Genomic DNA, 576,716 nt, shown 5'->3' with positions numbered 1-576,716 from the left:
CTAAGAGAGGAAGTAAAATTAATGAGGATCTTAAAAATGACTGTTACGGAAATTTCCAAATATGGAAATGAAATGATGTTGTGTATGGCCAAAAAGCAATTTCTCTATGCTGTGCTAAGCGATACATTCCCTTTCTCTCTTCTCTCCTCCCTCTCCTCTTTCACCCATCCCTCCCCAAATGTTTGTATGTGTTATATGCATATGTAATGGGTATATGTGCCCATGCAAGCAAATGTTTGTATGTGTTATATGCATATGTAATGGGTATATGTGCCCATGCAAGGCAAATCCAGAGACTGACAAGGGATACCTACTTGTACTGCTCTCTACCTGATCACTGTGTTTTCAAGGCTAACTTAAGGTTAATTTAGAAGGTTCTAGATGGTGAGTTGTCTAAAGCTTCATGTTTGAACTGCTGCTTCCCTATCAATAACCACCAGAGTCCACGAGGTCTTAGTTGTTATCCCATCAGCCCTTTGGGAATGAGTTTTGAATTGTTCAGCTATTTATACAATAAAGGCTACCCCCCTCCCCATTCTTCTTCTTCTCCTATCTCACAATGAAAGCCTTCTTCCCACTCAGTCCTCTTCCACTTTCTTGTCTTCTTTCTGTGCATGACCCACTAAACCTATGGATTCTTGCCAGAGCATCGTGAGAGATTATTTACCAAATTAAGGCAACTTATTAATGACTAAACCACTGAAAACAAAATGGTACTTCCTCTCCCACCAATATTTAACTGCTGGTAGTGCCTTGGAGAGGATTGGGACCTCATAGAATCATCTCCCACCCATGATAACATGATCTAGGCCTAATGGCGCGTGTGTTTGGGGACAATAACCTCAACTACAAGGACTTTATAAGCATTGTGTCTATGTCATAGCCAGAAAGCATCTTTTTGCTACACATCTCCCTATCTGCTCTTATATATTCTCTTTTGAAACAGGGTCTTAAGCTCACCAATTTGACTAGGCTGGCTGGCCAGCAAGTTTTGGGCTCTGGTTGTCTCTCTGCATCACCATCACTGGGTTATAGAATGACTACCATGCCTAACTGTTTTATAAGGGTGCTATGGACTTGCACTTAGTTCCTCTATTTACACAGCAAGTGCTTTATTGAAAGCCACACCATCACCCTAGCTCTGATATGATATTCTGCAATAAAGATACCATTAAAAAGCTAAATAGTATATCACCCAAGTTTTATATATATATATATATATATATATATATATATATATATATATATATATATATTTAGAGAGAGAAAGAGAGAGAACATTCTAATGACCTCAGGAATGAGGAGCAGAGGTTCCCTTAGTGTTCCATTGGTGAGCTGTGAGCTGTGTTGCTTTGAGCCATCTTGATTCAGGATGAAATGCCACAAGCTTCTCAGTCAGCCTTCCAACACTGTCTTGAGATGGAGCTGTGTTTATCCTCATGGCTTCACACATCTCTCCCAGCACTTACTCCTACCTTACTTCCTTCTGTCATGACTATTTCCAGTTATGCCCTACCCCTGAAGCAACCCTTAGGCTATTTGGGGAATGCTGGTATCTTAACCCTATGTTCTCTGCCCTGGTAGAGCCTTCCAGAAGTAGATATTTAAGGAACATCTGTGCAATAAATTATAAAGATGTTAAGCAATAAACAATTTTATTGCATATAAAGATGTTAAGCAATAAACAATTTTATTACATATCTATGAAGTAGAGAATATCTAGTGTCACAGCATATGTCACAGTAAATTTTTTCTTAATTATTCTGTTCCTTAGTGGTGGAAAAGTTTTGAAAATAAAAAAAGACTTAAAAGCATAATCACCCAAAAGATATTTGAAGAAGAATCAAATTATTTTTACCTTGGAGATTTTAGAAAAGAAATGATATGAAAAAAGTGACTGTCGTGTATTCTGTTTTATTCCTACACATATTACGATTATTGGATTGATTTATGATAGAATATATCTTTAGAGATTATTTAAATGCTTAATTGTTAGTTTAGCATTTCCATGAGCCATGCAAAGCTGCCGGGGTCACTTCGCTAACTGGAAACACTAGTTAGTCCTAGGAGGGTCAGTCTGCTTTCCTATGCAGCTTCCTGAGCTCTTGTAGTCATTTGCTTTCAACTTTTATTTACTTATTTATTGCTGACATACATCTCTGGATGTAGCTCACGCTGGTTTGGAACTTGTGGACTTGTGATTTTTCTGCCTAAGCTTCTCAAGTGCAGAATCACTGCTGTGAGCCCCCAGGTCCCCCTTTTTTTACTTTTGAAAAAAGTAGGGTTTTTTTGTTTTGTTTTGTTTTTTCCTGCTGACAACATTTCAACTGGTCCTGCAAGATGGCCCAGCCATAAAAGAAACTTGTCACCAAGCCTGACAACATGGTTTTTATCCCTGAGGATTCACATGATAGAAGGAGAGAACTGACTCCCACATGTCCTCTAACATCCACACATGAGCTCTGGTGCAAAGCAAAAACAATGGATAAGTGGGGAATGACCTAATGATAGGACTGAAGCAGAAGATGGTGTGGTGATGAGGAGCGGGCAGCAGTCAGCCTCATGGTTGTTTCTCATCTCCTTACATGACCTACTCAAGAACTTTGGAAATCTATGTCCCAGAAATTGCTCCCTTTTTGGCAATTTGACACAGTAAGGAAGGAGGCTGTTGATGTCGCAGGATATAAAAACACTGGAAATATTTTAAAGAACAAGTGTTGTATCTTGGCTTTTCCCTATATGAGAAAATAATAGTCGAGCTGATCCCCTTTTCCTTAAGTAAATGTAGTATCAAATGACTATAAAAGATAACCCTGTGGACACATTTTCATACTGAATCTCAGCTTGTGAAAATGGTGCTGAAGGTTTGATTTACGGACCAGCTATCCTTATTCTTCTCTTACATTTATCAGAAAGAAAGAATGCCATATCATAGAATAACACAGCTAAGCTTTTTTAACTTAAATTTGAGCCTCAAATCACCTTCAGGCACTTTGGATAGCAAAGCAAGCAGATTTCTACTTATGTAAGGGGCCCATCCATTTAGAAATTTCTTACCTTATGTCCCACATATTGAAAAGTAAGAGCTTATAGTTTGGAAAGGGTATATTCATTATTGCTGCTCTGCTTCTGTAAATCAGCATAAGGTTTGTGTAACTTTGTTATTTATTTCAGAAGAGAAAATGAGGAATTGTTTATCAGAAGATAAATATAGAGTACATATATGTCATATGTAGTTAGGTAGATAGAGATAATAGATGATACACAGATGGATGATAGATGATTAGATAGACAGATGGTGAATAAATAGATGTTTTAGTAGAGAGATAGGAACAGTGAATAATACAAAGTCTTTACTTCTGGTTTTTTTGCCTCATTTCCACAGAGAATGTAATTATATTCCTTTTCTGAATGAAAACCCTACCAGTAAATTTAAAAACATAAAAGCATTATTTTAAAAATCACTTGTTATATATACAAACCAGTATGCCCTGGATTTCATTCCATGTCACTGAATGCATCACATAACACTCTGGAGCTTTTTCTCAGTTTACTTTTCTTCCCATCATGTCAGATTTACTTAATGAAGAGCTGTATTATATGAAGCACTCAATCCATATGTCTATGTCTATGTACCCCTACCCTGCCAGCTCTCCCCTCATAAGATTTGTGTGCCTTACAAAGAAAATTTATCTTCCAAAGATGGAGCAAGTGGTCCTTAGAATATGACTTTGAAAATGGAGATAGGGGTTTGGAACTTTAGTTTGATTGTCTTCATTTTATGAATAGAAGAATTTAGTCACACAACCAGTATAATTTTATAACACATTATTCTGTGGCGTGAAACAGCTTATAAAAATTTAGAAAAGATCTTTATGGAATAAAAATAAATAGAAAAAGACATAATTACCCAACTGTAATTGCTTGCTTATAATATGCATGTATGAATCATCCTGGGATGGCTTAAATTGGAAGACAGAGATCTTTGGAATGATCAATCCAAGGAGGCTCTTCATATTTCTGCTTAAAGATTGCTTTGACTGTAGGATGGAAACCCCTTCCCGCTTTTCTGCCACAGCTAATCACCACGTCCTACAAGCTTGTTAGCATTTCAAAAAAAAAAATCTATGGTTTCATCTTTAAGGAATCTTAAATCAGCTATTACAAATATCATCCCCAAAGTAGAGAATAAACTATAAAAATAAATATTAAAGGGGAAAAGATGTTTTCATGGAGAAAGTGGAGGGCTCAGTTTTGATCATTAGTAAAAGTAATAAAAAAAATACACCATCTTCCTATTGTTGTTTTATTTTCATAAGTTTCTTCTTCTCGTTGTTCAGTGGTGTTAGAGAGATTTGAAAGATGAACCTGCAAGCATGATGTTTAACTTGATGAGCGGCTTTATACATACACAGCTTTTCCAATTTGACTTTAACTTTCTATGATCTCTTAGGGATTCAGGGTTGTTTGAGACCATCTGGCTGTAATATTATAGGGAAGGACCTTGGGACTTGATATACCTTTGGGGGGGTTTCTACCATTTTACATATTTAGAAATTAAGGTGTAAATTTTTTTCTTATTAGTGATACGATTGAAGCATGTACAAGTGTCCAATTAGCTTATAAAGTTAATGACCAGAAATTACATTTACATATTCAGCGTTGGCTATTGTACAGACGTTAAGTGGAGGGTTTCACATGAGTGTTGAACAACATAAGAAATTCCCATTATTCCATATTAATAATGACTTCAGTTACCTTAAAACACTTCATGCTGGTTGACTGGTCATATATTTACTGGAATTATCCATCCCAAAGGAGTTAAACAATTTAATTGTCCTCTATAAAATATCTTCCTCCCTCTTCCTGATGACTTGTAATTACTACTGTGTTCATTTGACTTTGTGGGGACTGAGTAAATATTAGCTATTTCTTATGGTCTCACGTTTGGGCACTTTTGGTAAACATCCTTATTTGTTATCAAAGATACCCAGTACCCAAAATTGTTTTAATATTATGTTTACAAAATAGGGAACGTATTCACTTTTATATAAGTATAAAAGGGTTGCAGAAGTCAAATACAACATTTAACAACAAACTATAAGGAAAAAATTAGAAGCATGCTATGAACAAACTATAAGAAAAAATTAGAAGCATGCTATGACTTGCTATCACAATATATGAGGAAATGCCAATGGAAAACATAAAATGATTTTAGAATGTGATTGGTTGATTTGTTTTTTCTCTCAAGAAAATTCTCAGGCAAATATTTTCTATTTGATTGAATAGCATTTTCTCCTCTAGCTACATGTCATGGTTTGCTCAGAGATACTTTCATAAGCTTACTACTGATCCATAAAGCCCACATGGCTTTTGCCATGTGTCTGCCATTTCATCATGGCCATAAGTAGTATCCCCCTCAGATTGTCAGCCAATGTAACTGAATGTAGGAGTCACTAGGTAACGTGACCCCACAGCACTGAACAAAGCTGAAGAACAGCAGAGAGGAAGGAAGAAAGATGAATGATCAGTCAACTAACATGAGATGTTTTAAGAAAACAAGTACTTATTAACGTGACACAACATGAATTCTTTATGTTGTACAGCAGTGTATAAAACAGAAGGCTAATTGTAGTCTGTTGAATGAATTGCTTTATACACAAAGATCCTAGCCACAAGGTCAAAGCCTGACAGAATTTTATTTTAATATTTAGTGAAAAATAGCCCATCTCGTTAAATACAATAATACTAAGATAGTAATAGAAACCACGTTGGTAGGTCCAGAAAGGAAGCTGATGACTCCCTCCCTGAGGATGCAGTTTAGAAGGAAGGACATGGAGGCCATGTCCAAATTGAGATGGGAAGAAAAGGATGAGACAATGTATTACAGAGCATCTCTCTCAGCAAATTCCAAAGAGCCAATGATTCTAGACTCTATGAATGTTTCAGAAGCATTAAAAATTACTACTTTGTTCTCTAATACTTTACAGTCTTGAAGGAAAGGGAACATTTGCATATGAGTGGTAGCAAATGCATGACAATTCAGTGAAATGCTAAGTGCAGACTTAAGTTTGTGAGGACATGAGGAGCTGTGTGATGTAAAAGGACCACATTTTAGAAAATTGTCTCAGTGGGGTCTTTAAAGACAAACAAGATGTAAAATAGGCACAAAAGAGAAGGGAAGTTTGCAAAAGATACTTGACCAGGGTCTACGTGTGCCTGGCATAGAGAAAGGAACGAGGCAGGAAGTGGGCACACCTGACAGAGTACCAAACAGGTGTACCTTGAACTTTGTTTCTGCCTCTTCCCTCTTTCCTTTATCTTTCATGAATATTTGCTGAACTGCTCTTACAAATGTCTATTTTCTATATCAATGTAAGCATGAGCCCATATGAAGAATTTTCATGTTCTGTGTATATAATTGTTACATACAAAAATGCTCTTTCTGATGTCAGTTTCAACAGCCTATATATATATATATATTTTTTTTTTACTTAGGTTTTGTGAAAAGAAAGAGAAATATCAGTATCTTAGAGCACTAAAAATTCCAGCTAATACAAGACATAGCCATATTTATTTTGTCTTGGCATTAGTATTATCAAAATTGCTTATAATCAAAGGAAGATATGATAATAAAATTAACTACTGTGTCTTTTTAAAATTTCAGATAGAAAAATGTGCATTTACAATCTTTTAAAAAGACTTAGAAGGGTTTCTTCCCAGGGGAATAGATTAATTGGAATATAAACTGTAGGGGAAATATGTGATTAAAAGTAAATTCTTTAAACCAAGCAAACCTCCTCACAAAGACTGTTGTAGGAAAAAGAAAATACTTTGTTTTTTATTGTTTTGTTTTGCTTGAATAAGCACTAAGCCAGAATACACTGCACATTCCAGACAACTTGCTAAGAGACTGCAGAGAATAAAAATCCCAACCTTTAATACATCCAAGCAAATACCACCCCCTCAGTACAGTAACAAGCAGAAAGCTTATAGCACTATCCTAAAATCTGGTAACAGTCATGAACATCTGTTAGCCAATTTGCTTTATGGGGGAGAAATACATATCTTGTACTTTCAAAAGGTTTATGTTTATTTTTGAATTATGTCTATGTGTATGTCTGTGTGTGGGTATAGGTGGCTGTATAGTTTTGAGCGCCTGACATGGGTGCTTGGAACCGAACTGAGGTCCTCTGGAAGAGTGGTGTAAACCCTTAAGCACTGAGCCATCTCTCTGACCCGTATTTTGTACTTTTGTGACAGAAAACAGTTCTGTAGCTTGAAGCAAGGGGCCCACTGCAGGTAAGCTCGAACTCCAGAGGGAGCTGAGAAACAGAGAAGGCCTTTCCTTCACTCATGCGTTCCAAACAATGGCTCAGGGCTCTCTTTGTGAGATTAAGTTGAATCTTATTCAACCATTATCCAATTTATATACGTTGGAAAAGGAAAAAGCAGAAGCCATCACAGAAAAGTAAGAGTGTGCAGAGGTCTCTATTGCCTTTTCTTTTCAATTTCCAGAACCAAATCCGCTACTCTTTCACTGGTGTGTACCCTCACAACGTAAAATGAATAAAGTAATTGGTTCCTAAGAAAAGTAGTCAATGAGCAGTTTTGATTCTTTGAATATTTCTAGTGCATCCTAAAAACAAAGATAAATGTATATTGAGTAGAAAGTGATGAGTAAAACTATTACTACCCAGTGACCTGAGTGCTGGGGGTGTTGCCGGAGATGGGACCATGGCAGGCTGAGCTCTGAAAGGAATGGAGGCCTCTCCATAAAGAGCAGAAGGGACAGCATGAAAGAACTTAAATTACTCTTTGACATGTGTCTATGAATGGACATTCCCAGCTCTTTGCCACATTTCACTTAAACTGCTCAACTTTAAGATCTGTGGCTCTCATTCAAATGCTAATGCCTGGCCATCTGCCCTTTCTTAAAAAAAAAAAAAATGGTATAAAAAACCAGCAGGAGCGTGCTGCAGGTCATGGGACTCTAATCACTGCCATTATGAGCTTTCTGGGAGTAATCACTCAGGTTACACCCAGGGTGAGCATCTGCTGATGATGCAGAGATCGGAAGAGGGAAGACTGCTAAGGACAGGTTTCCCTATAGACAGCCAGTGATTCATTGCCTAACAGATCTACAGATGCAGAGCCCAAATCCATAGGCTCTAATAATAGCATTCTCTCCCCATACTTGCCTCTTTGATTTGAATTTCCTTAAAACTTAGTTGGAATTATTTAAAGTGCCTGTTTGCCTGTAAATATAATTAGAATCCTAAAGGAGGGTGCAGAGAAAGCATGCTAATAATGATTAAGCCTGAAACGGGAATCTTCACCTACACAAATTGTGCTTCTCTGTGCAAGGAGAAAAGAATGTCACCAGAGCTCAGTCTTTTTGAGGTATCGTGTGTGTGTGTGTGTGTGTGTGTGTGTGTGTGTGTGTGTGTGTGTGTGTGTGTGTGGTGTGGCTTGGTTTTAAATTGGGAGTGAAGACATAAATTTAAATTATGAGAATGGATGTTTAAAGAAGATCTCTTCTGGTTACTTTTTGGAGATCATTCTTTAGCAAGGAAAATTGTAATTATTTTTCCTTTCAAAAGCTTAATTGCCCATCACAATGTTGCCTCTTAAGACATTTTAAACAATATTATATACACTGTGCCCTACTCTGCTAACTTTCACACTGTGAAGGGCTGTGGTTTTAAATGTCTTTATATACTATTAGATTTATATTTAACTTTCTCATATAATGACCTTAAGCAAAGTTCTGTCTATACTAAATTGCATGCTGAGATATGTGGCAGTTTATCTTTTAGTGAGTTGTTTTGCCCATGTAAAGTTAAAGATGTTGGCATTAAAACATATGTATGGCTTCTCTCATTTTTGAAAATCAATCATTATCCCAGCTCTCCCCAAAGACTTGGAGTTTTAAATATTCTTTTTTAATTTCCTATTTTAGAGTTGAGGCAGGCAAAACTTATTTCCAGTCTATGTAAAATGACTGTTAATGAATCATTTACCAATTAAACAAATGCTTTATTGAGCACCACTTTGTGCCAAGAAGTGTGCTGGATGAGAGCAAGACAGGAGTCATATTGCTCACACTTAGTCAGAGCATGAGGACTGCATGTATCATACTTTACAGCACACTCATGGGATGCACCACAGCCTGAAGTATAAATCGCTAAATGGTTAATCTTATTTTTTGGTTTTTTAAGACAGGGTTTCCCTGTGTAACAGGCCTAGCTGTCCTGGAACTTGCTCTGTAGACCAGGCCGTCCTAGAACTCACAAAGATCCACCTGCCTCTGTCTCCCAAGTGCTGGGATTAAGGCCTGTTCCACCACCGTCTGACCCTAATCTTTATTTTTAAGAGACATAAAACCTCATCAATGTGCCTGGCGGTGGTGGCACATGCCTTTAATCCCAGCACTTAGGAGGCAGAGGCAGGCGGCTCTCTGTGAGTTCAAGGCCAGCCTGGTCTACAGAGCGAGATCCAGGACAGGTTCCAAAACTACACAGAAAAACCCTGTCTCAAAAAAAAAAAAAAAAAGAAAGAAAGAAAGAAAAAAACAAAAACTCATCAACTGGAGAGATAGTTTAGTGGTTAAAGACACTCTCTGCTCTTGTGGAGGACCCAACTTTGGTTCTCAACACCTCTGTGGTAGTTCACAACTATCTATAATTGCACTCTTGCTGCTTGATATACCAGGCACATGTGTGGAATACATACATGTATTTAGGCAGATGCTCATGTCTATAACATAAAAATAAATCATTTTTTAAAAACCAGGATATTTTAGCTCTGGCTGTCCTGGAACTCAATTTGTAGACCAGGCCAGCCTTGAACTCACATTTAATGCTCAAATGCTGAAGATTTTTTAAAGCTTGGTTATGGTAGCACTTGTCCAGGGCCCACTTTGTCATCATGAGGAAATGCCACATTTCATTATTCAAGAAAAGGATGTTGAATTAGACTGTCACATTTTTCTCCTTCTTTCTTCTGTCTGTCTTTTTACTTCCTCTTTGCAAACCCTTTAATTTCATTTTTAAAGGAGTCAGTGGGAGCGTTTCAGCTGTAAGGACTGGTATCAATCCTTGCTTAGTTCTCAAAGAAAGAATGCAAAAGCATTTGAGTTTTGGACCTCCTCCAGCCAGGGCCTTGAACCTTTCAAAGGCAACATGAGCAGCACATCCACGATCTAGCTGAGCAGAACTCCAGGGAACTGGGATTCATGTTTCACAGGTCACATTTACCACGTGTTAAAGAAAAACGTGGGCATGCCAAACCATATGATAATTGTCTCCATAATTACCAGAGCCCCATACTGTCGTTCTCAACAAATGGTAATGTCAACACGTGGCAATACAGTTCAGTTATGCTTTATAGGAGTTTGCATCAAGTCGTATGTCATATTCAAAACCTTTTTCATAAGTGGAAGACATGTCTCAGTGACAAAGTGCTTGCTTTCCAAGCACGAAAACACGAGTTTATATACCGAAGAACCCATTTAAAAAGTCATGTGTGGTAGCCTGTGTGTAACTTCAGTCCTGTAGGTGCGGTGGGAAAGGCAGAGACAGGAGGACTGGAGGATCCCCTGCAAATGCTGGTGAGCCAATAGAGCCAACCAGTGAGCTCCAGGTTCAGTGAATGATCTTGCCTTAAAAAGAAAATAAGGTGGACTCTTTCTATTGCAAAGAGATGTTTCTTTGATAAGGGATGAGAACTATACATTCCTGTGGGTATAGGACAGATATTTAGAATGCATTTAGGAACTATGCTGCCTTAGTATACTGGTGGTAGTAGGTTCTCTACTAAGATCCATAACATCACTAGCTCCAGGAGGTTTGCTTGGTTTCCAGTAGAAACACAGGTTCCCTCCTCTTGCGCAGGCTTTAAGTACAATTAGAGAGCCATCGGTTGCCATCAACATATGAGTGCCACTGTTGTGCCCTTAGGGTTACTGTATCTTGACAGTTATCACTGTGGCTCATAGGCATTGCAGCTGGATGGAACTATTGATTGTTTTCCTCCCTTGCAGGCTATACTACAACAAATCAAAGTGCAGAGAATAAGTGACAGGGTGCCCAGCTCCAGTTGATGCATCTGCAAAACAAGCCCTGTACCCGAAGCTCAAGAGACACTTCAAAAGAGGGTGTGGAAAGATTGTGGGAGTCAGATGGGAGTCAGAGGGCCAGGAAAGTCGCTGTGAGATTGTGTGCCCTAGAAATGACAGGAAATCTTCACCTACGATATCTCAACCATATGGATGCCTCAACAAGAACTGAGGAAGAATAACACCAGTAGACACGCTAAAATGGAAGGGAGAAATATAAGGGGTCTCACTGAATGTCAGAGAACTGCAGACATGTACATGCTGACCGCAGGAGAAATTGTCTTCCCCAGGGATGAGCCCCTGTTTGGTTATCCAATACCAAATGCTCAGCACTTAAATCACACACAGCCAAGTAACACCAAATGGAGTGAGCAGGTTATATTGATATATTTAGGTATATACATATGCACATGCACACAAGTATGCATTACAATAACAAAGAAAAGAAGCCACCATTTCGAGAGTGAGCAAGAGGCAGAGGCACATGGGAGAGGTTGGAGGGAGGATGGGAAAGGGAAATGATATAATTATATTTTAACTAAAAAAATAAGATAGAGAGTGACCAAGAGAGATCTGATATCAGCCTCTGATTTCTATATGCAAGTGTTCCTTCACACACATGTGCATATACACAAGAACACATGTACAGAAGCATATACAACCCCAAACTAAAGACAAACAAAACTTTCAAGACCATTCATTTAAGTTTGTGTTCAGAAAGTGTCTTTGTGGATAAAATCCAAGCAGAGCTTCTTAATTCACATTTGGAGAGGTTTCAGGACCCATGAGGAGATACTTCCCATGCAGTATGTCCCATTGAACCAGGTGGTTGGTTCATTTCGACAACCGCTCTGGCTGTGGCCCCATTGTGAAAGATTGCCTCTGTCTCACCGAATGGGTCTCACTTCTGACATGAGGGTGGTGTGAGAGCCAAGAAGTAGCCAGATTATGTCTGGCCATGCAATTCCTAGTCATCCCAGAGCGGTATCAGCATGGCCAGAGCCAAAGCCATGCCATTTGCTACAAAACAGCTCAGAAGCTGAGAGCATCTGAGACCTGTGTTGTGGAGGTGGAGCCTGTAAGAGGCCTTGTTTTAAGAAAAAATTGTGATACTTACCTTTAAAAATGCTTAGATGTTCTGTACATATCATTGGTACTGTGTGATTTGAGGTCACTCATAAAGAATTCTATAATAAATATGTAAAATAAGTTTGAAATACTGATTTTTGTGCCAGAGGCTTGAATCTATTTGGTGTTTATGGTAATTATGGGAATTACCTAGGATTTAAGCCAATAATTTGGTAGTAGAGTCACTAGTTAGGATTTGTTTTTCCTTGAGACATGATCTCCTGTAGCACAATATATTATTGAACTTACAACTATCTCTGGCCTTCCTAATACTGGGACTATAACTACCATGCCTGTATCAATTGGGATCTTTTTTAAAAGCTCCATGTAGAAGTTATTTTTGGCTATTTTTCTTTGATAAAATCTTAAATATTCTTCTTTCAGGGCAAGTATTAGTCAATTCTAATACAGGTGTTGCTTTCAAACACATTACAACTTATAGATGAGAAACCTAGACCAATAAATAAGAGATATCTCACTATCACCCACAACAGCTGGGGCTAAAATAAGTGTGGTTTTGACTCTTAAGAACTTCACAATTGCCTTGCTTGTCTAGGGATGCCTGAGTCTAGTGTGTGCAATGGAGTATATTTCATATTTAAAAGCTGGGTAAGGAACAAGTTAAATTATGGTACTTGTAACCTTAAATTAGCCAGCATCACTAAATAGATTTTTAGTTTCTTGCTGTGTCTTATTCCTATATTCCTCCTTCAAATTTTTCTGTTGTGCGTTAATACTTAGGCATCATTTAATCAAAATATCTGTTTATGCTAGACTAGATGTTCTTACTGCATTTTTGCACAATTCCCCAAATGTGAACTATTATTGTGTTTCACTTTATGCTCAGTCTCCAACCAGTATTCACTTTAACCATTACTACTAACTCAATTGTAAGTTCTTTGCAAGCAAACATCTTGGATCCCTTTGTTGTGGCCTTACTGGAGCCTAGCTTGTTTCCTCGCTTAGGTCTGGCCCTAGCGAAGTATCGCCTACATCATTAATACTCTCGATGCTGTTGCTTGTTTGCTGAGCCACTCCGGTGCCTTTTGTGCCTCTGGGTCACACTCTTGATTCCTTTCTCACTACCCTCTGAGAAACTTCTCCTGGTCTTCCTAATGCTAGAGGCTGGACTCAACTAATGCCGGGTATACTCACCGGCCCCTCTGACCAACATGGAAGGCTTCATACCCATTGGATACTCCTGTCAAGTTCAGCAATCAATCAAACTGTAATATGTACCTTTAAGGGACATGATAGATAAGAAGAAATCTCTTGATAGTGCAGGAGAGGACTATGCAGACCTTCATATCGTCTTTGGGCATTTATACATTTATTTTTCCCTTGCCAGGTGGTCTGAATGCCCTAGATTTCCAGATTTGTCTTCTGTAGACTCAGTGCAAAACACTTACTGTTGTTTATATCTCCAGCATCACTTATAAAAACTCGGTTTGGAAAAGCTATGACTAACTATGGACGTACATAAAAAGGGTGTTAACAGAAATGAAAAGGCTCCCCCCAGACCGAGTTTCCAACTCTTATTTACAAATGCAGAGGCACATTGCTTGCCTTGCCAGTGATGGGTGTGGTCTGATTCTCCCCGGGCTGAACATACCACATTTACATAGACTGATCTTTTAAAAATGAGGAAACCATTTAGGCATCAAAGCCACGCATTGTGGTGTGTGTAAATGTTATTTCACAGCTTATTTTTGTATTCTAGAAAGGTTGGCATGGAAACCTTGAGGAGGCATTTTAGATGCTCAGTGATACATAAAGGCTTTCGCTTCTAAAGTCCTAATTTATCTTTATTAAGATTTAATTTTAATGTAATTTATATACAATTTTGAGAGCATGAATTTCCTGCAGGCATAAGCAGCTATTATCCTTTTTTTGTAAATAAGATAATATATTTTATATGAAAATGGTAAGGAGGTAGTAGGTATCCAGAAAATTTTGCAAAATTAAGTAATATAATTCACACATATAAACAATAGGAACCTGCTGACCAGTGTTCAAATACCGCTTATCAGTTTTATGAAAATTACTATATTAGTAGTCTCAAAAGTTGAGATTTGTTGGAGCAAGGATAGTGATGTCTGTGGTAAAGATATCATGGCATAATAATATAGACTGAATTCTCAAGAATTCCATGCTTGCTAGCTAAAACTGTACCAGCATATCATTTGAATTACAAGAAGACTCTGTTGGTCAAGGAGCTATTGGCGGTCGTCAGATGCTGAGAGAAGGTTCAGTTTTCTTCAAGAGTGTTGAAGCCTCTGGTAGTCTCTGGTAGTCAGCCATGCTTGTCTCTGCAAGGCCACAAATCCTAGAATATTTGAGGAGCACAAACTGACCTCAGTGTTAGAAATAAAAGGACACAAAGTTGGGTGAGTTGAGAATGGGGGTGGATCTTTAAAGACTGGGGGGGGGAGAAGTAAATATGATCAAAACACATATACAATTCCCAAAGGACTAACAAAACAATTTAAAAAGAGAAATTCCATTCAATAAAATCGCATTGTTTTCCTCAAAATGCATTCACAGGAAATTCTGCATGCCTCAAGACTGCATAGACAGCTTTGTTCAAACTTTCAGTTTTTGCATGATTTTACAGTTTCTCTCTTGTTTTCCTCCATTACAAAAGTCAGTGGGGAGAAGAAAAACCTCGGTAGAGAAACCAATTAGTTCCATTTCCTGTAATATTTCTTTTCTTGTGGCTACTGGACTCCAGCCAATTCTATTTTTGCAATTCTACTTTCCCCCATTGCATTCAGTTATTTTTTTTTTTTCTGGGTAGAGGGATTTGTGTTTTTCATTTTGTCAAAATAGAATTCTTATGGCGTGTCATGAGTCTGATGTTTTCAAAGCTTAAAATGGTACACTGAGGAGATACATGTTTACATCACCCACCATATCTAAGGCTTTACAAAAACAGTCTGATAATTCAGAAAATGTTTTCAACTAGCAGTCGATTAGGAATACCCAAAGAATTTTCTCCTAAGCTCTGTGCTTTTGGATAGAACAGTTAGTCTTGTGCAGCTGCGGTTTAAAAGAGGAAACTGGGAATCTGGGAAGTGATCTCATGAAATTCAGAAACTGAAAGACAAAATGGGAACATAGACAGGAGATTTCCCTAGGCAAGCACATGTGAATTCAGAGAGTGGAGGGAATTCTCACTCACAGGATCCTCATCTGAACCTACAGGCAGGTATGGGAGCAAGGCTAAGGATTTCCTGAGGCCTTGGATTGCTGATTAGTTGGTTTCTTTTTCTTGTTTTCTTTTAGGTATACATTTTGCTATGTGTTTAGATACATGCACATTTCCCTTACAGGATATAAGAGTTTAAAAAATAAAACAAAGTTTCTCTCAGAACAAATCATTGTTTCCTATCTTTTCTATATTGTATGTTGAAAAAAAGAAAAAACAACCTTGAAATGCATTGAATTTGCATTTTCCTTACAGAAATGCCAGCGGCCCTAAGTCCTATATTATTATCCTGAAGTGAAAGACGGAAGGGTTGCTATAGTAAGAATTGTAATGTTCACTAAAATCAAACAGCCCCCCTCATCCCCTCGCACTGGTGGTGGGTGGTGTGGTAGAAGAGCTTCTCTTAAGACGTGAGAAACACAATGGGCAGATCTCTTTCCTCAGCCTGGTCTGAACTGCAAATATGGAAGAGTTGTAGTTTGACCATGAAGCCAATGAGCTACAAAGCCAACACCTGCCTCCCTTTCTCTTCCAGTATACCTCAACAAGGAGACCTTTGAATACACGACTATAGCATGTGTCTTGCATGAATTCCACTCCGTTTATCTGTAGTTCTTTTTACTAATACAGGTATGTAGGAGATTAAGAAACCACTAACAATACATGGAATGGTCTCTGTATTGTTACGGCGTCTCTTATATCTGACACCTGGTAGCCACCTTCCCTTTTGTATAGACAAAGAAACCTTCATCCTCTATCTGTCAGAGACAATGTTTTCCCTCACAGCAATTTTGCATGATTGATGTGCTTGCTTTGTTTTTTCGTGTGTAATTATTTGTTTCATTTACCTAGCATATACTCATTGTCAGACATGATTGTGTTTGATCCCTGGTAAGTTCCTAACAGGTAGCTCAGCTCAGGGCACATGGTAAGTGTTTGTCTTAGTTAGGGTTTCTATTGCTGTGATGAAAAACCGAGACCAAGGCCAACTTGGGCAGGAAGTTATACTTCCGGGTAACAGTACATCACTGAGGGAAGTCAAGGTAAGAACTCCCAACAGGGCAGGGACGTAGAGGCAGAGGCCGACGCAGTGGCCATGGAGAGGGATGCTGCTTAGTGAGTTGCTTATCATGGCTTGCTCAGCTTGCTTCTTGTAGAACCAAGGACCACCAGTCCAGGGATGGCACCACCCACAAGGGACTGGGCTCTCCCATACAAATCAATAATTATGAAAATGCCCTAGAGGCTTGCCTACAGCTTGATCCTATGGAGGTATTTTCTTAATTAAGTTCCCCCCCACACACTCAGATGACTTAAATTTGCATCAAGTTGACATTAAACTATCCAAGACGGTGCTAACGAATATTGTTCATTCAGTGAATCAATCCAGTTACTAAGCCCATTCACTGACAGGTGTGCCTCTTTGTGATAGCCCTCCTACCTCACACATGCAGTTGGCCTCTTTTTTCTTTCTACGCTTCTAGATCTTTCTTGGTGCCTGATACTACACCGTGTGTGGCTAGGTCGTCACAGAAGTGAAGGCTGGCTTCTGCTTTTAGCTTCCCTTTGTTCCTCCTTGATGTGAGACAGTGGTTTTTAACCAGTGTCCCCTCCATCAACAGCACCAGCATCATCTAAAAGATTAGAAAAGTACGTTCCTGAGGCTTACCTCAGGTCTTCTGACTCACACGAGTGTGACTATAGCCCTGCAACACAGGTTGTTTAAAGTTCTTCAGGGGATCCTGATGCTGAAGTTGGAAAGCCAGTAATAGGACAAGAGTAACCCCCACATTTCATGTTTAACTTTTTTTTCTTGGTTTTTCGAGACAGAGTTTCTCTGTGTAGTTTTGGTGCCTGCCTTGGATCTCACTCCGTAGACCAGGCTGTCCTCGAACTCACAGAGATCCACCTGGCTCTGCCTCCCGAGTGCTGGGATTAAAGGCGTGTGCCACCATTGCCCGGCTTTCATGTTTAATTCTTAAATCCCTCTAATTTCTTTGAGTTTGTTTCTTCAAGCAACCTCCCAAACATCATAATATGAAATTCTCTAGCTCAGTTAATGTACTACTGAATTGAGGACAAGGTTGACAGAATCTATTAAGTTACGTATCTTCATAAAACTTTGCAGCATAGATACTATATATAAACCCATCTCTCCCCAATTCCAGGAGATGCTATTTCCAAAAGACTAAGACGCACTCCTTAGTTTTTTTTTTTTTTTTGAATGACTATCTCCTCTCTTCTCTCAAATCCCACATGGTGTATATGTAACCAGAAACAATAACAGGTGATCTACGGTTCTTCAGGTGAAAATAGCTGCTGTTATTTTTACTATAACTATATTATTAATATTAATAATAACTATTTGTTAGTGACAAAAGAGGACAGAAACTCAGATATACTCAAATATGCTGCAGTAACGACAGCAGTGGTTTTCATAAGGTTTTAAAGTTTTCCTTCCACTTAGCGAGAATGGCACCTCCCCACAGAAAAAAGTCTCTAAAACCAAAGTTAACTGAAGTAAACAACAAGTTTGGCATAGTGTTCTATCTTAATCAAGAGCCCAGATCCTGTCTGTATTTCCACCCCATCATTTTCAATATGTAACTTGGTTTTTCTGTCTAATATGACTGCTCAGCTCCATCTTTTATATGTTCTAGAGAGCAAGAGGCAGGCATTCGAGGGAAAGGGGTAGAGCTTCTTCATTTAAAGCATTCAGTATTGTTTCCTAGCAATCAAACATCTCTTTTTTCATATACTACTGCTATAGAGATGAATATGTTGTCATTAAGAATAAATGTATCCAATTAACCCCCAGAGGATTACTTTGTTTAATAAAAAGGCAGGAAAGGATAATAGAGGGCAATTTATAGCCTCTGCCATACAAGAATTAGCCCTACTGTTTTTGATAATCAGAGGAGAAAGTGTAAATTATTAGGGTAGCAGTGAATGCTCAATATTCAGTTATATGATTATGGGACAAATATAGACAGTAAATTAAATATCTCTTGAAAATTGTGTAATTGGAGAACTTAATCTTATTCACTACTTAGGAGGCTGAGTATTTTTCTCAGCATGAATTAAATCATAAATTCTAGTAATTTGTGTTTATAATATGATAAACATTTATGAAGTTCCAGGCAGCATGCTTATAATATACTATCCTTTTTCCTTATAGTCATCCAATAATATAGTCACCATTTCATCACTGAAAAATCTGATGTTCAGCAGAACTAATTTTCTCCAAGACACATAGATAATAAAAAGTGCAGCTGAATTCCAAGCATGTCTGTAGGACTCCCTTCCTTTCGTGTTTTGTTCAGTCTCCTTGTAGCGCCTCCATTTCCGGAGCACTGCATTTAATTTCCTCTGATTCTCCACATTGCACAATGGACATGTAGCTGCTGATTGAGTCTTCCACTTTTATTGATGCTGAGAATTATTTTGTAGCATTTGTAGACTATTCAAAACCACGTTGTTGCCATTTGATTCATGATAGAATCCAGAAAAATGCCTAGTATTTTATAGACAAAATTAAGTGATGTGATGAGTTAACTCCAAACCTTACTGTTCTTCCTAAGAAAAACAAAAGGGATAAAGAAACTAAAGGGGAAAAAAAGAGATAATGTTGTTTTGTTTTGTTTTTGACTTCCAAGCTTGCCCCTGAATGTTCTTATGCTGTGGGCTTTTGTTGTTTGCCTTCTGTGTCCCCAAACATCTGTTCCTCCATTCTCAAAATGTTCCTACATTATTTAAGAGCATGGCTTTTGAAGCCACCAATTGAAGACAGCATGTCTTACTCCATGTAGTAGTCATTACATTTAAGTGCTACAGTAAATAAAATGCAAATGTACCTTTTATGAGCCTGAAACAGACTTTTACCAAATAAGCTATGAAATAATTAAATGTGTATTTGCCACTTTGACATTCACAAGGCTTGAAACTAATCAGTCAAAAGCCAAAGAAAATTTCCCTTTTGGTTGGCTAATATGAGTTATTGTTCATAATAATTTAAAGTGTTTTTAAATGGTATAAGCTGAAATCTGAAATTTGAATAATGAAATTTACCATATATAAGTGATTACTTTGACCTATTATTTTCAGAGAATCTACCTGTTTTGAGTGCTGCATTTAAAATGGTTTCATTGTTCGGTATAAGAAATGTTGAACATTGAACAATTTAGGATGTTCTTATGAAGCCAACCCCGTGTCCTATCAGAGGGGTCTTAATTGAGAAAAGACATCACTGGATAATGTTTAAAATAACAATGTTAGCTGCTTGCATAATTGGGCTAATTATAAACCAGGATCCTGTGGTGTGATCTGAACGTTCATATGCTCTGGAGTCTATTCATTTTCTGTGAGCTCTTCGTTATCAGCAGTTTCAGTTGATATTTACTGAAAAGAAGATCCTTGCTAGGTATTGGTTCTCTAAATTCTTATTGTAGCTTCGGGAGCATGGTAAAGTTGAGGCTGATGTAATGAGATTTATTAATATCAAACAAACTTCACGGTGCATGGCTGAATTGACACGTGTTCAGGTTGACTGCACTCTTGGATCCTGCCCTCTAAATGTCCACATGTTCCTCGATTCAGATTTAAAATTTTAAACTGGCTCTGCTTTTTAACATTGTTCTTTGTGCATGGTGGCTCAAGACATTAATCCCAGCACTCACACTCAGGAAACAGAAAACTCTGTGAGTTGAGGCCAGCCTGGTCTAAGGAGAGTTAAAGGATAACCCAGATATACAGAGAGAGACTCTGCCTCAAAATACATACATACATACATACATACATACATACATACATACATACATACATATGATATGTCTCTACAGAAATCTATTTGCCTTGGTCACTGGATTTCATTGATTAATTACTGTAATCAACAAATTTGATGGATTTCTCACTAGTGAACTAAGTGATTAATTTAGTACATCTTATAAAGGTAGGGTTAGCCTGATCTTTGGTTAACTCACAAGAGAGCTGAGTTTTGACCACTCACATGGCCCCCTAACTCATCCACATCACTGTCAGTTTCAAGTTCTTTGCTTATCATCCAGTTTTGACATCACTCTATCCTCATAATCATCTGTACCATTTCAAAACCAAATCTTGAGAAAAAAATACAGCTTTACTTAAACATTATTTTTCCCTAATGCCTCTACCTACCCATCCAATCTATGCTTTTAGATAATTCTTTTCTAATTGTTCTGGTTTTGCTCTGGAAAGATGTAGCAGACCTGTATAAAACACAGAAACAGCAGTGGAGTCCATGACTCTCGCAGCCAGATGTAGCTTCAGCACACATTCTTGCAAATTCCCTTCCAGTCTTCTTTTGTTGGTGGAAGTTTCCAAGGCACTAATTTTTTTTTTTAAACAGGATGCAGTGCTTTAAAACAAAAGGTAGTCAGGCATTACTTCTGGTTCCAGAGGAAGAAAGATTAGGGAGTGGATTTGAATTGAGAAAATCCAAATAATGTCATCCTCCAAGAAAACACAGGAATATTGCTTACACACCAACACCATGATGGAGGGACTCCCCTAGGGCAATGGAGAAGGGCAGCTTGCCCAGGTAAGATAGTTGATAAGACAGGGTCAGGACTTTCTAGGAGGGTGGAAGCAAAGAGCTGACCCAGCTGGAGATACTGAGAGCTGAGCATTGGCAGAAGGAACTGGGCAGTCCCTAGAGACCTGGGCTCCAGAAAGCTACTCAGTAGTCTCGCTTCCCCAAGGAGCTATAAAAGATCCAAGATAAGCTGCCCACCTTAAAACTTGGCTGATACTATTATTTCTGACCCTGACCCTTCAACTTGAGACCTTTGGTTTGTTTCTGGTTACTAATAGGCAACTCAATTTCTTGAATATGTGTCCAGGAGCTGCTGATCAGTTTCCTGGTATTATCTCATTTAGCCCTTACACAATCAGGCATTGTAAGGATCTCTGTTTTACAGATAAGGGGTTGGAGGCCATGAGAAGTCAGTGGCTTTCACAAGGCCACTTGGATAAAGAGACAAATAGGATTTACAACCCAGAGAATATCTGATTCCAGTTTCCATTGGCACTGTGGTTGAGCACTTTGCTGGTAGCTTATGGTAGGATTCTAACCCCTTAAGAAAGGGCAGTGTTGCTGGAGGTGTGTGTGTCGGGGGATGGTTGGGAGGGAGGTTCTAAAGGTGCTCAGGTGATATATAATAGCATTGCTCTGCCCTTCCAGGCTGCTCTCTGTAAATCAAATGTAACTAACTTCTAACTTTGAAGAATTATGTTTATTTTATTTTGTTGTTATTCTGTTTTGTTTGCACTAGAGCTGGATTTCAGTTTTATTCAAATAGAACAGTGAATTGCTTAGCTACAATGTCTCAGTTGTCACTAATTTGGCAAGAATTACAGTTCAACATGAAGTGAGCTGTTACTTTGAGCAGCACGATGTTTAAAGCTAATTCCCATTGGAGACTTAATTTTGCATCATATCTCCAGGGCCTGGGCGCTACTATGATTTCAGAATTGGAATGCTTGCACTTTACTTCCTACATTGTTCTATTGGGCCTCAGTACAGTTGCCATTCCTCTCATCTAAAGTATACAATTTTGAGGATTTTAGTATAGTCTCAGATATGTGCAACCATTATCACAGCTGATTGTGGGAAATTTTCATCAGTTAACAACAATAAATACAACCCTCCATAGGGGCTGCCCAACACACTAATATCCCTCTATCCTCCCCCCAACAAAATATTGATTAACCACTGTAGCTTAAGTTTTCCTGCCTGGCCCACAGTCAGGGCAAATCTCTTTCACCTGCCAGTCCCACAGCCTCTCAGACCCGACCAAGTAAACACAGAGACTTATGTTGCTTTCAAACTGTATGGCCGTGGCAGGCTTCTTGCTAACTGTTCTTATAGTTTAAATTAATCCATTTCCATAAATCTATCCCTTGCCACATGGCTCGTGGCTTACCAGGATCTTCACATGCTGTTTGTCATCGTGGTGGCTGGCAGTGTCTCTCTGACTCAGCCTTCCACTTCCCAGCTTTATTCTCCTCCTTGCCCCGCCTACACTTCCTGCCTAGCCAACGGCCAATCAGTGTTTTATTGATTAATCAGTAACACATTTGCCATACATCCCACAGCAAACCACCAATATACTTTCCCTTGCTATAGATATTCCTATTCTGTAAATTCATATATGTGGACTTGACATATGCTGTACCTTCTTTCACTTAATGTAGTGTTCAAGGCTCATCCAAGTCATATCAGGTATTCAATTGTTTTTTCATAGATTTAATTTTTTATGAGAGAACTTGGCCTTAATGCCCACAGTTTGGCCACTCCATTAATCCTTGAAAACTTCACTGGATGACACTGGCATTTCAAACACCACTTTAGGTTCAAGGCTTTGCACAGTGTTGTAGACAGGTCTCAGTTTCTTTCAAAGCTCCAAGAACAAGTTGTGTAGCTACATGTCCTTGTCGTCCTTAGCACCTTTTCATCCTTTGAAAATTACTTTTTTCCATTTTGTGTTCTTCCTCTAGTAAATCGTGTCCTTGGAATCTTTTTTTTTTTTTTTTTTTTTTTTTGTTTTTTTGTTTTGTTTTTGTTTTTTTTGTTTTTTGAGACAGGGTTTCTCTGTGTAGCTTTGCGCCTTTCCTGGGACTCACTTGGTAGCCCAGGCTGGCCTCGAACTCACAGAGATCCGCCTGCCTCTGCCTCCCGAGTGCTGGGATTAAAGGCGTGCGCCACCACCGCCCGGCGTGTCCTTGGAATCTTACAAAGCATTTTTATTGAAGAGAAAAGTGATCGACAGCTTTGAATTGGAGTAAAAGGAAAACAATGAAGCAAATGTGGTCAATACATTTTTAGAAGATTTATTGTCAAGAATCCCATTAATACATTTTAGTAAAATTAATGATAAATAGAATTAATTTTATATACTACTTTTGAGGATTTTGTGGTTATGCCATATCAAGCATAATTATCTGATTAGGGTGATATGATAGTTAATATAATTTAAAAAGTTACTTATTATTCTTCGTTTTTATTCTCCTTTCCTATTTATTACCAACTAATGAGATTAAAAATTGTTAAGTCATGACTTCATTCATTGCAACTTTATGACTAATTATAGCAATATTTGGTAATAGACTGATAAACCCAGAATGAATTTTGTATTAAAAAGCTCAAAGAATCAGCTTCTTCAAAACCCTTTTGGAATGAGAGAGAAATGGATAAAAATAAAACAAAATAGAATAAATTAGCATTTTAACTGTTATGTATTTTACTTCACCAGTGCCTCATCAAAGTTAGTCAATAACAACTCATTAAATTGTCTTTTTGTAGTTATAAATGAGTCTCTTGCAGATTTATTATTTAACATAGATTCAGGATTTCTCATATATAACCTTATAGTGGCTACCTTTAGCAAGCCATAAGGTGTTTGATTCTGATGTATTTATGTTGAGATAGTAACTATAGAATTATATAAACAAGTCTATGGCTTTTTTTTTGAAGCTTTCTGTTTTTGTTGTTGTTGGCTTGCTTGTTTGATTTTGGCATTCACTTGTAGCAGGGATCTTAAAATTCTTATTAATAAAATCAAACCTGAGGCCAGGTATTGGGGGGAATGCTGGAAGATCAGAGAAGCAGAACAAGCCACAGCCACCTCACCTTGCCATTTCCTCAGCTGATCCTGTTTCCTCAGACTGGAAGCTTCTGTGTCTTCATCCAAATGAATCTCAGCTGAACTGTGCTGCTCAAAGCCTAAACGTTTAACCAGGCTAGTTCCTGGTTTTCAGGCCTTATATACCTTTCTGCTTTCTGCCCTCACTTCCTGGGATTAAAGGCTGACTTCTTGGGATTAAAGGCGTGACTCACCATGCCTGGCTGTTTCCAGTGTGGCTTTAAACTCACAGAGATCTGGATGGATCTCTGCCTCCTAAGTGATAGGATTAAAGGCGTGTGTGCCACCATTTTCCAGCCTCTATATCTAGTGGCTGTTCTGTTTTCTGACCCCAGTTAACTTTATTAGGGTACACAATATTTTGGGGAACACAATACCACCACATTCAATGCTTTTAAATTTGTTGGTCTCTTCTTTCATGGCTCTGAAATTATATTTTGTATCTATGCAAGTAATTGCCTTCTTATGTATATTTTTACAAGCAAAATGTTTACATATTGAAATATAAAGATATTTTAGACTATCACTTTTGATTCTAATTTAACTTCTTTTTAATGTAAGTAAAATTTAAAATACTATAGTAACTTTTCTATAACTTTGATGGCCATTTTGTCTAGGCTGAGCTACTCTCTAGAGAATTTGTAATGTGTGCCTCTTAGTGTGTCTCTGAGGATGTTACCACAGGTTAACTAAAGGGGGGGGGAAACCTGCCCTGTGTAGGCGGCACCATTCTGTGGGTATACAATAGCTAGAATAAATGGGGGCAAAGGAGATAAAAGCCCGCTAGTACAGACCTTCTCTTTCTATTTCATGGATTATATGAATTGAGATTCTTTGTGCCAATGCCCCACCACCCCCCTGCTATTACAGATACTGAAAACCATGAACCAAAATAATTATTTCTCCCTTGAAAGTTGTGTTTGCTCAAGTGTTATGTTGTCACAACAACAAAGCATGACTTCGTGAAAAGTGGAAGCACCAAGTTAGCAGAAGGAACGTGAGTGTGTGCCTATCAGGTATGGAATGTGAGTGTGTGCCTATCAGGTATGGAAGTTTTCGTGGTAACCTTTTCATTTCTGTTTGGTTTTTGAAGTGGCATGTGTTTACTATACGTGTTGAGTTTCATATAGACAAGTTCTTTCAAATATATCATGTACTTTTGACCGCATTCAACCTTTCCCTCTTCCTCCCTTTAGTTCCCATTCCTCATTTCTCCCTCCAATTACTCTCTTCCTTTCCTATAGTCTCCATTCTACTTTCCTGATCAGATAATAAGTAGCTGATATCAAGGGCAAATAAGTTTTTAAAGCCTTCACATATCTATGAAGTGCATTAAATACCTCATTTTGTTTAGAACTGTCATGCGGCAGCTCTAACTATCAGCTTTATCAATGACGTGAACTTTAGGTAGATCTGGAAGAACATACAGGCTATTTATTATAGTCTTCAGAAAATACTAGCTACATTACATGACTTGTCCAGGCATTCTGATTCATATATTACAAATTCAGTCAAAGGAATTACCGAGGAGTGGATATGGCTGTAGAATTAATGAGCTCCAGCAATTTGTTACATATAGAGTATCCTCACATCTATGGCAGAAATAATATTCAGTTACCTGTTCACTTTGGACTTTTGATTTGCCATCCTATAAGAATAGAATCAATTATCATAAGTTTAGCATAAGCCTAAAACGACTGCAAAATCCATCAGGTCAAATGAACACAAAGTTCAAATGAAAAATTAAGTTGTAATTCAAAATGCCGTCAATTACTGCTTTCTGCTTTACTTATCAGAAGTGTAATGAAGTCCACCATTAAATTATATCTGAGGAGGATGACATAGGAGCTTGTAATATCTTAATCCGAGTTTCCCAGGCAGATGCATTCATCTTTTCCAATAAGTGAGCATAGTGCCTCCAAGTTACTTCATCACTGTTTCACATTTATCCAGAGTCACGGAGAGAAACAGATGACAGGCACTCTTCTGTCCTTCTGCTCTCACTCTCCGATTTCTTAGATTGAACTGTGTTTTATTTCTAAGCAGCAGACATTAAACTCATCAGTCTTGAATAGGATCTGAAGAACTTGCTGGAGGGTGGATGATACAAAACAGCAAAGCTGTTAAGTTACGATAGGGAATTTACTCGCAACTCCTTGAACGTTCATGTGGGTCTCTACAAATGTCATGAATATTGGCATAGCCCGTAACTTTTCCCATCTATCCTCTAGATATTATTTTCAATGTTTTGTTTATTTACCTAATTGTACAATAAATTAATATGAATCACTTGCAAAGTGTTAGATAAAGCCAATATACATGGGAAAAAATTTTAAAAAGTCAAAGTACTCATTAGTTTTAAAAAAAAATAGAGTCGTAGGTGAGGCAATGAGTGATCTGCATTTGGGATTAATGTGTTCTCGGTTGATGCTCAGTGAGTTAGTCAATGTTACCTCAGGCTGATTGTGACCCTGATGACCTGCTTTCTACCTTGGTCAGATGACCCTACTATCATCTACCGGACAGTCTTGCACAGTGTGTTTGGTAAAGGTACTGAATGTCAAACAGTGTGGATGTTATTATTATTTAATACTTATCCATACATCTATTAGTAGCTGAAGATAAAGGAAATCAGGCTCATATTGATCAGGAAGAGCTGCTTAAGAAGATATACTGAAGGCTGGATCTCAGGCAGGTGGAGGAAATAGCAAGTAACTTACACAAGGTTATCAGTGATGGCATCTTCACCATGAATTGGGTTCATTATAATTACCCTATGACTTCATTCAGACCATTAAAAGGACTTGACCTAATAGTAAACCAGTTTGTGGTGGTATTGTGTTCCCCAAAATATTGTGCATGCTAATAAACTTATCTGGGGTCAGAGAAGAGAACAGCCACAATATTAAACATAGAGGATAGACAGTGGTAGCACATGCCTTTAATCCTAGCATTCCAGAGGCAGAAATCCCTCTAGATCTCTGTGAGTTCAAGGCCACATTGGAAACAGCCAGGCATGGTGACTCATGCCTTTAATCCCAGGAAGTGAGCCTTTAATCCCAGGAAGTGAGGGCAGAAAGCAGAAAGGTATATAAGGCCTGAAAACCAGGAACTAGCCTGGTTAAACATTTAGGCTTTGAGCAGCACAGTTCAGCTGAGATCCATTTGGATGAAGACATAGAAGCTTCCAGTCTGAGGAAACAGTATCAGCTGAGGAATTGGCAAGGTGAGGTGGCTGTGGCTTGTTCTGCTTCTCTGATCTTCCAGCATTCCCCCCAATAACTGGCCTCAGGTTTGATTTTATTAATAAGAACTTTTTAAGATTTCTGCTACATCAGTTCACAGATACTAATGAGATAGTCATTTTTATTACTCCTAACAATTTTTCAGTATAACATTAGACAATGATGTATGCTGTAATACAATTACATTGGTAATGTCTTTGCCCTTAGAACCTTTGGATATGGAAACTGAACTCTGGTACACACAGAAAGAGTACACAATGCTTGCATACATCTGCAGTTAGTTTCTGTGGTACATAATCCACAAGACCATACAAATTGTTTTATGAAGACTGAGTAAGAAATTCTATTCATTGACGTTTCATCAAATATGGTCCCCCAATAGAAACACCAGGCTTTTTTCTTAATCTTGCCTAATTAACTTTGTCCTGAGCCTCACTAGCTACAAATTCATTCCAGTTATATTTATAAATTTGTGTGTATTTCTTTCAGTGAGTCATTATTAGTTTACATTGAATGTGGGTTTTCAGACTTAAAATTTGATATAGGAGATGTAAGATTGTATCAGGTAAAGGTGGTAAAGCTTTGCCATCTCCATTTTAACTCAGAATTTTAAACAGATTTATTTGAATACAGACTTACTACAATTTAACAAACAATTAGGGTAGGGAGCATAGAGGGGGTAAAATCTGTACTTAACAATTTTACAAAGTATTACTTATTCATCATTACCATTAATTGATAATAATCTGTGGGAAGGGTATCCATGTATGTATTGATGTTTTCATTTCTAAGCTGAAGTTCTGCAAGGAAAGTATTTTAGTGCCTTTTGTGCCTCATAGATCTAAAGAGACGTAACTTTCCATCAAAATCCAGTGGATTAGTCCTAAAGCCTGAATTCCTATTCAAGCTCACAGAAATCCAGAGCTTGGAGTATTTTCACACTTCCTTAATATGACTCAGTTTATTTTCCCCTCTGTTACTTAAAAATGAATTTGGAAATCATAACACAGGATAGAGTGCTTTTGACCAATTTTGCAAACAAACCACTTGATATTTTAGCCTGGAGGTTCTCAGCCTGTGGGTTGCAACCTCTCTGGGGTCGGAAGACCCTTTTACAGGAGCTGCAATAGGAAAACACAGATATTTACATGATGATTTAAAACAGTAGCAAAATTACAGTAATAAAGTAGGATCAAAAATAATTTTATGATTTGAGGGTCCCAACAACATGAGGAACTATATTAAAGAGTCACAGCATTAGGCAGGTTGAGAACCACTGCATTAGTCATATATATTAGAATAAAATTGTAACGTCTGTCAACTATGGATACAACAAAGTTCAATAACAATGGAGATTGTAATATACTTAACCTCATTTAATAAACTAGGAAAATCACATATCCCATTTGGTAATAGATATAAATGTATTGCATATATTGACTTCATAATGGGTTATAGTATTTGCAACTGTTCCCTGAACCCCGTCAAAGCTAATGTTAAACTAGCATGGTTGTTAAAATATTCAACAGTATTTGACAACTCTTTTTGTATTTTAGAGTTGTTCCAATTTTCTTTAGATGCCACATATGCATGATGAAGATCTGAAGGGCACCTAGTTGTTCTCTTTCTCTCTCTGCAGAAAGCAGGTCATTGAAATTTTGATTTAGAATTACAAGACCATATGAGATCTAATTTTATTTTGCGGTTGATAAAATGACTCAGTGGGTAAAATCACTTACCACACAAAGCATAATGACCTGAGTGAGATTCTTCAGAACTCGTATAAAAAGCTGCATGTGGCATGATCTGCCACCCCAGCACTGCCGCACTGAGGTATGAAGCAGAGCTGAGACACTCCAGAGAGCCTTCCTTGAGAGCCTGGAGCATGCAGTACAGACATAACACAGACCCTGCCTCAACAAGGTCCAAAGGAACCGCCCCCACATATGTGCCGTGACACACACACCCTTGTGTACACATACACACACAACTCACCTACCGGGTACACATACATACATATATGACTGCACACGCTAATAAAAACTGTGATTGTTTTAAAAATTATGTCATAAACATATGAGGCCTCTCTCCCTGAGAACATTTAAGTACTGTAATATATCCTTAACAAAACAAAACAGAGCAAAAATTTCCCTTCCTTCCTGTGCCGTCTTTTCATTTCTTTCTTTATGGTCTTTCCTCTAGCAATATCTGCTACAGACCTGGAACCAAGTCTTTCACACATGGCATCTAGGGACATTCAAGATGTAAATCATGACAGTCAGTGTCTAGATTGCATAGGCTTTGTAAAACTCGTATATTCTCAGCATTTCACTGCCCATTCAACTGTCAGAACATGAACAGGCGGAAGGGAAGCACATAAAATGGAATCCACATTATTTTTTGTCACACTTAAAAGAAAAACACTATGGATAAATTTTAGGGAATTTTAGCTATGGGCTAATGGTGAAAGTTTTCTTTTTTAGTTGGGTGGGTGGGAAACTGGCACTCCTTAGATTATTTTACACATTTAAATTAAGTTATTTATGTTCTACCAATTACTGAAGGTAGTTGTGAGTTTCCTATAATGTGCAGAATCTTAATTTACACTTTACCATCTGTCTGTGTCTTAAGGTTTTAAGAGATTTTGCTTCATAGTATCCTCATGTAAATGCAATGCATCTTTGGAAAGACATCCACTTTGTGAAACACAGCCAATCCTCACCGTATGGTCTCTAAGTTAGACACAAGTCCTAGGAAAATTCAAGAGAGGGGTAATTGCTATTTTAAAATGATTCCTTGTTTTATTATCATAGTGCAGAGCTTTGAATACACACTAATCAATTGACCAGTGATTAAAAAATACTGGAAAGTATGCACTAGGAGGCCCTGGAAATTTATATAGCTTGTATTTGATTAGCTTGAGTGCTTACTTGCTGTATGAATTAATCATGGGTACTGGATGTAACAGATGACTAGTAAGTCACATTATTGTTTGATTATAGAAAACTACTGCAACATTTTGCTATTATTGGAATGTACTTCACTCAGGGTGATTTTTTTCTCATTCCATCCATTTACCTGTGAATTTCATGATATCTTTTTTTTTTTTAACAGCTGAGTAAAACTCTGTTGTGCAAATGTTGCACATTTTCTTTATATATTCTTCCATTGAGGAACATCTAGGTTGTTTCCAGTTTCTGGGTATTACGAGTAAAGCCTCAATGAACATGGTTGTTCTTGGTAGGATGCCCAAGAATGGTATAGCTAGATCTTGAGGTAGATTGATTCTCAATTTCCTGAGAAACTGCCGTACTGATTTATATCATGGCTATACAAATTTGCATTCCCAGCAGCGATGGAAGTATTCCCTTTGTTCCACATCCTCGCCAGCATGAGCTCTCACTTGTTTATGCTTCTTAGCCATTCTGACAGGTATACGGTAGAATCTCAAAGTAATTTTGACTTGCATTTTCCTGATAACTAAGGATGTTCAACATTACTTTAAGTGTTTCTCAGCCATTTGAGTTTCATCTATTGAGAATTCTCTGTTTTGGTCTGTACTCCGTTTTTCCCCTTTGGTTGCATTTCACACTTATTTATTTTTTAATTTATTTATCAATTAATTAATTTATTTAAATCATGACTGCAGCCTCCTCTCACTTTCTCCCTCCCCTGTTTTCATTCATAATTGGATATTAACTATAAGGTAAAGGATAAGTATGCTACAATCCACAGACCCAGAGAGGCTAGGAAACAAGGAGGGATCAAGGTGGGGGGAGGAGATCACCTGGTTGGCATGGGAACTTGAGGGATCAAGTTGGGGGTGGTCAGAGGGGGAGAGCACTGAGAGAGATGACTGGAAAGGGGGACTTTACAGAGTCTGGTAGAAACCTGATGTGAGGAAAATGTAGCTAGAGTTTTCCTGCCTGGCCCACAGTCAGGATAAATCTCTGTCACCTGCCAGTCCCACAGCCGCTCAGACCCAACCAAGTAAACATAGAGACTTATATTGCTTACAAACTGTATGGTCGTGGCAGGCTTCTTGCTAACTGTTCTTATATCTTAAATTAATCCATTTCCATAAATCTATACCTTGCCACGTGGCTTGTGGCTTACCGGTGTCTTCACATGCTGCTTGTCATGGTGGCGGGTGTCAATGACTCCTTCCTCAGCCTTCCTGTTCTCTCAATTCTCCTCTCTGTTAGTCCCACCTATACTTCCTGCCTAGCCACTGGCCAATCAGTGTTTTATTTATTGACCAATCAGAGCAATTTGACATACAGACCATCCCACAGCAGGAAAACTTAGTGTACAAGGATGGCCCCAGCTAAGACTCCTGGCAGCTGTGGATGCATAGCCTGACTGGCCATCCCCTGTGATCAGTGATCAGATGGGTGACTACCCTGGTTGTCATCAGAGAACCTTCATCCTTTGACTAATGGAGGTCAATTCAGAGACCCACAGCCAAACATTGAGCTGAGCTCAGTGGAAAACAAGGGGATCAGGAGCATTGCAGGAAAACCCACAGAATCCACTAGCCTATTTATGAGAACTCATAGAGTCTGAACCAAGAAGAGAGCCTGCATAGGACTGACCTATTCCCTCTGCATATATGTGACAGTTATGTAGCTTGGTGTATATATGGGACTCCCAGCAATGGGAGCAGCGGCTGTCCTGGGTACTTTGACTGACTCTTGGGAACCTATTCCTCATAGTGGATTACCTTGCCCAGCCTAAATACAGGGGGAGGTACTTGGTTTTATGGCAGCTTGATGTGCCATGCTTTGCTGAAGCCCCTGAGAGGCCTTCCTCTTTCTGTACCCCACTTTTAAACTGGATTATTTGGTTTTTCTTTCATGGTATCTAGTTTCTTGAGTTTGTTATATAATTTGTATATTAGTCCTCATTGGACATGGAGTTGGCAAAAACGTTGTTATCATTCTGTAGGCTGCCGCTTTGTCTGATTGACGGCATTCTTTGCCTTATGGAAGCTTTTCAGTTGCACGAGGTCTCATTTATTAATTGCTGATTTTATAAAGTGCCTTCACTGTCAATGTTCTGGCAAAAAAAAGTCATCTCCTTTGCCACTGTGTTCAAGGCTATTCTCCACTTTTCCTAGTATGGGGTTCAATGTGCCTGGTTTTACGTTGATTTCTTTGATCCACCTGTACTTGAGTTTCGTACAGGATGATAAGTATTGATCTATTTGCATTCTTCTACATCCAGCCATCCAGTTTGACCAGCACCATTTGTTGAAGACGCTTTATTTTTTTTCCATTGTGTATTTCTGGCTTCTTTATCAAAAGTAAGGTGTCCATATGTATATGGATTAATGTCTGGGTCTTCAATTCAATTCTATTGATCAACATTTCTATTTTTTATGCCAGTACCATTGCAGGTTTAGGTATGTGAATTTTAATTCTACATACAAAAAATCAAATTATGTAGCTACATGCTGTCTATGTTTTCACAGATAGTGATAAAATTTTACTTTGTGGAGTCAGTTAAAATGGATTCTCACTGACTAGCCCTTACTGCCCATATGACTTTGTCTTCCTCACCTCTAGATGAATGCATATCAAAAAGAATATTTTTTGGGCTGGTGAGATGACTCAGTATGTAAAGGTACTCTCCATATAGTTTCTTTGATCCCCAAAATCTACATGAAGTGAACCGACTCCCCAAAGTGCTCCATAGTAAGACTTCCTAAAGCAGCTCTACTAGGAAACAAATCCTTCAGCTTTGGTATGGAAACAGAGTCCCCAAAACCTTGTTTATTATTTCAGTATAGTAAACTCATATTCTGGTGTGACAAAGATGCCAGGTGGCCCTCCTAGGTGAGTGTGGCATGGCTTCGCTGTCCTGGTGCTCAAAGGGGCTCTTTCTTCATCTATATTTTTTTCTTGAATACTTTATGAATCAATTTTTGCAAACATGCAGCAGCTTTTTCAGATGCCATAGATAGAGCAGAAGTGCAAATTATCTGCAGTCTTTAGTTAACAAAGCAATCAGTTTTTCAATGATGCCCATTAACGACTTGCATACATACCTCTTTTTCCTTTATTTCCATAATTGTTTGGGTTTTTTTTTTAATAGAATCATGGCTTCTCTGTAGCTAGAGTTTTCCTGCCTGGCCCACAGTCAGGGCAAATCTCTCTCACCTGCCAGTCCCCAGCCACTCAGACCAGACCAAGTAAACACAGAGACTTATATTGCTTTCAAACTGTATGGCCATGGCAGGCTTCTTGCTAACTGTTCTTACAGCCTAAAATAATCCATTTTCATTAATTTATACCTTGCCACATGGCTCGTGGCTTACCGGCATCTTCACATGCTGTTTCTCATCGTGGTGGCTGGCAGTGTCTCTCTCTCTCAGCCTTCCACTTCCCAGCTTTATTCTCCTCCTTGTCCCGCCTACACTTCCTGCCTAGCCAATGGCCAATCAGTGCTTTATTTATTGACTAATTAGCAACACATTTGCCATATAGAACATCCCACAGCACTTCCCCCTTTTTTTTTTTCAAAAAGGAAGGTTTTAACCTTAACAAAGTAAAATTACATATAATTTGGGAATTTGGGCATAGCTTCTCTTACTACTTCCTGCTGGAGGGGGGCGCTGTATCTTATGGGGACACAAAGAAAATTTTAGGATCATGGAGTAGTCCGTGAGGCTGTATCGTCTGAGCCAGTTGCCTTGAAACCATTCTGGATGTTGGATCATCTGGGCCATGGTGTCATCAGAGAACTTTCAGGGGGTCGTGGCTGGTCAAACCTGATGTATCTTAATCTTGAACAAATCCATAGCCTCTGGCTTTCTGTGGGAACAAAAGAGACTCTTTTCCAAAGCAACATATCCTTATATCCAAATTTTGAAGTCAAGGTATCTTTAAAATATACATTTTGGCATAACTCAACAGCTTTTACAATCAAATGTTTTTCTGCAGTTAAAAATCCCAAAGACAACACAATCCAGATTCTCTGTGTAATATCCATTTTTACGTGGCTTATTTTTTATACTACCTTTACTGTCTCTTTAAAGACTTTATTTTTTAAAACTATGTATTTGTTTCTATAATTCTATATATCACCTTTTTTTATCTCTTTCAAGCCTACGTATCTTTTACACACATTGTAAACTATTACATCTGAATCTGTCTTTTTTTTTTTTTTTTTTTTTTTTTGGTTTTTCGAGACAGGGTTTCTCTGTGTAGCTTTGCGCCTTTCCTGGAACTCACTTGGTAGCCCAGGCTGGCCTCGAACTCACAGAGATCCGCCTGCCTCTGCCTCCCGAGTGCTGGGATTAAAGGCATGCGCCACCACCGCCCGGCTGAATCTGTCTTATTGTGAATCTATTGCCTTAAACTGCAGCAGCTGTGGCTGCTGGCTCCGCCCACCTCAGCTTCCCAACATGGCTACATTTACCACCAGCTCTGGGAGCTATCGTGGGTCTATGCTTTTATCCAAGCAGCGTGTAGCCCAGAAACCTCTTTGCTTTGTACCAGCAAAGGCTAAATCCACCATGCAGCTTAATGTGCCACTTGCAGAGGCCTCATTCCCGCCATACTGCAGGTTGAGTGCGCACGCTAGGAATCCACCAGTAACTCAAACCAGCAGCTGCCGCTCATTTGAGAGAGACAATTAGGAAGCTGTTTTTATTTCCATTTTAGAATCTTTTCTCAGGTTTTACCTAGCCAATGGCGAATCAGTGCTTTATTTATTGACTAATTAGCAACACATTTGCCATATAGAACATCCCACAGCACTTCTCTGTACAAATTTTGCTCTTTGCTTCATAGTGGTAAGATGGCTGCTCTGCCTTTGAGTATTAAACTGTATTTCAAGACAGAAAAAAAATTACAAGAATGGAACATGCTTTCTTTTCTTTTCCAGTATTTTGGCTAATCTGGGGTGCATTATTTACCCACCCTTCAACCAATCACTGCTAATTGAGACGATGATTGAGAGTGAGACAGTGAACAATGTGCTCTTAGAGCTCAGAATATGCACTCTCCCCTTCCTGGATTTTCTCTTGTTTCTATTTGAACAGCACTACAAAGGAGCCAAGTGTACTAGATTAGTTCTACACAAAGATTCACACTTAGTTGTTGATTTTTTTTAAAAAAAAAAGTTATAGTATTAGACTCTGATAACTTGCACCCTGCCAAATCGAACCCCTCCATTAGTCAATCAACTGCTCATTTAAATCTTCTCCAGAATTCCATCGTTATTCCTGAAAACAAATCTTAACTTCATCTAAGGGATGATTAGACATGTGTGATTTATTGATACCTTCTGTTCCTTCAACCTTTAGATACAGCAATGCAGAATTAAATCTGTCAGAAAACTTCTTGTAGCATATTGTTTGTGTGGTTTTTTTCCTCAGCCACTCCTATATATTTTACTGACTGTTATCTTCATGGTACCAATCACAAATTGAATGCTCTTTTTAGTTATTATGAGACTCTGAGGAATAGGCGAGCTGAAAGCCATTTTACAAGATTCGGCAATCACTTTGTGGTAATGGATATTGGTGTCTGGCACATCCGTTCCGGTTTCTGCCTTGTTAAACACTTTAAAAGCAGATCCAGTTTGCTTAGCTTCACTTTCTGACCCTCTGGGAAGTGTAGGTTTGGGCATCCTTTCAAATGGGGTTGAACAGGGCTCAGCTGATCTTAACTGTACATGTTGGCTGCTGGCTTCACACAACTAAAGGTACCTAGACACATTTTAATAACAAAGTTTGACTTTATGTTGTTTCAAAGATGAGTAATTACTGATTCATTATAACAAAAAGCCTCAATTGATTCAGTTTGTAGAACATCCTAGAGTCTTTCAAGGGGTTATTTTCAATTTTCTAGAGAAAGGAAGCAAACATCTTGTTCATCTCATTTTTGCAAATTCTGGTGGCAGCTAAATAAATTGGTGATGAATTTGTTCTTCACTTGATTTCATTAGAAACATAGTGTAGTCACTGTCTAAATAAGATACTTTATAAAATTTAGAACTTGAATAGTGTCTTGGTTTATCCTTTCAGTCCATCCAACCATATTCAAAATGTTGAACCTGAAACCAGGGAGATTTCTCAGTTGATAAATTATCTGTTGCCCATGCAGGACCAGGGTTTGTCCCCAACACCCCTGGAAAGGCTGGGGCTGGTGGGAGGCACCTTTTAACCTCAGTCTTGGGAGGGTATATAGACAGTGAGATCCCTGAAGTTTTTGGCTGGCCAGTCCAACCATTTGGTGATTTCGAAGTTCAGTGAGAGACCTTGTCTCAAAAAATGATGGAGAAAGACACCTGATATTGCCCTCTGATAGTTGAACTGCACACTCATACATACACACAAACACATGGACATACCATACTCATACCACAAAAATTGCTCAAACTGTTCACAATATGTGTTTTATGAAAAATATATGTTCAGGTAGTCTATACACTCATGATTGGGGAAAGGAAATATGCATAGCTTTATAAAATAATATTTACTGTAAAATTTAGTTCCACAAGAACCTGAGTGCTATGTTACATGTGTGTTATTTGGTCACCTTAGAAAACTTAATTAAAATCCTTTAAAAAATCAAGTTTATTTATTCCTTCACAGAACTAATTGGCTTCTGTAATTTTTAAGCTTGTTATTTTCTCTGAATTTAAAATAATACTTGTGAAGTACTTGTTCCACATGTAGCCAGCTTCCTGGGACACAGTTATTCATCTCTCAGCCAGAATTAACCAGATATAGCTGAATCCTCAGGAAATACTGCAAGAGTCCACTTCTCCACAATTAATAAATAATTGAGATTAGTTGTTGAATTTAACTGTAAATGGCTGCATTTGTGCTATTCAGAACACCCAGGAATAGCACTGGCCATATCATGGATTAAATCTTCCTGAAAATACTTGCTGCTCATCTTAGTTCTTAGAATGTATCCTCCCTCTATTTAGTATAATTCAGAAATTAAAAATCTTAAAGTTTAGTCGGGTTTAGTTCTTCTAAACCAGATGCTAAATTGTGTATCTAACCTGCTCTGGGGATTGACTATAGGAAGATGTTCCTGGTCACATTGAAAGTACCTTATTTCTTCTTATATTGTTCTTCCTATCACAGTCATTTAATTTTTCTTTTCGTTTTGAAAATATTAACTTTTATTTTTAACTGAGATATAAAAACATAAGGGTTGTTCATATTTATAGAGTACCATATAATATCTTGATATATGGATACATTGCATAAAGAGTCTAATAAAATCTAATGAGAAGATAAATTCTGTTAGTGCTGTCAGACCCAAAGTCCAGGGATTCCATGTCATATCATTAACTTGTATTAGCACCAGAAGAAAAGATGGGAGTGGGTACAAAGTTACAGAGCTGGGAGGAAATCTTGACAGTGCAGCCTTTTTAATGGATGGGATTTTGAAGCCTGCAAAAGTGAAGGCTTACATATAATAAAATAGATTTCACGTGGCATCTGTTCAAAGTGTCACCCCGATTTAAAGAATGCCAGTTTGATGGCATTCTTCTTCCTCAGTCTTAATTCTCATCAATTAATTTTATCAGCTTCTGCTATCAATTTCGATTTCATGGCTTCTAAAAGTGTTATCTTTTCAAGCCATTCCTTTATAATGCATTATTTACCCCAAAAAGCTCATTCAATTTCCTTGGCCATGAAGGATTCATAACTACTTAATGGTGACTTTTGTTTTAAAAAATATTATGACCTTGTCTTTTTGTCCCAAACCCCCAAAGCCCTGGAACATACATATAATCACAGAATTTAGGAGACTAAAGCAAGAACATTTTGAGTTCAAGACCAGCCTGAGAAATAGATGAGCTATTGCCTAGGTTGATAGATTATAGGTGGCTGACATATAGGAATTAGTTTGATAATTTCGTGATGTGTAGAAATAATGTAATAATAAGTATAATTCTATTTATTATCAGTTCTGTGGGGGTTTTTAGTGTTCTGGATTTTACTTAAATCATCATTTCCATCTTAGAGATTTTTAGTCTACTAAGAAAGCATCTATGATTTTAATAAGTTTGTATGTATGTACAGAAAGGCTTTTTTTTTTTAAGAAGACACAAACCATCTCTTTCTTAGGGAATCCAGACAATGGTGCTGTGAACTAGGCAAGAGCAGTGGCTGCTGGGAGTTCATGGATGTGCGGTTACTCTGTATACATCATCGACCTATGTTTTCTCCGTGATGATCTTGTGCAGGAGATATTTATGAAATGACGGGTTGGGGAGGGATGCTTACCTTCCCTAAAGCAGTACCAGTAGCAGACATCACAACCCCATTTTGAATTTAAGACTCATAGCCAAGCCTCACTCAGGAAGCCATGCTGCTAGTAAAATTAAATGGTTCAAAGTGAGTAAATCAACTTGTTGATACAATAAGGTACATCTGTGATGGAACCCCAAGGCAAAACGTTTGTGCCCAAGAAAAAATTTTGTGTGAGTTTTTTTTTAGAGCAAATAAATAAACTAATATTTTATCTACCATGAATTCTGGGCAGGGACTTTTATAAGTAAAAATATCTATAATGAAATATAATTCAATCATGGAAAGACTTAGCCTTGTTTACCACGAAATTGTTAAGCTCTCACTTGTTATGTACAAAAAATGAGTCCCGAAAGCAATGTGATGTCCCTAACTCATCTTGAACTCACATGCCTCTAATATCATTTCCTATAAAACTACTTCTTTTAAGTTCTGTTACATGTGTGACAACAAATGCATATTTAAAGAATTCGTTTAGCTTGGGGAGAGTTTAAGAACCTAGCAAACATTCTCTGAGAGCACCTAGTATTTGAATTTTCACAGCAAATGCTATTAGTAGGCAATGCATTCATGTCAAAAGTATCAATAACTGCCTTGAATATTGCTGCTGTGGCTAAAGTCACCATTTAATATCTAAGGTAGGGCTTAATAAATAGCAACATTATTGAGCAGTGCTGGAGTTCACTGGGGATTTCATATCAATTTTCCTCTGTTGCTCTTAGTTTATGGTTATCTCTGTCACATTGCTTAATCTACCTTACCCCTAGATGAGGTAATTGAGGGCATTACCACGACCTAAGGATGAAGATAACGTAGAAAGCAGAAGGGTGTCAAATCTTCTGAGTATGCATAGCATGTGAGTAATCTGCCTCACAAAGGGAATATGGGGAAAATAAGGAAAACAGCCCTAATTTGTAGAGGTAGCTAGTCTTGGTACATTAAAAACTCTTGCGTGGCCAATTGCTAGCTATTCATTGATCATGTGGTTGGGAAGCCATGCATGCATTTGGTCTTGGAAGAGGATAGGAAACACCCCTAGTATACAGATCATGGAGCAGGGATCAGGAGAACGGCCCAAAATCAGAGCTTCATAGCTCCTCTTTCACAATGGAAACTGCAAAGAACAAAGATATTGCTAGAAATGTGTGTGTACAATTACACACATACACATAGCTATGCATATATATTTTTTTAATGAGTGGCTGAACAAGTATAATCATATAGCCCTTGCTTTGAGTGTTTTTAAAGAGGTATTTTTTCGAGCTATTACATCATCTCCCAATCCCTTTACTCCCTCCATACCTTCTCATATACCCCACTTGCTCTCTTTCTAATTCATGGCCTATTTTCATTATTTATTGTTACATATATGTGTATATATATGTATACACATATGTTATTATATGTATTTAGAAATATATTTGTTATTTTCCTAAATACATAAAGTATATCCTAACCAATCTATATAATGCTCCTTGTGTGTGCTTTTCAGGGCTGGCCATTTGGTATTGGGTAAGCAATTGGTGTGCTCTTCCATGGAGAATACTATTTCTCTTGCTCTCAGTATTCTTTAGTTGCCTATATATATAGGGTTGACACTCTTTGCCTCCCCCCACCCCATGCTCTGTCCACTTTAGCAAGTCTGTTGTTTCTGTCCTTGTTCAGCTCATGTTTAGGAAGTTGTCTTGGTAAGAGTTTATGGGTGTGTTTTCCGCCATTCATAGGTAGACACAACCTCATAGCAAACTCCTTGGTCTTCTCCTGTATCAAAGAAAATTTTCTTTGCCACAGAAATAGACCATTACAGACCAAAAAAAAAAAAAAAATCAAAATACATTCAGGAATTTTAAGGAATAACTAGAAAAAGGCAAAAAAAAAAAAATAGAGAAAGGATTCTAAGCAACTGTCACAACCCTAATTATCTTCCTTTTTGTGACCTTATATCATTTTTTTGCTTGTCTGTTTTATAGGTTGTTTCTATGTCACTACGTAGAATTCAACCTTGAAGTTTCAATTTGTAAAGCTAATGTGCTAGACGCAGATGTAGTTCACTTTTGAAAGAGTGCATGAGTGTGAGCCAGTGAGACAACTCCAGGGATCAAGGCCCTTGACACTCATTATTGCAAACCGGACACCAGAGTTGGCTCTCCAGAACCCATCTAATGGTGGAAGGAGAGAACCAGCTCCATAAAGTAAAGCTGTCTGCCCACATGTTCCGACAGCACATACGATAACAATGGAGAAAATAACTTTCAGTGCTATTTATAGTCTTAGAAAGCCAAGGTGCTAGCAAATATTGAAAGAGTTTATTCATTTGTTATTCCTTTGTTCACTTATTCAACATGTACAAAAGTGAACTTGAGGTTGTGCTCTTCATGGTCTCAGCTTCTTAGGAGGCTAACGTGAGGGCATTGTTTGAGCCCAGAGGGTGGAAGACAGACTGCACGACTGAGAAAGGACTGGTTTCTAGGCAAATGAACAAGCTTGGGTGCAATCTGCTAGGAACGGGGACTTTTTTTTTTTTTTTTGATGGGGCAGAGAGAGGATGGAAATACTAGAATGGGATTCTTCATTGATATTTGTGATGGGGCTGGAGACAAGGCACATTAATGCTGAGAACATGTAGAACCACAAAGAAAGCTCTAATCATTAAGTAATAAGAAGCCTTTCTACAACTTAGATGAAGTGAAATCAAAATTGAAAGTTTTCCTTCTTGCCGGGTGGTGGCGGCGCACACCTTTAATCCCAGCACTCGGGAGGCAGAGCCAGGTGAGTTCGAGGCCAGCCTGGTCTACAGAGTGAGTTCCAGGACAGGCGCAAAGCTACACAGAGAAACCCTGACTCGGAAAAAAAACAAGTTTTCCTTCTTAATAAACTGAGTTTCTTTTGCCTCGTCCACTCAGCAGCTGATGAGCTTAGAGGGAATTCAAGGCCCAGAGTTACCAAAAGGCCTTCTTGTAATTAGTTTGTGGTATGATTTGAACTCACTGTGTGAGTTAAGTAGGTATCTGTGGACTAGCCAAGAAGCCCAAGTAATAACAATGGTCTACTTCTCAAGTTGGGAAATCTCGGTCTTCCACTCCCGTCCTTCCCTGAAGGATGAACTACAAAACATGGCCTCAATCTCTGCTTCTGCAGTGTGTAGCTGGCATGGCACTAGTCAGCATGCTAATGACTATATTCCAGTTTTCCTGTTCTGAGTGCTAGTTCTAGGCAAGGGAGACTTTCTGCTTAAGAGAACTAGAAAACACCTTCAGGTATTCCTTCATTTGAAGATTTATGGTTCTTCTACTTCTTAGGGTTTTTTTGTTTGTTTGTTTGTTTTTGTTTTGTTTTGTTTTTGCTGCTAGGCAAATTAATTTCTTTTATGGGTTTTAACTTCATCATCTGTGAATAACAGTTTCTTAAGTATTAGGCAAACCTTGTGAAGTGCTTAGCACAATGTCTGGTATACAGTGGTTCTCCTACTCTGCCCTCTACAGCTGAGAAAGAAGACAGAGATCAAAATTGGTGCCAAGTTCCATTTCATGCACCTCCACCCATCTTTGTGAACACACACATACAAACACAAAGACATCAACACCTGGTTTATTTAGAAGTGTTTCAGGTTCAGAATTACACAACATGTGGACCAATAAAGGAGTGGTCAGATACTTTTATTGAGGTCCCACAGGTAAAGAAATAGACATCTTTTAACTCTTCTAGTTTAATATATAGTTCCTTTGAATTACTAAAAACAATTTGACATCATTAAGAAGTAACATGAAGTAATCATTGGGAAATCTGTGGTCTCCCATTTACTGGTAATTAAAAAGAATTTTTTTTTACAGAATCCACTTAGATTCATATGTATTTTTGAATTCTGTGCTTCTGATTCTCTCTATGAGATCAGACAATAGATTGTTGGCATCATCTGGTTGACTCATAATGAGAACATTCTGGCTGCGTGATAAAGACTTAAAACTTCAGAGCTGCATGAGAGTCTGATGACAAATGATGCTTGTCTTGCCTGTCTGGTAAGAGGAGTGGATTGCTGAATTATTTTCATGGGTAGTAAGAAATGGCAGGAAAACAATTCCCAGTACGCCTACTGTCCCACCCACCTGATGAAAAGCTCACCTAGGCTCTCCTAGTAGGTTACAAGTGCCAAATGTTTATTTGCCATTTTGAAATGAGCTTGGATCCAAAAGAGGTACTAGGGACAGAGTGAGCTATGCTGTCTTGGGATCCGTACCTTTTATTAAGTAACCAAGTGTTGAATATTGGAGAGATGAAAGCTGAAAATATGGTGACACAAGGCCAGACAGAATGGGAATGCCAAGAAGGGCACAGAAAATGGATGCAAGAAGGAGCTCACACTTGGCTCAGTCTCTCCTGTGTTCTCATGGATCATGTGAGAAACTCACTGAGGAGCTTATAGCATTGAGCTTGAAATAGTGTACTTTAGGGTGCTAGTGATTGAACCCACGACCTCATGCATACCAACCATATTCTCTACTGCTCTCTTGAAATTCTAGTCTTGAATTCTAAACATTTTTTACATACTCTTAATGTTAGCTCTTTGGAATCTGAGTATCTTTTGTTTATAGTTTATGCTACAGAATAGTTGATAAAATAATATCATGATGTTCATGTGACTCCCAGATCCACCTCTTTTTAATCTGGCAACATGTTAATGTCATCCTTCTCTTATCTCTACATTTAAGAACACATTCTCTCTCTCTCTCTCTCTCTCTCTCTCTCTCTCTCTCTCTCTCTCTCTCTCTCTCTGTCTCTCTGTCTCTCATTTTCGTTGGAACCATTTGCAAGAAGAGAGTCACTGACATCATGGTATCTTCAACTTCAAAGAATCTTCCATCTTTAAAGGCCTTGACCATCCCATTACCACATCATTTGCAGAACCACTACAAATGAAGTTAATATTTATTCAAGATTATCACCCTGTAAAAAACTCTATTTAATTTTCTTCAGTTTCTTAGAAATATAATCATTGCTATTTTTAAAAAGTAATCCAAAGACTAAATCAAACTTACCATGTTTCTTTAGTGTCCTTTGATCTATCAGACAGTCTCTAATTTTTTCAAGCAATACACTGATAATTCCAGAACTCCCAAGTATCTTAGATAATGTCATACACTATGGAACTTCTTATTAATTCCTAAGGGTTTTTCTAAGTTTATATTTGACAGTGGGAAATTCTGTTATTGAGGACTTCCTAGCAGCTGGTTGTTTAAAGTGTCCTTTCCCCTTTAAAGCAGATGGAATCTGTGAGTAACATTGTGAGCCCATGGAACCATCCTGTTTTTCAATAACCCAATAGTTTCCGTATTTATATTTATAATGGGAATGCCAAGAAGGGCACATGTATTTGTAAATAATAAATCCACATGTATTTATAATCATGTGGATTCACTATTACACTGTGGATTGCAATGAGCAGTTAAATTTCTTAATTCTACTCTACTCTCACCCACCTCCTATTCTGTAAAACTGTAAACCTCACTGGAAACTCATGGATTTTCTTTGTTCAATGACTCACAAAATTTAACATGATTGTCAAGTTAAGTGGGACTAGAATCCATTCTAAGATATCATTGATGAGCCCTATAAGTCCTTCAGTACTTGCCTTTTCCTGGTGCAACAATACAGCCAGAATCTCTGAACTTACCCTTGTGCAGTCTTGGGTTCAGCAACTTTTCCTTAAGGACCTCAAGTCCCTTTCATAAATGATATTTTTGAAACCAAGGCTGGAGCATCGTGGGTTTTCAAAGACAGTGAAGTCCTTGGCTGTTTATTGGGTCATCAGAGAAGCAAGCCTTCCACTTATTTGAAGAAATACTGGCACCCACATGAGCCTCCATGTTTTGAAAGTAAGTAGCAGACACAGGACAGATATAAAAGAGGAGGGGAGAGGAGGGGAGGAATAAGCTGGCTTTCTCACAGTGTAGACCCTTGTCTCAGAGTTCTACAAAAGTTAATAGAACTGACCAAAAGACTGTGGACTATATTCTAATCTTTCCCTAGGTGTTAGTTGGAAGAAATAACACCTTTTATGTTGTGGAGAGACTGTAATCTCTTTTGAAGCCAAAACATTTGTCTGATGAATGATGAATCTCAAATGTTCAACTTCTAAATTTACCCTTCTAGTGATTTTGTAAGGCCTTTAAATATGGTAGTTCTGAGAATTTGATATTATTTTAATTCCTTGATATTTTCCTGATGGGTGAAGTACCTGTGTCACAGTGAAGATGTTCATGTCTTGACATTCTTAGATTAGTTTTTGTGAGTGTGCAGGCAAATATTTTTTTCTATTATGCTTCCTATAATTTAACAGCAAATAAAATCGAGCCTCCTGTCTACAATTTCATCTTTAATTTATACTATAAATATCACTTGTTTTAACTTCCAGGCTCTGCTGAATGTGCTGCATAATTTTCTACTCTCTAATTAAAACTCCCTTTTAATATTCCCCCTGTAACCACAGGTAATGACAAATTGGGCAAGAAAGAGAAGAGCAAACGAGTGCTGCTTAGCATTTCATTAATTTCAGGGAAGCAAAGCAAAATAGTCCAGATGTCTAGGAATCAAAAGATCATTCCTTTTAACTATGCCAGGAATTTTTCTCTTTTCTAAGGATGAGGGGGCAAAAGTTGGATGAGAACAGAGCAAGGGGAACATGCACAGAAGCAATGGGTTTAGAGCACCTGTTTCCACATGAAGCTAAGCTAGAAATAAAAAAAAGAGCAAAGGTCTTGTGATTGTGTGATCTTTGTGTTGGTTTGCCCTTTATTTTTCTATTTTCTTTTGGTGTTACATTCAGATCAGAAAGAGGATACCCAATGCCTCTTGTGTGCTCTGGCTTTCTGGGGTAGGAAAGGAAGGTGATTGGTTGAGTTTGGTAGAGTGCCATTTCAGGAATTTCTCATTTTCTAATACAATGCAGAAAGGTGACTTCAAAGTAGTTCAATAAGCACATAAAATGTTTAGGCTCTTGGAAAAACTTGTATCAGATGGTCCCAGTAATGCAGCTGTTAATTCACTCATGGGTTGATTGCCCTTGGAAAACTTATGCAGCATCCTTGCCTATCCATTTGCCCACCTCAAACTAAGACTGTAATTCAACCTTCCATATAAGATCATATCAACAATTTCCTTAATAGGATTTAAAATATCACTAAGTATTCAACAACCTCTTCTTTTCATTATGTGTTTATGCTAAGTAGAACCGCTTAAAAATTTTCCTTATTATCAATATTTGAAAAGCTAAGAACATTCCAACCAACAAATGAATGTATCAAAGGCCCCATCTCCAAAATAAAGTCAATTTTATTTTGTTGAGTTCTTTAAATGCCTTCTTCTATAGGCATTATATATTTATTAAAAGACTTTCATGTCTTCCTGTGTTACCTCAACTTCAACAACTCAATGTAAGACACACTGAGGAAGTAGCTGTGGCTAGGCCTGCTTTTAGGGTTGGAGGTACAGAAATACAGTGCAAATATAATGCAGTACTGATGCAAAATGCAATTCTCTCTTCAAAGGCAGTTTATTCTGGAGCCAAAGATGTGTGACCATGTCCATGAAGACCAACTCAGGATTCCAAAATACTGTATTATACAGTGGGAGTGGTTGCATGAGAGTTTTGTTAGTTACAGAACAAAGTCTTTCTAAAATATTTTTACAGAGTGACAGGCAAGTGGTTACAGCAAGTGGAGAAAACTCTGCTAGAGTTTTCAGATGTTGTCTAATGATGTTCTTAGCTTTTGGATCAGTGGAAGCTAGTGGTTTGTTAAAAACAGAATGTAAGGTTTTGATAGTCACAAGGGTGTTAGGTTAGCCGCAGATGTAGGAATGGGTAGCTTCAAAGGAATTAAAAATGGTCCTAGACAAATTTGTATTGGTCTGCAACATTTTAACTCTTCCTAGTCTTGAGGTTCAGTCATTTGTCTGTGTAGAATCTTCTTTACCATGAGTGTGACTTTTCCCACCTGTTCTGCCGTCTCCCTTCATTTCCTTCTGAGAATTTCAGTTAACAGTAGTGCTTGTCTTCAAGTGGTTCACTCTGGTGGGATGGACCATTATTTGGACAAAGAAATGCCATATTACAAGACACAGTGGAAATATGAACCTGAGGGAATCAAGGAATTCCTTGTACTTTCGAGTCATGAAGGATGAACAGATGTTCTCTAAATTAAGAAAGTGGAAATGGATTTTTCAAAGTGGAAATTATTCTAAGAACCATCAAATAACTTGACTTAGTAACTGAAAATGTCTTCTAAGATAATGCTTTAACTCTAAAGCAAGCATGAGCATGCACATGATTCTAAATATTGTAACTTGGAATCAGTCATAAGGTCCATGGCTCTAATCAACATTTATTTATTTGTATTTTAAAATGGGCATTTGTAATTTAAAATAATAGAATATCATTTATCTTTTCATCTAAAACATGGGAGTCACAAAAGTACCTACAATTGGATGTATCTACCTCTACCTTGGGAGAACAAAATCCAGAGTGATTCTAGATCATGTCAGGTCCCAGAACACAGGAGATTTTATTACTTGATTCCTACACATCCCTAGTCACGTAACAGATTAAAGTTTTTGAGAAAATTTCATCTCTTAATAAAATAGTGAATCATTGATGTTAATTGTTTACACATCCTAGAAAATTAAGGCTGAGTATTGTTTTAAATATGAAATTGGTCCCTAGCTGCCAGATTAATCATATTATGCATATTACTGATAAGAGCTTATATATCCTCAGGATTTTCATCACAAGGACTAATATGCCAGTCATTAACTTCTTCAAGGTAACCATTTTTTACTATGGGAATAGTGTAGATTACATGTAGACCACTTGAGAGCATATAGTAGTGGAATATAGTTGTAAAGGCACATGACCTGACTTTTTTCATATACCTGTCTCTTGATTTTCTCATCTATAACATAAATCTAATAGTAGCTCACAGAGTTGTTCAAGGATTAAGTGAATTATTTTTTAATGGCTCCAAATTGCCTAGTGGCTACTTCTTATTAAGCACTTTCTAAGTTTCTCATTATTCTTCATTGAGACCCATGCAAATCACTCTTTTTTGGAAGTCATCAAAATCCAGTTGGGAATTGCCATAATCTCTTCATCTTACCCCCAAAATAGTTCTCAAGCTCACAGTGAAGTCCTCTGGCCTCCCTCAAAGGAAATAAAACACATTGCTGGAATTCTTCCTCACGGGAGTTACCCCCTAACTTTATTAAACCCAATCTATACTAACGTTCATCTGAATATCTCCCCGTGTGCATGCTGGCTCTGCTGCTCCCAAATCCCCTATGGAAGGTTGTGTTCTTCCACTCTGCTAAAACTCTGAAGGATCAAGGAATTTAGAACATTCACCTTTATAATTTTGCAGTTGAATTAATACATGCTTTTGTGTTCATATGTGACTACTTGTTTGTAAGTATTAGGTTGAAAAACCACTAAATCAAAAAAAAATGTTGACAGAATGGATGGACAAAGTAGTAATTTTATGAACTATATTCATAGGTTCTTTTAAAAGTATATATCATAAATAGAGCTTTGGAGTCCTCTTGGTACTCCAATCTGTCTCCACTGTCAGCATGAAATAAAGGTCAGGTTTATCTTTAAATGTCTTTGTTTGGAGTATCTGTCTTTCACAGATTTTATCTATTATTACAGATTGTAGTTAATAATGGAAAGATAATAAGGAAGGAACAAAGGGTAGAAAAATAAGTAGAAACTCTAAAATGTTGTGACCTTTAAAATGAATCTCTGATTTTAAAACAATTTTCAACTGAAGAGTATATCGATAGAACTTGCTACCTCTTTATACAAATTCATATCCACATGGAATACGATACAAAGGCTCATGTTTGGAACCAACTGATAGTGTCTCATGGGAGACAGATACCTTGATATTTGTTGAAGAAAGAACTTACGCTGGTGACTTTATTTTTCAGCTGTAGTCCATGAATTATTAGCACCAGAATCACCTGATTGTGAAAGCCACATCATATTGGTGAACCATTTTTGGACTCCTAAGTGAAATCACATAGAGGTGAGGCCCAGACTCTGCAGTTTAGTACAGCTCTGTAGACTCAAGTAAAAAGATGATGTGAGCCATGGTCTCCAGTTTCACACTCTGCCCTTTAGGTGGTGCTAGGGGTGCATGCCGGGGCCTTACAGGCATATAGCCGGCTGCTTTGAACTACAGGTGCAAAGAACTGAGTACCTTACATTCCTCACTCTTCGGTCCTTGGACATAGACCCATGAAAGTTTTTGTTTGCTGTTTTTTTTTCTAGTTTCTTTTTAATCTCTGATGATAGCGTCCTTCCTCTTCCCCCACAGGGCCTCATTGCACATGTTTGTGTGTATCTCTCCTCGATATTGTTGTCATTGTGTTTACCTTCCTAATTCAGAATGGTTGCTTGATCCCTGCTTCAAAGCTTCCAACAGTTCCTGTTTACAGGATCCTTCTGTCACGTTTGAGTTGTCAAGACTGCTTGCTCTGGGACCCTCAGTTGTCTTTAGTTCCTGCCATTATAGACATCTTAATCTGCTTCAGGCAGACTCCCCTCTCACTGGTTCCCTTGTGAAAGCCTTGTATATCCTCTCATCTTGTAATCTCTTTTGAAATCTGGGCTTAAAAAATGTTCTCACTGATGGTGTTTCAAGCTACCTAGGTAGCAAGTGTTCAGGAAAACTACAAGTCAGTGGCAAACACCCTTAAATTGCATTATGGAGTGAATTGTGTCTAGGTTTCCTTTAATTATGTCTTTCCAGCCATGACTTACAAGTTCTTAAAAAGAATATCCATAGATACTTTGAGCCAAAAGTTGGTTATCTTTTATTCACGTTTGGCATGTTATTATATTGTCTAGCTCCTGGAGCCATTAGAATTTTGTTAACTAACCTATGTTACTAAGAAAGTATGATGGACAGCCACAAAGCTATATATTTACTAAACATGTGTCTTTTGCTAGAACAATATGCACTCAATTCAAAGCTCACTGTGATAGATTCTGCAGTATTAGTTTCAGGGGCTCAAGATTAAAATACTGTGCTTGTACCTCTTATCTGGTACACAGACATCTGAAAAGAAAATCACTTTAAGCAAACATGTGTGCCTCTGTGTGTATGTATTTAACATAAAGAGAATGCAACCACTAGGGCCATGTTGATAACATTCACTTCTTGTGTTTTTCATTCTCCCTCTGTTAGTCCCTGTTCACTTTCATCTCCAAGCCCATGGGCCTATTGAGAGTGATATTCTGTCTTTCCAAGATAATCATCATAGTAGGACTAAGTTAATTTATGCCGTTGAAGGGACAGAACCAAACCCACTTGTGTATCGTTGATACATGTGAGTCCAAAGTAGAGAACCAACCATCCACAGAGAATGTCCTCTGTCAAGACTTGCTGAATCTAGCAAATTCTGGACTAATGATGACTGCATGTGTTTGGTAAATATTGATGTTGTACAAGATTTATAAGGCTCTGTTGAAGGAGGCATGGAGCTCAAGCTTTCCTTGGAAGAGTGTCTGTTTAAAAGCGCTATCATTCAGACCCAGCTGGGCATCCAGAAATGCCAGCCACTGGGTAAGACCCTTCAAGTGGCTCAGCCTGCTTCACCTGGCAGTCTGCTGAGCTGGTTTATAAATGAAGTTCTGTGTGCTTGCAAAGCTCCAGGCCCTCTAGTCCTTTCATACAGACCTCATTACTCTTGTTTTATCCTTGGAACTGAGTGCTTTGGCTCTCCTCACATACACCATCCATGTCCATTTACTTTGTCAAGTGATCCTTGGAGTAGGATGTAGTATTTCTGGGCTGTTTGATGATCTTACACACACACACTCACTTTTTAACTTTTTTTGTTATTTCCCCTTTTATCCCCCCTTTAAGTGAATGTTGTGTCAATTTCTCACTGTTTTCTTTGTGCTTTCTTTGTGCATTTCTGTTTTTTTTTTCTTTTTAAAACTATGTTATTCTTTGACCAATTTCATACATATACGTAATTTATCTCTGTGCATTTCTTTCTTTCCCGTGTATGTACGTGTTCTGTGCACACATATGTATATACATATTCACATGTGTGTATGCAGTTGTGCACGAACGTGTGTGCATGCCCGTGCACATGGCTGTACAGGCCTAAATATGATGTCTGGTGTCTTCCTTGCTCTCCACTTTATTTACTGAGACAGAGCCTCTCACTGAACCCTCAGCCTGCTGGTTCCAGCTTGTCTAGCTAGCCAGCTTGTCCCAGTGATCCCCATCTCTGCCTCTTGAGAGCTGGGATTACATGTGGCCACCAGGCTTGTCAAGCTGTTACTTGCGTTCTGAGAATCGAAAAACTGTCCTTACTCTTGAGCAGCAAGTATTGTATCCACCAAGCTCTCTCCATAGCCCATCCGTGCATTTATCTCTCTCTCTCTGTCTCTCTCTGTCTCTCTGTCTCTCTCTCTGTCTCTCTCTGTCTCTCTCTGTCTCTCTCTCTCTGTCTCTGTCTCTCTCTCTCTCTGTCTCTCTCTCTCTCTGTCTCTCTCTCTCTCTGTCTCTCTCTCTCTCTCTCTCTCTTAAAATGGGTAATTGGGATTTATTAAGATATAAATTGAAGAAATAAGCTCATGAATACAGAACCTAGTAAACAGCTGAAGTCGTCCTTTGATCTAACCAGGAGCAAATCCACCTGGCAGTTCAATCAGACCAGGAAGCAGGCAGCAGGGAGAAGGGGCCCAGCTAGTGACCCTTCTCCCTTTCCTTTTAAGAGGACACATACAATGGCAAGAAGCACCGCCTCCTTTGGGCCCTATAGCCCAGGGTCATGGACAGAGCAAATACCACTACATTTCCCCTTGTTGTCTAAATAAGAAGGTTCTAAACTTAACACAAACTGTATTGCTGGACAGTACTTGACAAGCATTTCTCTCTCTTTTAAAACTTTTTGACGTGTGTTTGTGCTTTCCCTGTGTGTATGTTCGTGTTCCGTGTGCATGTCTGGTGTGAGTGGAGGACAGAAGAGGGAACTGAACATCCTAGGACTGGAGTTATAGATAGATGGTTATGGGCCATTGTGTGGGTCTTGGGAATCAAACCCATGTCCTCTAGAAGAGTAGCCAGTGCTGTTAACTGCTGAGCAGTATTTCCAGCCCTGTTTGTGCATTTCTGGATTCAGACTTCACACACCCTTCTCCATGGGCTAATCAACAAATCATGCAGTTTATTGAATAGCCCCAAAATAAAGAGATTATGAGTGGTCTTGCACTCTAGAAAGCCTGATCATGGAGGAATATTGAGCTTTCTTTATGTACTCATCTCTCTGTACTCACGGGGCTTTGGTACTATGGTAGGAAGTACCCTTAGCCTGGACATGTGTTTCCTTTTTCTGTTTTTCTTGATTTCTTTCGTTTCTATCTTTAAAATGATAATTCAATGCTAAAGAAAAATGGCTGCAATAATACATTTTTGCACACTTCTCATTCTTTTTACTTATATCAACATCCCCAAAGCACATTTTCATTATTGGGTACAATTTTTTTAAAGCATCTATCAGATACTATACAAAGATAAAATGATACTAAATTTGTTCTTTCAGCTAGCATGAAATTATACACCCACGGGCTGGCTAGTTTTTAGTCAACTTTACAAAAGCTAAAGTCACCGGAAACATCAGTTTAGAAAATGCCTCCACCTGACTGGCCTATGGGCAAGCTTGTGGTGCATTTTCTTGACTGATGATTGGTTGGGGAGAGTCAAACCCATTGTGTATGGTGCCACCACTAAATTGGTGGTCTTTGGGGTGTTGTAAAAAAACAGAATGAACAAGCCACAAGGAACAAGCCAGTAAACAGCAACAGCAGCATTCCTCTATGGCACTGGTTCTCAACCTGTGGTTTACAGCCCCTTTGGCAAACCTCTGTCTCCAAAAATATTTACATTATGATTCATATCAGTAGAAAAATTATAGTTATGAATTAGCAATGAGTATAATTTTTTGATTGGGGGTCACCACAAGATGAGGAACTGTATTAAAGGGTCAGAGCTTTAGGAAGGTTGAGAACCATTGCTCTGTGGCCTCCTTTGATGATAATGAACTACAAACTCTAATATAAAATGAACCCTTTTCTCCCCAAGTTGATTTTGGTCATGATGTTTTATCACAGTGATAGAAACATTAACTAAGACAGTGTGTAACTTATTTTCATACATTTTAAAAATTATTCACTAAATAAATATGCACATTTTTAGAAACCATGCTAATGTGGTATATGACACTAACTTCACAGCAGATAAATTATGATTTGTGTGGAATTTTCTTTATTTTTATGTCATGCTAGGGCTTGGGTCACGCTAATGAGAGAAAAGTTTGCTATCAATAAACTACTCTTGGAATCCAGACACCTTACCATTTGATCTGAAAAAGACTCTCTATTTAAAAAAAGGCACCATGAGTTGGGCAGAATGGAAACATTTTCAGAAGAGCCTGGTCACTTTGAGGTTAAAGATAGTCTCATTCAGATAGAATGATGCTAGGTGACCTCCCAGGAAGGTTCCCTCTTCAGTTGTGTGTATTAAATACAAAAGGCATGGCAAGAATTCAGAAGACCAAGATGAATTCTCTTGGTAAACAAATAATTCCTCTAGTGGTTTTCAAAAAGAAGTCAAGAATTTAGGTCTAATGTCACATAGCATTTGATTTTGTACCATATGACTTTTTAGCAAATGAATGTGTACCATCATCTGCTCATCTGTTAAACTGTTACGATCCTATTTGTGGAGACATTTGATAAAAAGGAAAGTTCATTTCCTGCATCTTGCAAGATCATCCAAGAAATTCATGAGGTGTGCAGGAGATTGTACTTGAAAGACTACTAAATGAAATTTTTATTTAGTTAAATTTTCCATATTTTTTCTCCATGACTTGTCCATTTCTCTTGCAAAGATGATTTACCTTTAGTGTGGTTGTAACTCTTGGGATAAAGAAACTAGGCTACCCCCATCTTTTAAGTTTTGAACAATGGAGGTAAATTTAGAAGCTGTAACTGAAGATTCTCAAGCAGATAAGGAAAACAAGCAAAAGAAAAATCTGTAAGCTTTAAAAAAAAAATCCTGAAGCAAATGAAGTGTATTTAGAGTGGCCATAAATGTGCTAAGGATAAAAGCTTAAGACAGGTATTTTAAAGTTATCTAAAACCAAACAACAACAACAAAATACACCACATAATTTCTGAAACTGAGCTCAGAGTGAAGATTTCCAGAGAGGAAACTCATCCTTTATGAATTTTAATACTTTATATTCAACCATCAATACAACTTCAATTGCATTTATACAGTTACTATTTATTATAAACAATATGTTATAGGGGAATTTCATAGATATTATTCAAAGTAGGACAAAGGACATTAGAAGTAGAAATTCTATATTTTAATAACATGGTCAGGTGAAGCCTTGTAGAGAAAGAGATATCTTTGGAAATATTTGATAAGAGGGGATGGAGGTATTTGCAAGAAAGTAGCCTGTTACCCAAAACTTAAATGCAAATGCTTTTAACTTGTACAGGATATATATTTCCTAAAGTGACATTGATAGGATGCTTTCTGGTGCTGCAGTTAACACTGTTCATGGTATTGGATGGTGTCTATGGATACCTTACAATGAGGAGAACATCTCTGTTCAGACATTAGTTTTATTATTATCATCTATACTTATTAAGTATGCAATTATTTTGGGCCAGATATTTAAAACAAATAAGCCACAGATTATCAGATAGCAAAGCATTTTTTGGGACAGAATTGCATTTATTTCGTAGTATTGTACATTGCCCGTCAAGAATAAACCATATTCTTCCTGTAAGCAGCCTGTGGTGACCTGTGAAAATGGTTTCCTACTCTGTTGACCCAGAATGCCCTACAAAATCATGCAAATCAGGAGGTTCAAATTTCTAGGTTCACTTTAAGGACACCCATGAACTGCCTCACACCATCAAAGGTATACTTGGCAGAAAAGCCACCAAGTATCTGAAAGATGTCACTTTGAAATAGCGAATGAGTCCCCAGAGTGGAATATTGGTAGGTGTGCGCAGGACAAACAGTAGGGCCTAAGCATGGGGTTTGTGGTCCAAAAAGAGTGCTGAGTCTTTGGTGATCATGTTTTCAAATGCAGAGAGCAGTGCTGGTCAGGGGTTTAGATGCAGATTCACTAGTCTTTGAGCAACCAGGAGAACAAAGATGAGCTAACGAACTTACAGAGGTCATGATTGGATCAACACCATGTGAGCTCCCCTGCCACAGTGTGAGTGGCACTGAGAAGAGGAGGGTTCATAGAAGAAACAGATCAGAGAAGAAATACTGTAGAAATAAAGCTTGTGACATGAGAATAAATTCTGCAGCAAATAAATGCAAAGAAAAGTTTTTTTTTTTTTTTAAAAAAAAAAAAAGGGCCATAGTGTAGACATGGTGTTGCATGTAATCAGAGCACTCAAGCAGCTGAGGCAGGAGGATGGCAAGTTCAAGGCATACCTGGGATATGTAGCAAGGCCTCCCTACAACATTCAAAAAGAAAAGAAAGGACAATGTAAAAAATAATTTTTAAAGGTTGACAAAGTGGCTCGGTGTGCAGAGGTGCTTTCCACCAACCCTGAAAACCTGGGTTCAGTCCCTGACTACTGCAAGTTATCCTCTGACCACCTCATGTCTTCAGTTGAACATATATCCACACACACATTTTCATGTGCACATAGAAAGAGAGAGAGAGAGAGAGAGAGAGCTGGGCAGTAGTGGCGCACGCCTTTAATCCCAACACTCAGGAGGCAAAGCCAGGAGGATCTCTGTGAGTTTGAGGCCAGCCTGGTCTACAGAGCGAGATCCAGATCAGGCACCAAAACTACACAGAGAAACCCTGTCTCAAAAAAACAAAAAGCGGGGGGGGGGGGGGATACAGGAAAGAGGGGAGAGAGAGGGAGAGAGAGAAATAAATAAACAAATAAATAAATGTAAAACAATAAACCAGAAAGACAGAAAATAAGAATGAGGTTTTCCTCAACTGTAGGGATGATTGTATTCAATATACATTATTTATAAATACAAAGTGGTCATATCTGACATTCTGAGTAAAAATACATATTTACAGTCTTCTCTTTTGTGCACAGCCTACTTATATAATGTGCAGTCTGTCTTAAAATGGAAATTTCTTAATTCTATGTTTAATTTCTCTCTTCCTTTTCTGGTGCCTTGTTAAGTGTAAATGGAAAATTCTTAGTCTAACGTTTTTATCTCTTCTCTTTTGATATCTTTTGAATGTTATACTGAATTACTGACTAATTAGCTGAAAAGTCCAGGTATTGAATTTTTGCTTCACCATTTGCCAGCTATGTGGGCTTGGACATTTAAACTTAACTGGACTTATTTCCCCAACTGTAAAATATGGACCAGAGAGGAGGTGTAAGCTTGGATAGGAAGAGAAAAAGATGATGCCAGAAATAAACTATGACGATCAGTGACTTTAGTGGGCAGATGATACCTATGGAAGAAACCATGTTGAAGATGTCTGTCTACTCTCTTGTAGTGATAATGTACTTCAGTAAGGGTTTCTATAAGAAAAAAACTTTCAATTGTTGATATGATGCTCATAAAGCAGATATATTTCTTCTTTTTTTTTTACATTTGAGTTGCTTTTTATTTATGAAAAGTCAATGGATAATATTCTCTTTCTACCAGGAAAAAATGTTCCTCTACAAATTGTTTATTCAACATATGCATCCTCATATGGCCCTCTTTATGCAGTCATCGTTATAGGGCATGTTTGCAAATATCTTCCCATACCGAGCCCTTTTGCACAATACTCACAGATTTGAAATCTGTCACAAATGGGCTTTCTCAACCAATGACACCATGTTGCTCATTATTGTCATTATTAAGGTGTAATGCATGTAATAGAGTAAACACAGTATCTTTCGTCCACCTCCCACATCACTACTACTTGATCTAGAAGATGTTAGATTTCCTCACAGTCAATGTCACACCCCCTGCCCCAGAAGGAAACACTGCCAAAACTTTTGAGTATTAATTTTGGCTCTTCTTTAATTTCAGTTAAGTGGAAGGACGTAGCATGTGACCATTGGGTTGGCTTCTTTCATTTGTAATTGTGTCTTTGAGGTTTAACTAGGTAAACAACAGTGGTATTTTTCTTTCCTTTTTGTGTAAATAGTAAACTGTTGTTTGAATGTATCATCCACTCTATCCTTGATGACAATTTGAGTAGTGTTCAGTGTTGTGTTGTTATGAATGTTACTAAGGGCATGTGTTAAGTGTGTTTAGCTGACATATGGACTCATTTGTTTCGGGTATCAATCCAGAAGCAGAATTGCATTAGTAGATATTGCCAAACAGTTCTTCAAAGTAGCTGTGCTAATTTGCACCCTCAGCTGCTGTGTATGTGAATTTCAGTTATTCTGTTATAGTTTTCTTTTCACTCTCTGGGGAACATCTTATTCCTAACTCAGTCTTTACAGCAATATATGATTACTAATTGATAAGTTGAATTAAAAATATTTTTTCATTTTTTTTTTTGTGGTTCATGTGAGATTGTCTTTTAAAGGAGTTTCAAAGCAAGTATGATCCAGCTTGCTTGAGTGAAAATATGTGAAAAGAACAGAACAGAATTACATTACAGACATTCCATCAGTTTAGACAGAGATGGCCTATGAAAAGAGATAGGAGTAAGGTCAAAAAACCAACAGGTAGCAGGAGCCAGCATGCTGGCTCATGGACCTTCTTTTTATTCATTATTTGATTTTATTTACATTGATGTTTTGCCTGCATACATGTTTGTGTGAGGGTGTCAGATCCCCTGGAATCGGAATTACAGTTGTGAGCTGCCATGTGGGTGCTGGGAATTGAACCTGGGTCCTTTGGAAGAGGAGCCAGCACTCTTAACCACTGTGACATCTCTCCATCGCACCCCTGGAATTTTTTTTTAATAATAAAAACTTTCTGCATCTTGTTTGTCATCACTTGATATATGCATTTGCTAAAACTCAGAGAATTATATATCGAAAGAATTTTACTATATGGAAGTTTTTCAGTAAATGTAATTTTAATGAAAAAAAAAGAGTTGTTCATCTAGCTATTTCACTAAATTGCACTCAACCTTTTTGTTGAAAGGTCAAGAATTCTATATCTCTCTCTGTTTCTCTCCCTGTTTATCTCTCTGTTCCTGTTTCTCTCTCCCTCTCTCCCTTTCCTCTCCCTCCATTTAAATCATCTTGTTGGTTTCACCTTGATAACTAAGATAAAACCCCTCTTGCAGTAAAGAAAAATAACTGTTAGTTTTAAAATTATCTACAAAGTTTTCCAGTGAAATGTGAACTTTTCTGAGGTTCACGATAGTACATTGTCCAAAATAACTTGAAATATATTTTATGCTGATATTAGATAAGAGTATAATTCAGTTTTAGAGCAACACACTATATGTACATATATATACACACATATATATAATTTCATATATGTATGAATATATATTATATATATTAATATTGTCTTCCTTGATAAAGAAACAATGAATGTGGGCGTGTAGAGAATGAACAATGTATCTTGTACCCTTTTTAACCCTTTTTGCTTAGAATAATCCCTTAGCATTCCCACTGCAGGCCAACTCTACACCAAACTTCAGTGAAAATGTAAGATGGTCCCAGGCAACCCAAGCATCACTGGGCTCTTTGCTTCTTTGTAAACAAACTCTGTTTCTCATTCATGCTTCCTGAGAATTTAGTAGAGACACTGAATATTCTGCCTCCCAACAGTTCCTAGTGAATTATATGTGTAAGAGTTGGTTCAATAAGTACATAGTACAATAAATGGCCTTTTAGACAGATTCCCTCCACTTAAAATGTGTTTGAAGCTCGTGTTATGTAGAATATATCAGAATTTAAATATATGGCTGCTAAGTAATATCTATTGCTTGTTTATACCACAGCACCATTTTATTTCCTATTATTTTCAAACTGCTAATGGGGTCTCATACCTGTCAAGCTTACATTGCTGCTATTTGTCATTTTTTACCTCTGTCCCTCATATTGTTTGATGCCCTATCTTGGTACCTCTTCATTTTTGTATGTCTGATATTTTGAAATCCACATATCGATGAGATCATAACAATATTTTTCATTCTGTGTCTGGATCATTTCATTTCAGCTCCAGCCTCAGGCTCATTGTGGCAAATAATAATATCTTGTGTTTGTTTTATTTTAGGATTAATAACGTCTACACATATTTTTGTTCAGAAGCATTTGCAGCATACACATTTTTTTTTTGTCTATTCACTTGGCATCTGACACTTGGGTTGATCCTGTATCTTGGATTTTCTGAATAGTGTTGTAATAAAGATGAGAACCATTTCTACTCAGTTCTGTATACTTTCATAGTGTCTCCTGGTATTAGACTGACCCATCTGACATTTCCATCTTATGAGTAAAAGTAATTGAATTTTATTTCTCTGTATAGTTCAGGCTGTGATGATTCTGACAATTTGTCTCCTTCTTGCTCTCCCCTTTCTTCCTTCCTTCCTTCCTTCCTTCTTTCCTTCCTTCCTCCCTCCCTCCCTCCCTGCCTGCCTCTCTTCCTTCTTTCCTTCTATCCATCTTCTTTTTCTTGCCTGTTTAACCACAGTATAATTTTATGCAGACCAACTTGGCTGAAAGAAAAAAGTTTGTGATAAATAGGGTAAGACAATATTTAGCAGACTTTGGTTTTATGATGCTTTGCAAAATACATAAACATCTGCTTATTATCTAGAATAACAAACTCAAGAGGGTTAGATGAGAGTGTATTATTTCTATTCATTTTAAAGTTAAAAATAACATTATTTATGGCCTTATTTGTTTTGAAACAAGGTCTCACAGTGTAATCCAGTCCGGCCTTGAACTTTCATCTCTGCCTTTCTTTTATTTCTGAATTCTAGAGAACATAGGCATATAACACTGTGCTCAGCTATAGTCAAGTTAAAAAATGTCAATATATTTTTGTCCCTGAGATCACCTTCATTACCTATTATAATAATTTTAATCAAAATATTAAAATATAGTATATTTTAACACTAACAGTAGACAAACAAGCTCTTTCTGGTCATTTAAGAGCATGTAGCCTCTTTTAGGTACTTCACAGAATTCAAAGAAAGTAGGAGAGAAATCTCTATTTTCAATAAAATTAAAGCTTACAATAGAAATCATAATACTGATCTTGTGGAAATGGAAGTAAAATATGATATTCACATAGAATGCTTAATATAAAGAGTAGGGAAAGCAGTATGGGCCAAAAGGATGGCTTTTCGTGTGTTTGAACAGTCTAATTTATCCACTAGTGTAATTTTCACATTTGCCTTTTAAAAGACACTTTTCATGCATAAGAATTGTGTATACACCATTCTCACCATCGCCCCCCCCCACTCTAACCCTGACTACTCCAAAGATTCCCCACCACTTCCACTCAAATTCAGGATCTCTTCTTTACTATTGTATTAGTACACACACACACGCACACACGCGCACACACACACACACACAAGGGGCGGGGGGGGGGGGGAGAGAGTGAGAGAGAGAGAGAATTGACCTAGTCCGTTCAGTGTTGTTCATGTATTTAGGGATAACTACTTTAGACTAAATATCCAACCAAGGGCCGTTGTTGGAGAAACATGGTTCTCACTCTCTCGGCCATCATTAATTCACTGTAGCTCTTCATCTAGGGCCCAGTGAAATTTACCCCAGCCACATTGGCGTGTGAGCTGGTGCCATCGTTATGCACATCTTGTTCAGGAAACCATACTGTGATGACCTCATGAGTCTCGCCTCTTTGTGGTGTCTGGAAGGAGGAAAGTGGGGACACCATCACTCAGCAGCTCTTACGGTCTTCCCAGCCCCTCTTCTGCAGTGCTCCCTGAGCCTTGGGTAGAAGGTTGCAATGTAGATTACCACCTATGACTGGGCATCCCCATAGTCATTTATTCTCTGTGTTTTTATCAGCTCTAGATCTCTGTAATGCTGCTGTCTGCTGGGGTGGAGGGTCCTTTGATGAGTGTCGAGAACTGCAGATAGAAATTAGGTTAGTTTAGGAAAACGGCAGTAGTAGATTCTGCTCTAGGGTCTGTGACTCTCCTGCCATGGGTAGCTGGCTTGGGTTACATACAGTACCAGGTATGGATTCCTTCCTATTGAGCAGTCCTTAAGTCCAGACAGCTCTTGGTTACCCCCAAAATAAAGCTGTTATTACACCATTGAGGATGTCTTGCCAGACCAGTCATTTTTGTGATTCATAGGCTGTGGATAATCACCCGAAAATCACTTCCGAAACCTCTGGTGAAAAAGAAAAATAGACATTTTGAAGAGATCATATTTAAAAAGGCACAGGAGATGGTAGTGAGGAGAATACTAGCTAGTGGATAGGATTCTCTAAAACATGAACTCTTTTATAGTATCTATGACAATCATATATATTTAATGTGATTTATTCATTTTGTAGTTGAACTGAGGTACAGTGGAAAGAGGATGGTGGTGGTGGTGATCTGCTTATTGTAGATACTTAGAAAATCAGCATGACTATCTCTCTATAGTGTGTGTGTGTGTGTGTGTGTGTGTGTGTGTGTGTGTGTGTGTGTGTTGCTCATGGCCTTTTGCATGCTAAACACATGTTCTATAACTAAGCTAAACCTCCAGTCCTGAAAGGAAAAATGAATGAAAGAATGTGTAGTATATAAACAGAAACAACGCCAAGCTACGATTTTTCCTAAGTAGTTTAAAAATTAGATTTTAGTAAATATTACATCCTCCAGTGGCTAATTATGAGTGACACCTCCACTTACACACACACACACACACACACACACACACACACACACACTACATCAGAACACTCAGTTTTCCAGCTTCTTCGTTTTAGATGACCCCAGGAAGATTTATATTGTCATATCTAGGGGGATTCTGGCTCATTTTGATCATCCATTTTCATCTTTGCCAAAAGAATGATGCCAGGAATATCAGAAGGCCCAGGACTGGATGATTAAGCTGGTTCAACAAGACGGATCTGCAAAGAGTAGTTGATCCATCTGATTACCAGACTAGAAAAAGAAAGAAATGCTGTTAGTATAATCACCCAAGATTTTGTGGCCTCACACAGTCCAGCACAGACATTAGTCGAGGCCGGTTCTCAGGATGATTGCAGTGTGTCTGAAAAGGGAAGATTGTTGCTTTGGCAAATCAAAGGTTTAGAAAATCAAAGACAATGGATTTTTAGCGGATTCTATTTTTCCTGCAAACAGCATAAGAGAAAAGAAGCGAAAGAAAGCCCCTTGATGAGAGGGGACAGTGGGCTAGTCAGGAAGCCAGCCTGCTGCTTCTGCATGGGAATTTGGGTTGGTTGCAGGCCTCAGGCCTCCACTTTCTCATCTATAAAACAAAGGGTATTGGGGTGGGGCTGCATGGTTTCTGCGGATGCAGATATGGATTGGATCGATCTCATAGAAAAGAACAAAAATTTGAATATTTATGAAAGCAAAATTAGCGAGTGATCAAAAACGGGGAAGAGCATGGCAGAAGGAAATGAAAATCCATCTTGCTGAATTCAAAATACAACACAAAACTGTCAGAAACCAAGCTTTTTAGAAGGAGGAGAAGGAACTGTGTCCTTTGTCTCCAGATTTTCTCCACTGTGGTCTTGTTCTCTCTTCCCCAGCATCCCCCTATTTTTTTTCCTCTCTCTCTCTCTCTCTCTCTCTCCCTCCCTACTTTTTGTTTCCGGTAACCATGGTGATGCTTCCTCTCAGCAACCTTCCTCTCAGCAACCTTCCTTGCAGCTGGCCCTTTTGGTACATAGCAAATTTACTCCATTTACTGGTGCAGGGTTCTAACAATGCTTTAACAATTCATTTATTAACATTTTCTCCAGGATAATACATGTGGAGAATTAGTCTACAGTTAAGACCCCCTACATAAGGGGCACTGTATAACAGGGATATTCAATTGTTAATTTCAGTTGCTAACATTGGAGGGGAGGCTGATTATACCAAACACTGATGTCCCTGTAACAGCCCTCACCTCAGGGACTGCAAAGGTCCGCACTCAAACTGGTTGCCACCTCCTTTTGTGTGGAACCAGAATAAATGATTGCATAGAGATATCACATGGCAATCCTTGTAAGAGAAACATTGCCAAGTGAGTAATTATCACAGTTACAAAGCCATTCAATTTTCTGTAGAAAAATATATACCAGTATATACATTCCCTTAATGAATCTTTTATTTTGGAATATAAATAAACAATGTGCAATAACTTAAAAATATTGGATTCATCTTTCAATGACAAAGCCTCAAAGAATCTTTAGTATCCCTCATATAGATAATAAAAATTCCCATAAATGATCATTTACTTATGTCCATCTTGTGTAGCTTAACTTTCTTGTAATCCTATATGCCTGAAAAAAAAAGGTCTCTAAACATTCTCTCCTCTCTCTCTCTCTCTCTCTCTCTCTCTCTCTCTCTCTCTCTCTCTCTCTCTCTCTCTCTCTCTCTCTCTCTCGTGTGTGTGTGTGTGTGTGTGTGTGTGTGTGTGTGTGTGTGTGTGTGTAAAACACAAAGGAGACCAGATGATGACATGCATAGGCTTATAGACTGGACTCCTGGGGACACACTTGGATGGAGGCAATTAAAATGCCTGTCAGGCATTTGGTACCAGAAGTCCCCGTGGCAAACCGCTAAATCCTAAGCCAGGGCACCATCCTATTGTCAGTGAATGATGGCGGAGCTGAGTGGCTTGTCATCATTCTCGAAAATTCCGAGCCTAGTGAGCTCTCTCTCCCTCTCCTATTCGCCTTATTTTCCTTTCCGCCACTGCGGGGACTTTTTTTAATTTGCAGCTTCCCTTTCCCCGGCACACACAGACAGGAGCTGGTGGCTTTCAGACTGCGTCTGTCTGGAGCTGGAGAGACACAGCAGAGGGAGTGTTCTTGGAGAAGGGTTCTGCAGCAGCAGTTCCAACGGACTGGATTCAGGGGGCATTGCTGCCTATGCACTGGTAATGCTTTAGGGCTTTTGCATTCTATTTCACTTTATTTTTAATCCACCATTTCGAAGGATCTGCTTTATGTGGTCTCGGATTACCGTGTTTTAAATACGTTATTGAGCTTAAAATTCAAGCGCTGCATTTGCTGTACTACAGACTGCAAGTGGTAAATTTATTATCTGGCTATAAGGGATAAATGGACTTACTGGTGAGTTACGATTTTTGATATTTAGTTGACAAACCTATATGTATGTATGCGTTTTCTTTTGTTGTTTCTCTAGATTCTTCAGCTTGACTCTGGCAGAGGACGCACTGATTAGGAGCCACTCAATCAGAAAATTAAAAGGTACTGCATGTTTTACTTGGATGTTTAAATGAGGGGATATTTAGAAAGAAGTGGAATGTTTTTATTTAGGTTTGTCTCTTTGTAGTTGGTCTTTATCCCGGAGACCATGCTGATCATTGTCTATAAGATGTAGGGTTTCTTATGTAGATTGTACCACCAACCGAGGCTATTTTGAATAGAAAGTATCTAAAAAAAAAAAAAAAGTCTTTTGTCTATGTTGCAAATTAGTAAGAAATACCAGCATGCCTAGCTGGTTTATAATGTTTGAATCTTGTCATTGTGACAGTTAACAAAATGTCTGAAATTCTGTATCACAAAGAAAATATATTCTTTTGAATTTAAAAGAAATACGTTAAAAATGATTTTAACTGAAGGTTTCCTATGGACCCATGGATTTTATTTTTATTTTTTTAAAACATTCTAAGTAAAATGGTTCACTCTTTGTAGATGGGACCAGCACTGGAGATCGAAGCCCAGGGATGACTCAGTGTTGTTAGGTTTTGTGAATAAAATATTGTAATTTCTTTACTAATGTTTTAGTTTACAACAGAGGATATTTTTAAAGTAAAAAAATGGTTAATCCTTAAAAGAATTTAGTATCATATGCTTTATTCAGAATTAATAGCATAAAAAGGAATTCCTCTCTCTTGCTAGGAAAGCAGCTGAGCCCATTGATCTAGGCCCTTATGCCTTACATGAAAAATATCAGTTTTTAAATTTAGCATCAGGGATGTATATTGATTTGAAAGGGCAATTGTGGATACTGTCTATCCTTTAATTTTTTTAATATTGTCTTTGACTTTAACATACATTCTTGCCCATGAATCTTATATAGTAGTCACTTGCCTTTTAAAAAAAAAAAATGGAAGACATTTTCTGCCTTCCTGAGAAGAGACCAATACCACCACCCCCCTAAACCTTCTCTTGGCATCTTTATAGCATTTCCCTTCAAGACTGCCAGTTTAAAATAGTTCATACAGAAGGTTTAGCATTTTAAAAAACGATAACTTAAAAATGGTTGAGATAGCCAGCCTAGGAGTGAAATATCATAAGTGTACACCATGAATGTGAGTATTTGCAGCAGCTGAGGGAGACTAGTGCATTGTCCTCGGTTAATTTTCTCTGCAATGTGTAATCACGAATGACTTAATTTATTCATTCCCCAAGCATTGCTGAAGAGCCTGGCTTCTGTGGGTAGTCCCAATGCAAGAGAGGGGAGAAACAGATGACACGGTCCACAGGCTCCCAGAGCGTAGGCTGAACCACACAGGATTTTTGAACAGGAGAATTTTTTTTTTTTAATAAATTAATGTGCTCTCCAAAACAATGCTATGTTATTTCAGGTATTGCACACATTCCAATGAACTGGTCTTAAAGACAGATGAAATGATTATGCATTTTTTTTGTCTCAGAAATTATTCATACAGGATTGTGTATGTAAGCCTGAAACAAAACTCATCATTCCCCTTGGATGTTGTAAAACTCTTAAGATCATTGTTTTTTTTGATGTTTTGGTGAAAATTATCTGTTATTTTCTTACCTGACCAATCTGTGTAGAATACACACACACACACACACACACACACACACACACACACACACACCCCTCCCATGTGGTCTGGTTCTTAGCTTTCAGATGTATCAAAAACTTGTTGTATTTATTTTAAGCTTTGGGGTGTCTGTGCTAATTGGAAAAGATGGAATTATCATTGTCCTATTCGACAAGAAGTCTGCAATACATTACAGTCAATACGAACTGCTCCACTCCATTCCAATTTGACTCGGCTTTGGGAAGGCGGCACATGACCACCAAGAACCTCCTATTGCCTCCCTTTCCAGGGCCATTTTGAAATCATCTCGTGGGGATGATGATGGACTCAGTAATAAGAACAAGCTTGTTAAAATAGCTGTTAGTGAGTCAAATCCAAACAGACCCAGCTCTGGGGTTCTAAGGCAGACCTCAGTGCCATGGTGACTAATCAATATTGTCTGCACAGTTGTTAACTTCTTTACTGAATTTTCTTTCCATAATGTTATTTTTAGTACACAAAATAGTGGCCAGACCACAACAGTTCAGTTAACATTTATTTATTTAATTACTTAATTTGCAAATGAATTTGTTATTTCTCATTATATTTTTTTATTTTGCTTTTTATATGATGGTGCATGAAGAATAGAAATTTGATATTTTCAGTGTTTAGTTACCTAAAATTTGTGTGTGTGTCCTATTATTAATTATTAATGTTTTGTGGTGCTGAGGTTTGAACCCAAAACCCCATAAATTCCAGGCATTGGCTCTACCACTGAGTTACAACCCCAGTTCCTAGCTATTAATTATTAGATGAGTTGTTTTGGTAGAAAAGGAAAGCTATGTGTCAAAGTTTCTTCAGGTTATGTGGGAAATGATTTTTCTGGATTTGGGTTAAAGTGGGAAAAAATTTCAATTTCATTAGAAGAAGAAAAAAAAAGGTGAACTGCAGCCTGGGCTTTGCTATTGGCACCTCCTACACAGTCCTCCCAGGCTCCACTCCAGGTCTCCTGCCAAGCTTCTGCAGTATCAGAGGAGCAGAGGACATCATCACTTGATTTCTCTACACACACCATTCTAGAAATGATAAGAGATGAGCAAGAGAACAGTGGGGAGTAGATGATGTCAGCAGGAATGGTGGCACCCCTGAAATCTCAGCATTCAGGAGACTGAGGCAGGAAGATCACCAGTTCTAGGTTACAGTGAGCTACATCGTTAGAAGCTGTCTCTAAAAGAGAAAAAAAAAAGTACATAGATTTCCATTTTATATACATAAAGGCTCTGTAAAGAAACTTCTAGAATCATAATAATTTTGGAGAATGCCATTTGTTCCTGTCATGTGCTTTTGTTAATTAGAACTATAATCTGTTATTATTAACTATCTGCCTGGCATTATCCTAAGCTCATAGCATGTGATACCCCATTTAACTCTCTCTGTAATCCTCAGAATTAGGTTCAGTCTCCATTTTATAGATGCTCGAACTGAGGCTCCAACTGCGCAATTTCCATGTCTGGTCCAAAGCCCTCATAGAGATTCATAAATATTAAATTTTTCTAGCAGATTTTTTATACATAGTTATTTTCTTAATACTATGTTTATGTGGGTAATACAAGGCTGCAGTGTGATCAAAAGAGTATACGTTGCAGATTCTCACATGTAATAAAAGCATGTCTTCAAATAGTTACACCCTTCAAGTTCTTATATGTTAAACATATATGTAATACTCATATTTTCATACATCTTATATAATATATTTAATTACAAGCACTTTCTTCAAATAAGGCTGTCAGATAAACTCATAAATTTTTAAATAAGTTAATAACACATTTCCTTGTCATTTTCATGGGGTTTTATAATTAATTGTATAGTCTGTATGTGAACATTAGTTGGAGAATTCAAGAGCAAAATACCACAACTCATACTATGTTTGTAAGGTCTTTTAAGTGTTTGAAATAAATAAAGTAGAAAGTTGTACCATGAAAATGGTGAAAAAATATTCAAACTCAAGGACAAGCTACCCATAAAAATCACCAGGGATGGGCTGGAGAGATGGCTCAGAGGTTAAGAGCACCGACTGCTCTTCCAGAGGTCCTGAGTTCAATTCCCAGCACCCACATGGTGGCTCACAACCATCTGTAATGAGATCTGGCACCCTCTTACTGTGTACATAATAAATAAATAAATAAATAAATAAATAAATAAATAAATAAATAAATAAATAAATAAAATCTTTAAAAAAAATCACCAGGGAAATAAGAGACATAGAGTATGTATTAAGACCCTCTTCTTGGGAAAGAGTGGCTTCAACAGAATAGTTCCTGAGGTTAGGTGGTGCAGTAGGAGCAGGGCAGGGAAGCATAAAGCATCGTTTTAGATGCTCTCATAGAGAAAAAAGGTCCAAAGAGCATTAATTGTACCATACCAGCCATAATTTCCTCAGGGACTTCATTGCATGGAGTTTATGCATGAGGCATTTGTGGTGAGATTCAGGGATGACCAGAAGTGTCAAGGAGTATACTGCATTGGAGGAGCTTCAAGAAAAGCAAAGATTAACATAAGCAGTGAAGGAACTGGCCAAGCCTGGGAGGCACAGATGGATCTCAGATGTCCTAGAACATAGATCAGATCAAGGGGACTCTTGGAAACAAAGGGTGGATGAGTACATGAATACTACAAGGCTATACCATATGAAATGACTGTTCCCCTCTTTGAATAGCAAAATAAAAATGTCATACAGTTGAAGAAGTTTTTAAAGAGTACATTGAGTTTTAAATTTTTTTTGCTTTGTATTTGTGTGGTTTTTTTCCTTTTCAATAGGAAGATATTTTTAAGCAGAAGATAACTATGACCAAAGCCATTTTCAGATTATTTATCTTACAGCTCTGTGTAAGACTGTTAAAGTAAGCATGTTACACTAAGCATCATTTTAGATGCTGTCATAGAGGAATGAAAGGACCAATGGGCATTGCTTGTTAATATGAAAAAAAAAGGTCATGAAAGTGAAAGATGCTTCTGAGCCCAAAATTACACTCAGATACAGCAGCTGATTGACTGATGGGAGAAATAAAAGGCGGAAGAATAATTCACAGGTGACTTCAAAGTTTGAAACTGATAGAAAAGTGACTTAGAGAAAGGTGTCTAAGAGCTACCTGAAGGAAGGAGTCCTCTTTTTTTATTGATCCTTGAATGTATAGAAGACACATAACCAATTATTGCTAAATGAGTGGTAGAGGGTGTGTTAAAAGATGATATGTGTGTAGAGCATGAAGGGTAGACTGTGAGTGATACGGACATGTGAAGAGATTGGGGTGAGAAATTGCAGAGCACATAGACACAAGGAAAAGTCTGAAGGATGTGGGTGATGCTACCAAGCAAAAGGGTGAGAGGAGAACCTAAAAGAAGATGTGTTACAGCACCCTCATTATAGACACGGGATGAAACAGAAATTAGCAACATAGAAGGAAGAATTAGAAGACAAACAAAAGAAGTGTGTACTGAATGTGTTAGAAAACAAAACTAATATTTGGACCCTTCAGAAAATTAAAGAATAAAAATAGTTCAATCAATCTATATTTTATAAAACTTTATAAGTCTACATTTTAATCTAAGAAAAGAAGTGATGCTCACTTAGAATTTTATAATGTATAGGTAGTGGCTAATACTTTACGAACACTTTATCTCCTTTTATCTCATTCTGTTGTATTTAAATTTACATAATCAGGACCAGGGAATACATAATTGAATTTTGTCCTTTTCCCACTCATCATGATCTTAAGAATCTTACATTTTTCTCACTTGCATAATTTTCTGACACACAGACATTGATTATCTTTGTTCACCATGCTTTCCAGTTTGCCGTGGTCATCATAAGGTTGCAATGGAATCATTCGTACCTCACCCCTACAGCTCAGATGTCTTCCAATGGATGTTACCCAAAACCAAAATCACATTCTATATTGCTAAATCCTTGGCCAGATAAAATATGCTGGGTTCAAAATGTGTCTATGGTTTGCTCTGGAACACAGTGTCAGTATCTGAGACTCTGTCAGTGTCAGGCATGTGCTAGCTTGTGGCAGATACTTTCATTGTAACTGTGGTGTACATCACTCACTTTATGAATGAAGGGACAGAGACCCCAATGGGTGTGCTTCTTAGTTTTTAATCTAAGACAGTCTACAAGCCAGTCAAATTATGGCACAGCCACAAAATCTTGTGAAGTAAGTAATGTAAAAATATGCTTAACAAGCTAAAGACTCAGAGGAAAGCGAGTTAAAGTCGGAAGAAGGCAAGGAACCAATGATGGAACTCACTGGGCTTTTGACACTTGTTAACGTAAGAAGCCTCAAGAAAAGGGTTAGGCAGACAGAGAGGGATGGGGGATGGCTACATATATAAGCAGAAAAAGAATGCATTTATAGAACAAGGTCCTAATAGAGTGTGGATAATGAATAGAGACAAGGGTTTAGGGCCAATTAGCAAGATTCTACAGACTAGAGCAAAAGAAAAAAAAAAGTGGGGCGTTCTTGTGGTAAGAAAATGATGTCTAGACTTTATCCTAACCTGGAGGCAAATTTACCCATTCAGCCAATGAATACTTTGTGTACTCTAGACTCCAGGTTCTTTTCCTGGCCTTTGGCAATTTCCTTCTAGAGGAGGAAATAACCTGTGGGTTAAAAGTAAAATTCGTACATTGTTGCCATGGCCACTGTGCAGAGAATAGGTCCTAAGCAGGATAGAGGAGATGCTAGGAGATTTACCTCTGCAACCTTAAAGCAGAGATGAAGAGAAGGGAGTCTGTTGAAATTCTGAACGCTGAGGCTAGAAGGAGGTCCGAGGTTCTGTATTTGGACAAGCACCAGGTAACAGCATTGCTGGAACTACATACACTTTCATTAGGGAGAGGCTAGAAGGCAAATGGCCCCCAACCACAGAAATTATTAGAGCCACTGTTAAGAGCAAATCCAGTGTGAGCCCTTGTTTTTGTGCAGTAAGACTGCACACTCCCCAGACTCTCTGAGGTAAGGGAGAATTGCCTCTCTGTACTCCTGAGATTTTGTCATTACAGCCAGTTATTTTTGCGAACGATCCATTAAACCAGCCATAATGAGCTGTTGGCATTTCATTCCCTCTGTCCATGGTCTCTGTTTATTACAACATAATGAATTCTTGTGGTTCAAGTTTGGGAATGTGAATCTATATAACCCTGGGCCAGTGTCTGAGCTCCAGTTCTCTATTCTTGCACCCTAATTTACTTGAACCTCTTCTCTGACTAGAGAAGAGGTTCCCAGCCTGTGGATCATGACTCCACTGTGGAGGGGAGGGTGTCGAACGACCCTTTCATGGGGGTCACATAGCAGTATCCTGCATATCAGATATTTGCATTATGATTTGTCACAGTAACAAGATTAGAGTTGTGAAGTAGCAATGGAATAACTTTATGATTTTGGGTCGCCTCAACATGAAGAACTATATTAAAGGGTCACAACATTGGGAAGGTTGAGAACCACTGATTTATAGGATCAACCCAGTATCTATTAGTCCTTGCCATATATCATCTTCTTTATGCAAAACTCCCAGAGTTTGCATCATCTCCTTTTCCACCCACATCTTAATGCAAGCTTCGGGTGAGTCTTCTAGGGCCACATCGAACTGTTAAGATTAGTCTCCAATTTAAGGAAAGAGCCTCCAACTCACGCTCCGTCAAAATAATTTCTCTCTGGTGGACCATTTTGTTGGTTGAATTGTATTGCTTTGAAGAGTTCTTCAGATTGTTGCAGGGAGACGCATGTGTAAACAGCTGAGTGTCTTGAGTGGCTAGTATTCATAGGAAACCTTGGTGCATGGGGCTGGAGAGATGGCTCAGCTGTTAAAAGCACCTAGTGCTCTTTCTTGGTGATGACCCACTTTTGCCCCAGCACCCACATGGCAACTCACAATCACCTGTAACTCCAGTTCCAAGTGAAGGTCTCCCTCCTCTGGCCCCTCTGGGCTCCTGCACACACAATGCATGTAAATTTATGCAGGCAAAATGCGTAACACACAAACTATGTAACTCTTTTTAAAGAAATTTTGGTACACTCAGAAGGAATATTGGCTTTCCACTGCCATTGCTGGGTTATAATTGAAATTTCCCCTTTAGCATCAGGAATCCAGGAAAATTGACTTATTTGAGTCCTTTCACACCATGTATGATAATTTTAAAATATCTAGAAAAATAATCCATTGGACAAATAAGGCTTACTTGCCTATAAAGGAAAAATAGCTTAAGTGTGTTTTGAACATCAGTGGTACTTTTTATTATCATTTAATATTTTTTCCCACAGAACTAAATTTATTTCTAAGCATGCCATGACAAGGTCTCTAAACTAAGCATTTTCATTTTGCAATTTGATAAATGCTTCAGCAGCCCAATGGAAACAAAGAATACCCTAGAAACTTGAATTTAAAAAATTACAGCGAAATATCAAGTGAAATTCAAACAAAGGAAAGTGAACAAGTCGATCACGTTTTTCCAAGAATGCTTAAGAGAGATCCTTAAAAAATTCAGTCTCAGGCACGTTTTTACCTACTCTGTCTACACAAAATACACCAAGCAGAAGCAAAGGAAATGGGAAAAGTGTGTTCATCTTTTTATATGGACAATGCTGTTGGTCTTTGTATAATTAAGCTGAAACTGGCATTTTTTTTTCAGAATCTGAATGCCATGCCTTCATCATTTTGGCATTCCTTCCCATTCCTTCAAGGGGTGAATGGTTGAGCATTTCAAAGAGACAGAGTATCGTCTCTGGTCCCTCCCTCTCTCTCCCTCCCTCCCTCTCTCTTTTCCTTCATCTCTCCCCCTCCCTCCCCCCCTCTTTCTCATCCCCCCAACACACACACACAGATGCACATGCGTGCACACACAAGTCTTTCTCCCTTCCCTCTCTTCATCCTTCTTTCCCTCTAAATAAAGTATGAATCAATCAATTGTCTTTTTCCATGGATTCTGTTTAAGTCTGATTCATATGGTTTTCATTAACCTTTCTTAAAATTCCCTTCCAGTGTTAATGACTCTGGATTATGACCATTAAAGAAGCCGGATGTACATTAATTTCCATCTGGCATTAGTTAAAACAAAACTAGTCCATTTAACACCTCATAACCAAACTACAGTTTTTGTAATATGTAGGAGTTGGAAAAATAATGGTTCTTTTTGGAAAGATCCTGTTCTGTATCCAAGATGAACAGTAGATATATTTTTCCTATTTATTGTCAGTTTTAGAAATTTCTTGCTAGTGGTAAGCATTTGTGACTCAATACAAGCAAAAAGATATGACATGTAGACATTAATGGGTCTTCCCACATTGCTATGGGTTAGCATAAATTTTAGTGTACTTAGAGGTGAATTTGAGATATTCCAGACTCTTAAAAGTAAAAGCCTAAGTAGGCTGCCTAGTCTCAAAGCATGGCTGCAGAAATCTCATGTAATTGACATGATTATGTTGGTGGTACTTTGAAAATATGGGAAGTTAACAATCAAAAATGGTGAGGGGGAGAAGAGATTCAGGAAGAACTCATGACTCCAAGTTAGTCATATAACTCTGCTCAGAATGTTGTACTTTTCATTTCCAGGACACTATTTTAAAACAAAATACACCAAACAAAACAAAAGTTAAGTCCAATTTCTAAGCTATACAAATGCAAACATTTACTGTGTCCTATCGCTTCTACATCTCAAGCACGCTTCAAATTCACCTGCTTCTCTCTTCCCACAAGGATGGTGATGGTTTTGACTTCCATCATGTTTGATCCAAGTCCTGACAACATTTCCCCATCACTTTCCCCCAATACAAACCATTATCTGAACAGTAGATGGACCAATCTTTTCAGAATACAGTCTAATTCTTGATATTTTTAGGCTATAAACCTTTTTATACTCCCCCATCCCATGACGTTCACCCTAAGGTCCTGAGTCTGCACACTGCTGCAGGCCATCTGTGATCAGCCTCTGCCAGATGACAGGTCCATCCAATATTGGAAATCCTGGAGCTGATACATATTTCTTTTCTTTATTCCTCTGTGTTCTTTCTGCATCACTTCCTTACCTTCCCTGCTCTCCTCCTTCACTTAACTCAAACCCTGCTCACTGGCCATATCTCAGAGTTCATGAATGAGCCTTTGACATCTTCTGGTCTAAGTCATGCTAGCACCTTGGGGCACTCTCATAGCTGAACCTGTTCCATTATCAGACTAACACACATCTTCTCCACAAGAATGGGATCTCCATGATGGTTAACCTTACTCCGACCTAGATCCCCAACACTACCAATAGGGACTTGTCCAGAGTGGGTGCTCAGAAAACGCTGCTGAGGTACAAGACTTACTAACTGATCTGTAGATGTAACCAACCATCTTATTAAATAAGAAACACAGAGCCAATACAGAGATGAAAGCCAAGAGGTCAGAGCAATAGCTAAGAGCTAAAAACCTTACCCTTCACTGTCGCTGTTGCCCTACCTCTCTGTGTGTCTGTCTTTTTATAGTGTTTCTGTTCTGCCTTCTCATTGGTTGTAAACCCAACCACATGACCTCCTAGTCACTGCCTGGCTGTACAGACCTCCAGGTCTTCTATGGTTGGTATTGAGATTGAAGGCATGTGTCTCCATGCTAGCTGTATCCTTGAACACACAGAGATCCGCCTAGCTCTGCCTCCCAAGAGCTGGGATTAAAGGCGTGCACCACCACCGCCCAGCTTCTGCAATGGCTTGCTATTAGCTCTGACCCCCAGGCAACTTTATTTATTAACATACAAATAAAATCCCATTTCAGTACAAATAAAATATCACCATACTGATCCAATATCTTTTTTCTTCCCCTCAAAGGCATCTTTAACATCTCAACCAAAGTTCTACTTCTCAAAACCCCAGCTACCTTCCATTCTGTCGGAGCCATGAATGTGTTCGTACCTTCTAATTAGACACTTGTAATCTTCTGAGAGACTTTAGTTATGTGTTGACAGTATTCTAAATCACCATTAGGGATACATTCTAGAAAGTGTAAAAATCTTAGAAAAGAGTTTTATTGTAATAACTGCATACATTTAAAGTTATTTAATGTAACCTTCATCTTGCCAGAATAGGTATCTCTACAATCTGTGGTTGGTAAACTATACTTTTTCATAAGCATAATACCAGGCCTTAAAAAGACTTTAACAAATGCTGGTATGTAGTACTGTAGGCTTAGATCCCCTTAGGTTCAGATCCAGGGTCTCCCTGTTATCATCTGGGAAATGCTGGGACCTTATCAAGCCTCCACTGTGTAAAACAAGAATAATGTTGTCAACCGGATTAAAATATTGAGAGAGTGCACAAAGATAATAATCATATTAGTCATGATTATTGTGTTCCGAGTTTATATTTTGCCATCCTCTCTTTAGCAAATAAGGCAGACGCAGAGTTTATTTGACTTATTATTATTTGTTGTTATTATTATCTATGCTGTTTGTAAGCTGAATGGTAAAGTTTCAAAGCTTCACTGAACCAAAGGTAAGATCTGTAACAGGAGCTTTGAGGCCCTGAGTGGTTTAACTGGGTGTGCTCCTCTTTTCTGCCCACTCCTCTTCTGGATTAAAAAATAAAACTGACGGGTGGAAAGCCGCAAGAGGAAAGATGGGGTTACATATGATCCAAGGTCAGCAGAAAGGCCTGGAAATTACATGCATGCTAAATTACACCACCTGAGGCCATCTGAGTGTCGGGAGGGAGTCTGAACAGGGTGTTAAGAGTTCAGCTGTCCCTGTGAGGCTTATCTGCAGTGTAGATTGTGCTGAGCCGCTTCTGGCTCTTTCAGCCTCCAGATGACCAGCTGCTCTCAATCCTCCCAGCTGGCTTGACAGGATCTGTCTTCACTTTAGTCTGTTTCCAATGGTCGTCTGCTAGAATGCACTTCAGGTAGCTTTCCCTCCTGACTAGTCAGTGTTAGAGTCATCCCCAATACCCCACCTAATCAATTGCCTCAAAGGAAGGTAAATGACCAAGGAAGTCTTTTGCTGACCTTTGTCTCTAAAAAGTGGCATAGTTCCTTTTGAGGTCAGGACACCTCGGGTGAGCACAGAGGTAGCAGCCAGGACTCTGTGAGTAACCATGGAGCAGCCAGACTGCCTCACTTCAGACATGCTGATTCCCTCCCCAGTTTCAGTGTGGATGTTATCATTTGAGTCAGGCTTGTGCTGATGTAGCTGCGAGTGCTGGATAAAGTTTCCCTTCCTTCACATGGAAAGATTCTTCCTTGGTGTTTGGTATATGTGTGTATTAAGTTCCATCTATGTCTATGTGTCACGTGCACCTGTATGTGCAAATGTATAACTAAGCATGACTTGTTGAGAAGGCAATAGCTCAGCCTGGTTTAGGATTTCTCCTGCTAATGACAGTTGTATGCTCTTAGGTGGGTTAGTCTGTAGAGTCGTATTTCTCCCCAGTAAATTTCAATAATAGTTACCTCATGGATTCATGAGAAATAACTGCAAAAGAAAGTTGTCAGACTCTCAAACATGAGCAATAAGTGTAGCAAATAGCCTATTTTTTATTTTCAAGCAACCACTAGCTATAGTTATAGGTAGCCAATTAGTTTTTCCACTGCTCTCTTTTATCATAAAAATTCAGGGTTTTACCTCTTTGAACATTTTCCTGGAGTATTTTATATTTTTCTACTTCTTATGGGGAAAAGAATTCTTCAGTCACATTTCATACTGTGAGCCTGTGACTTTAGTATCAAAGTAGAAATGCTATTTCTTTCTAAAAGACATTTAATAACACTTAACATCTAAAGAAATGCTTGTAAAAATAATTGCATATGGTTTGTAATGAAAACTTGTATGACTGAAGCATAATGCACACTCTAGTAAGCTGTGCTCCTGGGGGCGTTATATCTTTAATGCTTTCGCTTGGGCCAGTAGTGATGTGGGCAGTGTGCTAATGAAATAACAGTTGATTTGTTCTGAGTTCTGCGGATAATGACTTAAATCAATTGTAGATTAGTTCTGAGGAAGGCAAATCACTTGATTGGCAGTGTGTTTTTCCCTGCTGTGTGAGGCATGCAATAAAACTTGCTTAGCATCTTCATCATATCCTTTTAAATCATAAGGATTACCACACAAAAGTCCTCATTTTAAAATGTATCTACAAATACATTAAATTGTAAAGCAGACTCCCTGACTGACAACCTTTTTGGAAATGAGGTTGTTTGTGGTGTGTATGAACTCTTCTCAGCAAAAGGACTTGTTTTAATAAATCTCTCTTTTTACACACACTTTGTGTGTGAAACACACAAACAATCCCTAGCTCAAACTCACCTCTTTAAAGACCCAGGGTCTCCTAAGATCCTTAGTGGGATCTAACTATGGCAGAACTGGACTGACTTCCAATGTGGTTTGCATACATGCGAAGTGATGCCTGTTGACTCAACGCTGGTACTTTAATGAATCTTGAAATGAATCCCCAGCTTGCTCTGCTCTCTAGAAATAGGTGCTAGACTCATAAGTGATTCCTGGTGATGGCAGGTCTCTGACAGTCCTGGAAAGGAGGCTGATGACTTGCAGACAGCTGTCTGTAGCTCATCAAATACTACTTGATATGAAGCCATTTGGGGTAAAAACTATGATCCGTAAGTATCAAAGATATTAGACCTTATGAAGAAATGAGCTCGCTGTGCATAGCCCATCTTTCATGAGACTCCAATTTAGGGCCAAACTGCACACATGGAGAAAGTGATAGCTGGTTAAGTAAGATAGACTGTCCAAACAGACCTGCAGCCAGGTCTTGTTTTATTGAAAACAAAAGCATAATGTGGATTCTAAAATAAGTAGATGTCAATATGATTCTTTTCTGACCTTGCATTTTACCCGCAGTGCCTAAGAATCAAGGGCACTATCATTGTCAAACACAGCATGCCTACATACAATGCTCCTTCATATAGTCACTGTGTCATCTGATGGTGATAATAGAACTTATTACAAAGAGTCAGTAGAATATACATGCACACAGAATGGTGTTCTCTCCATCTTTTTTTTTTAATGGAGAGAGGGGAAGCAAGTACCAAGTAAACACAGAGATCAGCACATTCAAAGTTGATTGCATGGTTAAAGCAGCTGTTTTCATTTCTTTACGTGTTTTTATGAGTGTTTCACCTGCATGTGAGTATGTGCACTCTGTGTGTGCCTGCTCCCTGTGGAGGTCAGAAGAGGGCATCAGCTCCCTGGAACTGGAATTAGAATAGTCATGAGCTGCCATGTGGATGCTAGGAATCAAACCCACGTGCTTTGTAAGAGCAACAAATACTCCAAACCATTGAACCATTCTCTCCAGCCCCACACAGCAACTATTAACAACTAGCAGGAGCTTCTTCCCAATCTCTAATTTCCACAGAAAACATCACTTCATACCTGTATCTTCTTTTTTCAACCACATGACAGAGTAAATGGCTTTGGATGTGCTTGCCAGAGTCTCCATGTTTAGGTATGATGTAATGAGAGTCTTAAAACTCTCTCAGTGTCTGTAAGAAAATGCACAACTGTTCATAGTAGTCTCAGAGTTCATCTGAGATCTAAAGGCCATATGTGCAAGCAGAAAGAAAGAGATTAGGAAAAGTTCACATAATGCCAAGATAAAGGCACAGATGTTCTGCTCTGGGTGAAGAGAGGATTGTGTAGTTTTGGTGAGAGGCCCTGATAAATTCCTGTTTGACAAGGGTTCTGCCTTGTGGAACTGCAGATCATGTGGTCCCCTGGGTGTTTTGTTTTGCCTCCTTTGGTACCTTTACTAGCAAGCAGCTAGAGAAACACTAAGTCTGCCCAGCTGGGAGGAGAGGTATCAACGAGAGAACAAGAGACCACAGAAAGGACCAAAAGAGAAGCAGACATTTGCACTTTTAAAAATAATACTCATGCTGGGGAGATGACTCATCCTGTAAAGGTGTTTGTTGTCAATCCTGACTACCCAAGTTTGAGCCCCAGGACCAGCATGATAGAAGAGAATTGACTCCCATGGGTTGTCTTCTGACTTTCACATGTATGTAGCAACAGGCTCCACACCCCCAGATTTAATTAAATTTTTGTTTTAAAAATCATACTTATTGTCCCAAGGTGAGACTACAGTATTCACACGTTCTGTGCCAAGTACCCTTGAAACAAAAATACTGTATAAATCTTTATCTTAATCTGTGTTAATCCAGCTAAGCTGATTTAGGCGTTTGGCTCTTGAGTTAACTAATGAGACTGTTATAGGAGCTCAGTGTACTGTGTACACAATTATAAATTGCAGGAAAATTTGTTTCTGGTCTTCAGAAAACCATTGGCATCTATTCTGGTGATACATTTGTTATCTGGTATGAATTCCAGCAGGTATGACATAATAATAACTCATAGATGAGAGATCCTTTTGCTTGTGATGAACTTGTGTCATTATGGAAGGTATAAAGGATTTCACAAGCTTCAATGGAGTAACCTATAATGGTGGTCTGTCTGGTGGAGAATGGGTCCAACTTTCCATCCTCTGCACACAGACAAGCCTAACACTCTGCACATGCCTTTTGTCTGTGGAGAAAAAAACTGTGAGGTTCTTTTATTACTTAAGCTAAAATAACAAATAATTATCTCGCTATAAAAGAAAATACTGATAATTATAGTTTGCCAAGCATGTTGTAGAAATAGACAGGAAAGACAAAGTACTCGTGTTAGCAAACTCCAGAACAGAATGCTTCTGCAGACTGGAATAAACTCCCATGGCTAATGGCCTTTCCAAACAAATGCTACAAATTCCAGGAGCTGTTGAAAAGGCTTGGTGGTTATGGTATAATTGGAGGATGAAAACTGTTAAGCCCAGTTGAGAAATTCCCACTGTATTTAGTTTGTGCAGCCGTTATATGGTTGTAGAGAGAGGAAGGCGGGAGAGAGGAAGGAAGGAAGGAAAGACATAACAAAAGAAAGAAGTTGAAGTTAAAACTGTAGTCTTGTCACTGTGAATGCAAATATCATAAGAAATCAGTTAGCATCTATCCTTTTTAACGTGGGCACATGGAAGAACTAGAAAATAATTGTACAAATCCCTTCCTTTGCTTGGTGACATCATTTTGAATGTAAAAATAATAATAATGACATTTCATGGTTGAGATCATGTCTATGAGTCATTGGAGTCTGCATCTGTGAATGTCTTCCCTTTGTGGAGGTGAGTAACTGCATAATTAAGTTGTCGTTTAAAGCAACAATAACAGCAAAATGTCAAATGCTAACCCAAGTGTCATATGGCAAAGTTCTGATATTTGTATTTTAAGGATCCTCCGCAATAAATTGATAGCATGCGTGATATGAAATTTATCATTTGATGATGCATTCCTACTAATCTCTACAAGGAATATTTATTAAATTTAAATATACTTTGAAGTTGTTGTATTTTAATGATCAGTATAGCATCTACCAGTTTGTACAAGATAATAAGCACAAAGTATGTCTACTCACCAATGCATCTTCATTGCACAATATACATGTCAAAAGTGTATTCCTATATAAATGACATTCTACTTTCAAATATGTTGGGGAACTGTATAATCATTTATCATTTAAAACATTTTCAAAAGTTTTAATGTTCTGAATATTTAATTTTTTTTTCTTACAGTGCCTTGAGATACATAATTAAACACAAAGAGAACTAGCTGTTCCATCAAGTGCAGACCAAGGTGATTAAAGAGATAATTTTTGAAAAAAAAACTGTTCCACTGGGAACAATGAAACTTATAAATCTAGCACTTGGGAAGAAGAAATGGGGTAATTATGTGTTTGATGCAAAGTTAGGCTACATCGTGAATTCAAGGACAGCCTGAGATGCGTAGTGAGACCATGTCTCAAAAAATGTCAAGGGCTAGAGATATATCTCACCAGTAAAGTGTTTGCCTAGCATGCGCAAGGCCCTGGGCTTCATTTCTTTCAAAACACACAGAGAGAGACAGAGACAGAGACAGAGACAGAGACAGACAGAGACACAGTGACAGAGACAGACAGAGATAGAGAAACAGAGACAGAGAGAAGAAATAAATTTAAGGATAAACCTAGAACACATTTTGAAAAATTTTAAGTTAATATGTCCCTCCCAGAGTCTTTACTCAGAGTCTTTGACTTAGCAGCACACAATGTCTCTGCTGTTTGCTAGATCCTGACCTATCTGGTACTCAGTTGTCCCTGAATCTCCCTTTTCAACATGCGAAGCTGATTGCTTAAACTATGAATTCATATTTCTAGCTACCATCTTCTTATTCCTTTTCTTATTCACCCTCCCCAAGCATACGTGGCTTCAACTTCTCACCTGTCAAACTCTCTCTTCTTAGCACTTCAGTAGATGTTTCTTCTTCCCAATTGTGGTCGTCATTTCTCCAGCACTATGACACATACCTGAGACATACAACTTTTTAAAAAAGAGGTATATTTGTGCTTATAGTATTAACTGTTTCTGCCCACATCAGTCGTCTCAGTTTGGGAGTACATGTGCTGAGACACAGTACACTGGTCTCATGGAGAAAGGTTGCCCAGGAGCCAAGGACTCGGTAGCATCTCAAAGGCATTTCTACAATGTCATGCATTCCTCCTCTAGACTCCACCCCAGGGAGGTTTCTTCACCTCTGGGAGGAGCCACTCACTGGCTTGTCATCACCAGTCCTATAACATGCTATTCTGAGGGTGGGGATTAAAATTGAAACCATATCTCCCCTCTGCTAGTTGCCGACAATGTTTTCTTGAGGGTTCACTTATATAATCTTGCTAAGACTTGAATGGCTAGCTACTATTCTTAATCTGTCTTCAACGCAGCAAAGATTCATTCCTAATTCTATGGCCCTTTGAGATCCTGAGAAAATAATGAAGCATCAAACGTCTTTTAGAAAGGTGAATTACCAACCACATATATTAGAGGATATTAGTGGCCACTTGTTTTCACCTGAAGTCACTTGTTGATTAAATTCTATGGTGACTTTAGTCTTGCCCCACATATATTTGATGTGGTCACCCATTTCAATTCAGAATTCGTTTTTTGAAGATTTCTCTACCTCACACTCTCCATTTATGATTTTCCTTCTGCTGTTACCTAGTTTCTTTTTTCTATTGCCCATACCCCCTTGTCCAAATTACATGTAGTTTTACAAAGCTTACCTTAAATATCGTACTCTCCATAATAATTGATATAGAGCATAATCTGCCCTTAGATTCATCAAAGCGCTGAACCATATTTTCCTTATGTACTCTCACTTTGTGTTATAGTTAATTACTACTCCAGACATGATTATATAAGCTTCTTGAAATCAGGGAGGCTGTGGTAGCATTTGTAGCAGGATCCAGCTGGACAGGGTATAATTCAGTGTCTGACACATGGTAACCAATGAAGAAATTCTAAATGAGTGTTCTGAATATTGTTTCATTATAAGAATATTTTCCCATTTCTCAGGCTTGTATGTTCTTTAAATAGCTTAAATGTCCAAGAGTAAATAATTATCTATTCAATTAGGTTTAGAGTTGGATACTAAGAGCATAAATTAGTACTGTCCACTGGAATGTTGTTTTGTTCTTTAGAAACAACTATTTAAAATGTTTATTTTTTATCTCATGTTTATTTTTGCTACTGGTATTTTACCTGAACAAATATCTGCACACCACATGAATACAGTTTCCATGGGCCCAGAAAAAGGCATCATATCCCCTAGAACTGGAGTCACACATGGTTATGAAATGTGCCATGTGGGTGCTGGGAGTTAGACCAGAGTCCTCTGGAAAAAGTGACAGTGCCCTTTACCTCTCCAACCCCAACTGTACTGAAATTTAATTCACATGTAAAAATTCATTTCTTTTAAATATGCACTACATTGGCTTTTCACTATATTCACAGTTACACAGCTATGTTCCCTGTCTAATTTTGGAACATTTTCATGAACCCCCAGAGAAACTCATAACCATTAACAGCCACTCAATTTCTGCCTCACTGCTATCTTAGAAAATGCCCAAGGGGCTGTCTCTATGAACTGTTTTATTCTTTCAGACATTTCACAAACACTAAACAAATGCCCAATGCTTTCAGGGTTCATTCACGTCGTGGCTAGTAGTACTTTGATTTTTTTTTTCATAAAGACTAAATAATAGCTCATGGAGTGGACATAGAACATCCTGTTAATTCATTCATCAGTTGGATATTTGTGCTGGTGAGTCATTTATTGATTTTTTTTTAAACTGCAAGTCGGGCAGTGGTGGTACACACCTTTAATTCCAGCACTCAGGAGGCAGAGGCAGGCGGATCTCTATGAGTTCAAGGCCAGCCTGGGCTACAGAGTGAGTTCCAGGAAAGGCTCCAAAGCTACACAGAGAAACCCTATCTCAAAAAAATAAAACAACAACAAAAAAAACCAATTTTTTAAACTGCTAAAAAATCCCCATGATTACTTAGTCTAACAAGCTTGTTTTTATGCTCAAAGAGTTATATTTAAACTTTCATTTATTCAGTTGTTGAGATTTTTATTTTAGATACTAGGCTAATGTCACGTGATGCACTCATCCATGTACTCTTCTATTTATTCTTTTATATGTTCAAAATACTAAATGGAGAGCCAAGTCCTGAGGTTAAACATAGATAATTATGGTCACTGTCTTCAATGAACAATCACACAAACAACTACAAACTGAGAACCATGACAAGGGTGATAAAGAGGAGATTCAGAAACTAACCTTGTCAGAATGGACAGTCGATGGATAAGTAATAAATAGGCAGAGACAGTAGAAAAGAATATACCAGACCAAGAAGGAGGGCATTCAAAGGCCCTTTGGCTATAAGAACAGAGCCCATCAGGATGAATGTCAGAAGGCTAAAGGGAGAACAAGGGGTATGAGGGGCATAGAGTATGATGAGATTGGAGAGCTAACAAAGCTAGATGAGGTGAGCTCTAAAGGAGAAAGAGTTTTAGTCTTTTTCCTAAGAACGTTGGACACTAAAAGCAAAATGAAAATGTATAGTCCCTTACACATTTCTACCAGGGCTTAGATGAATTAATTATGAAAGACAGAACTTGTTGGATAGTTCATAGCTGTTAAACCCAACCTTGTAGTAGAATCTGCAGCATCTGAACTTCTTGTTTGGGGACTGGAGAGAAGGCTTAGTATAACAAGGTGTTTGCTCCCAGTTTTGACAACCTGAATTTGATCCTTAGGACATACAGGGTGAAAGACAAGAACTCAGTTCTAACAGATTGTCCTCTGATCTGCACACACATACTGTGGCATGCACACTCTAACACACACATGCACACACACACACACACACACACACACACACACACGCACACGTGCACACACACGCGCACACACACACACACACACATAAATAAAATAAAGTTTTATTTTATGTGTTTACTAGAGCCCTTTTTTCCAAGCAAGAACCTTTTGTTATTTTGACACAATAAAAACCCTACTTATTATAATTTTCCAACTCAATTTTGAGAAGAACTACTCTTTTCAGCCCTCCTACAGAATAAGCAATCAAAGCTGCTTGAAAAGAAAAAAAAATAGCTATAAAGGTCATATTTCCCATTGTACAATGGCTGTTTTAGACCTGTGAAATCTAATGAGTGCAGGCACATTTGTTTTCTAAATTGCAAATGGTTGATACCTAATTCTTTAGCACAAGTGCTTTTAACTTGAGGTTCATTGCTCCCAGGCAGTGTATGAATGGGACCCAGAAAGCTTTTATACAAATAAAGGCTATTCCTGGGTGGACATGAATTCAAAGCTTTCATTAAATTATGCCAAAAAGCTATCACAACATAAAAATTAAAACAATATTTTTAAAAAAGAAAAGAAAACTTCATACATTACTAGGAAAAAAAGGTATTTGGGCTTTAAAAAAGTTATTGATTTTAGACCTAGAGATTTAAAAACAAAAAGTAAACCTTGAAACTAACAACTGTCACTTCACTATCATCTTGGCGACAATATCTTCTTTTGTAAACAGATGTAGTGGTAGTCAAGATGATCAAGATTATGCCAAAATAATTAATCAAATGCTATATAGCTGTTATTTTTCAAAGTGTGTTCCATGGATCATATTTTTAGTGTCATACTGAATACTTATGAGAGGTCTAGATTTCTGTACTCATTCATCTCTTGACTAGAACTCAAAATATTGATTATTTTAACCACAATTCTAAGTGCTTATGGTGCCTCCCCAGGATTGGAAAGTGTTATGCGACAATAGTAAACGCAGAACTCTTTGTTCAGTATTTGAACAAACCAACTTCATACAAGTCATTGGGTGGTGTAATAGTACTAGTCCATTGTGATAACATCATTGAATGCATGGATAGGTAGATGATAGGGAACTGATTGTAGCAGGAATCTTAAAAGATCTTATTAATAAAATCAAACCTGAGTCAGGTATTGGGGTGAAGGCTGAATGATCAGAGAAACAGAACAAGCCAGCCAGCCTCACCAATTCCTCAGCTGATCCTGTTTCCTCAGACTGGAAGCCTCTGAGTCCTCATCCAAATGCATCTCAGCTGAACTGCTGCTCAAAGCCTAAAAGCTCAGCCAGGCTCTAGTTCTTGGTCCTCACGCCTTATATACCTTTCTGCTTCCTGCCATCACTTTCTGGGATTAAAGGTATGTGTCACCATGCCTGGCTGTTTCCAGTACGGCTTTGAACTCACAGAGATCCAGACGGGTCTCTGACTTTGGAATGCCAGGTTTAAAGGTGTGTGTGCCACCATTTTCTGGCCTCTATATCTAGTGGCTGTTCTGTTCTCTGACCCCAGATAAGTTTATTAGGGTACACAATATTTTGGGGAACACACTATCACCACAACTGATAGATAAAAAGGTAATCAAACCACGTGCAAAATACATTACTTAACATCTCCTTGACCTTTTAAGTCACTTCACAAGAAGATAATTATTGTTGTTCACTGTTTATTGGTACAAAAATAATGAGACATGATGTTGCTTGCTATATAAGGGTCTAGGTGGAGGCAAAGATTTGTCTACACTCTGCTATACAACCTCTTGTAATGACTATGCTAGTTCCCCACTCCACTGAGTATCCAGAAAGGTGATGGAATTGTTTCTGAGCCTGTAACTGCTACATTAAGCACCACTGAAACTCATGGTCACCAGCGAAGTTATAGTCCTAAGATGGGCAAAGTATAACATTAGTCTCTTGTGAGCATAACTGTCTGTCACTTCTAAAAGAAGCTTCCAGAGGTAACACATCATTGGCAAGAATGGTGTGAATGTGAGAAAATTGCTCCAAGATGCTCTACTTTAAAAAGGAGAAAATATGAAGGAAAAGCAAAGATTGCAGTATGTAAGGTAACCCCAAAGCCTACCAGCTCACATCACAGGAGGAAGAAACATTCTGTGTGACTTGACTGAGGAATGAAGACAGTTGAGTTATTTGAAAATATGAGCCCTTACATGATGGTTGCCAAGTAGAGGTGGCTTTGTGGTGGGCATATGTTCATAGATGGAGTTTCATTTCATGAAAGACTTTATTGGATGCTAATGAGGAAAAGATTCATTTTTATTACCCTATGTTACTTATTACACAATGTATTTCACTATGACATTTTCATACATATGTGCAATGTCTTTTGATGTTATTCATCCCTCCTTACTCTCTCTTGTCCCATGACCACATGATCAAGTCAACTATTTTGAGAGAGACAAAACTGTACATTTTCTAGTTATTGCTCTAGCCTTTATTTCAATATAGGTTTTCATTTCAGTCATGAAGATTAAAGTCTTTAATGATTTTAATGTAGCTTATTACAAAAACACCTTAAAATAGCTTACTGACTATTTCTTTGGGGAGGAAAATAATTTTAACTCAAATTTCTTGAGAAAAATTGTTGTAGAATATTATTTTAAGGTATATTACCTTTGTTTATGCTGCATTTGTTTAACTCGGTAAAGCTGTGTTACTTTGCCTATCCAAAACACTGATAGTCTAATAAAGAGACGAATGGCCAATACCAAAGCAGAATAAAGAATGGGTGGGGCTGGCAGGCAGAGAGAATAAATAGAAGGAGGAAAAAAGAAGTAGCTAGGGTAGGAGGAGGACTCCATGGGCCAGTCACCCAGTTTCACAGCAAGTTATGGAGTAAGAAACAAAGAAAGGTATACAGGAATAAAAAGGGAAAAGCCCGGAGGCAAAAGATAGATGGGATAATTTAAGTTAACAAAAGCTGACAGAACAAGCCAAGCTAAGGCCAAGCATTTATAAGTAGAATAAGCCTCCGGGTGTGATTTATTTGGGAGCTGAGTGGTAGGCCCCCCAAAAGAGTAAAGAGCAACAACATTTTGGCACCCAATGTGGGACTCTTAATCCTAGGGTCATGGGTGTTTTAGGGTCATGGGCAAAGTAACATAGCTTCACAGAGCTAACAAATGCAACATAAACAAAAGTAACACACCTTAAAATAATATTCTACAATAAGAAATAACTTTCCATTTGTACATTTCTCTATGAAATTGAGAACCAAAATATTTCGCTGGATCTATTGAACCTAAGTTTACCAATTGTCATATAATTGCATAAAAACCGTTCCCTGTATTTACAATTGATAAGTACTCTGCCATTCACCAGGCAGCTATTGAAAGTAATTTGTTAAATCAAATGAAACACTCATTTATGTTGACATTAAATTTTTAGAAAATTCTATATGATAATATAATGGCCAGTACATGATGAGACATGAATGATAAATATCTATTGTCTTAAACCTGGGTTCTTTGAGGAATAAAAATGTCAGAACAAGTTTCAAAAGAAATCATATTTTATAACAAATGTGACAGATAAGGATTGGCATCCTTTGGGGAAGCTGTCACATTGTGTATGTTTTGCTACAAAAATATTAATAGAAAGCTGTAATCCAGGTTGTGTTTTTTACTTTTAAGTTACATTAGGATCTAGTGATTCTCGGTCCCTTCATATCTACTTCATATCTCTTTTTAGTTAACTCTGGGTCCCATGTTACCAACTAAAGCTGAGGAATTCCGTCATTTGGGATTGCAGACTTGAGTAAATCACAGATCTTATCTTATGCCACAGTGTGTGTGTGTGTGTGTGTGTGTGTGTGTGTGTGTGTGTGTGTGGTGGGGGGAATCAAGACAAGTCATAAGAGAGAGGGGAGGAGGAGCGAAGAAAGGAGATGCCTGTATGTATATGGGGTGTGTGTGTGTGTGTGTGTGTGTGTGTGTGTGTGTGTGTGATAGTTTATATTGATTTTCAATATGACAAGAACACTGAAGAAACAAGCCTCTGGGTATGCCTGTGATGATGGATTATCTAGATTAGGTTAATTGAAGTAGGAACAACCTTCCTAAATGAAGGTGACACTGTTCGTTTGGTTAGGGTCCTTCTCTTCCATGAGTGTTTCACATCACCTGTGGTTACCATAGGTCTCCAAAGAACCAAGGAGAGTACTGTAAAAGCACTTTAAAAGTGTAGGGCAGGCACTCAGTTCAGGCTAACTGGATACAGCTGCCACATGGGAGACCAATGCCTGAATCAAGAGGGGTGTCACAAATGACTTCCCATTTCTCTTTTCTTTATCTTTAGCTTCATGAGTTTTCTTTAAACTGGATGACTTTCTACTAAGACATATATCCAAAATATAAAATGTACATGAAATGATAAAGCAAAATCATCAATAAACCTAAACAATATGCTTCAGAAACACTACTACATTTTCCCTTGAGGCAGACTCCTCTGCTAAAGATGAAATTGTGCAAGCCATGAATTACATGGGACACCCACTGAGTGAAGAAGGCTTCTGACCTTCAAGACCTCTAGATAAGAGGGGAGATGTCGAGCGTGGATGGTGGAGACCAGAGAAGCCACTCACACTCAAAATGGAGCTTTACAAAACTGTAATGTAAACTATTCAGGGCTACAGTTTTAAAAAGACAATACATTTCAAAGTTTTTGCCTAACCATTGGTTTAGAGGAGGCTCTAAAAACCATTCAAAGAGTGTGAGGTTAAAAACCTATTACTGAATTAGACTCCTAGGCCTACAAATAACAAAGGTAGTTGGTGTGGTCCCAGGGGCACCCAAGCATGGAGTCATCAGTGCTAGCAGTACTCCTTGGGAACAACAGTCATTAGAGCAGCTGGAATCTTTATAGTCTCATTGGCTCACTGGCTGTTGCTTTTTAGTTGAGACTTTAATCTTATTTTCATACATTTTTGGAGACACATGTGGCTTGATTATAGACATTAAGTGGCTACTAGGAGCTTTAGATTAAAGCCTTTTGTGAACACAAGCTGCCTGGGTAGCCAGGGCTGCCCGTACCCCCTGTGGTCCCGATCTCTCCTTTGCCTCTGTGCCTCTTGTGCTAATGTCTCTACTCCCCCTTGCTATACTCCCATTGCCCTTCATCTCAGTGACATCTATTTACTTAAATCTAAGCCAATTAAACAAAGCATAATAATAGAACACCCTTGTGAAAAGAGCACAAAGAAGGGGAACTGTAGCGCTAGGAACAGAATAATGAGAGTGAAAAACATTCTAAAAGAGCTCCCCAGCAGACAATCTACCTCCTACTCCGCCTTCTATTTATGGGGAGGCACAGTCTTTGTTTGTTTCTGACATTTCTATGCCAAGTCTCCACCCCTCATCCATATCCCCACCTTCTTCGGGGAGGAACCTCAATACATCCTTGTGCATCTTAATATTTCTAAGGTTCCTGCTGTGAGCATTATTGTATAATGCATATGGGAATATTGTTGTAGTATTTCCAGAACACTTGGGAGTCAGATGTGTTTCATGACTAGGTTTTATGTTGATTTAGTGTCTTAGTCAGTAAGTAATATTTTCACTCTAGAGGTCCTCCTTTTTTCTAATGAGTATCACAGGCCATTTCTGTAGTAATAAAAACATTGGCTGCCACTGTTAAGAAAATAATATGGGCCGGGCGGTGGTGGCGCACGCCTTTAATCCCAGCACTCGGGAGGCAGAGCCAGGCGGATCTCTGTGAGTTCGAGGCCAGCCTGGGCTACCAAGTGAGTTCCAGGAAAGGCGCAAAGCTACACAGAGAAACCCTGTCTCAAAAAACCAAAAAAAAAAAAGAAAAAAAGAAAAAGAAAATAACATGGGAAAGCAAGAAGATATTTCAGATTAGAGTTACAGAAGGAGGGGGAATGCCAACTTCGTTTTCACTGCTTTAATTAAGTTATCACACACTGCCTCTTGAACAGCATGTAATATAAGAACCTGAAACAGCTTGAACTAACCCTAAACTGTAAACTCTTCCCCCAGACTTCAGTGACTTGATGGTACCCTACACTCTTAGAGGTTTGAGCTCTTCAGGACAAAAATTGATTTATCAGAATTTCAATTTTCTGGTTGGATGACTACAGCACAATCTTCTCTTTGGTGTGAGGCACAGTCTCTCCCTTCCCCCTCCCGTTTTTAAGCATGCCTTTCCAAACGACATGCAGTCAAAGATGTAGTATTCCATAAAGGAAGAGCATGAAGCAGCTGGCCAACTGTATTCTAGTTTCTTTATACTACAGCTGGAATTTGATTGTCCACATTGACCTCAAAATTGTCTGATGCTCTGGTCTAGCCAAATGTCTGCTCTACAGATTGACAGATGGCTCCCAGCAGGTGAACTCTGGACTATCAGTATATGAAATGACTCCTTTCTTCGGCAAAAAACCTTCTCAAAGACGTTCTGTGTCTTAAAGATCTAAGAAGGCATTGGGGTGCTAAGCAAAACTAGAAGCTTCATTGAAGCTGAGAGAACACTGACACACCTGAACAGAGGATTCTAGGTATCCTAGATTCTGCTCAAGGTAATGCCTGTCTGTTTACCAGAGAGCAGAGCAGTGCTGAACAACCGTGATGATATAACACTTGAAGACTGATGCTCATACTTCACAATGTTCAACAACTCTCAAAATAGTCCTCTGACTACATGCGTTTGTTTCAATGTTGCAATAGCTCAATGAGAAGTCTCATTAGTCACTACAACACCATTGGGGATCTATACATTTAGAAGACCTACCCTGAATTAGTACACGCAGCCACTAAATGATAAGCTGAAGTTTCAACACAGTTTGAAGCCTTTTTATTTCAAAGACTGAATTTAATTTCTACTGAAACACATTAAGAAAATTAAACTACCATTCTTAGATCTTTATTAATCAGGGAATTAAGCCAGGCATAAGAAGATTCTATTGCTTATAGCACAGGAATACATTTATTCAAAGATAACTTGCACCAAGCACATCTTTTGGTACAGACTTCAACTGTTCATCTGTTGAACAGTTGATGAACAAGCATTTTCTACCACAGAGGGTGTAGTAAATTAAATACAAAAGATATTGGCATCTGCCTTCCTACAGTGTAGAGATTAGCTGGAATGGAGTGGGGTAGACATTGAACAAATAAATCATATACATTCATGGTGATGATCTACTATGTGGATTTGTCTTCCCTGGTTCTCATGAATGACTATCACAGAATAGGCAACTGAATCTGTAGAAAGGTATATTTTACTGTTGTTCTGAAGTTTAGAATCAGGGATTCCTTTCTTGTGGAGACTCTCCTCCTGATATTTAGGTTTGCTATAGAGGAACTGATACTGGAAATTTTCAGGGGGTCTTTTTATATATTATTCTTTTGAGACTGTAATATAATTACATTATTTCCCCCTTCCCTTTCCTTCCTCCAGACTCTCCCATGGACACCCATATTGCTTTCCTTCAAATTCCTGGCCTCTTTTTCTTTAATTGTTGTTACATATATGTGTGTGTACATATATAATGTATTCATAAACATAAAAATGCAACCTGTTCAGTGTGTATAATGTTACTTATATGTATGCTTTCAGAGCTGTCCATTTACTAGTAGTATCCAATTGGTGTGCTTCTCCCTGGGGAAGACTTTTTTTCCAATCTCAGTATTCCTTAGTTGTCTATAGTTCTTTATCTAGGGTTAACTCAGAAGAAGATAAATATGGAAAGAAAGAGGTCGATAAAGTAACTATAAAGATTGTGAAAAAGTCATAAGAAATCATACTATTAACTATCTACCTAAAATACCTATAACATACATAAGTTGGTTTATGAAATATACATACATAGTTTAATAGAAGTTTCCCATCTGAGCTAACAATGCTCCCCTCAAGGGCCATAGACTATGTGACAAATTCACTAACACCAGTTATAAAAAGGCCTCTTATGTGTTATTTGTGGGGTTGTCTAAGAAAATCCCAAAATATTATAGGCTATTGTTATTGCCCTTGGTTGCCCCCTGGAGGTAGAAGGTAAGTTCCTATTGCTGAGGATACCATGCACTTTGGGCACAGGTCCCAGTGGACCAGAGCGTGGTGTAGTATATTGTTGAGAGTAACAGGTCCTTTCATGGCTGTTGGTGAGCTTAACTCAAGAGTTTAGATGCAAGATCATCACACAAAACTTCCACAGATCTAGTATTTTTCAGATATTTGTCTTGTTAATTCAAAGAATGAAAATCGTGTGCTACAAAGGATAAGTTTTAGACATAAATATTTTATGATAGAGATTTCAAGCAAGACAAAAGGCAGAGTTCTCATGTATCAGAGATGGGTTCCCTGGGAATGGTATATCATGGAAGGGTCACTGCCTTGAACTTAATAAGGCTTTACTGGATTGGAGGCAGGGTACAGTGAAATGTCCAGTCCAGTACCCATTCACAAGGTGTCCAGGTGCCTCTCAATTTCAGTCATGTCCTCATGTATGGTTCCCAGGTGAGTGATGGTCATTTAGAGGTAAAGAGATTGTATGAGGGGCACCTGTTTCTGGCATCCCTTGCCTCTGGCCCGCATACAGTCAAAGACATGTTGGCTTAAATATTTTTGGTATTTTTTTTTTGACAATGGAAGGTAAAGCTGCAGAAAGGAGCCAATGACTTAGGCAACTTTCAGTCAAGGAAAAGAGAAACTGTTCACTCTTGGGGTCCTCTGTCCTAAACTACAGAGCTAATTATTATCTCCTATTCTCATCAAAAGAAGGTTAGTATGAAGACAAAGGTGGTGGTTAGAAGTTCTGCTCCAAGATCCTTGACTTTACTACCTTGTATAATTGGCTAGCTTCTGGAGCCAGATATGATTTTCTTCTTGTTGGGTGGGTCTTAAGTCCAATTAGAGAGCTTTTGGTTACTGCCAAGGTATTGCATGCCATTGTTGCATCCTTGGGTTATTAAGCCATGTTGTTCATTACTGTTGTTTGTAGGTATCATAGCTGGTTAGGACTGTTGGTTACTTTGCTCCCTTGGAAGAGTGCATGGCGCTACTGGCACCATGAAATCTAGTACTCAGGGGAAGGTATTCAGGTCAGTTCCAACTCAGGGTCCTCTGAACCCTACATCTGAAGTGCATGTCAATAGGTACTTATCTTCTACCTCTGGAGTCAACCAGGGCATTTAGCAATAGCCTTTAATGTTTTGGAAGTCTCTGGAACAATCCTGACCAACAACTCAGAAGAAGACTTCTGATGCCTGGTGTTGGAGGTTTTTGTTAGATGGTCTTTAGCTCTTGAAGAGAGTGCTGTCAGCCCAAATGAGAATTTTTCTTTTAAACTATATATGTATATTTATATACAGACTTATATGTTTTATAGGCATAGTTAATAATATGATTCTTTATGACTTTTTCAGACATTCTTACTATTATTTTACCCTCCTCTTTCCTTCTTATTTATTTATCACCCTTTCTCTCCCCAATTAGGACTCCCCTCCTTTACAAAGGACAGAGTTAGTTACAGAAAACCACAGCCAATCAAAATGCAGAGGTGTGGTGCCCAGTGACAATGGATATGTCTACATAACAACTCCAGCACCTAAGGCTCAGGGAACATTGTGGAAGAGTGGGCAGAAAGACTGTAAGAGCCAGAGGACCGGGGACTTTGCTGTGAGATTATGTCTTCTAGTAATGTCAAATGCTTCACCCATAAAGCCTGTGCAACATGGCTGCCTAAACATCACCTAAACAAAGACAACACCAATAAACATGCCAAGGTGGATGGAGGAAAGACTGAGGCCTCAAACCTACACAAAGAACAACAGGCAACTCGAGAAATCTGAGAGCAAGAGTAATGCATCATCAGAAACAAATGGATGAAAAGTCGCATTATTTAAAATGCATCATGTTAGGCAGGAGAAGGAGAGGGATGGAGAACTTGGATTGGTATGTAAAATGAAAACAAAACTATTTTAAATAAATAAATATATATATGAAAAAATAAAATGCATCATATGCTTATATAGCTTAATATTTTGATCCTGCATATGTATTCATTTTCAATTCAATTACCATAAAAACTAATGTATATATTTCACAGATAGAAGTGGTCTCAAATAGTCTTTCCCAGAGAAGATCACACCAATTGATTATCCAATACCAAATGGTCATCCCTGAAAACATCCATACAACTAACATTATACAAACTAATCAGGGTGGTATTTGGGACTATGCATGTACATACATGTCCATATACGCATTCAGCAATTAATGTAAAAAGAGGCCATAAGTTTAAAAAAGAGCAAGGAGGGGTATATGAGAAGGTTTGGAGGGAGTAAAGGGAAGAAGAAAAAAAAGGTGTAATTATATAATAATCTCAAAAAATAAAAGAAATACTAGGAAAAGAAAGATAGACTCAACTACCAAATGGGCAAAAGCAGTTGGAGCTTTATGGGCAAATATGAAGACATGAATCTAGGGTCACCTCAAGGATATACCAAGAGTAAGAGATTCTTGTTAAGTTTTCTTAATTGAATTAAGTAAACATTAGATGTGGGACAGGAAGAACTGGATGCAGCATGGGTGACAATCAGATATGCAAGATTGAGGAATTCTCTCTAAAGTGACTGATATTCAGTTTATAAGGATAGAGCTAACGTCAAGGACTGGTTCAGAGAAACCCCTAAAGTTTAGCCAATATGACAGTATATGTTTCCGTGTTCTTGTGGATGAAAAGAATGAACTATGGTGTCCTGGTGTTCTTGTCTAGATGAAAACTCTACCCTACCATCTCACGTAGCTTTAATTACCTCCCTGAAAGCCTGCATCTCCAGTTCACATTGGAGATGAGAATTTCAATGTAAGGATACTGACCTGGGATGTGATTCAGTCCAAAATACAAAATAATGCATCATCATAGACAAAATGATGAAATGTTCACATTGTTTGAAGTACATTGTGTGTGCACAAGGCTTAATACTTTGATCCTTCATACGTATTTTTTTAATTCAATTTCTATGAAAACTAATGCATAGACTTCAGATACTAGTGGTCTCTAAGAATAAAATCAAATGGGAGAACACATATGGGGCAGAGGCTTCTTTTGGGTTCAAGGAACTTTAATTAGCAATGTAACTTATTGTATGACACTATTCCTGGAGAGGCATGAACAAACATCTATTCACTCCAGATAGAGAACCAAAGACTTGCCAAAGTTAACTTGTTAAACCAAAAAGTTTATTAGGATTACTTAGAGAAGTGTGGGTGACTTAGAGGAGCATGGACACCCTAAGCGAACGTCATCAATAAGAGTCCATCCCACTATGAGTAAAGGGTGATGACCTATGAAGAAGTGGAACCCTGAACTTATCTGAATTACTTGCAAAAAACTCAACAGGGCAAGAGGTATCTTCTCCTTAGCTGTCTTTACTGCTTATATCACCCTGGAGAGATGCGGGGGGGGGGGGGGGGGGGGGGGTTGGACTTCCTGAAAACTGTGAGTTATTTCCTCGGTTGTTTGTTTATGATGTGCATATGTGTGTTGGGGAGGGGGTTATCATATGTGAGTGAAGTGAAGGGCTTATGAAAGCCAGAAGATGGTGTTCAATATCATGGAGCCATAGTTGTAGATAGTTGTTAGTCATCCTACTTAGGTGCTAGAAAATGAACATAAGTCCCATTCAAGAGCTGCCCAGCCCTACTTTGTGAGTCTTAATGGTCCTCACTTTAGAAAATCATGAGTCTTAGGGTGTAGTCAGAAGTTTTCTTGTGTCCCGCCTGGCCCGTGGTCAGGACAAATCTCTCCCACTCGCATCCTGCAGCCACTTGGCCCCAAATAAACACACAGAGGCTTATATTATTTACAAACTTATGGCCATGGCCTATGGCTCAAGCTTTTTGCTAGCTAGCTCTTATAACTAAACTCAGCCCATTTCTATTAATCTATATGTCACCATGTGTCCCATGGCTTTATCTGTGTGCCATTACATGCTGCTCCCTGGATGGTGGGATTATGTCACTCTGCCCTCTCCTTTCTCTTCCTATCTGCTTGGATTTCCACTTGTCTCTAAGCTGCCTTGCCATAGGCCAATGTAGCTTTATTTATCAACCAGTCAGAGTAACACATATTCACAGCATATAGAAAGACATACCATTGCACTTCCCCTTTCCTGTCTAATCAAAAAGGAAGGTTTTAACTTTAACATAGTAAAATTACATGTAATAGAACAGTTATCAATCAAGAATTACAGTTACAATATCTAGTCATTAATATTAGGGCATTTCAATGAAGGATGGAACGTTTTGATTTGGAGGACATTCATATACAACAGCTAGTGTAAATGAAACAAAAAATAAGTATAATAGGGTTTCTATAACCAAGCAATAATGAATAGATACATTCTGTTCATCCTGGAGATTATTGGAGAATATTCTTAGAGAAATCCGCTTCAGTTGGAAAACCTAGAAAAGGAGGGGGGAGAAACAGAAGGGAGTGAGAAAATGAGTAGCCTAGACAGGGAAAAACACTTAAATGAAAATAAGGAAGAAGAGGGTCTTTACTGAGGAAGACAGAGGTATGAAGATGGAAGGAAGGGGGAAGTTAGTAGATCTACAAAAGAACTAACCTGGGATGTGATGAGTTTGACAGTAGATAGTTGCAATAAAGTTGAAAAGGGCAGACGTGATTATGTACAGAAGCCTCTAAGCTCACCTAGACTGTATCCTTTTGAAAGAGGAGCTGTAATGATGAGAGCAAACTCTTCAGACAGGAACCTGACCTGGTACGTCTTGTGGCTACATGGGAATCTGCTCCACTTCTTAAAGCCTCTTCCTAGTTTCTCCTTATACCACAGAATGCTGTCTATTTTACCTTAATTTTATGTTTTTTAAAAGGTCAGGGTATTGTCTATTACCAAAAGGATAAAGGTGTCAAATATTGTTAAGGATGTGAAAAAAGGGGAATTCTCTAGCACTGTTGGTAGGGATATAAACTAGTGCAGCCATTATGGAAAACAATGTAGAGGATTCTTAAAAAAATAGAACTGTCCTATGGCCCAACTCTAGCACTACCAAGTGTATAACAAAAGGAGATGAAAGCAGTCCACTGAAGAGTGTCACTGATGTGTCTAATATAGGACTGTATGCAATAGTCAAGATATAAAATCCACCTATGTCCATCAGATGATGAATAAAGGAACTAAAATATACATACACAATGGAATTCTCTCTAGGCATAAAAAAATGAGATTCCATTCTTTTTGACAACATGGATAAACCTGAGGAATGTTATGTTAAAGGAAATGAAGCCAGATGAAAAAAAAATGATGATCTTACTCAGAATCTAAAACTGTAGATCTCATGGAAGCATTGTAGAGAGCTGTCGTGGTGATATATTGTGTACTCCAATAAAGCTTCTCTGGTGATCAGAGGACAGAGCCAACTACTAAATTAAACATAGAGGTCAGGCAGTGGTGGCACACACCTTTAAAACTGTCACTCAGGAGGCAGAGGTCCATCTGGATCTCTGTGAGTTCAAGGCCACACCAGGCTACATGAGAGAAACAGAACCAGGCAGTGGTGACACACGCCTTTAATCCCAGGAAGTAATATGGCAGGACATAGAATGGTATATAAGGTGTGAGGAAACAGGAACTCGCTCTCTTGAAGCTCAGGATTTTATAGAGGTAAGAATGTGGCTGGCTTGTTCTGTTTCTCTAATTTATCAGCTTTCACCCCAATATCTGGCTCCAGTTTTTTTTTATTATTATTAATAAGACCTTTTAAGATTCATGTTACAAGATGTGATTACAACGGACTAGGGTGATGACAGGGAAGATACTGAGACCTTGAAAAAACGACCACAAAGTTTTAGATAGGAGAGAAGAGTTCAAGGATTTATTGAGCAACATGCTAAGTTGAGTTAACAATAATGTATTATATGCCAAAAAAAAAACCCTGAGTAGATGCTTCATTTAGCCACTTAACAATATATATTCCAGTTATTTGTTAAATATATATATATATAATAAACATAATTTATCTTTAAAAACAATAAATAAAATAAAATGTCTGATACCCATATGAAAATTAGAAACAAATTAACAGATGGCTTTCTTTCAAGTAAAGAAGTGTTACATTTCTTCAGATATATTCCTAATGCTAGGCAGAAAATTGCAATGAAGTATATAAATAAGCAAATTACTTACATGTGTGCCTCATTTCTGCTCAAGGTACTTTATATCACAATATCAATTCGCATTATATTGTATACACACCCACAGCCTGAGTCTGATTCTGTTAGCAATTTAGGGAATTTATAAGTTTTTAAGTTTAGTTTATGGAGCATTACCATTGCACACCAACCCTTTACAGGAATAGAGGGTTCTGACAGTAACTACTGGACCATCATGATGCTTCATTAGCTCTGGAAAATGAGATGTCTAATGTTCAAAGAGCAGCCATGTATCCTCAACTGCTCGCCTATAAGCAAAGCCATGTTCTGCCCACTGAATTGTGAGAAGATGGTGACGTGTATATTTTTTCCTCACTGAAATACTGGAACCTGTGCTCCACTCCTCAGATACCTCCTTGACCTTCTTGCATACTTTCAAAAGCCCACGGGTCACAAGAAAAAAATTCAACCAGATATCTTTGTCAGTGAATGAAAAAGAAGTAACTGGAAGACTTCTCTATCCATCAGAGTTTGTGTGAACTGAATATAAACCTTAATTCTATAAATCCTCAGAGAGTCAAGATGAGCTTTCCCCACTAATCCAATCCTTGATACTTTACCTTGTACAATATTATGTCGAGATATTTTGGACAAATGTAAATCACCTCTCCTAAGGCAGCTTAACACAGCTTTAGCTGTAGCCTCCAGAGTCAAGTTTGAGGATAAAATGACACAGTGCTTATTAGCCACTGTGTCCTCATTCTCTGCTCGGATGCAGTCAAGATGTTTCGTGAATAAGGATTTTGTTAACAGTTCTTATCTCTTCCAAGTGTATATTTGACATATATTCCATTTGAAATAAACATAATGTTTGAAAAACAACTTTCACAGTAATCCCAAGAAAGATGTTCTCAACCATCGATGACTTTGTTCAGCATACTTTCTTGTATTTACAAATATGTAGATAATAAGTGATTCTAAACATATTAGGGAATATAATGGTTTAGTAGCTTGTTAAACTGCATGACAACATTGACAGCTGCTTGTCTATTTAATAACTACTTGATATACTAGAGTTTTTCCTTAGTAGATCAGCAGTCCAGTCCTCAGTAGCTAAAAATCTTTAGATTTTTGACAAGTACACTGAGTTTCATGAACTGTTGAGAACCACGTAAGAAGGAAGATTGATAAATGGGTGGGAAACAGTGCTATTGTTCATTTGGAGCTGACAGAATAGTCTAATGCTAGTGATTGTAATTACAACAAGTTTTCAGCACCCACATTTCATTCTCCAGCAACTTCAACCATCTCTGTTTTGCTTTTTTGAGGACAATCTCACCTTGGCATTACTGTTTCACAGTAATCTAATTTCTCATTCTGATTTCAATGTTCTACATGACATACATTCAAATGTTAATAAGCCTGAAGATGTGGCTGAGCTGGGTCAGTGTTTATCCCAAAAGCTTGTGGAGCTGCGTTCAATCCCAAGCACCATGTAAGAAGACGGACATATGAGTCACTCTTCTTTTGATGGGATAAAATTGGCGATGTAATGAGGAAAGGGGTTTATTTTTTCTGATGGAAAAATTAAATCCATTAGTAAAGAAGGCATAGTATCAGCGGCCTGAAGCTGAATGATCACATTTTCATCTACACACAAGAAGCAAATATATATATATATATATATATATATATATATATATATATATATATATATATATAGAGAGAGAGAGAGAGAGAGAGAGAGAGAGAGAAAAGAAGAAGAAGAAGAAGAAGAAGAAGAAGAAGAAGAAGAAGAAGAAGAGGAGGAGGAGGAGGAGGAGGAGGAGGAGGAGGAGGAGGAGGAGCAGGAGGAGAAAGAAGAAGAGAAAGAAGGAGAAGAAATAGAAGAGGGATTAATTAGTCTATAAACCCTCAATCCCTACCCCAGGGCCTTCCTCCAGCAAGGCTTCACCTCCTAAAGTTTCCATAACCTCCACAAACAGTACTATTGACTAGGAACTAAGTGTTCAAATTTGCATAGGGGCATTTATCATCCAAACTACACCACCAGGTGTGTCATACAAGGGGATCCTTGGGGCTTTCCTGTCAGCAAGCCTTGCTCAGTCAGTGAGCACCAGATTTAGTGGGAGACCCTGTTTCAAAAAAAAAAAAAAAATGCACTTCAGAGCAAGGCAGAAAGACATGTGGACCACTAGCCACCATGCTCTTGCGTACACATGGGCAGACTCGTGTGTATGCATATGAACCCCCCAGACATGCGTGCTCTCATGTCTGTGACATGGAAAGTAACAGAAGCAAATCCAGCAGAAACAATGCTGCAGAAAGGAGGCAGAGCTGCAGCAGAGTCGATTTCAGTCTGTCCAAGAAGCTGAATATCCCAAACAGTCGATGCTCTCAGTATTTCTAGTCCGAGAGCTGCCGTGGGTGGAATTGCACTTCTTGGAAGAACCACAAGCTGGAGATGGAGACCTAAAGCCACTCCCCTGTGCCTGTTAAGACCTGGTTTGCCGTGAAGGCTTAGCCACCTTCTAAGTGCATTCCTGGAATGGACATGTCAGCTATCTTGGCCTGTTTTCCCATCTATAAATTGGGCATATAATAGCCAAAAGGAGATGGTGAAGAATGAATTAATTCATATGTATGAAGCCCTCCAAACACTGGCAAATGAGAGTCGATAAGTGTCTGCTAGTATTGGTTTACATTCCACCCTATGAGATGTATCTGATGTTAAAACTGACAAATATCCATGACAAAAGTTGGGTTAATTTTATCCTTTGGCTGTGGTATAAAAGCAGACAGTGGTACCTGTAGGAGACTAACTGAAAATTGGCCATTCAATTTGATGTCCCTTATGGAATAGTTCATAAGTTGCTTTTCAAAAATAAGTCCCAGTGGCATTTACATATCTCTCAGGAAATGAAGTCTATAAAAAAAAGGCAGTCATTTTCTTTTGTATAATAAAACGCCAACACAAGTGAAAATTATAGATACAGAGTATTAAATCATGACTGGGGACACTGAGTTTCCCAATAATCCCTTCACCCTTTGGCCAATAATTACCCATTTCTTTTGGGATAAAGTTGTCCCTTTATATGTTTAGAAGTGAAATTTTATTTTCATGTGTAACTGCTGAGTTCAGTTTTGGAAGGACTAGGAGGATTGCCCTTGCCAGTGCTAATGTTGCTGATACTGTGAATGTGCTGTTTTCTGTTTGCTGTTGCAACAACGCAGGTGCCCAAATGGTAAACAATGTGAGCTTGTGTCCCTTGAACCTGCTTAGCTCTGGCATCGCAGCATGAAAGCAGCCCTTGTCCACCTGGAAATGAATGGGAATGGCTAGGTACCAGCAACACTGCGCTTGGGCCAAGAGCTAGCAGTAGAATGCAGCTGTCCCCTGATCTGTAATGTGCTGAACTTTGCTCTAGAGATTTCTTTTTGTCTCCTTGTTACAAGAGTAAAAGAGAGGCACGCTCGTGTGCACGCACACGCACACGCACACACTCATAATATGTACTTTAACATTTACACACGTGTGTGTGTTCTTATTAGAAAGTAAGGGCAGTATACAAAAAATAGCACTTTCAGACATTAAAAAATCTTGAATTTAAAGTTATAAAGTATGATATTTTGTTTAGCATTCATATGGTAAATACTAGAAGGCCCTTTTATCTGAACAGTGTCCTGAGCTTTGTGCTACCTTTTTGTTGTTGTTGTTGTTGTTGTTGTTGTTGTTGTTGTTGTTCTAAAACCAATCTAGAAGCTGGGAATGGTGCTGTACTCCTTTAATCCCAGCACTCTGGAGGCAGAAGTAGGCACATCTGATTTGAGGCCAGCCCCTGCATAGTGAATTCTAAGAAAGCCAGGCAGCCAGGACTATATAGAGGGGGCCTATTTAAAAATGAAAAACAAACTAAAACAAAACCAGAAAACAAACAGAACTTAAACCAATTACAAATTTTCATTTGCTTATAATTCAATTTTTAAGTGATCTTAAGTTATTATACCTACTACTCTGCATGAATTTCTCCTTCCAGAGAGTCTGTCGTAGATGGATGGTAGATGAAAGATGGATAGATAGATAGATACATAGATAGATACATAGATAGATAGATAGATAGATAGATAGATAGATAGATAGATAGATAGATGACAGATAGATAGATAGATAGATAGATAGATAGATGATAGATAGATAGATAGATGACAGATAGATAGATAGATAGATAGATAGATAGATAGATAGATAGATAGATAGATAGATAGATAGATAGATGTGCAAGAATGTTTGCTAAAATCTTTGCACACAGCTTTTTGTCCCCTTAGTCAATCTGGATATTTCTTGAAAGGAATAAAAAACTATGTGCAAGATTTCAGCAATCATTCTTGCTAAAATAATTACTGAATTATTACAAGGAATGGGAAATTCTACCATGTGTCTTTTTGACTGTGAAACTTTCCTTATGGTTATTTAGATGTTAAGTATCCATCATACTTGCTGTTACTCATAGTGAGTGCTCACAGATCAAATGAGCTAATATAAAAGCAACAAATGCAATCAGTATTTGTTGCCTTGAATCAAAGTCTTATCTCCTCCTCTATTTATGTGAATTTATTGTTTAAAGATCCAGAAAATGGCTGGGTACATATGTCACAGGTAGAACATTTGTCTAACATGCCTAAGGCTTATCTCTGATCTCCAGCATCATATTTTAAACAAAAAATTCCAGAATAGACAAAAGAAGAACCAGTTCATCCATATTTTCTGTTTGAATTTACTCCTAGATTCTAAAGACATGTAGAGGCTATCCATTAAGGTCCCAAATTTTTTTAACAATAACATATCATAGTCCTTGATAATGGGATAATGTGTATCTATTAGGATGAACATACATCAGTTCTGGGAGAAATGCATAAACACATGGGTTTAGAAACCCAGTGTGTAAAAGCTGGATTTGACCAGGGATTTACACACTGTAGGTTTTTGCAGTCTTGCCACAGATGAGGGTGGCTGCACCTGGACAGCTTGTAAGACAGAAAACAAGCCTGGTGCCTTCCAGTAACTCTGTTTATTTCCAGGAACCACTTCAATGGGGAGTATTTCATATGATGCTCAGTGGCGTTTTTCAGCAGAATTGCTAATCCAGAGTGACTTTCAGGTTTTGGAATGTCAAAGCAAATTTAGTACTCTATGGAGAATATTTAATTAATTGTTAAAAAAAAATCTCTCTCCATCCTGTGCTTCATAAAATCAATGCAGACTGGGCTAGAGGCCCAGTCTTTTTTAAAGCTTGCTGGATATAATTAACAATTATGACTATATTATTTGGGGAGATTATATAATCTTCTGCTATTTATTAGCTGAGAACAATTTAAAATTCTACTTGTCCTTGGATGTTACTCTTAAGAAGCATTAAGATGTAAAAAGGTAGGGAAAGCATTCAGTAGTTTACATACTCACTGCTCTGTGTCAAGTGGCTGAGCTGGTGCCCAGCAGGTCACTAATGCTAAGCAAATGAGGAGTAGACGTTAGGAAATCCGTTCTGCAGTCTCACAGTTACCCTAATTCAAAAGAGAGAGCTTTGAGTTGTTTCACGTTGACATGGTTGTCATATGTGGGTCAGAAATTAATTCATACATTTTCTCTGCATTCTTCTTTTTATTCTGACAGAAAGAAGCCAGAACATACTATCAGTCCTTTGAGAACACAACAAATATCACTACTTCACAACTTCCTTGAAGAGGTAAGATCATGTCCTCTCTACCATAAAAGAGTGACCTACTATCATGAAAAACACTTTACTTCTTTGCTAACCATAGTTTTGTTTTGTTTTTTAATTTTTAATTGAATGCCAGTTTATTTTTTATGGAAATAGCATTTTGAATTTTACAACTAATAGGCTTGGAATTGTAAATTATCACCTCACATGAAGCTCTTTACAGTTGATGGCTTCTGGCAGGGTGGAGGGTTGGAAAGCACTCAGTTTTCTTTCAGGGCTGGCCACTGGGAGTCTGACCATGCTCCAGTGAAGACACGAGGGTGGGGAATGGACCTGGGAGAACTGGGGGAGATCGGGGTACATTATGTGAAATTTCCAAATAATCAATAAAAATATTATGTTAAAAGGTCACTTTATAGGTTTTAGACTGGCTAAATGAAAAGATCTTGGTTTGAAATGAGTGTTGAACCGAGGGCCTCTCTCCTGCTGTGGCTACCCATCACAGTAGAATTTCCTCTGTACTTAGCAAGTGCTAGGCTTGTTTGCATGTGCCTTTATGTAAAGTAATGCACTTATTTCCTTCAGTTGGCTCGGCAAGGTAGCTAATAGATGATGTCCACTTTACAGATTAGGGGCCTGAGACAAAGCTCACCCAAACCGTGCACGTGGGAAAAGGAACCCCAAAGCTGTGCACATGGGAGAAAGAAACCCAGCCACAGTGGTAACCTGGGGATAGCTGCTCGAGGAAGAAATGCCCAAGAATTAGATTCTCCTATGTTTACATAAATCCCATCTGGATTTATATAATAAAACAAGTAACATTTACTGAAAATGCAGTCTATGCACAGCAGGCACACTCTTACCGTATATGTGCACCTGTCCCGTATCCAACAATCACACGAATGAATAAATGAGCACTTTAGCTCAGTTTGCAAATAGAAACTATGTTTTCTTTTACTTGGCACCTTGTAACTAGAAACTTCATAATAAAGGCAGAATAAAACTATTCAGAGATTGCCAAGGAGTGACCTCTCATTCCAGAAAATGCATTTTAATTTTAACTTGTTTTTTATTAAAGATGTTGAATATACTATTGATAATTGGCCATGGCAGTGTTTATTTTATGGCTCTCATAAATTATTTTTGAGTGAAAAAGAAATTGTATCATGTTTTCATTGCAAAAAGAGTCAACATGATTGTAAATAACTAAGCATCTGCCATATAGATCAAACAGCCTCGCTTATGGCTATCTTAAGCCCTTTTCTGAATAGACCACCATGGGAGGAAAAGACATTTTGATTTCTTCTCATGCTCCTGCTTTCGTCCCAGTGAGTATCAGAATTCCAAAGGTACATAGTGTCCTTTGTGTGTTCTGCTATGTGGCAAACAGACACATCACAGTTACATCTTCCAAGTGTACAGAGCTGGTGTCACCCTGCAGGTGTTTCTTCATAGGTCACTTTCACTCCCTGTTGTATTTAGATGCATCCACGCTGGCAGACAAGATTGGCTTGGCTCATCCCAGCTGTTACCATGGTTACTGCCTTACATATTAATCTCTGGTGCTTATTATTGTATCTAAATCTCTCACAGCACTTTAAAGATTCAATGCTACCATGGCGTCCGCATATCTTATAAAACCTATTTGGAATTTGTGTCCAAGAGAGCTGACATTCTCTGAATATGATACCATGCCAAGTCTTTTTATGTTTCATTTTTTTCCCAGCTGGAAACACATCTTTAATTGGCATGTAAGGATTTTGCTAATCTACTGGGACCCACTATTTTCACTGTTCTGCCATAATATAATAATCCACATAGGTTTTATTTCACCATAGATGAAATTCTAACTAGTCCCAAACCTAGTATAAATACTACATATGAAATTTAAGATACTTAAAAGAAAAATACATTTTGGGGGGTCCATGTTAATTGTTTACATTCCCTTAAAAATCACGGGAGGAGTTTTAATAAAGACCCTTTTCAAATTATTGTCTAATACTACAGTTAATTCTAGAATTTGCTAATATGTACATGGAAGTTTAATTTATCCTACCAGCATTTATTAGGATGTTTTGTGTATATTGGGGGCTAATGTTAAAATATCAAGAAGAACTGGATGGCGGTGGCACACGCCTTTAATCCCAGCACTCAGGAGACAGAACCAGGAGGATCTCTGTGAGCTCAAGGCCAGCCTGGTCTACAGAGCGAGCTACAGGACAGGCACCAAAACTATACAGAGAAACCCTGTCTCAAAAAAACAAAGACAAAACAAAACAAAAACAAACAAACAAAAAAAAGAAGAGACAATATTTATCTAACCGGAGAAAATAGTATCTATGAAAACATGAAGATTCATGCAGTGTTTCTACACAATTTTATGCAGGTATTTCTATTTGGATATGTTTTTTAATAGCATGTGATCACCTCTGATACCACTAACTTCACCAAGTGGTTGAAGGGATGACTGGATATACAGTGGTTCCTGGGAAACATGACAGGTAGATGCTTTGCCCATAGATTACCCACAAAGCACATCACCGATGTTTGGTAGCTCTTAAAGCATTCCTTTATGTGTCTTAGCAGAACCCATTGCTTTTTCAATGCTCAAACACTTTCCTGGTTTCAAGTCATATTTTTTATGGTTTTATAGTATTGTGAAAAACTTGGTTGCTGATTTTATCATCTCTAATCTTAATTTATAATACAAAAGTCCCAAACTACATAGAAGTTAGGAAGAAGCTAGCTAGGTGGGCATGAGGAAGATATTTGAAGAATAAAAAATATGTATTGTTCTTGAAGTCTTTTACCTAAATATTGTAATCTGCTACAATTCAACATGACTTAGGTTGTACCTTCCTTCAGAATATTTATATTTTTTTCTTCATTCATAGCTGAAAAGAGCTTATCTTTTAAGAATTGTTTTGTGTAAGAAGATGTTTTTAGTTTTATAAGTAGGAGCTGCACTTGATGACTATTTATATTGTTGGGAACACTTAGCAACAGAAAGACAAACAGTAGGGCCACAGTGCGCCAAGAGCGAACAAAAAGAGAATGAAAACCTGGTATTTTTGCCATCTTTACTAAAAATAAGTACCTTGGCCTGCACTGATCACTACCTCACAAAGATTGTTCATGATTCTATGACGACTGTTTTCAAGGTAGATTATCCATTCTAAAAATAAATTTGATTGATGACTTTAGGATGTCTGATCATGCTTTTACAGAAACCTTTTGTACTCTGCTGTGAGCTGCTAATCACACCTGGTACCCAGGTCTTCTGGCTCTTATTGACCAGTGCTAAGCCTGGGTGAGGTTTGAAAGAGGGATATCTACTTAGTTATCTGGGGACAGAGAAAAGGAGAGTTGCCCACATCCTCTAGCAGGAGTTAAAATAACAATGACAGTCCTCCTACTTAGCAGGCTGAGTCACAAGCACATTCTTCTGCTTCCTCAGCAGTCCTAAGCAGATTGTTTGGGCTGGAGTTTTGGAGGCAGAGGTGGGCACCACCTGCTGTAAAAAGACTGCTGCGATTAAGGATTGTCTTTTAACAGTTTGGCCAAATAGAAAAAGAAAAGGAAAACATTTGGTACTGATAAGCACATAGCCTAATGTTTAAATAAGTGAGTAGTGATCAGGGAGAGCTGAGAAGGTTCAGTTGAGTATATGTTCTTACCACCATACCCGACAACTTGAGTTCCATTCCCAGAACCAACAGGGTGGAGGCAGAAAGCCAACTCTTACAAATTGTCTACTGACTTCCACATATGAAATGGAGTACTATATGAGTGTGCACACACTCATGTGTGCACACACACAAAAAAAAATGAAGAAATAAACAAGTAAATAAATAAATAAGTAAAAGCAATAGTGGTCCAGTCATGCTTATTATCCAATTAATTATTTTATAGGCTTTGAGAATAAGTTATTTAAAAAAGGAAGCTGGTTGTAGGTTTCACAATTCAGTCCTGCTGTACTCAGAAGACATTTGCTGTCTGATAGTGATAACTTTGTCTCAGCCAATATAGATACTAGGTTGTATTGAATAGGAATATAGTTTTACTTAAGCAGAAAGATTGTTATAGGTTACTGAGCAGCCTTTTATTAGAACATTGTTGTTACAGAAGCAAAGTACCTTGTAAAGAAAAGAGTTTATTTTGATTCATCCTTCTGATCTAAGGTCTAGGCCATCATCTGTCAGGGTCACAAGACAATGTTGTCATTACATGGCAGAGAAGACACATGTATGTATCATCTGGTCTCTCTTCCACTTCACATAAAACAACTAGTAATTCAGTTAAGGGGTCTCTACCCATATGGCCTTGTCTAGTTTAACTAACCCCACTGCTGAAACTTCCAAGAGACTTGAGTTCCTTCTCTTAAAACCTCACAATGGGATAAAATTTCAGTATATGAACTCCTGAGAGACGAAATCTATATCTAACCAGTAGCATACAGTTTTCTCTGGGGCCCCTCAGCTCCATCTCTTTTTGCTCACTTTGATTCCACATGATTGTCAATATCTTCTTTTACATAAAGACAAGATTTTCTTATTGCTTCTCACCCAGCCATGGTTCAGCATCTTACTTCTCCATCAGTGCCAGGTTTATGTAGTATTTGCTTATCAGTTTTTAATCACCTCAACTTTAACCCAATAATCTGTGACCACTAAAATAGATTAGAAAGTACATACATGGTTGTCAGGCTTCTACATCCTTAGGTGGGAAAAAGAAGAAGAGAGCTAACTGCAAGAACGGCATGATGATGAACTAACACCTCCAAAGCAACTAAAATATGTAAATCTATTTGCTACCTTCCTCTTACTTTCTGCAGTATTCATTGATAACTGGCATGTCCCATTACTGTATTCAGAGGGGTCCATAACTTGACAGCTTTTCTGAAGCTGTGTAAGGACACGCAGGCTCCTGTAATGGTTTTTTTCTGCCCTCTGCTTACCACCTGGAAGGGAAGTTAGAACTTTCTGAGACTAAAGCATCAAGAAGTCAGGTGAAGAAACAAATGAAAAACCCAGAGATAGTGGGAAATAGGCAAGTAGCTGGAGGGAGTGCTTCAGATGCAATTAACATTCCATCTTTAGATCTGCACATAACTGCAAAAATAAGATGCATTCATTTGGCCCTCCTGATGAAGGATGAACTAGATATACTTAGTAAGAGGTGTGCACATATTTATGTGTGTATGGGTGTTCACATGCACACCTATTTCAATACACATAGTTGCAAAAACCCACATTTCTACAAAATACTTTGCATGCATGTGACTGAGATTAAGGCACGTTAAACTCAAAGTCCTGTGATAATTCAAACTAATTCTAATCAGGGGCAGTTTATGTTATGAGGAACTTTTCAAGCTAGCCTTCAGCCACTATCCCAGAGATCTGGCTATGTCCTTAGAAAGTATATTGCCATTTTCTGGAGTTGTGTGATTGGTTTGTGTCCCTTTTGTGCCTCAGGCTTCTATTGCTGGGAACAGATACAAATATAAAACCTGGAGAAGGCTGTGGAGTGTCATGCCTATAGTCCCAGTGCTTGGGAGGCTGAGGTATGAGGACTGTCAGGAATTCAAGGCCATCCTGGCTGCCTTATTTCAAAATCAAAACAAACATTTCCTCCTCATTGCTCACTGGAACAATTTTCAGTCATCATTCGGAGGCTGAGGCAGGAGTGTGGTGAATTTGTGGCTAGCCTAGGCTATGACTACAGGGTGACATTTTATCTCAGAACTCAAAGGTTTCTGAGCAGGATAATTTGCCCTGTGAAGCTTCACTGGATGGCAAAGATGCAGAATGGATTAAGGGGTCAACTCTGAAGAAGAAAATTTGAGATTTCCACCATTGACATGCACCTCATGTAATGGTGACAAGAACTCTGTAGAAAATGAAATCTGTAGCTAGTGGTGAGGTAAGAATGAATTTGTGGACTGAGGATGTATATGCTTACTGAATATATGAAATGTTGGGACTACAGAGGTATGGAGAAGATGGTGCCATAAAAAAGCGAAGAACACTGAGGACCATTCACATTATAGGTGAGGGAAGAAGAGAAACAGAAGAGTTTAGCATAGTATAGAAGGAGGACACATGCCTAAGATGAACTAAGAGTGCTCTTACAGAGGCATGAATTGAGTTGAGGAGAATGAAGAATTTATAGCATTAAATGCAACAAAATATTAGTGAGCATCAAGGGGCATGAAAACATCAGTAACTGCCCAGCTCCTACCTCCAACTGTACTTTCCTGTCCTTTTTCTGGCTATCAATGCCTTAAGCATCTCTGTTGTTACCTACTGACACACCCTGATAGAAGTCAAAGAATTTATTTTTAAATTAGCCTATATTCAAGTGATGAGTTGTAATTCGACATCACCCGTCCTCTCCTTCGGTTCTCTCATTTAACTGGGCTCTGTGATCTCAGAAATCTCCCAGATTTTATCCCCTCAGGCCAGGCTTCCAATATGTTTGTCTGAATCATGTAATGACCTTGATTCTTGCCACTTTCCTGATCCTTATAAATAGATGCCACTCTCCATGTTGTGACCATGGAAGGCTGAGAGTACATCACCTTGTTTCTCTTTTCCATATAAAAACTTCCTAAACAAACCCAAACAGAGCTCATGGCAGATATCTCTGAACAATTTCTACACACACACACACACACACACACCCTCCCTCACTAATACCATTGTTTCTTCCCCCCTCCAACCACAATACCTGTTGCTTCCTAGTTAAATGTACACCTTCCATTGTTATCATTGTCTTTATTCATTATGCTCCTTCTATATGAAGGCCCCCATTTCCCCTCTATATTTTAGCTATCACTTCAAAGTTTATACAAACTGAGAATAGTCCTAAAAATAATTTGTATTAATAATAATTTGTATTATATTAGTAAGACACATGCATAGTCTTTTAACAGTCTTGGACTAAAGAAAAATCACGTATGATATGTTACCATTTCCATCTCTGTCTCCATGGCTTGGTCATGTTCTCAGAAACAAAGATTTCACCTTTCTTGTTGTTGTGCCTTCCCAACAGTAGTAGTGGATAATATTTAAAACATTGTTAATATTTGTTACTGAGTAACAAAAGATTGAAAAGAGTCCAAGTAATCATAAAGAAGTAATAGAGAAGTGACTACAGATTTTATGGATGTTGTTTTGTTTTATTGGCATTCTTCTTGGGGTCTGTGGTTACTAAGTGAGTGCGTGGGTGGGTGCCCACACTCCAGTGTGTGTGTGTGTGTGTGTGTGTGTGTGTGTGTGTGTGTGTGTGTGTGTGGTGTTGTTGTTTTAGATAGGAGAAAGATTATATTCATAGCCCTCCCTAAAAAAGAGAAAAAATAGGATGACACTGGCTGGCATTTTGATATTGCAGGATATTATTATTATAAAAGGCAGGAAAATGTTACATTGTTACATTCAGGCAGATAAACGAAACAGAGAGTCACCTAAAGTAGTAAGAAGGGCAGACAGAAGGATCACAGCGACAGGCATGTGTAAAGGTTCTGCCTTTGCTTCACTTTAGAAAACTGGATACTTTCACCATGTCCTTGGGAAAATGTCAAAAACAAAAAACAAAAAAACTTGTGCTCCTAGCAAAGTGACTGCAAATTCTGTCCTCCCTGTGGCACATATTCCAGAAGAACCCACCTAAAGCGTGGACCATCTGCACTCTAACTACACCCGAGAGCAGAGGAGCACATATCAGAGAAATACCCCTTCTCCCAGTTTGCTCTCACTTCTCCCACACCAACACCCACGGCTCTTCTCGTGCCTGTGAGGATTGGCTGTGCAGGCAGCAACCTGGGGAGGGTGACTTGAAGTGTTTTGTTTAATACTGTCACTGCTCTTGGTCTTCTCCTTTGTAAATGTTGCATTCTATTATAATCTCGAAAAATAGAAGAAACAACTTCTTTAAAGGTTACATTTTCCAGACATGATGGTACACTCCTGTAATCCCAGCAGTTAGGAGGTAGAGGCAGGAGGATCAAACGGTCAAGGTCATCTTTGCCTACATAGCAAGGTCTAGGTCATTTGGGGGATCTAACACTCTCTTCTGGTCTCTGAGGGCACCAGCATATATGTGCATGCATGCAAGAGAGTGTGCATTTGAGCACACACACACACACACACACACACACACACACACACACACACTGTAGCTTGAGTTTTCCTGCCTGGCCCACGGTCAGGACAAATCTCTCTCACCTGCCAGTCCCACAGCCACTCAGACCCGATCAAGTAAACACAGAGACTTATATTGGTTACAAACTGTATGGCCGTGGCAGGCTTCTTGCTAACTGTTCTTACAGCTTAAATTAATCCATTTCCATTAATATATACATTGCCACGTGGCTTGTGGCTTACTGGTACTTTACATCTTCCTTGTCCTGACGGCGGCTGGCAGTGTCTCTGTCACCCAGCTTCCTGTTCTCTCAATTCTCCTCTCTGTTAGTCCCGCCTATACTTCCTGCCTGGCCACTGACCAATCAGTGATTTATTTATTGACCAATCAACAACACATTTGACATACAGACCATCCCACAGCAACACACACTTTTTTTTTCTAAAGTGAAAAGAAAAAAATGCATTATACTTTTTTTCAGACCAAGTATGCTATTCAGGTTAGCTAATTTAACTTAACTCCTTTAAGAAGGAGTTCTGGAACTTTTTGTCATAGCTTTGTTTTGGTCCCATTCAACAGTACTGCTTGGGGTGGGAGGTAATTTTTGCAGTCAACCAAGGACCCAGGCTCCTGCCATTTGTGATTTTGCTTCATCATCATCTATAATCAACTGATAAAAGAGCACAAACCAAGAAGTACATGGAAGGTAGATACAGGCCAGGGCTGCATTTCCACTCATGTTTTTTTTTTTTTCATATTCATCTGGGCAGAGAAGGGCACTCTACCTAAGTACCCAGAATAAGAAGAAAGCGGCTCTGTAAACTGCTAGTAAAACATCTGAGTTCTAGTAGAAGTCTATGAAGCAGGACCTTTATATACATGGGTCAAATAGCTTAAGTGATGACAAAGCCAGACGTCAGTCACACTATGCAGACACAATAGTAAATCATAATTCCTATATCATGTTAAAATAGTAAATGTAATAGGCAAATCAGTCTATCAAAGTTAATTCCTACAACGGTACACAAATATGTTTCTTTAAAAATGGTCTTTATAGAAATAGTGTTTATAAAGATAACAGCTAACAAACTCTGATGTCTGGTATTGCTGTTCACTTACTACAATAACTTTTTGTTAAGGGAATTAACTTATTAATAATTTTCAAAGCTTCATTGTAGAATGAATAAATATTTATACTTTGATAGTTAAATTCATTGTTAGAACCATGAATTGGAGTATCAAATAAAAGCACTCTGAATTTAAGAGGAATGTGTGCTTTTAAGGAAAAGTAAAGGTAGACTAATGAGGAAAATACCCACACTATTTAGCACTTTTTTTAAAATGTAAAGATTTTTTTTTTTACATTTTGATGACCTCCCAAGTAATCACAAAGTCCCCTGTCATATTTTGCATTTGTTTAATCAGTACTATGTATTTGGATGGTAATGAACACATGGCAAGTGCCATTGTATCCAATTATTTATAAGAAGTTAATATTTGTCTTAGGGTTACTCTTTCTATGATGAAACACCATAACCAAAAGCAACTTAGGGAGGAAAGGGTTTATTTCACTCACAGTTCCATATAACAATTCATTATCAGAAGCAGTAAGAGCAGGACCCTGGAGGCAGGAGCTGATACAGAGGCCATGGATGGCTGTTGCTTACTGACTTGTCCCCAATGGCTTACTCAGTCTGCTTTTTATAGAACCCAGGACCACCAGCCCAGGGATGGTGCTACCCACAATGGGCAGGGCCCTCCTGTATCAATCACTAATTAAGAAAATGCCCTGTAGCCAGATGTTATGGAGGCATTATTTATCAATTGAGGTTCTCTCCTTTCAGAGAAGTCTAGCTAGTGTCAAGTTGACATAACACTATCCAGCACAGTATTGTTTCGGTGTTGTACAAAAGTAATTCTGTCGCCTCAGTATTCCATCAACTAAGCTTATTTGCTAATGAATTCTGTCACAGAGTGTTACTTTCCTCTGACTATGGAATTCTAGGGGGTTTGTGAGTAACCGCTTAACAGTCAGTGTGTGATCACTATTTATTCCCCAACAGTTAAAATTTCTCCTCCCTTTGAGAGTTGGTGACACTTTAATCACGTACGCGTGGCATTAGAGAACATTTAAAATAGAGAAATCCCAAGAGAACGGGCTATTTGCTAAAGTAGATGAAGAAAGACAAATTGATGCTTCCAACTGTGAGAAGTTTGAGAAGCAGTGAGTAAAAACCACATGGTTGAAGTTGGAGGCTGATGTTTTCTGGGTGTGTCTGTCAAATCTTTCCTCCTAAGAAGTGTGATGATGTGTCTAACCGTGATAATGTCTTGTAATTTTTTTTTCCTACTCATTTCGCTCCCACCTGCACTGATTTTTTTTAATGAATGTCAAGGATTCCAGTTGTGCTCAGTAATTACTACAGAAGGCAGTTTGATTCAGAGGCAGCTGTAATCTCTGGAAGAGAAATTGAGAATTCGCTAAAGCAAATACTTCAGTGAGCGGGTGCCAGAGCCTGAGTCATTTAAACTCACTGTGAGCAAAGCATGAGGCAAGATCCAGTAGTCATCCATCCTGAGTGGAGAGCAAAGGGCAGAAAAACACAAAAGACCTTTTCAGTGGCACAGCATTGTGGCTCTGTGAGTTCTTGTTACCAGAGAGCAGTGTTTAGTTAAAGTCTCTATGGGTTTTGACTGGGGGCATATATTTACAATTATAGTGAGCCTTGTTTGGGGAAATAAGAATGTTCAAGAAAACTTTGTTGACAAACCAAGAGGAATTTTCAAATTACAGTGCCCTCTATAAACCATGAATATCTAAAATGTCACACATGCCTACATAATGGATTTTTGTATATACTGAGAAAATGCTATTGGAACAGAGCACAGAGGCAGGCACGTTTTTCAATGAAGCTCTGCAGGAAAGTAGCAAACTCATAGGTATTTATAAATATAATATTCTTATGGTAGATTAGAGTAACTATATTATATAATATAAAATATTTGTTAATGGCTGGGGCTATAGTCAGTGATAAAGTACTTGCCTCACATGTATGAGGCCCTGTGTTCAATCCCCAGTCCTGCACACAAAAACATAAACTGAAATATTTGTGCTTGGATAAAAACATATTCAGCCTTATTCGCTCCACCGTAATTTTTTGATTTCAAGAAGTCCGTTCTTCAGCTAATGAGCCTGGCATCGAGAATCCGCCATCTTCTCCCAGGCTTCCTCAGCATCCTGTCCTCAGAGTCGCTGTCCTGTCTCCTGGGATAACGGCGAGGGACTCCAAACTGAACTCTTGGTTTCTGTTATTGCTCCACTACGACCCCCTCTCTTTCCCACATAGCAGCCGCGTGATTGTTTTAAAGGTCAACAGTATCCTGTAAGAAGCTATTGTATGTTGAGATAAATCTGAACGCTGGACCAAATTGTTTATGAAACAGTTCTCCTAGCACTCTGCCTTTGTCTAAAGACAGCCTCACGCACAGGAAGCTCGTTCTCGCCCCATGGCTTCTATGCCCACAACAGACTCTGGTCCTTCAGGAGCATCCTTGCCCCACGCAACACTCTCCTCCCTAATGGAGCATCCTTTCGTACTTTGCATAGATAGCAGCAACACATCCGTTTCTCCTCCGAGGTCATCGCCCCAATCCATCCTTGAAACTGAAGATTATTTAGGCAACTGGAGAGAAGGGTTGTCACACAAGCACGAGGACCTAAGTTCAGACACTCAGCATCCGTGAAAACACTAGGCCTTTTCTGACTTTCCTGTCCAACGATTCTGTCACCAATCATATCTTTAACCTGCCGAAGGAATCTCACCAGCCTCAGTTGCCAAGTTCTCTTGCCGTTAAAAGCCTAAATCTCCTCTATTTTTTTTTTTTTGTTGTTGTTTGTTTTGTTTTTGTTTTTCGAGACAGGGTTTCTCTGTGTAGCTTTGTGCCTTTCCTGGTTCTCACTCTGTAGACCAGGCTGGCCTCAAACTCACAGAGATCCTCCTGCCTCTGCCTCCCGAGTTGCTGGGATTAAAGGCATGTGCCACCACCCCCCAGCTCCTTTTCTTTCTCATAGTTAGGTCCCTGATGAAATGTTAACATTGCTGTGCTTAATAAAAAGCAAATGAAACATGTTGTCTTTTAAAAGAATAATATATTTCTCTGTAGTATTTGTTACTGTCTAGAAGTGTGTATTATTTTAATTTTATATTTCTTTGTTCTGTTTTTGGGGGTGCTTTGTGGTGTTGGGTGCTGAACCCAGGACATTGAGCATGAGTAGGCACACACTATACCATTGAATAACATCCTAAACTTGTTCAGATATGTTTTTTTAAATTTTGCTGCATAGGTGCCTACTATTAAATTGACCATTACATATAGGATAGAAACAGTTGTTTGTAGATAAATTAATTGCACTGGGTTTTTTTTTTTTTCATTTACTTGAAAATATTTTACCATCTCATAACCTTGGACTAATTATATACATTTCAGGCCTGGGGGTTTTCAATATTTTATGTCACATTCTGTCGCTTCAGGAGTTTGACAGAATGCAAGTAGCCAGCCATAAAAATTGACCTTGTTTCTAGAATTCACTCCAGGGTACAAAGACGTCTGTTCAAAGGGAGAAGTCAAACTGTATGTGAAGGCTGACCCATTTGGATCCAACCTGAGTTGTGAGGGAATTCCAAATGATAAGGATTTTATGGGCATCCTTTCAGGCTAGATTCACTGATGTAGTAAGCAAGGCAACTTTCAACTTATCTCAGAATTCCTGTGAGTCACAATTACAGCCAGTAGCAAGCACACCACAGCACATAGTCTGCCCCAAATCCATAACAAATAAGAAATAAAAGAATTTTCTGTTTTATATAATTCAAACTTCACTTTTATATGACTTATAGGGTCATATAAAAGTCCTTTCTAGAAGCCAGAGTCTGCTGTCACTAGCTGGGTTTCACCCCCCATCCATGTCATAGTGTAGCATCTATTAAAATGTATATTTTCTAATATATATGTATATAACATATATAAATGTATATAAACTCACTAGTTTATGCCTATAGTTTTTTTTTATAGTAATGACTTGGAAGATTAATATTTCTTTGTTCACTCTCCATTACTGTGTTTACTATGATTGAAGACTTCAGACTCCTCTGTCTTCCACAATTGAGTGTGAGCTGTTTATGGAGAGAGTCCATATGTTAATCAGCATTTTATTCGTGAGGCATAACAGAATTTCTGATATAAAACTGGTAAGCAATAAATGTTTATTGAATGAATTCGAGAGAGCACAATAACCACATTGATAACAATCTAAAACTTAAATGAACGCTTCAAGACAATCTCGTTAAAGCAATTTGTAAATTGGTGCCTTTCGGAGAAAGATCCAGTTCCACAGCCACTGAACTGTCTCCTACTTTGCTCACAACCTTTATTTCCTTGCTCCAGTGCCTTACCATTTGAATGCAGTTCTGACCACGTCTGTCCACACGCACAAGTTTAGCCTAGTCTCACATCTGAAAACAAGTGACATTCTAAATAACCTCATCAGTACACTGAACAACAATTTAAAAAAAAAAAAAACCTCTATAGCTCATTAAAAACTAAGACAGTCAATAATAAATTTCAGTGAAGCAGAACTCTTCAGAACATTGGCATAGGACTTAAAATATTAATAATGAAAACACCTTTCAATATAGTATGAAAGATAATGTCTTATTCTCTTCTTGTGAAAGCAGATCAATAAGTTATGTAGTTAGATAGATAATAGACAATTCAACATGAAGACACTAGTTTACAAGGCAGTTTTGTAAAAACAAATCTATTTAACAGATTATAGCAATTTGAGGTTAGGCTTTGTTAATTAATTCATTATCAGTTTAGCTCCTCACATAGAATCCAACCCGTTGCATCCCAAATACACTGTCATAGTTCAGGTCCACGTGCCCTTTTTCTAAAGCAACTGTCTCTAAGAGCATCTCCATGCTTAGTCTTCCTCCAGTTCACATTTCATTGGTCCATTATTGCTTCATTCTAAATAATAAACCTGAATAAGCCACACCCTTCTTCCCCATCTTTCACAGATGCTGAGGCCCTCCAGCACAGAGCCTGGGTGAGACTTAGTGCATCTCTTATGATTCTGTCTTTGCTTCATTTTTCCTATGTCTTCCTTCACTTCTGGGCTACAGGGAACAATCAGTGCTTTACATCTGTCCTGTCTTCATTCTATAGTAGACATGTGTTCTTTAGCCTCCTTTGTGCCGGTGGACCAGGTGCTATAAGTACAGAGATAAATTAAATGCAGCCTGCCACCAGGAACTCACAGCCTAGTGAGGGAAACAGATGGGACAGTGAAGAACTTCTAACCTAGAGTGAAGAATCATGTAATGAGAATACTGGGAAAGTGCCCGTTAGAGTGTCTTTCCAAAAATTCTTCCCCAGCCTAAGTTTTAAAAGACAAAGCAAAGTGGGGGAAAACATATTTGGGCATCAACATTCTCCCTTTAAGTTTCCTGACCTATCTTCTGCTAAGTCCTGTTCATGCTTTACATTCAGATGCTGCCTGTCATGGGAGGTGCTGTAATAAAAGTTTTCTATGCATGCCTAAAACTCTCCCCATCTCCCTGACAGCACATATCAAGATGTACGTTGTTGTTGTTTTCTGCAACCTCCTACAACAGCATTGTTTCAAACATCTTTTCAATTCCCAGATATACTAAGCCTTTTCTTTTAATGTTTTGGAGAGTAAACTAATTAATTGTTTGATGAATTAGAGTTGTAATCTTAGAGTGGACATCTTAACATCATCAGTTCAGCCTTCCATCATTCTAAACAATAGCTGATTTTTGTCATGTTCGTGACAGAATGGCCATTTGACTTTGCTTAATCACAAGCACTGACAAAGAGTATACGAATTTCAAAACACACAAACAGCAAATGCTCTGACTAATGGTGGTCTGCCTCTGGTTATATCCACTAGATGTGGCGTAAGATTTTAATCTTAACATGTTAGAAGCAAAACTTCATTCACCTGGCTCTATCTTAGAGGGAGAATTATTCATCAAAAGACTGCCATCTTAAATTTGAATTTAAAAATACAATTTACATTTTAAAAAGAGTTTGAAGGGAGAGACGCAGAATGACTGGGAAAAGCTGTTCCTAGTGGATTATTAAACAAAATACCAGATGTGGGATATCACCTTTTGAATTGATTATAGGAGCCCCAGAGGCTTCCCAAACAAGAGAGGCTCTTGCTAGTCCTTTTGGCTGCCCACCAGAACTAGATGGTAAGACCCCATTGCTGAAGATATTATATACCTTAGTTATATGACATAGATAAATCAAACTAGAACTGAGGTGGAAACTTCCTTCTTGCTGTATAGATTTCATGGATCTAGAAGGTTCTATAAAAGTTACTGGGAAAGAAAGAAAGAAAGAAAGAAAGAAAGAAAGAAAGAAAGAAAGAAAGAAAGAAAGAAAGAAAGAAAGAAAGAAAGAAAGAAAGAAGAAAGAAAGAAAGGAGAAAGAAAGAAAGGAGAAAGAAAGAAAAAGGAAGGAAGGAAGGAAGGAAGGAAGGGAGGGAGGAAGGAAGGAAGGAAGGAAGAAAAGGTGTCAACAGTCTTACCTACCTGTGAACTACAATACCAACCTTCCAGTCAAGATGTGCCCACATGTGAACCAGTGTCAATAATGTTATAGGGGTAACCAATCATTCTCTGTTTGGGATTTGAAGCCTACTCTTCAGGCGGGAATGCATGCCTAGTACTGTGAGCCTGATCAGAAACCCATGGTAGGTGGAGCCATAGGCCTTAGTAAGGAACTTAATATGGTGGCTAGCTAAATTAGCACAGCTTCAAACTGCTTTCTAAATATTTATGTTCATATTTAGAAAAATTCTACTCAACCTTAATCTAAAAAGCCTTGCTTTCCAGTGATTGTCAGTAAATGAAGTAACTCATAGTTTCACAAGATGTTCAACATAAACAGTGGCTGGGTCCTCAGCCCTAAACAAAACATTTATGCTGTCCCCTCTCAGGCTCAGTGGACATTGCAGAAGATGGAACTGAAAGAGTGTAGGAGGAGAGAGACAGGAAGAAGAAGTGCAAAAATGCCATTTTCTGGGCAAAACACAATAATTAAAGTCAAGAGCTCACAGCAGCTGCAGATACCTGGCTCTGCACATGAGTGGGCAAGCCTGTCCACAACTAGGCATGGGTAGAGGAAGGGCTCAGGGAACATCACTGCTGAACTATCTGATAGAGGTGGAGTATTTTAACTATTTTACAGGGAGAGATGGAGTTACTGCCTTGTTTAGTCATCAATGATCCCACCAGGCTCCAAAATGTAGTTCTAATCCAAGGGTCCTACAGATCACCCTGATTAAACTAAATGGGCTCAAACACAACCCAAAAGTCACAAATCTAAGAAAGGGACTGGTAGGCAGGAGCAAGGCATGAAGGCGTAGGAGGAAAGTAAGATTAGGTGGGGGAGGGAGCAATAAAAAAATCCATTATATATGTGTATGAAATTGTCAAAGAAGCAACTTTGTAAAGAGACAAGCTAAGATGGAATGATAAGAGCGAGGCTGAGAGCAAGTGCTCTTTCTCATCATTGACCAAGACTTTGTCTTCCAACAGCAGATCTAATTCATGAAAATCAGTTTCCAGATTTGGAATTTATGTTCTAAAACATTTTTATTGGCAAGTTTACATCCCCTTATTATTTTTTCCTGTGTTTTTAAGAACTGTCATTTCCTTCTCCAACTTTTAGAATCTTGTTTTTAAGCCGAGTACCTCATTTTGTCATAAATAACATGGCCTCTAAGATTACAGATGCCATAACCTCCAGGAAAGAAATGTCCAGGGCATTTTATCCTTAGGGGCTAACCATTCTTTTTTATAGTAGCAACCTTATGAACCAGCCAATGACTTCCCCTCTTGAGGAGTTAAAAGCTCCTCATGTCATGGTGATGTAACACCCATGGCTTATAAAGCTTTAGAGCATCTGTAATTCTATATGATTTTCCTCACATTTGTACCCAGAGAAGATTTGATTTTTACTGTGTTTTGTTATGTGATACTCAACAGAGTCTGACAGTCCTTGGATCACAGTTGATGCTGGGTGTCTTTGAAATGAAATCATCCACTTTCAAAAGTCCAATTTATAATTTCCTTCTTAAGCTTTATATCCTGACTTATACTAGTTTAAAACATTATTAAAGTTATGATGATCGAACTTCAACATTAACAGTAGTGATATAGGGATCAAATCTTAGATATTCATTGCTTCAGTAGTTCATTATACCCTTCAAGTTTGATGCCATATGTAAGATGACATATTTAGTAATTCGTAGAACCATGATTCAATCTTAGTTTTCTTGTTGGAGACCTATTATTTATCTCAGTGCAGAGAACTAGCATCTAAGTCCATATCCTTAATTAAATACCATTAGTAGAGCTAGAGTTCTAGACTATAGCATTTAGACTATTTCTGAGAGGTACTTGATCTTCTATGTGTATAATATATAAAAGGGCCTAGATGTATTACACAGTTGTGAAATGTATGTTGCATACCAAAGTCACAGTAGAAAAGTCATTATTCAATTTGGGATGATGAGTTACATTGGATGGTGTGGCAGCATTTAGTGAGCATTTCCAGCCTGCTTAGAATTATGACTCATTTGTATTATCCAGGTTTAACAATAACCTAACACTGGGAGGTTTTATATTCCGTGTCTATCATCATCAGAGTTAATGTCTTCTGTGCCCACTAACTTTCTTTATACTAATTTTTAATTAGCGTGGTGTGTGATGAAGAATGAGTCATCTGATAAAATTGTAGGTATTCTATATTTAGCTTGAGAAAAGCAGAAAGGATCCAAAACAAATACCTAGGTTTTCAGCTTCCTTTTTTTCATGTCATTATGAACATTACCTTTGATATTACATGGAGGACAAAGGGCAGCAATTTTGGGTTTTAAGCCATTTATCAGCAAATGCTTAAAGTTAGAAACACCCTTAGAATACATAAATATGTGCTACATAAAATTGTGATACCTTTAGAGATCAAACCAAGTTTCTCTTATGTGGTACTGGGATTGGGTAGTAACTGTACAAAGCATTATTGAGCCTCCATAAAAAGAGAAGCAATATTCATTTGCTTGATTCTGTTATGAAACTGCTTGTTTGATTCTTTTGTTCCTCTCTAGATAAGTAGCAGAACAAAATTATATGCCCTCTGTTTGGATTGAACTGCATGCTTCATGATTGATAGGGCAGAATGTCTCAAAGAAAATGCCCTAAAGTCCCTGTGCCAAGGTACTATAAAAACTGAGACTTATCTGTCTCAATCTGACACATAATAGAGTTTTCCTTTAGACTTTCCCAGCTTCCCCTTTTGCCAGTTTCTGACAGTATTTAATGCTGCCTGCTAAGAACTATAATGGATGACTAAATATGTTGTGTTCTTTCCAATATTTAATCCAAAGACAAACAATGAAGTACCTGTTTGTACAGGAATCCTAAGAGGAAAGTTCTAGTCCACTTCATCCCTTTTAGCACATACATCTGAATTATTCAGCACATTCATAATCATCTACCACACGTTCGCACTGAGAATCACCTCATTCATGTACAAAGCCATCAACCAGTAAAGAAAACTAAGCAAGTATACTTTAATAAGCCAATAGTAAATGCCAAGTATTAGGCAAAAATAAACACTCTAATAGCAATTTGAATTGTTTCCTAGTCTGGCCATCGTTGTACAACATGAAGTAGTTGTCTTGTCATAGAAGAGGGACAAATTTAAAAAGAGAATTCCTTCAAGGTATTTCTGCCTCTTTCAAGTATAACTATGTACAAGTTAAAAATTACCTTATTCCCTGTAAGGTAGAATAAAAACAGTCTATCTCATGATTAGATCTATCAACTCATCATAAAAGTTCTGGGCAATGGACATGAAAAGCACATCTATTTATAAGAATGATCATGTGTCCTCTCAACATACTTGACTCCACCCTTTCCTTTGGTCACTCTGTAGCGATATTTCTTCTCTGTAATTTTGCTCCTCACTGCTCTTTCCTGAAGTGATTGGCTTGTCTGAAAACACTAGTCCTCAAGCTTTGTCATAGTCACCAGTAAAAAGACTAATTTGCAAGCCCCGCCCCCAAGGAACTGATTTACTACATTTGTTTTAGAGAGGGTGTGTTGAAAATATTTGAGGATGCATTGGAATAGTTGATAACCTAAGAGCATTTCATTTTCATAATTTTGAAACTTTTTCCTGAGATGGATTAGAATACTTTATTGTGGGGATATTTCTAAACTCTTATTTCATGTTCTGTTATATGTACTCGGTCTTGTTTAGGTCTCTTCATTTGTTCTACTACATGTGCTTTAGATGGAGTTGAACTTCAGTTGCCTCTCCTCCACCATCATCCACAGCTACAAAACGAAGTTATTTTCTCTTGAGCTAATGGTGGCCAAACATCCATCTCTAATGGAAACATTCTCTTCATGTTTGCCTTATGGTTGGTAGTTGAGGACTAACTCAGTCAACAGTAAACAACTACTTGAAACCCACATTCTGATACCTGCTGGCTTTTACTTTCCTGTAAGGTATCAGTTATGTATATCTTTGACTAACCTCTTTTACACTTGGAAAGGAGGGAAAACAAGGGAAAACACCAAATCATTAAGCAAGTAGGTAGAAAAATGAGAGAGTGGCTTCTTTTTCCATAAAGTGTCATGATTTGAATCTTACCCCTAGATTTTTCTTGGAGAAAACAGTCCTTGGTAACCCAGAAAGATGTCAGAACTGTTTGGAGGATTGTCTCCTGTCGTTTCTACTTTCATGTTTCTCCTTAAACAATGGAGGCAGTGTGACAGCTGTATCCTGTTTTCTCATTTCTACACAGTCAAAGGACATACGAATTAAGGAACCACTTTTTCATACATTTTATGTATATATGTTACTTTTTCTAAGGAACAGATAATGGAGGAATCATCAAAGCATACACACAATCTTTTTCATGTGCAGGATCCAGGCATTCTGATACTAGATGGAGGGGCAGAAAAACACTCTGTATTTTAAACCAGGTGATAAGTGCAGTGTGTTTTAATTTGCACATCTAGTTTCATAAAGAATGAAAACGTGTTAATCTGCCATCACCAACATAAATCAATGGTCACTTGTCAAAAGTTGTCATCTAAAGTCATCAGCAATATTTGTGTGGAAAATGATTGAATATTCCAAGAAAGATGAACAAAACTATATTTTAAAACTAAAAATTTTTTCTAGAAAGCACATTTTTCTGATAGAGTGTGCTCACCTATAATCTACCTGAACAATCTAAATTATTAAAGTTTTACACAAGCTTTTCTATAGAAAAGACTAATTGATTCTGTTTTATGTCTAATACACTTTTTATACATGAATAGAAATTTATTGTAAGGCGAGTAACACATGACTTTCTCATAAAAATCATGCCTTAAAGTAAAGTGTTGAAAGGTAATGTGACAATTATTATTTTCTTATTATATAGCTCCTACTTGATTTCAGAAAATATTTGATAAATGTTACCAATTAGTCATCATAAAGATCCAATAGCAACAACTTAAAATTGGGAGAATGCAGGAGGGAAGCATTAAACTTGACAAAGGGAATGTGGGATATATAGATAGTCCGGTAAACTAAGAATTATCAGAAATAAGTAAAATATATTATTTTATTTCTAAATTTCAATGAAAGTTTTCTTATTGTATAGATCCTTACTGCAAGAGTCAATAATGTAATAAAATAATATTTAAATAGTAATTTATCATATTTAGAGACAGATATTTGGGCTACCTGTGGTCATGTCTAATTTTTTTTTCTCACAAACACAAAAACATGAATCCTTTTACCACACTCAGACAGATACTTGAGTAAACTGGTCAAGTTTTGAAGCACAGGGTGTAATCTTAAGCCTAGAAAAATGTTAAAATATGTATTTAAATATAAGATAATTTCAATACTGTAAAAATTTTTTAAGGAACAGCACTGATAATGGGAAGACCTACCCATAAGCTACAAAACTACTCTGCAGGGGCATATATTAATTAACATGTTAGATAAAAAAAAGTCTAAGTAATTGAAAATTGGAATACACTCACTTTAAAGTCATTAATTGAGTTTTTCTTGAGTTTTTCTTCAAACTGTTTCCTTGCTTCCCTAGTTTGATTTTTCTTGCTGTGATAAAATTCTGAGCAAAAACTACTTGGGGAGGAAAGTGTTTAACAGCTGACAGAACGTCATCAAGAAAAGCAGAGGCAGGAACCTGGAAGTGGGGACAAACGGAAGCAGAAGCCATGGTGGAATGCTGCTTACTGGCTTGCTTCACCTTTGTTACCCTGCTACATTTCTCACACAGTGTAGGTCCATCTGCCCTGGGGTAGCATTGCCCACAGTGAGCTTGACCCTCCTACATCAATTAACGATCAAGAAGATGTCCCACAATCATGCCCACAGGTCAGTTTTATAGGGGCAATGCCTCAACTGAAGTCCCATCTTTCCTACTGTGTCAAGTGAACAGTCAAGGTTAACCATCACAAGTCCACCTCTTGGCAACTTGAAACACAAGTAAAATGTGACTCCAGAACTTCCATTAGAATTTAAGTAAAATGCATCATCCCATTGCAATAATCAGTTGTGAACATAAATTAGCATGATCCAATAGCATCTTCTTTGATGCAAGAAGCTTCCTCCCCCAAAGCAGCAACACACTTTTTCAATCCTACTTCCTGTCACAGTAGCTTTGTGGGTATAATGAGGACTGACACTTAATAGACAGACTACATACATTTCAAACTTAGGAAATGATGTCTGAGGAACCCACCATTGGTCATGTAGTTGGGTAAGGACTTTGATTTACTTGCGATGATGGTATTGAGTGAAATTAGTGTGCTGAGGTAGTCCTTCTTCCAAAATTAGTTTTTTATTAATTTTTAAAAGATCCAAATTTTTAAAAGATTAAACACTCAGAAATTTACACTGTAAAATGTTTAGTCTCTTAAAAACAAATGATGTGAGTCTTTGAAGTAGATGACCACTGAAAAGCATGCTATTTAGATACTGGTCTCTTAGTTAAATGTGAAGAGTTTTTGTTCACTGAGAAATGTGTTCCACAGAGTCCTGGAAATGAGAGATGAGAAATAGTCAAATTTAGCTGAGAGCTGTAAGTAATTATCATGCTGTTGTTTTGACTATCAAGAACTCCCAGATGTGTAAGAACTATTGATGAGTGGTTTTGTTTGTTTGTTTGTTTTGTTTTGTTTTGTTTTGTTTTGTTTAAGAGCAAAAGTATATAGTGCTTTTACAGACAACCCAAGTTCGGTTCTCAGGCCCCACACTGTGTAGCTCACAACCACTGTTATTCCATTTGTAAGGGTTCTGATACCCTCTGTGGTCACTGCACTTACCTATGCACACTCATACAGAAACAAATACATAACCACACATCAGTGTCCTTTGGTTTCTAAATAAACTTCATTTCTAAAAAATAAATAAAATAAAATTTTAATTCTTAGAGTTAAAGGTACACTACAGACTTAAATATTTCCCAGATCCTCTTAGGTATGCTAATATATAGGATATTAGGAAACAGCTACTGGCCAGTTGTTTTGTGAAACTTTGCATCATCATATCAACCTGAAATGGAAATACCAAGCAGCATAGGAAGCAACTCTGAGAAGGTTCAAAGTGTGCACACTTGTGTGGAATAGCACCTCTTCCACTTTGGTGAGTGCTTAACCTGTTATTTCCTTTGTAAACATATAAACCAAAATTAATCATTTAAAAACATCAGACATTTTCAGTAGAATCCAATTGTATGGTTTATTTGAATAGGACTCCTCAACCCAGGAGGTCAAATCTTAGAAAAATCTAGAGATGAAAATTAAATATAGTATAGTATCTTAACTAGAACCCTGAAACAGACAAACAAAAAGATTCCAGTTAATAATATATAAATATTGTTTATTAACTATAATGTGTTATATTAGTGAAAGACATTCAGAATTGAAAAAATTATAAATGATGAGTTTGTGGAAACTCTATGCTTCCTGTCCATTTTTTTTACACATCTCAAAGTATTATAAAACACAAAGCCTATTCATTTTTCAAAAAGATACATTAGCAAAGCCTGGACTTCTTTATGTAAGTTTTTTCCTGTACTCACTATGTGCTCTGCACACACACACACACACACAAAGAGATTGGGCCAAAGAAGGGTATGGAAATTTTGATCAGGAATAGTAAAGGACATTGAGGCACACAGAGATTCAGATGCTATGGAAAACAGCTCTGTATCCAGAAGGTGGCTATTTGAATCTGGATAATTTACTTCATCTCTAAGATGTGTGAAGATACCATAACAATTTAAAAAGCACAGTGTTTAGATTCTTCTATCAGGTAATTTGATATTTGACTGGTACATGGTGCAGAATGGAATGGGGGGTAGAATGTTGCTGGATCACCTTTATAAAATGGGCACATTTAGTTTCTCATATGTATACAGAGGGATGTTAATCCTGAGGGTACATTCTTCCTATCAGGTTCCATTCTGGGCTGTTTGCCATACCTCTGGGCATGCTTATTATGTCCTTGGTGATATAACTCAGGACAGATTTACAAGTAACTCTAGTTCATGTGCTTGACCAAGTTTCCAAGTTCCTGTTATTTCAGCAGAAGTTGTAGAAAAACGACTTAAAATGATTACGTGTAATGACTGGTGGTACAGTAAGGGGCGGGCTAATTATAACCATAACAAATGTAACTATTAACTTTTCCTTTGCATTATTTGCTTTAATTTTGTAATCAGTCACACAGGAATAGTTGGAAAAAACTCTTTGGACCATGAAGTTCTTTGCACGTTGTAGGTGAGGTATCTACTCCTAGTTTGTTCATGAGTCCTTCAATCCATGTTTTTAAAGCTAAGCTCTGTATATGCTGTTTAAATATGGTTTTATGGAAGATAAACAGAATACTTTTGGAAACAATTTGGGAGGCTCTCCGGTGTTATAATTAGCTGAGATGAATGGACTGGTCTCATTCTTTTTGATATGAGTAAAAAGCATAGGAAGCGAAGAATAGCATTGGATTCAGAAGCAGGTCCAGCAAGATAACTCAGCAAGTGAAAGTGCTTGTTAGTCAACAAAGACAGCCTGAGAACTTGTGTTCAGTCCCCAGAACCCACATAAAGATGAAAGGAGAGGACTGGCCAACTCCATAAAGTTGTGCTCTGACATATACATGAACACACTGACACATGCATGCATGTACACACACACACACACACACACACACACACACACACACACACACACACACACAAATAATAAGTAAATATAAATTGAGAAACAAACAACTGGTTCTTGGAAATCTGGTAGGAAAGTTTGATCCACAACAGTTTAGTTTATATGTGGGATCTCTAAACAGCTAATAGTAAGAAGTAGGTTCTCTCAAACACTGCCTTGGTTTGTTTGGAAGTCTTCACCTTGGTTACTCTTAAAAAAAAAAAAAAAGTGCTCTTGGTTTCCATTAGAGAGAGTCATTACGTATGTTGTCATCCATTGTGTGGGAACGATAAGCCATCAATAAGACTACATCACCGGCAAGAGCTTTCCAAATGGAGGGGTGAATCACCCAGCCAGTTACATCTCCAAACTTAGTAGCATCCGCATGGAAGAGAAGGTCATACGGTATCTTCCACTCACTTAAGGTTAAGAAAATGCCTCCCCCACAGTGAATCCATCCTCTGCTGTAATTCCCAACTTCCTCGCTCACGTCAACGCTGTAGCATTTTCAGATCCTACTTGACTTAGTAGTGAAATGAGATCATTAAGCACAACGTAACTCTAACACTATTGTTTTCGGTTTTGTTTTCTTTTTTTTATCCGTAAGATTTCGGCTTGTAGAAAAATGTCAGACCCTGTTGTATTATAGGTAGAGTTAAGAAATGTTTATTGAAAAATTTAGTCAATAACCTTCATTCGTTACATAATACATACATAGTACTCAGAAAACTATATCTAAGTGGCTTGATGTGAATACTTTTGAAATGAAAGTACTGGCCATTTTCTCTTCAGGTTCTCTTGGAAGTTGTATTTTTAAAGGGTAGTTGAGTTTATCTGATAATCTAATATTCTCTAGACATACCTCTTCCTGCCTTTTTCTTATTTTTCTCATGCTGCAAATTTCCCCAATACACAATTCTTTGACTAATGCGTCAATATTTAGACTGTATGTCAAAGACATTGGTTAAGATGGGTCCTGAGGTACGGTTGTTGTTGTTATTGTTTTGGGGGTTGTTAAAAATGTATATGATTTCACGGAACATTGCAAAAATTCTTTGCAAAAACAATATAAAGGTAAAAATTGTGTTGGTAACATGTTAACATTTTTAAAAGAATGGTTATTGATAAAGTAAGCCACTGATTTGACCTCAAATTTTCCTCTACTTTAGTACTGATGCATTTTTAGATCAGGAGATTGCCCAAAGTGATAACTAACACACATACACATTCTGTCTTCAGGAGACAGTACAAAGCTCTGAAGGATGGCTGATGAGCGGAAAGACGATGGAAAGGCACCACACTGGACGTCAGCCTCACTGACCGAGGCAGCTGCACACCCTCACCCTCCAGAGATGAAGGACCAAGGCGGGGCAGGGGAAGGGCTGAGCCGCAGCGCCAATGGATTTCCATACAGAGAGGAGGAGGAGGGCGCCTTTGGGGAGCACGGGTCACAGGGCACCTATTCAGATACCAAAGAGAACGGCATCAACGGAGAGCTGACCTCGGCTGACAGAGAAACAGCAGGTAACTGAGGGCCGCCAGGATTTCTTTGTGCTTTGTAGTCTGGTTACTCTGAAAGTGAATTAATTTGCAGCAGCTAGTCCTTTCACTCTGCAAGGACTGGAGTGGTCAGGAGAAGTCAGTGCCCTAACAAGTCAAGCATCAAGCCCCATGGCAGTTAGCCTGACTTCCCCCAACTTGGTTGTCGTCTTGATCTTGTTTCTCACCTTCGTTTTTACTACCCTAATCTTTATAGGCAAAATACTCAGCGTATGTATATTTTGCCATGAACTGTCAGTATTTTAACCCATTGGAGAAAAAAAAAAAAACACAATGTTTTGTTCTTATTTCCTTGAGTCACATTGGGCCTGACTAAGTCCAATGGATTGATTAGTAGCATATTTCTTTTTAGTGTAGAAAGAACTGCCAACCATCTCATCAGCCTTCCAAAGAAGCAGGAGAGAGGAGAAGGGAGATGAGCATGCATGTTCAAATATAGGGGCCTTTCACTGTTTCCCGGCTTTCTAAAAATCAATACCCTGAGGCTGAAAGAACAATATGATATCACTGATAATTTTTACTTTTAATTTTTATTTTTGTTTTATGTATATGAGTATTCTACCTGCATATATATTTATACCACATGCAGGCTGTGCCCACAGAGGCCAGAAGAGGGCATTGGATACCCTGGTACTGGAGTTACAGATGGTTGTGAACCACCATGTGGTTCTGGGAATAAAACTTGGGTCCTCTGGGAGAGCAATCAGTGCTGTCCTGAGCAATCTCTCCAGCCCCCAATATAACTAACTCTTGCATACTTCTTTTTAAAGTACTTTCATTGATACTATCCTAAATGGACCCATAAATATAAAGTATAAATGAAAAGAAACATTACCTTACAATATAGCATTCTTCATCAACCATTTCCTTTTTTTCTGATACTCAGAAGTTTCTCTATTAGAACTTACAGACAGCGGATTGCTTCTTCAAAAAACTGAACAAATTGCAAGTAGTCGAATAAAGAGGCAGCTGCACTGTCCTCTTCAAAGCCATCCCTTACTTATTTGAAGATCGATTTCTGTGCCACATCAATTAAACTGTGATGTTTATCCACTATACACTCTGGTCAAAATACCTTACATAGAAGGTATGGGGGTATACTCAGTGTTAGAGCACATACTTAGCATGCACAATGTTCTTGGTACAAATTATGTGTGTGTGTGTGTGTGCATACACATGTGTAAACATGTATATACATATATATATGCATGTTTGATTTTAATGAGGAAATGGTAAAGACATTTTAAGTGACAGAAGAAAATTTATAATACACAGTATAAATTTTTAAACACAAGTTTAGTGGGGTGTTTTCTACATACTAAATGTTGTATTAGCTTCCATACAAAATCCTATGCCCAGACTCCATGAATCCGAGGGTCTCATGGCATATGACCTCTATGTAAACTAATTTGCATACAAATCATGGGGTGTTAAGTGCCAAATGAGAAGTATGGAAAGGCAACGTTTAAATGGGATTGTTTTTACTTAGGACAAATTTTCCCAAATGTGTCCTGAAGTGCCAAATAAATTCCCAGGGATATAGCAAGATAGTATATCTATTCAGTGAAGCACAGGGTAACTCGGTCTGCCAAACACTACAGAAGCCATTAGCTTGTGGTGGTTCTGTTTCACCATTAGCACACTCTGTCTCCCTCTTAAAGACTGTGTGTCTTCTTCACTAAGTTCAGTCTTCTCCAGTTGCTCTGCTACAAGGCCTCTGAGAACTCCATAAAGGCCCCTGCAGAATTCCATGAGCATGGGAAAAGAGGATGGCACTATCTCTTGACTGAACCAGGAAATTGAGAAGCTGTGTAGTGCTCCAAGGAGACAGACATCTTAATAAGACATTGTGATTGAAATGAAATGAAGATACTCTTGCCTTTCACGGTTGCAGTGATGATTATAAAACAGTATAAAGTGTATAAAGCCAGTGCTCCAAGACATAGTGTCTATTAGTTACCATCATTGTGGGTGGCAGTGGTGGTGACAGCCTTGAACAAGGACTTTTGCTCTCTGGCTGAATACAGTGGAACTTGATGAGGGTGGGACCCCCACTGAAAGGACCCTGATAGGTTTGAGGCAAAAGGGGATGAACACCAGCTACAGCATCATGGTTAGAAGGAAGGAAAGAGATAATGGTGCAGACCAAGAGTTTCCTTATCATCCCATCCTGCAGCCCCTGGCTTTACAGCTGCAGTGTTCAATAAATGTGTGTTGTTGGGCCAATGACTGAATGATCAGGCAAAGGCAAAGACAGTCTTTTTCAAGTTAATTTGAAAACTATACTTTTGTCCCCTGATTTTAGAGACCTTTGTTGTTGCATTGCTGTTGGTTTGTTTTTGGTGTTTGTTTTTGTTTTTAAGCAGGGTAGCACTCTGTAACCCAAGCTGGCCTTGAACTCGCTATATAGTCCAGACTCAACTTAAAGTCAAGGTTATCCCCTTATCTCAGCATCCCAAGTGGCTGGATTACAGATATGTATGCACCACCATGCCAGTGTAGCTTGGTCTCTTCAATACTCAACACATGACCCTTATTGACTACCATGGAGCAATACAATGCAATATAGAAAAAAAATCACTGTGTATAGTATGCTTGTTCAAGCCATGGACAACTAGTATCATTTAATATTCTATTTATTCAGTGGTCTTAATGAAGTATTTAACAGTATCAGAAAAATCTATTTGTCAGGTCAATGTGTACTTGCCAGCTTCCTTGAGAAGATAATATAAATTAAATTCAACTCACTAGTATTTCTTTTGAGTGATAGTGTCAGGAACATTCAGTGTTTATGGTGGACTCATCTCAGCAGGTATTAAATGAGTCTTACGTTATCCTGCAGAAATTGATTTCTCAGTGTTCATATGTATACTCACAGTGACAGAGGTGGTATAGCATCATCTGTGGGTTGCCATAGTGATGTTTTCAATCTAAACTATGGTGTGATTTTTAAACTAACTCCTTCTAAAAATAACAGACCAATTATTGAATCCCTAAGATGTGCAAGTGTGGAAAGCTGTAGGGAGAGAAGGAATGTAAAACTTGGTTTCCTCATACTTACAAAGAATGCTCCAATGATAAGTTAGTACACAGTCAGCTTCTTTCCAAACAAGTTTAATAAAATAACTGTTCTAGTTGATGTTTTATGGGTAACTTCCTTAAAAATGTGCTGTAAATAATCCTGTATAAGCAAATCCTCTTAAATCTCACTATGGAATTTTTAAAACGCTATGCTTTGAGGATGGTGACCTTCTAGGAACTGGTGTTATATTTGGAGATGAACATTTCAAGGACCAAAGAGTTCATTCTTCTTTTCACTCACCTGCAGTGCAGAAGTATATTGCATTTCCCCCACAAAAATAATCTTCAAAAGCAAAACTGTTCACATAAAGCACTCCTCAGGGGAAGGAGGTCCTCGGCTATGCTTGTAGTAAGCCAGGAAATTCCTCAAATTGACTCAAAACTATTTTTTCTGCTTTCTTCTTGGCTATGGTGGTTGTCTCTTCATTTCCAGAAGTTTTTTTTTTCCCCTGAGCTTGTTTGTATATCTCTATAAACAGGATTACACAGTGGAAGTGTCATGTCTTCCTAACACTGGGCCTCCTTCAGTCCTACCTTCTTCTCTCTCACGCACTATTTGAATATTCATTATCATTTATGGGCTTTGAGACGTTTTAAAGATGAGCATCCATCATCAACTTATCTTTGTTCTTGTGCACTGAGACCAGTATTGGAAAGCAGGATATGTTAGAAGGGAATAATATTTTAATTTTACTGCTTTACCCTTGTCCAGATGCTGTCTCCTGCCATACAATGTAAATGCATGCCCATGGAAAGATGGGTGGAATTATTTTCTCAACTCTAATTTTGATGCTTTATATCTTTGGCCTTTTTAAAGGACACATAGGAACATGTAAAAACATGTGAAGCTATTCAGAATCAAGCCGCCTAACCAAAGGGTAGTTTTTTTTTCTTTTTAAATTGTTTTCCAAAGTATAATTGAGAAGAAAAAATGGCTTATAATAATCCATTCCTTTCCTTTGCACTTTGTTGAAGAAAGCAAGAGAAATACATTTTGGTCCCCACAGAGTTCCACATCTGAGTGACAACTAGACACCTCATCTATAAGTTTCTTATCCAGGAGCAAGGCTCAAAGTTACGTTAGAATTTATATTAAAATAGCATGAGGTTACTTGCAAAAATACAGAAAAGAATTGATTCGTATCTATAAAATCTATAAATCTTTGTATCTAAAAGTCTATAAAACTTTAATCAGAACATCATTGTAGGAAGTGGAAGTTTTAAAAGTTACCTTTCAAGTAATGCTTTAAGGATGTGGAGACACAGTTTCCATAGTCAGTGTGCTCCTGACTTGGCAATATAACTGATTGTCACTTCATTTGGTGTCTTGTTGTCTATGGTATTGAATCTTACCCTTAATGAGTCTAATTATGAAATCATTTTGATAAAATGTTTCCTGGTTGTAAAAGGCATATCTGCAAAGTATTAATTCTGCATGCCTCACCTTGCTCTGAATACCACTATCTATCCTGGCTCCTTTTCATTCCCCAAGGGTAGTTGGAAAAACTGGAGCCTGCTCTCCTTATCCTTATTGACATCCATGGACAGAGCCAACTGTGAATTAAATGAATTAGAAAGAAATGGTATACGGACAGGATAACTGTGTTTTCCTGCAAGTCATTGTTTCTTACACAATGCAGAATATCAATTATTAACAAAGAGTTTATACATGGTAACCAGTAATATTCATAGTCTAGAGATGGTGTAATGCGTATAGGAGGATTGCAGAGGCTTTATGCAAACATGGCATTTTATGTAAGGACTTGAAGAACAGAATTTGATGTGAGAGGGGTCCTTCAGCCATCACCCCACCCAAAGACACTGAAGGACAACTGTGTACTTAGAACCACATCTTGAAAATTTGTATAGGGTCACAGGCTTCAACATGGCTCTTCAGTTTGTATACTATCACGGCTTTGATCACATTCTATCATTTTGGGATGTCCACAAAGATATCTATCATTAGTGTTTCCATTTACAAATGAGAAAATTAGGACACAGTCTGATTAAAAGAGTTATTCAGAGATGCTCATTTAGACGATGAGGGTGTTGAATTGAGAACCCAATGACCAGAAGCCCTGTGCACCTTGGTTTCATTCTGAGTTGTCCATTCCCCAAGAAAAGACTGTGTAAATTTTGTGTATACTTTATCATTTATTTGCTTTCTAAGCAGGCTGCTGACTGTCAAGGCTTTTAAGATTTCTTTAGAATAGAGTTAATTGGGGGGGGGGGTCTCAGAATTAATCTTGTAAATTTTGCCATTTGTCCTTTATTGGAAAACATTAATGGAATTTGGCCATTCCCTTGCCATACTTTCAAATAATACAACAGTTATTTGGAAGGAATCTAGAAGATGAGCTTTCCTATCTAACCCTCCTCAGGTGTAGTCAACCCCTGAAAGCATTTGCTACCTGGTCCAGGCTTCTTGCCTGATAGAAGACAGCTCCTCTACTGCCCCTCTGCAGCAGGCCCCATCCAAGGCAGGCAAAGTGCACATTCCTGTTACAGAACTCACATTCACACTCCTGGAGCATGGCATAAAATCATAGCGTGATTCTCAGTTTCCTCCTGAGTGGAGAAAGAAGGGAAGCAGAGGGGGGAAAGATATTTATAGATGTTAAAATATGCAAGTGTTCACAAGCAGACTTTGGTGACTTCAACAGGCCTCAGGCATGATGGTTGGACAAAACAGGTCCTGAGATGAAGTGGTTCTTTTTTCAATATCACTTGGGGTAAATATAAAAACTAAAGGGCATTTCTTTACCTTACTCCTAACCATTCCCTACAATGCCTTTTCTTCCCCCTGGCGTGTCTATATTTCTAGATCTGCCCCCCACCCAGGAGACAGTAGAGCCTTCTCTACACTTTAACATCCCCATAGCTCAAGCAGCCCCATGAGAGACAGACCCTGACCCAGACACATACATTAATTGTTGCAAAGATTGCATAGCGGAGCTGGAAAGCACAGGATGGGGTTATGGGGGCAAGGTTGTCATCACTCATATGAAAACAGCAGATAGCTCTAACCTTCTCTTCATTCGTCCTTTTCAACCTTAGAAAAGTGAAAACTGCTTTTTGTTACCCTTCTATCTTCCATGCCTCCATTTCTAAATTGAGATCCTCCTTAAAATACAATCTATTGCGCATACTTTATTAATGTATGCAGAACAAAATAATGCGGGGCCGTTTCTCCAGCAAAATGACTAAAGCTCTCCACATCAGCCCCTGAGGCAAATAAACAAGCAGGCCTAACAATACAAAAGGTTGCAGATTTTCTTCTTCTTCTTGTTGCCATGCCAACCACTCATTGCTCTGGCTGCCATTTCCCTGAGCTCCGCAGAGAGAGGCGTGTGCAGAGCAGTTACTTAGCATTCAAGGGTGGATCTGCAGAAAAACACACAGCCTCACTGCAAAGCGTTGGGCCTGGCGGCGCCGGTGGAGAAAACCAGAAAATGGGGATCTTTTCAGTGTTTTCCTCATGAAGGTTAGGCATTTGGGCTAGAAAGAATGAGAGAGAGACGGATTTTTTTTTAATTAAGGCAGTTCCACGAGGTTTGTATCTGTTGTTTGCTTTGTCCTGTGTGGTCTCTAGAAGATGAAGTGGGTGTGGGTGTTCGTTTCTGTCATACTATGTGGCTTGTGGTGTTGATGCCTACTAGGTCTGAGCCTATCAGGTCCAGCTTACATGGACAGTGTCATAAAGAATGTGATTCTTGCTCTTGGGAAAGAATGGGCTTCTATGTACCAGGTAATCCCAGCTAGAGCTTTCTATGCTTTACAAAATAGAGGAAAGGCTGAGCGCTGGATAAAGTTTGTCATTTAAATATCCGGTCGGATGGTGGTTGTCACATCATTGTTGCTTCTCAGTCAAAGTGAGAGTGAGATGACATTGTCTTAAGCCAGTGATTCTGAGTCAAAATATTAGGAAAATCAATTTCTCAAGACCGCTTCGATTAAACCCAATGACTCAGCAAATTGAAGTGTTATTTTCTTTCTTGGAATTTTAAATGCCTACAGACTTTTGAGTTGTGATGAGCAAAGCTCTATATACACACAAACACACCACACACACATACATTCACACACACACACACACACACACACACACACACACACACATTGAATTAAATGTAAGTATAACTTAATTATATTTTGTTTTTCAAACTTTCTCCTAGTCTGTATTTTCTAGAATCTTGCCATGGTTTTTCCTTTCTAACTTGCTGTTGTATTTTATCATTGTGATTTCGTTCATTGCTTTCCAATCTCTGAGGGTTAAAAAAAAAATCTCGATTTAGAGAAAAATTCTCAGCAGTTCCTAAGATCTTTTTCGTTTAAAATGAATACAGGAAAATAATAAGTAGTGGAAGTGACTCTTCTGAGATTCATTCCTAGACTGTAGTAAGCCTTTGATTTGATTAATATTATGAAGGAACTTTTGATGTCCCCTGTGTTTGTAAGTATTCTATTCTCTCCTCACAAAACAAAAAAGGAAAAAGAAAGAGAGGGAGGGAGGGATTGGGAGAGGAAGAAATGTGGTGGTAATTTTTAACAATAATTTTCCACGTATCCTGAGAATTTATGAATCATTGAGAAATAATGTGTTATTTGAGTTATATAGTAATATATATTTACATAGCCATGCATCCATAAGTATATAGCTACTTTGACAATATTGCTAGCTTTTATCAGATGTATTTGGCATTGGATGACAAGTATCTGGGTTTTCAATTTGCTTCTGTTGCCGTCGGAAGGTTACTAAGTAGATGGGGAATACTTTGCAGTCAACACGCCTCTCTTTTTTTCCACAAGCTACTAAGATACACTGATTTTCTGCTTTGGTGTGTCGGGCCCTTCTCCCTTCCTCCTGGTACCTTCATGCTTCACTGCTCCTTAGCATGTTACAGAGAGCATCTGCACCTGCTCCCAGAGGAGTATGGAAATTCACATCAAGAGCAGATGAATAGAACAACTGGTGCTGCCTTGCAGCCCTGGTACTTTCAGTCTTATCTGACCAGGCATTGTGAATCCCGGGAGAAAAGGCTAAACCACATGCTACCAGCTCACCATGCAGCAACTCTCAGAAAATGAGTCACACTGTTCAGCTACACTCATAAAAAATACAGTTCTAACCTAGCCACGCTGGTGAGCAGAGAGAAAAGGGGATAGGCCTTGGGCTCTCCATCTTTTAACAGCTATGTAAATGCTAGGTATTTACCAGAATATGAAAGTAAAATGTCTGTGTTTAAAATTTATTGCAAGAATATTCAGAATTTCACTAAGCATTAAACTTAGGTAGATAAAGAGGAAGAAACAATTCCAGGACAAATCATCTATACTACAGCGTCCTGAGCACTAGACTTGAGTCTAAATTGGAAGTATAGATCAGGACTGTACTGGCAAATGAGTAACGCCTTTCTTTATGGCCTTCTGCAGCCTGAATGATCAGTCCTCTGAATGAACTAAAAACCTTCTTTTTGTGTCACAGTTTTCTGGTACCAAGCCAATCTGTGATGGTTTCATTCAAGAGCAGTATTGTGTGACATAATTGGGAAAACATTTGGGAAGGGTTCTCAGAAGTCTACCAGCAAAGGCAGAGAGCTGCTGTGATCTCAATCTCTGGTTTAGCTTTCCTAAACACCTGCAGGGACTATGGTTATATGTTTCTAAGAGCATCCATCCAGGTGTCCATCTACTGAGGTTATTTATTAACTAGTTTTTATACCAAGACTGTAAATGCTATGAACTTGTACTCTGCTTTTCTTTATTTGGCATACATTACTCTATTTCCTGGTGTAGATTCTAATAAATATTTTAATTAACACAGAAAGAGATTGAGAACCTATGTATGGAGTTAAGAATGGAAATCACATAGACAAAATTGTGCTACAAAAAGGATACTGCAGTGTGAGTAATGCATTTGTGAGAAAGACTGAATCAGAACAATATATTGGGAATGAAAGAAGAAATTGAGAATCAATGAGATGAAGCTGGATTCATTGTCAAGATGAGAGAGCTGTTAGTTGCCATAGAAAGTAATTTCCCCATTTCAGTGGGGAAAATGTTACCAGAAGTGACTTTCTGTAAAAGTGGGGGTGAGAATTGGAGGGTTGGGAATAACAAAAGCACATAGCACATCTAATCAGAGACATTTGCTTGATAACTGCGGAATCGGAAATAATATGAAAAGTTAAGATCAACAAACTTCTGAGAGACATAAAAAATCTAACAGATAAGAATTATACAGATGCCCAGTAATTCTCTATTTTCATTCTTGCAAAACTGAGCCCAGTGTAACATTGGCCTGGATGGGAAAATGTCCCCCAAATAGCTTGAGATGGGAACACAGACATGCATGTCCTATTTGATCCTCTGGTTGTAAGGTAAAGATTGATTCGCCCTTCTGTGTCAAGAGTACTGGAAATCTCAATCCTGATTAAAGGACAGCCTGAGCCTTAAAGTATATTGTATGTTCTCCATCATAGGCTCAATTGTACTCATTTAGAGGAGTACAGTGATACTAACTTGGAAAGATCATACCCTAATTTTGAAAATCATCTGAGTAGACTATGATTGATGTCCCATTTTCTCTGTTTCATCTCTGAGTCCTTGAAATGACTTTTCAAATGGTAAGGGTTTAGATAGTAATCAGTACTTGTATATTGAAACATGAAAATTATACATTGACTATAGGAAAAAGAAATTTTGCTGTAGACAGAGCTGAGCATTGAGCCTAGGGCCTTGTTCTTATAAGCAAGCCCTCTACTGTGAGCTACATCCCTGTCCTAGGAAAATGTGTGTGTGTGTATGTGTGTGTGTGTGTGTGTGTGTGTGTGTGTGTGTGTGTGTGTGTGTTTTCAATTGGATGTATTTGTTTTGTCTTGTTGTTTAAAGGGGGGCTTCCTGTGATGCATTCTTTTCTTTTTAGATAATAGGTTGAGCTGTAAATATGTGTTTCCTTTATAAGCAGCACAGAAGGCCAAATAATTGAATATGTTTTCTCCTTGGATCATGTTTCATTTGAATGCCCAAACTTGTCATCTTCCTTTAACAAAAGGTTATTGGCTATTATCAACTTGAAAAGCAAAGATTTGAAACATTGCAAAGACTGGAATAGAGGCTGGAATGTAGCCCAGTATAGACTCACTGCCTGGATGTGTGAGACCCTGGGTTTCATCCCCAGTGCTGAAAAATAATCCCACTAGACTGCAATTGCTGTTTGTGGTGCTTTTCTAAAAGACAGTACACATGGTGATATATAAAAGCGGGCTTATCTTTTCTTTCTCCCAATCCCTTTTTTGTTTGTTTGACATGAGGACTATAGATACACACCAATGAGTTGTGAAAATTGACCTTTTCCTAAAAAAGCAAAGCACTATGTTGACACAGGATTATAAAGCATGTTAGATATTGTCCTCAGGCCATTCCTTGCCTAACTCTTCTAAGTCCTTATTTCAATAAGAAACAAATGATTGTGTTTGCAACACAAAATGTAGCCACTATGGAAAGCACAGTTTAGGAGGGTGAGGTCGTTTAGTTGGGGAATCAGTCACCCCCGGCCTTCATTCAATGACATGTCAGCCAATTGTAAGAGAATATTCAGTACTTACAATTCTCATTGGGGCCACGTTTAACTTGTACATCTGATCCAAGTACATTTGGGATTATGCTCAAGATCTTGGCCGTTAGTGTCATAGATTTCCTTTCTTGTTGTTAATTGTGAATTCACATTTTGCAGCCAGTATCAGTTCACAAATATGAATTTGGTATTTTGATATGAAAATGTATCCTTCATTGTATATTACACTGAGAAAATATTTACCATTTCTTCACTGGGAGAAAACGTTCTAAGGCCTCTGTGCCTCCGCTCTCTGATGTAACAGAAAGGAAAGTAGAAGCCCCACAGAAGCACAGGATCTCCCTCTTCACCAGCTCTGATGGAAAATAATTATGATAAAACAATTATGATAAAATATCTTAGAAATTCTATTTTATTATAACACTGATATATTCTTAATTACATCAAGGTATTCCTTCCATTATGGTCTACAGATTTTCAGATAAGACACTAGTTAGTATAGTACTGTATTAAAAACCTCTCTTTCCATGACTTTTGTTGAACCAAGTCATTCTGCCTCATTTCATGTTACGTTTCCCAATTATATACGAAAAAATTGGGGAAAAAAAAGGAGCAGAGGTGGATTCTTGAAGCTCTTAGGTTCTTGGGAGTGTTTTGCTTTACCTTTTCTTCCTTAGGAAAGGGAACCCACACTACCAATTCACATCAAACACTCTTGAGGGGTGAGAGGTGGCTGTAGATACTGGGGATCAGTGGTTCTTCAATGCAATTGGGATGAAAACAAGTAAGAGAAACCTGGCAGTCTTAGATGTGCTCTTAGAAACAGGAGTCAGTTCAATGATGTTTTCCTATGAAGGTTGTAGGACATCATAGGAAATCTGAGTTTCCATATCTTCAGGAAGCCCCTTAAACCTCTTTCACAGACTTCTGATAGTCTTACTAAATCAAGCTCTGTCTGTGATTATAGAGTGTAGTGTAAGCTGTAGCCTCATCTTCCTACTACCCTAAGCAAAGTTCAGAAGTAAATCAAGCATGCCTTCAGCACTCTTCTGATAGCATTCTCAATTCTGTTTCCTTAGTTTCTTCAAGTTCTCTGTGGTCACAAGCCCATACATAGGCGACTCACCCACTTCCCTCTTGCAAAGCCTGCTCACCTTTCCCTACGGCATCCCCACCCAGATGGCATCCTATCTAGAATATTTCACCCTACCACGCCATCAAAGTGCATGCACCATTCTCTTTCTGCTGGGCTCCAATTTAAAGGATAAATGTAGTATTAGAGATAGAAATACCTGAATATTAATAGAGATTGAGAAAAGTAAACAATATTGAAGCAAAGTCATCTATGTAAAATTTTATTTGAATAGCTCCCCTGGATATATTTAATGTCATTTGTAAGTTTGTACAGATAATTTTTTTTTATTTTCTACTGCTTGTGTCTTACATATCTCTCATAATGAACCTTTTGTATCTTACACGTGAAGGAATACTTTCATGAGTCCAGAACAAAATTTTAATCATTACTTTAGATTTTTTGGACATAAACATTTTTAGAAATCATCAAATGCTTTTCTTTTATTTTCATGATGATATCAATTACAAAGGCAATATTGCACTTTACATTTTTTTTCTACTTAAAATTATGCTCTTGGAAAGTTGTTCCATTTTTGCTACTAATTGGTTGACCCTAGCAGAATCTGTTTAATGTTTACCAGTTATGCTTGTTTGGAAGTTTCCAATGAAGGTATCCACTTATGTTGTGCTGTGGCTGAACTTTTATTTAACTATATTATTAACAATAGGGGGTTTGCTTACATGTATACTTCTCGTGTTTCTTTTACTATAGGTGTTTCAATTCTCATAATTTCACTGTACTTTCCAAGATTGTGAACAATGATTCTATGTATATGTGCCATTATAATTTGGAAAATATAAAGAATTACTATAAGTAACATATAATCAAGTCCCTTTCAGAGCTGGTACAAGGAAAATACATGTGAACAACATTTTATACAATTACTGTGTCTAAAATAAAAAATATGTGGTTAGAATATGGACAATCAATTACTTAGTTTGCCGTTTATGAGGCAAAGCTGATTTTGCTGCTGAGAATTGCAAATTCATTCTCAGAAATGTGTTAGGACTGAACATTTAATCAAACTGTCCTTATGCAGAAATCATGTTGCCTTTCCTGTATGGTGACTGAGTGTACTCTATGATATATGTGAACACAGTAATTTAACTGTGAAGGGATTCTTAAATTATGTAAGATCTCCCAAAACTTGATCAAGTTATGCTGAGGACAAGCAAGAGAAAGGAAACAAGTGTTCACTGACTTAATGGTTTAAATCATATTATGACACTGGTTACAATAGAAAAAGCTATGTTTAGGTAACTAGTTAAGACTATTTCTGATGTAAAAGGAATTTATACTTCAAAAATCTCATCCCAATGACTTCTTTTAAAAAAATCTGTATTATGTTCCCATTTTCTTATCAAGTCATTGCCCTCAGGCATTTCTACTTTTTGCTGCTACAGAAATAATACTTTCATCATGTGAAACCTTACATTCACTCCTGATGCCCAAGTCTCTCATGAAATCCAAACAGAGGTGAAACCTTAAAAGCAGGGGGAAACTCTTGTATATTTCAGTGTGGACACACACAGACAGGCATGCACAGGCACACACATGTATGTTTTGTGTATTCCACAGTTATTCTTTTTAAGGGTAGATTTGTTCAAGCTCTCATTATTTTACCAATAATTTATATTCACATTGTTTTATACTCTAATATTTGATAGTGTAATATGTTTCAAGTCCTAGCAGAGAAGACACTACAAGTTTTCAAAAGTCTGCAAAGAATAGTGCAGTTTTAATAAGATGTAACATAGAATGTTTAAATCCCTCATTTGGCATTAGCAATCCCCCAATGCCAAAATGATTATATTTAATGTGTTAAGATTAGAGTAGTTTAAAATTTTCAGGAAGTAAATTCTTCGTTAAATTTATGTTTACCCAATTAATTTAGATAAGTGAAATATTATACTTGACTTTTCTGTTATATCACCCTTCTGTTATATGAGCTACAAGTAGCAGCAAGTGTGTGTATACATATAGTAACACTAGAAATCAAGCCCAAACCTTAAAGCAGAAATTGTAAGTATAAAGCTAGATTAGGACCATATTCACTTAACTATGTGTCTTTTGCTTAAATATTTCCCCCCTCTATATCCATCTGGGATGCTAAATTTAGAAATAGAATTTCCCAGTAGTTTGTTTCTGATCTATGCTTGTCTAATTACTTTTGTCTCAATATTTGATCATCCTTACATTGTAGTCTTATATCACTGATATTTACTTTAGCTTGCTACACCTTTCTCCTTAACCAAATTTGAAAATAAGGGCAGTCCAATTAAATCTCTAAAGAATTTGTTTGAGTAGGCCAAGGTATAATCTAGGTAAGACTATGGATTTGAACATATAGGTTGAGGTAGGAAGAAAAGAGAATGGAGAAGGATAGAGCAATGGCATAGTAATAATTAAGAGTTTGATGTTCCTGTTCTTACAGAAGACCTAATCAGATGGCTCACAACTGACTCTAATTCCAGCTCCAGGAGATCCAAACCTCTGGCCCTCCACCCACACCGGCCATCACTTGCACATACCCACACTTAGAAATACACACATACATGAAATTTTTTCAAAGGGAGGTTTATAGAAGAATCAGCCAAAAATCTGTGGCCACTAATGGAAGAGAAGAAAGAAGAAACACAAAACGTGTCCTTCCATAAGATTACCTCAGACTTCAAAAACAATGTGTGCAGGGTTGCCACATCTTATCTTTGTATCTCCCAGTAATGGCTAAGCATTCTTACATTGTCTAAAACAGACACAAAATAAACTCCCTTCCAGAAAACAAACAAACAACAAACAAAACCGAGCTCTATACAACTGTGATTTCTTCTCTTAAATGTCTCTGTCTTCATCAATTGACTCTACTTACATTGTATTTGCCCCCTTAAATAAGGTAGAGCCTTGTTTCAATCAGTATATCTTCAGAAGAAATGTTCAGGAGAAAGGGCTGCTGAGGAAAGATGTGTAACTGCAACATTGCCTATTGTGATGCTGTGTGTCAGTAGAAGTCTGAAGGGTGGGGTATGCCAATGCTGGCCTCCTTAATTAATGCAAAGATGCCAGGGGACCAACCAAACAAAACCCTCTGACAATCTGCTCTTTAAATGTTTTCATCACCAGCTGATTCAAGGAAATACTTTCATAGGAGCCATTTACTCTCCAAATTAAGCAAGAAGCAAGGAATTTTCCTCTTCCCCCCTCTTCTTCATGAATTTATGGAGGGTGTTTGTTCAGCAGAGCACTTCGAACTACACAGTGCTTTCCTTGTTGACTGGATTCCAGCAGCAGCAGCAATTAACATTGGTTTCCTAGGCAACCATTTTGTACCCTACTGAGAAGAACCTTCTTGACAGGAGCATTCTGTCTTAAATTGTTTTGTTTTCCTTTTTTCACCAAGTGTACGGTAGACTGATTTGTCATTTCTTTTAACACACCATTATTGTACCCACAATGCTTCAAAGCAGAAACATTTAGTGGTTTTTATAGCCATATGGTTGAATTTACTGTCAATGCGTCTTGGTTCACGTTTAACAAGCTGCAAGAAGTCAACAAAAATATGTGCCCTGGCATATGCCGATTTGCTTGCGTTTTGTGTTCACAGTCTAACTGGTGGACCATTGCAGGTTTAAGCAGGCACAGCTGGTCCTGATCCAAATCCACAGGCTGCACATTCAGCAATTATTGGGGCTACCAACAATGTTACATCTTTGCTCAAGAAGCAGCTTAGAATTTTCAGAGCTCTTGAAAGATTGTCGAGTCCATCAATTTTATTAATCAACTGGGATTTAGTAGGTTAATATCACAGAAACCACAGTATGAAGATGTACTGTGTATGGATCCTGGACCTGCCTTTAAAATTCTGCCATGATGAAGAAGACTGAGAACAAAAAGGTCCTAGGGAAGGTGTAGTGTGAATGATCTGCTGGAGGAAAGCAAGGGGCTAGAGCAGCTATAAATTCTGAGCTGTACTGTAGAACAGCGGTGCAAGGCTAATTTAGACACCTTTTGTAAGGGACAAAAGTCTGATAGAGTGTCTGGTAACCAGTGCCCAGCATTGAAGCTAGGAGGTATTCCAAATGTTTTCCTAAGTGGTGATACATTACCTATCTCCATGTTCTTTGTACTGTATCTTTATGTCACTTATTCTTATACTATCCAATAATCAACAGCTTTACATCTTTTAAGAAGTTATGAGATAAATTAGATTCGGAGAAGTTACTTTTAATGTTTCCTTCTAAATAGTTTGTAATCAGATCTACTTGAGTTATTTCTGAGTTATCTTTTTGTTATGCAAGTTTTCCTTATAAACCTTTCTTAGCTGTGACCTGACTTTACAGCCAAGCTATTTTCATTAATTGTAGAAATTCATTGTTATATTGACGTTAATGATAAAATAAAGACTATCACAAGTTTAACATTCAGACACTAGTCAACTACTAGTAACTTCTCCAATGCTAAGCTGATGTTAATTGGCTGAAGTCCTAACATTCACAAAAGAGAAAACAGAAATATCACGTATACTCCCTGACTAATGCAACTTATGCCATAAACTAAAAAAACCTTTGCTTCTCCAAGATTTGAAGTTCACAAGATAAATAATATTTCCAAATAGCTACTTGCAATAAGCAGTATTATCCTTTCAACTATAGAAGTCAATATTACCTTTTAATTGTGTATGATAATTATGCAATTTATGTATAATACATTATTTTTAATCCTCTCAACAGCCAATTTCTAGTCATAAATTTGCATATGTATTGAAAAAAGAAAAAGAGAAAGTGGAGAAAATAAGCAAAGAAAAAATTAAATGTCTTTTACTCTCTTACCTATAGGAGGAGATTTCCTGCTGCTAATTGTCCTAGGGAGCTTTAAAGCTACCAAGCTCTTTGGATAGGACCCAATATTTATGCAGTCAGGTTTGAGACCAGAAAATTTAAAAAATAAAAAAGACAGTGTTTTCTTCCTTCAGAATTTTGTCTTTGAAAAATACTTCTTCTGACCATCATTATAGTCACAAATATTAACAACAATGAGTTATGATATCAAGAGACAGCCTAGAGGGGCTGGTCCCTCAGAATACACTACCATAGTTGTTAGTGAGATATTGAGGTGGTAAGAATCATCTGGACATCTTCCTTTCATTTCATATTCTTGGTGCGCTATTATATAATAATCTAATTACCTAGCTGAGATCCCACCAAGTGCTATTACTTGTTCCATTTTGTGAGTGAAACTTAGAAGCACAGTGAATCTGAGTGAATTTGTTAGGATAGAATAACTAGAAGGTCAAAATTCTTCAGCACAAACCCATATTCCTCTGAACTAAAGACCTTAATAATTCCTTAATAACTTACCCTAAAGGATAGTTCCCCCCTAAATAGGTAAAAATATGATGAGTAGATGGGTGGGTAAGTGGATAGATGGGCAGGATAGATGGATGGAAGCAATAGATATATATGTAAGGATGAATGAAAACTATCATCCATGGTTAAATATATGAAAATAATAGGCATATATATATGACAAGAGTCATAGTTTTTATAATTTTATTTTTATTAGTTTGATTTTTATACTTGGTCATTTGTGTTTCTTTGGTACATTTATTCTTAATTATCCATGAACTTACCCAAACCCTGAGTGAATTTGCTCCTATCCCAGGAGTCAGTCAGTGGAGATGCAGAATCCACCCAGGAGAGCTCTGATTACATTTCTCCTGGGGAAAAAAAGCCATCTTTTACTCTGTAGGGAACACTGCCATTGATATCCTGTTGATAAATTCCTTTGCTGCCTTCAAGGAAGACTGTAAATTCACTGGACCAAATGAAACCCCCAGAGCTCCTGTTCATGGCCATATATTTCCAAATACACTGAAATTTTGAATAGAAGGCATATTATTTTCTATTTGAAAAGATTTAATAATGTTATTATTCCAAACAACTAGAAGTCATTAGGTAAACCAATATGAACTTAACTTCCTAATACGCTATCAGAGTATTTTTAAAATAGAATTTTTAAAATCAAAAATGGGTGCTGGGAGTTGAACCCAAGGTCTTATGCATGCGAAACAAACACTATATCACTGAACTACATCTCCAGCTCCTGCAAATTCTTTTTAAAAAAAATAGAAGTTTACTAAGACTTCCAAGATTGTGTTAAAATTATTTTCTGACAATTATGCTTTAAAATGTACATAAAACAAGTCACCTCATTCATATATTACATTCAAATGGAAACCAAAAGTACATTTCTAAATTAGTTTTCCCTCAAACAAAAATAAAAGAAATTCAAATTTCTTATGATTTCTCTTCCAAAATAAACAGAAACTAAATTACTGCTCACCAATGAAACATGATAATATCGATATAGTGTGTTTGTGTTGGATGAATGTGACTGCATGGACCAGAGGCGTGCCTTCAATTCTCTCCTCACTTGTCTCTACTTAGACTGTTTTAAAACCCCTTTATAAAATGCCCACAATGTTATTATTTGGGCTATTATGTAAGAATACATTCTGTCTGTATCAAGTTCTATTTTGTGATAAACAGTTAAAGTAATTCTCAGTTGATACCAACATGTAGTCCTGCACAAAAGACTGAAATATTATAGCAATGCTCAGTTATAATTTTGTCATGTAAGCTAACGATAATTGTGCTCTTTACTATTGTTTTCCAAATAAAAAGAGCTTTACTTCATATAAAAAAAGTTGTAGACTATAGAAAGTTAATTAATACTCAAGTACTTATGACTCCAATTTAAATGACACTCTTCTAAAACATGTCAAATTCTTACAAAGTATGAGAAGTAACTGTTGCATTTTTAAAGTTGGCAACGATAGTGTGAAGTATAGATTGTTTCTAATTTATACAAATAATAGGAACAAAAACTTTTATGTTCATTTTCTACCCTTTCGCCAAAAAATAAAATAAAATAAAATCGTATTAAGCATCCAGTCTAGTAAAAAAAGCTCGGTGAGGAAGGCTTCAAGAATTGTGTGCGTGTCAAAAGAAATCACCCAGGACTGTGATGATTTACCAAGTAGATAGTCACATGTGTCTCAGTACAGTTCCCTGTGGGGTGTTCTAAATGCTACTGGAAGATATTAAATGGTACATCAGTGCTAAAAAGAAGATTCAGGAATAATCTAGAAGACAAGGTTCACGCTGTCCCAATGTCTACTGTGTCTGTCCTACCTCTCTTTGACTCCCAATTTTTCCGTACCACACTGGAATACTAGAAGAAACATTCTCAACGAACGACTTCTAAATGTTAGACTTGCACTGAACAACTAATGTATCTGAGGAATCCCAAATCCTAAAACAATTCTTTTTAAATGCTGTCAAACAATTCTTGAAGCTACTTGGTTGGACTTCTGGCCATTATGTGTTCTTCTGTTATTGTTTATTTGCAGAGGAGGTGTCTGCAAGGATAGTTCAAGTAGTCACGGCTGAAGCTGTAGCAGTCCTGAAAGGTGAACAAGAGAAGGAAACCCAACACAAAGACCAGCCTGCAGCTCTGCCTTTAGGTAAATAAGAAGAGCCTAGGTCAGGGCAAGCATTTGCTGCCCCTTGTCACAGCGTAAAGTCTACATGTTCAACAGACATAGTCTACTTTGTACATACTTTGTGTATGTGGCATTCACTTATAGCCTCTGTTAGAAGCAGGAGGACCTATTTTGTCCCCCTCAGTGGGTTCACTGGGTTGTTTTGATAGGCTTTAGGGTCATAATCTTATTGTTAGACATGGTGACCTATTTCATTTATTAAATCAGGATTTATGACTCCATGCACATAAAGAAAGTGAACTGAAACTTCAGTTATAAACGACTGTCTCTCCTTATGGGTTCAAGTATGCAAAACCAGTAACTAAAGCTTTGTTAGAATCATCAGTGGCTTGAATCACATAGAAAAGACTGACCTTGTGATTTGAGAATTGACCACATAGCTCATCCATCTAAGGGCACTTCAGTAGCCTTACCTTTTCCCATGGTCATAAATGCCCTTCAGTGCCACAGAAGCATAAAACACATAATTACTGAGGAGGGCACTCAGCCAAAGGGTTGCTGCCCAGCACAGACAGAAAGATTGATCCAGCACTTAAATATAGATATATATTTTGATACATAAATACATAGATTATAAATGATAGACAGGTAATAGATACAAGGATAAATTACAGATACATAGATGATTGATATACATAGCTAAATGATAGGTACATAGATAAGTGGATAGACTGATACATAGATATATATACAAATTATAGCTACATAAATAGAGAATGGGCAGATCATAGATAGTTGGATAAGTAGATAGATAGACATATATGTATAAATGGAAGGAGACTTTCTAGGATTCAGTTTTTCTATTTCATACATACATATGCACAATCTGCCAAAAGGCATGGCTTCTAAATCCTAAAAACATTTCCCTATTTTATAGCTCAGTGTATCCTTAAGATTTGTTTTCTTGATTAAGAGTCCTTGACATGTCTACTAAAAATAAAGAATAAGAATATTTTCCTTTCCCAGATTAAGACTTTAGAGCACAGTCAGTATGTGTCATTCTGGCTGTTTTGATTATCAAGGACTATCTTTCTCATAAACAGAAATGGGGAAAAAAACTAATTTAAAACATTAACCTTTAATCTATCATTCATTCCCATTCTTCGTTTTCTCTGAAATAAAACTCAGGTTTTAAAATTTGAAATCACATGTGCCACAAATCCCAAAGAGTCAGGGAACTAACTAAACATCTGTTGTCACAAAGCCACCTAGAAGGTGCCATTGTGTTAGGAAACTTCAGTTCATATAATCTATGAAATCTTTTTAGCCACTGGCATCAAGTGGGAACTGTTTCCTTTGCAGTTCCTTCCCTGCATAGGAAGGTCATAAGGAAGGTAAGTGTCCAGGAGGACTTCACAAAAGGTTCAGAGCCTTTCCCAACATACTCCCTCACTGTGATACCAAAGCCAGAAGGTGGCTCAGCTCCCACTAGGTGGTTAGAGCTTGCCTGATGGCTACCATAGGCTGTGCTGCCTTTACTTTTCCTTTCTGAAAGTGAAAGATACAGAAGACTTAACCTTAAGCTGGAGGTGAAGTTTCATTCAAAATGTTTACCAAACAATGTGACTATGAATGATCCAGATAATTTTTGTTTCTAGACCTAGCAGAACATTCAAAATTTTGTTATTTTTAATTAAACAGTTCTAATCCCATCCAAAATGCTTGTCTAGTTATGTTTTAATGTAGTATCTTAGGGCTAAATTAAATACATTATTAACTTCACAAGTTCAACTTGGATTTTTTTTTAAACAAATGCAACAGAATTTTTTCATTTGTTTCTAACTTGTTTTTATGGAGAAAATGATTTTGAAAAATATGGAATGTTAATTTTCTAAGTTGTCAACAGGTAAATCAGATAAAAGATAAGAGTTTCATAGGAGTCTGTTTGCAGATGGGAGGACCACTGGGCTGATAGAATTAATTGTTCTGTCTCGTTTCTTCATTTTTGACCTGTAGCCGCTGAAGAAACAGCTCATCTGCCACCTTCTCCACCACCATCGCCAGCCTCAGAACAAACAGTTGCTGTGGAGGAAGGTAAGGTCTTGACCTTGTCAGGTTGGGCCCATCCAAAAGGGTAAATAATAAACTCCAGTCCACAGCCAGAGAACACCAGTGCCAGGTAATGTAGATCAGGGCTGGTGTTATTTCAGATAGTCAAGAAGAAAATAAGCCCATGAATGAAAATAGAATCAGTTTCTATATACAATCAGAAGTATAAGAATTGGTAAGTATTACAAAAATGGAAAATATGACTATGTGAAGAAAACTGTGTGTTCAAGATGCTAGAATAACTATAAACAGTTAACTTAATATGGAGATGTTGGACAGAAATGATATGGTCCTCTTATGACTGAAAAGAAATAACAAATATAATCCCCATGACAGTAAGAGTCAGTACTTTCTTATGGAAGTGCCAAAAATGATATATTTTACTCATGGTTATATTGCCAAGACTTTCCCCAGAGCCTGCCCCAAAGCAAAATCTCAAAAAAATATTAATGAATAGACCAGGAAGCTAATGAATGAACAGAGACTGAGAGCAGTGAACTGGAAGACCGTGGCTACTTCCCCACTGAGACCTACTACTATCCATGAATACATTTATGCACTAGCTCCACATCAGCACTTCAGTTCTCATTGACAAAACAGAGGGATGCTTTGAAGAACATTCATTCAGAATGTGAGATGAGAGACACTTGATTACACTGCTTCAGCGGAGACTCAGTCCCAAGACTCAGAATATACATAAAGGCTAGCTGATCTGTGTAAGAGGAACAGCAGCAGTTTGTTTTCAGTTTTAACGCACAAAGGCCATTGTGTTCACTTTCTCCTCCATTTCCTTTTGCTTTTATTGTCGCTTCAGAGTTCATTTGCTATGTCAAAGATAAATAATATCATCATTAAATATTTACCATCTGATTCATTTCAATATTTCCTAAGTATAGAAAGCTAAATTACTCAACTGCATACTGTTAGCTCTGAGGCAATTTTTTTTTTTAGTCACAGATTTATAAGCAGTACCTTTTCTTTGCAGCAAGCTGTTTGTTAATTAAACTATCCCCCTCCTAATCTGATACCTGAAATAACGTTAAACAAGCAACATAATACTATGAAAAAAAAATTGGCAACTGTAATTAGTGTGTAACAGCGATTGGCTGCTGGTTAACCTTCTTAAATGTGGTGTACAATATCATTTATACATCTGAAAGATTCTCTTTAGCCTTACGATTTTCCAGTCATCTGTACCATATTTACTGAGCACCTATAGTGCCCCACCAACTTCAAATTCTGAGTGAATGCTTGAGAACAAAACATTATCCCTGCTTTCAAAGGGCAAACTGCTTAGTGAACAAGAATGGAATAAACAGGCTTACAAATAATTCAAGTGTGTTACCCCCGGGAAAGATAAAGCCCGAAGCCTCCAGACAGAACAGCAAAGGGTTCCTTCTTTCATTGTATTGCTAGTTCCAAAATAAAAGGGAACTATTGATAGATCACAGATGGAAAATGTGGGGCAGAGGACACAAGATGCATAAACGCATACAGATAGATGAAAAGATGCTGTATTCTAGGGCAAGGAACCATGGCTGCCAGGTAGGGAGGAAGAGGGGAAGGATTAAGGAAATCCTTAGTGTAGGAGCTAGCGGGAGCCAAGGGCCTAGATTTCATTCATTTCCTGCTGGATGCAGTAGGAAGCTGTGTAAGACAGTTGTACTGCTCTCAGGTCATTGAAAGTGTTTCTGAGCTCCCACTTAAAACCATTAGAGTGCCCCAGAACCCTCTTAACCCAGAAAGGGCTATGATGTTGACAGAGCTGGCCCATTCCAAAAGTCTGTTCGAGGTCTGGTTATTGACTCCTCTTACTCAATGGAAATTGTAGCAGAAAAGGAAGTAGATTCCTCTCATCTATCTGGAGACCCAGCTGGTCTCTTCCTTACAGAAAACACAATGCACACAGTGAAAATATGAATAAATAAGACATGGATTCACTATCATGTAAAGAATTGCCTTCCCCACATTGGTCCAGTATATTCGGGGAAGACACTAGCTCACTTCTCATTGCAAGCAATTCATAGTTATTTTCAAGCCTTACTTTGTGTTTTTCATTTATTTTTTTCAAAAGAGATATTAAGGTACATAAAGATCTAATGATAGACCACCATATTTTAGTTATATGAAAAGATATATGTGTATATTTTATAAATGCTACATTATTAATTTAAGTGGCACATGATAATCTCATCTTTAATGCATGAAAGATGTGATCAAATCAAAGTTCTATCAATCCTTTATCTCAAACCCCAATAAAATTAATGTTGAACAAATAACAGACTTTAAAAAATTATTTAAAATAAAAAAGCCACTGAGAGCTACAAGAAAAAAACAAAAAAAAAAAACAAAACAAAACAAAAACCTATTCAGTTTCTTAATCAAATTTTCAATGAGTTACTAAAGACCCAGCCTGGGGTACTACTGACAGCAGGTCGGCTGGGAGAGGGAAGAGGTGGGCTTCATTGCTTTGTGTAAGAGATTCTTTTCCCACCAGGACACAAACTCTCCCAGCAGCTTTGAGGGCACAGGGACAACCACAATATACAAATAGAAGAGAGCGCTTGATTTCAAGATGAATAAATGGGCAATTCTGAGGACTCTTCCTTCTTAATTAAGACATTTTTAAAAAATGTTTTTTTTTTCCCAAAGGGAAAGTTTCCACTGAAAATAATTTGACATTCATCACTTTAAAAACATCTATGTATAGCTGGGTGGCGGTGGCACACGCCTTAATCCCAGCACTCAGGAGGCAGAGCCAGGCAGATCTCTGTGAGTTCAAGGCCAGCCTGGTCTACAGAGCGAGATCCAGGACAAGCACCAAAACTACACAGAGAAACCGTGTCTCGAAAAATCAAAAAAAAAAGTCCATTTATTTTAATTAAACTAATATTAGTATAGACCAGAATGTGTCCTTAAATGGAGAAATATCTAGAAGAGATTTTATTGGAAAAAATGTTTGCAAAAATTAATAAGTAGCTCACCTAGGAAGAAAACCACGGCACTGTTATAGAGGGCTTTATTAGAATGTTTCCGCACCACCTCTGATTCTTCCTTGGTCTAGCCATAACACTTGTCATTTGGACTGAGCTGTTAGAACATGGAAGTCCGTGCAAGGACAGTAGAATACTCTGAACCAGGGTTTCTTCTGTCTTGTTAGGTTCATCCAGAATTCCGGGTGTTATTTTTCCAGTGTCAGAGAGACAGACAGCCACATAGTTATTGTTCTCTGAAAGTAGTTCATCTCTATGTCATTTGGGGGTGGCAGCAACCGCCTGGAAACTGAGGAATCTTTGATCAAAGCTTGCCAAGTAGAGAAAGATGATGGGGAATACTGGAAGTGGCGTCAGCTGCCTTCTGCTGTGTGTCATGAGGTCACAATAATTAGTCCTTGATATCCCATGAGAGCTAGATTCTCATAAACATGACTGCAAATTTGTTCCCAAAAGGTCTGACCAACCAAGGCTGAGTTTGGAATGACAAGTCTTCCTTTTGCCCAATATAAAATTTTAAATATATTAATAGGAAGTTTAAATAAAAGCAAACTAAAAGAAAAATATTCCTCAGTCAAAACCAGCTAAATTTCATCCCTGAAGTCTGTAGTTATGCAAAAGAGCTACGTAAAAAGGCCAAGATTCACAAAGTCATCATATCCTTTTATATGTCACATTGTTAAATGAAGCAGATTATTTTGTGACAAAAATAGTTCCCAAAGCATGTTTACTTATAGTAGTGGATAGATGCATTCAATTGTTACCTTAAGCCATGAAAGTAGCTTGTAAAATGAATTCACATTTTCCCTAAGTTTCTCAAATCCAAATTCAAATGTCAAATTAAGGTAAAGAAGAAAACTTGAAACTGAGCATATATGTGGAATGCAACATGCAAACATATATGTAGTCATACACTGGGTCAATACAATGGTTAATCTGATAAAGGGCACTTGCCCCCAAGCCTGACAACTTGAGTCTGATCCCCAGGACCAAAACTGTAGAAGGAAAGAGCCAAGTGGTCCTCTGAATATCATATCACATGCATATCATAGCGTGCATCGCACCTGTAGGCAGTTTGTGTGTGTGTGTGTGTGTGTGTGTGTGTGTGTGTACATATGCACACACACACACACACTTAAATAGGCTATTTTGTATGGTCACACATTATGCTTGGCAGTTTTATAAATGTCTTATCATTTACTTCATCCAGCAACCCACAAAGATATTTACATGTTTTTGTCAGGGATATCATTGTTTACATTTGGATAAACGAGTCAGGTGGAATTTATACCTAAATATGAGTCTTCTAACGCAGAATTCCATACTTCCCTAAAGCTATGTCCTCGGGGTTTTTACTCTAGGAGTGTGAAAGTCAATTACCTTCAGACAGGAGTTCTTTTACAAGCTACTATTCTTACATGGGTTTTTATAAAACTTCTCCCAAATACATACTCCATTCCTTATTTATTTATGTTTATATATTTATTTTTAATTACTTACTCACCCCTAGTGGATAGTAACCAAAAGCATCTGTCATGTACATTTCCTCTCTGCAACAAATGCGACTCTAATGTCTTATCATCCCTCTTAGAGACTCCTGCACTATTTATTCACACTTGGTCACCCTCCTCCCCCCCCAGCACACAACTCTCTGGCTCGTCTCTGGAGCTTGCATCATAGATGATATTTGCTCACAAGTTTTGACCAGAAACTTGATGTTCTTAGAGCACACTGTCCTAGGAGAGGCCTGGACTTGTTCAGCTATCCCTTTCGAGTGAAGGGACAAAGACTAAGAAGAAATGGCCTTTCTGCTTGGGCCATTAAAGGTCCCACAAATGGACCTGCCATTCTGAGATTAGAAGAGAAGTTTTCAAACTAGAAAAATGTCACTTCTTGTGAGACGCTATAGATCTCTGAGCTGTTATTATATCTTAGCCCTTAGAACAAGGATAGCAGCAGAAGCCAAATACTTCAGAAGGCTGAAACATCACTGATATCTAGCATCTCCTCACCTCCAGCTCTCATCTCTCAATGCCCCCTTTGTAATGTGATCTTCTCTGTTTCCCAGAAAACACATGTTGAAAAGCAGAGAAATACCTATCTCATTTTTACTTACTTGACAGTCTGTGAAATCAGTTGAGCAAGTTAGACATTTTATAAGTCATTTGCATGCATGAGAAGTCAGAGAGTCACTGGGGAACATATGACTGACGAGGACAAACCACAAACCCAGAACTACTGTATAATCTCTGCTGCAGAACAGATCCTGAACAGCTTATCTCCTCAGCTACTACTAAGAATAGCAAACATCATTTGGGGTTATTCTTTCCCAGGGTATAATAACTACCATTATTATGAGAAATTTCTGTGCACCCAACCAGGAATAACTTCAATGGGACTATCAATAACTAGTGTGCTGACTAATAACTAATATGCTGAAGGGTTAAAAGCATTCTCTCCACCAAGTGTTATTTTTAATATACTCGTGTTTGCACATTTATTTCCAGTTGCCAGTACTTGATTATTGAAAAAAAAAATTACGGTCTTTACATTACAGTGTTTGCAAAATAAGGCTAGAATACTGGTTGTTTAAAGTCTGAAAGCTGAAAGGTTAATATTGCACAGAGAGATATTATAGGTGTTGTTTCTGTCGTTGAGGGTGACAAACTTTAACTTAGGTCTAGATATAAGTAATAGTGATTAATGATTACTCGGGTAAGCTGAACAGAATTCTGAGAGACAGTGACCACATCAAAATTCAAATTGGGCACATCCTAAAGGTTCCTAAAGCTCATTGACTCACAGGAGAGTCCAGACAGTCCTAAGCAGACTAATCTACAATGGGAACTAAGAAACTGTATTACTTGCTGGTTGAAATCATTAACTAAAATTTAAATTAACCAAAATGTTAAGTATTTGTACATGATTGGATAATCACAGTTTCAAACAGGAGCCTTTTTTCCCAGTCATTGAGCAGACATGGTACCCTGACAACGTTTCTCTTTCTTAATTTCTAATTGGAATCTCTTTGAAAGAATGCATTTGTTTTGTGATGTTTTGTTTCTGTTCCAATATTTCCTTGGTTATTCTGAATTCCTGGAGAAGAATGCACAGATAATTTCCATTTCGCCGCATGGGTGTCGATTTTTTTTTTTATTCTTTTAGATCAATAGCATAATTTCCTAAAGAGTAGTTTAAATTAAGTACCCAGAAAAGCATGCGCCATCTACTGCCTCCATCCTCCATCAGCCCAGTTTGTCTCAGCCCCTTCCATCCTGCTGTGCTGCTTTGGTGACCCTTCATGTCCTCCTGCAGGCGTCTGTCTTGTCTGTCTGATCTCACGTCGGTCTTGTCCAGTTCTCCCTGCAGTTTCATCCTGTGTGTCTGTTTGTAGATGCAGGGGCTGAGGACCAAGTGGGTCCCCTCCACAGTTTCCCCAGCCATGAACCTGCCACCATCGGGGAGAGGCGTAGGCTTCTAGCCCCCTCCATCTCGGTGTCTGTGCCTGATGATGAGCCTTACAATTCGGATGAGGAGTACTATGAGCATCCTTTGTTCCGCTCAGAGTGGACTGGTGTGCTCCCCAGGGTCACAGCCCAGAGCGCAGAGGCCCACTTAGGCCAGCAGAAAGGTGAACAGGAGCATGGTGCCCTTCTGCTCCTCCTCCCCACCTGCAGCTCTGTCCACCATACATCACGTTCAGTGTGCTTTGGTGTGGGCGGTGGGTGGGCACAAGCTTGTTTTGTCCACATGACAGTGAAGTCCCTACACAAGGAGTTTCCCACTGAAATGCCTCAAAATTTATATGAAGGAAATGTGTTACATGAAACAAATGAGCATTTATTTTTATTCTTTTTTTCTTTTTTTACATTATTTCCTATGGGGTGGGAAAGGAGAAGAAAAAGGGACAAGAAATAATTCAATTAAAGTATGACTCCTTTTTGTTCTTTGTCAATAAATTATTCAGTGAGAACATACTATTTTCCTAAACTGAAGAAAACGACCCTTAAAATTGTTTTCCTCCTTCGATGTGTGGACTATTCTTAGGGCCAGCCTTAAATGGAAGTCATCTTTTTACAACTGTATTCATATGTGTGTTCTTTAAAAAAAAAACAAAATGAATAAAGAACCCACTTAGAAGAGAATAGATGTTATGGGATGAATTTATGACTCCACATCAAGAAATGCGAAACGGTGGGGAGTTCTTAGGTGGCTGTTCTCAGCTCACCTCAGCAGAGCTGGGGGGAGTGAAGACTGTGAGTCGGAGCCTCCATCCCATAAAGCTGAGCCACCTATGTGTCATTGACTCTCATGAGAGTGAAATTCAGGGGGTGATGGGCCGCTGTTAACCTCAGATTTTAACTAGGGATTTTTGTGAAGAAGAATGTGTAGCTAAAATATTCTGCTTAGACGGGAGTATTTTCGGGTGAGGATGGTGGCTTGCTGTGTGCAGAAGAGCTCCTTTTCCCGTGAGACACTATGTCATGGGAAAGACACAAGGACGGACATTTCCAAGGCAGCCAGGAGTCAGCTCACAGACTGCCAGCCACAACCAGGACAGTAAGGTTCGCCCAAAGTCATTTTGAAAACCAAAGACCTCCAACAGCTGACACCCCGAGAAATATACCCAGCATTAAAAAAGACGAAGTACTTTTAAAACAGTGTGAACTTCAAGCAATTAAAATATATGAGAGATTTTTAATTAAGAGGTAGGTATAGGCCAGGCAGTGGTGGCACACGCCTTTAATCCTAGCACTCGGGAGGCAGAGCCAGGCGGATCTCTGTGAGTTCGAGGCCAGCCTGGGCTACAGAGTGAGTTCCAGGACAGGCTCCAAAGCTACACAGAGAAGCCCTGTCTTGAGAAAAAAAAAGAAGTAGTACAGTGGACACAAGAATACTTAATTCAAAATTTGAAAATTAAAGGTCAAAATATTATGTGGATCTGAAAACTTGTAAATTAACTTGGTTAGACTTCAACTAATAAGCGGGCCTTGGTGAAGTTAGATACATTTAAAGTTTTTTTTAACTTTAGAATCAAAATGCATGCATTATAAAAAAATTCTGAATGATAAGGAAGACTTGAAATTTTTAAAATATCCCTTACAAAATTAAATTACAAGCACAAAAATGTCTGCATGGTAAATGTGGAAAGACAGATGAGGGAGTTCTGCCACCCTCCAGGGTGTTAATATTTCTTAAAAAAGAAAATTCCTTCCCTTCCCACCTGTAATCTTTCCCACGGAGCCTTTTGCACCATGTCCAATTGTTTCAGGGAATATCATTTGAATCTTCCCACTGTAGACTTCTAAAACAGCTAATGTAGTTTCCTTTAACTTATTAAAGTGTAGAATGGAGTCATTTATTTTTGTGGACATTTGAAGTGTAAAGGAGAAGAAAAAATGAACAAAATAATTCATGGCCTTGAGAAGCTTGATGTTTGCATTTAAAGGCTGACATTGTTTCCATTTATACCTTTGGGAGGGATATTTTGAGGAGTCTGAATGCCACTCAGTCATCTTTCCTTAGTGATTTTATTTTGAATTGCATAGTAAGATTATATTGCCAATATAATTTTTTTTTCTTTTTCTTGGTGTCAAAAAGAACTATACATGAAATGTTGGTGATTAAATAGCACTAAAACAATTGTATTCAAGGGAAAAAAACACTTATAAATGATAAAGTTTTAACGTTAAAAAGTATTTTATCTTCAATCTTACTTTTCCTTGTGTATCATATAATTCAATGGAGGCAACATAAATTGACCTTTAGCTCTTTTTCAGAAACACTGTATTTAGAGTGCTCTGATGGACTTTCTGATAAAACTCTTAAGCAATTGAGTAGGTAATGCTTTGAGGCCAAGCCTATTTTATTCCTAAAATTGTCTTGCATAGACTGCACATTTTAAATAAAGCAGTCAGGGATTCTTGTATAGGGACTTCCTACATTGGAGAAAAACACATGTCTAACCAATTAGAAGGCTTTTTTTTTTTTCAGCACACCAGTACATCTGTCTTCTCACCATCTGCTGGGGCAGCACCATCTCTAATTTCTAACAATCCTTCCCACGTGCTCATCTTTACTGCCGTTCCCACTAAGAGTGATCAATCCATAAAACCCTTTCAGCTCTCAATTTTTAAAATGAATAGCAAGTCTTTCAATTAGAGTTTTCAAAGGCATTTCTATCAGTATATTATACATCATAATTTTCCAGTGAGTACATAATGTGTCTGTCATTCAGTTATTAATTCGCTCATCCAGATGGAAAAGGAAAATATACCTGATGCCCTGGAGAGGTCATTCAAACAGAGCTGAAAGTGTTCCATGAGTAATATTTCTGTCCTTCCGTGGTGTATTGTTCTGTGGTCGTGATGTCAACATCTTTTTCATCCCCAAGAAGAAGAAACGCTAGAGGGTGCGATGGCTGAGGGAATGAAACCTGCTGTCCTTCCCGGAAAAGAGCACGGGGCTGCTAAGTCCTCAGACCACCTCCAGGGCCTCAGTGAGGGCCAAGTGGAATCTAGTGCAGAGGCGCAGATAGTTCCAGAAGACAGTGTAAAAGAGGTCCCGGAGGTGGCTCCAGATGTAAAAATCCCTTCCTCTCTCAAGGAAGGTGTGTGTCTGTCGGGATGTGCATGCGTGCCGCAAATGTGCTGCCATGGATTTCACCAAGCGAATGCCTTCCCAACGCTGGTCCACCGCTGGGTCTCCTCATGGTCCTAAGACACCATTTCAGGCTTCGCGAGCAGAGACTGTGGCTTGTGCAGATGCTGTGAGAGCTTGGTCTTCCCTGGCTGCAGCTGGTTGTCCTTTGCCATGATACAATACGCTTTGCCGCAGGCTAATGACGCTGTGTGAACTCTCTCGGTTTTACCCCCTCCCTCCTCATCGCCAGTGTTTGCCAGTCACATTGCTAATACATGTATATTTTTGTTTTTGTTTTTTTATGTTTTGGGACAGCAATCCATATGCTTTTTCTTTTCAAACCCCAGAGCTGGGTTTTAGCACATACAGGCTTCAATGATAGAATCGCTTTTGTTTGCAGCCGCAGAGTGCTACGTGTTTAATGCTTCAACAAATGCTTGGTTTGGTTTCCTTCAGAGACCCTGTCGGTGCTTCTCTTGTTGTCTCTCCAGGGCAGCCAACCCCTTTATCATGCCTGTATCGCTTGAGTTTTCATCCATCCAGCTTTCATTACGAGCCTAACGACTTCATTGCTCTCATTACAACAGGACACACAATTCTATCAGGTCATGATAACCCATCTTCAAGAGATGGCTGAATTTTTATGAGTCACTGCCAAATCCCTTTCAGATAACTACGCTTAGCTCTGGTGACCACAGGAAACCATTTAAAAGAGACACACGTGGGTTGGCATGCAAATAAAACCAAGACCGTGTCATTTATCTGACGTCAAGTATGTCTGAGGCCAATACTGGACAACGTTTTGCCAGCTGGCCAGGTCCAGGGCATGAAGTCAGGACCCTGGGGCGAAAGATATTGTAATAGTTAACTCATTTGAAAAATGTCTTGCTCTTGCGACTTCCCATTGTTATAATTCAGAAGCCGAGACTGCAAATTAAAATTTTAGATTAAGTACAACCTGGCTCATCAACTCTTAGGTCATGTATATAAAATTGGCAGCAGATGCTGACTTTAATCTCAGCTGTCTTCTCAGACTTTATGCCAGTAACTTTTAGTATCCCCATAGGGGTTCTCACAATTTTTTATCAAGTTACCTGGAACTGCTAATACTTGAAGAATCATTATGTATTTCTTGGCATCTGCCCCATGGCCTGCCAGCTTATTTTCAAGTGAGAAAATTCAAAATATTCAGTAAACATCCTTCATATACATGTTCTTGTACCCTGTTACCTAGTTCCTTGATGTGGATTAATTTCAACTTTTATCAATAGAAAAAAGACGACTTTTCTTTTTCATTCTAATACACACCATATAGTGCGTAGAAAAGACCAAATAAACAAAAAGAATACATAGTCTGAGGCAAACTCTTCTTATAACATGTACAAAATTCATTAGGAACAGGACTTCACTCAGTACTAGTACATACAGAGTCTAGTCCTGACATTCCATGCTCATTTTTCAGTGGGCAGCATGCTTGCATGGTCCACAGCTTCCCTTTTACCCTCCCATTCATTTCCTATTTGTAAGTATGATTTTAAGCTTACTGCCCAAAAGCTGTTGCCTATTTTTTGTTTAAAAATCAACCCAATTACTTCAGATTTACTTACAGCCTCGAAGATGGAATTCCCAGAGCAGCAGAAATTGACTTCCCCTTTCGCTGAGCCTTTAGACAAGGGAGAAAAGGAGTTGGAGATGCAAAGTAAGCCTGGTGAAGACTTTGAACATGCTGCCTTAGTTCCTCAGCCAGAGACAACTGTAACTCCCCAAGATAAAAAGGATCTCCAAGGCACGGAAGGAGAAAAGTTGCCTTTTGCACACACTTTTGGTACCAACCTGGAAGACATAAAACAGAACACAGAACCAAGCATAGCAGTGCCTAGCATTGGCCTCTCTGCAGAGCCTCTGACTCCAAAAGAGCAGAAAGACTGGTTCATTGAAATGCCAATGGAATCAAAGAAGGATGAATGGGGTTTAGCTGCCCCAATATCTCCTGGTCCCTTGACACCCATGAGGGAAAAAGATGTGCTGGAGGATATCCCGAGATGGGAAGGGAAGCAGTTTGATTCTCCCATGCCAAGTCCCTTTCATGGTGGAAGCTTCACTCTTCCTTTAGATACTATAAAGAATGAAAGAGTCACAGAAGAACCACAACCCTTGGCTCCTTTTTTCTTCCAAGCAGCTGACAAAACATCTCTGCAGGACACCAGTGGCCTAGCTACTGCCAAAGATAGTTCTGGAGATGAGAAGCCACAGAAAGATAAAGCAGACAACGTGGTAGACGCCCCAGTCTCAGAAGCTGCCACCATACCCAAAGATGCTCATGGTCCAGTTGTGGAAGGCTATGTCACAGAAAGTGTTTCAGGGGAAGAAAAGGGTGCCACAAATCAAGAGAAAAAAGAAACTTGGACATCCAGCAGACTAGAACCTACAATCACTGAAAATGAACCGCAGACAAAGCTTGAGGAGAAATTATTGGTCTCTATCGAAGAAGCTGTGGCAAAAGATCACGGACCCTCCAAACTGAGAGATGATGAAACAGCTGTCATTCAGCCCTCCACCGAGCATTCTTTCTCCAAAGAAGAACAGAAAGGCCAAGAGCACGTGACTGATGAGTTAAAACAGGGCTCCTTCCCTATAAGTCTCGAACAAGCATTTTTAGATCCAGCCATGACCTCTGAGACCTTGGGAAAAATTACATCTGAGCCAGAGGCAGTAAGTGAAATGAGAGAAAGCCGGGGGCTTTTTGAGGAGACTGTAGCTGGCAAAGATAAGTTTGAAGGAGTTGGGGCCGCAACAGTAGCTGAGGTTGGCATGCCATTTTATGAAGATAAATCAGGAATGTCCAAGTACTTTGAAACATCTGCATTGAAAGAAGATGTGACAAAAAGCCAACAATTGGGCAGTGATTACTATGAACTGAGTGATTCAAGAGGCAGTGCCCAGGAGTCCCTTGATACTGTATCTCCCAAGCATGGTGAAAAGGAAAAAGAATCCCAGCCCAGTGCTCCAGCACAAGAAGCAGGGTATAGCACACTTGCCCAGCGTTATCCATCTGAGTTACCTGAAGAACCAAGTTCTCCTCAAGAAAGAATGTTCACTATTGACCCAAAAGTTTATGGGGAGAAAAGGGACCTTCACAGTAAGAATAAAGATGATTTAACACTTAGTCGAAGTTTAGGGCTTGGCGGTAGGTCTGCAATAGAACAAAGAAGCATGTCCATCAACTTGCCTATGTCTTGCCTCGATTCCATTGCCCTTGGGTTTAACTTCGGCCGGGGCCATGATCTTTCCCCTCTGGCTTCCGATATTCTAACTAACACTAGTGGAAGCATGGATGAAGGAGATGATTATCTTCCCCCCACCACACCTGCCGTGGAGAAAGCCCCTTGCTTTCCGATAGAAAGCAAAGAGGAGGAAGAGAAGGCAGAGGAAGCAAAAGTGACTGGAGAGCAAACTACTCAAATTGAGACATCCTCTGAGACACCCTTCCCAGCCAAAGAGTATTACAAAAATGGTACCGTCATGGCCCCTGACCTGCCCGAGATGCTTGATCTGGCAGGAACCAGGTCCAGATTAGCTTCTGTGAGTGCAGATGCTGAGGTTGCCAGGAGGAAATCAGTCCCATCAGAGGCTGTGGTTGCAGAGAGTAGTACCGGTTTGCCACCTGTCACTGATGAAAACCAAGTCACTGCAAAACCAGACAGTCAACTGGAAGACATGGGGTACTGTGTGTTCAATAAATACACAGTCCCTCTCCCATCTCCAGTTCAAGACAGTGAGAATTTGTCGGGAGAGAGTGGTTCGTTTTACGAAGGAACCGATGACAAAGTCCGCAGAGATTTGGCCACAGACCTTTCACTGATTGAAGTAAAACTTGCAGCCGCTGGAAGAGTCAAAGATGAGTTCACTGCTGAGAAAGAGGCATCTCCACCCACTTCTGCTGACAAATCAGGACTGAGTAGGGAGCTTGACCTTGACAGGAAAGCTAATGACAAACTGGATACTGTCCTAGAAAAGAGTGAAGAGCATGTTGAATCAAAAGAACATGCCAAGGAGATGGAAGAGGCTGGTGAGAAAGTGGAGCTCTTTGGATTAGGTGTAACCTATGAGCCAGTCTCCACCAAAGAACTGACAACAGCTGAAGATACATCACCTGAGAAAGCAGCAAAAGGTCTCAGTTCAGTGCCCGAGGTAGCTGAGGTAGAACCAACCGCAAAGGCCGATCAAGGGCTAGATTTTGCTGTGAAGAAAGCTGAGCCGGGTCAGCTAGAAATCAAAGTCAGTGACTTTGGACAGATGGCTTCAGGGATGAATGTAGACGCTGGGAACGCCACAGAGCTCGAGTTTGAGGTGTCTCAGGAGCTGACCCTCTCATCCAAAGGACCTCAAGAAGAGGATTCCTTCATGGGTGTTGAGTCTGGCCACATGAAAGAAGGTGTCAAAGTCAATGAAATAGAAGTCAAAGAGAAGGTGGCAAAGCCCGACCTGGTGCATCAGGAGGCTGTGGACAAAGAAGAGTCCTATGAGTCTAGCGGTGAGCATGAGAGCCTCACGATGGAGTCCCTGAAGCCTGATGAGGGCAAGAAGGAAACATCTCCAGAGTCATCTCTGATTCAAGATGAAGTTGCCCTCAAACTGTCTGTGGAAATCCCTTGCCCACCTCCTGTTTCAGAGGCTGACTTGTCCACTGATGAGAAAGCTGAGGTCCAAATGGAATTTATTCAGCTGCCCAAGGAAGAAAGCACAGAGACTCCAGATATACCCGCCATACCTTCTGATGTCACCCAGTCACAGCCTGAGGCAATTGTGTCTGAACCAGCAGAGGTCCCAAGTGAGGAAGAGATAGAAGCTGGGGGAGAGTATGACAAACTGCTCTTCCGCTCAGACACCCTTCAGATTACTGACCTGGTTGCCCCGGGAAGTAGGGAGGAATTTGTGGAAACCTGCCCGGGTGAGCACAAAGGTGTAATTGAGTCTGTGGTGACCATCGAGGATGACTTCATCACTGTAGTGCAAACCACAACCGATGGAGGGGAGTCGGGATCCCACAGTGTGCGCTTTGCAGCTCTGGCTCAGCCTGAGGAGGAAAGGAGACCGTGCCCTCACGAGGAAGAGCTTGAAGTAGAGATGGCAGCAGAAGCCCAGGCAGAACCCAAGGATGGCTCTCCAGATGCCCCAGCTACCCCTGAGAGAGAAGAGGTTGCATTCTCAGAATATAAAACAGAAACCTACGACGATTACAAAGACGAGACCACCATTGATGACTCCATCATGGATGCTGACAGCCTGTGGGTGGACACTCAAGGTGTGCTTCTTTTTTCAATCTTCTCCCAAAATAAAACCCAATAGCCTAGTGGGGAATTTGTTTTTCTCCTTAAACATTAAAAACAGGTCTCTATTTATATTACATTGTGTTAAGTATATGAAGGCTTTTGTGCATCTGTCACTAATGTTCTCACTGTTCTTGTTGCCGTGGTTTGCTTTGATCCACAGATGATGATAGAAGCATCATGACAGAACAGTTAGAAACTATTCCTAAAGAGGAGAAAGCTGAGAAGGAAGCTCGGAGACCATCTCTCGAGAAACATAGAAAAGAAAAACCCTTTAAAACCGGGAGAGGCAGAATTTCCACCCCTGAAAGAAAAGTAGCTAAAAAGGAACCTAGCACGGTCTCCAGGGATGAAGTGAGAAGGAAAAAAGGTTCATTTCACAATCGCTTCTTTTCAAATGTGTTTTTTTTTTAAATTAATTTCTTATGACTCTACTGAAAAAGCAACTGCCTTACTGGTTACTTATTAAAAAAAATTGTTCATTTTTTTGTTCCAAGTGTATTTTCTTCCCTGATGGTATGCTGTTTTGTGTTTTCTTATTCATAGCAGTTTATAAGAAGGCTGAACTTGCTAAAAAAACAGAGGTTCAGGCCCACTCTCCTTCCAGGAAATTCATTTTAAAACCTGCTATCAAATGCACTAGACCAACTCATCTCTCCTGTGTTAAGCGGAAAACCACAGGTGACTGTTTGATTCTGCAATGTGGCTGGCAAACATAGATGTGTATTTCATTTTAATCTCATTACTGTAGAAGCTTCTCCATTTTGTTTTACTTCCAAATCTCAGCAATCATGAACAATTTCGCTATTAAGTGTCTTGTATCATTATTCTCTTTTTTTTTTCCCCTCCCTGCAGAAGAGGTCATGACCATCTGTTTCTTTGTCATGCTCAGACATAACAGTGCGTGATTGTATCTTGGCATTGTACTCTAGTGTCACGTTCTGGGGATGCCTATTTTCATTCTGTGTGTTTGGTTAGACGATGGCGATGAATTTAACCGTGGTATGCATTCTCATTATTTTGCTTATTTATCTCCTCCATGCTTAAATCCATGTATATTTGTCCTATTTTCTCTATTGTTACTGCCAAATCTGTTACTGGTGTTGACTTTACTGAGACAATGTATAATGACTTAAGACATTGGAAATGAAAAACCTCCTGGAGTAATACTAATTCTCAAGATTATTTTGCTTTAGATGAAAAAAAAGAGACGAAGAAAGAAAGAAAGAAAGAAAGAAAGAAAGAAAGAAAGAAAGAAAGAAAGAAAGAAAGGAAATGATGTCTATCCCATCAGATTGTATTCTTCAAGTCCAAAATGAACACCTTTTCAACCTCCTGTACTTCGTCTTTGGGATTTTCTTAAAGTTATTGATCCAAACTGTCAAATGTTCTAATATAATTCAATGTGCAGAATTCTTAGGTAAAACTCAAGTCCCTTGAAAGTTAATTAAATTAGAAATAAACATGTTTCCTACAATCTCAGCACTGGGGAGACAGAGGTAGATGGCTCTAGACCTCCAATGTGAGACCAGCCTGGGCTACATCTAGAGACCTTAATATAAGAGAGAGGGGAGAGAGATCTCTGTTTTGTCACCTATTTATCCCTGTCTCTCCCAAATATACACATCTATGAGCTTGAAAGTCTAGTAGAACAAAAGAATGAATCATGGTAGAGATCATCATAAAGGGATCTTTCGAGATGGCTTTATTGTTACAAACACTCACTGCTCTTACAGAAGACCTGAGTTTGGTTCCCAGAACCCATACAGCAGTTCACAACCGTCTGTAACTCCAATTCCAGAGGATTCAACCCCATCTTCTGGCCTCTGTGGGCACTGCACACATGTACTACACTTACATGCAGACAATACATCCATGCACATAAAATAAAAATCCTTTTTTATAAAAATAAAATAAAATAAAATAAAATAAAATAAAATAAAAATCTATACAGCTCTCTACAATGCAATTTTATTCTGAAAATTCACTGTAGAGTAGCAGGGTATTCATTTTGTGTGCCTAATTATGCTCTGATAATCTTAATTTTGTATTTTCTTAGTATCTATGTGGATATGCTTGCAGTCTACAAAATATCAGGAAGAAATGTTCTCCTTTCCATTATACATTACAAGTAGCTTAATATAATAGATCACTTAAAGATTAGGAGTGACAGCATTAATGTAATGGGTCACTTTCATGATGAGGAGTTCACCTAACTGAAAAAAAGATGAGAGTCATTGATCTTCTGGAACGACCACCAAAAGTCACTAGTATTTTTGTTTGATAGATTTAGGGCTTGGGTTTTGGGGTTCTGGGGTTTTTGAGACAAGGTAATTGTATGTAGCCCAGATCAGCCTCGAATGCATGATCCTCATGCTTTAGTCTCCCTAATGTTTGGATTGCAAGCGTGCAACACCATGCCTGGCCAAAGTTCCAAGTAGTGTGTGTTTCTGTTCTACATATAGGAACCATATGGTGTGATTTATGTAAGAACAATACCCAAGCCAGGATTTGAATTTGGAAGGCTCTTCTGTACACAAATATTGAGAGAGGGTCAGGGTACGGAGCACTTCAGAATTAGAAGTTAGGAGTTAGCATACCATCTCCACATCTTGTATCTTGATTAGGTGATTCCATCAAATTTTTAGAAATTTTATTTTACTCAGACAAATAATCTTTTTAAGAAATCCTGTATTCTGCCTGGAAAGCTAAAACTGCTGTCAGAATTGTGGGAATTAAGAGGAACTATAAAACAGTTTGTAAATAGTTTGTGTGACATGCCTACATGTCAGTGGCCCTCCCTCCACCTACCTCCTTATATTTATTCTTTAAAGGAAATTTAAATTTGGAGACTAACTAGGGCCTCCCCTAGTTGAAGTCAAATACCAAAAGACCCCAGCAGGAAGCCTATATACAATGTAGGGTTTATTGAATTAAAACAAACTACATAGATGTGCTAGAGGAATTTTAGATATATCATGGTAGTGGATGACATCATTTTCACTGCTTCTTGAAAGAAAAAAATAAACAATGCTAGGATCTGAAAAGTCCTCCTAGGCAGTCCCACATCAAATAGAGCACCCTGTAGGTAGCCATTGTCTTGGTATAAGAACTCACATAGCATAGGACTCCTTTTTAGAACTAATATGAGGCTTATAAGGATATTTTTTCCCCTGAAAATTTCTTTACCAAAGAAAATTAAGGAGAGAGTAAACATTCAAACTAGAGTATTTTACATGTGACGATACTGGTCAAATACTGTTATTTTTCAAGACACAAAGGATGATCTTATATTGTAAGATATTAAAGGTCCAATCAGGTAAGTCATCCACACAAAATGTGCTGGAGGTGGTGGAATTTAAAACTGAGACCAGAAGCAAACAGCAGCACCAAGAGAAACAGCAGTAACAGATGTGGTAATGGTGTCATATAGGAAGTGCATGTGTAGAACTCATTTCGTATTTACTGGACTGGAAGTTTCTCATTCTCTGTCCCTGAGAAGTTGTTTTCCTTCCCTTCTTGTGGTAATTTTCACACCAGGCAAGTATGTCCATCATACTGCAAAGTGAAGAGGTGCGTAGGCAAAGGGGTTTGCTGATCATGACAGCCTGGGAGACAAAATGCAGAAGGACCCGCAAGAAAGCCAGTGGCTTACTTCTAGAACAGGAGGGATGGGCATGTCTGTATCGTGACAACCAAAAAAAAAGAGAGAGAGAGAGAAAAAATCAGTTTCCTTTCCTTTACACTAGGCAGCATTTGCCTTGATGTTCTGTGACTCTTGATCTAAAGATTCTATGTGTATACAGTAGATACTCAAAAGTACCTTGATGTCCCATAGAAAACGAGATGTGTGCTGTTCTCCCTTGTGCTTTGGTAGAGGCTGCTCTATGTTAACTCATGCACACTGTAGCTGGAGCCACATAATGCATTACTGCTACCCAAGTTTCTTTGGTTATTGAATCTGAGCCTCAAAAGCAAGAAGTTGTACTGTGCCCTAGTCTCGTAACATAGTAGGACACCCAGGTATTGGAAAACACATTTGTGTAAGTTTTAGCCGCTAATTTATTTGTTTCTTTTCCCCAGCAGCAAGTGGTGAATCAGCTCAGGCTCCCAGTGCTTTTAAGCAGGCGAAGGACAAAGCCACTGTGAGTAAACCGAGTCTTCTCTTGTCCTTTACTTTTAGTATTTATTCAATGTCTTGCACAATCTAGGTATCATGTAGACAAGTATATTTATTTTAAAGATCCATTTTAGACTGCTTGCCACCCAGCATTATATCTGGAGCATCCAGACCAAAACTGACATCATCTAGAAAGATCGATCAATCATGGTAGTTGGTGAGGCTGCAGCCGGGCTTGCTCTCTGTTAGCAAAGGTAAAATACAGAAAATTGCACAGTGAGTTGGGTGCCAACAATGGGGAAGAACAATTCACTTACATTTTGTAGAATCAACGTTAGCCTTTATAATTAACATACTATTTTACGTTTTTGTTACAGAATAAGTCTAAATGGAATTATGGAGAGGAGCAGGAAGTAAAATTAAGTATAATTCATTTCTCTGAAGATGGCTACAGTTATCATTTACATTTTTTAAAAGTCTATTTTTTCTCCAGTTTTATAGGTTTAGTAATCAAAAACAAAACACTGTGTATTGATTTTTAATTAAATAGAAGCATCATTATAACCATTTTAATGGCAACATGACATTCCATTTTATTAATTCATCACAACATAATCAGTTTCCTGTTATCTGGCTTTCAAATTACTTTCCACTGAATTTTAATAATATTGCTATTGAGGTCTTTTGTGCCAGTTTCCTTAGAACAGTTTTCTCTCACTGAAATTATTGGTTAAAGACAGTGTTGTATTTTAAAGTCAGTGCTTCATATTGTCAGTCACATTGTTCTCTATTTGCTAAATTATGATAATAAGTATTGTTTAAATGTGGATCTATTAATAATTAACTATTTCATATGTGTGTCAATCCTTCCTACCTTTTCAATTTTTTATAACATCAACTATATTTTAAAAACACAGAAACCAACATGAAGTATTTTACTTTTTTTATGATTGGAAGAAAAACAATTAAAGGTATACTAATGAAATCCTAAATTTATAATGAACAATTTGAATGATTTCATTATGTAGATTATGAGATAATTTGGGGACCCCCCACAATCATACATGATATTTAAATCACAGTTCTTAGCTTAAACTTAGGATCTTTATTTGATAAGGGGAGAAATTCAATGTTTATGTGAATACATATAAATTAGACATATGCCTTAATAAATATGGAGCTGTATTTTGAGTATAGTGTGATAGTGATATTTGGATCTCTACAGTCTATTGGATCTCTACAGTCTATTTCCGATTTTAAAAAAACTAGTGTGTTATCATGTCTGAATCCTGAACATTTTTAGTTATATGATCTTTTATCCCTACGTCTTAATTTTCTAAATTTCCTGTACAATAATTCAGTTGGGAAAATTAAGTACAGTAATTTTATAAAACAGTATAGTACCTAGATACAATAGTCATTTAGTATTTATTAAATAGGATTAATTATTAGTTGATATTATATTATTTTTAAAAATAGAGAAAACTTCAGTCACAGATACAGAAAATAAGCCTGAGAATTTCCCCTTTAGGAAAAGTTTCAAGTGGACATTATCTGGAAAAACTTCAGGAAATTTTCAAGTTGCTTCAGGTCCAAGCAACTCATGGGATTGGCATTTAATACTTAACTTTGAACAGATGCTATGTACATTATTGCCATAAAACTAACATTTGCCCTTCCAAATGTCATACATTTCATGTGTCTAAAGAAAGATTTACTCTATTGTTTCTGCTTTTGATTTATCAATTGTTTCCCCTCCTAACACCTAATGTACTTCTTCATAATTTCCTAAATCCCCAAATTCCCCCATACTTGATTTACTGCTGATAATGTAGTTCAACTCAAAGATTTTGGTGGTTCTTCACTCGCAAGCTCGCCAACCCCTTCCTTATTTTGGCTAAGGTTTGGGTGGCCGTTTGCTTCATATCATCGCTTGTCTCGTTCTTAATTAGAAGCAATGTCGCCACTTCATTCTTCTTTGCTGGTTATATTTTTGAAATCCATGCTTCTCCGGTAAAAATCAATCAAGAAATAATGACTTGTGCTAACCCAGTTACACTTCCCACTCAAGGTGCTGGTACCACAGAGGAAGGAGAAAAAATGTGCATCTTTGTAAGCTTATGCCTCCGCAGAAGTGTCTGTGGAGTCAACGCTTGGGATGAAAATCTCAGTTTCATCCTCTATTTTTATAACAGCCAAATCAAAGAGACGATTTGAAGTAATCTGTTTGACTTTGTCATGCCTGTCTACATCTCTAGCGGTGTCTTCCAGGAGACACGTGGCACACAGCATGGCCTCTATCAGAGGCACCAATCCCCCCACTTTTCCTTGTGTGTCGTCTGCCCCAGGATTTATCCTTACCTGTAAATTAGATCCTGTGCATTTTTTTTTATTGATAATCTCTTCAGTGCTGATTGCCTTTGTAGGATGCATAACATATTACATATGGTTGTTCTGTATCCATAAAAGTCATTGAAGTCAACAAAATAGCTTGGCCTGTTTGTGTTTTCTAAGGTGATCTCATACAATAATTCTTAACATTTTTCTGATTAAGTAATGCAGATAATCAAAAATAAATAAATTTTCTTAATCTTTAAGGTAATATTTTCCATGACTTGGCCTCAAATAAACATCGTTCCAAGATTCTTAAAACGTGTTCAAGTTATGGATGGTATTACCATCGTAAAGGCTACACTTACTAAAGGAGCAATTCCCGCAGGTGCCCATGACACTTTCTAACGACACCATAACTGGAGAACCTGCAGATTGTTTGGGGACCTCAAACATGAAATCCACAAAGAATATTTTATCTATATCCTTGTTAAATACATGCATCCAACCTTCAGGTGATCCAGAATCTACGGTTTGCCCTCATCTTTTAATCCAGCTCATAGAAAGCTTTGCTTATCGCCATTATATTATTCCTATCTTAATACTGATTCTCTGCTCAGTTTTTTAAGTTGGCAACACATCCCTGATGATTCACACTTCATGATTTTAGAGACTTATTGTAATCTTAAGAGTAGGGTGATTTTACTCACAAAAATACTAGCAGTTTGTAATTTCCCAGTATTGGCCATTGCACTGATTATCAGTCATATCCCAGATAAGGAACCCCTCAAACAACATATTTTTTTCCTGTCTTCATGAAGCCACAGATAAAGAAATAACTAACTTCTCTTCAAAGTGAATTCACTGAAAATAATGTAGATTATGACTGTATATCATTTTTGTCTCTTTTTTTCTCAACAATGCCCTTCAGAAGAGAATGGACTGTTATGTCTTTTCAAGGATTGTCATGTCTCTTTTCATAATCCATATTTCAGAACAAAAGTGTAGGTTGTCCTTCAGCCATGAGAGGTTTTGACGCCAATCTGCATCGTCCTAAAATAAATAAATAAATCGATTAATTAACAATAGTCTTACATGTTGCTGTTTTGCACAGTTGATGAAGGTGTTTCCACCTTGAGTCCTATCATTCACCTCATTAGTTCAAGTTCTACTCCTTTGTCATGTAATTTTGTAACCATGTGACCACGTACAGTGCTTTGGTCTCAGAATTACACAAATCCAGTCCCTCTGTGTCTAAACAATACTATTTGTTCTCCCATTCTTCTGTCTGTCCATCCTTCCACTGACTCACTATTTAACAACTGTTATTCATGTGCCTCCTGTGTGTGGAGCATAAACAGCATGAGCATTTGAAAGGAAAGGAGCAAATAACATGGATGCCTGTTCTAGATCAGATACACACCGGATCAAATGCTTATTAGCACTGTTTGTGCATTGATGTACAGCTGGCATTTCTTAAATGAGTATTCTTGACTGAATTCCGTCTGAAATAATGCTATTCAGTGAGCATCCTTTGTCTCACATATTCATCTGTTATTGGTTACAGTCATTTATCGTGTGTTTCATTAAAAGCAAATGTTTAAGTTCTTAGGTGTTTATGTATTTGTAATTTTCCATTTGCTTTATAGTTTCATTTATTGGGTACTTATTTTTGTTTTCTTTTATGGCTAGAATTCTACTTTGTCAAAGATTCCCACTTGGTGGGCTAGTACAAACTCCCCACGACACAGCCCAGCCTACCCTAGCATGACTAAACCCATCCCATGTTCTGACAGCTTTTCAGTACAGCCCGCCTCCACGGGCTCCACACACCACTTGCCTTGCTCAGAATCAGGGAACAAAGTAAGGAAGAAGGTCAATAAATGGAGAAGAAAGGAGTAAAATCGAGGAGAACGTTATATGCCGTGATGCAGAAAAACCTATGAAAGGAAAAGATGTAAAATTCAGAAATCTTTGACAGTCTTAGCAGTAGACCATATTAATAACAAATACAACTGAAAAATTTTGATGGACCACTTCCACGTTAGAAAAGAAACACGAAAGTTTCCATTTTCTAGAGCCTATTCATTATTTCCTATTTATTTATTTTATGAAATATCAACTAAAAACCAACAAAATAAAATGCATTCCACTGTGACATAATCCATACACAACATACGTAATAGATAATACATAGTCTAATAACAGCAAACTGCCTTCAATATGACACATAGACTCCCCATCAGACACGTCACGGTTCACTACTATCTCTGCCACAGGCAAACTCTGGGAATTTAAAAAAAAAATTATTAAGCCCATTTCCTCAGCTTTAAAATGTGCATAATACTTTAACTTGATATGGTACACTTAAGAGTTCCTGTCAGATATCTAAGTGGTTATGTTCATGGGTGGAATGTTATACTGCAAAACCCTCCTTCCAGTCCATTCCAACTTAAAAAAAAAAGTTAGGCTGATGGAGCTTTTGGCCCAGTTAGCAATTTATGAAGTTAACATTTATAAGTTCATTCCATCTACATTTATGTTTAAAAACTGAAATTCATTATTCATGTCCCATCGTGTCACTCCAGGGTAATAAACTCTGATAGAACAACTGGAAAATGTGAACTCTAATGAAAGAGAAAGTTTTATTAGTATATGAAAGTTGGTGGTTTATAATAAAAGAATTTCTCTACCAGGAAAAATGGGCAGGACAGTGTAATCACTTTGCATAATTAAAATGAACCTAATGTTTTTATTTTCCCTCATCAGGATGGAGTCACCAAGAGTCCAGAAAAGCGTTCTTCCCTCCCTAGACCTTCCTCCATCCTGCCTCCTCGCCGAGGTGTATCGGGAGACAGGGAAGAAAACTCATTCTCTCTGAATAGCTCCATCTCTTCAGCACGACGGACCACCAGTAAGCTGTCCTTGTTGGCTTCCTTTGAATCATTGTCTAATCCATTCACTGAAAGAGGAGTTTATTTAAAGAAAATGAGCCTGTATTAAAAAGATACGATCTTTCATAGATAAGAATTAGAAAAATTCTAGGTTGTAGATTGTTCCAAAGTAACTTTCTGAGTCAAAACAAATGATGGAAGACATTGGAACAGATTGTCTCAGTATCTACTGAGTTTGAGATGGTCATTTTTAAAAGACTATTTTCTCTCTTGTTTCAAAGTTAAAACAAAATAATCTAAAAAAAAAAATCAATAGATAAAATCACCCGGTGAGTTGCTTTATACATCTATACAAGCTTAACTCTTACTAGAATTCCACATCTTAAATTTGAAATGGAAAAGCAGTCAAAGTCAACCTAAAATCCCAAGTTAGAGAGATATTTATTAGGCAAATTCCTTCTACAAAAGTCTGAGGCCCTGAATCTAACTCCCCAGTACTAGTGTTAAACTGTGTGCCATGCCGGGCATCTGTAACCCCAGCCCTGAGTGGAGCAGGAGGGTCGCTGAGCTCAGTGGCCATGAAACTTAACCAATCTCTGAGCCCAGACTTCAGCAAGAGACCCTGATTCAAAACATAACATGGTAAACAATAAAGGCACCTGATGTCAGCCTTGGACTTCTGCACACACAACACGTTCACAAGGAGACACCAAAGAGAAAAATGAAAATTCTGATCAGTTTCTTAAGTATTTTTATGTCAAATGACCTTTAAAACATGATGTGTTCTGTACAGGATCTTTAATTCTTTTTTACTCCTGGCCCATAATGGACTGATTAGCAATTATAGCAATCTGTGTGGTGTGTATAATGTTCCGGTCATTACACTGTAGTTTACTTTGCTGCTGAGGCTATCTAGTAAATCCTGTATTAGAATGGTGTCCCACTTTTCCACTCAATGAAAATAGCTACCATTTTTAGCACATATTAGATACAAAACTGTTAACACTTGCATTAACAATTCTGATGGTTATTTGTTAGCAGCCCCAATTCAATGACAAGAAACTAACCTAAAAGAGAGGATAATGTGTTGCATGCTGCACAGCTATTACCTGGATGGATTTGGTCTTCAGTCCATTGATAACTTCACAGTTTGCCTTAACACCTTGACATTGATTTGGAAGAAATCTTGTTAGAGAGATGTTCTATCAAACTATATGGAGACCCAGGTCTCTGTAATTTAGGAACTAGTATGTAATGATGGAAACTGTCACTACCGTCACATTGTAGCTGATTTTAACTCAACAATTGCTTTCAAAAATTTTAATAATCGCCCTATGCAAACTTAACTCTCATACATGATACTTGGTTGTTTTGTTCACAGTGAAAATGTTATTGCCATTAGAACACTTGTGCCCAGCACTATTTAATTTTATGGAATATTAGCATCCTTTGAAGTCTATGTTAAGAATACTTTGAAAACCTTAAAACTCTTTTGCTGTAGAGAAAAATAAACTGTTGGAAAAGAACTAGCAGGAAGGACATATAAGAGTTTGTAATCTCCAGGGGAGCGACTTTAACTCCAAATATCTAGGGTTGGAATTGGACATAAACCAGAACCCCAAGACAAAAACATCAAGTGCTGCCTGAAGGAACATCTTAAATTATGCCTGTGTGTTGCTATGGAAACAAAATGGCACTTTCTACATAAATCCACTTTTTCGAGCCACCCTGCTCTTCCCTTTAAGAGGTGTCTCTGTATATAGACTGCTTTTTAAAAAATGTTCTGATCCAGTGCTTTGTGACTTCTTTGTTCACAAGTCTACTGAACCGTGTCACTTGATAGTGATTATAACTGATGTGTTGACATCTACAAATATTGAAGCCTCTTTTAGCTCTGTACAGCAATAGCAAAAGCATACATAGGCAATTAGAAAGGCAAGCGTTTCGCCTTCCTCTGTCTGCCTGCCATCTCCCTAACTACGTACAGAAATGTCCTGGCATTTATGTAACCTCTGAAAAGATGTGAAGGAAACAATTCTATGCAGGAATGAACTGGGGAGAAGGGAACATGTGTAATGCTGGATTCAGTAGCTCACTTAACTCAAGGTATAATGAAACCCTCTTACTAAATGTGTTAGTTTGGAATTATCTGTGCTCTCAATATAAGCTGAGAGATGAACACTGAAACCCACACAGGCTAAAACTATGGGAAATAATTGCACAGTTGTGTATGATGTGTACATCTGAGTCTCAGAATGGATATGCTTGAAGAGAGGAATGAATGATCCATGCACCATTCAGGAGTCTTCCCACAAGCAGGGATCGACATACCTCAATAAACGTATGCTGTTTCTAGCTGCAGGTCATCCATGAGGCCCAATAACAGAAGAAAAGTTTCCAAGGATTCCCAGTAAGAACTATGAAACTAAATTGGAAAAAGTGCAAGTTTTAAATTTGTATATTAACATATATCCAAAAATATCACCAGCTTATGAACATAAAAAAAGGAGGATCTCACCTCTGAGCATTATTGTGGTCTTTCATAGAGTCCTGAATACATTTGACTTTATGACTACCATGTGTGGGAAGAAAGGGGCCTTGAAGAGTTTTCTAACGCTGTGGTGTGTTTTTCCTCTTCCGTGTGTGTGTGTGTGTGTGTGTGTGTGTGTGTGTGTGTGTGTGTTATCCGGTTGTTAACATAGGGTCAGAACCAATTCGCAGAGCAGGCAAGAGTGGCACCTCAACTCCTACCACCCCTGGATCCACCGCAATCACGCCTGGCACTCCCCCAAGCTACTCTTCACGTACCCCAGGCACTCCTGGAACCCCCAGCTATCCCAGGACCCCTCATACACCAGGAACCCCCAAATCTGCCATCTTGGTGCCCAGTGAGAAGAAAGTCGCCATCATCCGCACTCCTCCAAAGTCCCCAGCTACTCCCAAGCAGCTACGGCTTATTAACCAACCACTGCCAGACCTGAAGAATGTCAAATCCAAAATCGGATCAACGGACAACATCAAATACCAGCCTAAAGGGGGTCAGGTAAGAACTCCGTGATATCACATGCTTGCTGTCAGAAATCCAATGCCCTTCGCTGTTAAGTTGCTTTTTGTGTATTACAATCCGACAGTTCTGTGCACAGGAAGACGGGCATGTTACAAGGCCACTGGCCACCATTCACTGCTGAGTCTGCATCTCGTCTGGAGAATCAAGCTTAGGAAATGCATTGAAAATCAGTCAGTATGTCATTCCCTTCTGATCATTAATGGATACCAGTGGGCTTACCCATAGGCAAGAATCCTGTAGTTGATTTCTGAACAGGTCTCTGTAGGTTGGGGTATAATAAAATTTAACTTGTATTACAGATTTGAGTTTTCTCTTTTGGATTTAGACCATGAGCTCACCTGACTCTAAACATTAGTGATTTCTATTTTAATTTCTTCATTTATGACTGATGATAACTTGTGATATGTTTTACCATTTCCTAACATTTAGTCCAGAATCACAATGTGGTTCACCAGGTTGCTGCCTGCCTGTTATTGCCTACATATTGAAAAGGGTGGGGATTTCGGATGATACTAAACCGACAACTCTATACAATTCTAGTGAACAGAACTGTAGCCATGAAAGTTCTATTTAAGAACGGTACTGTTATGAAAAAAGCTCTCTTTCCCCCAGCAGCAGGTCTAGAACAAACGTTTATTTGCTTTCTAAGCAGAGGGCTCTGAGTTCTCTTATGACATGGCTCTTGATTGGACAAATCATGGAAGAAAATGATACAAATACTGTTTAATATAGCTCAGACTATTACTATAGTATTGGATGGTTCAACTTCAAAAGGGTTTTTTTTTTTAAATTATTTTCGAAATACAGGGCAAAAGCCAATGTCTACCTCTGTCTGTGAACAAAACATAACGCTCCATTAGATCTCAGATTTCTCTGCATCTTACTGCTTTTTCTGTCACTCCTCCACTTGTGTCCTATGATTTCTGCCTCTGACTTCCGACATCCTTCCTTCCTGCCAAGAAAATTCTATCTTAGGAGGTTTCAGAGAAAGCTCTTGCTGAAATATGAAGTCTTCAAGCATTCCTGCCTACCATTGGTACCCCAATTCTTTGCTGCTCCATCCTTAGCATCAGCGTTCATTGGTTTTAACATTATGGTTATGTTCTAGGAAGGCCCAAGGGCTTAAGAAAGATCAGCTGATGAGCCAGGGATGGGGAGGGTGATGGGTCCCTTTAAGAACAGCTGTAATAGTGTGGTCACAGACAAATACATTTCACAGAAGATGCTGTGAAAATATGAGGTGTAAGAAACTTTTAGAGCCAAAAATATAACCCAAATTCTAACCAATTTGATCTGCAATAAAAAATAAAAAGAACAAGGATCATCTCATTGTTCTTAAATTCATCAGTTTTACCCATATAAGAGAAGGAAACCTTTGAGTCATTTAGAAATAGCCATCTTTTGGCATTTTTAACAATCATATGTAAATGGTTTAGAAGAGTAACTTGAATAAAATCCGTTTAGCATACTATTAAACTTAAATGGAATGTTCTTCACCATAGCTTTTGATAGGAACTGTCTAAAAATGAAGTAACCTGTTTTGAGACAAGGTTGTGCTACAAATCCCAGGGTGGCTTTTAATCCATGTCCCTGCCTCAGCTCCCCAAGTGCTGAGATCACAGACAAGCAACACTGGACAGGTCCCTGTTATGAAAACCCCATGTCTGCCGATTCTTCTTCACTCAAAGTGACTTTCTTTGTCTCCTGGAGAATGTTGATTTTAAAGCCATCATCTCTTAGATTCAGAAAAAAAATGTAATTTCTAGGATGTCATATAGAACCTGAAAGGAAAATTTGATAAATATAAAAAGGCATTGATACCGTTTTATAGAAGTTTTATAATGTGTGATATTCTTTAAGGGCTCCTGTAGGTTGCCCTAACCTTTCTGCTTTAGTTTTAGCCATAGATTTGCAAGACCCTTTAAACCGATTCAAACACAGGAGGACGCCCATTTTCTTCTCTTTTTGTTTGTTGATGTTGCCAGGTCCACTTCAAATGGACTTCCACCAAAGGTGCCAATTCATAAAGTTGGTATATAATTTTGATCTGAGATTAAAAAAAAAAATCCCCAGAGATTGTGCTTAAGGACTAGTTAAGGCATATTAACCGAAATTTATATCTCGAACAAAAATAGCTTCAAAATCATGGCATTATTTATTAAACATCTTCTTTCACTGGGAAGGGGGTTAAAGTGACTCAGAATCACCCTGTCTCAGCACCAGATGACTCAGAAAGAAATCTACAACCGAGAAATGATGCCATGACTCTTGTTGCAGAAGCAGGAGGTCCTGCTTCACCAAGATGAGAGGCAGAGAGAAAATATGTGCCCCCCCATAACTTTTAGTGAATGCTATAAATTAATTAAATTTACAAAGGGAAAATTGATACTTGCAATTGAGCTGTCTGTAGAGAAAATATTTATGTCTGAACACTGTAGCATTTTCCTCCTAAAAGCCCCCTAACAATGAGTGTATCTTCTCAAATACTGGGAGTGAAGAAATCTTTTTGTGTGTGGATGTCTACTGGAGGGCTTGACTAGAGCGTTTTACAATTCCTACTTTACAGAATGAATGGGAAATATGTTACGTTAGGGTGTCATAGAAATTATCAGGGCAATGTATTAAAGACCTTTATTATCTGGTGGCACTGAAAAAAAAATTGAAACTGTTGACATGCTACTTTCAATTACAAGTTCATTATTATAGAATTTTTGAGTGGGCAGCAGCCAGCCTAGAATTATCAAAGACAGAGGAATCCCCTAGTTTGTGCAGAAACTAGGTTTTATAATAGTGGTGTGCAGAAATCTGGCAACTTTGTTACTTGTCACTGATTGGAATAGTTGTTGATTTCTGTGTTTGTAGCTTTTTTGCCTGTTTCTTATCTTTTACCTTAAGGTCTAGTTTCTGTCACCAGAGAAGCTCAACACAGTCAGATAAGGCAAGGCAAGCCAGTGTCTGAAGGGACAGATGAATTAGTAGAAAATGTGATGAGCTTTGCAGAAAGTAATATAGTTAATCCTCTCAGCCCAAACACGGGCTCATTCTGCTGAGGAAAAAAAAAAATACACAATCATGGATTCACTGGAGAGAGCAAACTTGGCTCATTTAACTCAACGTATAGCTGCAACTATCTTATGAAATATTTTAAGTTAAAACTATCTGTAGCAAAGTCCTCAATCTCAATTTAACATAAATTTTAAATTATTATTTCCTTTTAAGAAGTCGATAAAACAAACATGTAGCTTAAGAAAATTTAGGCAACTTGTGTATTACCTTTTCTGTGAATCAAGCTTTACAGAAGGGCTTTGATTTATAGGGAATCATCTTATATGCATTGAGACGTTTACTTTTTTTCCCATCAACTGTATCAAGATCATTTTAAAAACACACGTTTTTCAGAGTGTGATGTTGCACACACAGTGTGTCATTCCAGCACTAGGGAAACAGCAACTGGAAGATTGCAAGTTCAAGGCCGGCCTGGGCTACATAGTGAGACCCTAACAACAGAAGCCCCACAAGTTCTGTGCCCCTGTAAGAGTTGCAGATTACGAATGGGACCAGTCAACAGAACCTGTTTTCTCAGATTGTTCATCATTATGTGGCTAGAGAAGGCTAAGGCGTGGCTATGCGTGGGAATTTGATTGCTTGTCTTGTGAAATCTCATTTATTGCCTCAATCTGTCTTTCTCAGATTAGCGAGGCCAAAGATAGTGGAATTTCCAAGAAAGACTAAGGCAAAGAGAGTAGCTAAGACTGTTTTCTCATTCAAATATAAAGATCAACGAGGTTGCCGACTGGTCTATGACAGATGTGCAAGAGAGAAGCAAAGTGTGGTCTCTAAATCCTGAGAGACTGGACAGGCTTTGTTTCGGCTTCTCTTGCCTTCCTCCACTGCCTTAATTAAGGCTATGGTAAGTGATAAATGGGCGAATAATAAAACAACCAAGTTGAAAATAGTGTCAGTCACCTTAGTGTGAAGGGAGGAACTATTCGCCGAAGTCCAGTAAATAAGAAGACTTATTTACTGATCGTATTTATCTCTTTTTGTTATTCAAGCCATTGCTATCTCAAAACAAAAGGTCCTTAGATCAGTGGGCCTGTCTATATTCAACAGAGATTGTGAAACGATAATTCAAAAGTCTTTTGTAGGGTAACACAACTTCTAGAGCTATATTTGTAAATATTAACTATTCGAACCTCTGAGAAAATCATTACTTGGAGTTCACAAAACTGAAGTCTGGACTGCCCTGTTTTGTTTGCTATTTGTTCAGCCAAACAAGGGCATGAGCAGCCTAGACCTCAGTATGCAGTGGGGAGCTGAGAAGATGGTTTAGAAGTTAATTTACTTAAGGGAACTGGTCTTCTATTTCTTAGAATTTTCTAAAAATTTTAGTGACGGGAAAACATTAACATGAAGAAGTCACTGAGCGTGACTTTGAAGGGACTCCTTGCTTGTCGCTTGCTGATTTTCTAGAATTACACTGGCTGCTGTGTTTATAGTGTCTGTCCCTTCCATGCCCTGTTGGGAGGCTGCTTTGAAGTCTTGACGTGTGTCAAATGGTAAAACTTTTCCAAGTTCTCAGCATTGCCTGCTCAGCATGGGGGTTTCAGTGTGGTCCCACTTTTCTGTACGATGTGATAAATTGCTCTGGATAAACAGTCTCTAGGAAAGAGTCAGCCCCTTCTTCAACTTATACTCTCCCTCTAGAGTTTTATGTTAATTCTACATGAAATATAAATTTATTTCAACTTACATGTCTATTTAAGATTATCTATTATTTACATCAATTTTGAGGACATTATAGGCAGGGTTAATTAAATTCTGAATTAACTGTAGCAGTCCTAAACCCAAACGTGTGTTCATGAGAATATAAACTTTTCAGATGAGTACATCATTGAGGAGCATCATCGGCATGGCTGACTTTTCATCTTCAGGATATCTGACATATTCTTGCTTTTGCTTTAATCTGATGGTTTTCAGCAACCAGATCAATAGTTTCCATTCCAGTGGAACGGGAGTTCCATTTGAGAGAGGCAGGTAATTTTGTAATCAAAGGAGAGCTTTATTCTAAGATGTGCTGAGAAATAACACCAAAGGAAATGGTCATTTTTTTCCGAGGTTGCAGGGAAATCATTGCCCACTACCTTTTCACAAGATTCTTATGAGACAAATTCACCTGGGAGAAGATAGCAACAATGTTGCAGCTGAGGTCCATCCCTCCAGGGTGTTTGAAGATTGCAGAGTGCTGATTTTGTATAATATCACGCACTGATATTACCTGTATCTTAGCAATGGGGCTGACATGTAGTTGTTTAGCTAAAGACAGACCCCTCAGTGTGTGTTAAAATGAATAAGTAAATATCTCCTTATACAAGAAATTCAAGTTGATCCCCCGGGATGAATGTCTCTCACTTATATTGGTTTGCTAAAAACAGACCTCCAGAGATTTATCTTCTTTCATTTTACAGGTTCCAGAATGTCCAAGTAACTACTCAGATTGGCTCTTTACTGGCCTTTTCCTAAAATAATCCCATTTTTGTGGGAAGAATGTTAATCTCTCTAAAGGAACAGTCTATTATATGTACAGGATATGGTGATAAGTTGTCACAATTAAAACAACATGCTGAAGTCCCATTAGAGTTATGTAAATAATATCCAGAAATTAACTATGTACTTATCAATCAAGGTAGAAGAACAGACAGAATTCATAGGAATTTCAAACTTCTGATTAAATGTCTAGTGATATATTGACCTATACTTACGTTGTGGTGATATTGTGTTCCCCAAAATATTGTGCACCCTAATAAACTTACCTGGGGTCAGAGAACAGAACAGCCACTAGATACAGAGGCCAGAAAATGGTGGCACACATGCCTTTAATCCTAGCATTCCAGAGGTAGAGATCCATCTGGATCTCTGTGAGTTCAAAGCCACAATGGAAACAGCCAAGAGTGGTAACAAGAGCCTTTAATCCTAGGAAGTGATGGCAGGAAGCAGAAAGGTATTTAAGACGCGAGGATGAGGAACTAAGCCTGGTTAAGCTTTTAGACTTTTGAGCAGCAGTTCAGCTGAGATTCATTCTGGATGAGGACTCAGAGGCTTCCAGTCTGAGGAAACAGGATCAGCTGAGGAAATGGCAAGGTGAGGTGGCTGTGGCTTGTTCTGCTTCTCTGATCTTTCAGCGTTGACCCCAGTACCTGGCTCCAGGTTTGTTTTTATTAATAAGACCCTTTTAAGATTCGTGCTACATTATATACTGCCTCAAAATTATATTACTGTTATCTGAACAAAAATTCAGCTAAGCTACTGAATCACCAATGTCAGAGTAAAATGCAGGAGACTAGAATCACCTTTAAGCATTTAAATTGAGCCATTATGCAACACGGAGGACTATGTATTTTTATTGGTCATGCTTTTCCTCATTTTAAATAAAAATGTTACAAAGCTATTGCAATACATATATTTGTAAAGAATATGTCATTATTCATGCTCAAAGCCTGTTCCACATTACAAATTGAGTAGAGATGTATCATTTTAAAAGACCAGTTAAGTTTTTCCCTGGGAAATGAGTGACTCTGGGAAAAATCAACAAAAGCAAGCTTTTTAAATTATAGGATTTTGAAATTCTAGAACATTCTAAGTGATGTTGGCAAGGTGAGTCTTTTTAAATCACATATTTTGGAAATCATTAAAATTGTCCAATAAATGTTAGGGTCAAACAGATCTATGAAGCTGAACGTGGGTTTCCGTTCTTACAATAAGTGAATCAGAATCAATGTTTGGATTCCGATGATTTAATGGTGAGTCACTTGAGACTTTAATGATTAAATTGAAATTTATGAAATAAAATTAGAAATACCTTTCATTCTCATAGATTAGTAAAATGGCTCATATAAATTCTATTTCATTTCCAGAATTATTTAAAATATTATCACTAGGCATAATAAATTGAGATGATTTGCCTTCTGAAGATAATTTATGATTGAGGTTTTAAATATAATGGTCTTCACAGTTTTAAAAGCAACTACTTCCACCACTTATGTAAAACTTGAAGAATGTGGTACATTTAATGGTAGCTGTACATCCTGTGATAGCCCCACAGTTCTTACATTGAAAGTTTTGTTATGCCCTAGAGAGCAGCCTAGCATCATGTCATCTGAATTTAAATGTTGACAAGAGGTCCTTGCCTTGGGCTCCTGATGAGAGCTGCCAATGATATTTCTCTGCAAGGGACAAGCTGTCTTGTTCATGTTAGACAGGCACTGTGATTTAAGCCTTGCCTAACTAAAAATAGGATTCTATGCCATTTTGAATCCTAGATTCTTTTCTGCAAACACCCATAGACTTGTTAATACTCTCAAGAAAACTTACATTTAAACTAAAGTTATTAAGAGTATGTACAGAAGATAAACTGTACCTTAAAGATGTAACAATGTGATTTTTTTAAGCTATGGGGGAGATGTATCCAAAAGAAAGAAAACAAAGTATACCAATGAGCATAACAAAAGTAAATCCTTCTTTTTATATTTATTTTGTTTGTCCTTCAAAACATGCCAACTTCAAAAGACAGATGAAAGAAATTATGGCAGTTATGACTTTTACAGTATGTTAGAGCACAGTAAAGCCTTTCCAGGTCCTGATTTGCTGTGGTTTTCAGGAAGAATGCTTGACTTCCTGAATAACTAAGTAAAACGTTTTGCCTCAGGTCTTGAGGCTGCAACCAAATCCTAGATGGCCTAACTTAAGTCAGCTGACTGATGGACTTTGGTTTTCTTACCTTGGCATATGAAAGCAATGCTTCCGAATGTCCACTAATGGGTAAAGGTTGATCCGGAGCTGTTGCAAGCAGGGGGCCATTAAAAGATGCAGCCACACTCAAAACAGACCCAGGGGTTCTTTGTTGACCTTCCTGGGGATCCTGACTTGGGACTGTCAACCAGACCAAGCATGAGCCCCACCCCCACCCCACCCCCTGGCTTACTCAGTGTAGGGTAACAGAACTGTTAAGTGCAGGAGGTGGTTAATAACTGATGACTGCAGGTGGGGGGTGGGGAGGCTGAGAGTAGCACTGGCATATCCTCCAAGATCTTGGGCTAACCTACACTGTACTATACTACTGAGCTACTGAGTAAACCAGAGCCCCAGTGTTCCAGCCTTCCCATCACAGATCCGAGTACTATTTTTCCATTCTCCCTGTTTCCAGATTCTATCTATAGAGCTAGGATACTTGGCCTTTGGGGGTTCCAGGAAAATGAGGACTCATACTCCGGTACATAGCTACAGTTCGGAGGCAGCGTAGTTTCTTCTCCTACGTGACCGTGGGTGGAAGGAAGTAGAGGGCCTCTGTAGTACTCCGCAGCATTCTAGTTCCCTCCGCCCAGTACCTGGAAAGAAAAATGTTGCCTCCAATTCCTTTTAGGTTAGGATTTTAAACAAGAAGATCGATTTTAGCAAAGTTCAGTCAAGATGTGGTTCCAAGGATAACATCAAACATTCTGCTGGGGGCGGAAATGTAAGTAGAAGCTCCTCTGAGAAAGCTGTCTTGAAAGTGTGTGGAGACTCCTGCACAGCCAGTTCCCTCTTCTCCTTCTTCTTCTCCTCCTTCTCCTTCTCCTTCTTCATCTTCTTCTTCTTCTTCTTCTTCTTCTTCTTCTTCTTCTTCTTCTTCTTCTTCTCCTCCTCCTCCTCCTCCTCCTCCTCCTCCTCCTCCTCCTCCTCCTCCTTCTTCTTCTTCTCCTCATTCCTCATGACACACTTCTTTTTCTCAACACATGTCATCTAGCGTGCTGGCTTGCTTTCTTGGTGATGGGCTCCCTGTCCTTTCCTGTCAGATCGGTTGAGAAAGGAGAGCTGGCTAGATGTACTGTGGTTTCCCAGGGGATGGCCAACCCTCCTGACCTGCTAACTGCTTCTTGGCCTTTTCAGTCAGCAGGGTGCTTTTATTGCTTTATCTTTTCCTCTGAAAAGGTGAGCAAGGCTCACACTTTCCTAACTCCCATTTCATTTACTCTTGAGGCAAAGACTGGTATACATGAAAGCACCCCGAGTATGTCATGTCAATCCTCCGTGGTTCATTATTCATGAAAGTTAGGGTATCTTCTGGAATAGTACAACATTGGCAAAGCGTGGCAAAGCGTGGCTCATCTATAATTCAAAGTAAAAAAGACTGTGGTTCTAGCATACATTCTATCCTGATGGGCTTTCTCCTGTCTCTTTCATTTTGTGTAAATAATATCCTATGAAAAGAAACGATACTGAATTCATTCTTCTTAACTGTTGGTAGAGGCAGAGTAGAAGTAGTCAGTTAAGCTCAAGCTCAAGAAATCATGGTCCCTCAGAAAATAAGAATAATTTCAAAGGGTAAATCATGCCGACTCTATTTTTTTCTGCCATCTAAGCATGAAACTCTGATAATCTGTGACTTAAGTAATGTACAGGGCGTCAGACACTGAACCTTCAGTAATCTAAGATTCCTCTATCTTCTCACTCTTTGGCCAAGCAGAAATGGATTTAAGCACTACAAAGAAAATATTAGTACATTCTATAAAGAATGGTCACCCGATGATCAAAGCAGACTGAGCATGATACCTCTGCTGTGGAAATGCCACAGCAGTATTTGCTGAGCTCCTTCATGGATGCTGGTCTATGCCTCAGGATCGGTATCCACACTGACTTGGTTGCTCTCCTGAGTATAAGTGTGTATAACATCATGTGATATTTCATGAAAGAAGCTCTGGTCCAGTTTGTTCCCTTGAGGGTAGCAGAAGATGGACATGGCAAATGCCTTTGGTCCAAACACAGCAGTAAAGAGTAAGTTCAGATAACCTAAGATCTTACACTAAGCTTAGGTTGGCGCTTCCAACCTGCAAAACAGTGGGATTAAACTTCCCTTCAGAGAGGAATCACCTGCTTTATTGTGCATATTCCCTGTGTATGAGGGATTCTCACATTCTTCTGATGCTCATGGACACTGGCCATTCCAACAGGTGGTAGAAAACTCTGCTTCAAATATTGACAGACGAAACATGTCAATGAACCATAAAAACAAGAAAAACAGCATCATTTTATAACTCAGTGTGCAAGAAAATTTAGCCAAGCTAAGGGAACAGTTTACAAAAGCCCACTTAGAGCTTACTTCTGTCTCCATGCTGGTCTTGTTACTGCGAGCAGCATTAGTCACGTCTATATAAAAGTCACCTTGTACATAATAGCCCATCCTTCTCCTAGTTCTTTGCTATGGAAGAGTTTAACATGGTGGGACTTTTCTCTGGGGATGCTTGCCTTATTAATATAAATGTCTCCATGCTCTTACAGTATTATCTGTTTTCTACTAATAAAACTTCTATTCCAGGGTATTCACTTGCTTGGGTTCTCCTTTCCAGTTTGAAGTAGGGGAAACAGATGGGAAATTGTGTGTGTGTGTGTGTGTGTGTGTGTGTGTGTGTGTGTGTGTGTGTCTGTGTGTCTGTGTCTGTGTCTGTGTGTCTGTGTGTGTGTGTGTTTATGCATGTCTGGGTGTGTCTGTGTCTTGTGTGTGTGTGTGTTTCTGTGTGTGTGTCTCTGTGTGTTTATGCATGTCTGTGTGTATCTGTGTGTGTGTTTCTGTGTGTGTGTGTGTGTGTGTGTGTGTTTCTGAATGTGATGTTACATGTTACAAGTGTGGGTACATGTCCTGATTTGTGCCCAGCTTGGGAGCCTTGTGTGTCTAAGCTATCTAAAGTTCATTTTCTGTGATTCACACAGGTACAAATCGTTACTAAGAAGATAGACTTAAGCCATGTGACATCCAAATGCGGCTCTCTGAAGAACATCCGTCACAGGCCAGGTAAAAAATATTTGTAACAGTTGAAGAATACTTAATTGGATTGAAGAAGTAGACAAGCAGAATTCTTTTTTTTTTTTTAATTTATTTATTTATTATGTACACAGAAGAGGGTGCCAGATCTCATTACAGATGGTTGTGAGCCACCATGTGGGTGCTGGGAATTGAACTCAGGACCTCTGGAAGAGCAGTCGGTGCTCTTAACCTTTGAGCCATCTCTCCAGTCCGACAAGCAAAATTCTTGATGCTTTTGTGGGAAACATGAGTGAAAAACTGTTTTGAACTCTTGATACTTCATGATTTGTTAATCGAAGTTTAAGTTCAAACTGTCAGAGCAACTTCCTCTGAGATCAGTGAACCTAATTACCTGGAGGTGACCATGTGTATAGAACACTGGAGTTCTTTCAGAATATGTAGACTACAAAATACATCAAGTCTTATACGTAAGAACAGTGACCGAAGATAGTATCTCCAAATATTTTTCTGAAAATTTTTTTCTACAATATGTGAAAAAGGATTGGGTCTTACAGCTTAAGAAAGTCATTTATCAGCCGGGCGGTGGTGGCGCACGCCTTTGATCCCAGCACTTGGGAGGCAGAGCCAGGCGGATCTCTGTGAGTTCGAGGCCAGCCTGGACTACCAAGTGAGTTCCAGTAAAGGCGCAAAGCTACACAGAGAAACCCTGTCTCGAAAAACCAAAAAAAAAAAAAAAAAAAAAAAGAAAGTCTTTTATCTGATTTACTTCTCCAACTCTTTCTTGAGTGAATAAGCACTGGGAATCCTCAGCAGAAGGCAATATGGCTTCTTACTTGGCCCTAGACGCTTTTATCTTTTGAGGGTTATCTCATAGGCTGGTACTTTAAAGCAGAACTTAAATTCCCACTTGCTGTGGTGGAAGATCTTCATTTCAAATGTATGAATGTGACATGAGTCATGTTTTTGCTCTGAGTATTACAAACAGTTTATTTGTGCTAAATTTCACCTCCAGACATATATAATAATGGATAACTATCAAATGTCTAATGTTCTTGAGGATATTTTGACACTGTACAATTTGTAACATACCATTGGATTACAGGATGGCAAAATCATTGGCTTTATCCATCTGTTTGGCATCTTAACATACAAGCCAAATGTAGACTAGTAGACTAATTATCATCTCAAATATTGTCAAAAGTAAGTTATAACAATAATTGAGCTGAGACTTCTAGACAGGAAATTATTAAGACCCTTTTCGTTGGATACCAAGATGGGTAGAACGAGCCTCAGAGTGGACAGCTACATTAGAAATAGCTAGAAATGAGTCTTCACTGTGCCAAAGGGTGTTCATGGCAAATCAAGGAGATTGAATCTTTGTATATGGACTCTGCATTGCTGGTTACAGAACTGCACCGGTAGACCCATCCTTTCTCCTTACCTTACCAGCCAGAGCCCTTATCCTAGCTCAGATCTTCAAAACCCCTGTCCACAGCTGGTCTATCACTGAGGAACTGACTACTACTGTTAGTTCAGTTTATAACGTAACTTGGGTATTTTGCCACATTGCCAATTTTCTTACAGAATTGTAAATATAAATGTAAATTGTAAATTGTAAAAAAAAAAAATGCTGGTTTCTTTGATTCTAGGCAGATGGAATTAGTCAAATTCACCTGGAGTTTAGATGCACAGAAACCATCATAGAAATAAAGGCAATATTCTGTGTGTGATTTGCTGGACATAAAAGACTATTGTCACTGACTCCTACTTGTTTCTAAATCTGGTTCTTCTATTATAACTAAGTTGGATGACTAAATTCATAAAGGAAGTGTCAACCTGGTGATCCTTGAAAATAGCAATCTTTTCACAAAGTTGCTGTGGAATGTAAGCATCCACACTGAAAGAAAAGTTCAATGCCCAAGGGCACAAATAGAAATATCTACACTTCACTTTAAAGCCTGATGAAGATTATAGTTTTTCATGATTACTGCTCAGGATGACTGCCAAAGTATTTTAAAACCAGAGGCATATATCTTTAAATTCAAATGAGCTTGTCTAAATGTTACATAAGACTCTAGTGAGAAACCAACAGAGCTAGCCTTTGTTGGATGTAGTTTGTGTCAATATATTATTTTTCTTTCCTTTAAAAAAAATGTTCAATAACATTTTAACTGAACTATGTTAACACAGCATACAGTCAAAGAAAAGGATCTTTGGAGAGGAATTTCTACCAGAAGCCACCAAAAAAAGAAAAAATGAAAAAATAAGATTCCAAAGCAATTAATATCCTTAGTTAAAAGGTCCAACATTCTCCAGCTACTCAAGGTGATTACATTTGTATGAATCATTATGAATAAAGCTAATCCCATCACAATCAACAAGTGAGACCCGCAGGCTAGGAAAAGCATAGGAAGAACAATGCTCCATGAAATGATGCATATTCTGAGGTATCTCTCATACATGAGAATTACATAGTAGTTTATACACCCTAAATTTCGGGAGAAAAATGAATGCTTTTGAAAATGTGCTTCAGTACCTTACAATTACAAGAGGCCTTTGGCCAGGCACTTGGGTATTAACATCAGTGTCTAGAGTTAGAACAAGAAAGATGTCACAAGCTCAAGAAACATGTGATTGAACCTTAATGAGACCTCTTTCTTTATCTGGTCGGAAGATACTTCTATCAGGAAGGTTTTCTCAAGGCGAGCCTCCCCTATTGCCCTTGGGATGTGCTGACCTTTGCAGTCCTCCCCAAATGTGGAAACTTAACTGACCCCTAAAAAGTTACAGAGATCCATAAACATCAAGAATTCCAAATTGAAAAGTGTTTTCCATATTTTTTTATAGATCCTTGCAACCATTTTTCTAAATCAAAATCCAGTGGAAGTATCAGATTTTAGGATGCACTTCTTCCAGACAAACACATATAGCTGAAACCAAGCATCCCTTGAAAATCTCTTAGGTGCAGATATATAAAAAAGACTGTAGTCTACCTTTCTTTTTTATTAAAATTTTTTTATTCACTTTACATACCAATCAAAGATTCCCCCTTTTCCCTTCTCCCACCCCTCCAACATCCCCTCCCAACCTACCCCCCCCCATTCCCTCCTACAAGAAGGGCCTTCTTGTATACCCATGGGGAGGTACATTTAGCAGAGGCAGGTCCAAGCCCCTCCCCCTGCCTCAAGGCTGTGCGAGGTGTCTCATCATAGGTCGTGGGCTCCAAAATACTCTAACTGTCATCATAGAGCCTTTCTCCAGTATCTGATGGAAGCAGATGCTGAGATCCACAGCCAAGCACCAGGCCGAGCTCCAGGAGTCCAGTCAAAGGGAGAGAAGAGGGATTCTATGAGCAAAGGCATCAATATCATGATGGGGAAACATGTAGTCTACCTTTCTAAGTCAAAGATACCAGCAGACACTCAGCCATGGTTAACAGTCTGAGAGGCACTGAATAACTACTAAGTGTAGAAGGAACCCTTACATTCAAAAGTCTGCAAGAGGTCTGCAGGGAAGGTCAAAACAACTCTAAAGGGTGGTCATGGCACCATAATCATCAGCAGATTCTCACACTTCAGACTGTTAGCAATATACGAAATAGCGTGATCAAAAGCCTGTCTCCGTGTTATCAGAAGAGTGGTCTTGTCAGCATCTGTACAGGAATCTATTCAAAGTCTGTATGCTAATTAAATGGAGGCCTTAAAACTAGTTATAAAAAATGCAATGCTTGACTCATTTCATCAGCGAAGTTGTTGATATTGAAAACATACAAGTAAGGGCAGTCTTCTCTCTCATATGTAGAGGATTGGTTCCAAGACTCCATGTGGATAACCAAATCCTCAGGTCTCTGACATAAAATGGCATGGATTTCCCTTTCTACATGTTTTAAATCATTTCATTATTATTTATAGCATCTAACACAATCTAAATGTTGTATAAACTTGATTATATAATATTTGGGAAATAATGATAAGGAAAAGGTCCCGCAGATGTTCAATACAGATGTATTTTTTTTTTTCAAGTATTTTGGTGCAGACTGAAATTTCAGGCAGATTCCTCTCATGTCTGGTTAGGATGGTAGAATACAGCATCTCTGGCATCCTATATGGTTCATCCTTGTGTGAGGATGGTTTTCATAAATATGAGATTTCGTTTCAGCAAGGAATTTAAAGGCTTTGTCCTTTTAAAGGTGGTGGACGTGTGAAAATTGAGAGTGTAAAACTGGATTTCAAGGAAAAGGCCCAAGCTAAAGTCGGTTCCCTTGACAATGCTCACCACGTCCCTGGGGGTGGTAATGTGAAGGTAAGAGATGAGGCCATGAACCAGTCATGTGTTTGTGCAAACTTATTTCTTATGAAATTTATAATTATTTCTTTTATTTTTGAAATTATAATATAATTACATCATTTTTCCTTTCCCTTTCCTCTCTCTGAATCCTTCATTCTCTCTCAAATTCATGGTCAATGTTTTTAAATTTGTTGTTGTTACATACATATATGCATGTTTATCTACATAGATGTCCCTAAGTGGAAGAACATATACTACCACTTTAGTAACCCAGCATATTCCCTAACTGTATTCTGAAATAGCTTGATCAAAATGGGTCTCTGGTTAAAGAACTTGTCCAACAGGAAGGAGGGATGCTGAGCTGAATAGACATCATATTCTTATCAGCTGTGGGATGCAGAGAAAGAACCAGGGACTGGAGAAGATGCTTGGACTAATGAAAACTAATGTTTCCCTTACACAGATTGACAGCCAAAAGTTGAACTTCAGAGAGCACGCAAAGGCCCGTGTAGACCATGGGGCTGAGATCATCACACAGTCCCCAAGCAGGTCGAGCGTGGCATCACCCCGACGACTCAGCAACGTCTCCTCTTCTGGAAGCATCAACCTGCTCGAGTCCCCTCAGCTTGCCACTTTGGCTGAGGACGTCACTGCCGCGCTTGCTAAGCAGGGCTTGTGAATACTTCTCCTTTAGCCCTGGAGTAATATTTAGGCATGAGCTCTTGGCAAGAGTGGGCTCTAAGCAGGTGTCATATTCATTCTTTACAAACCATAGATAAATAATCTCACCCCCAAACTGTAGTAATTGTTACAATTTTATATAAAAAAAATGAATAGTATATGCAGAAAATGACCTGATTTCCATCCGCAACAGGAACACATGGCTTTATATGGATACAATTGGACAATTATTTTCGCTCTGCTGTTTTGCATGGAGTATTATTATTATTTTTAAAATTGCATTTTTACCTTTCATGTGCCTGAAGGCTATCCAACTCATTCTGAAAGGCCTTGTTAAAAATCCAAGCTGCTCATTTCACTATTCTGTTTATGGTTGAAAAGATTAAAAAACCGCCCATTGTCCCTTAATACAGGTTGAGTGAAATCAAGGAGTCTGAAGGCATCTGATTGGGGGAAGGAAAGAGCATGTAAGAAACACATGTTTTAAAGTGTTATTTTGTATAAATGGGAAGAAAGATGGAACTAAGTTATTAACATTTGGGACCTGGATGATGATATCAGAGTATGCCATTCCAATAAATTATTTAACTAAAAACTAGATATAAAGCATTTGAGCTGTGGTTGAAGAAGTTGTGTCAGAGTGCATTTCTTAGGGTTGATGCACTTTCATTAGGATGGGCTTGTGTCTGATTAGAATGTCAGTTGATTGGCTAGATTTGTGTCCACACAATCAGTTTCACACCCCCATTCCATCTGTTTGATACAGTATTATAGATATAAATATATATATATTTCTCTGTGGCCATTTGTGATACTTCCTCATATACTTGAATATGATACTTCTTTATTCACAGTATCTGTGTCTCCTACACCCTTTGGTGTTGCAATTTTAGGTATGTGAAAGTAGATGTTAGCAGGGTCCTCTCCCTATTTAAAAATACATTTTAAAAAAGACAAAACGTTTTAGCATGAAGTTGCTTTCTGTAACAACTCAAAGCTGTAACCCTGTTTCAGTGCCAGAATCAAGTCTCTCCTGTGATGCTAGAAAATTTTATTTTTCTTTGCTTTCACCAACATGGAGTTTGTGGAGTGGGTCCAGTTATATATAAAAGGGTTTACAGATTGTTGGTTCAAAGATTATGTATTTATCACATGTTCAATCACCAAATAGTTTGGATTTTAATCTTACAATCATTCATGAAACTGATTCCTTATTATTTGTTTCCTCCCTTTCTTCTTTTTCTTTTTTTTTTCCATTTGCTAAAGTTGAAACTATGAATTTTGGATATATTTTCCTGTTCTCCAAATAGTATTTGTTCATTAAATTCTCTGATAGAAGATATTTGGCTTCCTTACCCCTAAGATCCCTTGATCAAAAAAGAAAAATAAAACATATTGAGAAGCTACATATGTAAAACCTTTGAGACACAGATATCTAAATCCATCTTTCCAGGATTCAACATCACAGTCTGTACAAGAATATGATATAACTTATTTATCAGTAAATACTATTTTTTATTTTATATAAGTCTAGACATCACAATTCAGTTAATTCATTTACAAATCATATTTGATGAATAAGCAATAGTCAATGGCCCAAATAGGACAAAGCATTATCAAATTGGGTGGACTTTTTTTTTTACATTTTATTCCATCTTTTTCTTGCTTGGGATTGGTAGACTGAATCTGAAAAATTAAATACAAAAAGTTGACTAAGTTTTTTATATCTATGAAGCAAGCCAAGCCCTACATATAAGGGAGAAGATGAACAAGAACAGGATAAGTGTAGGAGTATTTAAGAGAGAAGTTAAGAGGATGCAAAGCAGAGAGACACTGGTGGCATTTTGGTGACCCATTGAGTATGATTGCCACTGTAACAGTCAAACAGAAAACTCAACATCAATCTTCTCAGCTAGGAGGTTGACACACCCAAAAAGGATGTATTTGTTTGTGAATAACTTATTTTTGAAATAACTTTAATATCTGTTTTCACTCTGGACAATTCATTCATTAGCCTCTCTTGAAATGCACAAGAAATGGAAGATGGGATAATGGTGTGTGGAGAAGTACATTCTTTTCTTACATGTTTTGATAGTGCTAGACAGGGATTAAAGTTACCTAGGAAAAAAGAAATTAGCAGATGGTTAGGGTAATTTTAAACTATGAGGAAAATAATTTCAACTTTGTTTATTATAAAAATTAAGGCTAAGCAAACATGTTCTAAGTGTTAAAATTCAGTTTCTTGCAATGCGTGTTCAAAATAAAATTATGTAAGCCCCAATGTGAATAGATTTGGCACCAAAATAATCATTTATTTCTAATGTTAATACAATTATAACAAATACAAATCTTTTTATATGAAAACTTTGATCCTATAAAAGTTAACATAAAGGGACTGATGTTTTGAATCCAGACAGAGGCAGAGAAATGCACAGGCTAAAAACATTTTCTTGTGGGAATATGGGATGGATCCCACCTTACCTACTCTCTTAAGATAATGACTCAAATTAAGCTTTTTGGACACCACTTTTGTGGGGATACACATACGCTGATCTAGAAATGAAAGCTTCACAGTTCCATTTCCAGATCGACTCATGCCAGTTTCTCTCTGGCTTTAGCCTCTGAGAACCTGTTTAAGAATACGTAAGTATCCAGAGTTCTGAAGAGTTCAAAGGCCAACTTTTGCAATGAACTCACACACTCTGGGTCTCCTGCAACTGAAAATTGGGTACCTTTCAACAATGCAGGAAGGATCCGAGTTCATGATGAGTTTCAAAGGCCGTGTTCACTTAGGAACAGACTCTTTCTGGATCTGCCTGCTGGATTCCAGCAGGATGGTGGGCTGAAATCTCACCCATAGGAAAGATGCCTGTGTAATTCCAGCTCAGTTTGGCTGAAGGTAGCTGAAGGAAGAGGTCCAGCACACTGAAGAGTAGACTATAGTTGGCCTTCTCCACACACACACACACACACACACACACACACACACACACACACACAGAAAGAGTGAGAGTGAGAGAGAGAGAGAGAGAGAGAGAGAGAGAGAGAGAGAGAGAGAGAGAGAGAGAGAGAGAGAGAGGAGAGAGGTAGAAGAGAAATCGGCAGTCATGTGTAGCGTCTCATCAGTAATAGTAAAGAAATAATCTAAATGTGGATGATTCTGACCTAGCTGCGTTTACAGTTTTCCTTTTATTCTTCATGCCACAGGAAGGAAAGGAAATGATTTGTGGTAGAAGTAGAAAAAAAGGTAGATTAATCAGTTGGGGAGGCAATTCCAGAGGTTTCTTCAAAGACTGATGTGCTAACATCAACACTGATGTTGTGTTTTTACACCTAGATATTCAGCTTGGCCATGTAGGTTAAGGCCAAATCCCTCTGTAGGAAAAGATCTTTTCAAACCCCAAAAGAATGCCAATCATGAAAGTCCACTTCAACTTTAGCAAAAAGGAAAAAAAAAAAATTCAACAAAAAGTGTACTCTGTATGCTGGGATCCCAAGGTTCCAACACATCACTACAAATCTGTTGGGGGGTTCTTTCTTCTGATAATTCTAGAGCCTGTTACCATAGGAAGGCATTTCTTCAATGGCTGGTTGTAGTTAGTTCATGTTTTTCAATCAATTTGCAAATGTATTTGTTGCTGTATAGTGATTGTTTTGCAAAATAAAATTGCTTGTCACCTAACTACAAATTTCAGATATTTTTTTTAAAAATTGTTTCTTTATCTCTGGGGGGAAAGTAAGTGTGTGTGTGTGTGTGTGTGTGTGTGTGTGTGTGTGTGTGTATGTTGTGATAAGTATATGTACACACACACACACACACATCATTTGATTCAATCAAAGAAAAACTGAGATTTTAAAAAAAGCCACAATTACCGTTCAGATTCCTACTGTGTGTTCAGTCCCTATAAAAGGCAATTTTATATTACCTAATCTAGTTGATAAACAAATGTTTTTTTGTTTTTTAGTGCTGGGCATCAATTCCAGGGCAGTGTTCATATCTGGGAAACGTTCTAGCACTGAGCTAGATCTCCAGTGGAAATGCAGTTTTCTATTCTAAGAAAATAGTATGAGTGACACCCAGGTCTTGTGAAAAGTCTTACAAAATTAGCATCTGAAAAAGCAGGTTGACAAAGAAAAAAACAGATTCCCCACCCCAAACTCAACTCACTCTATTGGCTCCCTTTCAGTGGTACTCCAAGACGTTCCTGAGTAAACTATGGCTCATTATAATACTAAAATGCGCACCCCTGGATGGAAAGTTAAGATAAGAAAACACTCAGTCTCTTAGCTTCTATGTAGAACTACATGTGACAAGACAGGGCATGAACAGAAAAGCTCATATATAGTTGGGCTTTCTTGTCAGACTTTCTTTAGACTGCCAGCCCCTACATAATGACACAGAGACTTATTATCAATTATGAAAGCTTGGCCTTAGCGTAGGCTTATCCCATTAGCTCTTATAACTTAAATTAACCAGTTTCTATTCATCTATGTTTTGCCGTATGGCTCTTTACCTGTTCTCAGCACTGTGCATCCAACTGGCTCCAACCTCCCTGGCTGAATCCACACACCTCATATTCTCTAGTTCCCCCTCTCTCTCTCTGGAATTCCTGCATATTCTTTCCTGCCTAGTTATTGGCCATTCAGCTATTTATTAATACAATTAGAAGGTGCCCCAAGCAGATGAGGTAGAGACACAGCTTCACAGTGTACAAAAAGATTATCCCACAACACCCATGTTATGTAAATGAGTCAAAAACCCTATGCTAAAGTAATTTATGCCCCAGCTTGGTGCGGTGGTGCCCGTGGGCTGCTCAACTGTCTCCCAAACCTGTAATAAATCCTTTCATTGTGCTTGTCACTATCTATAATTCTTTGTTCCAGGACATAAGAACCTGGAACTCATGATGGGTACCCACTAAACTCCAATATCAGCCGACATCACTAGCAGGATGCTGTCTGTTGCTGGTACTAGAAATTTAAAATGGCTTAAGCATAGTTTCAGTTTCTTGGTTCAATTAAATATTTAGACAGGTCATCTGCCTGCTATGTTCACTTTTCCTGGGGAACACAAGAGAACATCTAGTCACCCCAGGTGTGTGCCAATGACAGATCAAAGCATGACTTCACCGAAGTCCAACTTGGTGAGACCAAGGAGTTTATTGAGCTTTCTTACTGAGCACAGGGGTTACATCCAGGAGCATGGGTGATTACACAAAAACCCACCCCATCATGGATGCTAACCTCATAGAAACTACATCGTAAAGTCTCATTTTTAACTTTTTACTTTATTTTTAGTATACTCTAGCATCTTCTAAGAACACTTGTAGCTGGAGGAGAGAGTCATAGAGTCCCAAGAAAGGCTCTCCTGACTCTCCTTGATAAGAGTCAACATGTCCATTACCATAGATCTGGCTACCATTGATTAGTTCTGCTCTAGTTGACATGGCTAAGGGTCAAAGTCCTGGAAAGGCATCTAGTTATGAAGGGAAGACAATGAACCATACAATACTGTCTCAGGCATGGCTGGATCCAGACACCCAAAAGGCTGGTCCAGCACCTCTTTTTTCCCAGCTCTGAATCCAGTCATTCAAAGACATTACTTGGAAATTTTCATTTTCAACTTTTAGTTCAGTTTACTTGGTGTTGCCTTTCACCTCACTCAGGAACCCCCTTCCTTGACAGACACCAGAACCTCCAGACTCCACAACCTGTCAGTGAAAACCTCATTCCTATTAGTACTGCCCACAGTTCATACTCTAGAAATCATGGAACGTATTTGGATCTCCTGCCCAGATATCTCATAAACTTTGGACACAAAACCAACCCCATCACAGGCATATGAGGAGCATGGGGAGTACAAGAATACCTTCATCTGAGGCTCCATGAGTTTATTGTGGAGGTACAATGCACCACCATAGTTAATCCAAGTGGATCCTATCAGAAGAGGAACTAATCACTTTAGGCCACAAAACATACCCACATCATCGACTTCACCAAGCTGCTGTGTTTAGTTACTATTTAGTATCTAGTTACTTACTATTAAAACAGAGACCTACACCTTTAGGCCTGATGCAGGCCATAGGATAGGGCCACACATCCCTGAAGCTTTCTCTGGAACAGAGTTTAGAAGCAGTTCATGCTATGCCTTACCAGGTTGTAGTTTATGGTGCCTGACTCCTTCCAGGCTCCCTGTCACATGTGTCCAGTTCCTGCTACTGTGCTTAAGGACAAGAATCTATTGAGTTCTGTCACATCAAGAAGACCCCTGAGACATGAAGAGACAGCACTGCTACCTCTGATGTCAGTTTAGAACTCTATGATAGGGTGGTGTGGCTGGTCAAAGAGATACCTTCGTATTAGAGATTTAGAGCTCTACCTTGGCTAAATCAACTTACAGTCACTTCATAGTTTCCAACCACTCATTGTAGATTTAGTACAGTCTGGCCAAAATCATTAGGGTGACCTTTAATGTCTTTACTCAGTTCTAGGAATAAAACCCAAGTCCTTACATATGGTAAGCAAGTACTCTACCACTGCGTTACATTTTCAGCCCTTGGATCTCTGAGAGTGATCTCACTGCACTTTGAACTGTTAATTCTCTTGCCTCTGGAATGCTATCACATCCAGTAATTACATGTATATTATTATTACATAATATATTACTGATATATATTATTTTATATATTTTTTACTTTATACATATATATATATTAACTTTAGCTTACATCCATGCTGTCTTTCAGAGTCTTTTAAAATGATGGAGATTAAGACATTTGTCCAGTAGCATAAATCATAATGAAATTCTGAGTCCCTTTTTATTGACAAGGCCAAAGATGATTTTACTTATCTTGAGAAGAGAGAGCAGAAAATGTAATGTAGGGTGACAGGATAAAATTCTGTGTAGCTTACAGCAAAAGGCACCTCTTTTCATCTGTCAACTGGCACTTTGAGAACAGTGACCCAAATCATTCATATCGAGATAACTGTCAACACTTCACAATCGAATTACCTAAAATTGTTTCAAACTGCTGAGTACTTTGCCAGTTTCTCTTAAATGTGCTGAAGGATCAGACACACACTTTTTGAAAGCACGCTACCCACTCTCTCAAGCTGAAGAATGGATTCATGGCTTGGCTGGTATGCTTTTTTTTGTTTGTTTGTTTGGTTTGGTTTGGTTTGGTTTTTTTTTTTTTTGTTTTTTGTTGTGGTTTTTTTTTTTGTCTCCACAGTGTTTTCAAACTCAAGGAACACACACACACACACTCACACACACACACACACACACACACACACACACACGGCTTGTCCATTTGGCCACCTGTAAGTTTTTAGAACTCAAACTGCACTTTTAGTCCGATTGCATAGCCTGAATCAGGCCACGTATCCCTGAAGCTTTCTATTGAATAGAGAATTAAGAGGCTATCTGTGTTATTACTGAAAGACTCACAATTTATGGTAACCAGCTCCACCATGGTCCCTGTCGTATATGCTAGGCTAAACGAAATCGTGTAATGTGAGACCTTCCACTACTTCCTAAAAAGTCAGACTTCTATTCAGATCCAAGACTCCTTGGGGATGCTGGGAATTTGGTGTAGAGATGACGGCTGCTGTCTGGAGAGGCTCTGCTGGTCTCCTACTGCCTGCCATCCTTCTCAAGGTGCCTCTCTCATTGTCTCTGATTCATTCTCTCTCTCTCTCTCTCTCTCTCTCTCTCTCTCTCTCTCTCTCTCTCTCTCTCTCTCTCTCTCTCTCTCTCTCTTCTCTCCAGGCTTTAAAGGACTCTCCTCCCTCCTCTTCTGTTTTAGGGTCCCATTATGTTTAGGTTCTCTGTATATTGTAATGTTTCTAGCCAACCCTCTTTTTTCTCACCGTGATGCCCAATCATGTCCTTGGGGTTTTCCTTAATGAAGGAAGAAAATAAATGAATCTTGTTGAAGCTTGTGTGGGCTTCTTTGAGGACTAGCTGCTGTGGTGATCTTCTTATATTTAGTAACCAGCTGTTTCTATCATCCTTCTTGACACACTTTGTTATTCTTTACAGACTAAAATGTAATGGCATTTATATACTTTTAATAGGATGCTGTAGACTAAAACAGGATAGGAATTAACCAGGAAGAAAACTTTTTGATTGATAAATGCCATTTTATTAACAAGGAGGGGTCAGAAAAATAGAACAAGTTAAAATTATTAGGAAAACATTCTAAGACAACTCCCAAAGTAGCTAGGACATGTGTTAGGATTCAAACGTCAAAATTAAGTATTACCCACTTAATCTACAAATAAAGAGAGAGAGAATCCAAAAAATATCCTGTTTAGTATAGACATTTCTACATTAAATATTTGTCCATTTGTTTTTCAGAAAGTGATACAGCAGCTTTTAATAGTTCTCGTTATGCAATGGCTAGGAAAATCTCGAATACAGCTAACAGGCCATGCAGCAGCAGCTCAGCGAGCCACCATTACACTGTTCTGTAACAGAATGTGCCTTTCATTTCAAGGCAGAAGTGACAAACTTGTATTTTAACATATTACCATATTACATTTTTAAAGTTCCCTCCCTCTCTCTCACTCTTTTCACTTCTTCTCTTTTCTCTCTCTCGTCTCTGGCATCTACTTCTGTACAATGCCAGTTCATGAATACTTCTTTCACTCCACATTAAGCATTATACAATGGTTGAAGGAGGACTATCACAAAGTTCAACTATCTGCACTCAGTGTACTTCAAATGTTGCCTTATTTATTTATTATTTACTAAGGAATTTATACAGAATCTTACTTATATAGAATAAAAGCCACGTATAGTTATTGTCTGAGGGTTTTTTTTTTACTTTTTATATTATTGTAGGTATTATGCTGCAAATACCTAGTTTGTAACCCTGGCATAGGTCCTTTATCTTTCGCTACAAATTTCCCCTCATTCAGAGAAACTAAAACCCAAAAGAACTGTACCATAATCCTAGAGGACATGTTGGTTGATTGACACTAGAATTCTCAGAGTAATACAGATCCTAAGAAAACAATATTCAATAGATTTTATTCCCTGTTTCAAGGGCAAAAAACAAAACTTAAAGTAGTATAGCATATTCATTTGACTATAGCAACTGATAATATTCATATCTATGATAAAATACCAAAGAGTCTGCCTGACACCAATATTTATTGTCAAATCATGATAAAAAAAAAGAAACTACAGGTGGTAGTGGTGCACGCCTTTAATCCCAGCACTCGGGAGGCAGAGCCAGGTGGATCTCTGTGAGTTCTGAGGCCAGCCTGGGCTACCAGAGTGAGTTCCAGGACAGGCTCCAAAGCTACACAAAGAAACCCCTGTCTCGAAAAATCAAAAAAAAAAAAAAAAAAAGAAAGAAAGAAAGAAAGAAAGAAAGAAAGAAACTACAATGGAATCTTTCTCCACTTTTCTATCCTACAATAACCAAAAGCTCATTGTCAAGCAAGACGTGACAGAAATTATTGTCAGATGATTCACATCTGTGCAATTGTCAAAAAAAGTCCTTGTAGGAAGAAAAGCAAAGCATCCAGGGAAAATGCTATAGACAGGTTGAGGAGAGCTGTGTTTAACTCAGGATGGCTTTCAGGCAACAAGAACCCTCTTCTCCCTTACTAATGACTGCCTTTGGCTGCTTAGAAGTACTACCCTGTGTTCCACTGTCATTCTCCAATCCTAGCATCTTTAAGGTCAGTAACAGTTACAGCATAGAGCCTCCACAATTGTGCTCCATGCCTCCGACAGTCCTCACTTCCCAGTGTCATCTACTACCCCCAAGAGGACCTAGGAGGTGAACCTGTTTCTTAGAAGTTCTTGTAGCAATCACAGGGACACTGAAGGAGGTCTATGACACCATTGACAAGATCAGCTGGTCTGCACTGCCTGCCTTGCCCTCTTCTGTTGAGAATACTGGAAGCACACAGAGAAAACATCCTCACAGGCAAATGGATGGTACTCATAAAACTATGCCTTGATCAACCTGTTACCAGAATTCATTTCCCCAGAATTTCCCCCATGTGGTCTTACGGAAACTACAGTAACCACAAGTCTTGAGTTCATCAGAATTTGAGGGATGGAAAACACGGACCAAAGAGGGATAGTGGGGCTCGTAAGGCTAGTGACAGATAGAAGTGCTGTACAATATCTGTGTCTCTTGGGGTGACTTTGGGTTAATAAATGCATAATGTAAAAGCTTTTATGGTCCTCATTGAAATTGTCCTCATTTTAAACCCCACCAAATCCCAACTGTCATAGCCATTAACAATATTTATTTCATACTTATTTATTATTTTATACTTATTTATTAGATAACAGGCATCCTTTAAACATATTTTAATACCTAAGAGTTCTGTAATTCTCAGCAACCTCATTTTATAGATGAGGAAACTGAGGAAAAAGGGAGGCTATTTAAAATTTAGTAGAATGGCTAAGGATTGAATCCAGCAGTCTAAAATAGAAGTTTAAACTGATGAATGGTTTGATCTAATCATATATTGTAATCAATCATTTTATAACAATCAATTATAAAGATGTCAAGCAGACATTCTGTAAAGACCTTGTTGTTACTATCTCTAAAGAAACTCCACATCTGCTGTTACTTCAGGAGATGATGAAATAGGATTATGAAAGCTCTCTATCAGTTACATAAAGACAAAATCATTTTGCTGAAATAAATACCAGTCATCTAGTGACAGTGAGTTGAGAAGCTGTAAAAGTCTAAATGATTCTCTGTGGAAGTCTAGCTCAGTAGAGACATCATTTAGTAAGTAGCATTTTATCAAACACAGATCAGTCCTTCCTAAAGCTTAAAAACTTAATCTGACAAGTAAAAATTTTAACTCATAGATTTGAAAGTAGTGGGGAGTTTTCCTTTTTTAAATTTCTAACTCTTAAAAACATGTATTTTTTTGAGATTATAATATAATTATATCATTTCTCCCTTCAAAACCTTTCGTGTCACGCCTCCCCCTTTCTTTCAAATTCACAGCCTCTTTTCTCTTTGATATATATTCATACATATAAATAAATATACCACATGTATACGTGTGTGTGTGTGTGTGTGTGTGTGTGTGTGTGTGTGTGCATTCCTAAATACATAAGTACAACCTGCTCAGTCAGAATAATGTTACTTGCAGGTTTGTTTCAGGGCTGACACTTAAGTGTTGTGTAACTAATTGCTACACTCTTCCCTGGGGAAGAGTATTTCTCCCACTCCAAGCATTTCTTACTTACCTGTAGTTCTTGTCTCATGAGCTTGCCCCATCCATGCTAGCATGTCTCCTGGTGTCATCTTGTTCCAGTCATATTTGATCAGCCATGTTGGGATATGGGTGCAGCTTCTGGCATTTCTAGAAGATACAATCTCATAGAAAATTCACTGCTCCTCTGGCTTCTACAATTTTTCTGCCCCCACTTCCTCAGTGATCACTGAGCCTTTGGTACAGGGGTTGTATAGTCTTTGCATCAGTCAGGACTAGACTTGACAATTCTGCATTTTGATTGGTTGTGGTTTTCTGTAAAGGTCTCTATCTGTTGCAAAGAGAAGTGTCCTTGATAACGGACAGAGTACTACACTTATCTGTTGGCATAAGGAGAAGTATTTAGAATGTACTTAGGAATTACTTAGTTCAGTAAATTGACAATTGTAGATTCTCCTCCAAAATCCATGACATTACTAGCCCTGGGTAGTTCTCCAGGTTTATGGTACCAGGCATGATTTTCTTTTTGTTGAACAGGTCTTAGGTAAATTAGAAAGCTGTTGATTACTATCAAGGTATATGTGCCACTATATGTATATATTTATTTTTACATAAGCTTACGTGTATTAAAGGTATTTGGGGTAGACAGTAGCATGAGCCCATCTCTGACTTTTCAGACCTCCTTACTGTTACTTTATTTCCTCCCTTCTTTTGTGTTTATATCCCTCCTTCTCCCTAATATTTTATTATTTACTTACATATTTATTATTTATTTATTTATATCCACCGTGGTGGACTTAACAGTTTGCTTTGCTTTGGAGTATTCTTCTCTGTGGATTCAGTTTCTTTACCCTGGCAGGTGCTGTTTTCACCAGTGATGAAACCGCTTAGAGTAATGGCAGGACACATTTAGAGACTGTCATTCTGTGACCATTACAGTTTAAATGGATTGTTTCTCTTTCCCGCTGGGCACCCAATAGCTTAACTCACCTTCGTTCTGCTGAGTTACAAAGGAACTCTTCCATGTGGTTCTCTCCTGGCCTTCATGGACTGCTTATCCTAACAACTCTAAACCTGGAGAAGCTCCTCTCTCAGCAGTGTGCCTTAGCCCTAAATCTCAAGCCACCAACTTTCTCCTGAGTACTGGATTTCTGTACCAATCTAATGTCTTCCAATATCTTTGTCTTGCAACCTAATAGATCTCATTTGAAGGCTCTTTAATCATCCCCTTGGATGTCTTCATTAACCTGTGGCTAAGCAGCTAGTACCTGCCCACCTAAACAGAAAATGTGACCCACAAACAACACTGAGACTCAGGCCCCAAACCCCTTATCAACCTCCCCACATCAAACTACATTCTTGGCCTTCAATGTGTGCCCATTGACTGACGAGACAATTTCTTGTTGTTACTTCTATTGTTAATTTATGTACCACAGGAGAGGACAATTTTCACATTCTTAGTACTGCTCTATTGCTGTGAGGAGACATCATGACCAAGGCAACTCGTGAAAGAAAGCATTTAATTGTGGCTGGCTTACAGTTTCAGAGGTTTAGTCCATTATCATGAGGGTAGGGAGGATGGTGGCATGCAGACACAGTGCTGGAGAAGTAGCTGAGAGCTACATCCTGATCTTTAGGCCAAGAGAGAAAGGAAAAGGAGTAGTGGGGTGCAAGTTGGGCCTGGCTTGGTCTTTTTAAACCTCAAAGCCCAGCCCCAGTGACACACTCCCTCCAACACGGCCACATTTCTTTTTTTGTTTGTTTGTTTGTTTTTCTTTCCTTTTAAAATTTTTATTATTAAGAAATGTTCTATTCATTTTACATACCAACCACAGATCCTCTTCTTCTCCCTCCTCCTGTCCCCCATCCTTCCCCCCTCAACGCAACCCCCATTTCCACCTCCTCCAAGGCAAGGTCTCCCATCGGGAGTCAGCAGAGCCTGATACATTCAGCTGAGGCAGGTCCAAGCCCCTCCCCCCTGTACTAAGGCTTCACAAGGTGCCTCACCATAGACACTGGGCTCCCAAAAGCCTGATCATGCATCAGGGATGGATCCCGATCCCACTGCCTGGAGGCCCCCTAAAAAGTTCAAGATAAACAACTGTCTCGCCTATCCAGAGGGTCTAGTCTAGTCTCCATGGGGGCTGCTCAGCTACTGGTCCACAGTTCATGAATTTCCACTAGTTTGGCTAAGGCCACATTTCTTAATCCTTCTCAAATAATGCCACTCTAAGGATTCAAATACATGAGCCTGGGGGCGGGAGGATTCTTATTCAAACCACCACACCTATTTACTTTTTGTGACCTGATATCAATCAACTTAGCCACTTTTTAGTTTCTCAAGCCAAAAGAATACCATTCTATCATTTTGTCTTTTTTGTACTTTTGGCTAGTCTCTTGAAGTATAGAATAGAAAGTGGATAAAGGTCATAAACACTGAAAACCATTGCATTGTCTTCTAGAGTCCTATAGGCATTCAGGGACAAGTGAAGAAACATTCTCCAGAACTAATCGGAGCTCTGGATAAACTGAAGTCCACATTCACACAAAGGTCCAGCAGGAAAGGGGAAAGGATGAACAATGGGACAGAAGGGGACATCTGAAGCAAAGGCAGACAGTTATGAATAAAAGGGCACATCTGAGCATAAAGTCACCAGAAATTTACAGGAGTTCAGTGTTAGTTTTATGCAGCGCAATGTTATTCATTAAGTGGTGCTGTTTACCATGTGAGAAAAGCCACTAAGATTTTATTAGGGGAAGGAGACAGAAGAGAATGTGCCCTAGGCCTATTTGGAAGACATATGCAGAAGGGGGAGGAAGAAGGGGGAGGAGTCCGTGACCTGCTTTTTATGGATTCCCCTGCACATGCACATATGGGCTTACATAGCTACACACATGTACATAGATTACGGAATCACACTGCACACAAATACATGACCATGCAGCACATGGATTGCGTAGAACGTAAGGAATGACAGCCTCTTGCTTGGCTCCTGGACAGTGCATGTGCCGTCATGTAGCAATGTTCAGGAAAACAGAGCCTGGAGACCCTATTCAGTATTGTAACATGTTCCAGAGTTGATATCCTACTGTACAAGCAAAAGAGCAGTTATTAAAGGTTTCTGAGGATTAACAATAGCATTAGATCATAATTTTAGAATAGCAATTTTCACAACAATGGATCAAGAGCAGATATTCAAGTTAAGAAATGCTGAGGTGACTGGAGCTTGGGCTAGGAAGATGAGTAACAGTCAAGTTCAGGTGAAAAGAACAAGATGGGGATGCTTTTGAAATAAAAACGATAGAACCTAGGATACGAGCTGGTTAACAGGGAAGAAGAATGAATGTAACAACTGTTAACTCAAGTGAACTATGTCGACAAAGCAGAAGCTGGGTTCACAGAGAATGCACGAGAAAACAGTTATTCTCATCTTTGGCAGAGGTAAAATGATGACCACAGGTGGGCTCATGATATCAGCACCATCTGTGTGGTCCCATACAGAGAGACAATGTTCAAGGAAGGACCGGCTTGGCCCAGTCATCTCTAACCTGAGCATATTATTAATAATGGCCACCGGTAGCACTAGCCTTTAAAGTAGGAAGAAACTTCTTGGGTGGAGAATGATGCAAAGTTAGAAATGTCAGCAATGGTACCATCCCTCACAGTTCATCCTGAGCTATTGTTTTCTCCAGGTTTAGGCACGATCTCTTCCAGATGGGTCCAGTGGACAGTAAATGTGTTGGTGACCTAAGCCCCATGAATTGTCTGCTCTGGGTTTCCATAGATTTTGCTTGGGAGAAACAGACACTGAATTTTAAGGCCTCTCACAGCTGGATCTTCATTAGACAGTTGTGATTGGGATTCATTTTTTGTTTTGTTTTGATTTGACTCTGGTTGGGTTAGTTGAGACAGAGTAACCGAGGCTAGGTTCTAACTCAAGCTAATCATCCTTGCCTTTCATTAGAGGGTTTGATTAGAGGCATGTGTCACAATGCCCTGTTTCTGAGCCTGTTAGGTCTAAGGTTGGGAGAGAGTCTTTTTTTTTTCTACTTTCCCTATTTTCTCGTATTAACTCATTATAAATAAGATGTCTTGGTCCCATTTCCTTTTGGATGTAGGTGGAACATCCGGTAATAATCCAGAACAAGGTTATTAATTTTGCAATATCATAGGTCTTAATTTTTTATCTACCATTTTCTTATTTAACAAGATTAATAATCTCTCACAGAACTTTGGAAGATTCCTAACATATAAGTGATGACCGTCCTAAGGAAAGGATGAGTTTATGTAAGCTGTGTTCACAAAAGAAAGAAAAAAACCTTGAGAGTGAGCTGATCAGAGAAGCCGCAGAGGGTAGATGCTGCCGCACAGTCTGCAGTGCGCAGGATGTGAGAAATGAGATGCTGGGTGAGCTGTAGGACAGAGTACACAACGACTTTGCAGAAGAGTCAGTGGTGAAGACAGAACAAGGTGACTGGGCTGCACTCTTTATTTCACTTTTCTGTAACTGGGGCAGATTATATCCCAGAGTCCTTTATGACAGAGTGTTTTCTGCTCCTCTGAAAGGGCAGTCTGAGATGTTTCCCATCCATACCTGGGGAACCTTGATGTAAATGCTTTCCTCTTGCAAAGCCTCTCATGCAGGGGACACGGTATTTGTCAGCACCACAGACCGACAGCAAAAAATGTTAAAGCTTCCCTATGCTTCCACCTCTCACCCTGTCCTGCCAATAGCTGTTGGTGAAAGCCAGCTTCTCCCTGCACTGCATCATAAGTGTATCCACTATTGGCTGACACGTGACTGCTCTCTCAGACACAAGCTGCTAAGTGAATATGAGTAGATTTATTTGCTTGTATAACAACAAGTGCAAATGCAATTTTCCAAAAATCTGAACAGGCCTTAGTAAGTGATGAAGCCACATCAGCTCAATGAAATTGTGAGGGAGGAGGGGTAAAGGAAAAGTGTCATATCTGCTGCACTACTGATTTGCATGCCCAGCTAGAGTTAGTTCTCTAGCCACGGAAATGGTCATAATAATTCTTGCTTATCTCCTAGTGTTCTAGATTAGGTTTTCAGAATAATTTGTGATTCTCAGAGGAAAATTATTGAATTTTCTCATTTATGCATTATAAGGGTAGAACAAGATGAGTTGCTAGATTTCAGACGCCCTGCCTCAGGGCCAGTCTGGAAAACTACAGTAAATTAATTTTGGTTATATAATTTATGGGGATTTCTTCTCTAGATAGACTCCAATGAACTATATGATCATGGAATCATTTATATTTAATTGCCTTAAAATTATTTTCTATTTTGACTGCTATGTTTACATATGGATGGGTGACCACACATACTACAAATAACCTACTTCTCACAGTACGCATATTCTAAAATTAAGTTAGTTTTTATTGTATTGGTTAGTGAAATGTTTCTGTCAGCTCAGTTATGAAAGTGGAGGGGCTAAGCTTGCAGACTAGCTCTTAGCTCTTGCATAGAACTTGATATTCTTGCCTACAACATATCTTGGGTGCTACGGCAATAGCACTGGATTCAAAAAATACTCACAACCACGCAGTTTATGAAAAGTCCAGGGCGGTGGTGGCACACGCCTTTAATCCCAGCAATTGGGAGGCAGAGCCAGGCGGATCTCTGTGAGTTTGAGGCCAGCCTGGGCTACCAAGTGAGTTCCAGGAAAGGCACAAAGCTACACAGAGAAACCCTGTCTCGAAAAACCAAAAAAAAAAAAAAAAAAAAAAGAAATATGGGGTTGGGGATTTAGCTCAGTGGTAGAGTGCTTGCCTAGCAAGCATAAGGCCCTGGGTTCGATCCTCAGCTTCACAAAAAAAAAAAAAAAAAAAAAAGAAAAGAAAAGAAAAGTCCAGCTGGAGATGGACAACTTGCTTCTACTTTGGAAGGAAATATTCCACTAATATTAAAACAAAAATCAAGCACCAAGAATAGTAGTTCACACCTGTAATCTCAGCACTAGGGCAGCTGAAATATGAAGATCACCACAGGTTCAAGCCAGCTTGGACTAAATAGTGAATTCCAGAATAACCTGGGCTTCAAAATGAGACCCCGTCTTAAACATAGTACCTAATAAGAATTCCTAGAAGTTATTGAAGATATTCATACTTATGAGGATTTCTTATACCAATAGCCATATCATTTCTGAAAACTAGGTGCTAGATTTTATATCCACAATAAAAATATACTGCCCCACATGGATTTTTTAATCAACTTTTACATTTGTTTTTATTAACCTTTTACACTTCAATTTACATAGATCTTGCAACAATTGATGAAATAGTATTTTTTTCATTAAATTTTAAGGGATAAAAAAAAAGAATTGAGCCAGGCAGTGGTGGCGGACGCCTTTAATCCCAGCACTCAGGAGGCAGAGCCAGGCGGATCTCTGTGAGTTCAAGGCCAGCCTGGACTACCAAGTGAGTTCCAGGAAAGGTGCGAAGCTACACAGAGAAACCCTGTCTCGAAAAACCAAAAAAAAAAAAAAAAAAAAAAAAAAAGAATTGAGGCAAAGAATGTGTCCTAATTACTTTCCTGTCTCTGTGATAAATAGCATGACCAAAAAACAAAACAAAACAAAAAACAACCAGGAGAGGAAAGGGTTCATTTGGACTACTGGCTATAGCCCAGCATTAAACCAAGGCAGGAGCTCATGGCAGAAACCACGGGAAAGCACTGCTTACTGGCTTACTCTCCATGGCTTGCTCAGCTTGCTTCTATAGGATATAGCCACCCAGGGCCACCTGCCAGGAATGGCACAGCCCATAATTAGATTGGGCTCCTTACATACATTAGCAATTAAGAAAATGCCCACAACCAATCCCACAGGCCAATCCCATGGAGGCAATTTCTCAATTGCCTTCTTTCAACCCTGAAACTATCTATGACACAAAGATTCAATTACAGGACTACACGATTATTTTCTAAGAAGCCAAAGGGTGTATATACTGTAGCTGTACTGTACTCTAGGCTGTGTGTTCTTCCACACACAGCCTCTCTGTCTACTCATTTCACACATCATGATATAAAGTAGAAGCAGACAACACATAAATAAATGAGTGCAGCTATGTCCCAGTATCAGCTTACTCATGGGAACTGAAGTCTAAAGCTCATATAATATTTACATTTCAAAATTTTATTCTTTTAAAAAAACTTTTCCTGAAGAGACAAAGGATCTGATTTTCCCCTGGCTCTGGTAAGCTGGGGCCTGATTTGGATAGGTATTTTATTGGTCCCTGCTCCCATATCTCACAGGGGCAAAGGAAAGGAGGAACATAGGGGAGAGATGGGCCACTGGGGGAGAGGGGCATTATCACCCTCAGCCTGAGTAAAGCGTTCCACCTTTTGCAGTCCAAAATGGCTTCAACCCCTGCTCTTCAGCTTGATATCTGAATAGACTTAAGTTAATTAGCTTCTTTGGATTTCAGCTTTTGCTTGTCTGTAATGAAGCTGCTGGAATCATTCAGACAGTACCTCTAATTCACACGAAGCAACTAACAGTCAATATTCTTTGCTTATTCACAAATCAAATATTGCACTGGAATATTAGACACATGGATGAAAATGCACAGATGAGCAGATGTTTACTAGTAAGTGGTATTTTGGCTCTTTCCTTGCAGTTAACCTGAGACTATGGTACCTTGATGTAATTATTCCTTTATGTCTGCCTAGTGCTTTTAGTGTCAGTAAACATCTTCAACATCTTATTTATTTAGTCATTAATAAAATCCTGTGAGGTAAATAGTCTTGCTGTATTTGACTCAGAAGAGTAGTGGGACCTGGTTTCCCAACAATATATAAAATATGGCATGTGAAGAGAAAAGCCCTAAGTGGAACACAGATTTCTACCTGCAAATCCAGGCTTCTTTTGTCTATAACCAGATGGATGGCATCATATTTGAAAAGACTAAACAGCTGCCTTCTCTGATGCCGCCTGTCCTGGGGCTGCCATTGAGTGCTGGATCTCCTGGTGGTTGAGAATGAATCTCCCCCACAGTGTAGCTCTTTCTATTGTTGATATTCATGGCATACACCATGACTTTTGTTCTCTCAACTCCTTCACAGCCAGTGTTGCTAAAGATGCTGTGGGCCAACAGCAGTCATCTGCAGACTAGGCATCATGAAGACCAGCCGGCAACAATGAAGACCTGCAGAATGCAACTGATTTATAGAATAGGATTAGAACTATACTTGAAGTCCTTGTTGTACATGTTTCCCACCAAGAGTTTTATCTGTGGGAGGGCACAACTTTGCTAGCCAGAGACTTTGTCTTCTCTCAATACTACTGTGAATTTAGCCTTTTCTAAATGAGCACCCCCTTCTTCCCATAAAATAAACTCCAAATAACACACCCTGATTGACCCTGTAAGCATTATTTTCCCTGTGCAATATATGAAGATCTATGCAGGCCCATGGAATCTCAGGCGAGGGAAAAGAAAATAAATATATTCACATATAAGATAGTGAGAAATTAAAAACCAACACTTATATTCCATAACTAGGTATGTATGTAAGTATTGAGCAGTATTTTAAAGACATGAGTAAGGCAGATGAACTGGGTATTGTTTTGTTTGGAATAATATTTTTATTAATTCTTCAAGAAGTTCATATATTTTGATAATATTAAACTAATTTCCACATTCCTCCTACATTCCTTCTAACGTGTGCCAAAAAATCTAATATTTGCCAAAAAGATCATGAAATTTTTATTCTTTCATGATCAAATGTTGATCAAAAGCTTGAAGATAAAAAAATGAATAAATTGTGGGTCTTTGTTGGGGGCATCTTTTTTATGCTCTTGTGGTTGACAAAGTTCTGCTTTCTTGGCTTATCTTTCTTCTTACGATAATTAGTATTATCTATTTTGTTATAATCCATAGCCGTATTTTCATACTAAAATAATGAAAGTTGGATAATTGTTTTATGTGTTCAATAATTCAGCTCTTTGTCCTGAGCATTTATTTTTGAGTCAGTTGGATAATGGCTTTGCATCCTACTTGCACATTTAAACCACCTGCCAAGTTTTATAGAAGCATCTAGAATCTTACCCCTCCCACTGAAGAGTCCAGATGCTCAAGGATGATCCTTCTCTATTAATGTCCTTTAAGGCTCTTTCTCAAAGTATGAGTCCAGGATTGAGAAAGTACTAGTTTTAAAACAATTATCCAATATATTCTAGAGACCCGGTTAATCAGATCACTAAGGGTGTTGTTCACGTCATGACAGATAAAGGGATATTGACCCAGGCACCCCACACTCAGGACCAAGAAGCAAGAATCTTGATAGTGGGAAATGGACATTCACAGAGGGGTTGGGAAACTTAGTACTATCTTGATTTTATCAGAAAGAGTGATTATGCTAAAAGTAAAGTAAAATTGCTCTGAAACTATTATTTATATTTACTTATAATCACAACAATTTAAGTATGACTTAAAAAATAATTCTACCTTGATTACAAAATGCATATTTCTTTTGCATTCTTTTTTTTTTCTTTTTTTGTTTTTTCGAGACAGGGTTTCTCTATGTAGCTTTGCACCTTTTTTTATATTATTATTATTTTTTTAATTTTTATTTTGCAATACAATTCAGTTCTACATATCAGCCACAGATTCCCTTGTTCTCCCCCTTTGCACCTTTCCTGGAACTCACTTGGTAGCCCAGGCTGGCTTCAAACTCACAGAGATCCGCCTGGCTCTGCCTCCGGAGTGCTGGGATTAAAGGCGTGCGCCACCACCGCCCGGCTTTCTTTTGCATTCTTAAATCTCTGTAGAGGAAAGAGATTTTTGTACTCCTGAAACAGAACTGTATGATAACTGATAGAAATCAGAGGCCTGTAGGAATTCCTCTAGTGAAATCATTAAAATTAAAGCCAGAACAGAGATCTGCCCTAGTCTGGGTCTGATTACTCATGTTTAGTGGTTTCAAAGAAATGATTTCTAAGTGGTGTCCAGAGCTAGCATCCACTGTGTGCTCTGCAGGTCCCAGTTCGTGCTGCTGAATCACATAAGCCTGTGCCTCGGGGAGGATGTATTGACTAATAAGCCCCAAGAGATGTGAGCAGGAAACAGAGTGTAATGTGAGCGCTGTGGCCTCTTCTCCACTAACTATGTGATTTATATAACATGGACTCTGACAGTCACTGGCCCAGTACTTATCCGCTTTCCCGAGTCACTCAGCAAAGTATTGTAGATGATAACATTTAGTTCAAAATGACAGTGAAGACTGAGGTATAGGAGAGTTTGTTGGAAAGGCCCAAGGCTATGCCGTCAGGTCAGAAACATAGCATTAATGATTTCATAGAACAGACAGTTTTTGTCATTATGTAACTACCTGACAATTTTTTGACACTTCTTCTTGTTGGACATTGGGGTCTATTTTGCTTCCTCTCGACTCTGGAGCCATGTTGCTCAAAACCATTAGGCTGAATGTGAAATGTTGCTATGTGACATTGAAGCTAGGTGGGAAAAGATACATAGCTTCTACCAGCCTCGTCCTGTGATACTCACTCACTCTGAGTGAAGTGAGCGGTTAAAAAGTCTGACTGCCTGAGATCACACTTAGGAAAGGCATGTGCATATGCTCCTTCTAATGGAAAGTGCAAGGCCCCAGCTGCCAGCCGTAGGAACCACCACCCATGTGAACTGTCTTGGCTGTACATCCCTTTCATATCTTCAAAACACGACAGTCCCAACCACATCTCACTAAATGAGAGATTCTGAATGAGACCTGTCGTGTTGAGCCCTCCCAGACTCCTGACTCACAGATCCTGAGCACAGTAAAAACTGGTTGGTTTTTGCTGCTAAGATTTGGCCTAGTCATTTTTTATGCAACATTAGAAAACATACTAATTCATTTCATCCTCAGAACAGCTTTTACAGAATGGATACTCTTCTTATTCTTTGCACTAAATTTTTTAGCTTGCCAAAAAAAAAAAGATAGGCTTCATTATGATTTCATATAAGCGTATCACCGTATTTTGCGCCCATTCAGCCTCCCATCACCCTTTCTTTAGCTTCTTTGTTCACTTTTGCCCCCCCCCCCGTAGTCCTCCTACTTTGATGTCATAGTGTACATACAGATGTGTCTGTCTGTCTGTAAATAAGTACAAATATGCTCGTGTGTGTGTGTGTGTGTGTGTGTGTGTGTGTGTGTTCTACAAAGAGACAAAATGATGATTGCCATCTGGACTTTTTCACTTAAATGATCAGTATTTCATTTGGGCAATGCATTAGAAGCATCTGTATTACAATGAGTTTTTCTACCCAGGAACATGGTAATTTACAATTTTTAAACATATAGATAATTCATTTTATTTTTCACAAATATATATATATATATATATATATATATATATATATATATATATATAACTTTTGATTAGGCATATTCCCTAATGCCTTATAGACTTTTTTCGTATTTCTAGATGGGTAACAACTTAAAGCTTAAAATATGATATATTCAGACAATGATGAACTTTATAAAATACAAAACAGAGAAAGGTAATAAAGGATTGTTTTAGCACAGAATAGGAAGGAATATTTTAGGCATGTTGATGAGCAATTTTACAAAAGAAGGTTGTATTTGGGTTGTACCCAGGCACATGAGGATGCTGAGAACAAAAAGATCAGCAGCACATCCATCCTGAGGGGCCAGTGTATATAGAGTAAAGCGGGCAGGAGAAGATGAACAGAATGAAGCCAGATCATGGAGAGCCCTGCAGTCTAGAGTAAGGAGCCAACATAAGGATGGATCCTAGATTCAAGACACATAAGGTATGTCCACTTCTACCTCTTGGGAATAGATTTTAACCTAATACTGCAGGGATGCAACATCAGTGAAATTATTCACACACTTCTGACACTTAGGCACATGATGCAGCTACCATGTTCCACCTTCAACTTTGAAGATATTGCCATTGAGTTAATGGGGATTCTTTCCCTGAACTGTTCCGATGAATTACTACGGACACCTTTTAAGTTATTATGATCAGCTCTCATACACTTACATTAAAGTATTCCAAACTGGGTTTACTGCAGCAATCTTCTCTGAAAACTCAGCCAAGGGTTCTCCTCTGTTCAGCTTATCTGCCAAGAATGTTTATTTTTACACACAAATAGCAACTTAGCATCTGGCTACTGTCAAAACACACTCTCTTCTAATAGAGAGTCTAGGCTTCAGGGCTGATATATATATATATTGAAATAGATATTTCAATTTACTCTCACATGTTTCTGAAATCCAGTAACCTCTTAACTCTTTGGACTGAAGGCTGTCCCTCACTTGAGACCACCTTTGGAAAAGTGCTACATTAAATACAACACCTCCCATGGTGAGAAATTAAAAACTCTCATAGATGCCGAGCTCAGTCATTTACTAGGTGATTTCCATCAATCAGATGGACTGGTTCTTGACTTTCTGTCAACAATGCTCACCTAAATTGAGAAATAATGTGTGAAAGAATACAGCAGAGATAACACATTTGGAGAGAGCATGCTGCTTTCCAAAAGGTAAAATAGTTGGGGCATGGTTTCAATGAGTGTCTGAAGAGTAAACTCTATTGGCAATATTAGTTTCCCAGTAAGATATTGTTTGGAAACTGACTTTGACAGTACCTGATATAGATTTCTCCTGTCCTGCACCTGACTCACTACCTCAAGGGCATTCAGGAATGGAAAGTGACATTAACTCTTCATCAACTTCTGCCATCAACAGTGCAATTTCTTTCTGTCTTTGAGATGGTCTCATGAGTTTGACTCACATCATTTCTTCAAATACCCCAGCTATAAAACCCTTAATATTATGCTAGAAAGTTGGATCAGAACTTTGAAGTTAGACTGTACAGTTTTTATTTCACTACTTACTTAGTAACATCAACTGAGTTACCTAATCTTTCTGTGGCTCAGTTTTCCCTTCCTTGAATGTTGATTTTTTTTTCATCTTAATGCATTGTTGCACTTAATATAACCCTGCATATATAACATACATTTGAAAACTTCTATATCCTCACCATCAAACTCATTGCTAGAAAATGAATATCAATCTGTTCATAACTGACATAGGCCTTTTCCTGAAAATTCCACCTCTGCTAGTCCTACTTTATCATTTCCAATTATAAGAATTGTTTCTCTTTCAAGGATGAACAATATACCAGGTGTTAGCTCCTTCAGAACTTGTTTATTAATTATTCTTTCCTCGAATAACCTCAACATTGCCTTGTTTTATAACTTTCTTGCCCATAAGTACGTCGTGCTAAAATACTGTCAGTACAAGTTTAAAAGTTTAAAAGACAGTTTGCCCTTCCCCAGTATGTTGTGGGGGAACCCGCCCCCATTTTTTCCCCAGGGTACTCTTGAGAAGAGAGGGATAAGAGATATTAGGTAGAAAGTCAGAGGGGGAGAGAATCAGATAGAAAACAGGATGGCCTCAGAAGGACCAGGATCAATATCCACCAGCCCCTTCTGTATCTTTTAAAGGGTCTTTTATAGGAATGCCAAGGGGTAGAGCAAAAGACTTCCCCCTAGCACAGTCAAGTGCAGACCCTTCCAATTGCCTGGTAACCACACATGTGGTCAAGCAATCCTCTAATGCAGCCCTGGTGGGTAAAGCAAGCTCAGATCTCACTAGGAAACCTTTGTGGACCTCCACAGTATGTAAAATGAAAACAAAATATTAAATAAAAAGACATTTTGCCTCCTTCCTTCCCCCTCCTCTTTCTTTTGTGACACAGTGTTACCAGTGTATCACGCCTCTGTGGCTGGCTGTAAGCTTCTTATGTAGAACAGACTGGTCTTAAACTTGTGGCAATCCTCCTGCCTCTACTCCTGAGTGACAAAATTCTGGGCGTGTGCCACCACAACCTACAAAGTTCCCTATAAAATTGATCAGTTTTATTATAGAATACAGAAACTTAGGCTCTTCGAACTTAGAACCAAACATGTTGAAAACCCATGTCTGCAAACAACTTATATGGAAGTATTTGTAGCAACTAAATTCACAGTTGTCAGAAAGTAAAAGCAACTGAAATGCCCTTCTGTAAGAGGCACATTGGTCCTTATGCTCACAGAACAGTGCTAGAGAAACCAGGAATGTTAAACACATAGGGTTGTCTCTTCAAAGGGAGACATGTATAACCTGTTTTCTACCCAGAAGGCTGGGAATGGATGTGATTAATGGCCTGGTGACCTCTATGTGGACAGGCTGCACCTGCTCCCCCAAACTCTTATCTTGATCTTGTCTGTCAATCTATATTGATATCTTTCCCAGTACCTTTATCATGAACTTGTTGATCTCCATCCCACTTTCTCAGTTAATCTATAGAACCCATCTTTACGGAGGGTGTCACTTGTACTTTACAAGAGTTTTGATGTAGTTGTGTCTTCTTGTGCACATGGGATTGAGTTAATTATCTCAGGGAAACTTTTTCCAAATTGTGCTGTATTTAAATATGCCTAAAATACAGTACTTGAGGTCAAACTCTCAACGTTTGAACGAAGTGAAGCTACAGAGTTGTGTTAAACCAAACTGCCTTCTTACTTCTCATGGATCAATGCTCTGCTGGTTTTGGTGATTGCAGAGACCCTTGAGTCCTTCAGTGGACACAATGGAATCATGTTCAATAATACAAGGAAATGAGCTATCAAGATACTAAAAAACGGGGGAAAATTTAAACACACACACACACACACACACACACACACACACAAATGTGAAACAGCCTGTCTGGAAAAGCCGCATATTGTGTGATATTCTGGGGACAGCAAAAACTCTTCAGGCAGTAAAAAGATCAATGGTTGCAAGGGGTGGGAAGAGGGGAGGAAAGAGAAATGAATAGACTGAGCATAGGAGAATGTCAGCAAATGAAACTGTAATACGTGCTACTGTAGTGATGGATGTGTGGCATTATTGGGATATATATATATATATATATATATATATATATATATATATATATACACACACTGGGCTATACAAACAGTCAACACTACTATAAACTGTGGATTTAGTTAATAATAATGTACCAATATTGGTTAATAAATAATAAAGATTATACCACAATAATGTACAATGTTAATAATAGGAAGAACTGTGGGTGGGGGACAAAGGAGTATAAGGGAACTTGGCAGTTTCTGTTCGTTCTTGTTTATTAGCTTGAAACTTCTCTAAGATATAAAGCCTATTAATATTGTTAAATCCAGAAAGTTTATATAAATCTGTTTATAGCAGCTCTCAAAGTAGAGTTTCATTGAATTTCTATGTATAGAAAGTGTATATGGACAGCAGAGTGTGGGAATCTTAGGGTTACTTTTGAATTCTGCTAATGGACACTATTTTAGTCTATGTGTTGTCTCATTTTGGCAGCACCCTTTCTGACCATATACTAAAGTTGATGTCTCCTGTAGTTTCAAGTCAAGCCCCTCTTTCATTTCCTATATATTAACCCAGATCTCATCTTCTGTCATGGTTTCAGTGACTTGCTATATAAAACTCACCACAGAATTGGTCTTTCTACCGTGTTACCTCTTCGGAAGTCCGTATGTACTTGTCCAGCTCTCTCCTGGTGGCCATCATTGGGATTTCCAATGAAGAATTAAGAATAACTCATGAATGCTCCTACACACACACTTTTGAAATGAAGTCACCATGTATCCAGTTGTCCAAAACTTCAAGATTTGACTGGTACTTTCTGATGTGAGCATAGACAAGAGATTATTAACATCTTGTCATCCCTGGAGACCTTGGCACAGTTTTCTGCTTTTGCAGAGTATATACCTAGCAGACAGTGGGTGAAAGCCAGACTCATCTAGTTAAAGCCTTAAGTCTCTGCCAGTGCTGTTTTTCTTTCCTCCTGCCCACTTGCCCATCGAGTCCTATTCCGTCTGTCTTGTAACTTTAGTGTCATGACATTGACTTGGGCTTTCAAAATACTTTTGTCGCTCCCCTCCTAACTCTATTCACGTCAGCCACACACAAAGGACATTTTTACTTCACTGTCAGGAAGTTTCTTTTCAACAACAAATACCTGTCTGTATTTTCTTCCTTGTCCTTCTGTTCATAACGGAAGCTGTGCTTATGTTTGCTCTACAACTCTTCTCTGCATGTGGCTGTCTTCTCTTCAACACTGGGAGCCTTTTGTGAACAGGAGTCAACATAAAAACAGTTCCTGGTATATAAATACACTTAGTAAATATTCATTGAATACATTTTATCTAGTCTCTATCTTAGTCTGTTTTAAGATCTGTATTTCCCTGGGTGTGCATTTCTGTAATCCCAGCACTTAGAAGGATGAGGCAGGGGGATAGCTGAGAATTTGAGGGCTTCTTGGGCTCCCTAGCAAGCACTATCTAAAGTAAAATATTTATTTTGAGGTCCTTATTGAAATATATCTTCAAGAAAGAAAATGAAAAGTTTATTTCTGGGTCTTAAAGATCACTATGTATCGTAGCGTTTTCTCCATACGGGCTCTGCATGTTGTCAGAGAATATCAAGCCCTATGTCTTAAGATAAAGGCCTAAAATCTGACATGTCATTTCATGTGGTATAATCGGACCTCTGTTCAAATGAGGGTATGACTATTTTTTTTTGGTTTGTTTTCATTTTGATTTGTTTTAATCATTAGCAGGTAGGTAAATCTACAACACTGGTTTTATAGTCAGCTAGTGTCACCCCACCTCACCTCACGCCCCACTTGTCTCAGTGTTAGATAATACTTGTTAAAGGAACACAGCTATAAATTATGGAGGCATTTGATACACGGAAGAAAAAATGGCAGCTGTCACCGGAGTCAACAAGACCACCAAATCGCATTTATCGGCCTGTTAATAAACCATGCTTCTCCACGTGATTCAAACGTTTGCCTCTTAACTTGCAGCTAGATGAAGCCTACCCTGGTGAGTTTGTTCCAACCCTGCTTTGGTTAAATCAAGCCAGGCTGACTTATTCGCGCTACCAGTGTGAAACCAATTCCCACATAGGAAAACTTCTCAGTTTCCTCTCACCTGCCAAGCCTGCCTCCTGCCCTGATTTCATTTTCTAGTGATTCCCCCTTGCATGCTTCCTGCTAAGCCCTCGAGGTGGACTGCTGACCTCTTTGCCAGAGGTGCGAATGATGCCACCGAGTTACTGACTGCTCTGCGGCTCTGCAAAGCTCCTCCTCCCCAGAGGTCGACAGTCCTTGGGACGCAGAGGTTGGGAAGCAGGACAAGGGAGACACTCGTGGGGTGCACTCCGAGAGGAGCCAGCAGAAGAACCCTGGGTGCCGAAGAGGCCGCGCGGGGGACCGGCGTGCCCGTGCCATGCGGAGCGTGGACTCCGGCGGCCACCCCGCAGCAGCTGCAGCCCCGGCCCCCGGCTCTGCTCCGCGGCTGGGCCGCCCGGCGGCGGCGCGGGCCCGCTGTCCACAGTGGGAGGTGCTGAAAGCAGGGGCGCGGGGGCGGCGGGCCGGTCGGCTGCTCCGAGCGCCCCCCCTCCGCGGCGCGCCGCTCCTCCGGCCCTCCCCTCCTCCATCAGCCATGTTCCGCGCGCGGGGAGGGCTGGGGGAAGAAGGGGCGAGAGCCGGGGGCCGGCGGCGAGGAGAGCCGCCTCTGCCTCGGGGAAGGAGGGGATGAGAGCTGGGGGGGAGCAGCGCGACGAGGAGGAGGCGGCGGCGGCGGCGGCGGCCGGCGAGGAGCCCGCGCTGGGTTCTGCGGTAGGACTCCCCGGAGCCACCATCATGGTGAAGAGGAAGAGCTCCGAGGGCCAGGAGCAGGACGGCGGCCGCGGCATCCGCTGCCCATCCAGACCTTCCTGTGGCGGCAAACCAGGTGAGGGGCGCCGGGCTGGGGGCGCTCGGGGGGGGGGGGGTCGCCGGGTCGTCGCCACCGCAACCACCACCTACCTCCGTGCCACCGCCACCGAGGCCGCGCCGCAGCCTGCAGCTGGCAACGTCCCTGGGGGTGGAAAGCGAGCCCTCTGCACCCACTTAAAAAGCACGCATTTAAAAAAAAAAAGAAAGAAAGAAAGAAAGAAAAAGAAAAAAAAATCTCACTGAAGTTTGACAACAAGCAGGCTGGCAGTTTTCGAATAAATAGCTACGTTATCGAGGCGGGTGAGAGGGCAGAGAGAGCCTGGGCAGAGGGGGCGGGGAGCTAGGAAGGTAATTGGGACTGGTTCCGCTCTCCTCCAGTTCCCCCTCCATCTCTTGCTGTAATCCCTGCCTGGTGACCTGTTGTTTTCATAGTGTGTTTGGCACAGCTGCTGTGCCCACTTGTTAACCATATTTGCTCGGATTCCGCCAGCGTCGTCTTCGTGATGAAGCCCCTGAGCAGGATGATTTTTTGATAGATTTATCTCACCTGGCCGGACCTGACACCCGTGCCATACACAGTGAAGGGCTCTCTTATAATTTTTTTGAGACTGAGTACATATGAAAGAAAATAGATGCTGGGAATTATGACCCATACCTGGGCTCATTTTTCAGTTTTTAAGATAACTGCACGCGTGGGGAATGCACCACTTCTGACCATTGACGGTTCAGAGTCCGACTCAAAAATGAGAGCGGTATGGAAAATTGTAAAGAGCCACGTCTTTTTTCATGTAATTAACGTGTAAAAGCAAATGTCGTCAGCTGTCAACAGCTGCTCATTAAGAAGCTATAAGGAAACATGAAATTTGAGTTTCGTAGCGCCATGCCCTGTTTGTTGAAAATATAATATAAAGATGCTTTAAAAAATAGTTTTGCTCATGTTTATAACAAAAACCTTTACTAATTTTTCAGTGCATTTTTGAGGCCTAAGCTGGGGAAGCAATATGAAGCCTCTTGTGTGGTATGTGATTCTCACCATTTAATGATTATTTCCATATTCTGTGTGATAATTTAAGCCAAGGAAAGACGGAATCATATTAAAATCCCCAAGTTGATTCAATTGACAAATATTAGTGAGCATTTACCGTGTACCAGGCACAGTTCTACTGTTGAGATAGAGTGAAAACATAAACAAAACATAGTGTCTACATCCTACCATGAGGCAGAAAACCCACAGATGAATATATGCATAAAATACATAATAAGATAGATGGTGATAAGCACCATGGAGAAAAGTAACAATGCATGTTAGAAAAACTATGGTAGGGGTTTTATTTTATAGGCAGTGGGTGGATACGGCTTAATTACTAATGTGATGCTTGGGCAGACACAAGGGCTGAAGGAAGTAATCCCATCTTGAGAGGAGAGCTGAGTGAACTACAAAGGATCTGGCATCGAGTGGAAATAAGCTAGAGGAATGAGAAGGATTGAGAGGGCAGCAGAAGAGAAGACAGAGAGAGCAGAACTGGGCCTAGGGGAGCCTTTGAGGGAATATTAAAAAGTCAGATCATTAATCAACAAAACAGACTTTATGGGCTGGTTATTCATACAAGGAATGGCTGTGGAGTACATAAATAACTTAAGCATCAATTTTATACTTTTACGTCTTGCACACCTTCTACGGGTCTGAAAGCGGACGGCCTAAAGTCATCATGAAAATAGTGCTATTAATATTTGTAAAGAATGAAGTGGACTTGTCCTGAGGTTCTAAAGGAATCCCATAGCCTTATAAGACCTGTTTTGCAAACTGAGAAAATAAGACACGAAATCATGATGGGAAAGTGAAATGGATCTTAAGAGGTCAACAAATGGATTTAGATCATGTATAGTATAGAGGGACAGTAGAAAGCTGTACATCCCCATGCTGCCAAACATATGTGTAAATGGCCGTATGGATGATCTTCCATGTGGAAGGACTTCTGGTGTGTAAGATCCACAAATTATGGTGCAAGTCAAACACACATGTGCACACACATGTATATACACACACGTACACATACACAAACACAGGCACAGGCACATGGAGGCTTGGCTTTATTGGATTATCACAAAGATACTTTCAAACTTGCCTTCCTTGTCAATATGAGTGGAATTTCTTGTATCTGAATCATTATAACAACTTGACACGTTAAGTCTTCAAGCCCTTCCTTTAGCTTAAAATAACCACCATTATTCTCTGTTCTTGGTAAAGATATGTCTGATGTTTCCAAAGTACTCACAAAATATCAAATAGTTAGGTTTCATGCATAGATAAGTAGGCAAGTGGGGAATGATGTAAATCAATGTCAATGTAAGACACATCTTCAGAGTTTCATGTAACCAGAAGTTTCTCTGGTCCCACCAGGCCCCCGCAGTCCCGTAGCCCACTTATAAAATATCACTCAGAAGCTCATATTAACTATAACTGCTTGACCATTAGCTCAGGCTTATTACTGACTAGCTCTTACACTTAAATTAATTGGTAACTCTTACTTTTGTTACAACCCTCTATAAGGCAATTGCACAAATATATTGACCATTTAGGGCACTTAAGCATGACTCATGTTCAAAGAAGTTAAATCTGCATTAACTTTGTTCCAATAGATGGTTGGTACCTTATACAGGCATTCTCTACCCTTAACAAAGAAACCAAAACAAAGGAAAACTTGTGTAGGTCAAACTTGTTTATTGTAATTTTGTTTACTCTTTGAACACCTATTTGGCAATGCTAGATAACTTGATAAAACACAAGGCAAAAGATGGCTCATTTGACTGTTGTCAAATGGGCATGAAACCTCTTCTCCCTTTCTGATTTAGTTAAGGAATCCCTTTGTTGTATCCTTGCTTTGAAGATTAAATAAGTCAGTGACTCCAAATCGGATTTCTTGAAACAACCTTGTATTTCGTTTAACACCTGTTGAGCACACTGACATAAATTCAGTTCCTTAAGACACTTTCATGAAACACATCTCATTTTGCTCTAGAGCTGTGACAGTCACTGTGGATACTCAGCAACATTTTTATAAAATATTATAAATATAATATAATATATAATCTTAACAGCAAATGGGTTGCTATGTGAAGAAGCATATTTTAACAGAAATAAAAATACAGATCACATGCCAGGCAGTGGTGGCGCATTCCTTTAATCCTAGCACTTGGGAGGCAGAGACAGGCGAATCTCTGTGAGTTTCGAGGCCAGCCTGGTCTACATACAGAGTAAGTTCCAGGACAGCCAGGGCTACACAGAGAAAACCTGTCTTGAAAACCAAAACAGCAGCAGCAACAACAAAACCAAAATAAAACAGAAACAAAAACATAAGCAAAACAACAAAAGCCCAGATCATTTCAGACCATATCCCATATACGTTGGATCCAAAGCCGACAAAGTGGCAGTTAACAATGACCTATGGCCGAATGACCGCAGGTCAGTGTACCCTGGGCAAGAATAGGAGTGCCCCGCCCCGCAAAAAGACAAAGCTCTGTGATTATCTTGTAGGATGTGTAGTGTGTTAGCGTTAATTTTGAATCGCCTCCAATTCTTTATTTTGTATGCTTTCCTGCAACTGAACTCTGCAGTCCTTTGAACGAGTGCTGGTAGAAAACAAACTGCATGGCCTCTCCCCGGCCCTCTCTGAAGCCATCCAGAGCATTTCCAGATGGGAGCTGGTGCAGGCCGCCCTCCCTCATGTTCTCCACTGCACTGCCACCCTGCTGTCAAACAGGAACAAGCTAGGTGGGTGCTGCCGCATTGTTGACTTAAACTGTCCTTCATGTGCAACGTATACAAGAACATGGGCTAAGCAGTTGCTACCATCCCAGGCACTTGGCATACGTTACCTTGTGTAGTTATCGTAGAATTTCCTTCCTGTCAGTACCATCATCGTTGGCCATTTTGCAATGGGGAACAGGCTTCCTTGTTTTTAACTTTGTGTCTGTGAATGGACTCCCCACGTAAATGTTAAAATAACGTCAGGTGAGTAAAGATTCTGACCCAGCCTGCAATTTACCATTTATCCTTCCAATGTCTAATGCAACTGTGTTCATGAACTTGGCATATTCTCCTAAGGCAGTGGTTCTCAACCTTTCTAATGCAACCCTTTGCTAGAGTTTCTCATGTTATGGTGACCCGCAACCATACAATTATTTACATTGACACTTCATAACTGTAATTACGATACTGTTGTTGATTGTAATGCAAATGTTTTTGGAGATGGGTTTGCCAAGATGGTTGGGTCTTGACCCACAGGTTGAGAATCACTCTCCTAAAGTGTTTCCTCAGCTTCATTGTATTGTTTTACAAATTGGTTTTCTCTTCTAGTAATGTGTCCTAGCCATTTCTCCTATGTTAGAGTACCCACCTTTCATCTATTTCTCTCCCTTTGTTTGTGTCTCTGCTTTGATGTTACAGGGACCTTTCCAGGTCAGATCTAAAATAGAATAGTTTTTTATCTTCACTGTCTAGTCTTGTCTTCATGATAAGACAGGCCTGTTTGGGAAAACATTTAGGAATCTGCCTGATGAAATACCGTAGCATGCTGTTCTGCAGAAATCCTAGCCTGTAAGAAAGAGCCCCAAGTGGCAATGAGCCTTATAAATACTGGTTGCTTGAAGTTTGGAGGTTGCTAGTGTCTCCTGGGAAATGGAGTCAAAGAGAAAAGATGAGACATTCCTTACCTTCACCTGGCTGTGTGGTTGTCCCATGCAGGCCACCAGGATAAGCTGGGTGTTGCCGAGACAAAGCTTCTTCATACCCTGCACTGGATGCTTCTAGAGGCCCCACAGGACTGCAACAGCGATCAGTTTGGGGGTACGGACCGAGGCTCCAGCTGGGGTGGTGGCAGCAGTGCTTTCATCCACCAAATCGAGAACCAGGGTTCTCCAGGGCAGCCTTGCCGAAGCAGCTCCAATGATGAGGAGGAGAACAACAGAAGGAAGATCTTCCAGAACTCCATGGCTACAGTGGAGCTCTTTGTGTTTCTATTTGCTCCTCTTGTGCACAGGATAAAGGTAAGGAGGAAGCTAATGTTAGGTGTGGGTTGGGAGGGAAGTGAGGGAGAGTGGCCTTCAAAGAATGCTTCCATATTTGTTGGACCACGTCTTTGCATGACCTTGCAAAGGCATGGGAACTTTTAGTTCTACCTTAAACACTGATTTTACTTATAAAAACACAAGTCTCCATATATCTTTTATCTACTCAAAAACTTTCAGTGTACTATTGTTTTGGTTTTTTTTTTACTCTTTTGGGGGGCCCACCACCCAGCTCCCAAATAAATTCACAAACAGAGGCTTATTACTTATGAATGCCCAAACTTAGCTTGGCTTAGTTTCTAGTCAGCTTTTTTTAACTTTACCCAGCTGTCCTTTTGCCTCTGGGCTTTTCCTGTCCTCTCACTTCTGTAAATCTTACTCTTAATCTGTTGCTTGCTATGTAGCTGGGTTGCTGGCCCCTGGAGTCCTCCTCTTCTCTGGCTCCTTGATCTCGGTCCCCTCTTCCTAGATTTCTCCTCCTAGATTTCTCCTCCTATATCTTCTCTCTGCCTGCCAGCCCCGCCTATCCTTTCTCCTGCCTTGCCATTGGCCGTTCAGTTCTTTATTAGGCCATTAGGTGTTTTAGACAAGCACAGTAACACAGCTTCACAGAGTTAAACAAATGCAACATAAACAAAAATAACACACCTTAAAATAATATTCTACTACCGTGTGCTTACATACAATGCTCCCAAATTAAATGTGCTATATACATTCAAATATGATCTATGGCTTAAATTCTTTTCTTGATTTATTAACTGTTAGCTTCTACTCATCACCTCAGGATCCATCTTTGGGAGTTGTAAGAGTCATTCCGTGAAAGTACTCTTGCTGTTTGCTCTGCATACCTCTCCATCGTCTCTTCCTTACATGGCCCTTTCAAATTCCATTCCAATGTCATCAATTCCATGAAGTTTTTCTTTGGACCTTCTCCATGTAGATACAGTTGTCGGCTTCTCTCAATTTCCATAGCCCTTTGCAGCTACCTGTGTTATAAATACAAGATCTGGAGCAGAAGCTTCAATTTTTGTGTCAAGATCTTTTGACAGTGATATAAAGCAATTGAATTTTTATTTTTAAAATATCTTAAATGCATAAAATAGGAAACACAGGGTTGTATATTATAGTGAGTATGGTAACTTTCTAGATGTACGAGCCTAGTTACATCAATTTGTCTCATATCTCATTTGCATAAAATCATGGAAGCCTCCAACACTGTTAAATATATGTGAGGACATGCATATTCTATTCCATTTCAGTACGAAGATAAGAGATAAGAAACTATTCATATGCTTAGCTGTTCTTCAGTATTATAACCCTAATGAATAGCTATGCCAGTCAGCATTGAATATACGAAGGTGTATGGGACCATTAACCACTAACAATTACTATGAAGGAGAGGACTAGTATCAACTTCAGTTTTCTTTTATAAAAAAGCATTATTCATTAAACATATCAAATGTTTTAATGCTGTTCCATCAAATTGCTTTAAAAGCTTTAACTTTCAACTACTAAGATTCTTTTATAAGAGTCACTGAAAGGAAAGCATTTATTCAACTGAGACAATCCATTTGCTCATGGGACCTGTAGGTTCTGGCTCCTGCTCACCTCTTCAGCCTCATTTCTTTTCATGTCCAGGCTCATCCTTAAACTCCATAAACCCATTCTTATGTTCAGGTCTTTGAACTATTTTTCTTCTCTGCTTGAAACATTTACCCCTGCCTTCTACCTTCACAGTCTCATGTGGCCATGTATTTCTTGTCAATTCAGGCACTGTCTAATGTCAACACATAGGAAAGTTCATTCACTACTTTTCACCACTGGTATTCACCCTGTGTTTTTCCTTAGCAACATTCACTACCAGGAATTATCATCGGTGTCTGAGAACATCTTTAATGCCCATTACTGTCACTTGAACAGATTCTAAATGAAGGGATGCTGCTTTCCTATGTCACGACTAAGTTTTATCAAGTATAAATTGGACATAAGAACAAATTTGAGAGCATTCTGAGGATTAAACCAGTTATAGTATTCAACCTAAAACATAGGAAGACATTAAAAAGGCATTTTGTTTGAGCATCAGTATTTTATTGCTACTAATATTCTGTACTATGGGAAGAGAAGTACTAAGTTCTCTTTCAGTAGATATGATAGAGTTGGAATGCTCCCTAGAAGCCCTCCAAATTTTAGAAGTAGCTTGGCAATGGAGCACTTACTAAGGAGTCAGTATGTAAGGACACTGTTAGTGACAAAAACATTGTAAATAATTGTTATTAGCTATATTGCTAGAATAATTATTATATTATCATTTTCATTACTGTTTTGTTCTAGATACTATAAAAATATAATTATTGAATCAAAGCTTCTCTGTTTGAGAGTGATGTAGGGTTTTTTCTAAGTCACTAAGGATATAAGATCTATAGATTAGTATTTCTTGGCTTTGACACTGTCAGTATTTGGGACCCAATAATCCTTTGTTGGATACTACCCCATGAATTGTAAAATATTTAATGCTATCTTGATCATCTACCTGCTAGGTGTTGGTCACATTCTCTCCTCCATAAGTTGTGACAGCCACAGATAACTCCAGAGGTCACCAAATATCCCCAGTTCTATGGGGAGTAGAGAACTGGACTTGACTGAGAACAGTACCCTAGACTTTCCATTTGCTTATTAATCATAGGACTGTGTTAAGGTCTATTTTCCTCCCCCTGGCCTTTCTGCCCCTTACGAGTACTATTCCTACCCTTTGCTCTTTAAACCCCAACCCAAACCAAGACCAAAAGTTGTCTCTTCATTCACTGTCTGAGAGGTCTGCATGTTGCTGGAGAATACACACAGCCATCCCAGGGGGCTCCTACAAAGCCATAGTCTCCTGACCTCGTGGGCTGCCCACTTAGCATCAAATCCCCTCTCAGCACTTACACAGACACGTGCTCCTTTACCTAGGGTGACAGGGATGTCAAAGTTCAGATAGGCACAAGGCTTTCACGCTCTCCCCTCCCCTTCAGCCTCCAGCCTCAGTGCTTGCTTCTATTCCATATCTGACAGCTTTCGCTTGCATTACTTGAAAATTTTCCATCCACCCACAGGGGTGTTTGTGTCTTTGCTTCCATTTTCCCAGACGTGAAGCTGACCTTCAAAGCTGGATATCCAAGCAGTCAAGAGCCGAACAAAAATTCCAGCCCAATACCATCAGATTTCCCAAGTCTTCCCAAGTTTTTGTGCTGGAGCAGTTTTCCAGTCAGGTCATAAATAACTAATGTTGGACTTAATATTGTTTTGCAGTCTCCATTGCGTTAAACCTCAGCCATGTTTGAAATTGACACTGTGACTTCCTGTTGTAAGGTTCTCTTGCCCGGATAGCACCAACGGCTGCTGTTTTGCTGCATCCCTGGCTACAGCTGCTACAACTTTCCTTGAGGATCCCCTCCCAGGGGCAGGAGGCATCTGTGGTCTATAAGCTGAGGTCTCCTAATTCTGCCTCTTTAAGCCAGATTCCTTCATGCTTTAAGGTTAATTTCAATTTAGCGATCCAAGTAGAGAAACCATGGGCATTTTTGTTTTCTCTGGACTGACCCTATGGTCTGTTTTTCACATCATTTACTTTTTGAATTACTTTTGCTTTCTCCTTCACTCCTGACATATCCCAGGAATCACTGAGTACTACCAACTCTACCTTGCAAATATTTCTCAAATTTAATCACATCTTCTCTGTGCCTATTGATAGCCTTAACCTGACCTAAGCCTTTAGCATCTGTTACTTGAGCCTCTAACTTTCTAACTGGATTTGGTTTTCTGGTTTCTCTCTCATAAAATCCATTGTCAACACCAAAGTGGTTGATGTAAAGTGTAGATCTGACTATGTTGAACATACATAAAATGATTTGTTGGTTTGTGTTCATGCTAAGTGTCAAAGTCCTGGTCTGGTATCCTGGACCCTCTGTGATGTGTATACCTCTCTATGAGCTGTAGATGTTTAGCCATTTATTTCAAGGCCTTTCTTTTGAAGGTCCTGCTGCCTGGAGTATTAGGATTAGGATTACATCATCTACCCCTTTGCTAGAAAACATCTGTTAGAATTTTACTCCAAATTTATATTTGCTCATCTCTATCTCAATAATATTGTAGGGACATGTTTATTGTTGTAATTAACTTGTTCATTGTAATCTTTTTCTACGTCTTTCTCATACTAGTTTGTGAATGGTTAGAAGGTAGAAATTATCGTTGCATCTGTGGAAGCTAACACGGTATCTGTGTTTGGAAGATAATACTTATTGAATGAATGAATTTATAAATTAGAAGTCATCTAAGTTACTCATTTTAAGGACATATTCATTGCCTATTTTTCTATGTTTTTAATTTATAGTTCACTCCAATATTTCACCTAAGTGACTCATCTGAATATTCTGTCAAATATATCATTAATTTTATACTCAATGTAATCAGTGAAAACAAAATAACATTTGTTAAAGTACAGAGTCTCATATTGGCACTTATTCTGTGAAGGAATATTTCTTGGGTGCCTACTATATATGAGGCACTATTTAAAGTCTTAGAGAAACAGCAGGAGATAAAGCAAAGTGCAAGGTGGCAAATGGATTTGAACAAAATCCATGTGTGAAGTATACAATTTTGTTTAAATGCTAGTTGCTCAGTGAAATCTGCTCAGTGACCAGTAAATACAATTTCTCAGCACTAACATAGGAATGAGACCTCAGTGGAATAGATAGAAGCACCCAAAAGATAGAGAGACAGATTCTGCCCATGTTTACATCTGCTTTCTTCTCAGGAATCTTTAAGTCTTGTTTCTCAACTATTTAAATGATTTTTAAAAAGTGTTCTCCAGGGACCAAGTTGTACATCACATACATAGAGCACCACTGAAGGAAAATAATTAGGGTGGCAGGGCCTATGCAATCTGACAACTTAAGAATACTTTGAAAATAACACGCTAACATAAGAGGAAGCCATAGGTACAGCAGGTGTTAAAAAAATGAAGTATGTCGGGAGGCAGAGCCAGGCGGATCTCTGTGAGTTCGAGGCCAGCCTGGGCTACCAAGTGAGTTCCAGGAAAGGTGCAAAGCTACACAGAGAAACCCTGTCTCGAAAAAAACAAAACAAAACAAAAAAAATGAAGTATGGACAAAGCATTCCACCATAGAGAATAGATTTGAAAAAGCCAGCTCATGTATCAGGGATGAGTCCTGGTCCCACTGCTAGGGGCCCCACAAAAGACCAAGCTACACAACTGTCTCCCAGATGCAGAGGGCCTAGGTCGGTCCCATACAGGCTCTCTAGCTGTCATCCTTGTTCAGCCTTGATGGAAGGGGGAGGAGCAATTCGATGCCATGCTTTGTGGATTCCCAAGGGAGACCTTACCCCATCGGAATAGAGACTGAAGAAGAATGAATGAGGGGGTAGCAGGGAAGTAGGGGAAGGGAACTGGAGGAGAGGAGGGAGGGGAAACTGTGGTTGGTATGTAAAATAAAACAAAGAAAAAAATGAAGAGTGACCGAATTGAGATGCTATTGCCTGGAGAAAGTAGAAATATGTCCGCTTAACCAATGAGGACACATTGATGGTCAGGAGGGAGGCCTCAGAGAAAGTCTAGCTTGTCTTTAGAAATGTCCCCTTTTTTTTTTTTTTTTTTTTTGGTTTTTTGAGACAGGGTTTCTCTGTGTAGCTTTGCGCCTTTCCTGGAACTCACTTGGTAGCCCAGGCTGGCCTCGAACTCACAGAGATCCGCCTGGCTCTGCCTCCCGAGTGCTGGGATTAAAGGCGTGCGCCACCACCGCCCTGCGAAATGTCCCCTTTTATTCAGTTGGAGATAAAACAAATACAAACAAATGATTGCAGTAACTATCAGTGAGTGTCAAGTATCACACTGATACACTGGATGTTAAAGACCAGAACTTCAGTAAAAGACTTGAGTATTTCCTGATGTCATTTTCACTGAAATTTTTAAGTTGCTTCCTCCCCCCTCCCCTGTCCCCTCATCCCCTCCCCTTCTTCCTCCTCCTCATTTTCATTCTTATTACTGTTATTATTTGGGGGTTTTCAAACTCATGATGTAGACTAAGCTGGTCTTGATTTCCTAGGCAACCAATCATGACCTTGAACTTCTGATTCTCCTGCCTCTACCTCTTTGACCTGGTAGGATTGCAGACGTGTGCCATCATGCTTAGCTTCTGCTACAATTTTGTTTATGTTGAGATTATATATGAGAAACACGGAAATGAAACAGGTTGAATTTGTAACTAAGAAATCATTAAAACCAGGTCAACTGAGGTTTGGCTCCCTTTATCTAATGGTGATTCTCTGAATGCCAGGTACTGTGTCTGCCATCCATTTTAAGGCCCCTAGACCTCTTTAGCTGCCTTCTTAATTTTCTACGGTTTAATGCCAAGTGGTATCTCAGCCTTATCAGGCCATGCTTTCAAAATCCCATCACCGACTCCATCTCATTCTGTTCATCTTTATCAAATCCCAGGCTCATTCCTTCCTCATAAACTACTACCAGTCAATTAGCAAATTCTGTAACTATATCTCCAAAATGCATCCAGAATTGTAATTTTGCTCTCTGCTAGCATTCCAATCTAATCACTTTTCGTATAAGTGATAACATTAGCCTGACAGATTGACACTTATTTCAAATTTCCCTTTCTCAAACTATTCTCAATGACTTGATTTAAGTTATTAAGCATATATTCTCTGCTACTCAAAACCTGGTGCTTCCTTTCTTCCCAGTCCTGCTGAAGTCTGTGTTCTATCAGGTAACTTTCTCTCACACTCAACAACTTTCCTGATCGTGTATTTTTTTCATTCTCTTTACTCTAGATATACAGTTCATTGTTTGATTCTTGACCCACTAGTCAAACTTAAGAACTATGACTGCTGGTGCCTCTCATAGAATAACTTTCTTCGTGACACCTATATAGAAACTCCGTCCTGTCACTTAGGTCTTTACTCAGAAGTCACCTCTCCTGCGCTCCCTGGACTGCCTGTTTTAAGAAGCTAGCCTGCTGTATTGCTCTACCTACTTTACTCCTGTGCGCTATGAGCAAGGGCTTCTGTACTCTTTATTCCCTGATATAGACAGGAACCTAGAATAGCATCAGGTTCATAGCACATAATGTACAAATATTTGAATTAAATGTGGAATGAATTTCAAGAAGTACTTTGTAAACTGTTGTCATACTTCTACGGGGAACCCAAGAGGCTTTTCCTTTGTGGGCCCCCGTGTGGTTCTCTTACTAATGGATCCAGGATTCTGCTGTGCAAGAGGTTTTTTTTTTTGTTTTTTTGGGTTTTTTTTTTTTTTGTCTTTTTTTTTTCCCCTGAGGAAATGTAACACACTATTCTACCCATCACAGAAGGGAGCCAGGGACAGACCAAAACCTGCACATCTGGCTCTCTCTGCTCAATTTTCAAAAACTGGACAGGTCTGGGAAATCGCTCAGCTTCTCTGAATTAGAGCCCCCTCCCCCAGCTGCCATTTACTGCTTCTACCAAGGTGGAGAGGAGCCTTTGGAGAATCTTGCACTTTTTCACTCTCCCAAACATGCTATGTTTTTTTTTTTTTTTTTATGGTTTTTCGAGACAGGGTTTCTCTGTGTAGCTTTGCGCCTTTCCTGGAACTACCTTGTAGCCCAGGCTGGCCTCGAACTCCCAGAGTGCTGGGATTAAAGGTATGCATCTCCACCGCCCAGCATTCTATGTCTTTTTTACCTCCAGAATCTCATGAGTGTCCCCTCTCTCCTAGTTGGCACGTTTCACTTCAAAGGAATCTGTGTATAACAGACCTCAACCCAGTCTTTAGCTTAATGGAAGAGCCAGTGTGTTGGTTAGGTTTAAATGTCAACTTTCTACAATCTAAAGGCACTTAAGGGAAAAAAAGACTCAACTGGGGAATTGTCTGGATCAAGTTGGCTTTGGGCATGTCTGTGGAAGAATTGTCTTGATGGTTCAATGATGGAAGAAGACCCAGCCTATGGTGATCAGTATCATTTTCCAGTGAGGGCATCCTGAATTATGTAAAACAGGAGGAAGCAAGCAAGCAAGGGTGTGTTTATCCTCTTTGCTCTTGACTGTGGAAGTGATGTGACTAGCTACTTCTAGTTCCTTCCTTGACTTTCCGTCAGTAATGGACAAGTAACCTTTTCCTCTCCTGGCTTGCTTTTGGTTGGGTTATTTGTTACATAACACAACAGAAATGAAACATGGATACCCCAAGTCTAACAATGTAAACTTATCTGGGGATTTTAAAAGAGATTTGTTTATTTTATGTGCATGCACCTGAGTGTATGTATGTGCACCATATAGGTGTAGTGCCCTTGGAAACCAAGAGAGGGTGTCCCATCTCCCAGAACTGGGTTTTCAGGCTGGTTGTGAGCTGCCTGGGAAGGGTGCTGGAAACTAGACTCTGGTCCTCTAAAAGAGCAGCAAGTGCTTTTAAGCACCCAGTCATCTCTCCAGCCCTTCATCTGGGAATTTTGCCAGCACCCTTTAGTTGAAGATTTCTTATGATCCAGTGAACTTACTCTCCATTTGCTAAATTGCTTTTCTTCTTCCAGCTTTCCAGTTCCTCTTAGGAATCTCCTAGCTCAGTGCTAGGCTATGGCTACAGAAGAGAGTCCTTGGGGGAAACCTTAGAAAAATCTCACAGGGTTTCTAATTTAATGGGTCTGAGTATGTTAGCAAGATGAGACTTGAGCCTCCTCTGTTCTTTAAAAACTTCCCAAAGTGGTTGCAATAACATAAGCTAGACTTTCAAAATAGTGTCCCAAGTGAATTCCTGAGTCTCAGATGTGTTTACTAATCTGTGTTCATATTACCTGCTTCTGTGTTCACTTTTTGGATGAGCTGAAATGTTTAAGATGTGATCTTATGACAAGTTTGAACGCTATAATATGAGGTTGCATTTTCAAATACTTAAGCCTGTCAATACGATGCAATAATGATGCGTAGAATGTGTTTCTGGAAGGAGCTTTGAATTACAAATAAACTGTACGGGCATGGGTTGTAAAAAAAAAAAAAAGCCAAATTTAACACGTATTTATTGAGTATCTTTGTGCACACAATTCCCCATCTGTGTGAAGTGCTGTGGTGATACTGGGAGATGCAGGAAAGGGGAATTCTTCAACTAGCCCTTGCTGTGAAGAATTAGGATTGTCAAGAGAACATTATGATATCAGTCACTATAAAGAATCAAAACATATTTACTCAATTCCATGAAATGAAGAAAGGGAGAAGCATTGGAGACTGGGAGTCAAAGTATCCAGGCTCTGAGGATATTGCCTCCTGAGGGAAAAATAAGGACAATTACATAATCAAGAGGAATGGCACTTTAACCAAGCATGAGGAGATCTGCCAAGACTATGAAAATAAACAGATCTCTCTCACTGCGAACAAAACAATGATTTATGTATCCCATGCTTTTTTCCAAAGCTACATTTGATTAATTTCTCATTTTCCATAAAGCAGGTCACTGTAATTTCCATCCTGATTGTAGTATTAACAGGATCATTGGTTTGCCTAGAAACACTCATCTGAGTGTTTGCCAGGGCAAGCCCCTCTGAAAATGATCTGTGGAACTTGACGAATTCACTGATACAAACCAATTACTGAACGTACATCTTCTCTGTCCCTAGGAATCTGACCTCACCTTCCGACTGGCCAGTGGGCTGGTTATATGGCAGCCTATGTGGGAGCACAGACAACCAGAAGTCTCTGGCTTTACTGCCCTGGTGAAACCCATCAGGAGCATCATTACAGGTTCGTGACTCCAGGGCTCAGGCAGGTTCCCTCACAGTAGGTATTGTGGTAGGATGGTTTTCCTTTAAGAGGATAATAACAAGTAAATTCCTCTGGAAAGCTATCTGGGTGACCTAGGTATGAGGCATATTCACATGGGACACATATGTTTTTGGGTAATCATCTAACTATACTGTGCTTCTGTTTCTACATCTGGGACATGAGAATTAAAATATTAGTATTGCTTGTAGAATTGGTGTGAGGAATAAATTAAATATATATATATATATATATATATATATATATATTCAGAAGAATACCTGTCATATACTAAAAGATCATTATTATTATTATAGTTATTATTGAATCATGGTTATGATAGATGAAGTAGAGGGTCCTTGGAGATCTCTTCATAGCATTTTATTGTTATCAAAGTATTTTACTTAAGGAACTGGAATTGTGTGGTGAGCTAGTCCTATGGTTGAATTGATTTGTGGAAGTAGCCCAGCATGATAAATTTATAAGTGTACAACAGACTCATATTTCACTGTAAGTACATCTCTTGCTGTATGTGCATGCCATGTATACAACTCAACTATACAACTTAACTCCAGAATGTGTATTTCTATTCATGTAAAATAGAGGTGCTACAGCACCTTATCTGGCTTCTTGATAAATGTAAATGAGAAAGTGCATAAAGTACTTGTTTGGGAGTAAATGCTTAATAAATTCTGTTCTTCTATTCTCAGTCCTACTTTTAGTGTCAATAATAAATAAATTAGATAGAAAATCTATAGAAACATATATGCTATAACCGCATGTATACACATCTGTGGAGATAGCTTCCTTAGTTTGTACATTTTAGAGGCAGACAGTGGAGGATTGTACATGTAAAGGGGTTCTATAAAGTGGAAGAAAACTACAAGCAAATTCTTCCATTCCTTTCCTCTATAATCAAACACAACTTTCCAAGTGTTTGATATATTAAAGAGTCATTGCAGCCGTCGAGTTCCTTATTAGTCATGTGTTTGAAAAGATTACTATTGTGACAAATAGAGTCATTCAAAGGAAATTGATTTTTTCATATAATAAAAAGTACTTGAGTCTCACTCTCTCTATATATATGTACATATATATATAATTAACTTTTGAAAGATAGATTCAAGAGTGATATCGCAGTTTTAAATATCAAGGAACTAAATAAGTAAAGGTGTTATAGCTGTGAATCTGCTTCAGATTCTATGTATAGAATGAGGTTAATTAATCTGGATTCAAACAACTGGAGACAGAATATAGGATGAGTGCAAGATTATTTTAAAAAACTAAAAGTAATAGAAATAAGGCTGAGAGTAAAATATGCATAGGTTTAAAAAAAAGATTAGTTAAGTGTGTGTCATACCTTCATGATATGTTAAGGAAATACAATTTTTTTAAGTTTTGCTGTAGTTCTCCTATGCAAATGGAATCACCCCTTCACAGTTAGATGTCTGACCCCCTGAAGCTTACACTGGAGCCTTGTATGTGCTTAGCAAGTTCTCTACCACCGATTTTTAACTCCAGCCCCATCTCTCTCATTTTGATTCATACATAGAAGGTCATTTAACACGTTTTTAAAAACGTCTAAGAAACTTTGACCCTTAAAGCTGGGCGGTGGTGGTGCACGCCTTTAATCCCAGCACTCGGGAGGCAGAGCCAGGCGGATCTCTGTGAGTTCGAGGCCAGCCTGGGCTACCAAGTGAGTTCCAGGAAAGGCGCAAAGCTACACAGAGAAGCCCTGTCTCGAAACCCCGCCCCCCCCCCAAAAAAAAAGAAAAAGAAACTTTGACCTTCCAGGACAGCCCCATGGACTGTTTACCTCCCTCTCCTTTGGTTTCTGGAAAACACAGAGGGCTGGTTTCTTTTCCCTGATACCTGGGACTTGAAATGGTGCCCAGTATCTGAAGGGAATTTGGATGTGACCTGGATGGCATGGCTAGGGAGAGCAATTCCACAAGGAGACCTTCACAGTAACTTGGATTTTCACTGCCCAGCCAAGGCAGACACTGCTACCACAGCCACCCAGCTACCTAAAGTACAGATGTAGTCTAATTGAATCTTACTACAGGACCAGTCTAACCTGGTAACCGAAACATGAATGCAAAGTCACAAAGACTAGCTTGGAATCTTCCCACAAATGTCAAGTTAAACTTCCCGTTGCCTGAGTTTTTCATCTATAAATTGGTATGATTATACAGCAATAGAATAAGGTGAAGAAAAAGATTCAATCAGTTTACAGGACTTGGTATGCAATAAAGGTGGGATAAACAGCCTATACCTGTTTTATTTTTATTATTACCAACTTCTAAACTTCATCCCCGTAAGACTGAATAAAGAGATAAACATATACATTGAAAACTGGGAGGTGCTTGTTTTTATTGACTGTTTGGTTTCAGTTACATGACACATGATTCAGTGTTTTCTTTCAAGGTGATGATGTTATATGAAACTATTCTTATTTGGAAATGACGTGAACCTATGAGATAAAAACAAACTTGTGATCTTATATAATCGGTGATGGGTCTTTATATCATCTTTGTAGCCAAGAGAAGCTCTCCTGTCAACAGTCAGAAGAGTCAGACCTGTGAGTCACCAAATCAAGACACAAGACAGCAAGGCGAGGTCAGTTTGTGATCACATAATAAGAGGGGCAGGAGGGACTCTCTGAGTAACACGTTGTAAGGGATCAGACATGAATTTGAGATTCATACTCTCCACTCAAAACCCTCTCCTCCATCCTGGACATGCAGCTTTGCTCAGGCTGAGGTCTTCTGTCAATCATGTGTAAAAATTAATATTAGGAATCTTCCAATAGTATAGAGGTGTTGGGACAAAACAGTATGAGTATTGTATCTCAACCATTATGAAGTAGGTTTTATTTTATCTCGATGGCTAACATGGAACAATAAGTGTTTGTTGTCATTCATCTCACTTTCAAAAAGTGTTGTTTGATCTCTGTTCACTTTCCTTTCAACCGGTGCAAAGTAAAACCTGGTGTCTTCCATTGAAATTTGGTTCTCTTTCTAATTGACATGTTGTTCTCAGGAAGAGCATTATCTTCCAAGCTAAACTCTAAGCTGGAGGCTCCAGTGTGTTGATAGGTCTACCATACTCTGAGCAATTGCTTACACTGGGATTTATAAACCTTGTTTTTTTCCACATTTAATGTCTTTGTAATGGAGTGTGATTGATGGTCATTGGTTGCTCACAGTCTCAATACCCGGTGGGTATCTTGACAAGGCAATCATTCTTGTGCAACCTGAGATTGGTCATGGGCAGTATCAACATTTGCAGCATCAGGGTCAGTGACTGAGAAGAATGTCAGAGGAAGAGTGGACAGCTTTAAGAAACAATGCTTTTATGAACTAATAGGGGAAATTATTCCTTGGAAAACCTCAAATATCAACTGCAAGTTGACTATTCCAAAATGAAGAAATCTTAAGACTACTACACTGGAATGTTTCACTTCTCTCCTTTCACACATACACAAAATGAATACTTAACCCAGATTATACCTAGATAAACCTAAAATAACTCTTCCAAACTAATATATGATTTAAGCTTTTCGTTGATAAGAAGCACAAGTCTTAAGTGTTTTATTTTTCTTAGTGGTATATAACATAATGGAGTGTCTGTAAGTGATGGCACATTAAATATAAGATTGTGTGGAGCTTGGTTTACTCTGCTTGGATCTTCTGTTATGATTTCTTGCAGTGCCTGGTGCTTCTCACTGTGTTGCTCATGAGTGCTGGTTATTTCCTTCAACCATTTATATAATGAAAATATAATAACGTGATTGCAGACTTGACCTTCCTAATTGGACTTTGTATCTATAAAGCCTTTCTGGCTTAAACAAATATGCAACTTAATAATGTCTGACTAGCCTTCCTAATGCACCCTTTATTCATTAACTCGCTTCCTTGAAGCTACTGCATGCAAGGTGTTACCCTTTGTCATGGCTCCTCCTCCTTAGGAGCCTGAAGCCCAGATTCCTCTTTGATGATCAGTACTCCCACCACCTGACACCATGCTTCTTGATTGACTCTCTCTGTGGTCACACCTTCAGCTAACTGTCATACCACCAGCATACAGCTCATGCTCACTTAGCCTGAGTCTCTGCTCAGCCTACTTCTTCTAACACAAATGCTCTTTTCCTTCCTATTACCAGTCTAAATTGTATCCTTTTGATAAACAACCAGGATGCATGTTTATAATCCCAGCTGCTAAGAACACTGAGGCAGGAGGATTGCAGCTGACCGGCTATGGTAGATATCCAAGGATTTGTGTGCTTAAGAAGTTAATCTATGATACCTACAGAAAACACTTCCATGACCTGAGCAGAAGTGCATTTGTCAGCTAAGTGGAATTAAAATAAGTTACTCAATAAAATGAATTGTTGAGTGCACGCTTGCAGATAAAGTCCCCGAAGCCAATAGAAAAGTGTGTTATACTCCTTTTCTCATGAATGGTGGGGAAACTTTAATCCTCAGGTTCTGACTTGAGTCTGATGACTTCCTGCTATGCTGGCACGAGGCTGAGCCTCACACTCCTGTTCTGTCCTCCTTGGTGCTAGCATGTCTGTGCTGAGTTGTAGGGTTCGTAACTCTACTGCAGACGCTGGACATAGAGGGGATCAAGAAAACAATGAAGAGCAAGTTAAACAAAACCTATAAAATACTTAAGCCTCACGCTTGGAATGACACCGGTGCTGTCTATTTCCATTGCCTTTTAGACAAAGGCAAATCTCTAGGTCTATGATCGCCTTTGCTCTGCAAAGAAACGCTTTAATATATATGACTCTGTATGGATGAAGGAGGTAATTCTAGAGGATATTACTGAAGCAGAGAACGGAACTAATCTATTGTCTCACCTCCAAAAGGGACTTCAGGGGGTCGGCGAAGCACTGCAGCCTGATTCCACGTCACCCAAGGCCACCATCTCAGGCTGCCACCAGGGAAACTCCTTTGACGGAAGCCTGTCCTCCCAAACTTCCCAAGAAAGAGGCCCATCGCATTCAAGGTACTTGACTGGAAGGCTAGATGAAACATGTCCCAACTACTGAGAGTTAGACTGCACCCTAGCTGCTTTTACAGCCCTCATTTTTTAAAACATGAATGTGTGTTCTGTGTGTGTGTGCCGTTTTAGCCAAGATATAAATTGCTTTTTACAACCCCAGCAATGAATGTCCCTCATTTTAACAAATCAGGCTGGAAGTAGGAAGACATGTCAGATTTAGTGAGATGCCTGAGTTAAATATCCAAGTGCAGAAATCCCAGTGATATTCTAAGAAGATTACATTGCAGTTACGATTAAGGATCTGCTTTAGTGGGTAAGGACACTTTGCATCAGTAAATCCCTGTATTGAAATGGGTGTTGCTAAAACACTTTGAAATTATCAAGTCTACTCTTTAAACATTCCAACTCTTTCCTGTTATTTTGTGAACATAACAAAGGGATTTGCTTGCAATTAACCTTGTGCAAGGACCAAGCTAGTCTACCTCTTCCTACTCCCTAAAGGGATTGTGGATACCTAGATTCACAAAGTATGCCCCTTCACCGAGTGAGCCATGGACTATAGGACAATCTCTATATTTCTACTTTCCAGTGAAATTATTGTTTGGGTGATAGTACTTTAAAATGAAGTTTTAAATATAGCTTTATGGAGATATAATTTTTATGTCATAAAATCAACCTGTTAAAGTTAATATTTTAATCATTCCTTGGTATATTTACAAAGTTGTATAATTGTCACCAAAATCCAGTTAGGTCCATTGTAAACATGGAATGGGTTAGTTTATGGTACCATGCATCTGCCTTTGTTAATTTAATAATATTTTTTAGTTTTTTTTAAACCTACATCATTGCACACATCAGTGGTTCATTCCTTTTTATTGCTGAATATTATTAGCTTGGACAAATCAATCAGCTTTCTTTACTCATCACTGGGTGGATAGTTTGTTGCCATGTTTTATATATTATGAATAACACTACTGTGACCCTTCACTTAAATCTTTTATGGACATAGGTCCCCATTCCACTGGTGGATATCCATGAGTAGAATTGCTGAGTTGTGTAGCAAATTTAAGCCTAATATAAAAAGAACTAAATTTTTTTCCAAAAACGCTGGCACTATTTTATACTCCCCCAGCAATATATGGGCCTTTGTATCCTCAGGAACATTTTTATTGTTTTTCTCTTTTTATTATAGTCATCCTAGTGGGTGTGAAATGGGACCTGACTGTGGCTTTCATTTACTTTTCCCTGATGACTAAGGATGCGAAGTATGCTTTCATATGCTTATGAGCTATTCAGAGGTACTCTTTTATCAAAGGGCTATTCAAACTTTTCCCACGTTTAATGGGGGTGTCTAAGTGTTCACTTTTAAGAATCTTCAGTATATTCTGCATACAAATCTCTTATTAGAGAAAAATGATTCGCAAGTATCTCCTTCTAATATCTGACTCACCTTTTCATTTGATGGTTTTTAAATAATTTATCTCTACCTAGCCCTAGACCTGATTATTTAAGTATATTGTTTTTGAAATTTTTCATAGACTTATTGAAAACATAAAGCCCTGTAGAAAAAATTAGAATCTTTGTATGTGTAGGCTTAGTACATATGCATTTATTTATTGGTTTCTATTTTAGTAGGTGGAACAACCATGGTCCCAGATATCTTACTTAACAAATCTGAAGGTGCAGCTCAGTTAAGGTCTACATTCATACTCCAGCTCTTAGGAACAGCAAGCAAAAATACCAATCCAAATTCATTCCAATCCAAGTCATTTACAGTCTACCTTCTCAATGCCTTTCACATCCTTCCTCACAGTCATTTAATTCAAATCTTTACCATTTTCCTATTTAGATTTCTGCAGCTGCTTCTAGTGGTTATCTCTACATTCAGCATACATACAGTATCTTTTTATTCGCTACGTGTGTCCTGTTACTATACTATTTCCAACTGCCCATGGGCTAAAGAGACAAATGATATGTAACCACAAGTGTGGTAAAAACAGGCATAAGATACCTGCCTTATACATGGCTACTGAAAGAGAAGAAGTGGGATGAACTGACTCATAGCAATTCTAATGCTGAGCTCCAAGTGGTGGAGGCCCTTTGACTAGAATGCAGCCCATTCTTAGCCACGGCAATTGACTTCTCCTTCTAAGCTCTTGGTTCTATCTTCTAAGCCGACTTTCTTTTTCCCAGAAATGTAGCCTATGTTCACAGCTTATTTCCTGCAATTACCATTTGGGGGAGGGGGGCTAGAGAGCCTATTTTCAATTTTTAATGTCTCTGGAAGTATTTTTGTTGATATAATGTTTATTTTTATAGGTTCATTGTGAATTTTATTAGGATCCAGTGGATAGACAAAATCCACATTTCCATATCCCATCTCTATCTTAGACTTCCATGCTCATAATTTTCTTATAAGTCATTATATATGCACACAAAAAAGATAATTATATAATGATAATGTTTATAAGGATAATGGACTACGAAACTGTATAATAGATAATGTAAAATTATGTAGTGGATACCATAAAATTATATAACAGATAATAGTATAAAGATAATAATAGACTATTATATACACATATATGCAAATATAAGTAAATAAATATATATTTATAAATACTAATATTTGCATATATTATAAATATATACATATATATTTGCATCATACTGTCAAGGTTTGTAGAGGGTCTTTGTCAGATTCAAGAGTATTCTGAAGCACAACCTTAGATTATTTTGAAGTCTTAACAAGTAACTCTATAGTTTCACCCTTGGCTTGATTTTCAGGCTGTGTTTTTTTAACAATTCTCTGGATTTTATGTTTGCAGTCATCCATTTCTTAATTTTAGCATCATTTATTCTCTGTAAAAGCTGGGAAATTTCAATATTATTATATCTCATATAACAAATCTTTAATAATTCTTTTTAAATTCTTATCTCTTCTCTTCTGGTTTACTGTAACCAGCAAACAGAAACCAGGAGGTGTCTTTTAGACCTTATCTGGACATCTCTTTCATTCTGTCACCTAGTTTGTTGGGCACATTTGTGTAACGTCCACACCAGTGCACACTTAGTCCTGCCTCTACATAGCAAACATTTTCAGCCCCCAACCCCAGCAGCATCCTTTGGCTCCACCAGCAGCTTCCTCAAAGTTCAGAAGTTGTATTTACAAATTTTAGAAAATTTACACTAAAAAAATAAAATTACATTCCTCATTTCTTTTTATAGGTTCTACCTGCTCCAGGGTTCTACAGCCATTCCCCAAGTTTAAGGTTTTTATTTTGTTACCAAAATATCTTTTGAATTAGCCTCAGTTCCTCAGCATCAGGGTCTCTCTTTAAGGCCACACATGATGTGGAAACTGGCTTTACTCAAAACAAATTATACAAGAGGGAGAACACCAATATAGAACTTCAGTGTTTTTATAGTACACTCTGAAACTCACAGATTGTTGCTTCTATTATATACTGTGCATTACAACATCCAACCTATGGTAGAGTATGGGATTATCCTACACTAGGGTGTAAGGACCAGGAGTCAGGGAGCACTGGGAACTCCCTTTAGAGGCCAGGAACAACAAACAATATTGATGATAATGCCGCTATCATTTCATATACTGTAAATTTTATTATTACTTTTTCAGTTGTTGAATATGCCTCTTCTACCAGTTCTGAATTAAATTATAAAATGTTTAATTTGATTTAATATAAGAAGTAATCTCTTACATCTCTTACTTCAAATGTTTAGCTTATACCAGATAGTTTTTAAAAGTCATAAAAAAACAGTATGAATATAAAATCTCGAGGCTGTAAAATATCTATATTTTATTTCTTGCAGAGTTTTCTTGACCATTGCAAATATTTAGAGATTATAAGTATAAGCAGAAAATGAAGTTCTTTTCTCTGAAAAATCAAACTGTACTAATTCTAATCTGATTATGTACAAAAAAAGCTAACTAAAATGTCCCATATTCTTATTTATGAAAGGATGTTGTTTTGTTTCCTGACATTACTGAACTGGAGCCATCCGCCTATCATCTATCTGCCTACCTATGTGTAATCTGCCATCTATCTGCATTTCTTGATGTAAATACATAAACACACTCTCCCATAGCACAATACACCCACATTATGTGAATTACACATGAATCAGTGGCACTTTGAAAAAAAAAATGAATTGTCTTCTCTCTGCCTAGCTACAGTGGCTGGTTACCATGGAAATTATGCACAAGTCAGACTGCTTAGCAAATGCTAGTGTTAATGTATCTCCATTGGAGGAGTTCATGTGTTTATCAGGCTTGAAGAAAGAGCCTTAATAATGAAGCCATGCAAATATCCTAGCAACGAAAGCTGTCTACCTAGATCAAGCAAATCCAGATCACTGTGGCCTGTGCCTTGACCTTAAATGAACTCAACATCACTCTTCCCTGCACACTGCTTTCAGCAGACAAGTAGCTAGTTTTAAAATTGATGTAAGATTACATCTTTAATTACCATATGCATAGATATAATTTATGCTTCATTAAATACTGCAGAGGGTCAAGAGTGATTCCCATATTTCTCTGCCATCACAAGTATTACTTCCAGAATAATCACTTGCTTTCAGTACTCATTAATAATAACTTGGTTTCCCAAAGCTGTAGTTGGTTGGGAGTAGATTAAAGCAATATTACCTTTGTGAAGACCTTTTCTCATCATCATTACTTATTGTGTACACATAACTGAGTGAAATGCTATTTAAATATATTAGAAATATTTAAATATGGTATACATTAACTTATAAATATTTATAAATTATATGATAATTATAAATAAATTAACATTTAAAATAATGAGAAATAAGACATATTCCTCCATTAGGTAAATAAATGCCATTAACTTCTCTGTAACTGAGCCTCTTTTCATTATTTCCATATATATCATTTAAAAGAAAAATTATATTCATATTCAGTCATGGAATTTTCATTTTTTCCTACCCTCTCATGTTTTAATTTAGTGAAAATGGCTTTTAGCTTCCATTGGCCAGTTAATTACATATGATAATACTGTCCTAGATGAAATACTTTATCAATTTTACTTTTTAATGACCTCCAACCAGTAGAGTTCACACGTCAAATTAAATAATATAGTGACTGAAAGAAAAACTAAAGGTATTCGAGGTTCTAATTATTTGCTGCTGAATCCATTGTTAGTTCACTGTTGCTATTTTCAGGGGGTCTTGGGTGAGGGGTGGTCATTTTGGGGGTACCAGTGAGTAAGTTCCATGGGATGGGAAAAGAATTGTACTTCCAGGAAAAAAGACCTGCTCAGACCAGACAGTGAGGTGACAGTTGGAGGGATAGAAGCCACTGGAGAGTATGTGAGGCAGGGGATGTGAAATCCTAACTGCTTGAGAGTGAAAGCAGCGGATGAGAGTCCTGGGATGGAAGCAGCAGTTACAGATAGACTCTGAGGGTAGTGGATGCAGTGAAAGGAATTTACAGATTGACTACAGAGCAGAGAAACACCAGCCAAAGAGAGGAAAAAGAATTCAAGGACTTTATTAGAACCAACAAACAGTTCCCATCAAGGGAATGGGAGAGGCCCCAGAGGTGTGGGTCCACCCCAGTTCTCTAGGTTGGACATTTTATAGGTTCCTGGGGACCCACTTCCTCCAGACTTCTTCCTGGTTGGTCCTGTGGGGCTTCCCCTTTCAGGACTATTTGTTACAAGAGCAATCTCTTGGGGTTGGGGCCAACTTGGGGGCAAGAAACAGTCCTTCTTAAAGGGTCATACCTGTTTCCAAAATCAACCTAAGTTCCCACTACCCTTCTTCAGTTTCAAATAGTTTCCTCCATAGCAAACAACTGAAATACAAATCTGTGATTACCCTATTTGGGGTTTTATGGCCACAACCTTATTTATATCCTTGGAGTCTTACTGTTCTGCAGCCCATCATCCAATCACTGAACTGACAAGTTCTTTTGGAAGAGGAATGAAGGAGGAAGAAGAAGAAGAAAAAGAAAGAGGAGGAGAAGGAGAAGAAGAAGAGGAGGAGGAGGAGAAGAAAAAGAAGAAGGAAGAGGAGGAGGAGGAGGAGGAGGAGGAGGAGGAGGAGGAGGAGGAGGAAGAAGAAGAAGAAGAAGAAGAAGAAGAAGAAGAAGAAGAAGAAGAAGAAGAAGAAGAAGAAGGTGGTAGTGGTGATGATGATGATATAGATGTTAATGCCTAGAGGACAAAGCTGAACAGTTAGTTAGTCTTTAGTTTTAGTTGAATAAACTCAGTGTGTAGAGAAAGACATAAATTTAGTCATCAGGTGTCCTGGACATGAAGTTGTCAATATAGCATCCGAATTATGGTGTTTCAGTTTAGCAGTTGTTTTGAATATCAGTCTAGAGGGGCAGAAATCATTCTTTAAATGTTTCTCTAAGGTATTTGTTCTTCAAATTTATTAAGGGCATTTAAGAAATACCTGAGGATACTGTTTAGGATAAAACTTCTCAGGCCTAAGTCTTGGAAATTTCAGTTCAGGAAATTTTAGGGGAAACCTTGGTGTCTGTTTTCTTAACATCTTCCCCTTTTCTTGTGTTCCTGGGAGACTTCATGGAAGTGGTCCGTTGGTACCACATATGGGACAATGTTCTAGGGACTGGAAAATTTTAGGATATTACCAAATCTGATAAGTAAAGAATTAGAGAACTCTAAGGTATGAAGACAAAAGAAAGAGTTTATAACTCCAGCTCATCAAAGGAGGGAATGATTCTGCTGACCTGCTGAAATCTGCCTTCTTGCAGAGGATTAGTCAAGGAAATAATGGCATTCACAGACTCTTGTAAATTAGATGACTGTCATGAAGGTTTGAGGACCTAAAATTACACAGCTGGTAGCCAGCCAGCCTCTTATTTTGTCTTTTCTTTCTAGATCTAACACTGGAAAGAATTCCTGTTAACTTAGGTGTAAATGATAGGCTTACAGGAACAAGTCACATCACGGTTCTTCTAAGGAAGAGAAATGGAATGGGTTTGGGGATAGGAGAGTGATGAAAGTCTCTTAGAAAGATGTGTAGAAATGAAAATAAAGGTATTATTTTCCCTCAAGCTAGTGCTGAGGGTAGAACCAGTCAAGGTTCAGAAGGCAATAAAGAGCTCAGTGGACAATTTCAAAAGAGAGTGGAAGAGGTTCTTTACCAAAAATAAATAAGAGTTGAAAAGGAGTGAAAATACATTGATAACTGGTACACCAGCGCATGCACAATAGAGGATGAGGTTGGAATAGATAGCATGGTACACACCCATTATCCCAGCACTCAGGAGAAGCAGGAAGACCATGAGTTCAAGCCCAGGCTGAGCTACTTAGTGAGTTGGGAGCCAGCCTGAGCTACATGAAACCTTATCTCAAAAACAAAACAACAATGACAATAAGAAAGACCAAGAGGCAGAGGAGGAAAAGGAAACAAAGAAAATGAATCTGAATATACATTAGACAGATGTTTTTCAGCACTGTAAGGATTTTGCATTTCATTCTAAGGATGATTTAATAGTTTAAGGAATGGAGAGCAAGAGAAGAAACAAGGAGATCTGAAGGACGTAATTGTGATTCTCTGGGTGATATGTGTTGGCCACTAGCACTTGGATGCTGTCTATAGGTAAAGCTGATGAGAAATAGAAGGAAGGAGACTGTAGGACTATATAATAGATTTAAAATTGAATCTCTGGGACTCTATGATAGATTTAAAGTTGGCCTGTAACTGAGGATCAGAGTATTCTACTTCCCAATTCAGTGTGTGTGAGAATTTAGAATTATATAGAAAGCTTATTAAATATGATTTCCATTCCAGTTAATAATTTAATGTGTTAGCCAGGCAGTGGTGGTGCATGCACGCCATTAATCCCAGCACTTGGGAGGTAGAGGCAGGCAGATCTGTGTGAGTTCAAGGCCAGTCTGGTCTACAAAGTGAGTTTCAGGACAGCAAAGGCTACACAGAGCAACCTTGTCTCAAAAAAACAAACAAACAAGTAAATAAATACATTAAATGAATAATTTAGCGTGTGGCGTCTGATGTGCTGAAATATCTTAAATTTAGTTTCCTAATTTATAGTTAAATTATTCAGAATATTTAACTATAAGACAACACTAAGGGCTGTTGAGATGGCTCAGCAGTTAAGAACACTTGCCTCCCAACCTGACAGCCTAAGTTTGGCCTTTCTAACCCACACAGTAGGAAAGAACACACAGCCCCAAGCTGTCTTCTCAGCTCGCCACACCCACAGTGGTGCAAGCACCCACACGCATGCACACAGATACAATAAATAAAATGCAACAAAATTTGAAAAAAATACAAGATTTTTTTGAAGGCAGCAATGGCATTCAAAACTTTCATGTACATGGACAGGTGTCACTCAGCGCACCAGAGGATGTTGTTAATGATAATAGAAACCGCAGTGTGACATGCGCTTTGATAAGGGAGTAGAAAGAGATGTGAAAAAGACAAACCATATCAGATGTGACCTGGGTTTGTATTTTTTTTTGTATTTAATATTTTTCTTATTCTCTTCCATTAAGCATTATAACATTAACATTGTTAAATTTTGTTTAAAAAAAAGCATACATGATGGGAGTACATCATCTACCTTTGGATTTGTACTCAGAAGGTGGATACATGAGGAATCTAAGTTCAAATGTATCCCTGAATCATTACTAACATCCAAGCAAAAAAGAATTACAAACACATATGGCAAGGGAATTCGTGAAAATCTGAAAATCAAAGCCAGCAACAAAAACCCACCACCATTTTACAGATAACCTTACTTGAAAAGTATAATCATACACTGCCTGATATTTAAGTAAACAGTGGACCACTTAGATTATGGGTATACCATTCTATACACTACAGAAGAAAAATACTTATCACTAAGAAAAGTACAATAGAAAATGAACAAAAAGCATAGGAGAAATAAAAAGGCAACAAAATAAACATCACTAAATGTGCTTGTCACATATATAGAACACTTTAGTATCTACTTCAAAAGTTTCAGGATAGAAATCACAATGCAGTGATCTCCACCATTAACCCTGAGTGAACATGGACCCTGCTGGGTTTGTATTTTTTAAAAAGTGTTTCTACAACCTTCATTTGTAGGGGTGTGTGTGTGTGTGTGTGTGTGTGTGTGTGTGTGTGTGTGTGTGTGTTTGACTTGTGATTCTTAATGAAACTGTATAACCAAAGTTCCACCAAACACACAAACCCCTATTCCATATTATTAATTTTGATAACAGGCTAACTGTAAGCATGTGTCACTTTGTTAATTTTAAACTACTGATAAATTATAGATCGTCAATTCAAGACATGCCTATGACCCTAGCACTTGGGAAGTTGTGTTAGGAGAATCAGAGTTTAAGGCCAAACCATGCTACTACCTAGGGGGATCTGTCACAAACAAGCAGGCAGACAAATGAACAGACAATGAAATCCCCAAAATAAAGACCTTGGAAGTTCCAGAAACTTATTCTTCACTCTCAGTGATTGCATTATTTCTCTCTAGAGGTCTTCCTTTGTGTGAGGATAGTGTCAAAACTTCCTTTCTGCATCATCTAACTTGGAAAAAATATGGTGCTTAGGGATGGTGCAAGTTTCCAGTTTAGATCCCAGGTGGCCTCAGCTCACAAAAAGATGATTTTATTTTGTCATTTATTTTCTATCATTCTTACTGGACTGTATGTTCCACAGGACAGACTTTTACACCCACAACTGTCTTAGTTTGGGACCTGAGTGGCTTCTAAATGAGAAATGTATTTCCAACAACCCTGGAGGCTGCACATCCAAGATCAGGGCATCAGGATGATGGGTTTGGGGTGCAGACTGCTGGCTTCTGATGCTCCTATGTGATAGGAAGACAGCAAGAGGGCACCCTGAAATCTTTTGTGTAAAGGGCATTATTCCCACTTGTGAAGACTCATGACTTAATTATCCCCACCCCTAATTACTAGCACATTGGGATTTGAAAATACTAATTTTGAAGGACAAAAACATTCAGTCCTATTCTCTTAAGATACTTAACATGGTGTAATAATCTAGGTAATTACTTAAAACTATTCTTTAGTACACTAATCATTAGTTAACGAATATATCGCTCATTTAAGTGGAACAATAGCATTCTAGAACTTTGAGAATTTTTAAGTTACTTTTACAGTCTTACATAGATATATAACTTGAGAATTTTCAAAGTGATTAACTGTAATAATAATCAAACTTTGGTTTGCTTAGAATGTTTCTGTTTTTTGTTTGTTTGTTTGCTTGCTTGCTTGCTTGTTTCTTTGTTTTGTTCTTTTACATAATACCTTCACCCTGAACTTAAAATAGCCCAAGACAAGTAAGGAAGACAAATATTTTCCCTGCTTTTATTGTAGTCAAACCTGATCACTTAGGAAACATAGTGACTCGAATCTCATTAGTTTCTTTGTCTCTGGCTATCCTCATTGCCCACCACCCAAATTACTCATCAACTCTACCACCCATATATGATGCTCACACTCAACTCATGATTCTTTTTTTTTTTAAATCAAAACCTTTACAGGCATTGTTTCCTTTAACTTAAAATACCAATTTGTGAGCCAACCTTACTTTACATTGCTAATTTATTACCCCTCCTTCAAAACTCTCAATGTTTCCACTTTTAAGAAATGCTTAACAAAAGTGGAATACCCTAGACTAGTTAGGAGGTCATAAGAGTGAACCATGCAAGAGATGAGTGAATGAATGAAGTAAAATAATGAATGTAGTAAAGTAATAATAAAGTAAAAAAAAATGAATAAGTAAAAAAGTAGAGCCTTAGGCTGGATTGTGTTCCCCCTTGGGAGACTTGATGTCAGTGTGGTTATCTTTCCTCTGTCACTGGGAGCAGGGCGTCTCTTGTGATACCACCATGCCAGAGGTCACGCTATGCCACCTACTTCGATGTCGCTGTTCTCCGCTGCCTCCTCCAGCCCCACTGGTCTGAGGAAGGCACTCAGTGGTCCCTGATGTACTATCTACAAAGGCTGCGACATATGCTGGAAGAGAAGCCAGAGAAGACCCCAGAACCAGATATCCCTCTCCTGCCCAGGCCCCGAAGCAGCTCGATGGTGGCGGCAGCTCCCTCACTAGTGAACACCCACAAGACCCAAGTAAGACAAACCTGGTCCCTTGTCACTTGTACTAGCAACACCAGCTGTAGCACGGTCTCTCTTTCTCTTCTGGCTTCGAGTAATTGTGCATTCCCGTAACTATAGCTTGGTAGGTGACTAACTCTTTTGTCAATATTCTTTTCTTCTTTTGCCTGGCCAGAACCCTTGGCTATTCTTCAGATCTCTATTTACCATTGACAGAAATAGACCTTTTAAACATATACTTTAGTATAAGCCTTTGTTTAACCAGAACATTGGAAACAGGCTGTCCTGGGAAAAATCAGAGAAATAGTTAAATAGGGATCTGACAGGCAGCCTCATAATTAAATATCATAAAGCAGGAAATTAGCATTTTACAGAGTGTCATTCAACATTTTTTGCCCAACTCAACATCTTAAGCATCTCAAAGCTACCATTGGGAATATTACTTTTTGATACTCAGGCTTACAATTGATCATGAATATTGAGAAAACTAACCCGAGTGCACCCTGATGTGGTAACATTCCTATGAAGGTTGTATTCTGATAAATGATGCCCACTTATCAGGAAGCACTTGTTCTTCCCATCTTTCTCATCATCTCCACAAGGTGAAAATATATAGAAATGATTAGCCTGAAGAACATTCCAGCTATTTGGTTGTAGTTAAACTTGAGTGGGTTGTTTCTCAAAATGTTTTCCTGCACATTCTAAAGATAAGCACTTCTTTGGTAGTAGACATCCTCCCACAGTTAGCATCTCCTTTAATGAGTTATTAGCCAGAAAAACTCTCACATTGGAAAGAGCTGGGTGAGTTTGGAAAAGGGGAAAATGATCAAAATATATCATATGAAAAATGTTTTATATATAAAAAATATGTATCTCCTCCCTTTTTTCTTAGTACTTTGGATCTGTGGCTAAATGGTCTCAGTGTTAAAATCTGCAACAGAAGTTATGATTAATAAGATTAATAAGAAATATATCTTTGCCACAGCACAATCTACATTCCAGAAGTTCAAACATGCAAGTTAAAAATTTTAGGGCTCTCAGAACAGTAAGCATAGTGCCATTGAAAAGGTGACACCTTGATAAAATAAATATTTGAATTACCTTAGTCCCTAGTCATAGTCTATGTTTATTGTTTGTTAAGGATCTCACCATGAAGTGTAATGAGGAAGAAAAATCTCTGAGCCCCGAGGCCTTTTCCAAGGTTTCCTTGACCAATCTGCGAAGATCTGCAGTCCCAGATCTGTCTTCAGACCTGGGCATGAACATTTTTAAGAAGGTGAGTATTCATTTTGACATCTCGGTGATTTAGAAAGCCAGAGGGGCATGCTGTCCCTTGATCCGTCACAGGATGCAGGAGTAGAAAAGGAAGAAAATATCAGCTTCTAAGTGTAGCAGTGACTCAGCACATGATTCTGTAATCCAGTGTGTGTGTGTGTGTGTGTGTGTGTGTGTGTGTGTGTGTGTGTGTGTGTACACGTGCATGCATGTGAATGTGTTTGTGTCCTATTCTAAATGTTCCACACAGCTATCATGAAGACCTATGCTGGTTATTCAATGTGATAGTGGAGGTAGCAGGGGTGCGGTGATGCTGCTTTTCATTCCTATGGCTCCGTTTCATTTATCAAATACTTTATACAAGTAGTCCTTTTTTTTTCTTTATTAAGAAATTTTTTATTCATTATACATACCAACCACAGATCCCCCTCTCATCCCTCCTCCTGCTCCCCAGCCTTCCTCTCCAACCCACTCCCTATCCCCTCCTCCAAAAAGGTAAGGCCTCCCATGGGGAGTCAGCAAAGCCTAGTACATTCAGTTGAGGCAGGTCCAAGCACATCCCCCTGCATCAAGCCTGTACAAGGTCTCACACCATAGGAAATGGGCTCCAAAAAGCCAGCTCATGCACCGGGGATAGATCCTGATCCCACTGCTAGGAGCCCCTTAAACAGACCAAGTTACACAACTGTCTCACTTATGCAGAGGGCCTAGTCCAGTCTCATGCAGGCTCCACAGCTGTTGGTCTAGAGTACATGAGTTCCCACTAGCTTGGATCGGTTGTCTCTGTAGATTTCCCCATCATGATCTTGATGCCCCTAGCTCATAGAATCCCTCTTCCCCCTCTTTGACTGAACTCCCGGAGCTGTCTGACTGGACTCAGCCTGGTGCTTGGCTGTGGATCTCTGCATCTGCTTCCCTCAGTTACTGGATGAAGGCTCTATGATGACAGTTAGGATATTCACCAATCTGATTGCTGGGGTAGGCTAGCTCAGGTACCGTCTCTACTATTGCTAGTAGTCTAAGCTGGGATCATCCTTGTGGATTCCTGGGAACTTCCCTAGCACCAGGTTTCTCCCTATCCCCATGATCTCTCTCTCTATCAATACATCCTTTTCATTGCTCTCCCACTGTATCCCTGTTCCAGCTCAACCATCCCATTCCCTTATGTTCTCATCCCCCATCCCCTACCCTCTATTGCCCTGCTCACCCCTGATTTACTCAGGAGATCTTATCTATTGCCCCTTCCCAGGGCGATCCATGCATCTTATTTGGGTCCTCCTTGTTAGCTAGCTTCTGTGGAGCTGTGGTTTGTAGTCTGGTTATTTTTTGCTTACTTAATCCAGTGAGAGTCTAGTCTTCAATTTCTTCAGAACAGAAATTAACCCACAGTAGTGTTAGGCAGTTTGCTCATGCTTAGTACTAACCTCAAAAATCAAGACTTTAATCTAAAAAGTTCGTGTTCTTCTGTACCTTCGACTCTCTCTCTCTCTTTGTCATGGTGTAGAGTTAATCAACTAGAAAATGATATGTGGGGTGGGGGTGTATGTGTGTGTGTATGTGTGTGTAGCAGTTTTATTTTCTCTTTTTCAAAATTATTTGTTTAATTATGTCCATGAAGAGCATAGAAACAAGTATTTACTTGTCTATTAGCTCAACTCGTTACTGAATAATGAGTTGTGTCTCCTTCACTAATAACACAGCAGTAGGCGCTGACCATCATTCTTCTAAAAACATGGACTATTTGAGAGGGGGAAAAAGGAGATATATTTCTATTCTTGCTGCAAATGGGTATTTTTCAGTGCCTTAAAAATCTAAGTGCCTGGGCCTGAACCTAGAATAATGTATTCAAAATCAACAGCTAAAAGCTAGATTCATATATGGGTGTGTTTTTAAAGCTTTCCAAGCCATTGTAAATTCTGAGTTACCCTTGATCTTGAACATCTTTGGTATGAATAGTAGACTTGTTCCAATGTCTGTTAGATGTCCTCTTTGACCATCCTTGTGAACAGTGAAGTTGCCAACTAGAACAATGGACCTCAAACTTGGAAAGTAGAGCTGAAAGAGAGGTCCAAGCGGTGTCTAGGGACACTGATCCTCTATCCCAGTGGTTCTCGACCTTTAGTGTGCATCAGAGATCAAAGGCATCCACAGGGCTCATTAAGTCATAGATCACCGGGATTCTCCTTCTGAATTTTAGATGTTAGGTATGTCTGAGGGTGAAGCTGCAAGCTTGTGGTTTTTTGATTTTTATTTTGTGGTTGTTGTATTTTACATACCAACCACAGTTTCCCCTCCTCCTTTCCTCTCATTTCCTCCATCCCACATCCTTTATACTGCACCATCTACTCCTAAGAAAGGGTAAGTCCTCCCATGGGGGGTAAACAAAGCCTGACATGTCAAGTTGAGGTGCAAGCTTGCGTTTTTTAACAAGTTCCCAAAGGACGCTATGGCTGATGGTTCAGGGTCTTCTCTGTGAGAACCCATGCTCAAACTCACCCAGCAGAAAGACTTCTAGAATGTATAGCATTTTGCTTGGTTTCACTCCCTCCACTAAGACCCTTGTGACATTTTCCCCGTTTATTGGACGATACTCAGGGATGCCCTGCGTGTCCTCTTCCTCGAACATCTCCTGTGTTTCCTCTTACATCTGCTTTGCCTTGTGTCTGCCTTCATGTCTCATCCTTGCAGTTCAAAAGTCGCAAAGAAGACCGAGAGAGGAAAGGCTCCATTCCATTTCACCACACTGGGAAGAGGCGGCCTAGAAGAATGGGAGTACCATTCCTATTGCATGAGGACCATCTGGATGTGTCACCCACCAGAAGCACATTCTCATTTGGAAGTTTCTCTGGGCTTGGAGAAGACAGGAGAGGCATCGAAAAGGGAGGCTGGCAAACCACCATCTTAGGTGACGACAAAGTTCTTCCCAGTAGCCCACAGCCCAAGTGACCTATTTGTGAATGTGGATCTCAGGGTCCCTCCCAAATCTAAGTCTTTCTTGAACAGTTTATTCAAGAACACTGGACCCAAGTGCAAGTACCCCAGTATTAAAATAATGTGGAGTTCTCACAACCAGAGAAATGCTGATAATTTAATTAATTATGCAAGATTTCTCTATGATTATCCAGTAAAAACCGTATTTCTTAGATCCTTATAGATGCAGAAACATGGCCATAGAGGATTCTGCATATTAATTTCCATCTAATGACAGACTTTTACTTAACTTTTATTTAATAAAAGAAGGAAAGCAAAGGAAATAGGAATCCTTTCCCCCCCACCCCCTTGGATGGCATATTAAGAAGGGACGCTTCAAATCAGAAGCCGACAGCCAGCAACCCGGGACAGATGGTCCCTGACACTTGTCTTAGACTGAGGCTGACCTTGTCGCAGACAGTCTCATCAATCATATTGACCTTGATTATGTCCCCAGTCAAGTCCAATTCTTGCCATTTTGATTGAGCTTCATGCTCATTTTCATACCCTCTCTATTGCTGTCCTCTAGAAAAAAACAAAAAACAAACAAACAAAAAAAAACTCTCTGCAGAGTCTTCTAGATTTTAAAAAGCCTCTTGTGATACTCTCGTCCATCTCAGGGAAATTGACCCGGCGGGGCAGCTCAGATGCAGCCACTGAAATGGAAAGCCTGAGTGCCAGACACTCCCACTCCCATCACACCCTGGTGAGCGACCTGCCAGACCACTCCAACAGCCATGGAGAAAACACTGTCAAGGAAGGTGGGTCCAGCATGAATGGCAGGCAATTGGCAGGATGGGGAAAGAGTGGAGATTTCCTTCATGGCTTCCCGTTCTTAAACTGGTACCCACATATCCTAGTTAGGGTTTTTAGTGGTGTGATGAAATACTGTGACCAAAAGCAACTTGGGGAGGAAAGGGTTTATTTGGCTTATGCTTCCATATCACTGTTCATTATAGAAAGAAGTCAGAACAGGAACTTTTCTGGGGCAGTAACCTACAGGCAGGAGCTGATGCAAAGGTCATAGAGGAGTGTTACTTACTGGTTTGCTCCTCAGGACTTGCTCAGCCTGTTTCTTATAGAACCCAGGACAAACAGCCTAGGGATGGCACCACCCATATTGGCCTGGACCCTCCCCCATCAATCACTAATTAAGAAAATGCCCAACAGGCTTGCCTACAGCCTGACCTTATGGAAGAACTTTCTTAATTGAGGTCCCTTCCTCTCAGATGACTTTAGCTTGTGAAAAGTTGACTTAAAACTGTCCAGCACACCATGTTGATTGTTCTCTACATCGTTATATTTTCAAAACCCTGCACCCTTTCAGAAATTTGCTCAGAAACTTACTTGTTAGCTATTCTTAGCACAGCTTTAGTAAGTATCAGGGGATGTTGGACACTACTTGATGAGCACCATACCTCCAGGGAGAAAGCAAGGACAAAGCAGTCATACATATTTTAAAAGATCATAAGCCCAAAGGCTGGAGAATGTCTAGACTCATTGCTTGTCCACCTCCATGCTATACCCCCAAGGCAGGCAGCTCCTACAAATCAGTGGGAAGGAAGTCAGTCCTCTCTAAGGCCACCAGATCATTTTTCTGACAGCTGCTGTATCATCTTGGTGGTTTATTTGGAGCAAATATGTGTGTCTGGGTGGTACCCACACAGCTTCTTACTCTTTACATGGAACAAAATCGTTTATCCTTTTCGTTGTTGGTATGCTCTCACGGTAGCGTGAACTTCATCCCTTGATTCCCTTTGTCCCCAAACTGTTTTATAAGTATTCAGTGGTAACTATTATTTGTCAGTACAAATCTAAGTGCCATTACTCTTGGACAAAAAGAAATTTGTCTTGTTATTCTTCAATACTGTAGATAAAAATAAATAGTTTTAGAGATGCATTTTTGTTGATTGACAGTTTCATGTGTGTGTGTGTGTGTGTGTGTGTGTGTGTGTGTGTGTGTGTGTGTGTGTTCTGATTACTCTCCCCATCCCACCTCCAGGCCTCTCTTATCTCCTTCTTGTCTCTGTCAATACCGGAGCATCCTCACCATCTCCATCCCTAATAGTTTCTTTCTCAAGTTTCTGATGTTTGGTTTAACAAAGTGAAGTTTATTTAAAAGCTATAAACTCATAGAAAAAGATCTCAAATAAATGAGTTTATACCAATGGACTGTTGTGTAACAGTAAATAAGGTCTATATAATGTTATCAACTTAAGTCATCCTTATAAAATTTAAATTCTAGCTTCAGTCTTAAGGAGAATACTTGTGATCACATAGTTTTCTATGACCTTCGCTGTCAGATCTCAAATTGCCTTTACAGCATTCCATGCCAATTGAGAATAGCTTGGAGACCATAAGTCCATCATCTTTAAAAGTTATGATTGTGGTCACAGTGTAAGAAATAGCGCAACAGTCTAACTGGTGTATCAGGTCCACACAAGGGAAACTGAAATCTTTCTCTTGTCTTCCCAGTGCGATCGCAGATCTCCACCATCACGGTTGCGACCTTCAACACCACTCTGGCATCCTTCAATGTAGGCTATGCAGACTTTTTCAGCGAGCATATGAGAAAGCTCTGCAGCCAGGTGCCTATCCCAGAGATGCCGCATGAACCTCTGGCATGCGCAAACCTGCCACGAAGCCTCACAGATTCCTGCATTAACTACAGCTACCTGGAGGACACAGAACATATCGATGGGACCAACAACTTTGTCCACAAGAACGGCATGCTGGATCTTTCTGTAAGTGGCAGTACTTTTCCTTATGAAGACTGGAAAGAGTTTAGTGTAATTTTTACAAGATTGGATAACATGGGCCTGTAGATATCTTAGGCATATTTGCTGAATCTTAGAATGAAGAAGCAACCCACATAAAAATTCCACAAGAATACCAACCATCTTAAATGTACCTTTTGCTTTTTTGCGAGTATTTTGTTATATTTGGTCTTATCTCAGAATATTTTTTACCTAAAACCTTAGTGAATCCAAATACACATATGTAAGTTCATTTGTGTGTGCTCCACTACGCCTCTGTGTTTTTTCTACAATAAAAGTAAGAAGTTCTTTTATTTTTCTTTAGTTATATAATCACCAGGACTGTAAACCTCCCATGAAGCCAGAAGGAAATGAATAGAAGTCCTTGAAAGACTTAAGCTTGCCTTCTCGGAAATGCCTGTTTTGAGTACAGTCATTAGCCAATGAAAGCGTTGTTATAGTTTACAATTATATTTTACCAACATTTTTATTACACTGTATGGAACCAGGCTCAGCAAATAATTTAAGATATTAAAATCAATAAAGGGTCATAATTTAAACATGCAAATATTATGCATTTAAAATTGAATGTTAAATAATGATACAATCATGAGGGAGTCAATGTTCCTGTGGTATAAGTGTAAGGAAGCCTTTGTTCTTTATTATTTCTGGGAAGGGAAATGTAGAGGATTAAAATGTTTTGTATTTAAAAAGCCAGTTAAGTGTTCATTTGGGCAAATGATAGTTGTTTTTTTTTATTAACTCAGTATGCTTCATTATTTCCATCAACTATCTCTTTCTTGGCAAGACTGGAAGGTTTAATGAGCTATTAACTGTCTTGAATTATTTATAACCATTTCTAGCAGTGCCCAGTGAAATGGATTAAATGGGATAAGGAACTTTTGGGAAAGGGAATGTGGACAACTTCATTGTCCTGTGTTTACCTTTGTGCTCTGCAGGTGCTTCTGAAGGCTGTGTATCTTGTTCTTAACCATGACATCAGCTCGCGGATCTGTGACGTGGCACTGAACATTGTGGAGTGTTTGCTTCAACTCGGTGTGGTTCCCTGTGTAGACAAGAATAGGAAGAAGAGTGAAAACAAGGAAAACGAGACTGTGGAAAAGAGACCAAGTGAGGGGACTTTCCAGTTCAAAGGCCTGTCTTCAAGTTCCACCAGTGGGTTCGGAGCCCCTTCTGCCAGTGGAGCTGGAGATGGTGGAGCAGGAGAAGGAGGAGGTGGAGATGGAGGAGGAGGAGGAGGAGGAGGAGGTGGAGGAGGAGATGGAGGAGGTGGTGGAGGAGGTGGAGGTGGCCCTTATGAAAAGAATGAGAAGAACCAAGAAAAGGTATAGTTGAACTACTTGCTGTATCCTCAGGCAGTTTTGTGTTGAGAATTCTTTTCCATTTGTGCATGTGAACATGTGTGTGTGTGTGTGTGTGTGTGTGTGTGTGTGTGTGTGTGTGTGTATATGTGTGTGTGTGTGTAGTTTTGTTTATTTTCCCAGGTATTTATTGACTAGAACAGCAACAAGTCACTAGGGTCTGAAAGCAATATTGGTAGAAATCTTTTTTTTTTTTTTTTTTTCTTTGGTTTTTCGAGACAGGGTTTCTCTGTGTAGCTTTGCGCCTTTCCTGGAACTCACTTGGTAGCCCAGGCTGGCCTCGAACTCACAGAGATCCGCCTGCCTCTGCCTCCCGAGTGCTGGGATTAAAGGCGTGCGCCACCACCGCCCGGCTTAGAAATCTTTTAATGAAGCACTCAGCAGGCTTTTGTAGAGACTTAGATGAACTTGGCTTCTAAATCCAAAAAGTGGTGTCACCCATGCAATGTTAGAATTGTTTTGTTGGTGGTGGTTGGTTTTTTGTTTTTTGTTTTTTTCTTGGTAATATTTTTTTCTGGAAGGTAGCATCTCACTATTCACAGTCTGACAGCAAGGATAGGATCTTTTTCAAGACTTTCCATACCCAGCCTAATAGTGTAGTGGCAATCTGCTCAGACTCTGTAAAAATATCTAGATTGATCAACAGACATTTACTTCTTGCGTTTATGGAGGCTAGAAAGTCCAATTTTCCAGTGCCAGCAGGAGTTTCCTGCAACCTCTTCTCTGGGCTAGGAGGTGACTGCCACCAGTCACTGTGTGCTCACATGACCTTCTCTGCAAGTGCAAACAAATCCTGAGAGATCTAGTTTCTCTGTGATGTTCCCTGGCTCCGGACACCAATGTCTAACCTCATTTAATTCTAATTATCTCCCAAAGCCAGTCTCCAAATACCAACAGATGGACAGGGAAGGCTTTGGTGTTTGAATTTTGAGAGACACAGAAATCTAGCAGTCTGACATTTTGCAGTGTTACTTTGACGTGTTTGGTATGGAAACAGCTACCCAGCCTCAGTTCTCTCAAGTCAATGTATCATATCCCCGAGGTTTTCATCTGATTATTATTGGTTGTTTCCCAAATTTCATTCTTGCTACTTATCATCATGCCTTAGGATCTCTTGACTTATCAAGAATTTCTTTCCCGTCATTTGAAGTTTAGGTACAAATTATCACCGTTTAAATTCATACGACTAACACTAATTTCAGTTAGAGGTTTTAGCTTCCAAATGATGTTCATAAATTGAAATAAACCAGAGAATTCTTTAACAGGTGACAATCTACATATCATGCTGAGTTTACAAGTAAAAGATTACACTGTTCTGCAATTCGTTACATAAACTATATATTGCCAATTTTTCCATATCGGATTTAACATATTAATGAATAGTACTTTCTTCTCTGCCTCTAGTCTCACTGATGCCTATTTATTCTGCTAACCTTCTATTTCTTCATCACACAATTTGCTTATATCTTCCCCAAATTCATAAGATCTGATTCACAAATCTATTCCAATATTCTTGGGTTCTTCCTCTCTTATTTAGAATTTTCTATTCTTGTCTTAATCATGTCATGTCTAGATATTATCTTAAATATATTTAGTTAATAATTATATAAACAATTAATTAAATTATATCATTGTATAACTACAATTGAACAACTATATATAATTATTAGTTGCAGTAAATATCATAAAAATTATATTAAATATTATAGCATGATATAATAAATGTCATTTTGACCAAAATTACCACATGTGGAATATTTTAAGGTCAAACTTTATTATCTCCAAAACAGCCACCAAGATGTAAATATTATGTAGATACTTACCAAACTGTAATTGGACTTTCATATCTACAGAAGTCTATTCTACCTTAAAACCATCTGTTATTTCCAGTGGAATCAGAGTTTATCTGCTTTTACAACCTGCTGTGGGGGACTCAAGAGAGAAAGGGAAAGCCAATTTCTATTTCTTTATTGGCCACTGGCCTATACTAAGAGCTTAAAATATCATTTCATGACTCTGATTTCTGCCTGTAGCTTGATACATCTTTCTCCATGTCTCCGGGGAAAGCAACCTAACTCCCAAGGACATCTGAAGGCCTAAGGAAATAAAGTCTGGATGGATGTGTACAGAGAGTTTTCAGAACTAGAAAGGCTTTTAAAGAGCATATAATAATTTTTAAATATATGTAGATCAGCCTTCCAAAGAAACCCTTGTCACTGTGACCTTTTCCAAGGTGCTGTTGCAGAAAGCTTCGGTGTTCCTGAGTTTACCCAAAGGTGCTCAACCAGGAGAACCAGTGAGGACACAAGTCCACTCAGTCTTAGTCTCTCCTTACTGAGCCACCATTCAAGTCACCTAGCCTTCACACAGTAACTCTGAAGGACAGCAGTGACATCTGCCTAAAAATAAGACTGTGTTTGTTTTGTTCTTGTTGTGGACATCACATGTTGTCAGTTACCTCTCACTGTATCTCTACAAGACGGGTGTTAGTGTGGAGCCTTCTTTAGAGAGCACGGGGTTCTAAATATTAATAGCTTGCCCGAGATTACATCGTTGTTAAATATTGAAGTTAAAATTTGGATCCAGACTAAAAATCATTTCTGACTTAGCAAATGCATAATTTCGGAGTGTTCTTTGGATTCAGGATGGTTCTTCAAAGCAGTCACCAGATGATGCCAAAGTGACTTGTAACCCCCTTCTTAACTTGTGCCCTGACTAGTCACTGGAGAAAGAGTTCCTTCAGGTGAACACCATGATGATGGATGGTTAACAGGGGCAGCTTTGCACCCAGAGGAGGCGTTCAGTTGTGGCAGGTTAACCACCAACATTTCTGTCAGCTCAGAGACTTTTCATTCCTGAAGTGTGGCTCTCTAGGGCCCCATCCCACATCTGCTACCTGAATTTACAGACAAGAGGAGGAGGATCAGTTGGATAATGTTAAAAAAGGAGATGTTCCATCTCACCATGTTGAGGTGCATGATAATGCCTCTGGAACCCCCTACCCCTTTCACACCCTACCCTCATTGCAGTATTCATTGTTTGTCAACCCAACAGTGTGACTAATGGAAAAAAACAACAAACAAACAAAAACCAACACCTCGTGATTGTGGTTTAATTCCCTTCCACTATTTCATTTGGTGTATATGGAAACCCATGATACAGGGAGGATAGCCATTAGCGCCCTTATTTCACAAGCAGAAGAGTAAAACAAAAGAGATTAGTTAATTCTGCAATTGTCTTATATCACCATAAGCAACCAGGGATCATGAGCTAGAATCATAGCTCTGATTCACATGCTGCCAGTTAAACATAGCCAGAGGATAAGGAGGGAGCCTTCAGCTATTAAATGGCCCTCCCACTGTGGGCTCAGCATTATTCCTCATAATAAATAAATAACAGCTTATTTATTCTTCTATAGAAAGAGTTCACGTTCTTTTTGGGGATCCCTGTTTTTCATTCCCCAAAAGTAAAAGGACCAAAAGATAAATTTCATAATTTATCTAAGGAGGCATCTCAGGAGGCTCACCTGATGAGCCTCAAGAGGAAAGTCCAGCTAAATATTTGTTGAGTTCTATACATTCTACTTTGTTTGTGGTTGTTATATATATTGCAATATGATGGAAGTATAAATTGGGATATTATTCTCCAAAATGTCAATCTTACTACCATAACAGTCCCAAGTTCCAGACTTTGATCAGTTCCAGAGAGCTAATAATTATTTTTGCCAGGTGCTGTTATCAGAAACTTACTGAGAAGGATAATCTCTAAGAAAATATATTTGTGTTCACTGTTCATCAGCCCACTGTCTCTGTCTAGGTTGTAGTTCTGATCATCCATCAAGGATATGAAAGTATATCTTATAATAAACACATTCAAATTCTGTATCATTGTAGGACATTCAGAGTGCAGTTTCTTTCTATTGGCTAGGTTTTAGAAAAGTGAGTTTGTTGAACTCTTGAAATTTTTATTTTCTAAATTGCCATAACACACAATTAATTTTATAAAAATAGAAATCTAGTACAAAAAGAGCTTGGTGGCAAAGTCAACAGGCTTCTCTTTCTTTCTCAACCACGGTTACTAGGATGAAAGTATACCTGTAAGCAACCATAGGCTTGCCCTCACCATGCTGATCAAAATAGTGAAGTCTTTGGGATGTGCCTATGGTTGCGGAGAAGGACACCGAGGGCTCTCTGGAGATCGTCTGAGACACCAGGTATTCCGAGAGAATGTAAGAGAATTAAAGTAGATTCCATTTCCTCTCTTTCTCTCTCTCTTTCTTCTCTGCTTCCCAATGAGGAATGAGTCCTTTGACAATGAGGGTCAGTGTTCCCTGAAACTACTGTCTTTCATAGGCAATTAATATCACCTTTGGGTGAGAGGATTCCCACAAGGCATCTCAGGACATCTAAAACCAAGGCTTAGGAAAGTTTAATTGGGAAAACTGGTCTGCCTCCTGCCTATTGCAGAGCATTTGGAAAAAGGGTTCAGAATCAGAACATCTAGATAGAAGCTTGAAAGAACCTTGCACAGATACAAACACTTAGTAAACATCTGTTGGTCTGTGCAGATGCTCCTTCAATCACCTGGGTAACAAAGGAGCATTTTACATTACAGGAAAAGGTCAAAGACATTGATATTCTTACTTAGAAGTGGAAAGTGGCCCTTATTGAGACAAAACAGGACTGTAAAAGTAGCCAGGCATCTGGCTGCTTTGCTTGAGAATGCCCCTCAACTTCTATATGTTTGAGATCATGTTCCTTTGAACTGTACGAAACTTAAAACTCTGCATGTGGGTTGCCATTAGACTGCAGTAATGGTACATGGTTTGTTACAGCTTACTTTCAATTGCATTTATCAAGTGTTACCTTTCCTTCTGACTTAAGCAACAACCCACATCCAACAAGCCTGATCCAGGCTAGTTGCCTCATTTCTATATTGGAATTGAAATTATAAGAAAAAATTCTTTTTAAAATGAAATTTGATGCAAATTTGAGCACAAATCTCTTTGGTATATCTTTGCAGAGTTTTATGATCACGTCAAAACCTGATGCCAGCCCATTTTCTCTGGCGTAGGTTTTGTCATGAAATGTTCATACAGTATTAGCATGCTAGAGTTCTTGCTTAATGTATCATCTACCATCCATTAATTTATCCATTTCTCTTTCTTTTATATTCAATTATGTTATAGTATTTTGTTTATGTGTGTATATGGGAGGTATAGTCACAGTGGCTAACTTTTAAATTCCCCAGCTCAGACATTTTGACCAAGATCTAGATTTTGAGACGAAAAATTTAAAAAAAAAATCAAAACAACTAATAAGACAATAAAAGCTTCTCTTACATCAGTCCTTACACATACATATTTTTAATTCTGTTACACGATGAATAAAAACTGTCAAGGCTAACGAAAACACATACAGAAGAACAATTTCACAGAATTCAGCTTAAATGATAAAAAGAAGCATCTTCCTGGAGGTGTAATCTGGCCTTGAGAGCTATATTCTGTTTTTCCGAATTGATGGAAAGCAGAACCGATTGGGTCAGAAGAGAGGTTGCTGTCATTACCTGGCTAAGAATATCTTGTGTTTCTGTGAGACTGGCTGGCCAGTTTTCTACTTACCTTTTCAACCTGGTTTCTTGGCTGATTGCTTTCTAATCTTCTAGACCTCTTCTGTACTCATTATAAAGATTATATGCACAAGTTTGAGAAACTTCCCCAGGAAAATGTCTAGTTTAAGAACTGTGTATTTCTGTGTTTCTGCACCATGGAATTTTCAAATGCAGTCTTTCTTAAAAAGTTAAGATTATATCTCACCTTCAGACCAGACCATTGGGAGATATATATATATATATATATATATATATATATATATATATATATATATGTATATTTTTAAGACATTACTGTAGTGATATTCTTTAAGAGCCTAATGATTCTAACACCCATAATAATCATAGGTTATTAATCTAATTTAGTTAGTAGTCTCAAATTATTGAAAAGAAATTCATAGATTAATGCTTTTATATTTCTTGAAAATATAAAAATATCAAAAATTATGATATGTAATTCCTTAATACTTCTTAGGTTATTAATCTAATGATTTATTAGTAGATCCAAATTATTGAACAGAAATTAATTTTTTATATTTCTTGAAAAATTAGGTTGTTTATTCAGAATAAGGATTTTAAAGTCTGGAGAGCCTTAAGCTAGATGACATTTCCCATTGAACTCTCACACCATTGTAGATAGACTTGCTGCTTCCTCAGCAGAAATATAAAACTATACCTTTTTGGTGTGTTTTATACAGAGCATGAAGTAATTTGTACTTCAGAAGTTTATTCTCTTTATAAATATTAGAGTGAAGATCTTTACAATTCATTTATGGAATGATAGTTAAATCCATGCAGATCACATTGTACTTAAGTGCTTGTAAGCATCACTTTATCACAAAGCAGGATCTATTTATAAAAAACAAGACAACAAAAACATGACCTTGTTTCAGATGTGGTAACTTGAAAGTTCTCTAGAATAAAAACTCCTGATTTCAAATCCTATAAAACATAGTAACAGAAGAATAAAAAAAATCTCTCAATGATACAGATGGAGAGATTATAGCAAGATCATACCAAAAAGCTTATACAGTGAATTCCAAGTTCCTTTTCTACAATTTATTTTTTCCTTTTAAATGTCCAGGTACCTTTCCTGGGTCACAATCATATCAAATAGTAGTGCAACTTATGTTTCCTTCTGAGTCACTAGCAAAAACTCATCAATAGGATTCCAGTTCTCAAGGATCACCTCCCTCAATGCCTACACCCAACTGCGAAGTTTTCCGTCTTCAAGGTGGCCTCCCCGAGCTGTATCTTCTTTCTGGATCCTTTAACCCTTTCCCTCAGCCCAGACACCTCCACCATTTCCCCATTCCATCCCATCATCAGGACCTTTCCTGTGTCTCTTTTGTTCATACAGCCTTCTTCAAGGTACCAAAAAACCTCTAGTAACAGTCATCTCAAACCCTTGTTATGAGTGGCTGGTATCTAAGCATAGTTCCTCGAGACCATCAGTGCCTGAGTGTTAATGAGACTATTTCCCAGGAGAGCTACACCTTAGTAGGCAAGACCCTGACTTCTGGTAATAACTCCACGCAGAACTTAAAGTATCAGCTTGGACAAAAACCCTTGATTTCTTTCAACCTCAGTTTCTTTAGCTGCAAGAAACAGAAATCAGAAAATAATAAAGCCAGGCCCGATGCATTTTCATGCAAGAAATGCATATTTTACAGCAAAGCACCATGCAAATGAGGCTTATCTGTTAATAGTAGGAGAAAGCTGAGAGCCTCCTAGTGTCCCCAGTAGATGAGAATATTCTGTCTGAAACCTTTCCTCTCGGTGTCTGTGACTTGGTTGCTGCTAATGGTAGGAATTGTTCCCTTTTGCTTTGCAAAGTGACAAAGTTATTTACTAGCTCATAGGAAATATACTGTTATTTTGAGCAGAAGGGACCATATTGTGAGACCAAATTCTATTTAAATACCATACTTTCTTTCACATTCAAATATGGACAAATAATACATGGATATAATATTTTATGCCTCTTACATGTTCCGCAGACCTTTTCCCTCTTGGCCATGTAAGAGGTCACTGTACAGCTGTGGCTGTATCTCAGTTGGTAGAGTGGCTGTCCAGCATCCATGACATAAATAAAATATGAGTAAAATACACAGTAGCACATTAGATGGGTGATGGTACACATCTGTAATCCCAGAATTCAGGCGGAGGATGCAGGAAGATTAGAAGTTCAAGGTCAACCTCAGCTATAAGGAGTCCAAGGCCACAATAGGTTACTTGAGGTCCTGTCTCAAAAAAATTAATTAATTAATCAAAAACTGTAAAAGGCCACTGGATTTCCACTCACTACTCCTCTGCAAATTTCTCCATTAAATCTATCTAACTTCAAAGTGCCTGTGCAGGAAAACTACATGCTTTTTCCAGTTGCACACAGCCTTTGAGTTTTCCTAAGAGTGGCCTGTCGTTTCTATGACGTACTTCAGTCTTACTTCTTGAGTTATTCTCACTGATCTTAAAATCTTGACCTTGGTGAAAAGACTGGGTTCTTCTGGGGCCAGCATGGAACATTAACTATGAGGAGTTTTTCTGAGGAGTGGTTTTTTCCAAATACAAGCTCCTTCAGCCTGACAAGTTGGCTTCTGCCCACTTCTTATTCAAATAACTTGGCCTAGCATGGGGAGGATCTGGCAGCGGTCTGAGGGAGTGGGTGGGAGTCTTTGCCTCCGGCAACTTTTGTCTCAGACTAACGGTGTCTGGCGCTTAAGCTGGTACTTGTGACTTTTTCGCCCTTCTTCCTTTGTTGCAGGCCCAGAACTGCCTCACTAAGCTATACAAGCTAGATAAGATGCAGTTCCGACAAACCATGAGGGACTATGTGAACAAGGACTCTCTCAATAATGTAGTGGACTTCTTGCATGCCTTGCTAGGATTTTGTATGGAGCCAGTCACGGACAGTAAGTAAAGCCACCTCCGAGTTCGAAGAAGTATGGAGGCCACTGTGAGGTGAAGCAGGTAGTCTTTCCCTGACACACCCAATGTCTGGGACTAGAACTCAGAGAGGAAAAGTACTGATGCATGCCCGCACACATGTGATCATGTATGTGTGTGGGACTGTGTGTAATAAAGAACAAGAGCTGCCTCCAAATTATCTTTTGACACGTGGTGTCCTCACAAGGTAATTTACCTCACTGAATAGGAATTTGGTAGTTCTGTCTCTCATCTGACCTGTGTATGACAAGGGAGACCAAAATCAAAAGATAAGGAAATATATTTACTAGTTCAACAAGTATGAAATGCCACTTGTAGTGTTTGGTATTTTTTACATAATAAACTAAAAGAGAAAATGCAATTAGCATAAACATTGTGTAGTGATATAATTGGCACATGTACGTATAGACTTAGTTCATTTAAATTAGGCAAATATACAGACCAACAGCCTACCTATAGTTCAGTGGCTTTAAAAGAAGTATGGAGGCCTACGCTGCGGGGTGAAACTAGAAGGTACCAGTCACATTTGAACAAAATGAATTCTTTGGGGACCTTCTCAATGTAGACGCATTAAGAAACTGGAACCTGGGTTGAGTCAGATGCATAATTTGAGTAGAGCTTTGAAATAAATTAATTTTTGGCATAGATTCATTGCTCATATGATACATGAACGGAGGTGACTACTTTATGGTAAAATCATTCGTGTGTTTAGAAGCAGTTTTTTCCAGGTTATCTCCTATTCTTTATTATCCAGTTATCACACTAAGAGAAAATATTGCTTCCTTGCAGATCCCCTGGAATAACCTACCCTCTTAGATCTAGTTTAAACTAACCATTTTATAAATTTGAAAACAATGGAGTGAGGATTGTAGTCAAGATCTTTGAAAGAAAATCCAGATAATAAACTTAACTATCTCTGTGTCTCTCAGTCCCTGTCTCTCTCTGTCTCTTTCTGTCTCTGTCTCTCTCTGTCTCTCATTTCTAATTTGAAGTAAGAACTCAGAGCACAGACTTCAGTATTATTTTCAGTATTGTAAACCTGGAAATAAATCCGTATTAATTGGTACAGACAGTCAAAGGCTGATAATCAAGCATGCTATTTCGTCAAGGATTCATGAGATAGAAAGTGAGTCACAGTGAATCAGACCAACAACACAGCTCCTTATCCATCAATCTAGGAGCTGTATATGTTCGTCCCACAATCCACAGTTGGCTCACAGGTCATAAGGATTCCTTTCGCAGAGCCACAGAATACGAATGTGTCTTCTGAAGATCTTCGGATATGTTAAAAAAAAAAAAAAAGCTATAAAATACCGTGGAGGTTCACAGCCTTTTGGTCTCCAGCGTTTACCATGCTCTGTGTTAAGGCTGTTGCTCTGAAGGAGAATAGAAGTATTTCCTCTGCACATGTGCCCAGAGCTTCTGGGAACACATGTTAGCAGGACTCAGTTTCCTCCAGACCTGCAGCAGATCTGCAAGGACTCCACCACTTCCCCTTTGCTGCATAGCTCATGTTGACCAATCTCATGCCCCTTCTGACATACTGGATAGTTTCCCCTAAAAAGCCAGAGTTTCTCACCAAAGAAAGTTGAGCCACATTATATTTTCTCTATAGAGAAACCAGTAAGTTGATCTTCCTTCCTTCCTTCCTTCCTTCCTTCCTTCCTTCCTTCTTCTTTCCTTCATTCCTTCCTTCTTTTCTTTCTTTCCTCCTTCCCTCCTTCCCACCCTCCCTTCCTCACTCCCTCCCTTCTCTCTCTCTCTCTCTCTCTCTCTCTCTCTCTCTCTCTCTCTCTCTCTCTCTCTCTCTCCCTCCTTCTCTCTCTTTCAGTAGAACCCTTTTCCTTTCTAAGATTAACCAACCCAAATGCTCCTCTGCACGGGCCATGTCAGAGCAGACTGTGAAGTAGACTGACTGTTTTTCTAATATTCACAGGGATCATTACCCTGGGTGTGTCTTTAATCACCAGTGTCTGTACTTTCATGAAGACCTTCCCAGTGTCCTAGCTGCCAAACACTTCCTTACATCCTTCAGCCGTGTAGCTTATTGCCTTTAATGTATGTCTTTGCATTCCAGACAAAGCTGGATTTGGAAATAATTTCACCACCGTCGACAACAAATCCACAGCCCAAAATGTGGAGGGCATTATCGTTGGTGCCATGTTCAAGTCCCTCATTACACGCTGTGCCTCAACCACACATGAGCTACACAGCCCTGAGAATTTGGTGAGAAGCATTCCCCACTTCCTAACAGCAGGTCTCAGACTCAGTTCTGAGAAAAGCTCTCATACTGTAACCTGGAGGAAGGAAAGCTGAAGTCTTAAAGTTACAGTATCCATTTTTCCATTGTCACCCCTAACCCACCGTGGAGTCCTAACCACTCTGTCCTACCTACAAATTGACTTATCTTCCTCCTCCACCCCACAGGCTTGTGTAGAGAGTGGTAAAAAGATTACAGGTACTTTTAGCCTTTCAGAAAGAAGGTGATAAAAATATGTTAGAGGTTCATGAAATATGAAAGAATGTTACTCCGAGAATTATTTGAAACTGTGTTTACTTTTAAGAATTCATGAAAATATGCTATTGAAATTTGTTTTACTTTCTTTTAATTGAACATTATAATCTCTATCTGCCCTTCATAAAAGCATGCCGTAATTAATCAAATGAAGTTGTAAGTAGTGTGGGAAGAAAAACTATTATGAAACGTCCAAGTCCTTCCAAGAAGAACAAGATGTCTTGAGATACTCAGTGCACAGATAGGTGAATGAGCATTCCTCCTACATCTGTTAGATATTATGATTTCTATATAGAAGTGAGCCCATTTACACATATGGACCTATCTACTATTTTACTAAATGGAAGACATTATTTTATAGTATTCTAAAATGCAAAGTTCATTTCAGATAAAAATAATTTTCATAAACCAAATGGAATTTACATTTGCTGATGGTCAATAGTAATCCAGCAATGTTCTTGGACCTTGAGTGTAACACAGACACCATTCATACAGTCTTTTTGGTCCTGGCAGACGTGATTTTTAGAGCTGATGATAGTGCATGTGAGTTCTTACAAATTTTATTGTGCAACTTCATACATAGAAGAAATATTAGATTCTTTAATTATCCGTAGACTTACCTTTGATCTGCTATCCCGTCAGAATAACTAGAAGTCAAATTCGAGTCATTCGTAGGTTTCCCACTCTGCAAAGTCTCAGTCAGTGTCCAGAGTGAGCCTCCAGAGACCCTAGCCATTCATAGGTAACAGTTATTTCCCATAGTGCTCTCTGCTGATGTGTAGGCCTGTGCATACCATGGTGAAAATAGAATCTTTGCTCTTAGCAGAGTGAAGGCCTCAGAGCCCTGCTCCCCATAGACCACAATGGACACTGTTTCTGTTGTCCTCAAGGGCCCTTCCTTTGCCTTCCTGAAGATCATGGGCATAATTGTCCCATAGTATTAGGGTTTTATAAAACAAAGATATCAAGGTAACTTTTTAGGTTTCTAAATTCTGTTTTACCACGAAGACGAAGAATATGGTAACTACTGCTTTAAACAAGGGAGGCAGAGATGCAGGTGCTGAGAAGAAAACTTAGTATCTCAAGGAAAAATAAGTATACAGACATTTTTTAAATGTCGACCCACCAGTGCACTGGCCTTAAAGCCCCCTCTGCACAGTCTCAGTTTCATGGTCATGTTCACACACAATACGACTACAGCATACATATCATTTACTAAGTATGTCTAGGAAAGTTCATCATCCTATGAATAATCAGCCTTCATTAGAAGTATCTAAATGAATTACTTAACACTTTACCATAATCATCCAGACCATTTGGAGAAGCTGATTAGGGGCTGAGGTTTCCATTCTAAATAAAATTCTGGCTACCATTTTTTTTTTCTTCAGGCCAAATAAAGTTCTCTTCAGAGCTCACAATTAAGAGAAAAAAATGGGAATCCAGTGTTTAAGAGTGTAGACTGATGTCTTCCAAGTGGTATAGGTGACTCTATGAATCTGAAGCTGTGCCAGCCATTCTCTCCTGTACTGAATAGGAAGGGTAGCATTCTCCTGTGGGAGCAACGGGGAAACAAACATCCATTTACTACAGCAGAATTTTGTCATCCTTTCATGACATCACTGCTCATCAAAGCCCAAGCAATTGACTCCTCTCCCGAGGACATCTAACCAGACCAACTTTCTGGTTATCTTTATTACTCCCAAACCTTCTTCTTGCCTTCAAACAGGGACTGTACTGTGACATCCGCCAGCTGGTCCAGTTTATCAAAGAGGCTCATGGGAATGTCTTCAGAAGAGTGGCCCTTAGCGCCCTGCTTGACAGCGCTGAAAAGTTAGCCCCAGGGAAAAAGGTGGAGGAGACTGGACAGGAGTCTAAGCCTGCAGGTGGTAAAAGGTTGGAAGCTTGAGCTCTCTGAATATTAGTGTTCGCTAACTGTCAGAAGAACGTTACCCTTTATCATCATGTCTAGTCCATGTGTTTCCTGATATGGTACAAAGTCGGGGCAGGGATGGTAAAAGTATCTTGTACAACTGGTATCATTGACATAGTCCAACTGAAGTATTAAAATAAATGATTTTTAAAGGCAAACACTTTGGGATAATTGGGTTACAAAGATTGACCACATAGATGGATTAGTGTTTTCATAGATTATCATGGAAGTGGCTTTGTCATAAGATTGAGTATGCTATGGACAGGTAACTATTTTGCCCTGTGATGCCCTGTACCATTCTTTGTAATAGCAACACAGTGAGAAGCCATCATCACCTGCCTTTGGGTTCCCAGGCCTCCAGAGCCATGATCTAAATAAACATCTACTATTTATTTATTAGATGGAATGAGCTCATATACTCCAATTTCACTCTATAATTCTTGATTACATGGTTAAACATTATCTTTCTTTTAGTCCTTTTTTATATCATTTATATTTTAACCAAGAAAAGAAAGCACAATTACTGACACCATGTTCTTTTGTTCAGTAAATGGTGTTCTAGATGTAGTAAAAAGATAAATTGCTGAGCTGAGACATAGCTCATTAGTAAAGTACTTACTTAGCTTGTACAGTGTCCTGGATTCAATTCCCAACACTCCAAGGAAAAACTGCTACGCAATACTATGTTGTTTATCCTTCCAGTAATGGCGAATTTATCTCATGCCTACTGTATATTAGACAGCCCTTGCAAAAATGAAAATCCCTTAAGTTAAAAATCTTGCTTGCATCTAATGCCTCTGCTTGCTGTAGTGAAATACTGTTGAGAAATAAGGTCATGAGTCTAGTAGCAAACTATAAATTCCATACAAAACAGACTCATGGTGAGAAATTTTAACAACCAGATATGTTGTCAATAACAAATGGTTTGCTTTGTGGAGCATGTGGAAGATTAAACAGTGATGACCTACTCCATTGTGATTGGTGGATTGTGCCCTTTGTGTAGGTCGGAGGCAGGAAGCATCGCAGATAAAGGCCAGGTATCCTCTGCACCTGAGGAATGTCGAAGCTTCATGTCTGGTCGCCCCTCACAGACGCCAGAACAGTAAGTAGAATAGAATTTTGTCTCCAGTGCAGAGAACTGGGCACTTCACATTGAAACAAAGTTTGTTTTCTAAACTGCTTTGGGGTTTTTGTTTGTTTCTATATTTTGTTTTTATTAGTTTGCTTTCATTTCCTTGAAACATTGCCCTCTGCCCTTCCAATTATATTCCCAATGCCACCAATCATTCCAGGTGAGGCCAAATAACAACCTTTATGCCTATAGAATGGATCTCTAATTGTATTTTCCATCTTGTCTCTCTTGTACTTCTGCATTTCGCTATGCAACAAATAAACATGAAACGTAGTGTGCATTTGAGGCATCATATACTTTCTTATTTAAAAAGTCACAGTTTTAAAATGGATGAATTACTCCTCAATATACTCAATAAATTTTTTTTCTTGAAAAAAAAGAAAGGGTATATTTCAAAAGTGGTGAATTTTACTTGAAATGTAGACTCTACTCCACAGCACTGTGATCTTAGATCCATTCCAGTATTTTAACATCAGTTTATCTCTGGTTTTCATACTGACAAAAATCAAAAGCATCTCACATTAGTGCCTGCAGAAGGTGTGAGGGTTACTATAGATATTAAATACACAGCCTAGGCCCATGTAAGGCTCATGCTATTCATTTTTCTTTGGGGAATTATTTACACACAAGTAGAGTAATGTACATTTCAAATAGATGTTATTGTAAGTGTACAATTTTGCTTCCCAAAGCCCTTACTCAATATTAATTATTGTTCTAGCAATTTTGCAGAATATTCTAGGTATTAGAGTATCCTTCCTTCTCAACTAGTTAGCTGTGAAGTCCACATCAAAATTAGGACTATGCAAATGAAATCTTCAAAACCACGAATGCCCACACAGTTCTTGTGGGCTTCAGAATTGTAGAGATTGTGCCTTTTAGCAGTTAGTCAAGTAAATGGGCCTAGTAACCACATGGATTTATTGCTAAAGCCCTAGAACCAAGATGGACCTTTGCTCATTGTAGAAAATTAATACATATGTTTCAAGAATAAATGAATGGTGTGCATTCAATGTATGAATGGTGTACAATGATTAGAAGATGGAACTATCAGGCTATCATTAAGCTCTCATTTTGTTTCATTTTCATTTAATTCCTTCCTCAAAATTAAAGCTTAGGTTTTCCTTTAAGGATATCCTCAAAGACACAGCAAGGGTCCAAATTTAGCTCCAAATGGGGCATAAAGAATTGGTAAAATAAGTTCCATGTTCAAGTGGCCAAAGGACTCATTAAAAAGCAATAGAGGAGACACGATATTTTCCCCAATTGATATTGGCAACTATTAAAGTGATCTAATAAATGAAAATTTCTAAAAGATCATTTGGATTTTAAAAATAAAATTGGCTGTGCTAACACATGTTTGGGTTTTTTTAGAACTCCAAATATTCTCTTTGTTCAGTGTTCTGTAGACACACCAAATTCCTCTGCATTTGGCGTATGTCTGTTTTAATATGCCTTGCCATTAATATTTCTGCTTGGAATAGTGTCGTGTATCATCAAATATGGAACTTTTCTATCACTTAAATGGGCCCAGGAGGTGATCATACTAAACATCCTTAGTTTAGCCCAGAGAAAGGTGAGAAGTCCCTCTGATAGTCCTGGCTCCTCCTCTACCCTCTTTCTCTCCCTCCCTGTTTACCCTGCTGCTTCTTATTCTTCCTAAATACTCAGCACACTGAGTTGGTCATTCTAATGATGTTTTAATGTGATTGTTTTTCTGATGCTCCTTGCTGCTGATGTAGCAGTTTCTCAGGGAAGTAATAAATGATAGCTTCCCTGAATATTGGAGATTCTCTTCATCTGTGCACTTACAGGCTCTCACCATTGTGCCTCTCCTTCCAAGAAGGCAAGAAGAGCTTGGCACACTGTATTGCCCTCTAAGTAACAGACTAGTCAATTCTAGAAATCTAGTTTAAATATATACCTCTTCATAAATATAATGCCATAGGTTAGAAGAAGAACTTAAAATAACTTAGTCCTTTGATGACATTTGAGAGATAAAATCTGAATTTTGATCTGTCTCCTGAAGATGATTGTATTATGAAATATTGTCCATTTTTGGATCAATTCAGGACTCTATCCTAAAACTTGTAAATAAAAGTTACATAAAAACCCATAAATAAGTGTCATAACACCACTAGAACATTTTTAAGCATCATTTCTTTCCAAACTACAACGGTAATGCATGCTGTTCAAGATGGAAAATATGGAAAACACAGAAAACTGTACAAGGGAAGTTAAAAAATCAAAATACCACTGCTAAAGATACCTCTGTAAACCTTTTGCGTTTTATGCTGAGAACACTTTGGAGCATGCACATGCAAAGTCACAACCAGACATATGATCACATGTGTGACTTCTAAAGGTTATTAACATTATTTTATCCTATTTTACTCATTTGATCATTGCTTTTAACTTTACAATGTGTCATAAATAGTGCCTAAGTCAACCTTCTTCTAAAATATGATTTTTTTTCAACTAAATCATTTTTTTTTATTTTGAGAATACTGGAGCCAAGATAATGTAAAGCCTTTGAATTTTGCCCCTAATAGTACTGGCCTGTCATATTCATCTTAAAACATGACTTATACCAGGAAGGAATTCTGTCTGTAAGGCTGTCATGGGAGAGTTGTGTCTTTACAATGTGCACTGGGAATTGGCTAATGGCATTTGTAGCCAATGAAACAAAAAGTCAAGAATCTATCACCATATGAAAGTCCCACGATATATTCAGCTGTCTTCCTAGACCTAAGACATTGAGATTACATCCATTGTTCAACACTGGCACTCCTGCCTTTTCATGTCTTAGTGTACAGTCCTATCTTTTCCTTGATATTACTTCTTAGAAATTGAATTTCTCAGTCTAGGGGTGTGATATTGACTTTCAAAAACATATCTTGTTGCATAGAACATTAATGTTCCCAAAATACCAAGATATTTTCTCTCTCCAGTGGCAGTATGGTGGGACATTGCTTTTTCCTTCTAACTACCTTAATCTCTGCTAAGTTAGTGGATGAAAAAATGGGAATTTAGCTTATTATTATTATTATTATTATTATTATTATTATTATTATTATTACAAGATAAAGATCTGCGTAATATCAGTCACTTTTCCTAGTTGAAAACCTTCTTTCAGGACTTCTGACTTATTCTTTTGGGTTGGACCTCTATTGTCACTTTGAAACTTGACAACTTTCTTCAACTTAATTAGCTGTAGAATGATATGTTCCCTGAGCACGATGATGAAATTTCAGATTTCATCAAATTGAGAGTTTGAGTGTCAAGTACGATACTGTGTTGCAGTGAGGGGTGGGACATTGCACAAGAGCCAAGATGCTTTGTTGTTGTTGTTGTTTTGTTTTGTTTTGTTTTGTTTTTTCGAGACAGGATTTCTCTGTGTAGCTTTGTGCCTTTCCTGGAACTCGCTTTGGAAACCAGGCTGGCCTCGAACTCACAGAGATCCGCCTGCCTCTGCCTCCCGAGTGCTGGGACTAAAGGTGTGCGCCACCACCGCCAGGCGAGGATGTTTTTTAAAAAGTTAAATATTTACTGGCATTTTAAATGCTTCTGCTATTATGACTCATACTGTAGGTGAACATCTGCAATAGTATTTAGTCTTTTATTAAAGTTGAAAAAAAATGACCACCTCCACTTGGTTGCTGAGACAGCACTGTTTCCAGGAAGAGCTCAGAGTCAACCTTGGTCTCCTGAGGACCACTCTGACTCCCAATCTTCTCATACCCAGCCCATCAAAGAACATTCTGAACCATTTGCCTAAACCCATAGCTGAGGGTAGAGGGGGCACCAAGCTGCTAGATGTTCTTTAACCCTGTACTCTACTTCTCTGTAGCGATGAACAAATGCAAGGGGGCAATCTGGGACGGAAAGACTTCTGGCGGAAGATGTTCAAATCCCAAAGTGCAGCAAGTGACACCAGCAGCCAGTCCGAGCAAGACACTTCAGAATGTACCACAGCTCACTCAGGGAACACCTCAGACCGGCGTGCCCGCTCACGATCCCGCAGAATCTCCTTGCGAAAGAAGTTGAAACTCCCCATAGGTAAAAGTATGTCTGTATTTATTTATAGATTCTCTTATTATCATGTCATCAAATCAATGAGTAATTGAGACAGAGCATGGCAGGCGGGGTGGAGGGTAGGGGGTGCTGAGAAGAAACGCTTTCAAGCTGTGAGCCTTAGGCTGACATCCTTCCATTCATTCATTTATGCTTGTGTTAAATGCAGATATTTCCCAAATGCCTACTACATGCCTCTGCTGTGTGGGAAATACATAGCTCTTGGCTTTGCTGAATTTGAGCAGGAGCCACTTACCACAGTTCATCACACAATTAAGTACAGTTGCAAACTATGAATTTTGTGAAGGAAAAACACATAGTGCTATGAACACAGACAACAAAGCCTGATCTCTACAAAGGAGTGAGGAGGACAGACATTAAAATCTGCCAAATACACAGAAGAAAGAATGAGAGGAACCCAAGGGTAATGTGCAAAGATCCTAGGCTGGGAGGAACTGGAAGGAACCAGTTAAGTGGGAAAATGGCTGGCTCACTGTAGCAGAAGAACAAGCCAGATCGCAGGCAATCAGGGTGGCTCTTCACCATAGCCCTCCATGGTACCATGGCACCACAGTGTTAGGGGGAACACAATAATGCAAGCGAATGAATCTTATAAAAGACATTTGCTCTAGAGGGAATATTTATCAATAAGAGAATCTGACTGAAAGTCCCCTAGTGGCCCAGGCATAAACAAATGAACTTTTAGATTGTATATTAAGCAGAAACAGAGAAATAGACAGATTTGAGAACTGTTTACGTGGTGAAATGTATAGGTTTTCAAGAGATCTGGAGAACTTGTCTAGCATAGGTTCTTGATTATCAGTTTTGTGGAAGGGACATTTATGGAAACCTTACTGTGATTCTCACCCACCCTGGTGGGCCCTGAGTATGCAGAAAATAAGACATGGCCTCTTGTCCTTTTTATATTGTCGTTTCCTGCAGTGAAGGGGACCAGGTCTGTTTGTCCTGCACTTATGTGCTCATGTAGTTTTATAGTTCAACACTGAACATTTTGATTCAAAACATGTATACTAAAAACGACTTGTTTTTGCTTCTATTTATAATAGAGCATGTGACTTTCATGCTAGTTCAGTACATGCTGGCATTTCTATTTAATCCATTTGAAAGCAACTGCTATAATGGCTTAATTTTTCAAAATATCATTAACTAGGAAACTGGCTGAAGCGGTCCTCCCTCTCTGGCCTGGCAGATGGTGTAGAGGACCTCCTGGACATTAGCTCTGTGGATCGCCTGTCTTTCATCAGGCAAAGCTCCAAGGTAAACAGGATATTACTCATGAAGTGAACATCGAGATCACTGATTAAAAACTATTGGGGGCTGAAGAATGGTAAATGCATAGAAAGAGTTACAGAAACTTTGGAGTTGAACAAGTTCAGAAATTAGACAAGCAATAGAAACTAAAATATTTACATAGTAAATCATCATAAGAAAAAACATAAGGAAAGATGCAGTAAATAGCAATACTATATATGAAGGATATAGCAGTGTGACAGAAATTACAGAAATATAGTCAGAATTCTTATGTGCTTTTTTTTGCAAAAATATCAGACAATTATTGGAGTCTACCTACCTCTAACTTCCTTTCTATGCTAAGTTACTTAAGTCTTATTGAGTTGACCTAAAGTCAAAATCATGAAGACATATTAATGCTTTAAAAGAGAATAGAGCCAAATCTGGTGGTGCCTTGAAGAGCTTAGTGTCAGAGTCTTAAGTTCAAGCCCAGCCAGGGCTAAAGAATGACTTCAAGACTAGACTGACTAGCCTGGGCAATTTAGTGAGTTTCTAACTTGAGATAACAAGTCAACAAGAAGGCTAGGGATGTGGCCCAGTGATAGAGCACTTGCCTAGCATGTGTCAGTTCCTGCATTCAGTTCTAGGAGAGTGAAGAAAGAGGGAAAAGGAGAAAAAGAAAGAATGAGGAAGGGAAGGAGAGTAGGGGAGCATATTAGGTTATAAATTGATTTATAAATTTAAGTCACTCTAGTCAATTTTCTCTTTGATCTGATTTTCAACTGTGGTTGAGTTCATGAAGGATGAATAAGGCATTCAGTTTGGACTTCATCCAAATTAACACTACACATGACTGAGTTGTTTAGTAAATTATTTTCATATTCACCTTCTGATCTCTTACCTTGTATTCCTTGCACCTGCAGTTTTAGTGAACATCTTTTTTGGAACATGGGTGCATATTACATGACATCACTTACTAGATGTGTAAGCCAGAGAACAGAATCGTTTTCACATCCTAAACAATTTACTCTTCAAACCAAAGGCTAATATAACCCAGTGATTGGCTGCTGAATGTCTGATGGCTTTCCTTTTCTCCCCAGGTCAAGTTCACTAGTGCTGTCAAGCTCTCTGAAGGTGGGCCAGGGAGTGGGATGGAGAATGGCCGAGAAGAGGAGGAGAATTTCTTCAAGCGTCTTGGTAAATGTCGATAGCCTAAGGATGCCATTCAGCTTTCCTTCTTTTAATTATTTAAATTAACTGCTCTGTTTCTTCTCCTTTTTTTAAACTGTCTCTTTAAAAAAAAAAAGGTCATTTTCTATTTGTATTGTCTTTTCCTTTGTTCTTTAAATGTGTCTTTCACTGCTATCTATAGCTTCTTTATTACTAGTTTTGTGGAAGAGACATTTATGGAAACCTTACTGTGATTCTCACCCCCTGGTGGGCCCTGAGTGTACAGAGAATAAGACATGGCCTCTTGTCTTTGTTAGAATTTGAGAGTCACAGGACCTTCTGTCCACCCACTCTCTGCTTCAGAGTTCTGTTCATCGCGTGGCTGACAGGTGGCCACCCTCCCTCTGCATACTTCCGCTGAGGGGGAGTGTGCAACTTCACAAAGCAATTTGTTCCAGATCCAGACAGCTTTAATTGTTAGGAAATCTTTCTTTATAATCTGAAAATATATTTGCCCATAAACTTGATGATTTGTCCTAGTGATGATATCCATTACCACACATACACAGCTACACATAATACCGTAACCCCTCTTGCTCATTTCCTGTTCTCTCTTTTGATCTCTTTTGACTAAATGTCTTTGGTTTCTTCAGTTTTTATTTCATGGAAGCTTCTCTGGTTCTAGCACATTCTGACTCCTTTTTCTGTGTGTGCATGGGAGATGGTGAGCGTGGTAAACTGTGGAGCTCTAGATGGAATAAAGCAGGCCGTATTTGAAATTAATCAGTGTAGCCAATAACTAAGCCATGGATATAGCAAATGTATGGAGAGAACTTAAAAATATCAGTGTTCTCATCACATAGCTGTTTGTATTGGTCAAATTTTGCTAGTTCATCTTTCTATCAATGAATATCATGATAGGCTTTGATGTAGCCACTATGGAATCTCCATTTCATATGGTTCATTATTTTGCTATATGGAATGCAGTTAGAACACTTGTCCAGGAAAAAAATTAAAGGACAAATTCAAAATCAGTTTGAATTCTCTATCTTTTCTTCATAACTAGACTTTGATGATCCATCTGAAGAGACATGCATTTCCATGCTTTCATCCAAGTTTCTTACTGAGCAGGAAAAAGATACAGTTGTAACCACTAATGTTGAATATGTTTAATTAATAATTTGTGGACATAGCTTTTCAACAAACTATGCCATTAATTTTCTAATAATACATGAATTATTTTCTCATCCCATTACAGAAGTTTCATTAAACTTTACCAGAAATGATGTCCTTGATATCTTTATGATAATGTCAAAAGTTAAGTGTCACCTAGTTTGACGTGATATGTTCTTCATGAAGGCATGATATTTCTTAAGCTTTATTACATCACAAAAAAATCATCCTATCCACTCGACTGTCTCTCAGAATTTAGAACAGACATCAAGTTTTTAGCATAAGGGTTCAAGTGTCTTCCTAGGCTGGAACTTTTGGTCTGTTGTAGATCACTTGTCTAATAGATGAGGATTTAGATTTGATTCTCAGTACTGAAGAAGAAGGGGGAAAACCCCTTGTAAGGCTCTTCCTGACAACCCAGATCTTTGCCAGATTCATCATTTCAGTTCATGCACACTTTATCCACTATGGAATTTCAGAGACAATCTCTCGACTGTTCTGAACCAGCAGCATCATAAAGACAATGTTTCTCTGTTTGCTTTTTGAGAATGATGATAATGTGTGTCCTGAGGTCTGTGCCGTGCTAGCTCCATGTCACCTGGCTGGTGCTGTGACCATGTCTCTAAGTTCTTTCTGCACACTGGAGTGTTAACTTGATGCAACTGTAGCGTAAACCCAAGAGTATTGGGTGGTAAATGTTCCTTGTTAATGAATGTTTTCCATATAATATAGATTTCCAAGAGCTATAGAGTGAATGTTTACATCTATACAAAGTTCATGCTGTTAACTGTGATAACATTCAGAAATGGGATTTTGGGAAGGTGGTTAGATGTGTAAGATCTCATGAGGGTAACACAACCATGTTTGGGTTTTAGTACTCTTATAGAAAAGAGAGATGAGATATCTCTGTGCTCATACAAGGAAAGGCCATTTGGGGGCATAACCAAACCAGAAAGAACCGACTGTACTTCAACCCAGGATCAAACTTGTAGGCCACAGAATTGTGAAGGGTAGATATTAGTGGTTTACAAGTCAGCTGGCCCATGGTATTTCATTATAACTGCCCTAAATGACAAAGGGGCTGGACTCTCCCGATTGTAGACTATTCTCCTTCATGGAGGAGATAAAAATATCTTTGGGTTGTTGTCATTTCCTTTGATTTCCATGCACTCTCTTCTTCAACTGTCAGTCCAAAACCTATGCTCCTACTTTTTCTTATTTCAATTCTGCCAATCTTATTCACCAGCTTAGAGATGCAGCAGTGGAGTAATCAGACCCTACATTGAAGCTGTTTGGTGAAAATCCTGAGTTTTTATCTGTTACATGTCACCAATTAATTCAAATCAAAAATGTGTTCATAGCAAGCACCTTAGAGGTTCAGAGGAAGGGGAAAGAGTGGGAGAGAGTTTTCAGGCCAACAGTACAGAAAATGTACTAGTATGACTTTGATACTTTTTTATGATCCGTTTTGTTCTTTCCTTTCATAATGACACAACCCCTACAGGTTGCCACAGTTTCGATGACCACGTTTCTCCCAACCAAGATGGTGGAAAAAGCAAAAACGTGGTGAATCTGGGAGCAATCCGACAAGGCATGAAACGTTTTCAATTTCTGCTCAACTGCTGTGAGCCAGGGACAATTCCTGATGCATCCATCCTAGCTGCTGCCTTGGACCTAGTAAGTTGCAGAATTTCCCCACCCTTATTCACACTCATGCTAGCAATGGAGGAAAGCATGAATTCCTAGTCTTAACCCTAAGGATGGGTTCATATCTGTTTAGTTTTATCAGAATTAATGTCAAAAAGGGGGAAAAGATGGCAAGGTAAGAGAAGTAAATAAAAAGGGAAATCTTAATAAATCACTAGGAGGTAGCATATGTTAACAATGTCATCATTAGTATGTGAAAGCATTCCAACCTCAGGATGCCTAAGTTGAAAAACCGACCTGACATTTATTAGCTCAATAACTGTAAAATAAGGGTTAATGCTACTACTGAATCTTCTTTGGTATCAGTTACAAAATATTTGACATGTAATTCCTAATTAACAGACATCCATTGAGGTCTTCCTCTGTACCAAACATTGTATTAGCAGCTACAAAGATGCAAAACTTAGATTCAGAACCAAGTTTTGTTTTATCTCTACAGGCTTTCCGTGTCTAGTCATCTGGTCTTCTCAGTGAGTGTTACAGCCTAAGGCTGATGATTGACATTATGGCATACCTAGTGTATTTCCACGGGGAAATCCTGAAACCAGGAAGAACAGCTTATAGTCCCATGGTTGAAAGCCAGCAAAGGATAGACTGGGGCCTTGGCATGTCTTCTGTCCTCAGAGAACCTATATTCTGTACTCTGTTATGTTGATTCTTAATAAAAATGATGTGAAGCTACTTTAAGAATTTGAAAAGCTCCGACAGCTCAGGTGACTTTGATCAAGGTCATATGCTAATTAGTGCTAAAACTGGGATCAGAGCAGAATCTTCTCATTCCATTCAGGACTTTTATAGCAACACCATATGCTTTCTCTGTCAAGCAATTATTTAAATAAATCAAAATTAGTATCAAGACACATTGAAAATATATGTATATGGCCTCCTATAATCAAGTACGTTGTGAATAATTTTTTAATGATTCAAAAAGCATTTGGTCCTTTAAAGATATTTATTATTATAGAAATACATGATAAGAATTTATTATAATAGGAAAACCTGAACTATTTTCAATTTCGAGTATCCACACCACATTCATTTTCCAAACCAATGATTCTTAACATTTGGCAACACTGATTCTTTTAGATTTGGATGAAAGTTGTGAAAATTCTCCCAAGAAAAGCAGTTATAGACAAAATTTAGCACGTATATCAGAAAATTAATGGATTTCCCACAGAACTGCTCTATAAAACCTCAGGAACTCTACCTCAATAAATGTGTCATCACTAGCAAGGAGACTCATCAAGCAACTGGAATTACTTCATTTATATTCATTGATGATGGAAAGCCAGAAGGAACTTGTTCACCATTGCTTCCCATGTGGAAAACTCTTAGCATTTATATTAAGATATGTGGGCCTGCAGAAACACATGGCTTGTCACAGGAAGAACACCCTGAGGGAGCTGAAAAAGAATCTCATTGGAACAAACTAATGCTTGCTTCCAAATCAAGACCATTTTAATTACAATATTGATGGTCAATTTGATATTTAAATTTTCTAGGTGGTGGAGTTTCATTTACTCTCATTAAAATTATTCCATACCTGCCTGATTTCCAACTGCTGTACCCCTTACTTGCTATAGAAATGTGGTACAGGAGTTTTCAGCCACAAAGAGACTCTCTTCATTGTGACTCCTACCATTGGATTGGACAAAAACACAGCAAATAGAGATTTTTTTCCTCATGTCCCTAACTGTAAAGCTGTGACTGGAGAGTTCCCAGATCACTGAGTTCTCATTTCCTCCTTTTCCTGCAGTACCTCCTCTGGCAGTGTTTGTTCTTCCTAATCTCATAAATTCCGTGGTAAACAACAGAAAATGTATGGTTCAGTGCACAATTAATGTCTCTTTGCCTCCAAGCAGAGACACATGTGGAAACACACTGATGGAGTGACCTGTGTAGGGTGGGAAAGGAAATACACTCTTCATCAATAATTATATGTACTGGGGGCAATGTGCAGCCCTGGCACAGTGGGTGGGTGGGGCTAGGAGGGGTTTTCATACCTGGGAGTCTTTAATTCTAGAAAAGACCAAGCATTGTGCCCAAGTTCGGAAACCCAAATCCCAGATGTCAGAATCAGTGAAAACTTAAAGAAGCCAAAGAGTGTCCTTTAACAGGCAATGGAGGTGACTCACTGATTTGCATAAAAGCAAAGGCGATGAAGAAGGTGTTAGAGGAAGAAGAAGAGAGGAAGAGGAGGAGAGAGATGGAGGTTGGCAGAAGAGATAGTAGAGGTTAATAATGACAAGTTTCATTCTGCAGACAGTTTATAGAGCACTTCCCCATTATCTTAGTTGTTGGTGTAAAATCAAACGGATCAGGCCAGGATATGGTCCCCAAATGCAGGCATACTCAGGACCATTCCATAGCTAGGAAAAAGTGGAGAAACTAAATTTGCTAGTAAATGTTGACAAGCAATCTGAGAGAAAGGGATGTGTAGGTAGGTATTTTGTTTTCCTGAATTGAAGTGGCATTTGGTGCTGGCTGTCATTTGTACAGGTGTGACACTGTAATTTGTCAGTATAGATCTAGGTTAGGAGTTCCTCAAAATTACTCTTGTGTTCACAGATTTCCCCTCTGTATTTGGTTTTTCCCAGCATCTAATCCAAACTGCTTCTTATTTTGAATCAAGTCCCCTGTTTTATAATATTTTTATGTGTTCTCTAATGCATTTGTAGTTTTAGTCATGTGTATGATATAGATAAGAATATGGAAACACAAAGATATAGAAAATATAGGTAAACTTACATACATACATACATGCATACATATATATGTATGCATGCACAGATGCATAGATACACAGATACATGGATAGACAGAAACAGGCATGCAGGGGTGCAAGTGCAGATATTCAGATCGAGACATAGTGGTAAAATCTGATTTTTATCAAGTAGTTAACAGCAGAAGTGGAAACATGAACTGGATTTAGAATTATATTATAGTCAATTTTATCCTACCTCTCTTGAACTATTTTGTCCTGTTCCTTTTACCTATGACTTAAATTGAATTCTATATTAAAACATAATTTTTGTTTTCATTGCTTCATTGATCATACAATTTAAATGTGATTTTTTCAAATTGACATTTCTCATCCGAATCAGAAAGTATTACTAGGTAAAGGAAATACCAGAAACTTGCAAAGTCAAATATAACAAAAGAAAGTTTGTTTGTTTTAAATAATCTTACTATTATCATTACAAGCATGAAATTCAAGATCATTGATTTAAGGTCAATGCAGCTATTGCTCATAATCATTTTCTTTAGTATAAATGTATCAAATACAACTGTAATACTTTTTTTTAAAGACATGTTTACAAAAAGGATCCATTTCACACTAAAGTTATATAATCTGCCAACACAAAAGGAAAAAGAAGCAGTCTTGGTACACTTGTGTTTACTGTGTTCACAGTCTATCCTTATTTATCTGGTAGAATTTGTAATGTGTATAGATGATAACTTCTAATTTGGATGTAACTTATTAGCATGAATACAGCTAACAATGATGTCAGTTGGCTTTAGCACCAATTTCTGGGAATATTAACACATCCCATGCGTTGGATTGTAGAATTCTCCCTCATCTGTGATTGGAGAAAATCTAATTCGCATTCAAGTATTTGGCCTTATAAAGAGGTCGAATTAAAGAAAAAAAATCAGTCATATCCATAACAGACCTGAAGCATAGGACATTCCCAGTGATTTTAGGATTCCTACCCTCTGATCTAATGGCATCCCTGTGCCAACCAGAACCGCTGCTGTGTTATGGTGCTTTGTTTTGCTTTCTTCTACTTGACTCTGAAATTTCTTGATGTGTAGTCATACGTTCCTTTCCGTTCAGTATTGGGTTTCTCCTGATGCAGTTAGTGCTAGCTACTACATGAATTTTCACTCAAGAATAGTTTCATTAACTACAGCACAAGTTGTAAATTCATTTCATTTTATCAAGACGTTTTTATGATTTTTTTTTCAGAATTTTGGCAGTTTTGCATGATGCTCCCATAAATGTTAGTGTACATGGGCCTTGATTCAGAATAGTCTGCTAGGTATACAGAAGAATTCAATTTTGATTATAGTTTTGCATTTGGTGTAAAACCCATATTTCATATAACTGCAAGAATTCTACACAGGTGCCAATTGTGTAAGGAAAGTTTGTACTAGTCTGTGTTCTTGCTTCTGCTTTTTACTTGTTCACATCATTGTTTTTACCAGTCTGGTGCCCCAAAGTGACCAACTTTGTATTTCAACATAAGGTTTAAGATGTCCTTACACAGACATGTAATTAATTAGTATCTTTGTCCATCCTTTGCTGAACAATTATTTGTCTTTTGTGGTTAATTTTAGAAGATTGTAGGCAAGGATTGGTGGTGCATTCCTTGAATCCTAGCACTTGGGAGGTAGAGGCAGGCAGATCTCTGTGAGTTTGAGGCCAGCCTGGGCTACAGAGTGAGCTCCAGGACAGCCAGAGATACATAGTAAGATCCTGCCTCAAAACAAACGAACATAATGAATCAAACAAACCAAAAAAATGATTGTAGATGGTGCCAATACTAATTGATCTTCTGGTTTTTTTTTTACAGTGCATCACCTCCTTATTTGTGGCTTTTATTTACTTTATTTATGTGGTGTATTTTAATGAAGAGAATTTTTAATTAATTGAAGATAATTTAATTAATCTGTATTTTCCTTTAGGGCAAGCACATTTTCTTATATTTCCTCTCCAACTCTCTCTCTCTCTCTCTCTCTAAGGGTATGTGTGTGAGTTCATGTGTGAGTACAAGTATGTCACTCACATACATGTCACCCCATATGGAAATCAGAAGACAACACTGAGTATTGGTCCTTGCCTTCCATCTTCCATCCTGTTTGAGTGAGGATCTGTTGTTCACCCCAGGAGCCCTGGAACTACATATGAGCTGGACCACATCTGACTTTATGTACACTCTGGGAATCAGAACTAGGTCCTAAAATTTCCCCAAAGTTTAGCCAATTCTGCTGGCTCCTTCTCCCTTACCCCAATAGTCTTTGCAAACTCATGTTCCCTCTCAAGTAATGCCTCAGCAGAGGGGATTCAGAGGCCAGCCAGCTGGAGTACCTCTCTCAGCCATGGAGTTTTTGAAAACATTTTTTTAACCTCAACTTGAAGCTCCTTCTGTTGGAATTGCTAACAAGTCATAGGCTGACATTTTCTTTCTGCCCTTCCAAGATAGTATTCCATCCCTGTCTTAGTATTCTGTACTGGCAATCAGTACCCAAGGCTGACCCTGTTCTACGCACCTTTAGTATCTTCTGGTGGCTGTTGATAGTTTACGGTTTCACTAAAATGCTTCTGCCATATTTCACCAGATGTTCATGAGGACCCTAATTTTTGCACTTGGAATATATATATATATTCTGGAAAATTCTCAGGTGTTACATCTTTGATATAAGGTCCCCCACATTTTCTCTTTCCTTCTGAACATTGCAGGTACATTCAAGGTCTAATTTTAACCTTGACCGCCTCTTCTATTTCATTTCTTTGTCACTCTTGATACTGTGTCTTAGAAAATGTTCAGATACCACAATCACTTTGCTTCCTCTCTGTCAATTGAGTCTGATCACATGGTTCTTTCATATAATTGAATTAATGTGTCCAGACATAATGTCTGCATGTATATCTATCTATGCATCGTGTGCATACTTGGGGCCTGCAGAGACCAGAACACGATGTTGGATTTCCTGAGACTGAAGTTACAGATGGTTGTGAACTACAGTGTAGGTTCCAGAATTGAACCCATGTCCTCTTGAAGAGTAACCAGGTCTTTTAACTGCTGAGCTATCTCTCCAGCCCCAATCCCACCATTCTTAGTCAAGAGCAAGGCTGACTACCACAGGGTATTTCATAAGGTCCAGATAAACTTTGATTTTCACAACTTGGATTCTGATAAACATCTTATTCATAGTATGCCACCCACAAAATGGCGATGATCCGACCCAAATGTTAATAGTATCAATGACATAAACAAACAAACAAACAAACAAAACTCAACTAACCTGTGTTTTATCCTATATTTGGGGTTTCAAATTTCATGAGCAGTGCTAATTTTTTATTTGTAAAGGTCAATTTAGAGCCAGGGATGGTAGCACATTCCTATAATCACAGCATTCAAAAAACACAGCCTGGGCTACCTAATGAGACCCTTAACTCAAAACAAGCAAACAGAGTTAACTTTACATAGAAGTGTGTAGCCTGACCCCCACCAGCTTGAGACTAGATATTTAATCAGTGGACCGAAAACTCTGAGAGCAAATATTTCTAACTTATCCACCGCTGCCCCATGATTATCTTCTGTGGTCTTCCATCTCACCTTAGAAATAAAAATAAAACAAAAATTAAAATTTTGTCTAGCATCTTTAGGTGTTTTAAATCAAAGAAAGTTTGTCTTACCACCCAGTCCGTTATATGAAATAGAAATAGTAGAAAAAACATCATTTGTTTTTTTAAAATACTGACCCAAAACACAACCATGACTTGAATAAATGGGAAAATGACTAGTCATCCAGACCATGAGTTGAACAATTATGCCTACCCCAGACTGCCCATAGCTACTGTTGAAGTGGACAGAGGCAGCTTGTCATTTAATGAGTCTGTTAGGCAGTGATCTCAGTCAGGGACAGAATTCAATACCAGCAAAGTAATAAACATCGACTCAGAAACATATGCCCTCTGGCAAAAAAAAAAAAAAAAAAGAAAGGAAAGAAAGAAAAAAATTCTAACACATACTGAGACCCATAAAAACTGCTTATTCCCACTGGTTTTAAATAAACATATCTCACAGCAGCAAGCACTTTATATTTTATTGTAAGGCAATAAAAATTATGTGATTCCTCAGGGACCATCATAAAATATTTAGCTTTCAAAAAAATAGGTAGTTCCTGTGCAGTGTTATGTGAATTTTCAGAATCTGTTGGGGTTTCTTCTCATATAACAAGCTAAGATAAGCCCCTGAGGGAAAGGAATGTATTGTAATTATACCCTCCAATTAACTGTTGTGTCCTGGTAAATATATTTCTAGGTCCCCAGGCAAAAGACAGCCCAGCTGTTTTGTTTAGTATCCCAATTTTCTGCTTCACCGTCACAAAGGAAGCATTCAATACATATAACAATCATAAAAATCCAGGCGAAAGAGCAAAAAAGAAAAAAATCAAGGAAAGGTTCTGGATGCAGGAAGTTTTCTAGTTCCAGATGCAGAATGTTGAAGAAATTCAGACTGCACAGTGACAATGTCATGATTTCATGTGACTTTGACTAGATAACTCGATAGCCATCAAAAAATATACCTTCCATTCAAGCAGGAGAGCTTTTTGAAATTGCTGATACTCCACTTTCTTATTTAAACTTTGTGTTTGGAGATTCTAATTCATATAATTTAGCTTAATATGGTTTGGTTTTCCACTTAAAATGGTTCTACGAAACTGTAGCATAGTGGAATAGAAACTTGGCGCAGCTGTAGGAGCTGAAATGTCACCTGGACAGACAGATTAATAAGAAAGAAGACATTTTATTTATTTATTTATTTGTTTGTTTTTTCGAGACAGGGTTTCTCTGTGTAGCTTTGAAGCCTGTCCTGGAACACACTCTGTAGCCCAGGCTGGCCTCGAACTCACAGAGATCTGCCTGCCTCTGCCTCCCGAGGGCTGGGATTAAAGGTGTGTGCCACCACTGCCTGGCAAGAAGACCTTTTAATATATTGACCTCCATGCTGTCAGCTTTGGGTTTTTGATTTTTTAAATGTTTTTAAAAATTTTAATTAAAATACAGTTACAACATTTTCCCCTTCCCATCTCTCATGTCTCTTCCTTCCAACACCTCCCATCTCTCCTGTTTCTCCTCACTCACTGCCAAATTGAAAGCCTCTTTTTCTTTGAATATATATATGTATATGTATACACACATATATATGTATATGCATGTGTACACACACACATATGTATGCATACATACATAAATTATGTACATTTAATGTTTGTTGCTTTGTGTATATGATTTCAGGCCGGACCACTTGGTGCTGGATAACCAATTACAGGGCTCATACATGGGAAAGACTAACTCTCCCTCCTTCAACAATCATTAGTTTCACACGGTTCTTTGTCTGGAAGCCTGGTGAGATTTTTCTGCTTCTGTGTTAGCATGTCTGTTGGTTTTCCTTGTTCAGGTCTTGTTTAGCAGCCATACGATTGTGATATGGATGCAACATCCCTGTCTAAGAGACACAATCTTGCAGTAGCTTTCTTGGTTCTCCAGCCCTTATAATCTTCCTGTCCCTTCTTTCACAAGTTTCCTGAGCCTTAGGTGCAAGTGTTGTGTTGTAGATGTATCTGTTGGAGCTAGGTACCTGATGACCAGTTGATCTCTTTATTTTGATGAATTGTATTCTGTAATGGTCTCCCTCTGCTGCAAAGAGATTCTTTGGTGAGGGGTGTTTTAGTTAACATAGTGAAGAGACACCATATCTTAGTTGCTTTGAAGAGACACTATGACTATGGCAACACTTATAAAGGAAAACATTTAATTGGGGCTGGCTTACAGTTCAGAAGTTTAGTCCATTGTCATCATGGTAGGAAGCATGGCAGCATGCAGGCAGACATGGTGCTGGAGAGGAGCTCTGAGAGTTCTATATCCAGATCCACAAGCAGGGGGAGAGAGAGAGAGAGAGAGAGAGAGAGAGAGAGAGAGAGAGAGAGAGAGAGAGAGAGAGGCTTGAGCATTTGAAACACCAAAGCCCACCCCCAGTGACACACTTCTTCCAACAAGGTCACACCTACTCCAACAAGGCCACGCCCTAAGTATGCAAATATATGAGCCTATAGGGGCCGTTTCTATTCAAACCACACAAGGGATGAGAGTTATGCTTATCTGTGGGTAGGTTTAGTTTAATATGCAGTTAGGAATTATACTGATCCAGTAAAGTGGCAATAGTTGGTTCTCCTCTAAGACCTGCAACCTCAGTGGCTCCAGGAAGCTGGGTACCAGGTTTCCGATACCAGACATGATTTCCCTTTGGTTGTTAGGGCCGTAGAAGTCCAATTAGCCAGCTGTTGGGTACCACCAAGATGTGAGAGTCATCTTTAGGAGTTTCTTGCCATGCTGGTCATTGTTGTGGTTCATAAGTATCACAGCTGGGTGAGACTTTGATTGTTTTCCCCCCTGGAAGCTTGTATTCTGTCTTCTGGTACTGTGAAAAGAGGAGGCTTTCAGGCCAGACCCAGCTTGAACCTTCTGAATCCTATGTCCTAAGTGTGTGAAGCCTTCAGCAACCTCTGGGAGGCAACCAAGTCTAAAAACAATAGACTAAATTGTCTGGTGGCAGTGTGTCTCTTGGACTACCCCTACCAACAACTCTAAAGGAGGTTTCTCATGCCTGTTACTTAGTGTTTTGTCATATACTCTGTGGTTCTTATTAGGAGCATTGTCATCCTAAGTGGCATAATTGGTTTCATTGTATGTGTGTTTTACATATATATATATATTAGGTAAATATAAGAAAATATAATTCTTTAACGGCTTAGTGTTATTTGTCCTTCCTCCTGCTAAACCTGAAAATTGTGGGAATGACTGAATCCATGATTGTCCAGTTGAAGCAAGCTTTATTAAAGACTGGCCAGGAAGATGGACAGTGGCCAGATCCATACCCAGGATTGCTAGAGAAATGGCATGAATTAGGTCAGCCAAACCCATGAGGCTGTGTACTTTCTGCTTTTTTCCAGTCCGGGCCGAGTATACATCTTGATGTACTTCCTGCCTACGTAACTCCTGCCCTTGTGTGATAAAGTACATTGTGTGCAGCTGGGGCAACCAACCTTGTTTATAGACATCAAAACCGGTGACTTGTTATCTTACACGAACAACAGCCTCCAGCAATCCAAGAAGTTATGTGTCCTTGGGCAAGTAGTGCTTATAGGTTGACTTTAGCCTTGTACTCCCTCTCTCCCCCTCTGCAGCTCTCCCCAATTAAATACAATGTTTTCCCCATTTCCCCTGCATATCACCTGTATCCTGTTATTTCCCTCTCTAGACCAGTGTTGACATTCATTGTAACCAGGCCTTTGATACTTGATGGTCTTTTTTAGCCATGCAGCATTTGCTTGATTTGTTCCCCATCCCCTTGAGTTATCTTTCTCCCTGATGTGAATCCATCCATCTCCACTACATCATACCTCCATATTTTATTGGTCCTGCAGATTGTACTGAACTGTAAGAGTGAAACTCCATCAGAAGGGAAACCTTGGCTTTCCTTAGTGGCTAGGAAGAATCCTCTGTTCTAGGTAGTCTATAGTCCTGCCTCCCCAAATCTCCCCTTCTCAAAACTGTGATTTAAATAGTACTTTAAAAAAATACTCATCACAGCCATATCCATAGTAGAATACCTTAGATTTTGTTGCACACATGTTCTGTATTTATTTTTATTGCTTAGCATCTTCTACTAGAAGGCATAGTAGTTATCTTTGGCTTTGTGCCTCAGCATCCCCCTCAACTTCCTGAATAGAAATATTCACAAGGCACGTCTTCAGTCCCAGCATTCAGGAGGCAGAGGGAGCAGATCTCTGTGAGTCTGAGGCCAGTTTGTCTCAAAGAACAGAAGTGGAGGATATGAATACTTAATGCTTTAGGAACTGACATAATTCACAACATCTTGAATATAGAATTCCCAAGCCTGCCTCCCATTTACCAGGATTATGAGGATTATTAAAAAAGGGATACCATTTGAATGATTCTTTATTCAAGCTGTGGCAGTTCTCAGTGATACTGGATTTTATAGCATGTATCAAAACCATTGGATAATATAACCAGTCTCACTCCTTGTGTTGAGTTGTATAATGAAGAGAATATATCCTCAAATTGATCTAAATTGCATTTCCAAACTTCAAACTGCCAAGGCTAGTAACTATATGCTGGTAACATCTGGGTTTTATCATTCTAAATTTTTGAAAGTAGAAAACTGAAATTTCTGTTCATCTGAAACCACTTCAAGGTTCTTATACCTCTTCACGTACGTCCATCCATCAGTTGTTCATTCCTTCATCAGCCCATAGTTAGGGGTGGTGAAAAGACTCTCTGCCCCATGTAACTAGTCTAAGTTGAGTTTTTACCTTTAATCCTATAAAAGTCAGAGTTCACTGTACAGTGCTCTGCCATGGGTGTTCTTTCTGTCTCCTGTCATTAAGCATTGAGTTCACATTGTTTTATAATGAGAATCTGTCACAGTCTGACAGGAAGAAAATAAATTTACAGTGCTGGGCTTGCCCTCCTGCCTGGCATTCATATTCTAGAGACAGATGTCTCAGCCCTTTTCAGATGCAGGCCAGCACATCCGATGTGCTTAGTAAACATTTACATGGGAAGACTCAGTATTCAGACCATGTGCAACAGCATCATCGTATTCATGCCTCTCCTGAAGACTCCTAGCATTGAATAATGGACTCTCCCAATGACCTGTTTCCATATCTTGGCCTCTGTACAGACTTTCATCACTTATCACTCGTGTATGAATAACAGATTCTTAACACAGTGTTCATCTGGTATTTTGTCTTTTCATCTATATTAACTTTCTGTCTCCTGTCAATGAGGTCTGAAAAATTAAGCCCCTCTGTAAATGTGGTTCTTAACTAGAATTTTTATGATGCATTACTGTAATTATTTTCCTTTAAAAATGTTTTTAGATTTAAGTTTATAGAATTCTTGATAGCTGTGTTTAAGCTTTAGATAAGGGGGTTGTAATTTACTTTAATCATCTAAAGGAGCATAAAAACAGAGAAGATTTCTCAGTGGCGATGGTTGCCAGAATCTTACAGGTGGAGCAGGAACGTGAAGGCTGCAGGTCGTGGGAACAGCACTTCTGGAAAGATATGAGATCTCATCTGTAGGAAACTGCTTCTTTTTTTTGATTCACTTAGATTGTACAGCACTTGAGACGGGAATAGACTGGGAGGTAAACCAAGTCACAAAGGTTGAACATCATTTTTCATTATACAGAACTGCAATATGTTTTAAATAGTAGAATGCATATAATATGTGTTAAAAAATATTGTATTTACTGATTGATTTTTATTCTTAAATGCATTCTACCTACACCCCCCCAATTCTCTTTTAGTAAGATCTTTGAATATAAATTAAGACAATATAAATATGAAGACAAAAACAGCATAGATGTGGGAATGGGAGAACATCAGATTGGATACTGTATGTTCACCTTCACAGTCCAGGTTATATGGAAAACATGTTGGGTTTTTTTTTAAGACTCTTAAAATGAGGGTATTATTTCTTGATCATAGTGTTGTTATATAATTTGTAAGAAGTCAACTGTGACATATCTCTATACATTAATATTTATTTTAGCATTATAGATTGAATTGTTCTAAACTTTGTTGGTTAAAATGATGAAAAAAATTCGCCGGGCGGCAGTGGCGCACGCCTTTAATCCTAGCACTCGGGAGGCAGAGGCAGGCAGATCTCTGTGAGTTCGAGGCCAGCCTGGTCTACCGAGTGAGATCTAGGACAGGCACCAAAACTACACAGAGAAACCCTGTCTTGAAAAAACAAAAAACAAAAACAAAAAACAACAACAAAAAATTCTTTTCAACCTGAGAATCTGTGATCACTGACAGCCCAGAGTTACTGAGTGACCCAGCGGTGGTGGTGGCAATGTGACTTTAAAAAAAAAAAAATGGCACAACAGGCTCATACAGACCTGTGTGACATGCACTGCCACCTGAGGCCATGGCATCATACAGGCCCAAACTGCAGCCTGGGCCATGTCTGGGTCCGTGTCCCTGCCACAGCCAAGGTCTGCATTGATGTCCATGGTACCTGTTACCACCAAAGATGATGAGGACAGGTCTGCACAGAGTTGATCCTGCTCCTTACTGGCTGTACACTAGGGAGAACTGGCCTTGTACCTCACCAACCACAGCACTCAGGAGAGCAGGCCCTGCACCTTGCCTGGGCAGCACAGTAGAGCTGACCCCATTGACAGGGTACTGGTGAGCTGGCCCTGAAGGTGTGAGAGTGGGAGACCCAGCCCCACTATCTGTCTGTCACAAGGTGGTGTGGGCAAGGGAGAGATGCCCTTCCCCATCCTCCAACCCTCCATGTCTATGGTAGGTGGGAGAGCTGGCCCTGCCCCTCACCAGCTGCAGCACTCCAGAGAGTGGGCCTTGTTACCTGGTGCGTTGGGTGAGCTAGCCAGGGCAGTGCAGGAGAGCTTACCCAGGTGTCAGGATGAGAGAAAACTACCCAGCTACCACCCAGACACAGAACCAAGGCTATGAATTAGCCTGTCCTAATATCCACCTCATCTATGAACTTCTAGAGCATGTGAAGGGGCCAGACCTGCCTTTCCAAAGCTGCAGGATCTCCACGACATAAGGCAACACTAGTATATCCAAGAGGAGTCCCAGTGAGGGCCCAGTATCTAGTGTAGCAGAAGCCAGAGGCCTCGAACCAGACCAACGACTCATTGCAATGAACACTTATGAATAAAGATGTATGGACTAAAGGGTATCCTGTGTGACTCACTGTCACACTACAACATCCACATTGAGACTTTTTTGTTTTGTTTTGGTTTGGTTTGGTTTGGTTTGGTTTTGGTTTGTTGGATGATTAATTTGGGGTTTTGTTTGTTTGTTTTTTGATTTTTGGTTTTTCTTTTAAATTTTATTTTATTTTGGGGCAGAGGTTGTAAGGGCAGAAGGCAAATATGAGGGGTTGGGAGATGAATGGGATCAGGATGCATGATGTGAAAGCCACAAAGAATCAATAAAAAGTTAAAAAAAAAACTGGCACAGGTAAAAATCAAAGGTAACACTTTGTATTTTTCTTATGACCCACTGATGACCTCCTCCTCCTCTATTCCTCTCCCTCCTCCTTCTCCTCCTCTTCCTTCTCCTCTCTTCTTTCTCTTCTTCCCCTTCTCCATCTTTCCCACACCCTTGCCTCCATACATGCTTGTTAGCTTTTAAAGAGTTCAGCAGAGTATCTCATTTTTCCAGGTTGTGAGTATCAAACCTACCACTTTTATGTTTAAAACCACATCTTTGCATGTCAAGAGGGAGTCATGCTTTTTATTTTCCTGAAAAAAAATATTCTGTTTATCATTTATCAATTAAATAATTTCCTCTTTTCTCTAATATTTTCAACTAAAATGATACTTCTTGAGCAGAATTTGGTCTGTTATACAGGAAAAAGATTAATTCAACAAAATCTTCCTCTTCCTTTTTCTAATACTCAAAGTGTGCAAAACAAAAACAAACAAAAAACAAAACAGTTCATCTCCTGAAACTTGTGAGTGGTCTTAGATAACATGCCAGTGTAGGGTCAATGTAACAGCACCCTAGATTGGAGTAAGATTCATTCTAGACATGGAGCATTTGCTTATTCATGTTAAAGGTTTATGCTTTTTGAAACTTCTTATTTAAAAGCTTTGGAAGGTCATTCACACATACCTTCAAGTCCTGGTTGTCCTATTCTGGTGTGTTATTATTTTATTGTGTTTTATTATTATTTTATAGATGCCTGTATTCTTATGAGAAAGAGAAAGAAAGAATGTGAATTTGGGTAGGTAGGGAGTTGGGAAGATCTGGGAAGAGTTGGGGGAGAGAAAACCATAATCTGAATATTTTGTATGACAAGAATCTATTTTCAATTATATATATATATATATATATATATACATCATATATATATATATATATTGAAATATATAGTGAAAGCATGTGATCCGTTGAGAACTGAGAAGGTTAAAGTAGCATGGGCCCTCTTAGGATACCGAATTCCTTGATGTGTACAGCGCCTTTGAGTTTGAGATTTCATTTTCAGATTTTCCACGACTGTGCTGATGCCATCCTGAGAAGTGTGGCCAAGGTAAATTAAAACACCAGGACTGATGTATACCAGGAAGCTCAGTCATTCCACTTGAGGCCAATTTAAAGAAATTGGTTATTAATCCCACATTGTTCTTTCCTTACTCCTTCTCAGGAAGCCCCTGTGGTGGCCAGAGCAGCTCTGTTTCTGGAATGTGCCCGTTTTGTTCACCGGTGCAACCGGGGCAACTGGCCAGAGTGGATGAAAGGGCACCATGTGAACATCACCAAGAAAGGCCTTTCCCGGGGCAGGTCTCCCATCGTGGGCAACAAGCGGAACCAGAAGCTGCAGTGGAATGCTGCCAAGCTCTTCTACCAGTGGGGAGATGTGAGCCTTTGTCTTTCTTCTGTAAAACCTCGGGCGTTCGAGTGAAATGAAATTTCTCTTAGGGAATTTGTTTATTGTCTGTTATATTCCAGGTACCGAATGAACGCTTTGGGGGGAAAGTAATCATTTAATCTCTCCCAACAAATCTATAAGGCTGAATATTACTGTTTTGTTTTATAGTTAAGGACACTGAGGTTTATACAGGGGCAAGTAACTTGGCAGGTTGCATATAGTTGAAATAATCATTATTTCATCTCCCATGTTGGATTCCAAAGCCTTGGTTTTAATTACTGAATTCAAGAACCATCTTTGTGATCAAATCATTATAAAAAATACTTAGATCCTAGAAGCATAATTTCTTTTCTTTTTAAAGTTTTAATGTTTTTAGTCTTTGGCAATTTTATGTATGAGTATACTGGCTTTACACATTTTCACCTCCTACCAATGATCATCTCAGACCCCCTTTCCCCTTGAAGCCCTTCCCCCCAAGAAGCCCCTGCTATTTTGATTATTTTTCTTCACTTGCTGAGTTTCATGGTGGGTACTTTGTGGTTGTGAGTATGAGGGATGCTATTTATCAGAACATGGGCTACTTTAGCTCGGACCACACCGCTGAAGAAATGGTATCCTTCCCAGCACCTGTTTATCACCCAGAGTCTCTCCCCTTTAATTTCATAGAGATTTTCTTCTTTCCCTAATGTGCCATCTATGAATATAGGCATATGTATGAATAAGTGAATAACTAAGAAATGAACAACTCAGATTTAAGAATCCTAATAAAATGGACCCTTATGGTGCCAACTTCCTCACTCTAGGAAGGGAGAAAGTGAAGAATTAAAACAAATTCAAGAAGACTAAGGTTTTTATTATTATTTTTTCTGCTAATTTTAAGCGGAAAGAAACACAAATGCATATAAAGGGTTCAATATCCCTATATTACTAGTATAAATTCCCTCAGTGGCTCCGAATTCAAGAATCATCTTTGTGATCAAATTATTGCTACCAATATAAAATATTTATATCCTGGAAGCATAATTTTTCTTTTTAAAATTTTAATGTTTTTATTCCTTATCAGTGTTATGTATGTATATAGTGGTTGTATGCATTTTCACCTCCTATCCATTATCATCTCTCGACCCCTTCTTCCCCCTGAAACTTATCAACTAATGTCACTAATTCGGGATTTTTCTCCTTCTGGTCTTTCTTCATCTCTCTTCCATAGTAATTCAGAAGGCACACACTGTGCCAAGATGGTGTGCTCTCTGTCCGTAAACATGAAAACATGAATCTCTCTCTCTCTCTTCTTGCATTTTCTTTGATTTGTCTTATATAACCATCTTATGTAGAAAAAAAAATATGTGAGGTTTGTTTCACAGACATCAGACAGTGCTCTTTATTAATGCTAACCTTCATGTTCTATGCTTGGCATTGCCTTTTCCCAGATTCTGTTGCACAGTTTATATGAGAGAAAACCTTCTTCCTATGTAGCATCCAGTCTTTAGAAATCAGTGAGTCAAGTTGCATAACTCCATTATATTTTTCCTACATTCTGTTATGCTTAATTTAATACTAAACGCAAGAGTTTGCACAAGTCAAGCAGTATAGTCAAAATGTATATCATGAGACACGAAGATACACCAGAGCCACAGGAGCAAAAGGAAGGAAGATTCTTCATTGAATGTCTGCCACCATGTGCCTAGCATAACATCAGCATTCATAATTATAAGATGAAGCTTCGCTAGACAGGAAACCAAATATACCAAGCCTGAGTTCTAAACTTCTTCTCCCACTGAAACCTTGACTTCGTGCTTGTTGTCTAAATTCCTTGTTTCCCCATAGACTCACTGTGGACTAATTTCCTAAGTCCTTTTTACCAGATTTTAAATTAACTGAAGTTGAAATGATAGTACAGTTAGTGAAGTATTTGCCTGTGGGGACTTAAGTTCAATCTCCAAAACTCACACAAGAAGAAAACCAAGCATGATAGCACACTTGAATTCCCAGTGCTGGGAGGCAAGGCAGGTGGATCCCAGAGATATTAGCCACCAGCCTAGTTTAACCAGTGAGCTCCAGGCCAGTGAGAGACTCTGTCTCACAAAAACAAAAGTTGGTTCTGCCTGCGGAACGACGCTGGAGTTTGACCCCTGGTCTCCATGTGTACATGCACACGTGTGTGTTCACCACCACACACATGATAAATAGATAGATAGATAGATAGATAGATAGATAGATAGATAGATAGATAGATGGATACATAGATACATAGATACATAGGTAGATACATAGATGGATGGATGGATGGATGGATGGATGGATGGATGGATGGATGGATGGGTACATGGATGGATGGATGGATGGATGGATGGATGGATGGATGGATGGGTAGATAGATAGATAGATAGATGGATACATAGATACATAGATACATAGGTAGATACATAGATGGATGGATGGATGGATGGATGGATGGATGGATGGATGGATGGATGGATGGATACATAGATGGATGGATGGATGGATGGATGGATGGATGGATGGATGGATGGATGGGTACATAGATAGATAGATAGATAGATAGATAGATAGATAGATGCTATTATACTTGATGCAGATTAATTTTATCAGAGATTATGATAAATACATGCAAACTATTGAATTTTATGATACATGAATAGCTGACATTAGATTTTTATGTTAATAGTTCATTCTAACTGGTTAGGGAAGTTTGTACCCCAGAGTTTAGTTTTTGGGTTTTTGTTTGGTTTTTTTTTTTTTTTTTTTTTTTTGAGACAGGGTTTCTTTGTATAGTTTTGGTGCCTTTCCTGGAACTCACTCTGTAGCCCAGGTTAGCCTCGAACTCACACAGATCCGCCTGGCTCTGCCTCCCGAGTGCTGGGATTAAAGGCGTGCGCCACCACAGCCTGGCCTAGTTTTTGCCATCAATATTTTAGAGAAGGTAAGTATATTCATGACCTAGCCCAAACTGTCTTGCCCATAAACTAAAATCTTAATAAATGGTAGCCCTTCACTATTGTCTCTCTTAAAGTGAAGATAAAAATCATATAAATGTTGAAGTAAAATTTTAAGATTCCCTCAGTGTTGCTTATTTGAAAAATGTTTTCACTCCCCCCCATTCCCTGATCATACTTTAACCCTGCCTGGCTCTTGTCACCTGTGTTCCAGTATGTCCCCAGATGTTCAAGATAATGGCATTAACTGATACTCTGTCAGCTTGCTGGTATTTTAGTTTCTCTTGTTAAAGGCATCCATTGGCCTGTACGACAGACCTCCCATAAGATCTCGTTTCTAGGTGATAGAAATACCACCCGAAATTTGTTTCGTGAATAGCTATGCTAAAAGAAAATCTTAAAGGCACCTGTCATATTGAACAAAGCAGGATTGGTGGAGGAAACATAACTGGGGTGGGGGTGGAGGTGGAGAGCAGGGATGGCAGTTACCTCAAATCTCAGTCTTCAGAGACAGCGCCTTTAAAATATTCTGTAAAACCTGGTTACAGGATGGTGGTGACACTGCAGTACCATGTTAAAGGCAGAAATGTGAACGTGGGATTCTAGGGAAGGTAGGGCAGGTCATTGGAGCGGGGCTGGTGCTACTGTCTTTTTCCCAATTCATGAACTCCTCCCTGAGACTCAACACCTAATCCATGTCTGAGTTCATCCCGAATGGCCTCTCCTCTGGTTACAATAAAGCTATAACCCAAGCATTCTCACTAAGCATACTTGCAAATCCCTCTCTCTCTCATATTTAGTGTTCTTGTTGTTAAAATATTAAACACTATTTCCCAATTATTTGGTCTCATAATCCTGCTGAAATCAGGGTGAAGGTTTTTCTTATTCCAACACCCTTTATTTTCTACTCCAACTATATTAAAAACCATTCAGCCCCCTGCTGGTAGAAAGGTTTTCCATTTTCAAAAGCCCAAGTACTTTTGGACAGTCTTGCTCTCAAGTTAAAAGAAGATGTAAAGTGTTTCTCTTCAGCATTTTAACTCTTTGGAGGGGTGGAGTGCTTAACTCCTATATTTCTCCCAGGCAAAAAGACAATCAGCTGTAAATTACCAACATTACTGTCACCTTATTTGAAGAGATTTTTACTAGGTGGACCCTATTCTGATAATAACATTAAAGAGGACATAAGAATACATTTGGAGACTTCCTCCAAGAATTCATGAATTATAAAGACATTCACCAGATATGCATGGTGTCTCTCTCTGAGAAAGGTGCCTCCAGGTATTGTTTCAATAGAGTGAAAAGGGGTTATCATATGATACCAATTCCATTGGAGTTTTTAATGTGATTAATAATCAATTGTATGATAAATTTAGATGTTTTATAGAACATGCCAAGTTGATCCATTCTTTTTGCATTCCTGTGTTTAGAAGACAGATGGGAAGAATGTGTGAGGCCTGAACTGATCTGTTATTTCACCCATTAATCTGCAAAATAGAGATGTATCACTGGTAGTTTTGGAAGCATGAAACAGAAACAGACCGATTTAATAAGAATATCTATTAAGCTTAGTTAAATGTAGTGAGATTAATAATTTGCCACTAGCAGGTAAAATTGCATTTAACTTCAACACTGTGTGGGCCACCATTTTAAAATCTCAAATGATAAATCTTATACTATAATTATATTGATGTTGTTCCAACTCTAATATTTCTTCATGCTTTATTAACTTGATATAATTAAAATATGATTGATTTATTTTCATCTTATTTTAATTGAGTCAGTCTGCAACAGAAATATATTTTATCACAGAGTTCACAGAGCTGCCCTACATATATCACTCTTCCCCCAAAATACAAAAATCTCCCGCACAAGTGAGTGTCAAGCTCACTGCTACACAGTTATTAGAATTTGGACGCCACCTCCCTCTTATCGTCCACATGCGTGTGTGTCAGAACCCCTGTGAAATTAAGGGTGACTCCCTTGCCTAAGTTAGATAAAATGGGGGGTCTTGGAAAGAAAGCAATGAGATTTGAGGTCATTAAGGTAGATAATGAAGCCAGTTTTCAGTTTTTAGCTTTATTCTGCACGTAAATCAATTTTAAAGACCTTTTTAGTAACAACATTCACCATTTCTAGTCCTCTGGTGGTGAAATACACACACACACACACACACACACACACACAAAATTGTTGTTGTTCCTAAAAGTTTGAGCAGTTTTGGAGTCTCTCAGTTGACATGGATTTGGAAAAAGTGCATTTTCAAAAAAAACTGCCTAGTTACTTTATGATACAGAAACATTTGACCCCATTTAAACCCTCTGCCTCATTTGAGGAGTGTCCCCCTCCCTGACCTCACCTCTTTCCTTCCCATATAGTTGTCACCTGAGATCTCTTATAATTTCTTCCCCTGTGGTTTTCCTCAGGGTAACTCAGTTCCCATGTGTCCAATACTTGATGTGTGGAAATAGCCAAGCACCCTGTCCAGAGCACTTTTTAGGTTCCAGGTCTGCGTTGCCAGTTTCATCTGGGAGGTATTTTCTCTATGTCCCTAAATTTAGTTCAACCAAAAATAAAAAGCCTTCTTCCTAAATACACACTCATCTGCAGTCACGGAGCTTTCGGCTCGTGTCAGTGGTACCACCAGCATTGGAGACGCCCACCATGCAGCACATTCCAATCTCTCTCTTTTAATCAGAGTCTCCATAGATCAGACTTTCATTACCTCAAACTTAGATGATTATCTTCAGTTTGTCTCATCCTCCCAGCCACACCATATAATCGGCCTTGCACACTGCTGGTAAGATCACCTCCACAGGACACAATCTATCCAAGACACACTGTTCTCACTGGTCTCCCTGCAGCTAGCCTGCCCTCTCTGATTCATTCTATAAATACTGGCTGTTTGGTTAGGAGAAAATGGTCTTAATGCCCATCCTCTTTCCTTAAGTTACACCCAAATTTCTCAGGTGGATATCATTGTCTAACCTTTGCTTAAATCATTACTAAGATTAGAGGTGATGAAGTTATATTAGCTCATACACACAAAGCCTACATATCTTAAGCCTTCATACTATAAATTTACTCAATAAATTTATATATAACATATATTTTAATTACATATTATATTTTAATATGTAATGTTATAATTATATATTATATAATTAATAACATATAAAATTATAAGTTTACATAAGCAGTAGACTTCCACATATTTTAAAGCCAAGCTTCATGACTTTTCACTACCTTCCTGAGCAGGCAGCACAATAGCCCTCAAATGGCTCTTTAGGCTACCTAGTCCTAAGAGACCTTCCCTGCCTTCCTGCACATTTTCCTCATTTAAAAAAAAAAGTTGTTCTTAAATAATTTCCTGGTGAGTCCCTGAATGCCTGGTATCTATTTTTGGCCCTTCATGTGAACATCTATTCTCTCCATTTCCAGTCATCCAACACATCAGCCTCTCTAGGTATGCAGTGATGAGATGCCTCACTCTGGGAACAGAGTATGATGATATTTCTCTTCTGAACCAGTTGGTGTATCATTTCAACACATTCTCGCCTCCCCAATAGACTCAGAGTGTAGTAAGGACAAGGGCAGGATGTGACATGGTCAGATTCTGTCCACAGCCTTCAGCTTAGCCTCTTCACCTCCGTAACTTCCCTGACCATCCGTGATCTTCCTGTAAGTGCATTCATAATTCATCAGGACACATGGGAAAAAAGACACCACCAGTTCGCTTTAACAGCTCATGTAGGTTCATGTTTCATTTAACGCCTTACAGATTACCTCACTTTATAAATATTTCATGAATGGAGGTAGAAAGGAATTACATCTCCTTAAGGCATTCCTCCAGTCTTAGATGAGACATAGAACCTGAAATTATTATTTAGATATTAGTGTTATCTTAGGCAAATTCAGGGTTTGATTTTTTTTATATGTATTATGTATACATTATTCTGCCTGTATATATAATATGCCTGCAGGCTGGAAGAGGGCACCAGATCTCATCATAGATGGCTGTGAGCCACCGTGTGGTTGCTGGGAATTGAACTCAGGACCTCTGGAAGAGCAGCCAGTGCTCTTTACCTCTGAGCCACCTCTCCAGCCCCAGGGTTTGATTTTTTTATAAACTGTAGGTTTAATTTAAAGTATTTCATTATAATATCCCAGAAGGATCAATATTTTTAAAAAAATTATCTTCTTTGAGTTTTTCCATTCAGCTGGCTAGCTCAACTCCAAACTTATCATGCCTCGTCCTCAGTACAAAGTCTTCCATGGTCTTGTTTTATTTGTTTAAAACTTCTGGAGTTAGCAAGTAAAATGGGGATGGGGGTTGTGATAGCTTTTGTTGGTACTTTCTTGTCAGGACTTTTGCTTCTTGGTTTTTGAATTTTGTCACTTAATTCCAGATCTTGTGAAGACCTTTTTATTTCCAGAAGTTTAACATATTTAAAACAGTTGTGCTTTTGTTGAAAGCATTCTGGAAGCACTTTGCACATCCGTTCATGGGTCCAAGTTGGTTTCCAGCAGCGAGTCTAATTCTTTGCATGCCTAAGACTGTGTTAACTTTGCTAAACATTCCCTAAGTATGATACAGGAAGAAGAGAGCGAGCTGGGGTTTGTTTTGATTAATGCATAGAGCACAAGACTGTCAGCACCCAGTCAGTGGTCATTTTAGCTTCATCCTCGAGACTCCTCCCTAAGGCTGTGACCTTTCTTTGTTGCATATTCTACATAGTTCGGATACAATAGGAACTGGATAGAGACAGTGTACTCACCTCCTGTGGAAAATTCCTTTTGATAAATTGTGGAGCCATGTGTCATGATTCAGAAGAACAGATAACAAGAGTCTGATTCTGTGTATGCCAAGTTAAGGGCCAATATTGTCAGTGTGCCAGGTTATTAAAAAGTGCTGTTTCTAATGTGGCTTTTAGAAGCTCTACCAGAAGAGCAGTTAACATTTCTTACGAACTTACAGACTATCATGGGAGGGGGAGAGCTCCAAAAACACCAATAAGTGCATGCATAATGGTATTATAAATAAAATTCACAGGAATAGAATTCTTGCCAACTTCCAAACTCATTAGCATGGCACTGACGTTCTTGTAAGATAGCATAATCAGAAGCCTCAAAGGAGTGATGCTTTCTTGTTTCTTCACTGCCCTAAAACCCTCTATTAAAAATAACTACATGCAGGATGGGGGAATGGCTCAGTGCAAGCACGGGGACCTGAGTTTAAATCCCCAGTACCCACATAAAAGGTCCAGTGTGGCCACCCCTACCTATGTGGCATAGACACACAAGTCTTGCTAGGACTTGCTCAACACCAGCCTCTCTCGAGATTCACGGAGAAAGCCTGTCTCAAAGGAATAAGGTGAAGAATCATAGAACAAAACATCCAATATCTTCCTCTGGACTACACATTGGCACAAATGCACATGTCTGCACACTTACCTTGCATTAACACATACACACACACACACACACACACACACACACACACAAACACACACACACAGAGGGAGGGAGAACACTGCTTGCTTGCTTCCTTACATGAGACCTACAAAACAAATGAACTTTGAGTAAAGATGGACATTCGGTTCCTAAAATGTTTGTATATGCATACAAAAGTGTCCATTCCATTTTTTCCAAATCTTTAGAACAAATGACTCTGGAGACACTATTCTTTCCTTCTCTAGATTCCTTATTGACCCAGATGGTGGTGACAACACATGGAGGGTTGTGTGGGAAGTCAACCCCATCATTTGACTGATTGTGTGATGTTTTAGAGTCTGTCATCCTTCGTGCTGTTTCATTCTTTCATTTTCCCCGGCAGGCAATTGGCATCCGATTGAATGAGCTGTGCCATGGAGAGAGCGAGAGCCCTGCCAGCTTGCTCGGCCTTATTTATGATGAGGAGACCAAGAGAAGACTGCGAAAGGAGGATGAGGAGGAAGACTTTTTAGATGACAGTAAGGAGACTCCCTTTACTACAAGACCCCATGCTCGTAAGAAACTCTGCTTTAGGAGCAGTGAATACTTCCTTCCTCTCTCATCCTCTCCTCCTTCCTACATCTCTCATAGACCATTCCCCTTCTCCCCATGTGGGTGTAAAAGCATGTTTATAAAGTCAGAGAGAGAGAGAGAGAGAGAGAGAGAGAGAGAGAGAGAGAGAGAGAGAGAGAGAGAGAGTCAGAAAGAGAAGGTAGATGGGGTGAAGCATCGTAGACAATGTGGAAGAGACGAGAGACATTTCCTTTTAGCCTCTGCTTCTTGCTGTTACCCACAGATTCATACTAAGCCTCTGAGAGAAAACAGTTGTGAAAAAACATTGCTTGCCCTGAAGGGTTTTCTTTTCTTTAACTTTTTTCAGGTTTTATGTTGTTATTACTTTGGGAAAGAAAAATATCATTACAAAATAGAATTGAACAAGAAATGCTTTCCAGGGGCTGGGGAGATGGTTCAGTAGGTAAGCTGCTTGTTGCACAAGGAGGAGGACTTGAATTTAGATGCTCAAAAGCCAGACACAGTTGTGGGAGCCCATAACCTTAGCACTGGGGAGACAGAGACAGGGAGGTCCATAGAACTCATTGGCCAGTCATTGTGGCCAGTCAATCTAGCTGAATGCATGAGCTGATTCACTGAAAGAGCCGATCAGAGAACAGAATTTTACAGGTGGAAAGCTTTTAGAGAAAGACACTTGAACTTGGGCCTCCACATTCGTGCACATACCTGTGTGTCCACATCCACACGTGCACATACCTATACTAGCAAGTATATGCACCACACCACACACACAGAAATGCATTCCAAAGTATTAAAATGTTGAACTGTTTATTCAGAGCATACTACAGCTTAATAAGAAAGTCAAAGTTTGCTTAAATTGTGGCTATTAGAGTTGTCATAGAATTAGGGACAAGAACACTCCTGCCAGATCCTCTACAGCATTGTTTTGTACATACATACGCTCTGTACCATACAAGCCTGAGTGGAATATATTGAGAGATATTTTGTTGAGTGTAAATTCCAGTTTGGCCTGTCGAATCAGAATCTTTCCACAAGGGAAGTAGCAATATCTTCCATTTAACCTTTCCTCTTCATTTGCAATTCAAGTTCTCTGGTTATATTTTAAGGGTCATTCTTGTTCAATTCATACCAAACCTGCAGCACCCTTGTGCCATCACATATAAAATAATGGCTAGATGGTAACATTGGAAAAGATTAAACATTGATCAAGGAAAACTCTCTCTGTGTTCCTGTCCTCTCTTGCACCAGGAACTTGTATTTTTCCCACTATTTGGCTCCCTTTTCATACCTTATAAAGTCAAAGCAAAACATCTTGACATCTCTGTTAATAAAATACTGAATTTCTACATGAGTATGTCAGCCCAATGATAAAAGTTGACTCTGAAGATAACCTAGCCTATTTTTGAATAATTTAGGGTGTTTAATTTCACTCATAGGTTAAACTAAACTTAGGGAAGGCTTGCAATAAATGCCAGTCAGCCAGAGGCATACCTAGAAGCCACGCAGAGGCCTTTCAGAATGGAGGGAGCTGGAACAACTTTAAATGAGTACACCCTCCTAGGCTGCAGTGTACAATCTACACTAAACCACAAAAGCTCCATTAATTCATATGTGATGGCTGGCACATCAATGTTTTGTTTGAGTCATGTAGAGCTCCATCTTCTCTCATGGTGACAGAATAATTCAGGTAATAATTAGGAGAGAGACTAGACCACAGACAAGTTCACTGCCTCCAGAGGTTTCTGAATGATAACCTTATGAATGAAAAGACAGATCCAGAGGTTGACAGAGTGTCTAGTTCTATTATTTACTTTTTTCCAGACATGATCTTCCTATGTAGCTCAGGGTGGTCTTAATCTTCAAATTCTCCTGCCTCAAACAGCTGAGTAGCTGTCTTACAGGCCTCTACTACCACGTCTAGTTTCTATACACTTGTTCTTTAAATTTCGCACATCTAGGTAACTTTCAGAGTCCTGTATCCTCTGTGGAGTATAAGACTGATATGTGTGATTCTCCACTGATTATGAGGTTGTTATGTGTGATTTAGCTAATCTTGCACTACAAAGCTAAATATAACATAAGCACATGCCTTGTTGGAAATTCCACATAAGCTTGTCTCTTCCATTCTTAATGAGAGACAGATTTTCTAGCCATGTTTTAACTCTGAAAAAAAAAATGGTTCTCAGGAGGAAAACAGGCCAGATACCCTCAGAAGACCAACTTTACCTTCTATGTCAAAAAAAAATCATGTATACTAGTCAGTTAAGAAATCTCATTATGCCGAAGAGAGAGTTTAGAGGTATTTTTGTAATTGTTGATATATAATGGTATTGTGAAAGTTTGATGACTTGATTCATTCAACTGACAACTACTTTCTTTCTTTTGTAAGAGGCAGAATACTACATGGCCTTGTTCCTTGCTGAAGATGAAATAGTCAGGCTATTTCTTCATGGTTTATGTTAATGCAAGTCTCACAACTGATCCGGACAGTTTTTAAGTCCTGTTACTCCCTTGGCCATTAGCTGTCTTTAGATCAAAATCAATTAGTTGGTCCATGGAGGAGTGGATGTCTGACAAAGTCAAAGGCCAGTATTCTGCAGAAAGAGACTGTTGGTCACTTCTGGCACAGCTGAGTCTTAACTATGACAGGACAGCTTTATTCAAATATGTAGTATAAACTGGGAGTGGTGGTGCACGCCTTTAATCCCAGCACTTGGGAGGCAGAAGCAGGAGGATCTCTGTGAGTTTGAGGCCAGCCTCGCCTACATAGTGAGTGAGTTCCAGAGCAACCAGAGCTATGTAAAGAGACCCTGTCACAAACAAACAAAAGAGTATAGTATGAGTGACCAGGTGACACATTTTCTTGTATCTGTGTCGCATAAACACCAATTGAACTAGAGCTGAAAGAGCTTCACCGCTCTCAGAAGACAAACATCCCCTCCTAAAATGAGCTGAAAGGATTTTAGGGCTCCAAATCTAGCATATATGCAGTCAAGATCTGATTGAATACAAGATGACTTCCAATTTCACCAAACAGTCTTCTGGTGGCATTGGAGCTGTGTTGTATTACCCTATAGTACTTTAAACAGAAGCACTGACTTCTGCTCGTCTGATACATTAATACTGAAGCACCTGTTACACAACTGTAGAGAAGAAGAGGTGGGCATGCCCAAGTCATGCTAACAGGAGTAGGGAAATTAAGGTTTGTGCAAGAAGTATTCTCATGAGCAGATTGATATTGCACGGGTGTAGCTAGGTCCATCACACCATGACCCTCTGTTTGTTGTTGGTTTGTGTTCTCATGAAGAATTCTTTCTTTTCTTAGGTACTGTGAACCCCTCTAAATGTGGCTGTCCCTTTGCCTTGAAGATGGCAGCATGCCAACTTCTCCTGGAGATAACCACCTTCCTGAGAGAGACTTTTTCTTGCCTACCTAGACCTCGCACTGAGCCTCTAGTGGTATGTTAAAACATCGTGTGTCAGTAGCCAGGCTACTTGGAGAAAATGAACTGTAGCTGGGTTTCCAGTATTCCCAACATCTTTAAATGATTGAAGACCCAGTGTGTAATCTAACATTTTAACCAAAGGCTTTGCATACATTAAAAAGACAATCTATTTTATCTGTTATAATAATAACTCCACGGTTGACTTAGAAATCACTGGAGACAGTGCATTCAGGTACAACATTTGACCAATGATCGCCTATAGCAAGAATTCTAATTGGTCTTATGGGGTAAGTGCTGAAAGGTCAGAGAAGTAAAAGAGCAAGCCACTACAGAGACTTCTTGCCTCTACCAAATCTTCAGACTGAAAAGGATGAGCTCCTGTCTCCACTTGCCTTATATTCCTCTCTGCCCAGCCATATTAATTCCTGTCTCCACTTCCCTAGTGCTAGGATTAAAGGTGTGTGCCTCCCAAGTACTGGGATCAAAGGCATGAGATCCCAAGTACTGTGATTGAAGACATGAGCCTTCACTGCCTGGCTCTGTTTCTCTTTTAGACTAGATCAATCTCGTGTAGCCCAGGGTGGCTTTGAACTCCTGATCTTCATGCTTCCTCCTCCCAAGTGCTGGGATTAAAGGTGTGTGCCACCACTGCCTGGCCTCTAGGGTTAATTAGTTAGTGGCTGGCTCCTCACTCTGATATCCAGGCAAGCATTATTTGTTAGAGCACAAACAAAACATCACCACAATGACCACTAATTTTGATGGACATATCTAGAAACCTATATTCTTTTATCCTACAAACAATGAGGAACTTTATGGTCAACATTATTCAGAAATCATTAGCTGATGTTCTTTTGTACTAACTGTTCCTAGATTCATATAGAAGTGTGCTTGCTTCCAAAGAGTTTTCTGACTTACAGTATGGTCTAAGTGACTTAGGTGTTTAGTTTCCAAACATTTCCAATCATGTAGTTATTGTCATGGATTATGGATAGACAGAAAGTATGATACTGCACACACACACACACACACACACACACACACACACTCACACACACACAGAGTACACATATAGGCACATAAAAATGCAGTCATGTGACAGGTATTATTTATTTTACTATAGATATAAATACTATGCAGGGCCCATACATCTTCAGAGTGTGTGGTAACAGGGAACACCTTGGGCTTGGAAACCAATGGTACGTTCATCACAGTCAGCCTTCAGCTTTACCTGAGGAGCCAGACAAAACCTTCTCTTTTATACAAGTCTTGTTCCACAAACTGTCACATCAACTTCCATTTAAGGGTATTTTAGAACCCACCTCTCCTGCTGTGAAAACCAAACAGCATGAATAAGTTAGTACCCCAATTCTGGGGTGCCGCCAAAGATTGGATAAAGGAATCAGTGTTCTGCTCCCGTGAGGCACAGTCTCTGGCTTTAGTTTTTCAATGTTCTAGAAAACCCATTTCCTCACATCCTAAAACCAAAAAAAAAAAAAAAAAAAAAAAAAAGGATATTTTCAAATTAGAAACATTTATGAATAAAATGCTTGTTTTCAAGAGAAAAGTACCCTCATTTGAACTGTGAAACTGGACCATTTGACTATTGGAAGAGGAAATTCCAGCTACTGCCCTCTGTGATGTCATGTTGACTTGGCCTTTACTTTTCTGAACTGCCATTTTCATCTTGCTGTTGAGAATACTCCATAAAGTCAAATCAAGACTCTTAAAGTCAAAACAAAGCATCAAATCAGACCTGTTGACTTCTGCCAATATCATTCCTTTTAGCCTCCTGTTTAATACAATCTTTGGAAAAGCACTGAGTACATCTGATTTCACGTTTTCGGATTAACCACAATTTTGATAAAAGTATGTAAGGTTCTTGGTTTCACTCCATCATTTTTGTTCTGCCTTTTAATTCCTAAATCTCTACCTCAGTGACTCTTGTTAGTGAGGAAATCCTGTTTCATGTAGCCTATCACATATTGAGGACAAACTTAATAATCACATTCCCTTAAAGATGAGTGCTGGATGGACTGAGACCTGTCAGTGAAAAATGAAACATTTTATGTTTCCTAAATCAATCGGGTCTTTTTAGCCTGAGTACGTGGCACTGTCAGGACAGTGGCCCGCAGGGATCTCAGCATTCAGAGGATCACAAGCTAGGCTACACAGCAAGGCTCTGTGATAAACAGAGACTGTATACCCAACTAGAAGACTTACAGGGAGTACAAAGAAAGGAACCTAAAAAGTCTAAGACAAGAATAGCAGCCTTCGGTCATTTAATAACAAGTGGATAGTGTGTCCTCTTTACCTTGACTAGGTTTCTGAGAACTTTTCTTCACTATACCAGCATTGTCACTGATAAATGTAGGCTTGTGCATTTTTTTTATCATTTCCTTTTTGAGATTATAACATATTTACATCATTACTCACTTCCATTTCCTCCGTCCAAAGTCTCCCATAAAACCCTCTTTGCTCTTTCTCAAATTTATGGCCTCTTTTTAAGTTATTGTCCTATAAATATACCTATACTTGCATTTTCATACATATATATTCCTAAATTCGTAAGTACAAGCTGCCCAGTCTGTAAATGTTGCCTGTGTGTATGTTTTCAGAATTGACTATTTGGTGTTGGAAAACCCATTGGTGTACTCCTCCATAGAGAAGACCATTTCTCCTGCTCTTCATAGTCCTTAGTTGCCTGTAGTTCTTTCTGCAAGGCTGATGCCTCCTGGGATTTCCCCTTCTTGTCCTTAGTTCTTTCTAGAAGAGAAACAGAAATCCCCTCAATACAAAATCCCCCATAGAGGCTCTGACCTCACACAAGCATTTTCCTAAACCTGAAATGACATTCCCTAGTCATGACTAAGCAATTTCCATCAAGGTTTACCTTGAATGGTTCCTTCTCCCGCTTCTATGAGCATACTTGTTTTAATCAGCACAGGGATGTTATCTTCCATTTCTTCAGGTCAAAAGTCCAAGACAGACCTTCCTAAGCTAAAGTCAAGATACTGGTATGGTAGACTTCCTTTCTGTGGTAGGGGAAAAAAAATCTGCCTCCTTGCTCTTTTTCTGCCTTCTAGAAACTACTCCACCCATCTCAAACCCTCCTTCTTCCATCTTCACAGGCCGGAATATCATATTGAAGCTCCCTCTGTCCATAGCTGGGGAAAGGTCCTCCATTGCTGAGAATATATGGAATTAAATTTGGTTCATTTAGCTAACACAGTGTAATCTCTCCATCATGAAGTCATTAGCTGTAAATGTATCTCCAAAGTTCATGTTGCAGTGTAAAGCAACATATTCTCAGGCTCTGGGGACTTAGGATTTAGATATCACTTGGGGACCATTAGTCTATGACTATTGTCTCCAAGTCTGATGATATCTTACTTCTATACTTGGAGTTTATTATTTATGCTTGCCCATCTTCCATCTTAGAATTCTGAGTTTCTCAGAGAAGGGGTCATTTCTTACTTAGGCCATTTTAACTAACATATTCAAACTGAATGCATGATTATGCAATTAACATATAAATGCCAAAGACACCTCCAAGACATTGGACAAAGAGTTAGAGGGTAAGGGAGCCAGTTCAACGTCCTGTGTTGTTGAAAGACAAAACACCTAAGAAGAAGCTAGCAGTTAGGGAACACTCGTTTTCCAAATCAAGAATATTTTTTTTTCAAGACTACAATTTAAAATGACCAATAAGAAAATTTTAAATGTAATTGAAAGTGGTTCAGAATGAATAGAGGTTTGCCACAGCATCAGTGCAGTAGACAGAGCAGTGTGGCACCTGCCTATCATTGCAGCACTTGGGAAACCTAGGCAGAGGCAAGAGGGCTATATAAGACTAGTTTTCTGGCTTCAGGTCAAGACCCTGTCAAAAAACAAAAACAAACAAACAAACAGGCAGTGTTTATCTCAGGACATTCCAACACAGATGTGCTCTTCTATGCCATTTCAGGACTTGGAAAGCTGTAGGCTCCGTCTGGATCCTGAGTTGGACCGGCATAGATATGAGAGGAAGATCAGCTTTGCGGGAGTTCTAGATGAAAATGAAGACTCAAAAGATTCCCTCCACAGCAGCAGCCATACCCTCAAATCAGACACAGGCGCTGAGGAGAAGAAAGGTAGGGAAACGCAAGGGTTGCTTCACGTTTCTGGCTTTCTCACAGGAAATACTTGATCTGGGATCTAAAGTACGAAACCTGTGTGCCCAAATTCTTGGCTCGACACAGTGTGACTCTGGGGACTCTTCATTGCTGGTGAGGTAGAAAATACCACTAGTTACAGCCTGAACTTAGTATCCAGATTGCCTTGGCTACAACACCTGGCTTAGCAATTCTCCTTTGCCCACATTGAATGTGATGTTATCAGCCTTAAGATAACCTGTTATTTCCTTAACCAATAAAAAAGGAAAACACCCAAATTCAACTATTTTGCAGCAATCCCTTATCACTTTACTTTGTTTTATTGACAGAGGACTTTGAGACAGTAAAATATATGTATATAGTCATTATGATTATTACATATAATTCTTGTGTAACTGAAAACAATACAGCTAAAATATGCTGGTTAAAACTTTGCAATTCACAGTCCAAATTTCTTAATTACTTTTCAGTTCAGAGCTGTCAATGTCCATGTTTTTCTATAGAATAATGTCTTCTGTAGTATCAGAATGTTAATGAATGACACATCAGAAGTAGATCAAAGATTAATACATATATAATGAGAGATAATAAAAAAACACACAAGATCAACGACTACAAAGTAGAGCTGCCTATGCTAGCTATGGAAACCAGTTAGGAATAGTATGAAGCTGGCATTCCTAGAGTTCCTCTTCAGGACTATCCAGCTTATACCCTGACCTACTTTCCCGCCCCTCACTACCACTTGGCCTTGGTGCTGGGAGATACTCTGCATGTTTTGCTGCTGATGCTTACATGTCCACAGACAAAAGCAAGAGCCTTTGTATTTCAGCTGCCACTTGGCACAATGAATCTTAAATTCAATTTCACATATGTCAAAATATGAAGGTGAGCCTATTAAGATGGGTGGTATATGGCCCCTCTCTGTATGACCTTGTATACGTGACTTGCCTCGAAAAACCACTATCCTCGTTTCTAGTCAGTCAAATGACCAGCTTCTATGCTGTGTTGTGAGAGCTTTAATTAAGGCAATGCAAGTAAAACGTAGAACAAATACATAGAGCAAATGGAAGAGCATGGTAAGTTACCATTGCCATCCTTATCTTCCTACATTACGAGCAGCTAGATCAGATATCAACACAGAAAACCCTAGCTAGAGCTGAGCAATGTCAGTTTTAAGTAAGTCATTTAAGGCTCCCCTAAAACGTCACCTTCACTATCCAAATTTTTTTAGTTTTTAAATTCCGGTGCCTTTAATGCTTTTTGTACAGAGTTTCAAGTGTTAGAAAAATCTGTACATCTTTGTAGAAAGTTTGTTGTGTACATTGAGATGTTTTCCAGTGCCCTCTAGACAATGAATGAGTGCATATTTGATTACTTTAATCAATTAATGAGTGGCATCACCCTATCTAGAGAAAACACAAAATATTTCAAGTATTATAAGAAATGGGGGGTGCAATGGGGGAAAGTTTGAATATTTCAACATCAGAATGTTGCCACCTTTTAAATACAAATATCATTATATCATATCCTATTGAATTTTGATGGCTAGAAGCCATGTTCTAAGAATAATAGTCTTGAGCAATTTATAGACATGAAGAAGTATTAAGTCAATGTGATTTCAAATATTTACTGTATATATATCCAATGAAGGTAACTTCCATTTTTAAACATATACCAACAATACTTATTTGGAGAGCAGTCTTTAGCCATTCAAAGTTATTATCACAAAATTGTTATTTAAATTGAATAAAAATTCCAAATACTCACCCAGTTAAGCTTAAACAATGTAAATTCTACATCATCTTAAAAAGCAAAATATTTGCTTAATTTTAAAACCATGTCAACTTCATTATTATTTATATAGTTGTCTTTACTGTTCAAACTCTCTCATGCATAGTGATTTTTATCATACAATGTGCCTATATTAATATATAAACGTTGTCTTATAAGTAGACAACAGAAAGCTAAAACTATAAATAAAATGAGAATATAACCATAAAATGTTCTTAATTAGTTAGCAAAAGTCTCCCTAAAGACTTGCAAATATTTTGTAAGCTGTTTGACAAACCCATCAGCTACTGCAGCCAATACAAAAATATGACAATGGGACACTAAAAACGGTAATTACTATTTTTTTAAGAAAAAAAAGTCATACCATCTGTTTTTATAAAAGCAAAAAAAAGTCAGCTCCTGAAATAAACAACTTAAGAACAAGTAGAACAAAGAAAATGAACCTGAACTTATCCTTTAAAAAGAAAATATCTGCTCAAGATCCCTAAGCAGAGTTTATGCAATACTTTTACTCCTGCCCCAAAGACAAACTAAAATTAGTATCCCAAAGTACAGAAACATGTCCTGATTTCGCATCTAGCTACTGAGCACCTGCTGTATACCAGGAACTATTACAAGTTCCCAGAAGGCAACCACTAACAAAAGCATGTTCCTGCATGCATTTCCATTCATATTAATTCATGGTTAAAAGTCTATCACTATTGACATAGCAATTAGTAACACTAAATGCCAGACTTTCAAGATATGTCATGGAAAGTAAGACAGAGTAGGATATAGGGAAAGATATGGTCAGAAAAGGTCATAATAATGGATATTAAACTGAGAGGTTTTCATGGGACATTTCAGTAATGCGGAAGGCTGAAGACCAAGTGTTCCAAACAGAGGCAACTATGAGGCTAAGGATGTCATGAAGAGTGAACCTGGAACATTTGAAGAACGGTGAACAATCAAGAGAGTTGTTAAAGAATGAGTTGGGGGAGGAGTGACAGGAGATAGGTTAGAAAGGCAAGGGGCAGGCAAAGTCTGGTAGATATGCTTAAAAGAATTCTATTTTAAACATGTTAGAGATTGTTGGTCAGTGTATGTAACTAGATATGTAGGAGATAGGGAGGATGGAACAGTTAGAGGTAGCGGCATTGGACCAGAGAAAAGGTAAAAGGACTCTGAACTCCGGTGATGTTTTGAAGCATACAGGCAGTGGGACTTGCTAATGAAGACAGTGTGGAAAGGGAGATGTGTTATCCAATTCTGATGAATCTGTTTCATTTTGATTTTAGTTCTTATTGTTATGGAGATGAAGGCTAAAATTCAGTAGCATGTAGTCTCAGGTGACTTATTTCATGAACAACACCAAACCTGAATTCTACTCACTGTGTCCCTTGTAAGTAATTGATGTCATAATTCTGAACCCTAATCTTTCAGGGCTGCAGGAGGTCTCCAATTATCTTTTATGTTAGAACAAATTCTCAGAATTAAGTCTCTTCAGATCCCACTAATTTGAAGTTATTTAGTTTCATTTGTACCCTGAAACGTATCATAAACTCAGGCGAAAAACATCAGTATGTGCCTCTATTAAAAACAATAAGAATTATCACTGTAATCTGTTCTTTATTTCCCAATCTATTTACATATGAAATTGCAGTGGTGGTCATTAAAAATAATTAACCATGAAGTCCAAACTAAGCCTAGAAATAATATTGAAAAATAGAGTTTGGTGAATCTTGTGTTATAATTAAACTACAGCATTGTGCTCTATAGCTTTTGTGGCATTTATCCAACTGTGCTGCAAGAAATTCTTCCAGATGTGCAGTTCTATTCAGATATGTTCAGGGAGCCCCAAGAAGCTTGTATAAGCAGAGCAGTGATCATTCTAGGCTCTTTCAATCACAAGAGTAATCTAGAGACTAATCATTCACTTCTCTATAAATTCTTCAGACCTCCTTACATGGCATCGAAAGTGTACATTTAACTAACATTTTAAAGAATGCAAGTTTTATTATTGTCTCATATAAGCATTTTGTTGTGGGGAGAAACGCAAAACTAAACTTTGAACTTCCTGATTTCAAAATACATTTGTGGCTTTGATTTAAATAATGAATGGGAAATCTTGTTCGTATCTTAAGTGTGTAAAGCTAGCCCCTTCCTTCCAATGGTTTTTGAGCCTTAAAAATCTTGCTTTATCCTGCTATTACAAAATTAATATTGATATTATTAAAAATTAAAAAGAAAAAAAATGTATACCTGAAAAATGATTGTGCTTATGATTTTTATAAAGTGAGTTTGAAGCTTAAACATGTTTCTTTTATCATTTTACTCCCACCCTGGGGACTGTTTCTTCCAGAGTACTAAGCATGAATAATGCTTTCCCTTCTCGTTAATATAGACTATAAGATAGCTCAGGGCATGCAACATTTATACTCACATCCCATTAGCCCTTTGATTGAGAGGAGGATTGGAAATAGAATTACATCACATGCACACACACACACACACACACACACACGCACACGCACACACGCACACACAGGCACACACGCACGCATGCATGCACGCACAGCATTCTGAGAACAGATCCCTTGAAGTCTTTGCTAAGGAGCAGAGTGCACACAGCTGCTGACTGTGAGAGAGAGGCGCACTTCTTGTGCTTATTTCTTTAGTAATTCCAAAGAGAAGGGTTCCAAAGACAGTTCTCAGAACTCTCTAAGTCCCATTTCACAAGAAAAACAAAAACAGTGGAGTGTGGCTCTATGGAACCGAGTAAGAATGTGATTAAAATTTGCTGGCTGATCTTGGTGATGGTGCTGTGTAAACACACTCATGCTTATGAACCCTGGGCCAGAATGAGAGCAGATTGTTCCCAGCCATAATGTGCATTTCGCCCCAGAAAGATACTGCATCAGCCCTGCCTGGTCGTCTTGGTCTCCTGCCTGACCAAACGTGGTGACTGGGGCCTGGCAGGAAGGCCTCTGTCCAGAGATGCTGCTCGATCAAGCCGATCAAGCCGGCAGAATCGGCTGGTCAGGGACAAACTGGGAAGAGTGTGGATATAAACTGGCTGGGGAAAAACTAAGTGGGGGAAAGCCCTATTTTATTCTTTTAATACAGTTCCCAGCAGGAAGATCAGGATAGGAGGTTCTCGCCTGCTCCAGATTAAAGGAACCCGCAGTTTCCAGGTGAAGAAGGGGGGTTCCTTGTCCAGCATTCGCCGAGTCGGCAGCTTAAAGAGCAGCAAGTTATCACGGCAGGACTCAGAGTCTGAGGCTGAGGAGCTGCAGCTGTCCCAGAGCAGGGACACTGTCACTGACCTAGGTAACATAGAAGAGTGGGGTGTGCAGGGACGTGGGGGGTAGGAAGACAGGACTCAGGTCCTGGCACAGCCAAGTCCATTTCATTCCATGTATATAGAGCAAGATCAGAGCTGTAGTTTAGACCACTCATTCGGTAGAGAAACGCACTCCACTCTCGAGCAGGTGCGTGTGGCACCTGGAAGTCTGTCCAAGTGCAAAATCTGAGTCAGCAGGTGATGTGGGGATCTGAGAGTCTACGTTTGACATTAAGCTTTCCCGTGAAGCTGATGCTGCTGGCTCAAGAACCACACTTTGAGCTGTGAGCATAGAAAGTGTTCACTAGGGCACAAAAACCACGTTGGCAACAGGGACAGTCTTAGAGCTCCAGGTGCTATGTATCTACACTACTCAGGACCTTGAAGGTCCAATGTTGAGGACTTCATATTGTAATCTTCATTTGACAGTAAAAAGGCTGAGAAGGCGTGGTTGTCTAGACCTGAAACCTAGAGAGTCTTTAGTGGGTCACCTACTTTCTCAGGGGTGTGTTTTCACTGACCATCTGGTGGGAATAGTTGTTTGCTCATGGTCTGTTCCATAAGGATGCTCTTGTAAAATGTATAAGTGTACAAGAATGAGCTATAAGTACAATCAAAGCACTAAAAGTCATAGATTACCACTGTAGGATATGAAGAGGCTCCAGATCTCCTAATGTGGTTATCCAGTATTTGGGCATCTTAATTGACAAGGAAAAGACTAAGTAGGATAAATGTAGTGCTCACCAGGCTGCCTAGGATTAAGTCTTTAGTACATGTTCAAACACATTCTCCCTACTATTCAGTCTCTACTTTCAAGGCAGCAGTAAGTGTGGATAAATGATTGATAAAGTCTGTCAAATGGAAGCTGAGTGTCTAATCAAAGAAAGTTTAAAATAGAAAATGCTTCTACATCCACCCACCCTCACCTTTAAAAATAGCTAATTTATGCATTAGTTAAGATTTGGCTTATTTTTTTTTTCAAGGAGATAATAGGGCGAAGTGATTTCTGTGTTGCATGGTGAATATTATAACTTTACCATCAGTTAGCGTTTAGAATTATCTGAACTGATCAACCCATCCTCGCCAGTCAAGTCAAAGTAACCAGACTAGAGATGCAGCTTTGTTATTAAGAAGAATCTGTAAAGCTTTTAGATTTGAGGGCAAGGCTTCATGGGTAATAAACTAAATGGAGATTTCCTTTACACTTCTCATAGACAAGAAATGAGGCTTGCTTATAATCGGCTGTCATTGCTTTCAAATCACCTTAATCCTTCCCAGGCCCCCTCTCAGCACTGAATAGCTCCCATAGCAAAGCCTGATGCCTACAACAGTAGTACAGATACAGCCACAATGCAATGGAGTCCTTATCACCCTGTAATGTCAGCATAAGTCAGTTTGTGTCCCTGGATAGCTACAACTGTGAAGTCTGAGCAGTCTGGAATGGATTTGGGCACACTCAATATATAACTGGCTCATCTCAAGGACTTGACTCCTTTTTTTTCTCTGCTCTCATGTCTTCACATGGAAGCCACTTTAGCGGAGATCACCAATGTCTTTGAACTTGCCAGTTCAGCTTGTGGTTAGGGAACAGCTCCTCTTAATAATATAATATTCTTTGAAGAAAGTCCTATGCCCTGTAACCTGTTGGGCCATGGTAGAGTCTGCCCTTGGTTCAAAAGCATGGACAATGACACCATATTGACATGTTGTTATCCAGGGAGACTGAACGTTGAACTCTTTCTTGGTGTTCTTTTTTTGAAGAAGGGAGTCCTTGGAGTGCAAGTGAACCGAGCATTGAGCCCGAGGGAATGAGCAATGCCGGCACAGAGGAAAATTACCATAGAAACATGTCATGGCTTCATGTAAGTATCCATCCCAGCTGATCTCTACAACAAAGCCCTTTCAGCACTGGGGAAGATTCCTGGAGAGAGAAACAGACTAGCAACCTAAGTGTTCTTTCAACAGAAAGTGGAGCCTCATGTTTGAGCTGAAGCTCTCAATTCAAAGTGGAGATAGTATGCTGCTGGATTGTGTTTAAGATTAAAACTAAGGTCTTTTGTTTTGTGGCCAGTTTCTGGGTCACCACATATCAGGAAAAACCATGAGGGACTGAGCTAAGTTGATGGTCAAAAGTATCCTGAATGATACAGGCCAGGCATCATGGTCAATTTCAAACGTATTACTATGAACTTGAGGGCAAGGTCAGGGTCACTCTTGACTCTGTGTTAGAGATTGGTAGGGACAGGGAGTTGATATAAATATGTAGGACTCATCTATAAAACCATAAAAAAATTAATTTAAATTAAAATATTGTAAATGGGTCAAGGAGATTCTAAATGGGAAGATCATGCTTCAGATAGATAACCAGGGTGCAAAGGCATGAAGGCCTCCCTGAAAAACCTTTGGGCATAGGTTGGAGCAAAGATTTAAACTGGTCATGAAGAAGTAATGTGCTCTCTCCTCATATACTGAAAGAATGTTATCTCAGATAGGGGAACTTTCTGCTACTCCTCTTGATCTTGTTCCTTGCTATAATCCATTTTTTCATGGACAAGGCAGATGAAAAATTACAGGGACACAATAATAGAAACATATCATTACCCATTTTGTAGAAACTCATAGGAGGGACAGCTACCTGGTATCAGCTATGGACTTTGCTGATGATGTGTCAGTGTTGGGTTATTGTGATATCTGAGTCGTTGTGGTGCAGGGAGTTGACAGTAGGCAAAGATAGCAAGAGTCAGCTAAGAAGAGAGAAATCACAGCCATATGCAATGTAGTCAGAAAAGGGATATTCCAACACCTTTGCCATATGCTACTGTTGAAAAACAAGATGTTAGACTAACTCACACTCAATGGGAGGAGCTTTCACAGAGCATAAGTAGCAGATTGTATAGATCACTGAGCATCATCTTAGAAATATACCTACTAAAGGAGTATCAGTGGCAGAATTGTAAAGTTACAAATTATAGATTGTTAAACCAGTTATCACTGACCCGCAGAACTTTTCTATCAGAATTCTCTGAGGCAAAGTCTAGTGATATGCTGTGTGTGTGTGTGTGTGTGTGTGTGTGTGTGTGTGTGTGTGTGTGTACTTGAAAGGCTTTCTTGGTGTTTCTCTTGATCACCAGATTCAGAATAACTCGGAAACCTTTAGAGTTCTTACATATGGCTGCCCCATACTGCAGTATAAAGCAGAATATCTGAAGATATGCAGTAAATCTGGAGATGGGCTGGATATTCTACCAAGACGCCATTTATGTATGTTGAAAACCTTGGAGATTTAGATATTGTTAGCTTGACAGGAGTACAGAGATGACTGTGGCTCTCATCTTTGCCTCAGAATAAGCAAGACATGTGAGTCTTAAGGCAGCCTGGAGCAGTTCTGGCAAATAGGTTCAGTTGGCCTCCTCGGTGTATACTTGCATTTTGTTCTCATTCAGTACGATGCACAGCCCTTCACAGCTTATTTGCCAAGGTGGAAGCTGGTTTCCTGGGTGACAGAAGCATTCAGAAGGTTTTTCTATGCATACTCTCTTTTAAGGAAGGTTACTTTAAAAGTTATGTACTTAGGTTTAGGTCCTAGCACCCACATCCAGGTCACATCCAACCATAACTCCAGCTCCAGGGGATTCAACACCCTCTTTTGACCATCACAAGCAGGCACGGTGCACATACAGACATGCAGTTAAAACCCTAATACACATAAAATAATAGAAATACTAAAACATTTTAAAGTTGTAAACTTGGGGTCTGGGGGATGGCTCAGTGATAGAGCACTTGCCTAAGCATGCATGGTTCCCAGAGTTTGATCCTTAGTACTAAAAAAAAACAACAAAAACAAAAAACAAAAAAAGCCCACAAGCCACAAATTTTTGGTGAAGAGTTGTAGCTCAGTGATAGACACATGATTTGCATGTGCAAGGCCCTGAATTTGAGCACCAGAATTGCAATTTCAATTTGTATATTTCAGTTGCAAATTCATTTCTATCTTAAAATAACTGTACCCTTTAAATTGGCTGAGTTCATTTCTAGAATCCTAATGGGAAATCTTAGGAGATGTATATGAACCAGTTAAACTATTTTAGAAAGGGAGCTAGAGTGGCTTAAAAGTCAGAGTGGGAAGTGTGTGTAAGGTGACAGGGAATCGTTGGTGAAGTTGAAATGAGGCTTTATAGTGGGGTTCAAGTTCCAGTTCATGAAGAGGATCCAGAGTGAAGGTGCCGAAGTGTTTCCAAGCACCACGCAGTGTAGGTGGGAGTTTAGGGTGCATCCAGGGGTTACGGGTCAGGTAGAGAGCTCTGGAACTGAACTTACCATTGTATCCTCCCTCTTCCTTCTGGCTCCTATCACAGTGTAAGAGCTGGGATGGGCTTCTGAAACTATTTGGAAGCCATATACTTCACAAATAGTCTTCACATGTTTCTGAAAGATCCTTTTATCAATTAAGAATGAAGGGAGAACAAAGGCCAAATGATCAAAGACCTGTAGTTAACTATCTACCTGTGGGAATTACCGAGTTACTGTTTTTTGCTCACTGATTAGGAGTTCATGCTCTGACTTTCCAACTTGCATGCCTCTCTTCCCTCACTGCCTGGTTGAATATGCGAGTGTTTTTTTTTTTTTTTTTTTTCCTTCCAGGTCATGATCTTACTATGCAATCAACAGAGTTTCATTTGTACGCATGTGGAATACTGCCATCCACACTGCTACCTGCACCACAGCCGCTCCTGTGCCCGGCTGGTCAGGGCCATTAAACTGCTGTATGGGGACAGTGTAGACTCCCTGCGTGAGAGCAACAATATCAGCAATGTGGCTTTGAGGGGCAAGAAGCAGAAAGAGGTGAGTGAGAAGTCACTAAGGTAGCATATCAGGAGCAGGAGAAAAGATGTATTTATAATAATGTTTTTTTTTAATCTGCCCTGTAAATACAATTTCAAGCAAAAACAATTGTATAAAGCACACTACACAGATCCATGCAGAAGATAAGTGCGAGACAGACAGATGCTTTGTCTGTGTTTGTGAGTCAACATGGAGCATTACCCAGGCTTTGTCTTATAGATAAAAATTCAGGGAGTTTGTGTTGATGAGTAAGTAAAGGTAAGGAGAAGGAGAAGAGCATCTCCCTGGGACCTGGGAACATGACACCCTACATGAAAAGTAAGACTTGGCAGGTCTGGTTAAAGATTTTACAGTGAGAGAGTGTCCTGGATTATCCACGAGGGCTCAGTGTTGTCCTGTGTGTCCTCATCTAGGAAGAAAGGACTCCTGAGAATCAAGAGCAGAGCAGATGATGACAGCAGGCAGCAGAGTTGGGGGGTGGGGGTGTGAGCCCAGAAAAACAAGCAAACTCCAGATTCAGAGAAAGAGAAGGAAACAGAGTATCTCCTGGAACCTTTCAGTTCCTTGGAAACTCCTGACCCTCAGAATTGTAAACTCAAAAACTTGGGGTGTTTTAAGCCTTGAAGCCTGTGACAGTTTGTCAGAGCATCAGTGCAGAGCTAATGGAAGTATTCATTATGAATAAATGTATCCTCATGGATAAATGTATGAATAAGCAATAAATGGCTCAGACATTTACAGATGAATGTACTAAGAAAATTCTTTCAAGACCCTATGGTATTTCCAAGCATTAAGCTAAGCTTAAGTCTTCTTTTAGCTGAGTTGTCGGAAGAAAGTGACCATGACTGCGATCCTCTGGCAGGAAAACCTCCAGTTACCCGCCTGCCCCTGCACACGCAATGTAGCCAAAATGCCCATAACCTGAAAGTCATGGACCTCCTCTACAGTTACTTTCTCAAACGGTTCTGCAAAGAGATTTTATATAACACTTGCTCACTTCAACAAGCACTCTCTATGCACCAGCTATTGGCCAAGTATTAGATCAAATATCCTATTAAAAATAAATCAGCAGGAGGAAAGGATCTTTCCACTAAGGAGTTTACAAGTTAGGTTTGGGCTTAGAGCAGGCAATAATATATACACAAAGCAGTTTTGAGAATTTGAACAATAAAAGCAAAAATGCAGTTGAATTGTACAGCAATGTTTAAAACTTCAGTGTTCACTGTGGGGTGTTTATATTAAGGCTTTTTTATTTCAACTCATAAGTCCAGGTTATGGTTCATCCTAGCAAGGATGTCAAGGTGGAAGGAACTTGAAACAGATACTTACATCACATCCACAGTCAGGGGTAGAGAAAAATCAATGTATTCATGCTTACTTGCTTGCTCAAGAGTTGATTTCTCCAACTCACACATTTCAGAATCCTCCGCCTAGAGAATGGTGCTGCCCACAGTGGGCTGGGTCTTGGTCTCATTGAGAACTGAATTAAGACAATCACCCACAGATACACCCATAGGCCAACCCAGTGCCGACAATCCCCCTTTATGACTGTCTTTTCAAGTGAGTCTAAGTCATGTCAAGGTGACAGTTAAAGCTAACTATCTCACCATCTCTTCATTGAAACCTTATCTTGTTGGTGTTATGCACAGAATATACACACAATTAATAAATATTATTCTCCTTCTTTTAGCCTTTCATCTAAATTTTAATGGGATTTTACTTACGTTTTCTCGTTTGCCTTTTATTCGACTCTCCACCCGTTTATCTCTTCAGTAGAGTTGTAAAGAACCTCTGGACCATGCTGAGCCCATATTTTGTTCAGAATATAATAATGGACTAAAGAGGACTGAGGATGTGGCTTACTCATACAGAGTACTTGCCCCGGCATGCATAAGTCCTTGGGTTTGATCTGTAGTACCTCATAAACTGTGTGTGGTAGTGGTGAACTCATGTAATCTCAGCACTCAGGAGATGGAAGTAGGAGTATTAGAAATTCAGAATATTCCTTGGCTGCATAGTGAGTCTGAGGCCAGCCTGGCATACATCAGACCGCCTCAGTAGTAATAGTAATAGGCCAGAGAAACAAAGCCCTTGCCTTCAAATGTCATGGCAGTAGTCAGCCTTCTTCAGTATCCTGAGAAATCTTGTGGCCCTGTGGCTGCCTCTCACAACCTCAGCGGCTGTGGTAGAAGCATGCCAGTAGTGATCAGGCCGTTGTTACATGAATTTTCCTGAGGAGACAACAAAATACTTATTCACTTCATACAGAGAAGGAGCAAGCAAACCAAAGAAAAGATAGCATTCAAGTCCAGCCTAGTGGACCAATGAGTTATATACCCACAGCTAGCTACACCACCAGGAACTCTGCTGGGCACCAGAATTCCCTTTCCTGTAATTTCAGGGTGCCTAATGAGAGTCTTAAGCCAGCCTCATGAGTGTCTACCCTCTCCCTAGGTGGGAATGTTAACATGTCAATCTCATGAGCATCTCTTGCATATGATCACATTTGCTCTGTTATACAATAGCTGTGTTCATGCCCATCCCAGAACAAACAGCTAAATTACAGTTCTCCATTGGTGATGAATTCTGTCCTTTGTCTTGGCTTATTCATCTTAGATTTCTCTACAGATTCTTGCTTGATTCTAACCATTCATCTAGTCCAGTGAGATCTCAAACTCTTCAAAAACCACTACTAGATGTCATGGTAAATAGCCCTTGGTTCCATTTAATGCCTAGGTTCCTTTGACTTCAGTTTCATTTAAAAAAAAGTTCTCAAAATAGTTTGGACTGAATCAAGAGTCATACCATAAAGGTACTCAGGACTCTCACACGGTGTACTAAGTCCCTCTCACTCATGTTCCCATCTCTGGTGTCTACTGCCTGTCTCTAATCAAGTCAGCCAAACACAGTGACCAGCCTGTGGCCCTAATGTGAAAACCATCTGACTCCCTCCCCTTGCACTGAAACCCACACCCTAGGTATCATGGAGCCAGCAGACACACCATGCTTCCTCAGCACACTTGCCAACGTGTGCTTGTCCCAGAGGGGGCTAGCAGACAGAATAAAACACAAGTCTGTGTGTTTTAGCACGTTGGGTTTAATGTAAGCGCTCAGCTTTTCTTTCCCTGAACTGCATGCCATTGTGTCCTATAAATTAATCAAGAAGAGTTGTTTGTAAGTAACCATGAAAAGGATGCAATGTCTAGCCAGAGACCAAAGGGATATACTTGTAACAGTCTAACATCATTACTCCCCAGAAAATACAGAGCATAAAAATCAGTGAAATGGTTGTTTAAAAGTGTGTGCTGCATACAGAAAGCTATCACAGCTTTGCTAAGACGCATCAAGGGAGAAAGACTAAATGGAATGAAGGAGTTGCTGTTATTAAATTGGGAATTTGGGGGGTTTCTGTTTTCTTCATAGTTTCTGTCTTTTCCAGAAACTCTGAAATGCACGTGTATTATTTTTGAGTAGAAAGATACAGCACATAGGTAGGGATTTTAAATGCCACAAATGTTTTCAGAAGGATGTAAGACATACCTCTACATCTCTATGGGAAGCTATGGTAATATATGATTTTAAAGGTTTTCATTATATATATACATATGTATACTTTTTATACAGTATGTTTCCCAATTGTTTTATGTTTCCAAGTATGTATTTCCATGCTTTTTATTCTTTTTCTTTAAAAAAACACAGGTAGAGCTCTGATATCCTCTTTTCTATGTAAGTTAATTTTAAAAGATAGTCCAAGACCAGCTCTATAACAGATTCATTGTCTTGGAGTTTTTGTCAGAGTTTCAAGAGACTTTCTTGGGGCATGTGCGTGCTTGTAGATTTACTTTTTCTTTCAAAATATCTCCATCTATCACACTGTGAGGCTCTGCCAAAAATGCTTAAGTTTAGTTTTTCTCTTGGCGTAGAGGGAGAACGTGTTTCATTGGCCTGGCCCTGGCAAAATAAATGAGCTTTATTCTGTAAGGACCTGTGCATCCTGGAATAAAAAAAAAAAAAAAGCAGGAAGGAATCAAAAGTCAGGATTAATAAACAAGGAAGGACCAATTCTTCTCCAAACTGCTCTGACCCTGGCAGGCTTTGGCACTTTGGGAATCAGAGGCATGCGCTGTTTCGTCTATGTTCCTGTAGATGAAACAGCCCATTCTGGAGCCATGTTGAAGGCACAGTTTGAAAAGAAGAGTTGTTGTTTCCTTTTTTTTTTTTTTCAAGAAGCCATGTTGCCTGTTCAGTTTGTGTTGAGATGATGGGAGGTATCAACTTTTTATTCCTCAGCATCCCTGTTTGCCCTTTTGCATCTTAACACTTGAAATACTTCCTTTGTTCCCCTGACCACATACCTCAATGCGCACCTTAGAATAGAGTGTATTTTGTCTGGATTAATCTTTATTTAAAATGTTTTTTTAACCACTTGACAGAACATAATCAAACCTGAAATGAAAATTAGGAAACCTTTCTCTTTCCCAAATTTTGCAAATAACTAGCTTTGCAGGTTGGCCAGATCATGCCACACGTGTATCCTTGTTTCTTCAAAGGTAAAAGAGAAGCTTCATAGGAATCATATCGAATACCCCTTTTCTCAACAGAACCAATGCTTTTCAGGAAGTTTGGGTCTGTGCAAAAAAATTTATGCCATCAATTAGAAGGTATACTGTGGAGAAATTGGGAGACATAAAGCACTATGAGTTTTGTAAAAGCATCTTCAATATACACCTCACCTTCTCTTAGTGCTCAGATAAGTCATGCCTGAGGACGCCTTCCCTGAAGAAGAGAGTTTCAGATGTCAACTTGGAAGGGAAAAAGGACTCTGGAATGCTGAAGTACATCAGACTTCAGGTATTTGCACGTGGATCAGAAACATGCATGGGGCATTAACAGAAAAGAGTTCCCTTATAACCTGCCAATGAGTGTTTGGGACACAAAATGGAAGCTGGCACTGTGTTGGTATGAATGCCCTCTTAACTGGTGAGCAAGGTACCACCAAGTATGGGAGAAAAATCCATCTTGCTAAGACAGCTAGTTGCGACAGAACGAGGCCTAGAAGTTTGGGTGGGCACCTCTCACACTCTGCTGTCTCCAATGGAGCTAATCTCCCACTAGTATGTAACGGCTATCCACAGGCTTCTAAATGAGACCATCTACATTCATATACCCAGTCTGCTTCTCTGTCTCTGAGACTTAGGCAAGGAATTTCATTTTCCTCACTCTTTGTTGTCTCATCTATTAAAAAGGTATTGTAGGAATAGACTTATCTCAAAGAATTATTGCATGAATTAAAAAAATAATACATTGGCCTACTTATCCAGTTTTTGACACACTTGTTCTTACGAGCCAAGCTTGAAATCATCCCTTTTCCTTATGGGGAGAAAGGGCTTTTCATGTTTTTTCTAGAATGTTTAAAATTTTGACATTTATAATCTGCATATATATGTATATGGCCTAAATTATGAGTAATAATTGATTAAGTAGGACTTTGTGGGTGCACATGGGGCAATAGCCACAATGTATAATTATGTTGTTTCAAAGGGAAATGTCATCCAAGTTCATGCTGCCTCCAGAAATTAAATTTATAAATGGACTCCTTTATGAGGTACAGATCCCATGTGGTTTTCAGTGGAACTCTTTTAGCATGGAGAAAATAAAAGAAAGAAAGCTTTAAAAATCTACTAGAACTTTGAAGACAAATCCATGATTGTTGCTTTCTTTCTTTCCTGTAGAGGTTCGCATACTCCATGGTTAATTTTTTGAGTAATTGTAAAACATTTTTGTGTGTGTGTGTGATGAAAATATTACAAGATCAATATTTCTTTCTGACTTATCTCAACTAATAAAGTATAAGATTTACATACCACATCACCTAAATCCTCTCCTGTTTTAGGAAATAGCTTAAGATCACCCAAGAGAACCAGAGAAGGGAGGTAGTTCTTTTTTTTTTTTTTTTTTTTTTTTTTGGTTTTTCGAGACAGGGTTTCTCTGTGTAGCTTTGCGCCTTTCCTGGAACTCACTTGGTAGTCCAGGCTGGCCTCGAACTCACAGAGATCCGCCTGGCTCTGCCTCCCGAGTGCTGGGATTAAAGGCGTGCGCCACCACCGCCCGGCGGGAGGTAGTTCTTAAGTTTCAAGAAGTAATTGTTGTCTTAAAAGATTTTGATATGGGAACTAGCGATTCAAGGTTGGGTCCTTATGCTTATTCAGTAGATTCTTTTATTTTTAATTTCACAATTAACTCAATTTCACACATCAGCCACAAATTCCCCCATCCTCCCTCCTCCCACCCCCCAGCCCTCCCCCCCAATCACCCCCATTCCCACCTCCTCCTAGGCAAGGTCTCCCCTGGGGAGTCAGCCCAGCCTGGTAGACTCAGCTGAGGCAGATCCAGTCTCCTCCTCCCTACACCAAGTTGAGCAAAACGGTGGTGCTTCTTAGACTTTTCATATTTCATGTTATCATTGCTTGCATCATGAATTATGGGTTAGATACTTTTATTCTTACGTATTTTAGTGTAAGTGTTGCTTAATAAAGGCATTGAATGATTAAAAAACAAAGATTTTGAAACATGGTTTGTGCCCCTCTCCCAGGTGATGAGCTTGTCACCTGCTCCCTTGTCTCTGCTAATCAAAGCAGCTCCAATCCTGACAGAGGAAATGTATGGAGATATCCAGCCCGCTGCCTGGGAACTGCTTCTCAGCATGGATGAGCACATGGCAGGTGCAGCAGGTAAAGAAACACTACTTGAGATCTGGCTCCTGCGGCCATTAGTGATCACAGTATTGAAACAGAAAAAGAGGCATCTTCAATTCCATGTAAGGATGATGGAAGTTTCTAGACCTCTAAAGAATGTTGTACTTCTAAGGGAAGCAGACCCATGTTTTCAGGGCTTTCTTCAAATCGTGTTTATACCATTTGCAATAATACAAGATCATCAGATCTCTCTCAGGGTATTAGTGTTCTATGACTGTGATGGAATACTTTGGAGCTGGAAATGAACTTCACTTGATAGAATGCTTGACTGTTATACACAAATCCCTGGGTTGGGTCCTCAGTGCCACATAAAGCCAGGCAAGGTAGCACATGCTTGTACCACCTCCACTCCGGGGGAGGGGGGGGGGAGGCAGGAGGAACAGAAGCTCAGCATCATCCTTGGCTACCTAGTGAGTTCAAGGTCGGCCAGGGCTACATGAGACGCTGGCTCAGAAACAAGGAAATCACACACACACACACACACACACACACACACACACACACACACACACACACATGGTTAACCCAGAGGAAATAGGAAATAGTGTGGGCAAAATGACACAGATGTAAAAATAGATTCTGTTTGTTTAGAAATCTTGAGGAGATGAGCTTGACAACTCGGGCAGTTTCACAGAAGGGCTACTTGCTTATAGCATTGGACAGCTGAGTGGGACCCAGGGTACTACAGACAGTTTTATCACGGGTGTAGACATTTTTTAAGATTTATTATTTTTATGTGCATTGGTGTACCAGACCCCTTGGAACTGGAGTTACATACAGTTGTGAGCTGCCATGTAGGTGCTGGGAATTGAACCTGGGTCCCCTGGAAGAGCAGCCAGTGCTCTTAACCACTGAGCCATCTCTCCAGCCCCAGGTGTAGACTTTCTAAAGTTGCTGTAGACAATTGCTCATGGGCTTTGAGCCAACAAGTTATATAACTGTTGTTTAACTTAACATGATATTAGTTTGGCTTTTGAAGCCCTGACTTTCGTGGTGATGTATGCCTACAGTTCTGTAGCTCGAGTTTTCCTGCCTGGCCCACAGTCAGGACAAATCTCTCTCACCTGCCAGTCCCACAGCCACTCAGACCCAACCAAGTAAACACAGAGACTTATATTGGTTACAAACTGTATGGCCGTGGCAGGCTTCTTGCTAACTGTTCTTACAGCTTAAATTAATCCATTTCTATAAATCTATACTTTGCCACATGGCTCATGGCTTACCAGCATCTTCACATGCGGCTTGTCATGGTGGCGGCTGGCAGTGTCTCCCTCTCAGCCTTCCACTTCCCAGAATTCTTCTCCTTGTCCTGCCTATACTTCCTGCCTAGCCAATGGCCAATCAGTGATTTATTTACTGACCAATCAGCAACACACTTGACATACAGACCATCCCACAGCACAGTTCCATCACCCAGGAGATTGGAAGTAGGAGAATCCTAAGTTTGAGGCCAGTCTGGGTTAGATAATTGAGTTCCAGTTCAGCCTGAGATACATGGTGAGACTTTGACAACAACAACAACAACAACAACAACAACAACAACAACAAAAACTTTCAAGGATTAAGGATGCAGCTCACTGGTGGAGCACTTACTTAGTGTGTACAAGGTTCTAGATTCATGTCTAGCCTGAAAATAAAGAAATTAAGGTAGTGATTGGTTTTAAGTGAACAATAAGCAGTGACATTTAGAGTTAGTCATAAGACACTGGTGTACATCATGATGCCTGTGGCAGCTGAAGCAATGGGTGCCTGGTGTCTCTTGAGGGAAGGGGTCTTTAGAATGAAGGAGTACAGAGATGGCCTTGAAGCACTGGCCTTCTCTACCTTCAGAGTTCTAGAGAAATAAATTCAGCAGAAAAAAGATCCCCCCCAATCTTTATTACAAAGCAAAGGAGACCAATTCTTCTCACAGATTTTTATGGAGGTGCTAAGATTTTATGGAGGAAAGAATTGCTGCACACACACACACACACACACACACACACACACACACACACAATTTGGTCTGCTGGCAGCTTATGACTGTTATGAGAAAACTATTTTGGTAAGAAGACTAAAGTAGAACTCTTCAATATGTAAAATATAAACATGGTGTTTAAAAAAAATTGAAGCAGGGTGGAATACATTTAAAAATTGAAAAGTGGATATTGACATATAGTAGGCTAAAATGGTTTAGGATTACAAGTGTGTGCCCTATTGCCTGGCACAAGTACCTCATTTGATAGATGAACAAACTCAAGTCAGAGTTGAAGGAAGTTGTGGAAGTCTGTCCCACAGAGAATCAGAGAGCCATAAAACCCAACCCAGACCTTTAGACAGCACACTATAAATGGTTGTGCTTTAGATCACTTTGCTAGAGAAAAATAAAATGCACTTCAGAACTTCAGTGCACTTCTCATTACACAAGGCTCTTTCCAGGCTGGAAAGATGGCTCCGGCAGCCTTGAGAGGCTCAGACTCACAGCAAAAGCACAAAGCGCTTTCCTGCGCATCCTTTGCCTTTTCCTGGAATAGTAAACTTGGAGTCAGATATTATCAAGTACTCATCGTCGTTCTTCCTGGCCATTTTCCAGGGAAGAAATGGAAGCTCCGAGGTTAAGAGTCTTGTCCAAGATCGTGTAGCAAAGAAGTGTCAGAGCTAGGACCCAACCTCAATTCCGTTGGCACAACAGAGCATGGTTTGGGGCTCTAGGGAGAGAAAGTATGTCCTTATGCCTGCCACTGGCCCCTCTATCTGTGCTATGGAGGTGTTCCTCTTCACTCACAAGCCCTATAACTTACCACCACACCCATATTTCTCTTATTAATATTTAGCTTCTGCCAAAATTTAAGATTTTAAGTCTTCTGATTCATGGAATCACATTTTGCATCTCCATCTCTGAGAAGGGCCAATGTCCTGATTAGAATCTACATCATGGACTTTGCTTTTCATATAGCTGATAGAGCTGAAGTTGTCTTAAAGACTGTATCCTTGTGTCATCCTTAGATCACTACTGAAGAGTCTAGCCGTTTCCTAAATGGCACATTTCACTGCATAACTTTTTTTCATTGCTTTCTCTGGCTCTGCCTTTTCACCATGAGCCAAAAGAAGCTTTGCTTAGAATGAGTAGTCTGCTGAAATGTCATGCTGTCCCTGCTTTGGCACCAGCTAGTAGATGTTCCGGCCAAACAAAGTTTGCTGTTTAGCTTCTAGTGGCTGGAACATTGTTAGCTTTGGCCCCTGCTAGTGGTCAAGCCTCTTCACCTCAGGAGTGGTTGTGAGGAGATAGGAGCAGTTCCCATATCCCCTCAACCCTAGAAATAAGGCAACATCTTAAGATGTGCACCTGATGAATTAATTGTTGGCTGTCTCTAGCCGCCATGTTCCTGCTGTGTGCGGTGAAGGTCCCTGAAGCTGTGTCAGACATGTTGATGTCCGAGTTCCACCATGCAGAAACTGTACAGAGGCTGAATGCTGTCCTCAAGTTCCACACGCTCTGGAGGTTTCGCTATCAGGTCTGGCCAAGGATGGAGGAGGGAGCACAGCAGATATTTAAGGTGAGGGGTGCTCTGTACGTGGAAATTAGATCAGCACTACCAACCTAGGGCTTCTTTAAATCCATGAAACACAGACTTACAATGTACAGCCAAAGAATTCTTCTTCCCTCTGAATATATCGGTAAGCTTAGCCCATATATAAATAATTCTATTTGATTCAGCAGGTAAGCTTAACCCATATATAAATAATTCTATTTGATTCAGCAAATTGGAATATATAAGAATATAGAACAAGAAAATCAAGTCAGTAGCAGCCTGAATATCTCATTGTCATACTTGGGGGTAAGCACCTAAGTGTGGAGTGTAACCGTCCAGGCATTTTGCTTGCTACACACATACAGATGTTTAGGGCAGCATAGAGTGATCCGCACAACTTGTGATCATTTTGTTAAAACATTTATTTTACTAATGAGTAAACTGAGGCCCCAAGAGGATTATCCTGTGCCCTGTAACAGAAAAGTCTTAGAAGACAGCCCTTTCCTCTAGTATTTCTTATGCCTCTAAGGAGCCACTCAGACCCTTGACACCTACTAAGGCTGTGTTTACTTCTACCTGGGACTCTTTTCAGCTTCTACTCCATCCTCCCTCACCTCACTCTTCTGTGTCAACTAACAGATCCCGCCTCCCAGCATAAACTTCACCCTGCCCTCACCAGTACTTGGAATGCCATCTGTCCCAATGTTTGACCCTCCGTGGGTCCCTCAGTGCAGCGGGAGTGTCCAGGACCCCATTAATGAAGACCAGTCCGTGAGTACCAGGCCCTTTCTTTCCCATGTCTCCACCTTGCATGGGATGCATGAAACCATTTGACCATCCCCGTCATGAGAATGGAGTGACAGAGAAAGCCACAGTGGCCCGCAGTATCAGGGATAGTAGAAACTAGCTTCTATCAAGCTGTTTGGTTTTATTGTCAAGGAATCAAACAGGCATTTATTTACTGGCAAACGAAACATTTTTCCTGATGTTTGTCGTTATATTAATTTAACTGCAATGTGTGAGCTGCCTGGCCGTTGAAGACATGGATCCAGCAAGAGTAAGAAGTAAAGTGTCAGCAGCTTCTGCTTCTTGTTTATTTCTAATTTTGTTGTTATCACCACCATCATCATTGTCACCATCACTGAAAACTTTAGGAGTTACAGTCTTCCTATGTATCGCTGCCATGTGTAACAGATACAGCTAGGTTTATTTACAGAAAAAAACCCCACGAATTTGTGCCTTTTGTAATAGATGAGCCTTCGAAATACATGTTTATTGTCTATTGAGTAGCATGCCTCTACATTAACAACAATGCTTTTTAAAAGCTCAAAAAATGAAGCAAAAACAGAAAGGGAACACATCTCAGTACAGTCCCACCATTATGTCCATGAACAAACTCCCATGGAATTTCCATAATTTGGTGTGTATATGTTAAATATATCTTACATGTCTCCTAAAAGACCTTCAGAAGGATTGCACCATTACCTTTTATACTTTATACAAAAACGTTTTCTGTTGTCAATGCAAAACTCATCTCTTGCTGTAAGGATAATAAGAGATAACTCATTCTGAAGCAAATATTAGTGGCATGGTTTAGGGATGTAGATTTATGCTACTCTGAATGACACCTTGGAAGAAGTTTCATGAACACCTATAGTCTCAGAACAGAAGAAAATCATTAATCAACACATTTACTAAATACATGTATGGGGAGACAGGAAACTTACAGAAGAAAGATGAGGAGTTCTTGCTTCAGATGCTACCCTGTAACACTTTAGCTAGGAGGTTGATGGAGCCTTGTGGTTAATGAATTTAAGACATCCCAAAGGTTGCTTGCTAAAAGGGCTGCTAGGTCAGTTGCAGAAGTTTGTAGTTAGTGGCTATTAAGGGCACTAAATATAGCCCAAGAAAATTTTAGCTTTCAGTCTGCAACATTTCTGCTTTCCACAAACCAGAAATTCTAGCCAGTCGATCTACAAAATTTTGAATACCAATATAATTTTTTGCAGTGTGTGTGGGGTTGGGGTGGGGACTGCAGCTCATACTACTTCTTTGAATGGTGAAAAGAAATTATTGGTGTTTTAATTCACACATCTTTGAAAACATTAGTTGAATATATTTCCGATTCCTGTAGTATGCCTTATAACAGACCGGCTTAGCTACCTGGCTCTGAAAATTAACCATGTGATTCATTGCTGTACCATTCATCTGTTGTACTATTCATCATGGTAAACTGTTAGTCTTGTGTTAATATCCTACCTAATGGAGCTTCTGTAATGAAGCCAAAATCTCCAGAACCATCAGTGACTACAGGGCAACAGAGAGGTGCGGATTTGCTGGTACTTCAAATTGTCAGAGAAAGACTCTAGTGGCCACTGCTTTGCTCAGATCCCTGCCTGTCCCTACAGCTCTCAGCATCTATCTCAGCATATACATTATGACTAAGGAAGGCATGAATGGTGTAGCCACTGCATGGGATGAATCTTCTGTTCTTTGTCTCTATCTTTCACCTGTGGAACAGTAGATTGGTTTTAAAGTTTTTCACTTCATGTTTTACGTTCAACCTGGGTAAAACTTTATAGTGTCCTACTTTCCATTCAGTAACATTCTCCTGCAAAGTATTTCCAGTGTGCTGCTGTACTTACTGATGAATGTTATTTATATTGTGCTAAACACTTGAGTGATAAAATGAAGTAAACCATGTAACTAACTAGCTTATTTGAGAGGCATGTCACATTCTTCCTCCTTTGCATGTTCTGTCTTTCCATTTTACTGACCTTATATGATAAACATACTTCATTTAAAGCCAGTTTAATAAAAGTTGTTCTTCATGTTTAAGTCGTGAATTGATATCACCTGAACATGTGAAACAGAATTATCTCCAGAAATTACAAACATTCTTGAGAAATAACAATGATGAGGGTGGGGGGAGTCACCAACTGTAGAAATTTAGTGTGTGTGTGTGTGTGTGTGTGTGTGTGTGTGTAGGTAGGTAGGTAGATATATAGATCAATAGATAGACAGATGATACATAGATAGATAGATAGATAGATAGATAGATAGATAGATAGATAGATAGATAGACTTGAGTAAGATAGACAGATAGATAGATGATAGATAGAGAGATAGATAGATACATACATAGATAGATAGATAGGTAGATAGATAGATAGATAGATAGATAGATAGATAGATAGATAGATAGATTTGAATTAACTCGTGAATGGCCTATCATTTCATAAGGGCAAACTCCCACCTTTGAGTGATTTGTTGGATCACTCTTTGTGCCTGTGACCCTGTAAGAAGTGAGACCATGCACTTGCTTTTGTGTCTCCACAGAAATCCTTCTCTGCCCGGGCTGTGTCCCGCTCTCATCAGAGGGCAGAGCACATCTTAAAGAACTTGCAGCAGGAAGAAGAGAAGAAACGCCTCGGTCGTGAGGCGAGCCTCATTACCGCCATCCCCATCACCCAAGAGGCTTGCTATGAGCCCACCTGCACCCCCAACTCCGAGCCTGAGGAAGAAGGTGCTTTCACACCTTTTTTTAATGGGGATTTTATGCGGGAGGGGCATGCCACAGGGAAAACACCTGCTTTCAGGTTAAACAGAGATGACACCATGTGAAATGCCCGCCCCTGTCTCTCCCTCACAAGGAGAGGAAAGAAAATGCTGTTTCTAAAGTTAGAGTTGTCCTGTCCCTGGAGAGTGGTAGTAACCTTGAACAAATCAGTCTGATAGCGGGACAAGCATTGGTTGTGATCCAGGGAGGCTGAATCCACCATGCTCAAGACAGCAAATGCACTGAGTCTTCCTTACTAAAAATGAGTTCATCCATTAACCACTTTTAACCTTCCCAAGTATAGATAACTTTCCGGTGGTTATCAAAAAAAATGATTAGTAAACCATTCTAAATTCATTGATTCTCTGTTCGTTTTTTTGTGGGAAATTTTGTGAGGCATTTTCTGTTCTGTAGAAGTCCTATGTTTTGTTTTCTAAGTATGCGGTAAAGTTACTTAAGCATTCTGGTCTGAGGGTGGTCGTACTTGATGTAAGTACAACTTTACTTGTACTGATGATAAATTTTTGGTTAGAAAACCAAAATTCACATTCCCCGTTCTGCTTGCCAGTAGAAGAAGTCGCCAATCTGACATCCCGACGGCTGTCTGTGAGTCCATCCTGCACCTCCAGCACATCCCACAGGAACTACTCCTTCCGCAGAGGGTCAGTCTGGTCCGTACGTTCAGCAGTCAGTGCTGAAGGTGTGTCCTCTGACCAACATGTTGTTCTTCATGACTACTTTGTTCTAAAATATATTATAATATCAGAAGTGCTTTATGGCTTAAAGTTCATATTTATTTAGTTATGTGAGCAATTTTTGAGTTCAAAGTTTTTGTAATATTAGCTTTATTCTTTGCTCAGATGCATCTAGTTGTCCCATTTATAAATTACTAATTATGCTCTTCCTTAAATTTTCTTGGCACTATTTTCAAAAGACACTTGGTTGTGAGTGAAGGTGTCCATCTCTATACTGATCTATTTCGGTCTCTATCTTGATCCCAACCCCAGGCAGTCTTGGTTGTAGCTTTCTAGTTAAGTTTTTAAATTGCAAAGTGAAAGAGGACTTTCACTTTCCTCTTTCACTTTGTTTTTCATTTCTAAGATTATTTTAGCTATTCTTGAACTCTTGGCATTCCTATGTGAATTTTAAGATGGGTTCATCAGGCAGATGTATCTTAATCAATGGACCCGTGAACATGGGTTATCTGTCCATTCATACTATTATAATGGGTGTGACTTTTGGTCTACAAAGCTTACACTTCTTTTGTTGAATTTATTCCTATTTTTTGTTGTTATTGCAAGTTTATAGGAACTTGTTCTTCAAATTTCACTTACAAGGCTTTTTATTACTAATGTGTCATTTGCAAACAGAAATTATTCACGTTTTTCCTAATGTAGTTTCCTTGTATTTCTTGTTATTGACTACTTAACCCTGCTAAGTTTCAAGGATAATGTTACTACAAACAGTGACAATATATATTTTTGTCTTGCTAGCAGTCCTAAAGAGGAAGCATTTAGTCTTTCACCATCAATTATGATATGAACCATGAATTTTTAGTAAATAATCTTTGTAATGTGAAGGAAGTTCCTTTGGATTCGCAGGCCTTTCATATTTTAATCATGAAAATGATCTTATGTTTGTCAAATGGTTTCTATGCACCAATTAAAATTCTCCTGTGCTTTTTTTCTTCATTTAATTGACATGCTATGTTGCATTCCTTTTTTCATGGGTTGTACTATGCTTACTTAACATTCCAAAGATACACCGTCTTGTTCATAGTCTGCAGTCTTTCTTTTACATGGTTCTAGATACCATTTGTCAAGACTTTGCTGAGGGATATTGGTCCACAGTTTCATTTCTTGTATTGTCATCAAATAGTTTCAGTATCAGAGTATATACACAGCTGAGTAGATACACAGGTATAAATTGCCTTCTAAACACTGTTCCTGCTGAATTCCAAAAGTAGAGATATATGGTTTTCCTTTTCATAACAATCAAAGTCCTTTTAATTTCCTCTGTGAGTTGTGATTTGATTGACTGGTGTTTTAGAGTCAAGGTAATTACTACATATTTGATTTCCTTGTGAGTTCTGTCTAGCTGCTTTCTTATGAAAAATTATATAGTCTCCACTGATTATTGTCACATTATTTTTCTCCTTTTACTTCTGCCTTTATTTACTTTACATTTTTAGAGTTCTACAATTACATGCATATATGCATATGATTAATCTTCCTGATAAGTTGAGTCTTTATCAAAAAATATCTATCCTTGCCTGTAGTAAGAGCTTTTCTCTTAAAATATACATCATCTAGCATGAAGTTTACCATTCCAACTCTCTTTTCATTTCTGTTCACATGCTTATGTTTGTATTTTTGAAGCAATATTATGATTCTTATACATAGATTGATTTTTAGTCAAGTTTATATGTTCATTTTTTTTACCCATTCCACTAATTCTGACTTTTGTTTGGAGAATTTAGTCCATTTTCACTTCCTGCAATTGATGAATAAACTAAGATTTATATCTTCCATATTAAAGGACAAACTATGCCACAGGAAACACAGTTTTGCAACATTTATTTTAGGTTACAATCATCTTCATTTATATGGCACTTATATGAAAATACAGCATATTCATAATAACTACCTCAAAACCATTGCCTAATAAGTACCATAACATCTAAGCATTCCCGGGACAGTTTCTATTGATTGTATTTGTTCCTGAATATGAACAGAAATTTCTTGTTTGAGTGCCTTATACACTTTTTATTGAAAGTCAATAAAGTCAAAAAAGAAAAAAAAAAGCTGAGTGGTGGTGGTGCACACCTTTAATCCCAGCACTTGAGAGGCAGAGGCAGGTGGATCTCTGTGAGTTCGAGGCCAGCCTGGTCTACAGAGTGAGTTCCAGGACAGCCAGGGCTACACAGAGAAACCCTGTTGAGAAAAAGCAAAAAAAAAAAAAAAAAAAAAAGAAAGAAAGAAAGAAGAGTGAACACAATTTGTAATGTGACAGATGTCTGTCATCTATCTATCCACCCACCCATCATTGTTAGCATCCCATATGCATCTAATGAGAAGTAGGATTGAGAACAATAAGCTTTTGTCTTCCAGCCCTTCATAGGACCTCTAAAATCTCATCTGTCACAGAAGTTAAGATAGGAGACTCAAAGATTCAACATTCTCTATATTCTATAAAAAATGTTTATTTTGTATTAATAATACGTGGCTTTATTTTCATATGAATCTGCTGGTAAGTAACTTTGCTACCTTTCTTGACGTCTACTACCTCCACTGCCTTTTTCTTTATTCTAAGTGAAGTAATTATCGATTTTAATATTTATTGAACTTATCAGGTGAGGGTATTAATATGACTGGGTTACGCTATGCCAGCCGTAAATTCACATGCTTTCTGCTACCCAGTGTTTGTGCTCATAATCTCTCACACATGTTTGTGACATGTGGCGTGACATCTATGAAAAAAATGCCTTAGTCTTCACTTAGAATTTTATTTTCTCTGATTTTATATTATGAACTAACTTCCTCTCTCAATATGTCTGTGCTTCTCTTCCTCTGCAGTACAAGATAATGACAGTGCTTGGGAAGTGGGTTAGTTCTGTTGTTTTATAGGGGGAGGCACTCTCCATAAAGCCACATTTTTTTTTTAATTTTTAGCAATATTATAGATTGTATTGTCAAACAGGATTTGAACTGGAAATCATGGTTGCATTGGGATTTTGTCTCTGCCCCCAGATGAGGAACGCACCACTGAACATACACCAAACCACCACGTGCCTCAGCCTCCGCAAGCAGTATTCCCAGCATGCATCTGCGCCGCGGTCCTTCCCATTGTTCATTTAATGGAGGATGGAGAGGTGCGAGAAGATGGAGTGGCAGGTATCATCGGGCCAGCCAAACCGTTCTGTTCTCACCCCACTCATTTGAAGGGAAACAGACGTTTTTCTCTTGAACATACAATCTACCTACCACATGCTAGATTGCTCTATGTATATTATATTTACGGATGTATATAATTATAGATGTTTAACATAGCATGCTAATGTTACCACTTCTCTGCCTCCTTCTCTTGCTATTTTTATTACCTTTACTAAGAAATTTCTTTAAAATAGTTTGCTAGGTCCATGAAAAATTTTTATGACCAGAAAGTATATCAGTACATATTTGACTATCAAGATGTCAGTGATTTTTTTTCCCACTTCAGAAATCTTAGCTATTAATTCAGTCACACCAAAGCCTTCATTCCTACTTGATTATTTTTCCAAATATAAAGAGAAGTCTGACAGAAGAAATAGTAAAATAGGGATACAGTGGCTATATTTATAATGGGCAAAATGTTCAATTTTTTTTTGCCTGTTTTTTTTTTCTTTTTTTATTCTTTGCTAAGAATTGAACCCAGGGTCCTGCACATAATAACCAAGAGCTCTAACACTAAGATGTACCCTCAATCCTCTTCTTCCTTTAAAAAGAATTGAGACATAGTCTCATTAAGTTGTCCAGGCTTGCTTTAAACTCACTTATAGCTGAGGCAAGCCTTGAACTTGAAATTCTCCTGTCTCAGCACCCACTGCCAAGTAGCTGTAATTTCAAGCCTATGCCACCAAACTCAGCTTAGGTTAATATTCTTCCAATTTATGCAAGAGAGAGCACAAGATCTATATTATTAATATTAAAACTCAATAATAATAATTTTTAACACTCCACCCCCCCATGAGCAAAAGATGTGAACATCTCTAGGCCAACAACACCCATGAATAACACAGTTACATAAACAATACTATCTCACATTTTGTTTACAAAACTGCAAAACTTATTTCAAATTTAACTGTCCAAGGTTAGTGAAGAAACAAGAAAAGTATCATGCTAGCACCTCACAGGAGAGGCATAAATTTGGGACAAGCATTGGAATGTTGTTTCACAATATGCATAAAAAGGCAGAAAAGCCCTTTAGCATAGACTTGGTGTTTTTCATATAAAAATTTGTAAAGGACATTGTACATTATATATCATATATGATAATGAATCTTTGAAAATAACGTGAATGCCTAAGCACAGGGTATCAATTAATCTTGTTGCCTTTGTATGATAGCATTCTCAATGCTTTGAAAGTCAGAGTCAAGAAAATTAACTTAAAGAGTGTTCTGTGTAATGCAAAGTAGAGTTTGAAATAGCATTTTCTATATGCTGCTTTGTAATATGTGTATGTATGATTTTCATGAATATGAAAAGCAGATCCCAGTTAGTAGCTTTCTGTATTGATGAACTTAACAGTTTTTATTTTTCTCTCCAATTTTTTTCTGTGTTTCAACATTTTAAACATCATATTGCTTTATTAAAGCAGTAAGATTTTTTTTAGATCTCATAAAGATATTTTAGTAAGCAGTTTTAACCTAGAAACCCCATCTCTGGATTGTGTATAGAGCTCAGTGGTAGAACCTTTGCTTTGCATGTGTGAACCCTGGGTTCAGTCTCCAGCATCATACACACATACACTCACACACACATTTTAATTATTTAGAAAGATACTTGAAAATTAAAGCTTATACTTATATGTTTCTTATTCATAGCATTTATTTGTATAGCTCTTGATCTTAATTTGATGTTAATTTATGAAGCAAAAACTTAATATAATTTATTCAAAATATAGGCTGAATGATAAATTCATATTACGTTCTAGGTTTTTAGCTTGAAAACCAGCAGAACTGAGGGCCACTGTTCAAACTGAAGTTCATGTGTTGTTGACCAACCCTCCTCTGCTTCCTTTCCCAGTACACACCCAGGGAACCTTATCCTGACCTTGTGTTACAATGAAGTAGCACTGTCCCCATAGGATTATGTATTTATTCCTAGGAACAGAATTACTGCCAACTCAACTGCTTTATCTTGCCGAAATGGATACTGTTTAAAGTATCTGGATGATAAAAATTCGTCCCTAGTTCATTTGTATTTTAAGCCAAACCATATTTTAAAACATAAATAATTGCTTTTGGAATTTATGCTGGGATTAAAGAGATAGCTCAACAGTTAAGAGCATTTGGTTTGATTCCCAGCACTGACATGGTGACTCACAACCATCTGTAACTAGTTCCAAGGGATCCAACACCCTCTTCTGACTTAACCTCTGCAGGCACCAGGCACACATGTAGTGGGCATATATACATTTAGGCAAAACACTCATATATATATATATATATATATATATATATATATATATATATGTATGTATATATATAATGATCTGAAAATTGTTTAAATAAAATAGAAATTAAATTTTAAAGCTGAATTTATACAAAATGCTGATCTGACTTTAATTTAACGAAGACTTACATTGCCAACATTAGGTTGGTCTCCAGGGCTAGGACTACCACATATAATTGCAAAGGTAATGCTTGCCAAGCAATGCCAATACCTAATGACCAACTCCCTCTTGCTTTCCTTTCCTTACACAAGCAAATATTCAGTGAAAACAAAACCAACAGCTTTCCACTTTTCAATATAGAAAATGTTCAGAGGACCTTTTCTTTTTTTTCATATCATGACCACATGAGCTTTATTGCATTTTACTCTTTAAAAAATAATAGTTTAATTATTTGAATATTTCACACATGTGCATATTTTTACTTTTTTTTTTTTTTTTTTTTTTGGTTTTTCGAGACAAGGTTTCTCTGTGTAGCTTTGCGCCTTTCCTGGACCTCATTCTGTAGACTAGGCTGGCCTCGAACTCACAGAGATCCATCTGCCTCTGCCTCCCGAGTGCTGGGATTAAAGGCGTCTGCCACCACCGCCCGGCACAATTTTACTCTTATGCATCCTTCTTTCTACCTTCCTCCAACTCACTCTGGGACCCACAAACCCTTCTCCTTCCCAGCTTGATGTTTTCTTTCTTTTTATTTTATCTTATTTTTTATGTGTATGGTTTCTGCCTGTATATACATCTGTACACCACATTCATGCCTCGTGCCTGCAGAGACCAGAGGAGAGCATCAATTCTCTTCGAACTGGAGTCACCGATGGTTGTGAGCCACCTTGTGGGTACTGGGAATTGAACTCAGGTCCTCTTGAACAGCAACCAGTCCTCTTAACCACTGGGCCATCCTTCGAGCAATAATGCTTTCTCTTTTATTGTTATCATTATTAATAGTCCCCTGCATCCAGTTATTGCTGACCCTGTGCAAATGATGTAGGACTATCCACTGAGGCCGAGGCCACTTGCTAATAGCCACAGGCCCAAAGAAGAGTAACTCTCCCTCCCTCAACAACCATCAAATGCCAATAACTCCTGAGCTAAAAGTTCAGACTCAGGCTCATCCTGCACCCATACTGGAGTCTTTTCTGCCTTCATCTCCTGCAGGCAACCACACCTGCTGAGTGGATTTTGCACCAGCCATGTCATGTCCAGAAGACAACATTTTGCAGTTGTTCTACCCCTCTGCTGGCTCTTTAACATTCTTTCTACCCACTCTTCCACAATGTTCCTTGATCCTTGGATAGAAGGGGGGTCATACAGAACACCCCTTGCACAGCTAAATACATGCAACCACTTATTCTCAGGACTTGGACCAATCGTGAGTCTCTGTCTTAAGTAGTTCTCTGCAAAAAAAAAAAAAAAAAAAAAAAAGAACGTCTCTGACCAAGGATAAGAGCAACACAAATCCGAAGACATTAACATAAATATTGAGAGGTAGTATGACAATATGGCCGTTTAGTAGAACACCAGTAGGTTCCCCCTAGAGCCCTCGTCATGGGATGTTGATCAAATTACAGTACCAGCCATGAAATCCATCCTGTGGAGCGGCCTCAAATCTGATCATACGAGGTTAGTTTCCACTATAACCACCATGCTACTGTTGGGCCAATGGGTACAGCATGTCTGGCAGGTCAGGAGTTAAATTCCTGGGACCCACATGATAGAAGAACATCAACTTCAGAAAACTTTTGAAAGCAGAAAAAAGGGACTCATTAAAGCTTAGTAAATTGCTTGAGAACTTCTTCTAGTTGATGGACTGATGGCCACTTTTCTCTTCTGAAGTCAGTGCTGTGGCCCAGCAAGTCCTGTGGAACTGTCTAATTGAAGATCCATCAACAGTTCTTCGACATTTTCTGGAAAAATTGACCATCAGCAATAGACAAGTGAGTTGCTCTTCCTTGTCCGTAGCTACGAGTATGAGCTCTGCTGGAAGCAAGCGAAGGGTTTTACTGCACTGCCATGTGATATTAGCGTATTCTCATGTGTAGCCACTAGATGCCTTTTATGTAGTAATGAGCAATATTAGTTTTTGCTAATGCAGTTGAGATTCTTGCAAGATTCTCAATATTTTAAATGAATATAAAATGAAGGTTTTTTTTTTTTAGGGTTGAATTCATTTAAAGAATTCCAGTTGTTTGGTAGCCTGGAATGCTAGTGGAATTATTTCAATATGTTAACGTTCTCCATTACCCAAAAAGCTAATTTACCAGAATACCTGTAAGGTGTCAAAAAAAAAGTAGTTTTCTAGACAATAAAAAAATCTGATGATTAAAAATGATTTCTATTATAATACACTAGAATATATAATATAATATATCGGTGATTGTATTCATTGGGAGATTGAGTTTGGTTTCTGGGAAGCGAAGTTAATTACAGGCATTTCAATTTATTTTCCCTTGGCTTCATTTTATCTCATTGATTTGAGACCTAGGAAACCAAACTAGGAAAGTCAATTCACCTGGTGTTCATATTAGTTTCTCAGATTAGGCCCTCCTCACATTCCCTTTACACCTGGGAGCCATAACAAATACAAAGAGCTAAGTTTGCAACTTTTCCATGATTTACCAGTGACCTGTAAACACAGCGCAAGGTCATATTTTAAAATAAAATTTTCTGCTCCTTGGTGATATTTATATAGTATCCATAAAAGAAAAGTATTCCCGCTCATTTAAATAGTAAGAATCACATATAGTACCAGTCTCTATGGATTGGTTTCTCCTTTGCCATGTTAAAGTGGTGAATATGATTAAAATTAACTAATGGGCAAAAGTTAGGATAATTCCCCCTCTATTTTCAAGCAGTTAGTTTCTGACAATGTGGCTGCTGATTGAGGGCTTGACGCATCTGCTCTTCTTCCAGGATGAGCTAATGTATATGCTGCGCAAACTTCTCTTAAATATTGGAGACTTTCCAGCTCAGACGTCACACATCCTGTTCAACTACTTGGTGAGTCTCAGCAGCTAATAGATGAGAAATGATTTCTGGTAGGAATGAGGAACATGGAGAAAGAAACATAGAGATCCCTCATCAATAAATTCCCAATAGTTATATAATTGAAGGAGGGTCAGCAGAAGTTTCCACTTTTAATATGAGTAAAGCCCTGCCTGGCACAATCTGTGGTGTGTGGTGGATCCTCAATAAATGTTATTTTCTTGATACGCTAAATTTGCTTTAGGCAACTTTCCTATGTTAGTTCATGTCATGGTTAGTTTTCCCACCGCACCCCCTTCTCCTGTTTTGCTGTTTAACTAACTAACTAACTAACTAACTAACTAACTAACTAACTAACTAACACACTCTCTCTCTCATACATACACACACACACACACACACACACACACACACACACACACACACACTTGCTAGAAGGAAATCATAAATGTAGTTTTCCGTAGTGACTCTTACGTTTCATCATGCTTCCACAGCTTCTCTCTGACCCCTCCCAGATTTATCTGTTGTTTCTTCACATTCTTCTCTTTAAAACACAAATGACTATGCATGCAGTTTGGAGAGTGGGGCATGCTACCTATTTTGAAATTGTCCCTCAATGCAGACAGACAGTAGGACAAGTAAATATCCTTGTGGACATTTTCTCTTTCCATTATGAGGGAAAAAGCCGTATGCCCATATGCCTATGCGTCTACAGCAGTGTGACAGACTTAGCTCACACTAAAAATCTAGAAGTGCAGGCGATGTTTGTAATTCCTTTACTGTGTCTATGACTAATGTGGTCTCCCTTCTCAGTGTCCACTTGTTGGCCAGCCCAGGAAAAACTAAGAACCCAATCCACATGAAAGCCAGCTTTGCCAAGATTTTCTGTTCTCTTCGCCTGCCTAGTGCAAGTGTTAAGGAATGTAACCGAAGTGTTAAGGAAGCATTTGAGCAAAGACTAGAAATGCAGGGGCGATTTCATTTTACAAAGAAAAGCCAAGGAAATGGGAACTGGAGTGTAGGAAGAATGTGGCTCTGTGGTTGTTGTTCTTTTGATTCAGGTGGGACTAATCATGTACTTTGTGAGGACCCCATGTGAGTGGGGGATGGATGCCATCTCTGCCACACTGACCTTCCTGTGGGAGGTGGTCGGCTATGTGGAGGGCCTCTTCTTCAAAGATCTCAAGCAGACAATGAAGAAGGAGCAATGTGAAGTGAAGCTGCTGGTCACTGCTTCCATGCCAGGTAATCCCTATGCATATTTATATATGTATATGTATGCTCCTTGGAAAGACTTGCGACGTTTTCATTCACAAGAAAAATAAAAGTTCTAACCCCCTAGTATTGAATGCATTCAAGAATTTTTGTTTAGTATAGCCAGGAGAAATATAATAGCCCCTTCAAAAAGTCAGGAGTTGTGAGATGAAAAGGCAGATATGTGAACAGAGTGCCAGTGAATCAGCCTTGAAGAGTGGCCAAGGTTAAAGATTTATTTAAGTCTATCACAGCGGGCCAGTTGGACTGAAAGCCATTGTGAGTGAATTTTTGACACTGCCATTTGAATGACATTGTTTGTACGGCAAGGACCCTGGGCCTTTGTAAACTCACCGAGAGGAGGCTTTCTGAAAAGTTGGAGAAGGGAAAAACCGGAAGAGGGAGAATTAGGAAGGAACACAGTGTGTGTTGTCAACTCTGGGTGCCGTTCCTCTCCACTCAGCACAGCTTGTTTGCCCTTGAGATGAAGATTTTAACAATGCTGTGTCCTTGTGTGGAGGGTATTAAAATATAAGATGATATGTGTATTGAAATGAAGAGAACGGCTAAATTATGTGGAGGAGAGAACACAGGTTCCACAGCAGAGAAGCCCGCATTAAAGTCAGCCCTGCCATTTACTAGCCATATAACCAGAATTAACTGTGGAAAAATAAAATCATTTCTCATGCCTCCTTTCCATGTGTGTGATATATAAATGCAATTCCTGACTCACAGTTATGATGAATGCATTAGTTTCTGTATAGAAAATGCTTCTTTTGAAAGGCCTGCTCTGTGATAATCATCCAACAGGTGATGGATAATTACGCATTTGTGTGCTGTGTAGAGTATTCAAAAGAGTAGTCAGCTTTTCATTCTATATCAGAAAAATCATATCGTCACTAACATTCTTAAAAGCTTGGCTACATAGCTAGTTTGAAGTCAGCCTGGACTAGATAAGATCCTATTACCTCTTCCAAAAGCAAGCAAACTAACCTAAAGAGAACTTGATAGTAATGACAATGGAAATCAGCTCATTGATACTGTTTTAATTTTAATGTTGTGTGACTTAAATGCAAACTTACATGAAAGACTATGTTCATAGTTATTTTAATTTTGGGTAGGTACCAAAACCCTGGTAGTTCATGGACAGAATGAATGTGACATTCCAACCCAGTTACCAGTCCATGAAGACACTCAGTTTGAAGCCCTGCTCAAGGTAGGAATGCTTTCTTGACAGAAATGATTTTTTTTATGCATACCCATGGCCTCCTCGGTAAATATGCTCTAGAATTATAGTGAATGGCACTTTCTATATTCAAACTAACACATCCAATTCTTCACTCTCCAGAGTCCCCGCTACTGTTGTACACTTGTATAATTTCCACCACTTTTAACTGGCATTTTAGCTTTGCATTAAAGCAGGCAGAATTGGGCAAATTCTGTCTCAAACGGCAGTGTTGCCTTGGGATGCTATTCCCAACTCCCCTGAAAGCTGTGAGTTCTGGTTTAGGAACATTTGCTTTTCCTGTTTTAGTTTTTTCACCGTGCCCTGGTTTTGCTCAGAGAAGTAAATTCTAGACGTCAACTGATGTAACACCAAGAGCAATCTATACAATACGGAAGCCACTGGTGATGCAGGAAAATACATACTTTAGAATAAATCAGACCAGCAATGAAAGAATTTTCTAATGGTTGTAACAATCCCCCCTCAAAAGAAGTGCAGTTGATTGCCACCCATACCAGCAAGGCTTTTCATGTAAAGTAAGAAGTATGCTAGGACAGCAATTTTCAGTCATCTGGAGTCTACATCTTTAGTAATCTTACCTCACTAGAGAAGATTGGAACCCAGTTCTGGACCCTAGTATAAGTAGAAACATGTAGGTGGGGCCATGCCTCCTCTTTCAGACTTCTCTGAGATCGCTGGTGAATGTCTAAGGTCCTCTGACACTGGCAAACTCTTAACACCACCCCGTTTGCATACTTAACATCGGATGGTGGACATCAAGATTCCGACCGTGAGTCCCCTCCATGACGTCATTATAGCCAGGGCAATGTAAATCACAGGACCTCTCTAGTTAGTTTCTTTTCCATCAGTAGTATCATATTAGTTTCGTTACACACGTTACCTACATGAAAAGCACTGGATTATTCTAGATATAAATATAATATAATATGTAATATAGTATAACATAAATACTAAATATACTTTCCCTAATCTCATGCCCATGAGGTGTCACTGTCCCTTCACAGTCTGTCAGTCAGTCTGAATTAAAACTGTGCTACTCTGGACACTGTAAGAATGGATGATTTACATTACCAGCCTTTACTATATTACATTTAGATAAATGTATCACTATATGTTGTCATGTCCTTGTAAGAATTACCTTGTGTCCTTCTAGCATACCATCTATCTACCAGGCAATATAGTCTTGATAAACATTTATAAAATTTGTTGCTATTGTTCTAGGAGTGTCTAGAGTTTTTCAACATCCCAGAATCCCAATCAACACATTACTTCCTCATGGATAAACGATGGAACCTTATCCACTACAACAAGGTAAATCTGCCGTCATGATGTCCATGCTGACTTGTGTCGAAAGCTCCCCAAACCTTGCATAAGTGCCGCTTACTACTGGTAACGTGTCACTGATTCAGTTTATAAGCATGCACTCCTGGGTCTCTTGGGCTTTGGACAAATTGATTTACCTTTCTACCCCTTAGTGCCCTTATCTGTAAAGTGAAAGTAATTATAATATGTGTTCTGGGGTGGTTGTAATCACTGAAGGAGCTAGGCCAGCTTGAGCACTTAGCTACTCATCATAGTTGATATGGGTGAAAAATTCATATTTTTTATTGTATTGGCAGCTTTTCTAATTGCTGTGACCAAGTACTACATAGAAGGGAACTTGAGAGGAAGGTTTATTTTGGCTCACTGTTGAATACAATCCACTAAGGCCAGAAATACACGGTGAAACTAGAGGGGGCCCATCAGTCACATGGCATCTGCATTCAGGAAGCCGAGCAAGAGTGCCTGTGCTCAGCACACCCCCTCCTCTTCCTTCAGTCCAGGTCCTCAGTCCACGAGGTTAAGTTGACGTTGAGGACTAACCATCCCATGCAGACAGTCAATAGCAACTGTGTGCCTGTTTGGAATTTCAGCTGTTTTGGCTTTCTTCCCCTCACTTTAAACACGACGATGCTGACTTGATCCAATGGACAAAATGACACTTCAGGTGGTCCCCAGCATCACTTAGGTTAACTCTCTAACAGAGTAATGTGCCCCCCGACCTTACACCCAGTGCTGAGCATGGGTACCCAGACTGGGCAGAGGGAAGCTCTCCTGAGGAGGGGGTAGTGCCTTCTTAAAGGTTCTCTGGAAATGAGGAGTGTAAGGAGGCAAGAACAAAAACCATTAGAAAATAAATGAATGTTTTGTCTGCCTGACGTTCGAATAAAGAGGAAATGAAAATGAAACATAACTGGTGTTGAACTGGTTTTTCTCTCTCTGTGTAACCCACCACAGACCTATGTTCGAGACATTTATCCCTTCCGGAGGTCCGTGTCTCCACAGCTGAACCTTGTACATATGCATCCTGAAAGGGGGCAGGAGCTCATTCAGAAACAGGTGTTTAACCACGCCTTTTTATTCTGGGTCCTGTTGTTGGGAGGGTAACCTTACACACATCACCAACCTTGAGAATCTGCAATTCTATTATGATTCTCCCTTTAGATAATGGCTGAAGACAACCTTGCTCCAAATAGATTGTCCTCCCAAACATGCAAGTTTTATAAGTTGTATCCTAGTGCATAAGGTATTCAGAGAAACTCACATGGGATACTATTATGAAACACATAATAGAAATATTCTAACTTATTAACTGGCTCGTTTCGAGGTATGGGTTTTCACTTGACATTTTTATAAAGCAGTATTGAAAGAATACATAGGTGACACATGGTGGTGTATGACGGCAACCCCGGTACTGAAGAGGTGGAGGCAGACTGGGTGTTCAAGCTCACTCTCAGCTACATATGAACTTCACGGCCAGCACGAACTCCGTGAAACCCTTTCTCAAATAAAAGAAAAAAGTAGGGGCTGGGAAGACGGACGGCTCAGTGGGTAAAATGCCTGCTGTGCCCGAGTAAGGACACGAGTTCTGATCCCCGACACACATCAAGAGCTAAGAGTGATGGTGTGTGTCTGTAACCCCAGTGCTGGGGATGAGGGGAGGAAAGTGGATCCATGGGGCTCTTTGGCCAGACAGCCTAACCGAGATAGTGAGCTCTGGGCACAAAGACAACTGCTGCCCCCCCCCCAAATAAATAAATAAATAAATAGATAGATAGATAGATAGATAGATAGATAGATAGATAGATAAATAAATAAATAAATAAATAAATAAAATAAGGTTGAGAGTGATAGAGGAAGATGCACAAAGTTGACCTCTGGCGAGCACCCCTGTACACACTCATTACCACATGCACATAAAGTATACATGGTATAGTTTGGACACTATGAACACAGTGACTTCAGCCAGGTGAAAATAAGTAAAAATATAGTGCCTCAAAGTAGCCTCGAACTAGAGCTGGAGCTCTAGATTCCATCCCTCCTGTGCCGCTGACTAGGACTCTGACCTTAGTGGCTTTTTGAAAACAGGAAAAGACACAGCCAAGCAGTCGTACTTACATCCAATATTGGGAGAACAGAACAGCATTCACATACTCGATCACAAATCAGACTTTGATCTTAAAGAAAGTCAGCAATCTGCATGCAAAACATGACTTCATGCACAATTCCAAAACTGATCATTTTCTTAATGTGGTTTTAATGCTTATATATTTGTTAACTTCTATTTTTAAGTAAAATACATAAACAATAATTTGAAGATACTTGATCAACTCAATTTTTCTGCACACATCAAGGATGCTAATTTTATAACATTAAAATATCATTCATGAGATAAATGAGAATTTTTTTAAGATTACTACCATTAACTGCCTCCATTGCTTTTAAAAGAAAGAAGATGCTGAGTCCATTGCCAAGTGTAAGATGCTGGGCAAAACTGAAAGGTCTTCACCATGAACAGTGTCCAAGACCACCTCACCAAAATGACTATAGCCTTTAATTTTGACAGCCAAGATAGTCAAAAGCGTGGTCAAAAACGCTACCAGGTTGATCTCAGTCTGTGGGGAAGGCTTTGCCCTGGAGGAGATTGGAATGGGGGGCGGGCTGGGGGGAAGGTGAGGGGGGCGGGAGGGGGGAGAACAAGGGAATCTTTGGCTGATATGTAGAACTGAATTGTATTGCAAAATAAAAATTAAAAAAAAATAACAGAATATACCAAAAAAAAAAAAAAACACGCTACTTCACAGGCGTGTGTTTATTGTGATTATTATGTTTAAAATCACACTTCCAAGAGTGCTGTAATCAGGGCATTATGCTCTCTACTCCAAGCTGGAATCCTGAGATGTCTAAGTTTCCCTGGGAGATAATAACATGGAGGCTTATGGTCTGGCTTGGAAGTTTCTGCAACAGCTGTTCACTGCTCAGGAACTTCCTAGTCCTATTCCTTTGCCCAGTGATTATCAAAAGAAATAAAAGAAGAGACCATGAGCCGCAGAGACATGTCTTCCAAACGCTGGAACAAATGGGTATCTGGGGCTGTCAGTTTTGTATTAATTATTTCTAGATTCCGTTTTCTTAAAAAGACAAACCCAGAACTTCCAGGTCAAGGCATCTGTGGAGAAGCAGTAGCAATTGTCACTGAAGCTAGCTCCCATTAGAGAAAGGCTCCTGTGTTAGGACATGCACACAAATAGGGCTCTGTGTAGTTCTGGACTCCCTTGACAATCCCTGATTTGTGCTCCTCTAGGCCACAGCATCCCTAAGCTCAGACAGCTTCAGGGACTGAGAGTCCATTAAACACTGTTTATTCTTTCTATGTGGTTAAGACACTCCTTCCTCTTCCCAGTCTTCCCCCTTACATTCTATCAGCCAGGTTTGTTACTGAAGATCTTCAGTGTCTTCACGCTGCTACTTTCAACTTCCTAATTCTGTTCTGCTCCTGCTAGGTGTTCACCAGGAAGCTGGAGGAAGTAGGGCGGGTGTTGTTTCTCATCTCCCTCACCCAGAAGATTCCCACAGCCCACAAGCAGTCGCATGTCTCCATGCTGCAAGAGGACCTTCTTCGTCTGCCCTCCTTCCCTCGGAGTGCAATCGATGCCGAGTTTTCTCTCTTCAGTGACCCTCAAGGTACTACAGGAAGAAAGCCGTTCCTCTTGACCTTTTTCTCATGCCTTTGTTTTGATCTGACCACTGGATGCCAGTGGTTCTCAAAGCTTGGGTATACATCTGAGTTAGCTGGAGGTTATGTTGAAACTCAAAATGCAGATGCCCACCCTCCACCTGCCAGTTTCAGGGTGGATTCCAAACTTAACATGTCTAGCACATTCCCAGAGGATGCTGGGGATGCTGATGCGGCCATTCCAAGCACTGGCTTTGGAGACCAGTGCTGGAGGCTGATGGTAGCAGGTGAAGGAAGCAGGGAGATGATGTTTGAAAGGGACTCCCTCCCAGATGCTGGATTAGGCATAAACCTCACCCTCAACACCTGTTTTCACAGAGAGATCTTCTATTAAGCAGAAAAGAAATGTTAAAGTGGCTGTTTTCTAATTCTGGCAGAAAAGCAGCAGCACGTGACCTGGCAGGTGTAATTTTTAAGAATGAAAAAAGAGAAAGAGGGAAGCTCTGTGTTAGAATGGGCTAAGATGCTTACAGTGTTAGGGGAAATAGAGGAAGAGGGAGAAAGAGACAGGAGCAAGGGTGGGGCAGGGGTATTTGTCCCAGGGGAACAAAGGACTGCCTCTGGAGAGAGAGGAGACAGACTTGGTCCGTAGGAAAATGTAGGTTTATAAAAAGAAAATAGGAAACCCCATGATGGGATGAGGTGTTTAATTTTAATTGCACACGTTGACTAGATGAACCAAAGGGAGCTTCAATACTTGCATACTTGATATCTGGACGTTGGCAGTCAGCCTCAGGAGGAGGAAGTGGTCAATAAGGGATGAGACCTTGGGGGCTAGCTTTAGGAATGTAGTCTAATGGTTTTTAGCAATGCAGAGGGAATAGACAGTGGGGAGGAGAAAGGGCAAGGCCTACCCAAGCCACATGCTCCAGTAGGCTAGTGTCCCTTCAGTGTTTCTTCAGGGGAGTCCCTTGAGTAAGCAAATCCCAGGATGCATAAGAAGATCCAAAGGGGGCCCAGCAAATCCTGAGTGAAACAGATCGGAACAGTAGTTGCCTCTGGGTGGGGAGTGAGTGAGTGCAGTTCTGGCAAAGCCTGAGGGAGCTGTAGGAAAGGATAAAAATTAGCTGCAGAGTCCTTGGGTTTTGTTCACCTGAGTCACTGAACACGCCATTTAAGTTCTGTGCATTTGAGTGTGACTTATGCCTGAAGTGAGGCCGAGTCAGAAAAGAAGCAAGAGACCCAACTGAGAACCTTACTTTGTTACTTACCATCCTTGATTTAGGACAAGCCACTTAAATTGCCATCCCTGTGCTTCAGGCTCCCTGACAGAAAGGGTTCTGGTCTAAACAGTGATAAGAAAGCCAGGCACTGATCCCAACACTAACTGTTGTCTAGCTAGAATACCTCTTTCTGAGATGCAGTTTATTTAACAACACAATACTGCAAATACCTGTCTTAGCTTGCCCTGGTTAACTCAAAGAGGTGTTAGTGCAGATCCTTAGATGGAGGGAGTGTTGTGCCCAGGCAGGCAGTACTGTGCTGGAAAATCATTCAGCTGTAGAATTTTCTGGAGTTGGAACAAATAAATGTAAAACAGACATTTGGTCGCCTGCTCATGCTGACTGGTATGGGACTTACTCTGCCTCTGCTGTTTCATGTTCGCACAGCTGGGAAGGAACTGTTTGGCCTTGACACCCTTCAGAAAAGCTTGTGGATCCAGCTCCTGGAGGAAATGTTCCTGGGCATGCCGAGCGAGTTTCCCTGGGGAGACGAAATCATGCTTTTTCTCAATGTGTTTAATGGGGCTCTGATTCTCCACCCAGAAGACAGTGCTCTGCTCAGGCAGTATGCTGCTACTGTCATCAACACGGCTGTACACTTCAATCACCTCTTCTCTCTCAGTGGCTACCAGTGGATTCTCCCCACCATGCTACAGGTGCCCCGAATCTCCTCTCCCAGCTACACAAGTAACCCAGCCCTGCTCAGACCTAGTAGTCCAAAAAGATCTGTAAAGAGACCTTTCCATGACAAAGTTAATTTCTTTGTTACAGCAAAAGGCACCCACTGAAATCCCCCGCATAAAATTTCAAGAATTCACACTATTCTGTGCTATCCTGAGATACTGCCCCAGAGCCAGGAGCTGGGATAGTCTTCCGGAGTTCTTTGGCATGGTAACTCCCAAAATATGGCATCTGGAATAACAGCCTCAGTATTGCCCAACAACTCACTAGAAATTCACTCTCCTACAAGCCCATCTCAGACCTGCTGAATAAGGAGTTCTGTTGTGAGGGCCCAACAGTGTGTGTCTTTAGCAAGCCATGAGGCAGTGCAGATCCTGTAGACAGCGAGAGGACCTCTGTGCTGCCCTCGAGCCAGCTGGACAGCAGATGACCATCTGCTGTGACCTCAGTTTGAACAGGGATTTCTCCTGCTGTAAATTTGGGTCCAAGGGATTGGAGTGGTTGACTTGAGCAAGGTTTTCTGTCTTACATCTCCAGTGTGCATCTGGCTGCACTTAGGAGTAGAGTACCAAAGATAATTCAGTCAGGACCTGGAGCTAATCCTAGCTGCCTGTTTGGAGGAAGATTTTAATGAACATTATGAAAAAAGCATATGTGTGTACAAAGCACAATCTGTTTCATCCCAGTGATGGCAAGAAGTTTGCTTTTACCACAAGACTCTCTGACTCACTTTTAAGTAATAGCAATTTTTTTCTTTTATCAGTTACCAAAAGTAATTATACTCATTATAAAATTGAGACAACAAAGTTTGAACTGAACATGGAGATTACCTGCATCTCTTCTCCCCAGAAAACTTTTATATCCCCTGAAAAATAAACATGCTGGCATAAAAATAAAACTTCATCATACCGTATTCAAATGTGTATCCCCTTTTCAAGTAATAAAGACCATCGTGTGAATTTCACATAGCTATTGAGCTTTAGAGCATCATTTGACACAACTATGCTTCCCTTGTTTTGAGATTTCATCTTACCCTGGACAGAATGGCTGAAGATCTGAAACAATTGAATGACATCCCAAAATGAATGATGACATTGCTGGTGTGGATGTGGGCAAAAGGTGACACTCGCTGCTCTTAAAAGCACAAACTGGTGTCACCACTATGGAAATCAGTGTAAAGATCCCTAAAAGAACTACATAGAGATCAACCACACAACCCAGCTGTATTACTCTTGGGTATATTCCCAAAGGATGCTATATCCTACTATAGAAATACCTGCTTGCCCACGTTCTCTGATGCTCTATTCACAATAGCCAGGAAATGGAAACAGCCTAGGTTTCCGTCAACTGATGAGTAAGTAATAATAAAAATGTGGTATATTTGCACAATGCATGTACCACAATCCACTTAACAAGATACCACTTATTATTAAGTTATTTCAAGGTTTCCACTATCACAAACAATCTGCAGCAGGTAATTTTAGGTAAACACCATGTTGATTTCTTCCACCGAAATAAATGCCTAGTCATTAGCTTCCTAGGGGGAAATGCATGTATAGTTTATAGGAATTTTATGTCTACCACCAAATTATCTCAAGAACACCGATGCTCTATTACAACCCACCCTACCAGTTTATACAATTAGCCCTTTCCTTTGTTTCCTATGACTATGGGAAGTTTTAGAAGGAAACACCACTTTGGCATGCTGTGGAAGCACTTTCTAAGTAAGTCGGAATTTCTCTGTAGGTATACTCTGACTACGAAAGCAATCCCCAGCTGCGTCGAGCCATTGAATTTGCCTGCCACCAGTTCTACATTCTGCACCGGAAGCCCTTTGTGCTCCAGCTGTTTGCTAGTGTGGCCCCCCTCCTGGAGTTCCCGGTGAGTAAGATCTGAGAGCCTCAGTGAAGAGCAACCAAAGGAAACGTTTAAAGGCAACAGCCGAGGAGGAGGAGGACATCACTTGTGTTTGGGCAAAAATGCAGAGGCAGGCAGAGATGCTACAAAGCTCCAGAGTGGACAGGAAGGAAGCTTAAGATGTGCTTGACTTGCGGCTGACATTTAGTAGATCCCTGAAATCCTCCAGAATGTCAGAGACAGAATTATATAAGTTGAATTGCACATAGCTATTGTGATGTGTATTTGGATTCATAAATTTTGAGGTCAGTTGTGTTAGTGCTCAGGTGGCAATCAACAAACTGAAAGTGTTCTTGTTGTTGTTTGTTTTGTTTTGTTTTGTGTAGGATGCTGCCAATACTGGGTCCAGCAAAGGTGTGTCAGCCCAGTGTCTTTTTGACTTGCTACAGTCCCTGGAGGGAGAAACCACTGATATTTTGGACATCCTAGAGCTGGTTAAAGCTGAGAAGCCCCTTAAGTCACTAGGTAAATGCAAAACTGCCCCTAATTGTTCAAAGAGATGTATGTATGTGTATATATATATAAAACCAACTATACATAACTAAAGTTATTACATATGTAACTAAATCAAAAACAAAAATAAATGGAACAATATTATACATTAAGTAAGTACATTTTATTTTATTTTCTTGTCGTAAATTTCTTGTGAATCTACAGAATAAGGAATCCTCTGCTGTGAAAATCATACTAAAGTGTTTCTCAGTAGACCCATACTCTAACAGTTTAATTTCAGCAATTCTAAGCAAATAGTCTTCTAGGATGGTCTTTTGTTGTTATGTAATGAACAGATTAGATATAATTCCAAGATAAAACTTTCTGTTCTACCTCAAACAATTAGAATGCCTTAGTATCTTCTATTATGTAAGATTGTTAAAACTTCCCTTCTTTTTTTATTAAATTTTTCCACTTATTTTGCATACCAACCACAATTTCCCCTCCCTCCTCTCTTCCCATTCCCTCCCCTCCCCCCACCTCCCATCTACCCAACCCCATTATCCAAAGGTTTGAATGTAGGAAGCAGAATTATTTTGGTTTTTTCAGATGAAAAAACAATGCGTAGTTTGCAGAAATCAGGAATAAAATCTAAGAGATAGGAGAACTTTGGTAGCAATGCATTCTGTTTCTCCCAGAGCCACCCATGCTGATTGTACATCTTTGCAGATTTCTGCTATGGAAACGAAGACCTGACGTTCTCCATCAGTGAAGCCATTAAGCTCTGTGTCACTGTGGTGGCTTATGCTCCTGAGTCATTCAGAAGGTAATTGCAGCCCTCTTTTCTGTCCCTTGTGATAAATAAGTATAGCCAAGAAATAGAACTGAATAAGAAAGGTAATGTTTGGCATATCTTTCTGTAACATTCTGGTGAGTAAGCCTCTAAAAACCAAATTTAGAAGATTTTTTTTCATGGCAGAAGTCCTGAAAAATATTGTAAATCATCTTGAATTTGAAATTCCCTAATTTGGAATTCTGTGCAGAGGCTAAGATATTTACTCCTGTTAAAAAATATTTTCCACTTATGTAATACAAGCTGTTAGCAAACAAAATTTTGTAACAGACATGTAAACCATCTGTGAAAACCCCCTCCAAGGACTAATGAGAACACAGAGGGCAAGGATATAAATCTCATGTTTTATTTTGCCAGGAACAGGGAAGTCAAAGGACTTAAATGGGAAATGAGTCACCCCAGTGCCAGGAAGTTGGCTCTGGTCTGATACCTAAGTTTCATCTCCTTTTAACAACCCTACTATGTTGGCGCACCCTCCAGGAAGAGAGGAGCCAGCCTTACTTTGCTCCCTATGTCTTTGTACATTTGCTTCTGCTCTCCCCTAGAACAAAATAAAGGACCAAGAGGTGGCCAGGATTTCTCCTAATTGAACTCTTCTCGAAAGAAATGTCAGGAATGAACAAAAATGTAATCAGTAGCCTAGGTTTTTGTCATCTTTAATGACATGAAGCCAAAAGTCAGACAGGCGTGTGACTGTGGCCTTTAAGAGAAGAAAATCTATAGAGTGATAGACTCCCACTTCTCAGTTCCTCCTGCAATATCCCAGCTGCAGGAAGCACTCCAGAATGAATACAAACTTCACATTTTGTATCTGAGTGCAGAAATGCATTCTGTTCCGTTTTGTATTCTAAGTGTACACATTGTTAGTGAGATGCCTCGGATTCTCACTGACATTAAGACATTGTCACAATGAAATAAGTAATGTTCCCCCAGTGTGGAACTGCCAGCAACACAGAGAACCACCAAATTTGACTAAAAAAATCCTTTCCCTTAACCAAGTTCTCAGCGAGACATGAAATTCTCTCAAAATACAATTCAATCACATTGAAACCAGGAGGAATTTGAGCTTGTAATCAAAACTCCTTATCATGTGAGTTAAAGACCAAAGTCAGCTATTTTGCAGTCATATTTAGTTTAATTTTTTTTTTGATGATCCTCTTTATTTTTTCATTCTGCTCAAGTTAAACCAGAGGACATCTTGATGCCTGAGGAGAGTGGAAGTTTCTTAAGTAGCTGTTTCCTGGGATGTCGTTACAGGACTTCCATATTTGTAACATCAAGTCCTTGTGGTGCTTAAATTATTCCCTTTAAAAGTATATTTTACTTAAGGATAACACTCATGTAAACAGTTTTTTTAAAATCATATTTCTATAATTGAGTGCCTGCTCATAAAGTTAGCTGTATAGTTATAATTACCACTCAGATACAAGAATCAGTTGGAGAACTACCTACCTTCATTCCCACAGGGAAAGTCAGCTTCATTTCCTAACTGCGTTTCAGTGAGACAGTCTACTGAGACCCTCTAATGTCTCACTTCTGTTCATTAGTATTCTTTCAAGAGATTCTTCCACACAGTAGCATGTGACTGTAGCTTTTGTCATTCATCTACAATATTCCATTGTGTGACTGTGCCCTATCAATTTCTTCTCTTGCTGACACACGAGTTGTGCTGTATTCAGTTTAAAGCTGTGGCAAATTATGCCCCAACAAATGTTTGTGGTTTCATGCACACATCGTATCAGAATTTCTGTGTGTGAAAATACTTTGCTAGATCATAGAGTACATGCATGTTTTGCTTTGGTAGATATCACCAACAGGGTTCCTGAGTTGGCTGTGTCCATTTTCATTTCCACCAGCAATGTCTGTTACTTATAGACTAGCAAATGCCTATCATTATGTTAATATGTATCTCATTCTTTCTAATACAAGAAATGGTATCAGTTCTTCATAAAGTTAGTTTTTATCTGTGTGTGTGTGTGTGTGTGTGTGTGTGAGAGAGAGAGAGAGAGAGAGAGAGAGAGAGAGAGAGAGAGAGAGAGAGAGAGAGAGACAGACAGAGACAGAGAGAGACAGAGAGAGTCTATGCATCTTCATGTGCCTATAGATGCACATGTATATGGGTGTTTACATACATGTGGAGGGCAAAAGACAATCATCTCTGGTGCTGTATGATGTCAGCATGACTTAAACAGATTTCTTCTTCTACAGGATTATGGTCCTTATAAAAGCTACCCAGAAGCTTCAGCTTCTACCTGACTCCTGTAATAATTTTTAAAACTCACCCCACCTTTCTAGGACAGTCAGCCTACAACGAAATCCTTTTTTTTTTTTTCAGGAAATACCCTCTCTTGCCTCTTTTTTTAAGGCTATCACAGAGGTATTAGGACCTGAAAATGTGTCCTAGCTTTAACTCCATACCCATCAAGTTCTGAAAATTATCATACCCTTACTGTAGAGCACTGATCCTGTGCAGTTAGCCCATCAGAAAGCCATACTCGGTGCTAAAAAAGATACGACAGAAGGTCTTGGTGTTTTGAGGGAGGGAATGGATTATGCAATTGTTCCAGACTTTCCAGAATATCAACCATGGAACAATGTCTTAATGTCTCTTAGAACACTCAGCTTAAGAACTTAAACTCAGTTGAGTGAATCTTGCAACAAAATATTTATGTTGGAGTTGTACACCAACAATGTTTCATGATAACTACTGAATACCCATCTCCTCTTTACATTGAGGTTTCTGACCACTCTTTACACCAACTGGGCACCCTCTCCAATGAGTTGTGTCTACTCACTCTAGTTAGGACACATTGCCAGACCCCATGACAATAACAGCATCTACCAGCTTTGCTATAAAATGGCTTAAGCTTCTGAAGGCAGCTTCTTAGAAAAGGATCTAATGTTGTCTCAAAATTACTTCAGCTGAAAAGTCACCCCCAGGACATTCCTAAACAAAGGCTTTGCTGGGGAATGAAGGCTTTTACTCTGGATGGTCTATGGTTCCTGACAGTAATCTGCTCTTCTTTTGTCCATTTGCACAAAAGGCTAATTCTTCTTACTTATCTCATATGCTTCATTAAGACAGGCTTTCTCACCTGTTACCAAGTGCTTAATTAATTAAAGATAGTCAACACATCCAGCAGCCTTCCTTGTTTTGGATTGGTGTAGCACAGGAAGGGGTATAGAATTCAGCATCTCTAGTGGCTTTCCCATGCTCCCCAATGTCACATGGCCCAATCGATTGTGACTTGGTTTTCTTTCTGTTGCTTACAGCCTTCAGATGCTCATGGTCTTGGAGGCATTGGTTCCATGTTACCTACAGAAGATGAAGAGGCAGACTTCACAGGTAGAGACCGTGCCAGCTGCCCGAGAGGAGATTGCTGCCACAGCTGCTCTGGCCACCTCCCTACAAGCCCTTTTGTACAGTGTGGAGGTCCTCACCAGGTAATCTCAGAGGCAGATGTCCATAGCCTAAAACCAAACATGTCCGTTGAAAAGATGAGAAAACTGGTTGGCTAGATATCTCTAAGACTTGATCTTTGTTTACAGATTACAGATAACTGTCTTTTTAGAGATAGCAACTCAGCCCCTTACAACTTATTACTATAAATACTCCCTAAGTTATCTAGATAATTAGTGCCAAGTACTCTGAATAGTGGCAGTAGCAATAACGATGACTTTCCTACACCCTACATCACATCCTAAGATGTGCTCCACGATTTAATTAGCTGTTCGATTCATTTTTTAGTTTTTACATTTCAGAAAGAGAGAGGGGGTGGGGAAAAGAGAGGGAATGAAAATGAATGCACACACAATTCAGAGGACAAGTCATGAAGACTGATTCTCTCCTTCTACCATGTGGGTCCCAGGGAACAAGCTCAATTGCTCAATTTGTCAGGCTTGGGACCAAGCACCTTTACCTACTGAGCCATTTGCTCACCATATCCAGTTACTTTGAGATGTGTGTTTGCAAATGCAACCAAGCATTCTTTCATTGTTTTACTATTCATAAGGAGTTGGATTTTTAGGTATAATTTTAGAAACTACAAAACAAATACAAACTTCAGAATGTTACTCTATTCCAGAAGGAACAGGTTTGTCGAGGAATGGGATCAAATAATTCCAGGAGAAAAAAAAAAAAAATGAGAGATCTTGGGAAGGAAGTCACACGGGCACCAGAGGTTAGCCCTAAACAATTCAAGAAGCTATCCTGTCACAAGATTCTTGGGTGCAGAAGTGAAAGGAAATAAGCTGTCATATAGCAAGAAGAGTTTGATGGGGGCTGTAGGTGGGCAAAGGATGGCGTGAGAGCAGGGAAGGCAAGTGTGGGGTGCAAGTCATGTGGTTGGTTTTCTTGCCCATTCCCTCTATATTATCTAGAGATGTCCTTCCTTGAGGAGCTGATGGGGACCATCCTGTGTTTGTGTCTTTGCCCCTTCATTCCATTCTGCTGTTCTGTGTATCCTCATGCCAGCCTAAAATCCTGCTTAGGATTTCGCTCCTGTCCCTGCCCAGGAATCAGTTCTCTCCCTCTATCACGCAGGTCCATCTCGGTGGATCAAACTCAGCTTGTCAGTCTTGGAAGCGAGAATCGTTACCCACTGAGTCGTCTTGCTGACTCTATTTAATTATTTTGAGGTGTAATGTGTGAGTGAGAGCGAGCGTGATGGTTATTTATGAATAGTGATATATGGTTAGTTTCCAATGATGAGTCACCCCGCCAACCAAGGCAAGCAGAATAGAGCCCCAAAGTCATGGGTCACTCATCACCCTGAAATGCACATCTGCCCCCAAAATGAGTAAGCAGAAAAAGGGGGGGAATAGAGAGCCAGAACAAACTGGATAAACTGGCTGTTCCAGTGAGTGGGTCAAAGCTTTGCTAATGGTTTCAGGAAAGCCTTGGGAGAAGATACTTCCAAAGAGAATTCCTTCTACACCTGTCTCCTAAGTCTCCCTCCAGTAGAGGAGAGAACAGCAGCCAATCTTTCCCAAATGCCACTGCAGTCACTTCTCACATTTTATAATGGCAGCTCTTTCCTCCTTTCTGTTACCTTTTTATAATGGCAAATGAATTGCATACATCCAGAATTCAAAATTTACTTGCCCAAAATTCTGTGAAGAGTTATGGATAAAGTTTTGGGCATTGAAAACCCTGTAGCTGCGTCGATGAGGTTCTTGTCATGAAAATTTGGTAACCTAAACTGGATCCTTGGAATTGAGTCCACAGAGTTGTCCTCTATCTCCACCCCCACAGGAATAAAGCAAATATTAAAATAAAATAAAATCTTGTGGCTTTAAATATTCCACTGCATTCACTATCCCTTTTGTAGAGAAGGGAGCCTTGTTGGTTAGTAGTAACTACAACATGATTGATCTTATTGGGTTTTTTCATTAATGAAATTTGCTTTTAGGCTATTCACACCATATGTAGTATATCCAACCTACTCTCACCCCAACATCCCTACTATGCCCTGCTATCCCCCACAAAACCTCTCTCATGCTCTTGCCCGTTTGGGTTGTTTGCTTTTTAAAAAAAAAAAAAAAAAAAAAAAAAAAAAAGAAGAGTCCCCTTTCATATCCATACTGCTAATTTTATTATCTCATGAAAAGAGAAATTTAACAGTTAGATGGGTATCACATAAGTATATTATATGTACATTAGGTTTCTATTTTATAACTCTGTCAGAAAGTTAGAGAATAAAAACAAATCCAACTTTAGGGTATCACTTCATTCTGTGGAACAGAGTCCAGGATGCATCAGCTGTTCTCAGGGGCTCAGAGAAAGTAAATAAAGGCATTGGTCAGCCCGAACGCTTATCTCAAGGCTCAGGGGAGAACCCACTTGTGAGCTCATTCAGTTTTTTTGCAAAATTAGGTTTCCTGTGGCTTTGGGCTGAGCAGTTTCTTTGCTGGCTCTCCACCAGGAGCCACTCTGCGTTTAGAGGGCATCTCACTCTTTTCACATGGTCCCCTTAACTGCCCCAAGCTGGCAATAAGGCATTGAATCCTCATGCTTCAAATATCTGTCCCCACAAAGAGAAAAAAAAGATAATTTTTAAACATATCATTGGAGTAAAACTAGGCACAAAGGCCTTGAGGCCATCTTTAAGTTCTGCCTACCACAGCAAGGCATGAAAAGAGATGACCTTCTGTCATTCCTGAAAGTTACCAGACTCAGCATTCAGAATAATAGCAGACCATAAAGATTTCATCAAGGTAAATGCTCCAAAAACCTACATCATTCTTTCTGTGTCTCAGATGCCAATACATAAGCAAAATTTTATCTAATACTAAAGAAGACCCAACAGACATTAAGTGAAATCATTTGACTCTCATTAAACATCTGACTTAAAACAGAAATTTACTCACTTCCTAGGGAAACTAAGCTTAGGTATAATTTTCACTAAAAGAGTTACTACATTATGTGATGATTTCTCAGAACCAGAGGAATTCTGGTGCAGATTTATGTGCATTCTTGCCTCTGTTATCTAGAATGCTGGATTACCCGCCACCCGCGGGACTGTTGAATGGTCTCTTTACTATCAATTGGCACTTACAATCTGAGCATTTGAAGAGTCATAGTTTACTTCTGAGAATCAGGAAACAGTACGTAAACCTCGTGTGTATAGAATACAGAAGTCAACCTTGTCTTTAAAGGGCCTCTCAGGACAAAGCTGGACAGCTTATACTGTTAAGATTTGAAAACTTACTTAGGTGGGGGCTTCAACAGCTTGAGAGTTTCATAAACATTTCTACTTCTGTTGCTTTGTTCTGGAAACCACTATTATTGTTGCAGGCCCATGACAGCCCCACAGATGAGCAGGAGCGATCAAGGTCACAAAGGTACAACCACAGCCAATCATACCATGTCATCTGGAGTGAACACCAGGTAACTCGCTGTGCCCTGTGTTTCTGTGGCCTCCTAGTTGCATTCCAGTGGCTGGAAATAAAAGGAATCCTGAAAATAAAACAAAGCAAACAGACAAAAGAACCCACCATAGTAAGTGTGGAGATCTGTGAGGAAAGCCTTCCAAGATAAGAAAAGAGGGTGAGAGTTTAAAGATATAAGAAAATACCAGAGTTGCTTTGAAAATTATCAAGGAGAAACTCAATCAGCCTTCATGAGGCATCACTCATGTTGGTCTGTTGAACTCCAAACTGGCAAGAAGATTCACCGCATCTTAGGGTAGAGAGGCCCTGTCCTTCCCATACTCCGTAGTTCCATTGTCTTTCTAGGTTGTCTCAGACTCAACCAGTCAAAAAGCAAGTGTTTCCAAAATATGGAAATAAGTTGCACGCCCCTCCCTTACCACCTGAAACAGATGGGCATAGTATTTAATAATAAGGCTCAGATTTCAAAGTTTAAAAAAAAAAAATTTCCCTCCTTTGGCTATATTCCATGAGTTTATATGGATCCTTAAATTTTTCTTTATACATTTCATATGACAAGGAAACAAGTTTTATAGGAGCTGTAATTGCAGTCTCTCTGATGGCCAAAGGGAAGAAGAGAGGAGCTTTCAGGAATAATATGTGTATTTGCATTTATAGAAGTGTGTGCCTCCAAGGGTTTTGTCTATGAAAAGACTCTAGGGATCCTCGGCCTAAGAATTCCCTTCTTGCTCCAAAGCTTATTCAGATTGTCCTTCTGATTCTCAGGTACCAGGAGCAAGGAGCCAAGCTGCACTTTATCAGGTACTGAAAGGCTCGCTCTGATTTCATACCCCTCCTGACACACTGAGGTGACTGATGCCTTTAGATCTGGGCTCTGGTTCCATTTAACACATCCGGTGGATGCATGACAAACTGTTGCCATGTAAATCCTCAGGAAATGGCTCAGGGAAAGCCACTGCAGTGTGGCACTGCCAGGTCTCCTGGGAAGATAAATTTTCTTCAGCCACCAAAGGAGCTTCTGTGGGGCTCTGCCTTCCAAGTCCTCAGCTCAGTAGGGATCGTATTCCTCTGCAGTAGGACACCCTGCCCTCAGAGTAACCAGGTGCCCAAGTTTTCAGAACCCTCGTTAATCCTTCACAACTCCCCAGGGAAAACCTTCACTTATTGGAGGAAGGACAAGGCCTTCCCAGAGAAGAGCTAGATGAACGGATTGCTCGAGAAGAATTCAGAAGGCCTCGGGAATCCCTGCTGAATATTTGCACAGAATTCTATAAGCATTGTGGGCCAAGGCTGAAGATCTTGCAAAATCTGGCTGGGGAACCCCGGGTCACTGCCCTGGAGCTGCTGGATGTGAAGTCCCACATGAGGTATCTCTCTCTGCCTTGGAGTTTGCTAAGAGCTTAAGCCATGTGTCTGTGTATGAATGTCAAGCTGGACTGTAAGGGCTTCCTCCAGGAAAATGAATGAGATACTTAAAATAATTTGTTTCCTGTGACTTGGGTATATACCATTTAGATCCTTCTGATAAAGTGAGCATTTTACCTGTTAAAGGGATCTTGGTTAGAAAGAGGGAAATGATTTTATAATGGTAATTTAGTCCAAAATTTACTGTTCCCAGATTTTTACATATAATCTCAGAGGACCTAGTAGTTGTATTTCTAACAGTTGTAAAGAATCATAAGAATTCCTTCAAAGAAAAATTTGGAAAAATTCAAAAAAAGACTTGGAATGTTTAATGTATCTATAAAATTAAACTGAGAATTCTCTCCTAGCCGTCCCGAAACAGCATTGTGATTTTGGCAAAACAGACCAATGTCCTGATTAGTAACTTCTGTTTTGATTTCTTAAAATGATCTTTTGAAAGGAGTTTAGTGAGTGCCGGGTGAAAGCACCAAGGGCAGGAGGATGAGGCGGGTGCAGACCCTTTCTCCTCCAGCCTCTCACCTCTGCTGAGGTGTGGGCACACACCCAGCCAGGCTGGAGAGTCCCAGCCTTCCCCAATGTGCAGTGATGAGGAGATTATTTCACACTGAGAAATGAAGGTCCCAGACAGAAGGGTGCAGTGTTTCAAGGGCCTGTTGCCATGGCAACTGAGGCCTCCAGTCAGACCCGCCCCTTCTTTGCCCACAGATGATCTCTAATTGATTGAAGCAGTTCTGTGAATAGACAGACATCACGTTTCCAGAGTCAGAAATGACTGGCAGGCATTTTGTGAGGGTGTGTGTGTGAGTGTGTGTTTGCGTGTCTGTGTGTGTGTGTCTGTGTACACGTGTCAGCATGTATGTCTGTGTCAGTACGAGTGTGCATGTGTGTCTGTACACATGTGTAATATGTGTGTCTATGTCTGTCTGTATATGTCTGTCTTTGTGTGTCTCTGTGTGTGACAGCATGCATGTGTGCATGTGCCAGTGTGCATGTCTGTGGGTGCATCTGTGTTTTGTGTGTGTGTGTATGTGTCTGTATCTATCTCTGTGTGTGTGCCTGTGTTTATATCTGTGTATGTGTCTGTGTGAATCTTATGTTTCTCTGCATCTGTTTGTGTATATGTGTCTGTCTGTCTGTCTCTCTGTCGATCTATGTCTGTGCCTATCTATCTCCTTGTGTCTGTGTCTGTGTGCATGTGCGTGTGTGTGTGTGTGTGTGTGTGTGTGTGTGTGTGTGTGCATCTGTGTGTATGTCTCTGTGTATGTAGGGGCTGTAGGATAGTCCTCCTCTTGGACATTTCAGGGAAGGAATATTAGCATCAGAGAGGCCTGGAGCACCCTCTAGAGTACTTACTGAGGTTTAACAAGCCCTAAGTGACTACTTGGTACTAGGTGTGGATTTAAGGTACAAAAGACATGAACACTAATGAAAATTATCTATATTGTATTAGACATTAGGGGTACAAATTAGAGCCCTAACTTTCTAGGTTATTGTAGTCCATTTTAAAAGACAAAAAGAAAATAACATAGTTGCAAGTAACTAAAAATCACTTGCATAATTAACTGTTTATTATTTTCAGGCAACTTTAAAACTATATGATACAAAAAGATAGCATACACTAACTAGAGAATCAGGAAAAAAGTGAAATTGGCATGCAAATATTTATATGGTTGTGATAAGATAAACACAAACATAATAAGAAATCATTTTAGATTTATTCATGAACCATGTATTTGATGTTAAACTTCTGGAGTCTTAAAGCAATTAGCAAAATAAGATCAGTTATAAAACCACAATGTCAGCCGGGCGGTGGTGGCGCATGCCTTTAATCCCAGCACTCGGGAGGCAGAGCCAGGCGGATCTCTGTGAGTTCGAGGCCAGCCTGGGCTACCAAGTGAGTTCCAGGAAAGGCGCAAAGCTACACAGAGAAACCCTGTCTCAAAAAACAACAACAACAATAAAAAAAAAAACCACAATGTCAATAAAATAAAAATGTAGTTGCTCGGTGAGATAATAGTTATTAAAAATAGTGTTGGTCATGGTTATTGACATCAGTGATCAGTGAGCTATGAGGTGGAAGGGTCAAAAGTTCAAGGGCAGGTTAGTCTCCACAGTTCCAGGATACTCTTTTTATTTTTTTCCAGGTTTTTGTTTTGTTTTGTTTTGTGTTTTTTAAGACAGGGTTTCTCTGTGTAGCTTTGGTGCCTGTCCTGGATCTTGCTCTGTAGCCCAGGCTGCCCTCGAACTCTCAGAGATCTGCCTGGCTCTGCCTCCTGAGTGCTGGGATTAAAGGCGTGTGCCACCAACCACCTGGCTCCAGGATACTCTTGGCTACATAAGGAGACTCAATCTAAAAACAAACAAACAAGGAAATAAAATAAAAGGACAAGCAATATCTCCTGATTGATATTTGTTGAAAAGAAAAAGACTAGTACAAAGAGTAGTGTCCTCGACAATGTCCTTATAATAGATAAGGGGCTGGCTCTACATGGCTGTGTAGATAGTTGACATAATGTCGTTATGTGATCTGTCACAAGCAAGCTCTCTAGAGCCGGGTTAGTGTAAGAGGACAGCTACTTCGTGGCCTGGATCTTCTGGAGGGCAAAAGTTACATTGCCTAGAGATTATTTAAACCAAGTGTCCCCTGTTAATGTACTACTGAACAACAAGCTTTTGATGAAAGACAAGTGTATGCTTCTTTGTCTAAATATGTTCTATGTTATGGGATGAGAGGTGGGCGGCAGATCCAAATACATTGACACAGTGCCAACATGTATGAATGTTTCTTGTAGTGTGTGTGTGTCTTGTGTGAAAGTCAAACTAGCATGAATTTTGGAACTGTGGGTCATATTTTAAAGTTTAAGAATGGATGTTACCCAAATAGAAAAGGCTCAATTGAAAAAAGGTGAAATGGAACTGCTATCCAGATAACACCGGAGATGTTTGGACCAGGCTAAAGTGCTAAGAAACAGTGTTAAGGGAATCTATACTCTGCATTTGCATGATACATGATTGATTTCAAGGCTCTCAGAGAAGATATTCTAGCTTAGATAGACTCTTTGCGCAAAAGGAATCCCTTGCCTCATTACCCACTCCTGAGTTCCCAGTGCAGCAACATCTACAGTTTTCCCTCTTTTCCTCTCACCTCACTCTTCCTCTCTTTCCTTCCCCTGCTCTGCCTTCTCCTTCTTGAGTTCCCATTGGAAAAGGACCAACATAACCTGATTTTCTTTTGAAACAAGAATATGTGTGCAAATACATGGTATCACACAGGTAGGGTTGGAAACATTGTATGAAAGGAAGACTCTCTTGTAGGCTGACCACTAATTCATTATTCACAACCAAAGGTTAGAGAAAATCCTGTATTGATCTATAATTTTTCTCTCATATTCAGCTCAAAATATTACTCCCAAGCTTAAAGAGAGACCATTTTTCAAACGTATCTCAAAGCTATCTTTAAAATACACTCTTTTCTGAGAGCTAAACTCTAGTGCTTATTCAACCTAACAGGGAATTGCATTCACTTTCTTCACCAAAATATGGTTTACAAGAGCCCAAGTTTCCCAAGTTGGTTTAGACAGGTTACGTGTTACTGTAGAATGTCTAAGAATGTGCAGGGATAAAGTGAAGGTTTCTAGAAGAGTCTGTGTGGCTAAAACTATCCTTATCTGGGTACAAACAATCTAAGAAAGAATCCTTTTTCCATAACATGCTTAGGAGAAAGGGATAAACCATACAAATGTGTAGGCTATTTGAATCATTTCTTTAGGACACCCACCCTCACACACAGTTTCCAGGACTCTGTCCAGTTAGGAATGAAGATCATGAATATGAAGAGATAGTAACTATTTCTTGGCATGAAGGGTTGCCATGAAGATGATGAATGGGACTTGTTCACAATTAAGCCTAGCAGGAAGATGTTGAGAGAACTTAAAGACCTCACATGATTGCAGCTTCTAACAGTGCAGCCTCCAAAGGTAGAGTGAATTCTTTTGACAGTAATGGGTTCTGCCATCTGTGGAGCTAGTCAGATGAGGTACATGTTATGAAATCCAAGCAGTGGAGAGGTCGGCAATAGCTTAGATGCTATTCCTAAAGAGTGCCGAGAGGTCATCCTATCGATCCTGTCAAGCATTCATTTCCCCTCTCCTGCTGTTATCAACTTTTCTCTTTACCAAAATGCTATAGTTAATATAGAAAGAAAAGGAAGAGCACAATATTCCCATTGTACTACTTCTAATTAATTAATATATCTCTATCTATCTATCTATCTATCTATCTATCTATCTATCTATCTCTCTCTGTGTGTGTGTGTGTGTGTGTGTGTGTGTGTGTGTGTGTGTGTGTGTGTATGTAGAATCACATTCTCTGGGAATTTAGCACCACATACAACCAGGCATGGTAACAAGATGTCTGTAATTTCAGCACTTGGGAGGGTGAAGCAAATGGTTATGAAGTTCAGGATCATTTTCTGCTACATAGCAAGTTTGGAGCCAATTTGGATAACATGAGACCTGTCACACACACACACACACACACACACACACACACACACACACACACGAAGAAGTAGCATTCTCTAGATGCATTTGGCCCATCCTTAATCTTCCTAAGTTTCTCCTCATGTTTACTCTCTGAAACATTCCATGATTCTCCATGTCTCTGCGTGTGCACATATCGTTGTATTGATATATAGGAGAAGAACAGAGGGACAGAGGATGTTGGAGAGGACGTTCTTAGTTAGGAAGTTGGTGTTTTGATTAACATGAGGTGATCAGCATGACACTGTGTGGAAATATTCCTACTGTGGTATTCTCTGCTCATTATTTCTAAAATGATTTTAGGCTGGCAGAAATTGCACACTCCCTTCTGAAGCTGGCACCGTATGACACCCAGACAATGGAGAGCCGGGGCCTTCGGCGCTACATTATGGAGATGCTGCCTATTACCGACTGGTCAGCGGAGCCAGTGAGGCCAGCCCTTATCCTCATTCTAAAGAGATTGGATAGAATGTTCAACAAAATCCATAAGATGCCTACCCTGAGGTGAGGAGGCCTCCTGGTCAGATATTATAGGGCACACGGTTAAAAGTTTTCTATTTTAAAACATAATAGGGCACTCGGTAGTTAAATAAATGAGGCAGAAGGGTTCTGGTGGTATTTGTGCACAGATAATTGGGAATATAAATGCCCCAGTAGCAAGATTTGTTTTGAGGAAATAACATTTCTTTAAGAATATGTGTGCTTCTCTTAAGGAAGTGTCTGTCCATTTCTCAGTTAGTTCTTCATGGGATGCAATGAAGAAGTCCAATTAGAACTCAACAATCTCTAATCCTTGAAGTAAGAGAGAGTATGCCTTACAAATAGCCACAACAAAGAGGAGAAGCATTAATTTGATGCTAACAGTACTATGTTTAATATAGTAAGTTATTCTCTTTGGGTACATAGCAAGATAAAAAAAAATTTCAAGTTTTATAATTATCAGGCAAACTACAACTAAGAAGGTCACAGAACTGATAACAAACCCTAACTTTCACCTTATTCCGTGGAGTTCTAAATGAGCACAATCCTAGCCTAGTGACTTCTTGGCAGCCTGAGAAAAATCCACTCATCCCCTTCCAATGAGCAGATGCCTCTGCACTAGCCTTTCTGGAGACGTGAACCAAGTTTGGAAACTATAGTCATAGTAAGTAGGTGGTATAATTCACAAACCCACTAAAATGGAAATTTCAAATTTGGATGAATGAGAGAGCTTTTTCTCTCCTTTAAAATTAAACTCAAAATCAAATCAACTTTGCCTCAGACCATGGTACTTAAGGTTCAGTTTGCCAGAAGTTTTACAGATATTAGCCAGCACTCTGCACATTTATGCCACCATGAGTCACAGAAAAGCAAAATTGGGCAATATCGGGCTACTGCCTAAGCGCTGGTTCTTATAACCTTTTGTACCATGGTGATGAATGTCAAGACTATATCAAGGTCATTTACTTCAGTGGCATGGAGATGCCTGTTCTTAAGCATTATTTCTTTAGTGGTCCCAGTAAAACATTACCAGCATCTGCTGGTAAATGGCTGATCAAACATTTATAAATTTCTTATGAGTGTGTGTCAAAATAAATTATTTTTCTTAAGTACTGTGACATTTGAAGATGTTAAACATCTCCATAAAATGGTTCATTTGACATACAGTTAAACCTATTATAAATGACCATACCGCTCCAAAGGAAATTTTGGATTCATTCACAGATTTGGTCAGCTATGGGAAATTTTCCTGGGAAGGATGATGTAATATACAGTTGATTTGTCTTTAACCCTTTCGTGTGACCTCAGTTCAACACACAAAGTATTGTCAGAAGCCGAGCTGTGGGTTACTTGGGCACTTCTGGCCTCCGGAATGTCAGTGCTTTCCCATTTGTGATGCATCTCCACTTCATTGTACAGGCTGCAGTTTCATAGGAAATGCAGGCTTAGAAATAATTTCCAGATTGAAAGAGCCCAGCCTGCTGCTTATTTTGGAATCATGAGGACTGAGACAGTCACAGAGTAGATTCATTGTTAATACAGAAATACACTGTGTTATTCTGATTCGATTGTGTGCTCCACCATCTGTTCCTACCACAGAAAATAATCCAAGACATCATTTCCTTATGAGGCAAAGAGACCTTTCTAGACCAATTTCCTCAAAGTTCACCTTTTTGTCAGGACTTAAGCTATATAAACCCCACTAGTAGCCTTGTGTGAAAGTTGACTGTATCAAGTATAGTCTGATAAGTAGATTTCAGGACTGCAGCTGGGGGCAGATTTGTTCTATTGGAAGATTTCTCAGGTCTCCTGAAATGATAGTATAGGGCTCCTCTCAAAAATGACATCACAGGGACCATATAACGTGACCCATTCATCATCTCTGTTTTTTCTTCGATAGATTTTGTCTCATTAGTCGGTTGGGCAGGAGTGTGCCTCTGCTGCGTTTTCAGTCCTTCCTCCCCTCCCAGTGTGCTCTGTGCTTTTGGAACACCATGGGTAAATGTCATCCCGTGTGGAGCACTCTGCTGTCTCAGCACACATCCTGTCTTAGCTGATGCCAGGATCACTGTCTCGTTCACTTGTCTCAGACTGTCTCCAGAAGGGAGCCAGGGTGATAATGGCTCCTGTATTGTATTCCAGGCGACAGGTTGAGTGGGAGCCTGCCAGCAGTTTGATTGAAGGGGTTTGTTTGACACTTCAGAGGCAGCCAATCATATCCTTCCTGCCTCACCTTAGGTCACTGATCAATGTCTGTGTCAATCTGGTGAGTAGCCAAGTGGCAACCTTATGAAACTTTGCACAGTTTAACTCTGCTATTGATTTCTCTAAACTGAAGATTTACAGGTCAACCACTTTGTGCCCCTGACTTACCTATGAAAACAGATGGCTCAGGTGACACTGAAAACAGTGAGGTACATTTCAAGGTGGTACATGGGAGATACAGGGGCCCATCCCTGCCATGGCGGGATGTCGGAATGCCTGCTTCCCACGCACTACCTTGACAATCACCTCCAAGTTGCGTTGAGAGTTGAGGGCTGCCAGTTGGAGAGTGGGGTGTTGGAGTCTGCACAATTGGCTAAAAGTTGAGATAGCTTGGGGAGGAGAACCTTAAAACACAAAGAAGGCTTTCTTTTCCTTTTTTTTTTTTTTTTTAAGGGCCAAATAACACCATGGGTTGGCCAGTTTAGGATTTTATGCAAAGAAAAATTATTTTCACCGTTTATGTAATATCTAGAGTCTGGTCGTGACAAGGTTTTGTACAATGTGTGAAAACCATGTTAGAGCATATCATCCAGTAGGATCTGCTGCTTAACTAGTTGGGCAACAAGTGTGTAGTTGGAATGCCTAGTGCACATAGAGCTGTGATCACCGTCATTTTTGTCAGTATTCGCTCCATCAAAGAATGTTGCCTGCACTCCTTTGAATCCACAAGTAAGTGTCCAGTCTCCCAATTAGAATAGTTTTCTTTAGTTCATCTCTCATTACCTACCTAGCTAGCTCTAAACAACATCCTACAAAACCTTGGCTGAATCCAGTATAATGATCGACCTGACTCCAGACATTACACGCCTTAGAGGGCGCAGAAAAAGAAAAGACTGAAAAAAATAACATGCCCAACCTTCAATTTTGTTAATATTATTATTATTAGTGAATGAGACTCCTTTGCTACAGTTGCATGAAATTGCAATGGTCAAGGCTGGTCATGTGCTCTGTTTGTATTTCAGGTGATGGGAGTGGTAGGACCTTCCAGTGTTGCGGATGGATTACCCCTTCTTCATCTCAGCCCTTATCTCTCACCACCTCTGCCCTTCAGCACAGCTGTTGTCCGGCTTGTAGCATTGCAGATACAGGTGTGACTGCCTTACCTGTTTGTCACGCTCATTCAGTTGCTGGCGGAGGCGCCACATCGTGGTGCTCTCTCTCTCTTTCTCTTTCTGCAAAGGCTGGGCAAAATCTGTGAGCCAGAAGTGTGAACACCTCCAAACCGTGATAGGTTTGGAGCTTCATCCCTGAGCATGGCCCTAAGTTGTGCTTCTGTAATTCTTCTTGAGATCTCAAAAATAGCAGAGTCCTTTAGTCCTGGCGCAACCACAGGAACCGCTGTGGTCATTTAAGCGATGTGCAAACGAATGGCTTATGGGTAACCAGCTCACAATTGTTAATCAAAAGAGGCAATAGTATTCAAAGTCTGGCTTAAAATTATTTTCAGAAAGAATTGCGGTCTAAAATTCTTTCACACATTACTACCAGACTTTGGATATCTTTATTTTCTTTAGTGATTGTGAGTTGAATATTATTTTAAACACATATACGAGTATCCCACTTTATTAACAAAGGTACAGAATCCTAATTCCCCTGACTGTTTCTCTCTGTGTCACCCAGTTTTAAAGCTCTGTGATCAACAGAAGGAATACACCGGATATAAAGGCATAACTGACCTACCCATTGTCTGACAATCTTACCATCCGGAGAATGAGTAGATGTACAAAGCATAGGAAGAATGGTGGCTACTGTGGAGAAGGGGAACATGGCACTCCCATGGGCACTTTAATAGCCGGTTTCCAAAGATCACTAATTTCTTCCTTTCCATGCTTCCTGGCCTGAAGGAGGCCTAGGCAGGGGTTAAAGAGCTTTTACATAACCCCAAATGGAGAAAGTGCCAAGGTGTCATTTTCTTCATTTTCCTGGGTAGACACGTGGAGAAAATTAGCGGGGGAAATGAGGTGGGTCTTATATTAAACTTCTTCACTTAATGCTTAAGCTATTAATGTCTTTTTAGGAATGTGGCTCTGTTATGTGAAGCCAATGGTAAAGCATCAGTGTGGGTCACACTTCATATGCCACCAAGAAGACACTTGAACTCATAGTTTACAGGTGCAGCCAGCGGGGAAGCACCTTCGCCGACACACTCTGTAGAAACAAACGCACACGGTGGGCGCAGTGGTCAATTAATCTTTTTTTCTCTCTATTATTGCTGCACAGGCTTTAAAAGAAGATTTCCCTTTAAGCCATGTGATCTCCCCATTCACCAATCAAGAGCGAAGGGAGGGGATGCTTTTAAATCTGCTCATCCCATTTGTGCTCACAGTAGGATCTGGAAGCAAAGGTCTGATTAATTTAACTAAAGGAAACGTATCATTGTTGTTGTGTTTTCTAACTACCAGGGTGGTGTTTCTATTCTTCCTCTCCCCGTGAAACTCATCAGTTGAAATAGATCTAAATGGTTTAAGCAGGGGTTTGGGAAACAGGAGTTTTATTTGGTTTAACTGACCTGGGACGAGAGTTTCTTTGCTCTACTTCTTAGAAGAAATATCTTATTTAAAATTATTTCAATACAGCAGAGGGCAGAGTACATTGTTTCAGTTAAGTTAAGAAAACGTTAATGAGTTCAAGTTCAATACACTGAGAATTGATAGGTGACTGGACTATAATACGGCCACTGTGGTTAGCAGAAATCCTGCAGCTGCTAACTCTCAATACATTTTCATTACTCTTCCTCCTCCTCCTTCTTCATTTTTTTGTTTCTAAGAAACCTTTTAATTCTTCTTTTTTAATGCAACATAATCTTAAGGGGGTCTTTCTTTTAGGAAAAGTGTATCTCAAATGTAAGGTCAGTACATCCTAAGTATTTACCAAAAGAAAAGAGAATGAACTGGTAAGCAGGAGATCTGGCTGAGAACACAAGCCCTTGGATGCCAGCTATTGGCAACCCAAGGGTGCCAATAACACTGTGTTGTCCATGGAAGAAACCATACTTGGTGGGAAATACCCACATTTCTGTGTGTTCTGGCTTGGAACTGGAAGACATTGCATTGCTCAGTGTATAACATGGAAAGTCTGCCTTGTGATTGTTACGCTTTCCCCTTCCTTTCCCAAAATGCACTTCAGATAGCCCGTGGCTGGAGCAGCCCGAGGTACAGCTACTGCTGCAGACTGTCATTAATGTGCTCCTACCCCCTCGGATCATCAGCACATCTAGGAGCAAGAACTTCATGCTCGAGAGCTCCCCCGCCCACTGCTCCACCCCTGGGGATGCAGGCAAAGACTTGCGCAAGGAAGGGCTGGCGGAGTCCACCAGCCAGGCAGCATACTTGGGTGAGCCTCTTTTGCCTGCCTCCTCTTTCCTGCTCCCCATGGATGTACTTACCATGGTCTGTCTTGGCTCAGAAGGTATTTAAAGAAACACTCTTGCAGGGCTGGTTTACTTCAGTAAATATAAGACAAAGAGTATTTTCATCTATGCAGTATCTGAATTACTTGGTTGTTTGCATGTGATGCCTAGAGTCTATAAGGAAGCGGTCTGTAGGAAGGATTGCCTCTTTCTGATTGACAGCACAATCACTCAGATGTGATAGCTACTGTGAGGTAGTATATGCTGTGATTCCCATCGGTCTGTCGTCTATGTAAATAAAGCCTTTGGAGTTGACAGTCAACATCCTGAGCAATAGGACATGATGGCCTTGCAGGACATTATTTCCTCAGCTAGCTGTCTTATTCTTCCCTAATAATGTCTTTACATTTCCATCTTGATCTTTTTTATAGATTTTTTTTTTTTTTTTTTTTTTTTTTTTTTTTTGGTTTTTTGAGACAGGGTTTCTCTGTGTAGCTTTGTGCCTCTCCTGGATCTCACTCTGTAGACCAGGCTGGTCTCGAACTCACAAAGATCCACCTGCCTCTGCCTCCCGAGTGCTGGGATTAAAGGTGTGCGCCACCACCGCCTGGCTCCATCTTGATCTTTAATCATGTGAGGACAGTCTCCTCTGCCTACAAACTTGCAATTCATCTGCCCACTTACTCTCCTACTTCCCCATTACCTCAACCCTGCCTTTAAGGGCTGCCTTCCTATGGGGTAATAGAGGGCCAGTCATTGTCCTTGAAAGAAGTAGACCAGGGGGAAAAGACCACTCATGGACTGACACCAAGAATAAGGAGCACAACAATGGGAACCCGATAAGAGGACATCTCACGTGACATTTTTTCATTCACCAAAGTGGATGTTGGTGGGAGAGTGCAAGACGAGAACAAACTCATGGAATCAAACAGGTCCTTGGAGTTTGGAATATGGGAAAATGGGGTGTTTAAGAAGCATTCTGAAGGGGTGTGTATGTAAAAGATATCATTTACTATGACCTGAAAACAAAACAAAAAAAAAAGAAAAAGAAAAAGAAAGTGTGTGTACACAGGACCTGACCTGATGGGCACTCAGTTGCACAAGGCGTAAGAGATCAGGCTCAAATGAACTTCAGGCTGGCAGAGAAGTATCTGTGAAGTCAGGGAACACGGAACGATGGTGGGGAATGGGAACTCTTTATGTAAGACTAGGAATAAAAAACCTCGAAGAAATGTTTTCATTCCATTCCACTTTCTGCCTTTTTAATGAAGGTGTTACCTATTTTTCTTCCTTGGTCAGACTATTGTACTTTTTTTGTGTATTTTAGCTGGGAATGTGGGTAATATGTTGATGATTCCGTAAAGCCAAAGGCTATGGGCCATAAAACATTAGTAATACACATAATTGCCTCTTTAGTTCAGTGGACTACCTACCTTACCCCCATTGTTTGTTTGTTTTTCCAAAACAGGAATTTTCAATGCACTTAATAAAACTGTGTTCTAACCCACCAAAATCCCTTTACCTGTATGTCTGGGATACTGGCTCAAGGGTGCATGTTAAGTTTCTAGAACCACGGAGTTTAATCAATTAGAGATTGTCCCGTGTACACAGGCAGTGGCTGTGGGCAGGATTCCTCGGAAGCACAAGCCCTCAGGATCCTTTTCTCTTTTCCTGCTATGAAGCCCTGAAGGTTATTCTCGTCTGCTTCGAGAGGCAGCTGGGGAGCCAGTGGTACTGGCTGAGCCTGCAGGTGAAGGAAATGGCTCTGCGGAAGGTGGGCGGCCTAGCCCTGTGGGACTTCTTGGACTTCATCGTGCGCACCCGGATACCCATCTTCGTTCTCCTGCGCCCTTTTATCCAGTGCAAGGTGAACTCGCAGTTTTCTTCTAAGGCAGGAGTGCTGGGAGGTGGGGGTGGGGGAGTGCACATGGCGGTATACAGGACACGTACACGCTGCGGCCAGTTAGCAGAGACTATTAACACCGTGTTTGACGAGGAAGGAGCCCCAAGCAGGCACCCAGACAGTATTTCACATTCAAAGCACCTTCTCACCTATTACAGTATGCCAAACTTATTCTCATCCCATTCATCACCCTGCCTTCTTAAAGAAAGGAGAAAAACTGGCCCTGTGAAATGTTCTGGAGAATGTCCTCCCAGGTCAGTAACATCATCTGAAATCTACTATTTAAAAACAAACAAACAAACAAACAAACAAAGCCGGGTGGTGGTGGTGCACACGCCTTTAATCCCAGCACTCGGGAGGCAGAGGCAGGCAGATCTCTGTGAGTTCGAGGCCAGCCTGGTCTAAAAAGCGAGTTCCAGGAAAGGCGCAAAGCTACACAGAGAAACCCTGTCTCGAAAAACCAAACCAAACAAAAAAAAAAGAAAAAAGAAAAAAAGAAAAAAAAATAGGATAGTTAATGCTCCTTTCCCCCTCCATGATTCCCAATATTTATCTATTCTTTAGTTCTTCTCATTCCCCAATTTCTTGGGGCAGAGACACTACTCAATGGCACCGTGCTGGTACCACTGTTTCCTGCGCATCGCCTTCCTCTTCTTCCTCTGTCTATGAAGTGGGTCGGTATCACAGTTAGCCTAGGTTACAGATGGGGAAACTGAGGATGCAGTGCCTTCCTTCCTTTTAGCTCCTGGCCCAACCAGCGGAGAACCATGAAGAACTTAACGCCCGACAACATATTGCTGACCAGCTAGAGCGGCGCTTCATCCCCCGCCCTTTATGCAAGAGCTCGCTCATTGCCGAGTTCAACAGTGAACTGAAAATTCTGAAAGAGGCAGTCCACAGTGGATCAGGTAAGCGTGAAGGGCGTCTCTTGAGTCTGACAGTTGGGATTCACAACCTCTGCCCAGCTCGCTGCTCTTTTGGGGGACCATGTCTGAACTAGCTATCTTGATAGACTGATAGATTTGACCAAGAAATCGCGTCTAACAATAAAACAAAAGCCAAAGGCTGGCATGGGAATTTGGTTGCATTCTTCTGAATATTTTTAAATACTCTTTTTAGTATTTAAGCACTTAAATATTTAATAAGGGGGAAGGGTGTTTACATTCTTTCATTCCCCTTTTTAATAGAAGGATTCGGTTTATTGAGCATCTGTTATAACTTTACAGGTGTTATTTCCTTTAATCCACACAAGTGTCTGCAAAATGTATCATTCAAAGTCCAATTTTAAAAGGAGGAAATTGACACTCAGAGGATTAAATAGTTTATATATAGACATAGTGAAGCCAGTAAGGTGGTTTGTTTGTTTGTTTGTTTGTTTGTTTGTTTTATTTTGTTTTTTCGAGACAGGGTTTCTCTGTGTAGTTTTGGTGCCTGTCCTGGACCTCTATCTGTAGACCAGACTGGCCTCGAACTCACAGAGATCCGCCTGGCTCTGCCTCCCGAGTGCTGGGATTAAAGGCGTGTGCCACCACTGCCCAGCCAGTGAGGTGATTTTGCACTAGGTTTATGTTGTGGATTCTAAACCTTAAAGTTGCACAAATTGGAATGGGGAGGAGCTAAGTAGAGTTCACAAGCAGAAGGTACTTTTAACTATTTGAAAGATTTTTTCCTTGAGTCCTCACTGCTTACTGGGCAGTTCTACCACAGCAGACTCCTGAATGAGAAAATTAAATCCCTGTCTACCATTAGAGGGCACTCACCACCCATGTGTAAAAGACTGGGCTTTTATTTAAAGTGTTTACTGTTGTTAGCAAGATGTTCAAAACACAAACGTTAAAAGTGCAACCTTGGTGATATTTACACATGGCCATTCAGAGTTTCTGCTGAATCTGATAGAATCATCTGCCACAGAGCTGAGAAGGTTCTAATGCTTCAGTCTCCAGAAAAGGAGAATGGGAACTCTTTGGCATTGTATCCTGATTTTGAGTTTAGGTTCATGTAAAAGATACCGATTTTCTTATTATTCCAATATACTTACGTGGGCAATGCACATGTGGTGGTAATAAAACCAGGGCTTCGGAAGCAGCAATTCAAGTTAGTTGGCATTCTATTAGCCTAAGCAAACAAAAAATAAATACACTAAGAGAAAAAAACTGCAAAAGCCTTTCCCTTGGTAGGGACCTCAGGCCTTTGTAAGGAAGCTATTCACTTAGAGTACACCAGTGGCCAATACTGCCCCCCTCCCCTTCAAATTCTTATACGACTGTATCTTAAAACTCCTTAGTCTGGGACACACTACTTACACTTAAAAAAAAAAAGTCAGGAGCATTTTGAAGCAAACATTTCTGTTTTTCATGTTCTTACCAGCCATTTCCTTTGGTCTCTCAATTCCCAGCCTACCAAGGAAAGACATCCATCAGCACCGTGGGCACATCTACCTCTGCCTACCGCCTGAGCCTGGCCACTATGTCCCGCTCCAACACAGGCACAGGCACTGTCTGGGAGCAGGACAGTGAACCATCCCAACAAGCTTCTCAAGACACCCTGAGTCGGACTGACGAGGAGGATGAGGAAAGTACGTAAGAATAAATTTTCATTAAATGTCTCTGCCATGTAAGGGGCTTCTTAAATTGCACTGATTATTTTCCACTTGTGTTTTTTGAGATGCTCTTACATAATGCTTATTGAAAAGTTGTACCTTTAAAGATGAGAAGGAAATATAAGAACCCCTCTATACCAAATGAAACCCACAAAAGGCCCCTCCCTGAACTAAATAAAGTAGAAGAAATGGAAATGGAGCTTAGAATTTTAGTTAACTAAAATAAATGAAAACATTTTAATATTTCCCTGAAGTTAGGCATATACGATGGAAAAAGAAATATGTGCTCTGTTAAAATACTTTTCACCAATATTTCCAGATTTAGTTTGGGGGTTAGTCATGTAAGGTAGCAATCATATTATAAACAACTTATAACTAGACACCTGGCCGCTGCTCATGGACATACCTCTACAGTTGCAGCTCAACTCTTATGAAATATTGACCAAGAAAGCACAGTGTAAGAGATAAGGATGAGGAGTTTGCTTTTAAATTTTTCTTTACTTATTTATTTGGGACAGAGTCGCATCTATCCCAGGCTGGCCTTGCATCCCCTACATTGCTGAGGATGACCCTGCAGCTTCTGTTCCTTGTGTCTCCACCAATGACAGCTGGCATTACAGGCACAATCATGCACCAGCACACTGGGTCCCTGACACTTTAAATCAAAAGTGTGCTTCTTATTTAATTGGGTAGTGCTAGGGATTAGTGGTGCTGGGGACTGAACTCGGGGTTTCATGTCTACAAGGCACTGTCAAGTGCTCTACTACTGACTATATTCTAATACCAAAATTGAGCAGTTTAAAATAAACAGCAAGCCTTGATACCAGTTCAAAACATCAAGTGAATTCTACTTTTCTTTAATGTATGAAATAGTATCTACTAACATTTTTTTAATGATAGGAAATGATGCCCCCTGTGATTCCTGGGACTAAGTCTATTCTCAGGGTAACTTCTTGAATAAGTACTTGGCCTGGACAGTAGGAAGGAGTTATGGAAGAAAAGTAGAGAAGACTTAAACAGATGTCATCAGCAGACTCCAACACTCATATAGTGGGAGGGGGGTCAGAAAGAATGTAGTCTTTTGCTCATATCTTTCTCAGATATCACAGTGATCTCAAAGAAATTGAGGCAGCCAATAAGGGGTGCATTGTGGCTGTGATGTGGGTGAGCATTAGTTTATATGAAAAAGGGTATGAAAGCAAGATGATGAACTGTTTTAATTGAAACCATTCTTCCAATCATAGAAGCTCATATTAAGACTTATCAGGTGTAGAACAAAAAAAAAATTGAGAAAGACATATTCTCTGTCCTCCATGGTATTAGAAGTAATCTTGTAGAGAAGATGGCATTTATAGACAGCACTTAAAAGGCTTAATAGAAGAAAACACATGACTAATGAGCAAACAAATGCTATAGAGATGTTAAGATACATGAGTTCAAAGGACAATCAAAGAGAATCTAGGAAAGGCTTTTGTAGAAATAGCTCAATGTGTTCCATCATGTTTTCCATATTTTTAACTTCTTTGTAAACATACTACAAAGGCAATATGTCAAGACTCAGTTCAAATCACTTACAACAAAATTAAAATTTATAGCAGTTTTCATGTTTATGATTTTATTTGAAAATTTATATTAGATATATCACTTAGAATATTCTAAATAGTATCAGATGACCTTTCATGGTAGCATATATTTGCTAAAACACAATTTGTTTACTGAAGTTTATGTGGTTTAGTAACAGACAGTATTAGATCACTTAGCATAAGGTCAACTTAACATAAATACTGTTCTAAGCTAACTTTCATATGGATTGGGGTACATTAATTTCTGCCTCTGCAGGGAAGGAAGGCCTCTTTAAAACTTAAAATTTAGATTAAAATAAGCACTTATTTCAGGATGTTACAGTTTTCAAATATTTTTTCTTGAAATATTGCTTCCCACAGCAAGCTGTAAATCATTAAGTGAACCGAGTAGCTTTATAATGTCAAGGAAATGTAATTGACTTATTAAAAAACAAACTCCCAATTGAACTATTCCTGCAATAGTCTTTAAATATGTGTGCAGAGTCTAGCTTTTCTGAAATCTTTAATTTGTGGGTACACATTGATTTACTCTTATTTACTTTGTAAGTAAGAAGTTTGCATGTGTTTTGTGAAGGCTGCTGTAGTGTGGGGGACAGATAGGAAATGTGTAAACATGAAGAATTATCATTTGTTCACTTGTGGTGTTAGTTTATTATATATACAAAGATCGCTTTAGCGACAGCTCTGAGGTTGTACCTATGTCAGGCATGGAACTCAAGTACAGCTTTGGCTGCAGTTTTCTGATAGGCATCATGGTTTTGTAACAATGGTTCCTTTGCACTTTTAGATGACTCTGTAAGCATGCCCAGTGTGGTAAGTGAACAGGAAGCTTGTCTCCTGGGTAACCTTGGAAGGAGGAGATTCTCCAGCCACGTCTCCAGCATGTCTGCACCTCAGGCTGAGGTGGGCATGTTACCCAGCCAAAGGTAAAGGGCTATGACTGTCTTATACTCTGCACTTGGGGGGGGGGGGGCAAAAGAAATTCTGAAAATACATTAACGTTATCCTATAAAAACGGAAGGAGAAGCAAGAATGGGTCACGTTTCTAGAGAAATTGTTCAAGAAAGCATTTCCAAGTAGGTTCCTGTGGGTAATTGTTGTAGATTTCCAAGCCAGGCTTTGAAATGAGATCACACCTGCAGGTCCAAGTATTATTTTTATATTGAGACTTCCATAAACAGAAATATAATCCTTTGCTTCTGGTCAAAGCCATCCTTATATGTCAGATTTATCATCAGGCAAGATAATGAGTATTTGGTAAGAGTGGACCAGTTTACTTGATACTCTGGAAGTTTAGCCCTTCTGCAGCCGATGTTCTGCATGTAGGAATGCTTCACTAAGGGAAAAATGTACCTCTGACACTGTGTGGACCATGAGCGGGACACTTAAATACAGTTCCACAGTTTCTCCAGCTATGTGCTGAAGTAAGGTAAAATGATCTGAAGGATAACTTCTATATCAAAAGCTCTAAGATTCAATGACTAAACCATTTAAAGTGTTTCCTTTGGTGTTCTCTGCCATATAAGAATGTAATTTAAAAAATACATTTGGGGGCTCTTAGTTTTTAAACGTTTTATACTTGGGGAAATGAGAATACATCATTTACATAATTAAAACTTAAATTTATATTTAAATAAACACTCATATTTGAATTCTATATATTTTAAATAAAATTATAATACAAAAAATGATCTGACATAGATTTAATCTAGTTTTTGAACAACTACTATTTTCATTTCAAGAATTGTATTCTTTTAAAGAATTGGTATTGCATGATTTTTAGTGTGTTATTTTATATTTTTGCAATACAACCTTGTGTATGCTATGTCACTGAGCTATATCCCTAGCTGCTGTTATTTTTAATACCCTTAGACTCACTCTAGTACAATTCACACATAGAACATAATATCAATAGAGATATATGACTGTGTTCAAATTAAACTGGTTTATATACAGGAATGTACTATACCCAAACCACTCAATAAATAGTTCATGTAAACTGACATTTGATAATTTCCCTTTGCACAAAAAAATGTATGAATAAAATATGTAACCAAAGAGCCAAACGTGTCCCAAAAAAGTAACATAAGCAATTAATATTGATAACTATTAATTATTCTTAATTGTTAGTTGTCCACATGTTTGTATTTAGAATAATATAAATTTTAATTAGAGAGGTTTTGATCTATTCAAAATAAGTCCAACTACTAATTCTTTTTCCATGTGTATAAATAATAGATCAACTTTTTTGCAAGGAGAAATTTTATCTAATATAAACATATCCCAGAAGTTAAAAAGAAGATATTATGAGGCATCACTTTGTTCTTGGATTATATTTTGGAAAATTGGAGAAGGAAACACTCTCTTTGTCCATTACCAAAAAATGATCCCCTTCCTGGGGATGGGGACTAGTTTTACACTCAGATCTTTTGTAATAGTTCCTTCAGTTTTTTGATGCTTAACTATACATAATTTAATACGTAAATATTGAATGCCTTATGGTTGCCTGGCTCAGTGCTAGACCTGAGGGGAAAGTCAATAAAATATAGCACAGCTTATGCTCACAAATATCAGCTCAACTATATTCCAGTAAGTGGATAAACTGTGATTCACTCACCAACCGACAGGCTTCCGTTGCATTTACAATTCAGTCAGTAGAGAGTATAGAACAGGGACGTAAATGTGAGTTCTTTGTAATGTTTTGAAGACACCTTCCATTTGCTTACTGATATTTTCATTGCAAAATTAGCAGGGGAAGTTGGGCTCTTTCTTTGCTTTTCTTAATGGCATCAGCTTCCAGACTTTGGTTGTGGCCATTTATGGTAAGTGGTTTCTGTGTGGTAATGTTAGGATGTACAAGAAAATGTGGGGGTCTGGTCATTGAAATACTGTGTCCATACGGTATGTTAAAAATAATAACCACCTAGCCAAATGGCTACCAAAGAAATCATAGATTCATCTTCTACAGATCTACTCTGCAATGCATTTCAGAGCTCATGTGTCCATTTGGAGCTCATTTTAACTCTTGACCAATAAACAGACCACTCCTCTGAGAGCCGTACCCATCCGGTCTTTCCTTCTCCCATTGCCTTGAGTCCTATGTCTTGACAAACCCAGCACAAGGTGAAATGGTTGACTGTCTCCTTTTCCTTCCTCGTTCTGTTAAATTTATTTTCAGTTCTTGGAAACAGAAAATTGCATGCTTTTTTTTTCTCCCTTTCCCTTTTCTTTTTTTCCCTCTTTATATTTTTTCTTTCTGCATTTTTCTTTCCCTAAATGCTTCATCTCCCTACCCCTCCTGCAGTGAACCTAATGTCCTCGATGACTCCCAGGGCCTGGCCGCCGAGGGCAGCCTCTCTAGGTACAGTGTCAAAGCTACCTGTCTATTGGTGTCTGTGCTGGGAAACTAGCTGTTCCCTGTCACCTCCGTCACTCTTGTCTCCTCCGTCTTCTCTTGCCCGTCTTGGTACCTATTTCCATCCCTCGCCCTTTGTTGTTCATGAACACACTAGCCTGGAGTCAAAGGTGTAGCAGACCCTCCTTCTTTACAGACAGCTTCAGAGATCAGTCACAAATAGTCTAAAAAAACTGCAATTTAAAAAAAAAAAGCTACAGAATTCTCTATGGGGCATGTCTAATGAATCTCTAAAATGTTTGATATACCAAGGGCTAGAGCTGTAGTTCAGTGGTAGTGATATGTGCTTAACATGTGCTAGACCCTGGGTCCAATACCCAGTACCTCCCCCAAAGTATGTTATACAAAATGTTAAATTTGTCCCATCTAAAACATTCATTTCCACACTAATATTTACTGAGAATTGCTTTTTTTTTTTTTGGAGCGGGGGGGGGGGGGATCTTTTTAGTACAGCTCCCTCTCAGGGAGCCCCTGTACTCAGTCGAGTCGTATCTTTTTAGCTAATGCCATAGAAGGTAAGAAAATAATGATGCTGAGAGAAGAGCAATGTCACTGCCACTTGTGCGATTGCTACTCTTGGATGCATGCTGTGTGGCATGCCATTATTGTAGCTTGCTCAAACACATTATCAAGAATATTGGTTCTAGCACGAAGATGACTCAAAAACTTGCCACGGAAAAATCGAATGCAAACTTTTTCTTGGTGAGCAATAAGAAAAGCCATAGAACAGAAACAATAGAATACCTAGACTGTTTATTTGCTTGAGCCTTCAGAAATGGGTACTGCACCTTTAACACTCAGATAAACCACGTCAAACATTCCTAATCTTGTGCTGTCGATTTACACCTCTCAACTAATCCTCATTAGGGGCAATGCTTCTTGTTCATCTTTAGAGTGTCTTTGTGCCATCTCAAGAGAAAACCCTCCTAGGGCTGAACTCTATAGTGAGTACGATACCCACTGTGTTTATTGCTTTATCACAAAGATGAGGAAATGTTGAGAGGCCGTTCCTGTGAAAGGTTGTCTTTTGTTTTCTTCTCATCTTGTTCGGATTTCACATTTTCTTCTTCAACTGAAAATGGGAAATTTAGTCCATCATCAGGTCTATTTTTTTTTTATTATTTTACTGGATCCATAACATAACTCATGACATTCATTTGTTTGCGAGCCCTCGCTTGGACAGATTAGTCTCATATTGGGAAATGTGGAAGTGCTACAGAGAGCAACCTTAATTAGCAGGAGCTGTAGGGCGAGGCAGGTTGAGAAACACCGTCCTGGAGAAGGTTTCCCTTAGCTGTTCATAGTGTCTGAAGAACTTCCAACAAAGTCTAGCACCCGGGGCGTCAATGCTTTCAAAGATGTAATTGTCGAATGCTTAAAATGCATATGGAGTAGGAAAGCCTTTATTTCAGAAGGTAGGATCAGTGGCTGATTAAGAACAGTCAGGCTTGAGTGTAGATGAGTTTGCGCTGAGGGTTAAGTCCAGATTCTGTTAACCGAATTCACCGTGCAATGTATGCGGATACATGGGTAAAGTTTATTTTTATTAATTTTCTGAAGGACTTGGCAAGCCCAGGGTTCAAATGACTGGAGTCATCTGAACTAATTCCTTCTGTGATGGGTCCTGTGCAAAGGGAGGAGACTCAAGGTTTGTGCTAGGTACTAAAATGAGTTGAGAGTCAGAGTTAGAGACCTCATGTCCAGGTGAATTCATTGTGTTAGGATTTCGATGACCATCTTCAATCGGCTGTTGTTGATCTGTTGTTGCTGGCTCTGTTTTCCTTTGAACCTTGGTGTTAGTCAGCAGGCCCAGTTGTGGTCATTAAGAAATGGAAAGATGAACAATTTGCTTTGGATTCTGAAATAATTCTATTAATGTGGAGGCTTCCCACCTATCACTAGCACATCCACCTTTGCCGTATGCTGCAAGCTGTATCTCTTCAATGCCATTGGTCAGCAAGTTCTCTTTGGAGGAGAGGAAGTTTGAGCATTTACTAAAAAGGGGGTTTATGAAATGCCACGTTTTTATATATTTTGTTTGCAGGCTTTCTTATTTTTTGGCACAAGAATTCTTTATGCACATTCTGAAAAATCCAAAAATAGAAAGGCAATAACCATGTGAATTGCATTTAATAGACACTTTTGTACTTCAGGTCTGAAGTACACTCAAAGTTATCCTGAAGAAAATCTGACCCAAACTTACCAAGAAGCGTACTGGAAGGAGACCAACAACCACACACACACACACACACACACACACACACACACACACACACACACCTTTGCTTAGCTTTTACAGGGCTTTGCTTCTGACAGGCCACTTGTTTTAGACAAAAGAGGCAAGTTGAAATGAGTGGGCTGAGTGAGGAAGATAACCAAATAAAGTTGGTGGGAACTGAAAAAAATTATACACCAATTGGAAACTTCCAAGATTTTTACTAAATTGCACTAATACATTTCTTTTAATGACTCAGCCCCCAAATTCCTGTCAGAAACATTGTTTCCTGTATGGTTCCATTTCTTAAAACTTCCATTGGAAATTAATAAGCTAAATCAAAACTCCATGGAAGATTTTTCTTTTCTGGAGAGCACTGCTCTGAAAGGCATAAAACCTCATTGTAGAGGTTCCTTAAACACACATATATACATAGCATGGGCATATTTTCCCTCTGGAATAATAGAGATCTAGAGAAGCTATTTAAGTCCTTAAGGCTGGATGTTTATAGTTAAGAACCAGATTTTTATTTAGACACGTTAAGATATTTTAAAAAGCAGGAGTCAACAGTGAATTCTTAATTTAAAAAGAAATTATCATGGCATTTTCTTCTTGGAAAAGTTTAATCACAGTGAAAATTAAGAATACAGTTCAAGTTTGAACAAAACTGTATTCTAGAAGAGATAACAATAACCTATGTAGATAACAATAACCTATGCCCATTTTATGCTGATATGTAGCCTCTAAGTGTGAAAACTTGCCAGGTACTCTGAAAATACAAGAAAGATCCCACCAGCCTTTAACACAGCTGAAAAGGTAGGGCCAAGATGATGTTCACTGAGACATACAATGTACTCTTTGCCATTGCTACGCTGGTTCTCACACGTTGTCTAATATCCAGTTACTCCTTACGATCTGATCTAGTCAGATCTAGTCTGTAAATTCAATAGCACTTAAAATACATTTTCTTGGGTGCTAGGAAAGCTACGTACATTTAAATAACAATTGTTTTGTGAAAGGGAGGAGTAAGCTTTGGTCTTCTGTTCACTTTCCTCCTGTGTGCCTGTTACTCCTTTAGTGTTGACTTTATGAGTTCCCACCATAAGGCAATCACTCAGGATAAATGACTGTGCCATATGCACTATGTCCTGCTTCTAGAGTTCTATAACCAAATTAAAGTGGAAGCCAAAAGTATAGAAAGAAGCAATTAACACACCAATTTACTAGCCAGGTAGTGTTGTCATCCAGAGTGTCTACTTAACTTTTTATTTATGTTATATATGATATGTTGTAATAATATAGTTTATTTTTTATAATTTAAGTGACACACATTATCCTTGCATTACTGAATGGCTCCTTGTTTACATAGCCCTCATTTAAGAAAATATTATCAGGCATATATTTAGGAAATATACACATGTATATACTTTGGTCCAGGCCATTATTCTGTAACAATGAAAAGGAGGTAATCTTATCAGAATCATTTTCCTAACATTGCCCAAATTCCCCTAGCTTATGAATTGCTTCCTTGCATTATAAACAGGAACTGGTGTTTGAAGACAGTTTGAATCACACCAACTCTGCTGTGCCCTGGTTGGATTTTCTTCTCTAAAATCTTGATTTTACTGTTATTTGCCAAAGTGATATTTTCAGGTACTCAGAAACACAAGAGAAGGAAAGGCATGCCAACACAGACCTATCATGTAGCCCTAGCACTTGGGGGGTGGGGGCACAAGGAGGCTTCAGCTAGTGCTTGGCACATTCTAGGCCAGCAAGGGTAACATACTGGGACCATGGCCCTCTACAACAAAAGGTTATTTACTTATAAATGTGTTGCAAGATGTTAGTTTAAATTTGGAAAGTTTTATTAGCTTTTGTACTTATTGTTTCACCCTATTTATTTAAGACAAAAAAATAAGCTGTCATTCTTAAAGTTAATGCTTCCAAGAAACCAGTGTTCTATATAAGATCAAGTTTTTAGTATTTGATCAACTAGTTTGACAAACTTTGACACCATTTCAACTTCTCAATTGTTTTTCATAACTGTTGTATGTGAATAGATATTTCAGTTATTCAAAAGGCTTTAGTTGCCTACTGAAGTACACTTTTAAAATTTGAGACTACCCAGTAAAATGTAGTAGCTCCTTGATGAGGAAAATAATTTTGATTATTATATTTGTGGTAGGTAGATGAAGACTCTGGATAAGACTGCTTCAGAATTTTAAAATAGAAGGCAGAACATAATACAGATAGATTCTTAATACAAAAAGCTTGGCTTCCTCCCAGTTCCTACAAATAACTGAAATATTACATTATATGCAGGAACAGAAGCTACATTGAAACTTGAAGTATAAATCTATTTAATTGTATCAATAAAAACCAGGAGTCAGATATTGGGGTAATAACCTGAAAGATCAGTGAAGCAGAGGAACAGCCACCAGTAACTTCTTACCTCTCCAGATCCTCCAACCAAAAAAGCCGAGATCCTGTCTCGCCTTTTCACTTGCTGTCTCTACCTCCCAAGTGCTGGAATTAAAGGTGTGAGCCACCACGGCCCAGCTTCTATGGTTAACCAGTGGCTAGCTCTACCCTCTGATCTCCAGGCAAGCTTTATTTGTCAGAACACAAACAAAATCTCATACAACAGAAGCTAATTTTTATATTTAGTTCCAGTTTGAAATAAACTCCAAGATATGAAAAATTTTGCCTACATTACATTCATTGTTAGCTTTTTTTGCGGTTTCACATGACAATTCATTGATGCAGCAAATAGAAATTGCAATATCATATTTCTAGGGCAAGTATAATTTATTGCCTGGGATGTGTTCCAGGAACATGTTCTATAATTTCATTTTTGATGTGTACATTCCTATATTATTCACATAGAACAGCCGATTACTAAAGAAACCTGATAGATTTCTCAGCTGTAAGCCTCTCTGTCCATAGAGAAATGTTGATGCTCATGATCTTCCCTTGGAGTAACCATCATTAAATTACTGTTATGTTGTGACATTTAACTCTCCAAGTAATGTATATTTTTCTTTTCTTGCACCATTTTTTCTCACAATCCCAGATTACTAAATAAAAATGAGAGAAGAGGACTGCCTCGTATTCATTTTCTCTGTCCCGTTGTTTTCAAAATGTATTATCTACTTCCTTTTAGTATCCTAGAAGCAATAAACTCATTACAAACAACAAATGTAAAACAAGAAAGCATGCTATCTATACATGTCACTATTCATATACAAACCATTTTACATCAACTAACTTCTTTTCTCCACCTTAATGGGAGGTAGTTGGTAAGTATCAACCTCCCTTTATGGCCAAGGGAACTGAGGTAACATCTAGATGTCAATGAAGAATCCATTCCAATGGTAGCTTTGCTTGGTATTGGGAGAAATGTGTTCCTACTTGTGTGCATATATATGTTTTCCAACTTAACAGACACATGTTAAAATGGATAATAAGGAGATGTCATTTCAGACATGCCAGCAACATAGTCTGGACTGATTATCAAAATGTGCTACACTGTTTCGTTAGCATAGAGTTCCTTCATACAACACTACAAAATAGTATAAAGATAATACACAACAATCTGTTGAATTTGATTTTGGGGGAAGAAAAGCAGTTTTAAACACCTCTTTTTTGGTAGTCTTTGTAGAATTTTGTGTTGCATACATCAGATGGTGTAATCATAGCCCTATTTCATAGAAAATTTGACAGATCTTACAGAGTCATTGCTTTTTCTTCTAGTAAAAATATGAGTTGGACTTTAAATAAATGATAGCTTTGATTGTATCAAATGCGATTTTTAGCCTGTTGTTAGGACATGAGAAGCATCTGAATGCCCATCTTGCCACTAATTTCTTTTACTAAAAGTGCAGCGAGGTGTTTATGTAGCACATTAAAAAAACAAAACAAAACAGGACTGTGTAGATAAAATCATTCTCTATTTTTTTTCTTGAACAGTTGCTGACTGGGTTCCTCTGTGGGATGGTTTACCCTAACAATATCTGTAGATGACTCTCCTTTTGGAAAGGCAAAGACATCATTGAACCATAAATCAATTAATCGCATTGACATCAACCACAGAATTAAAATATCATATGGGGCACAGTGTATTTCTCTTTTCATTCTCTCTTCCGTTGTAGATTCCTATGATACATGCATGGAGAATGAAAAAGAAACATGGCCCATTTCAGTGTGTTCAGCTTCACCAACACCAAAGTAGCAGACCCTGTCAGTAGTCATTTTTGCTTATGAGACACACATACACAGTAATTTGGGAGGAGCAGACTGTTCCTTTTATCAACTGCACAGCTCGCTTGAGTGCAGCTAATTGAGTTTACTGCCAGTTTCCTTTGCCAGCCTTTTAAATTTCAAACAGTTTTCAAATATCTTTAAATTTTCTACCCATGTGACTATTTGCTTAGCTGTCACAGAGACTTCAGGCTGCAAACATGTGTTGAATGTGTCCCTTCACCCAAATGGATTCTGTGTCTGATGTGTTCAATATTTGTCCATCTTATTTTCGTTTAAATTGGAAGTTTTAAAACAGGTGTTCCCATCCATGTGACAGAGTTGTTTGTGTGTATTTGTCTCCAGCGTTTCCATTCCCCTTGGAAAAAAAAAATTGAGATTAGAATATGACATATCAAGCCTTTTGATGGCTTCCAAACCAGGGGTGAGATCGAACCAACGTCCTGCTGAATGATAGCTATGCATCAGTGATTGAAAACAGAATCTCAATTTTGACAGCTTGGGGCTACAAGGCCTTGTCCTCCTTTCCAAGCCTTTGAAAACCCCTACCCCAGGGACTCTTCCCCAACCATCCTTCAAAGATAATGGTATCTTTGAAGTGACTGTTCCATATAAGTGGTTTTGGCTAACACCCACCAGAGAACGGTCTTCCGTGCCGTCTCCAGGGTAGACTAATGCTGTTGATGCTTGGCAGGGTGGCGAGTGTACAGAGTGAACCTGGCCAGCAGAACCTCCTCCTGCAGCAGCCACTGGGGAGGAAGAGGGGCCTGAGGCAGGTAAGTGGACCCTGAGATGCTAAGGGCGTCAGCCTATAAAATGGAAGATCCGCTTGCTTGCTAAATGCCTGTGTTTATTAAGATTACACTCGGCCTTCTTGTCTGAAATAAGCAACGCACAGCAACCTCAATGTATGGTAAACACTTGGGCAAGCTGAACACATGAGGCTTCTCTTTCAAATAGGAATCTTTCATTGTGCAAAGCTGGTTATTTGATAAGGAAGGTTGGCCTATAGACCTTCTTTTTCTCTGTTTGGCAAGTGTCTTTCCCAGCCAAACTCACGGGGCAGTGCTTGCATTGGCTGTTGCACAGTTAACCAAATACTTGCTTTTATAGAGTCAGAGAAAGGTCCTTTCTCACTCTGAGGTTAGAGATTTAATTTAATATTGAAACAGAAGACCCTATTTTCAGCTGGGTGTTGTGGTGCATACCTGTATTTCCAGAACATAGGAGGCTGAGGGAGGAGGTTTATGAGTTTAATGCCAACCTGGGTTACATAGAGTTGGAAGCCAGCCTGGGAGTAGTAGTAGAGTACAAATTTCCTTAGGGGAGATTCCTCCCTTCCTTAACCCCTTCTCTTTCCCCTCTGCTCCCTTCTCCCATCTCTCCCTCACTTCTGTCTCCTCTCATTTCTCAATTCCCAGACATAGTTTCACTATATAATCCAAGCTGGTGTCACACGCAATCCTCCTGCCTCAGCCTCCTGAGTATTAGGATTCCAGGTATGAACCCCCACTCCTGGCTCATACATTGTTTGATAAATAAAAGTCTGAGAGAAGCTCTAATGTTTTGCTATGGTTTTGGTTTCTTAGTAAATCTGAGAGTTGAGAGATGTTCAACTATAGTTTAGATAAGCAAAAGTCAGGTATTAAGCATTTTTTGGGGGGTTTTTACCCACTGAACTTCTCAAATTTGGCATTTGAAGTTCATTAACATTCCAAGGCTACAGGAAGGAACAGGTAAGACCGTCGAGCCAGGGTCACCTGAACACGGTATCTGTTCCTAAACAGTTGGCCTTTCTTGCCAGTTTTATTTTTCTCTATTTCCTTCAGCTAAGACGCCCCCTCCTGTCGAGGCAGAAGACTCAGACTGAACCCAGAAACCGCCACGGGGCTCGACTGTCCACCACTCGCAGGAGCATTCAACCTAAAACGAAGCCATCTGGTGAGGGAGGCCTCATGTGTCCCTTCTGATTGCACCGCTGTCGTGTGGCAGACAGCTTGGCCTAGAAGGCCTGCAGAAAGTGACATGATGTGACTAACCTCACTTTGGGGGAGGTCTTAGGATAAGTTTCCCAGACAACTTTACTACCTTTTTTTTTTTTCTCTTCTCATCCTCCCCAACCTTTCCCCACTCCCAGTGAACCTAGATAAATGGAACAACCCAAGGTAAATTGTCAATATTCTGAAACTTGAATGTAAAAGGTTGTATTTTCTTTATGCAATCCAGAAACTAGACCATTCTGCTTCTTACTAAAGGCAAGAAGGGTGCAGCCAACATGGGCTTCTTGAAGAGAACTCTTCAAAAAGAAAACTCTTTGGGCTTTTTGATTCTAGAACTCGTCACTAGGAAGGACATTGTGAGAAGTTAACCTTTGCAAGTCTCGTTCTAGGCTATTTATGTAGAAATTGTTTTCTCTCTTCAGTTCTATCCTATATAAACAAGAGAAATCAAAAACATAAAATGGCCATATAGGATCTCATTTATTACAACCCAGCAATGTCTTTACAATGAATCACTGGCTAATGCCAATTATTAAGCATCAGCCGTCAATTTCTCTCCTACTGATTGGCTCACCTCTAACTTACAGCTGATCAGAAGCGATCTGTGACCTTCATTGAGGCTCAGCCAGAGCCAACAGCGGCCCCAACAGACATACTTCCTGCCACAGGCCAACCACAGGGCTGCAGCCCAGGCCTGTCTAAGAAACCAGAAGGAACAGACAAGCCAGTGCTGACATCCTCTCCCGCCATTGTGGTCGCCGATCTTCATAGCCTGTCTCCCAAGCAGGTGAGGGCATGACAGACACAGGCAAGGCCTGCTCCCTGCATTCTTATTTGCAGGAGTGTCTTAGAGATGCACATTCCTTCCAAATAATTAAGTCCGGATCCGTAACATGCTATTGACCAAACAGATAGCATTTTTGCCATTGTGAAAAAGAAAATCTATATAAAGAGTTTGCTCAATAATGCATCTATAAATAAGAAGGACCAAGAGATGGCTTAGTGGAAAACAGAAAAGGAATTCTTTTTCAGCTGGAATAATCACTGACAACAGAAATCTGATACACAGAATATTTTTCAGCTAGAGCATATGAAGTCACTAGCTTAGATGAAGTCTTCCCATAGTTTTCTGTGTCCTAGAAGATCAAATGAACTTAAAAATTTTCCCTCATTGTTTTAGTATTATTTAATTTTGCTTTTATAAATAAATTTCTATAGGTGCCAAATTCTGATGTGATAGTTAAAGAAAACAAAAGGGTAATATTAGCATACACATTTGCATGGCCTTTAATAGTTAAAAGGAACTGTAGCACATCATTTATGTCAGTTCATTTTTACAGTCTATAAGATAAGCATGGCCCCTCCCCACCAAAACAAACAAACAAACAAAAACAAATCCTATGTCAAAGGATAGAAAAGCAATGCTTTGAAAGCTGGAAGGGTCCTTATAGAGCCTCCTGTGACAGGGGCTGGACCTCAGCTTCTCCTCTGAGTTCTTGTCCAGTTGGAGCTACACAGCAGTTTTTATGTTCGTCTCTGGTACCCATCCTACTTGCCCCTGATGCTATGATCCTTTTGATCACAGAGTGAGCCTCTCCTTGCTGAAGAAGGAGAACAAAAGGAGGAGACAGAAGTACAAGGTGCTGCAGCACACAGCCCCCTCTCTACTCAACTCTCAGACCCTGATGACTTCACTGGCCTTGAGACATCCAGCCTCCTACAGCATGGAGATACTGTTCTTCATATCAGTGAGGAAAATGGCATGGAGAACCCCCTGCTGTCCAGCCAATTCACTTTCACTCCTCCTGAGCTGGGGGAGAAAGATGCAGCACTAGATGAGTCCCATGTTTAGCTCTGTGTCACAGGAGCCATGAAGTTGACTGAAGACAGCTGACAACAGAATGCTTTTGATGAAAAGAGTTGATTCCAAAACAGCACTTTATAGCCAGTGGGTGGAGTTAAGTCTGAGTGAATTTTGCTGCCAAAACTCCTAATGTGTCATAACCATCTTAAAAATCAATAGCTAAAAGTCTTTAGTCACGTGAAGACTATAAAAACAGGGAGGAATAAGGGGAAAGAGCCATTTCACTGCACATTGTGTATAGCTCCCTTTGAGCAGCTAGTATATATACTATTACAGACAGCTGAGAATATACGCTATTGCTTCCCTCATAAGAATACTAACGATATGTTCTAAAAAGGAATGCAGTCTTTTAAGATACTCATATTATACATCGCCTGAAAATGTTTATTTTTGTAGTCTCAAAAATTGTACGTTATGTGGCCATACGCATAGCAATTCACATAAAAACAACCAATAAGAAAAATAATTAGATTGGAGAAACTAAATTACAAATTTTGTTTTGGTCAACAATATACCCAGTAATTAAAGGAACAAAACACTATTTTTTAGAGCTGTGGACTTTTCAAAATTTAGTTTTTAACTGTCATTTTCACTCCATGCTACAAATCAAAATTCTAACACCACAGATCATTTCATATCAATCACATTAGACATAATATTCTAGAAATTCTCAGATATGATTCTGAATGAATAACATAGACAGTTGTGTAATTATAAAAAGCTAAATGTAAATAGCATTGCTTGAAAGAGCTGGCATTCCTACTTCTAGTCCTGACTACATCCATGTCTAGATTGGATCTATTGGGAAAGGGAATTGTTTTTCCCTTATAGTCCTTGTGCCTGCCCCTGAGGGCATATTTTCATACATTAAAGTTAAGTTGTTAGAACTAGATCGGAAAATGACTTTTTCTCAGTAGTCAAATAGTCTATGATCCTTAGGAGATCTCAGCTAATGAGGAAGAATACAGAGGTAATCAATTTCTTCATTGCCTCAGACAGCTTGTATATATCACTAATAGGGCTTTAACTCGAAGTGCAGTTACTTCAATAAATAAAATAAAATTCGGAAGGCTTGTGAGGCCAGTACTTAGTGGATTTTTAAAGGGCTGGGCACCATGCAGTTCATAAATGGTTTTCAAAAGTTTAGCAGTTTACATTAGAGAAATGTTGCATAACTACTAAGCATTGAAAGAAATATATACATACCTACATTGGTATGGGAGTGTATGTGTGTGTGTGTGTGTGTGTGTGTGTGTGTGTGTGTGTATGTGTGTGTTGGTCTTCAAGTAGAAGTTAATAGAGTTTGATTATGTTGAAATGAGTTTGAAATATATTCTTAAGCTCAGTGTTGACTATGTTGGCTATGAACTGTACGTGTATATAAAGAGGAGACCTATAAACCCAAACAAATCATAAAGGAAAGTAATTTTTATGTTAGAATTGTTTATTAAATAAGCACAGTTTATATTGTGACTTATAAAATCAAATATATTTTGAGGCTATGGCCCATTCACCAAGAAAATGAAAGTATCTATAAATTAATTAGAATAAGATTTAAAATCCCCAAGTTGAGAAAATCAAGATGGTATCACCTCCGGGCCTTTGACTAAGAACAAGTATGGGAAATCAAGGAGATAAAGGGATCTGTTTTATGTACTATAGCATCTTCATTTATACTTAATGCTGAGTTCATCCCTAAGTGCAGAAGTCGACATGCAAGTGGTTTTCTGGTTCTAAGCTGATGTATTTTGCCTGTTAAAAACTATGCTGCTCAATTAGCATTAGAGGCCTTATGTCTGGTAATTACAAGTGTCTGAGTTACGTGCGTCTATGTGCTTTGTTCCAGTTTTGGGATTCTTGATTCAAAATCTTTATAATTGTGTCAGATATTTAAGAAGTATAGAGGTCAATGAATTGTTAAATACTCAACAATAACCGTAAATACCTTTATATATTTTAAATGTGTTGGGCTGTTTGAGAAATTTTACTGTTTGAGAGATTTTACTGGTCTGTCTACCTTTTAGCCTGACTCTTTCAGTGTCCTGTATAGAAATCTGTTAGAAATTTTTTCAATAAGCTAAGTAATGTTTTACCTTGAAAAAAAAAAAAGACTTGTCCACTCTGAGAAACAGGATCTTACAGAGTGGAAATACTCTCTCTCTCATGTTGGACTTCTGAGATTTTACAGATTTGTGCATCTGTTCCATTTAAGGTGTCCTTAAACGTGTTGAATGTAATGTGTTGAATGTTTATGTGTGGTGACTAAAGTATTTCTATGTATGTGCATAAGACTGTCACAAGATGTATTCTCAGGAATACTGTTACCTGGAGTTTGAAGGAATAACTTAAAGAAAAACAGTTAGGGAAGAAAAGAAAAAAGTTCCAGTTAATTGACAATCTTTTGTAACGTTCAAAATGTGACTAAGAACTTATTATCACTGATGATCAATATAATATTAGTAAAAATAGATTTATTTCTTAATCTATGAGGCTTAATCATATTTATCTCATTCAGAGGAAGGATAAAACAGGCACCCAATTTCACCAGGTATTAAAACAATTACATTCAATTAAGATTGGTCCTTTGGAAAGTAAATTTATAGAGAGACTATGGAATAAAAAAAATCGTCCATGATAATGGGTACAGATTTATAATATTCAGATTAAAGCAGTTTAAATCCTGGGTGCAGAATTTTCTAGAACAAACATTTTATTTTCATTTTCAGCATTCACTGCTTTCTATAATTCTATTAAACCACTTGATTCTTCTGACAAGGAAAGTGAGTTACTGAGTGCCTTGGAAAAAGCCACTCAGAACTACAGTGTCAAAGGGCATAACTGGGCACATGGCAGTGCTGGAGACAAGCATTGGTTTGCTGCATCAAGCCTCCAAGAGTAACTTAAGACAAGATGGCATCTCTCATTTAGCATCTGTTCTTTTAGTCAGTGAACAACTTTCTCCACTTTGCTGCCCACTTCCTAGAGTTTCCGAGGAAATAATAGTGTATGGATAGAGATCTAGAGGGATGAAAGGGTTATAGAATTATTGTTCAAAGCATGAATGAAATACCTTCCTTGAGTTTCACAGGATACTTTTCCAGAGAACTCTCCAGAATTTGCTGCTGTCACACTGAGTCACACCATTGCTCTGTGACTTCACACTTCCAATCCATGGCCTTGTGTCTCAGCAGGGAGTAAAATGTCCCACTTCCTCACTTACTTTCGTGGGTCTCAACTGCAGCATTGCAGAAGCAAACTTTGATTTGACACTCAGGAGAATAAAAACAAGCTGAGGGCAGAATGTATTTGGAAAAGTTTATGATAAATTTACTTATATTATTTAAGGATCATTTAGGATCATAAATCTACGTACCTCCATGATATTTTCAATAGTCACTGTGACCATGGGATTAAAGTCCTTTATTAGCCATTTTGTAGGTAAAAACAAAGGATTGACTACACAGCCAACTTCCCTCAGATGACTATAAAGTCTGTTATGAATACTGAATGACCAAAGAGCATGGAAAAATGCATATGAATAAATACTGAGATGTTTATGAAAGATATTTATGAAAGCTATTGACTTCTGTGTTTGAATATGCACATATAATAAAATAAATCTAAAAGTACTTAATGTGCCCCCATTTCATTTCTCTCCTTTGAGAATGGGTTAGCTCATTCAGGATCATTTTTGAAGACTTGGAGTGTGCCTTCCTTTATTCACCTCTTGTTCTTCCTACCTGTACTCTATACCTGGCCTAAAGTCACCACTCAATCCACACCTTCAGTCTCTCCACTTCTACATACAATTGATAGCCACCTACAGGTGCTTCCCATTCCCCATCTTTCAAAAATAAAGCAGAATGTAGGTATGGAAAACAGGTAGCCAATTTGACTTCACTGCCCAGATTATGACCTGCTGGAATGCTGGTAGTCCAAGTCAGAACATTAAAGACTTGCCTTGATTGTCCTCTGACTGTGGCCATAGAAACTATGGCATCTAAATTACCACCAGCTACGTTTTGAATAAAATTATGAACTATCTTATCCTTGTTCTTTAGGAGTTGCTCTTGTTTAATCCATGTTTTTCTTCACATAGCTTTGCATTTCTTCCTGACCCAGAATCTGGACACATTTGGCATTAGGACACTTACCCATTTCAAGAATTATGGCTGAATAATAAGCAACTGTATCAAATCCGTCTACTGCCTAAGAAACTCCTACACTGAGCAGTCACTCAGCAGTCACCTGTTCTCAGCACCTTGACCAGGGAACATCGCAGAAGAGAGGACTAAAAGAATGTAAGGTGGGGAGAAGTGCTCTGAAATACTATCTGCTGGATATGACAGGGCTGTTGCAGTTATGAGCAACCGTGGCTACCTGCACAAAAACCTACAGACACAGCAAGATATTGAAGTAAGAGAGGGATTGATTAGGAAGAGGAAAAGGGTCAGCGAGAGTTGAAGGGGAGTAAGAGCGGGTACCGGGGACTATGATCACAATATAAGGTATACATGCATGAAATAGAAAAAAAAAAATACATTTTAAAAACAAATTCCTGCATTGTAGGCAGTAGTCTAGCTGATCAGCCCGTGGCCTTCTTGCATCATATACTCAATAAACTATTTTTCCTTACAAAAGGAAAAGAGGCCATTCTACTGAGAAGACAGTGGGCTCAGAAAAAAAAATCCCAGACAGGAGGAAGCAGAAGATCCGCGCCTGGCTCCGCCCCCTAGCCAGCCATCGGACAGCCCCGCCCCCTGGGAGGAGGGAGGAGGAGGCGGGACTTCCTCGCCGCAGGGCAGCTGCTTCCGGCAGAGTCCGGAAGAGAGTGCAGGGTGGGAGGGGGCGGGGCCAGTGCGGCGCGCCCAATCGGGACGAAGTCTTGGCTGGCCCGGGCTCTCGTGGGCTCACTCGCTCTAGGGAACCGGCACCATGGCGTCGGGCTGCAAGATCGGCCCGTCCATCCTCAACAGCGACCTGGCCAACCTGGGGGCCGAGTGCCTGCGCATGCTGGACTCGGGGGCCGACTACCTGCACCTGGATGTAATGGACGGGTAACTCCGCGGGGCTCGGGGCGGGCTGGCCCGCGCGGGTCGCGTCGCTGCACCTCAGCGAGCGCCTGTTGGGTGCACGGCGCCCCCTTTGCCACGGGCGGCCTGGCCGCCAAGGCGCCAGCGCTGCTGAGGGCACCGAGCCGGTCCTGGCTGCCTTCGGGGGTCGGGGGTGGGGTGGGGTGGGGTGGGGCGGGCAGTCCCCCAGTCCTTCCCCGCCCCCCAGTCACCTGCGGTCCGAGGACCCGGAAGCCACCTTCAGTATTTCAGGACATGTCTCTTTCATGAACTCGTAGGGAAACTGAGGCCCAGCGGGACAGGCACGACTTGTCCAAACTCAGCTAACTAGTCCGTGGCCAGAGCTGGGAGACCAGGCAGGTCCACGGTTTACGAGCTTGACACCACCTGGCTCTGGTTCCTAAGTTCGACCACTTGCGGATTCGTTTTTGATAGATAAAGCCGCCTCGGCCCTCGCTGAGGTTCGGCCTCAGGGTTTGGAAAAATGGAAGTGTTATTGATAATAGAACGCTTCCGCGTCCTTGGAAAAAAATGAACTGAGCGAGTCCAGTGCCTGGCATCTAACAGATTCTCTACAGTTGTTAGCTGGATCGAATAACCATTCGAAGTCTGATTTTCCTGTCTTATTTTCTCTTCAGGCACCCTGCTCTTCAGGGAGGTCAGTTTTTTGTAAGTAATTTTTAAGCACTGTAGTTATAGCTTACAATGCTCAGAATCAGGGCACAAGTTTCCTCGATTGGTTGTAAAGTGAGTCAATAAACCTAGACCCAAAGGAGGCCCATAAGACTTGCTCAAGATTACAGAAGATTGTGACAGACTTGGAACTTGAGTCTCCTTGGCTGGGACTACCGTTTCCCGCCGGAAGTTCCGCACAGGATTATAAAAGCCTTGGGTTGAGATAGAAAAATAAATTTATTTCAAGTAAGTAAAATTTGTTTGCCCTCAGTCGCATTGGCAAATTCGTGTTATAGTTCCAAGAGGTTGGTTTGTTTCTTGTTGGGGGTTGCTGTTCGTTTTGTTTTTGAGACAAAGTCTATGTAAATCAAACCGGCCTCAAGCTCAGAATCTTGCCTCAGCTTCCCAAATGCTAGGATTACAGGCAGATGCCATCACACTCAGAAGCCCCCTTTTTTTTTTTAATGTCACTGGCTGCTCTGTAGCAGTTTTTCTCCTTTTGCTCTGTGCAGTTAAATCTCCTGTTTCTCTTAAGGCTTATTGAAAGCCCTTGACGAAAGAAAGTGTGCACCATAGAGGTGGTAGCTATATTTTTGGTGCCTGAGAAAACTTAGGGGTCCCAGCATGGAACAGGCTACACGTGTAACTGTGAGTGTGTTTATTCAGAATGAACGAATGGAGAACATTTCTTTCAGTTTGCTAGTAAGGATATTGGAGAGCAGTACTTAGAAGCACTTGACTTTCTGTTCTGGTGCTTTTTTTTTTAAACTTATTTTAAAAATCCTTTTATTATTTGAGATTATAATATAATTAAATAGTTTCCCCCTTCCTTTCCTTCCACTAAACCCTCCCATTACTACCTCCTTTCTCTCTTTCAAATCCATGACCTCTTTTTAAATTAATTATCACACACACACACACACACACACGCACGCACGCACGCACGCACGCACGCATGCACGCACAGAAATATATTCCTAAATACATAAACGAGACCTGCTCAATCTGTCTAATGTTACTTGTGTATGTATTTTCACAGCTGGCCATTTGGTATTGGGTAAGACTGTGTCTCCTGCTCTCAGCATTCCTTAGTTACCTAGTTCTTTGTGTAGGGCTAGAACCTGTGGGCTGATCTACTTTTTGAGGTTAATGTTTTGTCAATGAAGAGTAAGGTGCAGTACCATGTTTCATAGCAAAAAAAAAAAAAAAAAAGGGGGAACCAAGGTAGAAGCTCTGTAACTATGTCTCAAAAATGCTTTCAGTGAGTCCTGGACTTCTACAGAACTCTTAAGACATTTTTTGTCCTCAAACAGCAAGTAGTGATTTATATTTGTATTATTTTCCTCTCTCTCCTGAAGTACTGAGAGCAGGGTCTGTCTCTCTTGCTCACCTTGGTATCTGAAGTAAAGCTCTGTGCAGCCATGTTATCATTGCTTAGTAATAGTAGGAAAGATCTCTAAGAATTACCTTTGCCCCTCCCAGCAGATCCCCTGCCCCTATGGCAGACTTAAGTTTAGTAAATAAGGCAATTTTTTTTTTAAATGGTTCTGCTTTTGCTGAGAAGCACTGGCTTGGAAAACCTAAATTCTCCATGTACAATTTTTTACGCCTTTCAATCTTCGCCTACTTTTTTTTTGTTTGTTTTGTATGAAGTAAAAGCTGTTTCTATTCATCATTTACAAAAGAGGAAACCAGATTAGGGAAGTACAGCTTCTTTCCCATCGTCCTGCCGGAGCAGACAAAACCTGATGGAGATGGTGTCAGTCACCTCCTTAGCCATGTGGTGCACCGTTTCCAGGACAACGGTACAAAAGTGAGCTGTGGGATCCCTTTACAAAGGTGGCCAGCCTCAAAATACCCCCCCCCCCCTGTTGCTGGAGAATTCCTGACACCTCCCCGTCTCCACTTCATCTCCCAGTTTTCTTTCCTGCTTAAAACTGAATTTATCTAGAAAGTAAAAAACTGGGTTGGGAAACACAAGGTGGCCAGACACAAGTATGGTTCAATATCTAAAATGAAAGGCAGATTTATTTTCTGCAAAAACATTTTGAGGAAAATACGAAGCACATCATGACAAGATGGTGGCTGGAACGGCTTGATCCCAACCGTGGGAGCAGAGCAAGTATCTATTTCTTTTCTTTCTTTTTTTTTTAAGAATTTTATTTTATTTTATAATTTAATTTAATTTTACATATCAGCCACGGATTCCCTTGTTCTCCCCCCCCCCCTTCCTCCCAGCCCACCCCCCCATTCCTGTCTCCTCCAGGGCAAAGACTCCCCTGGGGATTGAGATCAACCTGGTAGATTCAGTCCAGGCAGGGCCAGTCCCCTCCTCCCAGGCTGAGCCAAGTGTCCCTGCATAAGCCCCAGGTTCCAAACAGCCAACTCATGCACTGAGTATAGGACCGGGTCCCACTGCCTGGATGCCTCCCAAACAGATCAAGCTAATCAACTGTCTCACTTATCCAGAGGGCCTGATCCAGTTGGGGGCTCCTCAGCTATTGGTTCATAGTTCATGTGTTTCCATTCTATTTCTAAATCAGTCATCAGGATTTTAAATTAGGGAGATGTCAGATGAATACTGCATTTCTGACTTTGGGGGCTGGGCCATGGTGGGGGATATCAAAGCTTTGGCATTCGTGTTCTGTTTTCTGATAAGGCTGTGATAGGCTGGAGTGGAGTGAGGCAAGCACCCTTAACCAGTTACACATTTGTGTACTGCACCTTACCCTCTCCATCCCGTCTCGTCTGCTCAGTTTTGTTTCTTAACTTTGCCAACTGCAACCGGCCAGTGGCTCTATGATTCCTGATTCACAGGAAGATTGTATTCTGCTTCCAGACATTTTGTACGGACCTTAATCCTCTTACCATTTTGTTTGTTGATCTGTCCGAAGTGGACTGCATTCCAGTTATAACTTAGTAAAGGATAGCACTGGTGATGGAACGTAGTGAGAGGAAACTTACGTCCCTGCATCACGACAGCTGTAGCTAAACTCCAGCAAGCCCCTGGTTTCTGAGAGGCGGACTCCTTTGTTGAAGTCCCTTTCAGGAGGGAAATGTCAAAATGAAATCATGATGAAGCTCACTTTTCTGGTGAATTCCTTTTCTTTAGCATGAACTAATTTAGATTTTCCCAGTCTAGTAAGAAATCTTTGAGACATTTGATAAAAATTCATGTTCTTAAGTCTTTGGAATCTCAGTAGCCCTCAGGAAGAAGCTAAAAATCCCTTGATAGTTGGTGTTGTCAGGCGGTTCAAAGACACCTGACTTCCTGCCTGGGTTTTTGTCTTTTTTGGTTATGGCTTAGTGACAATATTGTGAGAATATTGATGCATTTTGTGCTCTCGGTAAACTTATGAACCCAGTTCATTGAATTCATCAACAGGAACACAAATTACTCGCATATGTGGAGGGTCAGTAGTTTTTCTGTTTTATGCTCGTGTTTCTCAAGTAGATTTGTGTTTCCGTCTCGTCTCAGCTCCTCAGCCCGTCTTTTGTCACTGTTTTCGTAACAAATGAGACCTAAATTTGAGCAAACCGAGTTTCAAGGCCACACAGTAAATTGAAAGAACAGTATATGCAGTTAGAGACTTCGTCTAAAGTTGTGGACTAGTCAGTTGGGGTTGCTATCTGCTTACCTATCCCTTATGTCTAGTGTAAGAAATGGTCACAGTGTGTCATTGAGTTTTGATAGTGAGTGCCCTTAGGCAGGCAGTAGAATAATCTTCTAAATACTAGAAGTGGAACCTCAGGGATCTGGTGGTTAGAGAACTTATCCACACTGGTCCACTTGTTCTGTCCTGCTCAGGGGTGGCCTGCATGAGTTCCTGTCCTCTCCCCAGGACAGTTGTTCTAGCTGCCATTGTACCAGCAGGTGAACACAGGAAGACTGGACTGTGTAGTGTGCGTCAACTCCTACCATCAGCACTTAGTGGTTGGGTGACATGGGCTGCGTTCCCTCACCTGTGAAACACAGGTGCTGCCTGTCTCCCAGGGGTGCCAGATAGAAAGTTGAATGCCTGGAAAGGGTTTGGAACTTATCCCTAGACTAACTTTTTTGTGAGCACTTGCCTGTCATCCACACTTTAAGCTGTAACCATGGCTTTACTGTCTTTTAACACACACACACACCCCGACACACACACACATCTAATCAGTTGTTGACAGACACTCTTAAGTTTTGCCTGTCTTTGTCATTTTTGCCAATTCTTAGTATTAACACCTATGGTGGTTTAACTGAAAATGGCCCCCATAGACTCATAGGGAGTGGCATCTTTGGAGGTGTGGCCTTTTTGGAGGAAGTGTGTCACAGGGTTTGAGGTTTCAGAAGGTCAAGCCAGGCCCAGTGGCACTTTCTCAGCTGTAGAACTCTCAGCTACTTCCCCAGCACCACGTCTGCCTGCCGGACACCAAGCTTCCCACCCTGACAGTAATAGGCTAACCTCTGAACCCATAAGCCACGCCCAATTAAGTGTTTTCCTTTATAAGAGTTGCAATGGGGCCTGGTGGTGGTGGTGGTGGTGGTGGTGGTGGTACACACCTTTAATCCCAGCACTCAGGAGGCAGAGCCAGGCGGATCTCTGTGAGTTCGAGGCCAGCCTGGTCTACACAGTGAGAGCCAGGACAGGCACCAAAACAACACAGAGAAACCCTGTCTCGAAAAAAACGACAACAAAAAAAGGGTTGCCATGGTCATGGTGTCTATTCACAGCAATAATACCTAACTAAGACAGCACCTCCTTCTTCCTTCTTCCTTCTTGCAACTTATTGCCTGGTCCATCTTCATGCTTTTATTGTATGTGTTTTATTACTTGCTTCTTGCCCTACTATCCCACTTGATACTTACAGTGCAATAAACTCCACACCTGCGTGTAGCATTGGACACCCTTAATTTGATAGAGCCTACACCTGCTTTGATCAACAGCCTTTCCCCCTTTGACCTAAACTTGCTTAGTTCTGCTTTCACTTCCTTTAAAGCCATTTCTGATCCTATAAATCTCAACATTCTTCCATCCCGTGGCCCTACTTGTGAAGAGCTTTCTAGGCTAGTAGGTAGAGTGAGAGCAGGAAAGGGGTGCAGATTGAGTTCCTCTCATCCAAAATGCTTGTGACCAGAATTATCTCAAATTTGGGTTTCTATTTGGATTTCAGAATATTTGTGTGTGCCTAATAAGTTACTTTGGGGATGGGACACAGGTCTAAGTTCATGAAATTCATATATGTCTCATGAAACTTTATGTACAGTTCTTTTTTATTTTATTTTTTGTTTTGTTTTTTCAAGACAGGGTTTCTCTGTGTAGCTTTGGTGCCTGTCCTGGATCTCATTCTGTAGACCAGGCTGGCCTCAAACTCACAGAGATCTGCCTGGCTCTGCCTCCCTAGGAGTGCTGGTATTAAAGGCATGCGCCACCGCCACCTGGCCCTCTTTTGCTTGCAGAATCTCTTTGTAGCTGAGGATGACCTTGAACTCCTGATCTTCCACCTCCCAGGTGTTGAAATTACCATGCGCACCACCACACCAGTTTAACCATCTTGTCTGTTGTAGCATCATATTGGTGCTCCAAAAGTCCCTAATTTTGTAGGATTTCAGATTAGGACTGCTTAGCCTGCGCTTTTACATTCTAGACTCTCCGATGTCGTGCATCACTTAAACTCACAGACCATTGACAAGGATTATCACAGGGGCTGTCTTGGGTGTACAGGCAGCTGGGGAGTGCTCAGTTGGCTTCCTACTGATAACTGTCCTGTAGCTGAGGATCTGTGGAGTTGTTGACACTCTCGTTCATCTCCTGCTAGTGAGATGAATTCTGGTGGAGATTGTAAACTCGTTGCCTATTTCTTTATAAAACACAGTACATGCTGCACCCAGTATAGGATGACCTACATGTTGGAAGGGGTTTTCCTAAATATTTAAGTGAGCAGGAGATACAAAAGGAAGATGAACTAAGAAGGTTAAAGGTTAAGTGCTTTGGGGTTGGTATCGGGCTGACTTGATTTGCATTCTGTGCCACAGATTATTAACTGATTGAAGGATGTTAGTTATGTTCTTCAAGCAGAATGTAAATAGTATCTATTTTATTAGTCTGAGGCATGAAGAACAATACAATATCTGTTGTGAACTAAGCTCTCAATATACTACTGTCTCCAATAAGCATCAGGTTATTTTTTTTCAGCACAGCTTTATAAAATTGCTTTTTTCAGTCTTTGCTCTTGCAAGAATTTTTTATTAATTAAATTTATTCGTTTATTTTACATCCCGACTACAGTTCCCCTCCCTCCTCGCCTCCCATTTCCGTCTCCCACCTTCCCTTCACCCTCCTCAACCCACTCCTCCTCTGTTTCTGTTTAGAAAGGGGCAGACCTCCCATGGTGTCAACAAGGCATGGCATATAAAGTTTCTATAGGACTAAGCTCCTCCTATTGTATTAAGGCTAGGCAAGACAACCCAGTATGAGGAATAGGTTCCTGTAAGCCAACCAAAGTGTTAGGGACATTCCCTGTTCCTACTGCTAGGAGTTCCACCAGTAGACCAGGCTGCACAGCTGTCACACATATGTAAAGTGCCTAGGTCAGTCCCGTGCAGGCTCCCTGGTTGTTGGTCCAGATTCTGTGAGATCCAATGAGCCTGGTTAGTGGTTTCTGTGAGTTCCTTTTGATGTCGGTGACCTGCCCCGGCTCAAACAATTCCTTCCTTCCTCTCTTCAGCATGATTTCCCGAGCTCAGCCCAGTGCTTGGCTGTGGGTCTCTGCATCTGTTTCTGTCAGTACTGGATGAAGGCTCTCTGATGACAGTTGGGGTAGTCACCAGTCTATGAGTAGAGCAGAATACCATTAGACATCATTATGTTAACATTTTTTATTCTCCAGTTGTGTTTGGTTCTATCCTAGGTCTCTGGGTCATCCAGCCTCTGTGTCCTTGCACTCCAGGCAGTATCGGGGGTGGGTTCTCTCCCATGGTATGGGTGTGAGGCTGACTCAGTCATTGGTTGGCTGCTCCCACAATCTCCATGCTACCCTTATACCCCACCCCCACCCTGTACACACACACACACACACACACACACACACACACACACACACACACACACATCCTTTAGGCAGGACAAACTGTAGGTCAAAGGTTGTGTGGCTGGTACAGCATCCCAATCCCTCCGCCAGAAGCCCCACCCAGTCACAGGAGATGGCCAGTTCAGGCTACGTATCCACCATTGCTAGGAGTCTTAGCTGGGGTCATCCTTGTAGATTCCTGGGAGTTCCTCTTGTATCAAGTTTCTACCTGACCTTGAAATGCCCCCTCTTTCCAGTCATCTCTTTCAGTATTCTCCCCCTCCTTCTACCTCCTCCAACCCAATCCCTCATGTTCCTATATCCACCCAGCCCTAGTCCACCCACGAGATCTCTTCTGTTTCCCCTTCCCTGGGAGATCCATGCATCCCTCCTTGGGCCCTCCTTGTTACCTGATCTCTCTGGGTCTGTAGATTGTAGCATGGTTATCCTTTACTTTACAGCTAATATCCACTTATAAGTGAGTACATACCTTGTTTGTTCTTTTGGGTTTTAGCTACCTCACTCAGGATGATTTTTCCTAGTTCCATCCATTTGCCTTCAGATTTCCTGATGTCATTGTTTTTAACAACTGAGTAATACTCCATTGTGTAAATGTACCACGTTTTCTTTATCCATTCATTGGTTGAGGGGCGTCTAGGTTGTTTCCAGGTTCTGGCTATTATGAATAGAGCTGCTGTGAACATAGTTGAGCAAGTGACCTTGTAGGATGATTGAGCTGCTTTGTTTATAGCAGCTTTATTCATAATACCAAGGGTTTTTTGTTGTTGTTGTTTTTAATGGTTAGTGTTTATAGGGTTTAAACAAACTGTCATTTAGTGTTCTGATTGGATGGATTAGCTGACTCAGGACACCTTGATAGAATCCTTTATTAACTAGTGTGTCACTTGAGCAAGTCAGAAATTGTCTTCTGTCATCTTTCCATTTCTGCTTACCATGGGTTATGAATTACAGAGTTGTCATTATGAAGATGAATGTGACAGCACACATTAATTGTACACCTGATCTTACCTGGTTATTTTTGCTTAACTTTGTCTAATATTAAAAATGTTAAGAATTATATGGCAAAAAAAATGCAATCCCAAATATCCCCTTGTTCCCTTGTCAAAATTCATATTGATAAATGCAGAAGTGAAACTGAAAATGTTTTCAGAGTAAGATTTTATTTATTTTTTTTTCTTATAGGCATTTTGTTCCCAATATCACTTTTGGTCATTCTGTGGTTGAAAGCCTCCGAAAGCAGTTAGGCCAGGACCCTTTCTTTGGTAAGTGGGTTGCTAAACATTTAAAACTGACAAGATTGCTTAAATAAAGGAAAAAGAGGAAAAAGAGATCAAGTTCATCTTGCCCCTTCTCCTGTTTCTTACTGTGCTGGGCATTCATTAGCTTGATCTTAGCAATCCAACACCCTTCTCCTTTCCCAGGGCTGTGAACCTGATTCTGCCTGGAAAACTCTTCTGCTGAGGGCCTCACTGTCAGCCTTCAGGTCATTTGTCATCTCTTGAGAGAGGCCTTTCTAAGCACCTCCTCCAAACTAACTTTATCCACTTTTCAGTCTGTTTAGAACTGATTATAAGATCCATGAAAGTAGGGCTAGAACTCAACTCGTGATTTTCCTTATAATTTATTTATAAATGTATATTTGTTATTTACCATATATATTTATATTGTAATATATAATTTATTTGTTTGGCTGTTTTGCCTGCATGTATGTGTGTGTAGTGCCCTCAGAGGGCATTGGATTCTTTGGAATTGGAGTTACAGAAGATTGTGAGCCACCGTGTGGGTGCTGGGAACTGAACCAAGTCCTCTGGAAGAGCAGCTCATGCTCTTAACTGATGAGTCCTCTCTCCATCCCCAACTTTTGGTTTTCTTAAGGCTAAACAGACATGATTACATTTAGTATTAACTAGTAATTGAATTTATGATTTAACTAAGTGGTCCAGCAGCCAATTAATTTTTTTCAAATGTGGGCTTTTTGAAGATATGCTTCATTGCATGAAATAGTAAATCTAAACGGCTTTTGTTTCTTTTGGGGGGGGTGTATTTTTGGTTTTTGTTGTTGTTGGTTTTGGGGTTTGTTTTTTGTTTTTTGTTTTTAGATCACTCCAACCTGGAAGTTATTTGAACTGAAACAGATTCAAGTTCATAATATTATGTAACTTGTATAATTAAGTAAAGCTTAAGGTTTTTTTGCCAGTAGAACAATTTTATGAAGGAAGGACTCTAGCTGAAATGTTCAGTGTGCTAGCTCTAAAACCCATATTCAACTATATATATTAAAATAAAAATTGAGGTTCTCGTTCACAGTAGGCACATTACAGGTCCTCAGTCGCCATATGTGTCTGTTGACTATTATCAGCAGTGTAGCCACGGGCATTCCTGCTGATGCAGACCATTAGTCCCACTTGTGTAGCCTCTAGCTAATGTGTCCAACCTTTGGACATGCAAAGTTCATGTTATTGTCATCAGAGAAGGTCACATCTGAGAATCGCATAGTTGAGTTACAAAAACGAGACAAAACCAAACATCTCGTATAAAGTAAGTTTACAATTTTGTGTTGGTCTTATTCATAGCCATCCCTCACCTTATTCAGGCTGTGCATGTACATACCTGTGAAAGGATTCATCCATTTTGAGAGATTTAAAAAAATGTGCATTATTACCTCATATCTGTCAACATGTTCATCTTTTAAAATTTCATGTAGTTGAATATAATCTTGATGATGTTAAAAAATTTTTTTGGAAAGGAGTTTTCAGAGTAAGTTTCTTCTTGAATCTGCTCCTATTATATACCATGACTTTTTAAAATTAAATTTGTTATCCTGATTAAGAGAAATGATGAAATAAATTACACTATTCCTATATACAGTAGTCACACATCCCACTGCTCTGTCTTTCTCATTTTTTTTTTTTTTTACATTTTTTTCGTTTCTCTCATGTTGACTCCTGTTCTCATTCCTCACTGTTTCCTCCATCTTCTATCATCAGTCTTTCCTCCTGTAACACCACTGCTACCACCAGATCCAGTCCACTTTTCCTTCTGGACATAGGCAGATATGGATGATGTATATATGTATATACATTTGCTAAGTAGTACTTTAGGAAATTTTTATAAGGATGAATATGCTTTGTTAATACTTGGGGTTTGAGGCCTTTATTTTCTATAGTTTGATTTGTTTTTGGATCTTAGCTGTTAGATAATTGATGAATGACTTCATTTTAAGAAGTAGACCAGGGTTAGATAGAGATAGTTCAGTGATGAAGAGCATTTTCTGCTCTTACAGAGGACCAGGGTTTGGTTCCCAGCACACACATCAGGTGGCTCACAGCTACCTGTAACTCCCTCTTCTGGCTTCTGTGAGCACCTGTACTTTTGTGCAAATGCCCACACACAGAGACACATATATACATAATTAAAAGTAAAATCTTTAAAAATAAATGAGTAGTCTGTAAGTTGTATTTATAACCTCTAAGGTTCTGGTGTTTTGTTGGTTGAACTAGAGATCAGAACTTGGGCCTTGCACATGCCAATTCCACAACCTTTTACTATTTTCAAAATCATGTATTTGTGTGTGTGAATACATGTGGTACATGTGTGAGTATATGTGATACAGTGACATGGTGTGCTTGTGGAGGGCAGGTCAAAGGACAGCATTTGGAAGTCATCTTACACCTTCCACACTACTGAGGCAAGCTCTATCTTCCTGCACACTCCACTTAGCTGGCCTGAGAGCTTCCTGGATATTCTCTCCACCTCCCATCTCATCATAGGAGTCCTGGGACTCTAAATGGGACCCACTGCTGTATCAGCTTTTCATATGGGTTCCAGGATCAAACCCAGATTGTCAGGCTTCCATGGCTAGCACTTTTATCCACCATGCCATCTCCCTAGCTCCATTTTTAGTTTTGAGGCAGGGTCTGCCTAAGTTCCCCTAGCTGACTTAGAACTTCTGTGTCCCAGGCTGGCCTTGAACTTGGAATCCTCCTGTCTTAGCCACTGGAGATGTTTATATTACAGGTCTGTACCAGCCAACCCTGCTATTTAGAAAGCTCTCAACTATTCAGTCTTAGTTTTGAGTACAAAAAACATCTAAGAACTAAACTAACAAGAAAAGCCTTTATTATCTAAGACAATGCTCTGTACTGTAGGGAACCATGGAAATCCTCTTTAGCTCCTTTATGAGGTCAAAGCTATTTTCATAATACTGAGACATTATTTGTCATTGTCCATACTGGTGCTGGTGCTGCAAATCAATGGTAAGTTGTATTTTTGGTGTCATAAGCAGTCAGTGGTGCAGTGGCATCAGATTCCTCCAATCAGGACTGTGCTTCACTCCTGTGTGTATGCAGTATGTATCTTTGGTGAAGCAATTTAGAAAATGTATTTTAGTAAGTTTGTCTTGAATAATGTCTTGTTGATTTTCATGTGACAGAGTAGGAAGAACAAAGCATTTCTGCTGCATGTGTGATGACGCTTTTCATTTGAACAGGTGCTTTTCTCGGGCCAGAGACCTTGCACCATTGCATGAACTGAACTGGCTGCCTTTTCCTAACACCAGTTTTTGCTTGGGGAAAAAAAACAATGACAGCTAACTTGTTTGTTTTAGAGAGTGGCTGTTTTACAGACTTAATTTTAACTAACAAAGTAAACTTGTCACTTCAAAAAAAAAAAATACCTTGTGTGTTGCCAAAGAATTTGTAAGAAGAAACTAGTACTGAAAGCTTTGTGCACAACCACGCCTAAGAGAGATGCTGCTTACCGTATATCATAGGGCTGTTCCCATAAATACTGTGGTATTGTGTTCCCCAAGTATTGTGCACGCTAATAAGCTTATCTGGGGTCAGAGACAGAGCAGCCACAATATTAAACATAAAGGATAGGCAGTGGTAGCACACGCCTTTAATCCTAGCATTCCAGAGGCAGAAATCCATGTGTTCAAGGATACAGCCAAGCATGGTGACTCACGCCTTTAATCCCAGAGAGTGGTGGTAGAAAGCAGAAAGATATATAAGGTGTGAGGATCAGAAACTAGAAGCATTTGGCTGGTTAAGCATTCAGGCTTTTGAGCAGCAGTTAAGCTGAGACCCATTCTGGATGAGGACTCAGAGGCCTCCAGTCTGAGGAGACAAGACCAGCTGAGGATCCGGCGAGGTGAGATAGCTGTGGCTTGTTCTGTCTCTCTGATCTACCAGCATTGACCCCAATAACTGGCCTCGGGTTTGATTTTATTAATAAGAACTCTTTAAAATTCATGCTACAAAATACATTGTAGGTTGAGACATCGTAAGTCAAAAGTGCATTTAATATGAATAACCTCTAATCTTGCCTATTTCCAGTGTGCCCAGAGTATTTAGCTAGCCCACAGTTGGATAAAAACCATCTATGTTGTTATAAAGTGTTGATTGCCTCTTGTTATTTATTACCTGTATCTAGAAGATACTTCCTATACACTGCACAATACACATAGAACAGGGTGTTTGGGGTTTTTTTTGGTGGAGAGGGTCTCATGTAGCTCAGGCTGGCCTTGAACACTTTTTTTTTTTTCCCCTGTTCCTCAAGACAGGGTTTCTCTGTGTAACAGTCCTAGCTGTCCTGGAACTCACTTTGTAGACCAGGCTGGCCTCAAACTTAAAGAGATCTGCCTGCCTCTGCCTCCCAAGTGCTGGGATTAAAGGTGTGCATCACCAAGGCCTGAGTGGCCTTGAACTCTTGATCCTCTTGATTCCAATCTAAAGTACTACAGGACCATGTATAAGACTATGTCTGATGTGAGCAAGGCTTCTTAAATTTCTTCTAGACTTGACTCCTTATCCCATGAGAAATTTTTACACAGCCCCGGGTATACAGATATATAAAATAAGCATATAAACCATACCTTTACTGGTAATAAGTCATAAAGTAATTGATTTTAAAACAACTTTTTGGTATACATATAATTTTACCATTTATTAAAGATTAAGGCAAATTTGCATACTAACAAGATGATGTGCTTGTTTTAAATAAGGAATATCTTGTCTGAATATTTGCTGCTGCAGGATATAGCATCATTAATGATTTTCTTACACATATCTGTGTTAAAAGCTTAACTTATAATTAAGCACAATGTTTAGTAAGCAACAACTCATAATAAAATAGAACAGGACAGTGTACTGTAATTATATGAATGCCGTCTCTGAAGTTTTCTTATGTAATCCTTGCAGTAATGTGAGATGATACTCAAAGGAAGAATTGAAGAATTTATGACTTGTACACTTGTCATCATGATGACACTTGTGCTGTGTTACTGATGGCAAGTAAAAAATAGAGATCATCAAGATAACCCAGGGGGTAAAAGTGTTTTTTTTTGTTTTTTTGTTTTTGTTTTTGTTTTTGTTTTTGTTTTTCGAGACAGGGTTTCTCTGTGTAGCTTTGCGCCTTTCCTGGAACTCACTTGGTAGACCAGGCTGGCCTCGAACTCACAGAGATCCGCCTGGCTCTGCCTCCCGAGTGCTGGGATTAAAGGCGTGCGCCACCACCGCCCGGCGGTAAAAGTGTTTTTTATGGAGGCTTGACAACCTGAGTTCTAACTCCTTTTCCCATTGTAGGAAAGGAAAATCAGATTCCCAACAGTTGATCTCTGACCTCCACATGTGTACCATGGCATGCACACACCTGTACTTACACATCTGTCATGCATACACACATGCACGCGTGCACACACGCACAATAATCATGATTTTATAGAAATAGGATAACTCAATCATAAGCACTGTGATACCAGGACATTGGGTATGATCACTTCAGTCAGCTGCCAAGTTGTGAATGGGTAATATATGGTGTGTGTACTCCAGTCAGAGGGATGACTCAAAGAGCAAGCTGGTGTGGGGTACACAATATAAAACTTAACAAGTGTTTATTTCTGGAACTTCTGTCTAGCATTTTTAAACCACAGATGACACAAGAAAACCTCCAAAATGAAGCTGCACTAACTAAACTGTGCAAAACAGAGGTCTTCTGTAATTTCTGTTAGTATTTCTTGTGTTAATTAGTACTCTGAAATGTCTAATACACATAACACCTGTACATTTAGCCAACATCAGCCAGCGTGTGCTAGAATCTGTCTGAGGACTGCTGATCTTACGTGAGGTTTTTACCTATTAACATGTTTTTATTTGTTTGTTATTGTTAGTCTAGAAATATATACTGTAATGCTGGTATTATTGCCTAACTCCTTTCCAAAGCTCTTGAATTTTGTAATTTTAGTTAGGTTCTGAAATGTTAGAATTTATTTTTAAAATACAGCATAGCAAGGCCACAAATATACTTCCTCTGACGAAAGTCAGACCAACACTCATACTCTCCACACTGCACTGCACAGAATTGGTCCCAGGGTTGTCTTGTGGTCTGGCCTCTTTGAAGAGGCCCTTTCCTCATGAGATACATTCAGGGTTAAGAACTTGTGTTGTGTACATCCAGCCTCAGGCTTCCACCCTCCCTCACCAGCCTGCCGTCTGTCTCCTCTGTCACTCTATACACTGCAGCTCTGCCCTCCTACGTGCTAAGGCCAAGTCTTCGGCCCCGTTTCCTTTCCTCTCCCCTTCTAAGTGGCTGTGCCTTCAGAGCCTGACTTCCTGGGTTACCGTCACTTCACTGAAACCTGGGCTTTCCCACCGCAGTAGGCGAAATCCAGCAGCCTGCAGAGCTCGGCCACCTTCCTCACTGCCTGTTTCTCGGACATCACATCCCCCTCAGCCGGCATTAGCTACTCACCCTAGTTTGTATTTTATCATTTGTGCCGCCATAAAAGTTCAGGAAGGTTGCTAAATGAGCACGTGGAGAAAATCACGTCTAGCTTTCCGAAGGAGAATAGGCTGCATAGGTAGTGTGTCCCCTTTCAACCGTTAAAAGTGGCATTTCCTGGGCTCACACCTCAGTTTCCTGGGTTTTTCTCATTACTTTTTATATGTAGCAGCATGTGCTTTTTGTGGAAAAACTATTTCATAAGTGAATATAACCAAATTGTATCTTTAGGATGAAGACTATCTATACCAAAGTATAACTGATTACTTTGTGATGCCGGAATAATATATATATAATGAACAAAACAAAACAAAAAAAACCCTATAGGCTGACTTCATCCCATGTGCTGGGTATTCCTCTCAGTAATGAACAGAAAATGTCTTTTCTTCTCAGATATGCACATGATGGTGTCTAGGCCAGAACAGTGGGTAAAGCCAATGGCCGTGGCAGGTGCCAATCAATATACCTTTCATCTTGAGGCAACTGAGAACCCTGGGGCTTTGATTAAAGACATCCGGGAGAATGGGATGAAGGTAAGTTGATGATAAGAGTCATGTTTTATACCAGTTCTTGTCAAAGTTTGAAAGATAGATGGGGAAAAAAATGATAGGGAAAGGACTGGACGTGGGCAGCTGGGAGTCCAGAATTAAAGTATAAAATGTTTGTAAGATATATTCTGCTTATGTTTCCGAAGGTCACTGCCTTGGAATCATTCACATTTAATGACCATGTTATTGTTAAAAAACAAACAAAAAACACAGTGCTAGGACCCTTTCTGGCCTGAATGTGTCACTGAGAGGGGGAAGTGGATACACAGAGTCCAACCCCTGAAAAAGAAGTGGGTAATTGATACCCACTGGCAAGGAGAAAATCAGTTTTCTAAAGTGGAGTTTTACTGGGTCTGTCGGCCATACTCTAGGGCAGGCCCAGTCCCCAGGAGTAGTTGGCCAATACAAAAAGAACTCCTTGTTTTGTTTATTTTGGGGGGCGGGAATTGTTTTTTTGTCTCATTGTTTTGTTTGATTTTTGATTTTGTATATGTTTGCATGTGTTTGTTTGGTTTGGTTTGGTTTCATTTATTTTTTTGAAACAGGTTTCTCTGTGTAGCCCTGGCTGTCCTGGAACTCACTCTGTAAACCAGGCTTGCCTTGAACCCAGAGATCTACCTGCCTCTGCCTCCCGAGTGCTGGGATTAAAAAATTAAATTAAAAATTTTAAAAATATGTATTAAAAAATACACATTTGCCACCACCACCAGACACATGTGTATCTTTTTAAGAGAGAGCAGGAGAGAATATAAAGTTGGGTGGGTAGGGAGGACCTGGGAGGACTTGAGGCCATGATCAAAATATATTGTAAGAAAAGTATTTTAAAGTAAAAATCAAAAAATAAGGTAGCAAAAATAAATCCAAATCAAACAAAAAAAAAAAAAACTGATGTTGTACTCTGGATATTTGCATTCTATTTTGTGAGTTGGTTTTTTTAAAACTTGGCCACAATATACAATAGGGAAATGATGTGATTTAGCATTTGTGTGTTACAGGTCGGCCTTGCCATCAAACCAGGAACGACAGTTGAATATTTGGCCCCATGGGCTAATCAGATAGATATGGCCTTGGTAATGACCGTAGAACCTGGGTTTGGAGGGCAAAAATTCATGGAAGATATGATGCCCAAGGTAAAAGAAATATTCTGTTCTGGGGTGAGGTTTTTACTATAGGTGTGTAGATGTGTCCTGCTTTGGAGGTGAGGGAATAGAGATGCCTTCAGATACTGTAAGACAGTATGATAGGTTTTAAAATAAAAGCTAATATCCAGATTGCAAATTTTTTAAGCTGCTATTTTTGTGACCTTGGGTCACTTGAGAATTTTCATTAGTCTTTACAAAGCTATCAAATTGAATGTCATTTGCTAAACTTCTTTGATAAACATGATATGCTTCAGTCCATTGAAAGTGATCCCCAGTCCTGTTGTGTGTACAGCTAAGCTCGTGTGAGCTCTGATGTTTTGTGTGCTTGGTTGTTTTCCCTTGCGTGTGCACCGTGGGAGTCACTGTTTCTTCGTGTATGTCTAGGTTCACTGGTTGAGGACCCAGTTCCCAACTTTGGATATAGAGGTCGATGGTGGAGTAGGTCCTGACACTGTTCAGAAATGTGCGGAGGTGAGATTACTCCTCAACTGTGACTAGGCCAGTTCCTGTAGGTGCAGTCTGCACAACAGTCCTATCACCAAAGAATTGCTTGAGTTGAGTTTTTCCTTGGGAAAATATTTTTTGCTCAAACATAGGGTTAGGAAAGTAAAGAACAAGGGAGTTTCTAAATACATGAATTGTTTAATAGTTGATGATCACTGAGCATCGTCTATTAGATCCTGCTAAGTTGTTTGGTTTTGAACTCTTCTGCAGTGCTGTTCCTGCTCAAATTAAGAGACATATTAATCAATAGTCCTATAAACTTTAATTCCTGAAAGAATGTTATTGGAGATGTAAAAGCCTGCTGTCAGGTGACTGGGTCTCATTGGAGAAATTTCCTCACCATGTGCTTTTCCAGCTTCTAACAATGGATTACACAGCAGATTGGCTTTCCCTCAGCTCAGATCCCAGACCCAGAGCTGTATTTGGAGCTATCTCATTTGAGCTTTTTAGGGTGTTCCCTTTACCCCCCATTTCTTTGACTCCACATTTAAAAATGTTATCCAGGGAGAATTTTCTAAGTGCTGGAACCTAAGAAAGCATAAAGATACATTTTTACATTCTTTCTGACACAAAATGACAAGGCACTAATGTTCCCAGTGTTTTATGGCTAGCTTCTCATTTTCAGTCTCCCTTCAGACTTTCTCCAAACAAACAGCTAGCTACAGGGTTTCCTTAGTGTCTGGGGTCCTTGGTTAGGAAAGGCCTGACTGGAATTGGAGATCTAAGAGGGCAAAGCTTCATTTCTAAGTGTCAGCAGAGGTACTGTGTGCAGCTAGGACTAGTTTACGCAGCAGTTCATTGACGTGGTAGGCGCATTTACAAGTAACTGTGGCCTCATTTATAAGCATTTTCCCTTCTTACCTCAGTGAATTAGAGTGCTACACTCAGCTTCTGGGGAAGCGCTGGCAGAGACAAGGGTGGAAAGGCTGCTCCAGGACTTCTGTGTTGGTTTCTTCCACGCTAACACACAGCCATGTACTTCTTGCAGGCAGGAGCTAACATGATTGTGTCTGGCAGTGCCATCATGAAGAGTGACGACCCCAGATCTGTTATCAACTTACTAAGAAATGTCTGTTCAGAAGCTGCTCAGAAACGTTCTCTTGATCGATGAAGCCACAGGAACCTGGGTTCTGCTCATGAAAGCTTTTTTATTGGAAAAGAGGAATATTAACTACCAAATCACATTGAATCAAAGCAGTGCTGCATTCCAGTGATTAAAATCAATTGTGCAGGATGTTCAAGAGGTTAGAAGTAAATAACTACCTTTTTAGTGATGCCATTTAGAGATTAGCGTGATGAAATATTCATGTTTATATTGGGAGAATAATTTTTGTAAAGAGTGAAAATATCGTTTAAGATTAGACAGAAATGTGTCTTAATGCCTAAAGAGGAAAATTAGCTACTATGAAAACCATTTTTCTGTATTTTTAAAAAGAATGTTCTGTTGTTTCCTGGTTTATCCCTAAAGCAAATGACATCCATTTTCTCTGTTTCGTGTCATTTGTGGTTTGTTTATATGCCTGAGAATATGAATGGAATGGGACTAAAATTAGAAGCTTTGGTGGGGTGGCACGTCATGGTCTGGTATCTTTTTTACTTTTTATCTTACACTTGGTTTATTAAAGACTATAACAAAATGTATGAGGCCTAGGGTTCTGAAATGCAAGCACAGACTCTATCAAGGTATTTTCTTTGTCACAGCAGGCTTTTCAGTAATTCCTTTCTGCTTCTGGTTCTCACTCAACTGCCATTCTTAGGGCTGTGAAATAATACTGTTGTGGTAGCTGTGAGCAGAGAGGAACCATACAGTCTCTCTTGGAAGCTCCATTGGGTTGAATCCAGGTTGGCTCCATTCTAGATCTCTGATTTTAAGAAAAGTCACCCAACCGGTTTTTACTATCAACCCTTACATCTGTTAAATGGAACCATAACTACTGTGGGTTGAGAATTAAAAGCATAACATGATACTAGATAGCCTATAGTTCTACTCTTAGACTGTAGGGGATGCTCAACACAAAATGGCAAGCATTGTCTGTTTTGTGAGTTATTACGCACTTTGGTTGTGTTTAATTAACTCCTAGATTGTCTGTAATTGTTAGCAGGTATTTTTTGTGCTGGTACATAGAAAGGGTCCAGTAAAAGCAGGCTTTCTGGTATGTCTACTGCTCAGACTACAGAGGTGGGTTAGAAAGAAGAAAGGGTTTTTTAAACTTTATTTTTAGTATAACTATACTCTCTAGCAGAATCAGAGTAAGTAAAGCATACTCTGGAAATACATACAGATGGGGCCCCAGGGATGTTTATATAATTTCTAAGAAAGAAGAAGTAGGCTAAGAGAAGACAGGATACAGACTTAATCCATGAACTAAGTATTAGTAAGTGTTCCCAGTTATCGAAAGACTGGAAATACGAATCGGCAAGTTCACTCTCATTCTTGACTATGACATGAACACAACCAGTATCATTAAGTTTCTTCAGGCTACTGTGAGTTTTGAGAAATAAGGTTTTAAAAAATAAAATAAGAACATTGACAAACTTAGGCATGAAACAGAGATTGCTGGGGCTTTTTCCTGCCCTATAAAGTAAAGTTTATTAATACTTGTTTTTATTTTGGCTTAGGAAAAGTTTGTGCCACGAGATATAGCATTTAATCAAATCACACAATACAAGGCATATAGAAATAACTTTAATTAAAAAACTATGTAGAAGATTATAATATCAGTCATGACAAAGATTTGAATTACTTGCTGGGACAACTTGTATTTTTCTGGCTTTTGTTATCTTTTTCTTTAAAAATAAATGTACAGTAAAACTATAAGCAAAAGTTTGTAAGTATTGAATCTGAATGGTTCCCCCACCCCCCCTTTTGCAGGGACCAGTTTAATTTCTAATCCTCAACAAAACCTTAAGTATCTAATCCCACAGACGCTAAGCCCAGTGGCCAGGATTTTCAGTATTATGGGAACTACAAATTGAGTAACCTTTCTTTGCATAACAAAAAGTGGTTGATACAAATTGTCCTTAACTTTTATCTAGAAAAAATGGTATTATAGCTCCAAAAAGAATTTTCCTTAATGTACACTCCTCAGTATTCTATATTAAAGTCTTAGTCTTTGAAAAAACTTGAATTCTTGATCTAGGAGCCTATTAAGAGTAGGTATTTGAGTAAGCTATGGCAAGGAGAAACCAAATTAGAAGCTTCTAGCTGTACATTTGCTAGAATTACAACCATATTATGATTTGTATGCTGTTTTGCATTTTAAATTGCTGTCTTGAAGAGGTACATAAAGCAAGTAAAACTCAGGGTGAATTTTCAAAGACAATAGTTTTAAAATGTATCAATATATTAAACTCTAAGTTGCTTCTCTTAATTCTGTTAGGAGTAAGCAGAAAGTCTGTGGTTAGTCCAAGAGAGAACAATGATTTCAAATAAATGAATATTGTATTATCTGATATAAGAATTTCCATAAATAACTTATATTGGTTAAACAATTTTTAGAATAAAAGAAAAAACAACTCCCTTTCCATAGTCAAAGCTTTCAGATGTCTATTATCAGTCCACACCTGTGCTAGATATTCATGGCAACTTACATTGCATAGAGTAGTTCATATATGCAGTTTTAAGACTACGGTGTGCATGTGTGTGTATATATTCTGTATACACACTAGTATATTCTCAGATTACTGAGGCAGTTTTAATGAACTGCCATGAGACCAGATACAAAGAATAGTTGTCATTTGATGTAAATCGACTGTATTGTCAGGGAGGGGCTCTTAACAGTTACCCAGAGTGTGATTTCCATCAAATTGCAGCAGTGTTTGTGATCTGTGTTATTGACAAACACAAGTTACTAGCATTTGTGTAGGTGAAAAGCTAGCTACTTCTGTGATTCAGGAAAAAGAAACTTCTCTGGTCTGTTTCATGAACAGTGAAAGATGGATACATGCAGCACATCCTCCTTGTCTGGAATTGTGACCAGAGGAGCGGAAGAGTCAGAAGAGGGTTTAGGTTTTTCTTCCTCTTTTCCTTTCAGTTACATAGTTTTCATAATTTGTTCCCTGTCACCTGTTTCTTTTAACATTAGTAACTCCTAGACCAAAGGTTTTATATTCTTCCATTCCATCTAACTGCATTTTTGGAGGGTGGCCATCCTCTGGTGTAGTGCTACAGAAGACTTCGTCGCGGAAGGCTGTGCTTGCCCCCTCAGTCTGATCCTTTCTTTCATCTTGGCATAATAAGGCTGCAGTATCCTCATCCTTCAGTGGAAACGCTCGTCGCTCCCACCGCAAAGACTGAAAGGGGAAACATTTTCAGTTAAGTTTCACCTAATTTGATTATTTGTTAAGGAATGTGTAATGTCAGTTTTTATAATTATTCTTTGAGTATCTAAGTTCAGGTTTTCATTTCCTCTCATGTCAAAATGGAATATACTGAGAATTTCTTGACTTTAAGGAATTATTTCTTTACTCTGCTAAGAAGAGCAAATACTGCCACAGAACCCTTTAAGGAAGGATTTCTTCCATTTGCTGTACTTCATTTCTGTCTCATTGTTATTACAGATCCTTTTTCTTCCTAATTTTCTGCAACTTGCATATTAATTTCTATAGTTCCTCCATTCTTGATCTAGTTATTTTTCAACACCCTGTAATGGGGATAGAAGCATGAACTTTGTATAGTTGTAGGATATACTCTCCTACAGTAGGAGCTGGATTTGTGTGGAGACAGGTCAAACCCTTTGTTCGCAGCAGGGAAACAGAGGCTGTGCTTACTGTGTACCATGTGCCAGTCTCCAGTGCTCAGGTGTGTTCTTAAAGAAAGTGCAGTAGAATCCCCATTCCCTAACAGGCAAGTAAGTAGATAGGTCAGGGTTGTTACTGGCAGGCTGTGCCCCCCAAAAATAAAAATACAAGTAAATTGCTAATAGAATGGAACTAGAGTGCTCCACTATAGACCTTCATGGCCATGCTAGACTGAACATCTCACTGAGTTTGATATGTAGTAAAACAATTTACAATAAGCAATTTCTACACACATGTGAGATGAAGTTAAAAGACAGTTAAAGGAAAATGCAGTCATATAACCTAGGCTTACCTTGATTTCTTGACTGTCATTTAAAGAAAGTGAATCCTGAGCACACAGACTGTGGTTGTCTGCTGGGAGCTCGAGGGGACTCTCGGCATTAGCACACTGCTGAGCACTGCTAAGTTCACTTGGGTTTTCCTTCAGAACCAAGTCCTGTCCTTCTGTGTTTTTACTGTAAGCTCTAGTAAGGAAATAAATGAATACAGGGTATCACACTAAGTCAGTACTGTGTTTTTCTAGTGTTTCTACTCAAGGTCATCTGATGATCTTCCCAGTGTTGTTTTTAGGAAAGGTTTCTATCCAAGGCTTAAATATCCTCATTGAGTACTCACTCAATCATCGTCGTTACAGTTCTTTGGTTTAACAAAACAGAAAGGGCCATGTATTTGACTTTTACAGTCTTTGAGTTCTCAGTTTATTCTAGAATTGTTTTAACATACATGAAGACCTCAATTCACATTTTTTCCTCTGTATTTCTAGAAAGTTCTATCTAGGATGTGGAAAAGAACTGGAATTCTAGAGTTTCATTTATATTAGGAGAACTCTTTCAACAAAGACTTACAGTACATCTGAACAGCTAGGCAGAGAAGGGACTTTATTATTATTTAAATAATTGAAAGATGTTCTTTAAATGAAGAGACAGCTAGATTTTTACATGAACTTGCTTTTTTAGTTGTGACTACATTAAAAATAATGAAATGTAACTACAAAGGTATTTCAAATAGATAATTACTAATTATGTCACATTTATTCTCCCCCAGTCTTCTTAGGGGCTTGTTTTCTGGTTTTTGAGACAGAGTTTGGCTCTGTGGCACATGTTCTAACACAAGATCAGCCTGCCTCATCCCCATGAATGCAGGAACTCTGAGCATGTGCCCAGATCTAATATTTATATTTTTAAAAGTCCCATGAACTATTTGTCTTTTATACTAAAATAAAATTTCTCAAAGAATTTGTGTTAAGTATTATTTTTGAGATGTTTGTTAAAATGGATTACCTAAACTCCAGTACCTTATGCTGGGTTCACTGTTTAAACAACATTGAAATAACTTGCTTTAAGATTCTGGAGAAGAGTTCCTCACTGTGCAATCTATACTAAACTAGAGATCCCCCTGCCTCAGCTTCCTAATTAATTACTGGCATGTGCCACCATGCCTGTATGAAATGACATGCTTTGTAAAGAGTGTTCCTAATATTTCCTGGGTAAGTATGAAACCATGGGTAGTAGCAGCACATTAAGTCTGAGAAACTCATTCTGTCATGTGTCACTTCCCAGATGAACTTTGGATGTCAGTTTCTGTATGCAGGTGTCACTTTACATAACAGCTGGTTTTGCACCCTGTGATAATTTCCTAGCTAGGTTCGGATCATCCCTCATATGTTATGGCTTTAATGTTTTAAACTTGAAATACTTGCCTGTTATTTCTTCTATGCCACTTGCTTTGCTCCCAGAGTGACCACCTAGCTTGCTCTCTCTCTTCGTATTTTTTGTGTCTTAGGGAGAAGACTTCATCAGAAAGATCTTCTATCTGGTAAGATTTTTGAAACATGAAAACAGATTTCAAATGGTCTTTGTAAGCACAGAGCTTTTTAAAACATCCTACTCTGGGCTCATGTTTTAATATGTACCTAGATTATAAATGGGTTCTCTCCATTTGCCACAGCTATGGGATTATTTTGTTATTGTTTGGGTACAGGCTCTTGCTATACTAAGGCAAGCTTGAATATGCACCCCTCTTACCTTAGCCTCTGGAGTGCAGGGATGACAGGTATGTGCTACCTTACCCAAGCTACAAAAAAAGTCTTAAACTTTATTCATTCCACAGAGTAATTATGGATTATCCATTATGAAGTACAGTGTTCCAAGAATATGTCAATGTCAAAAAAAGTAAAACCAATTGAGGTAAATCAGAATTTAGTTAATTGACTTAGTTAACTGGGTAACTCTGGGGAATTTGGTTTTCCTGGTAATGATCATTCTGACTTAGCAAGAGTGCAACAGAAAAGCAAAGTGCATTAATAGTAAGATATTGGTAGCTGAAAAATAAGACAAGTGGGTATAGAAGCACTGTTAGTTGACAGAAAGTATGTGTGTGCCCTCTGTATAACTCTAATTTTCATTAAAGACCATCATCTTGGAATTAGTGTTATTTAGTATTTTCCCCTCTAGTTGTTCTTTTCCTTAGTTCTTTGAGAGTTTTGAGGTTCATACAGTGTGTTTGATTCCCATCAGTGTTCTTAATGTAATTTCATCTATGCCGGTGTAGAATCCTTTACCAATAATTTCAGCATCCAAAAGTTGGAGTGGGGAGGACAAGCTTTTCATATAATTCACAGCCTGATCAGAAATGCTGTGACAACATTTATTTTTTCTGTTATATCCCATTTGTTGTGTGTGTTTAACTACAAAAGCATTAATATTTCATTATTGCTAGGACTGTCCTTGACTCTTGGTATTAACACTACAATATGTATCACACTGCCTTTTTGTTTGGTTTGGGAGATAACACTATGCTATATGACTTTTGCAATCAAATTTGGGAACGAACATTTTTCTAAAAAGAATACCTTTTTGAAAAGATTTTTATAAATAAAAATCATTGTTTATCTTTCCCTTTAGATACTTAAATATCAAATGATTTAGGCTTTATAATGTGAAAGGTGCAATTATCACATTAAACATAGGCAGCTTACCTCTTCTTTGCTTAAGTTCTGTTCATCAAGAGGCTGAAGAACCACCATCCTCCAGCTGTTGAAAACAAAAGAATTTCAAACAGCTTTTATCCAAATACAGCGGTTTTCTTTTCTAAACAAAGCTAAATATATTAGGTTTTATTTCCTCAAGATTTCCATAATTCAAATGGTTGCATTTTAATAGTTTGTCATTTTAAAGAGAAAGATTTTATAAGAGAAGAAAGAAGATGAATTTTATTCTTTATACCTTACAGTGAATAGTCTCTTCTATGTAGTTGCATTCTCTAATGTGCTGTCTGAATTAATTCACTGGTAAGCTAATCACCTGGCTTGGGCAAAAATGAGGAGAAACCTGACCTGATTCAGTTTTCTTCAGTATGGAAATGTGAATCATGCCCTTTTTAATTACTAGCTTAAGAAACTGGCTCACAGAATTCTCCACTGTGAGTTGAAAACATTGTTGCTATGAAACACTATTAACCACAACAATATTCCTTATTTTAGAAAATGCCAATCTTGTAGATATGTAACTGTAGTGCCTACTAGTAGAGTACCAGATTAGTTCCTCAGATTAATTGTGAAGTAGTAAGTGAACTTACAGAATTAAAATGGAAATGAATGGGCCTGTGTGTTCATCTCCAACTTTTTCTATTTCCTAGTGCCATTTTCATATCTAAAAGAGACTGCTTTTGTTGTTGCTATAAAACATAGTTGCCTTCGTTGCCAGTGGATGTAGATCTATGCATGGAATCGAGGAGTGCCTTAGTCCAGTTCTTTTCTAGCTCAACCTTCATGTATAAACTATTTCAAACCTCCATGTCTGCCTAGACCTTGCACACTTGTATCTATGTAAATAACCATTTTTACCTTTTTGGATTATTTTCCTAGATATTCCCTCTCATTTTTCTATTTGATTTTTTTTTTATTGCTGAATTAGAGATAAATCAGAAACTCATTTTGTTTGCAAACATTACTGTCTTAACAGTGAGTGCACATGCAAATAGTTGCTTTTTTCTTTAAATTCTTTGCAACCAAGTATACCTCTCTCATAAAAGGCAAGAGCTGTTTGTTGTAATATTTACACTGCTGAAATACTATGGTAATAAATATACATAATAGATACTTAAATATAACTAAGTAAAAATCAATTTTGAATGCTAAAGTCAATCAATTTAATGTAAAGTTTCCTTGTACCGTTTCCCTTCTATGCAAATAGGGAAAGGGGAGCATTCTTTTCGTTAAAACTTGACTCTGAATTTAAGTTTGTTAAAGAAAGAAGAAAGAAAATAGATGGAAGTATACATACCGTGGAGTAAGTATTTCTTTATACTGGAGTTTCTCTAACTTAGCAGGTGCTACTAATGACATGGGAATCACAATGTTGTCTATATCGTAAGAGCTCTCACTTCTTAACCTCCGCCGTGCAGTGTTCTGGAACACAGAATTATTGTACTAATTTACAGTAATGTTTTAGTTATCTGTGGTCAGATGCCTTCATTAGTTATAGAAAAATAATATGTAGTATATCTGTGACATATTTTTTGTAAATTCTTGTTGTCAAATTTGATTATAAAATGCTAAGAAAGCCAATTAAATTAAGAGTGTTTATCTTTTGTAACCTAAGACATCTCTTTTGGAACACATGTAAAGAATATTTTGTGTAGAAACACACACAATTATTTGAAAGCTCCTGAGTGAAGATGGCTGCTACAGATCTTCATGTATGTATGTGCTCCTGGCCCCTGGGCTTCAGACTGCCCATCTAAACCTTCATACCTGTGACCTCTCTACTCCTGGGCAGCAAAAAAAATAAAATAATTTAAGAACACAAATCCCTTATGTCAGTAGCAAAACTGTGTTTAGCTGTAGATGTTAAAGTGTAGAGATAGTCATAAGAGTTGTTGTTGTTGTTGTTGTTGTTGTTGTTATTGTTGTTTTTGAGACAGGGTTTTTCTGTGTTGTTTTGGTGTCTGTCCTGGATCTCACTCTGTAGACCAGGCTGGCCTTGAACTCACAGAGATCCACCTGGCTCTGCTTCCCGAGTACTGGGATTAAAGGTGTGTGCCACCACTGCCCGCCTGAGATGGTCATAAGTTTTTAGCGTAACCAAAGAATAAGGTGCTAGCTTCCAAGTCAAAATGATTTATTTAACCAAATTTACTATTTCCTAATAAGATAGTTCTAAAATTTACTAGTGAATAAGACTGGCATAGATTAACAGAATATTCTGACAGTTTTTTATTAGCTTGTTTTATTCTTAAAAAAATCTATAAAGCTAGTTTAGAATTTATAAATTTAAAAACAACCTACTTGTGAGGATGAATTCTGGGTTCTTGATGTAACATTGGCATTAGAGACAGTAGTAAAATCGCAATGGGATCCTGGTTCTGTACGTTGAAAAGCAAATTCTTCAAATCTAGTTCTTTCTCCTGCTGTGGAAAGAACCCTTCAGAATGTCACATGTTAAAAATGACCACATGTATTAGAATTATTTTCCAAAATAAGTGAGAAGTGGTTGAGCATTAGTTGTTTGTTTTTGTTTGCTTGCTTTTAAAGACATAGTCAGAAAACAAAAGAAAATTATAAAACAAGTATATTCTTGCTACCAAGTATTTCTGGGGCCTCAGTGTTGTCTGCCTGGTTCACTTTGTATGGTTCGTTGAGAAACCTTTTCCATTGTCTTTTCCCTATTCTTGTTTTTTAAGTGTCCCATTCAGGCTGTATTGTCAAGACTGATCTTAAGTTTCTTTTCTTTTTTTTTCTTATCTTTGCCTGTCTTACTTTCTGTGAGATTTCCTTAAGTTGATCATCTGAGTTTTTATTTTTATTGTATTTCATTCATTTTTATTTAATTTTAGTAAATTCTAAAGATTCATGTTTTCTAGTATTCATTTGACATAATATCCTAATCCTGTTTCATGAATGAATTTTCTCATTCATTTCATATAAAATAGTTATGTGTTCCATCAAGTTCTGCTTTTTATTCCTATTTGTAAGTATATTTGTATTTCTGTTTACTTGTTTAGTGCTATTATCTGCATTACTTCAGTATGAATTGTTTAAAAAAAGAATATTTTCTTCATAATGTAAAAAATAATAGGACCAACTCTATATATTTCTTCAGTTGTAAAAAAAATAGTCTTTATTGGTTAGTAGCTTCAAAATTCACGTATTAAAATGGTAATTGCCTTCTAGGTTTCTTTCCTCCCAGAAGAATTCATTTTTCAGGGCGTTGTCTTGTTAGGGACATGCCTAATTTACCAAATTTTTGTAATTATCTACTTAATTTATTTGAAATATATCATTTTATTGATTTTTTTACTATCCCCTTATATCCATTAAATTTGAATCTATCATTCATTTCTATTTAAATAATTAATCTATATTTTATAGTCTATGTTATTAAGAGATTACAATTTTTCCCATGTATTGACATGTATGTATGAAAGTTCCTTAAAAGTTAAGTGATCTTTGCTTGACTGCTCTTAAGAGACACTTAAGCAAAATCTCTAGATGCATTTGCGAGCTTGTTCATTTTCTACCACAATGTGTGTGATCAGATTGTAGTGATTATAGATCTGTTATTTAAAGTGAAATTTCTAAAGACACTGGAGACAAATGTAGATCCATTGTATAAAATTATAAATCAGTACATTTTGGATATATTTAGTTTCTAATTTACTGAGTATGTCCATGTTATTGAAATATAACATCTGGGAAAGATTTAATTCATGAATATGATATGTGTTAGGACAATGAGCAAGAACCAGATGTGTACAAATTACTTTTTCTTCAAAATATATCATGCTGGTTTTCTTCTTTATCATTAACAACAACTATAGCAACTCGTCTCCTAAGTCCCTACAACAAATCACACTTGATATTATTAGAACATGTCTGTTTTCAACTACCATTTCTTGTTAATCTTACCAATGTTAAGTGGAGAGACTAATAAGGAGAATTAAAAAGAGGCATTGAAGTTCCTCAGTTGAATCCTGACCACTTTCTCACAATCTAAAACATTTAGTAATACTCATAAATTACTATCAGGTAGCCTTACTCTGACTAGTCTGATTCTACTATAACCCAGGAGACTAAATCCAATCCAGCTAACAGGTGGCAGAAGGCAAGGCATCAGAAAACAGGAAAGAAGTCATTGATTGCCATGAAGTGGACAGATACCAGTGAGCAAATTCTGAACTAAGTACATGGCTATACTCATAGGGACATAGGTATTTGAGGTAGGTAGTGAATATTCTGGATTATAAATTCCCACGAGACAAGGGTTCTTTGAAGAATATAATTTTTATTTTCAATATTTAACACTAATGGTCACATCTTCATTTTAACCTACCTAATGCTGTTTCACTCAAGTGTCTCTTTTTTCTTCCCTGTAATAGTTGTGCAGATGACTGTGACCTTATCTGAGGCTTACATATAGGTGAATATCCATTTCTCCACTGATTCAGAGAAGTCCCTTGTACTAAAACAAACGAAAAGAAAGGCTATGTGATGTTTTTGTCCTTTAACAGAGACAGTGAACAGCTAACTTGTCTCTACTTACAATGTTGAAAATTTTAAGGTATTAGTTCAGAATTGCGTGAAATGAAATAAAACTCAATTACCAAGATGGATAGTTCCTAAACTAAAAAGAAATGAAATAGTAGGATTTCTCAAAAATGTTCTCAGGAAATGCTCAATTTCCATTTGTGTTTTACTTATTTATAAGTGGATAAAAAGAAGGGGCTATGCTCTCAATGTTTTCAAAATCAGTGAACATTGGGTCAGATCTGTGAATCTGGATGAATGCCAATTGAAATCCTGAGGTTGATGTCCTTAAATCTAGAAACACTCTTCACCAAGTAAGCATCAACATGTCATAACACATGGACTCTGTAAAAGCAAGAACCTCATTTTACCCAATTGTGACAATGATACCACTGTTACTTAACTTTTGAAACCTGAATTTAAAATAATTTTACGTCATTATCTCTGCCTCAGTTTCAACATATTTATAATAGCAGCTGTCTTGGGGTTATAAGGATTCAATGAAGTATTCCTGAAATAGGTGTCTCCTATGGAAAATTTGTCATAAATGTTACCTTAATCATCGTGAGTGCTGTTTATGTGAACCTCATAGTTCCAAGTATTGGTTTAGTCAGTATCTTGGCTCCTTTTGGGGGAGCAGGGGATAACGGTTTGGAAATGTGGAAAAGAATAGAAAAAATATGTAGACTCAAGTGTCCAACACACTAAGGGAAAATAAAAGGCATACCCTAACTAGCCTAACCACAGTTACCACGAATCCAGTTACAAAATGTCAGAGCACTCTAAAAATGGCAAGCCAGATTTTTTGATACACAGGCTTATGTGTAGATGCACACATTTGCCAGCAAAAACAGAATATAAATCAGAATTTATGAAGCGTTTCTGCAAAACTAATGTCCTAGGGAATTTAGCTGAAGAAATCCAAAGCAGAAGTACAAAGGAAAATGGTTACCACAAAAATTTGATAAATATCATTGTTTTATTAGACCTGCAAGAGAATAAAAATGGCAAAGGAAAAATGATGTGGAGCAAATGGTAGACTGTAGAAGCCAGTACCTGCCTCACCCAGCTAGATTGTTTAGAGAGGTTACCATTCAGATAACAGAATCTCCCTTTCCATAGAGAAATTGGTTTAAGGTAAAGTCCTCATCATGCCCCGCTTTGAAATGTTCTGTGTTGTCCCAACTCCAATCTGAAAACAGTTTTGAGTTCAAATCTCTGCTCTTTTCTCACAAACTGATTATAAGTAATAGTGGTAGAACAGCGCTAGCCATAAAGATCAGTTTCAAATGTAAGTATACAAACTCCTAAAATCTTCATTACCGACACCATCAATAAAACAACAATGTGGAAGTGGAAGGACCATCTTAATAGTTTGTGGAGTGTTCCTGGAGTATAGAATAATAGGACTATAAAACAATAAAGAGAAACAAGTCCTCGAAGCCTCTGCAAAGAATTCTCAGAAATAAAATATACTTGTTCAGATTTTAAAATGATAATTAGTTGAACCATGGAACAAAATAGCCACAGCTAGGAAAATCAAAATTTGGGCTGGAAAAGCTTCCTCAATTGAATGGAGAGAATGAAGAAAAGAAAATGGAATGATAAGAGAGCAAAGTAAATGAAGAAGAGCATTTGAAGAAATAGCCCTGGATTTTTCCTGAATTGCTTGCAATAACTCTTAAGATTTTAAAGAATTCACTTGAATGCCAAACAGCAAGTTTTTTAAAAATATGTTGTGTGTCATAACAGTACACATAGGTAAATATATCCTAAAAGTTGCAAGAAAGAAATTTAAAAGATTACTGTAAACGAATGAAGATTAGTTAATTGGATGTAAGAAAACACTGACTAGGGAAAATAGCAGAATTCTTAAGACATCTGAAACTTTCTTCCATCCAACAAATGGAGAGAAAGATGTTAAATAGGAAATGACAAAGAATAATCTTCACATACCTGGACAGCATAACCAAAGAGGGGAAGCTTACATCAATTGTACACCTTTACGGTCAGTTGGGTATTTTAAGCAAGTCCCATCTAGATCTTCATTGCCTTATAGGTCATAGTGAGGGGAAAGAGGACAAAATAGCTTGTATAAAGGTGCAAGACAAAATGCAAGGTGCAAGCAGGACACAGTCTCTTGTTGGAGTTTAAGGGTCTTCCACTAATTCCCTAAAGTACCTTAAAAGGATACAGGTAACAATTTGTAATCTAAATATCATTGGCTATGATGATCAAAGGAAACTAAAAATTAGACTTTCAGTGTAAATAGGTTACTGTGTTGGACTTAACGTAGACATAAAGAGATTTCAAAACAAGCTTGTAAGATCATATTGGATGAAGCAGCCTGAGCCCTGAGTTTTTGGGTTGTTTATAGGTTATGCTTTTCTTACTCCTTGCAGATATTCACTTTAAAAAAAGTTAAATACGACAACTTTGACATACTCAAATTCAAAAAACAATTGAAACAATACAAAGAATTTCCATATGCCCAATACTCAAATACCCAGATCCCCTTCTGTATGAATACACCTTTCTGACATAATGTTCCCTTACAAAACACACAGTGTTTCTCAAAAGCAAGATCTTTTATATACCAACATAGTTGTCAAGAATCAGAAAATATTACTAGCTAATTTGTAGACTTATTCATATTCACCAGTTATTCCTCTAATCTTTATGGACTCTTAATCATGTGATGTGTTCTTTAGGTCTTCTCTTAAAGTCATATCTTGAGTTCTGCTCCCTTATTCATACCCTATAATACTTTGATAAAGACAGGCCTTTCAGTTGGCTTTTGCTGGCATCTCCTCTTGATTAGATTAATCATGTATTTACTCAACTTTACAGTTGGACTTTACCCTGCTTCTTTGTCTGTAGTCCACATGACTTTGTAAGTATAAAACCTAAGAGGACAGGATGAAGTGCTGTAGTGAGCCAAGGATCTGTCTGCTTACCTCCCACATTTACTCTCAGAAATACCAGGCTATTTGTAGATACTTGGAAGCACCACATTGTATTATGTCTCCACAATATGCATTTATTATCCATTACTTAAAATCTTACATAGTGTAAGCCAACATTGCATGTAATAACGTATCACATAATTGCCAGTGTCTAAATCAGCTGAGCCATAATTGAAATGCAGAGTCTTGGGCCCCATACCAAACTTCTTGAATCAGAATCTGTATTCTAACAGTATTCTTCAGCAATGTTTTTGCAGGTTGAGTTTGAAAAGAATACTCATTTGGAACCTTTCATCTTTGTATAAATTCCAAAATGGCACTTAGCATTTTTATCTTTCTGGAATTCCTCTATTTCTCATCCCCCTTAACATCCATATATATATATATATATATATATATATATATATAGAGAGAGAGAGAGAGAGAGAGAGAGAGAGAGAGTAAATAAAAGAAAATTAAATCTGTTTTATTATATATGTATATAATATATAAAAATATATTTAATTTCCTGTGCTTTACCTTTGACTTTTTCAGCATTTTATAGTCTGCTTAGCACTAAGTACCTTCTCACTGTGGGGCCTACTTTTCTTTTAGACATAGGAAGAATCCTAATGCTTATTTGAGTTGAGAATGGTAGGGAATAAATAGAGGAAAAGAAACTGGTACACAAAAGAATATTGCATTCATTTGCCTAGTAGTGTGGCAACATGAATCTCAAGTACATTCCACTTCATACATTTACAGTTTTCCATTTTATGTAGCATGTGACATATCACTATATTATTGATAAATTCAGTATCAATTCATTGCCTAACATTTATACTGTCTCCTTTCTTTAAGTCAGAAAAACGGTAGACCATGAGAAGAAACATAATCCTTTTCTCTAATGCATCATATATGCTCATTTTTGCATATTGCCTTTCACTGAAACATGTACATTTTATAATCCATACATACCTCAAATATGAAGTCATAATTTAAATTAGAATATAAGTGTGTAGATATTTTTATCTCATACTTTACTAATTATTATTCAGATGTTGCCTAATATTTCTCTGACTATTATTTAGGCATTCTGTAGCTGCAAGGCGTCAGCTGTTGTCACCACCATCATGAAGGACCACTTTAGAATACTGCATTTCTGGGTTTGTAAAAAGAATTTATTAAATCTCAAATCCTATGTCATATGAAAGTACCTGGACATAGCCTATATTTTCTAATACTGCTTCTGTCTTCTTAAGCATGGGTAATTTGCTCCTTGCCCAAGATGTTTTGATTTTTATTATGTAACTTTTACTATGAGAAATGTTAAGACACAGACTATAAAGATGATCTCTTATGAATGTTGCAGCCATCTTTAACATAATCAACTAATGACTAATTTGTTTCATCTCACTCCTGCCAACCTTTATGCTGCAATTTTTAAAAATCTATACTTTTTATTTGTATCATGTCACCATAAATCTCTAAAAAACTGAAAAAGTATAGGTATAGTTAAATGATCACAATGCATTATTAAAAATGACAAAATATTTATTATACAACAAAAGTCCATGTTCATATTTGGATTGTCTACAAAGTGTATTTGATAATAAGCTTTTTTTTTTTTTTAAGCCAGGTGGTGGTGGCTCACACCTTTAATACCAGTACTTGGGAGGCAGAGACAGGTAGATCTCTTGAGTTTGAGGCCAGCCTGGTCTGCAGAGCAAGGTGCCAGAGACAGAGAAACCCTGTATTCAAACTACCCCCACCCTAAAAAAGTTGTTTTTAAGTTTGTATGTATATAACTAATTTCTTCATCAGAATTCCAACAAACTCCTTAAATTGAATATGACTTACATGGCAGTGTTCTTTGTTTCTGTCCTTAGATGAACCTTTAAGGTACTTTTAAAATTGCATATTCTAGTGTATATTTAACCAATTAACATAATTCTATCATATTTAAGTTGTTACTAATCTTACATTATCACAAGTGCTAGGACATTCCTGAATAGACTTTTATATGTAATATTATACTAGGTTTTTGAAAATAATTGGATAATTATACAGTTTGCAGTTCAGTAAATATTCTCAGGAGGTCCAGAAGTAGCAATTTAGTCTTAAAGTCTTCTAAGTGAGTCTTCGTGCCTCCTAAGTAGTCTGTCCCAATTGTCGGTGTTACGTGAAATATTCAAGAATATTGTTTTCGTTGTAGTAATAGAAATTATTTAAAATGTATCATCTTATCAATAGGCAAAATATTTAAACATTCACAAAGTGTCTAACACACAAGTCCTCAATAAATGTTATATTCTTCTTTTCATTATAGTTATTACCAGAGATATCTAGGTTTCTAGTTTTCTTAAGGCATTGTTAACATATATATCTGAAACATATATAAAAATTCATCAGTCTTAAATTTGTTTTAATGTGCTATGTGAGAACAGATTGTAATCAGCCATTATTTAATTCTACTGAGTACAAATACAAGGTGGTTACTCAGATCACAACCTTTGACTCAGACTGCTCTCTAGCCCTACCTCACTGTGATTTGCCTATTCAAGAATAACAATACCTGCCTTCTGTTTAAAGTACCTTCTGATACTGTTGATATAAGACTACATCAAGCATTTGTTCTTGTCATTGGTTTAAAGATTTGTATGTATGAGTGTTTTATCTGCATAAATGTATGTGTATCATCTGCATATCTGGTACCTGCAGAAGTCAGAAGAGGGCATAAGATTCCTCTGGAATTAGAGTTGCAAATGGTTCTGAGCAACCACGTGGGTGCTGGGAACTGCATCCAGGTCCTCTGCAAGAGCATGTACTCCTAACTGCTGAGCCATCACTATAGTCTCTTGTCATTGATACTTATTCACTAAAGCCTCCTTTCTATACTATAAAAATACACCGTAAGTACCTGTCTCTCTCTGAGCCTTCCTTTTGTTTTCTGGCTTTTGTTCAGTATCATCACACGTTATTATAACTATAAAGCATTTTGATACATGACAGCTCCTTTTGAAATTTTTAAAATTATATTTGCTATCTTTCAACATTTTCTCTGAGATAAACATCAGGATAATTTTGTTCAAAGAGAATATTTCAGCCAGGCTTGGTGGCATACACCAAGAACCCCAGGATTTAAGAAGCTGAGATAAGGGGACCCAAGTTAAGGACAGCAGAGCTGTCTTAACTGTGTTCCACTTTGTCCTGGGATAACTATTGTAGCCCAGGCTTCCCTAATTCTGGCAATCCTCTTGTCAGCCTCCTGAGTGCTGGGATTTTAGAAAAGAGTGTAGTGGTGCATGCCTTTAGTTGCAGCACTTGGGAGACGGAGGAAGGCAGATCTCTGAATTCAAGGCTAGCCTGGTCTAATGAGTGCTCCAGGACAGCCAGAGCAAACAGAGAAATCTTGTCTCTGAAAACAACAGCAACACCCTTTCCTGATCCTAATTAAAATTCTCTGTATACAGCAATATAAAACAGACATCTTAAGTTTCAAAGTGTCTTCTGACAAGAGCAGTTTTTTCTCTTCATAAAGGAACACCTTTCATGCTTTGTTCCTTTAAAACTGTAATTTATTAAAGTTTTCCAATGTAAATCCTACTTAAGAGACATTGCCGTCTGTCTTGAATGAAGACTTTGTTACTTTATATATTCTGTCTAATTACTACTGCACTTTATAAAAGTTGGTGGGTTTTTTAAATCAGTTTTCTCCCTCTGCCTTGAAGTGCTCTTAACTGAATTCAGGGCCTTTGAACACTGAACAATACATAATCCCCCTCCTCAGGCCTAAAATGGCTGGGGTTTATAATAAAAACCACTTAACATATATTTATTTTACTCTGGAGTTTTGCAGGTAGATATTTTTGCCTGGAAATAATTTGTTTGACTTCTTTTGATACTAAATTACAGCTTTGCAGACAATCAGAAATGCTGATTTTTTTTTCATTTCATATTGCTTCTAAACATAGACAATGTCTTCATTCCTTTTCAGAGAACTCATAAACAGTTCATTATAATTTCTTTGAGGTTTTATTATATAAACTTTATTTTTTTTACTTAAAATTATAGAAGCCAACTCCAATTTATTGTGATCTATGTTATTAAATAGGTATAATTTCTTTACTCAGAAAAAGTAACAATGCTGTATATTCTAATGGTTACCAGCTTTCTTGATCATTTCATGATTATACTCTTTGTAAGTATACACAAAAATCTATGCTTTCTATGGTTTCTGGTATGTCTCTATATGTGGTTGAGCTACATTTTTCAACACTACCAGTTCCTTTTATGTTTTCTCCTCTTCAGTACTCTTGATGAACTATGGGATATTTCAAGATCACCAAGTCTGCTATAACTCCAACTTACATTGCATTAAATATCCACACTAATAAAACAAATTGGTATCTGTAGTTTTACCATATTAATAATACTGTTTTCTACTTATCAATACTTCATAACTTCCAAGAGGTATCAGACGTTGCATCCTAGGATTGTTCCTATGTTCGTTCATTCATTCTTTCATCCATCTAGTCATTCTCCCTCTCACCCTTTCTTCCCTCTATGTCCCTCACCCATGCTCTTTCACCTTCCATCTTCTCCCTCCTTGTCTCATGTCCTAGAACCAAGGGGCTCAAACAATAAGCAATCCACACCACGTGCTTCAGTGTGTGTGTGTGTGTGTGTGTGTGTGTACATATATGTGTGTGTGTGACTTATGGAAAAAGTGTATTAAAAATTAAGGATTTGCATTTATTATTTTGTTAAATTTTATTTACTTAGAAAGCAAAAAAATAAACGTGGGCAATGTAAAAACGTACAAATGCACAGGATGTGTAAATGTGACACATACCAGATGGTGGCGCTATGATGCAGTCACCTACAAATGGAGTTTCAGCAAGCTCTCCTTTCAAGTCAGTCTTCTTAAATAAGGTCTCAAAATGAAGATGAAGGGGAATCTCTGGAAAAACAAAGGAAAACATTAATTTTCAGGGAACACCACTTTCCATAGCCTAATACTAATTTTGTTTCCTTTTAATAATTAGCACATAAGCTTAGAAAAGTAAAAGTCTAGACAGTAAGAACTTTGAGAAATAGAAGCATCAGAATACTTTTCCAAGAAGGTTGGTGACCATGTTTAGAAAGTTACTAATTTGGTATACTTAATAAACAAGAAGCTAGCATATGAAGAACTCTTAAGATCTTCCTTTAGTATGTAAAAAGAGGAGTCATTATAAATGTAACTTAGATGAATAGACAGACACAAATGCACCTAAAAGATCTTTATGAAAGCATTTAAAAATAATGAAAATGATATGTTTATATGGTTGTTACACAGGGAAACACTGCTAAGAGCAGAATACATGAGAACACCAAGTTTCACATTCTTTGACATGAATATGAGTGAAGCTACTTGTATAAAGACTAAAATTCATTGAGAAGCCGTCTTCCTTCAGATAGATAAATGCAATTGAAAATATTGACATATTTTATGCTCAAAAATGAGCCAAGTTACAAGCAAGATGTTCTTTATATTTAATTACATTAATTTATTGTGTTCAAGGGTGGTGGGTTTGTACAAGTGCCACACGTAGGCGTGTGTAAGTCAGAGACAACTCATGGAAATTGGGGTTTTCCTTCTGCCATATGGGTCCTTGGGATTGAACAGGTTCTCAGCGTGTGGTAAGTGCCTTTTACCTGGTTATTAAGCCAACCTACTAGGCCAAACTTCATATTTACTAAGCCAACCTACTAGGCCAAACTTCATATTTACTAAGGATTTTTTTCAGTCATAAATATGAAACCTGGGCCAATGAGATAGCTTAGCGGATAAGGCGCTCTCACCAAGCATGACCACATGGTGGGAGGACAGAACTGACTCCAGAGAATTGATCTCTGACCTACCTATACACACACACACACACACACTCAAAATGAATACAAGTTTTATAGATGTAAAAACAAGTCATTTTTAAAAGCATGGATAACAGACACTTAAACTTTTCCTGAGAAACATTTTTATAGAGACTTTTTTTGACCTGTTGAACGTTTTGCCAGCAATAGGCAAAATTATTCATGAACATGTATATCAGGATAGACTAAAGAGGTTCTTTGGATCAGGCTAGCCTCAAACAGAAATTTGCTTACATCTGTTTCCTTAGTTCTGAGATAAGAGGGGTGTGTCACCTTGGCTGGCTCAAAGGATATATTTAATGGCAAGTCCATGTGTAAATAGAAAAAATATACTTTAAAAAAAAAGTCTCAAGTGTCAATATGGAATTTTGCTGCAAAAACATGAAAAAATAAAATGGAAACAAATTAAATACTATGCTTTACAATGATTTTTGCTGGGCGGTGGTGGCGCACGCCTTTAATCCCAGCACTCGGGAGGCAGAGACAGGCGGATCTCTGTGAGTTCGAGGCCAGCCTGGGCTACCAAGTGAGTTCCAGGAAAAGGAACAAAGCTACACAGAGAAACCCTGTCTCGAAAAACCAAAAAAAAAAAAAAAATGCTTTTTAAACTTCAAAATTTTGTTTTCAAGTTGCCTAAATATAACCCTTGTTTCCCTAATACTGTTCTAACAAGAAATCCATCTGTTCTACCATGGTGAGGGCTGGAAACGTGACTTAACTAGAGATGGCCCTTGTTCCTATGTACCTCCCTAAAGTTCCTTTATAGATTTTTAGCAAAGTATTTTATTTATTTCTTATATTTATATGTGTATGGTATTAAAAGTAGAATACAAGTACCATGAGGGATTTATTTATACTTCTAGCACCTATTTAGTATAGAGTAGGTATTGAGATTTCTGTCAAATGCAAGAAGCTTTAGCTTGTAGGTAAAGAAGCTAATCTTATTAGACTAGATGTCTTAGAGTCTAGAGAAGTATATATTGATATAGTCTCAGAGTTATGATTTAGAATGAGGCTTTCAACCTTCAAAGGTACATCAAGAGAGAAGCAAATCAGTTAATAATAAAGAGTAATAGGAATGTGGGTCTGGTGATAAATACCTCAACTCCTGGCTCCATTGTTCATTAGCTAAATGACTGTGGGTGAATAACGTCTCCAAGTTTAATGTGCTCATGTGTGAGATGAAAAGGACAACAGAGTGTACTCTTAGGGGGTTATGAGAATTAAAAATATCCAGTGTGCTTAGTATACATAAATAATTCCAGGGCTACATGGTGAGGCCCCATCTCAACAATCCCCCCACCTCCAAAAATAAAACTCCAAACATTTTTAAGAGCTTGCCTGTACTTAAAGGTTATATTTTATTATAGGAAATATTCCAGTTTTCATGAGGTAGCTTACCTGATGGCAGTGACAGCACAGGGTGAAAAGAGGAATCTAGCTTTGAGACATGCTCTCTTAACAGCTGGGACTTGGAACTCTGTTCCCAGTTGTCCCAACTTAAAGGTGATCCCATGTAAGGCGTCTGTGTTGCATTTAAAAATGCTTCTTTTGAAGGTAACGTCTACAAGAAAAAATGAAAGGTTTCACCTTTTAAAACTTGATCGCGGACTGTTACGCATTATGTACGTGTGACACCAGAACAAAGTCCTGGCTTAAGTAAGTCACCCGGATGTAGAGCGAGAGAAGTGGATGCATTGGCCATGCATCTGGAGAGCTATGGCCAGCCCCTTCTGGGTTTTTCAAAATAAATAGTAGTATCTGATATCCTATTTAAGCCTCCTTAGGCACCTGCATATATTATTACACACATTTTTGTCAAATGTTTTCAGTTAATTTTTTATTGTTTCCATTATAAAAGATTTAATTTTTTAACAAGATGTTTTATTATGTATGAGTGTTTTGCTTGCATTTGTGAGTGTCTGTCTGGTGCCTATGAAGGCCAGAAGAGGATGAGGGATACCCCAAACTGGGGTTGTGTGCTGCCATGTTTCTGCAGGGAATTGAACTCAGGTCCTCTTCAAGAACAAGTCCTCTTAACTGCTGAGCCATCTCCCCAGCCCTATTGAAGGTATTTTAAAATGAAATCAACTGTTATGTATTAAGCATATCCCCACAACTATGCCCAACTTTTTTATTCCGCCAGTGTATTTATACTTTCCTTTGTCTATAGTAGGAGATAGGAATCCAAATATATTGTCCATATGTAATACTAGTTTGAATTTTTTAGTTAATTCTGAAATGTTTATTTGAATGAAACAATGAGTTCAGTTTCATTAATAAATAGAAAACTGGCCAAAGAAGATATTCTTGTTTTGCAACTGATTATAGCAGGAATGACATTAGTTTACAAAATTTCAAGTCGTGTGTGGGGCTGGAGAGATAGCTCAATAGGTAAAGAAAGTCCTTGCCACGCAAGGATGAGAACCTGATTATACCCAGCACCCATGTACTATGTTTACAAAGATATATTCTCGGTTTGCCAAAATAACTTTTAATAGCAAATTGTTTTCTGGGCCTATTGAAATCACCATGTTTTTCCATGGTAAATTTCATTAACATATGTATAAAGGTCAAGTCAACCTTGGATTGTTTTGAAGAGTATTAGTAGGGGTTCATCAGATTTACTTTTTCAAAGACTCAGCAATTGGTTTTGTTGGCATCATATTTGCTTGTTTTATATTTCACTGATCCCTGCCTTACTTTCTTTAGGATTAGTCAAGTACTTTACTATACATTTTCCTCATTAACATGTTCTTTCACTTCCTTATTTCTGTTATTTGTGTGTGATATACAAGGATGTACATGCTTATGTCTATGTGCACTTGTGTGGGCAGGTGCATCCACTGTGTGTACATGTGAAGAGGCCAAAGGTTAATGTCAAGTTGTCTTCCCCTATTTCTCTCCACTTTACTTGTTCATTTTTGAGACAGTGTCTCATTTAACCTGATGCTGGCCAGAAAGATCAAGCTCCTCTTCTCTCTCCTCCAGGCATGTGCCAGCACTCCTGGCTTTCTCTGCGGGTGCCAGGGATCTGAACTTGAGTCTTCATTCTTGGACAGCAAGCACCTAGCTGACTGAGCCCCTCATTCGCTTTCTTGTGGTTTTCTGTGGAGTCTTAGATTCTTACTGACTTTGAGTATATTCTTTTACTTGTCTCATAAAACTCTAGGACATCAAAATACTTTAATCCCATTTTCTCTTTTTCTTGCTATATAACATTTTAGACACATTGTTTTTATATGAAACATTCATACATTATAATTTTAATGGTATTTTTAATAAAATTCTATGTTTACTTTTTCTTTCAATACTTAAGGAAATTTTCATTCTTCTGGCATTCATTGTTTTGCTGAGTAGTTAGCCTATCTCTAGAGTCTAGACCATCAGTGCTCTCATTTCAAGATAATTTATCAGGCTGCTGTTAATATATTCTCTGTCTCATTTGTTTTCTTTTTAAAGCAGGTTCTTCATAATGTGTGACCTTAGTCTCCTTGAGCATCTATAATTAAGTAATGTAGACTTTTTGACTTGTAAATAACAGATTCCAGAGGCAGGAAAGTCTTAAGTGACAGATTCTATGTCTGTTGATGGCCTACATTCTTCATGGATGTATTTTACCTAAATTGTCACATCGCTCTCTGGAATTGACTTAGAAGGTCACTAGTTTCATTCTTGAGGATTCTACCCGTGAACTAACTACTTTCCGAAAGTCCTAGCTCTAAATAATCAATGGAAGGTAAAGTTTGTAACTTTGGGGAAACACATTCTATAGAATTCCACAATGGCTCTCTAGGAAATGTTGTCTTGATTGACCACTTACAAAATACATTAATTCCTTCTTCCAAAGTTTCGACTCACCAAGCAACAACACAAAAATCCAGCATCCCATTATTTAGATGTATATATTTAATATACATTAAGTACAAGTAAGATTCAAGATTCAATTCACCCTACAGCAAATTCCCCTCCATCTGTGAACTCACATTATATACTTCAAAAATAAACAGTAAGAGGGAACAAGACAGATATTCTCATCTACCCACCCAAAAGAAGGAAATACTTGTGCAGAAACAGTCAGCTTCAAAATATGAGAGACAACACCCTAAAAGAATTAAAAGATGAACAGACAATAGACATTTTTATACTTATTGTTGGGAGATTTGAAAAGAAGGGAAGTACCTGTGAGGCTATCAATGACTTGGTCAGTACTATTAACTAAGTGAACATATTTAGCGCTTATTTAAAAGTTCATCCAAAATCAACAAATTTCAACTCCTTTCAAGTGTGGACGGAACATTCACATGCATATCAGTCTTGTGTTGGACCAGAAAACAAATTTCTGTACATTTAAAAGGTCTGAGTGGAGGGCTGGAGGTGTGGCTCTAAGGTTAGGAGCACTTGCTACTCTTTCAGAAGACCTGGCTTTTGTTTATTTCCTAACACTGACTTATGGTGGTTCATAACCATATATAACTGCAGGTTCAGGGATCAGAAACCCTCTTCTGACTTCTGCAGTCATTGAATGCGTGTGGTACACACACACACATGCAGGCCAAACACTCATACAGAAGGTGTTTTTAATCACAAGACAAATTTGAGATAATAATACTGTGATGTTTGGAAATTACTTGTAAATCTAGGATCAAAGAAAACAATCATGAGACATCAGAAAATACAAAGATGCTAGAAAAAGGAAAGGAATTAAGCCTCAAGTAGGCAATATGAGCCATGCTAATGTAACACTCCCATTAGATTGGCCAAAATTAAAGCACTGACCATCTTAGTTAGGCATACATAGGATCAGTAGGACACTCAAGTAGTTATATTTCTGATGGCAATATAAAATACTGTCCAAAGAATGATGACACAAAAAGATGCGCACTAATATATTTGCAGCTTTTATTAATATAGTGCCAGGTCAGCAGCAACCCAAATGACCAACGCAGATAAATTATGATAGTCACACAATGTAAAGTGCTTTATATGATCTCATTCCTCTTTAGTCCCTGTTTCCTTTCATGCCCCTTAAAATCATTTCATTGTAGTTGATCCGAATTTTGTTTTTGATTCTTTTATTACAGAAGACACTAAGATTGAAATACTTGAATCTGTATATGTGCAATTGTCCTCTTCTCATTCCAGTTCTGTTTGTCTGTACTGGAGCCACTGCCAAGTCCATATTACTGTAAGTCCCAGCACCCATTCATTCTCTTCCCTGTCTAAAACGTATACTAAGCCAGTCCTAAGTCTTTGTAGTTAGACATATCAATAAGCTATTGAATTTCAAAAATGACTTGCTAAGTTTTATTTTTATTTTTTTTTTCCGGTTTTTCGAGGCAGGGTTTCTCTGTGTAGTTTTGCGCCTTTCCTGGAACTCACTTGGTAGCCCAGGCTGGCCTCGAACTCACAGAGATCCGCCTGGCTCTGCCTCCCGAGTGCTGGGATTAAAGGCGTGCGCCACCACCGCCCGGCTGCTAAGTTTTATTAAGATTACCTTCAGTTCAAAAGATAAAATGCCTGCTATTTAGGAAGATATTTTACATACTACATAAAAACTTTCATGTTTCTATGAGAGAGTTATATGATCTTAGAAAATTTATAATCTCCTTTTGAGGCTATACCTTGCTTTTTAAAAATAGTAATTTAAAAGGTTCTTATATGGTAAATGATTCTAGTTCTAATAATTTGTTGATATGATTATACTTCCTATAGAATTCACATCATAATCATCATAATTTCATGTCACTCCTAAACCCAGAGTAATTGTTCCTTCAAACTGCCATTGTCATCTAGCACCTAAAGCAATTCGTTTCAATGGTGGTTGTCCATCTCATCCATTGTAGGCCAGATGTTGTTTTGAAAACTTTGTTTTCTCTTTAGAAGCTTTATGATTACTTATATTCATACTTATATAATTTATAATCTCATGAGAATCTATTCAGGTATGGGTTATTCCCTTATTTTAGTTGATGGACTTGTTCAAACTAAATGTGTGCTTTTCTTCTCAGGTATCAGAAATATAAGTTTGTGTTCTAGGAAATCCCTTTAGCCTTATATTCCAGTCCTTACAAAGGCAGACTAATTCCAACACTCTATTTTTAATTTCTAAAGACCCAATTTTGTTTTATGGTTGTTATAACAGTCTGTTCTGGAAGTTATCCTATCTCTATCAAGCTCAGCTTTAGTCTCTTGGTCTCTTTCTTTCCTTTCTCCAGAATCTTCTATCACCTCATTTCTCATTTTCATTCTATTTTTTCCAAGAAACAGTATTCATTAACATTTACATTTCATCTTTTTCCTAACTGAATGTAAGCGCCATGAAGGTTGGAACCCTTATATCTTCTTTCCTATAGTATCTCCAGTGTCTAAGAACTGTGTGGCACACAGTAGGTAATGTTTCTTAGTAGAAGACAGGAGAAGGAAGAGACGAAGGACATATCAAGTGCATTATTATAAAAGCTAAATATTCCAGTGATATACATGAAAGCCTGTTTTCCCAATAGAAGTCCTTCCTGAATGACATTTGTTATGTACTTAAAGGAGATGTTAACTATACCATCTTTAACCTACTGGAAGTTTGCACTTTGTAAGGCTCATTCATATTAATCAGACTGGTGCTCTTCTATTATCAAAGGGAGAATGGAAATGTGTTAGTCCTGCAGATTTCTCCAAAACAAGAAATACTGGGCAGATAATAGTAAAAATAAATCAACAAAGAAGTATGAGAAGAAAATGTAGCATTTTATTTGGCAAATATGATAGAGAATGCCATTCCTCACTGGCTTAAAAGAACTAACACATAACACAAAGAAAGAGTATAGGGAAAACAAACCAAGAACCACACAAGGTTGCAAATACCATAGACTGTTTGTGTTCTGAAGAAGATATAACATTTTTTCATTCACAACACAGTAGAGTTTATTCAGTTGTAAGTCAGATGCATGAAGAAGAGAATCAGATTTGGTTCATGTTCTACCATATCCTAATTCTTGATGTTAGTATACTATTATCAGCACATGTCTGAAACATTTTACAAAATGAATTCATTGGTATCATAACTGAGAGTAACTTTTTTCCATCTCTTCCCTTCTAAAACTTTCCTATATCATATCAAATCAATTAAGACTAGTCATTCATTGTACAAAATGTCTCTTTGTATCAAGTCTTTTTCCTTCCAATTCAGTCTTTATTACATTACATTTGATATATTCTAATAGTTACTTGTTTTGCTAGTCTCTCCTTATGGCAAACTGGCCTTTTCAAAGGCACCATAGTAATTGTTCAAAAATAGTGCTTCTGACATTTGACTTCCCCCCAAACAAAGCTCATTACTGATTCCCCTACTGATTACTCTAATTCATTGAATCCTATCATCATTCATACTTGACGAAGACTTACATGGCAGACATTGAGCTCTGTGTGTGTGTGTGTGTGTGTGTGTGTGTGTGTGTGTGTGTGTGTGTGTATAACTTAATGTTACTCAGTCTCAACATGATCCAGTAAGGTAGTCATACTATTTTTACTATTTTGCTCTTTGATTTCCCAAATGGGGTTACCTGTGTGTTCCAAAGCAGACCTCATTTGAAAAGTTGCTTAATGGAAATGGACTGAAATGGGCTCAATTTCCTCCCATTCATACCACTGTACCTTTTTGCTACAACTCTTTCTATAAAAAGACTTCTATTTCTATGAGGTTAGAGAGATGGCTTAGTACTTTCTGCTCTTCCCGAAGACCTGATTTTGGCTCCAGCACCCATGTGAGATGACTTAGAAGCACGTGTAACTGCAGGTCTTAACTATCTTACAGGCATCTGCACTCATGCACTCCCACCTACCTAGTTAAATAAAAATAAGTCTAAAAATCTTCTTGGAAAGCTGTGTTTCTCCAGCTTCTTGAATCTGGGATGCTTTTTCCTACAGAATACAGTGGAAATGGTATTTGTGGTTTGTATCTTCTTTCTTGTCATCTTAGGGAGATTGTTCTTAGGTGACATGAAAGGAAGTCATTTTAACTTGTGGAACAGAAGTCACAGGTGAATGGAACTGAAGCAGCCAACTGTCTCTACTACCTGACAGAGGAATGCGTGAGGCTAGCTTCCTACAGTGTGGCACAACAGTACCACAGTAAGAAAAAGAGCAGGGCTCGAGGTGGAGCTCAGTGGCAGAGTGTTTGCTTGGCAGGAGGCAAGCCTTGGGTTCCATCTCCAGTGCTGACAAAACATGCAACTGGGATTACAGTCCAGTGTGTTTTCCAAAACATACGTGAAATGACCAAAATGTGCACTCCCACATACATACACATATATGAACATTTAAAGCTAGATTCATGTATGAGAGAGAAGATGCAATATTTGGCATTCTGTTGTAAGCTATAGTGAGCATTTTACCTTTCCCAGTATTACAGAGAACTCCCTTTGTCAGGAGTTGGGTAGGGTGGCTCCCTGTTACCTGAGGCTGAAATGCCAACTGTGTAGGACAGAAGGTTGAATGGCAACTGGCAGGAAAGAATATCAAGAAGGATCTCAAGTATATTATGGTCAGATAATCATTTTATTTACTAATTATTAGTGGAATATTACCTTAAGGAATGTTATTAACCACACTTACATAGTAAGAATTATAGTATTTTTATGGAGAACGTTTTTACGTGTCATCCATGCTTGCCAATGAATTTTTCTGAATCTAAAAATAAGTCTATACTGCAGACATTTCAGATAACAACTGCTGACCTGATCTCCCAGCTGATAGGAAGAAACAACCAAAAGAAACTTATGGAAGATCAGCTCAGATGGTATACTCAAGCTGGTGAAAGGACTGTTCAAATAGCAATAACACTTCCAATTTTATACTGATATTCCTTTGAATACATGCATTCCTTAATTCTATCTTGGGCCTTAGTTACTCCAAATAAAATGGATATTACATATGAAATAAATGTAGAATAAACACAGAGAAGTTAAGATAAAATTATCATATGTCAGGTACTATCTTAATTATGTCTGAGTAAATACCTCTTGTCTGTATGTACATGCATTCAGGAACCCACAGAAGCCAAAAGAGGGCATTGGATCTCTGGATCTGGAGTTAGATTCTTACTGTTAAAGGCAGTTGTGATGTACCGTGTGGGTGCTGGAAACTAAACACAGGTTCTCTACAACAGCAGTAAGTGTTCTTCATAGCTGAACCATCTCACACATAGTAATTAATCTCTTAATAAATTTAGCAGTTGTGATTTTTTTGAGAATTATAAAAAGAGTAGCTAAAAATGCAAATATTCATTCTAATTATAATAATTTGTTTAGGTTGCAGACTTTTTTTCTTTTTTCCCCTTTTATTGAAAATACATTCTTTTCTCATACAATATATCCTGGTTATAGTCTCCGTGCCCCCCCCCCCCCATCCTCCCAATTTCACCTCACCACTCCTCCCATCTGGATCCACTCCCTTTCAGTCTCTCATTAGAAAAGAACAGGCTTCTAAGAGATAACAAAATAAAATACAATAAGATAAAGCAAAAACTATCACATCAAGTTAGACAAGGCAAACCAACAGAAGGAAAAGAGCCCAAGAGAAGGAACAAGAATCAGAGACCTCATTCCCACACCCAGGAGTCCTCCGCCCCCCAATACTATACTGAAAGCTATAATATATGTGCATAGGACCTGGTGCAATCCTTAGACTTCTATGTCTTTTGTCATATTGCTGTAGGAGAACAGTTACTACAAGTGCTATCAACAAAATATGTACGGTACATAGTACATAATGAATCCAAAGATCTGACCAAGAGGTTACTCCTAAATTTTTTTTAAAGTGTATTATTAGCATATGTGTGAGGGTGCATGCATGTGCGCACATACATGCATGCACAGACCACCATATACATGTGAAAGTTAGAGGACAACTTTTGGGGGCTGGTTCTCTCTACTGTGAGTTCATTTACACTGCAAGTGTTTTTACCCATTGAGTCATGGGTAAAAGCACTGAAACTCCTGACTGTTTCTAGGATTTTAGGCAGAATGTTCAGAGTACCGAATGGTTTCTTGAAATAGGAATGACATTAGTATGAAGATTAACTCCAGAGAACCAAAGTTAAAACTGTGTCCTTAGTGTCAGGACCTCAAATATAAGAGCCTTTATTGGGACTTCAGAGAAGTACCACATAGAGAGCTCACTCATATTCCCAGGACTAGGGAGGCAGATGCAAGACTTTGCAACTTTAAAAAATAAAGAGCCAATTCCATGAATACAGACTTTAATCAAGAAACCTGCTATTTGTCTACTTGTACTTCAAAACTAATATGTGCCACACATTTTCCTGGACTGCAGTTTCTTTTTTGCCTAGCTCTGTTGGGTATTTGTAGAGCAAACTAATAATTTTATTCACAAAATTATACTTTTTACTACCGAGGATCTATGCTTGAAAACAGCACACTAGGATCCATACTTGAAAAGCCATACCTAAAGTCTCAATGCATGTACCTGGACATGTTACTTGATGGCATCTGAGACCTTATACTTGAGTCTAACACCATAAATGGCATGATACTAGTAGATTTGAAAAAAAGGTAAAGTGGTTTAGAAATGTGAATCATTGGGACCCAAAGAATGGACTGTGGTAGTTTCAAAGATGACCCCTATGAATCATGTCTTTTAGTACTATTCTTGACATTTTATAAGCCCTCCAAAATTAAATCCCACATTCATTCTTATTAGTCAGTAAATTCAATATTTGCATTTTGGAAAGCCTGGATCACAATGTAAGAAGTTTGACTATTCTAAAGAAAACATCCTAAGTGAAATCAGTGTCAGCAGAGAATCAACCCTCAGCAGAGAAGCTTCTTGCCGTAAGTGGAATTAATTCAAGACCCACAACTGGACAATGTGCAAAGAATGAGACTTCAGGGCACTCACTTCCAAATGGGATGTCTTCATCAAAGCCCTCTCCATCAAAGTTTCCTCTTACTGAAGGAAACAAGGTGGGTAGCAACAGAAGTAGACACTTAACTGTATTGTGACCTCTGCAAGCATGTCTACTCTCACATTCATGTGCAAGCACCACACAGGTGCATGTGCGCACACACTTTCACATTTTCCTAGCAACATTCCAATAATGGTAGCACATTTTTTCAAAGATGTCAGCAGCCTTATCTTTTATCCTCTGCACTTTCTGAATTCAGAAGAATCTAGTCTTTTTTCTATTATGTACCTTACAGTTTTTTCATTCTTTACCTATTAACCAACTGCAAAGCAAGTTTGATATAGCAGCTTATACTCTTGGAGCTACCCTAACAAGGTGCTATAGATGAAGGAGTTGAAAATTTCCACATTCATTTCTTGTAATTATGGCATCCCAGCTTTAATAGGGCAACCTTACAAAGGTCCTAGGAGGCAATGCTCTTTTGCTTTTTCCACCTCCCAGGACTTGTATCATCTTTGATTTATGGTAACATAACTCCAGTCTGCTTTTATTTCCACAATGCCTTCATCTCGTCTTTGTTTCCCAAATTCTACTTTTTCTCTTATAAGAACATGTATCACTGGATTTAGGGCTCATCCTAAGTCCAATATGATCTTGGTATTAAGTTCTTTAAATATGCAAAGACCCTGTTACTATCACAATTTAGCCTATAGTCACACTCTTAGGAACCAGGTTTCAGAACATGGACATCTTTGGGGATAAAAATGTCAATATCATCACCGTTGTTTAAATGTTTTACTCCCTCTCTCTGCTTCCATGGGTGTAATAAAAAGTCACCTATACTATTTCTTTTATTCTTACACAATTAAGATGTTTTTTCCGCCGGGCGGTGGTGGCGCACGCCTTTAATCCCAGCACTCGGGAGGCAGAGGTAGGCGGATCTCTGTGAGTTCGAGGCCAGCCTGGTCTACAGAGTGAGTTCCAGGAAAGGTGTAAAGCTACACAGAGAAACCCTGTCTTGAAAAACCAAAAAAAAAAAAAAGTTTTTTCCCCCTCCGGACATTTCCCAGATTTGTCTTTGGATTCTACAGTTTGAGTGTGTTTTAGATAATAGGTAGACAGATGGATAGATAGATGGGCAGGTAGGTATTCAGTCTGAAATTCTTTTTACATATTTGATTTGTTGTTTGCCATTAATTTTGGAAATTTCTCCTTATAATTTCAAATCTTTTTCTTTCCTTTTGATATTCTAATGCCTCCAAATTCTTACATGTTCTATTTCATTTTTTAAAATTCCCTTTTCTGTTTGAATTTAAGTTTCTGAAGTTTCAATAGTCTGTGCTATGTGTGGTGATCTTTCCTCAACTATCTCCAGACCACAGATGAGCTTGCCAATGGCAAGCTTAAGTTATAGTGTTTTTAATTTGTAGCATAAATTTCTGGTTCCGCTTGATTTTCCATCTGTTTACATTGCAAATCTACTATGTTTTCTACTTTATGTATTAAAGGCCCCAATATAACATTTTAAATTAAGATTTTCCATATGACAATCCAACTCTTTTTGTCTCGAGGTTAGATCTAATAGTCTCTTCAGTATGTGTTCTTTCCTAATATGCCTTGCAGAGTTTTGCTGAATGCTGAGCATGATATACAATGTAATAGGAGGTAAGCACACCTTTTATTATTGTTATATAAACTAAAAGTAATTGCTATTGCTATATAGGTGCCAGATACTTCAGCGTATCATTTTATTAGTATATATTCATGGTAAAAGTATGAGTTTATGACATTCTTATGTATATATGAGATGTTCTTTGATTTTATCTATTTCAATATTTTACCCTCTCCTATTCCCATTTCTTTCTCCTACTGATCCCCTTTCTCTTCAAAAATAGTCATGCTTTTTGTTTTCATATTTTTTATTTAGATTCTGTATATGAGAGAAAACATGACACTTATCTTCTGAGCCTGTTTTATTAACACAATAATATCTAGTTCCATCCATTTTCCTGTTAAAGGATAATTTGCTTCATTATGACTAAATCACTCTGTGTGCATATGTGTCCTCTTTGTCCATTAACATGTACAAAGATGGGTTGATAAAATGACTGGGCTATTGTGAAAAGTGGTAGGATAAACAGAAATGCAGTTGGTTATCTTACCAGTATGCTAACATACATTCCTTTAGGTATATGCCTAGGAGTGGTAGAGGAGAACATGATATTATTCTATTTTTTCTTTTTTAATTTATCTCCACACTGATTTTTGTAGTGGTGGCATTAATTTATATTCTACTAGTGATGCATATTAGCGGCTTATTCATCTATCTTTGCAAGAATTTCTGTTCCTGGATATCCTGATGATTGCCATTCTGACTAAGGTGAAATGGGATCTCAATTTAGTTTTGATTTGCATTTTCCTGATGGCTAAGCATGCTGGACATTTTCCTACATATTCATTGGCCATTTGTACTTCTTTTAAGAACTGACTGCTCAAGGCATTTGCCCATTTATTTATTGGATGGTAGAAGGCTTGATCAGTTTTTTGTATATACTCTGAATTTATTGTTCTTGAGATAGGTTCTAATTATGTAGCCCTTTCTGACCTGGAACTCTCTATGTAGACCAGATTGTCCATGAACTCATAGAGCTCCAACTGCCTCTACCTCCCGAATCTTGGGATTAAGGTGTATACTTCTACACCCAGCCTATATTCTGGATATTAATCTTTCTTCTGTTGGATGAGTAGTGGACACAAATTTTCTCTCATTCTATAGGTTATTGCTTCACTTCAGTTTTTAATTTTTAACGCAGAAACTGTGTGTCAGGGCAGGAAGGGGAAGGTACTATGCATATGTATAGAAGTTGGAGGTCAACACCAAATGCCTTCATCTATAGCTTATACTTTGGAGACCAGGTCTGTCACTAAATCTTGAGCTTCCATTTATCTAAACCAACTAGCCAGCAGAACCCCTGGGATGCATTTGACTCCAAGGCCCCTTCCCACAGCTACATGCACACACCACTGCTCCCAGATATTACATGGGTGCTAGGTGGTAACTCAGGTTCTTACGCTTGCAGAGCAAACCCTTCATACACTAAGCCATTTCGCCAGGACCTAGAAACATTTTAATTTCATGCATTTGTTGATTCTTTTTTCCTGTGTTTTTGACTTGTACACAGAAAGCCCTTGTACCTATGTTTTAATGAATTTTCGCTAAAACAGTTTCAAAGTTTTGGGTTTTATGTTAAAATCTCTTATCTAATTTGTATACATTTTGACAGGGTCAGAGTAAAGGATCTAGTTTCACTCTGCCACATGAGAACCAATTTTTACAATACCATCTGGTGAAGATGTACTTTGTACAAATTTGTTTATGAACCCTCTTGGAAATCAGCTGGCTGTAGCTATGTGGGTTTGTTCTCGGTCTTCCTCCTTTCCAGTGCTTTGAGGAGTCTTGTTAGCATGGCTCTGTTCTATAATTTGAAATCAGGTAATTGATTCCTCCAGCACTGCTATTTCTACTCACAAAACCTTTGGTTATATGGGATCCATTTAGTTGTGAAATTGCTTTTTCTGTGAAGGATGTCATTGAAATTTTGGTAAGGATTGATTGGATCTATAAAGGACTTAGGGTAGTATACATATTTTCACAATATTAACTCTGCTGATCCATTGACATAAGGTGTCTTTCCATCTTCTATCTTTTTTGGTTTCTTTTATCAGTGTTTTACAGTTAATACTTCTACAGTTAGAATTATTCCTTTATTTTTGTATTTGAAGCTAATATAAAAGGGATTCTTTTCCTTATTTCCTTCTCAGCACAATTGTTACTGTATATTTCAAAGTGACTGTATTTTTGTATGCTGATTTTGTATTTCACTATGTCTTGGAAATAGTTATCATAAGAAAAAGTTTTACTGGGGAGTCTTTATCATAGTCTATTTTTATTTTTATGTGTCTGGGTTTGCCTGCATTCATGGTTGTGTACCATGTGTATAGCTAGTATTCATGGAAGACACAAGAGGTCACTAAATCCCCTGGAACTGATGTTACAGACAATTGTGAGCTGCCATGTGAGTGCTGGGAGTTGAACCTGGGTCCTCTGGAAGAGCAGTCAGTGCTCTTGGCTGAACCATCTCTCCAGCCCCTAGTAAGATCTTTTTTAGTATCAAATCATTTGCAAATAAGGCTAATTGGATATTTCTCTTTTTTTTTTTAAAGTTGTATCCATTTCATTTCTTTCTCATGCTTTATTGATCTAGATAAGAATTTCAGTGATGCATTAGATAAGAATGGAGAGTGGACACCATTGTCTTGCTTTTGATTTTAGGGAAAATGCTTTTATTTTTTTCCCATTTTGTATATTATTGGCTATACATTTGTCAGGCTTCTGTGTGTGTGTGTGTGTGTGTGTGTGTGTGTGTGTGTGTGTGTGTGTGTGTAACATACTATCAACAAGTTAGTTTCATTCCAGAGATTCAGGAATGGTTCAAAATAAGCAAATTAATAAATATAACACATACATATACAATAGGAACATAAATCTCATGATTATCTTACTGTCTCAATAGATACAGAAAAAGCCCTTGACCAAGTTCAACATCCTTTTTTTTGTAAAAGCCCTGAAAAAATTTGGAATAGAAAGAACATAACCACCCTCTATCTATATTTAGATAGCTAGACAAACAGACAGACAGACATACCAGAAGCCCTAATTCTTTTTTTTTTTTTTTTTTGGTTTTTCGAGACAGGGTTTCTCTGTGTAGCTTTGCGCCTTTCCTGGGACTCACTTGGTAGCCCAGGCTGGCCTCGAACTCACAGAGATCCGCCTGGCTCTGCCTCCCGAGTGCTGGGATTAAAGGCGTGCGCCACCACCGCCCGGCGAGAAGCCCTAATTCTTAGATACTATCATCCCATGCTTTCTGGCTTCTTAAGCGTTTGTTGAGAGGACACGTCTAATGTTATTCTGATGGAGATGCCTTTGTGAATACACTGACATTTTCCTCTAGTAGCTTTTTTCTGTGTTGTGTCTGACATTTCGTTTTCATTTTGCCAGTCTTCTGTTACTCTTCATGTATTCTCAATGTACTACAAACTCACCAGTGACTCACCTTCCCAAGTGCTAGGATGACGGGTGTGTTACACCACACCTAACTTTCTCATGTATTTAGTATTCTTCCCTTGTTCTACTGTTTGCCTTTAACTCTGATGTGACATGGAAAGCCTCTATTCTTGTCATATTTATTAGGGATTCTTAATGCCTCCAGTCCCAGTCTGTCTATATCATTGGTTTGAGAAATTTTCTGTTACTCTGTAATTGAATAGGTTTTTCTATGCCTTTCGCTTGAAACTCAGCTCTTCTATTACATGTATGCTTAGGTTTGGTCTCTCCCAAAGTTTTTCAAAGTCATAGGCATCCTGCGTTTTGTGTTTTTTTTTTTTTTTTTTTTAAACTCATCTGTAAGTGTGCTCTCGCTCTTTATTATCATTTATTATTATTACTATTATTTGTTTGCTATTTAATTTGTTTCCTTGATGAATTTTCAATCCATGTTGCAGACTTTTTATTTTTAGGTCCTGAGTTGATATCTTCTTTAAAGTCATTGATCAGGTTTAAAAGTAGGCTTTTGTATTCTTTGTCTTGTATTTCAACTACTTCAGCATCTTTGGTTTTACCTATTGAGAAGTTACGATCAATTTAAATAAGGAGTCATACTGTCTAAATCTTTCATATTTCTTGTGGTTTTATACTGTGACTTAGACATCTATTTGAGAGGATAGTTTTCTCTTGGGCTTATGGTTAACACTACTCTTTAAAGGAGATGAAGCAGAGATTCATAACAAAACAATTATTTGTCCAGAAAATAGTTATTAAAATGCAAATGACTACCTACATCCTTAGTAAGGTTATAAAATGTCTCTGTTCCTAACTCCAAAAACAAGGAAGTTTAAAAGTTATTATTGCTGAAGCTACTACTGGGTTAAGAGAGGACGTGAGGAAGGAGAAATGGTAAAAGCTTATGTAGGAACTATAACAGAGGTAGGAAGAAGACTCACAGAAACAAGCAAAGCAATCATAAAACCAGAACAAGAGGAACAGAACCCAGAAAAAGAAAACTCTGAAAAGGGAATAAATAGAAAAACAAAACAACAGCCAATCTTTCCTCCCTGCTTTGATACTTGAACCGTCTTTTTAACTTAGGCTACAAGTCGTCCACATCCTGATTAACTTCTGAATCCTTTCAGGATCCTTCTCAGAGTCTGCAGCTATACTCTGTTCTTGCACTGGAGCTCTTTTAGTTTGGTAGTAAAGTGTGTGAAAAAGGAAGTATTCTTAATCTTGTGATTAAATCTCAGTCTTTTCGTGTAGCCATGTCCTTAAACTATGAATTTAACAGCTGTTTCTAACCCACATATACACACCCACTTAAGTGAGAAATAACCAGTAATAAAAATGGAAAAGATGTTCTTCCTTCAGGTGGTAAAATCTTTCTCCTGAAGAATCTTTGTTACAGATAATGCCTAAGCCAATTTCACATTGGTTCTCTTCCTCCTTACATGCTAGAGCCATTAGCCATCCCCTCTTAACTTTCAGTTTTAAAATGTATGAGTCCATGAATGAATAGCAGTCCATGTGGTTAGTATACCATATGGTTTCTGTGTCTCCAAACAGAATTTGGCTCTAACTCTTGATTTTCCTGTCTCCCAATATTTCAGGGTAGCAATTAGCCTGGCAATCTCAAATGTGTGACAGATGCATGAAAAGGAATTAGCTTTAAGTTGCTCACTGTTTTAGTCTAAAGATAGGAGTGATTACTGTCTAATTTCTTTGTATGCTGGAACTGAAACCACAAGTCCTGAAAATGTCCTTAGTAGTATAGTAGTTAAAAATGTAAACATTTCCCCCTTGGTTGTCAGAGGAGTAGTGATCAGTTAAGTACTTTCTATGTCCTCTCTACTACTGTAAGAGCTCTTTCCCTCTCCATTGCATTGTTACTTCTCCACATTGCCTTGTGTCAACCAGTGTGTATAGAAATGTACATAAATGTTTGTACCTGCAATTCTCCAAAGGATGACCCAGAACTAATACCATTCTAGATGCACAGGAGTTAATTTACTCTATGTATTAGCCATTAACCTTTAGTTTCAGTGGGTCCTTCCTAGAATAAGTTGGTTTCTTAGATAACAAAACAACAGTTATCACATTCAGAAATGTCAACACTGGCTCTTTGTTGTTTGCTTGCAGTGCTGGGGATGAAGCCAGAATAGAGTTTATGGATGGTAGACTGGGGATGTAGTCAGTAGCTGCTACGGACGTAGCTACATCCCCAACCTGATAAATATTTTTATCTAATCTACCAGCCACACTTCAGTTTTCTCATTGTTCTAAGAAAAATTGTTCCTCTGACAATATTCTGTTTTGTACTGCACATTAATCCTGTCATATATGTTCTTAATATCTCAATCAAGAACAATTCTTCATGACATAACACTGAGAACTTTTAAGTATTCCAAGCTAGTTGTTTCTTAGTAGCATATTTCTAAACTTGGCTTTGTCTAATCATTACTCATACTTAAATTAGAATGATATACCCCTGCATAATACTGTCTCTTTCTAGTAGGCAACTCTGGCTTTGATAATTTGGGTGATGTATTTTCTGATTGTCTATGATACAATTATTATGAACCCCTGACAACAGGCAGGAAGGGTGGTTGTACTTTAAGCCTATGCAGATCTCCTATTTCAGTCTCCTCCTGTCCTCACCCCAGGTTGTTATTAATCTCTCACTATTCTTGCCCAGTCATTTGTTCACTTTCTCATCCATTCTATTTATTAACACCCTGCCCTGTCTCTCTACATACCTACCTATGTAGAGCCAGTCCATCTTCTCTGTGTCATCACTGTGAACTCACGGGTGCATTTGGTTTTTTGTGTTGTGTTGTGTTGAGACACTGTCATGTAGGCCACATTGGCTTGGACCTCATTATGTGGCCTAGGATGACCTTGCTTTGTTCATCATCTTGCCTCCACCTCCCAAGTATATGTCACCATGCCTCAAACCCTGGGGCTTTGGGAATGCTTACCAAATGCTCTTATAAACTTATCCACAGCCTAGCCCTCTCATGTTTTCCGTAGTTCATTACTATCCTTATAGGGACGGGGATGTAGCTCAGTTGGTAAAATACTGGCCTAGCATTCACAAAATTTGGGTTCAATTCCCAGCATACTCATAATCCAGGTACCCCAGTGGTGGAACAGGAGGATTAGTTCAAGATCATCCTTGGCTACACAGTAAATTAAGGCCAGCATAGGATACATAAGACCCTGTTTGGGAGGGAGGGAGGGAGGGAAGGAGGGAGGGAGGGAGGGAGGGAGGAAAAGAAGAAATTAAAATTTTTGATACCCAAATATTCCCACATTTGGCCAGAAGAAACTTCTCAAAGCTAGCTCCTGCATTAGTGTTTCTCACTAATCTTATACCTTGTGTTTACCTGAGCAAATATTTCTAACACAGGTATGTAGTACATGTCATTATTACCCTTACCTGAATGTTTCAAAAATCACCTTGACATTTAATTTTCTTTAAAAATTATTTTAATGTACTTACAAAACAGCAAGATACATTTATTTTTTTAAACCAGGGGCTTGGTCATAGCTCAGTGTAGAGTGCAGGCTAAGCATGCAAGGGGCCCATGTTACATTTCTAGCAGCAAAGAAAACAACAATAATTTTTTAAAAAAATGGGGAAAAAGAAATTTTAGAGTACACAGAGTATACTGCTATGTTAAAAAACTTATTAAATCCCATTTTTTATTGTCACTATCAATTATTATCTAATTTATAAACTGTATTTTAAGTTTTTATATGCAATTATTCTAACTATATATAACTCACATCCGATTGTACTCAAAATATACTGCAGTGAAATCTTTCTTCATGTTCCCCAAATGCAGCCTTACCTGAGGAGTCCAGTAAAAAGTGGGGCTCAATCGGTAGAGCTTTCTCTTATGGAAACTCTGAAGCGGCCTTGTTCGGGCAGCTGTGCTCATGACAGCCAAGGATGGGGATTTCATTCTCGTCCTGTCCTTCCTCCTTTTCTTACTGTGCTTCTGAGTGAGTAACCAGCTACTGGAGGAGGAGAGCTCATCTAAGTTCTCTGAAGCACTGAAATAGATGAAATAATGGAGATGGGGGTAAAATAAAATGAACAAAAGACAAAGAAAACTAAATGTCAACTTTCTTGGTTTATTATGATAGAAGAGTATTCACTTTTAGCCAATTTTTGTGATAACAATAGATAAAATAATTGACATTAATAGAGAATTACATAGCAAAAATATAGAAATAATTTCTATTTTCTCCTGCAAAAGGTACATCTTCAAAGTTAAAATGTTCTTTAGTATAAAATGAATGTTCCTTGTAAATCAATAATTCACATACGACACAGTTTTAACTATTTATGCCAATTTCTTTTGCACTTAGGTAAAGTACATCAGAACTAAAGGCTTAAAAAGTACCAAGGTCTCCTCACTGCATCTTTAATTCATCTTAAATAAAGAAGCTCACTGCATACCAAATTTCAGCGAATTCTGAAACAGCTACAATCCTATTATAGTTTAGAAGCTTTTAAAACTTATAAATGTTATAACTGTAAAATAATGAAATAAGCTATATGTGGAAAATATGATTCTCTAATTTCTCTTTATACCAATTTTTAATGTTATATTTAAGGTTTTGTGAACTGAAGTTCCCAGAAAAAAGACAGATTTTACAAACTGCCAGGTTAAAACTTCTTGATTATGTTGGACTATTTCACATCAAGAGAAAAGTATGTGCTTATGTGCTATCTTTAGTCCCTAACAGCCATTTGTTACCTGTCTCTGAATTTGATCTAGTTTTATTTTAACTAGCAGTAGAAAAACCTTTGGAATATATTAATAATATAATAATATATTAATAACTAGGTTATTACCAGACCACCAGCTTCTACCAACACAAAAACTAAGAATGTCAAGAGTCAGCACCTGAAAAGGCTAACAGATGCCCGTTCTGCTGCAACTGGAGTACCTGAATCTCCAACCCTGTATTTGTTAGGTGCCTTGGTGTATGTTTTTTTTTTGTTCATAAAAATATTCATGAAATTGTTTCTGCAGTGGAATATACTATTCAAGGCAACCTGAACCTGTTCCTAAGTGTAATCATTCAGAATAAGCTGTCTTAGGAATTTTGGATAGCTATTTGAAGTTAATACACTTCATTTACATTATTAGTATATTACATATGACATACTGATATACTGATATATAATACATAGCAATATATTTATGTGCGAATATAAGTTAAACTTTTCAACCACAACAGGTACCGATTTCAGTTACGCGGCCCAGCACTAGTTGACTTAGTAGTCAACAAGTAACAAGTGAGTTTGAGATAGGCTAGACAGACACAGGGATCCAAGGGACCACCAGCATACTGGCTGATGGGTGATCCAACTGTAGTGTACAATGGCAGAGCATTATGTGACCACTCAACAACCTTCACACTTACATCATTAGAGATAAAAACAAAAAGAAGCCGTTTTACAAATAAAAATAACTCCTATTGGCACTACTTTAAAAATACAGCAGGGAAGTTTCATTTCCCCATTGACATCATACATCTCGCTAATATGATAATTAGTGTCATCTATCAGAATCCAAACTTATACTGAAAACAATGACTCGGAAAATATTGCTAGCAAACAATATTCTCATAACTGAGAAGTGACTATTGAAAACATTGTGATGGTAAAACTATTACTTTATATTGTGACTAGTTTGACAACATATCTGCAGCTTTTCAATTATGACACCCAATTAGAAGGAATGGTTGCATTTCACGGGCGATAATTACCATTAATGGAAAGAGTATGGCAATGATTCAGTGGAATTTAATTATATACTCCATTCTGGAACTCATTATGGGAAAAATCAAACAAAAATTTAGACCTTGTTTCAAGTAGAAATTCACTTTCTCAGAGATAATATATAGCATCTTACGTTCATTTTAGAATATTAAGTCTAAAAACTTATAACTACCTCATTGGCAGAATGCAATGCTTCATTTATTTGGACATTTAAACATACTTATTTGGTTCTCAGTGACTCCTCTCAGGCTTTAGTGCTAGGACTAACAACCTAAAGGTTAAATCCAACCTTGGCACTTTCAGGTAGATAGTTCCCTTAGTTAAGAAACAAGGGTTAGGAAATCAGTGAATAATAAGTGCACAAACAAGTTCCCCAGAAAATAACTAACAGTGAGTTAAAGACATTAAAATGAGAAGAGGTTTTAAGATACTTCTAAAAAATGACCTAAATATTTAAAAATATTTATCATAATAGTTTTATTTGACCCTCCAAAAGTTACATTAAAAAAAGGCTAAACTTTAAAATTTAAATTTCTTCCATAATGTGCAACATTATGATACACCATAATGGAAAGCTAGAATGAGTACACTTTGATAGAAGACCTAAAACATTTTACTTGGGAAGTTACTTCTATGACATGTCAGCTGTATAGAATGCAGCGAAAATCACAAAAGGCCACCATTTAACCCAGAGATTTCAGTATGGCATGCATGCAAGCTTCCATTACTGTTAAGCGTGTGTGTGCTTGTGTGTTCAGAAGCTTATGGAGAGCAGAGGAGGAGCTCTTTGGAGTATGAGTTACAGGCATTTAAGAACCACTCAGCACAGGTGCTAGGATCAGGAAATCTGAACCCTAGGATAGGGCAGCAAGCACTGGGAACTGTTGAGTCATCTCTCCAGTTTTGTGTGCTCTAATCCAGACGCAAATTAGATGAGAAGCAAAACCAATAGAAGCAGTAGTGAGAGCAACAGAATACTGAGAATACTGATGTGACTATTGCAGAGTAAAAATAAGTACAATTTCCTTTTTTTTTTTTTTTTTGGATACAGGGTCTCCTACATCCCAGACTGGCCTCAAAACCCTGATCCTCCTGCCCCAACTTCCTCAATGCTACCTCCGTATCCAGAATATGTCATAATAATGGGCATGGAATCTAGAGCCTTATGTAGGCTAACACTGTATCTGCTGAGATATAACCCCAGCAGCCCCTCAACATTGTTTTAAGAATGTCACTTATCTGCAAGAAATTGCAAAACATATTGGCATAGTTTGGAGCCTGGTCTACCAAATGTCTACATGCTAAAGAGTTGGCACAGAGGCTGACATCCATAGAGGGTGGTGGAACCTTTAGCAGTGAGACAGAGATATAGACTATAGAGAGGTTCTGGGGCCATAAGAGGGATGACCTTAAGAAGGATGCTTAAGAACCTGGACTCTCTGTCTTCCTTTTTGCTCCCTGGTTCCTGATGAGTGGGCTGCTTTGTTCCACCAAATACTCTTGCCAGAGTGTGCTGCCTCACTGTCAGCCTCAAGCTAAGGAATGGGACCAGCTGATGTGAACCTCTAAAACTGAAAGCCAAAATAAATATATCCAAATGCAAAGCCGATCATTTCAGGTATTTTTCTTATACTAACTGAAAGATGACAAATATTTCATTCATTCAATATTAATTGATGTTCATAATATGTCTCTTACTGATCAAGTGTTCAAAACTGCAATTTAACAAGATAAACTAAAGAAACTCTACTCTTTTGAAGTTTATATAAGGTCCAAAACAGAAGACAGATACTATGTAAAAACTTTAACAAAATGAATCACAACTGTTATCTGATATTCAAAACTACCTATTAAATAACTGATTAGTCCCATGTTTTCTCTTTGAGTAGTAGTAAGTGAAGGCAGAGCATCACACATGCTAGTCAAGTGTTCTACAACTAAGCCACATCTCCAGCTCTTGCAATGCTCCTGCCCCAGCTTTGCGAGTAGCTAGGATGACAGAAATGCATCACCATGCCCATTTTGACTATTCTCTTCCTGTAATATAGGGAAATATACAAGATTATGCTGCTACCACTTAGCTAAATTGGGATTATCTCAACTCTAATTCCAAGTTTTGTGCTTGGTTTTTATTTTTAATTATGTGGTTATGTGTACGTGTATCTTGTGTGGGTATGTGAACATATGAATACAGGTGCCTGTGAAACCCAGAAGAGTATCAGAGTCCCTGGAGCTAGAATTACAGGATATAAGCCATTTGACATGGGTGCTGGGAACCAATTTCAGGTCTTGGCAAGAGCAGTTTGTGCTCTGAACCACTGAGCCATCTCCTCAGACTGTTTATTTTTTTAAGACAAGGTCTCACTGTATAACTCACAGGCTGGCCTTAAACTAGCAATCCTCTTGACTCAGCCTCCCAAATCCTAGGATTATAGGCATGAGCTACCATGCCTGCCTGGCTCCAAAATGACATTTTTAGCAATAAAATTTTTAGAACATTTATCAGTGTTTAAAATTATGTATTTATCTGAATGACTATGATAGTGAGGTGGTTTGAAAGAAAATGCCTCCCAAAGGGAGTGGCATTATTAGGGAGGTGTGGCTTTGTAGGAGTAGGTATGGCCTTGTTGGAGGAAATGTGTCTCCATGGAGGTGGGCTTTGAGGTCTCGTGTGTGTGTATATATATATATATACACATATACACACACACACACACACACACACACACACACACACACACACACACACACACGGTCAAGCCATGCCCAGTAAGACAGACCACTTCCTGTTGCCTACATATCAAGATGTAAAACTCTCAGCTCCTCCAGAACCATATCTACCTGCATGCTGCCATGTCCCACCATGATGATAATGGACTGAACCTCTGAACTGTAAACCACCCCATTAAATGTTTTCCTCTATAAGAGTTGCAGTGGTCATGGTGTCTCTTGACAGCAATAAAACCCTAACTAAGACAGATGGCATCAGTTATTCCTCAACTAGACATCTATCACAGGACAGAACCCAGATCTGGTTTTAGTCAAGATTATATACCCATACAAACCAATAACTGGCATATTATCATCATTCAGATAGTGACTTTTTATATTACTAGAGACTGGATATATATATATGGTAGGTTGAATGTAATTGGCCCCCCATAATCTCATAGGGTGTGGCACTACTAGGAGGTGTAGCATTGTTGGAGTGGGTGTGACCTTGTTGGTGGAAGTATGTCATTGTGGGGGTAGGCTTTGAGGTTTCCTATGCTCAGGATACTGCCCAGTGTCTCAGTGGACTTCCTGCTGCCTGCAAGATGTAGGACTCAGCTACTTCTCTAGCACCATGTCTACCTGCATGTTTTCTGGCTTCCTGCCATGATGATAATGGACTGAACCTCTGAAACTGTAAGCCGCCACCTAAATATTTTTCCTTTAAGCCAGGCAGTGGTCGCACACACCTTTAATCCCAGCACTCAGGAGAGCGAGCCAGGAGGATCTCTGTGAGTTCGAAGCCAGCCTGGTCTACAGAGCAAGATCTAGAACAGGCACCAAAACTACACAGACAAACCCTGTCTCAAAAAAACCAAAAAAAAAAAAAAAAAAAAAAAGAAAAAAAAAAAAATTTCCTTTATAAGAGTTGCTATGGGCCGGGCGGTAGTGGCGCACGCCTTTAATCCCAGCACTCGGGAGGCAGAGCCAGGCGGATCTCTGTGAGTTCGAGGCCAGCCTGGGCTACCAAGTGAGTTCCAGGAGAGGCACAAAGCTACACAGAGAAACCCTGTCTCAAAAAACCAAAAAAAAAAAAAAAAGAGTTGCTATGGTCATGGAGTCTCTTCACAGCAATAGAAACCCTAACTCTGTGTGTGTGTGTGTGTGTGTGTGTGTGTGTGTGTGTGTGTGTGTGTGTGTCCAGTAATATAGTCATGATTATAAGCATAATTTAGATAAGTCAAATGATATAGAAAATGTATTTAGCCTGAAACCACAATGCTTATTCATCATTTTATGACTCAACTTGTAACTGACTTTCATCATGAATCCCCAAACCAGGGTTCTTGTAAACAGACTCTCATAGTTGTCCTATACAACCAGCAAGTATTACTTTCCAAGTGAAGCATCAATGATGCAAACAATGACACTATGTCAAAAGCCACATCAAATCAGTAGAAAGACTATTTTCATCATAGAACCAGGGAAAAATGACTGAGCATAAATAAACTAGAAATATTTTAAAACAAGCCTTCTGAACAGTCAACTAGAAATAAAAATAATTTCTTATTTAACACTTAGTTTATATTCACTAATGTAACTTAAGAATGGAATAGCCATTCCATTAATATTAATACCTAATATGATTTTTATCAGGATATGCATTTTCCTTTTTGTTATATTTCAAAGTTTTTTTTTTTTTTTTTTTTTTTTTTTGGTTTTTCGAGACAGGGTTTCTTTGTGTAGCTTTGCGCCTTTACTGGAACTCACTTGGTAGTCCAGGCTGGCCTCGAACTCACAGAGATCCGCCTGGCTCTGCCTCCCGAGTGCTGGGATTAAAGGCGTGCGCCACCACCGCCCGGCTATTTCAAAGTTTTTAAAATAACTAATGTTGTGATTAAACATTATGGTAATATGTGCCAGTCTTCTGTGCCCTTCTTTAAGTTATAGTAAACTGGAGTACAAAATGGAAGTCATACTAATAAGGCAATACTTCCATAGCTAATATTATCACTAGTATGATTTTTAGAAGCATTAAAATTCCTAGAAATTATACTTCCTCATGGAATGGTTTTATACTTACATTAATCTCATGAACTTACTTATGTCTAAAACTGTATCCATGATCTAGATTGTACTATTGTAGTCCTTACTGTAGAAGAAAAATGGCTGTAACAGGTATAGATCAACAAAATTAAAATAAGCCAAATTTAGAAGCCAAACTCTTCAAGTATACCTACCTCCTTGAAATGCCATTAGCCAGACATTTGTGGCTACAGGATTTAGAGGAGAGGGGTGATGAAGTTGGAGACAAGTTGAGAGGGGCAATCAAACTGTTAATGATCTCCGTCAACTGTGCACTCTACAAAGAAACAGTTAACACTTCAGTACAGTTAAGCATCATTAAGATTCTGAATTTCTCTCCTGAGTATATGTATATGCTGTATTGTATTAACTGATTTGCATATACTGAACCATTCTTGCATCACTAAAACGAAGCCTACTTGGCCATAGTGTTGGTTTCTTAAAAATGTGTTCCTGGTAGCCTACTTTCTCCAACAAGACCCCACCTTATAACTTCTAACAAATGACAGATCTGTTACTTCACTACATTGATCTGGTCAGAACCTTCATGAGCCTTCAAGAACTTTCAGAACCTCATGGACTGAGTCTATGAGATAGAGACTAATGCTGAACACATGACTTTTGGAGGATATTTGATATCTAAACCCTATCAGTAGATTAAGAAGCAAAAACTTCTCTGCAGTTATTTGATAAAGCAGACATTCTAAGCTTACCTGTTTTTCTATGTTTCGAAGAAGGAGTGTAGGACTGCTTGGTGACATCTCAAAATCATGCTCTGGCAAAGGCTCTTGGCTCCGCTGGGGAACCTGAGAATTCACTGAAGTGTTTAAGGAAACTGCTTGGTTTGAAAACTGTATTTGTTTTTTCAAAATGTCTTTTGGAAGCTGACATTCTTCTAAGATCACTATCCCCTAGAGGGTAAAAAACAGTAAAAGTGATCACATCCTACTGTCCTCATGGAAAACATAAATGTAAAATTAAAAATGCAGTTTCTCTCTCTTAAAAAACTGGATGATTGGGGCTGGAGAGATGGCTCAGCAGTTAAGAACATGTACTGTTCTTTCAGAGGAACTGAGTTTGGATCACAGCACCTATGTCGGGCAGTCTACAACCACCTAAAACTCCAGCTCCAGGGATCCAACATACTCTTCTGGCCTATGAGAGCATGCGCGCGCGCGCACGCGCGCACACACACACACACACACACACACACACACAATTTTAAAAAACAGCTTATTTTTTATCCTGTGTGATTGGGCCACTAGAGTAAGATAGTGGACTAGAAACCATCTCCATATGCCTGTGCCATAGTTAAGGAGAAGTGCCAAGAGGAAGGAAGGAAGGAAGGAAGGAAGGAAGGAAGGAAGGAAGGAAGGAAGGAAGGAAGAAAGCCTTGCTCCACAAAGAAAGGGGAAAACAGAACTTGGAAATCTACCAAAAAAGTTATGGGGCACCTGAAAATTACAGAGAAACAAATAATAGACTGAAAAGGAAAAAGAAAAGTCAACCACAGTTTCACCTCCCCACCTGCAGAGGGAAGGGAAAAAGGAAAAAGGGGCCACATCAAAAAGTAGAAATGGGGATTGAGTACACAGGAGTGTGCAAATCACTAAAAAGATTTCCCCAAAACTAGAAAAGATATCCAAACCAAGAGGGAATGCAGACATACACAAAACCAAAAGCCCACTATAACAACTCCAAAAAATAATAACTACTAAATTAAAAAATACCAAAAATGATAAAATTCCAGATAAAGGCCTAAAAAGCTTACTAGCAAAAATGATCAGTGAGCTCCAAGAGGACTCAAAGAGATAAATGAAGTAAAGAAATCAATCAGTAACCTGGAGAGAAAAGAGAGTAACATATAGGAGAAAATCAACAGAATAGAAGAAAAATTCAATAGGATAACTGAGATTTTTTAAGAAAAAAAAGTTGGAAACAAAAAGCTCATAAAAGGAAATACATGAGAATTATAAAAACTAGCAGTACTAAAACAATGGTTTGTGGTTCCACTTTTGTCTTCTATTATTATTTAAGAGATCAGTATATTTAAAAGAATTATTAATTTATGTTTTGTGGCATATAAGACACCAACGTGGAATTTTATAATAAAGGAAGAAGACTGTTGAAGTTGTACTGTTATAAATTCAAATTAGAATGCTAAAATTTTGTAAAGTTAGAAGCAATCTCAAGTAGTAACCACAAGAAAATAACTACAATATATACACAAAAGAAAAACAGAAGGACTTTCAACATCAAAAATAAGTAAATCTTTAACCGAAGTAGTTGAGAGGCAGAAGAAGGAGAATATATGTAAATTCAAAGCCAAACCAATCTACATATCAACTTCTTGGCCACCCAGCACTTCACACTGAAACCCTACCCCAGAATAAAATAAAGTACAAAATAAAATGAACAAAAAGAGGACAGTAATGCAAAAAAAAAAAAAAGAAAAGAAAAAAGTCATACAACATTCAGGAAACAAGATGTCAAAAGTAAATTGATCCTTGTAATTAATAACTTTGATTATAAATAGATTAAACCCTCCAATCAGAAGTCACAGAATAGCAGAAATGAATAAAAATATATCAATGTAAACCTGTCTAGAAGACATTCTTAATCCAATGATATAATAAACTGAAAATGATAGAAAAACATACCACACAAATAGCAACCAAAAGAGAACAGGGTGGCAATACTAATGTCAGTCAGTAGAGACATAACAATTATAAACATTTATACAGCTAATAATTGACCATCAAAATACAGGAAGCAAAACATAATAAAAGTGAAATAGTTGCACAATAATAACTCACTATTGAAGGTAAGATAAAAAGTAAATAAGCACAGGACATAACACAGTGGACTAAATAGATTTAACAGACATACATAGACCTATCCAATAGCAGCATATAGATTACTAAGTATACATTGTACCATTTTCCCAAAAGACCGTATATTAAGCCATGTATGAGTTAAAGCTCAAAATAACAAGAAAAAATTTAAAACATATTCTTCAATACAAATATGAAAAGAAGACTATCCCTCTTTTCAGATGATGCACTATAGAGATTCCAGAAATTCTATCAGAAAACTCCTAGAAACAGTAAACAAACTCAGCCACATGGCAAGATATAGAATCAACCTGCACAAATCAACAGCTTTTCTGTACACAAAAACCAAACATACAGAGAAGGAGATCATAGACCACTCCTATTCACAATAGCCTCAGGAATAAGCCAAGGCAAGGCAATGAGGGACCTCTGAAAAAGAGACAGCCATTAGGATATGGAAGGACACCATTGCTCATGGGTTGTTAGTATTAACACTGTGAAAATGACAGTTCTACAAAAATATATTTACAAATTCAGTGTACTCCAAATCAAAATCCCTATCTCATTCTTCACAGAAACAGAAAAAGAAAAGTATTATAAACTTCATATGGAACCACAGAAGAACCATGAGTAGCCAAAACAATTCTGAATAAAAAGAACAATGCTGAGGGGATTAAAATTCCAGATTTTAAGGTATGTTACAGAGACATAATAAAAACAATATATTGGTACAAAAACAGACATGTGGGCCAATGAAATAAAATCAAAGACCTAAACATGAGCACATCTAACTTCAGCCACTTAATATTTGACAAAGAGGCCAAAACATACGCTGGAAAAAAGAAAGCATCTTTAACAAATGTTGCTGAGAAAAAACTGGATGTCCACATGCAGAAGAATGAGATTAGATCTATTTTCCATCACCTTGCACAAAATCTGATTCTAAATGGATTGAAGACTAAACAAACAAACTGCTAGAAGAAAACATAGGCAGTTTTCCCAAGAACTCCATTTTCCCCAAGACTTAAGGCTAACAATCATTGAGATTTCACGAAAGTAAAAAGTCTTTGCACAGCTAAAGAAACAAGCAGATGATAGGAAGCCCAGAGAATGGGGGAGGATGTTGGTCACGTGCACATCTGACAGAGGTTTAGTATCTAGAACATACAAAGAACTCAAAATACAGAGTCCAAAACAACAACAACAAATGACACATTCAAAAAAATGGGCCTAGGACCTAAATGGAGAGGGAAAGAATAGAGAAAAGATGACTGAGGAATATCTAAAAAGATGTTCATCATCCCTAGCAATTAGGGAAATGCAAAACAAAACAATTTTGTGATTTCATATGATCCCAGTCAGAACAGAAAAGATCAGCAAAAATATCAACAACATATTAAATGCTGGAGAAGATGCAGGGGAAAGGAACCCCTCATTCCCTGCTAGTGGTACTGCAAACTGGTACAGGCTCTGTGGAAAACAGTGTGGGGAATTCTCAAAAAGCTAAAAATAAGTCGACCATCTGACGCAGCAGTACCACTCCTGGGCATATGCCCAAAGGACTTGACATCCTACTCTACAGGTCCTTCTTCAGCTGTGTTCACTGCTATTCTATTCCCATTAGCTAACACATGGAAACAATCTTACAACTGATGGATGGACAGTGAAACTGGTCCATACATGCTATAGAATACAATTCAGCTGTAAAGAAAAATGAAACCATGAACTTTGCAGGTGAGTGGATGGAACTAGAAAATATCATATTGAGAGAGGCAAGCAAGACCCAGAAAGACAAACTGCATGTTCTCTTATTGGAGGCTCCTACCTCCAAATCTTGAGATATGAGTGCATAGTCTGTAGTAACTACAGAAAGCAATAAAGTAAAATGGGACCATTGCCAGGATAGGGGGGTTGAGGAGCAATAGAGAGGGGAACAAGGTACAAGTAATCAGACTAGGGAAATGGGAAAGGAGGTGCTTTCTAGGGAGGAGAAAGGAAGTAAATTTAAAAAGGTGGAAGAAGGTAAAGGGGAATGGGAGGATACAAGGAATCAGCTTGTCTCTATCCCAAAGCTCTGAAACTATCAGTATGTACCACAACATCTGGCTAAAAGAACCAATTTTGATTCTCAGTGATTTTCTCAAAGCTGGGTTAGTAGCACATAATGTATAATTGACACTCAGTAGGCTGAAACGGAAGAGTTGGTTGAGGACAACTAGGCTACTTAGTCAGACCTTGTCTCAATAACAAAACAACTAAACAGAAACTCCAAAGCTTTGATTTTTTTTTCTACCCTCATTTACATTTATCTCTAACTTGTATTATTTCCTATCCTTGGCTAGTTTTTGGGTCTGACTGCCCTTCTAATGGTTATTTAACGTTTAAAATCAGGTTGGTGCACAGAGACTTTTGTTTTGTTTGTGTGCCCTTAGCACTGCTTTCACTTTGTCTTATGTGGCACGTTGAATTTTTATTTGATAAACAAAAACATAAACCCAAAACTGGAAGACTTACACTCCTTGATTCTATAGTGACTAGAGTAATCAAAATAGTGTAATAACAGACAAATGTAGACAGACATATAGACCAATAGAACAAAGAACAGAGAAATAAAATATTTACATATATGGTCAAATGATTTTGAGAATGGTGTCAAAACCATTCAATAGAGAAAGCAAAATCTTTCCAACTAATTTGGCCCTAGGGAAGCTGGAGAGCTATATGCAAAAGAATGGAAGTTAGACTCTGTCTAACTCCACATATAAAAGGTAACTCAAAATGGACCAAATGCCTCACTATAAGACCTAAAACTAAGCCGGGCGGTGGTGGCGCACGCCTTTAATCCCAGCACTCGGGAGGCAGAGGCAGGCAGATCTCTGTGAGTTCAAGGCCAGCCTGGGCTACCAAGGGAGTTCCAGGAAAGGTGCAAAGCAACACAGAGAAACCCTGTCTCAAAAAACCAAAAAAAAAAAAAAAAAAAAAAGGACCTAAAACTATAAACTCTTGAAGAAAACATAGGAACACCAAAGGCACAGATAAAAACAGAATAGATAAATTAGACTTCATGAAAAGAATATAAAAACTAAAATTACAACAAATAAAATAGTAGAAAAGATTTGGAAAGCACATATTAGAGAAACAATTATCTAGAATATACAAAGAACTCCTAAAGTTCAGCAACAACAAAGCCAGCTAGAAATAAGCAAAGCAAAAGACTTGATGTCTAGATATTTCTCCATAGAATATAAACAAATAACCAGTAAACATAAAAAATATGCTCAACATCATAAATATTAATATCAGAGAAGTATAAATCAAAACTGAAGAGATATCACCTTACATCCAGTATTATCATTTTTTTAAAAAGTCAAAAAGCAGAATATTGGCCACAACTTGGAGTAATTGGAACAGCTGTATAATACAGTTCATTAAAAATTAACACTTGAAAAAAAATTAACACTTGAATTACCATGCAATCCTGCAATTCCATTTCTAGATGTATAGCTAAAAGAATTGAAAGAGTGCTGTGTTTTTGTGTTTGGTTGTTTCTGAGAAAGGCTCTCACTATGGAGCGCTGGCTGACTTGGAAGTCACTGTGTAGGCAAGGAGACCTTGAACTCACAGAAATCCACTTGCCTCCCTTCCCCAAGTACTGGGATTAAAGGCACACACCATGTTCTACTGAAAAGAGTGCCCTGAAGAGAAACTTTTTTGCACTATTAATAGCATATTCACAACAGTTAAAATGCGGAACAACTTAAATCTATCACTGGATAAACAAAATGTGATAAATATACAATTATTCAGCTTTTGAAAGGGAAAGATTCAAATTTATACTACAATGTGCATAAAATGGGAGGACAGTAGGCTATAAAATAAGCCAGTTATAAAAAGATAACTATTATGTTTCCACATACTTGAGATACTTGAAAACAGATATGGTTATTAAGGTTAGGGAGAAGGAAAACTAGACAGTCACTGTTTAATAGGTATAGAATTTTCAGTTTTAAAAGATGAAAAGAGTTATGGAAATGGATGCCTAATATTATTAAAATACTTAATACTATGAAATTGCTTACATAAAAATGAGTAAGATGGCAGTTGTGATATACATATATATATATATGACCATAATAAAACTTTTGAAAAAAATGTATACTATTTTTATCAACCAGAACTCAGTTAATATATCTAAAGGCTTTACGAAAGTAGCATCAATTTTAAGAAATTAATGTATGAATATCTTAAACTAGCTACTTTTATGAAACTTAATAAAAATTATTTTGTATGCAGAAATGGGGAGAGATTATACAGGTAACAATTTTAACAAAAATAGAACACTGAGAATACCTTGGAGGCACGAATATGCCTGTGAATATCGGTTAGTTGCTGGATTTTGTATTCTAGCTCTGAAATCTGAGCTTGAAGCCAAGTCCATCGGCTGCCGACTTGCGCTCTGTCTATAAGCCACCTCCATTCAGTACTAGAGTTACTGTGGACAAAGCAAACACTGTTAGTCACAGCCCAAAGTCAGTCAGCTCTTCAGAGTGCTCACAACTTCCCTGACGGCTTTCATGAAATCCCATTTCTACAAATATCTACACTGCATCGGAGATGACAGGCTGACTTCTTATCAAAGAAGGTAACTTGATTCCTCACCATTCAACTACACAAGTACTTGGCTTTAGGTAATATTATGTACCTAACAGTAGATAATCCTTCTGTAATTTAATATGTCATTAATGCTAAGGGCTTATATGGGGCTGAGCCAAAGTAAAAATGAAACAAAAATGATAATTCTAACATCCTGTAAAATAAGGATACTGAGCCTGAATTGGCCAGGCAAGGCTTCCAGTGGTGGGACTGGGACAACAAACCCACGACAAAACTTCAGTCTACAATTTGTCCTGCCTGCAAGATGAGCTGGAATAATGGTGGCTCGGAACTTGTAGGAGTAGCCAACCAATGACTGGCCCAACTTGAGGGCCACACCACAAGAGCCCATGCCTAACACTGCCTGGATATCAGGACCAGAGACCTAGGATAGAACCAAACAGGACTGGCAAAACGAAAAAGAAAAAAAGTCAATGAAAGGATTCCTAATGGTATTCTGCTATACTCACAGGATCAGTGCCTAGTCAATGGTCATCAGAGAGGTTTCATCCAGCAACTGATTCAGGGAGCAGATACAGAGACCCACAGCCAATCATTAGGTGTAGCTCTGGGAAACACCATGGAAGAGGGGGAGAAAGGAAGAATTGTAGGAGCCAGAGGAATCGAAGACACAAGAGAGCATGGCTGGCAAATCAACTAAGCAGGTCTCATAGGGTTGACAGAGGCTGATGCGACAATCATGAAGTTTATGTCCTCTGCATGTGTTATGGTTGTGTGCTTGGTGTTCTTGTGGGACTCCCACCTGTTCATATGGGGGTGTCTCTAACTCTTTTGCCTGCTCTGGAATCCTTTTCCTCTTACTGGATTGCCTTGTTCAGCCTTGATATGAGGGTTTGTGCCCAGTCTTATTGTAACTTGTTACACTACGTTCGGTTGATATCCCTGGGAGGCCTGCTCTTTTCTGAAGGGAACCAGTACAGGAGTAGATCTAGGGCAGAGGGAAGGTGAGGGGACAGGTTGGGAGGAGAGGAGGGAGGGGAGGCTATGGTTAGGATGAAATGTATAAAAGAAAAATTTTAAAATTTTGCATGTAAAAGTGGATGCCAAGTATTGGATAATCCATTTGAACTATACCTAAATCCACTTAATAAATTGTAATGTACTTAACTATGTAATTTTTACTTGGTGCAATATAAATAAGTATCACTATTGGCTACCTAATACTTAAAGGCATTGACAATAATATAAAAAAATATGAATTCTCTACTACTTTTCTTTCTCTTTTGCTTTTCTTTCTTTCTTTTTCTTTTTTTCTAATAGTATTCCACTAGATAGCCATGGCTGTCCTGGAACAAGCTTTGTGGCCCAGACTGGCCTCAAATGCACAGAAATCTAACTGCCTCTGCCTCCCAAATGCTGGACTGAAGGCATGTGCCACCATGACCAGACTTACATTGCAAATAATTATCTCAAAGACATGGGTCTTTAGATGTTTATTAAGATAGATATCTTGTGAAAAACCTAATGACTTCACTCTACAGTATAGAGAACACAAAGAGTTTATAAGGAGCTCTATTTTCATACATGTTTTGAAATAAAGGTTGAAGCCTCTTGTTTCTCTATCTTTTGGCAGGGCATTCTTTGAACCTGTAATTTTAGATTGCAAATGATTTCATGAAAATACTATAACCACATCAACTAGAAAAATAAATAACTGGAGTCATACATAGTATGAGGGGAGGATGGAAGTGGGGAAGAAGGGAAGGAGGAAGAGATGGAGGGGAAGAGAAAAGGGGAAGGGGGAAAATGAATAGATATAGACTACCAACGAAAAAAATATCACCAAAAACATGAAGGTATAACTTGGAACTGATAACTATGTAATAGAAAAACATGAACCTTTATTTAAAAAAAAAATAAGTACCTAAGATGAATTTATTATCAAAATCATAGACTACCCCACAATGAACCATAATGATAATTACAGGTGATAATAACATATCAATATAGGTTCATCAGTAATAGTAATTGGTATGGATGTTGATTCTGAGTATATTTGGGGGAACAGAAAGTACACAGGAACTCTGGTATTTACTCAGTTTTTCTGTGAACGCAAAACTGTTCCAAAAGCTAAAGATTAGAAAATATATAATGGAAACCAAAATGAAAAACAAAAAACAAAAAGGCCAGCTGTGGTAACACATGCCTTTAATCCCAACACTCAGGAGGCAGAGGCAGGTTGAGCTCTGTGAGCTCAAGGGCAGTCTGGTCTATATAGTGAGTTTTAAGACAGCCAGAGCTACATAGTGAGACCCTGTCTTGAAAACAGTAATAATAAACTTTATAATAGAATATTCATATGAACTCAGCCAGAAAACATATTAAAGAAACAATTTTCTGTCAGATAAACAAGGCTATTGTAACTTTGCTACACAGTATTTAATAAGTATAATAGGATTTTATATCAGTATTTCTAAAAGGCTTTTAGTTGCCTGTACTATGAATGAAAATACTATATGCAGCAGGATTTCTCTTGACATTATTACATTGCAAATTTTGTACATTTTTTTTTTAAAAATCACACTTTCATAAATATGAACAAAGTGAGAGTGCCTATTTAAAATTAGCTTAATATAGAAAATATTTAGTAATAATAAATGCCAATAATGAAGTTTGGAGAATAAGGCAAGAGCCATACCATACACAATTTGCACAGGTGAGATTAATTATTTTCCCAAGCAATGTGGCTACTAAAGCGTTATAGTGAGACACGACAAGAAACAAGCAAAATATAACTGACTGGGGTACAGACTGTCTCCAAATACCTCAGTGCTACCCCTATATAGTCCAGCCTTCTTTGTACTTAGGTTGGAGCCATGTGCCTATACTGACCAACAGGAAAACTATCGTTTTATACACCTGAGGACCTTCAAATCCACTGGTGTAGACAGTATAGCTCTAAAACCATTCGAGAGAGGAGGAGGAGGGCTCAATGCATAAGCCACAGTAGATTTCCACTGTGTTCAAGCACTGAGATTAGGATCCTAACTTGTTACTAAATATAACCTATTCTGACTGAAACAATCTGAAAACCGTTTGGACTGAGAAACAGAGACAATAAATAAGATGCAAAGTTCATTAAAAACCAATGGAATTAGGGGAGTTCTTTATGGAAGAGACCATAAGGAAAGCAAAGGATTTTTTTCAAATTCTTCTATTACATATTGCTTCAGTTAGGAAATTTCTCTATTAAACACTTACTTTGACTTGGTTATGAAATTGATGACAAATGATCAAATACAAAAGAGGAAAAATTTTCATTTCTTCATATTAAATTTTTGGTAAAGTTACTGTAACTGAAGTTAGTGTCCCACACATTTTTATGTTTACAAATTCTGTCAAATTACACTAAGTGACATTGCAGTACTAGATTAAATTTAAATGAACCAAATCACACTAAAACTTTATGGTGTGTGGAATGAATGTTTTACAATGGATAATTTATCCTACACTTTACTATGGATGGTTAAAAGCCTGTTTGCTAGATGTGAAGGGACTAAACAAGTTTTTTGATCCAAAGTACTTCCTTGCTGAAAAACGTTTTTCTTAAAAATATTAAGTTGTAAACATGTAACAAGTAAGTACATGGTTGACTTTTTTGAAGAACGACAACTCTTGCATTTAAAGTCAAAATATGGCTTATATAAACAACAAATATAACCAATGATATAACTATAGTGTAGACCAATCAGAACATAGATAGCATATATTAGAGAACCTGTACAATTTGAGGCATATGTAATTAGTATAAGTTTGGGCTGCTAAACCTACGAATAATGGCTTGCTGCATCTCAGAGAAGTGCAAAACTAACCACAGACCACCAGTTAGTGACTATTGGTGGTATTCCCGTCTCTAATAAAAAAGCAAGGCAAACACATCTAAATGTGGACACCATTGGGCTCAGATAAACCAGTACATCCCCCAAAAGATAGTCTATGCCTTAAATTTCCATCCTTGCTTACTTATAGTCAATACTTAACTTGACGATGGAAATAAACACGTTTAAATAATTTTGGCTGCAATATCCCTGGGTGTTATTTTAACTTAAAATTTTATTTGGGGGTGTTTGCCTGAATATATGCATGTACATCATGTGCATGCCCAGTTCCATAGCAAGCAAGAGAGAGCAAGGGGCCCCAGAACTGGACTTACAGAGGTGGGTGGGTGCTGAGAAACAAGTCCAGGCCCTCTGCAGAAGCAGCAAGTGCACTTGACCACTTTTATACTTGAACCTACAGTCTAGATTTTGGCTTTGAAATGTAGTTACTGAAGCAAGAGCTTTCCAGTATTACATCTTAGACTATCGAGACCTAAAGAAAGACATGTATGATTTTATCTTTCCTTTAACACAAGGTTTTGTTAGCTCACTAATATTGCAAATTGATGATGACTAAGTATCAATAGAGAATATCTAGTTGTAAGAAATGATTATGTAAGGAAAAGAAAGATCTGTCCTAGAAAAAGGAACTGGGTCAAACTTCTCAACTGGTATTTGTTCACCTAGAAAAATCTTCTTCTCTGGAATTGTTTTCCTTTAGACCAGAGGTTAGAAACTTTTTCTGTGAAGAGTCAGACAGTAAATACTTTGGGCTCTGTGGCCCACAGGATCTAACTAGTCAGCTCTACCTTTGTAATATGAGAGTAGCTACAGGCCATACACATCAAGGATGGCTGTGTTCCAATATAACTACTTTCAAAACAGGAACTAAATCAGATTTGGTTCAGGGGTTTGTTTGCTAACACCTGAAGATTTTTTCTCATATGCATCTTCTGTTTCCCAAAGGATTTTGAGGTGGTCCTTTAATAACTAATGCCTGTGCAAATACCATGTCCACATCCAACTGGGCTTTCTTACTGGGGTAATTCTTTTATCAAACTTCCCAGTCTATACATAGATAGGCAAATGAGAGATGTCCTAAGGTATGTATGCTTATGGAACAGTGGTCTGAATGTGTTTTGTCTGTCTTGAGAAAGGGTCTATGTAGCTGATATGTTGTCATTATAAGTGGGGTTGAATTTTGTCACATTACTTTTGGCATTAATTTTTATTTAAATGTTCAGTGTTTAATCATTTTCCTTCCTCTCATAATGAGTGTGATCATGATTAGACTACTGTGCCATATTCTGTTTGATATTTACTTTGGATGTTTTGTTGGCTACAGTGAAAGCAGATATATTTTTGCTGCTTTCTTACATTTTTGTGTAGTGTCAGAATCAAGCTACTGCTGGCCTCATAGAAAGTGGGAAGTATTTTTTTTCTCCTTTATCCTTTCAAGGAGTTTTTATAGAATTGTGATTATTTGCAAATCGGTTTCAAAATTTTTAATCAGTGAAAACATCTAGGCCTGAAATTCCATGTGGAAAGATTGTTAATTATCAAGTAAGTGTTTCTAAATGATAAAATGTCTATCATGTTTTCTCTTTAGTAATATTTGATAATTGTGTTGCAAATCATCAAACTATTTGGTCTTAACATTTTCATTGATTAGCACATAATCGCTCATAATAGTCCATGGTTATTGTAATAATACCTGTAATATCTTTAGTGATCGTTTTCTTGCTTTGGGTCATTTTTCCTAATCAGCCTAGAATTGTTTATCAACTCAGTCTGAACAAAGATCTGTGGTTCATTATTCCTTGATTTCTAGGGTTCTCCCCCCACCCCCGCCTTTTGCTTTGTATTGCATTTGCTATAAGTTTTAGAGTTTTTTAGGCAGGCACAGACCACAGATTTTATACCATTCTTTTCTACATATACATTTATAGCCAAACATTCCTATTGGCATCACTTCAGTAACATATGGAATTAAAATAATAACATAAATACACAAGGTATGCAATTTGTAATATCACCCACTTAAAAACATTTCATATTATTGATTTGTATCATCTAAAAACATTTCATATTATTGATTTGTATCATCTAAAAACATTTCATATTATTGATTTTTATCATCTATATTATTTGGAAACGTGTGGTTTACATATTCCAGATCCATATATTTACCATTTCCAATCATTCTTTCTTTCTTTTCTGTAGATATGAGTTTAAAACAAGTATGATTTTTCCTTAGCCTGAATATCTTATGAAAATGTATTTAATGCCCATTTTCTGTCCTTCACTCATGGCTGACCACCAGCCTCATCAATAGCTCTCTCACCAACACAGTGCAGAAATGTTTCCACTACCCACAATTCTTTCACAGATGAGACCAGTTTCCCAGGCACTGGCTCCTCAACTCACTCAGGCCTCTGTTAAAGATTTTAAAATTTTGTGCAGAAACGCAACTCTTCATGTTCAACCAACCAACCAACAACACCTTTTAGCCAATGCTATAGCCATTACCATGGTGCCAAGTGAAGAACAATAACTACTGAACAGGAGTTAGGGAAGTCCCAAAATAACAAAAGATGGCATCACTATTGCAAAGGCAATATATTTGAAGGGTTATATTAAATTTGTTCAAGACCTTGCCAGTAACACAAATGAAGAGAGTGTGGATGGCACCACCATTACTACTGTTTTGGCATACTCTATTGCTAAGGAAGGCTTTGACAAGATCAGCAAAGGTGCTAATCCAGTGAAAATCAGGAGAAGGCTACTGATGCTATTAATTGGCGATCTTAAAAAGCAATATAAACCTGTGACAATCAGGGAAGAAATTTCTTAAGTTGCTACAATTTCTGCAAATGGAATGGAAACATCATTTTTTACTTGATGACAAAAGTTTGGGGGGAAAAAAGGAATCATTAAAGTGAAGGATAAAAAACCTTCGATGATGAATTATATTGAAGGCATGACATTTGATCAAGGATATATTTCCCAATGTGTTTTTAATACATCCAAAGGTTGAAAATGTGCCTTTCCAAGATGCCTATGTTCTGTTGAGTGAAAAGGAAACTTGTAGTGTCCAGTCTATTGTACCTACTCTTGATATTTCCATGCTCACCAGAAGTCTTTGGTTCTAATCACTGAAGACATTATGGAAAAATTCTAAGTATACTTCTATTGAATGGGATAAAAGTTGCTTTTTAGGTTGTAGCAGTCAAAGCTCCAGGGTTGTGGATAATAGCACCAGCTTAAAGATGTGCCTATTCTCCTCTCTGGGGACTAGCTTTTATGAAAGAACATGCAAGCTGCTAAACGAGGGAAGCAACCAACAATCCTACCCAGCTGTGACACCTGTGAATCACAGTGACTAGCGTGGCACAATAACCCTAAGGGTATAACAGGGGCACACAAACCTAGGCAGTAACCAGTAGCTATATAATTGTACCTACAACCCACTAAACAAAAGGGAAATAATATCTAGTACTTGATCCTAGAGAAGTAGTTACAACCAGCACTTTACTACACCCTCATAAACCCTAACTGCATTCTAAACATTTGTCCTCGCCCCTTGTCAAGGGAGCTTCTCTTTAAAAAGACGGACATTGGTACAGAAAACCACAACCTATCCAACGGCATAGCAGAGTCCACTCCCAATGAATACATCTACAAAACAACTCCTGCCCCTAAGGTTCAGGGAACACTGAAGAAGGAGGATTGGAAAAATTGTAAGAGACAAAAATCAGGGAGTTAGTTTAGAGATTGTGTCTCCTATTAAATTTCAGAAGCCAAACCCATGAAGTTTCACCAGCAGACTTACCTAAACATAAGCTGAACAAGGACAACAACAGACTTGCCAAAATGGACAGGGGAAAGACCATGAGGCCTCAACCCTACACAAAGAACTACAGACAACTAAGGAATGCTGAGAGCAGGATAAGTAATATTCCCCAGGAAGAACACACTAATTGGTTATCTAATACCAACTGGTCAGCCGAAAACATACTACAAGTAATACTATACAGACTAAGCAGGTTATATTTAGGAATATATATGTATATACATATGCATATACATACATGCATATAACAACGATTATTGAAAAAAAGGAGACTGATTTTGAAAGAAAGTAGGGACAGTTATATAGTAGGGTTTCAGTGGAGGAAAGGAAAGAGGGAAATGATTTAGTTATCTCAAAAAATAAAATAATGTAAAAAGAAAAACATGTGGCTATTGCTACTGATGGTTCAGTGTTTGGAGAAGAGGGGCTGAAACTAGATCTTGAACAGGTGACAAAGTTCAAATTGAAAAGCTACGTAAATGACTGGCTGAACTATCAGAGTGGCTATTCTATGGCGCGGAGGACAAGTGGTGTTGAACTATACGACAGGAGTTACAGATGCTCCCAATCTTGTAAGAGCAGCTGTAGAAGGCAGTGGCATTGTTGGGGGTGGGGAGAGTTCTGCTTGGACTCATTACAGTGTACTGGTAAAGACGAGGACAGTGGCAGAATTGAAATAGCACTTAACTCCTGTAACGACTATTGCTAAGAATACGGGTACTGAAGAAACTCGGATACTTGAGAAAATCCTGTGAAGTTCCTTTAGAAGCCAGTTAGGATGTTGTGCTTGAAGATTTTGTGAACATGTTAGAAAAGGGAATCATTGATTTCAGAAAGAATGTGAGAACAGCTACGTTAGATGCTGCTGGGGCAGCTTCTCTGTTACCTGCAGTAGATACTGTAAAGACAGAAAAGACCCAGAATGGACAGTGGCCATGCCTACAAGTAATTCTCTCTCCCTCTCCCTCCCTCTCTCCCTCTCCCTCTTCCTCTCCCTCCTCTCTTCCTCTCCCTCCTCTCTCCCTCTCCCTCCTCTCTCTCTCTCCCTCTCTCAAGAATGAACATTCCTAATCCTGGGGTGCAAAAAAAAAAAAAGAAAAAAAGAAAAAAATTGAGTTTTGTCAGTTTTTACTTATTTGGAAATGTCATTTATCCCTGTTTTAAAAAAACACGTCATTGAACAGATAGCATTACTTGGATGTTTCTTTTCAGCATTTCCACTTTATTATTCCATTGGTTTCTGAAATCATATACTCTAATGAAGGGTAGCAGTATTTTACTTAGTGAACAAATCTAAATAGCCATTTTCTTGCTGAGATAAAAAAAAAACAAAACAGGTTTCTATTTTGGATACCCAAAGTTCAGTGGTTATTTTATTTTCAGTTTATCTTGTTTTATGTCTTCCTTAGGTATGTTCACAACAGATATTCTTCTCCCATCATCTCTGTCATTTAAAGGTCTGTGTCTACTGTTAATTATTATTCTTTGTGTATATATGCATATACATCTATCTTATAATTGGCCATACAAACACACAAACATATAAAAAGAAGATTGTTCAGTGTGATCCTTCCCTAAAAAATTATTTTGGTGGGTTATTAAATTATTGGTTTATTTAACTGCACCAACTTCATCTTGCTTTTAAGCTTTGTTCAAGCAAGTATATAGTAATCCTGACAATAAGACAACTCATTAAATTGATGATGAGTTGGATGGTCTGAAGAAACAGCAAATTAACAAAGCTTAATTACCAGCAAAGGAGAAATTTGACTTTGATATTTTTGTATCTAATTTACTAGGTGGAAAAAAAATTGAAACATTGAGAACTCTGTTAGCAAAAGCTACCATGAGACTAACAGAAACTAACCCTGGGGATTCAGGGTTAAGAATGTAGTGTAACATCCAATAATGGTATAAAAGTCATATAATCACAAAAGAAATGAGAATAAATTTCCAGAAAGGTGAGATGCTACAAAAACAAAAGACTGTTACTTCACAAAACAAAATCAGGGTTCCTCTAAGACATTACTTCACTACTACAGCAAGTCTTGGTATTATAAAGACCAGGAGCTATTGTGCATATCTATCCACATTTTTCTTCTTAACCAATGAGAGTTTTATGTGTATGATGTTGGATGCACCTGTTGAAGCCAGAGGTGTAGACCTCAGGTATCTTCTTAGCGTGCTCTCCTGATTTGGGGGGATAGGGCTTCTCATTAGCTGACCTGGAGTTCACCAATTAACTACACTCAATGGCCAGCTCTCCTGGGATCTCCCTGCCTCCATCTCCCAGCACTGGTATTATAGCTATGCTCCACCCAGACTTTTACGTGTGAGCTGGGGATCAAAACTCAGAGCCTCATTCTTACATAGCTAGCACTTTACCCACTGACCCTTTTCTCAGCCCTCCTATTAGTTTTATTGTCATTTTCCTGTCCTTGTTGCATCATGTAAGAAACAGAAGGTCAAGAGGGATATAAAATATATCCACTAATTTGTAGCTCATCACAAGATGAGCCGCCACATCTGAACATAATAGAGGAATACTCTACTCCATTCTATGGTTCTAGCTTGTTATCTCTGAGGAATTGGTATGTTTTATATAGAAGAAAGGGGTAGATGACTGTATGGAAAACCAAAGATAGCAAATCGACAGTACATACGCAGTCCTTCTCCCAGTATCTAGTCCTTTTTCTGTCTTTCTTTTGTGTGTGTGTGTGTGTGTGTGTGTGTGTGTGTCTGTGTGTGTGTAGTTTTTGAGAGATAGTCATACCATGTACTTCAGGCTAATCTCAGACTCACTTTATAGCCCCAAATTGCTCTCAGGTTCATGATCCTTCATACTCAACATCCAAAATGCTGGGATTGTAAATACTCACTAACATATTCAACTTTTTGGTAACAGAACTCTGAGCCCTGAGCAGAGCAGCTGGAGACTCTTATTTTCCAATCTGAAATGCTTTGAAATCTAAGTTTCAAAGTCTGACTATAAGAGGTAAGCCAAGATAATTTGTGCATTTGCTAGACCTTGCCTTTAAATCTAATTGAGTGGCTCCTTAAAACTAGTTGGGTGTGGAAACAAAGATGAAGTGCTAGTGAATCAGTGCAGGATCTTAGGGAGATTTCAAGCTAATAGATCCTCAGCAAAATCTGGGCATGCCTAATTACTGTTGAGAAAAAAAAATTCCTATGTATATGGAGGTTCCCCTCCTATGACAGCTCAGCATGCATCTTAATAAATATCTCCTTCAAAAATACTTTATGCCATTAGGATCAGTTAACAAGTTCTTAAAGTGTTCACTGTCTGCCAGACATGCTGGCTCATGCCCCTAATCCTGGGACTCAGGGATTTGTAGGCAGGAAGATAGTGGATCAAAGCCCAGCATGGGCTATACAGCAAGATTCTGCCCCCATAATCACAAAAATAAAATAAAAAAGACAGAAGGAAAGAAATGTGGACTTTAGGAATTCTAATGAGAAACAAAATTAAGGGGTGAGGGTATTAAAGGGTTTTCAAATATAAATGAAAGAGTGGCACAATGTGAACCATTATTTAAATTAACCTAGAACCTAGTTTAGCCAGCAAAACTAACCATGTAAACTGCCTAAACTAAGCTTCTAGTATCACTTTAGAAGAACTCACACATCACCCAGAAAATTTAGTTCGACCCTCCTTCTCCCTCTCTCAAACCCTCTCAACACAAAGGAAGAGAGAAAGAAGTTGGGGTATATATTTATATACACTATTGCTACCACCCTTTTTCTCTTGAATAGAATTTGGTTTGGTTTGATTTTTGTTTTGTTTTTCAAGACAGGGTTTCACTGAATATCCTGTAATTCATTCCGTAGACCAGGCTGGCCTGAAACTCTCAGAGATCCACCTTGCCTCTGCCTCTGCCTCCTGAGTGCTGGGATTAAAGGTGTGCATCACCATCATCCAGCTAATAGAAAGAATTTTGAGACTTAATGGTCTGTTCAGTATTCTTAACTGTCCTTATACAATTCTTATGTATATTGACAACTATGGACATAGAGAACCAAAAACATAATGAATTTGTAAAGCAGACTGAAGCATACTTGCAAAGGACAAATCAATAATTCAATAAGCATTCTGTATGTGTACATGCATGTACACATACTTCTTTTGTTCAAGAAAGTAGACAATTATGTAGACTGAACACTACCTAAAGATCCAGCTGAAGGGAAAGTGGAGTTAAAATCCAACAAAAAAGTTCTGAACTTCCAATTTAAAACAGCTCAGAGGAAACCTATCTTTTGCTAAGGCACTACCTATGTAGACTTACTGGTAGTTCTTCCAAACACTACTACAGCTCTAAAAAGAGGATAAAAGAGTGCTTAAACTACCTCAGCAACAGCAAAATCAAAACAAACAGAAGCCAAAATAAAAGTACCTTTGTTACTTAGAAAAGGTGACTGCAACTTAAGCAAAAGTAAGTCGAGGCATTTCTGAAATACTTTATACATTCCCAAATAACCTTGTATTCTGCAAAGTAGCTAAACTTACATTGAAAACACTTAAGTACCAGGGAACAAAAAACCATGGAACTTTAAAATCTGATCTTTAACAATAACTGTTATAAAAATAGTTTTCACTGATGTTTGTACCTAAAATTAACCAGACCATCCTTTAAAGGTTTGTAGCATACTTTTCCTTTGAGGCAAGTCCTTGAAGACATTCAGTTCCAATGGAGACTAGCTTAACTAATGATATTTAAAGTATCATCTAGATAGACTGCTATTATTCAATTTGTTTTGTAACAAGGAAAATAGAGTGTATTCAACTGAATCTGCAACTTGAGATCTTTTTTTTTTTTTTTTCCGAGACAGGGTTTCTCTGTGTAGTTTTGCGCCTTTCCTGGAACTCACTTGGTAGTCCAGGCTGGCCTCGAACTCACAGAGATCCACCTGGCTCTGCCTCCCGAGTGCTGGGATTAAAGGTGTGCGCCACCACCGCCCGGCGAGATCTTTTGATGTAGCAGGAATATAGGGCAAATTTGAAGCCAATAAACTGAGCTAAAGGAGGGTATTTCTACAGAATTTTCAACATTTTGTTTAGATATTTATATGCCACTAAGGCTTTCTCTTTAGTTATGACTAAGTCTGATCATGAATATTTAAAAACATTAACATGATTGAAGTAGTTTGGAAATAATCCAAATTAAACTTCACATACTCACACCATTCTACTATATAACAAATATACATAAAATTCACACTTACATCATTTTTAAAAGCAATAAATGTTAATATCGTAAACAATCTTTAAAAATTTTTACATGCACAAATTCAACTACTGCACTTCCTCAATGCTAAGACAACACCAATTTAAAGATACACCATAAATAACAGAAATATGATTTGGAGAAATCTATTAATTGTACTCATTACTTATGTATATTTATATACATCCCAGTTTTAGAAACAGTGATGTGGAGCCAGGCATGGTGGCACATTCCTTAATCCCGGCACTCAGGAGGCAGAGACAGGCATCCATTCTCTGAATTCAAGGCAGCCTGGTCTGCATTGCTAGTACCAGCCCAGCCAGGGTTACATAGTGAGACCTTGTCTCAAAAGAAGATAAAATTGACTGATGTTATCAAAAGTACACATTTGGAATCCAAGAACTATTCCACTGAAAGTACATATAAATTTTCATTAGCTCTGTTTTCTAAGAATGAAAATTTAGTTTTAAAAACTTAATGGCAGCATTTTCATTAAAAGATCACTTATCAAAATAGTTTCGCAGGACTTAGATTTTTCTAAGACAACATAATACCATTATTTTTTAATGAGATTTATTATGGGAAAACTGACAAAAATTATACATGATTCTTTGTACAGAGCATGATGTTTTCTTATACAAGTCAATATGAGGTGATTAAATGAGGCTCATTAGAAATCATCCCTTGCCACACTCACACTTTAGTTGTGACAACACTTAACATCCACTCTCAGCGACTTTCAAGCATACAATGTCATGTTACATCCAACAGTCCGCATACTGACAAAAGAGCTCCGGGACTTACGTCTCCTAAATGGAAAGACTGTCTCTGTTGCCATCCTCCTCCTCCTCCTCCTCCTCCTCCTCCTCCTCCTCCTCCTCCTCCTCCTCCTCCCCCCCCCTCCCACTTCATCCCATGACAGCTCTGGTAAGCACGGTTCTTCTGTGCTTCTAGGTTATGACTTCTTTAGAGTCTCCTTCTAAGTGAGATTATGCTTTCATTTTCCATTATTGACTTCTATGTTCAACTACTTAACAAGTGATGTATTTCACTTTCTGAAAAGGCTGAATAATATTCCATTACATAGTTGATAGTGGATGAATATGAAAATGGTAATGCAGAAATGAACTCAATTTACTGATTTCATTCCCTTTGGATAAATACCCAGCATAGGATTGCTGGAATATAGGTGTTAGTTGTATTTTGAGCTTCCTGAAGAAATTTCTTTTTTCCATAATGACTGTACTAATTTCCATAATGACTGTACTAATTTACATTATCAACAATGTGCAAAGTTTTCCTTTACTCTGTACTCCCTCCGGCACTTGTAACCCTTCTCCTAACCACACTAACAGACCCGTGTAAGACAGTATCTCATTGTTGTTTTAGTTAGTATTTTTCTGATAAGTAGTACTGCTGAGTTGCATTTACTTTGTTTTGAAGTACCTGTTGGCCATCTGTATGTCTTCTTTAGAGAAAAGTCTACTCGGGTCCTTTGATCAATTTTAACTGTTTTATTACTGTTTGTCTGGCCTGAATATGTACTTTGACAATTACCTTGTTAGATGTATGATTAGCAAATATTCTCTCCCATTCTATAGGCAGTTTATATTGTTTCTTTTGTTGTACATCAGGTTTCAGTTTAATGCACTCCCATTTGTCTGTTTTTGCATTTGTTGCCTGTGTTTTAAGGCCAGACCCAGAAAATCTTTGCCAAGACTGTGCATCAAGCTTCTCTCTACTTTCTCCTAGGAGTTTAACATCTTCATTCACTTTAAATAAATGTAGGAATATGGAATGGCATAAGGATTCAATTCCATTATTCTGCATGTAGATGTCTGTCCAATTTTCCCAACATTTAAGAGATTATCACTTCCTATTTATATGCTCCTGGCATCTTTCTCCAAGATGAACTGGACACAAATGACTAGTTTCCAGAGAAAGAACGGAAGAATAGGATTACAGGCATCTGCCACAATGCCTATAATTAGAGTATCTTTCCATTTATGTGTCTATTTTGATGTTTTTATCAATATTTTATAGCTTTTAGTATACACATCTTTCACTGCTTTTATTGAAGTCAATCCTAAATTATCTTTGTTTTCATGCGACTGTAAAAGGAATTTTTATTCTTGATTGCATTTTCAGTTTAGAATTAGTGTATAGAAACAGTATTATACATTGATTTTATATACAGCAAGTTAACTGATTTCATATTTCTAACAATTTTCAGGGTACCTGTTTTTACCACAAGATCATAGCATTTCTAAACACCCTATTTAGCATCTTCCTTTTGCATTTGTATGTCCTTTTCCCTATTTGGCTAGGAATTCCAGTCTTGACTGGGAAGCAGCAGGGTTCTACAGATTCAATGTCCATGCCCCCTTAGACTTCCTATACTGAAGCTTAACAGCAGTGTTATGATTTTAAGAGGTAGTCACTGGGAAATAACTGGTTCTGCTTTCATCACAGGATAGGTGTCCTTGCAAGAAGCCAGTGGACTTGTCCACTCCCAGTACCATGTGAAAACCTAGCTAGAAGACAAGTGTCATGTATGAAGATATTTCCAAGAATTCAATCTGTAAGTTCTTTGACCTGAAGACTCCCTACCCTCCAGAAATACAAGTAGTAATATCTCTGTAGTTCATACATTTCCTAGTCTAAAATGTTTCCTTATACTACCCTGAACAATAAGTATCCTTGTCTTGTTCCTTATCTTAAAGGAAAGCTTGCAAGTTTACTATTACTAAGATATTACCTGGGAGCTTTTCACATGTAAATTGTATGATACATTTCTTTGATACCTAAATTGGTAATTTTAACCAAGAAAGAATGTTGAATTGTTTCAGTTTTTTCCCATTTATTGAGATGATCATGTAAAGTTCTGTTCTTGTTCTGTTAACATAATATATTCATCAATTTGCATATTGAATCATCTTTGCATCCGAGGAATAAATTCCACTAAATAATGGCTCATGATTATTTTAATTGATGAATTAAATCCTTTAACTGAATTATTTTTGTAAAGGGTTTTGCATTTATATTCATTACAGATACTGGCCATTGTTTCTGTGCTGATCTTTATTATTTCTTACCTTACAATAACAGGGCTAATTTATTCTTTTCTGACTTCCTTATGTCTTAACATTACTTCACATACTTTTTTGTAATGCAGGCATTTCTACAAGCCTCCTTTTTAATAACAGCTTTTGCTATATTCTGGTATGTTGTTTTCCACTTTACTTTCTCTAATGATATTTTACAATTTCTCTGTAAATTCATTCATTGATCTATTGGCTTTTTAGGAAAAATGTTTAATTTCCATTTATTTGCCAATTTTCCCAAACTTTACTCATTTCTAGTTTCATCCCATTTTAAATGTAAAAGGTTCATGATGCAAGTTTTTTGTTTAGTTTATTACTCTTTGGTTTATAAATGTGTGACTTCAGGCACCACATGCCATAAAGAACAAGTGGAAGCCAGAGACAACTTGTGGAAGGCAGGAGTCAGTTCTCTCCTTCCACTGTAGATTGCAGGAACTGAACTCAGGTTGTGAGGCTTGCCAGACAGCACTTCTGCCCAGGGAGCCATCTCACTGGCCTTACAGATATAATTTAAGTCAAACTTGTTAAGGTTTATTTTGTGTACTATCTATAATGTGCCCTAGAGAATGTTTCTTGTGTGCCTCAAAAGAATGGGCATTCTGCTGCTGTTGGATAGAATGGTCTGTTAGGTACATTTGATCCAAAGTGGAGCTCAAGTCCAGTGCTGGTTTTTAGATAGTCTATATGGATGATTTACCTACTGTTGAATGTGACTTATTAAAACCTATTGTTACTTAACGAGTATGTTTTGTCAAAAATATTCAAATTTGCTTCATCCAGACAGGTAGGAAAAGTGTACACCAGCAAGCCTAGCACTTGAGAGATAAATTCAGGATATTGAATTCAGTGTCAGCCTGGGGTATACACTAAATTCCACACCAGCTTGGGCTACATAGGGAGATCTGATCTCATTTTTTTCCTTTTACATTAGTTACCCCAAAGTTGGGTATGTGTATATTTATAATTTTCTATCTTTTGATAAACTACTTACCAGTATATAATGACCTTTTTTTTTTTTTTACAGGTTTTGTCTTTTTTTTCTGCTATGGGTATCGCTAAACCCTGCTCTCTTCTTGTTTATATATTTATGGAGTATCTTTTTTTAAACTCCTTGTACTTTGTTTTGCATTTGTATGTCCTTTAAAGCTGAAATCTCTTATTGAGGTGTTTATAGTTGGGCCTTTGTTTTTCCTCAATCCATTCAGCAATTCTTGTCTTAAGAATTTAATCTTTTACATTCAAGAATTAACTATTAATTAGATACAGATTTCTTCCATTTTCATTGTTGCTATTTTAAAAATACAATCTCTTTGTTCTTCATGATCTAGTGATTTTCTGTTGTGCTTTGATTCCCTAATCTTTTCTGTAGTATGAGTTTTTGCATGTGGTAACCATGAGACATAAAAGTGATTCAGCTGTGAGTCTATTTTAAGCTGGAAACAAATGTACTAGTTGTTACTATTCTATAATGAAGTAGCTGACACTTGGTACCCTGTGAAGAAAAGAGGTTTATTTTAGCTGATGTTTTTGATGAAAGTCCAAGACTGGCAACCCAGTTATTGCAACCCCTTCTGCTTCTGGTGAAGAATTCCTGGCTGTATTATATCATGCCAAATGGCATTACTATGGTAGTGATGAAGTCAGATATCATAAGGTGAGATTAGAAGCCAGTGAAACCAGTGAGGAGTTACTCTTCTTATTTTACAGCAACCCTTGTAAGAATTACCTTAGGGCATGACCACATGACCTCCTAGTAAGCGTCCCCTCTCAAAGCTCACACATTCTCTCACCATTGCCATACTAGGAACACATGTATTCTTAGGGAAACATACTCACATTACAGCTAACCACAATATAACCTCAATTGCATACAAAACCTCCATACTTTTACTCCTCTCCCATTTCATGACTTGCCATCACAATGATACTTTAATATTCTGTAGCCACTATAAACTAATATTGCTAGTCCTTGACATTGTCCTACCTTCACAGTAAAGACTTAGGTTCTTTCTACATCACTATTATAGTATATTAGCATAAATCAGAGAATGCTGACTTGACTATTACTTTGACTACCAACTGTTTGGCTGTTACCAGTTAACTTTTCTTTCAGCTTAAAGAATGCCTTTTATGGGGCTGGAGAGATGGCTCAGAGGTTAAGAGCACTGACTGCTCTTCCAGAGGTCCTGAGTTCAATTCCCAGCAACCACATGGTGGCTCACAACCATCCGTAATGAGATCTGGTGCCCTCTTCTGGCCTGCAGACATAACACTGTATACATAATAAATAAATCTTAAAAAAAAAAAAAAAAAAAAAGAATGCCTTTTATGATGATACACATATACACACACGTGTGTGTGTGTGTGTGTGTGTGTGTGTGTGTGTGTGTGTGTCAGGTTTACTGGTGGTACACTCCTCCTCAGCTTATTATTGTCTTCATGTTTGAAGGATAGCTTTGCTGGGTGAAGTGTTCTTACCTGGAAGTTTATTTGCCTCTGAGCACCTTGTCATTTCATGGTTTTCTGGGCTTGAAAACCTTTTGAAAATCTGATGACAGCTTCCCGAGTCTCCTTCTATATGCAGATCTCTTGCCACATTCAAGAGCCCGCCGGTGATTTGTTCTTCATGTAGTATGTGTTATGTGTGGTTGTTCACATGCCACAGGACAAGTGTAGTACTCAGAGCACTATTGCTGGAGCCAGTACTCTTTCTACCACGTGGGCTCCAGGAACCAATCAAGTCTTTCTCACCTGCAAAGCCATCTCACCAACCTGCCAGTGGTGTCTGTGGAAACTCCTGATCCTCCTGTACCTTGATATAAAGTTTCTAAGATACAATTAGTTTTCAGTCATTTACTTCCCTGAAAAGGTTTCCTACCTCTTCATGACTTCCTCTAGGCTTTCTTCTTAGTTTCTTCTCTAATGGGATTTCCCCAAATAACTGCATTTCATAGATCTCTTTATTTGACCAAATCTCCCCCATGCCCTCTGTTGCATTTTTTATTTCTTTCATTGTATTTCTCTGTTTCAAAATTGTTTGGTTCTTTATTTCAGTCTCGCTGCTGTACTAAGAATTATTCTCCTGATTTTATTGTCCATATTCTCTCATAGTTTGCTGAGCTTCTCTAAAACAATGTTGAAGTCTTTTCCAGGAAGTTTTCTTCTTCGAGGTCAGTTACTGAAAAAGTGTTGCACCTATTCGGTGGTATCTTGTTTCCTGTTTTATTTTTTCCCATGCTTCTTGCTTTGCATGACATAGACATCTTGGATGGCCTGTTCTTTTACTTTATGAACTGGTACCAGTGCGTGCCATGATAGCTGGCAACAAGGTGAGGTGCAGCAGCTCTGGTTCAGCAGAGGCGGAGCTGAGACCTTTAGGTCTGCTACCTGCGGCCAGAGTAGCAAAGACTACAGACGGGTTCTCATCATCTTAGCTTGGGTGTCCACTGAGGTAGCAAGGGCTATTGTGCTCTTTAGTAGGAAGTCTGGTAGCTTCTTTCTGGCCTTTTTTCCACCTGAAAAGTCATGGTCGAGCTCCCTCCTGGAACTGAATCTGGCTGGCAGATGTGCCTTCAGTAATGGTGTCAGTGGTGTCTGAAGCATGACATCTAGAAAGTAGCCATAGATCTGAGGCATGAGCATGGCCATAGGTTGAAGCGACTGTTCATTTTTAAGTGAAATAAGGATAGTAACAACTACATCCCATGGCTGACAGAACTAAATGAGATATCACATATAATTAACCAGCAAAATGGCAGCATGAAAAATTTGTGCTTAAGAACTACACTAGTTCTCACATCCAAGCAAATTTCAGTTATAATGACATCAGAACACCAAAAGACAAGAATGCTTACTTTGTCACATTTTACTCATTATAAAAAATAATACATTAGTTCTATATTAACTACTAAAAGTAATACTGTTTCTAATTCTATACTGATTATCCATTTTGGAGAATTTAAAAAAATGACAGACTATTTCTGCCTAAAATGTCACAATTATATCCAGGAATTTGTATCAATTCAGAAACATTAACAGATCCCAAGAAATTTAAAATTGAGCTCCATGTGACTGTTTATATTAAAGTCAAATTAAATTGAAAACTTAGTCCTTCCTAGCAGATCATCATTCACTACAGATGAAATAATGTGTTTTCTATTTACTTTGTTATAATACCAGGTTGAATAGATTATGCATTGAAATATGATCATATTCTCTCTTGTCAAAAATAAAAACCAACCAACCAAATAAACAAGCCCATAGCAGATCAAAGGCATGCTTGTAATCTAGCAGTTAGGAAGCACAGGCAAGAGTATAAAGAGTTCAAGGCCATCCTTAACTACATAATGAGTTCAAGAAGGCTTGGGCTACCTAAGACCAATCTCAACTCTACCTTCTATAAAGCAGCGTTAACACTTTACATGTACTCACAACTATACACACAAAACCAATGAAGGTATCCCATGTAATCTCTTAAAAGTTCAGACTTTAATTACAATCAAGGATAGAAAAAATGCTTATTTATGCCTAATTGGTGTTACTATTCCTATGTGTTTTCCCTAGAAAATAGAGTAACTTACTTTTAAATATGTTTAGTACTCCATATCCATAGATACTGTAACATCTGCAGATTCAACCAATCACAAATTATAACAATTAAGAACTTAATAGCTGTATGAAGCCCTATTACAAACCAAATGTACAGAAAGTTCCTATCATCTCTGAAGCTACTTCCATACAGAACATGTAGAGTTTTTTTCCTTGTTTTTATCCCCTACAAACTTAGTATAACAACTATTTACATGGCATTTAAATTGTTTTAAGTATTATAATTAATCTAGAGATGGTCTAAAGTATACAGGAAAATGTCACAGTTGCACATAAAACACCATTTTATGTAATAGACTAAAGATGGCCTATGGATTATAGTATTTGCAGAAGATCCTGAGGCTGACACTTAGCATATCTGACTCACACATATAGCTTAAGAAATAAAACATCTTAAGATATCATTATCTCAGATTTCAAGTCCTATTACAGAGCTATTGTAATAAAAACAGCATGGGCCTGGCAGAAAACAGACATGAAGTGGTTAATGTATACCTTTAATTCTAGCACTCAGAAGGCAGAGGCAGGCAGATCTCTGTGAATTGGAGTCTAGCCTGGTCTAGACAGTGAGCTTCTGGCCAGGCACATCTACATAGTGAAATTCTGTCTCAGAAAATACATACACACACATACATACATACATACACACATACACACACACACACACACACACACACACACACACACACACACACACACACGTTGATCAACAGAATAGAATTGATGAGCCAGACATAACTCCACATACATACAAACACCTGATTTTTGACAAAGAAACCAAAAATATAGACTGAAGAAAAGACAGCATCTTCAACAAATGGTGCTGGTCAATCTGGATAGCTGCATTTAGAATGTAAATAGATACATATCTATCACCCAGCACAAAACTAACTCTAAATGGATAAGGACCTGAATGAAAGACCTGATATACCCTGAACCTTACAGAAGAGAAACCCAACAGAAGAGGAAGTGGGGAGTAAGTTTGAACTCATTGTCATAAGAAAGGATTTTCTGAACAGGACGCTGATAGCAAAGGCATTAAGAACAACAATAAATGGGACCTCATGAAGCTAAAAAGCTTCTGTAAAGCAAAGGACACCATCATTCAAGCAAAGTGGGAGCCTGCAGAATGGGGAAAAAAATCTTTAATTATACATCTGTTAAAAGATTAATTTCAATAATATACAAACAACAACAAAACTGAACATCAGGAAAATAATCCAATTAAAAACTGAGATATAGAACTTAACAGAGAGTTCTCACAAGAGAAAATGCAAATGACATCCTTGATGTTTTCAAAATGTTCAACATCCTTAGCTATCAGGGAAGTACAAATTAAAACTACTTTGAGATTTCATCTTACCCCAGTCAGAATGGCCAAGATCAATATAACAAATGACAGCACATGCTGGCCAAGATGCAGAGAAGGGGAAACATTTATTCATCGCTGATGAAAGTGCAAATTGATACAGGCACTATGGAAATCAGTGTGGTGGTTCCTCAGGAAGCTGGGAGTAGATCTACCACAAGATCTAGGCATACCACTACTCTTGGGAACTTGCTCATGCACGGTCACTGCTTTTCTATTCATAATAGCCAGAAATTGGAAACAGCTTGGATGTCCATCAAGTGATGAGAGGATAATGAAAATGTGTTGCGTTTACACAATAGTTTATTATTCAGTTATTAAGAAAAATAAAAATCATGAAATGTTCAGACAAATGGAGTCCGCTAAAAACAACCATCCTGACTGAGGTAACCCAGGCCAAAAAGACAAACATTGAATGTTTTCTCTTACATATGGATGCTAGCTTTTAACTTTTAGATATGTGTGTTTTAATATGAATAACCACAGAGACTAAGTAGCTAGTGAGGGACCAGGGGAGAGGACGACATCTTCCAAGTAAGGAGAAATAGAGTGTAATGTTATAGAGGGATAAAAGGGAAACCAGGATAGGAGGATTAAATTGAGAGGAGGAAGGAAAGGTAGGGTAAAGGAGGGAATATGGAGAGACAATACTAATGGCCTTTTGAAAAGCCATATGGGAACTTCCTAGGGTAGAAGCTTCCTAACAAACACATATGAAAGGAATTTAAATGGAGTCAACATATATTGGGAGAAAATGTCCCAACTAGATATACCACCAAGTAAAACAGTGTCAGGAATGGGTTAAATCTAGTAAGTCATTGGCCAGACTCCCTCTCCCCAGTAAAAAGTACAGGCTATTGCCAAGGCTATTGGTTACTCTCCATAACCTGATAGTGAGGCATAATTGCTGAAGACACAAATTACTCACGTCATCAAACATGGAGAAATGAAGCTGGTGTATAACCAGAAGCTTTACCCCTGTTACTAGTGTTCATGGTGCGGGAAGGCACTCTGCATGCTACTGGAAAAGAAAAGTAGTCATCCACCTCACCTGGCTACAAACCTTGCTACAAACAACAAACTTGCAAGATATACTGGTGCAATAGTAACATAAATGCTATCCGAGTAACTACCAACTATTTCATTGGCTTTAAGGCCCACTCCATGACATGGAACCCATACCTGACACTGCTAAAGTGGCTAAGAACCTGAGACTAGACTGGTGATAGGCCTAGGGCAAAACCTACTACTACTATTCTGTTAAAGGAATATAGCAATAAAATGACTCCTAATGACTAGTCCTACTGCTATACCCACAGGGCATTCACTCCGCCCTTCTCAGAGAAGCATCTTCTTGCAGTAGACGGTAAGTAACAAACAGACCCCCAACTGGACAATGTGTGGAGTGAGAGACTTTGGAACACTCAGCCCTAAATGGGATATCTCCATCAAACCCTTCCCCTCAGGACTCAGGGATCTATGGAGAAGAGGAGGCAGAAAGATTGTAAGCGCCAGCAGTGGTGGATGACTCTAAAGAAACAGCATCTTCCAGACACAGCAGGACTGATACACATAGACCCTCACAGAGACTGTCAGCATACACAAGACCACACAGATTCAAGCCAGACAAAGTCCCAGCACTGACCAGGCAAAGTAGACACAAAGTTTTATCTCTAACCAAGAAGCTGTTTACAATCCATACCTGCTGGGAAATGGAAAATCAATTTTCTCCAAAGCAGTGTTATTGGGTCTATGAATCACACTCCCAAGAAAGGTCCCATTCCCAGAAATAGATGGGCAACACAAAATGTACTCTGTGGTGTGTGTGTGTGTGTGTGTGTGTGTGTGTGTGTGTGTGCTTTTTGTTTTGTTTTGATAAAATTTGGCTTATTTTCTTTTTCCAGTTTTTCATCTTTTTCATTTTTGTTGTTTCTTTTCTTTTATTTTTTGAGAAAGAGAAAGAACATGAAGTTGGGTGATAAGGAGGTGGAGAGGATCTGGGAGGAATTGGGGAAAGGAAAATCATATGTGTAGGAAAAAAGAAAAACATTTTCTTAAATTCACCAGTTTTATGACTTAAAGATCAAGGCAGTAAGATTTTAGAAAACCTACTTTCTTATAACATATCTTGAAAGCAAGATGATTGCTACTGTATACAGAATAGAAAAAAAATCTAGTAATTTTGCACTTACACTGCCACATTTTTTCTAATGGTATATTCATCCAACTCGTCATCTGAGCTGCTATCGGTGGCATCAGAATCCAGACCCTCTTCCACATGAGACAACAGCCCTGTAGCAGACAGGGCAAATCTTTGGATTTCTGCAGCTGTACATTGAGCAAAGCCATTGTTTGTATCATCCCAAAACTTATTCTCTGAAGCCAATATGTTGACTTCTGGCTTAATTTCAGTGTGTTCAAGTAAACTATTCCCCAAAACTGTGGTGGGGTCATGAAAGATCTTCATTGTGGGCAGCTGGCGCTTCATAGAAAATTTCATCTGTTGACCATAGTGCTTAACAACATGCTTCGCTAGGAGCATCTGCAAGTGTTTCTGAGTCCGTCTAGCCTGGCTGAGTAAAATTTTCTGTTTACTCACACAATGAAGCAAACGAGCATTCACCTCCTCCTCTTTTTCAGCAGCTGAGGAACAAACAGGCATATCTGAGTGACTAGGTCCAACTTTCCTTTGGGTACATTGCAATAAACTCTTTTTAATCTTAGTATCAGTGAATTTACCAAAAAGTGCATTCTTTTGGTACCATTTACAGTTTTGTAGATGTATTTTATCTACATTTGTGTCTTTGGTGAGATTTGAATCCAAAACAATCTGTATATCTTTCATGCACTGGCTTGTGGTATCTGAGAGTTCTTTTTTGATGACCTCATTCTCAGCATGAGAATGGCAGATCTTACTGAGTTGAATACTGCTGCCGTTACACAGTACGTTTTTCAGCTTACAGCACTTGGACTCCATTACTTTCTTTTGGTTATAATTCTCATTATACTTATTTAGTGTCGAATTAGAACTCATTAAAAGAACTGTCTGAAAATGTTTTGAAGCCTGAGGGGAGGCAAAATGTTTTAAATTCACAAAATTAGTGTTTAGAGTAGGCTCAGGAGTCGGAAATCCCAGCATCTGAGAGAAAGTGTCTCCTCCCTTAAGCTTTTCATCTACAGTTCTTGGACTTTCCATGCACAGCATCTTGTCAGATTCCATGGTACTTGGCAAAGATGAAAAGCAGATACCCTTTGTTGTTGCCTCCTTCAGAGCTGGGGTCATGGCGAATCCTGGAGATAATTACTGGAAGCCTAAAATTACATAAAAAATACATGATCAAACGTCTCGAAAAAAAGCTTGATGCTTACACTTTTGCCAAGGGCAACTTTTATTTTTTGATGTTTCTGATTAAAATGAGCATGGCACCAAAGAGTTCCTTTATCTCTCTGCTTCCCACATTATCTCAATAATAAGCTGTTATTCTTCACTCTGATTGTGAGCCTAATATTCACAATCCCAATTAAAGTTGCACATTATTAGACTGGGAATATAGCTCAGTGGGATAGTACTTATGCAGCACATGTGAGACCCTGGGTTCCATCTAGAGCACCACAAAAAAAAAAAAAAATGCACTTGCACACTGTCACAGTAAGGGTTTAATGGCAAATACATGTGGGTCCAAGTACATCTCACAACTATATCATTGGCAGTGTTTAGTGAAAGTCAATAGAAAAACTTACAATTTTGAATCTCTTAATCATATTTGAAATGTAAATCAATCGCACAATTGCAAAAATATTTATCTTTATGAAATAGTCACTTTTTCTAAAATGAAGTTCCATTTAGAATTTATTTTTCTCAACTTGAACATTAATAACTAGAATTAAAATAAGCTAAGAAACCTGTTAATAAGTAGACCTAAGTGAGCACAAAACATGAGTTCATAGTTGTTCAAAAATAACGTGGCAGTGAGAAATCACCTGATCTGAGACATATATTTTTCCTGAAAATCTAACTGCAATGTTTTTCCATTATCACAAATACACATTTATTACTTATCATTGTAATGTATTCCTTCTACATACAAAATAGTGAAAACCATGCCAGATGACCAGTGAAGATTAATTCCAAAGTTAAACAAATTTCAAAAGAAAAGACTGTGCAAAACTTTACAACATTAACTATTTTAACTTTTTAATGATAATACAGTGGAACTATTAAATTCCATAATTTTTTCAACACACATAACACACTCTAATATTATGTGCACCCAGATGCTAGCTGTAACTGTACTTCCTTCACTTTTATTTTCCATAAAACTAGCACAAATGATCAAGAAAAAGAAAAGGTGTAAAAAATTTGTTAAAAAAAAAAATCAAAGGGTTAAGAGCAAATAGCCAAGTAGACAATATCTACAACATATAAAAGAGAATTAATAGCTAGGATATATAAAGAACTTCTGCAAATAAATAAAAGACACAGTAATAAGGTACTTTAGGTGATAATGTCTAGATGGCCATTAACATATACTTGATCACAGTAGTAAGAAATGCTTATCAGCAAAGCAAGATCCAAGTTTCCAAACACTAAACTGACCAAAATGATTCCAGTCTGAAACACCAGTTATGATGAAGCAGGAAGAAAGCAAAATTTCTCACATCCACTGAGGCCACAAATTGGCTGGGCAATTTGTACATAAAGTAGAAAATCTGCTTGTCACAGGTATATAAGCAATGGTTGTAACACCAAACATTAGTTGAAAACAAATTAGATATAAAAAACCAAACACAATGGAATAGTATATTGAAGTTAAAAGACTATCACTATGGACAGACTAATGGTAAAAGGAAAAAAGAACAGTGAAGGTACACACACACACACACACCAGCTTTATACTATATAAATACAACACAAACATAAAAGCCTATCATGTATATGGATGCTCAAGCTTGTACTTAATAAAAAGTGAATTAGAAAAATGCCCACCATATCTGAAATAGTAGTTGCATCAAGTTTCATGAGGTTTTTATTTTTATTATAAATGTTATGACTTTGGAAAAAAGAACAAATGTAAAATAAACGTTAATGGCTAACTAGATGATAAAAATATAGATGTGTGTGTGTGTGTGTGTGTGTGTGTGTGTGTGTATGCACACATACTTTGTCTCATGTAAAATGTGTTTATAGTCTGCCTTCAAATTTGAATTATCTCAAAATTAATACTCACTTTTGTATGACTAAGCAATGAGCTCTCTATATAATACTCGCATTCATCCTAAATTTTAAAGGAAAAATGAAAATGATTTTTTTGTTTGCAATTCACTCTGATTTTAATGGATATAGAAAAAAAATACAGACCATCATGAAGTGGTGTTAGGAGCACTTGCTCTGGCAGTGGGCCCACTTTCTGTTCCCAGCACCCACACTGGGCATCCCACAAATGCCTATAACTCCAGCTCCAGAGGACCTGAAACCCTTCTTCTGGGCTCTGAGGGTACCCACACACAGGTGACATACAAACACACATATGTATAAATAAAAAAACTTTTTTTAAATTAGGGAAGAAAGTTTCTAGGATTAAAAACATGTGTCACCAAATCCGGCCCCCCAGAAAATAATATTTAAAACAGTAGTTTGGGAGCCTTTGAGACATATAATCAAAAAGTACAGGTTCGGCAGTTTGCAAAAATTAAATGTGCATATTACTAAAAATCACTGAGTTTTAAATCACTCATGTTAACTCCAAATGATGGCTCCAATCATTATGCAGTTTTTAATTAATTTATTCTTAGTTGAATATGCTTCATTAACATACAAAATGCTAATTAGAATAAGGCAAAATATAATTTTAAAAGCACACAATAGTGAACAATTCTGTAAGTTTACCTCAAGATAATATCCTTTAGTTCAATATAATTGCAATTATTTCATAGATCTTAAATGCTTATTTGCGCTTTGGAAACCAACTTGAGAAAGGCAGTAAGAAACTGACTATAAATCAAGCAATCTGTTTTCATTGAGACTATATCAACCAGCCACACCACACACCTTTTTCATGTTGAGTATTTATGAATGATAGCTAGAAAACTATTAGTTTTAAAAAACAAAGTTAAAATGGCCAGGCGGTGGTGGTGCATGCCTTTAATCCCAGCACTCAGGAGGCAGAGCCAGGTGGATCTGTGTGAATTCAAGGCCAGCCTGGTCTACAGAGCAAGATCCAGGACAGGTATCAAAACTACACAGAGGAACCCTGTCTCGAAAAACCAAAAAAATAAAAATAAAATTAAAATGCACAAATTATGGAAATAAATAAGTTTGCTTTCTTAAAGGTGGAAAACAAGAATATAGTCCCTGAATCATAATTGTCTGCATTGGGTAAAAAGAAGCTAGAGTCTTCATCTCCATCTAATATGTATTCAATCTAAAAATCAGCAATTCATTTCAACTGTCATAGGTAGACATGTCTGATACTATCATAAATACTAGAAAGATGCAGTGATCATGACAAATAAAAATTCTACCCCTCACAAAGTTTACATTTAGAGGAATATGCTAGAGAGAAGGGAGGGAGGGTGAGAGAATTTATTTTAAAAAATAAATAACATTTTTTTAAATCTACATTCATGTGAAAGGTGACTATAACGTAAGTGTGGTGACTTGAATATATTCGAATAGTTGGTCTCCAGGTGGTGCAATTGTTTGGGAAGGATCAGGAGATGTGGCCTTGTTGGAGGAGGTGTCACTGTGGGCAAGCTTTGAGGTTCCAAAAGCTCCAGTGTCTCAATCTTTCTGTCTTGTGTCTGTGGGTAAAGATGTGAGCTCTCAGCTACTGCTCCATTGCTGGCTGCCTGCTGCCATACTCCCACCATGATGGTCCCAGACTCTGAAACGGTGAGCCCCAAACAAAACTCTTTCTTTTACAAGTTGCCTTGGTCATCATGTCTTATCACAGCAATAGAAAACTAAGACAATGAGTAGATACAATATTCCAGTAAATAAAGGTTTTGTAAGTGTTTACAAAAGCTACAGTATAGAGCATATTTATATTGGCACAGGGTAAATCTGGAAGTGTGGATGAGAAGTGGGCCTCTCTTGGTGATATCTGCCCTAAGATCTCAAACAATAACAAGTTAATAAGAATTTGAGATGTATGCCTTCCACTCAAAAAAGATAACATAAATCTTTGGGCAAGAATAAGCTTGGTGTGCTTGTGGGGGAAAAAAGCAACTATGTCCAGAACATAATGACTACAGAAAGAATAGAAATCAGACCAGAGGAGCAGAAAGAGCCAGACCATTGCATTTTATACTTAAGCTGAAGAACAGTCCTTAGAAATTCAGGTGAGGAAATAACTTGATTTGATTGACTAGAGAGAGGGGGAAGGGAGGGAGGGAGAACAAGTTAGCTCACTCTGGATGGCTGTCAGAAAAGACCTGGAATGCAGAGAAACCAGAGAGGCAGTTACTGAATCAATGCAAGCCAAATTGATTGCTTAGACTAGTTAGGTATTAAGAATAATGAAAATTTAAATATGTCTCAAGATAGAGTCAACAAAACTCTTGTTTTTTTTGGTTGTTTTGTTTTTTGGTTTTTTTTTTGTTGTTGTTGTTTTGGTTTTTCAAGATGGGGTTTCTCTGTGAAACAGTTCTGGCTGTCCTGGAACTCATTCTGTAGAGCAGGCTGGCCTTGAACTCACAGAGATCCGCCTTGCCTCTGCCTCCAGAGTGCTGGGTTTAAAGGCATGCACCACCACCGCACCACTGCCCAGTCAAAACTTTTGATGATCAAAATTTTGCAGGGTTTAAGAGGGACAAAAGGAACCAAAAGGAACGTTTGGTTTTCTAGCTTCAGCACATGCATGGTCAATGGTGACATTTTGGAAACAAGACATACTTGGGAACCTTTTTTTTTTCTTCTTCCTTTTCAAGTATTGTTAGGGTCATATTATATTTAAAGAATGTATCTGCCACCCATGTGGAGTCAGCCAATCAAGGCTAGAGTTCAAGTAAGGGGTCATAATTAGACAGTAGTTGGAGAAGTCATGGAATATAAACAGCATTTAAAGCCAAGGAACAGGAGTTTACCTAGGGAGAAAGTCAAAACAAAGGAAAGGAGCCCGCAACAGAGACTAAGGGACTTCATAATGGCTATGTGAAGGGAGCTACAAGAGAGGATGGGCCCACAAAGGAGAAACAACAGAATGTCGGGGTGGGTACAATCAAGACAACCAAGTATTTAGAATATATAAGAAGTTAAATAAGAACAGGTCAAAGTTACCAGGGATATTACTTTCTAAGAGATCTGTTGAGAAGTCTCCTGGCTTTTATTTTCAGTCTTGTGTAGTTAATTGTAAATTTAAAGATCGACTAAGCTCTAGTCTGCTCTAGCTTTCCATCTTAGAGAAAGGGAAATACCTAACCACAACCCTCTCTCCCTGTCCTTTCTAATCCCCAAGGCACAGAAACACAAGGCAGACCTAGCCACCAGACTATGCAGTATCATTTTATTAAATGTTGGCCATCTTATTAAACATTTTTTTAGAGTTCATTTTACACAGCTTCCAATTAAAAAGCTTGCAAAGCACCCTAAGAGGAAAAATAAAGTTTTAAAAGATGGGATCACCAGACAAGGGATTTAAAACAACCATAATTAATAAGCAATGGGCTTTTAATCAGGGGGGAATGACAATGCACAAGAGATAAATAATGTAAGTAAATTAATGAAAGTCCTAACAAAGAATCAAAAACAAATTCTACAGATCAAAAACACAGAGGCAGGGCCTACGAGACAGCTCAGCAGGTAAAGGTGTCTGTCACCAGGACTGAAGGCCTGAGTTCATCGCTCGAGACCCACATGTTGAAGTGAGAACACTAACATGCACAAGACACCAAATCACAGATCCAGGAAGCACAGAGAAAACCAAGCAGAACAAATCTCAAATTCATATAATTTTAAATCATAATTCATGTTGCTTAATAAATTAAACACTGTGCTCCACAACAAATAACACATTTAAAATTATGTACTAAACTTTCTTATTTGTATGCATGTGTTTGTGGTGCAGGTTCCATCAAACTCAGGCTTGCATGTACTAGGAAAGTTCTCTCTGACTTTATCTATCCCACCAGCCTGATTTTAGTGACAGGTTCTTAAAAGCAGCACTGGATAGCCTCAATTCATAATCCTCCTACAGCAACCTGCATAGTGTACCTAGTTTTTTTGTTTGTTTGTTTTGATTTTTTTTTGGGGGGGGGGTTGTTGCTCGTTTTTTCCAGACAGAGTTTCTTGGTGTATCCCTGGCTATCCTGGAACTCACACTGTAGACCAGACTGGCTGCCAAGTCAGAGATCCACCTGCCTCTGCCTCCTAAGTGTTAGGATTGTACCTAGCTTTTGAAAGAACAGATTTGATTTATGTATTAGATGGAGCTAGAGACCTAAGCCAGGGCTCAGGCATGAAAAGAACTCTATCTGAGCACCATTTCCAGCCTCATGTCAGGTACTTTTCATGACGAATGAAGCGCACTGGGCTTTGTTTTCATCAACAGTTGGATCCTAGGATATTGTTTGGCCCATGGGAAGCTTTTTTTATTTTTTTTCCCCAGGCAGTCTTGCTGGGTAACACTATGAAACTCCTAATTCCCATACTCTTGCCTCTACAGGAGTGGTCCCCTATGAGTGACTCATACAACAGGCTCTTAACAAAACATCTTGAACAAACACCATCCCCAAATGAAAAAACTGCTCTAAATTTTAACTAAGGAGATTTATGAGACATTTTCTTGCCAGGTTGTCAGATAAAAAGGTTAGAAAACATTAACACAGAATATAACTGCCCAGGAGAAATATGGTATGAGCTACATATGTTATTTTAAACTTACTACCAGACATTTTAAAAATAATTATTTCATTTAGCAAATGAAAATATATGTGATCAAAATAAAAATTTCTTAATCAGACTCTCTCTCTATATATATATATATATAAAATATCCTTTATGTATAACAAATCTTCAAAATCATGAGTTTCTTTTCTATAATCTTAATGTAGAAAGAGCCTCATTTCAAATGTTCAGGTCAGTGTGACAGGAAATTACTGTACTAGTACAATGCAAGATGCATTCTTCCTTAAATAACCAGGAATCAACCATTAACTATACAATTTCAATCCACAAATTTATCTTAACCAAATATATGTATATTTTTAGGCACCTATAGTAGTCTAGGCAATACAGAGAAGAGAAACTCCAACAATTTTCTAAAAAACATCTTGATCAGTTTCTAACTACACACTGTGACATTTCATTCTAGCTAAATCTAAAAATATCTTTCTAACTACAGAAATATTGGGTTCTCTGATTCCAGACACTTCTACTGTTGGTAAAGATTGTTTTGTGTATACTCTAGATACTCAAGTCTAATGTGGCACTAAAGTAATTTAGTCTAACAAACTCGAAGGGAAAAAAATGGGAAAAATAAAACTTTTTCTCTGTCAAAGACACTCACTAAAATATCAAGCTAATGGGATTTTTTAAGTGGATACTACAAGCTTTAAAACAGCCAACAGTCTCTGAAAGAAAGCAGCCATGCAGTCTTGAGTCTCTGCGAAGGCAAGAACTCCTCATAATCCAAAAACCAGTTCTACTTCATTTTCACAATCAATTGATTTTTCAGCTTTTGGTTTAAGTTAAATTCATTAGTATCTTGGCAAACAGAAATTCTGTGGTTTCATGAGTAGCACAAAAGAAGTTTATCACAAAACCATCATAGATGACCTGTCAAGTACATAAACCTTCAACAAACAACCCAGATCCAAATATAGACTATTCTTACAAGGCTCGGAAAAATACCAATACCTACTTTTTGTAGGACAAGCAAAAACTTATAACTTAAATAATAAACACTTTACAGTCACTTTTTTCTTTCTTTCAGTAAATATTAGTTGTATTATTATAAAACCAAATTAATCCAGCAAGAACAGTGAACTGGATTATACTGTTAAATCTACACCATAAATTCTAAAATTTGAGTGTACAATTTAATCCAAAGAGCATTCACTGAGAGTTAAGAGTTTACTTAGTTTGAAATTGTACTATTACAAGTAGGTTCTGCCTTGTCCCCAGGATGTTTTCATAGTAGCTCAAGCTGTACTTTTAAGATTCATAATGCATTCATATTTGAGTCTACCATTAACTAAAAGTAATCTAATCCTCTAGAGATCATGGAATATAGGAAAAGCAGTTATCTTTCAAAACTTGCATGTACACAGGGAGATAACTGCCAAGACTATTACTACAGAGTTGGTTCAGACACTTAGTAATCAAATCTTTACAAGTAACTTACATACTGCAAATGATTTTTGACATTTCCTGAAGAAAATTATTTAAATACCTTCACACTTGAATTTAATAATCTAGATAAAAAGCACTGGTTCTACTGAAAAATGAATATCAGAATTAACTCTGATTGCCTATCCCTCCTATTGCTTCAGATTTTTGTTGTGCTTTCTATTCTAGAATGCATACAAGCATTCCATATTGTCTTTAAAAATATTCTCTCAGGTTTTAAACCTGAACATTAAATTTACTTTTAACCCTATTCTCTTAAATGCAGAGTAAAAGACACAAATCCACCTGTAAAAATAAAAACTAAAATGGGCAGTGGTGGTGCACACCTGCACTTGGGAGGCAGAGGCAGGCGGGTCTCTCTGAGTTCGAGCCCAGCCTGGTCTACAAAGAGTTTCAGGACAGCCAGGCTGTTACAGTGTAGAAACCCACAGAGGTTTCCTGGTGAGTACTTACTCAGGGTATGAGAACTGAGCTTGCTTTACTCAGCAGGAGTGTTTAGAAGGGTCTGCACTTGGCTATGTGGTGTGCTTTGATCTAGCAGGGATGGGGGGGATCTTTTGCCCCACCCCTTGGCATTTTTATTAAAAAAATGCTTTTGAAGAGACAGAAGGGGCTGGTGGATTTTGATCTAGGTCCTCCTGAAGCTATCCTGTGTTTCTCTGTCTCCTCTCCGCTATCTTTCTATCTAAAAGTTTCTTATCCCTCTTTCCTCCTCATAGGAACCCTTTAAAAGGTGGGAGCTGGCCTCCCACATTACAGAGAAACCCTGTTTCATAAAACCAAAACAATAAAAATACGAAATACAAAAACTACCAACAGTATTTGAAAGGGAAGAACCCAGAAGCAGGGCCAAATCTTATTCCACATATATTACTTAACCCATGATAATAAGGAAAAGTAACTAACAAAATGTGAGAGGTTCTCTTTTTGTCTTTACATTTATTTAGTGTGGGGGTAGGGTGGGGTGGGATAGGGAGTGTTGCTATGGCAGAGGTCAGAGGACAACTAGTAGAAGTGGGTAGTTCTCTCTTTCCAATATTTGGGTTCCAGGGATCCAGCTCAAGTCATCAGACTTAGTGGCAAACACTCTTATCAAATGAGCCATCTCAGTGGCCCGAGTTGGACTTTCTAACATTACTAAAAATGTAAGAGAATTCAAATTTTCTAACTTTTCCTTATAAAGGCAAAAGCCAAAAATACAGAAACACCAAGGAGAATGAGTTCATATTGGTTGAATTTTTATCTCATAGCACTAGAAACCACAGGCTGGAGAGATGGCTCAGGAGTTAGGAGCACACACATTGCTCATGCAGAGGCTCTCAGTTGAACCTCCAAAGCCCAGGTAGGCTGGCTCACAATCACCTGTAATTCCAGCTCCAAGAGAGCAGACACCCTCTCCTGGCTTCCATAGGCCCTGCACTCACATACACAAACTCACAGGAGGAACTTGGATATAAACATGATATTTTTAAAAATGTTTTAAAGTATCAAAAAAAAAAAAAGTAAAGCCATAAATACAAAATACAACATATTTCCAGATTCCTTTATACGTTCTTTTAGGGGAATTCTCAGTTCACTACAGAAAACTTTACCGTAATTGGCATGAGTTGAATACAGTTAGCTCCGTTAGCTCCGCACTTTGTAGTCTATGATGTTTATAAGCAAGAGCTTTCCACTTTGAAAACTATGCCTAAAAAGGAATTCTCATTGAAGACTAAAGAATTTAATTAAAGATAACTGCCACTTGGGTGGCCACATAACAGATCAAACAGCTCATACTTGAAGCAGAATTATTACTATTCAGCTGTATGTGCATGACTCATAAGAATATAAATGAAGTTTATTCCTGTGTACATACATTTGGATGCAGAAATTTATGTTGAAAAGGGCATTATCACACATTTGCTCAGTCCATTCATTTTGGCAATTTAATGTCACACAGTTCAACACTGATTAATGAATGACCTACTACCGTGCATAGTTTTGGGGGTTTGTTTTGTTTTGAACTACTAAAAATGTACTTAAGAAACCTGGATCTTCTAGAGCTAGAAAAGAACCTGAAATATTGTAAAGTTCATAAATGATTTAAAATAGTAACAAATTTTCAGTTATAAATAGCTGAATTTTAATATCAATATAAAAATAAGTGTTTTTGAAAATATAAAAATAACATCTGGTATTAAAATTTTCCATTGTGGTAAAACAAAATCCCAACATGAAAGAAAACAAAAAGATAAGTTACAAGCTGGCTTGGACTACAGTGTGACTTCCAGGCTGACACAGATCTCATATTGACATCCTAACTTTAAACACACACACACAAATGAAAAGAAAAATTCCACTATGAATTATCTTCAATTTTCACTATACACTATAATGACATCATTTTTACTAACATGGTTTTTTTTAATCTTTCATTGACTAGGAAAGGAACAAAATTCTGTGAAATGCCCATTTAGCTCAACATTTAAGAGAAAATAAGGAAAAAAGATTTAAGAATTATATGGCTTCTCTTTCTAAATCTAACATACTGAATAAAATGATTGTGAGTTATCTTTTGTATGATATTATAGTACTGTAAAGATAAAGGCTTTAAGAACAGATTAAAGACGTAAACTGGTTGCTAATTTCCCACTGTCATTTACACTATAAAGCAGCCTCATTTTTTGCTGTAACAATTTGATAAGCCAGATCAACATCAACCTTAACTATAATCCTAAACCTAGAGGAAGCAGCTTTCCACCTTCAGCTGACACCTAATATAGCAAAGACAGACTCCAGGGAAAATGAACAAGAAAACTATGAAGTCAGGAAAGACCTCATGGAAACAAGAATGGCTTACTGCATACAAGGTTTATGCGACAGACTAAAGGGCAGTAAAGAACGCCATAGGTAGTTAACAAGTGGGCTACCAACAACTGGAAATAAAACAAAGAACTTTAGACACTAACAATCTTATTTGTCTAATACATAGTCTACGAGAAACCAGAATGAGCAGAAGGAAATTTTCACGTTAGCTTCTTGGAAGAGCAGTGAATGGTGATAGGTGGTGAAACCCTGTAAGTAATGTTATAAACAGAAAGGGTAGATGAAGGTTTGGGATATGCCATGCTTAAGACAATGGGGAGTTCCTGGAACTTTTAGTGAAAAACTACTAAGATCAGTGAGCCCTAGCCTTAAGGAACAAGTACTCAAATGGCTCACTCAGCTACTACACTATCAATTATGTACTCCTCAGACAAAAGGAAGAGACAATTTCCCGACTTCTCCCAGGTGAAAAAAAAGTTAATATTGGCAGCCAATTGGCAAGTCTTTATTGTGCATCCACTATTTGATACACGGCATGTAAATATGAAAGTTTTCTCTCAAGTTTTTTTCCTAGAGTAAGTTAGGAAATGCAATAGAACCACATACTTGTCCCTCGTGAAAACCAACAAAAAATAAAGAAAACAGTACTGTGATGAACAAAGATGTGACAGGAAGCACATTCATACCTCTGAGTAAATTAATGCCACATTCCTAAAGCTGGGGATGTCACAAGAGCATAAAAAGAAACAAAAACGACTCTGACCCAGAAATTCCTCTTCTACAAATCTAATGGGTGGGGCGGAAAAATGTATTATTTCAAAGACTTGTGTAATAAAATTTACACAAACCATTAGAAAAATCCCAAACTTCTGCCAATAGGAAAAACTTAAAATAGACTCATATGATGAAATGTTATACAGCTATTAAAATTATTTTTCAAAAAATATTAATGTTATTTAATAACATTAAATGTTTCTGGATTAAAATTAAGTAAAAATGTATGATCTCTAGTTTTAGGAAAAATTACACATAGATGACAGAAAAATACAGAGAAATACAAAGTTTTCCAGGCAATTTTAAAATAACATGTAAGAAAATAAGCAGGTATTATTTGAAAAGACACCTATTACCAAGAACCTGTAAATGTGTTATATTTATGTACTGGCCAAGATTATGAGAAATAATTTAAGAAATTATTCTAGAAAGGCTGAGAAAGGGGAGTAACAATAATCTCTGTAGATCAAAACTACGAAGCGATGAAGGACCTTGCCAGTGATCTTTAAATCCGGGAAGAGAAACACATCAAAGTTACAGCAGCTGGGGTGGTGCCATGCGCTCCCAATGTCAGCTCTAAAGGGACCTGGACTGCACAGCAAGTTCCAAGGCCAGTCTGGGTTACATGGCCTGAAACAAAACAAAGTGCAACAGGTCTGGACTAAATTAAATATATCTTATTTCACGGCTTGTTGTTAAAATTCCGAATATATGCTGGCTTTATTAAAACTGACGTTTTGTTACACCACATTATGTGGAGATTTACAGTCACTAACAGGGCACGTGATCTTCATTACACTCTTTTAAGGCAGGGACCATATTGCGCAACGGTTTACTAGAGGAAACAGATGTATCAGCAAGGCTGTGACTTGCCCAAGAAAACAGCTAGCTAGTTCTCTGGAAACCGCAAAAATCAAACAACTACGGGTGTTAAGCCTCTTAAGCAATCTGCGTTCCACACCTGCACCTCTTCTCCCCCGTCCCCCCACCTCCACTGTCGAATTATTTTTAGAGCTGCTTTTCCTAGCCCCAAATCCTGCCTAGTTTGCCAGCCGCCGTGCTCAGTAATAGTTTCGGGTAAGTTCTGTTGCTAACAAACCTGCCCCATCCAATCAGGATCTAAAAACCTTTCTACAGACACCAGGTTAAACAAGTCCAAGGCGGCGGCCAGTCTTTTCAGTCTCTCCAGCACGTAACCGCTCTCGAGTTTGGGGAAATCAACCAGAAGGTGACTCCCACAACTCCAATCTCCCTGCCCCCGCGACGGGACCAGCCAGGGCAGGGAACCGCTACCGCGCCTTCTCCCGGAGCACCGGGGGACGCCCACGCAGCGCCAGCTCCCCGCCAGGCCGAGAGCCCAACAGCTCCTCCCCGGCGGCGGTTCGAGACCACACAACGCCGGCCAGACATTGGTTCTTCCTACCGAACCTACTTCTCTTTCCCGAACCGAGCCCTCCCCCTCCGGCACCAGCCGCTACACGAACTCGGACGTGTGGTCCCTCCATAAACCACTACCATCTTCTCCCTTCCTTCCCGAACAAATCCCAAAGGCCAAACCCATAACGGCCCAGAAGGAGCAAAAAAAAAAAGAAAGCAACGTCGCTGCTAAGGCGGACCTAAGGCTCGGCCCAGAGCTCGAGTAACTTCCACACCGCCTGGTCCGTACCCGCCGGAGAGGCTCGGCGGCCCCGGCTGGGGGGCGGGCCCACGGTGGGGTGGGGGGGGTGGGGTAAGGAAAGCCACGTGTTCCGCCTTGTGCGCACGCGCCAGCCAAAACAAAAGGGAGGCTCGCCAGGCCCCGCCCCCGTCCCCCCACGTGACTCGCGCCCAGGCCCGCCCCCTGCCCCGCCCTCCCCTCCCCAGCCCAGCCGTGTCTGCCAAGGCTGTTAGGTTTAGCCGTTTAAATTTGGCTGCGGTCCGACCCCTGCCCCAGAGCACGGTCCTGTGCCGGGGCCCGGGAGTTCCAACGGCCGGGAGGATTCGGGGGTGCGAGGGGGGACTGCCCGGCGGACGCCGAGCCCGCGAGTCTCTCCCCCTTCCCCCCCCGCCCCCCCCCGGCGGTCTTCTCCGCTCTTTCCCGCCCCGCGCCGCCGCCGCCGCCGCCGCTGCCGCCGCCGCCGCCGCCGTCCCCCGCCGAGGAGACCCACCCCCCTCTGCCCGCCGCTGCGACGCCGGCCACTCGCCTGCTGGGGCGCCCTGGCTGCCCTCCGCCGCCGCACCTTGGGTCCGGCCGTGGTGGGGGCCGCCGTAAGCGATCTCTAGTAGCTGTCCGCCCGCCTCCCCCCAACACCCGGGGCGCCGCCGACTCGTCTCCAGAGCGCGCCCCGCTCCCGCCCCGGCCGCCGCCGCCGCCGCCGCGGTTTAACAGTCCGCCCGCTGCCCGCAGCTCCGGGCGCTCGGGGGACGGAACCCTGCAGCGGGAGGCGGGGGGGAGTGGGGGAGGGCGGGGCCCGGCTCCGGCCAATGGCAGCGGGGGAGGGGCGCGCCATGCAAATGAGGCGGGCGGCGGGGGAAACCCCGGCGGGGGCGGGGCCTGCGGCAGCCGCCCCGGAGCGTTCTGAAAGCGGCCCGAGCGCCGTGGCCGAACTCTGCGGCGGCCGTGCCGGCTCCGGGTGCGTTCCGCTCCGCTCCGCTCCCCCGCCGCCGCCGCCGCCGCCGCTCCGGCGCTCTCTCCACACCGGCGCCAGCCGGACTGCCGGGCCGCTTCCCGCCTCCGCGCTGCGGTTTCTCTAGGTCCGTGAGACGAAAATAAAACGCGGGGCAAGTGGGGGAGGGGAAAGAAGGGGCAGGAGAGTCCGCGCGTCCCGCTCTGCTCCGCTGCGAGCCTTGGCGTCCCGGCTGTCCCGGCTGTCCCGGCCAGACCGAGGGTTTGCAGCCTTCCTCCACTGCCCAGGCCCTTGAGCCTCGGTGCCTTTGCTTGCAGTGAGAGAGACTCAGATCCCAAGTCATACTCTGTCGGACCTCCGCCGGACCTTAAAACAGGCGACAAATCTGCCATGGATACATTTGAGTTAGTTTATGATCGAGGGGCGCTGCAGTTAACTCTCCTCTGCCGCAGCGCAGAAAAGCGGGATTTTATATGGAAACAGTTGACTAGAGAGACACAAAAACATCCCTTGAGTCTTGCACCTGGCCCAGCCTGCAGCTTCACCGTTAAACGCACCCGGGCATTTCCCCAGGCTTGAACTTGAGGCTTAAGAAAAAATGATAACCTAAATATAGCTGCTTAGATAATAAGAGTAGAAGCTTTGCTAAGCAGATTTTCGTTGGAATGCTTTAGGGAGTGAAAGGCACTAGAATTTTAGATCCAGATTTATCATTATTTCTACCTTATTATTTATTTGGAAGGGATCACGGGGTGGGACCATGGCAGAAGTGTGAAGAATTGAAGTCATCAGGAAGTAATACTTAGACATTACCGGAATTGGAAAATTAACCACTACTTCTCTTTCTAGTACATCAACACACGTAGCTGAAATAATTTTTAGGATAAACTGTTTTCAGTGGGGAGAATAGTTGCTCAAACAATAATTACTCAACATGGGTCAAGGGAAGACATTTCAAGAAATATTAAAATGCATTAAAAATCATGAACTAATGGTGTGTTGGAGGAAAAACTAAACACCTACTGGGTATTTGTCATATTTAAAGGGCTGCCATAGTCCCTGAGTACAGAGACAGAAAATGAGTAAAGCATTTAAATAAAGTATGTGGTGGGGCCTGGATTGGGGCATTCCAGGCCGAGGTGGCCTAGCCTGTTCTCCATGGTGAGGTCCAGGACAGCCATGACTATATACCAAGACCCTATCTAAAAACAAACATAAAATTGCATGATGGAGGTAGTAGGAGTTTGAGAAGTCAAAAGTGTTAGAGCAGTTCTAGGATCTTGGATTCAACTGGGCATTCATTTTAAAGACTTCAAAAAGAGAGAGGAAGGCATCAATAACTCAGGAAATAGTAGTATCCTTAAGGGGAGGTATTATGTATCATACTATTAGAAGAGAAAACAACATAGTCAACTACATTGTTAAATCGTGAATGACAAGGTCTGTCTGGGGGTGCACCACAGCAAACGAGCACTTGCCTAGCATTAGTGAGGGGTGCCCTGGGTTCAATTTTGAGTATACTGATGAATGATAAGGAATTCAGATTTAAAATGCAGGCAGTTGTACAGCTATAAAATCACTTGAGGTACAGTTATCTCCTGTGAGGTAATTATTATCAAAGCAAAATACTTGTAAGTTAACTATTAAATGTGTGTTGAAAACATATTTTGTGATGGTTAGAAAGGAGTGAAGGTGGTAAAAGTTCCTGCCTTTGCAAAGTGTAGTTAAGCTTTGCCAAATACAGATAAAAACCACAAGGTTTTCAATGTATTGCCTAATGCAGTCATCAAACACAGTAGGAAGCAGGTTGTTTTCCAATACTCAAGGTTAATCCTTTTAGCTAGCCTCAGTCTGCCAGATTTTGTGGACCTTACATAAAGATTCCAATCTATGAAACCATTGTGTATGTAACATTTTCTCTTCCCTTCATACTCAACTTATGGTAGTTCCAAAGTCATAAGAATGAGAGGGTATTTAATAGCACGGGTTTGAAATATCCTTTTTAAAAACACAAGGAAGAAAACTCAGTCATTTCTGTAGCCTGTTTTGTAACTAATAATTTCATAAACTAATTGCTGTAGTTTGTGAAGTGATGTTAACCATCACTTAACTACACATTAAGCACATTGTTCCTTGACACTAAATGCTGTTCTAAAATATGCTTCTGTTACATGTAATATAAACATGCCAGCTTTCCAGACACCATAGAATATAAAGTTCTAAAAATTGATAGACTAAGTCCTTTATCAAATGGTTTCCTATTTTACTTATGTAGCAAAATCCTGCAAGAATTCATGTGCTCTTCATCTATTATAAGATACATTAAAAAGAATTCTGGTTTCCAAGAAAAATATATTGTTGAGAGGGGTGGGTAAAGCCAAAGATCGAGCCAGAGCAAGGAGAAGAGAAGGGCACAGCTCTTGCTGACATAATTCCGACCTGACTGGAGGCCTGTAAAAAAAAAAAAAAACGCCCAGGTAAGCGGTATTGCCGTGATTTCAGGAGATAAACTCCTACACCGGCATTCACTCAGTCACTTCTTCCATTCAGGAAACACCACGGCAGCACTTAAGGCCCCGCTGACACTGTGATAAATGCCAGAGATAGAGATCCACACCTGGCAAGGAGGCCAAGAATGGATTACAAACACAGCCTTTTGTGTCTCCCTTCCCCGCTCTGTGTTTCTTTATAGCACTTCACCACCCAGCATAACACAGATTTGTATTTTTCTCTCCCTGCTCTGGAATATAAATGAGCTCCATGAGCTCTGGTTATTTTGCTCAACACTGAATCCCGGAGCTTAGGACATGGTTCCCAACAAATGTTGAATGGAAGAACATTTCATTCTTACATTCTGCAGTTCTCTATTAATTTCCTGTGTTTTTTTAAAAAAAAAAAGATTAAGCTCAGTGGCATCCAGGTATCAGGATACTTACAGTAGTAAGTAGCCGGTCTTGGATTTAAACTCAGTCTTGACTGGCTCCAAAGCTAGCCTTCTTGCCCAACTGTCATAGAACAGAAAGCTTATGGAGTTTATTACTGTTCTTCATATTTCTGTGCCAGAAACAACTGTCTTCTACTGTCCTATATACATTTTGGGGATTTTTTGTTTTTTTTCCAAGACAGGGTTTCTCTGTGTAGTTTTGGTGCCTGTCCTGGAACTCTCTCTGTAGACCAGGCTGGCCTCAAACTCACAGAGATCCGCCTGCCTCTGCCTCCCAAGTGCTGGGATGAAAGGCGTGAGCCACCGCCACCCGGCTTACTAACCAGAATTTATAGATGAAAAGGTTAGGGGTATGCAACAAAACTAGAAGAACCAAGGCTGGGTACAAGAAAAGACCGTACTGGCCCACAGAGGTAGAATAAAAAATAACTGAATCTATCACTTTTATCTACAGTAGACTCTAAATTGGAAACAACCCTAAAATATATCATCTGTAAAAGGATAAGCAAATTGCGGGGTATCCATATATTCTATTATGGAATGCCACTGTGGAATAACCATAAGTGCTTTTTAAAGTTTTTTTTCATACAATGTATTTTATCATTTTTTCACCTCCCCCAACTCCTCCCAGATCTTCAGAGTCTTTTTTTCTTAAGTGAGCATACAAAATAATGGATTTCATTATTACATTTTCATCCATGGATGCATACTAAACAGAATGCTGAATGAAAGAAACCAGACACAAAAGAGAGTAAATATTGCACGATCCCATTTATGTAAGGCTCTGGGAAGACACGTGTGACCCACAGTGACAGAAAGCAGACCAGCAGTTGCTGAGCTGGGGGGGGCGGGTGACGGGACTGACTGGGGTCGGTAAGAGGGTTTTGGAAAACATTTTGTATTTTGATCCTGGTAGAATGAGTGCAAAATTCATGCAAACATTTAAATGTAGTGACGCATATTGTACTTCACTACACCCTCCTTGATGAAAATGGACACAAATCTCAAGGAGTTTCTAGTCCATAAATGGACTGTATTAGGAAAGGATAGGTTGTATACATCAGAAAGCCCAAGAGAGTAGGTCCAGCTAAGTGGTAGAGCGCATGCCTAACATGTACCAGCCCTGTATTCAGTCCTTAGAATCAAAAACAATGGTTTAAAAGCAATAGTGTTCTTGGGGAGTGAGGGGATGGGGAGTAGCAGTACTAGAGATTAATTAAACCTAGAACGTCGTGCATGCTAGCTAAATACACTACTTGAGCTCCTTCTCTTTTCATTCTGTTTTATTATTGTATTTTCTTTGAGATGGGCTCTAAGTTTCCCAGGATGGCCTCAAACTTCCATTGTAACCCAGGCAGACAGTGAACTTGCTATTCTCCTGTCTCAGCCTCCTGAGTAGCTGGAATCACAGGCCTCCACTCTAGGCCTGTTTCCTTAATACATAAGCAAATGGTCCATTTTAAGAGGCAATGAAATGTACTACGAGTTCCAGAGCTAAAATAATAGCACCACTGACGCATCATGAGTCCAGCTTCTGCTATCCTTATCGGTTCGCAACGTGCTCATGGTTCCAGATGCCCGCCAGTTTCCCATGATTACTGTTCATTTCCCAGGTACCTGAAAGAGCCTTCAACCTGTCTCTCCTTAAGTTCTAGCAAAACCTCTACACATTTATCATGTAAATATAATAGTAACAAGGGAGCCTAGGAGGGGCAAGTACAGTAGTCCAAATACATTTTCTCCTCCAACAACATAGGCCTTGATTTTTAGGAGAAAATACTTGTTGGTTGGACAATGGTCTCCAAGTGGTAAAGTGGGTTCTTGACTAAGTTAAGCTGTTCACACAGCGTTGAGTCTGCCCTCCCTCTGTCCAGTTTTGTGAGCCCATCATTATTTAAGTGAAATTTTATTTGGGCTTTGTTTTTGGCAAGAGAAAATATTCTATCTAAAATAATCTACTGTAAAATGGAACATAACTTACTTTGCAATATGGTAAGGTAAATTTGTAATGGGTTTAGCTTAAAGGAAAATACTTCTGAAGGAGTATAATTTTTGATGATAAGACAGTTTCCAGGGGCTTTCCTGAAATGGAAAACAAAAACAAAAACAAAAACAAAAACAAAAACACAAAAACAGCGGCTATAGGATCTTGAAGGTGGACTCCGGGACCGAGATGTGGCTCCAGTACAGGGACTGTGGGACAGTAGGGGGCTGCTGTTGTGCCAGGCAGAAGGTGCTTTCATAAATAATAAGTCATGACACTATTCCTCAGAATTACCTGACATCTGGTGTCTATTTTTAAATAATCTCTGAGAGTGGGGAATATAAAATTGGTCCAGCTGATAATTGGCAAAGATGGGTGACACATGTCGTTCATTAAATGTTGCTCTGTACTTTTTAATTTAATGTGTCTGACATGTTCCATAATTAGAAAAGCAGGGGCAATTTTGTAAGGGGTTCCCCTCCCCCTTTTCTTTTAAAGGCTGGCCCTGGACAAGCTGTGTAGCTCGGACTAGCCTTTAACTCTTGTGCCTCCTACATCCATCCACCTTCCAAGTGGGCTGAGCCTTAAAGCTGCTCTTACTGGTTCAAGAGTAAACATTATACATTCACACATTAAAAATGTATAATTTTATACATTAAAAAGAATAACAACTACAGTTAACTGAAGTCTATTAAAATTTCCAAAACTCAGTCAGGCATAATGGTGTACATCTTTAATCAAAGGACTTGGGAGGCAGCAGCGGCACAGATCTTTGTGAGTGTGAGTGTTCTATTAGCCAGTTACAGGACAGCCAAGTCTATACATTAAAATCCTATCTTTAAAAAGAAAATTCCATGTGTTCTTACAAATTCTAAAATGCATCATTACCATTAGGAGTTCCTACAACACACATTATCAAAAGAAAGGAATCAAGATCATTTTGTGCCTCCCATTTATAAATTGTAACTCAGGGTGTGGCATCCATGTTTAGACAACTTCTAGATACCCCTTCAAAAAAAGACTTGGCATTTTATTCTAAGAAATACATTTAAACGTCGGCTATAATGGCAAACACAAGTAATCCTAGCACATGGGAAGCTGAGGGAGGGTTCTGGCCTTGATGCCTGAACAGACAACACAGCTGTCTGTCGTGATCTCATAACAATTGCATTAAAGTTGGCATTAAACAGAACATCTGGGCCAGGTGTGGTAGTGCATGTCTGTAATCCTAGCCCTCTGCAGGCTGAGATGGGAAGATCAAAAGTTCAAAGTTGGCTTGGGTTATATAGCAAGACTGGTTTCAAGCAAACAGATAAACAACAACCCTAAGGAGCCATTGGCAATTACTGGCAGCTGGGGAAGGAGCCATTTTTTTCTTCATGGATATGGCTGCTGCTCAAGGTTGTCCATGCTCCGCTGGATGGTAATCAGTGACTATTGCTATAATTAACAGGGCAATTCCATGTAGTTTATCTGTTGATTAAAAGAGGTTTATTTCAGGGGTAACTTACAACCAATAAGGGATCCTGGAGAGATGAGGTACAAGTCCAGCGTAGTTCTCTGGGGAACTCTGACTTGGTCTGCAAATCCTGCCTCCAGGACCGTGAAGAGCTAAGAAAGCAAACACATATGCATCTCGGGTCTTAAGGGGTCTCCTCTTGGCCACACCCCAGGGGCAGGTCATAGGCAGGTGTGGCAGCTGTCACACTAGGGGCAGCATTTCAAGGTCAAAGCTGGAGCAGCTACCCATGACATCTCCCCCCTTTTGTCTAAATAAGAAAGTTCTAACTAAATACAAAACTATATACAATAGGGACAAGTATCAAATATTGTCCAGGAGGTATTTCTGTCCAATCCTGGAACACTCTAGTAGGCAGTCAACTCCATAGCTTCCCTTCGGAAACTAGACGAGATTTGTCCAGTAAACTTCATGGTTAAGGGCTGTGTTCACCCTGCTCAGTACAAATTCCTTTCCCTTTTGTGTGTCACTCGAGTTGCTTCTCAGTAAATCTCTTGAAGGTCTGTTTCTCAGCTTCTGACTTCTGTGAGGCCCAACAGACACACAGACCAAACGTTAAAAAATTCTTATGAAATGCAGTTAATGAATACAAAAAGAGAGAAAATTAGAAAAGCAATTTCAATTACCAATAAAATAACAAATTATTGATTGATGTTAAGGCACTTGGTAAAACTTAGGATACTCTATGCACATATCATATTAATACTGTCTGAATTCCCTGATCAACTTCAGGATCACTGCCACTGAGAAACGTCATGTGTGTCTGATGAGCTGATATGATAGGAGTATCTACAGTGCAGCTTATTAAGTATCTGGGGAAAGAACTGAACCCAAATCGAACTAAGCCTTTACATCTTTCAGTTTACAGGAACTGGAGAAGATGGAATAATAAACAGAAACCATCAAGAAAGATCAATGAGGCCAATCAATAATGGTGGATAGTCTACAAAATATGAATTAATTTTTTGGTTCCTAAGAAATCAACTTTATGAAGAATTGGAGGAAATGAGACCTAACTCATTTTGGTAACAGTATTACTTTGATAAAACCAAAAAAGGTAATATACATACAGGGGGGAAAAGGTACAATACAAAAAGAAAATTAAAAACCAAAAACCAAAAAACCATACAACTTCATCTCCCTTGTAAACTGGCACAACAATTCTCAAGTTGTCAAAGAATATGTAAAAGGGATAAAACATGATAACCAAGCAGAGTCAAACTCATGGATATAAGGATGGCTAGCTATCCAGTGCATTCTAGAACTGCAGCTTGAATGCGTTGCACCCCAAATCCATGCTGACATGTCATTGCCGAAACAAGAACATGAAGAGACGAGGCCACTACAAAGTGATGAAGCCGCAAGGGTGCTGCCCTCACGACGGGCTAGTGTTCTTACAAAGGACTTGGGAGAACCAGCTGGTTATCCTTTGGCCTTCTGCCGTGTGAGGATGCAGTGCTAATCCCCACCCCAGGGACACAGCGTTCAAGGTACCATTTTGAGAGCAAAGACCAGACACAGGTATCTTAACCTTGGACTTCCGCCAACTGGGACAAGGATGAGAAGTTAGTTGCTATTGACTCTTCACTTATTCTTGCTCACTGTTGTAGGGAGAAGTTCTATCATTATTTTTAAAAAAAAAATGATGATGGGGGAATGAAGAAATGAAAGATAATACAAGTTAGGGAGAAAAAGAAAAGTAACTTCTGATTCCTGGATAACATTGTTTATATAGGAAATTCAAAGAAATCTACACCAAGTAACTCCTAGGATTAAGTTCAACAAGCCATAGGCCACAAGATAAATAATTATCTTGGTAATAAATAATTATAGACCAGAATTAAACAGCAATGCAATTTTCAGGTGCTCCAAAAAGGTGTTTGCATACTAGCATAACAAAGCATGTCCATGACACTTTAGTGATGAAATCTAAAGGCAGTTGAATAAATAAATAAAGTCTAAGTGAACAGACCTCTATACATGCCCTGGAAGATCCCAGCAGATGACACTTCTCTTTACACTGATCTGGAGATCTAACTCATCCCAAACAAAAGCTCCACAGGATTATTTTTATGGATATAGACAAATTCATTTATATATATATATATATATATATATATATATATATATATATATATATATATATATATAGTTGAAAAAGAAGAGTAGCCAAAGCAATTTTGGAAAAGAACAAAGCTAGGGAAATTCCACCATCTAATTTTCAACCTTTCTAAAAGCTACCCAACTCAGGATGGCAGCAAAGGAATTACAGTCATAGATGACTGCCACAGGACAGGGCTCACAAATGGACCCAGATAACCACAGTCAGGCGGTTTCTAACCAAGGTGCAAAAGGCAGTTCAATCATTAAAGATATGCTTTCCACAGTTAACACTGGAACACTTAAAGATAGGCTGAAAAAAAAGGTTAAAAGTAAAAGCTCACAACCTTATATAAAATTACTGAATGAGCATAGATCTAAATGAATAATACAAAAATATAAAATTCTAAGGAAAATATAGAAAAATTGAACGGCCTAGGTTTTCAGTAAAAAAGTTTCTAGACGTGATAGCAAATACAAGATGCATGAAAGAAAAGAAATGATCAGAATTCCAACATTAAGAACAGCTAGTGTGAAATAAATGGTGAAAAATGAAAAGGCTACCTACAAATCACACATCTGACAGGGGATCATCTACAGGGAACAGCATGAGCCCGTGCTCAGAGACCTTGCGTGTTTCCACACAAGCCACATAAGCCAGGCTTGAGCAGCAGCTGGATCAGCAGAATGTCCTGAGGGTCCCCTGGAACAAAACAAGGGAAGCTTGTGAGGTCCTGCTACACAGCCAGTCCTCCAGGGCTTGCCTATTCACCAAGTAGACTACCCCGAGAATAGTTTCTCATTGTCTCACTATGAGAGCTTCCAAGGACATTCTGCCTCATCACCCTTAAGGCATACCTGGAAAGTGCTTAGCAGCATCAGGGAATAGGCTCTTTAGCAACAGGGTCATCTGTTTGTTTCAGTTCACTCTGCATTAAGGACACTTGGAAGTGGCACTTTTAGCTACTCTTCTTTACTTTCTATGCTAGCAACAATCTGAATCTAAAAACACCCACTACTAGCACACACACACACACACACACACAGAGAGAGAGAGAGAGAGAGAGAGAGAGAGAGAGAGAGAGAGAGAGAGAGAGAGAGAGAGAGAGAGAGAGTGAGCGCCTGGCTTTGCCCTGTGTTTCACAAACCCTAAAACAGAGAAACTCTCCAAGCTCAACATTAAGAAAACAACCTTCCCCACCAAAATGGGTAAAAGACTTGAGAGAACTCATCAAAGGAAACAGGTAGAAGATAAGCATAAGAAAAGCTTCCTAGCTGGGCAGCAGAGGCTCATGCCTTTAATCCCAGCACTCCAATGCAGAGCCAGACTGATTTCTGTGGGTTTAAGGCCAGCCTGGGCAACAGAGCGAGATCCAGGATAGACTCCAAAACTACATGGAGAAACCCTGTCTCAGAAAAACAAACAAACAAACAACAACAACAAAAATTAAAACCATAAGACATCAAGGGGCTGGAGAGATGGCTCAGTGGTTAACATCAGTTGTTGCTCTTGCAGAGAAACCAGGTTCGGTTCCCAGCACCCTCATGGCAGCTCACAACCATCTGTAACTCCAGTTCTAGGAAATCGAATGACCTCTTCCGGGCCCCATGCCCACCAGGCACACACATGGTACACAAATACACATGCAGACAAAACATTCATGTGCATAATATTAAAACTAATCAAAAAGTTTAATGAGACATCAGTAAATGCCTTTTATCACAGCTAATATAAAAAGGTGAACATTTAGAGCAATTGGAACTCTTAAGTGGATGGTTAGAAGGTAAATGGTACAGATCTCTGGAAAAAGAGTTTGCAGTGTTTTTATGCATGCAATTCAACAGCTCCGTCCTGGGAATTTAACCTTAACAAGAAGCTAGATTTAACTTTAACCTGAACCAAGCTCTCCTTGCAGAGGGGAATGAATAATAAATCAACTGTGGTATACCCATACGGAGATACTGCTTAACACCAAAGAGGAGAAAGCTATTGATTCACGCAAAACGGGTGAATCTTAAGTGCAGTTTTCTAAGACAGGGACGTTCTCAAAAGGTGCCGTATAGTTCCGTTTCTATCATTGTCTCAAAATGACAGAACCAGGGTGACAAAGATCATGTGGGTGCCAGGGGCTGAAGGTATGGGAAGCTATGACCATAAAGAGGGCAAGGGACATTTTGGGGGGTGCGAAACTGTTCTGCATCCTGGTTTATAGTTAGAGCTGCATTAATCTGTGAGAACTGAAATAAGAAATCTATATATGCTAAAATCCTGAGAGCTGCAAAAAGCAATTTTACAGTACATACAACCAAAGGAAAAAAATATATACATTATTTTTAAAGAGATAAGGAGAGAAAAGATAGGGTAACTCTAATACAAGAAATTTAAGGGTTGATACAACCAAAGTTGTTTTTTTTTTTTTTTTGTGTGTGTGTGTGTGTGTGTGTGTGTGTGTGTGTTTTATATGCATGGCGTGCCAGTGTAGGCCAGATGATGGTGCTGGAGCCCCTGGAGCTAGAGATTCAGGCAGTTGTGAACCACCTGATTTGGATGCTGAGTATGTATGTAACTCTGGTCCTCTAGGAGACAACACCTGTTCTTAACCGCTAAGCCATGTCTTCAACTCTCCAAATAGAATTTGTAGGTCTTGCTTAGATCCCAATTTAAACAAACTAACAACAAAAAAAGAGCATTTTTTTTTTTATATATAATCAGGGGACATTTATAAATAATCCTAGAATTACATGCTAAATTGAAGTTTCTGCAGTATGAGAATAGCATTCCGGCTAGATGTAAAAAAAAAACAAACATTTTCATCTGTTACATATGTATTCTGCAGTACATATGTGTATAAAATAACATTAAATCTGGGACTTGGCTCAAAAGACTCGAGGGGGGAAATGTCTATGATAACGACTGAAAATATAAACTGGAGGTTAGTTATACTATGCTATCTTTAGTATTTTTGTAGCTCTCCAGAAATCTTTCTGGAAAACAAACATTTAAAAGATAGTATTTTTCAACATGTATTATAAAGCGAGAGACACAGACCTGCAGTTGATTTCAATCTCAATGTCAAAATTTTCCAGTGACTCCAAATATATAAATGCTGCATGTGCTAAAAATAATACTGACATGGAAAAAAAAATCTAGAAATCGTGTACTTTCAGCAATAAACTACTGAGATTACTAGGTTAGTAAAGATTTGCAGTCTGATTTTAAAACAGCAACTCAAAGCAGTTTTCAATGACACCGTCAGGAAGTAAAGGGGAATTTTAAAGCAGTAATTTTGATCCTACAAGTCACAGCCTCCAAACAAAATTAACCAAGCCTTTAAATTCTCATTAATATTTACAAAGCAGTGCTTCCTTCTGCTTGCCCAGCTTGCTCTTTTGAGCGCTGTTATTATTTATTGTTTCTTGAACACTCAGCACTGCGTGGGATTTGGATGATAAATTTCCTCCCTAGGGGACACTACTCGAAGCCACACAAACAGAGCACAAAGAACAGCTATTTAAGACATGAACGCCAAATGCAAAACCGAAGAGCACATTCTGATTCTTTCAAACATAAGGTTATAAATTCTAAGTTCTAAAGGAAGAATATGCATTCAAACCCAGGGCTGTCCTCCTCCGCATTGTAGACTTTTGAAGAGGCCGAAGGGGTGAGGGAGAGTCTAGCAACTCCTGTAAAGCTCTTCTTGGCAGGAGGAAGGTCCAAGTTGCCAATGTAATAAGAATTTACTTTAGGGACTGGAAGGATGGCTCAGTGGTTGAGTGCTTGCTGTTTCTGCACAGGACCAGAGTTCAACTCCCAGCACCCATCCTGGGCAGCTCACAACTGCCTATAACTTTAGTTCCAGAGGATCCAATACTCTATTCTGGTCTCTGTGGGTACCTGCACAAACATGCACATATTCACACACACACATAGACATAATTAAAAACAAATTCTTATTTTTAAAAAAGAATTTGAGCCTAGCTTAGTGAGTGGCAAACGCCTTTAATCCCTGCACTTGGAAGGGGAGGCAGGGCAAGGAGATCACCATGAGTTCCAGGCCAGCCTGGTCTAGGTAGCTTTTCCAGACCAGCCAAGACTACATAAGTGAGTTTTCTCAAAAAAAAAAATAAATAAATAAATAAAACAATTTGAACCCTTCTTATGTTAATAAGTGAATATAAAAGGAGCTAATCTGGCAACCATGCCAAGTTCTGTTCAAGAAACTAAAGCTGTGAATTATGAGGAAAGGAATATCAAAAGATCCCACCTCTCATCCGCTATACCCATCTGTAGGAATAAAGTAGTGTTTATGTTTCTGGAAGTCAAACAAGAATGTATTTTCATTTTAAAACTTTTCACTGTTATCGCTATGTGCCAGAAGAATCAAACCACTAAATTGTCAGTTTATAAACTAATGACTTTATTTTTCATAATAATTATGTAAGTCTCAAATATGATTTTTCCACTTATATTTTTTAAAATTTTATTTGTTTATGTATTTTGTTAGGTATGAGTACTCCATCTGCATGCATGCCAGAGAGAGCTTCAGATCCCATTACAGATGGTTGTGAGCTACCATGTGGTTGCTGGGAATTGAACTTAAGACCTTTGGAAGAACAGCCAGTGCTCTTAACCTCTGAATTGTCTCTCCAGCCCTACACTCATGTTTTAAAGGCTTACTTCTACTATACTTAGCTTGGCTGGAATATTTAAATTGTATTACTACTAGTTCGTAGGAGGGTTATTCCAGGCTTGCTTTCCAACATTTTTAACAGCCTAGTTTACAAAAGATGCACAATATTTAGTAAATATAAATAAATCACACTGTTAAAAAAATAAAAGGCTTTGCTTTGATACCTACCAAACATTTCGAAATTTAAGGATGTTGAATTTCTGAGTTTTCCTATTTAAATTAAACTGAATGGAATCTGTTGAAAGCCCACGTGTCTCACCTATGAAACTATGCAATCTCACATCAGAACACATTCTCATTTTTCAGTGCCTCATACACATCCAACACATGATTTGTTTTAAAGTTTTACTTTATTTTTAATTGATACATAATTGCCTCTAAGTGTACAGTCCGTTCTTTTCTGAAGAAAGGGTTCCATTCATTGCGTAAAAAGCATGGGATTGGTGGTAAGATGGTAAAAACCAATGTTCTAGGGAATTTGGAACAAAAAGTAGCTGAAATGACTCTCTATGAGTTACAATTATTTTGCCTTTTCAAAGTCTGTAAGTATTATTAATGTTGTAAGAATATAAAATTATTTCTGCTTCAACTTTAAGGATCAAAGCAATTTATGCTCTTCAGAATTTGAAAGACAAGTAAGACATTAAGGCTCTCGAGTTAGAAAATCTTCAACATTCCCTGTATATATATAAAAAAAAAAAGGTTAAACCTTTTACAGCATAACTTTAGACTCTTTGGGTTCAAAAATTTTCTTTTTCCTGTGTTACTCTTTGTATTTTATGTCTCCCTCTGTAACAATCATACATAAAAACAGCTTTACTATTTTCCCCCCTTTCCAGGTTACATTTTATCTCAAGTAGATCTGAATCCAGATTAGCTGTATGTAATAGGATTCCAGGGTGTAGACAGATGTCTAGGTGTCACTGACGATCTGTCTTGCGATCAGCTCTCTCATTATTTCGTTGGTACCACCGTAGATTGGCTGAACCCGAGCATCCACATAAGCCCTAGGTAAATTAGAAGAGAGTTGAATTCATATCAACATGGTAGAAATTTTAAAGTCCATCCTTCCAGATAACTACTAATTGTTTAGTTAAGGAACTCTAAGCAGTAAGAGCTCCTTACAAATAACTGGGTTTTTCCAGTACAGCATTCACACTAGGTTGGTATCCGAAAAGCCATTAAGATAAGATATTACAACTCAAAACAACCCAGGTACACTAACTTAATTTTATAAAACTGAGCATATATAACAACTTGAAAAGTCTATGTTTAGAAGTACACGGAGCGTCTTAGTTTCTTATCTTTTAGTCTCCCCAGAAAGTTGAAATCCCCTGACCTTAAGGGGAAAAAAAAATTACTTATTTCCAGACATTTCTTTTAATGTCATCACTACAAGCACCCCTGATGTTTAAAAAAGTTATTTTCCCCCCAAAAGTTAACAAGTAGCTTATTCTGGGGGGAAATGATTAATAGTCACTCTTGTCTCAGCTAGGATTAAAGTCCTAAGTGGCTGAGCCCACTGAGACCCACACAGTCATGCACACACAACCACGGGTTCACTTTTCTCTCATTCTGCTGCTGGGAGAGAACCCTGCCTAACAGGGGCACTGAACCCAGGATCTTCATAGTTGAGAGCTGCACCACGGAGCCCCAGCCCCAGCCTTAGGACTCACTTTAGACAGCTATGGTGGCAGCCATCTATCTGTTCTCACCCTTTCTCCTTTCCCTTCAGCCCTCTGGAACCCAGGGGGACAGATATTACTGCTTTGCAGGCTAAAAAAAAAGGAGATTTAGAGAGGCTGATGCATTTGCTAATTAATGATTACCATTTACTGGTGGCATAACAGATAATTGTCCGACTGGAACAAGAATGTAGGTGTCTCACCTCTTTGGCAAGAGAACTTTTATTAGGTCACAATACTTTCATTGTCCCAATCCTGTAGAGCTAGTTATTGAAGCCCCAGACTTTCCATGGCAGGAAAATTTAAGACCTTTCTTTCTTTCAATATAAAATTGGGGCTTCGATTATTTAATTTCTAAGACAAAATGTGCTAATTTCTCGGCATATGACCAACTTTGAATTTATACTTTTCCCCATTTCCCAGGGTACCTTGCAGATAAGTAGGCCCTCATTTAATATTTTCCTAATGGGATGAACCACATTAGAAAGGGAATTAGGGCTCCCGGTTCTTTCTGAGATATATAAAGCCCACCCCCAACCCCGGGAAGATTTTGTTGTCCTCTACAAAACCAACCACTCGCATTCTCTGAAGACTTTCCTAGCATTCCAGCCTACCCAGGCAATCCCAACGCTTCAGACATTTTTGAGCTGGGTTGGGTATTTATTTTCACATTAAAGGAGTTCTACCAGGATATGTAATGACAGACCAGCAGACCTTTCATAAGTTACCAATTAAATTGACTCTACTAAGATTAACAGAGAAAGGCAGTAGAGAAATGTTTAACTGCAGTGAAGTTTTCTGTCTCACCTCCTCCACCTAGAATGGCTAAAGATATCTTCAAGGGTCTAAAGCGAAACTTAATAAAACTAAAATCAACTCACATGCCAAGAATTAGCTATCTACAAATTGTAAAAGGGAACAAAACACCCCTTTTACCTACAAAGCCAAGACTCAATAACTTATCTATCACTTTCTCCACCTCCCCCACCCCCACACTAAATGGAGCTTAATCTGGGGCAGTTATAAGAATCACAAGTTGGATGATTAATTCTTAAATCAAAGTCTGTATATACTATAGCCATATACTGTCTAATGTGTGATTGGCTTTTGTACAATCAGGATTTCCCACATCTTTAGGGGAAAGAAAGCTTTCTAGATAAAAGATTCGCATACTCTTTGAACTGGAAAGTCAGGCAAGGACGGTGATTAGTATTTCTTAAAGGAGTTCAAGTCTCCCGAGCTGAAAGTAGAAACTGTAAGTCATCGGTTCCCAGGTTTTCTTGCTACTGACTTAAAGCAATGGACTCTAAGACAGCAGACACCCCAGCTTATGGCATACTATAACCTTGACTTCTCCTCACTTGGCATGCCTTTCTTAGAACATAAACTGAGCCACACAGACACTGAACCAAGACATGCCTACATTCCCAGCAGCAGTTACAAGAGCTTAAGCACACAGATATAAACATCCATTATCATTTCGCCCACAAAGCACTCTTAGAAATAGGATGGATGATTGCTGCCAAAGCAAAAATGCACAGGAAAAACCCATGGATGATAACCTCTGGGCTAGCATAATGCAAAACCTCAATTCTATTTCATGACTACAGAGGATCTACAAAGGAAACCCTGCTGTGATCAAGGCCTACCTGAAGTAGTTCTGAAAGGACACACTGAAGTCTAAGTCAAATGATTTATTTGGGAAAAAAAACAAAAACAATTTCATGCTTATGTTCTCTCTCAGAGAGAAAAACACTTGACTGATAGTGAGTTTATTATAAAGTTATAAATTACAGATACCCAGTACGTAAAGCTTCTAAGCTGCGTGATAACTCTAGAATTAGCAAGTTATACCTACGCAGGAACCTCTGTTCTTAACGAAACAGCAATAAAAAGTTCATGTTCCTCCAATAAGGATTAGAAACCCATGGGATTTAGGCTTGTTAGAGTGGGACATTCAAACGTATCTGGCTAACAGTGTGAATAGGCATTTGTTTGATACTTTCTCTAACTATACAAAGATATCCAGGTAAAAAATTAGGAAAAGTTTTTAGATGCCTATAACATTCCTACTTTCAGACTCAGAACTAAAGCAAGTGTTTATGTGTATTTATCAAAAACTTCCTTGGGCAATTTCTATAAACTGAATATACTGGTTTTTTTAAAAAAAAAAGATTATTTATTTATTATATATACAATGTTCTGGCATGTGTGCCTATATGCCAGAAGAAGGCACCAAATCTCATAGATGGTTGTGAGCCACCATGTGGTTGCTGGGAATTGAACTAGGGACCTCTAGAAAAGCAGCCAGTGCTCTTAACCTCTGAGCCATCTCTCTAGCTCCCTGAAAATACTATTAAGTAAGAGGAAAAATATTTTCTAAGATGATAAGGAAGAGTGAAGGAGAGGCAAGAGATGATAAGAAGGAGATGGGAACAGTGAAGGGAGACATCTGGAGGAAGACACCATTTAAATTGTAACTGCTACTGTGTCTGAGGAAATTCATATATAACCCACTAAAAAGAAGCATCTCTATTTTTATTTTTCTTTCTTTCTTTTTTTTTTTTTTTTTTTTTTTGTTTTTTGGTTTTTTTTTTTTCAAGACAGGGTTTCTCTATGTAGCTTTGGAACCTGTCCTGAAACTCTCTTTAGACCAGGCTGGCCTTGAACTCACAGATATTGGCCTGCCTCTGCCTCCTGAGTGCTGGGATTAAAGGCATGCTCCATCACTCCCCGGCTTATTTTTCTTAAAGATAGAATTCCATTCAGAAAAAAAACTTTTATTTTTCAAGCAAGATTCTTAAGGCATGATATGTTAATTCTTCTACTATGCAAGTGAATCATTCTGCATTGCTACATTGTTGTTGTTGTTTAAAAAGTAGCTAGGGATGGTGGTCAGTGGCAAATTGCTTGACCAACATGTGCACAGCCCTCAGTTCAGTTCCTATGATGGCCAATTCTGATTATCAACTTGATAAAATCTGGGAAGACACAAGCTTCCCGGTGTAACTGTGAGGCGGTTATTTGTATTATGTCAGCCTTGGGGCATGCCCGTGAGATACTGTCTCAACTGGGTAAAGTGAGGTGGGAGACTTACTCCAAAGGAAGGTGGTATCCTTCCCTGGGCTTGGGTCCTGGACTGCCCACAGAGGAGGCCATCCGCTGAGCAGCAGGATCCTTCATGCCTGCTTCCTAACCTCAGGTCCAACCTGACCACCCACTCAAGTTCCTGCAGCCAGGACAGCCCCACTCTGATGGGTGATATCCTCAAACTGTGAGCCAAAGTCAACCCTTCTCTCCCTTCAGGTGCTTTTGTTAGGGTATTTTATCACACCAATAAAAAAAGTTAGTAATACAGAGAGAGAGAGACAGAGAGACAGAGAGAGACAGACAGACAGGCAGATAGATAGAAGGGGGAAATACGAATAAATTAAGGAATGATATTTTTAAGTGGTATATCTTTTAAAGCTAAGCATCATATTTAAAAGTATGCTAGAGTCTTCATTTTCTTTAGAGATAAAATCCTAACGAGAAGCTAATAAAATAAGGCCACTTCTATTTACATAAATATATTCACAGAAAATACAGACTTTAGATACTTTCCCTGTATATTTGCCATATAAGGCAGAGTAAGGAAAATTTCCTTTCTCCATATCCTTAAAAAAGCATCAGCCAGGTGGTGGTGGTGGTGGTGGTGGTGGTGGTGGTGGTGGTGGTGGTGGTGGTGGTGGTGGTGGTGGCACACACCTTTAATCCCAGTACTCCAGAGCACACCTTTAATCCCAGTACTCCAGAGCACACCTTTAATCCCAGTACTCCAGAGCACACCTTTAATCCCAGTACTCCAGAGCACACCTTTAATCCCAGTACTCCAGAGGCAGAGGCAGGAGGATTTCTGTGAGTTCAAGTCCAGCCTGGTCTACAGAGCAAGATCCAGGACAGACAACCAAAACTACAGAGAAACCCTGTCACGAAAAACTAAAACAAACAAAAAAAGCTCATAGTAAGGAAATCGAGAAAGAAAGGGTGTGGGTCTGGGTGGTGGGGAGGATCTGGGAGGAGTTAGGGAAGAGGAAACCTAAATCAGAATATATTGTATGAAAAAAATATTTTTAATTAAAAAACATCACATTTTTTTAAATAAAGGAAGAAACAAAGGCATCATAGGCTGGATGTGGTGGTGGTGCACACCATTAACACCAGCATTTGAGGCAGAGGCAGGCAGAGCTGTGGGAGTCTGAGGCCAGCCTGGCCAGGCAGGATTATACAATAAGACCCTATCAGAGAGAAAGGGGGGGGGGGAGGAAGGGAGGCAGAGAGGGAAGGAAAGGAGGGAGGGCAGGAAGGAAAGAAGCATTGCAGAACCACCATACTTACTTTGCAATTGGGTACTCCCACATGTACCCCCAGCCTCCATGGAGTTGGACACAGTCATAAGCTACACTGTTCTGTAATTCAGATGCCCTAAATGATCAAAATAACAAGCAGAAAAAAGAGATAAGAGTTCAGTTGGTAGAGTACTCACAGATCCTTAGGTTCAAACCTTTACCACACAGAACTGGGGTGGTGGTGCATGCCTGTAACCCAACACTCAGGAGATAGAGGCAAGAGGATCAAAAGTTCAAGGCGAGCCTTTGCTACAAAGTGGGTAGAAGGCCGCCCTTGATACATGAAACCTTGCCTCTCAAAAAGCTTTCTCACTACTCAACAATTTATAAACTATCTTTTAATATCCAGCACCATTATGTCCATAAGCCTGGTGTGTTCAAGAACAAGGCCAGAGCTGTGCAAAATTCTCTTCCCCAAAAATACATACAATTCTTTTTTATACTTTTTCCCATAAGCCAAAAAAATTGTCATAAATGTAAAATATCTCCCCCAGCCCGAAGTGTAAGTTCATGTTAATTTCACATTCCTTTTTAATCTCGTAATCCTATCATTATAAAATCATTACACAAAGTACCATTCTGCATATTTCCCTTGTCTAGTAATGACTGAACTCAACTTGAGTTAATAAATAACAATGGGAATGTTTTCTAGGCTGCTTTTGGGCTAGTGAGATGAAATAATTTTTTTTTCCTCTTCCTTAAGGAAACCACCCCCATTCCAACATCTGATTTAAACCACACTTGCACCCTAAAACCATAAAAATTTTACAGGGGTCTGCTCTCTGGCTCACCTTTAACACCACTGTTAATCATCTTCAATTCAAATGCAAGTTTTTCTAAACTCTACAGGACTTTGGCCAGACAGTCAATACTTTAGCATTTTTTCTTAGATCTAGAAAACACCTCACATTCTATCCAACCTAAACATTTCCTGGATAATATAAAGCTGTCCCTAGAGAATTAAATTTAGTTGTAGTTATTTAATGGAATTCGACACTTGCAAGACTCCCAAATTTTATCCTTTTATTCTTTCTGTCTCCCTTTGCCTCCACTCTTTAGGTAATTTGAAATTAAACATAGGACTTGAATGTGAATTACTCACTGATCCTCCTTCAGGCTCTTAATATTTTACTTTTAATAGCAAGTTATGAGTTACATACCAACTTGAGCAATTTTTAGGACATTATAAACAAACCCAATGGGACTTTCCAGATTTTTTTAATGCTATTTTTCACTTACAGACGCCTTCCTTGAACACCTTCAAGGTTGAGTTTAAAGGCTGGCAAAATCCCACAGCCGGCTGAACAGACACCACATTTTAATTACAGTAATGTGCATACCAATATTTTGCCATGGAAGCTGTGCCAGAATCCAGACGTTTTGCTTCATGCAACTGCAGGCAGCTGTCCACAAAAGCTCTGGTTACACATATGTGTGTTTTTAATTCTGCTAGTTTATGCTGCACCGTCTGGAGACGAAAAGGGTTGAAAAGGAGCGTGTTAGAAGTACAGATTGCAACTCCGCACCTCAAATGATTACATAACAATGTAACATTTTAAACAAAACAAAAGTGGAACTGTGGGGGGGGTTTCTTCCAATTAAAGCGCATATGTTAACTTAAATGAAAAAAGAAAAAAAGAAAACCCCTGCACCTTAGCATTTAAAACACTGTAGCAAATGATAAGGGCCTGGCGTGGTTTAAAGGGAATGAATGGCTTAAAGAACATCATGATTTAATGTGTGAGCACCACCTTGTGGTAAGAGCTGTCGCCTGCACCCAGTTTCCTCTGGAGGTTCAACAGGATTTACAGTGTATTAATGAACTTAAGGATATGCATTTCCTGCTGTGCCTCTTTGGCTTAAAGTGAAATAATAAAATAACACACTAGAGGGGCAAGATGGATTTATCTAATCACATACACACATTATTAGGTTAGTAATCACAGTACTAATAATGGAAACTGAACAGGCAGACACCAAACTCCAGGAACCTACAGCCAAGATCTCCCATCCCTCTGAAGCATCTCATGTAGTCTCCGACTAGTTCTGAATGGTCCTATTTGCAAGTGTTAGTAACTACATATCTACCCTCTCCTGCTGCCCATAGACAGCCAACAGTAAGCTTAGAGATCATTCTGTTTAGACAATTGTTCCTGATTGGTCTTTCATTAAGTTCTATTTCACTGTGTCTTGGCTCTCACACCCTGAGCTTTGAGTATACATCTGTTCTCGCTGGCACCAGCTCTTAAACTTCCTTCAGGACACTGGCTTGAACATGGGCAGGGCCTCCAAAAGCACATCCTATTCTAAGTGAGGCCTGAGACCCATCTGTGGCCAGCTGCCACTCACTTCCTTGAGGAAGTTACAATTTGATCACGCTGCTGTGGGGTGTATGAGACATCCATTGTGGCCAATGGCAGGCACACCTGTGGAGGATACACTGAATACTTAGAAATGAACCTCATACTTCAGGATCCTAAGGCAGGCTTGAGTTCTCAAAGGAGGTTGTGGGTACAGTCTCTCGGGGGATGTTGGATTTAATGCTGAATTTTAGGGTGACCAGTGCTGTGCCAGGTACAATTTCGGTGTTTTTTCATTCTTGGAAAATCAAAGAATGGGAAGAGAACAATGGTGGGCCCAGGTGAGAGCTGGGTATGTCAGATGGAGTGGGAGCTTTGAGGGGCAGATGCCTCACGGGCGTATCAACTCTTGTGTTGATAAAACCAAGTGTCTTCTTGTGGATCTGCCCCATACTCTTCTAGAAAGTGTAACTGGCATCTAATGATTCCAAAACCAAGCCGTAGCAAGGCCAACGGCACCCCACCTCCACCTGTGAGTTCGGGCCTCCGACGTGGAGCATGCTGGCACGTCCACACTTTTTCTATCTCCTTTTCTAACTCTATATGTCCTTTGGCCAAATCTCTACCTTAATCAGCATGGAGTTCCCCCTCCCACCTTACACATTCAAGTTTACAGAGAGAAAGATCTGAAAGAGTGGTCAAATAATTTTCTATAGACATCGAAAACCCTGGATCCTGAAGTCTAGGTCTACCGCTGGCTTAAATCCACGACACTATCTAACATTTCCCTTGAGAGAAAAAAGCTCGGATGGGGAGGGAAATCAGACCATCCTCAAGAACAGTTGCCCTTGGATGATGTGACGCATGAGGCTTCATGCACTATTTAGAGTAAGAAAAGGTCAAGGTCTCTCTCGCGTGTAAGCTATTCTACACAAACGCCGGGAGCTTCTAGAAGCTGAAGTTAAAATCCAGACCCACTTAAAATTCTTACTGCGGCACACGCACTGGGTCCAGAGGTCTAAAAGTAACGAACGTTGCCAAGAGCCCATAATTTACTGTCTGGAGATAAAGAGATTAAATATTTGCATATTCCTGGCATTGAACTGGGAGCCGGCGAACAGAACTGTCCTTTGTACTACACCAGAGACAGCACCACACTTTCTGAAACCACTCTCCAGGGAATGGCTGCTAACCGGGAGGGTGCTTTTCATGAACGATCGACGTGCTCACAGGAGTGTCTCTCTAACCGTTACTGATATTTGCTAACAGTAAAAAGTGCAGCTCACATTTAGAGAGAAATCTAAGCCATGCACAGTGGCCTGAATCTGAAATTCCAGTGCTGGAGAGGCAGAGGTAGGGGGTCAGGAGTTCAAGGCCAGCTTATACTCTATGAGCCCCTGTCTCTCTCTGTCTGTCTGTCTGTCTCTCTCTGTCTCTCTGTCTCTGTCTCTGTCTCTCTCTCTCTCACACACACATACACACAGAGTGGTGGGGAGGAAGGGAGAGAAAGAGAATAAACAAACTAAAAACGTAATTTTAAAAAAAATACGAAGCAATAAACGACATCTTGGAACTTTAGGATTTGAAGACACCTTGGAATGGTTAGCAAGGCAAGAAGTAAAACTGTGAGTCATTATTAGCAAGTATTATGAGTTAACTGCTAAAAAAACCCACCAAACTCGGTGTGCTACCTAAACTTACTGTTAATTAATGCCATATTTAAGGTCTTAGGAAGTAGATAGTTTCTGATTGAAGACATTGAAGAAAAAGACATTTTTTCCTATTTCTATTTCTTTCCCATAATAGTTTGTCTTTAAAATCAATAGTACATAATACCACATAAAAAATGACACAGACCCTAGTTAGAAAAGAATACCATTCCATCTTCCCTTCACTGCCCAAGTCTACAAAGCGAATTCCAGCTCAGCCAGGGCTACCTAGAGAGACCCTGTCTCAAAGACAACACAACAGCACAGAATGTAACTCTGTGGCTGGAGAGAGAGCACTGCAGTTAAGTGCACTGACTGTTCTTCCAGAGACCCAAGTTCAGTTCCCAGCACCCACATGGTGGCTCACAAACATCTGTAACTCCAGTTCTGTGGCATCTGTTGCCCTCTGTTGACTTCCATGGGCACCAGGCACAGAAAACCACATGGCGCACAGACATACATGCAGACAAACACCTATACACATACACTAATAAAATTTTTAAGAGAATGTAAGTTCTAGACATAGAACATCTGTGTCATTTTAGTTTACTTAACCTCTCTGCCTTAGCTACTTTACTAATAAAGATAATAGTAATAACTATTATACATAGTTATGAAGAAAAAGATAAAACTGCATTAAACAGTGTCTAAGAAATGGAAAGCAGTTAATAAATGATATATATTATTGTTATTTTTAACATCATAATTATACTGTTTTATCAGCTATTTCAGGGTAAATCATGAGCTGTGGTATCACCCCTGGAGTGCACTTGTAACTCCTGCTTCATTATTATGGTAATACTCTAGTCTAAAAAGGAAATGAATTTTGTGTCATGTACCGGAGTGGGCCAAAAAGCCAATATGTACAAGATTCAAGAATTATAAAAAGAAAGGAAATATAACTATGTGAAAGTAGCATTTAGCCAAGTATAATGTGGTATGTACAGGTTATCTACTTCTGTTAATAGTTAGAACCAGAGTGCAGCCAGCTCTAGATTAAAAGATACAGGGATGTATTAGTCATCTGTCTTCTATGCATGCATTTCTAACTTGAACTATGAAAATATTATTCAAAGATACTTACTAAAGAAAATTGAAAGAAATCTCAACATACACTTCCTATGAAAACAATACTACTTTACATAAAAAATATGAAGCTGTAGGGAGCTGGTGAGATGCTCAGTGAGTAAAGAGCTTCCTACGTAAGCATGAGGATCTGAGTTTGGATTCCCAGTAACCCCCATAAAAGCCAGGTGTGGTAGTATGTATGTCCCTATAACCCTCACACAGCAGGATATAAAGACAGGTGGACTGCCAGGGTTCCCTGGCTAGCCACTCTAGCCAAAATACTGCCAGATTCAGTAACAGACCTTGTCTCAAAAAATGAGCTGGAAAGCAATAGAGAAAAATACTCAGCCAACCTCTGGCCTCCATACATGTATACACAGGTGTACCCCCCTGCACACATTCATGCACATACTCATCACGCACAGCATACACCCACCCATCCTCCACCCATACACACCCACACACAAGTATCTAGATCAGTGGCTCTCCCCTTTCCTCATGTTGCAACCCTTGAACACAGTTCCTCATGTTGTAGTGACCCCTCAACCATAAAATTATTTCATTGCTACTTCATAGCTATACTTTTGCTACTCCTATAAATTGTAATGCAAATATCTGATATATGCTATATCTGGTATTTGATCCCTGTGAATGAGTCCTTTGACCCTTGGGGTTGCGACCCCCAGGTAGAGAACCACTGACTAAAGATTACTATTGTTACTTACTGAAATCTAGTGAATTACTTTCCTGGTGTAGGAAAGTAACAAACGACACAGGCACACAACTACTTATCTTCTCGCTACGAAAATGAAGCACAGTCATGCATTGCTTAACAAGGTGAACCACTTTAAGTAACAGGCCATTAAACAATTGCACCATTGTCTGAGCCACAGCATATCAAAATAAACCTGAATGGTACAGGTCACATGTTTGGCAAAGCATCTTGACAAGTAAGAGACATGTGAGCAAGAGACATGTGGAGTCTGAGGATTCTGCTGGCATAACATATTATTTTAATGTAAACCTCCTTTAATGAAAGAAGTAATGTAGCCCAAGACAATGACAATGAGTGTAGCATCATATATAAGCAATAAATTTACTATCAAGTATTACATACTGCCTAATTGAAGGAATGCACTATGTGTCTACATGACCGATAGACTGCTTACACCATCATGTACTGAGCTACCATGTTGTGAATGTTCCATCACCAGGTCATATTTGCAGTCCATCGCTGATGACTACATTGTTATATAGTACATGACTATATTTTAAATTATGTGCATTCCTTTCTTGTACGTGTGTGTATATACGTAGGTATGTCTGTGGGCACAAACATGCCACAGTGCCTGAGTTGAGGTCACAATCGTCAGGAGTCAGTTCTGTCCTTCTACCCCGTGGGTTCTGGGGCTCACAGTCAGGTTGTCAGGCTTATTGGCAAGTACGTTTACCCGCTGAGCCATCTCGCCAGCCCCATGACTGCATCTTAAAGGAATCCTTTTCTTTTATGGAACAAGATTACAGATCAGTTGCTGCTTCTTTTATGGTTAAATGTCTAATCACATGCTTTGTGGATCATTCAGGAAATCTGGGTAGCGTATTTTAGAGATTTATTTTATTATTCACTTATTTTTTTTGTGTGTGTGTGTGCATGTATGTGTGTGTGCACATGCCCACGGCAACAATATTCCAAGTATTTTATATATAATGCCCCATCAAATCCTTACAGTAATCACACAAGGCAGGTACTAATTTTATTTGCAAATAGAAGAAAATATATATCTCCACTTGTAAATAAACACAAGTCTTACAAACTTCAAAAATTTTTAATAGTAAGACTTTACAGTTTTGCACGTCACATGAATTTTTAAAATCTGCAAACAGGAAAGTATTTCCTTCAGAACACAACTTGCCTTGACTGTAGAGATTTCAGGAGCTATGTGAGGACGTCAGCTGCACTTGACCGTAACGCTACAAGGCTGTTTCTGTGGCGCTATGAAGCTGTTTCCATTTCTACCTTTCCCTTCACAAAGATGCTGCACCAGGGCCATTCTACTTCCAAAAGATCAAACCTAACGCCAACCCTGAGTCTGCCAGTGAGAAGTACCGCCAACATGGTGACTGTACGGTTGACACAGGAAAGCAGGGAGTCCAAACGTCCATGTCACCCCTGCTGAAGTCTTCCCTGCTGGCCTCTGTGGTAAGCCTCCCCCACCTGCCTTTTCTCTTCTCCTTTCTTCCTTTGCTTCTTGCAGGGTCTGCCTGTTCTATGTCACCGTCAAATCTTACAGTCTCCTCGGGACTCGGCCCTCTTCTTACCATAGCATTCCCACTCAGGATTTCCTTAGGCATCTCGTCCCCGTTCATGCTTCTAACACCACCTTGCATCAATATTGCTCAATTAACCTTTGACCCTGACCCAACTGAGACGACTACCTCGATAAACGGAAGCGCAGCTGTGAGGACACACTTACCTGTATGTGTGCAACTGTTTTCCCAAAAGCTTTCCTTTGCTTAACATAGTTCCTGGTTTCTTCAAACATGAACTCACAGGCAGAAATGGCCAAATCTGCAATTAACAGCCTTTCCTAGAACCCCAAAATTAAATCGTAAGCATTATTACATAAACGATTTTCATACCATTTCAGTAAGTCCTATAAATACTTTTTTATAACCAACCACTAAAGATTAAAGTTCTAACTTACATCTTAGCGCTAAGAAAAGGCTCCCACGGAGGTCTGTAGTCATAACATAGCTAAGAAAAATGCTAGAGTGTCTGGTTTTTAACCATACTGTCTTAACCACACGGATGTAATCAATTCCCACGTTGGTTGTTTTCCCTCATTATCTACTACAGAACAACGCATCTGCGGCACATTGTTCCACAACATCTTCAAGTACGCAGTTCAAATTCTACCAATTAGTGCGAACATAGCTTTAGTCACCGAATCCCACCACGCTGGGGATTTCTGTATTCTCCTTGACTACTGGAGCCACTGGCTTTTGTCAATTTCATGTTTACCCGGAGCCATAGCCACCACCAGGTGAACGTGCCTATATTTGCATGGAAGCGCCAACCATTAGGCAATCCGATCCCAAAGCACAGGCTCAAAGGCTGCAATGGGACGGATTTTTCTGTCTAACCCCTTCTCCCCTCTGAGTCACAGTTATTTACAACCTGCCAAACGCTCTTGGTGATGTTTCTTTACAAAGAGCTACAAGTTCTTCACTTACGAGGAAGCCGGAATCATTCCAAGGAAGAATGACAGAAATAAAGTTCCTATTTTCCTTACTTTTGTTACGTCTTGGTTGGATCCTGCCGAGATCTGTTACTTACTTATCTGACCTGTAACAGTGATCCTTCTTTATATGCAATTTTATACCTAGATGCCTGTTGTGGCGCAAGCTTGGCATGTGTGGATCTGCAAGGCTCTGTATTCTATTTCCGCTCAGTATCTAACAGGAAGATGGCAACATTAGGCATTTAATACCTGTGGGAGCTCTTGCATGAGGTAGTAGAAGCCTTTATTCTCTTCCCCAAGTAGGGCACTAGCTGGCAATCGGACATCTTCAAAAAATAGTTCTGCCGTGTCCTAAGAAACATAGATCAAGCAGAGAATGAGCACATTGGTTTCCCAGTAACCCAAAAATGTTCACAACTTCCACAGAAGAAGAAACAAAGAACGAACTGGAATGGACTTGGAGATCAAACGTCAAGTAGTGAGCCATAAGCCAGGGCACTACATCTAATGCCATCGCGTTCCACCACGTGTGGCTCTCTCACTGCAATATGCTGCCGCCCAGGCTTTGGCACTGTCCAGTTCTCCAGCGAACACACGTTAAACAAAACACGTTTTCTGGTAATGTGTACCAAAATACTGTTATTACTTCCTAACCTTCTTTCTTAATTCCACAGATGGTTCATTACAATTACAAACGCTAACTTTCCCGTTTCGAAAGCAGACATTCAGAACTCCCCGGTTGCCATTTCTGAAAACATACCCTGGCAATCAACAGAGGAAGAGACCAGACCGTAGGTAACTCTGCCTCTCTGTTTTCTGACGGAGAGTAAACACAACGCACTGCCAGGATCTGATTCATACCGTGACTCACCTGAGCTTTCATCCCCATTTTGTGTAGCTTCCGGCCCTTGATAAATCCTTTCATTCCATTCTCTACCAAGAAAAGGCTAATACCGTGGGCAGGCGACCGAGCTTCACGATTGGTGACGGCGACCACGATCACAAGGTCACTTAACCAGCCATTAGTGATGAACACCTGCGAAAAATCCAAATGCACTGTGATGCCCTGTGATATTCTGGTCCATGTGCAAGCTAATACTGGTGTGTGTGTGTGTGTGTGTGTGTGTGTGTGTGTGTGTGTGTGTGCAAGAAGACTAGCACAGGCAGAGGCTACCCCATCTCTGCACACACAGACGGCCTGTTCACAACGGATGTTAGTAAACAGCAGGGGGTCACCAGGGCAACACTGAAGTATACACTTCTCCACTACTCGTGTGATGCATAATAATAGGAAACTACTAGATTATGTCTCTAAAATAAGACCAAACTTCCCATTCACTTGGTAAACTCAATTTTAGAAGGGAGCTAGAGAGAGGAACGAAGAATTGGCTTTTGAAAAAGTAATTTAAATATATTCTTAAACTGACAGGTTTTTGAAAAGACAGTTTTGGGTATTTGTTTGTTTGTTTGTTGTTTTTATAAAGATTGACTACTTTCAAAATGGCTTAAATAAAGAAAGCATTATAGTTAAGTTGTGTAGGAGTGAGGAGGGGGATGATGACAACAAGCTAAACCGGAAATACGAGCTGATGATGCACGGCCACTAATAACCGACACCTCCTTCTGTACCTTGCCTAGACCATCTCAACATTCACGGCTTAGTCACCCCTAAGTCACCCACTGAATCTGCAAAACTGTCTCCCCTTCATTTTGATGAGACAGGCTCCCACCAAGCAGCTGGCCCGAACTTGTTATGTAGCCCAGGCTGGCTTAGAGTTTAAAATCTTTCTGCTTCAGCCTCCAGAGTGCCGGGAACAAAGAGAAGAGAGATGTGCACCTCCATGCCCAGCTAAGCCGCATTTCTTGATACGATCTAGACCTGTACGCCTACCTGGATTCCACAAAATGACTCATGACCACAGCACATCCTACATCCTTCCCACCCCACACTCCTCCCCAATAATGAATATTAACCTACCCTCTACTGCGACGCATGCTTTGATAAACTACACGGTCATCAGCTCCACATTCAACTCGGCGTGATTCGTGCTGGTCCACTTTACTGTTTGAGCCTATTTATTTCTTTTCCACTACCGCTATTACCTTATTTCCCCAACCCTCCTCAGTTCGCGCACAAGGTTCTGTGACAGCTCTTACTACAACTCTATCATCCATCAGGATCTCGGAGGCACCATTGCTCGGAGGCAGTCTGATCACGCCATGTCCACACTCCAACATCCTCGAACAGCTAGGCTTCAAGACAAATTCTCAACCCTGAGAGCAGGTACACAAAACTCCTCACAAACAGATGGTAGTTAGGCCTCCTTCCTCCTCTCTTGTCGTATTTTGCCTCCATTTTCTGTCCTCGGCTCAGCTCCATAGAAGCGCTGGTCGTCTCCCACATGTTTTAAAGCTTCCAGACCCAGGCGTCTTTGAAAACTGCATTTCCTCCCCTAGGGAGGCCCTTTCTAATTCTGACAAAGTGAATCCTCCTCATCCAGGTTAGACTAAGGTATGTATCACATCATCTAAAATTCTTCTGAGTCCTTCACATTGGGCTAAGTACTCCTAATGCGCCATCAACTTATCAGCATGCCAGGCTTAGATGAGATGTTTTGTTTTGTTTTTTTAACAGCATCAAAACCTGGGTCTTGCACATAGCAGGCACACTCTCCCCCACTGAGCCATATCCACAACACCTAGGACTTTGCTTCTTAAAGTATATTTGCATAATGTCAGTGATTCACGACAGTCTATAAAAAAAAAATTCTAGGGGACAAGATACACTGTCTTCAAATTTTAGAGACTCACAATGCACACTGGCCGGCCTCTCAAAGAATGAGAATTTCTGTACATTTTCCCAAATGTATTTGATATTGGAAGTGCTGATGTCAGAGAAAAAAACTGTCCCTAGGCACTGACAACATAAGTTACGGCCTCGGATTTCAAGGAGCCTGGCAGTACCACGATATTATTTGATTTTTGTAAAGATAAAAGCATTAACGTAAAGCAAATTGAAAACGTTTTCAATGAATAAAGTAAACACAACATAGTTGCATATGCTTGGAATGCCAGCACTTGAGCAGGTAACACAGGAGGATCGTGAGTTCAAAGCCATCCTGGGCTTTATAGCAAGACCCTGTCTCACACAAACAGACACACAGCCCAAACAACAATGTGCACCAGCCCCTCTCACCACCACCAGAGCGATCATATTTAGCATTTGAGAAACCCTGGGCTCAAATCTTTGCACCAAAAAAAGAGCAGTCAAACAAGAAAATTCATCCACAAGCAGGCCTTGTATTAAAGACAGACATCTTTCCTGAACATTTAGTCAACTGGAACATTTCTCCTCAGGGATACAGTTGCTCTTGAGTCATTGGAACCTGTTTGGGGAGCTCTCCAAGTCTATCAGTAAATTGATTCTCGAAAGAACTGGAGGGTTCTTAAAATTCTATCATCTCCACTTTTACCTCCTAAGATCTCTTGAAACTTTCTGATATTTGTTTGGAACCTTTTCTCTCAATCTTTCTTTTTTCCATTTTATTTTATGCGTTTGGGTGTTTTTTTTCTGCTTGTCTGTGCACATGCATGCAGTACCCAGAGAAGCCAGAAGAGGGCATCAGATTCCCCGGAGGTGGACATAACAGCCAGTTATAAGCCACCATGTAGGTGCTGGTAATGGAACCTAGGTCCTCCAGAAGAGGGGCCAGTACTCTTAACTGCTGAACTCTCTCTCAAGCTCCCTCTTAATCCTTTTTTACAAAATTTATTTACTTATTTGTTTGTATACATACATGTGAAGTTCCTCCTCTATCATTCTCCACCTTGTTCTTTGAAGCAGGGTCTCTCCTTAAACCTGGGGCTTTCATTTTCCCCCATGCTAGTAGCCAGCAAGCCCCGGTGACCCTCTTGTCTCTGTCCCCTTCAGGGCTGGGGTTAAAGGTGTGCATGGAACCACACCCACCTTCACCCAATCTTTCATCGGCATAGAATTCACCATTGTTTGTACCACTCTGGGACAACAAACAACTTTATTTTCATTGCCATGGTCATCATCATCTTTTTTCTGGGGCAGGGGGTGTATTTGTCAAGACTTATTTGGAAACTAAAAGCACCTTTGCAGTGTTTGTGGAGGCTCACGCAGCATGGAACACAGAAGAGGCTAGCTACAGACTCTGCCATATAAAAACTGTGGATTTCTTACTCCCCTGAAAACGCTAAAGCAATTCCTGTGTACGTCCTTAGATTGACCACAGCATCCACTATGTGCAGTTCTTAGACACTGGGACCCACGGCCTGCTTGCGAAGAGAAGCCCCTTCCACACACCTTGCTTCCATTGAGAATCCAATCACTCCCAGACTTCTTGGCATTTGTTCTTACGCCCTGTAAGTCACTGTAAAGGAAAACAAAGGTCAGTCAGTTGGCAATAACCAAATTATGCCAAAGCTAGTACGTAAAGTCTCGTTTGTGTATTAAAAGTCCTAATATTTGAAATGGTCACAGAATTGCACTAAAAACACATCTTATGTATTTTAAAGATCTTACATAAACGAATATATGAAGACTGAATGAACTAACTAGACTTTGCATGAGTCACAGAAGCCCAACTATGTTTAAGAACTCCAAACAAGACTACGGTGACATTAGGCTTTCTATCTTCCTAAATTATGAATCAACATGTACTTACCTGCCTTTATTTGGTTCTTATTACTATCTTTTCATTAAAAAATGTAGGCATTTAAAAGACAGGGACTGGAGAGATGGCTCAGTAGTTAAGAGCATTTGCTGCTCTTCCAGAGGATCTGGGTGTAGCTCCCCAGAACCTATATGAGAGCTCACAGCCATCCATAAGTCCAGTTCCAATACCCTCTTCTTACCTTCATGGACACCTGTCATACATGTGATACGCATATATACATGTAGGCAAAAACAGTCATATACATAAAATAAATCTTAAAAAGTTACACATTTTTCAACTGCCTTCCTCCTAACAAACCAACTCTAAAAGGAGTGCATCTTTCTAGATATTTCTATTTAAAATATGAAAAGGGGCTGGAGAGATGGCTCAGTGGTGAAGAACACTTACTGTCCTTCCAAACGACCCAAATTTGGTTCCCAGCATCAACATCAGGTGGTTCAAAACCACTTGTAACTCCAGCTTCCAGGGGACCCAATAACTTCTGACCTCTGTGGGAACCTAAATTCACACGTACACACCCACCCACACATATATACACATAATTTTAAAATAATAAAAATATTTAAAAAAATAATATTCCAAGAAGAAAATTATCCATTTACTTTTGGTCTTTGGAGACAAGATTTGATATGTAGCTCAGGCTGTCCTAGAACTCACTATTAGCCCAGCCTGACCTAAAAAAAAAAAAAAAAGAATCTTCCTGCCTCAGTCTTACTAGCGCTGGGATTTCAAGTGTGTACCATGAGGCCTGGTCATCAAAAATAACTTATCTCCTGAATGAACATTCTTAAAATATACCCTTCTAGTATTTTTCAATGGATATAAACATACATATGTAGTATATGTATTTTTTTTAATAAAATTAGAACCATACATGATTTTGATCTTCATTTCTAGTATTTTTCTGTGAGATAATTTTTGTTTGTTTATTTGTTTTTTTTGAGACAGGGCCTCTCTATTATGTAGCTCCGGCTGCCCTGGAACTTGCTTATCAACCAGGCTGGCCTTGAACTCACAGAGATTCACCTGCTTCTTGTTTAAAGGCATACACCACACCCAGTATGGTAAGAGAATTTTCATTTACATGCTTTTTTTTAAAAATTACATGCTTTATTTAGTGTCGTGTATGTCTCTGTGTGTGTGTGCACGCACACTACTACAGTACGCGTGTGGAGGTCAGAGGTCAGAGGCCAACTCTTAGGAGTCAGTTCTCGTCCACCATGTGGGTCCTGGGAGGAGACCAAACTTAGGTTATCAGGCTTGGTGGCAGGCATCCCTACCCAGTGAGCCATCTCACCAGCCCAGGCATTAGTTTTTCATTTTCATTAATACTCTACAGTGAATAATAGCACAGTGTATAATGAATCCACATTACATTATTTTATGTGATCCTTGTATTTTTATACTCCAAGGTCCTTAAAAAAATTACTCTCTACGTTAGGCTAAATAATACTACTCACCCTCCCAAAGATACCAGGTCCTAAGCTGTGATACCTACAGTTACATCATCTGGAAAAGGGATCTGGCCAGTGTGGCTAACTTAAGGATTTTTGAGGCAGAAAGATTATCATGGATTATCTGGATAAGCTCTAAATATCACAGATATCCTTAGCAGCGGGGCAGAATGGGAGGAGAGGGCAACCCTAGGTAATAAGCCAGTGAACCCTAGGAGTCACCAGAAGAGAGGGGCAAGGAGTGAGTTCTTCCCTTTATCCTCTAGGGGGCGTATGGCCCAGGTAATATTCTGATTTGGGTCCAAAGATACAAAATGTCGATTTCTAGCCCCCAGAAATGTGAAAGAAACTCATTTAAAGGCTAAATAATGTTGAATTCTAATGATGTAATTTTCACCATTAGGGTCAGATTCTAAAATCTGTACATGGGTTGTTAAAATAGTTGTTCCGGAGACTGGAGAGATGACTCAGAGGTTAAGATCACTTGCTCCTCTTGCAGAGGACCTGGGTTCAGTTCCCAGCACCCAGTTCACAACAACAAGTCCAGCTCTAGGGAATCCCATGCCCTCTTCTGGCTTCCATGGGAATCCACACACATACAGCATATATACACAGACACAAACATGTAAAACAAACAGCAAAACCTGGTTGTTCCATGCAGGGACATAAACAGGTTAAAAAAATGTCATGAAATAGGTTGGTGGCTTGACCTTTAAACTTGTCATGCATGAAACGCTGAAAATGGCTTAAATATATACAACCTAGTAATGACAAGAACTCAGACCCTCATAACATCCTTGAGTTTCCCTGATTCTAACATTGAGACTTATGAGATTTCCAGAACACGACAGATCGGGTGTCATAATACCCCAAATACAATGTAATCATCAATTTGCTGTATGCACTTCTTTTAAAAGACCTCCTTTCTCATTTTCTTCTGTCTCCTAACACGGAGACCATAGTAATTCTCTATCTTATATGAATTAGTGTCACCGAATGAGAATTAATGTGAGGAATCAGTGTGAGAACACTTACAAAAACCTACACCATCGTGCAAATGTACATAAGTCAATACAACAAAGTCTCCTGTGAACACAGACGGGGAAGGGCCGGCGAAATGGAATGGTTTCCAGCAACTGCAAACATTTAAAAAAATTATCATCATCTTTATTACTGTGTGTGTATGTAAGCGTGTATGCCGGGGCATGCGCACCTGGGGGAGCTCATTTCCTCCTTCCGTCTTTATGCACATTCCACTCAGGTTGACAGGCTTGCAACAAGAGCAAGAGCCTTTACCTGCTGAGTCACCTCACTGGTCCAGCAATGGCAACCCTCCTGTGGAGGCCAAATCTAAGGACATCGTGTTCAACCCATCCCTGACGTAAGGCAAAACCAACTGTGTCCCAGCTTTTCTATTTTCATACAAGTGTCCTTTTTTCTCAACATGTTGACATTCCTCTTAACTCAAAATGTTTCTGCATTTGCACTCTCTTCTTTTTAAAATGCCCAGGCTGGCCTTGGCAGCCTGTGTCCAAGAGTTTCAAATAAGCGTGCTTAACAGCCCACTCAATGCATTCCACTTAAAAAAAAAAAATCATGCTAAAGACTCACCTCGTATGCTACTACTGTGTTTTCATTACACCACACTGATATCTTGAACACAGCAGATAATGCACTTGCTTTGACGTTATTTGTGTACAAAAATGCCTTGTTTTCTGACTGTAGTTTCACGTTGTGAATTATGTTGTGCTCACTTTCGTCTTGAATACAGCTCAGAATCACTTATAAACTGCAACTGTCACCTAGTACCATAAGGATGTGGGGAATTGGTCCCAAGACCCCTGTTCCCAGATACCAAAACCTACAGATAGCTGCAAAGAACCTATTATATATATGTGCACACACTTTAAATTTTAATTTCCAGATTATCTATAGAATCCAGGCCAATGTAAATGCAATGTAAATTACTTGCTATGTTTTCTAGTGAATAATGACAAGAAAAAATGCTTCCATGTTCAGTACAGATGAAAATATTTATTTCCAACTATTTTCTATCTGAGAGTATATAAATCCATGAATGTAGAACCCATATTTATGGAGAGCTGTGGAGTACACCTAGCAAATGTTTCCTGTTCCGATACAGCTTCTGAGGATTCGAACCCAGCGCCACGTTGACTCACCTTCCGGCACCAGGCTCTGTCATCGCTATGGCACCGATGCACTTGCCCGCCGTCATCTGGGGGATGAAGTGCTCAATCTGCTCTTTTGTGCCATAATTTGCAATATAGGGCATGACGATATCTGAGTGAAGGCTGAAACCAGGGCCTGTGCAATTTGAGTATGCTCTTAAAACAAAAAGAGAGGAAAACGGAACCATGAAATAGCTAGTTGGCTGCTTTAGGGTTCTCTACTTTTCAATTTTACTGAATAACGTAAAGTATGAAAGGTCTCACTGGGCTGGGTGGTAACAGCCTGACTTCCCATAAGCCGACGACCTTCCCAAAGGGCACCTCTGTTTTTACTAACCTATTAATTGTGGCTCTAACATAGTAGTAGTGCTCTAGGAGCCCCTCTATAGGCATTCACTTGATGAGCTAAGAGATAAAATACTAACAGCCTGCAATTATATTACCCTGACACTGCAACTGTCTAATTATGGAGAACAGCTTGGGGATATAGCCTAATGCAACTGCAGTCAATTTATAAACGTTCTACTTTACTGTTTTCCTAGTAAAATTTTTGACTAAGTCCCACTGCTTACAATTGTTTAAAATTACGTTCTTAAATACACGTAAAATATTCTAAATTACTTATGTCGCATAATTTACGTATTGTCCCATTGTAGTACATTTAGCTTGCATCACAGTTTAGGGGGCTGTGGTCAGACCTATCAAGGACTTGAAAGCACAACTTCCTCTTCTCCTAATAAACTATGTTCTTACAGGAAATACCCCCAATAGCACCCTGGTGGGAGCATGCTCATTCAGCCTTCCTATACTTACATTTAAGTCCCAGACATGCTCATTTTTCTAATTCTTTTTTTTTTTTAAGATTTATTTATTTATTATGTATACAGAAGAGGGCGCCATATCTCATTACAGATGGTTGTGAGCCACCATGTGGGTGCTGGGAATTGAACTCAGGACCTCTGGAAGAGCAGTCGGTGCTCTTAACCTCTGAGCCATCTCTCCAGCCCCATTTTTCTAATTCTTAATGCAACTAATGGTGAATGAATGTGTTACCTTCACAACTACCTTGTTATTATCGGGTATCAGGATTTGACCATTTTCACAAATTTTGCAGATAGGCAAAATGATAATTCCAGGTTAACATAATTTACGATCACCCAGCAGTAAGGAAGACCTGCTTTCATTAAATAAAATCTAAGTGCATTTCCCTTATGACAAACTGTTGCTTCAAAGTCTTCTGCCATTTTAGCTGAAATCTTTATGTATTTTTATAATGTAACTTTTGGCATATTTCAATGAAATATTTTTCCAATCTGCTATAAAAAGGGGGAGGATGAAGAATTAAGCTATCTTTTTTAACTCTTTTTGTTTGTTTGTTTGTTTGTGTTTGTTTTTTGAGACAGAGTTTCTCTGTGTAGTCTTAGCTGTGCTGGATCTAGCTGGCTCTGTTTACCAGGCTGGCCTCGAACTCGCAGAGATCCGCTTGCCTCTGCCTCCCGAGTGCTGGGATTAAAGGCGTGCGCCACTGTGCCTGGCTATTTTTGTTTTTTAAGACAGCTTCTTGCTATGTAGCTCCAGCTGGACTCTCAACAACCCTCCTGCTTCTGTCTCCTGCATGCTAGGATTACAGGTAGGTAAGACACCTGGCCAGTCAACAGCATCTAGTTCAACAACGTAAAAGAACTTAAAAGGAATGAAATATCTTTCCACATTGAAGACCGAGTACACACATGGATCATCTCCCATATTTTACTCTGAATTTTTAGTCTTCCAAGAACTCTAGAAAGACTTTCCATGATCCCTTCAGGAAGGACAACTTACAAAACACAAGACTGTACACTTTAAATGTCTCCGTACTTACTGCTCTTCCCAAGTAACTGCTGTGGAAAAGAAGTCTCCACCGATACCGCCGTGTTTCTCGGCGATGTTGACGCCGAGCAGGCCTTGCTTGCCAGCTTTCTCCCAGAGCTCTCTACTCACTTCTCCAGCCTTCTCCCATCTGCAAAACCAAACTTAAAGTCAGACAGACGTTCTGAAGATGATGTGAACGACCTCACTAGGAGCTTGAGGTTTGGGCAGGAACATGTCCTTAATTTGAAGTAACAGGTGACATGGCCACAGGCCTTTCCATGTGTAGCTGGGTCTTGTGTCATTTCTCTTTTTTCCCTTCCTTATCATTGCCATCCTCTGCCCCCTCTTGATCTACCAACTAGCCCTGTAATTCATAATTTATAATTTCTCAAATTTTCTCAAAAAGCTCTAGGGTACAAGCTTAGTTTTAGCACATAGCCATGAGATCTCCCCAACAGGACTTGTAAAGATTTTCCTCGTATTTCCTTAAAATGCTGAATTTAAACTGGGCATGGTGGTGCACGTCTTTGATCCCAGCACTGTGAATGAGGCCAGCCCGGTCTACATGGAAAGTTCTAGGCCAGCCAGGGCTACATAGACATTTGAAACACAACAAAATTCTATTTTAATACAAGTGAATTTCTTGTTCAATAATAAAATGATTAATCAAGAGATACCGGTGGGGGGCAGGGGCTGAGACGGCTCAGTGGTTAAGAGTGCAGAACCTGGGTTCAATTTCTAGCACCTACACAGTGGTTCATAACTCTCCTTAACGGAAGTTCCAGAATGCACAGAACACACAGAAATGCATTTGAGCAAAACACTCACACACATAAATAAACCTCTAAGACTTTTAAAACACAGTATCCGTGTAAAAATATTTAGAGGTGGCCAATGACCTACCAAGTTGCATTATGCTGATCTTTTTTTTTTTTAACATTTGCGTACTTTGGTTCATAACAGAAAAAGAAAGACTATAAAACAGACTAAGGATTCAACCATTAACCATAGGTTTGGGTTTTTTTAATTTTTATTTTATTTTATTTTTTTTACTGTTATCCTTAGGTTCCCTTGTAAATCCAGAAACTTTTTCACTCTTGAATGCCAAGCTTTAAAAAGGCCAAGTGCGGTGGCACAAGCTTGGAGCCCCAGATACTCCGGCACCTGAGGAGACAATACTTGTGTCTGAGAATTCAAGACCTGGGGAACACAAAAACTTGAATTAACAATATTAACAGTAATAATTAAGTATTTACAAAACCTCAAAATCCTACCTATGATCTCAACAGTGTTATGGTGAAGAACAGTGAACAGACAAAGAAAGCACTTTTTTTTTAATTTTAGGTTTTTTTGTTTTTTGGTTTTTTTTTTTTGGTTTTTTGAGACAGGGTTTCTCTGTGTAGCTTTGTGCCTTTCTTGAAACTCACTCTGTAGACCAGACTGGCCTTAAACTCACAGAGATCCGCCTGTCTCTGCCTCCCAAGTGCTGGGATTAAAGGCGTGCTCCACCACCGCCCAGGCGAGAAAGCACTTTTTTCGTCACATCACGTTAACTGCATTCCAGAAAAGGGTCCTTTCTGGGGTAACGCTAAAGTGGGGAGGGAAGGCACTTACTCTGTATGGTGAGGAACTACTTCTTCCTGAAAAAACTTCCTTACACTTTCCCGGAAAATGTCGTGCTCCGAGGAAAAGATTCTTCTGATTCCAATATCAGTTAATTTTTTAGCAGAAGGGGTTTCCAAACGTGCCTCTGCTCCAGAATGAGAACATCTTAAGGAAACAAGCATTAAGAGAATTAAATGAACCGTTACTCCTTATACCCAAACGAATGCCAGTGAACAACATGGAACCCTGAGATAAGCTGCCCATCGGACCTCCTCGCCTCCCAGCCCGTCTCAGAACCCTCCCCCGGCCGGCCCTCCTGCCACAGTCGAAAAGAAAATAGCACTTTGTCACAATTCGACTGTCTCCATTCTGAAATCTGCAAGGTGGACCACGCCTAGCTCGAACCACAGATGTGAGCTGAGGTGAGTGCACTGTTTCCAAACAGCATATGGACTACACTGCATAAAAGCCAAACAGTACAATACAATAACTGTGGTAAATTTTCATGTCACACACGACTTTTAAAACAATGCCAACCCTCCCAAAGTAGCAGTGTATCCAGAATCACAATTCCAAACCGCAGGAGCGTAAGATGTGAACTGTTAATGTCACTGTCACACGGCAGTATCGATCAAAATGTCCATCGGGGTCCATTGGAATGTCAATCAAAATGCTCAACAAGACCATGTGGATTTGTACGGAATTCTTTTTTTTTTTTTTTGTTGTTGTTGTTTTTGTTTTTTGTTTTTTGAGACAGGGTTTCTCTGTGTAGCTTTGAGCCTTTCCTGGATCTCACTCTGTAGACCAGGCTGGCCTCAAACTCACAGAGATCCACCTGCCTCTGCCTCCCAAATGCTGGGATTAAAGGCGTGAGCCACCACCGCCCGGCCTGTATGGAATTCTTTAGGATCTTCGTCAGACACTTGCTTCTCCCCTTCATCCCTCTCCTTCTCCACACCCCTTAGGGAAGATGAAAGGACTTTTTATCAGTTCCCTCAGTTCAGCTGTATTCCGGGCTTTATTTGTTTCTAGTTCCCCTTAGGAGGACAGCCCTTTGCACATCTTCAAACTCACACCTCAGTAAAACTTTTTTTAAACAAAAATTATTTTATTTGCAAACAAAAATGTGGGTTTTAAGAACAGGGTTAGTCCATTCACCCTGGTGGTGACTTTGACCTTCATTCACCATGCTGTGAACGATGACTCCCTGGCCTGCCACTGTGTTCTGGTCCATGCATTCAGGATGGCATGGGAGCTGGTTTCAGTAGGTATTCTGGATCCTTCTTGGACCCTCAGGGAGAGGCACACATCCCATTCACTTGTTCCAAGCAGTTGCCAGAGGATACAAAGCCCACCACGAAGTAGCCAATGAGCTCCAGGGAGCCAATGAGAGGCTTAAAGATCTTCCAGTCTGAGTTAGAAATTAGTAACTCTGTTTAGTAAAGGTCAAACCATTTTTCACACGTGGTTGGCCACCATGCTAATGAGGGTCTAAGGATTGATCCTTTTTCACAGCACGCAGGTGATGGGCAACATGGTGGCAGGCCTGGCCAGTCACCAATGGAAGAGATGTTCTGGAAGTCTGCGGCTATCCCATGAGGCTGAATACCAATGCTTCTGCATACTGTAATAGACACAAAGTTCTTCCCTTTTAAGGCCATGTTGAGACCCCTGGGGCAGATAGGCATCAGTGCTCATGAGCTTCCCTCAATCCCACTACTACTGCAATTCTCGTAAATAGCTCTTGGTTTTCACTGTACCAATGCAGGGTCTCTAAAAAAGTTAAGACATATTAAAATGTGGAGAAAACTTTTTTCTGCTGTGTGTTAAGTTCTAACTTAGGGTTCTCTCTTTCTTGGGTGGGCCCTGCTTTTTCTTTAGTCTTTTTCTGGAAAAGATCCATTTCTTAATTACACAGCTAGAGTTAAAGATTTAAATTTCTTACGAGCTTTTGATAAAAAAAAATTAATACTTGTTTCTAAAACAAGTTAATACCCAAACCAGATAAAGATCCAACAGAAAAGTTAAAGACCAAGCCCTTGAAGAACACAGACCCCATCATGGTAAAAGCCAGAGAAGCTGGGGATAGAAAAGCATATCTCAGGATGACGAAGGCTATATATGACAACCTACTGCTGTGGATATCACTCTGTACAGATAAAACACTGACTGGCCAATAGCCAGACAGGAAGTATAGGCGGGACTAGGAGAGAGGAGAGAGGAAAAGGAGAGGAAGGGAGAGAGGAGGGGACACCAGCTGCCATTCAGGGAGCATCATGTAGAGGCAACAGGTAAAGCCATGGAACACGTGGCAACATATAGATTAACAGAAATGGGCTTAGTATAAGAGTAAGAGCTAGACAATGGTAGGCCTGAGCTAATGGCCGAGCAGTTTAAATAATATAAGAGTCAGTGTGTTTATTTTATAAGTGGGCTCCAGGACTGGCGGGGCTTGGCAGTAGCTGGAGAGAAATTCTCCAGCTACAACCTACAGCCAGCATCACGCTAAATATAGAAAAACTCAACCATTCCCGTTAAGATAAGATCAAGACAGAGCGACTCTCTCTACTCCTACTCCCGTTTAATTCAGTGCTTGAAAACTTAGCAAGAGCAATAAGACAAGAAAACAAAATAAGTAGGATGTAAATAGGAAAAGAAGTCCAAGTATCTCTACTTGTAGATGATGTGAATCTAACCTATGAGACTCTAAAGACTCCACCAAAAAAAAAAAAAAACCCAAAAAAAACAACAAAAAACTTCTCAGAGATAATAAACACTTTCATTAAAGTAGTAAGATAGAAAATTAACACACAAAATTCAGTGGTTTCCTAGAAGCCATAACAAATATACTGAAAAAGAAATCAGGAAAACAATCCCATTCATAGTATATATACATACACACACACACACACACACACACACACACACACACACACACACACTTATTTAGGAATACACTTAACCAAGGAAATAAAAGACTTCTACAATGTTAACTTTAAGACACTGAAAAATGAAACCAAAGACAACACCAGAAGATGGAAAGACCACCTATGTTCATGGCTCAGAAGAATTAATCTCATGAAAATGGCTATCTTATCAAAAAGCAATCTACAAATTCAGTGCAACCCCAACAAAAATTCCTGGGCTATTCTTCAAAGAGATAGGAAAAAATGTTAAAACTTATATGGAGGAAAAAAAAATTACATGGAAGCACAAAACACCAAGGTTGGCCAAAGCAGTCCTGAGCAAAAGAATACTGCTGGAGGTATCACCACACCTGACCTCGTTAGAGGACAGAGCCACAGTAACAGAAACAGCATAGCAATGGCAACAGAACACAGAGAGAGAACAATGGAGCGTGGGATGCAAAAGGAAGTGCAGGCAACTCCAGCTACCTGATCTCTGGTGAAGATGCCAAAAGTCTACATTGGAGAAAAGACAGTATCTTCAGCAGGTGGTGCCAGGGAACCCGTACAGAGGCTAAAACTAGATTCTTATCTCTGACCCTGCACAAAGCTAAACTCCAAATGGATCAAGCACCTCGATGTAAGATCTGAGATCCTGAGGCTCCCAGAGGAAAAAGTAGGAGGTACGCTTCGACACACAAGTATGGCTAAGCCTTTTCTAAAAAGGACTTTGGTAGCATGGAGCATAGGGAATAAGATCAGCTACCAACAAATGTGACCCCATGAAACTAAAATGCTTCTGTTCAGCAAAGAAAACTGCCAATCATGTGAAGAGGCAGCCCACAGAATGGAGAAAATCTTTGCCACCTACTGAAGATACTGTCTTTTCTCCAAAGTAGACTTTTGGCATCTTCACCAGAGATCAGGTAGCTGGAGTTGCCTGCACTTCCTTTTGCATCCCACGCTCCATTGTTCTCTCTCTGTGTTCTGTTGCCATTGCTATGCTGTTTCTGTTACTGTGGCTCTCCATCTGACAGAGGCTTAGTGTCCAGAATATACAAAAAGAAGCCAAGCAACCCAATTACAAAATGGTCTATGAAATGGAATAGAAAGACCTCAAAAGCAAAGACCTCAACATAAATCCAGTTACACTAAACTTAATAGAAGAGAAAGTAGGAAGTAGTCTTGAATGCACTGGCACAGGAGATCACTTCCTAAATACAACACCAGCAGCACAAACACTGAGCACAACAATTAATAAATGGGACCTCTTGAAACTGAGAAGCTTTTGTAGGGCAAAAGACACGGTCAATAAGACCAAAAGACAGCCTACAGAATGGGAAAAGATCTTCACCAACCTCACATCTGACAGAGAACTGATCTCCAAAGTATATAAAGAACTCAAGAAACTAGACATCAAAATACTGAACAATTAAAAAATGGGCTAAAGAGCTAAACAGAGAATTCTCAAAAGAAGAAACACAAATGACTGAAAGACATTTAAAGAAATGCTCAACATCCTTAATCATCAGAGAAATGCAAATCAAAACGACTCTGAGATACCACCTTACACCTGTCAGAATGGCTAAGATCAAAAACACTAATGACAGTCACTGTTGGAGAGGATGCGGAACAAAGGGAACACTCCTCCACTGTTGGTGGGAATACAAACTTCTACAACCACTGTGGAAATCAGTATGGTGGTTTCTCAGAAAATTGGGAATCGATCTACCTCAAGACCCAGCATACCACTCTTGGGCATATACCCAAGGAATGCTCAGTCATACCACAAAGATACATGCTCAACTATGTTCATAGCAGCACTATTTGTAATAGCCAGAACCTGGAAACAACCTAGATACCTGTCAACTGAAGAATGGATTAAGAAAATGTGGTATATATACACAATGGAGTACTACTCAGCAGAGAAAAACAATGACAGCATGAAATTTGCAGGCAAATGGATGGAACTAGAAAATATCATCCTGAGTGAGGTAACCCAAAGGACAAACATGGTATGTACTCACTCATAAGTGGATTCTAGATATAAAGCAAAGAACAATCAGACTACAACCCACAGAACCAGGGAGGCTATATGGCAGGGGGGACCCTAGGATGACTGTGGGTTAGAATAAGCTTTCGTTTTACTAAAATAAATAAATAAATAAATAAACAAACAAAAAAAAGAAAGAAAGATCTCAAAAGAAGAAACACCTAAAAAGTAAATGCCTAAAAAAGTGTTCAGCAGCCTTAGCCATCAGAGAAAAACAGATTAAAACTATTTTAAAATTCTACCTCACCTCAAGTCATCATGGCCATCAAGAATAATACGAAATGACGAGCCGGGAGTGGTGACACATGCCTTTAATCCCAGCACTCAGGAGGCAGAGGCAGGAGGATCTCTGTGAGTTCAAGGCCAGCCTGGTCTACAGAGCGAGTTCCAGGACAGCCAGGGCTACACAGAGAAACCCTGTCTTGAAAAACCAAACAAAAAAGACTACAAAATGACAATTAACCCTGGCTGGGATGTTGGGAGTGTAGACTAGTGAAGCCACTTTGGAAAACAGTGTAGAGGTTTCCTGAAAGAAAATTAGTAAGAGAGAGACAAAGAGAAAACTAGAAACAGAACTGCCATATGACCCAGCCATACCACTCCTGGGCATGTACCCAAAGATACTGTATCCTATCACAGATTTGATTTTCTTTGTTTTTCTTTTAATTTATTTATCTTACATCCCAACTGCACCAGTTTCCTCTTCCTCCTCTCTTCCTATCCTTTCCCCTCCCCACTCCTCTTCTGTTTCTGTTCAGAAAGGGGCAGGCCTCCCATGGGTGTCAACAAAGCATGGCATATCAAGTTGAGGTAGGACTAAGCTCCTCCCTTGTATTAAGGCCAGGCAAGGCAACCCAGTATGGGGAATAGGTTCCCAAGAGCCATCCAAAGTGTTAGGGACAGCCCCTGATCCCATTGCTAGGTGTCCCACAAGTAGACCAAGCTACACAACTGTCACATATATGTAGAGGGCCTGGGTCCGTCCCATGCAGGCTCCCTGGTTGTTGGTTCAGACTCTTGAGTTCCTACGAGCCAGGTTAGTTGATTCTTGTGATCCCTCCCAGTCCTATCGTCCTTCCTCCCTCTCTTCAGCAGGATTCCCTGAGCTTGGGCTAATGTTTGGCTGTGGGTCTCTGCATCTGTTTCTATTAGTTACTGGATGAAGCTAGCTCTCTGATGATAATTGGGGTAGTCACCAATCTGATCACAGGAAATCAGGCTACCGTATCCACCATTGCTAGGCGTCTTAGCTGGGGTCATCCTTTTAGATTCGTGGGAGTTTCCCTTGCATCAGGTTTCTACCTGACCTTGAAATGCCCCACTTTATGAGTCATCTCTTTCAGTACTCTTTCCCTCCATCCACGTCCCCAACCCGATTCCTCATGTCCCATCTCCACCTGCCCCCAGTCTACCCAGGAGATCTCTTCCATTTCCCCTTCTCAAGGAGATCCATATGTTCCCCCTTGGGCCCTCCTTGTTACCCAGCCTCCGAGTCTGTGGATTGTTGCCTGGTCATCCTTTACCTTACATCTACTAACCACTTATGAGTGAGTACATACCATGTTTGTCCTTCTGAGTCTAGGTTACATCACTCAGGATGATCTTTTCTAGTGCTATCCATTTGCCTTCAGATTTCCTGATGTCATTAATTTTAACAGCTGAGTAATACTCCATTGTGTAGATGTACTACATTTTCTTTATCCATTCTTCAGTTGAGGGGCATCTAGATTGTTTCCAGGTTCTGGCTATTACAAATAAAGAGGCTATGAACATAGTTGAGCAAGTGTCCTTGTGGTATGACTGAGCATCCTTGGGTATATGCCAAAGAGTGGTATGGCTGGGTCTTGAGGTAGATTGATTCCCAACTTTCTGAGAAAATGCTATATTGATTTCCAAAGTATCACAGAGATTCTTACACACCCACGTCCATTATTGCTGTACTCACACCACCAGAAAATGGAATGAGCCTACATGTCTATCAACCGATGAATGGATGCTGAAAATATGGTGACTATATTAAGTTACTTTTCTGTTGCTGTGATAAAATGCCATATCCATAGAAGAAAGGGTTTTGGGGGCTTATACTTCTAGAGGGATGAGGGTCTTTCACCATCCTGGCAGGAAAGCATGGCAGTAAACAGGTGGTTGGGGCAGGAAGCTGAGATCTCACATCTTGACCCACAAGCACAAAGAAGAGAAAGCAGACTGGAAATGTCTACAGACACCATCACCACCACCCCACCCCACCCCACCCCCCATCCCCTGGACTTACTTCCTACAGCAAGGCCATACCTCCTAAACCTCACTAGAGGTGCCAACCTCATGACCAAATTTTCAAAAGGTCAGAAAGAAGAGGTCACAAGACCTGCAGGTCGCCTCACATATCTCAACCACGCCATATCAACTAGATAAAAGTTTACTTTAGATTACTATTCGATAAACACTTTAAAGTACATGTTTTTCCTTACAGATTTTCCATACATTGGTTTTTCCCTTCATGTCAAAGCAATGCTAGGATTGGGATACTATGCTTCTTAGATTCAGAGGAAATCATTTACCAATGTATAGACAGAATTTGTGTGTAACTCTGCCTGGGTCATAAAATGTGACACGAAAAACTTCTGAAACGTTTCTAAGCTCAGAGAAAGAAATGCACAGAGAATAAACACTTTCCAGTTCAGTTAAAGGCGCTGAAAGGAATGTGCGGAGGGCAGAAACCGAAACATTTACTTGGCAGTTGAGTTTGTTGGAACATTTATTTTCAGTTTTGAGACACCTGTACTGAATAAACCAACAAGCTACTGGTTAGTTTCTTTTTAGTTTTCTCTGCCTTTTAAGTCAGGGTCTCACTAAGTAGCTCAAACCGGACTTCAAATTCGTCATAATCCCCTGGCCTCTGTGCTACCACTTTACAGCCTCATTCACATAAAAAAAAAAAGCAAGAAACTAAATGAAATGAACCACTAGCACAGTCAGCCCCTGGGAGCTGGCTTAAGTACTTGCTTTTGGCTCCGCCTCTCTTCATAAACGCTGAATCAGATGGCGTTTCAACAAGATCGTTGATCATTATGCTCATAAAAGTTTAAGAAACCCGTGAAGATAAAACTGTAGCTCCTGACTCATTATTTTCCAATAGTCTCTTTAAGGTAGTTCCTCCCCCTCCCGTGAATCAAAATAAGATCATTTTGGGGTTCTCTAAACTTAAGAGCGCAAAGACGACCTGATCAAAAGGCAGAACATCACTTCCTCAGTGTATTCTGTAGAATAGAAAGCATTCTTAAAGTCCTAGGAACTTTTCTGTCTCCCCCCACCCCATGGGTAAGCATTACCACAACACTTTATGGTACTTCACAACAATGTGCTAATTAGCTCATTTAAATGCCCAGCCACCCTAATTAACAAAGCTTTGAGCTTCCAGTTTGCTTTATCCAATGAATGGATTTTAGGAGAGGTAAAACTTTTGATCTCAGCATAAAGACCCTTAATAGTCTCTAAAGCCCTTGGGAGCTGCCCATTAATCCCTCTACATTTAATGGGTTCTAAGGATTTTCTAGTAAAGCTACAGCTAATTTATCAGATGGGGCCCTCGCCTGGAAGCTGGAGTCGAAATTAGTATTGTTGCAACCCCGTCTTCCGGTCTGCGCGCCTCCGTACAAGGAGTCCCAAGTTCACTGTCAGGTTTGATAGTCCCCACCTCTGGTTCCAACTGGGCCAAAGGCTGCAGCTACTCGGTGGCAGCGCGCCCGAGGGGTGACCGCCCCCGCTTCGGGGCAACAACTTTGAAAGCAAGTTCGCGGGACACCGGGTAGGACGCGGGGGCGGGCCCCGGGCCCCGAGCGAGCATTCGGCCGAGCCTCGTCTTCTGGGGCCCGGCGGCCCGTGTTGGGGAGCGGGTGGTGACACCCCGAGGTCTCCGCGCCGCGGAGGGCAGCCCCAGGTTCGGGAGAGACGATCCGGGCCGCCTCGCCCTGCCCCGGCCGCGACATTCCCGGCTCGGCCGTGGCTCGCCACACCCCACCACTGCACGCCGCGACCCGGGCTGCCCGCACCCCAGGCTGGCCCCGCACTCACCGGGCGGCGGGCGGCGGGCGTGGCGCGGAACGGAGGCGCAGGGAGCGGAGGAGCAAGCGCGCAGCCATGGCGGGACACCGGGCGGGCGGAGGACTGGGCTCGGGCTCTGCAGCGGACGCGGGCGGGACGGAGGGACGGCGGGGCGGTGGGACGGCAGGACGGCGGGGCGGGCCTCGGGGACAGCCAACTGCGGGCCGCAGGGCGGGGCCGCCAGCTCGGGCGGGGTCTGCGCCTCGCCCGGCCGCCTGCGGTCCTGGCCCGTGCGCCTTCCCTGTCTGTCCTGCTGCAGGACTGAGCAGGGGTCCCCGAGAGGGTCCTGGCCTCTCTGTGGAGCATCCAAACACCCCAAAGCTCCGCACCGCGATGTGCATGACATTCTTTTCTAATGTTGGAAGGCTCACTTCACATAGACAACTATAGGAATACTCTCTGTGAAGGATTGTGCCTGTTTTTTTGTTTTGTTTTGTTTTTTCTTGCAAAAGTTTGTAGCTACCCTATGGGAAAAAAAATAGAAATATATTTGATATGGGAAAAAACTCAACAATTGATTCAATTATCCAATAGTACTTGAATTCATATAGGGTCGTTTCTTTTTCTTTTTTCTTTTTTCTTTTTTTTGTTTTAAGTTCAACGAAATCTGTGGCAATTAAGTGTATGAATTTGACCTTTTGTAATGGGGAATGCCTGAAAGGTTTTGAACTCTAAAGAACGTCCGGATTAGATTTTTTTTTTTCTTTTTCTTTTTCTTTTTTGGTTTTTTTGAGACAGGGTTTCTCTGTGTAGCTTTGCGCGTTTCCTGGAACTCACTTGGTAGCCCAGGCTAGCCTTGAACTCACAGAGATCTGCCTGCCTCTGCCTCCTGAGTGCTGGGATTAAAGGTGTGTGCCACCACGCCGGCCAGATTAGATTTCTAAGGAGACAAATTTCTTAAGTCTTAAGGAGAACAGTCACCGAATCTGAAATAATGAAATAGTGAAAGGGATAGGTACTTTGTGTTAGAAATCAACAACTGACAGCTTTCTGAAAGGAAGACATACAGAAATGTTTAAAAGGCAAGTTTTAGGACTTCACAGAACCAACAATCTGGGAAGACATGAAGTCTTGTTTGCTCTTTTAATTTTTAAAAATATTTTAAATTATATTTATTATTTACTGTGTATGCAGGTGTGGTGTATGTACATCTTGGTGTGTGTGTGTGTGTGTGTGTGTGTGTGTGTGTGTGTGCACGCGCGCACCTGCACATGTGGAGTTGAGAGTCTATGTCAGGTGTCTTCATCAGTCGCCCTCCAGGTTATAGATTTGGCTAGCCTGCCTGGCCAGTGAGCTCCAGAGGTCTACCTGTCTCTGATCCCCCTAGGGCTCGGTTTACAAACACACTCAGGAGAGTCCCGATAATGCATGGGTATAGGGGTGGGGTGTAGGGGTGTTGGGGTGTTGGGGTGTAGGGTATAAGGGTGTAGAGTGTAGGGGTGTACGAGATTCAAACTCAGTTCTTTTTACGCATAGGAAGCCCCCCATTGGAACCCCCTCAGCCTCCTCAGATTTCTAGGCCCCAAACTGTGTGAACCACTAATTCCCTCCTAAGGTTGTGTGTCTAATGAAATGTCACAGCACTCCAACTCCCAGAATGCAAGCTGTTTTAATTCTCCATCTATGTATGTGTTGGCCCCTGCCTTTTTGAGCGATGGTCATAATGACCTTTTACAATCAAACATACATCATGCCTCTCTTGCCATTCAGTGATTTAATGCCAATAGTGTCAAGTAAGGCTCGCTGAGGTAGGACTGTGGAGGACTTCCCTGGGATTATTGGGCCTTAATGATACTCTTTAAATCTAGCCCCACTGCTAGCCATTTTTCTAGTCTGTTGGTTTCTAGCAGGGCCAAGGGTGCACATTCCAGTAACATTTCTTTTAGAGTCTAAGATGCATTGCAAAGTCCTTAGGAAAAATCTTCTGATTTCACAGCAAATATTTATCCATCTATATAGAGATCCACTTTATTATAATACACATTTGCATAAACATATGTCCAGTGATCTTTTCTTTATTTTCCACACCATTCCAATGGCCTATGAGCCCCTTTCCATGTGATGATAAGAACCAGTTGGTGTGGACTCTTAGCACACTACCTTCAATGACAAGCTTTCTGAATTGCCGTTGGCTTCTAACGCTGTGACTGTGCAGCTTTATTTTAGATAATCTCCCGTCTCTCTTTTATTTTTCAAAATTAAATGAGCTCAACATCAATATTTGCATCCAAATTACTTTGCTGGCTTACTGAGAAAAATGTCAGACATGAACGAAAGTTACCGAATAGTAAACTATCTCCTGTTTGCCCTTTCCTCAGATGTTCAAATACTAACATTTTGACTCACTTGCCACATGTACAGGAGTTTTTCTGAGCCATTTGAAAACCAACTGTATATACTACACCTCCTTCTCCCTCCTGTTATTTCCTAAGAACAAAGGGATTACTTTAGTAACCATAGTAGAATTATTAAATATAGACATTTAATACAGTAAAATTCTGGTGTGCTGAGACAAGATCCCACTATGTAGTTCTGGCTGACCTGGAGCTGGCTATGTACACCAGGCTGGCCTTGAACTCACAGAGATCTGCCTGCCTCTGCCTTCGAAATGCTGAAATTAAAGCAAGGCGTGTTCTACCACGCCCAGGTTAGGTAAAAATTCTTTAAACATTTCCAGTCCGTTTTCCCATTTCAGCAAATCTCCGGTAATAGCCTTTCATTACAATGAGCTTTGAGACAGCACCCCATCCAGGCCTGCTTTTGTCTCCAGGGGCTGGGGATGGATTTGAGGGCCTTGTGCTTGCCTAGCAGACACGCTCACACAGAGCAGGATGGCTTCCTTACCGTGTCCCCACACACAGTATGAGCGAACCTGGAGTTTAAAGCGGTTTGCTTTGCCTTTCTTTGTTCTTGGTTTGCTTAGTCTTAGTTTCATTTTCTCTTTTGCCTTTCCTTCTCATTCCTTTTCTAGAAGTAACTTAATCTGATTGTGTTTGTTTCCCCCCCCCCACCCCCCAGGTTTCCTAGTCGCAGAATGAATGCAAATTATGTGTATCCTCGGTCTTGTTCTGTTCCGTTCTTGCTAAGACTAATTCGAGCCACATTTGGCTAAGATCTTGTTCATCAGGTTTCTTTATCATGAAGTTGTTGTTTCCTTTCATAAAATAAAAACAAGGAAGTGCAAGTTCTGTGTGTGTGTGCGTGTGTGTGTGTGTGTGTGTGTGTGTGTGCATGCATGGGTTCGTAGTGTGTGTGTGTGTGTGTGTGTGTGTGTGTGTGTGTGTGTGTGTGTGTATTCCTGGGCTAGAACTCAGACCTTCCACATACATGCAACAAACCAGCTTCTAAGTATACAATCAGCTGTGATAAAATGATATAAAAGGTTAAACAATAACTAGGATTTCATGAATCCCTGGTAGTATAAATTGAGCCATTTGTAGTCCCTTGTAGGAATATGGCACACATTTACTTGAGAGTTCTAAAAGGCATTCCCTTTTAGAGGGTATAAGACAGGGTTTCGTTGTATTGCCCAAAGTGATCTCATACACTTCTACACATTTAAGCAATCTTCCTGCCTTGGTATCTGAGGAAGTAGACTACTGGTATTTGTCACCATGCTCAGGAAAGGGCATCCTTTTACTAATTGAAATGTCAATGGCAGCCAGAGCCATATGTCAATGGATATGCCTGAGCTTGGAGCATTAAAAGCTAATGAAGAAAAAGATGGGCTATGAGGAGTGTAACAAAGTGAGGAAAGCTCATCAGAAAGAAGAAGGGATGGGTAGAGGAACCTGTCTAACTGGAAAGTCTACGTTGGCAAATAGGAATTCCAGCTTAATAGGTAGGTAATCTCAGGCCAATACCTTGGCAGACAGTGTCCTGCAGATTTGCGTTTGAGACTACCTGAATTTGAAGTTCTCTTCACTAAGATTGTGGACTGGTGCTTGCAAAGGGTCAAGCACACAGATTTGCTGCAATCACTGGCAGGCAATGGTTGGAGGCCAGTGTTTTTATAAGTACTAAATATCAAAGCAAGTAGTTGACATTTGGTGTGATAGGAAGTAAAGAGTGCCGATCACTAAAGAGGGCAAAAGTAACCCATTAATTCATTCTTACTCTTCATAAACAAAAGAGTGAGTTTCTTCCAGTCATGAAAGTGTGACCTTGTATAAGACAAAATGCCTGCTCTCAAAGGGGCAGTTGTATACCTGTGAAAATAGGAGTAATAAAGGCTGGAGAGATGGCTCCGTGGCTAAGAGCACTGACCGCTCTTCCAGATGATTAAGGTTCAATTTCTAACATCCACATAGTGGCTCACACCTTCTGTAACTCCAGTTCCAGTGGATCCAAAGTCCTCTTTGGCCTCTACAGGCGCTAGACAGGTAGGTGGTGCACAGACATACATGCATACAAAATAAAATAACAATGCTTAATATTGTTGAAGAAGGGAAGAATATTATAAGAGAGAGAGAGAGAGAGAGAGAGAGAGAGAGAGAGAGAGAGAGAGCACTGAGCAGCGGTGACCTTGACTTCCACCTCTTTTCACTTTATTTTATGGTGTAATAGGAAACACATGGGAAAGAAAATTCAAGACTGTGGCTGAAAAATCTTTTCTTGAAGATCCCTAATCGCCCTGTGTCTCCCTTATTTGTAACATGGAGATATTAATAGCATCCACCTCATGCCCTTGCTGTGAGGCGAAAAGAAAATATGTAGAGAATCCATTCCAGGCACAGTAGGAAACCAGGACACGGCACTGTCATGGCTGTGTCTCCTCACCCTAAATCTAAGAGGCGGGCATACTCTGCCCAGGTTGCCAGGGAAACATAGAGACCGGAGAACCTGACCCTTCCTCTGATTCAGTTCCCATGCCTACCTTTAGGGAGTGTCTGCAGCAGTGGATCCTGCCAATGCTTGTGTTTTTTTTCTAACGGACAGTGTGGGTATTCCTTGGGTTGTTTCTAGACCCCAAGAGGGAGAGCATGGGATAATAATCTCTTCTCTTCATTTCTTGTTCTTTTCATCAGAGGAAAAAACTAGACAGATAATGTCAAAGCCTCCTTAAGTAACGCTATTTAGGGAAATTCTGACCTTAGTATCCTCTAACCCAGAATTCATAAACAACACAGGGATTTTAAAAGTTGGTGTTAAAATAGGTTAAAGGAGAAAGGAATTTCATTTGTCTATAGTGTAAAACCGAGTGCTGTTTCTGGCTTGATATTCTGATCTGATATAAGCGATTGTTGGCAAGGTTAAACGTAAATCTTGTCATCTTTAGGGGATCAGAATGTTCATTTCTCAAGGGACATCATAATCTCTAGGCCGTGAGGGATACAGGGGTTGACCAAGTACTTGGAACCTTTAAGTCACTTAGCTATGGAAATGAATCAGATAGTATCACTGTCTTACAGAACATACATACATCAAGATAGCAGGAAATATCAGGAATATGGAGCCAGTAAGTGGGCTGAAGTTGAGAGTTTATCTGATTAAAAGAGAAGGAAGACAGGTGTGAAGAGATCAGGGCTCAGCTGGAGTCTTCTCTAAGTGTGGAAACTACTATAGCTCGCCTGGATTTTCTGAGGCCAGTGTGTGTGTGTGTGTGTGTGTGTGTGTGTGTGTGTGTGTGTGTGTGTGTAATATATGTGGGTTGGAACAGGCCAGGTACTGGGAGGCATGGACTTAGTGGATCTAGCATATAGTATTTAAGCCCCTGCTTACTCAAGATCTAAGAAAAATAGTACCTGAGTCATAAGACTGTTGGGGAGATTTTTCTCTTAATGGAGGCCAAGCAATTAGCATACAGATAGAATTACCATTATCACTTGTAACTAATATTGTCATCCATTGGAAATAACCACATTTTGGAGTAGTGAAAAAAAGAACATTTTAATTCAAGAGCATTTTTTTTCCTTTTCAAATCAGCCATCCTCTGCTTATCTCTATGTACTATAGTCTTTTTCAACCTTTCCTTTCCTTTAAATTTGTCTTCAACCCAGAGATTAAATTCTCCTGCATAAAGAGCTATGACCATTCCTCCTGAAGTATTGGCTTATCTGTTGGTGGGGAGCTTGGTGGCATGCAGGTTAGTGCTGGAGTTCCATAGGCGGAGAGAGTGTACATCTGAGGCACCCAGCCTGGCATGGGCTTTTGAAATATTAAAGCCCATCCCTAGTGACACATTTTCTTCAAGAAGGCCAAGCCTATGTCAACAAGGCTGAAAACTCCTAATCTTCTAATCTTCTAATCCTTCCCAAACAGTTCCACTCACTGATACCCAAGCATTCAAATATATGAGCCTGTGGAGGCCATTCCTATTCAAACCACCACAGATGCTAATTCCATTCATGGAGACCCTGCTGTCTCCCCTTCGTTGCTTACCAAAGCCTAGAACTCTTAACACCCTCAGAATTTTAAATTTTGCTCCATGTGAATATTTGTGTGTGTGTGTGTGTGTGTGATAAACCCTCAGGCAATTCCAAGAACCCGTCTTTGCTGCTCATTTAAAATACTTTCTCATATGAAGTCTTTCATGTTGGGATCTGCTCATAGGGTTTTTTTTTTTTTCTGTTCTATTTCTCTACTTGTCTATGTAGCTCTGGCTGTCCTGAAACTCTCTATGTTGACCCAGTTGGCCTGAATTCACAGAGATCTGTCTGACTCTGCCTCCTAAGTGCTAGGATTAAAGGTGTGTGCCACCATGCTCAGCTAATATTTTATTCCTTTTCAAAATTTAACTTATTTATTTATTTTACATCCCAACCATAGTTTCCCCTCCCTCATTTCCTTCCACTCCTTCTCCCCACTTACCCCTTCTCCATCCACTCCTCCTCTGTTTCTCTTCAGAAAGGGGCAGGCCTCCTATGGATATCAACAAAGCATGGCATATCAAGTTGTGGTAAGACTAGGCACCTCCCCTTGTATTTAGGCTGGGCAAGGCCACCCAATGTGAGGACAAGGTTCCCAAGAGCCAGCCAAAGTGTTGGGGGACAACCCCTGCTCCCATTGTTAGGAGTCCCGCAAATAGACTAAGTTCCACAAGTTCTAATCTCTTATTGCTGAAATATTTTCTTCCTCATTTCTTCACCTGTTTTGGAAAGACGCCTGTCCCTTAGATACAGGTCTCCCTGTTTTTCTTTCCTTGTCGACATTTCCTTTTATTTGGGGGTGGGTGGTATGTGCTATGGTACACATGTAGAGCTGAGAGGACAACTTGTGGGAGCTGGTTTTCTTTTTCCACCGTGTGAGTTCTGGGTATTAAACTCAGATCATCACACTTTGTGGCATCTGCCTTTCTCTACCGAGCTGTCTTTACCAGCCCAACTGCCTGTTTTTCCAATATGATATTTTCACAACAGAGTCTGGGAATGGGGTTGGGGCTAGGGAGTGTTGAGTACAAGGAAGACTTCACTGCTCTGTGAAATTTAGTGAGAAAACACCCATGCCGGCCTAACTATCCAAAGCCCAAACCTTCTTGGCCCTGAGTACTTAACGGTTTTTATTTGTAGTTGAAAAAAGAAGGAAAGGAAACACGAGGGACTGGTGCTGACCACTAGCATAAAGGGAGAAGGTGAATAAAGAATATCCTTTGGGACTTGCTCCCCTGATGGAAGTTCTTAAGCTTTGTGTCCCAAGGCAAGCTTTGTAGCACGTGCTCTGGAAGGAACAGAGCCAAAACTTGCAGAATCTAAAAGCATTCTGTCCTTGGTGGCTGTACAAGGTTGTGCCAGATTTCAGGATTCTGGCTGCTTGCCTGAAGTCTGCATTCAGGTTCATATAAATCTGTGCTTCTGGTGGCCGGAGGCCATAGAGCTGCTAAACCTACCTACTGGGCAGAAAGCAGCAGGAAATCCCAAGGGTTTGCTTGGACTACTTCTTCTGAGCACTCAAAGAGAATTCAAGCTGAGTTTCACTCACTCGAAATTCTTGGGACCAGAACTGTCTCAAATTTGGGGATATTGTATATACATTCTGAGATATCTTGGGAATAGGACCTGAGTCTAAGCACAGAATTCCCTTATAGTTTATACAGATCTATGTAGAGGTAAGTAATTTTAGTGCCTTTCCTTTTGACTAGACCCTATCAAGTGATCAAATG

General features: G+C 39.0%; 5 protein-coding genes, 1 long non-coding RNA gene and 1 pseudogene across 31 annotated transcripts; 5 read left to right on the top strand and 2 right to left on the bottom strand.

The window, feature by feature from the left end:
• Positions 1-42,564: 42,564 nt before the first annotated feature.
• On the top strand, positions 42,565-194,969 carry Map2 (microtubule associated protein 2). Of its 14 annotated transcripts, XM_059278834.1 has the most exons (16): positions 42,565-42,678; positions 64,004-64,068; positions 103,717-103,789; positions 129,475-129,759; positions 148,996-149,109; positions 151,105-151,182; positions 162,430-166,137; positions 166,326-166,532; positions 166,709-166,843; positions 170,246-170,307; positions 175,383-175,527; positions 178,210-178,550; positions 186,994-187,086; positions 189,318-189,399; positions 193,562-193,674; positions 194,123-194,969. In XM_059278834.1, the coding sequence occupies exons 4-16, from the start codon at positions 129,498-129,500 to the stop codon at positions 194,336-194,338; spliced, it is 5,556 nt and encodes a 1,851-aa protein (XP_059134817.1). In that variant the 5' UTR covers positions 42,565-42,678; positions 64,004-64,068; positions 103,717-103,789; positions 129,475-129,497; the 3' UTR covers positions 194,339-194,969. The 14 variants fall into 14 exon arrangements, with proteins under 14 accessions (XP_059134817.1, XP_059134811.1, XP_059134804.1 ...); XM_059278828.1 differs by lacking the exons at positions 162,430-166,137; positions 166,326-166,532; positions 166,709-166,843 and adding exons at positions 80,243-80,303; positions 122,112-122,220; XM_059278827.1 differs by lacking the exons at positions 162,430-166,137; positions 166,326-166,532; positions 166,709-166,843 and adding exons at positions 54,531-54,664; positions 80,243-80,303 and having other exon boundaries at positions 42,641-42,678.
• A 28,196-nt stretch (positions 194,970-223,165) lies between these two features.
• On the top strand, positions 223,166-403,555 carry Unc80 (unc-80 homolog, NALCN channel complex subunit). Its single transcript, XM_059278011.1, is given in 65 exon segments — positions 223,166-223,327; positions 223,330-223,369; positions 224,323-224,371; positions 226,969-227,125; positions 228,098-228,399; positions 238,074-238,197; positions 240,755-240,834; positions 243,092-243,231; positions 254,108-254,369; positions 255,496-255,630; positions 258,318-258,534; positions 259,220-259,360; positions 261,075-261,343; positions 262,315-262,701; positions 266,819-266,965; positions 271,112-271,259; positions 273,371-273,519; positions 275,535-275,701; positions 276,742-276,840; positions 280,718-280,932; positions 282,113-282,219; positions 283,293-283,389; positions 286,040-286,212; positions 301,253-301,465; positions 310,271-310,442; positions 313,787-313,920; positions 317,875-318,040; positions 322,958-323,161; positions 324,936-325,036; positions 327,816-328,016; positions 332,760-332,867; positions 334,609-334,747; positions 338,126-338,307; positions 338,923-339,054; positions 341,623-341,809; positions 342,411-342,542; positions 345,592-345,735; positions 349,886-349,986; positions 350,963-351,049; positions 352,096-352,279; positions 353,410-353,504; positions 354,756-354,845; positions 355,812-355,913; positions 358,358-358,538; positions 360,201-360,469; positions 362,241-362,375; positions 362,738-362,876; positions 363,573-363,669; positions 366,970-367,140; positions 370,493-370,585; positions 371,353-371,388; positions 371,736-371,954; positions 376,857-377,057; positions 379,176-379,299; positions 380,261-380,386; positions 381,519-381,642; positions 382,425-382,631; positions 384,330-384,514; positions 385,293-385,458; positions 386,946-387,125; positions 389,520-389,658; positions 399,317-399,398; positions 400,452-400,563; positions 401,210-401,409; positions 402,208-403,555. Coding segments are annotated over 65 exon segments (10,089 nt in total). The 5' UTR covers positions 223,166-223,170; the 3' UTR covers positions 402,475-403,555.
• A 3,781-nt stretch (positions 403,556-407,336) lies between these two features.
• On the top strand, positions 407,337-431,421 carry Rpe (ribulose-5-phosphate-3-epimerase). Of its 7 annotated transcripts, none has more exons than XM_059278771.1 (7): positions 407,337-407,532; positions 408,197-408,216; positions 416,484-416,563; positions 423,474-423,613; positions 424,624-424,758; positions 425,155-425,241; positions 426,263-431,418. In XM_059278771.1, exons 1-7 carry the CDS (start codon positions 407,422-407,424, stop codon positions 426,383-426,385), a joined length of 696 nt encoding a protein of 231 aa, XP_059134754.1. In that variant the 5' UTR covers positions 407,337-407,421; the 3' UTR covers positions 426,386-431,418. The 7 variants fall into 7 exon arrangements, with proteins under 7 accessions (XP_059134754.1, XP_059134761.1, XP_059134756.1 ...); XM_059278778.1 differs by having other exon boundaries at positions 408,197-408,227; XM_059278773.1 differs by lacking the exon at positions 425,155-425,241 and having other exon boundaries at positions 426,263-431,421.
• Positions 427,948-519,855, bottom strand: Kansl1l (KAT8 regulatory NSL complex subunit 1 like). Of its 7 annotated transcripts, none has more exons than XM_059278764.1 (15): positions 519,704-519,855; positions 504,784-505,903; positions 480,273-480,414; positions 473,802-473,999; positions 473,244-473,365; positions 466,346-466,550; positions 447,862-448,024; positions 445,400-445,507; positions 437,406-437,534; positions 435,362-435,483; positions 434,358-434,482; positions 433,052-433,106; positions 431,774-431,886; positions 430,367-430,538; positions 427,948-429,567 (listed from the first exon to the last, which is right to left on the bottom strand). In XM_059278764.1, exons 2-15 carry the CDS (start codon positions 505,872-505,874, stop codon positions 429,337-429,339), a joined length of 2,976 nt encoding a protein of 991 aa, XP_059134747.1. In that variant the 5' UTR covers positions 505,875-505,903; positions 519,704-519,855; the 3' UTR covers positions 427,948-429,336. The 7 variants fall into 7 exon arrangements, with proteins under 7 accessions (XP_059134747.1, XP_059134751.1, XP_059134750.1 ...); XM_059278768.1 differs by having other exon boundaries at positions 435,362-435,480; XM_059278767.1 differs by having other exon boundaries at positions 519,740-519,850.
• Positions 486,774-487,681, top strand: LOC131923581 (60 kDa heat shock protein, mitochondrial-like; annotated as a pseudogene).
• On the top strand, positions 489,444-497,802 carry LOC131923645 (uncharacterized). Its single transcript, XR_009382651.1, has 3 exons — positions 489,444-489,724; positions 491,173-491,262; positions 495,983-497,802. It is a non-coding gene; the product is annotated as an uncharacterized LOC131923645 (long non-coding RNA).
• A 13,212-nt stretch (positions 519,856-533,067) lies between the features above and the next one.
• Positions 533,068-568,717, bottom strand: Acadl (acyl-CoA dehydrogenase long chain). The gene is made up of 11 exons (XM_059278490.1): positions 568,589-568,717; positions 559,568-559,723; positions 557,964-558,101; positions 556,094-556,258; positions 552,087-552,153; positions 548,628-548,792; positions 548,006-548,107; positions 546,989-547,102; positions 540,778-540,905; positions 539,427-539,513; positions 533,068-534,371 (listed from the first exon to the last, which is right to left on the bottom strand). Exons 1-11 carry the CDS (start codon positions 568,654-568,656, stop codon positions 534,278-534,280), a joined length of 1,284 nt encoding a protein of 427 aa, XP_059134473.1. The 5' UTR covers positions 568,657-568,717; the 3' UTR covers positions 533,068-534,277.
• Positions 568,718-576,716: the final 7,999 nt, after the last annotated feature.

Source organism: Peromyscus eremicus, chromosome 13, assembly GCF_949786415.1.
Source record: "Peromyscus eremicus chromosome 13, PerEre_H2_v1, whole genome shotgun sequence".
Classification (NCBI taxonomy): Eukaryota; Metazoa; Chordata; class Mammalia; order Rodentia; family Cricetidae; genus Peromyscus; species Peromyscus eremicus.
Note: the sequence above shows the minus strand (reverse complement) of the source record. Positions and strands in the feature narration are given on the sequence as shown.

Coding starts and splice junctions, on each gene's coding strand:
- Kansl1l (XM_059278764.1), bottom strand. CDS start 505,874: ATGACCCCAGCTCTGAAGGAGGCAACAACAAAGGGTATCTGCTTTTCA. Junction 480,415..504,783: donor ATTAGAAAAAATGTGGCAGT/GTAAGTGCAAAA, acceptor CTTTGTCCACAG/TAACTCTAGTACTGAATGGA. Junction 473,366..473,801: donor TTCGAAACATAGAAAAACAG/GTAAGCTTAGAA, acceptor GTTTCTTTGTAG/AGTGCACAGTTGACGGAGAT.
- Acadl (XM_059278490.1), bottom strand. CDS start 568,656: ATGGCTGCGCGCTTGCTCCTCCGCTCCCTGCGCCTCCGTTCCGCGCCA. Junction 552,154..556,093: donor ACAGAGCCTGGTGCCGGAAG/GTGAGTCAACGT, acceptor TTTCCTTTACAG/TGACTTACAGGGCGTAAGAA. Junction 534,372..539,426: donor TGGGAGTACCCAATTGCAAA/GTAAGTATGGTG, acceptor TAATTTACCTAG/GGCTTATGTGGATGCTCGGG.
- Rpe (XM_059278771.1), top strand. CDS start 407,422: ATGGCGTCGGGCTGCAAGATCGGCCCGTCCATCCTCAACAGCGACCTG. Junction 416,564..423,473: donor AGGCCAGGACCCTTTCTTTG/GTAAGTGGGTTG, acceptor TTTTCTTCTCAG/ATATGCACATGATGGTGTCT. Junction 423,614..424,623: donor TCCGGGAGAATGGGATGAAG/GTAAGTTGATGA, acceptor TGTGTGTTACAG/GTCGGCCTTGCCATCAAACC.
- Map2 (XM_059278834.1), top strand. CDS start 129,498: ATGGCTGATGAGCGGAAAGACGATGGAAAGGCACCACACTGGACGTCA. Junction 129,760..148,995: donor GGCTGACAGAGAAACAGCAG/GTAACTGAGGGC, acceptor GTTTATTTGCAG/AGGAGGTGTCTGCAAGGATA. Junction 166,533..166,708: donor TGAAGTGAGAAGGAAAAAAG/GTTCATTTCACA, acceptor TCTTATTCATAG/CAGTTTATAAGAAGGCTGAA.